Consider the following 576,716-nt stretch of genomic DNA (forward strand, 5'->3'; position numbering starts at 1 on the left):
CTAGTACATAAATAAAATGTTAGAGATCTGCCAATTTACAAAATAACTATTAAATAGATTTCAAATACATCTTCTAAGTCAATTTAGATCTATTTTATCCGTATCTGACATTGTAGTGATTTTTTCCGTTAATAAAATTATTAAAAAAAATAATTATAACAAACATTTCTTTTATATTAATATATTTTAAAAGTATATTCGTACTAGCCGGTACCCGCGACTTCGTTTGCGCAGGTTTAGTAAGTACTTCGAGTAGCTTATTTATTATGTTATCAATATCTATCTTTATACTAAAATTCAACAAAATTAAATCTACGATATAAAAACCAATTTGTTACTACCAAATGGTGCATAAGAAATATACTATCAATTTTTATTGTATTTATGGTTCACTGTTTTGGCGATAATGGCGTACTCATAAAAGATAGATATATGCTGCCGCGGACTTTTTTGTAGGACTAATTAAGATAAACATTTCTCTTATACATTATATACGTGTAAACTCTACAGTATTTGTAGCGTACGCCAGAATAGCTCACAGATGGCAGATTTTTTTCCGACTTACTTGATAATTATCGTCATGATCAGTTCATACACTATCTTTAAAAATTGTAGCCTATGTGTAATTCTAATGTATAAGGTATATTATTGTCAGCTTTCATTAAAATCCATTCAGTAGTTATTGCGTGAAAGAGACACAAACATCCATACATCCATATATTTATACATCCATACATACAAACTTTTTCGTTTATAATATTAGTAGGATTTGTTCTTGCTTCCGGTAATTTTGGTTTCTCTACAAATAATACATAAAGGAATTCGCTGAAATCAATTACAAATAAAATGTGACTACCCGGAAGCCCCGCTAAGAATTATATTTTATTTAATTAATTTATTTCATAAATACAAATCACATGCAAAAATAAAATATACGATATTTAATCGCTAAAAAAATATTTTGAAAAAAAATAAAATCCAAAATTAAATAGGGCAACGTTGAATCGAATATGTAATATCCAAATTAATTGTAAGATTCACTCATTTACTCTCGAGGTGTGTATTTTAAAATGTGATTCATAAATCGTTACAAATAACACGTAACGATAATTGTAACCGCATTCTGAATCCAAAGAAATGATAAATACTATTAAACGTAAATGTTATGTACATTAGTCATATACTTGTAATAAATAAATTCTTAGAACAATAGTTTATCATTTTGTATGAAGTCCTTAGAATGAGGATGGATTAATGTCACAAATACGTGTTACGTTTCAAATTTTACCTGAAATAATCAATTAAAACACTAAGGTTAACCCATAGAAAAATGTTAACTTTATTCAGCATATGCAGGTTCAAATATTGGCTTGTACTCTTGATTTTTCGAGTACGAATTTCATAATTGAGATAATGCAGAACAATTTCGTGGCAAATATGGATCATATCTAATTCAATATTAACAATAGGGTATAGTTTAAATCACAGCTTATATTTCTAGATTTTCAGGTGACGAAGATTTTCTATCAAATTTATTTTAAGCTCTACATAAATATAAAAGAACATGCGAAGTAAGAAAGCCAGTATTTGTGTATATTTTCTTACACCACTATGGTGGTAGAGAAAAGTAAACTGTTACTGTATTCTGTCAACCACGGCTGCAACACAATCCGTCGCTGAGCCTATCTTGCTAATAACAGAGCGCACCTCCAGAATACGCACCTTATTAAAAAGACTCATATTGACTTATTATCCTATTTAAATTAAACATTTCACTGCCCTACGGCACGGCAGGCCTGCTCAAAATATAAAACAGCCAAACTGCTAACTGCTAACAAGCTAAATAATACTGTTTTCAAGCAGTGTTCTGTTCCTGTTGGTGAGTAAGCTGACCAGAGTACCAGGGGGGAATTGAGGGTAGGTAGAATCGACAACGCGCTTGCAATGCTTCTGGTGTTGCAGGCGTCTATAAACTACGGTAATCGCTTACCATCAGGTGAGCCGTACGCTTGTTTGTCGACCTAGTTGTATAAATTAAAAAAAAAAAACAATTTCTACTGTTTAAAGATGTAAGATTTTTTTTTCTTAGTTGATAACGACAAATGACTCTTAAGCTATAAATCATTTAGGCTAGTAATGTTGCTTCTATGTTCTTCTGTGACGATTGCTCTATGCTGCATGATATTGATAAGAAATAAACGTAAAATTTTATCCTTAGTTACATTTACGCATACGCATATAGCCTGTATCATCCCACAGTTGGGCATAGGCCTCTTTCTCCGTGTAGAATAAGGAGCTTAATACACCACGCTGCTCCACTGCGGAATGGCGGATAGTTATATTTGTAAATGTGTAATTATCATATATTATTACACGGTCGTCTGTTCCTAGGGTAAGAAACTTAATGCTTGTGTTATAGGTAACAGCTGGCTGATATAGATAAATCATTTTTTTTTTTTTTGATAAATTTACATAGAAATATTACATATATTGTATATATTACATATATATATATATATATATATATATATATATATATATATATACACACCCAACTTTTACACACAGACTCTTATTTTTCTTTTCTATACAAATAAATAACATTGGAGTGTCTGTATGTATTATTAAAATAACCGCTTTTTACTAAATTCATATGGATGTATACACGGTACACATACCAAAATAACATTTTTTAAAATTTTTGTCTCTCTGTCTGTTTGTCTGTTTTGGCTAATCTCCGAAGCTAAACAGATTTTCACGAGACTTTCATTGACAGATAGCTGATATAGTAAGCAGTAACTTAGGCGACTTTTATTTTAGAAATTTATTTATTTTATAACGTTGCGAACTGAACAATAACTTTTTTGTTAAATTCCTCGCGGATGATGTCGCAAAAAAACAACATAAAGAGATTGAAAAAGGATGACTTCATTTTTAACTTACCGATAATTTATTTGTGAATAAAAGCTAATGTACTGGAAAATTAATCTATTATCGGTACAAAGGTATCGGTGATACGTTGACATAATGAAGTGATATCATTGAAGGGGAATAACGGTTTAAAGGCTCGTGACAACTTTTCTCTTTGTACGAGTTGTCTCAAAAACTATGAGCAAAGTGAGAGTGACAAAAGGGTAACTAAAATTGAATGAATTTGTACCATAGGAAAAAAATTGCATTGTCATATATTATGCAGATGTGGTATCGTTATATCTCTAGATAAAGAGTGGGAGGTTCTCATTTCAATCGTATTTTTTGATGTGATAAATATAACTGAATTAATGAAGAATTTAGCCACCCCCTCTCTTCCCGTGGGTGTCGTAAGAGGCGACTAAGGGATAACAAGGTTCCACAACCACCTTGGAACTTAAGAAGCCGACCGATGGCGGGATAACCATCCAACTGCTGGCTTTGAAATACCTAGGCCGAAGACGGGCAGCAGCCTCTTCGGTGCGACAAAGCAGGTGACTATGGGCAAAACACGTGAGTTCACGTTATTTTTGGCGTAAACTTGTGGAGGCCTATGTCCAGCAGTGGACTGTATAGGCTGTAATGATGAAATATAACTGAATAATTTCGACTACCTACGTTGATCATTTTATCATTTTGTTAATTGTCGATGTAAAGTCAACTTGATTTTCTTTTTGTTGGATTTTTCCAACAAAAAGAAAATCAAGTTGATTTTTTTTAAACACAATTATGTCAAATTTATAATCGTAATGTAGGTCTGACATGTAGGCGGTTTTTTTTGTCCGACGTAAAAATAATAATAATAATAAACTATATTGCGCACAGTAACATGCAATAATTTTACAAAAAAGCTTTCCAGCTTAAAACAGGGGGTGCAACAGCACTGCTGGGCATAGACCTCTTTCCCCGTGTAGGAGAAGGATCAGAGCTTAACCCTCCACGCTGCTCCAATGCGGGTTGGCGGATATATTCCCTACTATGAGTAACAATCGCTATGAGGTGTACATGATAACAACCAGAACTGACGGCTTAACGTGCCAACGCCAATATCATACATGGGGAAAGAAGCCTATGCCCAGCTGTGGGATATTACAGGCTGAATTGCAAAATAATAAAACCAAACATTAAAATTACTATAGTTCCCGCCCGAAAGAATTCTCGATCAAACTTTTTGGTGTCTTCATTCTACATGACATCGGCGAAATAATTTTGTATCATTTGGTACAACATAAAGTTATCAAACCTATTGAATTTAACTAAATCGCGACGTTAATGTAAATTGAAAAATAACAATCATATAACTGCGTTCAAGCAAAATGACACACAGCTACGAAATTGAATAATAGAGCCGTGAATAATCAGATAAACATAAATATTATTCTACGTTACACTACTAGAATAATAAAAATTCGCTTTTATATAATCATTGATAGAAAACACTGACTACGTCATCACCGATTACGCTGTCACGAATTAAATCATCAATTACGTCATCACCGACTTTGTCGTTTTTCCAATTTAGAATCCTACTTAGTAATGTCAGCTGCATTTACCTCATCTTTGATTCCTTAGTACCTGTGTGTGTATCAACATAAGTGATTAAGGCACTGACCTGATGAGTCAGAAACAAATTATGGGTCATTTTTTTAGTTTTTAAATGATTTTAAAATTTTAAATCTCAATTCTTACACATTTTTTGGCAACATTCATTACCTTTTATCTACCCTTGCCATGTTTGAAATGTTTTCTTGTGAATCGGTTTTCTTTGTGATACAAGCATATTCTAATTTATTAATGATACTTCATAACATTGAGTTTTATTAATTTACTAGCGACCCGCCCCGGCTTCGCACGGGTGCAATGCTGTTACTAAATATACTACAGAATGTCTTTATTTATAGTGTGAAGCTAGCTTATGACATGGTCATTAACATAATAACAACAACATTCAGATATGCGTCGTTAGATTACACGTTGTTACAGAATGCGTTGAAGAAATAAAGGTTCACTGCTCGTTCCCCGTAGGTGATAGCGTGATAATATGTAGCCTATATGTTGACCTGACTTCTTAATAATATTCTTGCCAAATTTGAAGTAAATCCATGCAGTAGTTTTTGAGTTTATCCCGGACATACATACAGACAAACAGACAAACAGAAAAACAGACAAAAATTCTAAAAATTATATTTTTGGCTTCGGTATCGATTGTAGATCACACTCCAAGTATTCTTTTAAAAAAATATTCAATGTACAGTTTTGACTTTCCTGCCATTTTATTATATACAAGTATAGATATACATACATCATACCTTACTGCAAAAAATTTGCTTGACATTAAGATACAACAAACTGAGGTGGATCACAGCAGGCAGCCTGATTGGGGTAGTACCTTACAGAAGATCACAGCTAAATAATACTGCTCTCAAGCAGTGCTCTGTTCCTGTTGGTGAGTAAGGTGACCATAGTTCCTGGGGGGATTGGGGTAGATCGACAACGCATTTGCCATGCTTCAGGTGTTGCAGACTATAAGCTACGGTAATCGCATTTTTTGCAAAAATAAACCGACTTTAATTAACATCACCGACTAATGTAGGTAGCAAATACAATTATTTGATGCCCTCTTTGCAATCAGGTAACCCATGAATAAATTTTTGTATATAATTATTTTGATTCACTACTAGAATAATAAAAAAAATCTTTTAGATAATCTAACGATTCGTAATTGTGTTAATTTTTTCTAAAAAAATTAGACCAACTCAACAGTGTGGCCAACTCAACATTAACCGATCTGGTGTAGTCGTCGAGTGCGCCAACGTCGCAGCATTTGTACAAATATTTGTTCCAGTTCGTGGTATAATATTACCTTGCGGGCCTTTTTTCCATAGCTTGGAGAGCATGTAAAGCTATCAGTCCCAGTCGTAATTTTAAACACCTGGTAATCTGTAATCGTTACTTGTTGTGGGGAAATTCTCCAACTCCAAAACCAACTTCTATGAGCAAAAAAGCCAACTTTGATATTTTAAAGAAGATATTTTATTATGCTTATGCTTAAGTCACAAATGAAATACTTAGTTTATTAACTAAGCACGGCACATCAGAACTGCCAATTTGATTCCTGATGCAAACAATCAAGTAAAGAAAATTATTCTTAATAAACTCTTTACACCTTAAAACCTTCTTGTACCTTTTGCCTACCTTATACATTATAGCAAGCCTCGTCCGAACTATGACAGAGATATCACCTGCTTATATATTAAGGCGTATTTTTGCTTACTATTTTCGAATTTCAATATTCATTTGCTTAAAAAACTAGGTTACGTTTCATGGATGGTAATACAATTGAATCTAATTGACCGTTTCATTAACAGTGGCGTTCGGGATAACCCGTAAAACATTACATTCCTAAACGCATTCTTAGGCATTCTAAATATAAATTTCGTAATGTTTGCAAATAACGTTGATTCCATCGAACAATATTTTTGAATTTCCAAATTGAATGAAGTGTTTATTTACGTTTCGAATGAAAAATTCGTTTGCAAACGAATTAATTTAGTTTTTCGTAACAAGAAATCTTGTTGCATATCTTTTAAAATGGATTTTTTATGAATCAGATTTTTAAAGAAGCTACATTTGTAATTTGCAAATTCTCGGTAAGTTGCGAATTTAAGTTTAGTACCTATATTTTTAAATATGGAAATGGGTCCAGTAAATAAATAACTGTATAAATCTGTGTATTGCAGTTGACTCTTGCATTAATTGCTGCTTCAATCTCCCCTAGTGTAAAGTTACCGATATGTATCTAAACAAAACTTTGCTAATATTTATAAAGGTCTAAGCGTCTGTCGAGCACCAATACATACTGAATTTCATCTCCTTGATGGCCTTCGAATGCATCCCGCTTAAAAATAAAGTATAATAACCTCCACATTACTTGAAAAATGAATACAGAAAGGGCGTATAGCATATATATTAAGATCATAAATTTGAAAGATCTTAAACATATAATATATAATAAACATATGTCATAATGAATTACAAATTAAAATGACGGAAATAAAACTGTTAGGTAATCAATTATGCTAATCATAAGCAAGATATTCAATACAAAATTTATTTTTAAAAAAGATCGTGTAGAATTATAAAAATAAAGCTGTAACAGTTCCAATTACTCATATTGACTATAGGTATTTTTTATTATTTATTTTTTATTTTTTATAAAGTAGCTGCGTGGCTACGGCATTAAAGAATATAGCCACCCCCTCTCTTCCCGTGGGTGTCGTAAGAGGCGACTATGGGATAACACAATTCCACTACCATCTTGGAACTTAAAAAGCCGACCGAAGACGGGTTACCATCCAACTGCTGGCTTTAAAATACACAGGCCGAAGACGGTCAGTAGCGTCTTCGGTGCGCCGAAGCCAGCTCTGCGGTCACCAACCCGCCTGCCCAGCTAGGTGACTATGGGAAACACACATGAGTTCACGCCATTTTTGGCGCCAACTTGTGGAAGCCTATGTGACTGGTAGCTAGTGGCAGCATAGTGACTGCAATAGGCTGAAATGATGATGATGAACTGCGGAGTTTGCCGATTCTTATCTGCAAAATTTACATTGCAAATCGATGGTAGCTTCACACCAACTATTAATTATTGATTAATTAAAATACCTATATAATTCTAATTTGTAAAATGACGATTCAAAAGTGCTTTTAAAGCCTACTTTAATCAAGAAAATTTTGATTTTCAGTTTGTTAAACATATAAACAAATGTGAATATTTGTAATGCTGGATGAGGATTGTAGAAAACCGTAATGTTTGGTGCGACCTAGGGGAGAACTATATCCACCCGTGGATTGAAATAGGCTAAAGCAATGAACAAACAAATAGCCTTTAATGTCAATCTGAAATTACAGATAAAACTGCGAGTAATGTATTGTAAAATATATTTTAGTTGTACGTAAAAAAACGAGTGTGCTTTAGACAATACGACAGAAGTCAAACTTCTTTAGTTGCTCCTTCCCTTCGCCTGACCCGATCACTTTTCGTAACGCTCCCGTCACCCATTCATCATTCATCATCATCATTCATCAGCTTACTCACCAAGTCAAGCGAGTATGAAGGAGTTTTACTTCAACAATAAAAGGAATTATGAAATAAAATGTGTAACAATCATTTTCGATCATGCGATGATTGTTCTTAATAAAACGCATACACTGTGTCAACCCTCATTCTTTCAGCAACCGAACAATTAACCTTTTAACGGCTTATGCTCTCGTTTCATTTTGATTAAAAAAAAACGGTATTCTGGTCAAATTTAAACTTTGACTGTAATAATACTTACTAAGAATCGATAATAGTTTTCAGTTTAAAGATATTTAATGAAGCTAGTAACAAAACCAGGTAGAATTTAATTATACTAAAGTTGGATGGACACATACCGCATAGATGATGAAGCTTTTATATCATATGCTCTATATGATGGCAGATGGCTCTATCTCCTGGCAGGAATTGGGGATAGAGTCGGCAATACGCTTGCGATGCTTCTGGCGTTAGCAAACGTCTATAATAAGCTATGATAACCGCTTACTATCGGGTGACCCTTACGTATTCTCAGCAAACTTTTTCACTTTATACTCATAATGTAGAAAAACATAAAGAACTTATAGTGCCATCTTTAGTAGTCTGCAATATTGCATTATAGTAATGTCACTTTATTTTTCGGGTTATTCTCATTGCCTTTTCATTTAATACCCATATTGTAAGAGTGTTTTAAAAATTACCACGCCACCACCTTGGTTGTTCTGTCGTGTTGGATTTATAATGACGTCATATCGCTAACCATGTATTGTCATCCAAACCTAATGCGTGTACAAAATATCAGCTCAATCATTTGATCGATACATTTTTCTAAATTGAGTTTCAAGATTCTACCTTAAACACACATACATACTTACGTATGCATGTGCATACTTAGTACCTACAAACAAACAAAGCTATACATATTGCATGTTAAATAAAAGCTTTTAAAATAAATAAACTTCATCAGAACACGAAGAAAGGACTATTGTGTCAACATACAAGTCAAGTCAAGATTTAGAGTTATTGAAATTATGAACGTGAAAAGAAAAAATTTAAAACGTTCCAAGTATATCTTATTAATATTCAATTCAATTCAATTCGTCGCTTAACGGTTTTTATTTGTGCCAATTGAACGATGTCGCCAATGATAAGTAGGATATTACAATATCACGAAATATCGATTTAAATTATTTGGACATCTTTATGTCCACATTAAAAATTTAGTACAAAAAAAACTTTTCTAGTATTCCAAAGTGTGATGAAATATTTATAAAAAGATCCTTGAATTTCTACCGTATCTTGCACGTTTCTTCATTACTTTTCCTTCACAGACCTCGACGAACCCCTTTAGTGCTCACCTTAAAATTTTAATTCTTATTACTATGGGCAAAACACATGAGTTCACGTCATTTTTGGCGCGAACTTGCGGAGGCCATGTCCAGCAGTGGATTGCGTTAGGTTGAAGAGTGTGCATGAAATCGTGCTGAGAATGCTGGTAGAATTTACTTGTCACCAGTGAAGGCGAATAATACGATGAGTTGATACTTTTAAACATTATTTAGCACTGTTACTGTTTCGTATAAAAAAAATTACAGACCGAATCGAAAGAAGTGGAATTTATTATGTATCGTTGGAAGGCCAAAGGCTAATTTTGTTCCAAACTTCTTACCGCATCACAAGTTACGCAAGTAAAGACATGAGGCACAGCCAGTATGTTAAATTAATTAAACAATAACTTCACGCACACATGATCTTAAGGTTTCAAATGTCATAAATTCTTCAAGTAAATATAAGAAAGTGTTCAAGCTAATATAAGAAAATAGAGCAAAGCAGTAAATGTTACCATATTTAAACGCCTTTTTATTTATTTGACCTGTATATATAAAGGCTATGACCGGCTTTGTGCTGTAATTTTTATTCGACTTCAGTAAAGATGAAAAATGTGCTTGAAGGGTTTTTATTCGTTTAGTATGTGTGTATATATTTGTGTGTGTGTGTGTGTGTGTGTGTTTTCTTTGGTGTGTAAAAGTCCGTAAAAGGTATTCCCTTTCCCGTATTTCAGACAATAACCTACAGAAATCCCTCTCTGTCAAAACATTTGTTTTTGTTTTACATATAGCTAAATTATTTTTAACCCCCGATTCACTATTAAGTTTGACACCAATGTATGGGTGTATATCTGTGGCATCGAAGCTATTGAACGAATGGACCGATTTTGATGGGTTTTAGTAAAAATCAATCCAGCAATTTAAAGAATAACACTGTTTTTTCCAAAACGATGTGAAGCATTTTTGGAATTTAATGGAATTATTCCATAGGTGTTTTTTTTTTTAATTTAATAGAATAATACAGACCTTTTCCTAAAAAAAATTACCGTTCGTACAGCATTGCATAGTCGGTGGAATAAACATTAAGTTTTCCACGGAAACAATTCCGTGCATAATCTACGATATAAAATTATAAATACATTTTATTCAATAAATTCGTAATTGATTATGTCTGTTTAAAAAGTGGCCCTCAATATTTATTTAAGCACAAGTATTCTGAATTGCTGAGGTCCATTTTTTTAAACGCTTCAAGGAAGACAAACAAGTACACACCACACCATAAGCTTCGCAAGCGCTTTGCTGACCCTACCTCCAACCCCCAGGAGCTCTGTTCTCACTCACCTTACTCACCACAGGAACATAACATTACTTGAGTACAGAACAGAATTGTTTGACTGTGATTGTGATCTTCTGTGAGGTCAATTTACTGTTGCCCAAGTCGGCCTCCTCTAAATTTAGATAATTCTGCTAAGCCTGCCTCAATGGCTGAGATTGCTGAATGATCAAATTCTGCGAGATGGTCCTGTTCTCAACATAAAGTTGGCTCTTGATTGAACTGTCTCTGAACAGCTGCAGTTTTGCTTATGACAAAATAGTATGATGCATACATTAATTTATGACCGTGAGGGCGAAACAATTGATAGAAGGCGTATATATTGTAAAATAATAAATGATTCTCGCGAACTCCATAAACTTTTAATAACAATTGTGAATACTACATGCTTAGTAATGGCTTATATACGATGCAAGCAGTCAATCCATCCAGATCAGCAGACTTATTATAGTTACTAGGGACAAATGATAAAAGTAAAATTTCAAGATTCGTGCGCACACTGTCACAAAAAACCGATACCCTGAAGTTAGCTAGTCAACGAAGAAGAAGTTATCAACGTGAAGCTAGCTAACCAATGAAGTATAATTTCTTACGTGCGTACATAAGTACACACACTTTTTTTAATACTTTTTGTTTAAATTTATTTGACTTCTCTTAATCGGCTGTAATCTTAATCACAGGTATTAATATGTCCACCTAAGAAATAATCGATGAATCGATGTGTAGGTCAAATATTTAACCACTTTATACGACCCAAATAGCGATGTTGCGTATCGTCTTCGGCGAAACGCATTCGAGCAGTGTTAAGTGCAACCTAATAGATTTTTAATCAATGCTGAGGCCAATGGGTATATCATTTATCATAATCAAACAAGTCTCCTTGATAGAGAATTGGTCTAGCGTAAATAATAAAAAAGCAACTGATGAATATGTCATTAAAAATCATTTCAAGCTATTATACAATGACAAAAAACGACAATTATACAATTATTGCTGTTGTTTTGCAATTTAGCAAGCTGAAGCATTAACAATCGCCACTTGATAATTCTTGGCAATTGTTTTAATGTATGTATTATTTAAAAATTAAAGAATGATAATAATAAAAAAAAAAACATAGTTTTAGTTAACAGAACTTATACCGCACAATTTTTATTTAGATCATCCATTGCGTCATTTTAGCTACAGTAACAGTATTTTTCAATTCTTTCTATTCACACTCTGCCTATATACCTATATTTAAATATATTTTTTATACAATCATCAATAAAATAAATTTTATTCACTCGCTCAAGTACCAATCTATTTTGAAAACTTTTAGTGGATGACACTTAATGTAAAAGTTATCTTTAATATGTTATTTTATAAACGCGAAAATTTGGACGCTTATTACTAATCAACGCCAGTTGGTTAAATGGGTCTAAATAAAACTTACGCAAAAAAAACAGGTAGTCTGCATTAGCACAAATCTTTTTATGGCTTTAAAAATCCGTTTCCAGTTTCATAGATTTGATAAATAATTACTAACGTTTACTTTACCCGTTTAATTAATTAATACTTAATTTACTGAGGTAGGGCACAACAGGATATTTTCTGTTCAAAATATGGAGCACCTCGACTGGGGAGGTACTAACCTCGACCTTACAGAAGACCACAGCTAAATAATACTGTTTTTAAGCAGAGTTGTGTTCAAGTTGGTGAGTAAGTTGACCAGAGCTCCTGGTTAGGTTAGGGATATTCTATTGGGAATAAGGTCGGCAACGCCCTTGCGATGCTTCTGGTGTTGCAGGCGTCTATAATCTAAGGTAATATCTTATTATCAGGTGAGCCGTACGCTTGCTTCCCGACCTAGTTATATATATAAAAAGATACGTTTTTGTTATTCGCATATCTTTTTTGCAAAGTTGTAGTGTAGCGGTCATTTAAATTTATACATTGAAATTTCCATGCGGGTAAAATCGCGGGCTATTAATTTGTACTACTTATAGGAAGCTGTTACACGCTAGCGGTAAACTCATAAATTTGCAAATTATAACATCATCAATCATAATTCATTCCGTCGTAACTAACGAAATAAAGCAGACAAATTAATTTATTACGTAATTTAAAAAATTTCATAGCCACTAAAACTGTTATTAAGTTGTAAAATAGAATGTTTACAATGTTTATCGTTCATCATTCTGAATTCCCGACTTTTAAGCACTATTGCGAGTCATGGTGGCGGCTACACTAGTTCTTAATTGCACTGTTGTGTTTAACAGATTTCAAAAAAGGAGAAGGTTCTCAATTCGACTATATTTTTTTCATGTATGGTCACCTCAGAACTTTGACTGAAGGAGGAGACGGTTAACTTTTTTAAAATTAATTGAAATCTGACCGTTACTTTTAAAGTTATCGCTATTTACTTGACTATTTTTTCGTGGACCTACGTTGTATTATACCTTAATTTTTTACTGGGTGTACCGATTTTGATGATTCATTTTTTAATCGAAAGCTGGTGCTTGTCTTGTGGTCAATTTTAAATGACATATTAATCGTATCTGACGTGATATATTTTTGGATAGTCCTTAATAATGCGTTGTATGTTATTTAGATATTTAATTCGACTAGCTAGTGGAGGCCTACGTCCAGTAGTGGACTGCAATAGGCTGAAATGATAATTTTATTTATAAGTCAATATCAACAAAATACAGTATGTACTATGTAAACAAGTATCATGCACTAAAAGGTTAAAAAAATATGTTTTAACTAGCGACCTCATTTTTACGCGATAAGTAATCACCAAGATATCATATACAAAAACCTTTTCCAAAACACGCTGCATCTAACGGTACTTATAAGTATTATTCCGATCGGTTCAGTAGTTTTCGCAGTATAACGGAAAAATATGGAGACATTTATTGGTAGATATAGATTTTTGTGAGTGACTAAAAAGTTATTTATTAACGATTAAAAACTTTTCATTTCTTGTTTTTTGATATCATGATAAAGCTCAGACAGTTTACAACAATAATTAAATATATATGTATATTTCGTGATAAATTTTAACAAAATAAAGCACCATTTAAAAAATATTATAATATTTTACGTATTTATAATAATAAAAAATATGTAAATCGTACTTTATAACAGATAATAAAGTATTTAAATTTTATGTCAATGTTATTAAATATTAATTAGATAAGTCATTAAAATATTTTGTGTATAAAATATAATATGCAGTATAAACAAACTTAAACTTAAATATTAGAAACTTATTTCAAAATATGTGTATATTTTATAAATATATAAATATAACGTATAAAAATTTTGAATGACGATGTTTTGGAAATATTTTAACCTTATGATTTGACAGATACCCAAACCACGATAAACATCGCGATAAACATCAGTGGATATTAAACTTGCGACATCCAGCCCAAAAAAATATAAATATTTTTTTTTTATTTAAGTTAACAAAAATATATGTATGAACACAAATATCTAGGAAGCGGACAGTCGACCTGTGACTGTCAACTTTAACTAAATTTTTCCTACACTTCAACAGGTTATTTAGTACGACAAATCAAATTACTCTTAAAAAATTCTGACAGTATGCGGAATCCACACTTCTTATTTAGTCCTCTGCCCAAAGGTTGCCTGGAAGAGATCGCTGTATTAGCGATAAGGCCGCCTGTTGCAGCTGATGCAAATTCTATTTTTAAATATCATTTGTTATGCTGTTAAAACCTTGTATTAGTGTGCGAAAGTGAAAGTGTAAATAAATAAATAAATAAATCTGTTACAAAATTTATACGCAGAAAATTCTTCAATTTAGGTCAGAATTTTTTTATCGTTCGGATTCGACCAACACCAATGCTTATGAATTTCAACTAATATCAAACAATACAAATAAAATGTAAAAAACTGTTTTCAAAATATTTAGGTATTTACTCATTTGTCCTATTTTATATCAAAGTCATTATTTATTTTAACTATCCATTAATTTCCATATAAACGTCTCTACCCCATAAACAATTTAAATATTCACGTGTCAAGCGCGCTAATAAAATCAAAAATACTTAGGAATTTTGACATAGCAAATATTCAATCGCTTTGTACGACCTAGTTTCCTTTCAGGTTATTTTTGTAAAGGTTCGCAATAACTTCATGTATTCAGAGCGTCTTATAAACTACAAATGAAAAATTGAATTAAGAAAACGGAATTTAGTGGCAATTGAATTTTATTACGTCTAAACCTCAAGCTTTATTCGTACGTCATAAACGGAGCAATTGAAAGAAAAACAACACGCTGGCTGTTTGATGTGCTACCATCATACTATTATTATAGTGTGCTAGCTTATCGCTTACCGCTGCGCCCGCGTGAATCATAAAAATTTTAACTTCAAAAAAGGAGAAATTTCTTAATTCGATTATATTTTTAAAGTGAAACTTTTATCCTATCGCCCCTAAAAATTTCGTACATCTATCGCATGTTGCATGTCGCAAGCGCTCGGTATTTATGTGTTTCAATCTGTTTATTAATGTAAATGCTTTTATTCACTCAAACACAATACATTTTTTATGTGTCATGACTTATTACTGGTTATGAAGATCTTGATAATTCTTATTTTATTCAAAAGCTGTCACGTAGTCGCATTCAAATTTGACCGAGATCTGACGAGTAGTTTTTGAGTTAAACCATTGTGTAATTGTGTTTTTGTCGTTTACTTGTCTATAATAATAATAATAATAATAATAATAATAATGCTTTATTCATAAAAATATTTATATACAATAATGAGTTCCCTGGTTCTTGTGATAGGCAAAGCCTGTACCACTTCTATCTGTCCACTGTCTATGTTCATTGAATATGGCTTTTTAGTTTCAGAATAAACACAATTATGGCTATTTCGTTTTCTTCCATTAAATTATAGTCTATGTCACTCAATGATAACGCAGCATTCTTCCAGTAAAAGAAATTTTGAATTTTTGACACCAGTGCAGTAATTTTTTTACCTTTTTATTACATACAAAAGTCAAATATATCCCCTTTACAATATTCAAAGCTATTCGTCATATTCGAATTTGGAATGTCAATGAGCGCGAAATGCATACCATCAGCAGCTATAAATAGCCCAACCGTTGGCAACAGAGCGCCAGTCATTAAATTTCAGGTGAACCGACAATATTACGGCACTAAATCACTTTTAGATCATCGCTCACCAAGTCAGGATTTACAATCGCTTAAGTCATAGTAACAACACGACACTAAAACTGGTTTATACGTAATAATATTAAACACACTAGCCGTTTCTTTTGATTTTAGTCGTGTATAATTATTTCGTTGCATTTAGTGTTATGTATTCACTGTCTAGAAATATATTCCATTAATTACATATTAGTTTTATATGCATACATAAAATATGATACATACTGCGTAGTCGAAAAAAAAGTCCTTTTCACATTAAATCTAATAATAAACTTGTCTTTGGACCAAAAACTTGAAACTATTTTTACTTGAAAATTTGAAAGTTAATTAAAATTCATAAAAAAATATTGAAAAGTCTAAAAATACCTATATTAAAGGATTACCCCTATAATTTCATTGTCTTAAACAATATCAAACACGACCTTGAACATACAAAATTTAAAAACAAATCGTGTAAATATTAAGTAGTAAAGAAGCACCTCACAAAAGTTTTCCGGTATTTTTATAACAAACGCTGCTCTTATGGACAAACCTCAGGAAACTGACAATTGTCTTAATAATAATTAAGACTTCGATTCAGCCTGTAACATCCCACTGCTGGGCATAGGCCTATTTCTCTATGTAGCAGAAGGGACGGAGCTTTATCTATTACGCTGACCCACTGCGGGTTGTCAGATATATTACTTACTACGAGTAAAGATCAACTGTCTATGATAACAAGTCTAGATGCAAGTCTCACAAGGACAGATAACCTACAGCTGAGAGAGAAGCTGCAATCGCCGTTGTGTGAATGCCCACATGTTGCAAGAGCGATATCAAGGATGTGATAACATAGCCGTTGTTAATGTACTCATTCAGTCCCTACTTAGGGCAGATATATGATTTTTTGTAGTTTCTGGTCTGAGCATACGGGATAAAAGCGGTGTGTACAGGTTAATAAGTAAATTGAAGCTATTCTCATTTATAATATCCGCATATCATGTGTATAACCTCGTTAGTCTTGCCACGGTGCCTTAGACTACTTGACATCGGAAAGATCGATAGTTATCCCATAAGAATAGAAATCGGTTCTTACCTGTAGTATAAAATTGACCGAAGTGGAGCAACGAGGCGGGTTAATCTTAAAACCTCTATATAGAGAAGACCTTCACCCAAAAATGAGATATTTACCATTTAGTAAATAACATCGTGTTTCCTTTTTAACGCAGATATCCTGTTTATTGGCTTTTCGTATTCTTTCCTTTTGAAATTAACAGATTTCTTTATTCTAATTTAAATATTTAAGAAAACCCCGTGAAGCATGAATGTCTGGTATATTTTACCATCATAATGCGAACGTTGCATTGAGTGATGTCTAATTATAGACTTCAGCTCAACGAACAGTGTTCAATACACGAACATTCTTATCGACATGTGGATTACAAACGGACAATACGACAAACGATACTTGGGTGCTATATTAAAATACGGGTAGTTTTACCATACGAACCGCTAATTTTAGAATAGAACTTCTTCGAAATTTAACGGTCCATAAAGAAAACGAACGGTTTTCAGAATATAGCAACCAAATTTTCATGTTTTAATTTATGACTTACCGCGAGTCACCTGTGACCATTATATCTGCAACGACGCGTCGGGAGATTCAAAATAACAGTAGCAATAAGTCCTGTACAAGTAAAAGCGTTAATAGTGGCCGTAACCGCTTAAAGACTTGGTTTTTTCTTTATTACTATAACAGTGCTTCAGATAGAACTAGCTTTTGATATAGAAATTTTGATTTAAATTTTTATGTACATCTTTCTTTGTATGTGTATATATTTCTTTTTTGTAAAGTTTTTTTTATAGTGTACAATAAAGAGTATTTATTATAATAATTATTATTATCTGTATGCTTTATGTATGTGTGTATATATACACACATACATAACGCATATGTGTATATATACATACTAGCTGTGCCCGCGGCTTCGCCCGCGTTTTAATCAGTGAGTCACAAAGTTTTCCCGGCAAACTCGCCACGATGTCCTTAGATGGCGAAGTGGCTTCTTCCGGACCTGGACAGATATAATATCATAAATAACGGTTTGTTGGCGTCCTGTCGTGTTGGCGCATTGGCGTGTTGGCGTGTTGGTGCATTGGCGTGTTGGCGTGTTGGCGTATTTGGTTGTTGGCGTGTTGGCGTATTGGCGTGTTGGCGTGTTGGCGCATTGGCGTGTTGGCGTATTGGCGTGTTGGCATGTTGGCGTGTTGGACTGTTGGCGTGTTAGCGTATTGGCACATTAGCGTGTTGGCGCATTGGCGTGTTGGCGTGTTGGCGTTTTGACGTGTTGGCGTGTTGGTGTATTGGCGTGTTGGTGTATTGGCGTGTTGGCGTATGGGCGTGTTGGCGTGTTGGCGTATTGGCACATTGGCGTGTTGACGTGTTGCCGCATTGGCGTATTGGCGTGTTGGCGTGTTGGCGTATTGGCGTATTGGCTTGTTGGCGCATTGGCGTGTTAGCGTGTTGGCGTTTTGACGTGTTGGCGTGTTGGCGTATTGGCGTGTTGGCGTATTGGCGTATTGGCGTGTTGGCGTGTTGGCGTATTGGCACATTGGCGTGTTGACGTGTTGCCGCATTGGCGTATTGGCGTGTTGGCGTGTTGGCGTATTGGCGTGTTGGCATGTTGGCGTGTTGGACTGTTGGCGTGTTGGCGCATTGGCGTATTGGCGTGTTGGCGTGTTGGCATATTGGCATGTTGGCGTCTTGGACTGTTGGCATGTTGGCGTATTGGCACATTGGCGTGTTGGCGTGTTGGCGTGTTGGCGTGTTGGCATGTTGGCGTGTTGGACTGTTAGCGTTTTGGCGTGTTGGTGTATTGGCACATTGGCGTGTTGGCGTGTTGGTGCATTGACGTATTGGCGTGTTGACGTGTTGGCGTGTTAACGTGTTGGCATGTTGGAGTGTTGGCGTATTGGCGTGTTGGCGTATTGGCGTGTTGGCGTGTTGGCGTATTGGCGTGTTGGCGTGTTGGCGTATTGGCGTATTGGCGTGTTGGCATGTTGGCGTGTTGGACTGTTGGCGTGTTGGCGCGTTGGCGTATTGGTGTGTTGGCGTGTTGGCGTGTTGGCGTATTGGCGTGTTGGCATTGTGGCGTGTTGGCGTATTGGCACATTGGTGTGTTGGCGTGTTGGTGCATTGGCGTATTGGCGTGTTGGCGTGTTGTCGTGTTGGCGTGTTGGAGTTTTGGCGTGTTGGAGTGTTGGCGTGTTGGCGTGTTGGCGCATTGGCGTGTTGGCGTTTTGACGTGTTGGCGTATTGGCGTATTGGCGTGTTGGCGTGTTGGCGTATTGGCACATTGGCGTGTTGGCGTGTTGGCATGTTGGCGTGTTGGCGTGTTGGAGTTTTGGCATGTTGGGGTGTTGGCGTACTGGCGTGTTGGAGTGTTGGAGTGTTGGCGTATTGGCGTGTTGGCGTATTGGCGCATTGGCGTGTTGGAGTGTTGGCGTGTTGGCGTATTGGCGTGTTGGCGTGTTGGCGTATTGGCGTATCGGCGTGTTGGAGTGTTGGCGTATTGGCGTGTTGGAGTATTGGCGCATTGGCGTGTTGGAGTGTTGGCGTGTTGGCGTGTTGGCGTGTTGGCGTATTGGCGTTTTGGCGTGTTGGCGTGTTGGCGTATTGGCGTGTTGGCGTATTGGCGTGTTGGCATGTTGGCGTGTTGGACTGTTGGCGTGTTGGCGCGTTGGCGTATTGGTGTGTTGGCGTGTTGGCGTATTGGCGTGTTGGCATTGTGGCGTGTTGGCGTATTGGCACATTGGTGTGTTGGCGTGTTGGTGCATTGGCGTATTGGCGTGTTGGCGTGTTATCATATTGGCACATTGGCGTGTTGGAGTTTTGGCATGTTGGCGTGTTTAAGTTAAGCGGACGACGATATAACGATGTCATTTCTTCTTGTCATTCAAGATGCCATCTTTGCCATATCCGACCACCAAACTATTCTATCCCACATCAAATGTATCCATATGGGCTGGTTGTATTTTTCAAATAATTTGTAGCCTTATACCAGACCATAACCTACCCCTATTCGAGATTTTATCAAAACCCGTTTTGCTATTCTAATGAAGCCTCAATGTCAAAATGGATTTAAAAATGATGAATGAAAACATAATAACGTAAAACGTTAATATTCTTATCAGCGAATTCCACGTGCCTAAATTATACTACTATAATTGCCGACGCGTTGGCACAACGGTCACAGCACTGGTGGCTGTTGCACTGACGGTTTCGGGTTCGATCATCGCACATGACAAACATTTGTATTGGCCATACAGTGTTTGCCGTAGTCTCCCCACCGTGCTTCGAAGAATTCGTTAAGCCGTCGGTCCTTGTTGTTATCGTGTACACATAATAGCGATCGTTACTCATAATAGGGAATATATCCGCCAACCCAATTAGATCAGCGTGGTAGATTAAGCCCTGATCCTTCTCCTACGTGGGGAAAGAGGCTTATGCCCAGCAGTGGGATATTACCGACTGAAGCGAAATACCATAATTTTTAGTTTTATTCATCTCTCTATTAAATCTAATAATATACTTGTCAGATCCCCAACAAATGGATTGACTGGATATACACGTAAAAAGCATAATATTTAGAAAACTAATAATTTCGTCAGCAGTTAAAGACAAAGACAATTGAAATAATAAAAATAAACTCAAAATTGTAGACAGAGTTGTAGGTAGGGTCTTACTTTAGTTTATAATTTATATAAAATAAAATGATATTATTTGGATGTGATCTTCTGTAAAGTTGAGTTACTTCCTCAGTCGGACAGCTCCAGACTGGGTAAAATATTTCCTGCTTTGCCCAGCATCAATAAAATACCGATAACTATGTAACACGCTTTCTAACAAACTAAAATTCATTAAAACATATAATTTGAAATAAATCATTCATTCCTTTTATTATGACTATTCCTCATAATAAATGACCTGAATAACTGAGGTAGGGCACAGCAGGAATTTCCTGCTCAAAATACGGAGCAGCCCGACTGGGGTAGTACCTCGACCTTACAGAAGATCACAGCAAAATAATACTGTTTTCAAGCAGTATTGTGTTCCTGTTGGTGAGTAAGGTGACCAGAGCTCCTGGGGGGATTGGGGATTGGGTCGGCAACGCGCTTGCGATGCTTCTGGTGTTGCAGGTGTCTATAGGCTACGGTAATCGCTTACCATCAGGTGAGCCGTAAGCTTGTTTGCCGACCTAGTGACATATAAAAAAAAAAAAAAAAAAATGACCTTCTATAATTCCAGAAGAGTACGCTGCAACCTTAATTAATATTTAAATATTTTAATTAAATAAATTCTTCGTCGTTACAATGTAACTGACATATTTTTAATCAGCCTTCACTTGACGCGGTTGAAAGCAATACCAAAATTGATTTTTTTACACACTCATCAATCTCTACATTGTTAAAAGCCTGCATATTAACGACTGATCTTAATCCTTACGTCTCGGAACCGGAAATGATTGTGTAAATCATGGGACAGACTCGCGATTGCAATAATTTTAATAGTACCTACATATTTTAAAAAATACATAATCAAAACATTGACTTTGTATTAATGAATTCATTTTAATTTAAAAAAAATGTGCAATTAAACGGCGTACTAAACCGTCCGTGAGAGTAGCAAGTCTTCACATAGTCTTTTTCGGACATCTTTGAGGATACGTAATATTTATTAATATTTTTTTAATCATATCTTAACAAAACTATCGTATCAAATACAAGTTAATCCTAATCCTTAGAATTTTTTGTAAATATACAATTACAGAAAAGGGGTCCTTTTTGACAAACATGTAACCAATATAGACGCAGCATAACAACTGATTTACAAAAATAAACATGGTGAAAGTTTCTTAATTTAGCACCGTACGTTTCGAATGGAAAAAATAAAATAAAATATCGTATTTCGATAATCCTTATCGCACATTATCTTGGTCACTTTCTTTTCTCCACGTTGTAAATTCATCTGTCATTTCCGTTAAGTGCAAACGATGTCTGACCGGAGCATAATACTATCTGTGATCTAAATTGTCGTTTATTTAAGTGACAGCAAATGAATAAATTATCTGTACCTATTTGGCTCCCAATGTAAATTAGAGTCTGTTATTTTTCGTTTGGGAGCAAACAAAATTATTTAATTAACCACAACTGTTAATTAATCTAAAGTTCGTTAATTACGGACTAGGCTACAACACTTTTATTTTAATAATATGTGTAGCTAGTTAATATACTATTTATTCATTGTCTTCAGTCTGTGAGCCGCTTTTGTCAGTCATCCCAATAATCCAATTGCAATTTTCCATCTGCGAAACCATTCATTGGTTTAATTTTAGCGGCCACGCTCCTTTCGATCATATTTCAGTTATTCGAACTATTTCGAGTGATACTCGTTTGTAAATTGATCGAAAAAATATTTTAATCTGTACCCAAAAATATCTTCCGCCAATTAGCTGTCAAAAATTTTAATGAGATTGTTAAAATATTTACATTTATTTTTTTAAGAAAAATTATCACTAGCCAGAACGTGAGAATTTGAAAAGTTTGTATTAGTAAGACAAATAAAGACAGAATAGTAATATATTAATCTTTAATAATAATAATAATAATGTATATAAAGTATTAATATTATTAAAACAGAAGAATAGGTAGTTAGCATTTTTATATCAGAGCCGCTGTCTTGTGTAGCACACAGAAAACACTTTTTTTGAGATTACAAGATTTATATGAGTAAAATTACATGTAGTAGCTTTTAAACTAACAACGTTTAATTACAATCCTACTAAAATTATATAATAAAATCAAAAGTTTTTATCACCTAATGTTTTTTATTCTTTTACATAAGAACTACTATTAGATTACAAAATCAACTTGGTATATTAATAGCTAAAAATTCAGAATGATATATAGAGTAATATTTATCCTAACATACTCACGTATTGTGTTATGTTGTGTTGTTGTTGTTGTTACGCAGGTTACGTTACAAGTCGCATTTACTTTAAAATACATATATGCGTTATTATTAGTGATTCAGTAATAATTAAATCAGTCGTTGAATGCATTTGCGGTTTGATGTATAATAATGAATAAAGAATATATAATATTATGTGTTAGTAATTTATTTTTCCAATGCATTATTATATAAAGCGTCACAGTTTATTAATGAAAGGAAAAATTGTATTAATCATTTGTATTTCCCATGTCTTACAAGAAATTTTAATTTTAATAGTTTTCTCATTGCAGCTGCATTCATTTGAGTACGAGTATTCGACAAATAAATGTTTAAAAATTTTCGTGATTATGCATTTTTTAAGTAAAGCTTACCTTTTCTTAAATTTCAAAGTGGTATAAACATAAATATTTTGTAATATTCTATCTTGTTACCAAAAAAAGACGAAGTTAAAAAAATAGTACATTTTCTAATTTCCTAATTTTCCGCACAATTTCCCCTTATTTTTTTTATTTCGCAAGAACTTTACTTAAGAACAAAGTAATTGTAAATACAAAGAAAAATTCCTAACATCCGTTCTCGAATTTTGCGTGTCGCACTAAATCAAGCAATGCATTTTTATTTAACATCGAAAACCAGCTGTTTTACCATCGTTAATTTGAGGAAATACTCAATTTTGAAATATCCTATAACTTTACTCGGTAAATGGACTGTCCAACACAAAAAGATTTGGAACAAATAGTTCCTGACAAAAATGTCTTCAGCTTTTTGATATTAAAATAGATAAAAACCAGAAAATCTGTATGTAGTATATTAACAAACGTTTTGTAATAAATATTTGTATTGGAATATACTTAATAATATCTTATAAGATATGTATAATTCTGTTTGAACGAGTCCTACGTGGACGTTACTCTACTGCAATATTATATTATGAATGAAATTCTTAAGACCTCACGCGCTTAAATCAAAATTAGTACAAATACCAGGTCACTTAAAGAGCCCTTCTCACTCGTAAATCAATTAAGTTGCCAGCCCAGAAATATTTACATACGATTACGCATAACATTCATTGACGGATTTATTTTTGTGACCAATTAATATCAACACTGAGAAAGTGTGTTAATTGATACATACATACCAGTACATACATAAGTAACTGACGCGGGGAATTTCTTACCGATGGTCTTTTTCATGAAATATCGATTTTTTTTTTTAAATTTTCTTTTAGACAAAAAAAATCAGAAAAATGTTTCTATCAAATGAGTTAAATTATAAATAACTAAAACATTAAAACTGAAATAAATACAAAAATTATACCTATATCTTGCAACAGCTAAGCTAGCTAACTAATAAATAATGGAGTAGCCCGACTGGGGAAGTACCTCGATCATACAGAATATTACAGCTAAATAATACTGCTTTCAAGCAGTGTTGTGTTCCTGCTGGTAAATAAGGTGACCAGAGCTCGTGAGGGGAATCGGGGATAGGGTCGACAAAGTATTTGCAATGCTTCTGGTGTTACAGACGACTATAAGCTACGGTAATCGCTTATCAGGTGAGCCGTACGCTTCTGTAACTACCTCGTTATATATTTAAAAAAAAAGCTCAACTCGTATCATTGCTCTTTTTTGTTTTACACGATTTCATTATTTATATTTTTTCATATCGCGAGGCTTATGTAAAGGTGTAAAGCCTTGAAACAATCTGTTCTTTATCTTATTATTCAGTTTGGTCAAGTCGTTTGGAGGTTATGCGTGTACGTAAATATCGGCGATTTGTTTTCATCTCCTGATGGATGCTCGACACTTAACTGCGTTCCTTCAAATAGGGGGATCTGGAACGTGTTCCACGTGGAAAAAAAAACCTAGCCCTTTTTTTGAATTTTACATTGCCTTAATATACGAACTACACTGGCGACATACTTCTCCATAACCGCCCAATACTATTTTTCGTAGCCCTAAAAAACGTCGATAAAGATACTGCCGCATACAACTAAAGAACATGTGGAAACGAATTATTTTTCTCGCAGAATGTTTTTATTGTAAATTATAGATGCATCAAAGATTCCAAAAACATTGTTAAAAAAATTATGTTTAGATAAATAATAATAATTTAATAGAATATTTACAAAAAGTAATTAGAAATGATAAAGAAAACTAATTAGAAATGATAAAGTTGAAACCTTCGGTTCGGTTAATGAAACACAGACGTTACTTCACAGCTTAACAGATCAAGGTTTGTGATAAGATTCATGATTGATCATAATTTTGTACTCGTTTATGAATTTTATGACCACGGTGATGACGGTGAGAACATAGTAGCATATTTATCCAACTAAAAAAAAACAATTTGAACCAAAAATTAGAATAAACAAATGAACTTTTCAGTTTTTTAATATTAGTATAGATTAGTATAGCGTTAAAGATTATACCGATTTTAATCGTGGTTAGGGAATTTGTGTGTAATATTCATCACATCACAGCAGCCTTTCGCAGTCCACTACTGGACATAGGCCTTCACAAATTCACTGAACTCGTGTGTTTTGGCCGTAGTCACCACGCTGGGCAGGCGGGTTGGTGACTGCAGGGCTGGCTTTGTCGAACCGAAGACGCTGCCCGTCTTCAGCCTGTGTATTTCAAAGCCAGCAGTTGGATGGTTATTCCGCCATCGGTCGGCTTTTTAAATTCCAAGGTAGTAGTGGAACTGTGTTATTCCTTAGTCGCTTCTTTTGGTTTGGTTTCGGTTACGGTCATGGAATTTTTTTCGGTTTTTCAAAAATTTCGGAGCTCCATAGCATCCCTAGTTTATATTACCTTATAAAGAAAATTTCAATCGTGCTAACATACTAAATCTATACATAAAATGGTAGGAAAGTCAAAACTGTACATTGAATATTTTTTTAAAAGAATACTTGGGTGTGTCATCTACAATCGATACCGAAGCCAATAATATAGTTTTTAGAATTTTTGTCTGTTTGTCTGTTTGTCTGTATGTATGTCCGGGATAAACTCAAAAAGTACTGCATAGATTTACTTCAAATTTGGCACGAATATTATTAAGAAGTCGGGTCAACATATAGGCTACATACTATAACGCTATCACCTACGGGAAACGAGCAGTGAGCCTTTATTTCTTTAACGCATTCTGTAACAACGTGTAATCTAACGACGCATATTTGAATGTTGTTGTTATTATGTTAATAACCAAGCTATAAGCTAGCTTCACACTATAAATAAAGACATTCTGTAGTATATTTAGTATCAGTATTGCACTCGTGCTAAGCCGGGGCGGGTCGCTAGTAATAAATAAAATCCTAACATTTCCGGAATAAATTTCTAGAAATAAAATTCTGACATTCAAAGAATGCTTTTTACTATTTTTGTAACTGGCTTAAATGTAAAGTGAACTAAGAAATAGCTTTAGTACTGACCACAACAGCACCATTGTTAAGTAAGTAGTCAATGAGTATACCACATCCGTTGACTTTTAAACCTTTTCAAACTATGTTTCAAACAAAAAAACAAATTCTAAAGGTATCAGTATTTTCTTCATTTTACTACAGGAGGAGGAATTGTCTATTTTTTATTACGTGTTTAGCTAGTTTTCTTTTACGCATACTCTGTTAACTTGTAAAGTATGTTGAATTTAATATTTAAACTATTCTAATAATATAAAGCTAAAAAAATTTGTTTGCTTGTTTGTTTAAAGGCGCTAATCTCCGGAAGTATGGGTTCGAATACAAAAATTATTTTTGTGTTGCACAGCCTATTTGCCGAGGAAGGCTATATTTTTTTTTAATTTAGCGCATCTGAATAGTTATTTAAATAAAGTGAAAATACAATATTTTAATGAAGCACGATTTTAATTATTGATAACGCTATTTGATCAACAGAGAAAAGTTTTTAAATTCTCTAAAACTGTTTTCACTATCAAATATCGCTACATTCATAAGATACTACTAGATCGTTCAATAAGTCCCGAGACTAACCTGGAAATGGCGCATATATTAAAAACTCTTTTGATTTTTAAAAAGTACTGGCTATCAATACAAGAATATGTGTCAAATTTTTAAAAATGGAACAATAAAATTATTGATTTTGAAACATTTAAGTGACGCTACGGTTGTAATTTCGATACAATGGAAAAAAACGAGTTTCGCGTGTTGATAAAACATTGTTTTTTAATGGGAAAAAATACCGTTGAAGCACAGCAATGGCTTATAAAATGTTATGTAGGATCAGCTCCCTCTAAAGCAACCATTTGTCGGTGGTATGCCGACTTTAAACGCGGTCGCATGGACACCAATGATGGGGAACGCTCAGGTCGTCCAAATGAAGCAGTGACTCAACAAAATATTAACCAAGTCCTCAAAATCGTATTGGAAGATCGGAAGGTAAAAGTGCGAGAGATAGCCGAGATAGTGAAGATTTCAGCTGGTAGTGTTTTCACTATTTTACATAAAAATTTGGCCATGAAAAAGCTTTTTTCTAAGTGGGTGCCGCGTTTGCTTACAACTAATCAAAAGGAACAACGTATCAATGATTCAGAGCGATGTTTGGCGCTGATGAATCATAATAAAAAGGATTTTTTACGTCGGTATGTAACAATGGATGAAACCTGGATATACCATTTCACTCCGGAATCCAATCGGCAGGCAGCGGAGTGGAGAGCGGCTGGTGAAAGCCGCCCGAAGCGTCCAAAGAGTCAGAAATCGGCCGGTAAGGTTATGGCGTCTATATTTTGGGATGCGCATGGAATACTTTTCATCGACTACCTTGAAAAGGGGCAAAATATAAATAGTGACTATTACATGTACTTATTGGAGCGATTGAAGTACGAAATTGCGGATAAACGGCCTCACATGAACAAAAAGAAAGTGGTGTTTCACCAGGACAACGCGCCTTGTCACAAGTCCGTGAGAACGATGGCCAAAATTACCGAATTGGGCTTCGAATTGCTTCCTCATCCCCATTATTCGCCAGACTTGGCCCTCAGCGATTACTGGCTGTTTGCAGACCTCAAAAAAATGCTTCAGGGTAAGAAATTTGACTCAAATAGTGAAGTTATCGCAGCAACGGAGGCTTATTTTGAAGCCAAAGACAAATCGTTCTACACACATGGGATAGAAAAGTTAGAAAAGCGTTGGAGGGACTGTATCGCTCTTGGAGGAGACTATGTTGATGAATAAAAATTAATTTTATAAAAAAGACCTTTTTTTAGTACTTAGGCTCAGGACTTATTGAACCACGTGTTAGCTGTGCCGTGCCCCGCGGTTTCACACGCGTTAATTTGAAAAAAATAGCCTATAGGTATAGCCTTCCTCATGTGTGGTGACTATGGGCAAAACACATGAGTTCACGCCATTTTTGGTGTGAACTTGTGGAGGCTTTTGTCCAGTAGTGGACTGCGAAAGGCTGGTGTGATGATGACGATGATAGCCTTCCTCGTCAAAAGGGCTATCTAACACTGAAAGAATTTTTAAAATTTGACCAATAGATGAATCCTGAGATTAGCGCGTTCAAACAAACAAATTATTCATTCAGCTTTATAATATTAAGTATAGATTTCTATCCAAATCTAATTTATAAAATTCGGCTAGACCGATTTTTATGAAATTTTGTGTGCATATTGGGTAGGTCTGAGAATCGGCCAACATCTATTTTTTATACCCCTAAGCTGCAAGAGGGAGGGATAAGGGGGCTTATAATATATATGGCAAAACAACGTTTGCTGGGTCAGCTAGTATTAATCTATAAATTGTAGTTTACTAATTGGGAAGAAACGGGTACTAATGACCTATATTAACTCCTACAGTTAAAATTCATCCGTAACTTATTTGCAAGATAAACTTTAACCACATCCAGAGAAACTGGATTCATATAATATAATAGATGGGCACTGCGGTTTCACCCACGTTAATTTAAGAAAAAAGAGGTACTTAAATATTATATAGTCTATAGCCTTTCTCAATAAATGGACTGTAGGGTATATATTAGCGCGTTCATGTAAATAAACAAACCAAACTCTTCAGCGTTATAATATTATTTAATTATTTATTTATTACTTTTTGCATAAATATAGTCAAATACTTTTACGTAGTAAAAAAAGGAAAAAAAAACAACAGAAGTAAAATTAAACAAAAAGTAGTTGTTACAATGACAGCATGCAAAGGCGGTCTTATTGCTTTAAGCAATCTCTTCCAGACAACCCCAGGTAAAAGGAGAATATTAGTAACAAAGATATTAATAGATAATTAGTATAGATATAGATAAGATTAATCAATTCTTAAAAAATTCAAACGTTTTGAAATCCAAATCTTACACAAGTACAACTTGTTATATCATCCTGTATTTTATTAATAACTGTTTATTTTCTTACGCCCTCGATGTTCTGACACACGTCTCGAAAACAAGGAGATTAATGGAATTCATTACGGCGCGTTATTGGGTAACAATGAGTAATATGTAGGTCGTTTATATATAGACTAATTACAGATAAATGTAAAACTCATTCCCATTATTTAGTACGTATTAGTGGGTAACCGCAAATTTGTGTCTGATTCAGCGTGTGACATACCACTGCTGGGCATAGACCTCTATCTCTTGAGAAGAAAAGTTGGAGCGTAATCCACAACATTGCTTAACTGCTGGTTAGCAGATATATTCTCTAATAACGATTAGCAACAAATTCTATGGTAACAAATGCGCCCGACAGCTTAACATGCTCTCCGAGACTCAGTGAATAGACTCATAAGGACATACACCCAGACAGAAAATAATTGTATAAATAAAAATATCACTCCCGTGCGGGAATCGGTCCCGCAACCGCAAGTATTGAAGCGCCTGCGCGCACCATTACACCACATCGGTAAATATTTTTTTTTAATATCATAATTATCAAAAATTGAGCTTTCCAGCGGGGATCATACCTGCATCTTCGACTGACCGTGTCGGTGCTCTAGCCAATTAAGCTATGGAACGATATACCCGGTAGATCAAAAATTTTTATATGATGATTTTATTTTCGGTCTCGCTAGAAATTTTTGATATGATGATTTTATATTCGGTCTAAGCGACCGTGACATCACTATAGACGGCTACTGTACTACGTTGTATTGCTTGTCGACGTAATTTAAGTCGGTTTTTTTTTCGTTTGCGAACAAACACAATTATTGTGATTTATAAAGTCTGAAACTACTGATTGATAGCAACATTTTTCGGTCTATTTGAAATCTACTTAACTTTAAACTAACACAGACTTTAAAAACCTTATTATAACTTTTTTTTAATGTGTGCGCGATGAAAACCACGTGAGAAGTCCAGTCTCACCATAAATCCGATAAGTTTCAATCAGGAAAGCTGCAAGACTATTTCTGGTTATCGTTAAAATAACCCGTGAGTCACACAAACAAAGGCAGGTGGGTGCATAACGTATTTATTGACTGGTCCATTTCGAACATAGCTAACGATTATCTTCCAAACATCTGAACAACATAAAATGTTTATATCATCGACTGAGAACACTTTATTTTGCAAGAGAAATAAATTTTTATCTTTTTTCTAGGATTTTTTTATTATTTTGCGACCATTGACTGTTATGTTGTAATAATGGAATGTGTTTTATAATCTAACTATCGACCCGCCTCGGCTTTACACGGGTGCAATGCATACTAAATATGAACTAAATATTTGCAATGTAGGGGAAAAATGTGTTTATTTACGACATCACATTAAAAACCTCTAAAATTATCAGTGTTCCTCTACTATATTATGCATGTATACATTACATTACATTATGTATTAGGGTAAAACCGGGATAGATGCCTCACTTTTTGAAATAGCCACCTAATTTTAAAAATATGATTTTTATATGAATAATTTTTATTAATGTAGCTAGCTCAATCCTTTATGTTGAATTATGACTATTTTTTTTCAACCTAGCCAATGCAGATTAAGCATAAATTAGCTTTTCGTGAACCCTTTTTTTTGAGGATAGATGCCTACCTATATGGATAGTTGCCTCACCATGAAAATAGTGAGTAGGATAGATGCCCTTTAAGCAGTGTAAACGAAAATCCAAAAACCAAATATTAGGTTGGTTACTCCTAAAACATCGATTGTCTCCAAGAAACATGGGCCATAGCAATGAAAAAAAAATTGTGTTTTTTTATATCTTTTAATTGTTATAATTAGAATATAATTTTTAAATCACACAGATTACTTTATATATATATATATACATACACATATAGATATATATATATATATATATATATATATATATATATATATATATATAAATAAATTTAATTAAATTTTACAAGCATTTATTCAACAAAAGTATAAATTCTTAATTGTTAGTCTAAAATATTCATAACAAGTGTCAACATGCACATTGCACAATCATACTTTCTCATCGAAAGCTCACTGTAGGTTTTCTATAGTCCAAGAACATACTAAAGCTCGCATTTCTTCCTTTCTTTTATGTTTTCGTGGCATAGTTCTGCTACAATCAGTAAAACATCCAAACATAAATATACCTAAATACATAAAAAATATAACAGACACAAAAAAAAATTATAAATATAAACTTACTCTGTATATGATGAATGAAGGGATAGATAATAAGGGCACCTATACCTCAAAAAATCAGGGCAACTATCCTTTGTGATTGGGATAGATGCCCACGTATTTTTTAAATAAATTATAAACAAAATAGCATCTATTTACAACTATATGCAGACTTAATGACCCAGTATATAGACGTGATAAAAAATATAACGGAATTTATTACTATTTATAAAATTATACAACCTTAAATACTAACCTTTAAAACTTTGACGTGTTTGTAAATTTCGCCACGGAGAAAATTACACACACGATCTAAACGCGTCCTTGCCACATGAATATGTGTGGATATCTGAGGTACGGGGTGTCTTCGACTCCTACTTATGCGATTAATTTTTATTTGTGAGTTCGGGATGTTAGGTTTTTAGAACATGAGGCATCTATCCCACTGCGGCATCTCTCCCGGTTTTACCATATACCTACATACATGTATTATACCTTTCTCTGGAATCACTCTATTTACTAAAGAAAACCGCATCAAAATCCGTTGCGTAGTTTTAAAGATCTAAGCATACAGACAGCGGGAAGCGACTTTGTTTTATACTATGTAGTGGTACATCGATATTGTGACATAAATATAAGAATATAATATAATATAACATACATCTACACTTTTAAATCCCAATTGACCTTTTTTATACAACCAGATCGGGAAACAGGCGTGTGGCTCACCTGATGGTTGGCGATTACTGTAGCTATAGCGTACGCATCTAACATCAGAAGAATAGCAAGCGCGTTGCCGTCCCTACCTCCACATCCCCCCCTCCCAGGAGCTCTGGTCACCTTACTTACCACAGGAACACAATACTTCTTGCAAGCATTATTATTTAGCTGTGATCATCTGTATCTGCGCTGGTGGTACCCTGCTATCAATGTATTTGCTTATTCATAGAAGTTTGTTGAAATTAGTGTTTGATTATCTACATGATGAGCGTAGATAAATCATTTTGCAGCGGGATCTTAGACTAATACACTGACAAGGCAGCGAAATTCGAACCTGCGACTGGTAGCCTAAATATATTTAAGCTATGAACACTAGTTATTTGAGGGTTTCAAGCTTCGAGTGTACTGATCCTTACTTCCTTGTACTATGCCCTATATTTATTTATTTATTTATTTATTTAAGCATACTAACAATATACATATTTTTACATTGTTATAATAAGCAAATTAGGTATACAGTAAGGTCCTTAATACATATATCAATAACTAGCATGCATAACATTCAATTTTTTTTTCAGCTTGCATAACACAAAATAAAACTATTAATTACTTAAAAAAAGGATTACAAGTAGAACATAAAAAAGGTTTACAAAAGAGAATATTAAAAAAGAAAAAAAAAAACTATATTATTTGTGAAAATGAGCAGTAAGTTTCTTTTTAAATGCATTATAATGATCACCAAATATGTCAATGCCTGGTAAATCTTTTGCAATTTTGTTATAATTCAAACACAGTTTAACCACGGGCGCCTGATTTCCCATATGAGTTTTTGATTTTGGAATATAAAAGATGTTATGGATTTTATTTCTTGGGTACCTACGTGGGACTGAAAGAGATATACGCTCAGCCAAGCTGCTACAATGTACATCATGATGGAGAATTTTATATAAAAAGCATAGCTCGAGAAGTGCGCGCCTGTCCCGAAGGCTCATCATCCCAAACCAAGCCAATCGTTGATTGTATGGCTGTCTGTGTGAGATGCCACTGGCAGAAAAAGCAAGATACCTCGTAAAAGTACGTTGTATACTTTCTACGCGCTGTGAGTGCACAATATAGGTGGGGTTCCAAACAACACTAGCATATTCGAGAAGGCTGCGAACCAAGGCATTATACAAAACAATTTTTGTAGACCAAGAGAAACCGTTGGTATTACGTCTAATAAAACCTAGCAAACGAGCCGCTTTCGTAACCACTTTGTCAATGTGGGATCTAAATGTCAATTTCTTATCAATAATGACTCCCAAATCTCTAATTTCCGCCACTTCCTGAAGTGATTTATTACCAATTAAGTAGCTTGAAACAAGCGGTTTTTTTTTCCTTGTGTATTTGATAAAGAAACATTTGTTAACATTGAGAGTCATGTTATTGGTATAGCACCATGTGGAAATAGCATTAAGATCTTCCTGAACTAAACTTGCATCTACATTATTATTTATTGTTTTATAAATTTTTAAATCGTCAGCGAACAAAGAAATTTTGCAATGTTTTATTTTACTCGTAATATCGTTAATAAACACCAGAAATAAGAGTGGTCCCAAATGTGAACCTTGTGGTACACCGGAATTTGCCAAATATGTACCAGACTCAAAGCCATTGATAGCAACACTTTGGGGCCGCTTGCTTAAATACGACTCAAACCATTTTAATAAAGCACTCTCAATCCCATACTGACCCAGCTTTTGGATTATCAAAACATGATCGACTTTGTCAAAAGCACTGCTGAAGTCAGTATAAATTGCATCAACCTCCTGTCCACTATCAATCGCGCGCGACAAATCAGAGATAAATACTGATAAATTGGTTTGAACAGAAAGACCCCTCCTAAAACCATGCTGTGCACCTGTAAGAAAACGTTCAAAATGGTTCGATATTACCGGATATAATATCTTTTCGAATAGCTTTGCAAAGCACGAGAGAATCGATATTGGACGATAATTCTGTATATCCATGCGATCACCTTTTTTGTGTACGGGAACAATTCTCGCCTTTTTCCACTCTTCAGGGAAAACTCCCTCCCTTAACGATCGATTAAAAATAAGGGTTAGTGGAAAAGCAATAGCTGAACTACACCGCTTGATGAAAAGAGGAGGAAGATTATCCGGACCAGCACCTTTTTGTATATCCAGAGATTTTATTACTTTTAATACTTCATTTTCGTTAAACTTTATTTTACCTATATATGGGATGTTAGGATTAGAAAATCTGGTTGGAGAAGCATTATTGTTATGTGTGAAAACGGACGAAAAATGAACGGCAAAGAGATTTGCGATCTCGGAACCAGAGTTAGCTGTTACGTTATTCAATGTCATTGATGCAGGTATAGACGATTCGGCATCCTTCTTATTTTTGAAAAAACTCCAGAAAGCTTTAGGTTTTTTATGAATATTAGTTTGAGTCCTGTCTATATATTCAGCGTAACAATTATTAAAAAGCTTATGACAGCGCTTCCGCAGTATTTTAAATTCTAATTTATCTCTAGGATTTTTGTACTTATTTAGTTTTGCACGAATTTTATCTTTTTCCACCAATAATCTAATCAAATTTCTATTAAACCATACGGGGTACTTGGCATTACGTGGTTTACGAGTCGGTACAAATTTTTCAATAACACTAGACAGAGAAGTATAAAACATTGCAACCATGGCATTAACATCATTACAGGCACAAAACTTTTCTAACCAATCTATGCTTTTTAAGTCATTAATAATGGATTCATAATCGGCTTTAAAATAGTCATACCTTGAACAACATTTCGACCGAAGACAGGGCATGTGAGTATCACTAATAACTATTAACAAATTTGGATGAAACGGATCTAGTTTACTAAGCATATCTGGAGAGTTGCGTACTGAAATGCTCGATAAATTACTTAATACTAGGTCTAGAATCTTATCGTTACAATTTTTAACACAATTATATTGGTGAAACCTATTAATAGATAAGAAGTCAACCAAAGCATAACCCAATGTAGAAGCATAATTTGACGGAGTAGTATATAAAAAATTATCATTACAATTCCAATTTATGAAGCTCATATTAAAGTCTCCCAAAATAACTATATCCTCTACATGATTAATTACGTTATCAACACTCTCAAGAAATTTATTCAAAGTTTCTATTTTCACTGGTGGAGGTAAGTATACTACACAGATCGCAATTTTTTTAACAACGTTTTGTATAGTTACCTCTATAACAACCCATAATGTCTCTAAATCACCTTCCCAATTAAGTATACGAGAAGAAGATATTTCACGTGTTATCGCAATCAGTACCCCTCCTCCATCCTTCTTCCCAGTCTGAGAACATAACCGATCCTTTCTATACACAACATAACGAGTATCGAATAATTCCTTACTATAAATATTAGAGTTCAGCCAAGTTTCTGTTAAAGCTATTACTTTATAATCCGAAATTAAAATATTCTTAAATACTTCGTCTGTCTTTGATCTTAGACCTCTAACGTTTTGATAGTAAATTTCAAGCATTAGAATAGAATAAAACACTATAACTTGCGTGAACCATTTGTTTCTTAATTTATTAATTTTAGACAATCTTCATTTTTTATTAATTTAGCTTGACTGAATTCATCTTTTCTCATATAAATTCTTCCATTGCGAACCCAAGTAAAACGGTAGTTTAATTGTTTGGCCTTTAAACGCGCAGCTGCATGGAGAGATTTATTGGCAGGAGTTAAATGTTCAGATACAAAGACAGGGTTCTTCGTGCCTCCAATACCTAGATGATAAGAGTTTAATTTGTCGCTAACATTGGCCTTGTTAAAATTTACCACTGCCGTAAGAAGTTCATCACGCTGCCTCGCATTGCGCAGTTTAACAACAACGGAGCGTGGTTTATCATTATTTTTATTAAGTTTAGCAACTCGAGTAACACATTGAACATCCTCAACAGAAAGTTGATGGCTGACTACTTTTCCTAGTTGAAGTACAGTGTTCACTAAATTCTCCGATTTGTGTTCAGGAATACCATTTATTTCGACATTACTCTCCCTCATATGCATTTCGACGATGTTAAATTTATTGTTAAGATGTCTCACTGAAGATTTAAGGAGCTCGTTGTCTTTTTTTAACTGATCTATTATGGCAGTTTTTTCTTCCAGTATTGTTTTTATTTCCTCATATTGCACATTAATGAAAGAAAGAGAATCGCTAAAATTTGTCATTTGTTCGTTAATTGATTAAAAGTAGACATATATATATATATATATATGTCTACTTTTATTATAGAAATTTATTTATTTTATAACTCTGCGAACTGAACAATAACTTTTTGTTAAAGTCCACGCAGACGAAATCGCGGGCACAGCTAGTATGCTAATAATATAATACGGATTCTCACAATCCTAACTTGTTTCGAACTTGTCCAAAGTTTCTTACAATGACTCAGGTGACATTCTCAAATAATGCATACGAACCAATACCATTACGTAAGCAATTCTATAATTGTAAAAACTAGTGGGTTACATTACTTATTGCTTAAACACCAACAAAGTACATAAAGAACTTTGAAATCAGCCCGTTCGTGCTGTCTGTAGTGACCCTGCTTTCTCCTCTGGATGTGGAAGGTTCGATTTCGGATTTGGATGCCCGAGTCTGGATGCCATATAATCTCTAAATAGAAAATTATCCTGTCATTACAGTGCTAGGAGCCAAACTCCTCCGAAACGGCTTAGCCGATTCTTATGAAAGTTTTTGTGCATATTTGATAGGTCTGATAAATGGTCGTCAACTACTTTTTTAATTTAATTTTTTTTAAAGTAATAACATATGTGGCAAAACAACGTTCGCCGTGCCAGCTAGAATATAATACAGGAAAAATTTGTCTTCCAAGTAAACCTAACCTAATAGAGATAGCAAGAAGGTCATTTCCTAATAGAATAGCAATACCAATTCTCTGGGCAAAAATACATAAACCATCTTGTCACCAGTCAAGTGAATGAGTTGAAATTAAATTACCATGTAATTATCGAAGAAAATATACTTTGATGAAATCAAAGACTTTCCAATGACAAGCTTCATGCTTTATTTAATAAATAATCACTATACTGAGTAGGTTTGTTTAGGCTAGTTGCTCTGGTAATCGAATAGGGTCACCATCTGTCCGCCGTCTTCTTTGTAACGAAAAATACTAATTTTGATGTGACTTTCTCAATTTCAAAAATGTTGATCAAACGTCTATCTTCAATGGAACCGTTCTATGGAAAAAGATTTAAGCTTCTAACTCCCGAAATGACGGATATCCACACAAATTTTCCTATTCACCCATTTAAAATTTAGTTACAATTTTCACAAAAACTGAAATACGTGTTCACTCATTTTTAATTAGTAGTCGAGAACTACTATAAATATGATTTCAGCTTCAAAAATTGCAAATTTCTCATTTAAAATTTCAATCCCTATTTCATCCCTATAAGGGTAGATTATCTATCCACTAATTGTGTGAAATGCATATATATTAATTTTTAATCAATAGTGCAAAAATTGATTTTTATGCTTCTAATTTAAAAAACAAGATGGATGGATGGATTGTATGGAAAATACAAACTCACAACCCATATTTGACGCCCTTAGAGGAATAATATTTCAAAACCTGTTCTTGTTGGACATCTGTTTAGCACGAAAAATAAAAGACATTCACTCAAACTTGTTCGAGTCCTTGAATTACCTTAATCCCGTCCTGTCACAAAATCCATTGAAAGCAAACGTTTACTAACTATTAACTATCTCCCTACCAAATTCAAAGCTAGTGGCAGAAAAAATTTAGGACTGTCATACAAACTTTCCCGAGCCCTTAGACCACATTAATCAGGTCCTGTCACAAAATCCGATCTTAGCGGACTTTTACTTACCTTAAATTACATCTAAGTCACATTTCCAACTTGTTGCACATAAAATAACGGGCTTTCAGACTAACTTTCGAGATCCCTAAGAGCACTTTAATTCAGCCCTACCGAAAAAATCGTTCTTAGAACGATTAAACTACATCTGAGTCAAGTTTTCGTAAAAACCAGGACCGACAGCTAAACGTGCTCTCCAAGACACTGTGGTGAGACCCACAAGGACTAACAACCAGACCGTAAATAAATATTTGTATAAACACAAATATCTACTCCGAGGGAGAATCGAACCTGCAACCGTCGGTGTTTAGGCACTGCCAACACAGCACACGCACCATTACACCAGAGTGGTCGTCTATATTAAATAAAAACCTTCTACAAAATATATATAAGACTTTAAAAAAAATAGCTGAATACAGGAGGTCCAGCCGCTCTCGAGTGTTAACGAGTCATCTTATTTCTATAGATAGATTACTGTTTCGTAATATAGCAGCGTATTCTTATCACTGTCAATGTTGTCAAATATTATTTTTGTGACATGAGCTTGTCATCAGAATCACGTTGACATAATGTCACGTTAACTTACATCACAGAACCAGTGATACATCAGGCTACATAACAAAAAAACACTTCTAGTAAAAACCCGAATCTTGAAAAGTACTCTGTCAAATTCCACGTCAAAATTTGTCGTAATGGTATGCAAATTTAAAATAAAGAATTTTGTCTCTAGAATAGATCTTATTATTGAAAGCTTTCTTAAGTCATTTATCATAATTTACCGTCAACGTTTGTCGCATTGTTATGCAAATCTGAAACAAGGAATTCGGTCGGTGTTTTCGTATGATGCAAATAGTGTTTGCGTGACCTTCAAACACGAAATGTATCATCGCCCAGCCCACTGGCTGATGTCATTACAAAAACCTCGTAACCCGTGTCACCTTGACTCACTTGTTAGCAGGTGCATATTGCATTATTGTGGTGGAAACACACTCTATCCAAACTGTAACGCTTCCTCTAAACAAACAATTTGTCAAAACGCATATGCCTATCAAACTCAACATAGGCCTTATTTGATTCATTAATCTCTAAATATTTGACATGTTTAATAGAAAATCGATTGATGACATATTAGAATAAGACAAACTGTCTGAACGTCTACGAGTTTTTGTCAAAAAAGAAGCACGTTAACGCCACTTGATGGTCCGAACATATTGGTCAATATATTGTGAATAATTGTGTTTGCTCGCAAACGAAAAAAAAAAAACGACTTCAATTACATCGACAAGTAATACAACGTAGATTGACGAAAAAATAGTCAAGCAACTACGCGTTATCAAAGATTACTCAAAAAGTAGTTATCAGATCTCGATAAAATTTATATGTGACTACATGATAAACACCAGCTTTCGATTAAGTTAAAAATTATCAAAATCGGTCCACCCAGTAAAAAGTTATTGGGGATTTTCGAGAGATTCCCTCGATTTCTCTGGGATCCCACCATCAGATCCTGGTTTCCTTATCATGGTACGAAACTATGGATATCCCCTTTTTAACAAAAAAAGAATTATCAAAATCGGTACATCCATTAGAAAGTTATGCGCTATAATACAACGTAGGTCAACGAAAAAAGCGTCAAGTAAAAACGCATTATTAGATATAATATAGATATTATATGCTGTGTGGCTACGGCACTAAAGAATTTAGCCACCCCCTCTCTTCCCGTGGGTGTCGTAAGAGGCGACTAAGGTATAAAATGGTTCCACAACCACCTTGGAACTTAAGAAGCCGACCGATGGCGGGATAACCATCCAATTGCTGGCTTTGAAATATACAGGCCGAAGACGGGCAGCAGCGTCTTTGGTGCGACAAAGCCAGTACTGCGGTCACCAACCCGCCGGCCCAGCGTGGTGACTATGGGCAAAACACATGAGTTCACGTCATTTTTGGCGTAAACTTGTGGAGGCCTATGTCCAGCAGTGGACTGTATAGGCTGTAATGATAATGATGATAGATATTAGATATGTATAACCTCCTCCTTTTTGACGTCGGTTAAGAAGTGTTGTATTTATACTGTCATTTTTAAGCGTATATTTGTTAATTAATTATATTACATAGATCGACATTTATTAATAGGTTTTTAAATAAATGGGAGTATGAAAGAAAAGATAAGATGCTATATCTCGTTACTAATGACAGGCCTATGAGAAAATCTTAAATGAATATTTAAATAAACTTTTAAATATCTTTTGAATATTCATAGTTCGTAATCTTGTGTGTATATATAGTGTGCGATATATAGTGTGTTTCTATCTCAAATATCTAGATCCGAGTTTCCTACATTTGTCTGTTCAATTACGAATCGATCAGCTGTTTTATTTATTATTACTATGCTAAATACCTGACGTGTGCTGTTATTGTTCGTTAGTAAATTATGCAAGAAAATTATCCGTTCATTAGCAACGTTTATCAATTAGTGAATACAGGCATATTTATAGAGATTTATACGTGATTTAGATTCCAAAATAAATACCATTGGGATGGATTAGATGTTTTGTGGATTCAAATCAATTTATGTTTTGAAAGATATTCTGTCGTTCTGAAATGAAGAAAACAAAAAGATCTGTTTCAGAATAAATTAAGGCGAAGGAAATGCGAATTAAAATGGATGATACAGAAATTATTATAAATGTAATGGAATCAAGTCACCAGACAAAAACTGAAATCTACCATTTGCCAGTAGTTATTATGAATGTGATCAAGTAACCAGACAAAAATTGAAATTTACCATTTGCCAGTAGTAAGACATAAGAAGAAGAAGAAACATACATATACAAAGGTATCTTGAAATAAAACTTACAAAATAATGTTATGCGCAAAGGCGGTCTTATCGCTAGGTAAGCTATTTCTTCCAGACAACCTTGGGGTAGAGGAGATTAAAAAAAACAGAGTAGGGTCATCAAAAAGGCAAAACAAAAATTAATATAACATGACATAAACAAGAATATATGTTGAACGCTTTACTTAACTTTTCACTTTGTACAGATTCATGACACTAAAGTGTAATTGCGTCTAGTGTCTTATTATTGTTTTTTCTACCAAATTCCGAGTACTTGCCAGTCGTAAGCTAGAGCTACTAGTGATTTCAGCAATAGAAAACTCTGTTTCATTTTTATAAAGTTTGTACGTTGTTGTGACAATAATATGGCATAGAAATTAATTAGACTACGACCTAAAAATCAGCTCCGTATGTTCTAGGACACATACAACAATTTACTTTCATACTAATATATTTATTTGTAAGATGGATTTTAGATTTTGGAAAACAACAAGAGTTCGGCATCAGCAATGCAGTTAAGGCATCCCAATAGACATCTGGTATGTGCAACCAGCTTACGTATATTTGTAATGTATTTTCGTAACTAATTCGACGATTGTAGTTTTGCCCTTCTCCGCAATATTACATTTCAAAGGGTGACTTGGCAGAGCTTCAAACGAAATGTAAAATAGTTATTGAACAGTTCAAGATCACTTGAAATATCATGTCTCATTATAAGTAAACATAAATAAAGGAATACCAATTGGTCGTTTTAGTTGTAATGTGTCAAATAATAAAACTAAAAAAATATTTGAAATATTAACAACAACCGTCTCTAATTGAGGTTCAATTTAATAAACTCCATAATTCCTTATGTTGCCATTTTTTCAAAGTTTTGCAATTATATCATGTTTTTATCGTGTGGTTACGGCAGTAAAGAATATAGCCACCCCCTCTTCCCGTGGGTGTCGTAAGAGGCGACTAAGAGATAACACAGTTCCACTACCACTTTAGAACTTAAAAAGCCGACCGATGGCGGGACAGCCATCCAATTGCTGGCTTTAAAATACACAGGCCGAAAACGGGCAGCAGCGTCTTCGGTGCGACAAAGCCAGTCCTGCGGTCACCAACCCGCCTGCCCAGCGTGGTGACTATGGGCAACACACAGGAGTTTACGCCATTTTTGGCGCGAACTTGTGGAGGCCTATGTCCAGCAGTGGACTGCGATAGGCTGAAGTGATGATGTGATCATGTTGTGACCAAATTCTATTATTTTCCATTAAAAAACTTATTGAATGAAGTATTATTAAAACGTTTAAATTTATAACTACCTGTAGTTGAAGAATTTTGATATAGGTACTGAAAATACAGCTATGTAATAGTTATGAAAGGAAGGAAAATCAATAACAATTGCAAGAAAACATTACAAAATATATTTGTAACAACATTTCGTTTATAAAAATTAACAATAATTTATTAAAAATATCACAATGTTTGCCGTTAGTCTTCTGATAAAAAAAAAAAGAACCTAGGGCCTAGTTTCATACAAATGTAAATATTTGAAAAATTCTACCGTTCCTTCATAATTTTTGAGATGCAAAGATATGAGGGTAGCCATTTTCTCCTTAGCTGCATTAAAATCTACATTATCGTCAAACGTATCGCATAAATTAAGATACGATCTTGCTAGCATGTCCTCTGGATTTTCTGCTAACAAATGCCTGGAAAAATACACACTTGTAAATACAAAAAAGACAGACAAAGATCGATTTGTCAAAATCAAAATCAATGTCATAAATTATTTTATTCAAATAGGCTTCAAATGCTCTTTTAAATCGTCATTATACAAATTAATATTCTCTTTAATACATTAATTAAATTTAAAGTGATGTTGTGTGGTTACGGCAGTAAGAATATAGTCACCCCCTCTCTTGCCGTGGATGTCGTAAGAGGCGACTAAGGAATAACACAGTTACACTACGACCTTGGAACTTAAAAAGCCGACCGATAGTGGGATGACCATCCAATCCGCTGGTTTTGAAATACACAGGCCGAAGATGGGCAGCAACGTCTTCGGTGCGACAAAGCCTTGCGGTCACCAACTCGCCTGCCCAGCGTGGTGACTATGGGCAACACATATGAGTTCACGCCATTTTTGGCGCGAGCTTGTAGAGGTCTGTGTCCAGCAGTGGACTGTATTAGGCTGAAGTGATTGTGAAATTGATGCTAACAGACTCGGAATGCAATTAACAAACTGTATACGTAGAAGTATTTTTGAAGTAAAACTCCTTTACGTACGCTTGACTTGGGGAGTAAGCTGGTGAATGCGTGACGAGAGCGTTACGAAAAGTGTGATCGGGTGGGGCGAACGGAAGATGAGAGGGAGACATGAGTTAGTGAAGATAGAAAGAGAAATAGTTACGTTTTGTAAGTTTTATCTTTAGTCGTGTGGTTTAAAGCGCATTCATTTTTTCTATCTGTATGTATGAAATAACATCAATCATAGTTGTAAGCATAGTGTAAGAATTAGGTAGAAGTATAATAGATGATATTAGATTAGCGTTCGTAAATCAAAGAGAAATACTTTTACAAAGAGTCATGCTAACTTTCACCGTGACCTTATTCGTCTCCAGATTTCGTGCGTACATCTCAATCAATCATACACTTGACACAGAGTTTGCATTACCTTGAAGATTACCTGCGAATAGAAGTTATTTCGGTGCATTTCTAGTATAATCGTATTTTTTTTTTTTTTTTTTTTTTTTTTTATAGAAGAGGGGGCAAACGGACAGTTGTCTCACCTGATGGTAAGTGAAAAACAACATCCACAGACACCCGCTACATAAAATATTAGCAGGCGCGTTGCCGGCCTTTCAAAAAGGAATATGCTCTTCTTTTGAAGGTCCCTAGGTCGTATTGTTTCGGAAATACCGTAGGTGGCAGCTGGTTCCACAGAGGGGTCGTGCGTGGCAGAAAATGGCGCAAGAATCGAGCTGTCGTAGACTTCCAGACATCGAGGTGATGTGGGTGAAATTTTGAATTTCGACGCGATGTCCGGTGGTGGAATTCTGCTGCAGGCATAAGTCCGAACAATTCCTCAGAACACTCCCCGTGGTAAATACGGTAGAAGATGCAGAGTCGACATCTCTACGCAGTGCCAAAGAATCGAGCCGGTCGGAGAGAATCTTGTCGCCAACGATTCGAGCCGCTCGGCGTTGAACACGGTCAAATGGAAGGAGCTGGTACTGGGGCGCTCCAGCCCATAGGTGAGAGCAGTATTCCATGTGGGGCCGGATCTGTGCCTTATATAATTGTAGGCGGTGGCAAGGCATGAAATACTGCTTCGCCCTACTGAGCACACTAAGTTTCTTCGAGGCTAGTTTAGCCTTTCCTTCCAGATGACCACGAAATTGCACATTGCTCGATATGTCGACGCCAAGTATCCCAATACTGGCCGAGGCTGTTAAGGGAGTGCCTTCAAATTTAAGAGGAACGACGAAGGGTGATTTTTTTGCGGTAAACGCGCAAACTTGTGTCTTATTAGGGTTAAACTGGACTAGATTATGTCGTCCCCATTGCGAGACTTTGGCTAAAAGAGACTCGATTTCAGACACAAGTTTGTTCCGACACTCATCGACTCGTTCCCGAGAAATATTAGGACGGCCTGTGTATAAGGCGTCCCCGGTGCTGTCGTCCGCATAACAATGAATGCCACTTGTTTGTAACAGGTCATTGATGTGCAGAAGGAACAAGGTAGGTGATAGTACACAGCCTTGGGGAACGCCAGCATTGACAGACTTGAGGTCCGAGCATGCACCATCAACAACGACCTTGATGTTCCTGTCTGCCAAAAAACTGGTGATCCATTTACATAATTTCTCGGGAAGCCCATAGGATGGTAGCTTTGTTAGAAGTGCCCTATGCCACACCCGATCAAAGGCCTTCGCTATGTCCAAACTGACCGCCAGCGCTTCTCCCTTGCTCTCGACTGCCTCCGCCCATCGCTGAGTTAAGAATATTAGAAGATCACCAGCCGAGCGACTCCCTTGAAAGCCATATTGGCGATCGCTAATCAGCTGGTGATCCTCCAAATACCGCCGGAGCTGGCAGTTGATTATGGATTCCATAATCTTTGAAAACAAGGAAGTTATAGCAATTGGTCTATAATTGGACGGATCTGAGCGGTCCCCTTTCTTAGGGATCGGGTGCACCAAGGCCATCCTCCACGAACGTGGGACAACGCCTAACGAATAAGAGTGCCGGAAAAGACGCGTAAGGACGGGTGCCAACTCAGGAGCACAAGTTCGTAGCACTAACGGAGGGATGCCATCGGCCCCACTCGACTTATTGACGTCCAACGAAAAAAGGGCTTTGCGTACGGAGCTCTGTTGGAAAACTATTTCCGGCATTATAGTATCACACCGAGGGATCGTCGGTGGTATTTTTCCCCTATCATCCAAAGTCGAGTTGGAAGCAAAAAGAGAGCCTAGAAGATCGGCTTTTTCCTTCGCGGTGTGGGCCAACGAGCCGTCCCTCATGTGCAATGATGGTAGGGATGGCTTACAAAAATTCCCTTGGACAGCTTTGGCGAGTGACCAGAATGCACGAGTTCCCGAAGGAAGTCGAACCAATCTCTCCCCAATTCTGCCCACGTACTCCGCCTTTGCCTCAGCGATGACTCTTTTGAAGGACCTGGAGGCAAAGTTATACTCCTTTTTTAATGCGCTGGTCTTTACATCCTGGGACATCGATGCATTAGCCCAAGCTCGGTAGCTTTCCCGCTTATGGCGTGCAGCTATTTTGCATGGTCGACCAAACCAGGGCTTGGATTTGCCGCCTATAGGCACCGCAGAGCACGGAATAAAAAGTTCCATGGCTTGCAGAACCACTTCGGCGACAGAATCAGCAACGATGTCTGGATCATCCAGCGAGAAGCAGATTCGCCCCCATGGGTAGGATGCGAAGAAGGATCGCATTCCATCCCAATCAGCTGACTTATAGTGCCAAACGCGTCGGCTGCCCGCAAAGCGGGGCCATCGTGGGCGTGTAACTGGCACAGAACTCCGGACCAGACAGTGGTCCGACGAGCCAAGTGGAGAGTCCACGGAAACTACATACTTTTCTGGGTGAGACGTCAGCAAAAGGTCCAACAGGGAAGGCGTATGATCTTCCACATCAGGGATACGCGTTGGTGATGCTACTAATTGTGTCAGATCACACGCTGAGGCAAAGTCGTAAACAGATCTTCCCGCATGATCGGTTGTACGCGAGCCGAGCCACTCGGTGTGATGGGCGTTGAAATCACCAAGTATCACGATCTCTGCAGATGGGATCTGTTGTAGCACGGTGTCTGTAGCCATTTGAATGTGTTCCATGAGTCGATCAGTTTCGTCGTTACCGCTGTGGGACCTATATAGGCAGGCATAGACGCGGGGATGGTCGTCGCTGTCTACGCGCAACCAAAGGATGGAGAGGTCCCTACCTTCAAGACTGCCGAGGCGACGAGAGCACACATCCTCTCTGACGTACGCGCAAACTCCAGCCCGCGGTACAAAAAAGTGTTCTAATTTGTACCCCGGACAGGAGAGATAAGAGGTATCAGCTGGAGAGGATATCTGCGTCTCTGTCAAAAAGAGCAAGGCCGGCTTCGCCGTCTGGAGGTGGTAGTGGACGGCGTTAAGATTAGTATGAAGCCCTCTGATGTTACAGAAATCCACAGTCATAGTGGTAGGGGACTTCTGCCGACTGCTCCGTTTACCCCAGGCAGTTAATGTGTTGAGCACAGATTTGCCCCCCCCCCCAGAATTCGCGGGGCTGCCTAGGCTTCTGGAATCAGGTGCAGGTCCTGAGCCCAGAAGTCCAGAGAGGGATTCTCCGGTGCTATTGCTACCAGTACCCTCCTGAGGTAATCTTTGCGTAGTCTGTGCTGCCATCATGTTTGGGGGGGGGGAGGGAGGAGCTCTGGTCACCTTACTCACCAACAGGAACACAACACCGCTTGAAGACAGTGTTATTTAGCTGTGATTTTCTGTAAGGTCGAGGTACCACCCCAGTCGGGCTGCTCCATATTTTGAGCAGGAAATTCCTGCTGTGCCCTACCTCAGTTAATTTAGCTCATCTTTTATCGTATTTATCTAGTACATCATAAATCCACCACATTACAATATATACATATATATTATACAAATAGGTCGGCAAACAAGCGTACGACTCGCCTGATGCGATTACCGTAACCTATAGACGCCTGCAACAAGCATCGCAAGCGCGTTGTCGACCCTAACCCAATCCCCCCCAGGAGCTCTGGTCATCTTAGTTACCAAGAACACAACACTGCTTGAAAGCAGTATTATTTAGCTGTGATCTTCTGTAAGGTCGAGGTACAACCCCACGTACACAAACATATAGACATATATTAGTTACCTTAAACACTTCTTCAAATATGAAAAATGGTCTAGAAAACAGAAGCAAGGTCCAAATCGTGGCAGCAACGTAGGAGTCTGTGGTGTTTCACTATCAAGAACCTCATTCTGTCCCATCGTTCCTCTATCACTGAATACTTCCGGTGTTGAAGGTTCATCGTTGAACTTTTTAAAATACAATTTCCTTATTAACGTAGACGTAACGACTGGCATTTGTTTGTTAATATCTATTTCTCGAGATCCTTTATTGTAAACTGCGTGAAAAAAATCGATAGCTACTTTTCTTTTAACGTCAGTGAGGATTGATTCTAGATCCAATCTTGGGGAATTCCTTTTAATTTCAGTGCAAAGTGTTTGTATTAACCATGAACCGTGAAGTTCGTCTCTGAAAAGTGTGTTACGATTAACAACTAGATTTTACATTATTTTCCACATATCACTTAGTGATAACGTAGCATTCTCCTAAAAAAAACAATTAAAGTCGATCCAGCAGTTTTTCAATTAATCCATTACAAACGAACAAAAAACCTTCTTTTTTTATTTTCAAGTAAAACCTTGGGCTATGTCTACTTTTGTCATTACTGAATAATGTATAATTCTGTTTGTAATTATATTTTCATACTAGCTGTGCCCGTAACTTAGTCCGCTTGGAATTTAATAAAAAAGTTATTGTTCAGTTCGCAGAGTTATGAATTAAATAAATTTCTAAAATAAAAATAGCTTAAGTTACTCCTTACTACATCCAGCTGCCAGTGAAAGTCTTGTTAATATAGGTTCAGTCGTTTCAGAGATTAGCCGGAACAAACAGACAGATAGACAGACAAAAATTGTAAAAATGTTATTTTGGTATATGTACCATGTATACATTTATATGCATTTATGTAGTAAAAAGCAGTTACTTTAATATTACAAACAGACACTCCAATTTTATTTATTTGTATAGATATGTAAGCTTAAGACAACGTTTGGTGTAGAGGCCACTACACGACAAATGATTATGTATAGATTATACAAATGTTTGTCGTGACCTGGGCATTTGTTTTATATCTGCTTCCACACCCCGGATAAGATTAAATCCAACTGGGAACCGTTGCGCGTCGTGTTTCATAACTTATTTATTTATTTATTTTTTGAAAATTGCATAAATTACAGTTATTGTATTTACTTGGACTTGTTGCACGATCTAAGTTTATTACTAAAAGAAGATCTAGGGATTCGATCTTACCTGTGAGAGGGGTTACCTCTGTATGAACTGTGGAGAATTAGCATGTCTGACTCGATTGGTAGCGTGTAAGGTTCATCAGCACGATCATCTTCATCCTTACTTATTTTTGCTGCCTGCCCTACGTATATCGCCCTTATTGGTTTCTTGCCTCGACAGGCCTGAAATGTATTTAATTCAAATGAATCAATGTAGGAAAAAATGACGGCTCCTACTGTTTACCAAATCAAATATGTCAATAGTGTAAATCCGACACAAACAGAACGTACACTGAATTGCAGATATAATATAGACTGAATGTAAAAAATATCTAAAACAAATTATGGGCATAGAGATGCTCTCTTTCTTGCTTGAGCTTGGCAGCTGCATATAAGTTCTCAATACTTTTCTGGTGCAGTTTAGAACGACACATTATTCAATATTGAACTGGGCTCTCATGTCACATTACTAAAAAGAGCGTTGTTTTTCTTGCAAACTATCAAACATTCAATTTATAATTTTGTGAGCATTTTTTAGCGATTTGTTTTTATATATTTCTTTATTTATTCACATAGATTATGTATGAGTACAATACGGTCACTGCACTAGTCAAAATTACTGGTGACACTCGCTGAGGTGTCATACGGCTCACCTAACAACAATCGGTTACCTCAGCCTATAGACGCATGCAACACCAAAAGCATCTCAAGCGAATTACCGTTCCTACCCCAAATCCATCCTCCTTTAATACCTTGCTCACCATAGGAACACAATACTGCTTGCTAGCAGTATTATTTAGCTAGATCTACTGTAAGGTTGAGGTACTTCTCCAGAGGGGCTTCCCCAGATTATATGTAGAATATTTCCGGCCGTGCCCTACTTCAGTCAAAATTGCTTTAATAGCTTATATTGATTTTAGTTGTGTCTGTGAGTGTGTGTGTGTGTGTTTTTTTACATAGATTATCGATATTATTAAAAATTTTACCTGAACTATTAGAAGTTTTGCCTTCGTTGCTAGTGTGGGTTTGTCGTGAGTTTTAAAGAAATTTACAATCTCGCTTTCGTGAAACGACGTGTCCTTTGCTTTAAGTAAACCTCCGGAAGATCCATGTGTCAACACCACTACCGCTACACATCCATAGTCCGTGAAATCTTTTTCTTTCACTGAAATAATAAAATTATTTATTGTAATTATTACTATGGGCAACACATATGAACTCACGGTATTTTTGGCGCAAACTTGTTAAAGCCTATGTGCAGCAGTGGAATGTGATAGGCTGAAGTGATGATTACGATGATGATTCTAATTATTAAAAAAATTGTTTATAATTCAACAGTTACTTTTCATGACAGTTGTTGAGAAGAAATGAACCACTGATGCGATACTAAAGAGATCGAAATCGACAAAAAACATTTAGAATTCAGACACACCAGCCCCTTCCCATCTACATGGAACAAACAACAGAGCTGGTGCGGCTTGTGCAGCGGCTGAAAAAACAAAAGCAGACAAATACAGGGGTCTAGGCTCCGAATATGATTTTGTCCCATTCGGTGTCGAGACCCTTGGTCCGTGTGGTCCTAGTGCTATAACACTATTTAAGGAACTAGCAAAAAGGTTAGTCGACGTCACAAGAGACCGAAGAGCTGGCAGCTACTTCGGACAAAGAATTAGTCTAGCTATTCAAAGGGGGAACGCTGCCAGTATCTTCGGAACCTTGCCTAAAGGGACTCCTTTTAATAAATTTTTTTAGTTATTATTTTACATACATTTTACACAATTTGTTAAATTTATATTTAGAAATTATCTCTTATATAATATTCTCGTGTCGCGGTGTTTGTAGTTAAACTCCTCCGAAATGGCTTGACCGATTCTCATGAAATTTTGAGTGAATATTGGGTAGGTCTGAGAATCGAACAAGACCTATTTTTCATCCCCCTAAATATTAAGGGTAGTCCACCCCTAAATACATTTTTTTTTAATTTTTAGATAAATTATTATTTTTTTTATGATACAACATTAAATAATACATACAACCCTAAATTTTCAACCCTTTACGATCAACTCCTATTTTTAAGCAAGCCAACGTTTGCCGAGTCAGTTAGTATTACTTATCTTTATTTATATTTTCACATCTCGATGCTCTAACGTCGAAGTGACAAATGTTCCATTATCACCGACGATTGTGAGTTAAATTTCCTGCTAAGAGTCGAGGAGTGAAGAAATATGTATTTGTTTCTGGTTTGTATTAAGGCCAAGTAAGGTTCATGTTAAGCTAGTGTTTATACTTAATCTTATAGAGTTGAAAAAAGAGATCGCATTTCCAAATTAAATCGCAGGCACATTAGTTCTCTCTCAAGATATAAAAAAAGCATTATTTAAATTTAATCAAATGATCATCGTTCGAAATCAATCACGTTTACTACAACAAAAGCTTTATCGTACAGTGATTTTACTTTATATTCTTTATTCTTATTAAAATTAAATTAATAGTATTTGTCATTGATGTTCATCCATCGTATGTTTATCTTATCAATTATTATATTTTATCACAAGAAAAATGACTTCAAGGATGTTCCTAATATTCCCAATTATCCTTTACGCGGAATAACAACAAAATTATAAAAATACTAGCAGTGACCGCGACTTCGTCCGCGTGGAATTTAACAAAAAAGTTGTTGTGCAGCTTGCAGATTTATAAAATACATAAATTCCTAAAATAAATGTAGACTCCTTACTATATCAGCTGCGAATGAAAGTCCTGTCAAAATCGGTCCAGCCGTTTCAGAGATTAACCGGAACAAACAGACAGACAGACAGACAGACAGACAAAAATTGTAAAACATATTATTTTGGTAAATATTTCGTATACATATCCATATACTTTTAATTAAAAGCGGTTATTTTAATATTACAAACAAATACACCAATTTTATTTATTAGATATCGGAAAATCATTAAGCTGTCAAGTTCTATATCTATATAAATAAAAATGAATGTTGCTAAGCGCATAACTCGAGACTGGCTCTACCAATTCGGCTAATTTATTTTTTCTATGTTCCTTAAGGCCCACGAAAGGTTTTAATACAAAAAAAAATTAAAAAAATTAAGAAAAATAATTTTAACTATTAACTTTTGACAGAACGAAGTCTGTCCTGGCAGCTAGTAATAAATTTATATATCTTGTTCTCGCTGTTTAAACAAAGAATTGCAAGTAAGCATTAAGCATCATAAGAATAAATTAGAAGTACATTTGCGGCATAATCTGAGTTGATTCTGAGCAATTACCTAAGAACGTGACGTATTAATCTTAAATCCTTCACATTGATAGGAGAGGCCTTTGGTTAAAAATTTAAAGAATATTACACATTATTCTATTTTATGAAGCAAACGAAGATACAATCATCATCACCCTGCCCTTATCCCACTTATTTAGGGTCGGCACAACATGTTTTCCTCTTCCATTCCTATCGATTGTTCGCCACGTCAGCGCTTACTCCTTTCTTTCTCATATCCTCACTCACACAATCCACCCATCGGTTTTTTGGCCTGCCGATCACTTTTCGTCTTTCGACATTCATCCCTAACATTTTACCAATATAGCGTTCATCCCTCCTCATTACATGCCCATACCACGCAAACGAAAACATAAGTAAATTATATGGGTGAAAAAATTATATCTACTGCAACGCGCAACAGCAGTTTACTCTCTAACGGTTACCGTGATATTTAAACTTTAAAATGTTTTATTATATGGATCTAATTATCATACATATAATAAAAATGTTTTTGTCTGTTTGTCTGTGAGTTTGTGCACGGTAATCTCAGAAACGGCTGATCCGATGTAGATTTTTTTTTATTCGAATAGGTTGGCAAACAAGCGTCACCTGATGGTAAGCGATTACCGTAGCTTATAGACGCCTGCAGCGCCAAAAGCATCGCAAGCGCGTTCCCAACCCTACCCCCAATCTCCCCTAGGAGCTCTCGTGTCCTGTTTCACCACCAGGAACAGAATACTGCTTGAAAGCAATATTATTTAGCTGTGATCTTCTGGAAGGTCGAGGTACTTTCCCAGTCAGGCTGCTCCATATTTTGAGCAAGAAATTCCTGCTGTACCCTACCAGTTCCTGAGATTAGTGTGTTTAAACAAACAAACAAACTTTTCAGGTTTATAATATTAGTATAGATAAGGGATTCGATGATAAATCTAGATTAAAACTAAGTGTTACAAAATAGAAATGACATTTTATTATCATCTCTTTGACAGAAGAAATGTGACCTTCACTCAGCCTTCTCAAATGATAAAAACAAAATTTTTGAGCGCTTCCTATTGTTGTATCATATTTATATTCAAAATTTATTTATTGGAGTTCACTGCTTAATAAGCTGCTTTTAGCTGTATATGTATATATATATTAGTAACGAGCTGTTCCCACAACTTTGTTCGCGTGGAATAGTGAATTTGGACAACATTTTTTGGATATATCTTTTGGTTTATTTTGCATTATAAATACCGTCGTTTGGGTATTTACATGTTCAACGTGATTTTTTAAATTGGCGTAACTTTTTTATTTTTGAACCGATTGACATGAAACAAAAACTAAATGTTAAGCGAAGCTTACCACAATATATTAGTGAAAACCACATCTATTTACACAAAACAGAAAAAAAAAACAGAACACACAGAAAAATACAGAAAAAAAAACCACTGGTTCGAATTGAAAAAACCTTTTATGTTGCATAGCACATTCACCATGCATCGTTATATCGCTATAGGCTATTTTTTTTTTTTTTCGTCAAATTAACGCATGTAAAAGTACGGGACACGGCTAGTATTGTTATATTTTATCTGGATTACTTTATTATGATGTAAGTAAAAATCAGTATACCCGCTGTTATTTTGCATATCTAATTTAAAAAAATATAAGCGGTCAATATTTTTGCGTATGTACGTACTTTTAATATTTCCATTTTTTTTTTAATTTAAATTTTAACATCCATAGACTCTTGAGTGCCCATGCCTTTTTTATTTACATTTTAATTTTCAAGCGTTGAGGCGTATTTAATATTTTCATTTAAAGAAAATAAGTCTTATAGCATAATAAACATTATTGAATTCCCGATGTTTGGGTAACGTTGCAAACGCGCTAGCCACGGGGCGACCAAGTTGTCTCATAAATTAAATAGTCATATGGGATAGTCAAATGATTTTATTAAGGTACTAGCTGTGGCCTACGGCACCCGCATTAATTTAATTAAAGCATTACGTAGTGCGACGTGGTATCGTTGCATTTGCTTTTACATTATTTCCTAAATTATGCCTACAAATTAAGCGCTATAAAAAAACGTTATTTTCATAAAATTACCTTGTTGATGAAGTATTTTTCATTAGTAAGAATTCATATGCCTGGCCAACACTAATGCAATAAAATCACCTTTTAATTTTTTGTGATCATTAATTCTTAGCAGAGTTATATTAAAACTATAATATTTTAAGTATTCATTGAAATCAAATGATGTTAAGTACAGTTGTTTTCAAAAATAAATACTTGTGATGAATAACGTATTTATTTGGATAAAGATTTATATCATGCCTATAAAACCTCATTCGCAAATAGTGCATATCTTACAACAAACTTGATTACTATAAAAAGGTTATACGAGTTAACCTTAAGAGATAGACACATGCTGTCGCGGACTTTTATTTAGAACTTTTAATCGCGATCAATTCCGTCATACATAGTTTTTGGGTTTTCTTTGCTTAATCGTTTACGCAGCGTACGCAAAGGAACAGAAGTAAGGAAAGAAATTTTATAATATTAGTGTGGATAAGCATAAACATAAACGCCTCACACTCAAGGGCAATCATTAGGATTTACATTTGTCTGGAAACACACACAATAGACAAGCACAAACGCCCAGACCACGGTAAACATCTGTATGGCCAATACAAATGTATGCCGTGTGTGGGGATCAAACCCGACACTGCCAGCGCAAAAGCCATAAGCAGTGCTGTGACCGTTTCGCTAACGCTTGACACGTACACTTTACTGTCGACGTCAAAAAACCTGCGATGTGAAAGTGCATTGTAATAAGATGTCCAATCTAGACTAAAGCCATTTACAAGCACATCCACATTTCTAAGTTTTACTACGTATAACAGTAATTTATTAACAACAATTTGTAACAAGTTAAAAAAAAGGTTTAAAGTAATATAAAAGAAAAAAAAACATCGTAAACTAGCAACTACGGGTAACTTGGTTAGCTAAGTTAGGATTCCATTTGCGTTCACGGCAAGGTTTGATTGTTGTCACTTCGTCCAACCAGTACGACATACATACGTTTTGGATCGATGCAGATATATTATCACATCAACCTATCGCAATCCACTACTGGTCATAGGACTCCACAAGTTTGACCCAAAAATGGCATGAACTCATATGTTTCGTCCATAGTCACCACGCTGGGCAGGCTGGTTGGTGACCGCAGGGCTGGCTTTGTCGCACCGAAGACGCTGCTGCCCGTCTTCGGCCTGTGTATTTAAAAGCCAGCAGTTGGATGGTTATCCCGCCATCGGTCGGTGTTTGAAGTTTCAAGGTGGTAGTGGAATTGTATTATCCCTTAGTCGCCTCTTATGACACCCACGGGAAGAGAGGGGGTGGCTATATTCTTTAATACCATAGCCACACAGCGTATATGCAGATGTAAGGATTTACACCTTTATTGTTTTTCAGTTTTTCATAATAGGAGCTAAAAATTAAGGTGAAGCGCTAAGCTAAGGTAGTAAATATTTAATACTAACCAGAATGTTTAAAATTAAGTCAGTTAAGAAGATAAGCATTTGAATAAAAATACCAAACACGCTAACACAAGGCCGACAGTAAATATAAAAAGTAATACAAAAATCAGAATAAATAAATCTATATTTTTTTTTTAGAAGACAAACGATAAAATCACAAATACACGGTGCGATCCCCCGAAGTGCCTCTTTTGTGCATGTCACAGATATTGCAGGACAATCTATGCTACTTTGATACAGACGGAACTTAGTATAGTATTCGAAAATAATACGCAATACTTTTTTTGATCACCAAAACAGCGACATTTATGTCAAATAAGTATATGCCCAAATTGACATCAGATTTTTTTAAGTATCCATTGGAAGAGTCCATAATATAAATAATTACAGAAAAAAAAAATTTTTTTTCGTGTCATCTCTACTTGACGTGACGTTTTCGAAATTATCTGTACTATGGTCCACCCGATTTTATACTATTACCGAAGCCTATTAGGATACTACACCTGACGACGACTATAATATGGTCGTCACAATTACGTTGCCGACTCTACTCCTAAAAACAACACATTACACTTTTACAAGCTACACCAGTTGGAGTTACGAAGGAAAACTGTAATTTATTTTATGTGGATTTAGTAAGAGATGAAAAATTTAAACGAGTGTTATAGCATACTGAAATTTATTCTAGGGATTGCTGTAGCAGAGACATCGACAAACTTCAATTAAAAGGTCTAAATACATCGACAGTAGGTAATCCAATAGCCCTACCGGTTGAAATATATCGGTAACACCGCCGGGACTATTATTCAATTGAATAATATATAAACATATATTATTCAATTCAATCTTTTTGAAGTTATACTTCTTTTAGCGTGCTGGCAAAAAATGATGAGAGTAAATTTTTACGATGAGCGCGCACCAGTGTCACAAAAAATCGACACCCTGAAGTTAGCTAGTCAACGAAAAAGAAGTTATCAACGTGAAGTTAGTTACACAATGAAGTATAACTTCTTATGTGCGTACATAAGTATACACACATTTTTTTTTAATTTATGAAGCTTAGAACTAACAATAATAATGAAATAGCTGTGATAATTTGCTACAAATACTTTGTCTGTGACGTTCTATAAAATGTCTTATATTATAGAAAGATCATTTCCTATTTGTCTTTTAAAAGCAATGAATTGTATTTTAATCCGTTTTGCACTCTCGGTTAGCGTATAATTCAACACATCCAAGAAGTACCACACTAACTCGATTTTTTTAAGGTAAACAAAGGAGCTCTTAAAGGAAAAGTGCCAACAATTGCCACATTATTAAAACAATTTTAATAAAACTAGTAATACTGTTAGGAACGTAACATAAAGGCATTTATGATTACATTTTTCTCTTAAAAACAGAAAATGCCTATAGTTCGTAGTATGTAGATTGGCGAAGTTTCTTGAAAGTGTCAAAAATATTTATAATGTTGCCCGTTCTCGCAACAAAAGTTTCTTTTAAATGAACCTATGCATTTTTTTATCGTCCAGCAGTTTTTAAAGAACGGCATGCTGAAGCAAACATTATAATATACATCATATACATAGTCTGGCCATAAAAACTGTTACAATTAAAAATAACCAAAATATTACATTTGAATTTGGAATTTGTCATTTTTGTATGATTGTGCATTGTTTGTTCATTGTTTAATTGTTTTATATTAATATAAATAATATAACAAACTGTAATAGTAATAAATGTTATTTTTTTTATTTGTAACAATATTCAGGGCAAGACTATGTATATAGTTATCACACAGGTCCACACTCTTTCAATTGACAAACATGTCCGTTGGTTCACATACATGTGTGTGTGTAACAATCACATTCATATTATAGTTAAGAAAATACACAAAACTTAATCCACAATTGATTTTATGTATCTAAAAATTGGTATACTAAATATTAAACCAAAAAAATGGACAAAAATAATGAATCGTTGTATGTGTGCGTTTTGAAAAACTTCTGAATTCATCTAATAATCATCAAAATAAAAGGCGCGAAATTTAATAAACATCATTCTTCATCTATCTATACTAATAAACGGAGAGCCGGTTTTTTTTGGTCGGTTATATTGCGAAAACCACTGAACCGATCAGAATAATACTTATACCATAAGATGCAGCTTCTTTCCGAGAAGGTTTTAGTATATGATATGTTGGTGATTACTTATCGTGTAGGAAAACACGGACGGAGAGAGGTCGCTAGTTGTCTTATATTCCCAATGACAAAATGATGAATGAGCAATAATGTTACATATTTACTTACATACTTGAAGTTCTTCCATTATTTCCGCTTTCGTATAATCGGTACGAACGACACATTCAAATCCAAATTCCGAAAACGTACTGCAAAGTGATGCAACATCTTTTTCTGTTCCTAACCTCGGTTCGTAGCCGACAATATTTTCTTGATTAAATATTATCATGAAGTTCTTTTCGAATTTTTCAAGTTTGTACGTTGTTGCGTGTCTGCTGAGAGCTCTCGTGTTGTATAAAACGTTAACACTTTCCGAAATTGGTGTTACTGGTTCACTTGTCTTATCCTCATTGTACTCTGATTTACTATCAGACTCATAAGATACTTCTGGCGGATTTTTCATAACGCCATCAAGCTCCGTGTACGAATATTGATCCATTTTAATTTAAGAACTCGGTTTTAAAGTGTTAAGTGTATTCAAACACAAGTGCACCATACAAATGATTAAAATTATATCGATCTGGTTTATCTTATCTAAATAGTGATGTCACAAACCGTTTATTGAAACTTTACATTTTTATTTATCGTAGTCTTAATCGAAGAACTGAAGAGTCATGTTTCATACTATCCTTGGCTAATTCTTCTATTTCAATGGTAATTTCTTTGTGTCGATAGATATTAACTAAGGCTTGTTATTATCAAGTCAGCAATTTTTTTTTTTCAAGTGATCGAATTATAAACCATTCCAAATATAATTGAGGGTCTTCTTCGGATTATTTTAGATGCATTTTTTAACGTATATGTGTTGACATGATATTGTTTATCTATATAAATAAAAGTAAATCGCTGAAATGTATCTACGCGCATAGCTTTCTAACGATTGCACAAAATTATATATTTTTTTGTTCGAAATCAAATAGAAAACAGACAAAATTATGGTTTTTCTGGGTTTTCTCCAGTAAATGGCTTATTAACCATAAGTCCGCCCGTTGTACTTCACTGTATATTAGTATCTTTAAACTTTGTTATAATAATAAAGTATAAAATAATATAAATAATAAAATTATAAAAATGATAATGATGGCGGTACGTTGTTCGCCAGGTCAGTAAGCAAAATATAATGTTAAATTGATAGGAAGGATTAATAAAATACGTGCATTATTTTGTAGAATTATAGAAACTTTAAGCGTTCATTTATAGGTTTTGTAATTCCTGTCCTCCTTAAGAATTGATTTTCATATAAGGCGCCCGGTATGAAAAAAATGTGAGGAGAAAAATCTACTGAACGTGAACGAATGACCTCGGTTTTTGTGCCCTATTGGGTTCTGATAGATGGCGTTACGACGGTTTCTAATAAATTATTTGATTCGTATATTTACCATTTAATGTTACGACGTTTTCTAATCAATTATATCATTCGTTTAATACCATTTTGTGACTATTTAGACAGTCGATCTGAAGGTGTAAGCTCCAGTCGTGAGTCGGAGCTGACACACACACTTTTCTATCTGTACCGTCCGTAGTATAAGTCCGTATTATATTCAGAATCTGAAAAACGACGACTTTCGACGTAAGGAGAGATTACCCATCACTCTCATTTCTCTTTTTTGACACTTTGATATTTTAGTGACGAAATTTAAGTGCATTATTTCAGTGCATTTTTTGGTTTTAAAGATACTTAATTAGGCATTTCTATCGTGACCCTAAGTCAATCAAATCTTTTAACAAATTGAAATATTTCCAGTAATCTGCATACGATATGCAAAATAACAGTTTACCCATATATACATACTCAAATATTAATATATATAATAATCCTCATACGTCAAACATCTCGTCTTCCGTATAGTATTTGTATAGTCTTCACCAACTGAATCAAATTGCTGAAACGATTAAGATCATTCAAGACATTCGTGATATTCAGACATTCCCAAAACTCAATATTTTCATGATGACGCTTAAAATCAGCTCGTAGATTTAACTAAATTACCTAATCAATCTAAAATTATAAATAAAACGCTATTTGAAGACCAGAACCACTACGGGTTTTCACCAAGCTTCTGGAGATATTTCATTGACTACGAGAAATAAAGATCAGTGTTTTACGTTTTTTCTGGATTTGTTTTTTACCGCAAATTAACAAGCAGTTGATTCGAAAAGTCAAAAACGTAAGTTACGATTGTAATGCTAGAAAGCGTGTAAGAATGCGACGCCTGCTAAAATTCAATAGCAAAAGTATTAAAAAAGCTTATTGCCAGAATATTCCAAGCCAATTAGAAGTATGTATTTTGTTAATTTAGTAGGTACGAAGGAAAATCGTGCATTATTGCCTTAATAGATTTCAATCCCTTTATTAAAACGGCAGCACTTTTCTTGTTTCAGTATTAAAATAATTATAAGAAAAACCACTTTTTATACATATATAGTGTCTATGTAAGATATAATATGTATGTTGGTACCTACAATATAAAAGATTCAAAATCATATTCTAGAAATCGGGCATAAGCAAAACTATCAGAGGATATTATTAGAGTATTCAGAGGAGTATTATTTTCTCTTTCGTGAAATAATGTCGTTTTACATGATAAAATGGCTGAATTATCAAAGCTGAATGGTCCAAGGTGCCACAATAAACATATTAAAATTCAGTCTACAAACATCGAAATCAGTGTTATAAGGGGCCATCCATAAGTCACGGTAAGGTCAGGTGGGGTCCTATATATTAATTTTATTATACTATATATTATATATATTTATTTTATGTCTAAAAGTCGTAAAATTCGTGTGGGTCTTCTGTTTTAAAATTTATTATTTATAATTATTATTTATATGTATATTCATAATTATATATATTTAATATATTTTATCCTTTTTTAGTTCCTAGTTATCATTTTCAATGAAAGTGTGAATATGAATAATATGAATACTTTGTAGTTAATGTAAAACCACTAAACATAAATAAGTATAAACACACGTGAACAGTTTTTATACATTTTGATGACTAAAATGTATTCTTATGAAACATCAATTTTAGCACAGTTTTAAAATAAATACTTTGTTGAAGTAATAATTAGCAATGAGTTTATGAGATCAAGATTTTTCACACTTGATAAATCTCTCAATTTCTGCCAAATATCATACCGAAGCCGTATTGTACATTTATCATTATAGATTTTAATCTGATTACTGGCCGATCCTCTATTAATGAATATAATGATGCAATATCATCAGATTTAGATTAATTCCACTCAATTATTAAATAAATTAAGAAATTGAAATAAGGCTATAATTACAGGGATTACTTTTGTTCCGTTTTTAAAAAGTAGTAAAAGCAGTATTTTAATAAATTTGTGAGTGAACCTGTTTTCGCATAATCGTTAAAGTTTAGCTAAGCATGGAACTGAAATTACTGACAGATAGCTATTATATTATGAAGTAAGCAAGTGCGAAATTTTAAAATTACATTTACAGGCATTGTATAGTCGTAAGCATGCAGCTTGGAGAGAAGGAGAACGATCGCTAAGTACTAATACTAAGGCATTAACCTATCCCTAAAAATTTTGTACCTACCTAATTTTAGAATGAATAGTTCATTTTTCAACCACCAGTCACGCAACCGTCGGTAAATAGTGTCCTTGAGTTAGGAGTTAGCTGTTTATGCCATGAGTACAAGTAGATGAAATTAAGTTGAATAATGTACCAAAGATTATTTAAGGTAATGCACATCGTACCAGGGCTGTTGATATTTTTTTAAATATCGGATTCTCGATATATCGATATTTTTAAATATATCAATATCGGAGTTTGATATATCGACATTTCGATATATCGATATTTTTTCGATTGGATTTCATCGGCTTTGTTTTTAAAAAACAATCGTAAGTCGGCTCAAAAATAGTTTACACAATTGATAATTCAGTATAATTATTTGTAAAACAAATTAAATTATAAGTTTTTTAAAATATAAGATTTTAAGTCATTATTGTTCAATTTTAATAAAACAATAATGCGTAAATATTCAGTAATAGTTTAAAAAATACTCGTTGTTTTATATGTTCAATTGTTTGACTATTACGATTATTAGGCACTAAACTATGATTATAGTAGCCATTCGTTCAGATGCTATAGATGTAGCAGAAAAAATCAAATATTTAACAGCTATTTCTGATAGCACAAGAGTGAAATGCTATCAATCCAAAATTTTATTAACCCAGTATTTAATGACCTTGAAATATTCGGTTGATCTAAATACTGCTTTAATTTAGCAGACATTGTAACAAAAATTGTGACAAAAAATTCATTGGTATTAGACAAATTTTTCAAGAGCATATCTTCATGCCTCTCCTATAATGATGAAGTATTTTCCTTTTCTCTGCGTGGAGAAGTGCCTACGAAAATTATATTTTGATTTAGGATAATTACTACTAATATCATAAACGTGAATATGTTTGTTTGTTACGCTTTCACGCGAAAACTCATCATGAAACTTTGTACAAATCATGGACCTTGGTACATATTTTTTTGGAGGTATAAGAAGTAACATAGGATACTTTTAATAAAAAAAAATATATATATATTATATATTTTTTTTATATATAAAATCTCTCTACTTATTTAATGGCTTCAGTTCGAGTGAAGCCGCGGGTAAAAGCTAGTGTGTAAATAAATAAAGTAAACTGTAGTGTAAATAAAGTCCAGTAGATTAAGTTTATGACGAAAAAAAAAGTTTCTTAAAAATACGAGTAAGCTTTAGATTACACGACGAAAGCGTTACGAAACATAAGTCTCTCTCTTTCTACTTTCACTAACTTATGTGTCCCTCTCAACTTCCGTTCGCCTCGCCTGATCACACTTTACGTAACACTCTCATCACGTATTTCCCAGTTTACTCCCCAAAACAAGCTTGCATAAAAAAGTTTTACTTTAAAATATCGAGTGTTGATATTTAAATTTCAATATCGAACTATCGATATATCGTACAAAAAAGTATTAACTTTAAATCATCTCTAAATTGGTAATAAATATCGATATTTCTAAATAATAATATCGATATTTCGATATATCGATATTTTATCAACAGTCCTACATTGTAAAAATTTTCTTCGCGGCATTCGCAATTTGGCATTGGTAATCGGTAATCGGTATGCTCTTTGGGCATTTGTGAAAAATAATCTTGTATTTTTTTTAATTTTTGACAGAAATAAACATAAAAAATGGTCAAATATTGTATTGTTCGTGGATGTAAAAGTGGTTTAGCATCTGATCGGAAAAATAGACAGAAAAACAATTTGCGTCAATCATCGTTATTTAAAGTACCAAAGGTAATATCTTAATACGTTATTGATTCATAGCTACACATGGAAATATTGAATATGTCACTCACTCACTTCAGCCTATAGCAGTCCACTGCTGGACATAGGCCTCCCCAAGTTCGCGCCAGACATCCCGGTTTTCCACAATCCTCATACAGCCTACACCGGCAATCTTACGTAGATCGTCGGCCCAACGGGCCGGAGGACATCCCACACTGCGTTTGCCAAGACGCGGTCTCCACTCCAGGACCCTCTACGGATATTATGTACAATCGAGGAGTGTATGGATAGGTTAGGGTTTTTTTTTTTTTTGTATAACGAAACTGTCGTTAAACGTTGTAGTACTTTTTAAGTTAGATAGGTTAGTTATTTTTTTTTTTTTTTTGTTAAACGAAACTGTCGTTAAACGTTGTACTTCTTAAGTTAGATAGGTTAGGGTTAAATTACACTCCTCGATTGTACAAAATTACCCCCGTCTACTCCAACGGCCATCGGTCCTGCGACACAGATGACCAGCCCACTGCCACTTCAACTTGCTAATTCTGTGGGCTATGTCGGTTACTTTCGTTCTCTCGCGGATAGTCTCATTTCTAATCCTATCTTTGAGAGAAACCCCAAGCATAGCCCGTTCCATTGCACGTTGCGCGACTTTAAATTTGTGGACCAGTCCCTTCGTCAGTGTCCACATCTCGGCTCTGTATGTTAACACAGGCAAGACGCATTGCTGGAAGACTTTTGTCTTCAAGTATTGCGGATTCCTCGAAGTGAAGACTCGACGAAGCCTGCCAAATGCCGCCCAGCCCAACCGAATCCTCCTGTCGGCCTCCTTCTCGAAGTTGAATAGTATGGCCTAGGTAAATATAATCCTGAACAACCTCGAGAAGGGTACCATCGACCGATACCGGTCTCGGTATGACTTGGTTGTTAAACATAACTATCGTTTTATCGTTTTGTCCAAGTTCATACAGAGACCGACACGCTGGAAGGACTCGTTTAAGCCAGCCAGCATGTGGCCTAACTCATCCAATGTCTCCGCAAAGATGACAATATCGTTGGCGAAACGAAGGTGAGAGATGAATTCACCATTGACGTTAATGCCTCGTTCTCCCCAATCTAAGGTCTTAAAGACATCCTCCAGCGCAGTGATAAACAGTTATGGTGATATTACATCTCCCTGTCTTACCCCACGCCGGAGGGTAATAGGTCCTGTTCTCTGGTCCTCGACATGAACGGTCATCGTCGCCGCATTTCAGTATCTCGATATATCGCCAGTCGATATGACGTCTCTGCAGAGAGTCCAGGACAGCCCAGGTCGCGACAGAGTCGAAGGCTTTCTCGTAGTCCACAAATGCCATACACAGCGGTTGATTATATTCTTCTGTCTTTTGAATAATCTGCCGAACAGTATGGATGTGGTCCACGGTGCTGTAGCCATTTCGAAACCCAGCCGAGTCTTCTGGCGAGACAATTCATAACAACCCTCAAAAATAGCTTATAGTATATTGAATATGTAAATTAATCTTTATTGAACTTTTAAGAAATTGTTGAAATTAAGGTTAAATTACAAGATTTGCAAGTAAATTCTCAAAATTTATTCATTTACTTTCAGAATAACGTATTGAGGGAAAAATGGGTAAAAGCTTTATCACAACAATTGACTCCAAATCAGTTTGTGTGTGAGAAGCACTTTCGCGAAGAAGATATTAAGAAAGCTGATCGATTGGTTATTAATGGAGCTGAAACTATCATCCCTCGCGAAAGGTGGACCCTTTTGAATGACAATGTCATTCCAATAAACCTTCAGGATTTGGAAAAGGACATTTCTGAAGAGGTTTGTGAATGCCAAAAATTTACTATTTTTAGATGATATTGAAATATAAGAAATATCAAATCTGTTTACTTTACTTTAAAATTGTCTTTTTTTTTGCTACAGCAAGTTCCATTAGTGCAGAATGACATTAATAACTGTCCAATAGAAAACCTGGATTATACACAACCCTCATTACAAACCTTTCAAGGTAACGATTTAAGAGAAGATTCTCAACCAGCAGGACCCCATCATATGGAATCACAGATTGTAACAGCAAATAATGTAAAAGAATTAGATATTATTATGTTTATCATATTGTTATAGATTTGCGAGATTTTTATATTTTTTTGTACATAATTTTCAACTTAGGTCATTATCTCGGACTTGTCACCACCATCATGTGTTACACTAAAAGAGATCCATGCTCATTTTCAATCAATACTGATGCAAGGATGGTGTTATTTTGCTCGTGATGAAGAGTTGATATTTAGTCATATCAATATTCGCACCCGAAAAGAAGATATTAATTTTACTATTACCAATAATCTTACAGTGAGGGTAAATAATTTTCTCATGCTTTTTTAAATTTTTTAGCATTTTATTCTAATTAAGTTTTGCTCACATAATCATTTCTGATACAACAGGTTTCTTTTTCTCAACGTCCAGAAATTGTTATTGATGATACGATATCATCTATAGATGATGTAAAAATATATATGGAAATTCTGCAAGCCACTATTTTATGTGAAGGAACTCGCATACACTATAGGTACGATAGATTTTCTTTCATTTCTTTTAATATAAATAAAAAACTCATACTTTTTCCATTTTTAATATTTTTGGTTTTTGATGCAGAGAATTTGCACCAAACTGCACTGGGCAGGTACCCACAAATTATTATAAGCGTTGGCGGCAGAATCCACAATGTCCATGGTGTCGAAGTCTACGTCAACGACTTCTGCGAAAAAAGGGTATTGATGCCAGTAAATTCAAAGTGCAAAAAGCTCAGAAAGCCATTGAAAGATTCAAAAAACGGTGTCATCGACTTTCTCTAAAAGTAAGATAAACAGTTACATTATATTATTACATTTTTAAAGTTTCAATTATTTATCATCTAAATGACATTTACATGTATAGAATACAAAACTTAAATTTTATTAAGGAGCCAATTAAGCTATGGGACGGTTAATTGGCTAGAGCACCGACACGGATCGTCGGAGGTGCGGATTCGAGCCCCGCTGATATTTTTTTTATTATATTAAAAAATATTTATAACTAGATGTGCTCGCGACTTTATCCGGGTGGAATTTAACAAAAAGTTATTGCTCATATAAAATGAATAAATTTTTAAAATAAAAATAGCCTGAGTTACTCCTTACTACATCAGCTATCTGCCAGTGAAAGTCCCGTCGAAATCGATCCAGCCGTTTCAGAGATTAACTAGAACAAACAGACAGACGAAAATTGAAAAAAAAATGTTATTTTGGTATATGTACCATGTATATGCATTTAGTAAGAAGCGGTTTTTTTTTTGAATATTACAAACATACACTCCAATTTTATTTATTTGTATAGATTTCCTCATGTGTGGGTATTACACAAAAATATTAATAGTATTGAAGATGCATATTTGCTACACATTTTTCTGTAAGCTATAGCATCTAGCGCTTCACGTTAAGTTTTGAACTTTTAATTTTATTATAATCCAATTTAATAAAAAAAAATTTTTTTTTTTTTTTTTGATATTTTGTTGATTGTACACTTTACTTATAATTGTCAATTTTGTGTATAATTTTATGTTCTTATTAACATATAAGTTATATGTATGCATACTGATATGTACTATACATGCCATAAATGATAAATTAATTGTTACTGTCGTGTCAATTTGATTATTTACCTTTTTCACTTTAAAGAAAATCATTTAATTTACTATAAATACGTTTTTATTTTGAATTATTGACGTATATATTTCTTACAATCGTTTACTTTTCGGTTTAAAATACCTTTCATGGCACAGTATTATGGTATTAATGCATATAAGAACTTAAAAAGAATCGAATATAATTTATTGAAATTTAACTTCGAATTCCCTTATAATATTAATTTTATTGTATGATTTACTTATGTTTAGAAGGAGATACTGGAACAGCAGCTTAGAATTGCAAAGGCAGAGTGTGCTCAACGTTCCGAGGAAATTATTAAAAGCAAAATTACAGAACTCCCATAATCACAGCAGTTTACAGTTTTGACTTGCTTTAATGCAGCAAAAGTAAAAAAATAATAATATGCGCCGCTACGATTTGTCTTGGATATATGAGTGATATTGTTCAAATTAAAAAGCAGTAATGCATACAATTTTATTATATGTGAAATATTCTACGTCTTCCTAACCAAGATACATGGAATAAATATATTCATAATATAAGTGCATCGGCTTTTGGATTCCAAACTGCGCTTTTTGATTGCTTAAGAACAAAAGCATCATGCATGAACGTGGAAGATCGCCGTGGACTTCACTGGATTTGTAGATTTAGGACGACACACTCCATATCATCAAAAAAACGTTGCTGGAGATCATGCACTGGTTTTTATGTATGTTCCATTCCGTGGTCGATGGGTGCAAGCTTTGACCTGTTTCATTTCCAAGAATGCTACTATCAGTTCAATTTTACAACAGCTGATTTTGGAATGTATCATTCTTCTGGAAAACACTAATTTTTATGTGGATGCTGTAACAAGTGATGGAGCACAAATGAACCGAGGAGTCTGGGATATATTAGGAATTTCTGAAGATTGCGAATTTTGTGAACATCAGTGTAACCCACATCGAAAACTGTAATGTTTTCAGACTTCTGCCATCTCATAAAAAATGTTCGGTATATTGTTATTCAGCATTCATGTTTTCAGGTAAAATTAATATTTATCTATTTAAAAACAATAATACGATCATAAGAAACTAAACATATCTTTTGAAACGTCTACTGAATAGTACTTAATACTCATACAATATTTTAGACTCCATATGGAATAATACAAAAGCGTCACTGGGAAGATGTATTGAATATTGAGAGATACGACGCCCCTAATTTGAAAATGCTCATAAGCTGTCACCAACTCATCTCCACCCAATTGGTTATCAGAAGATGAAAGTTTCCTTAGCATTCGAAGTAAGTTGTTCTATTCATATTTAATAAACATCATTCATCATTACAGCCTATACAGTCCACTGCTGGACATAGGCCTCCACAAGTTTACGCCTAAAATAACGTGAACTCGTGTGTTTTGCTCATAGTCACCACTCTGGGCAGGCGGGTTGGTGACCGCAGTACTGGCTTTGTCGCACCGATGACGCTGCTGCCCGTCTTCGACCTGTGTATTTCAAAGTCAGCAGTTAGATGGTTATCCCGCCACCGGTCAGCTTTTTAAGTTCCAAGGTGGTAGCGGAACGGTGTTATCTCCCTTAGTCGCCTCTTACGACACCCACGGGAAGAGCGGGGGTGGCTATATTCTTTAGTACCGTAGCCACACAGTACAGTATAAACATGATTAGAAATATAAAATTATAATGGCATTGGAACATCTCTTTTTTAATACTTCTCGAAGCCCGCTGCAGAAGCTATGGAAATTTTATCAAAGACATATATTACTTTAAATGATTCTTTGCCTTCACAGAGTTTAATCAGACTGATTGACAATTTAGTCAGAGCGATGATGTCAAGAACCCCACTGCGAGCTTTAAAATATTCACAATCGGAAGTATGCTCTGTAAGAGAGGTAAAAAAAAACATGTATTTTAGCATTGATTCTCTTACCTCCATGATTTTATTATTACAAATTCATGGAGCTGATAAGTTTTTACATAGTAATTGATAAATACAGATAAATAAATCATAACTTTATCAAATATTTTATAAGAAAAAATTCAATTCTCTGGATATGTTTTAATGAAAAATGAAACTAGAGATTAGTAGTTAGGTACTTCATTTCATTCTAGCTGTGTATTCAACTGACCTAGGGTACCAGAATTTCTCATCATTGTATTATTCGGTACGGTATTTACTCTCTAATGAGCATGAAAATTTTTATTATTTTTCGAGTGCTTTTTGTTGCTTGGGCACAGGTCAGCTAGTATTTTATATAAAAACAACACTTCATATAAGCAAAAAATTTATCATCAGGAATGTTTTGCTATTGTTCTATATCTTTTCTTTTTCTACATGTTGCATTTTTTTTACGTTTAAATATGTTGTTTTGTATTGAAAAAACTACAACTCTAAAGGTGTCTGCTCACTATCCCGTAGCATACCATGACCGTACTAGGACCGTTTCAGACAAAAAACTATTCTTTGTATTGAGAAGTATGAGACTATGCCCACTAGAACGTTCCGTCACCGGCCGACACCGTAGCGTGCTATGCACGGCCCGTCAACTATTCGTCGGAGGGAATATTTTGCCGGTACGGACACGCTACGTACATAGCACGCGACGTTGCCAGACCGCTGCGCGCAGGCGGCTAAACGGTGACTGAGCGGGGAGTATGACCGTTACAAACCCGTTTTAAATGCGTTGTAGCAGTGTTGCTCTGTTGCCAGTCCGTTCATCAGTTCAACGAGAGGCGTGAATGCGTATAGATGTGTAAAAATGGAGGACGAAAAACTAATAGAATGTGTACGTAAATATGAGTTTATATATAATTTACAACATCCGAAGTATATGGATAGTGTAAAAAAAGAAATGGCTTGGAAGGATATTTCGGAACAACTAAAACAACCAGGTATGTCAATTATTGTTCAATTATCGTTTATTTGAGTAAGTAATTTAATTACAAAGTAGATATCCAATCTAATTGCCCTTGAGCCGTTTGGAAAAAATCGGCAAATTTATTGCGTACTTCAAAAGCGGTAGAAACTGCATTACCTCCTTGGTATCTTAGGTTGTTAAACTGTACAGGAGTATTAGTTTCCGTAAAAGATACAGTTTCGCCGCGTCTTATGAAATTATGCAATATGCAAGTAGTTAGTACAATTTTTTCGGCATATTCTGGAAAATTCCAAAAGCATTTTCTACAACACGTCGTGCACGGCAAAGGCGATAATTAAAATGGCGTTTCTTGCTATCGTTTATGGACTGTTGTGAGGGATAAGGTCTTAGAAGATTGTTTTTTAAGGGGAAAGCTTCATCTCTTAATATTACACACGGTGCACTGACGTTAGTCCCCGGCAAACATCTATTACTGGGGATATTAAATTTATTTTCGAATATAGCTCTGCCCATATTTGATTTTGACAAAATACCCCCATCACTATCTTTGCCGAAAGCACCAACGTTAACAGCTATGAAGTTATAATTAGCGTCAACTAAAGCCATAAGTACGATAGAAAATGTTTTTTTATAATTAAAATACAAAGAACCACTGTTTGGTGGTGCTAAAATAATAACATGCTTTCCATCTATAGAAGCTACACAATTAGGAAAATTCCATTTATTCCAAAATTCTTCTATATTTTTTTCCCATTGTTCGATGCCAGGCGTCGGGATATTTTCTCGCAGTATATTTTTTATTACAGCATCACAAACTTCTAACACAGCACGTCTCACAGTACTGATTCCCAAACGATAACTAAAAGCAATGGTTGTAAATGAATCGCCTGTTGCTAAGTACCTGCAAACAAAATATCAATATTAATCGTGTAATTATTTTTTACAGCTGCAGCTTGCAAACAAAGATGGCAAGGGCTAAGAGATGCATACAGACGAGCATTAAATAAGAAAAAAGGCAAAAGTGGACAAGCAGCGAAAAACATTAAGAAATGGAAGTATGAAGATGAAATGGCTTTTGTTGCTTCGTTCTTTGTCGAGAGAAAATCTTTAGAATCCGTTGAGCTGACAAGTGACGATGAAGAGTCACAGCCGAATAGCGATACAGGAACTGAAATTCAGAACCATCACTACAGCAATGAGATCGATAATACTGTTGATAATGCTGCTGCAGAAAATATTACAGCCACCGAAATTCAGAACGAAAATGACATTACTGCCAGTAACAAATCCTCACAACCACTACTCAGTCAAGCAAAAAAGGATGATAGTAATGACACTGCTTACTCAGGATCAACAATTAATGAAGAAATAGATAAAAGCATAGCTATCTTTGAAGATGATCCAGAAGAAATAGCTCCAACATGAGGGAACTTTTAAAAACATCACATGAGGTGAAAATAAACTTAAAGACTCACCTAAATCGGAGGCTCCATATAAAACTGTGACATCTGAAGTAACTGCAAGCTATTATAACATATAGAAACAGTTGAATGTTCTGAGTGTGGAAAAGCAGTGTCTTTAGAAAAGTTTATCGAACATTTTGATTACCACGTAGCACTCAAATTGAGAGAAGAAGAAAAAGTAGAATTGGTTAAAACAAAAGAGATAATTGTGGCTAAGAAACCAAACGTTGACGCAAAAATAAAAAACCCGCAACAAACTAAAAATGAGACGGTTCTGCAATTTCCAAATGTTTTACTAAACCCGATAACACAGTCCCTAAGAAAATGTGTTCGAAATGTAGTGACAAAGTTGCGATAGAGAAATTTTCTGAACATCTGGATTTTCACGAGGCGCAAAAATTGAGTAGGGAGTTAAATAAAAAACAAGCATCTAGTACATCTTTTAGTAGTAGTGTGAAAAGAAAGAGAGTATCTACATTACCTTTGAAAAATTCCAAATCATCTTATAAGTCAATAGATAATATGTTTTTTTTTAGGTAGCAGATTTTTTTTTTTTTTTTTGTTATCTAACTGTATGCAAAGGAACTTGTAAAAATTGTAAATACATTTATAAAGCAATTTTTTGAAATAAATATATTTTAATTGTTTTTTATTTATTTTACTATTATGTCGGTAAATGTAGCATTTTGATATTTCATTTCTACTAACTATCGCGTCCTCAAATATTGATACTAATTCACCACTTCGCCAATGAACCTGTATAGTAGTCACAATGCAAAGGCTACGTATAAATTATCTCCTTGTTACTTAAATAATTAACAGACTGTCTAATAATATAGATAATATATTTCCGATAATTTAATACTATTTATTGACTCTTTATTTAGTTTTGAGAAAAGTTGTATTTATAATTATAAATTATTTGAAGAAACATTGTAAGCATCGGCATCGTTAAAAACAGTAATTGTGGTGTTTATGTTTTCTATTGAAAAAAATAATAAAACCATATCAAAATATGCTTAATATTGTTCATAACTGACGAGAGACAATAATGTACTTTTTATATAAAAAACGAGAATACCATATAGGACAACGCGTTGGCGCAACGGTCATAGCACTGGTTTGTGGCAGTTGCGGGTACGATCCCTGCACATGACAAACATTTGTATTGGCCATACAGATGTTTGTGCAGTCCTTTTGAGTCTCCCCACCGTGTCTCGGAGAGCACGTTAAACCGTCGGTCCCGGTTGTTATCATGTACATCTGATAGCGATCGTTAATCATAGTAGGGAATAAATCCGCAAACCCGCATTGGAGCAGCGCGGTGAATTAAGCTCTGACTTCTCCTACATGGGGGAAAGACGCCTATGCCCAGTAGTGGGATATTACAGGCTGAAGCATACAAGAAGAATACCACTAACAAATGCTATAGTTTTAACTTATATAGTAGTAATATTGATCTTATAAAAACAATTTCACATCTTACTGATAAAGTCTCAGTATCTGTAACTTATTGAATGTATAACGATATGAAACGGATAAGTTTCTGATATGTTTTCATTCTGCTTTAAACTTCACTATCTGGCAAATATTTTTCTATTCAGAACCTTTTTTAATTATAGGTAATTTCATATTAGAATATTATTAATAGGTAAACATCGTAAATATTCTAGTTAAAGTACATTTACAATAAATGTGAACAAAATATTAAGATTATTAAAATATATAAGTGTTATATTAACTGTGAAATTTTATACTAATCTTCCTATCGCAGCTTTACTGCGTTAAAATAGATTGTTAATACGTAACTTGATTCAATATAGTCTACTTCTGAATGAATCTTTATTGTGAATTAAATTGATGCCCAATTGGTTAAAAATTTGGAAAATATTATGTATACAATAACACCTCACAGACTTATAAATAAGACAGTCTTTCCCAAAATTATTATTTAGTACTATCTGATCCGAAAGGCACGTCCTGTTTTGCGAATTATCGAAGTTTAATCACTGTATTCTGATTTTTCTTTACAATTTATGCGCAATTTTTGCATGAGTTCGCCACGTATATACATCTCTAGAGTTGTTATATATATATATATTGATTTTTTTTTCTATCGGTCATTGTAACTTATACTTAAATATACATAAGTTAAAACTAAAAGAATATCGGGTAAAATAAAACCCAGTCTCTTAATTTATACGCTAGTGTAAATTCGAGACAACATCTGTGAAAGCGTAGAAACGTATATTATGACGATAACAACTTTTACAACTATTTGAATTTTTATCTCAGAAACGGTTTTTTAGCTTGTGGGAATTTGTGCACCTTCGATTGTCTAATAAAATGATCGGACTAAACGTTGATAGATCATTTCAAATTAGCGCACAACAGCCCGCGCTTTTATTGACACAATTTAGCGATCGCAGCGCTACGCTATTTCGTCGATTTTCTGGACACTATTTTCTACAGCGATCGTTCTCCTTCTCACCAAGCTCCATGGTCGTAAGTATCAATCGAGATATGTATGATCATGTTGAAAAAAGCCATATTTTATTAAAGCCATTTTCATTCAAAAACTTTTTTTTTTGTCGAAAGAAAAATTTTCGATGAAGGCAATCTAAACTAAATAGATATACTGGTACAATAATCTGTGGTTAAATATGACAAATGACATATTGTGTATCTTTGAATGACATAAATATTTCTAAAGTCTAAACTAGTCTGTGGCAGATTTACGTCTGACGGTTTCCGTATTGAGAGTGTTGAACTTACTCCAAAATTAATGCAATATTTATTTATATCCGAAATTTAACAATTAGTTTGGAACGATTTAGTGTACAAAGTAATAAAATGAATTGCAAAAGATATATTAATTTCGTGATAAATGTTTAAAATCAACGTTTTTACACTTTTCTCGTATCTAATATAATTTCTAAAGCCGTAAAAATGTTTAATTATAAATATCTTAGTAGAGAGCATCTTGAAGGCTTCGACAATTACAAGGTAGAGACTTAAAAATTTTGTCCTTTTTTTTTGTTCAGCCTACTTTCGTAGTTTTTCTTTTTGTTTATATAACCTAAAAATCAATCTTTTTTACGCAACATTTAACTGCACTTACATTCTATTATTGCGGTACTCATGAAAATTCAAGTATTTAAAGTAATTTACCTACTTTTGTACGTAGAACTACGCTTTATATTTACAATAGACGCGCAATTCGCTTTTTTTTAAATTAATTAAAATTTTGAAATACATATAGTATACATACAGTATGATAAAATATACATTGTTATATTTATTAAAAGCCTAAGATTTATTAAAAATATTCTTACAAACTTTTTCCTTCCTTTTCATATTATATTATTTTTTTTTTTTCATATTATTCTTTCATATATTGTATATAAGCATGTAAGCAACTTAAGATTGTTAATACCACTTATAAATACAGAATATTAATGTGCAATTTTTTTTTAAATTTAATTAACTATTAAATTAATATTTCTTTTTTTTTTTCAGTATATGTCGAAAGATACAAGCCCTCTGAGTGTTTATGTGATGCACCCTTTTTGGAATAAAGTAGTACAGGTGAGGCCATTTTTGTACATATTTTATCAAAAAAGAAGGTTCTCAATCTGACTGTATTTTTTTTTTATGTGTGTTACTTCTTCTTTTAACTTCTTATCGGGTTAAACCATTTCGATATATTTTTTTTTAATTGAAAGGTGATGCATGTCATTTGGTCCCATTTAAATTAGACCATGATTCGACAGTACTTTTGAAGCTATCTCAAAAAGGGCATTTTTTGACTAATTTTTGTCTACCTACACTGTATTACCGGTCCATGTAATTGAAGTCGTTTTTTTTTGTATGCATTTTTATATTAAGAATTCTTAGTTAATTTGTTTTATACCAGTACCTAGTATTGTATGTTTTAAAATTGATATTACCTTATCTGTAAAGTTTATCAATACTGTTCTCGCATGATGTCTGTGATAACATAATATACGGATAAGGAATGCAAAATTAAAAATGTGTAACCAGTAAGAAGTTTTATTAATGATGAAATTACACAGACCTTTTGGCTCAGTGATCCATATAAAAAATACTATATTTTTGTTTAAGATAATTCCACGATGGGTAGCTCCAAATGTTTTAACGTTTGCCGGATTCCTGTTAACAGTTTTAGACTTCTTGCTGTTGTCATACTATGATTATGATTATACAGCAGCCAGCGCTAAAGTCTTCAATGAGACATCTGTGGAACCATTAAACGGACATACAGAAATCATACCACAGACTTTGTGGTATTTCTTAGCAGTGTTCCTGTTCTTAGCATACACACTAGGTAAATTAAAAATAACATTACTTCCTAAGCTACATATATTCCTATAGCCACATATATTTTTTCTAATTATATCGGCTTGAGTGCAAGATATAGATTCAAATTATCTGCAATTTAAAACTTCTATAATCTATAATTAAATATGCCTCTAGTAAATTGTATAAAGGCCAATTCAAAAAAATATCTTATTTATTGGATTTATTTTCATCAACTAACTTTTAATAAATATTGATTATGACTAAAAATGAGGTTTACATACACAAAAATAAGAGGCTAAATTTATCCTTACTTTGTTATTAAAAAAAAAATACAAAAAAAGAATGTAAATGTATTGTAATGTTTCATCATATAAATATTCCACGACTCAACTTGGACTAAATGTTAGACTCAGTGGATCCAGCTGTAACTTGAATATAAAACCTTCTTTTTAAAATTGCTGTAACTATTGTAGATCTAAAATAAATTTCAAACACATTTAGAAAATAACTGATTTTTAGATGGTATTGATGGCAAACAAGCACGTCGAACACAGACCTCTGGACCTTTAGGTGAACTATTTGACCATGGTCTCGACTCGTATTCAGTATTCTTTATACCGGCCTGTCTTTACTCAATTTTTGGACGTCTAGACTTCTCTATAGCGCCGATTAGGTGAGTTACTTGTGAGCATTTGTATTTTTATGGCTTCAGCTGTAAGTAAGCCAATAAAAATTAGAAGAGACTAGTCTATATGTCTACAATGTAATAAGTAAAATACGAAACATTTTTTCGTTATATTACAATTTGAAATAGTTTTTTTTTTTTTTTTTGTTAATTTGGCTCACAGTGGATCATCTTTGTATTTTGAATCACAGTGGTCTTTTTTATGCTATTAGTTTACAACCATTTTTTAATATTTATGTTTAAAATTATAGTAAGTATACTTAGAACTGTGTAGCAGTAATTAAATACCAGATTTTTGAGTTTTTTATGCATGCTTAGTATAACAAAAACGAAACTATAAAGCCTTTTTGTATAGACTGATGTTAACATACATTCAAAAGAACTAGGTATATTATCATAATTTTTATATTCAATTTTTGCATGTTTCCTTTGGACTAAATGTATTATTGATACAAAATATTTAATTTTCGAGCAGAAAATATATTTTTTAGTTAATCTTTAGTATTTCTTTATATTTTGTAGAATGTACTACATAATGTGGAATTTACTATTGAATTTTTATCTGAGTCACTGGGAAAAGTACAATACTGGTCTTCTATTTCTGCCTTGGGGATATGATTTTAGTATGTGGGTAAGTGCTTTGTTTCTTATGTGGCATATAGAATACAATACGTTTTCTGTTGAATATGCCGCTTTGGTCAAAAGTTTTACACACCTTCACTTCAGCCTATCGCAGTCCACTGCTGGATATAGGCATCCACAAGTTTGCACCAAAAATGACGTGAACTCATATGTGTTGCCCATAGTCACCACGCTGGGCAGGCGGGTTGGTGACCCCAGGGCTGGCCTTGTCGCACCTATGACGCTGCTGCCTGTCTTCGGCCTGTGTATTTTAAAGCCAGCAATTGGATGGCTGTCCCGCCATCGGTCGGCTTTTTAAGTTCCAAGGCGGTAGTGGAACTGTGTTATCCCTTAGTCGCCTCTTACGAAACCCACGGGAAGAAATAGGATGGCTATATTCTATACTGCCCTAACCACACAGCAATATTATTTAGAATCACCAATGGAAAATTACACAACGCTTTAAAAAATAAAATACCTTCCTAATTAGAGACGATTACAGCTAAATATTGAGAAAATACGACTTAAAATTAAACAAAAACAAAGGAAACTAATTATTACATACATACATTTACATTGTTGACAAAAAAGTTGTTATAAAATTTAATGAGTCCGCCTGTGAATCGTTGATTGTAGCAATTTTTTAGGGCTGCACCCGCAAATTTTCACACATGTTAAAATATACAATAGATTTATATTGCAATAGATATTTCTCATATTTTATGATTATTTATATTAAGTACTTTAGTTTAGAATAATATAATCCTACTTTGTAACTTAGCAATAGCTTAAAAATAATTTTGTACTATTTCGGGCGTATTACAAATAATTACTCTATTTTAATAACATTCTCAGAAAAAGGAATGTATATATAAAAATGTTTGTCTGTATGTCCTTTATAGAATCGTAAGCTATGCATTTGATCATGTCATGATCTTCAGCAAAGTGTTGTGCATGAGCCCACTAAGGTTTCTGAGTTGGTACGACCAAAAAAAAAAAACAGTAATTTATAATTAGGATAGAATCACCTCAACACTTCTGTCATTCATAATATTCGAAAATTTAAATTTAAATTTTATTTTTTTTGACATATTTCAGACATCAACGCTAGTGTTTTTTTGGACGGGTGTGAAAGGCACAGTTTTTTACAAGCGTTATATTTTCGGAACTTACACACTAGCCAACGCGTTTGAGTGGCTTATTTACTTTACCGGCGTTTTCGCAAACCTACCCGTCTCATTGTATAATGTGTACCAGTAAGTATTTTTTATTATTGTATATTACTAATAATCCATATAATTTTGAGGATTCGTTAGCACAGCGGTCACAGTACTGATCCTTGCGCTTGCAGTCGCTGATTTGATTCACGCTTATGACAAACGACACCGCGTTGGCGCAACGGTTACAGCTATGGATTGTACTTGTTGCGATGGCGGTTGCGGGTTCGATCCCCGCACATGAAAAACATTTGTATTGGCCATACAGGTGTTGGCCGTGGTCTGGGTGTTTGTGCAGTCCTTGTGGGTCTCCCCACCGTGCCTCGGAGAGCACGTTAAGCCGTCGGTCCCGGTTGTTATAATGTACACCTGATAGCGATCGTTACTCATAGTAGGGAATGTATCCGGCAACCCGCATTGGAGCAGCGTGGTGGATTAAGCTCTGATCCTTCTCCTACATAGGCAAAGAGGCCTATGCCCAGTAGTGGGATATTACAGGCTGAAGCGTATGACAAACATTTGGTTGTTTGTGCTTGTGTATTATGTGTTTGATGTGTATACATTCTATCGTTTCGTGTTTACGTTTGAACACACTAACATTAGAATTACAAACATTAGAAGTACTCTTTTGGTCATACTGTTCGATATAATATTTCCAAAATAAGGTTTTGAAACAATATTAACTCATATTATTTTAGATTTTTTTATACGCCTTACTATCATCCAATTTAAGAGTAACAATTACTATTGCTATTGCTCGGGTTTTACAATGTATAGACCATATTCATACTTCATAAATGAAATATTGTGTGATTTCAGTCCTGAAATATTGGTCTGTTAGTTGTAGTTTAAATCTTAAGAACTCTTGTTAAATAAGTTTACTGATATTTAATTTTTGAATAAAACTTCTGTAATAATTCTCTGGAAAAATTATTACTATAATATCTTAACAGAAATAATGGTTGATATGAAATTTATGTAATTTTTCGTTTTGATTTAGTACAAAATACAAATACTCATGATGAATTTAATATTTTCTTGAAATGTAACTATAGATCTATACAAATAAATAAAATTGGAGTGTCTGTTTGTAATATTTAACTGCTTTTTACTAAATACACACACACACACACACACATATATATATATATATATATATATATATATATTTGTACACGGGACATATACCAAAATAACATTTTTACAACTTTTGTTTGTCTGTTCCTTCCGGTTAATCTCTGAAACGGGTAGACCGATTTTGACGGGACTTTCACTGGCAGATAGCTGATGTAATAAGGAGTAGCTTCGGCTACTTTTATTTTTGAAATTTACTTATTTTAGAACTCTGCGAACTGAACAATAACTTTTATGTTAAATTCTACGCGGACGAAATTAGTTTTTTTTTTTTTCGTTTTTTTTTTTTCACGGCTAGTTTTAAATAAAATAAATTAACTTTATATTCATAAATTCAAAGTTAAAAATTACAATGCAAAAATGTTAATACTTTTTAAAAGATAACGATAATATTCGGTTATCGCTGGTAACCTTTATATCATGCGAAATATTGAGGCTACGAGTATTGACTCGATCTTCGCGTGAATCGTCATCGCTAAAAAAATATCAGTAACTATTAGATTAGATAACACAAACAAAAACAAACTGCTGATTTAAATTAAATTAAAAACTATAAAGGAAAAAATAATATATTGTTATTTTGTTACAAAACTAGCAACATAGCTCGGCTTTTCACGGCTTTTTGATTTATTAAAAATTAAATTGCCAAAATGACCTGCCAACCATTTTTCTACGATTGATTTATTAAAAAAATCTTTACGATCTTACTAGCTATTACTACCCTGTAGCTAGTCAGTGGCCGCGTATGTGCTACAGTGTCTTGTTAATATCAAGAAAATATTAAATATTCTTTAACAAATACAGACTTGGTCAAAACTTTCGTCGATAATTTTAAAGATAACATATAAGTGCTATGCTTCAGCCTATAACATCATACGCTGGGCATAATCCTCTTTCTCCATGTGGGAGAAGGGTCAGAGCTTAATCCACCATGCTGCTCCAATGCGGGTTGGCGGATGAAAGCAATTGACAAAAATATATATTGTTTTGGTATTTAAAAGATTGTTATCTAATCTTTATGTCACACACAAGAAAACAGATTATTATTTTGATTGATAAATTGATAATATAAATACACTTTATAATGTTTTAGTGGTGATTAATAAGTTTTTTCCTACTTATTAAGTATATAATTAAATTCTGTTTAATCGTCAACTGAACATGTTTTATAGTTGTCTGTGATTTTTGTTTTGGCAGCCTTAGTGTGTTGGTTTATTATTTAGAAAGTCCCACAACAACAACAACAAAATAGTTTTAACGGATCGCTATTATAGATCCCACGATTAATTGTTTATGTAAAACAATTTATTAACCAACAATGTAAAAAAATTCATGTCTGGAGCCAATTTCCTCCAGTCAAAATTGAGGCTAGACAAAAAAAATGACTGTAAAAACAAGGAATAATACAAAATATTACTACATTAGTTTCGTGTAGGATTTAGGCTTTATTTTGTTTTCACACATTAACAACACTTAACATTGAATTATATACTTTACCAGGTCGTATAAGTTACGGACGGGTAAAATGCGTTCCCCTGCTGAGGCAATAAGGCCGCTGTGGTCTTTACTAAGCATGTTCATAGTATGCTCGATATGGGTTCATAAATCAGAACGGTTGCCGGATGTCGACCCGCGTGCCTTGTACCTGCTCATAGGCTCGCTCTTTAGTAACGTTGCGGTGAGTGGCTCATAGTGAGCCGAAATATCTCATGTAGACATTTCGGCTCATTGTTTACAATTTCTTTTTTTTTTTAAGTAAAAAGAAATGATAAAAAGTTAAATAAGTACTATAATAATCTTCTTGCAAAAAATACTGTTTAGTAGTCATAATATTTTTCCATTAGTGATCAATGCTACATATTATTGACGGCGCGTTGGCGCAGCGGTCACAGCACTATATTGCGCAAGCGGTCGCGGGTTCGATCCCCGCACATGACAAACATTTGTATTGGCCATATGTGGCCAGTGTGAAACTCTGAGTGATTTATTTATTTATATATATTGGTATTTTAATATACTTTATTATTATAAGTGCTAAGTCTTACTGTTATGCAACAAAAGAACCGCTATACTATGTATTATTACATTATTATATTAATACCGACGTATTTTAGTGATTGTATTCTGACACTGACAAATAAATCCGTCTGATCAACTGTTGCGCCAGATTTTTAAAAAACAACGTGGGCTTATTAAATTTGCATTTGAACTAGTAGTTAGTAATTAATAAAAATACTCAGTAATACATATTTAAACCGTCTTGACTCAGTGTCTTTTTCTTGTAGTGTCGGCTCATAGTGAGTCAGATGAGCAACCAGCGGTGTGAGGCAATCAATTGGCTATTATGGCCACTATCCGCTGCTACGATAGTGTCTCTAGCTTTTCCAAGCTACGAACTAGTAACATTCTACACTATCACCGCTATGAGTGTAATGGCTCACATACATTATGGTGTTTGTGTGGTAAGTATATAATGAGCCAAAATATTTTTTTTATTCTAAGACTAACAAGTTCTGGTTATAAGGTTTAAATTGAATATTTGACTATTTAAAAAAAAAAACTAATTTTAATTAGTTTTTTTTTCAGATTAATTTTTTTGATAAAATTTTCTATATATATACATTTTTTTAAATTAAATATTTGGAAATAAAATTAAGAAAATTCTCTAGTTACTGAAATTCAATACAAATTTTCATAATTAGTAGCTTATCAATTCCATTGATTTAAAATTTGATAGCAACTCATTTATTCTAAATTTCTTTCAGGTAAGGCAAATGTGTGACCACTTTAGGATAAACTGTTTCCATATAAAACAGCGTTCAGATTGACTCTTAGATGACAACGCGTGCTAAATGACATAACATACAATGCCCTGTTTTTGATTGCATTATTATATATTTAAAAAAAAAACCTATAAAAGTACATATATTAATGCAATGAAAAAATTGAGGCCTACAACATAGTCATGCTGACATACATACTTCATGGACATCAAAATATACGTAATAAAGCCTATAAAGTAGTAATGTCACATATTAAAGCCTACTAAGTGAAAGTAATGTTTTGACAGAACTCCTTTGTATATTTTTATCTCTGATTTTTTTATCTTCTGGCCTTTCAATGTTTTTTAGTTTATCAGCACTATGTTGATTTCAAACGTTATGTTATTAAAAAATGTGTACGATTTACCTCAAGTATAGTTCAAGAATTTTTTTTTTCATCTGTACACATTTTTGCCTGTGTTCGTAGCACGTGTTGTCTTAGATTTCTTTAATGGACTTTTTGAGTGAAATCGATCAATTTTCGTCCCTAATTATCCTGTCCTTATCTTTAAGTGTAATTTTATTTGTATTATGTTATATTAAGTACAAAGGAATACGCATATACAAGGAAATTGCTAGAATTTTTAATCTATTTGATAGATATTATTAACATGTTTTTCATTATTTTAAATCTTTATAAGTTTTACTATTAACATACAAGTGACCATTTTGATTTAGAAGTTATTAAATTTAAAAGTAACGAGGTGAAGAAGAAACTAACTTGAAAATTAACTATTATTATTAGTATTAAAATTTTAATATGTGACTGTGGTTCTAAAAACAGACAGAAATTTTATTTATAATTTTATTATCTTTAAGACCTACATACAGACAGATAGACGAAGAAAAAGTTTCAAAAAATATATTACAATATGTGCGGAAAGTACAGAATTGGATCTTAAACAGTTTTGTTGTAAGTATATTCATCTACACGTGTGTTTTGATATAACCATACTTATATTTCATACGAGGTCTTTATATTTCGGAAAGTACCAGTGTTTATTATGTATATATTAAGATAATCTTTAATATTTAAAACTTTTTATGCGTATTCCTTTTACGTTTATATTGAGATTATTTTATGTAGTTTTATTTTGTAATTATAATTGCAATAACTTTTTTTTATGTGTGAGTTTTTTTCGTATGTGATGCCTTTGTCTAGGTTTGTGCGATATTTTTAAATTAATAGTATTTTATTTGTAACAAAAATGATATTACAAAGAATTGAGATTGTCAACAATATTTAAAAATTACTACAAAAACATTTTTTTTAATGAAGTGCTATTATATAACGAAAACTTGAATTATAATAAAATTATCAAATTGAGGTCAGATACAAAATACTTTATAACCCACAAAATTTTATTAAACATTATACATATTTACAATTCACAACTTAAGAATTAAATATTAATTACCCACAAAATAATTTGCAGTATTTTAAATTAATTTTCAGACTTTTATGGTTCTTACAATCATTTTTGCAATATGACGTCACTTTTAATTTTTTTATAATATTTATAAATTCGTACCTTAAACCTCATTTTGTATAATTTAACCGAAATTTGATCAAGTTTGGATATAAAGTTAAATCAATTAAGTGAAAATATATTTTGAAGAAAAAAAGATTTTTGTTAGAATGTATTTTTTAAATATGACTAAATTATTGTTGTCTGCGAATTATAATTTTGTAAATGGAAACTCTATACTTACCACTCATGCCTATGTAATAATTTCTATCCGTCACTGCTCGATTCATTATTTAATATAAAATAATATCAAATATAGTATAGTTCGCGTCATGTAAAAAGAACGCTGAAAGAAACTGGAGGGGGTGCGTTTGCGCATGGGTATACTCGCGCACAAAAGTACTACTGTTTTATTTTTTAATTAGGCTTTCACTCGCGGCTTCGTATAATGGTTATTGGTAGGTACATTAAATATACTAGAAATACAAGTGCGAATAATTCGGACTAAATAAGTATAATAATTATCACTTTACAAAATCACAATTTTTTTTAAACAAAAGCAATAACAAATTTTTTAGTTATTGAAATGTCGTATTCAAAAATATTAATTATCTGTACTCTCGATATTCGTATCTTAATAGTTTTTATATGTTTAAAATGATAAATTGATATTTGTTTTTTTGTGAAATAAATAGTAAATTGAAATTTTGTAATTTAAAACTTTTGTGCGCGATAATATTTTGAGTCGACGTCAAACTGTCCAACCAATAGCACACTGGCAAGCATGCGACACGTGATAAACACTCCCGTCCCCCTACCCCGTACCACCAAATAGACCGATAAATCGCTTCTGCGCAGCTTCAAGGCCAGCGTTCTTTTTACATGACGCGAACTATAATACAAAATAATCGACATATTAGATTTACATTTTTATTTGTACGGGACTTACCGCTATATTGTCATTATGCAAATCCAATATTTCAGTACGTCGCAAACGCGACCGTTAAAGACCGTTAAAGCTTATAAGAAATGTAAAATTAATAACGAATTCCACCCAAAATAGTAAGCACAAGGCGACAGACTTGTAACAAGATGATTTTAAACAATAAAAACTACGGTTAAGTTAATCGGTTTTCGATTTCTGTAAGTTAACCGCTACCTTTCAATGAAAATTTTAAAAGGTATTATATTCATTCAATTTAATTAATGGCTCAATAGTGCCAATATTGCACGAATGATTTTGGCAATATCACGTAGAACGACAAAAGGCGCGAAAGAGATTAATCATTACAAATTATATTACAGTTTGAAATTATTATCGACCGGGAGCTAGTGACAGATTTTCATGACCAAGTCCCTCCCAATCGAAAATTTGTAAAATGTATCTAATACATTTTACAAATTTTCGATTCGGATCGGATCGGATTTATGTTACGAATATTCGCGACCGTCAGCTGCGACTCCGTGAGTGTGGCAGTGGCAGCCTCCCACGCATGGAGAAAAAAAAGCCAATCCTCCTACTTTAAAATTTAAGAACGCTTTATCGTATTATACTTTACCTAGTATGTTGAAGGAAAATTAAGTCAGCTGACCATGACATGGTGTATTATACGTACAAGGCATGTTAAGAAATAGTTGTTTGCTCGCATACGAAAAAAAAACCGACTTCAATTACATCGAGAAGTAATACAACGTAGGAACACGAAAAAATAGTGAAGTAAATACGCGTTATCAAAGATTACTCAAAAAGCAGTCATCAGATCTCGATCAAATTTAAATGGGACCACCTGACGAGCATCAGCTTTTGGTTAAAACAAGAAACACCAAAAATCGGTATACCCAGTGAAAAGTTATTTGGTATTACTTATTTATTTATTTATTTATTTATTTATTTATTTATTTGTGTTACCCACACATAGGGAATTCTAAACATTTTAATAACTAGCTAGCTAGATTTAAAATTCTTGGTACGATGATTTTATATTCGGTTCTAAGTGACCGCGGCGCCGTCTATGGTGAGTTCTTTACAGAACTCGTAACAAAAACTTGTAAAAAAAAAGTTATTTGGTGTAATACACCGTATGTCGACGAAAAGTAGTCGAGTAAATATGAATTTTTAGATATAACTCGAAAAGTACTTGTTAGATCTCAATTAAAATTAAATGGGACCACATGAGACGCAACGCCTTTCGAAAAGGTGTGTGTTAAAAAAAGTGTGTGTGTACTTGTGTTAATATACTTCATTGGCTAGCTAACTTCAAGCACTAACTTCTTCGTTGGCTAGCTAACTTCAGGGTGTCGGTTTTTTGAGACAGTGGGCGTGCGCTTCGTAAAAATTTACTCTCATCATTTTTCTTTAACGCTCCAAAAAAAGTATAACTCCAAAATCATTGAATCGTCCATCAGTCAAAGGTTCTGATCGAAATGAGAACTTCCCCCTTTTTTGGGAATCAGTTAAATATGTAAGCACGAACCGTTTTCTGAAGAAGCAAAACGAATATTTTTTTTGAATATAGGATTCGAGGAATAGTCAATATAGGTCCTGGAAAATTAATGGTTGTGAGAGATATAAATAAGTGATGTAATATTAATACTACCAAACTCTATAATCCAATGGCCAAACTTCAATAAACCCCTTTTGTAACTAAAACTAATAGATAGTGAGTGAATCGTGTGTTTAATTGATATAGCAATTTGTTTAATTTATTCCCTGTTCAAAATCAAAATGTATTTTTAAATTGTTTTACAGTAACATCCGTTTTTTTTTTTACTAATATTTTCGTAATTTTCTTATGTCTAAAGTTAAGGATTCTGTCTCAATACAAAACACAGACTACAAAGGTCTTAAAATCTTGATGTGTATTAATTATTGTAATATCTCTAATAATGTAAAATGTACCTATGCATTTTTTATTCATTTACTTAATTGCATGCAAAATTTCATACGCTACACAGCTTCAGAATGTGTTGAAAGTGACAAATAATAAGTACATTTATTTCAAAACTGAATTTGATATAAAATTATAAGGGGTTAATGGGTTCTATACCAAATCTATAAAAATATGTTTCTTTAAAAATATATTATACTTGAAACATTCGCCTAATTTAGCATTTTAAAACATTATTAATACGCTTTTAAGTACGAGATCATGAGGTACCAAAGTTTGTGATAGTTTGTGTCGATCATCGAAACGAGAGATTTATTTGGCAATTTGAGTATTGTAATGTATGAACTGTATTACAATGACGTCATTATGAAATTATGATGATAATTTTCGATCAATGGTCTACCTCTGTATCAGTATTATATATAATAGCAAACTATGAAAATGCATATGAAATATAGGTACTGTACAAATCATATCGAAATAAGCTATGTGATATCCGTCGTTCATTTATTTCATAGAATTTGTACGATAGTGATAATCACAAACCTTTAATTAAAAATATAACAAGAAAGCGTTCTTTGATTTTCGTAATATTTTTGCTTATGATATTATGAAAGTAAATCGTTTACATTTGTACAAGTTCTATGAATAATTTTGAAAACGCGATAATGTCTACAGTGTGCTATGATTGTTTTCAATAAAGTCAGTGTGTAGGGACATACTATTCGAAGTGGACTCTTAGTGTATTGTAATACCGAATTATAAAAATAAGCAGACATACACCTTAACTATGTAAGAACCTGACCACAGTATCGGCCTATAAATGTTATGTACTATCTCTGATTTTTAGGGGCTGTATGGTAACAAAAATTATGATTAGAACCTTGAAGCAGTTAATAGTCAGTCATTGGTTTTGATTGATCACTGACCAAGGGATACTAACAATAAAAATGCAATCCATTGCTCTTTGCATCAAACTTGTGTACACGTTAGTACAACTTACTGTTCTGTACGGGTGGTTAAAATTTCTGAACTGTGTAAATGAAGGAATACGCAATAACGCAATAAGATTATGACGAATTGTAAATTTTGATATATATAGTATTACAAGTCGGAACATGATCTTCCCAATATGCCTTGATCGAATGTGATAGAATATTTAGCTAGCTAGATAATCGCTTTTACACGTACGGACACTGTCATTGCCTTTCGCAACACACTTACTTGAAAAATAAATAATTATGTAAACATTTAAGTAGTTTTATTTATAAAGAATATTACATATATATATATTTACCTTTTTATTTATTAGTTTTTATGTACTGTTGCTGTTGTGAAATAAATCAAATATTTTATTATTTATATGCAATCACTAATAACGGGACTTTTGTGTGTTGTAGAAATAAATAAATACCACAAAACTTAAATGTTTTTATTAAATTTTAACAGTATCTTTCATTTCTTATTACGTTTTTTATTGTACTGACGATTATAAATAAATACAACATACACACACGGTCATCTGTTCCTAAAGAAAGGAACTTAATGGTTGTGTTATAGGTAACAGCCGACTGGTATATCTATTTTTTTTTTTCGATAAACACACATAAATAAATATATATATTACACACAGACTCATGGTGGGAATCGAACCCACAAACCCTGGAGCAGAAAGCTGGGTCACTTCAAACTGCGCCAAAGGGCATATGACGATATTGTACGAGGCGGTCATTTTAAAAGAAAATAAAAAATGCAACAAAATTTTAATGTGCTTCTACTGAGTATTGTTAACTATTTTATTCATTTCAGACCAAGTTTCATATAATATAAATAACTATAATAAGAGGCGGGTTGCTAGTACATAAATAAAATGTTATAACTTTATACAAAAATAAAATAATATCCATTATTTTAATAGTCTATTTTTTTCTGAGAAAGGATAATTAGATAAATAAATATTATTCTAGATTTTTAATTATTAAAAATATTTTTCTACCTATTTTTTATACACATCAAGTATGTAGAAGTGGTGTCAAAATTTTAAAAAACCTATTTTATATGTTTTAGTTTGTTGAACTTTGAGTGTATAAGTTCAACATTGCTAAGGTTTTATTTTTTTATATAGTAGATATTCATTGTATATCTACATTATCAATTATTTACTCTTTAAAATGCTCTATCTTTCATTTTTCCTAAATACTCTGCTTTAACAGTTTCTCTATCAGCAACATCAGGCAAGTAGGGAGTCAAACCACGAGCTCGCCTATCTTTGAACACTTTACCCTAAAAAAGTTAAATATTAAAATATATTTTAATTTATATGGTTACAATTATAATCGTTTTAAAGTTTATGTAGCTAAATAAAACATACTAACCCAAAACTTTTTACATGTATTGTAATTATCAAAATAGGTTTCGCATTTTTCTTGAACATAACCATTTTTATTTAAACATTCATATGATTGCTGCTGTTCCTGTAAGAAATATTTAATATTATATAATTTGCCGAATTTGGACCATTTTTTTTTTTCAAAATAACTACAAACCTTTAGGCATGGATTCAATCGTTCGGCTTCGGTATTTTTTAAGTCTTTCATTATTGTATTTTGTATTTAATACCTAGTTACATTTATTTCGAGTAAGTCTGTAAACATTCGATGTTTTTAATTTTTATGAACGAAGTAAGTAGAAGTGCGAGTTTAATTCTGAGTTGACAAGTGGTTGACAACTTGACAATTTAATCAAATAATAAATTGATAACATTAGGATCAGTGTTTCTGATTTATAAATAATAAATATCTTAAACTTAAACAAATAAGGTGTTCAGTGAGTGTAGAGCTGGAGATGTATTGTACAGAGCTTCGACTCCGACAGTCCGACTCCGATTTTTGAACCTTTAGTTCCAAAACTTTTGAGTTAGAGATTTTAATCTGGTGAGGTTTTTAAGTTGTACTACAACCTTTTCAAGAGATTATTCGAAATGCGTAATAATAATACTATGACAAAAACACTAACATCTGACCAGTAATACTACATACACAAATGACAAATTAAAACATCGGCATTGCACTGCTGGACTTAGGCTTTTATTCCCATGTAGAAGAAGGACCACCATATTTCATGCCAAATAATATAATCAACAATTCTGTCACACTAGATATATTAAATCTGTTTTGATGTAGTGCACTAATCTGTTGAATATAGCTTGTAATCGTAGTTTTACGAATATCGTAATTGTTGAAAGTAACAACTAGGCACCACCACCGGCTTTACCCTTAATATTAGTAAGTAATATACTATGGCAATACTCTTTGTACTATGGCATCACTGTCTCATAATACAGATAGTAAAGAAATCAGATTACACACAGACAAAACAGAATTAAAAACTATTTAAAAAACATGAAGGTATTTTTAATGCATTGGCAATTTCGTTAATCTAAATTTTTCTACTATCAATCAATAATGTATATTATTGTTATAAATATACAGTAAAAATTTTAAATTTAAATCTAAGTAGTATTGCTTTATGCGTCAAACTGCATAATAATTTGTTTTCTACGTTAGTTATTTTTCGCTTTATAAAATTAACCAATCATGGAAGTGTGGTTTTGAAAAAAATTGCTACGATTAGTTAAATATTACTAATGCATCAAATATTTTGACAATCATACAGAACCAACTGACTAACATTACGACGCGAGACTAGTATTAAATGAACAGCCTCATTTATTTGAAAGTATTGATATTTTACAATGTTTTTACGTGAAATAAGTGCCTAATTAATTAAAGAATAGTGTTATTGTGTAAGTGTTATTTTGTTAAATGCTTTCGAGATGTCGAAGAATAAAATTGCTGCTCGAATCGACAGTCAAAGTGTTGAAGTAAAAACTAAGGTATGTGGGAGCAAATTTCTAACTTCCTTACTTAAAACGAATGTCGTTTATAATATTTATACGTTGAAAAGTATTTATTAAGACTTCTACAAATCCACGACTGAAGTAACTTAGTTTTTGTAGCAAATTAGTGAACCTTAACGAAAACAGTACTGTTAATTTGTTACTAATGAATGTGATTAACTTAGTACTAATTGTGTGAACCCAACGAACTAATTAATAAACGAATTGAAGAAACTTTTTTAATCATAGAAATGACATTTATATTACATTTTTTAATAATCAAAATATAACAAAGAAGTTTTTTAAAACTTTTCAAATTCTAATTTTTGTTAGAGTGAAACTTAAACATAATACTAAAGCTAAGCTTACTAATCCAGATTAATAAATTAACATAGAAGTATGGTAGAAGTTGTGAACGTAATTAATATTGAAATATTTAAAATAACAATGATATGACTAAATATGCTTTTCATTGTCCAATTGTAACTTGTTGAAAGTTATTGTTTATCTTTTATGGAATGTATGTCATTTTCTTTTAATTAATGTTTTTATTTGTTTACTTACCCTAAACTATTGGAGTTCACATTGATATCGATTTTATTTTACAGTTATATTATGAAGGATGTTTTTCATAAATGTAAATCTATTACATAGGTATATTCTTATTATATAATATTCAATTATTTATCAATTTTTCAATTTTTTTTGGTCTTTATTTATGATTTACTACACCGATGAATCTTATCCTTAATTATTTAGCGAAGATTAAAACCAATCAAATATTGGTAGAATAACAATTATTTTCTTGTATGTTTGAATTGAATTTGTTTAGGATATTTTGAACTCATATGACTCTTGAAGACTACTTACTATGATATCTGTTGCTCAATGTTAATTGTTAAAAGTTGTTTACAGAAGTTGCCACTGTTAATGCTTCTTTTAATCTAGTAGTGATTTCTGAGTACTTCTTGTAAAGTTTCTTTGTAAGTTGTATAATAAACAGAATTAGTGTATTGTTTCTATAAATACTCAACATCAGAATGTAGTTATATGAACCTAACACCCATTTCTGTGTTGGTATGCTGCAATGTTTGTTCTTTATGTTCCTTGACGTGATATTTCATATTGTGATTGATTGATTTACTTGCTTACAGCAATGCACCCGTAACTCTTATGTTGCAGATATCCATGGGCGACGATAGCCATATAACATCAGATGGCTTCGTCTGCTCGTTTGCCCTAATTGTTATTAAAAAAAAACATTCAATTGCTGGGTATAGGCGTGTTTCTCCATGTAAAAGAAGGATCCAATCTTAATCCACTATACTCATCCAGTGTCATTGCATGTTATAATAAACTTTAATGAAAAGAATATTGAACATGTTATTGTAAGCTTATGAGACAAGCACTACTATTTAATATATGTTTTGTTGGTTATCATTAATAGATTAATATTTTTTTAATACTAAATTGTAAATATATTGTTTTCAGTTTGATGCAGAATTCCGTCGTTTCTCACTAAGTAGAACAGAAAAACTAAAATATGAGGAGTTCAAAGCTCTAATTGAGAAACTTCACAGACTACACGACGTTGCCTTCCTCATAAGTTACACGGACCCTCGAGATGGAGATCTTTTACCGATCAACAATGATGATAATTTTGCAAGAGCTTTACTCACAGCGAGGCCTCTACTTAGGGTTATTATACAGAGGAAAGGTAAGGAATTGTTTTTCTTTTATTAATTTTATAATGATTGATTTTGGGATGAAATGTAGACCTTGCTATCTACCATTTAACCTTATCTAAAGTACGAATTATAGGTATTGTTATATATATCAATAACTTAAAAAGCAACGTTGTTTCTGCTGTGTGGTTACGGCATTAAAGAATATAGCTACCTCCTCTCGCGTCTAAATTCGGAAAACTGAGCCCAATACAATATAATACAAATACCTCCTCTCTTCCCGTGGGTGTTGTAAGAGGCGACTAAGGAATAACACAGTTCCACTACTACCTTGGAACTTAATAATTGTATTTGCTCGCAAACGAAAAAATATACATCGACGAGTAATAGAACGTAAATCGACGAAAAAATAGTCAAGTAACTACGAGTTATCAAAAATTACTCAAAAAGTAGTTATCAGATCTCGATAAAATTTAAATGTGACCACATGATAAACATCAGCTTTCAATTAAATTAAAAGTTATCAAAATCGGCACAACCAGTAAAAAGTTATGCGGATTTTCGAGAGTTTCCCACGATTTTTCTGCGATTCCATCACCAAATCCTGATTTCCTTATCATGATAACAAACTAGTGATTTCTCCTTTCCAACAAAAAGAATCATCAAAATCGGTACATCCAGTAAAAAGTTGGTATGTGGTACATACAACGTAGATCGACGAAAAAAGAGTCAAGTCAAAACGCATCATTAGATATAACTCGAAAAGTAGTTGTTAGATCTCAAATAAATTTAAATGGAACCAAAAGCCACACAAAAAAAATTTGTCGAAATCGGTCCACCCAGTTACACCCAGTTAAAGTACAGTCGAATTGAGAACTTCCTCCTTTTTTGGAAGTCGGTTAAAAAGCCGACCGATGTCGGGATAACCATCCCACTGCTGGCTTTGAAATAAACAAGCCGAAGACGGACAGCAGCGTCTTCGGCACGACAAAGCCTGCCCTGCGGTCAACAACCCGTTTGCCCAGCATTGTGGCTATGGGCAAAACACATGAGTTCCGCTATTTTTGGCGTAAACTGGTGGAGGCCTATGTCCAGTTGTGTACTGCGAAAGGCTGATGTGATTGTGATTGAATTATTTAATGAATAAAATCAAAAATTACTGGACAAAAACTAGACTGGTGTTAAAAATTATTTTATTTGGAGAATGTTACTCACTTTATGTTCAATTTTATATTTTAACCAGAGAAAATGAACAATCTTGATTGTTTTATCAACATAGGCAAAGTTGCGAGCGAAAAGCTAGTTCTAAATAAAATTACAGTCTGTTATTTAGTCTCTTTTTCAGTTACCTTAATTGTACAAAACGAAACAAGAGTTATTTAACAAATTCCTTAATTGATCAATTTATATCTAAATTAATAAATTGGTGGTACACTTCATTGTTTGATCAACAAAGAATTATGAATTTTATAAATATGATATCAATGCTCTAATATCATGAACTAGATTAATGGTGTGACTTGACTTATATTTTCTTTGTTTCTATTTCAATTTTAATTCTGTGTAGACTGTTCTACACTTATTTCCCTTTTCATAATTTTTAATGTTATATTTTTCAGCCTACTACTTAATAATCAGGCTTTTTCAAGAATAAAAACGTTTAAGAACCTTTTTAGGTATAATATATCTTAAGAGTATCATAAGCAAATGATACAAACATTAGTAGATATAGCTCGAAAAGTAGTTGTTAGATTTCAAATCAATTTAAAGAGGACCAATTGACACACGCCAACTTTCGATTAAAAAAAAATTTGTCGAAATCGGTCCACACGGTCAAAAGTTCTGATGTAACATACAAAAAAAAAAACAGTCGAATTGAGAACCTCCTCCTTTTTTGGAAGTCGGTTCACAAAACTATCATACATTCGACTGGCACGTTAATGCAGTGTCCTACTTTCAATCACAGAGTTGTGAGTTCGATTACTTCTTGAGTTGTGTATTTTTATATGAATTATTTATAATTAGTAATAGTAATAAAAACACAAGAATTAAGGTTTCTTCTTTAGACAACAAACAATGTGTGTATGTTAAACATTATTTATTGTACTAAGTATAGACTGAAGTAAAGATAACATTTATAAATATACTAGACGCGTGTTTGTTAAAATTTCTTATCAAGAATAACTTAGAAACTAAAAATAAATATTTTCTAAAAAGCCTTTAGTCAATAAATATCCGAATTCAAGTTATATGATTAGTATTTAAATGTGTTATGAAATATGTCTAACACCATGTAATTTTTTTGTTTCTCGTTTTGTACTAGCTAATCCGCGCAGAAGTTTCGTGATTATATCGCTTTTTTTTTTTTTTTTTTTTTTAAATATTTTCTTTCACATAAACCTTGTCCAGACAATAATCAGTAAGTCGTTTGGAAGTTATGCGCGTACATCTCTGCGATTTATTCTTATTTAAATACATTCAATGTTTGAGTATCAAAGACAAAACGTCTTCTTCTATTACAATAAAGGTTGTATTAATGTCGTCATCATCATAATCACTTCAGCCTAATACAGTCCACTGCTAGACATAGGCCTCCACAAGTTCGCGCCAAAAATGGCGTGAACTCATGTGTTTTACCCATAATCACCACTCTGGGCAGGCGGGTTGGTAACCGCACGGCTGGCTTTGTCGCGCCGAAGACGCTGCTGCCCGTCTTCGGCCTGTGTCTTCAAAGCCAGAAGTTGGATGGTTATCCCGCCATCGGTCGTCTTTTTAAGTTCCAAGGTGGTAGTCGAACTGTGTTATCCCTTAGTCGCCTCTTACGACATCTACGGGAAGGGATTGGAGGTGGCTATATTCTTACTGCCGTAACCACACAGCAATGTGTCCCAATATAAATACAAAATAATTGTGAAGATGGACCAATGTATGACTGTTACTCTTTCATGCAAAAATGATCGTAATAAACCTTGGTTCGTAGAGATAGATAGATAGATACGGAGATAAAAAAAAACTAGTCTGCTTTGGACCACACGACTGAAGTAAAACCTTTTAGCAATAGACCTGCACATAGGCTATAGTCTTAGATATACGAAACGTAATTGGATATGAGAGAAAGAGAAGAAAAAATCTGTGTCTTTTCACACTTTTACCACCATCTTACACCTGCTCACTACCCAAGTCAAGCGAGCGTAAAGAAGTTTTACTTCGATAATACGCAGGTGAAACCGCGAAGCGTGTCCAGTATTGTTATGATCGGATGTGTATCGTCATTATGGTTTATTAGCATAGAATGTGACACTCCCATATTGTTGTGTGTTGACTTTGAGTGACTATTGTTAGCGATATGGTTTGATATGTGTACGTGTGGTGGTTGTCTATTGTTTAATTTTTTTTTTTCGTAATATTCTTTTTGATAAGGATTTTAATATTTAGATTTTAAGGTTCGGTTTTTTGTTTGACTACTTTATTTTAAACAACCTGGCGAGTCCTGACATTTTTTTTGAGAATTTTCGGTTTTTAACCGACTTTAAAAAGGGGGGTTCTCAATTCGACTATATTTTCATTGTTACTACTGCATAACCTCATCACTTTTTACTGGTTTTACTGATTTTAATGATTCCATTTAATCGAAATTTAAATGTGACCACATCACAAGCACTGGTGCTTGGTTGTTAAATTTGGTCGAGATCTGACGTACAATTCTTGAGTTATCTATAAGGCCCAATCCACATTATAGTGCTGATCCCAGTTCGTTCTCGGTCCGATCTAGCTACGGTAAAGTATTTTTTAAACAAAAAACAATGAGTGTCACACTATCCCTAACAGTCAAGTTCCGATCAAATCACCCTCCAACAACGATACCATTGTTTCTTGTTTAGTAGATCGAAATCGAACTGAAAACGATCGGAGCTCAGCACTATAATGTGTATCGGGCCTTATAAAGCGTATTTAATTCACTATTTTATTTGTTTGTTTGTCTGCTAGCAAACAGTTATTATTTTCTTTGACACAAGCATTGTACTAAAAATAATAAATACAAAAAACTTTATATACAATTTGATGCAGTCATTCGTTACATGCCTACATAATTATATTTTGACGATTCTCGATGATAGATAGAGAATTAGTATTATTGGTTGTTACGAAAGAGCTGTAAGATTTTATTACATTTAACAAAATTAATATATTTTTATAATTCGCTATAAATTTATACAAATATGAATCGAATGAAAGAAAGCAGAACATTATTAAGTATTTTTTTAATTATATTATGTGGAATTAATTATGTAATTATATTATTAAATTGAAAGAAAGACTGTATGCAACAAGTGGAAAAATTATTGCAGTGACTTTCACGGTAAAGCGGGACAAACAAACATTCGCTTTCACATTTTTATAATCTTATACATATATTAAAAAAAAAACGATTGTATTAAAATAATAAACGCCTCACATTCAACGGCCCCTCACTAGGATTTTACTCGTGAGTCGCGGGTCTGGAAACTCAATACACAAGCACAAACGCCCAAACCACGGCATACATCTGCATAGCCAGTATGCCATGTGCGGGTAGCAAACCCGCGACCGACTGCGCAACAGCCATAAGCCGGTACTGTCACAGTTGCGCTGACGCGTCCTCATTAACATCGATGCTGTTACTTTTGACCACAATAGAGATGTATTTACCTCCTATCTATTTATGGTCGGTGCCTATAAACTAATTTTTCTACTAAGTGATAGAATTTTGGTAAGTCAAAAGTCTATTTTAAATAAAAGTCCTAGAGACGACGTACTTTTTAAGCTTTCTCATTAAAATATTTAAAAATTTAAAAGAAAACGATTCGTTTATCTTCACTCTAGAACCGGTCGGTTTCTTAAATCAGCATAACTGAGGTACGACACAGCAGGAGATTTCCTGCTCAAGATATGGGTCAGCCCGCCTGGTATAGTACCTCGACCTTACAAAAGATCACAGCTAAATAACACTGCTTTCAAGCAATGTTGTGTTCCTGTTGGTGGTAAGGTGACCAGAGCCTCGGGAGGGAATTGGGTCGACATCGCGCTTGCAATGCTTCTGGTGTTGTGGACATCTATAAGCTACAGTGATCGCATACCATTAGGCGAGCCGTACGCTTGTTTGCCGACCTAGTTATCTATATACGTGAATACCTAATACGTATAGGTATATACGTAAAGCAAAAACTTTGCACCCCTTTTTACGAAAATTGCGTGGACGGAGGACTATGAAATTTTGCACACTGATATTTTATATAGAGAAGGAGTGCAGAGTGCTAATATTTTTTTAAAACTACATATCCTTAAAAATACATTAAATCAGTAAAAAAATCATAACACACACTACCATGTATTTGACACACACACGCATATACACTATTTTGTTTCTTATTATAGATTTATATATAGATATTGTCTTTGACAATAGAACCTTAATAATGTTCAAACTTATAATTTAACTTAATTATGGATAAAACGATGATTTGTTACTAGAGTAAGGTACCTATAGAATTTTGACACAAATCGTATAGAGTTTACAACCTTAATCAGCTTAATAGCTTAAAAGCATATAGCTTTGACAGAGATATGCTTTAAATGCGTGAGTTAGTTCCATAAAAATATGATTAAATGTACCATAACGTTTTTAATAAATTTTACTCTGAACAAACGAGTCTCCAACGAGGTATTGTAACAATATAAATATAATATATATATATATTTCGGTGAGTGTGCGAAGGAATTGCACGATCTAATTCCCCCAACAACCTTCCGCCATCGGGACACTAGGCGCGGTCGATCGTTCCATCCTTATGTCATCGATATGCCACCTAAACGCACAAAACGCTTTGGCACTACTTTCCTGATGCGCACAGCTAAGGAATGGAACTCGTTGCCCGCGTCTGTGTTTCCCGAACGATACAATCTGGGTGCCTTCAAGGCCAGAGTGAATAGGCTGTCATTAGGCAGGCATGCTCCACCTTCGACCGCATCGTCTTAACATCAGGTGAGATTGTGGTCAAATGCCTGCCTATTTGTCATAAAAAAAAAATACGTAAAGTACGTACTAAAGTACTTCCAGGAATAGGAATCTTATAATACTAATTTTTATTTCATAGTAGGTATTAATTACTACACAATTTCTGCAAGTTTCTGTTTCTACCCGTCTATTACGCTTTTGTAGCCAAACCGCTAAATTTATCATAATAGTGAGACGTTTATTATGATGTCAGATATGGAGATTCCAAGCCAAGTAAAGACCATAGGCTATATAACATAATGCAGATTTTAATGGGCTATTTGAACCGAACAGAATTAGCTAGTAATCATACAACTGCTGAGCAAACACCTCTCTTCTATATAAAAATAACATGTATTTGTATAGGTATAACAAAATTTGAACTAAATCCACCACTCCTCTCCTTTGATGTAGTCAGCGGATATATTCCAACAACGATTGCTATCTGATGTTTATGATAACAAAATATATTGACAAAACAAGACAACAGGATTTCGGATTTGTTGTTGGTTGCTAGGTTAGAGAACCTCACTCATGACAAATTTTTACATTATATTTGATGTCTATGACTACGAACGGAACCGATGGCGATGACTTAAAGTGCTCTCCGAGACACGACGGGTAGATTCAAAATAATACCCTCCACTAGACAGTTATTTATACAAAAACAAACACAATCTTTATGGAAACAAAAATCTTGCAAACACAAGTGACTGTCAGCTTAAAAAATTTAACGTTATGTTTTCATCATTCGTTAATTACTTTTGAAGCGGTAATGTTACAGTTTAGTGTAACTTTAGAGCGAAAGTCTCAACAAACTTTCCTCTGTACGTGTTGCTCAGCCATTAACGTCAAATATTTCATCTAATCTTTATAATAGTGTTGCTGTGACAACTAACCGTATAAAAAGGCTAACTACATGCTATCATATTTTTATAATATAAAGTATGAAATTTCCGTTTTATTGTAATAATTACTTCTAATTAATATAGAACCTTCATGGTTTGAGATTTTTGAGTGAAACTTTTTTCACATGGTACCTAGTAGTTCTTCTTTTAAAAAATGTGCAACATTCGATTATGAGATTTCAATAGTTTTTTTATACAGCTTAGACAAGAAAGTTACTACTTTTTTGGATACTTGGATACTTCGAATATTCGAGTGGTTTTTGAATACGAGTTCTAACGCGAAACTAACGCGGCAGAAACAGCTCGCAATATCAATGTTGTGTTTGGAGAGGTGACTGCTAATGCACGCACCGTGCGATTTTGGTTTAAACGCTTTCGTGATGGAAACTTTGATTTGAAGAACGAATCAATTGAATAACAATGAATTGAAAGAGATGGTGGAAGCCGATCCGAGCCAAACTACCTACCTTGATACCTTACATTGACTCATTTGCGTCAAATCAATAAATAAAAAAATATGAAAAATGGGTGCCTCATGATTTGACTAATCTGGAGAAAAAACGCGTGTTGAAACTTGCGTTGCCTTTTTAAATCGATACAGAAATGAAGGAAATATTGGATCGAATTGTGACATGTGATAAAAAGTGGATTCTTTACAATAACCGTAAGCGAAAAATGCAGTGGATAACCACAAATCAAAAGCCGCAACAGGGTTTAGGACCCTAAGGCAAAGCAAAGCTTACCAATAAAAAGGTAATGGTAACTGTTTGGTTCAGCATGGTGTTAATGACCCTTACGTTTATCTAAAACTATAAGCTACCAGTTGTTGGCGCGTCTAATTAAATGTTAAGATTAGCTTAACAGTAATTTATAACTGGGTGACAAATAATACTGTCTTTATTGTGTGGTCAGCCTTAGATTAGGATAATTTGAACCAGAACCTACCGAAGCGAGACGATATAATATAAGATAAGCTGTGAATCATAATGAACACACGTAATGCGTAACGATATCTCGAAGAAACTTTGCCGTCATTTGAATTAAAAACCGTAAACCACGGCTGAATGGGACATTCATTTTTGTCTAATTTTATTTAGGGAAGTTTCCAATTAACATGATAGTGTCAGTTCCATCGTTCTCTAACCACAGTCAACTTAACGACGTTCAAAGTGCCTAGTGCGAGTTTTGTTTAATCCGTCTCGCAATAACCGGCGTAAATTTCAACTTCATTTTGTATGGGAAATTCGGGATTTCAACCTAGTTCTCGCGTTTGCCGCTAGATGACTCTGTATCGATTATATTGTATACTATTCTTTATCGTCTAGGCTGCACTGTTTAAATTCCCATACAAAATAATCGTCACGTATAAACCCGTTTCTGTCATGTTTCTGTGAATAAAACTCGCACTAGGCACTCAGTTTTTATTTTAACGTGATTTGAATTAAATCATTCAAAATTAAAAACTATTTTAGGAAAAAATCGTAAATTATAAAGCTGAAAAGTTTTAATCGCGCTAATTTCAAGAACTGCTAGTTCGAATTGAGACATTTTTTTTTTGTGTTGGATAGCCCATTTACCGTGGAAGGCTAGGCTATATAGGCTATTTTTTCCTCAAATTAATGCGTGTGAAACCGCAGCGCACAGTTAAAAAAATTTATGTTATATTTGGACATTTTTTTAATATCGTTCACTAACCACAACTAACAGTTTAACAATTAGCTCCTATTCCTATGTTTTATTTCAAACTATAAAACATCAGTGAAGGGCTATTCTTACGTTTTAATAAATGTAGTAGTTTTTGTTCTTTCTGAAATTGGCTGTTCCTTCCTCTTTTTAAAATTCCGTATTTTGAGTTTCACTTTATCTTCCTTATTCTGAATTTCAGGATTAAAAGCTCGTAGTGTGAACTCCAGTCATGCCAAGTTTTATTCATATTCTTTCAGTAGTTTTGGGCGTAATGCGAGGCATAAAATTTAATAAATAATTTATTTGGCTTCAGTATCAATTATAGAATATCTATCACAAATTTTGTGAAAAAGAAGAAAGTGAAAATGTATTTATAATTGTTACTATTAGGAATATGTCACATATGAATTCAAAAGTTTTGGTGTAGTGGTGCGAGTAGTCGCCTAAAACCCCGACGGTTTGTGGTTTCGATTCCCGCTCGGGATGGATATTTGTATTTATGCAAATAACATTTCTTACCGGCTTGTATGTCTGTCCTTGTGGGTCTTTCCACCGTGCTTCGGAGAGCACGTTAAGCTGTCGGCCCTGGTTTTTATTTTAAATTCCTGGTATCATCATAGTGAAGCAGCGTGTTGGGTTAAGCTACCTAATCCTTATCCTACATATAGTAAGAGGCCTATGCCCAACAGTGGGATATTACAGCCTAAATGCAAAAAATCTTTATCATTCATCATCATTTCAGCCCAATACAGTCCACTGCTGGACATAGGCCTCCACAAGTTCGCGCCAAAAATGGCGTGAACTCATGTGTTTTGCCCATAGTCACCACGCTGGGCAGGCGAGTTGGTAACCGCAGGGCTGGCTTTGTCGCACCGAAGACGCTGCTGCCCGTCTTTGGCCTGTGTATTTCAATGCCAGCTGTTGGATTGTTATCCCGCCCTCGGTCGGCTTTTTAAGTTCCAAGGTGGTAGTGGAACTGTGTTATCCATTAGTCGCCTCTTACGACACCCACGGGAAGAGAGGGGTTTGCTATATTCCTACTGCCATAACGACACAGCATCTAAAAAATCTTCAAAAATCCTAAGAATATTATCACAATGTAATACAACTACAGTAACCACGTTGATAAATTCCTTATTTATTTTACATAGCAGATTAAAGAATACAATAGAAGTACCATAATTTAGACAAAGGTCAAGTCTTGGGCCTAGTATAACTATAACATGGTATAAAAGCCTTTGTTATTTTTCAAGCGTTGGCTACAACATTGACCTAATTTCAAAATTTTTTAGAGCCAATTTCATGGCTGGTAAAGTTCCCTAGAGTTTTACGACATATTGATATACAACAATTAAGAATTTCTAGTGTGGTTATTTTATTTTTATTTTTTATTTATTAAAACTTTATTGCATACGAAAAAAAAATACAATTGAAAATCAAATATGCAACCAAGTATGCAAAGGCGGCCTTATCGCTTATAGCGGTCTCTTCCAGGCAACCTTTAATTTTTTTTTCGTTTTCTCAATCACACTCTATTGTATCTCTTAGATATTTCTATTCGCAACCTGTTAAATTGAACGGGTCCTTATCGTTATATTTTAGAGGCCTGTTTCGTCAACAGATAAAATAAATAAATAAAAAAACTCAAATTAATATATAAAAAAAAACGAGTTAGCTTTAGACCACACGACTGAATTAAAACTTCTTTAGCTCCATTTAACTTACCTCCCTCTCAACTTCCGTTCGCCTCGCTCGATCACACTTCTCGTAACGCTCTCGTCACGCATTCACCAGCTAACTCCCCAAGGCAAGCGTGCATATAAAGAAGTTTTACTTCAAAACGTTTTTCAATACTGTCCTGGAAATCCCATAAACCATCCCGCTAACCATATACCAATATATCTACGGTATGATATCCTAAAGTCAATAGCCTCGTTTATGTAAGAAAAAGAAGTACATATCGCACCTTCGGTGGAACAAGGGCGTATCTTACAAAAAATCGTAAAATGAGTTAAATATGCAGAAATGCCCAAAAAACACTCTAGTATCTAGTGGGACAAAGACTCCCATTAGATTCACTTTAAAAGTCGCTACACGGCAATAGTGTCTTTGTCATTTTGGATCGAATTGGTGGGCGTTTTGGCGCGACATCGTCTCATTGGACAGTTGCGCCGTTGCCTCCGCGCGTAATGTTTTTATCTTGGAGCGCCAAAGCCGCGAAGGTAAATATGCCTTTTGATATTTGATATTCCTGGAGAGACAAAGTCATATTTAGCACACTTATGCCTTTTTCGTGAGCAAATGTTTGGAGAGACAAAGCCATTGCAACATTTGTGACTTTGTACTTCCAACATTTTTATTATTTTATAGTGTTATGAACAAATGTGGTGTTGTTATTCCAATACATGTTTTATAAAATAGGCATAAAAACAATTCATTCTTTCTCATACCGAATTCCTTTCTAACTCTGAGTAGTTGATTACACTGTGACAAATATTTTTTTTTTTTAATTTTAAAATGGTGTTGCTGTTTAAGCTCTGAAGCTTTATTCTAAGTTATACAGTTAAATTTTCAGGGAAAAATGGGATCCCGAAGTCGAAAAGTTTTGATGATGTTAAATGATGACAAAGACATTCAGAATATCGAAGAAATGCATGTGCCTCAAATTGATAGCATCCAAGCCACCTTCGTTGAAGACCACCAGAATAAAAAAATCATCATCATCATCATAATACCAGCTCATGGACGCCCACTGCTGAGCATAAGCCTCCCCTAATGCTTTCGACGACGATCGGTCCTGCGTTGGTTCTTTTTTTTTGGCAGCGGGTCTTGAAGAACTTAGACCCCACCGTACGGGCAATTTCCACCAGACCGTCGTTGAGCTCGTCCACATTTACGCAGTCGGCCAGGCGACAGGCCAAAGCGATTTTGGAGTTCGAGTTGAAAGCTCTCGGGGTTTTGAATCTGAGCAGGCGCAGGTCGGAGCGCAGACCCTATCAGCCGACCCCTCTCAAACTTGACGTCGATATTCAATGTGCCTCGGATAAGTCGGTGATCACTTCCTGTTTTCACAGCATTGATCACTGAGACATCACTAAATATGTGCTTGTTCGTCGACATGATAAAGTCTATCTCGTTCCTGACGGTGCCGTCGGGAATCAAACAGGTCCATTTGCGCCGTTCCGGCTTCCTGAAGAAGGAGTTCATTGTAAAGAGTCCCTCCTCCTTCATGAAGTCAGTCAGTAGCCAGTTCCGGGAGTTCCGTTGCTCGTATCCAAATTGCTCCACTCACAACTCATCACCGCATCGTCTGCTTAGCTTCGCATTGAAGTCCCCCATCACAGCAGTGTAGTGGCATGTAGAGCTATGTATGGCTGTAGAGATTTCCTCATACATAGCTTCCACTTCGTCATATAGATGTGTCCAGGTCGGTGCGTAAACCTGTATGACCTTTAGCGAATACCGCTTGGATATTCTGAGTATAAGGTACGCCACCCTGCTCGACACTCTCCTGACGACGTCGATGTTGTTGACGAGAGCCTTGCGGACGAGGAACCTGACACCACCCTGGGAGTGTTAGTCGCCCTCCCGATAGTACAGCAGGTTCCCAGACTTGACACATCGAGTCCTCTCCCTCTCTTCAGACTTCAGATAAGCCTATAATATCCCAGCTCAACCTGCTGAGAGCTTCTTTAAACTCAATGAACTTCGCGTCGGTCCGCAGCGTCCTAGCGTTATATGTATGTTGCCAGGGCCAAGTGTCGTCGTTGGGTGTGGTGGCCTGGCTTCTGCCGGAGATTATAGCCTCTTGCCCCGCCGTTATCGTGGCCTCCACCGTAGCCAGGACTAGCGGGGCCGCCGGAGACTGGGGGACAATTTTTTGTCGTGTCTGCCATTTAGGGGGATTTGGCGTAATCGCCACGCTTGCTAGGCTGTGCTTAGAAGGCGCTGTTGCCCACCCTCTAGTGGTTTTTCCTCTATCGCCTCTTACGATACCCACGGGATGAGATGGAGTGAAATTACAGATACCTCTTTAAGGGATAGATCTCGCGCTACATGATTCATTTGTTTTCTATGAATGCATCGTTGCTATTATTATTTTAGTTTCTTAGATACGTTTTCTTTTTATCGTTCTTTTTTTTTGTTAAATATTTACTGTAAAATGCCAAAGTGGTCTGTACAACAATAACTATGAAGATTGTTTGTAGTTTAATGTTTGTTAGTTTTGATTTTTTCAAGTGGAGTTAGTGAGTTTGATTTGTAAGAGTAAAGTAAAAACGGACTGATTACTATGGACAAAGATTTTATAACGTTAATATTGACGCTAATTTTAAAGGCAAATTCCAAAGAGTTTCGCTAGAGTTTTTTAAGATTTTTCAACAGAAGTTCCTAAAAAAGATGTTTAATTATAAAATAAAACATTTTTTGCCACAAATAAACTAATTTCTATTTTTCAAAATCTTTAAAACACGAACGATAAATATGGTCATAATTACAAAACGATTTAAATGTTGGTGGAACAAAGGCATAAATGTACACCTTATTTTGAAAAAAATATTAATAGCAATTAACAAAAAATATTTGGCACTTGCAAACTACATGGCCATATTCACAAATAAATAGGCAGTATTTCATGCAAAGAACAAACACTTTGAAGCAATACAAAGACGAATAATACGACTCGGAATGTAAAAAAAACTTTAAAATGGCTCTCCTGTAAAATTACAAAAAGTGGAGTTGAGCCCTTGTTCCACCGAAGGTGCGATATGACTTTGTAATGTTTATACTAGTAGCAGTAATGAATTAATTAAAACCTCAATGTGTAGGCCAAGGAACTTCCTATCGGTGGCAGCGGTGCGTAACTCGACTTGCTCGTAAGGCAAGACAATAATTTTTAATGATTCCATACTACCATAGAGATTAATAACGCCTCGCGGTTTTGTGCGCATTACGATTTTATTATTAATATCTCTTTATTACAGTAACCTTTATATATATAACTTCACCACTTAGATGTTTAATCTGTTTTAAACGCTGAAAAAAAAATAATAAAATCAAAATATTTTCTGTCATAAGAAAACTTTAGTTCACCACAATGTTTCTAATTGGTTTACAATTGCGAATACTATTTCAATTCAATAATTATACGTAATAATTGTGTTTGCTCGCAAACGAAAAAACCGACTTCAATTACATCGACAAGTAATACAACGTAAGTAGATGAAAAAAATTAACAAATGCACTAGTCGTCACTACGATTTTTTAGGGTTTCCCTCGATTTCTCTGGGATTCCATCATCAGATCCTGGTTTTGTTATCATTATTTATCACAAAAAAGAATGATCAAAATCGGTTCATAAACGACGAAATTATCGAACATACATAAAAAAGCACATATATATATATATATATATATATATATATATATATATATATATATATATATATATATATAAACGTCTTAAACTCAGCGATCATCAGTAACATGTAATTTTTGTATCGACAAACATCTGTATAGACCAGCATTTGGAATGCGCGAAGACTGATTGCAATTATCCCTGCGCTATCTCGTCAATTAATGAAAATTTATTTTTCATTATTTTTTTTTATACTAATAGAATAGCAAACAAGCGTTATGTCTAACAGATGATAAAGGCCGTAGCCCGTGGACACCTGCAACTGTTTGCAAATCATATCATCAAGGCTACTTAAAATTTTGAGCACTAAATTTCCCGAAATGCTTTCCCTCAATAAATCAAAACAGTTAAGAGTGTATGCTACCTCAAATTGCTTATTTCCCACTCGGCAGGATGTCCATATCTTCCAAACTACTGAATATTTAAGTATGAAATTTATATATGGTAAAGTTTAGGACAAAAAACTATCTTTCATATGTTTCGAAAACACGATTCCGTAAAATTTTCTCGATACAAAAAAATCGCAAAGTTACCTCTATTTTTGTATTAAAACCTTAATATCTCAGTAAATATAGAAGTTATGAACTTGAGATTAAGCATGGTAATTGAAATAAGTATGAAGAACATTTTATATGTTGCGGTTTTTATAAAATAACTATTGGTAATGTTTGTGGGGAGAAAATACATATAATTCGCGCGATGAACAACCAAGCGCTCTCAATTCTCATGTGTATTTAGTATGGGTGAAATCTGAATTCGAGCTGAGGTAGTGTAGACCCTTAAGTCAGGAAATAATCTCTCGTTCCACTGTAGTAAAAAGTATGTTAAATTTACACAGAATACACGTAAGCCCTCGTTTACCGCTTTGTACTCAGTTAAATGACGCGTAGAGTCGTGACGTAAATGAGATAAGTGTTGCGGTTGATGCGGGCTTAATAGCACTGGAGAGGTACTACTGGCCTAATCTATGACACAAAAATTCTTTTCTATCATATTATCAAAGATAACGCGTATTATGTTTAAATCAACTTGAATTCAGATAAACTATTTAAATTATCGTTTGAAAGGTATATTATTGAAGACTGTTCTGTTACATTCAAATGGTTTTTGATCAGATTTTTGTCCATATGGTTCTCCTCATCTTGCTTCGAAATGGGCATGGACGTTTTTTTCTGCAAATAACAAACTAGCCGTTGGTTGACAGCCATTGGTCCCAATTGTTGTCATAAACGACTGATACTGATTGTTGTCAATCCGCAATGGAACAGCGTAGCGGATTTAGTCCCATTTCTTGTCTAAAATGGGGTTTTAGCATTGCCCAACACTAAGACGTTAAACTATGACGCAGCAGTTTGAACACAAAATTGATTCTAGAAATAGAGTTAGGAGACTTGATTCGTATAGAGTTTATGCCAAAATTTTGTTGCTCAGTTGTAGCAGTAATGATATCATCATTTTGTTTTTTGTTGAACTGTTAACGAGTCTTCGTAAGCGATCAATTGTCAATTGATTAAACTCGCTCGTTTGTAATCACCAGCTCAATTTGTCATCAATGACCCTTTAATGACTTGATTGCAATTGCCAAAATTTTCAGATGCTTTGAAAACAATCAATTGTAATTATTAATTGGATAACTTTTTTTTTTTTTTTCAAAACAAGACGACAGTATTACGCATTTGTTTTAGATTGCTACGAAAGTTTGCTTAGGAAACTCCTATCATGACAAATTTTTGTATAATCTATACAGGTGTTTGTCGTGGTGTGCTGGGCTTTTGTGTTTGTGTTGTTTCTTTACACCCGACACAAAGAGCAATAACTAAAAGGAGACGTTGATTATAATATAGTCAGTCAATCGTAGTTTATATTCCCAGAGACGCTATGGCTGAATTATAGTAGGCAATATTGCAGACTAGAGTGTTACAATAATTGTGTTTGCTAGCAAACGAAAAAAACTGACTTCAATTACATCGACAAGTAATACAACATAAGTGGACGAAAAAAATTAACTAACGCACTAGTCGCCACTACGATTTTCGAAGATTACCCTCAATTTATCTAGGATGTCAACATCAGATCCCGGTTTCCTTATCATGGTACTGCCCTTGGGATAATCCCTTTCTAACAAAAAAAAAAAAAATCAGCAAAATCGGTTCATAAACGACGAAGTTATCCGCGAACACGCATAAAAAATGTATGTACAGTCTAATTGAGAACCTCTTTTTTTGAAGTCGCTTAAAAAAGAGAAGCAAAACAATAAACATATTTCCAGCATACAATATAAAAATTTATCGAAGTTCGAATTTCAAAATATCATTTGTTCTGATAATCTGTTTATTATGTATAATTTTAAGGCACATCGCTACGGTTCATGGTACCGAGACAGTAAAAGAAGATAATTCCTGTATTCCTGTGTGTGTGTTGTAGTTGCTTGGTTATTCAAGTTATTAAATATAATTATTAATTAGAGTTATTTGCTTTAATAGGTACCGAAGTAGCACTTATGATTTTGCCAATATCATCACAGAACGCAGAAGAAAAAAAATTGCAAGAATGTTTATTTTTTAAATATAATTTTTACATACATTCATGCCATTTGCATCTAGAAATTTATCGAAACGAGGACATTGTTTGAAATGATCTAAGACCTGGGTACTCGTACAGTGAATGACTAAAACCTTAAGCATTAAAGCGTAGGTAAACTTTATTTGGAAACCTGCACCAACTTGCGACATTATTGTGTTTGTTCTTAGTAATTTGTTTGTATGTCATTAGTCATTATAATCTTGCAAATAGTGCTTAGTGACGGCTAAGGTCTGAATTCCATATAACGTAATAAAAATACACGTAACCGTATAATGAGAAAGAGAAACCTTTTATTATTACTGATAACAGATACAGAGAAAAATGAAAATACAAAAAAAAAAAATATATTTTCGTAAATCTAAAATTCTAGACAAAGTTTTAGACTAGATATGTATCGAATGGTACAAAATAACATCTAAATGAATGTATGTACTTAATGAATTTTTTTTTTTTTTTTTTTTTTTGTGGAAATACAGATAATACGAATATTTCAATTGATTCCGTTCAATTCTTAGGTATCATCAACGTTATACATTTATACAGAAAATAATACGTCAATAAGACTTCAAAATTTTTTAATTTGTAAAAAAGAAAGAAAACCATTGATAAAACAAGATCAAAGATGCGATATTATAATCTAAGTTTTTGTAAAATAATTTTATATAATTTTTGTTTTGTTTTCAGGGGACAGTCTGGAAGAGCTCAACGGCTACGGAACGATGCGACCGCGGAACATAATCTCGTCGATACTCAGCGGAACGCCCGCCAAGAACAAGGGACTCGCGATTTCAAATCCTCACGATTTTAGGATGGTTAGTGTTTAAAATTTTCTGAATTATAACCTATGAGCCATGTCCTCTTCATATTGTACATTAATCGACTAAGCTGAAAACTTATTAAATAACTAGTTGTGACCGCGACTTCGTCCGCCTGGAATTTAACAAAAAAGCTATTGTTCAGTTTGCAGTGTTATAAAGTAAATAAATTTCTAAAATAAAAGTAGCCTAAGTTACTCCTTATTACATCAGCTATCTGAAGTCCCGTCAAAATCGGTCCAGCCGTTTCAGAGATTAGCCGGAACAAACAGACAGACAGATAGACAAAATTGTAAAAAATGTAATTTTGGTATATGTATCGTACATACATATGCATTTTGTAAAAAGTGGTTATTTTAATATTACAAACAGACACTCCAATTTATTTATTTGTATAGATATCGATAAAGACCCGTGTATAAATTATAATCAAAAATGTGTTGTAATCAAGGAAATAATATATAAAATCATAAAAATAAAAAAATGTATTACAAAAATCATGACCTAAGTTACATAATTATAGCACATAAGCTTTATATAAAAGTACTATTTAAACAAATATTTAACAAAAAAGAAATGAGTCGTGTGTTGCGATGTTTATAATAACATTGATTTTATGTATTTTCCAGGTATCGGCAATTATAGATGTAGATATTGTACCAGAAACATGCAGAAGGGTGAAGTTACTCAAGCATGGATCCGACCGACCTCTAGGATTCTTTATACGGTAATCAATACGCACTTGTAATGTCAAGGATTTATGTAATGTTAGTATTAACAGAACTTGATTTCCTGTTCGAATCAACCTGTCATTGTCTACTGTAAATGGTTCTATCCTAATTGTAGTTTTTCTTATAAATTTTGGAATCTGTCCAAAAAACGTTTTTGAAGTTATACTTCTTTTGTGCGCGTTCGGGAAAAATTATGAGAGTAAATTAACGATGCGCGCGCACACCGTCACGAAAAAACCGACACCCTGAAGTTAGCTAGTCAACGAAGAAGAAGTTATCAACGTGAAGTTAGCTAGCCAATGAAGTATAACTTCTTACGTGCGTACATAAGTACACACACAGAATTTTTTTTAATTAAAAAAAAAGATTTGTATAAATATTAATTATATAACGGAGAACTTTCGAGGTATACTTGTTTTTTTTAACCGACTTCCAAAACAGGTGGAGGTTTTCAATGCGATTGTATTTTTTTATGTGGACCGATTTTGATGATTTTTGCTCTAATCGAAAGTTGATGCTTGTCTTGTAGTCCTATTTAAATTTAATCGAGATATGATGACCACTTTTTGAGTTATCTTTGATAATGCGTAGTTACTTGACTATTGTTTTTGTATACACGTTCTAGTCGATGTAATTGATGTAGATTTTTTTCGTTTTCGAGCGAACACAATTATACTTTCCTGCAAAAACTACGCAGCTCTGTGTTAGCAATAAAAAATTGAACATAAATGATACTCGACTCGAATAATGAGATTCGTCCATTAAAGACGACGTACTTACTAAATCGTTGCATGCTGTGATGTATTAAAGTAATTTACGTTTATCATAAATTATTTTTATGTGTGTAGCTTATAATAATGAAAACGTTACACACCATTCGGCTGAATATATTATATTTTCTTTAGTTTTTATTTTTTTATTTTTTTATTTGTGTTGCTTAAAAACATTGCACGCCACTCTGCTGAATATAGTTTGTATATGCATGTAATTATAATAATAATATCTTTATATGCCTAACAGCTGACCCGTCAAACTTTGTGCCGCCATATTTTTTTCGTGAATATATAATTTTTTAAATTTCATTTTATACAAACCTCATCCTTAGTTCCTTACAATAAAGATCACAAAAAGAAATCCAACGTGGTTCAGCGCTCGTAACTTACTCGCTTACATACATTTATATTTATTTATGGCAATTATTTTTTATTTATATGGATATTTTCCATTAAAATTTAATTTGGAAATTAACTTTATATTTATATCTACTTTACAGAGACGGCACATCGGTACGTGTGACTCCAAATGGAGTGGAGAGATCTCCAGGCATCTTTATATCAAGACTAGTGCCCGGAGGACTGGCCGAGTCGACGGGTTTGTTGGGTGTCAACGATGAAGTACTAGAAGTTAATGGCATAGACGTATCGAACAAAACACTGGATCAAGTAAGATTTATCCCGTTTTTATAAATAGGGCCGTAGGCTATAAAAGTTTACACTAGCATAGTAGTTCTTAGAAATGATAATTTCATAATCATCTAATTATAGCTTAAATTGGCCCCAAAACCTTTGAAAAGAAAAAATTTGTGTGTTTTACACATTTTTGTTATGACGATGTAAAAGAGGTGTAGAAGGGACGTAATGCTTAGGCTTCAGCCTGTAATGTTCCATTGCTGGGCATAGACCTCTTTCTCCCTGTAGAAGAAGGATTCTCCATGAAGGATGTAATGCTTAGAATTATAATAATTTAAAAATATTTAAAAAAATCAGTTACAGATTACTGTTTCAGTTCGATACAGGTATAGTTGATATAATTAGGTAAACAATATTGTAAATTTTTCTTTCTAAACAGTCGAACATGTGTATTAGATGATTATGTGTATGTATTAGATATTTATTATTTTTTCTTTTTTTATATAATTCTGATCTTCTGTAAGGTGATGTCCTTCCCCAGTTGGGCTGCACCAGTTTTCCCGCAGGCTATATCCTGTTGTGCCCCACGCCAGTAATCTATAAACAATGGTCGCTCGTGCCCAGGTGACGGACATGATGGTGGCGAACTCCTCCAACCTCATCATAACGGTGCGGCCCGCCAACCAGCGCGCCGGGCCCGCGCCCGCCGACACGCGCCACGAGCCCAGCGAGCCCGACGAGGACAGGTGATACACGCACGCGGGCAGTCACGCATACACTCCACACACACTCCACACACGCTCCACACACACTCCACACACACTCCACACACACTCCACACACACTCACGCACACACTCCACACACACTCACGCACACACTCACGCACACACTCACGTATACACTTACGCACACACTCACGTATACACTCACGTATACACTCACGTATACACTCACGTATACACTCACGTATACACTCACGCATACACTCACGCATACACTCACGCATACACTCACGCACACACTCACACACCATCACACACTCATTCACGCACATACACTGGGGAAAAAACACAGACACACACATACACATAGATACGCGTGGATGCCTACGAACAACAGACGCGTGTGCTCACATACGAGTATACACACATCGGCTGTGGCTGACGAAGCTGAAGCCACTCCTTTCAGTGCACACTCCTTTACACCTTTCCCTATTATAGGCGCTCTGATGTCGTAAAATATGCTCATTCATGTAAAATATGAGTACACTCAAACACATACGCCGCTCGCAAACATGCACACGCACATATTGGCCCCAAGGCGAACCCGACTACGACATACACACACGTATCCAAGTAAATGCCTACTAACAGATTGTAATATTTATATATGTTTATTTACAAAAAAAAAAATCACATAACAATGGATATCAGTCTGCTGTTACCTCAAGCATTAACTTGCCTACCTTAGAAAATGTCGTCTGTGTGTGTATGGTGAACATGTTTATTTATTTATTTTTTGTGTCGGATAACATACTACTTTACAGTGCTCGATAATAATTTAATGTTTAGAGAGCCTAATATTGTGCCTTGCGGTACCCCTTATAGTTCTCGAAAGTATTAATGTTTATTATACTCATACACACAAACACATACAAATAAGACATACACAAACACAATTAACAGACAACCTTCCAACAAAATATAGTTTGTTACCAATATCTTTTATACTATTAACTATATTATATTTTTATAGATTCGACCAAGAGGATCAAGACGAAATCGTCGATTTAACAGCGGTAACATTAGAAGATCAACCCGACCCAACATTCCCGCACATTCCGAGCAAAGACGACGGGCAGATACTACACCTATAGTACATACTCCAGAGGTACCGCCGCGGCACACAAGTAAGAGACATTCCATAGTGCTATGTGCAGTGATCATTCCATTTTAGATTCTAAATAAATAGGCAATAAGAGTTGATATCGTGTGTACTTAAAAATATTTTTTCACTGCTGTAGAATCGAAGAAAAATTCCGTTTATAAAGGTAGTAAATGTGTCAAATAGTTGGTCTTTAAAAGAATTTGAAGTCTTTATATTCGTATTAAAATTTTCTCAGTCTCTCGCTTATAAAATTGTTATACATTTGCGACTTTGAAATGAAAACGAAAGTGTAAATTAATAAAAATAAAAATAAAAAATTAAAAAATTAAAATTGTGTTCAACTTTGAAACATATCAATTTGGAATCACTATTATAATTAGGTCATATACTTTTGAAATCACGAAAATTGGTATTATATCAGTCTGTTTCCATTTCATTGCTATAACATATTATTAGTAAGACTAGAATTATATTGATATCAATAGTAAGAAAATAATTAAAAACGATCTTCTGTCGAAGTGCTAAAAGTATCTTTAAATCGTTATTAATTTGCAGATGCGACAATAATGTTAGCTAAAAATGTTTTTTATTGAATAGTTTAAAATTCCATCCATGTTGTTGTTAGAAAGTGAATTTTTTAGAAATTTTTGACGTAAAATATGAACTGTTTAGTGTTGAGACTGATGTTACTAACACGAAACACCAAGATAGATATTTACTTGTCCAAAAAAATAAAATAGTTTAGATTTTTTATTATTATATATATTATGAGTGGTTTCTCTCTCTGCTTAGTGGTTTATAAATTAAAGGAGACCATAAAAATACCAATATATACATATAAAACAATTGTTGTGTGTTCAAAAGTAAGAAACAAACAGACTCATTCAAATTATAAAATATTTGAATATTAAATCTTTGTCTCGAATTCCTAATATTATTTATATATTCTTTATTGCACTTAATAACACATATAAATATTAGTACAATGGCAGTTGGCAAAGTCGAAATTATATCTAAAAGAGATCTTTACCAGTTAATTAAAATTATTATGCGAGAATAAGATTAATATTCCTATATAAAACTCTATAAGTATCACACCTTGTACTATATATCAGTTCTAGATCACAATTTACAAAGATTGACGTAAAAACTTTTATCTGTAGATTACTCCTTTCTTAGGAGGTAATTATGAAAATTTTTTAGGCTTTTGAACATTAAAATTATATAAATTAAAATATTCGCTATGTCTATGTTAAGTTTATATCATCCATTATAAGCAATAAAAATGTGTCTTTTATTAAAATTATTCATTCAATCAGTTCATATTTTACCCTTTTAGATAAAGAGCGATGTTAAGTTTTAAGGTAGAATAGTATTCACTTCCAACGGAAGGTGCTAAACTCGTTTATCGTATGATGTGTTTCGTAATACATAATATTCTGTTTAAAATTATATCAAATTGTCATTTAAAAATTTGATTAGCTTTAAATAAGATATTGTTCATTCAAACGATATGCATATACGTTCCATGTTAGTACATTTCGTGCCTTGAATCTCTGTGTTATAAACAGTAGCTGTTATTACGAAGCTATAAGAATAACATTTTGCGTTACTAACTAACTTTTATCATAGTTAAAAACTATAATGTTTAGAGAGCCTAATATTGTGCCTTGCGGTACCCCTTATATTTCTCGAAAGTATTAATGTTTATTATACTCATACACACAAACACATACGAATAAGACATTTATTTTTATGTTTTAAGTAACTTAGACTTTAAAACATACTTAACAAAAATGTCTAATCAACTGTTTTTTTTTTACAATTATTTTATTGCTTAATCACTTTTAGATTAACTCTGATTAGGTTTTTTAATCGTCTTTCATTGTGATCAAAGAGTTTAAATCGGAGTCGACATTATTTCAAATGTATTAAATATATTTTGAAGAATAATTCAGGATTAGCCAGTATTTATCAATGCCTAGAATTAATACGAAATCACACTATTTTATATCATTTGGTGTCAATTCTGAATGTTAAATAACTTGGCCAATTAATTGTGTTATATTTCCGAATATACGTTTAGCTTAAGAGTATTTAATGAAACTAAGAGCATGTATTATTAAGTTTTACTATAAAGATAATTAGTGTTGTTGCACTATTAAATAATTTAAATAATAAAAAAAATTAAAATTTTACCATTTTTTTACCGATATTTGAATCCGTTGAAATCACTATTATGTATTATAATTATGTATTTCATTACAAAACAATTGCATTTATGATAAATATTACATTCCAATTGTACCTTATGTTTGTGTATGATAAATTTGTTATCTAAATTGTATTAAATTTGCGGGTACTTTGAAATTATCAATTTAGGAATTTATGAATTAGTTTGTCAATTATTATTGATAATTGTATTTATATTCAATGAATGGAATTAATTACTTTATTCATGTAATTTTGTATAAACAATAAACAGAAACGAAAATATACATTCAAAATTGTAATTCACATTTCAAATATACCAAATTTATATTTTGCTGAAATAAAACAAAAAATAAAAGAGAAGTTTATTATTTATACATATTTTATTGAATTATTTAGTGCCTCTAATCTTTATTCTTAAAAGAAATCATAAGAATTCAGTTCAAATAAACATAACTAAACTTTTTATATAACAGTAAAACGTCAAAGCTCCAAATAAAAAACAATTTTTGAGTAAAAACCACATGATTTGTTGGAACAAACGAAACCTGTAAAGTAAGCATTCTTGCTACAATTTTTTCGTTTTGTAATAACTAGTAGAGGCGTAGCTACTTCAATGTCTCTTGTAACAACTTGGTCTCAGGCAAGAAATCTTTTAAAATATTCGATATCTTAATATGTCTATCATATCTGCTTACTGTTTAATTAGTTCAATACATAACCTTAGCTGATTGTACCACAATCTGGTTAAAAAAACAAAAAGGCTCCTCACTTTGTTTTTGGAGCCTCATAAGCTACGCCCCTTTTTAATTTACGTAATAAAAATGTATATAATATTATAAAAAAATAATTTTACTAAATTCCATTCAGAATATCAGATTATTTCTGATTCCATATTATTATGCAAATAGTGTCAGGTACGTCTAAATTTTGACATTTCCATGTTTTGAATTATTTTATTGTACTTAATTTTGTTAAAATGCTGTCGCCAGAATTTTACAGATAGCGCACATTGCAGATTTTTTATTTATCCCCAATTTGTTTTTATGTTACTCTCAAATGTACGTGCAACTTGATCGTTTGATTTCCGACTGTTCTTATTTTCAAAAACATAAGTTTTTGAAATTTGAGACAGTGTTTATATTTTAGTTAAATAGTGCAAAGTTATAAGTAATTTTAATTTGCCGCCAAAAAATTTCGAATATAAAGCTCGAAATTTCAGAATTAATTTTTTAAATGTTGCCATTTCTTTCTGTCTTCACTTTTTACTATTATAGATAATAAATCTGTTGTGTACGTTCATCTTTGATTTATATAGTTCAAGCGAGTCACGGTTTTACAATGGGCTCAAATCGATACGGTCCAAAAATATTATATTAAATATATTCGATAGGAGATGCCGTTATTTACACTATAGCTAAGTATACTTGTGCTGTATGTAATTAAATATTATTATTCTTAATGAGTTTTTTTTATTCATATTCCTCCCATATCACTATTTGGTAGGTAAGTATCTGTATTAACATATGTCGTTTGGGTAGTGTACAGCTGGAAACATCTTGCGCAAAATCTAGAGCAACCCGACTGGTCAGCTATACAGAAGATCACAGCTGAATAACACTGCCCTCAAATAATTTTGAATTATTGTCTTTCATCTTTGTATATTCGTCAGATCTTGAGTACTTACGTACATAACATTAAAAAAAATTGCAGGTGTAAGTGGGTAATTGACGGTAATTTCCCTTTCGTAAATAAGCAAAAAGATTTAATTGAAAATAAACAAAACCGAAGGAACAAACGAACCTACTGAGACTTAATCAATTCACACCTTGCTTTCACGTACCACTTTTGTCGCTTCCAACGACCACCAGTGGCCTGTGGACCACCGGTTAACATAGGCCTCCAAGTTCAAGCCAAAAATGGCGTGAACTCATTGTGTTGCCCATAGTCACCACGCTGGACAAGCGGGTTGGTGGCGGTTAATACTATAATAGTATTTATTACGCTTCCTACACGTTGTTAAAATATTTGGCAGAATATCAAAAATTGTTATTTTGTATGAATATACGTCTAGTATGTCTTCCACAGTTCTTTGTAGCTATTTTTTTAGAACAAAGTGTCGTTAGGGGTTAATGATCTGAGACATTTGTATTGTTTTCCTAGAAAAAACCTTTTAAATTTAGTAATCGACAGCATGTTTTTTTTTTTTTTTTACTTAAAAAGATATTTGTTCAATTTTATCTGTATTTTGTATTGATTTTTTATCTATAAAAATGTCAAAACTTAGAACATTTACTAATAAATAGAACCTCGATCAAATATCAATTGTAACCGATTAACACTCTATTGAAAGCCATTAATTCTAAATTCATTCATTCATTCACTCTATTGTTGGACATAAGGCCTATGTTAAAAATACAGAATTCATAGCAATATAGAATATTAATAATAAAAAATTAATCGCATGTCAAGTCATGCCATTAAATTTTGTTTATTTTATATTATACTAGCTGTCCCCGCTACTTTGTCCGCGTGGAATTTTACAAAAAAGTTATTGTTCAGTTCGCAGAGTTATAAAATAAATAAAATTTCTAAAATAAAAGTAGTTACTCCTTATTACATCAGCTATCTGCCAGTGAAAGTCCCGTCGAAATGTGTCTAGCCGTTTCAGAGATTAGCCGGAACAAACAGACAGACAAAAATTTAAAAAAAATGTTATTTTGGTATATATACCGTGTATGCATCGATATGCATTTAGTAAAAAGCGGTTATTGTAATATTACAAGCAGACACTTCAATTTCATTTATTTGCATAAATTTATATATACTAACGCTAGAGTGAAAAGAATGATATATATGAAAATAAGTCCACATTCTAAATAGGTAACTTGGCAGGTTCATTTTAGAGCAACATCTAAATATACATACTAGCTGATCTTGCGAACTTCGACCGCCTTTTTTTAAACTATATATATATCGAAATAAAATAAGAAGCCTATATTTTAAAATAGAAAAAAAAATCATTAAAATCGGTCCAGTAGATTCGGAGATTAGCCCGTACCAACGTGACACGAGATTTATATAGACTAGCTGTGCCCGCGACTTCGTTCGCGTGGAATTTGCAAAGAAAATATTGTTCAGTTTGCAGAGTTATGAAATACATAAATTTCTAACTTTACTCCTTATTACATTAGCTATCTGCCAGTGAAAGTCCCGTCAAAATCGGTCCGGCCGTTTCAGAGATTAGCCGGAACAAACAGACAGACAGACAAAACTTGTAAAAAATTTCATTTTGGTATATGTACCGTGTATACATCCATATGCATTTAGTAAAAAGCGGTTATTGTAATATTACAAACAGACACTCCAATTTTGTTTATTTGTATAGATGTATAGAGAAGCAGTATGTTTGTTTAGTGTTTATTTTTAGACTCATGCGCAAAATTTAACCTTTTGACCGCCGTAGTCACCTATACTTGACAAGGGCTCGCGAGTCCTGTGCGCCAGCGACGTCTATAGGTGACAAAAAACCCGGACCACAAAAATATTAAATAAAATTATTAAAAAAATGTTTCTAGTATTTTAATTCAACATTTATGAAAATAGAATATCAACGCAACATTTGAGTATAAAAAACAAGTCTTTTAGAGCTACACGTACTGAGAAACATTGAAATAAAAACATGCATTCTTATTCCACGTAAATGATATGTCCCGAACGCCGAAGTCGTCTATAGTTGACCGCTAGGGATGTGACGCAAGAGGTATAAATAAATAATAAATAAATAAATATTTACAACATACACACACGGTCATCATTCTGTTCCTAAAGTAAGCAACTTAATGCTTGTGTTATAGGTAACAGCTGACTGGTATAGTTATATTTTTTTTGATAAGCATACATATAAATAATACACATATAAATAAATATATATTATACCCAGACTCGGGGTGGGAATCAAACCCATAACCTCCGGAGCAGAAAGCACCTGCTGACCTGTAGTCACTACAAACTGCGCCAACGGGCTAGTCAAAATGGTATAGATGATTTATATATTCTTTATTGCACTTAAAAAAAAATCATAATTACTAATAGTCATTTTTGCAATTAGCTATTCAAAATTCAACTCAAACTTGTTACATTTTCTATAAATAATTTGATATTTGAATAAAACAAAAGATAAAAAACATAAAACTATCTATCAAATCAAATAAACTAAAATCAATCAAATCGCCATAATAAATCTGATATCTCAAATCTGGCGCATCTCTAGCGCGTAGTCATTAATCCGTTCTCTACACGCCGTTGTCAAGTATAGACGACACGCTGATGACGTCATAAGCGAATAGCGAGAAAACTAGTGAAGTGCAAAACGAGCGATACCTTAGAACATCGTCGCATTTTGGAAGGCGTCGATGATTTTAATAATATACAATTACCAATAATTTTTTTTTTTATTTTTTTCATTTTTTTATCTAAGGTTAAGAGCAAAGTTACGATTTTCTTTCTCATTCTCAAAATCATCTGGCAGCATCAATATCATCTCTAACCCCCACTCTCATAAAAGCTTTTTTCTGAGACCCATGTCGTGTCGTGTGTCGTGAAATATTTGATTTGTAATATTGCTACTTACTCAATACTGTTTTAGTACTATTTGCTACCTAAGCAAAAAAATATTTAACGCATGTAAATATTTCTTTTAAACTAAGGCTGGCATCGACCGCACCGATTATATTAATTTGCTTCATCGGATCAACTATTGAGTTGGGTAACAATGGAACACGGGACACTATGAAACAGTGTCGATAAAAAAAACACAATATATATATATATATAAATTCTTCACTAATTCGTGTGGTCATGCTTCGATCAATTACAGCGCGTCCTGTGTCAAACGAGGACGTAGTGAAATATGGCGGCGTGACAACGATGGAACTGTGAATAGAAAAATATTCCATTTTTAACCGACTTCCAAAAAAGGAGGACGTTCTCAATTCGACTGCATTTTTTTAATGTATGTTACTTCAGAACTTTTGACCGTGCGGACCGATTTCGACAATTTTTTTTAATCGAAAGCTGGTGTGTGTCATTTGGTCCCATTTAAATTTATTTGAGATCTAACAACTACTTTTCGAGTTATATCTAATAATGCGTTTTTACTTGACGCTTTTTTCGTCGACCTACGTTGTATTATACCGCATAACTTTCTACTGGATGTACCGATTTTGATAATTCTTTTTTTGTTGGAGAAGAAGATATCCCTAGTTTGGTACCATGATAAGGAAATCAGGATCTGATGATGGGAACCCAGAGAAATCGAGGGACACTTGAAAATCCGTAATAACTTTTTACTGGGTGTACTGATTTTGATAATTTTTAATTTTATCGAAAGCTGATATTTATCATGTGGTCACATATAAATTTCATTGAGATCTGATATCTACTTTTTGAGTAATCTTTGATAACGCGTAGTTACTTGACTATTTTTTCGTCGATCTACGTTGTATTACTCGTCGATGTAATTGAAGTCGTTTTTTTTTCGATTGCGAGCAAACACAATAATTCTTGTTCAAAAGTTGAGATTTCTTTTCAAAGTACTTTCTTTTTAATAAAAAAGTTTAAAGAATAGGTAAATGATATTTTTTTTTTCATTAATCTTAATCATTTTGTCTATTTGAGACAATTGTGTGGAAAGTTCAAAAACTAACCTAACTTTTTATAAAACTCATTTGAAACGTTGGCCTTATGGGGCACTATGGAACGGGGCACAGTGAATACTGTTCTAATGAACCTTAGATAATAAACTGTTATCTAATAAGATAATAATTGTGTTTGCAGGCAAACGAAAAAAACTAACTTCAATTATATCGACAAGTAATACAACGTAGGTAGACGAAAAAATAGTCAAGTAAATACGCATTATCAATCAAAAAGTTGTAATCAGGTTTGGATGAAATTTAAATGTGACTACATGATAAACATCGGCTTTCGATTAAATTAAAAATCATCAAAATCGATGCACCCAGTAAAAGTTATGCAGATTTTCGAGATCTCATTATCAAATCCTGGTTTCCTTAGCATGGTACTACACCGGGGTTATCTTCTTTCCAACAAAAAGAGAATTATCAAAATCGGTTCATAAACGAAAAAGTTATCCCCGAACATAAATAAAAAAATATAAAATATATATCGAATCGGTCGAATTGAGTAACCTCCTCCTTTTTTGAAGTCGGTTAAAAAATTACAAATTTGAATTCGGTTAATTTTTTTCTAAATTACTTTTCATGTATATATCGATTCGATTCGAAATCGATATATAGCCTGCGGCTTCCTTGCGTGCGACACGGCACGTCTCTAAAGAGAGTTTCAAAACCGTAGGCCAGCTGCGCCGTAGTCGTCCAGTCGTGACAATGACGTCATGGCGATAGAAAAGAGTGTTGTGCTTTACTACGATTATTTTTGTAATGTTTGATTTTTATTTATGTTGTTGTAAGTATATATAACGAGTGCAAGATAACACAAGAAAAATATTAAAAAATAAACCTTCCTAGATTATATAAGTAATCATTTATTGCATAAAAACCAGCAAAAACAAGTCACTGTGTGGTACTCGATAACGACTTTTGGCAGCACTATTTTTTTCGTAGGTATTTTTGTTTATTTTATGCCTTGGCGTACAGGGCACGGGAATGGTTTTGAGGCGTGGCGGTCAAAAGGTGAATGATAGCGTAAATATAATTTTAATACGTTATAAATGTCTTGGCAAATGCAGTGTGGGACGTCCTTCGGCCCGCTGGACGTACGATCTACGTAAGATTGCCGGTGTAGTCTGGATAAGGATTGCGGACTACCTGGATGTCTGGCGCGAACTTGGGGAGGCCTATGTCCAGCAGTGGACTGATAAAGGTTGAACTGACTGACCGACAATAAATAAATAAGTATATGGGTATTGTTTTACATTTTTATTTTTTAACCGACTTCAAAAAAGGAGGCGGTTGCTCAATTCGACCGTATATACATACTTTTTTTATGTTCGGGGATAACTTCGTCGTTTATGAACCGATTTTGATCATTCTTTTTTTGTTCGAAAGCAGATATGACGACTAGTGCGTTTGTTAATTTTTTTTCGTCTACTTACGTTGTATTTCAATTACGTTTTATTTACCTACACTGACACAATACCATCTCCTCTGCCCCTAGGTTGCCTGGAAGTAGTGTTGCCCAAATGCAAGAACAAGACGAGATTTAGCCAGTCTTGGTCTTGGTCTTGCGCCAATACACCTGGTCTTGGTCTTGGTCTTGGTCTTGCGCTCCCAGTCTTGGTCTTGGTCTTGGTCTTGCAGCAAGAGTCTTGCAAGTCTTGCAATTACCTATTAGTCTATTACTATTTATTAAAGTTTACTTTAAATCTTAGAAAAACGTATTAGAATTGGAACATTGTGAGCTTGAATTAACATAGCCATAGTAAAGATCAAGCAGATTAATAAATAACTGAAGATTTGATAAGAAATTCGAAAAATCAACTGACCTATATGTCGTTTTCCATGGAAGTAACTGTTTCTTAATAAACATTTATGATTTACAAGCTTACACAATTTACATTATTTAAGACGATAATTACATACTTAATATGTCGCACCCCTAGATGAAAACACCATCATCTTCCTGCCCTTATCCCACTTATGTAGGGTCGGCACAACATGTTTTCCTCTTCCATTCCTCTCTATTATTCGTCACTTCAGTGCTTACTCCTTTCTTTCTCATATCCTCACTCACACAATCCATCCATCGCTTTTTCGGTCTGCCGATCGCTCTTCGTCCTTCGACATTCATCCCTAACATTCTTTTACCGACATAGCGGTCATCCCTCCTCATTACATGCCCATACCACGCTAACCTATTGCTCCTCATTTTCTCTGTCACGGGTGCTACTTTCAAATTTCCCCTTATATACTCATTTCTAATCCGATCTTTCCTCGTTACTCCACACATCCATCTTAGCATTCTCATCTCGGCTGCGTGCACTCTTCTTTCATCCGTCACTTTTGTTGCCCAACATTCCGATCCATACATTACGACAGGTCTTATGATCGTTTTATAGATTTTCCCCTTAAGTTTAAGGGGCATTCGTGGATCACAAGCTGTTCCAGAGACCTGTCGCCATTTCATCCATCCCGCATTTATTCTATTTTTCACGTCACGGTCTATGTTGCCGTCATTTTGTATTAATGACCCAAGGTAGCGGAAGTCGGAGCAGACTGGTAGGGATACACCATCCAAGGCAATATGGGAAAAACCGGACGAACCGCTGAAATCGCAGAACAAGTGCTCGGTTTTAGACCTACTTATCCTCAATCCCGCGCCCTCCAGTCTTTCCTGCCATTTTCCCAGTCTGCTCTGTACCTCAAGGACATTATCTCCGACAAGAACAACGTCGTCAGCAAACAGCATACACCAGGGTGCTTCCTCCTGTATGTCTGATGTTAGAACATCCATTACCAGGAGGAATAGATACGGGCTTAAAGCCGACCCCTGGTGCAAACCTACAGCCACACTGAACTTGTCAGTTACCCCGGCTTCGGACCGGACGTGGGTGCTAGCTCTATCATACATCGCCTGAACAAGTCGTACATACTTCTCTGGCACTCCTTTCCCTTTCATAGCCCACCACAGAACCTTACGGGGGACTCTATCGTATGCCTTTTCCAGATCTACGAACACCATATGTAGGTCTTTTTGTGCGAGTCGATATTTTTCGCAGAGTTGGCGGAGTGCAAATATGGCGTCCGTAGTTCCCCGGCCCGGCATAAATCCAAATTGGTTCTGTGTGACCTCACATTCTTCTCTCATTCGTCGCGCTATCACTTTCTCCCATATCTTCATACTATGTGACATGAGCTTTATTCCCCGATAGCTGCTGCAGTCCTGTATGTCACCTTTATTTTTAAAAATGGGCACCAGTGAACTGTAGCACCATTCCTCGGGTATGACCTCTTCTTGCAGTAACTTATTGAAAAATAAAGTCAGCCACTTCCATCCATCCGCCTTCAAAAACTTCCATACTTCCGCTGGTATACCATCTGGCCCAACTGCTTTTCCATTCTTCATACTCTGCACTGCCATCTTCACTTCCTCTATACTTACCTCTTTCACCATTCCTTCATTACTTCGTACATTTTCTAACACTCCGCTCCATTCATTTTCTTCATTCATCAAGTTATTAAAGTATCTCTTCCAGCGTTCTTTTATTTCCTCATCGTCCGTCAAAATCTTCCCCGCTTCGTCTTTTATACATTTCATATGGTTTACATCTCTTGCATTCATCTCTCTCTCTCTTGATATTCTAAAAAGATTTTTTTGACCTTGTGGGCTCTCTAAAAAATGATACAACTTATCTTGAGCCTTGGCCCTTGCGATAGCGACTGCTTTCTTAGCCTTCTTTTTAATGTTTTGGTACTCTGATCTTTTTATTTTCTTTTCTCTGTCATTTCCATCTTCCACTCTTTTCCATTCTTTGAAAGCATTCTTCTTTTCTTTCAAAATCGTCTGTACTTCCTCATTCCACCACCATGTATCCTTCTCTATCTTCCTTTTCCCTTTCGTTTCCCCTAAGACATCCCTTGCCACACTTCGCACCCACGTTGCCATCTCACTCCAGCACTCGTTTACTCCCATCCCCACCATATCTCCCATCTCTATCATTTTACCAACCACTCTTTCCCGGAATTCTGCAGCCACCTCCCTATCATCCAATCTGTACCATTTCGTTCTAACTGGGGGCTTCGGGCTCTTATTTAAACTCTGAACTTTCAGAGTTAAGTCCAGGAGCAGTAGCCTATGCTGGGAGACGAGACTCTCACTCGGTATTACCTTGCAGTCCTTGGCCGATTTTAGCCTGTTTCTTCTTAAAAGAATGTAGTCAATTTGGGTAGAGTGTAGACCACTACGGTATGTGATAAGGTGTTGTTCCCGTTTTTGATAAAATGTGTTGGCTATTGCTAAGTCAAAGGCCAAGGCTGCTTCAAGTAGAGCTTCACCGTCTCGGTTCCTAACTCCGTAACCTCTGCCCCCATGCACCCTCTCATACCCGTCATTCATCCTTCCCACATGTCCATTAAAGTCCCCCCCAATGTATATTTCCTCACACTCTGGTACTTTCATTATTACCGCATCAAAATCCTCCCAAAATCTTTCTTTCATACTGTCATCGCATCCCGTTTGCGGCGCATACACACTAACGACATTTAAAACCGAGTCTTTAATCAACAGTTTTACTGCAATAACTCTATCATTCACTCTTTTCACATCCATCACCTTGTTCTTGAGCTCTCTATCTAACACTATACCTACGCCATTTCTTTTCCCATCACAGCCGCAATAATAAAACTTATAACCCGCCCCTATTTCTCTTGCTCTCTGTCCCTTCCACTTCGTCTCCTGCAAGCACGCTATATTTATCCGTCTCCTTTCCAAAACATCTGCTAGCTCTCGTCCTCTCCCAGTCATCGTACCCACATTCCAACTGGCAATCCTCAAGCTCACCCTCTGGACTCGCCTCTTACGCTGCCCCCGTCCCTGGTGCAGCAACCCTTGTCCATTTCCCACAACCGCCGGGTGCTGCATCTGCGCGTCGCCTGTGGGGTACGCCCTAGCATTATCGCATACTCTAATTCCCAAGCTCATGTTGTAATGTGATTTGGCTTGTATATTTTACGACCGGCCGCCTGCCTGACATCAACCCTCCTTGGGAAATTCACGGTAAGAAGAAGGATAGGTGAGAAGGATTTATGTGAGAGAAGGATCTGGGGTTACGGATACCAGTGCCACGGATCACGGGGAGGGATGTAACACCACTAACTCAAAAATACTTACGTAAGTTAATGGCGTTTTTGAAAGTATCGCATGAATAGCTACGCAGAGTTAAAATTCTTTTAACTGTTAAAAAAATATTCTTACCTGTCCACTTCTTCCAGCGGTTACTAAAAAGCTTGTGATATCTCCACTTAATTTTGGTTCAACAGGAAGAAATATTTCTGATTCCTTTTTGTGGAAAGATATTAGATGTTTCCTTAAGCCTGAAGTGTTTCTGTTTTTCATTTTTATTTCAATCTTTTTATGTTGGCACAATTTACAGAAGGCAGTTTGGGATGCATGAATTATTTCGAAAAACTCCTCAAATTTGCTTTTGGGTCTTTTAGATCTGTGACTCAAACTCTCGTTACTCGGACTAGAATAATTTGAATCTTCGTCACTCATATTAAATTGTACACGTGATACGTTTTTAGAAAACAACGAGAATTAGTAAAAACAATTATTAAGTTAGACTCGAAGCACAGCTCAATTGGAAATGACTGGAATTAAAATAATTCCTTTATTTATAGTACGTTTCCTTGCTTTCTACCGCGCCGCCTCGCCACGTGCCGGCTCTATGAAAAGGATGCCGCCGCAAATCAAACAATGCCGCGTGCGGCGTACAAACACACACTAAATATTACCTACTTGTACAGACGCGACGCGTGAATAAAATATATGTAAAGAATTAGTGCCAATCACTATTCTTTACATATAAGTGAATGTTTTGGCGTACATCTATACTAATATTATAAAGCTGAAGAGTTCGTTTGTATGTTTGATGACAGAAGTTTTAAAATAAATAAATAAGTCCTGAACGTCACTATACCTCCAAAGTTACTATTCCTCGTGGACGAAGTCGCGGCCACAGCTAGTAAATACTTACTCTCATCATCTCTCTCAGAGATATTCGGGCTGGTAAGTAATACAAAACTCTTATCGCAGGCTTTTTATTTTATTAGTAGGTAAGTACCTACGCTTTTTATATTATTTTATTAGTTTTGTAGAATTTTTTTACACGTTTCAAGTATATTTAAAAGTGGCTACAATATTTATTAAACGGGTGATATTTGAACACTTTTTGCTATTTTTTCTTGTAAAAACTTAAGAAATATAATGACTAAATGTACAATAATAGTACCTAAGTAATTAGTTTAAAACCATATAAGTAATCAATATTATAATATATACTTACTAGAATGAATTAATATGACATCTACTATCTATCCTTACCATTTTATCCTAATCATAATACTACTTGCGTGATCAGTATAATGTATTCATTTTCATTCTAAGCACTCTGAAACTTATTTATTCTTTGGAACACCTGTAGGTACTCTTAAAATTCGAAATTATTTTGCATGAGTATACCTACGCCCTATGGCGGCAATCAAATAGTGTCAAATGTTATGATTTCGGCGTGGCGGTAACGATTGTTTTAGATTTCAAAAGAAGCAGCCGGCGCGTGTATCATAACCATGTACTTCCGAAAAGCGGCAAATTTCTTTGAGAAGTAAGTACAAAACCTTTGATGCCGCATTATCAAAGTGCCGATGGTTAAAACATAACTATGCATGCACTCAGTTTGATTTTAATAGATATTTTTTTATTCGCTATGTTTATGGTATTAGTCGTAATGCGCATAGGTCCAGTTTTTCATATTCTTTGATACAGTTTTTTGCGTCTCATAGAATTCCTAAGCGTACCTACCTATACACCGAACTGTTACACCTAACTACTCAGTGAAATAGCGCTAAGTCCTAGCTGCAAGACGCAAGAGTCTTGCAGGCTATGTCTTGTTCTTGCTCAAGTCTTGCACGGTCAGTCTTGGTCTTGGTCTTGCTAAAAATACGCGGTCTTGTTCTTGGTCTTGGTCTTGCAAAAACGCAAGAACAAGACCAAGACTGCAAGACCAAGACTGAATTTGGGCAACACTACCTGGAAGAGATCGCTTTTTAGCGATAAGGCCGCCCTTTGTGTCTGATGATACTCTGTTTAAGTCCATAATATGTATTATTTCTGTTTTGGTGTACAATAAAGTGTATTGTTATGTTATGTTATGTTATATGTTATTTCTTGTCGATGTAATTGATGTCGGTTTTTTTCGTTTGCTAGCAAACACAATTATTATACACACTATTACTTAATGGCGATTTTTTAGGTAAGTACCGGTGAATTATTACATGCAATGCGTATTTATATACGCATAAATAATTAATATTATACCCAAACAAGGGATAAGAATCGAATATTCGACCTGAAATCATAGGCAATTTTAATGTAAGTAGCCTACGTATTATGACAATAAATATTTGAAACGATTTGAATGAATACTTTGGGGACTTCCATACAGTATTTACAGTAAATACATTACGTAAACATAATAATCTGATTGTTTACTTATATTTTATCACTGTTTATTGCAAAGAAGCTGTTTCTCATTATCCTATATTAAACATGAAAGGAAAGAAAGCCATTCATTTATAGCGGCGAACAGTAAAACAGTTTACAGTTCAGTCTTTATCACAGCTTGTCCGGAAATTAGTCGTTTTGCTCGTATTCAAATTAACGAAAACCATGCTACAAAGAAATAGAAACTAAAATGACATGATGGAGACACTCTGTTTTGTTAGCGTAGATATCATGGCCAAGGTCTCCAGAAATAAATGTTACATCCTCCAGTGGTAACGTCTCGTGCCAAGATTGAACCAGAGCGTTAGTCAATACACAAAAACCGTGCCAGATGGTCATGAGTGGAAGTAATTGTCGGTGTGAAAAGTGTCTTTGTTCGTATTAAATAAATAGAAACAATTTAGTTAATTAAATACGCATATTTTAATACATTTCCTCGGGTTTTTTGACAGTAAAAAAAGACGAAATGGCAGATGAAACGTACCACGTGTATACACGCATGGAAGACATTACCGAACAAGACGACAGACATTTGGCTGGAGCTAGAAAGGAGATCCGAAATGATTTAACAGTTATCATACCGGAAAATCCGTTTCCTGAAATAGAAGTGGATGCGTATCCACCCTTAAAGTTTTCATGGGTTATTCCGAAAAAATTAGCCGCTATGGCTTTCCCTAGACACGTAGAAAATTTAAAATTTTTAGTTAATCAAGGTATAACCCATCTGGTCACACTAACAGCGGGTAAAAAACCTCCAGTGGACAGTATTGCTAGACTGAGGTGGACTGAAATACCTGTAGAAGAATTCGAAGCACCGACAGTGGAACATATTACAAAGTTTATTGATGTTTGTAAAAGATCAGATAAGAATGGTGAGGTATGTGCCTGTCTTGTCTCTCTAGCTATATTGCTAATAACGAGCTATTGTTTTTTTTTTATAAACAAAAGAGATAAAACTATCATTTACGTATTTATGTTTTTGGGTACCGTCATGTGGCTTTCGAGCTGTTAATTCTATTGTCAATAGCCAGAAAATTATGATAACATTTGATGCAATATTTGTTTGTATGTTTGTTAAAATTTATGTTATTATTACTCACATATTTTTTTCTAAAACAGTACGATCACGATGAAACCATAACTATTTTTAATGAAAACCATTTCAAAAATGGATCCACGAAACTTAAGTAAATATACAAAAATTATAGATTTTTAATGACTGTTATAATAATCTTAGTTATGTTTTATTACAGGTAGTAGGTATTCACTGCCGCCAAGGCCGGGGCAGGTCGGGTGTGATGCTGGCGTGCTATCTCGTACACTTCCATCGGTTCCTACCCGACCAAGCCATGAACGTCATACGGATGATTAGACCAGGTAACACAATACAGTTTCATGACCAATAATGGTACTATTGTAAGTCTAAAATTAAAAATGTATATTATTTGGTAAGAATGAACACTATCTTTTAAAATCCTATCATCCTGACAATAAATAAAGGGACGAGAAGTGAATTATCCACTTTCTTGGTACAGCTTAGCCCTTTTTCATGCTTTAGGATTACCATTTTTAATTAATTGATTCAGCCTCCCACCCCACCCTACTACTGGCCAAAAGCATCTATTTCAATGTAGAAGAAGTATCGGAGCTTAACAACGACAGATATGTTCCCTACCATAAGTAAAGATCGCTATCAGATCTATGAGAACAATCGGAACCGAAAGCTTTACTTGCTGTCTGAGGCACGATAGGAAGACTCACAAGGACAGACACCCAGACCAGAAATAAATATTTGTCCAAAAATACAAATATCCATTCCGAGTCGTCGAGGATTAACTTGCGATGTTTATTTGTATCGCCTTGTTTGAGACAATTTTTTTTACTTATCCTCGACCTTTAGCTAATACTCAGATATCGGTTTTATCGAGAGGTCGTGGCTTAGTTAATCTTAGAATATATTATAAGAGCAAACAAAGCTTATTCGCGTATCCCTTAGAAAGGTGGGTAGCGAGGGAGGGGCAAAGGTGGCCATCACATCCCAGGCGCTACTCACAAAGGGGCGCCAAATGGTCCATAAAATAAAAATTGCTGTACATATTATATGGTTTCCGAATCGGGAGGGGGGCATTAAAAAAGGTAGGGCGCGAGTTAAGCTCCTCCCCCCTCTCTTCCCGTGCATGTCGTAAGAGGCGACTAAGGGATAACAGTTCCATTACCACCTTGAAACTTAAAAAGCCGACCGATGGTGGGATAACCACCCAACTGCTGGCTTTGAAATATGCAGGCCGAAGACGGGCAGTAGCGTCTTCGGTGCGACAAACCCAGCCCTGCGGTCACCAACCCAGCGTGGTGACCATGGGCAAAACACATGAGTTCACGCCATTTTTGGTGTGAACTCGTGGAGGCCTATGTGCAGCAGTGGACTGTGTTAGGCTAAATGATGAAAAACACAGTGTGATTATTATGGATAAAATCAGAATCTTAACGCTATACACATATTTATTAGTAAACCATGGATTTTGTCTATGTTTTCACAGAAGTTACTGAAAGATAAATAGTCAAGTTCATTTATGCTCTTTTCGAGTCGACTCTATACGTACGTACTACATATTAGAAAAATATACAATTTTCTTTTTTTTTTAGGTTCGATAGATTTTGAAGAACAAGAAGAAGCGGTCGGTAAATATTTCGAAAATCTTACTGAGAGTAACCCTCTTAGGTTTGGAGTTAGCGGTGAAGTTATGGAAGAATTTATAGAAGCTGCAAAGGATGCAACGAAAGCAGCTCTTACATAATATTAAACCCACATTGAATAAGTTTATATCAGACATAAGTTTAAAAAAAAATTTAAAAGTAGCTCTGGCTGAATTAAAAAAAAATACATTTTATATAAACGCTGGTTTTTAAAGTAAAACATTTCTTTTCGCACGCTTGACTTAGTGAGTAAGCTGGTGAATGCGTGATGAGAACGTTACGAGAAGTGTGATCGGGCGAGACGTACGGAATTTGAGAGAGAGATATAAGTTAATGAATATAGAAACTAGAAAAAGAGAGAGAGAGTTACGTTTCGTAAGTTTTACTTCAGTCGTGTGGTCTTAAGCACACTCGTTTTTTTTTTTTATAATGATATTATTATCCACGGAAAGTACATTTTCTCTGTCACATCATAAATTAATGTTTTTTTTTTCAAGTATATAAAAATGACATGACAAGGAAGTAAACCTAGAAAACTAGATTTTAAATTATAAAAGAGTTCTGTTTATCATAATTCAGGCTCATTACTTTTTAAATCAAGGCCGACTATATTCACGTGTCTCTATCATTGAACTAATTTGAGAAATCTGACGTCTTTTAAGAAATTGTAATTTAAATTTTACGTAGTGAAGATCTTAATAAATTTTAACGATTCAATAAAAGTTTAATAAGCACATTTATTAGTTAATAAAAAAATATATAAATATTTTATTTTGTCTTATTACGAGATTTAAAACATCAAACAAATGAGGATCGCCGCGCATACTAAGCTTAGGTTGTAGGTGTTTGTTTTTAATTTTAATCTTTGTTTATTCGATGTACATATTCATTTCATTTAAAGTATATACATCGTTTTTATTTTACTGCTTTACGTGGTTGTATAAATAAATATTATTAATTTTTCCGTTTGAAAAACACATGTTATTGTACCTGAATAATTTGATGTATGATAATAAAGGTATTTTGTGTTGCTATATATTTTATTTTAATTATCCTAACATGAATGTTCCATCTCTTACAATTCATATGGAGCTTCTTTTCAAATTCTGTATTTAGTTGGAAAAAATTGGTAGTCACAAATTGGTTAGCAATCGATTATAAGTGATGAATTAGTCCTAAAATTTAACAATTAGACATTTATTTTGTCCTTGTATAATAGACATATCTATAATAATTTAACATTATAACTGAAAGGAAAAACTGTTTAGTATTTGGGTTTGAACCAAATACAAAAATGTTGTCTATAAATTGCCAACCTAGTTCGGTAATAATAAATTGGCAGTGAACGTGTTCGAAGTAAATGTCACAAATCTATTTAATGCCAATCGCCTTGCTACAGCATTAATTCTGGCTTTATTCCAAACATCGAATCCAATGTCTGGTGAAACGTCCACGGCGTAGGACTGTTATAAAAATAGAGAAGTACCTTCACTTTTTTGGCACTATTTACATCGTTAATCACCGCAAGAAAGTGATGAAAGGTATAGTGAATTAAAATGTGTTAAGTTATAATATAATTTAGTGACATGCGTGTAAGAAAAATATTAAGTGCTGTGCTCGTGAAACTTACGAAATTACATATTTTCAGATCATCAGTATCATCAGTATTTTTTTTTTTTTTGTTTAATTTACAGCATAATATTAGTAAGACTAGTAGAGAATAAGTAGTAGAGAATGAGAGTTGAATCATGAAATTAATGTTGACGTAAATTTCGTTGCTACGTAGTTACGTGCAATGTGAATTGGAACTGCGTTCTCTATGAATTTTATTTGAGATGTGATAAATAAATATTTATAATATTTCTTACTTGCCAGATAAAATAGGAATCTTGGCTAAAACCGGACAACTTCATGTATGTACGGTCCAATTGATATATTTTTTTATTTATGTTAGCGGATAACTTCGTCATTTACGAACCGATTTTGATGACTCTTTTTTGTCCTCTATCCTGCTTTAATGTATTGTAGTAACATTATGAATCATATTGTTTTTAGATATTAATTTATATACAATGAGTACTATAAGAAAGAGAACAAATGTAAAGCTAGCAAAACTTTTTTATAAGTACGCTGACAGAAATGTGTTGGAAACATCAAAGGAAGAAGTGGATGAACCCACAGAGATCGATGAAGACTCGTATCCGCCTATAAATTTTTCGTGGTTTGTCGAGAATAAAATAGCGGCCATGGCCTGTCCACAGAACGTTGGCAACTTGAATTATTTAGCAGATGTAGGGATAAATCACCTAATCACGCTGTCTCCCGAACGAATCCCACCTATACTGTTATGTAGGAAAAGATTAAAATGCACGAAGATCCCGATCAAAGAGTTTGGCATTCCGACCTTGAAACAGATAATTCAATTTATTGAAATTTGTAAGAAAGCAGAAATCACAGGAGAGGTATGTTTTTAACTTTTTATTTTTATTTAGACTAACGATTTCCGATAGTGCCGAAATAGCACGGATGATGTAGCTAATGTACCGCAGAATAGAACAGATTTCATCAAAATTTCACGTATCAAGTTATCTATTTTCCTAAAAGTATATCATTTTCAAAAATTATAAGAAATAAATCAAAATAGTATTCTTTTAGCGTTTATATTATAACTAAAAGTAAGATTGTTTAAAATAGGTACAGTTTAATCGATTTTCTATCAGATTTTCGATTTGATTATTTTCGATTCTGTTCGATTTTCTAGTCGATTTTGTAATGGATTTTCCAATCGATTTTATATAATCAATTTTTTAATACATTTTCTATTTGATTTTATAATCGATTTTCTATTCGATTTTCAGTTTGTATTTCTAATCAATTTTATTTTCTAATCAATATTTTTATGATTTTCTGTTTGATTTTCGATATTTTCTGTTCGATTTTCTTTTCGATTCTATTCAATTTTCTATTCTCTATTTAAATAGATGTTTACACGGTACATATACAAAAATAACATATTTTATAATTTTTGTCTATTTGTCTGTTTGTTCTGGCTAAACTTTGAAACGCCTCGGCCGATTTTGATGGGACTTTCACTGGCAGATAGCTGATGTAATAAGAAGTAACTTGAGCTACTTTTATATGAAAAATGTTTATTTTATAGCTCTGCGCTATTTGTTCTATTCCGTTCTATGCTGTTCTGTTCTATTTCATTCTATTCTATTCTATTCTATTCTATTCCGTTCTATTCTGTTATATTCTGTTATTTAATCTATAAAAATAAATAAAATTGGAGTGTCAATTGTCAGTTTTTAATATTAAAATATCTGCTTTTACTCAATGCACATGGATGTAGACACGGTACATATACCAAAATAACATCTTTTTTACAATTTGTGCCTGTCTGTCCGTTTGTTCCGACTAATCTCTGAAACAGCTTGACCGATTTTGATGGGACTTTCATTGGTAGACAGCTGATGTAATAAGGTGAAACTTAAGCTACTTTTTTTCAGAAATTTATTTATTTTATAACTGCGAATTGAACAATAACTTTTTTGTTAAATTCCACGCGGATGAAGTCGCGGGCACAGCTAGTGTTGACATCGGTATCAATTTTAGTGTAAATCTGAGTATAACCAGTCACATTACACTATCGGTGATTATCAAAAAAGTTGTGACCTATTTGTATTTGATATTTTATTAATATTATTCAATGATATTACTTTTTTTTAAGGTCATTGGTGTCCACTGTCAAAATGGTCACGCCCGTACCGGTACAATGTTGGCGTGCTACCTTGTTTATTTCAAGAATATGATGCCCGAACGGGCCTTGCTGACAGTAAGAGTAAAGAGACCAGGTACAAAATAGACTTAAAAACTATATGATATCACGTCAATTTACCCATGTAAACATACAGTATATCACATAGAAGGAAACAATTACCTACATCGCAAAGAAACAAGAATAAAAATGTATCCAAAATAACTTTCAATAGACGTTAAGCCCGCCAACGCAGCAGTGTAGCAGCATGGTGGATTAAGCCCCGATTCTTCTCCTACACGGAGAAAGAGCCTACATGGAGAAAGGACTCAATCGTATCGTATAGCATTGTAAACGTTAATTTTACGACAATCTTAAAGTTTATTGTTAATTGTCCTTTAAAATTTTCGAAATTCATTGGAAAAAAATTTAAATATCGAATCTGATTTCATACGTTATGACGTACCTATTAGTTGATATATGACGTGACGTGGCAACGTTTATTAAGTCACTAGTTGCAAAAATAAATTAGGCGCATTTCTTATTATGAAGATATAGATTTACCAGTACGTATATATAGATGAAGTTATATCGAGGGCATGTTTAAATCTAGATTCCTATCCTACGACCATGCGCAAAAAGTGTACGATCTAAAGGTCTAACTGAGCAAATCTCTACTAATTCTAACGTTTACTCAAATCTAAATTTTTACCTTTTCATTGTGTTAACTGTTAAGTGTGTTACATTGGATAATTTTGGCATACAAAATGATTTTATCCACGGGTTGATATGTTAAGAGCCTACCTACCTACCTACCTTTACTTACATTCAATATTAATAGTAAAAAAAATTGGCGAAATAATGTGTCAAACTGACACAACTAAAAGCCAACTGAACTAATAAATAGTTTAAAAAAACATAATTACTTTTATAAGCTTTTGTTGGGTAATATTTGTGACAAATGACATTAAAATCTTTTAAAATTACAGGTTCTTGCGAACCCTATGCTCAAGAGATGGTATGTCATTACCACGACTGCGTTCGAGGAACTATCACCAAACCAGTCTACCGCCTTGTTGACGACAAGAAATACTTCGACTTCACTATGAAACATGATTATCCCAATGAAGAAATTTCTAATAATGATATACTAATACCTTTAGTTAAACAGGAAACTTTTAAGGAAAAACTGCTTAAAGATGCAGAATTTATAAAAAAAGTTGATAAAATGGAAGCGGAGAAAACCAAGCGAATGAAAACGATGGTTATAAATCACAAGATTTATTTTTGAAATTGGGTTACATTTATAAATAGCAATATAATAAAATTAATATTTTAATATTGTTTTACAAATTGTTTTTATTGTAAATAAAACTATAATTTAAATTGATTACAAAATGCTTAAAACCACTTACAAAAACTTAATAATGACGAATAGCTTTTGACAAATAAAAACTACAATATCAGCAAATCAAAAGTAACGTTTTGAAATTGAATTTCTTCTTACTATCCATTGACTATAAACTCCTAAAAGAGACACCTTATAATCTGGCAGCCAACCAGCCCCTCCTTTTCCCAGGCCCGTGGAGTGACCACAAGCTTAAGCTCTTCTTCGCCCCGTTTGACTTTAATCGGCAGAGGTCGATAGATACTGCTTCTAGAGACCTTCTGCACTTGATGAATATTATTGAAGTTTGTGGCGGACAGGTAACCGAATTGGATCAGCTGATCATTTCTACGCAGACCCTGAAATTAAAAATATGTATGACTCACATATATCATATTATATTCATATGGTAATAAAAACGATATCACAAGAAATGATACGTTTCAATTGTACTTTTATCTTTTTTATATCACTACGTCGGCAAACAAGCATACGGCTCACCTGATGGTAAGCGATTACCGTAGCTTATAGACGTCTGTAACACCAGAAGCATCGCAACCGCGTTGCCGATCCCATCCCCTATTTCCCCCACGAGCTCTGGTCACCTTACTCACCAATTGGAATACAGAACTGCTTGAAAGCAGTATTGTTTAGCTGTGATTTGTAAGGTTCGTTATGAAATATCTATAAAACATTGCACCTAAATATTATAACCTTAATCTAATATATAAAATTCTCGTGTTGCGGTGTCTGTAGTTAAACTCCTCCGAAACGGCTTGACCGATTCTCAGGAAATTTTGTGTGCATATTGGGTAGGTCTGAGAATCGAACAACATCTATTTTTCATCCCCCTAAATGTTAAGGGTAGTCCACCCCTAAAAAAAAATTTTAAAATTTTTGATAAATTATTAATTTTTTATTTTATTATGATTTGGCGTTAAAAAATACATACAAACATACCCTAAATTTTCACTCTTCTCTACCACCAACCCCTATTTTTAAATAGCGTTTAGCGGCAAGACGACGTTTGCCGAGTCAGCTAGTAATAATATAATATAACCTTATTAGATGCAAGTAAACGAAAGGGAAAACTTCAATTAAACTATTTGAAATAAATTTTAAAAATAAATATGTTTTAGTTCTATTAAGAAATAAATCTTATATAATATAGAAATAAATCTTATATAATATAGAAAAGCAGGTTTTATTGTTAGAACTACAAAACCATAGAGACTAGACTAGACTTTGACTTACTAAACTAATGAGAAAAAATGCGTTACTTTGTAATTAAGCTAATTAATTTTTATTAATTTAATATTTTATTAAATTAACCAAGTAATTCTAAATACTGATGATATTGTTTGGATTGAGACACTCTTTCGCTAAGTGGTTCAAAAGACATATGGAGTAAATTACCGCCTCATCAGCTGGCGAACCGGATTCAACAAAGCCCACAGTAGCAAAGACCCTTTTATCGTTAATCCAGTCTTCATCGCTGTCGGATTCGCCACGGAGGTACTTGGCAATGCGACTGAGCTCAAAGACGTCATCACTGAGCCTTTTTTCACTCAGATCATCCTCTTGAAAGAATAGTAAATACTCATCACCCGCTCCATACGCTGTAATATAATTTTTATAACTAAGCGAGTAACTGTCGCACTCTTATCACTACATACATTTCGTTTCCTGATACGGCCATTTATAAAAAAAAAACCTTTTCTTTAAGTATATCACAATGAAAAAATCAACGACATGTTCATTGTGACTCGACTATGATGCAGTGATAAGACAATAATGGTGTCATAATGATACAACATAATGCCGCTATAATCTTCTAATATATAAAATTCTCGTGTCATGGTGTTAAACATTGAACTCCTCCGAAACGGCTTGACCGATTTTAATAAAATTTTGTGGGCATATCGGGTAGGTCTGAGAATCGGCCAACATCTATTTTTCATCCCCCTAAATGTTAAGGGTAGTCCATCCCTAAATATTTTTTTTTAATTTTTAGATAAATTATTTATTTTTTATTTTATTATAATTTGGCATTGAAATATACATACAACCCTAAATTTTCACCATTCTACCACCAACCCCTATTTTTAAACAGCGTTTGGCGGCAAGACAACGTTTGCCGAGTCAGCTAGTAGTACTATAATGATACAAGTTTTTAAGTTTTCACTATTACGCTTTTTATTTTAACAAGATTTCCCACGACTGTCATTTTGAAGCTTCTGATATTTTGGGAACATTGCAGACGCTCCTGGTCAGGAGTCGTCGGGAGTGACGCGTATGATAGTATGATACTACTCGACGATTATTTACTACTCAAATACCAGACGCACTGAAGTGTCTTAAATAAAATATGCTCAGCATATCTATAGGTACGGTACATAAATAAAAATTTGCCTTTCTGTGATTTCAAAATAACTGTGTTTTTTCAAGTCCATATAGTTATTTACACGATACTAAACCAAACTATTTTAAAAAATTTGTCTGTCTGTCTGTCTATCTTTCTGTTTGTCAGGGCTAATCTTCGGAACAGCTGAACCGATTTTTATGGGACTTTCACTAGGAGATAGAGAAGATTGTAAAGCAGTATATAGGTTTATTTAATTCCAGAATTCCTGTGAAATTGGACCTTACGCTGGAAAAACCGTGTTTTCCGCGTCCGAGACTGCCCAGATAGATATGAAATAACGTTACGACAATTTTTGCGAGCAAATCTATGAATCAGTCCTATCATTATAATGCTGAGAAGTTTGTTTGATTTTTTAAACTCGCTTATCTCAGGAACTTCTGGTCCGATTTTTTTTTATTTTTTTTTTTATGTTGGATAGCCCATTTACTGATAAAGGCTATAGGCTATTTTTCTCGAATTAACGCTAGTGTGTAATGACGCCAGGGATTCTGTTCTAAATGTTTATGGTGTGATCTTGTGTACCTACAATGCCTCGGAGAGCACGTACAACCGTTAATTCCGCTTAGTGTAAACACCTGACAACTATTAATTATTCTTAGGGAAATAATCTGCCTACTAGTAAGAAGGAAACGCCTAGCAGGGAACTCCTTCTCTGGTATATAATAATAAGAAAGGCTTAGTCCTCTCGGTGACATATTTATTACTAGCTCTTACAATATAAGTCAGTTAAAAAATAAATAATAACGACAAAAATTATGTCTTTCTAAATTCGAATTTGTATTCTAATTATAAATTTTATATTTTTATTTTACGATTTATAATAATTTTAGCAGATATTACCAGCTTACGACCACATAAGGTATGTATTTGTAGATTATTAGGTATATGGGCGTGTTCGAAGGTGCACACGAGTGTAATTGTAATGTTAGATTGTGTGGGTGTCTTGTGTTGACATCCTCTTTCACAACACATTGATAATAATTAAAATCAATACAGCTATTTGGAAGTGTTTAAAAACAGATATTTGCTACATAATGGAGAAGAAAGGTGGAAAAGGGAGGAGGTACAAACATATATTTATTTAATTCACTACAAGGCCTGTATGGTAACATAAGCATTTTCTAAAATAACATGATGTTATGATATACCTCTGGAGTAATTTAATGTTCGCTTAAAAATACGCAAGCAAAGCATACCAACATTTTATTAATAAATTTCAATGTAACGTATGAGTACATTTTACTTCGCAAATTATATCTTTCTCATTATAATTCATAATCATACATAGAACAAATATCTACTATTCTACTTGCATATGAATGCAAGTGTTACCATTATTGCAATATACTTTTACCAATAAGTGTACAAAAAAAAATAATCAGTAATAAATTGGATACTTACGATAAACCGCGTTGTTTTCGGTTTCAATGCTAAGATTTTTTTCGTTGACCTTACGCTCTTTAGAACCCTCAATTTCCACAATTAAATTGTTTTCGACGATATCACCATTCTGCGGTAATTCTTTCTCTGACATTTTTATCATGTGACTTTCGTCATTTTCTGGTTTATTCACGTCGTGGCATATCATTTTCCCCTTTTCAATCATGTTATTAGGCAAAAAAAAAAATATTTAATTACGCAAGCAAATCAGCGAAGGCTTTTCTACCTACGTTGTCGATGGTGGTCTTTTATTGATCGATATGATGTTGTCTTTGGTTTATTATTGATTTGAGTAGACTTTATTATATTGCCATATGATTAAATACAATTTTCAAAATTATTTATGGATCAAAGTCCTGAATAAGCGACCGTCTGTGTGTGTGTATTTAGTAACATGTATTGAAAACATTTATAATATATTGTAGGAATTTTACGGAAAACATTATTTATAAATATACTATTCATATATTAGAGAAAATATTTGTATTTGGTGTATTTAAATGTAGGAAAATGTTAATAACAATGGTATAACTATTTTTTGTAAAATTAAAAAGTAATAACGAAGTATTGGACCTTACTCCTTGAGAATCAATTTTCATATGAGGCCTTGGGTATGAAAAAAATATGAGGAGTAAAATCTACTGAACGAATCAATAATCTTGTTACGTTTTTAACGCCATATACATCTTTCAAGGTACCAGCTAACGAACTTTCCACCGAGATACAGCCAGCTGACATTAATTTTCATTCATAGTAGCATAGAAACTATCACCAGGTACATTTTTAGTTGAGAGGAAATCATTGAAAATATATTTTTTTTCATGTTCAAGCAGCCAGCTGAGGTATAATCCACCATGTTATGGTCAGCTGACTTTATTTTTCCGGCAAGATATTAGGTTAACTATAATCAGACAAATTTAAAGTGTAGTACATGACTAAAGAAACCCTTTTTATTTCTCAATGCGTGGGAAGCTGCCACTGCCAAACCCGCCCACTGAGTCGCAGCTGACGGTCGCGAATATTTATAATGTTAATCCCTAATGCATTTTTCGAAGTTTCGATCGAAAGAAGTTGGTCATGGAAATCTGTCACCGGCTCTCGGACCATAAGGTATGAAAGAAATATGGTAAAATTGTGTGAAAGAGTACCGCTGAGCAGTGACATAGCTTGCCATGAAAGTTAAATTTAACGTGCATGTCTCTTGCGAGAAAGAGTCAAATATATTTTTAAATAACACGGTAATTGTGCTTAACCTCTGGTAGACCAGACTCCACCGAGCGCAAGCTCCCGTAGTCTCCCGCAGGCTTGAATTCAACCCCAGCACTCAGTCTATCAAATAGAGCATAACGGTGCAAAAATTGGCGGATACGGGGAAACTTTGACCGGTTGGATCTTACTAAATTTCTATAAAAAGCGAATGAATGTTTGTTCCAATTGGTGTCTAATTTCGTACTAAATGTATTAAAATACGGTTGTAAACTATTTTAAGCTCTATTTTTGTCATATATACCTATATGGTTTCAAAACGAGTTAGTTAACTGGGGTTGAATTCAAACCCGCGGTAAACTGAGGAGACAAAATTTGTGGTGTGAATTCAACCCCGCGGGAAACTACAGAGTACAAAACTTATGGGATCGTTACATATGCGTAGATAAATAATCTAAGGTCCGCGGTAGACAAGTCATTAAAGATAAACTCTGTGTTTGTCAGAGCTGACACAATTTTTTTTATAAATATTTAAGGCAATTTGATTGTTTTTTGATGTTTTTTTTCCTTTTCTGTACACATCGTTGAAGCTCTGCATCTAATAATAATTGTGTTTGTTGGCAAACGAAAAAAAAACGACTTCAATTACATCGACAAGTAATACAACGTAGGTAGACGAATAATTAGTCAAGTAAATACGCATTATCAAAGATTACTCCAAAAGTTGTAATAAGATCTCGATGAAATTTAAATGCGACCACATAATAAACATCGGCTTTCGATTAAAACCATCAAAATCGATACACCCAGTAAAAAGTTATGTGGGTTTTCAAGGGATTTTTCCTCTTTCCCTCGATTTCTCTATGATCCCATCATTAGATCCTGGTTTCCTTATCATGGGATATTTCCTTTCCAACAAAAAAAGAATTATCAAAATCAGTTCATAAACGACGAAGTTATCCCCGAACACACATATATATATATATATATACTTCTTACTTATACTAATTTCTGCGCGCGACTTCGTCCGCGTGTCGCGAGGCGCGCTATAATATAATAATACTTGATCATTATTTTGCTGCGTGTTATTTTAAAACTGAAATATCTCCTGAGATACTTATTGAAATCGAATTATGCAAAGGGCTATTTTGTTTTATATTAAATACTTGTGATGAATAACGTATTTATTTAGATAACGATTAGTATCATGTTTATTTATTTATTTATTTATTTATTTATTTATTTAGTTGCACCAACAAGATAAACACCAATACATCACAAAAAAGTAGCATTAATATAGAATGTTGATTGTTAAGTGTCACCTCAATTACAGGTGCAAACCACAATGCGAATAAGACAATTTTTACTTCAATTGAACATAACAAGTAAATACTAAGTAACTGAGTCAAATTGCAATTATTAGAACATATATAATAAACCAAATAATTAGAAAACACTTAATTAGAAAATATTGATTAATACTTAATTATTTTAACTAAATGAGAATAAAAATATAAAGAGACGGTATAAGCTAGATTGAATTAAAAATTAAAAATTATTTAAATGTGGATTTTTGACAATAGAAGTAGATAAACAGAAAAGAATTCCAATTACAAACTATCGCTTACAATTCATAATATTTTAAGCCTATAAATTTTCTAAATGAATTCAGACTATTAGAGAATATATCAATTTCATGGCTTGAGTGGTTGACGGACACAGTGGTATTATGAATAGCATTGTATGCTTTCGTGACTCTGTTTAAAGGAGAAAAAAGCCCCAGATTGGATCTAGCACGTTTTTGAGCGAAAGGCCTGTATTTGTTGACTCTCGGTAGACGCTTAGGTGTATTTATATCTAACAAAGATAGAAGCTGAGGAGCATCCATCTTAGCATTGACCAGCTTGTATAGAAATATTGCATCGAGAAACCTTCTACGACTAGAAAGGGAATTCAGGTGGAAGTGTTGCAGCCTATCCGAATAGCTTGTTGAATTCTTCAATATATTACAACTATATGACAAGTGCCATAGGAATCTTCTCTGAACGCTTTCCAAACGCTTGCTATACACCTCGTAATTCGGATTCCAAACAATGCTGCAGTACTCTAATGTACTGCGCACAAGAGCATTATAGATAGTGATTTTTGTTGATGGATGCCTGAACTCTCTACAGCTTCGCAAAACAAATCCCAGCATTTTGAAGCTTTTTTTAACGATGTAGTCGATGTGGATATAAAATTTATAAAAACATCTTGGCAAGTAATGCATTATTTTAGAACAAAATGGGTTAGCATAAATAAGCTTATAGTGAGCCAACCTTAAAAGATAGATATATGCTGTCGCGGACTTTTTTTTAGAACTTTTAAAGAGGATCAATTCTGTCATACATGATTTTTGCGGAACTTTAACTGTTTCTCCGCTCCTTTTGGTCTTAGCGTGATGATATATAGCCTATAACCTTCCTCGATAAATTGGCTATCTAACACTAAAATAATTTTTCAAATCAGACCACTAGTTTCTGAGAATAACGCGTTCAAACAAACAAACAAACAAACAAACTCTTCATCTTTATAATATTAGTATATATAAAATACTTTATTTTTATCGATATATAACGTGACGTCTCCGGCGCTACGGAACGGACTTCAATATACTTTCAGTACTTGTCATTGGCATAATCATCGGCGTTAAGCTGATGGAGCCATAGTCGAAGAAGAAGAAGAAAAAGAAGAAGAAGGAGAAGGAGAAGGAGAAGAAGGAGAAGGAGAAGAAGAAAAAGGAGGAAGGAGAGGAAGAAGGAGAAGAAGGAGAAGGAGAGGAAGGTGAAGAAGGAGAAGAAGAAGGGGAAGAAGAAGAAAGAGATAAACAAGTACAGATGACTAACTCCTTGCCGGTACATGAATCGAATGGTGCGCTCTGATTGGTGCAAATGGCCGGTCGCTGTCAACTTGCACGCTCGCGCCAAATCTTGCATTATATTTTTTGAGGACCTTGTGTTGTGAAGGTGTACAACGTAAAATGGTGATAAGATGTAAAATTCGTGGCTGAGTTAGTAAATTAGGTGGCAAATAAAACTAAGAATGGAGAAACAGAAAGGATCTTCTGGTATAAATGAGTACAAAATATGTTTCAATAATAACTATATTAATTATAGTCATATACACTAAATACACAGGATTTCAAACACCATGTTAAGATACAGCCACCACAATTGTAGCCATTTATATCAACTTGGGAAACATAAGGGACCTCTAGTTGATTATATATAATAATATTTTATTACAAAATAGCGTTAATTACTATTTTTAATATTAGTATGTGAAGAAAACCGATTAAAGCCATGACATGCAAAAACCTTGTAATGCCATAGGCTTGACAATATTCTGCATATAAGTTTTGCTTTTACAATGAAAGAAATGACAATTATAAAGGATTTAGCCTTATAATCTGACAGCCTAGGAGTCCCGGTTGTGCCCAAGGTCGAGGAACAACTGTAAAGTTCTGTACGTGTCTGTCTCTTTTAACTCGTACTTGAATCTGCTGACCGACTGAGTGTCTCACTATGTTATGTAACTGAGTTACGTCTGTGAAGTTGCTGGCGTTGATCGAACCGAACTGGATTATTTTGTCGTTTTCACATAGGCCCTGCAAAGAAGAATATTTACGATATAAATAAAATAGCATTTTATTATGCTCCAGAAAATCTGGAGCACTCAAATATTAACAAATAACAAGACAAACAGATTTAAATGCCTATTTGTATTGATAATGTGAGAAAAAAAAATTAAATTGTACATTTGTTTACAGAAATTATCATTATATTATTTTACAGTAATTTTCGCATTTTTTTTTATGAAAGTATCAAATGTGGTTTATCACACTATAACAACAGTCGCTTGGCGCGTGTGAGCGAAAGAGACAGTTGCGCATAATTTGGCATGGATCGTACCTCTAACAGCAGTGGCGCTCGACTGATGCGTGGTATTATATACTATATTTTTATTTTTAATACAAAAGGTATTAAAAATAATTGAATATTTTAATTTTTTTTTATGTTCCTAAATGATGTTAGTTTACTTTGGTATAGATAGTTCCTTAAAATTTCTTTGTTTACTAAGAAAAATATCGCTTTTAAAATACTTATTTGGAAAATATTTGTAACTTTGAAATTTTACTACGGATTAACGGAGATACAAATGGAGAAAAATCGGCATTATGTATCAACAGAAACATATTCCACATATTACCATATTTTTTTATACAGTTTTAAGGTAGAGGTTATTGAAAACTACTTTACTTATACTTATATAACTTGAAAGTATACATTTCGATCGTTTCCCCATGGAGGCGGCTGATTAAAAGGTTAATAATTTTGTACATACAATTTTAATCAAAATTCTGATCCATTATTTTACTACAGCAAAGGTTGCTCTACTATATTTAAAAAATATAAATTACATTACAATTTCACGGATTGTTACCGATTTTTGTGAAATGGCTCTCAAGTTGCTTTTTTTAAATAAAGTAAGTTATTTTTTATTATATTGAGATATAGATACATAATTACATACCCCTAAATCAGCAGGAGAACCTTCTTGAACGAAACCCACTTTTGCAAAACAATCTTCATTGTTAGTGTTGTGTCCGTTACTGACAGAGTGTGTACTAGACTGCCCATTAGTATAGGAAGTGTTCTGTCCCAAGCTAGTTGCACCATTACTGGTGGATTTGAACTGAGAGTGGACCTCAACGAGACCTTGCTCTATTTGCTTCATTATATTTTTGTGATCATTTTGTAAGCCTGTAAAATATTTGCCTAAGTTTTACAATGTAAATATGTTACAAAAGCACAAAGCTACAAAGATAGGTATTTCGATTATGTTAGCAATACTTAGTTCTTTCTTTTATTATTTATCATTTTTCATAACTACTAACGGCCGAACCCAATATTCAGTCTATCTCTGGTTATGTCCTACTAGAGACAGAAATATCTATCTATCATTCATTTAACTGGCCCAATAAACTTGTCGACGATAGGCAATCTTATCCTTCAAAGCTATCTATCGACGAGAGGGAGGATAGCTTACCAGAGATAACAGTTCGTATGAAAATTACAGTTTAAGCGTCCCAATAATAATAGAGTTCTATCTGTCAGTAACGTTGGTTATCTTTAGTAACAACAATATCCGATCTATAGTTTTCGGGGGATAACTAAGATTTATTAATTGCAAAAGTATGTTCTTTGTTTAAAATAAAATTAATTTCGAGTGAAAAATAATGGCAGACTCAAGTTCAAGTAGCAGTTCAAGTGATATTGCTCTTTTGCAACAATTAATTGAATAAAAATAATAAGTTTCGTCTGAAATAATTCTTACTTTACTCATCTTGTGAATAAAACAAACAATTTGGTGAATGATTGTATAATTTGCAATGATTTGTATAATTATACAAATTCAAACGAAACGACGATTCAATAAAGCGTAATGGCCTCGTAGCGTCTTGTCATGTCGTGTTAAAACGTTCCGTTACTAGATTTACCATGCATTACATATTAAAATAATATCATTTATTATAAATTAAAAAGTCTGTGTAAAAATTAATTTGTCCATATTTTTATAAAAAAAGATTACTTTAATATGAATAAAATTTGTATGACAAATTTAAATACTACAAAACATCTATGTAACACAACTGAGGCCGTCTGTGATGCTGCGTATACTGGAATGTAAGGGAGAGCTCAGGTAGCCGGTCTATCTACAGCTAACTGGAGATAGTAGTCCCCTATCCGAATTATTGGGACAACTACAAAGGATAGATAGTTAGTTATTAGCAGTCGATGATAACTACCTATCTCTATCTTTAGATTGAATATTGGGTTCGGCCGTAAAAGTTCCATACCTAACAATGATGTGATTTAATTTTATGGTTTTTAGGCGAAAGTAAACGGCGGTGATACATAAGCAGTTACCTAGCGACGTTTTATTAATAAATTATTCGTATATTCAAGGAGTACAACACATTTGTTTAAATATCGCATACTTGCTTAGGTATTTTCTAGTACTTACAAATAATTTTGTGTCTTGCGTGTCTAACTTTGTATACATCGATGTCGTTTCGAGGAAAACCGTCAGCATCTACCAGAGGATCCTCCATTCCAACATTATTTGCAGCCAAAACTGCGTTCTCATTGCGAATTTCGCTTTCAATCCTATCTCTTTCTTGTATCAATTTCATAACGCGATCTCTCGCTGGCCCATTCATGTTAAGGCCTACCATATTTAACAAATATAATCTTTTTTACACTAATAATCGTAATAAATAATAATTAGCAAACTTATTCAAAAGAATAAACTGTAAATATTTAGTTCTAGCGTGTTTTTGTTTTTCTGACGACCTTAAATCATAGTACTTAGTGGTGACAACTCTAGTCTTTTCGATGACAAATTGACAATGTCATATGTCATATCATTGATTGATTGATTGATTGGTTTAATGGCTTTCAGTTGTGCCAAAGTAGCACGGTTGATTCCGCCAATGTCACGTAGAGTGGAGAACACACGAAGGAGATTAATTGGTCGGTGCAGTAGAGATAACAGTCTCTATTTAATTTTGAAAACAGGCAAAATAGTCAGACTTTCATTGTTACACCATAACCTAAAACAACACAAACATTTAATGTTAAACTAAGACTACAGCTGTTAGTAACTAAACTATTACAAAATAATTACACTAGGACAGACACATGATTTATTTACAACTTAATTTTATTTATTTCAAAATATTTACACAAAAATCTACAATAGGGACTAAACACCAACATTAACAAACATTGAACATTTATAGGGCGGGGAATATCACAGGGAAGGATGTCATATATAGGACGGATGAGTTTGGGACAGGAAAAAAGGATGTGGGAAACCGTGCCTTCGTCAAGGCCACATTCACACAATGAGTGGTCACGAACTCTGATTTTGGCCAGATGAACAGGTGTACACGCATGACCAAGACGTAAGCGACATATGCTAGATGTTACCCAACGGCGAGCATGTCTATGAAGAGAAAACCAAGGGCGTCTTGGGATGTCTGGTTGTATGTTTGAGTAAAATTTACCCTTTACCAATTTTGATGAACTCCAAGATAAATTCCAGGACTTGTCCATATGGATTTTGGCTAGGGAACGAAGGTCTTGGCAGGAGTTTTTGTAGTGATCAAGGATACCAGTTTGGATTGCAGCTTTAGCACATGAATCTGCTGTCTCATTGCCTGCAATGCCTGAATGGCCTGGAATCCAGACGAGCAGAATATGCAGACCCTTTTGACTGCAAGAGAGCAAAGCCTCTCTAATCTTAAAAACAATAGAAATTTTCAATTTGCTACGAAAGGGATTTTCCTTAATGGCTAAGAGACAACTTAGTGAGTCAGTGAAAATTACCGTCGGTCCTAAGTCATGGGAGAGGGCAAAGAGGATGGCTTCCAGTATAGCAATAGCTTCACCGGAAAACACAGATGTTTCAGGGGGACACTTAAATTGGAGAATGATTTTAAATTTAGGGATCCAGCAGGCAGCACCAACACAGCTGGACGGGGAAAGTTTAGATGCATCGGTATATATATGATGATGATTTAACCAATTTTGATGAAGAATTTCTTGAAATTTTAACTTTATACCAGGATCTCCTTTTTTCAGACCCAAATCTGTGACGATAGGAACATTGAAGGTAAGGGCTTTGAAGGAAGTAGAGAATAAGGGATTGATACAAAAGGTTGAGAGAGGATTTGGGAGGTTTGAAAATTTGGTGTAGCTGATTAAAATGTAAGAACGTGGCCGGTTTGGGTTGCAGAGTTGGGAGAGCTTGTTGAGTTTAGGCCAAAGAGGATGGGAAGACAGCTGTAATGATTTTATGACAAAACGATCGCTTAAAAATTGTCTTCTGATTTGCAAAGGAGGGTCAACACACTCAACCTGTAGGGCATTAGTAGGCGACGATTTCATGGCACCTAGGATAATCCGTAGGCTTTTGTATTGGATTTTATTTAACTTTTGTGATAGTGACTTACTAATAGGGTCTAAAACAAACAGACAATAATCCATATGACTACGTACAAGGGCATGATAAATTAATTTTAAGCAGTAGGGATGTGCACCCCACCATACACCTGATACTGCTCTTAATACATTAAGTGATTTTTCACACTTTTTGGAAATATATTCTATGTGGGAAAATCCATTCAGTTTGCTGTCGAGTATTATACCAAGAAATTTTGCCTTGTCCACCAGGTTGATGCGCTCACCCTGATAAACCAAATCAAAGACAGGGGCTACTCTTTTCCTGGTAAAGGTGACAGCCTGGCATTTGTTTATCGATAAAGATAGACCGTTGTCACCCAGCCACTGGCCTAGGTAATGCAAAGCAGAGTTAAGTCGAAAAGATAAATTTTCTACTGAATTTGAGCTATGATATAAAACAATGTCATCTGCATACTGCAAAATGTTACAAAAGCTATCAACAGACATATCGAGATCATGTGTATAAATACTATAGAGCAAGGGACTGAGGACAGAGCCTTGAGGGAGACCCTTCCAGATAAATCTGGGAGGAAGCACAAATAGTGGATGTCTCACAGATATTGTTCTGCAAGATAGCATACTACATATAAAATGAACCATTCTTGGCGGAATACTCAGCTGGTGCATTTTCTGCCTGAGTATCGGAAGAAGGACACTATCGTATGCAGACGCTACGTCCAGAAAAATGCCTACAAGATATTCTCCCTTAGCAAAAGCTAATCGAATGTCTGTTGTGAGTAAGCTTAAACTGTCAGTTGTGCTGAAACCCTTCCGGAAGCCAAATTGGGAGGGAGACAGAATGTTTCTACTTTCCACTATCCATTCCAGGCGATTTTTCAAAAGGTGCTCAGTAACTTTTGCCAGAGTAGACGATAAAGCAATAGGACGATAAGAATTACTGTCTAAGGGATTTTTACCTTGTTTTAATATTGGGATAATAATTTGAGACTTCCATGATTGCGGGACGATTCCTGTCATAAACAAGGTGTTAATTATGTTAAGATAGCAATGTTTTGCTTTATCATTTAAATTTTGGATAAGAGAGTATGGAATGCCATCTTCCCCAGGTGTTGAATCTTTCAATCCATTCAGAGCACACTGAAGCTCAGAAAAAGAAAAGGGGGCATCCATTTCATCCGAGATAGATGCTGGCATTGAAGTAAAGATGTTGTCCTCACAAGGGACAAAAGGAGGGGCGAGTTTGTCTGCAAAATCATTAAGCCATACAGAAGGATCATTAGAGGATAGGCTATCAGAGGCTAGGGAGCGGCGAAATTTTTTGAGTTGGTTCCAAACTAGACGTGGAGGAGAGCGGGGAGTAAGGGATTCACAGAAGCGAACCCAACAAAATTTTTTCTTTTTTGACACTAAGCGTTTAAACTTGGCATCCAATTTTTGATACCTGATAAAGTTTTCAGGGCACATGTTCAGAGAGTATGCCTTTTCTGCTTCCGATCTTAGTTCAGCCAGACGTTTGCAATCCTCATCCCACCAGGGGGTGGAAAGCAAACTTGTTTTTGAGTAGTGCTTTTTAGGAAAATGGGTATTAGCAGAATTTAAAATAGCATTAAGAAAAAGATCATAACAAATTAAAATATTTCCATCATCTTGAGAATCAGGGAGGATGTCAATCATGCTATCAACAGATTCAGCATAAGGAGAGAAATTAGAAAAATTCAATTTAAATTTAATAATAGGGATAGGGTTAGAAGGCAGGGAAGGTCGTAAGTGCATAGCAAGGATAATGGGAAAGTGATCACTGCCAAAAGTGGATGGGAGGACTTTCCAGGACAACATAGAAGCTAAGGAAGGGGAGGCTAAGGAAAGGTCTACAGCAGATTTGGGGTTCTGATTAGGATAAGCTCTCCGAGTTGGTGAACCATCATTGAGAATGCAAAAGTTGAATTCATCAAAGACGTCCAACAACAGGAGAGCAAAACCATCAGTAAGGTGGGATCCCCAGGAGGTGTGATGGGAGTTGAAATCTCCCATGACAAGAACAGGGCTAGGAAGAGAGGAAAAGATAGAACGGAGTTCAGGGATAAGGGAAGGACTAGGATGAGGAATATACAGAGATAAAAAGGAAATGTCACAGGATCTAACAGCAACAGCATTGATGTGCTGGCTGGGGGAGGATATGGGGATTTGGGAGAAGGGGATTTTGTGCCGAATGAGGATGGCACTACCCGCATACCCATCACTTCTGTCATCTCTCAAACAGAAGAAACCCGGAACCCGAAAACGAGAACCTGGAACTAACCATGTTTCAGAGATGGCAATAATGGCAGGATTATGCAGGTTGATTAAGGATAGGATTTCATGTTTTTTTGGGCGGATGCTCTTACAGTTCCATTGAAGGAAGCTGAGTGGGGCCATTTTTAAGAATAGAAAAGAGTTGAGCAAGTGATGCGGCAACGTTGGGCGGTAAGGACATATCATTACATGTAGTAATAATACTGAGGATCATTTGGACGAGGTTTTCTAATAGGTTACTACTATAAGGGGTTAAGGGACTTTGAGGGTTGTTTAGTGCACAACCATTAGGGAGAGAGGAAGGGATGTCACCTACAATGGATTGATGGGCTTGTTTATCGTACCCTTTGCCTAGAGCGGCTACAGGACGAGGATAATGCGTTACCGTTTTACGATAGGACCTATTCGGTGAAGAAGGAGGTTGTGTTGAGGAAGTGGGAACATATACGGGGGGAGTGAACATTTCCTTTGTCATCTCTGCATATGACCGACGAACAGGAGGATAGCGAGAGGATGCTTCTATATAGGATATGTTATCCGTGGACATATCGGTTTTAATTTTAATTTGACGGAGGTATTCAGGACAGTCCTTCTCGGTTGTAAAATGCCTACCAGAGCAATGTAAGCAAGTGGCATTTTCTTTAGTTACGTCGCATGACTCACCTGTGTGCGATTGTGAACACTTGTAACACCTTGGCTGTGACCTGCATTGTGTCTTAATGTGGCCAAAACGGCAACAATTTAGGCACTGTATGGTAGGTAAATTATAGGTCTCAACTGGTAATGATGTATGGAACGAATAAACTCTACTTGGGAGGATTTGACCTCTAAAAGTTAGAACCACTGACTGGGTTGGGACCCAAGTGACTACGCCTTCCTGAATGTTTTTGCGATTAAGCCTACGAGCTTTCATAATTGAACCGCAGCCAGATGGGAGCTCTAATGACTCCACTAATTCCTCCATTGACCAGTCAACCGGAATACCCTTTACAAGACCCATTCTAGTTATATTGTAAGTCGGTACAGAAGCATTGAACTTACACATTCCTAATATGGGATTTTTTAAGAAATCATTTGCAGTTTGAGCTGAAATAAATTCAACAGAAATCTTGTTTCTGCCTACATTTTTAACGCCGTCTTTCACAACCGAGCCAATTTTGTGTGTGTGTAAAAATTGGCCGAATTTCAAAGCGCGAATAGTAGTTCCTGAGGCTGGGTCTGGGGTTTCACGGGAAACATGGACAATGAAGGGACCTTTGTCGTCATCAGAGTAACTCTTAGGGCCTTCGGAAAAGGATGGGTGTGTGTAAAGAGATTGTATTGACGGGCTAGCCGTGGATGGATGTACAATAATTTTTTTAGAAGAGGAGTCGCTGGAAGAATCAAGAGCTGGGCGTTTTCTCATATTTTGATAAGAGGAAGAGGATTCAGATGTATTTCGATCGTCAGTAGAACCACCCGTATCTGGCGGGTCTGGAGGACGATCGAGATCCATTTTTAAAATCAAATATATACACTAAACTTACAATACAATTATAATTAAACACTTACCTACAATAATAATGTTAGTTTAACCACTAATCCCACAATAATCTACTATTTACACTGTAAACAATAAGAAATAAGACACCAAGATCGCTAAAACAAGTGTGTTGACCACAGCTAACGCAAGCGGATCCCTTTTAATTTATATGTCATATCATAATCTATTTTTAGCAAAATGTCATTAAATTTTTCAGTGCTGCCTTACACAAAATTATTTTACCCTAATATCTAATCGATTCATAAGTTCGCCCGGTATGATGATATTAACTCTAGCGAAAAGAGCGGTGTGGCGTTGGTCGCGAGCAAGTCCTAGCAGATGGTGAGCTTCGATAGTTCGCGATTAGATTAATTTTTGCGTGCTGTAATCTTTTAGTTTTCACTTCGCAATAATTCTATAGATATTAATTTAAAATATTTATAGTGGAAAATTCTAGGCAACTAATGTTTATGCACGAAATTGATTAATACTGTGTCCATATCAATAGCTTTTCAATTACTGGATTGTACGAGGCTATTTTAAAGAACTATCCTTTGTCAAACAAACAAAAAACCAAAAAACAAATAAACAATCCCTAAAACCCAAAATAATATTAACATTATTCCCATTTTTCTGTACACCAGTAAAAATAATTTCACCATACATTATTTTGTAATGTTTCAAATAGAAACGTGGGGTTTTCGCTGAACACTCCCAGGTGGCTTGATTTATTCCTAAACTTTCAATAATAGTCGTCATATTTCAAACAAACAAAACCTCAACAAATTATACGCCTAAGCTTTCTTCATGAGTCTTTATTTATTTTTACCGTGTGAAGTTTTTTCAGTAGTTTTTGAGTTTATCGTGCATTCGCACGAGCCTCTCTGTCTAATGAAGAACAAAACGTAATAATTTTTAAGTAATTTTTGAGTTAAACACGAGTAGAATATTAAAAGTTAAAATATTAATGAAAATCGGAAATTAAATAACTTGTAATTTTTGACTCATTTACAGTCAAAATTTTCCCAGCAGTATGACTCTCAGAGTGGTGTTTTAGTTCATCAGGACATAAAGCATCGGGGTCGTCATAGTAGTGTGCGAAAGCGATCCCATGGCGTCTCCACTAAGATGCCGGCGGAAAAAAGATGGTGGTTTTGGTGGATAGTTTGGCATTAGGCTGGGAGCTCCACACTCCCGTCGCCCTCGGGTGGCGGGGCTAGTGCGTAAACTGCATTTCCCCATATATACATACACACACACATATATATATATATATATATATATATATATATATATATATGATCGTGGCATTAAAAAAAAAAAAGAGTTCTTTACTAGGAGTTCCTTCCGGCTTAAGATCTTACTTCTTATTTTAGACTTAGTTTAATACAAAAAGAAAATTTTGCATAGGTATACCTACCTATTTATTATAAAGGAAAGAAAAAAATTGTAAGAAAATCGTTGAAAGATATCATGAGACGGTATGCACCTCAACATTGCTGTTTACGTCAAATTTGTTGGTGTATATAAATGTTTCAAAGACTACTGGAATAACATTTAAAAATTTGTCGTAGCGAAAATTTACCATAAGTGATTTGTCACACATTGCATTTCAATAATAAATTATTTAAGAAATGAGCCTCTGTAGACACAGATACGTTTGTAAAAGAATCACAACTTGGCGTAACGGTCATTCTACTGAGTCGGAGATTGTCGGTTTTATTTGAAGTGACCCATATCTGTATAGACAATACGTTTGTTGTGTTCTGGGCGTTTGGGTTCTTGTTCTTCATTTTTCCGGATCCCCACAGATATCTCATCCGGCTGGAGCCGTTGAGTATCAGGGATTTATGTTTATTAATAATAATTTCAATTATAAGTTTAAGAACACTTTCAGCTTCTCTGACAGACTGCGGCCTCAGCAGTTGTTGTGAATATAAATTAGTGGAAGAAATAATTATATCTTTAGGGTGATATTAATAAAACAACAAAATATTTGTTAATTTTTATTTTGAAATCAATTGAGATTTTAAAAACCGCAGCTCTTCAGAATCATTACTTTATACAAAAAAAAAAAATAATATTGCAAGCTTTTATTATATTTGCTTCGATTTTACATTTAACAAATACAACAATGATTTAAATAAAAAAAAAATGACCAGATTAATAGTTTTACAATATTTCTAATAATAAGGCTTATTCTTAGAGTCAGATTTATAATAAAATTAACAAGTTAATGTGAGTGATGGTTAACATTTTTAGAGAAGGTTACATTTTAAAGCGTTTTTATTTTCATATATAAAAAAGTATTCTTAATATAGCTTCATTAAGTAAATGTCTTTTGTGTTGACAAAGTGTACTTTAATTATTTTCTAAAAATAAAGAGTCAGCTATGGAATTTTCTTATTATATGCATTGTCTAGTAAATATCGTTCACTAAATGACTCTGGCGTAAGCCGTAGAGCAAACAGACACTTACCAGACCTTGCACAACTATACAATCACAATATTTATATTGTGCAATAACAGTGTATAAATAACCATATACATAATGTAAATTATGACGTTTTCTAATAATTATTTTATTATATATTCCTATATGAAATTCGAATAAATACCGAATGAAATAAAATAAATGATTGTGCATTACAAATGAACCATGTAAATCTATTATCACCTTAAATGATTAACGGTAGCGACTTCGCATCGATTCTATCGAAACGAGTAGTTTGGCGTTACTACAAGGTCGAGTAAATCGATGGAAGTGGTTACCGTCAATCCCCTACGAATCGTATTCCGTAAACAAAATGGTCCCTAAAGGAAAAATACAAAATCGTTTTACAAAATCACACTTTTCGTCTCCGGTAGAGACTTATACGTATATAACACTAACAATTATGGCAACTTTGACAATAAATAAGAAGGAAATATTCACATGAAAAAAAAAGGAAACATTGATTTTTCAAATACTGATTTGATAGCACAAAAATTTCAATTCATAGTGGCATGGATCATAGAAAATAAGTATACAAGGCAACAAGTGCAGACTTTATGTTTTACTACTTCTATAGTCGTTACTAATTAAAAGCCAAATTCGCATTTTTTTTCATAAGCTTGGCCCATTTCGCGAATAGGTTAATTTATTGTTAGTTATATAATTGTTTTATCGTCGGACGCGTAACGATGCGAGGCGCTCCGTCAGATCTCGACGCGTTATATTAACACTAGCTTAAAAATAAAAAAAAATACACTTGCAAAAACGGCATAAGATAATATCGATGAGTCGAAGCGTCTCGTAGAGTTACACTCGTAATGACAGATGCCTAAAGACCGCCATTTTGAGTTTGACGTTTTCAAAATGGCGGTGTTTTGGCGGGAATGATGTCGGTAAAGTTCGTCTATAGTCGGAAGGGTTCGCGTTTGTCCGTGGTGCGGGCGGGGGTGCGGCGCGAGAGGGGCGTCGCGGGGGCGTCCGTGTCCGACGGGCGTCTAACGAGTCGCGCCGCCGCCGTCTGTTGGCCGGGGCGCACTGGCGTAGTACTGCCCGACGGTGTTCTTTGCCTAAGGTGTCAAAATATCATTAGTACAATATAAATAATCGATATTAGTGATGCGATTCGAGTTTTTGCTAATTGAGTGACTTGAGTGTTGTATGAACATTGTATCTGCAATTTTAAAATTGTAAAACGACAAACAACGAAAACATATGTACACATATTATATACATGTCAGTTATAATGTAGATATGAAAAACTGCAAATAAATATTCGTTCCAAGAAAATGATTAAAAAAAAATGTCACTTGAACCCAGATTTATAACGAGTCACTCGATTAAAAAACCTTAAATCACATCGCAAATCGTAACCATGCATAAAGCTACATCAAACGAAAACAAAAAAAAAGAACTCCAGACCCCTAAACGACATTTATACATACGAAATATATGCAGAGAAACGCATTATCGAACTCGGCAAACTACAAATTAGCATTACCTAGAATTATGGTTAGTCTCCTTAGGCACCGGTATGCGACTCCTGTTGGGCGTGTGGCCGTCCGTAGACGCGAACGACCCACTCCTAGGACGGTGTTAGCGAAGCAGAGACAGATTAGACATAGAGAAGACAAGAAATTTTTAGTTTTGTTAATGCACATGCAACTGTGCTTATTCGTTTTCAGTCATAGAAAACTTCTTAGTAAACATATACGGAATGTATACAAGCGAGAGGTATATATTAAAACACAATACATACATTTATAAATAAGGTAGAAAAAAAAAGTTTAACAGAAGTAGTACATAGTTTAAGTTCAGCTATAAATCTATGTCATGATTAGCTCGTTGGCGTAGTTTGTAATGGACCTGCTTTCTGCTCCGCGGGTTGCGGGATCGATCCCGCCCGAGTCTGGTTGTAATAGTTGTATTGATATATGTAATATTTCTATGTATATTTATATAAAAAAAAAAATAGTTATATCAGCCGGCTGTTACCTGTAACACAAGCATTAAGTTGCTTATCATAGGAACAGACGACCGTGTATATGTTATGTTATATTTATTTATTTATCATGGTTAAAGAACGGCTTCTATTTGATCAATTTATGTATATTGCTTAGAAATGGAATATAATATAATATTATTTTAATATTATACCTTTCACTTATATTACACAGAATAAATTATTTTAACTAATCACAATTAAGTCAAAATATCGGAAATCATACTAAATCAAAATAAATATATACATAAAAACTAGAAAACAAGAAGGAATATTAATAGATCTAAAAAGTTTTCTTCGACTGTTTCATCAAGTTCAACAAATAATTGCTAAAAACTTAAAAGAAGGTTTTGTGCATCAAGTGATAATAATTAAGAACTAATAATACAGTACATGTGCAAAACAAAATATAGTAATACAAAAGACAGTAAAATTTAAGCACAAAATTATTAATTATAATATATATATTGTTATCTTTAGAATATGTGACAAAAATATATCTTCATTGAGACAATAACTTTGGTAGCAATAGCAGGAACAATTATTTGTGAGATGATTTAAAAATAGTTCAATGACGTACAAAGATGATCTAATTTTTATTTTTTTCTAAAATATATGAGTGAAAAGCCAATAGATATAGCATTTTCTTTTACGTTCAAAAACTGCACACAGACAACAAAACTATTTTAAATTAATATATTTCGGTAACTTGAGATGTCAAATTATAATATAAAAATTAAATAACCCTTCCTTGGCAGTCGGGTAATTAATTTAAAATAGTGTTATTGTTATTAAATTTAGCTTTAAACATTCGATATTAGTGTCAAGCGATTGTATGGAAATATGTAATTACATAAATATTATATTACATAGTAAAATGTCGTCGATGAGAGTATTTTTGAGAACGATTCGACTGGAAGATGGGAATGTCTATAAAACAGCGATTATGATGTGATGTGATTACAAAAAAATAAAAAATCAACGAGCATCAATCAAAATAATCGGGCCAAAAACAAAGCTACGATCAACAAGCTTGTACCCTTTAATGTCTCGTTGGGTCGGCTTTGAAGCTTCGCCGCTCGATTCGCTTATATTACTCTCATATTCATTGTCACTCGTCATTCCCGATATGCTGAAGAGTGAGGAGTCATCTTCTGGGGTTCTCTGATCGGATTTAGGATCATTGGATATGGGACTAGGATCTTGAGATGTTTCCCTCGAACGGGATTTCCGGGTTTTGAACCGACGCTCGACAGACGGCGTCCTTTGTGAACGGTTGCCGACGTAAACCGGTATTTTCGTCGAACCCTGGGTTTGGAATGCGGGATGAGTGTGAGATAAGGATTTGGGATGCTCTGAAGCCATTGACGATGGCTGGGAATGTGTCGAACTGTTCGTTCGTATCCATTTTTCATAATCGATGCATGTGGAAAGGAAAAATATAATTTAATAATACAATATTACATAAACATATCTGTGAATATAACTTGTTAGGTCACCCATAAACTTAGCTGTTAGTTAGCCTATTTAGCATGCTATTTCGGATTAAACCAATACTGCGTTACTTCGTCGATCCCACCACCACCAGTAATGATACATTTAAAGGCCAATTCGAAAAATACGCAAAATGGAAGGTTCCAAACGGGTGCACAATACAATAGACGTCACTACATAACAACTGACAAACTCACCCCTAAAAGCACAGTGACGTGTTGACAACACATTTTCCCTTATATTACAATTTGTCATCATAATACTTTCAAGGAGTATCCACCAGGCGCAAATCAAGAATTGAATTGGGATCGTAGAGAAATTTTTTTACGAGACTTTTTGGAATTATGATATCCGAAGTAAAGAAAACATTTCAGGACTAGAGTTAAAGAAATAGTTTGTAGAATGAAGTAACCAAATATTGTATCAAATAAAAATTTTCGTTATACTTTCTGGTTTAAGATATGATCTTTTGTCTCATGGCTGATAAGTTTGATTTTTTTCTGCCATAGATTTACGCCTGATCAAGTAACTTCTACAGCAAATGTGACAAACTGCAATCGCAACCCAACCTGGCAAACAAGACACGAGCAAACCCACAGTATGTACCTTACTAACGCCGGCACCGGTGACAGTGTCGGTATACTTGATGTGCGGTACATCCCTCCGGTAGAATACCTGCCCATACCCATGTGAACCAATTGTAATACGCAATAATACGAGATAATTTTAGTTATAAACTAAAAAATTTAAAATAAAAGTAAATCTGAATTCCTCTTTATGTGATCAACTTTGGGCAAAAATGAAATGGACAGATTTTGTTGTTAATATTCGTAGAATTTAACTAGAAACGTACCTTCCACTAGCTGGAGTTAGCAAGCCAGTTGGAGTCCTAGGTCGGGACCCACCGTTGGGCGTCGTAACACCAAACTTAGCAGCGTTAGCCGCTGCTCGAGCCGTGGACGTGCGTGTGTTCGTAACCTTACGCATTGGTATGCGAGATGGCGTTAAGACTTCATCTGAAATAATTATTATTTATTCAATATAATCTCAATTGCTATCAAGTCATCATCATCATCATTTCAGCCAATCACAGTCCACTGCTGGACATAGTCCTCCACAAGTTTCAAATCATGTGTTTTGCCAATAGTCACCGCGCTGGGCAGGCGGGTTGGTGACCGCAGGGCTGGCTTTGTCGCACCGAAGACGTTGCTGCCTGTCTTCGGCCTGTCTATTTCAAAGCCAGCAGTTAGATGGCTATCCCGCCATCGGTCGGCTTTTCAAATTCCAAAGTGGCAGTGGAACTGTGTTATCCCTTAGTTGCTTCTTACGACACCTACGGGAAGGAGGTGGCTATATTCTTTACTACCGTAGCCACACAGCGTATATTATCAAGTATAAAGTTATATTTCAAACAAATTCATCCTCTTCATAATACAACTGCATTAAAAATACCATGTCCAGTTTCGTAATTTAATAATAATTTATAAGTTTTAAACTCATGTAAAGACTTACAAGAATGTAACAAATTAATGAAATGACTCAATCGAAGTATTCCTTGCTTTGATAATTAAAATAAATCAGTTATACTATAAAGTTTTGCAGAGGTGACAAACCTGTACTATCTAAAGACAAATTAGATCCATGTCTTGAAGGTGGCTTCGACCCGGTCCTTGATCCTGGTCTGGAACCTGGCCGTGAACCTCCGGGTGTTAATGTCGATCTAAAGAAAAAAAAAATGAATATCATTTAGTTGACATCACGTAAAAGTGACAGTTGAATCGGAGCCATCTGCCCCATAGATAGTCCCGAATTCTTGACTTAAGCTGGCAAACCTATTCAAGTATTAAAATTAATTTAAAAATTCATTTTATACAGCAGCTGTGTAAAGTGTAAATATTGCGAGAAATTTTGACAGAATCAGTTCTAAACATTCATTAATATCTAGCTCACCTTGGCACACTGGGTTTTCTATATCTTTGACCAAGACCGCTAGCAGCTTCGTTGTCACTAAGCGAGTCAGGCGTTCCAGCGCTTAGAGATGACCTCGAGGCTCGACCCGCCACCCCGCCAGCGGACATTGGCACTGAGCGAGCCGTTCGCTCTCTTACCTATATTTATAAGCTTCAATTAGAATTGGACAACTATTTCAAGGCATACGTTAGCTAAAAACAAACTCAAAATGGTATTAGAATATAAACAATGACTTGATGGAATCGATGAATAACATTGGAGATTGTACACGATGTATCTTCTTAGCAAATACGTGACGTGAGCATGCTAACTATAATGGACTTGACGATTGAAAATATTACGTTAAACGTACAGATCTAAAAAAAACACTGACAAAACAAAATCATACAAATTAATGGCTGCAATCAACGTATAACAAATGTGCAAACAACCGCGAAACTCTCACATAGCCTATGAATTACCCAGTGATATCCGGGGGAAGGCTGGTATCCGTGATGGTGTGTATAGTGATGGGCGCCGGGCGTCGTCGAACCTTGAGATCTTGAGTGGCCATATATAAAAGCTTGCTTAGTGCCATGTGTCGAACCCACGTGCAGTGGATACGAACATGGAAGCTCCTCACGTTGCCGGAGAGCCTCAAATATCGGTCTCAGCTGCTCCATAAACTCCTCCGCTAAACGCACCAATGTAAAACCGGAAGCCTTTCATTAAGGATGGAACGAAAATCCATTACAAAAGAAAAACTTTTTCATAGTGCCAATCGTTTTGCCGGAACGCGTTTGAACGAGACGAAGTTACGGTTATTCCACACGCTTTGTCGACGGACACGCGGTTTTATTACGGTTGTGAAGGGATGTAGCGGGAGGGATCAACAAGATACGTTACCATAAATCCAAATGCGCTGACGTGCCACCCCTCCAATGCAGTGGGTCCAATGAAAAGTACAACTAGCAAACAACACCGAATACTACACGAGCTGGTGTCTCAATTAGCCTTGAGAACACTAATGCAATACGAACGCTACGAGCTCATTACATGCTGCAAACACGACGAAGCATCTTGCAAATGGATCGAACAATCCATGTACAAGATGCAACAGAAAAAGCGAAAACATAAAATAAAAGAAAGTCCCAAACCGAATTGCTCCCTCTATCAACTACTGTGCGCATAATGTAATACTTGTGCGAAATTAATACTAAAGTTTAACCTATAGAATTGATTTTATTAAATAATAAAAACTGTAGCAACTTTAGCTACTTACCTTTGTGATGGGTCCGGTGGATGGAGGCGTATTGGTATTAGAACGGGGCGTACGCGGTCTGAATGCGGCCATGCTCTGCGACACTCCATCGGCCAGAATGAATTGTTCTCGTAGTTCGATGTTGGTGCGACCCTTGGCTGCATGCGGGCGGCGTCCGGTGTGCAGGAGATTTTAAAGGGCGGGATTGGGAAGGTTAAAAAAACCGTTCGGTAACAGGGTAGGTGAAAAAAAACACGATAAGTGTTAAAAAAACGGGGAGCGTGCATTGGTAGTGAGGGAAAGAAAAAAAAATAACAAAGAAAATCAGATCATGTCAAACAAAAAAAAAAAAAAAAACCACAACAAACATAACGCATTAAAATTAAAATGTAAAAATTGTAAGTGTGCAGTTAGGATAGGAATTGTAAAATACAATTATATTATTCTGTCACCAAACTGTATGCAAATAATATAAATCAAGAGCAATTGTCATATAGCCAACGAATAGTTGCCTTTTATTTTAATTTACTTTATGTAATGTACACTGTTTATTAAAAATAATATTTTAATTAATTGAAAAAGAGACAACGTTGCACTTGATTTACAATAACATCTACTTGAAAGTGGTTAAAAACACCGAATGCAAAATAAACTTTAAAAACATGCAAAAGTTAATTAAAATTTGAAAAGCAAAATAATTTTTACCTCCATGTTTCCACTAAAAAAGTATACTATGCCTTCTTTATTTACAGCTATACATATACCGTTAAAATAAACCGCAGAATAATATAATAAGTAACAGCATATAAGCATTAAGTAATTAACCCTTTTATAAAAATATAGCAAAATATACTAGTTCCTAGCAAAATAATTAGAGTAGTTAAGCCACACCAAATAATACCAATCAGCAATGGAGCAATCGTTTAATAACTAAAAAATTTTTTTCAATAGTAAGACAATAGAGATCGCATCCATTGCAGATGATATTTTCTTACCTAGTGGGCAACAAGCTTCATGCTGTTCCGGTTTACTCGGGTCAGGCAGCGGTAGCACTAATGATACTACTCATATAAAGGATTTATAGGGACGAAACGCAATAAAATAATATAAAAAATGAGGATTGGGGAACCGGAATGGGTAAAGCGAATACGAATTAGTAAATTAGTAGCAACATCGATTTATCGTGAACCTAAACGACGCTTACTTTAGCTTAAGGATTTGCTGAAACTAGCGATATTTATGAAGGAAAAAATATTTATAATGATTTGAATGAATTAAATTGGTTAACAATATATTTTTATTTTATTGTATATTTTTAATAACAATTCCGATATATTATTTAAATGCTCAGTGATATAAAAGCCATAAAGCAGATGTTGAGTTGAATTGAATAGTATTAACATAAATTATTACTCATTTAAAATTTATACTGTTATTTATTATTCCCGAAGCTAAAAGCGTTCACGTTTTTAAACGAAGTAATATTTGCTGGCAACATCACTACTGCGCATGTCAAACACATCGCGTCAATTGGCGTTCGTCTTGAAGCTAGACAACAATGGAATGCGGTCGATCGTTGTAACAAAGTTATTTTGTGCCTAAACTATAGAAAGTTCGAGTGTTAACAACAATGACTGGAACGATTATTGAAAATTTAAGCGGTAGGAAGCTCGCAGTGCTAGTGACGTTTCTTTTACTGTGTCAATTAACATGTTTTCTAATCGGTGGGTTGGTCGCACCCATGCCTGCGAATGCACAAACCATACTCGGTACCGTTTGCAAAGATACGTCTGTAATGAAAAATGATACTACGAAATGGTTCTATAATCGCGGTAAAGGTAAATGTCAGCCCGTTGACCTTGCAGACGTTCATCACGATCTTTCCGAGAGAGATATTGTGTTTGCATTTCAAATGCCTATACCCCGCGAAGGCGAAACCTACGACTATTCTAGATGGCAGCAGAACTTAATCGGTGTTTTAACAGTTGACATCAGTTACCACTCGCAAATGGAAGTGAAGCCGCGCAGTACATTAACAATAGATGCGCGATTAGCGTACAGGAATAAAAACGATCCAGAAGACGGCTGGAAACTGTACACTCAATCAGTTGAAAAGAGGGTTCTAGACTGTGACATCGATATTAAGTCTGAAGAATACTTGTACAACTGTTCTCTGATACCATTGTTTGAACTGGGCTCATTGTATCATGACTACTATTTGTTGAACATAAGGCTACCAATTGACAACCCTGACATGAACGCTCACATCGGTCACATACAAGACATGTGGGTGACTGTTATAAATCAGAACGGAGGTTTTACAAAGGTGTGGGTGTCACTGAAAACAGTGTTCTTCCCGTGCATAATTGGAATTTTAGTTTGGTTTTGGCGGAGAATACATATGTTAGAAAGAAAACCTGTACTTTTAGAAAAGATGCTTCTTAGTCTGGGTATAGCTTTATGTTTCTTGAACGCCCCTCTCGAATATCTTACATTGCAATTTGACTTGCCATTCATGTTACTGCTTGGGGATATTAGACAAGGTATTTTTTATGCCATGCTGTTCTCATTCTGGCTTGTATTTGCCGGGGAGCACATGTTAATTCAAGACACCTCAGCACAAAGCTCTCTGAAGCAATACTGGCGACACTTAAGTGCGGTAGCCACTGGTTGCATCTCACTATTTATATTTGACATGTGTGAAAGGGGAGTGCAACTACGTAACCCTTTTTACTCTATTTGGGTCACCGATCTAGGTACGAATTTAGCCCTAACATTTATTATACTTGCTGGAATTTCAACTGGAGTGTATTTCCTATTTCTCTGCTACTTGGTATATAAAGTTTTTATAAATATCTCTCATAAGCGGCAGTCCCTTCCTACAATGTGCTCTGTACGTCGGCTGCACTACGAAGGGATTATATATCGTTTCAAATTTCTGATGTTAGCAACATTACTTTGTGCTGCTCTAACTGTTATTGGCTTTATTCTGGGACAAGTGGCTGAAGGCCAGTGGAAATGGGATGAGCATATTGAGCTAGAATACACTTCAGCATTCTTTACTGGAGTGTATGGCATGTGGAACATCTACATATTTTCACTGCTTGTGTTGTACGCACCGAGTCATAAACGGTGGCCAGTTAATGAGAACACTTTGGATACGCAAAACTTGAGCGAGGAAATTGAATTCAGTCGTTTGCCGGGCGAGAGGAGTGAAATATCTTCATTGACATCCTTTATTAGAAAAGCTACAGTTGACTAACTTGACAATAATATAAGTTTAAAATTTCAATGTTAAATTAAAGATGTATGAGAAACTTTTAAAATTGTAGTCGTCCCTCTTATTAGTTTTAGTTTAAACAGTATTAATAACGTGTTTGTACTCAAATATTAGTCATGGGAAGTACTCTTTTGAGTAGTCTTATCTTATGCATTCTAACTTATCGTATGGTATATTCTAGTTTGACCTCTGAAATATGTATAAGTTTTAGAAACTAAGTTGTATTAATGTATTGAACTGAATCATTCATTGTAAGTTCTAAAAAAAACCTAAAGCCAGGTATAATTTTAAGTCATAAAAATTCCATTGTTGAGACGTGGGTTTATTCGACCTTGATATTTTTTTTTGTAACAAAAAGTGCTTCCAAATTGTCGCGATTTGATCTTGCCATTTTAAGCTACTTAATTTTCTCTGTGATAAGCATTTTTGATAACTTTTTTAATTTATTTTTTGTATTTGTAGTTTTTAAGCATTTATACTATGTTGCCAGCATTATTTTTAACTTTTTCGTAAATTTAACTAATATTTGTAACTCGATTAGTTTGTATGCTAATAAAAATAAAATTAACAATCAATTGTTATTTTGTTATTTCACATTATTTTTTTATAACACACAAAAAATATAATATTTTGGGGCCCGTCAACACCTGTTATTGGACGATATATAGTTCCCATGTTATAGGGTTAACACAAAAATTACCGTAACGTTTGACACTTTGAATAAAATAACATGTAAATTATTATTCTATAATATTATAAAATGACTTTCTAAATTGCATATAATAATGCAATAAACAAAGTCTCATTTACTTTGCAACCAATTTCATATTTAATAATGAAATTAACAGCAAAATTCTTATCAAATTTAATTCAATAACAAAGCCATTTCTTTTAAAATGAAGGCTTAACAATAATAATAATTTTTTTTTATATTTAAAAACAGCTTTATTATTTTTTAAATCTTATTTTAAAGACACCATTCAACATTTTATCTTTTTTAACTTTTAAATCTGAGTTACTAAATTCTCAGAAGCATGAATGAATCATAATCTTATTTAGTTATTGAATGGCGTGGTTTGGGAAAAGTACAGACATAGTAATAAATTTGTTACATTTATTTCAAACACTTAGTTTATTTTGTTATGTTGATAGCCTGTACTTTTCTAACAAAATGTATCAGTAACAATTGCTTGGACCAATATGAATATTAGGGTAAAAAATCATTAATTGTTTATTATACAGGATACAAGCGAGAGACAAGACGGGTCTACAACTGAACTTAAATTACTTAATAAATTTGAATGACTTAGAAATGAAGACTCATCTATAACTCAATAATTTCTCTATCGACTCAATAATCATGTATATGTGTTTTAGATAAATACCTCTGGCTTATATCAACTTATTAAAAACATTTATTTTGATAAATTAATATAAATTTTATTAGAAATTACAATTAAATGAAATGAATTTTTAGGCATTAAAGAATAATTTTACCCAAATATTCAATACCCTGAAACCATAATTGTTTAGAATTATCGTGTTTGTTGTTTCTCGGTAAGTGAATTCTGGTGTATACTAAACATTGCAAGTGTTTTGAACAGAAAGAAATGGTCTTAGTATCGAGATGAGAAAGATGTTTATAACACCTGCACATCAATTTATTGAATTTATAATACGAATATAAAACGAGAGACACTACAATGATAAGACTTTCATCCTTAAAGTAGGGTTGGCTTTATTATTTTAAAAATATGATACTAGTGTTGCCACACTTTAACGAAGATAAGTTGTAGATTATTTTTAAAGTCCAGTTGAAAATTACTTTATGTATTTAATTTTATACCAAAAAACGTGATGTGTACTGGCAACATTGCTCAGTACGTGTTAAGTGTAGGCGCGTAAGACATCACGATGGGAAATTTGCGTCAATCAATTTGTGTAGTAGTTGTCAAAAAGATCGTGCATAGTGACATATATTACTCGCATTGCAATAATAATCCAATATAGTGAGAGAAGGCCACCGTCTGTGCCACTACTTTTGCAATTGTGATACACAGATAAACCAGACTGGTCTCGTACCAAACAGCCAGTTACAAATATAATTGATACTGTATACTAAATACTTTTGCGTTTAACACATACTATTATAATTATTAAACCAATATGAAGTGAGTGCAAGAGATACTTATAAGTACACAATTATATTTCCTATCACATTATATATTAGTACGTTTGAATGTGTGTGTATGTATGAACGCGTATGTGTGTGTTTATGTGTTTTTGTGTGTGTAAAAAGAGTATTGCAAGTGCTTACCTCGGCAAGGATCGTTCTTCACAAGGAATTCATCCAGAGCGACCCATCCGCCTCCGACTCGAACCATTACTGTAGAACGAAGAATTCGCACGAGGCGTAGTTTCTGGGAGTCGCCGAACTAGTGACCAAGTGATTTTCGTTATTAAATATTAATAATATCAAGAGAACATGTTGTTTTTCGCTAAGTAGGAGTAATTAATTTTTATACATATATAAATCTAGTGACGCGATGTTTGTCCGGGCTAATTTCCGAAACTACTGGAATGTTTTAATGAAATTTTGCACAGATATGTAATGATATGATAAAAATGTCCAACTTAAAGTATAGGCTATATTTTATTTCGATTAATGACCGTAATATTTTTATAGCAAAATAAAAAAAAATATGGGGGTACGAAGGTCGCCAGGTCAGCTAGTATAACATAAATCTTAAAGAAATGATGACGATTTTTGGGCTCGCATAAAAGATGTTTTGTTTGGTTGTCTGGTAGTCTATTTTAAGTTGTAATTCATATATATTTTTTATTATTTCAATAAAAAGCTGCTAGTGATGTCCCATATAATTAATTATATTCTTTGTATTTAAAATTGCAAAGGTAACGTTTGTCTATATTTTGATGGAGTCAGCAAAAGAGTCTATTAGAAAAAATAGTACCCACTTTTTAATGGCGGACAAATACCCAAGTCAACTCAGATTCATATTTCTAACTGTCTTATTTCTAACTCACCCTGTATTTTCCTTCTCCGACCTGGAACACCCTGAATTTTTGCCTGCAAGTGCAAAGCATCACGAGTCGTTTTACTTCATCGTGGATCTTATCCGCATCTGTTGGTGGACCGCGTCTCTCCACCTGTGGAGTGAAAACATTTTTAGATTGGATCTTGAGATTTGAGCTTTTAAAGATAAAGATATCAAATTGTTTCAAAGTTTATTATGACAAGGCATAAGTAGGTACAAAAAATATAAATAGTTCGAAGTTAGGAAATGTACTTAATGCCAAAAATAATGTGAACAAATTAAAAAAGAAATCTAAGAAATTTGACCGATTTATTCAAATTATTTTTAAGTTACTACATCCAATTATCATTTTAACTAAGATAGTTATTTGTCTTATAAGGCACCTCATTATTTTTCTACCATCATATATTCATAAAATTTACAGTTTTTGTCGCCCACCATACAAACATCACAAATGATGTCAACCAATGGAAGTACACCCACCCAATCAGGTCTGAGGGCAGCGATGAATTCTTCCCAATCAATCAGACCGTTGCCGTTTCTATCAAACAGATCGGCGACGGCTCCCATTTCAAGGCGAGATGTGTCGAATTCTGAAAAAAGCACTAAATTTAATTTTTGTCATACAACAATAGGTATGTATACCGTTTTTATTATATTGATTATTTTTAGCTAATCAAGGCTATATAACTACTTTGAGAGACGATTTTAAAAGAATCCTTTTTCAAGATAAACTGAGAGCTCAGACCCCCCCCCCCCATATCCAAGTTACTTTGAGATTCATGTCTTTAGTTTTAATCTTATTGATGCAAATTAATTACCACTTTAAAAACTTTACGATTGTCGTCTTATCGACCCCTGAAAAACCATCACTTTGGCCACTTTGAGAATTCCCGTTGTAATTTGAAAGTAGTTTTAAAATTGGTATGTCTAAAGGGCTAGTTATATTGAGTACTCGAAAAGAAAACATATTTAAATTACAACTTACTGGTGTTAATAATTCCATCAATAAACTCGTTTCGCTGTATAAGGCCGTTGTTGTCCTTGTCCATCTTGCGGAACAGGTCCGTGAGACGAGACTTCTTGTGGTTCATGAACTTCAGGAACTGAGGACGAAGACACTCGTTAGTACGTGCTATTGAACTTTTGACATTTACTATAGAAGATAAAATAATTATATACTATGTAAAGTTTGTTTGCTTTTTGTTGAAGTTATATCATGCAATCGATTTCGTTTGGTAGAATATGCTCACCTCAGGAAGTGAGATTTTTCAGTGTGAATCAGTGTTCAAACTGAAAAATTATTTTAGTGTTAGATAGCCTATAATCAAGGAAGGCTATATTTAAGTACGCTACGACCAACAGAACCGGAGCACCAATAAAAAATATTGAAAAAAAACGAGGAAAATTTATTAATTCCTTTTTTACAATTCTAATAGTTATTCGATTTCTATCCATTTATGTAAAAAAAAAGTATTATGACATTCAAAATATACAAAGCATTAAAATTACTCAAACATTTTTTTTTCCTTTTCATGTACCTATCAAACACGTCATGACATCTAAAAACCGACGGTTTGCTGATGATGATGGAAATTTGTATTTGTGCAAACATTTATTTTCGGTTAGGATCTCTGTTCTTGTGGGTCGCCCCATCGTGTCTCGGAGAGCACGTTTAGCTGTCGGTCCCGGTTGTTATCATATACACCTGATAGCGATCGTTGCTCATTATAGGAAATATATCCCCCAACCCGTAGTGAAGCAGTGTAGTGCATTATTCATGGAAAATGAGGCTTATGCTCAGCAATGGGTTTTTACAGGCTGAATCTTGATTTGCCTATCTTCCATTTCTTAGGAAATTTTTTCATTGTTGGCTAAAAAATACAATATATGCAAGTATAAAGCAACTCTTACCCTCTTTCTCCAATCGTCCCAGCTGAAGTTCGACACTCGCTGAAGTTCGCGCAAGTGAGCGAGACGGTCGTGTAGCCGTCTCTGTCTTTCCCATGCTAGCAGCCACACTGTGCGCCATTTGTCCCACAGTTGTTTGACGCGAGGCGATCTGAACTCGGGCTCTGCCCCTTTGCTATAAGACATATGACGTTTCAATATGGCTGCCTTGCAATATTAAATAGAACTTTTTTATATTTGTTTTTTTTTAACTGTGATGATTTATTTACGACGTATTTTCATGTAGCTTAAATTAAAATTACTTAAGAAACACTAGTATTTTTATTTTTATTTTTAATAGCTAATATAAGAAACCAAAGATATATAATTGTTACAATAAAAATCTAGCATAATTAATCTACTCCTTTTAAGCGCAACACATGCTTACATTTCATTAAATGAAAATTCAATTACTAGATAAAACATACATCATATCTATGGAGACACGTAAAGCTGATAATATAAAATGACTACAGAAAATCTATCCACAAAAAGTTTACTTGGAATATAAAATGCTGTCCCTCATGATTAAAACAATGAGCCTCAAAATGTTTATATATATTAAGAACAGTATACTGGAAAGAAAGTCTGTAGTCTGCGGGAAGTGAAAGTTTGAAACAATAAAGAATTAATGATTAACACTATTTTAAAACGTTAGACCAATAAAAACATGATTAGGTACTAGAAACTTCTTTGAAGATATTTTAGATTAAAAAATTACTCTCAAAAATAATTGAAAAAAAAAAGTATATAAAAATAACATTTTTGGTCATTTAGTATTTGCATGAAAGCTATGTCGGATGAAACATTTATAATGAAATATTTTTCGAAATGTTTGAATAAAGCTTGATCGAAAGTATTTATAGCACTAGTATCCTCCTTATAGCGACAACGTTAACGACCTTAAACTATTTTTTTTTTTTATAAAACTAACTACACCTAAAAAGTATATGCAACGTCCACACTATTGCTATGGGACGCGTAAGTGTGGGACAAGCTTCACAATTTGTCGTGAACTTACCTTCCTTTAGGCGGGAACCTCGGTCCGTAATGCGGTAGGTTGCGGTCGGGGGAATCGCGTCCAGGGCTCAGGCGACTAAAGCACACAGTTAAATGAACACACGCCACGTAAAAATAGACACACCCATACCTTGCGTGTTAGTCGGTGCGGTTGCGAAGTTAGTAGCCACGTTGATTAGTAAGAGTGAACAATAAGTACTAGAGATGTGCGAAGTAGTTTGCAGAAGAGTATAGTGAGTATTTGAAAAGGTTAGGGAATAAATTTTGGACAAATTGATACAGAGATTGTTTGTAGGAAAACTTAGGTTTAAAATTAAACGGGAATTTAACTGGAAAATGTAATGGAATTTTCGGAGACGCATTTACAACTTAAAAATTTACAAATATGATACAATCTCAGATTTAATTTGAATTTATACAAAAGTATTTATTTTAAACAATAAAAGCATTGGCTATTTAGGCACCTAGACATAAACTGATACGCTTTTTGTTTCTTTTACTGCAATTTATGCAGATTAATATAATTTATAATTCTCATTTGGTTAGAAAAAGTTTGTATTGTTGTTCTAATTTAATATAAATAAATAAAACCTTACAATTAAATTATTTTATCCACTTGGCCGTTTTAAATATGCATTTTAATCATTTGAATAAATAGTTCACAACTAAAAAAGCAAATACTTTTAAAATTTATTTTCATTTTCTTGAACTATCCACGTATTTAATGTAGTACAAATTATGAAGTTTCAAATTGATCTAAAAAGGAAACAAGTGGGAAAGGGTGAAGTAATTAAGGAAAGTTCTGGAAAAATATGCTTACCATTTCCTCAGCTACGTGTAACCGTGAACAATACTAAATTAGACCATATTAGCGCATATACAAACCCATGTACTTAAAGTTGTTAGTTTACTGGAGCGGTGACAGTTATGTTAGAGTTCAAGGCAATACTTTGTGCCAGTAACTGATAGTTTCTGATAGCCTACCATAACCTTACGTACGAAATGAACATTATCTCGATAATTTTTGGTTTTATACGTTTAGAATAATATATTTGGTGGAAGTGGATTTTGATGATGAAAAAGAAAAAGTATATAAAATTCTTTTATAAATTAAAAAAGTTATTCGCCAGATAACTATCTGAAACTTTATCAGTTACCGTTAATTTTGGCCCGTTATTAAATATTCTACGCATTATTTTATTTAGATTAATTACAATTTATAGCCTCAAATGAATAAAGTTTGACACAGTTTATAAAAAAAGATCCTCTAGTCGTAAAAAGTATTTAGCAAAAAGTATTTATGGTATAAATTGATTTTAATCAAAAAAAAAAACTTTATTCAATTAGACCTTAAAAAACACTTTTTAATCATCGCTGTACAAAAATACCATTATAGTACACTGATGATTCTATTTTAATATCAAGCTACCACTGCATTCCGAACGTGAATTCTACTCAGAAGAACCGGTACGAATTTCCAATAATAATTGTAGATATATAACCGAAATAGGAATCAATTATTACAAGAAATAATTAATAGACTAAAACGAACTTTATGATGTCAAAAGAAAGCATGTTATCAACGGTCAAGAACATCGAATACTAAACTACAAATTACAGATGTACACAACATTAGTAATATCAAGCGGTTTCATTGGCATATTTATATACAATTATAGACACTACATACTATATACAGCTGTATCACACAAACTTATATTATATTATAACAAACTTTCTAATACCCAAGCTACTAAAACACTCAAACTAATATCGTGTATAGAAAATTATTAAGATTTTTAAAATAATATATAATAGAATAATAGTATCCACTTTTTATTACTTAAATTCTTTTTAATGGAAAAAGTCTAAAATATTAATTATTGACAACATAACACAGTAGTAGGTCTTGTACGTTATTTTTGTATTTAATTGTATGTGTGTGTTGTTATTTTTGTATTTAATTGTATGTGTGTGTGTATCTTCTTTTTCACGAGACCGTGGATCATCGTCCATAGAACAAATCGCAACGGCCTACCTTCCTACGACTTTTCACAAGTTTCACTTCGGCCGTGTGTGAGTTGTACACACACTTTTCTAATTATTAGTTAAAACAAATCGTTATAGAGAGATCATTCATCGTAACAATTTTCGTCCAAATAATGTTTAAAAATTAAATAAATATATAATAAAATTACATCTAGCATTAAAACTTAAATAATTTAAAGTTAATATATATTTTTTAATGTTCCCTGTTTTCCTATTTTCTATACACGATAAAAGAAATAGAAAATCCTAGTATAAAAACCACATCAAACCTTCCTCTCCTACTTCGACTGTGTATCCTGGACCTGCCGTCGCCAAGCGTGACATAGAGAACGAGACAGAAAGCCACATTTACATATGTTAGAGCGAGACGAAGCTTGTTTTGTTATTCCGTACCAAGAGAATGATGAAAGTAGCCTTAAAAAGGTTATATATATCGACTGTCCCTACGTACAGTATCGAAACTGAAAAATTTCTATTTTTTTATTGCATGAAAAAACAACTTTTTATGTATATTTTCAAAGAAAAAAGAGAAAATGCTATCTGCGATTTTATTTTTGTGTTACCCCCCACATTAGGATAGGATATTCAACAATGTTAAGAGAAAATGCTATAAAATACACATAAAATCACATTTTTCATGAGCTTATACTCAATATCGATACTTAACAAATAATTCAGCGTAAAAAATGTAAAGTGCCTTTTTTCAATTTCGATATTATACGTAGGGACAGTCGATATGTATTTTTTTATTTGTTTTTAAGGCTTATATTAACATGAAAAGCATTTTGGCAGTAGTAGATGTTATATTACATTGCAGTTTTATTAACAAAAAAAAAATAATAATAATAAGAACAAATTATTTCAAATGAATTAAAGTTCAATATAAAAAAAAAAATCAAAACAATTTTTAATGTTGAAATGAACTTGAAAAATAACGAAAGAAGAAATACAAAATAAAAATTAAAGATAACGAAAATAGAAATTATGAAAAAAAAAGAAACGTAAAAAAAAACAAACCTGTAACGCCTACTGCCATAATAATCTGGTGATACTGATCTCTCCCTATGAAGGTCGTGTTGCGAGCCGCGACTGTGGCAACATTCACACCATGCAATGACGTCACAAGATGGCGGCGACGGGTGAAAGAGAAACGAAATACGGAAAGCGTGAATTTTTTGCTTATGAGCACACAATGCTAATCATGATGTAATATGGCCTTGTGCGATAATGCTAAATTAAATATCACTAAATTTATATGAACACACACAAATGTGACGATAACTCAAGAATACGTTTAAAGAAAAACAAAAATAACAAAGATATTTCAGATTTAATCTCCTGTACTATAATTATGTCTTAATACCTTCTTTTCTTTTTTCTTTGGGTTTATTATAACTTAATCCCTTTTAAGTAACATATAGTACAGGAGTTCACATCAAAATTATCTCTAACATACCTCGGCGTTCCTTTAGTTGCCATTTTCGCTGATACTTTGCGTGGTGTAGATTCGCGGCCTTGACTTTGACTCTTGACCTAGGTATTTAAAGAGGGAAAATTAGAGAGAACAGAATCAAACACATTTTGTGTCATATCCTATACTATCAAAATAAGACTGATAATGTATTTACATTACACTCCTTTGCATCGAGCAGTTGGGTAAAAAGCAATAGTCGACCTTTGCCAACTAAAATTGTGTACTAATCAAGGTACTAAACTATATATTGCAATTAGAATATAATTGTATTGTCCAATTAGTTTACTTCAACTTCTCAATTTGAACACGGCACTCTAATTTACTAAGATTTCATCGGTCAAGGGGCGTGATAATTATTTCCTTAACGAATACACGACTTTTACCACATAACTTGATACACCCGCCATATTAAACCCTGCTGACGTCACATAAAACGTTCAAAATTCAAACTTTTCAAAATATACATTAAACATACTTGGTAAGCTTTGCAGACTCTGTCGACTTCGTTCTGTCGCTTCTGCGTGTGTTCCATCAAGTCCTTGTGATCTTCTATTTGACCTTCTAGAAGTTCGATCGATTCTGGTAGAGGTTCGGCTTCTAGAGCTATAAAAATATATTATGTAGTTAATTAGAAAATAAAAACAATTATAAAACTTTAATACACAATGAAAAAGGAAGCAATATTTAATCGCTAAACAGTCCACTTTTACATTGAAATATTTTGCATTAGACGAGAAAGTCAATTCAATCTTATTAAAAAAAAAGAGTATTAGCAATGAGAATAATAGTAAAGCAAATATTATATCAATCTCATTAATATTTTTAAATATATTTTACCAAGTATAATATATTTTACCAAGTATATATTTTTATCAAAGAAGAATTAAAAAAGAATAACAAATTTGACAATTAAGTACAAGATTAAGATGTATAATTTATAGACATTTATTTCTTATATAATGCAATAAATTCTTAAATACCTTTGGTGTATATCTTACCAATAAGCGTGGTCTCCAGTCCGGTGAGCCACTGCAGCAGTTCTTCGAGTACGAGGTCCAGGTCCTTCAAACTCTGCAAATGAGTTTCTAGCTTGCTACCGCGTTGCATTGCCCATTGCCATACCTGAGACAATCAGCCAGTCAGTCAATTCAAATTTTTAAACCACTTTGTAGAAAATTTTGGACATAAATATGACCAATGCAGTTCAAAATATTTTAAAAAAGATATTGTTATTACAATATTTTCATAATGGTAGATCTGCATCTTTTATAAGGGTTATTTTATGTCAGTTTTCGTACAGTTAAATTCCTTCCAAATGGCCTCATTATGGCCTAACTTCATATATAGCATAAAAATGTAATTCATCGGTTCTGGAACACGCTTTGAAATCAGAGTTACATATGTTACTTGAAATACAAAAAATTTTGTTTTACAACTTAAAGATTAGGAAGGCGAGATAAAGCCGAGATGGCCCATTAGGATCATTAGCGAAAAATTGCAGCTTCGAATCTTAATACTATTAAATTTTTAATGCTCAATACCATAAAAAAAATTTAAATATACAGCTAATTCACATTCTATAATTATTATTGAGTAAAAACATAATATAAAAATTTACCTGACCCGCGGAAACTTTACTAAATATCCGTATGACTGGCAACACAGTCACTGTCAATTTCCTAGGCTTATTTCTTAAATCAGAAAACATTTTCTTGACACAATGTAAACAAACTTTAGTACATCCCTCTAAAACCAACACTCAGCGAGTTGATATTGAAATTGTATATGAAAATCAATATTTGAGATAAGATAGGATATCTTAGGCTCACTGTTTGGCTTAAGGTTGAGATATTTTATCTTAAATTTTTTTTAATAATCTTTGACGTTTATTTATCATTTCAAGGTTTTAAGCGATTGCGAATTATTATTTGTAAATATTCCATATTTATGTATTGTATTCATTAAATATAAATTCAATATCTTGCACTCGTTTTATGAGTTGGAGTGAGTTTTGGAAAAGATTTGCAAATAAATTTGTAACAAATATTATTTTAATTTTTTTATCTTAAATTGTAATTATGAATAAGTATATCTTTATCAAAAATTAAAGATCAAACAATAATGGTTAAAACTTCTAGTAAAAAAAAATGTGACAAGCAATTCGAGATACAGATTCCCAATTACTACTTGTTAGTCTTTGTATATTAAATAGAAAGTACATGAATATATAATCATTAACAAGTTTTAATAAGTATATGATGAATTGTACAGGTACGGTGAATTGTACATATTATTTTATCGTAACAAGGTTACTTCTTCACAACGCTTTTGATAAAACTCAGCATAACTACAGCCCATATACCTGGATATAGCTTAATCAGACTTCGATCCTACTTATATAAATAAATAAATAACTATATTAAGCCACTTAAAGACGCGGATCGGCTAGCACACACAGACACAGTATTTTGTTTCTAAGGTAGCTTATCTAACGTCAGAATAATAAGTAATAACCAACTGAAAAAATATATTTTCCTTAATAAAGATATATAAATATTACACCCAGACTCGAGGTGGTAAACCCACAACTTTGGAGCAGAAAGTAGGGTCACTACCAACTACGCTATGGTACCAGACAAGAAGTGTGTTTTTTAGCCTATAAAAGCTTGTAACACCAGAAGCATTGCACTGTACCTCATCTTTATAACCCTGACCCTCCCCACATATATAACAACGATAATGATGCAGAAACCGTACCTCATCCCAGCGGCTCTGTATAATGGTGATCCAGTGCTTGATGACCGTCACTGCATCAGGATGCGCCTTGGCCAGGATAGCGTGAGCCAGGGCCACGGTGTCGTCCCTATCCCTTTGCTTGTCCTTCAGCTCGGATATGAATCTCTCGTGGTCTTTCAACTGTAGCGTCGCCTCAGTTTCCGCTTCGGGCAGTTGTCCGGCGAACCGTAACCGCGTCTCGGCGTCTGAGAGCCACTCTAGTAGCATGTTCACTGATTTGTGTAGACGCTCCGCCTGAGACAAAACGCTTGGTTAAACTCCGTTCCTATATTTACAACGATTCGTTTTGCAAGCAGTTTCTAAATTTAAAGATTCATTAGCAAATTAAAACGCTTAGTTAAAACCGCGCGCTCTATATATAGAACGATTCGTTTGGGGGCGTGTCCGAAATTTTAAGGACCGTAAGTTAAAATATAACAACTAAACTTTAGAGTTCTTTTTGGTCAGCTCATAATAGGTCAGAAGAATACTCAAATTCGTGATACAAAAATTTTCGTTATTAACAGTATTTATTAAGTTATTGCTGTTTTAACAAAATTTGAGGACATTTTTCGACTAATTTGTATGAGTAAGTAGAAAATTGATACTGAATTTCTTAATAGAAACTATTTCGATTTGAGATCGTAATTACCAATACAATTTTTGATACCATATATTTTAAATAATCTACCGGTCATTCGATTATATTTTAAGTTTGAGAAAGACGGTACGGATTATATTATTTGTCATATTTCGTATGTTTCATTCTCACCTCCTTCAAAGCTCCTTCAAGTTTGCTCGCCTTTGCTTCGCTGAGGCTTTGTACTGTGTCCCAAGCCTGTTTCAATTCACTGCACTGCTTTTTGATGTTGCTAGCGTCTTCAAGAGGAACCTAGGATATAAAGACAATATACGTTATATACGTTAGCAAAATTACATATGTACCTATATAAAAACATACCTTTATAAAAAAAAAAAACAAAATTTAGTAGCACATAAAGTTTCTTAATCTTTAAGTAGTTTTGTATATCAGCATAGCCGATTTTTTTTTTCTTTCTTTTTAGGACCTTTTAAAAGCATTATAGTGCATTTTAATAATATAAATTTGTTGAAAATAAAATTAATTTGTTATAACTTACAGTAGCTTCAAGATCTCTGCCGGTCTTGAGGACAGACTGCATCTGTTGCTCGCGAGAGTGTAGATCTTCCTCGAATTGCTACAATAAAGTCATTAATTATTTGAAATGTTATATAGTAAAATAATCTTTAAAGTTATACAAAATAAGAATCAAGTCAACTTTTTTACCGAAAGAAAGAATATGACAAATAAACCTATCTATAAAGATTTTTTTTTTCAAAACTTAATAATAAGTATTACTAGACTCAATATTTTAAAGTTCTGCTCTCATTTGATAATAATATTAGTTTAAAAATGTAAGTAAATTAACCATATGCACTGCTGCTGATCGAAACAAATCTTAGGGAAAAACGGATTTTTAACAGCTAATATAACGTTTTCTATTATGAGTGAGAGAAGCTGGAAAAATATGGAACGATGACATATTTTTGTCCATTGTAGATAAAAAAGTTTTCTTTTGCAATTGTTAACTTCAACGAACAATGCTTTTACGATTTTCATAATCCCAAAGCGGCCTCTTGTTCCACATGTAGGAAAAAGGTAGGAATAGAATAGGTAGTATTAACTGAGGTAGGGCACAGCAGGAATTTCCTGCTCAAAGTATGGAGCAGCTCGACTGGGGTAGTACCTCGACCTTACAGAAGACCACAGCTAAATAATACTGTTTTCAAGCAGTATTGTGTTCCTGTAGGTGAGTAAGGTGACCAGAGCTCCTGGGGGATTGGGGATTGGGTCGGCAACGCGCTTGCGATGCTTCTGGTGTTGCAGGCGTCTATAAGCTACGGTAATCGCTTACCATTAGGTGAGCCGTACGCTTGTTTGACGAACTAGTGACATAAAAAAAGGTAGCGTAAAGATATAAAGACATAATTGACATACCTTGTGCTGCTCAATGAGCGCCATGACAGTGTCGAGGTCGCCGTGCACGGGAGCGTCTCCCGCCAGCTGGCTGCGACGTTTCTCCAGCCACTCCAGCAGTGCGGTCATTGCGTCCGTAAACTGACCGGAGTACAGCAACGCCTCTTCTAGCCTACGTTGTCTGTTGAACATATTCATAAAAATTTATAATATAAATGAATCAAAATGTATTTTACTTGAGTAGGCTTTTAAATCGCTTACGAATAGTAATCTTTCAGTACATTTCTATTAATAATATTATTATGAAGAGACTACAGCTTTGGAACGTATTAGCTCATGAATACGCTTGAAATACTGTACAGTAAGAAAATCAATTCTCTTTTGAAAATTTTCATACGTGCGTCAATTTAAGGTATATATAATATTTAGAATTTTAAACCAATCGCAGTAAATAAGAACGCCAAGTTTAAATTGACCAGTTGAAATAAGCCCTTTAGGCACGCAGGCGACTTACAATTTTTTCAGAGGTCAAAGGTCGTTAGTAAAGCTCATTAATAACAACGGGTCGCCATTTTACTTTTACTACATTAACATTTTATTTATCAAACAAATTTTAGTTCAAGCAAGTGAGACATATATTGTCATATTTCGACATTTGAACCTAATTTGAGAAGTGGTAAGCTTTAAAAGTTTAAAAGTAATCTAAATGCAATTACCTGTCCACAGCCTTGGAGCAAACAGTGGTCCACTTGGTCTTCAGGTCAGACAGCATATTCCTGAGCACAGGTTCGTCAGTCTTGGGAGCCTTATCCTTCAGTTGCTTGCCGGTCTTACTGGTCTGGTCGTATACTGGCTGTTTGGCGGCTAGGGCCTTTTGGAATTCGCGGTGTTTGTTCAGTCTGTTATAGAAAATAATATATTATGAAAAACAGTTGGATTTTTTTGAACCTACATCTTAGAAGATATCAGTCCAATTTATATATTAAATTGGATACGATTGTTTGATTAATTAATAATAATAAATAATAAATATTTACACAGTACACACACGGTCGTCTGTTCCTAAAGTAAGCAACTTAATGCTTGTGTTATAGGTTACAGCCGACTGGTATATAGCTACATTATTTTTTTTTTCGATAAACATACTTATAAATAATACATATATAAATATATAAATAAATATTTATATTACACCCAGACTCGGGGTGGGAATCGAACCCACAACCCTCGGAACAGAAAGCAGGGTCACTACAAACTGCGCCAACGGGCTAGTCATTATTATTATTACATTATATGTATATCTATGGACAGAAAATTATTATTCTGATACAAGAGCAGTAAATTTAAATATCTATAAATCTGTCTAAGTTTTAAGAAATAACATGAACAAATTGACTGAAGTTACCTCGTGCATTCAACAGCGAGGTTTCTCAAAAGATTTGCAATTTACGGGAAATGAATCCAATGATATGTATTCTTGATTTTTGAGCATTACCTGAGTTTGATCTTTTCTGGATCGTTAACGGTTGTCTCAGAGTTGAGCTGGTCTAATTGCTGTTCGGTTTCGTTCAGCCACGTCATCAAGTTGGTCCTGAAAGAAAAATCGAATGTTAACTACTGCACTTTATGGAAGGTTCTCAGGTAGCTAGGTTTTAATATTCATTTTACTTTACTTTAAATATCGTCGTCATTTATATTATCTGTATTTAGTGATACATTTTTGGTCACCTAGAGTTGATTTTTTTTTATAATTATATTTTGACAGTTTCAAGTGACCTCAGCTACGCTACCCCACTGGGGTTGATGGGTATACTGAATGGAGAAGTGGTAGGTAAGAGTGCAACCCACCACATGTCGTGGAACTCGCGCGCCTCCTTGAGCGCGTGGTCGAGCGCGCGCGTGCGCTCGGCGGCGCGGCCCACCACGCGCTCCCAGCGGTGCTGCACGGACACCAGCAGGTTCTTGATGAGGATCACGTCCTGCTTCTGGCTGAAGTACTTCAGGTGCGTGCCCTTCTTGTCCAGCTGCAGCATGCTCTCGCGGTGCGACGACACTTCCTTCTGGAACGACTTGTGCTCCTCCACTTGGCCTGGGGATTCAGTTTGGATTTAGATGAGGGCTGTTCGGAAACATATCCCACTTTTTTCTAGAACAAAGGTGGTAAACGAGCATACGGCTCATCTGATGGTAAGCGATTACTGTAGCTTACAGACGTCTGTAATACCAGGAGCATTGTTATGGTGTTACCAACACTAGCTCCGATCCTCCCCAGAAGCTCTGGCTACATTACTCACCACAGAAACATAATATTACTTAGGAATAATATTATGTTTTCTGTAATATCCTGTAAGGTTGAGTCACTTCCCTAGTCAAACAGCTACAAATTTTCGGCAAGATATTGTGCGGCGGTCTTCCTCAATGTTTTGTTAATTTGATCAAATAGTATTTCGTAGTTCTGAAATAATTATACCAGTATTACTTACTCAGTAACGTCTCCATGACTCTAGAGACAGGTTTAGCGGACGTCAAGTTCTTCTCGGCGCTGGTTAACCAATCTACGAAGGCCTGCAGGGCGTCGTGGAATTCGGTAGCTTCTTTGAGAGCTATCTCCAGTTTTATCTTCTTGTCTGACGCCCTGTTTAAAGGATATTCATCTTAAATATAACAGTCAAGTGAAATACAGGATTAAATCACTGTAAAAAGAAGCAACTTGTGAAGAATAAAATTCAATATAATAATAATTATTATTATTAAAAAATATAATGTATCAAATACACCAATACAATGAATACTTTTAAAACATTGGCAAAATCAAGTTTAAAAACTTTGTTCTCAGCCATAAGTTATTAAGCTTGATCCTAATTGTCTTAAAGATATATTTACCTGGAGGTGACATTGTCCCATCTGGACTTGAGATTGGTCAGGTTGAGATGTAACTGGGAAGTTGGGTTTGGTTTGTCTTGGCGCTTGATATACTCCTGGCCTTGCTGCAGAACTGCTTCGACCTTTGGTCTATTGGCTTCTATTTCGTTGTATACCTCCTATACAAGAATTATGAAATTTCAAACAATGATTTACTAAAAATCTAATCTTATTTATTATGTAGGCTTCGTCATAAAATAAAAGTATCAAAAGGAGATTTATAATGTAATGATGTAACAGGAGACATTACCGCTAGCACGACGAATTTTTCCAGTCTACCTTGATGATTATCGACGATAACAATACAATTCTTTCAAGTATTGTCTGAACATTATTTTGTAACTGTTCTACGATTTTACTTGATTATATAAAATAATTACTTTTTATACAAAACCATAATTATATCACGTACCATAAACCTCTCGAGTTGTTCCGTAGCAGTCTCAGGCAGACCGCCGACGGGTTTAGAGGCAGCGATCACACTGTCCACTTCTGACAACCACGACAACAGATCGCCGATCTCTGCGTTGAAGCTGTTAACAAATATAATAAAATGTAAGTAACTACTACCTTGTTCATTTTGTTTGTCATTAGGGCTAAGAAGAAAACAATTTGGTAATTTGGAAGACACGGCTGACAGATTTTTTTTTTTTTGGATGAGGTTGTGTAGTAAAATAGGAGGCCGTTTTACTACACAATCAGTAACTATTTTAAAGCTGGTTTAATAAGGTATTTGTAGTGTACAATATAGTAATATAAAATTGACAATATAATAAGTAATAACTAAAATCAAAATTACGAAACGATTTAATTTTCAATGATTGCCATGTTCAAAAATTGCAGCAATATATATCTTAACCGATTTTTTTTTTCTTTTCAGAAATTTCATATACTAATGTATAATTAGGTTTTCATTTTACCTTTGGGCTTCGCGTAAGGCGTCCTCTAGTTCGGCCTGGCGATCTCTTGCCTTCTGTTGTAGTTCGCGCCACTTTCTGTTGAGTGTTGCCAATTTCTCTGAAGTTTCTCCAGCTTCGTCTGAACCTATATTATTTTTAAAATTAAAAATGTCATTTAGTATTGTTATATTTTATGTAGTATATATTTTTGCGTTATTCAATTGTTATAAGCGAAAACGTTAGATCCTTTTTTGGCGTATTCTTTAGTTCATCAGAGCTTTTAAGATGATTATTAATTATTACAAATTTTGTATTATGACATGGATAAAAAAAAGCATAAGCATTACAGCTAATTAATAAGAAGAATTAATTAATTTTAGTGATATCATTATTAGCCGACTTATCTTGATTAAGATAATTCGTTTTTCTTATAGTACCACACAACTTCAAGTCTAAATTATTATAATTATAGGGAAAACACGAAATCGAACATAATTTAATTTTCCTTGTAATCATATTTTGTTTTTTTTTTTTTTTTTTTTTTTTAATATTGAATTGTGTTTATACCCTTAAAAAGAAATAAGATCAGAGGTATAATAGGAATGGCATCAACTGAAAATAAAATAAAAGAAGTGTAAGCAACTTCTCTTTGAGATCATCGGATATGCCATTTCCACCAGTCCCCTGTTATAAGCAGCACAGCGCACACACGTACCCGTACCCTGCTGTACGAGCTGAGCGCCCGCCTCGTTGAGCGAGTCCACGCTGGGTTGATGGGCCGCAATGTCGTTCACTAACACCTTTAGCTTGGCTAGTTCTACTTCCAAGATTTGAGGATCACCCGCAACCTGAAAATTATGAGCTTTGAATTTGGTAGCCTACGACAGTGTTTAGTGTTCCTGTCTGTATTTTTGTTTGTTTTAAGTATATCGAATTAGGTTATATATCTATATATATTTTAGTAGGTTGGTATAAGATAATGAAATCTCATTTCTGAAAGCGTTTTATTTGTCATATTTATTGCGTGTCATGTCAGTGAGACTCTAAACTCTAACTTCGTTCCATTTTTCCCTTAATTTTTCTATTCGGTATATAAAAAATAAAAATCTGCTTTCAATGCGAATGTTCTTATTTTCGTCCGAATAGTTGTGAGTGCGTCGATATTGTTTGTTGTAGATAATTTGGCACGCTTTCATATACGTATAAGTACGTGTGTGTGTGTGTGTGGGCCACGTACCGGCTTGAGCGTGTCGAGCGTGTCGCTGGTGTGCTGGATCCAGGCCAGCGTGTCGCGCAGCGCGTGCTGCAGCTGGCCGAGGCGCAGCAGCGCGCGCTCCAGCTGCTGCTGGCGCTCCACCATGTGTGTGTGTGTGTGTGCGGGCCACGTACCGGCTTGAGCGTGTCGAGCGTGTCGCTGGTGTGCTGGATCCAGGCCAGCGTGTCGCGCAGCGCGTGCTGCAGCTGGCCGAGGCGCAGCAGCGCGCGCTCCAGCTGCTGCTGGCGCTCCACCATGTGTGTGTGTGTGTGTGCGGGCCACGTACCGGCTTGAGCGTGTCGAGCGTGTCGCTGGTGTGCTGGATCCAGGCCAGCGTGTCGCGCAGCGCGTGCTGCAGCTGGCCGAGGCGCAGCAGCGCGCGCTCCAGCTGCTGCTGGCGCTCCACCATGTGTGTGTGTGTGGGCCACGTACCGGCTTGAGCGTGTCGAGCGTGTCGCTGGTGTGCTGGATCCAGGCCAGCGTGTCGCGCAGCGCGTGCTGCAGCTGGCCGAGGCGCAGCAGCGCGCGCTCCAGCTGCTGCTGGCGCTCCACCATGTGTGTGTGTGTGTGTGCGGGCCACGTACCGGCTTGAGCGTGTCGAGCGTGTCGCTGGTGTGCTGGATCCAGGCCAGCGTGTCGCGCAGCGCGTGCTGCAGCTGGCCGAGGCGCAGCAGCGCGCGCTCCAGCTGCTGCTGGCGCTCCACCATGTGTGTGTGTGTGGGCCACGTACCGGCTTGAGCGTGTCGAGCGTGTCGCTGGTGTGCTGGATCCAGGCCAGCGTGTCGCGCAGCGCGTGCTGCAGCTGGCCGAGGCGCAGCAGCGCGCGCTCCAGCTGCTGCTGGCGCTCCACCATGCCGCGCAGCAGCGCCGACCAGCGGGTGTTGACTTCGCCCAGCGGCGCCTTGATGGCCGACGCCTGCTCCGACGACGTGCGCTCCGTTAACTCCGCCGCTTGTCTGCGTGTTTAATGTGCGTTATGTACGTGTCGATGATTTCCAGTCGGTAGCCCCCGATTCATATAGTCACAAAACGAATCGTTTTTGAATATAGGAACTGGACTTTAGTCGATAATGTTAAAAAGCCCGTGACAACCAGAGTGGCCTAACTAAAATTTTAAAGGTAAACTTTTCGCTCATCTATCGCATGTCGTAATATAGCCGGTCAAGGATAAAGTGAAAGACGCATGGCAGACCAGCCAGTGTAGCCAGTATCGCGCCGCCCATAGCCTTGCTTCAGTTGACCGTATAGCATTTATATTTTTACTTATTCATGCAAGTGTTCCTTGGTATTCAAATGCCTACCCGACAAAACAAACCGAAAAAAAGTTTCACTTGCATAATAGTTTCATAAAATCGCACCATTATTTTTTAAATCACAAGCTTAATATGATAATGTGCAAATTGCAGCAAATTATTTTCTCTTATTATTGTCTCAAAAGTAATTAAAAGTGGTGTTTGGTCAATTACCGAGCATTTAGGTGTTGCTCAGCAAAACAACACCGCACATGCATGGCGCCGCACTAAATAAATTAGGCCGACGCTGTGCATGTTGTTACTCAGTGCATATTTCACCGTGTCTATCATCGGATGCACTCATTAACATTCTTTAACATTAATAACATTTAAATCTAATAAACATCTTGAACCTATAGTTCTTTCTAATTTTAACATTAAAATATAAAACATTTCGCTAAGGTTCAGGCACCCAACATTGTGGTCCTTCGAGCCGGATCCCCAATCTGACCAATCCCAATCCCCACGTCTGACCGAGTTGCGATAAGCCTTCAGAAGCGCACCGAGGCGCCGGCACCACCGCCGGCCCGCTCCACCACCGGGAATATGTTCGGTCAATAACGGAAACATTTCGCTAAGGCTCAGGCACCCAACAAGTGGTAAGTAATAAGACTACCAATATACTAATATAAGACGAAGATTTAGAAGAAGATACAAAGAGGGACAATTTGTCAGGTAGGCAATTCAGATTGTCAAAGCTTAGTTATATTTTGAAGCACAAAAATAAATGTCGAATAAGCATAATAGCAGTCCTTAGAAAAAAGTAATTTATATTTATATTAAGTTTTCCAATGATTATAATTTTACTCATCTACAAGCAGACATGCAAATATTGATTTTTTTTTAAGTTTTCCTAAAACTCTGTTAAAATAAATACTTATTAATCAATGTAAAACAACATGTACATAATATAACAGTAACATAAACTGAATTATACAGTATTAGTCAGAGAACACACACATTAAAATTACATATTAATACTGACAACACAAGACGAGCTTTGACAAACAATATATAGAATTAAAAAACATCGTCGTACAGTCAGAAATATTTATAGTCACGGGTTTTTATATTTTATTTTTATTCATGTATGAAATTTTGAAGATTAAGCTACCTTTAATAGATATAATAATCCGCTTTTCTGATTGCTCAAAATTTCACAGAAGCATATTTACTTTTCTTGATTTTAACACTGATCAAATAATTAAAAAAAAATGTGTTTGCTACCTATATTTTTTCCTATTCGATAAATTAGTTTAAAATCAGACTTAATGTTTGTGTGTCTTTACAAATAATGAAGTTATTATTATAAGTATTAAAGTCATTAATTCATTCAGATTATTGGATTCCAACAGTGCCAAATTAGCACAGATGATTTCACAAATGTCACGTAGAATGGAGAAGACAAGTATTAGTCTTTCGGCCCTAAAAGACAACACAATGTAGGATAAAATTTTTGACATAGTATTTTGACTGCACATAGATATAATACAAGTATCACGAGACATATAATAGCGCTACTATCACGATAACAAATTACAAGCAAACAAAAACACTCAAAATTTGTTTTATTAATAATCCTTGCCTCATCAAACTCCTGCTCAAGACGATTTGTTGCGCGGAGGAACATAAAAAATATATTAGTACAATATTAATATGGAGTAACTTTATTACGTGAAAATTCGTGTGGAATATTGGTAATTGTGGAATGGCAACTAGTGTAGTTAATTCTTAAAGGATTGCTGCAAACACTAATACTATTTAAAGATCTGGTTCTAATGTTAAGGGACATTTATTTTAATAAAAATTTAAGCTCAGGAATACTGGTGGATTTAAAATTACACACATTTGACTATGAATTCTAATAGAAATTTTGTTTGGTTTCTTCTAAAAATTTTGGTCGACCAATGTTATTACCATCACCGTGTTATATTTTAATATTTTCAAAATATCTTGCTCAAATAATCTGGAAGATTATAGAGTATAGGTAGAGTGGAGTCATTTACCTGTTAAGAGCCTCAACTTTGACCATATGAGGATCGACTTCTTGCTTGAACGACGCAAGTTGGGAGATTTGACGTTTAACGGCATCTATGTCGGAGCCCAAAGGACCCATTTGGGAGAATCTTTCTTCAGCTGTGTCAAGGAATTCTTGTAGATTCTATAAGAAAAACAACTTCGTGCTACAAAGCTTATATTGCTTAAGACAATTACAAAAGCGTTTAAATTTTTTGGTTTTCGGTTTAGCTTTTAGCTTAAACTTAGCTAGCTTAACAACTCCAGAATTTTCACTAATTAGAATTGACTAAAATCGTTTAGTACTAAACTAAACAAGATCTGTTAAGTCAGTATTCATATAATTTGAAGACATACCTGTAAAGTGTCATGGAACTCCATGGCTTTCTCCATGGCGTCGATGAGGTTTTCCTCCCTGCGGGCATATAGCGCGGTAATATTGTCCCATGCGCTGTCAAGGTCTTCCATATGCTTTTTAACTTCGGGTTTGTCGGGCTCGCCGCATATCGACATGAGGGTGGATCCGGTCTTGCGGACTTTTTCAACCTGACAATGTTAAGATTTGGGCGATATAATAACTCATATTATATTATAGGCAATATAGGTTACTATAGGTCTTCATATCAGTCTTTCTTTCTTGTCTACTGGGTGAAAAAACTATTCTCAAATAATAAAAGAGATACTACGTTTTTAGGCTTGCTTATTGTTTGGTACTATTGCAGTATTTCAAGAAAGGTAAAAAGGAACTACTTACAAAATTTTTAAAAATGGAGAACAATACCACTTAAGTCAAAAAATAATCTAATCGATTGATCATAGAAAGTTTGTTTTTATGAATCATATACGTATACGCATAAGAGTACGTATAGTCCTAAGAATCTCTTATCATCTCAACTCACCTCTGGTTTAGTATGGTCGATCTCCTGTCTTATCTCCTGTAAGGCAACCTGTTGTGCCTGTATGGCTAGAGGTTGGGCCGCCGGCGGTGGTTGCGCCGCCAGCGCGTCTGCCAGTTCTCCTAAGGCGGCCATAACAGTATCCAGTTGCTCCCAGAACTTACGAGCCATTTCTAACGCGCTGTCTAATGATTGACCACGATCGCCTGATGCCTTTTGTACTTCTGCCCAAAGTCTGCGTAAGATTATAAGAATATTTTGATTAGTAAAATGTTATGCTACGTCTATGGTATTTATATAATATTAATAATAAATAAAAATTTATGTATATCTTCACTATATTCTTATTAATATTATATAAATAAATATTTATATAATAAAAAATACATAAAGTTATATTAGTGTTTTGGAATACTTCTGTATTTCAAGACATATTTTTACCGTGCATATCTTGCATATCATGTTCTAGTTTAGAAAATAAGCAAGATATTACATAAATGAAAAGCTAACAGAACAATGACAAACCAAAAAAATGGTATAATTTTTTGAATGGTAATGGGAAAAATATTCTTCCGAAAATTTTCATACTAACTTGTTAAGTTTATCCAGTTTGTTGCGTATATCCCTCACAGCCGGGTCGCTCTTGTTCGCTTTAGCCATGACGTCACTAGCGGCGCGTTGTACCGCGCGGTATGCTTCTTGTCTCTTATCCAAGTCTTCGATGAGAGCGTTGTTTTCGTCGATTTGATCTCTGTCGAAGAAGTAATATTGTTAAATATTGGATGCTTGATCAAGAATTCTTATCTTTTTTTTTCTTCAATATTTCGTTATAAGTACTCCAATATAGGAAAACTAGTTTATTACGCTTTAAAAACTATGTATATATAGAAAACTTAAATTTGGGGAAAATCAGATACGTTGTTCAAGAACTTGAGACAAATTTGCCAGTAAGGGGGGAGGGGTTGAAAAGGGAGTAAAAGTAAGGCGTAATTACTGTATCTTATGCGGATGGGCGGAGACGGGCTCGGCGTGTCGCAATTGGTCGGCGGCGCCCGCGAGTGCCCGCACCATGCCCTCCAGACGTTCCGCGAACACTGACGACTCTTGCAGCGCCTGGACACACACACACATGACTATGTCTATTGCAACTATACTGTGTATATGTACGATTTTTATTTTTGTGTTTACCCAAAAATTAGGGATTCTAAACATTTTTTGAATATCATATCAAAAATTGACCGCTCCAGCGGGATTCGAACCCGCGTCTCCGACTGACCGTGTCGGCGCTCTAGCCAATTAAGCTATGGAACGATGTACCCGCCAGAGCGAAATTCTTGATATGATGATTTTTATTTTCGGTTTAAGCGAACTGTACTGTGTATCTTTTGTTGATAATTTGAAGATGAAAAATTTTTGGTAAAGTGTGAATTTTCGACATTATAGACATCGTGTATTTATTGGTTTCTTTATAATTTTTACCACAGATTAAATCATGTAATTACCAACAAGTTTTGATACGTTTTTACTCTTAATTATCTACATTATGTAAAGTTTTCAGTTAATTCCTAGCGTAAAATAATTACTTTTTATCATCTTTCATACCTGTTCCAACTCTTGCTGTCTCTGTCTGAGCTCAGATTTTAGAGCGTTGTATCGATCGCAATCATTCTCTACAATATCCTGCACTTTAGCCGCATCGTCTTCTCCACACAGCTTGGAAAGCGCTTCTCCGGTCTTTATGAGTTTGTCCACTAATGGCTTGTGGCCCGCGATTGACTGTTGTAACATCTGGTGGAAAGAATTTTTTTTGTTGACCACTTCAATATGTTTTGATGGTGTCTGAATTTGCAAATGTTCAAATTTTAAGAAGTATTTAAGAAAAAATTAGTGTTAAACGAATTTAGCTCAAGTGTAGTGTATAAACTCAAATTTAAATTTAGTTCTGAGATCATCTGGTTGTTATACATATAGAATGGTAAATATGTTGACTCGTTAGACCTTGTTTGACTATTTCTTGTTATATTTTAGTTGATAGAATCTAAACAATTAACTATATCTTTATCAAGTTGATCAAGTGTTTAGAAATTTCGTTTAAAAATAAATTTATGTGATAATTTTGTGTTTTAGTGTCTTACCTCGTTCTTATCCTGCTGTTGCGCGATGTGGTCGGGTCTCAGCGCGGGCAGCGCCAACGCACTGACTTGTTTCTCCATTTCGTCTAACCAAGCGCTCAGGCTGTCGAAATAATGGTATTAGTTAGAAAACGGTTATGTTATTAGGTTCCAAATTGCTTATATTTAACAAAATTGGTATATATATAAATGTTTCATTTAAATCAACTTAGCGTAGATGAGGGAAAAGTATCTAGATAAAACGGTAGTTACATTACTTTTTTTTTCTTGAATAATGGTATATCTGATTCTATAAAGCAACTGAGCGGATCCTCTCTAGGTACATTTTTTTAATATAATCAAAATATATATTATATATATAGGTATATCCCTATTTTCATTGGTCGCGCAATAGCTTGAGAACAACTTTACTGATTTTTTATATATTTTTAAGTTTTTTAATCCTCTAATACTTTGAAGATGTTTCTTACGAAATGAAAATTTCAGAAAATTGCGCATAGAATCGTAAAATTGGTTAACGATTATTAAAACTATATTTATAATACTTGAATTTCGGGCATACGATGTTGTCGCGTTTGATCTCTTGTCACTTTGACCCACCAATATTTTGTGACGACGAACACAGTGGGGCGATATGGAGGGTGTTACAATCGTTGCGGGTGTTAAGTGGAACGTAGCCGTAGTGTGTGTGTGTGTGTGTGTGTGTGTGTGTGTGTGTGTGTGTGTGTGTGTGTGTGTGTGTGTGGGGGGCCACTCACCCGCTGTGCGTGTCGGCGAAGTGCTCGGCCAGCGGCAGCGCCTGCTCCAGCGCGGCCAGGCGCGCGGCGCACAGCGCGCCCACCTCCTCCGTCATCTCGCGCAACTCGTCGCTGCGCACGCGCACCGCGCGCGCCTCCTCGCCCGACTGGCACTCGCGGAGCACCTGCACGTACGTACGGCTTGTTTGTCATGGATTCACCCGAAAGTACTGGACTGATTTAATGATTCTTTCACCGGCAGAATACAATGTTATCTCTGAATGACATTTATTTTAAAGAGAGAAAACGAAACGTCGGCTTAGAGATTCGATTTCCTTTCGGTATTGATATTTGTATTTATACAAATGGTAGAAGATCCGCAACTAAGTCGATTTTCACCGAGCTAATTAATAATAAAATGAAATTTACAAATAAAAATGTATAATAAATTCAGTATATTAGATGATACTAGCTGACCCGTCAAACGTTGTCTTGCCGCTAAACGCTATTTTAAAATAGGGGTTGGTAGTAGAAGGGTGAAAATTTAGGGTTGTGTGTATTTTTTAATGTTGTATCATAAAAAAATAGAAATTAAAAATTTTGTCTAAAAAATAAAAAAAAAATATTTAGGGGTGGACTACCCCTAACATTTAGGGGGATGAAAAATAGATGTTGGCCGATTCTCAAATACCGGATAAGCACAAAAAATTTCATGAAAATCGGTCAAGCCGTTTCGGAGGAGTATGGCAACGAAAACTGTGACACGAGAATTTTATATATTAAGATAATAAAAATGAGTTCCTAAAAAAATCTGGGCTGACCACTTCTTTTATGATCTTAGATCTGGTTGTCCGTTGTTACGAGTCTCCCCTTCGCGAACACGAAACACGTTCAACTGCCGGTCCCGATCGTTATCATGCACATCTGACAGCGATCGTCCCTCGCAGTAGCGAACGCACCCGACGCACGTCACGGGCCATACCTTCTTGGCCTGCGCGAGCAGGTCTCGCGCGCGCGCGCGCTGCGCCGCCACGTCGTCGGCCAGCGGGCGCAGCTCGGCCAGCTGCGCGCGCAGCTCGGCCGCGTCCCCGGCCGGCGGCTCGGCGCCGCGCAGGCGCGCGTCCGCGCCGCGCAGCCACTCCACCAGCTCCTCCATGTCGCCCACCACCTCCAGGGAGCGCTGGGGGCGCACGCGCATACATCATCACACAGTTCCACTACCACCTTGGAACTTAAAAACCGACCGATGGCGGGATAACCATCCAACTGCTGGCTTTGAAATACACAGGCCGAAGACGGTCAGCAGCGTCTTAGATGCGACAAAGCCAGCCCTGCGATCACCAGCCCACCTGCCCAGCGTGGTGACTATGGGCAAAACACATGAGTTCACTCCATTTTTGGCGCGAACTTGTAGAGGCCTACGTCCAACAGTGGACTGTATTAGGCTAAAGTGATGATCCCCCGCATTAGACATATCGACAACATTGACAACTAGTTCGGTATATAATATACCGAGCGCCTACAGTGAGCGCTGTGTGGAAGGGAAGGGTGGAGAACGTTAGACTGTTACATTTATCCCTAGTTAAGTAAACTCTAATATATGGACCACCTTCAGCAAAAGTTGCGGGAAAGGAAGGCAGTCGGTCGACAGACAGTTACGTTATCCACAGATTCTAAAATATCATGCAATTTTTTTTTTAGCAAAAATTAAAGTATTTCAATCAAAGAACACAAACGTGTTACTAAACGCAATACTCGAGATTGGTAGAAAATTCAACTATTTTTTTTAAGTATCTAAAACTAAATTTTACAAATAAGGTATTTACAAATTTAAAAATTTAAAAAAAATTGCACAAAAAATTGTAATCAATATTTTCTATTATTATAGCTCGATTTAACTGTTCATTGGCAATCATCATCATCATCATTACAGCCTATACAGTCCACTGCTGGACATAGGCCTCCATAAGTTTACGCCAAAAATAACGTGAACTCATGTGTTTTGCCCATAGTCACCACGCTGGGCAGGCGGGTCGGTGACCGCAGTACTCATTGGCAATATTTCTGAACAAATTTATAGACATACAGATAGACATAGAGATACATTTTATTCATACCTTCTTATTGAGTAACAGACGCTCGGCTTTACGCTGTACTTGTTCGGCGATAGCGTCAAATCGTCTGTTGTCGCGCGTTACCACGCCTTCGACATGCGTCGCACCTTCACCGGGTGAAATCTAAAAAAGATATATAATTAAAATTTCTACTATTTTGCAAGAAACAGTTAAACCACCTTTTTTTATTAGCTGGACATTCTAAAGATGGAAAAAAACATTTTTAGTAAAAACTTTACATTTTGAAGACCTTTTCAAAATAAATGGATTAGAATTATCAGGTAAGCTGGACTAGTTCAACAAGATTTACAAAAAAAGGCAGCAAAGTAAACAAAACTATCTTACAGAATTTTAATTTTTATAAGGTTATTGAACAAAATTTGGCTTTGTAATAGTTTTTTAGTTGGATAAGTAGTATTGTTACCTGGCAAAGTTGTGGTCCAACGAGGTTGATGTTGTCTAAAACAGGTCTAAACTCTTGTAATTCAGCTTCCAATCTCAAGATGTCTTCCTCTCGCGGCTCAACTGATTGTAAGCACGTTTCTGCACTTGACATCCAGTCGGACAACCTGTTAGAAAAATCGTAGAAATTAGATAAATCTCTTGACTAGAGAGAAATTCAAAGGTAGAAGAAGAAAAATTAGGAAAATACTTCCTCCTTTGCTTGATAAGCGGATTTTGTCAAGCACTTTTAATATATAAATTATGAATTTTATTTTAAGTAAAGCTACTACCGCTTTTAAAAGCAACTAATACTGAGATCAATCTGCTAGAAAGTTATCAGACACTTTCAAAATCGGTTATTTAAGCTTTTATATCTAAGCCACTTGTCAGGTGTAATTTTTCTAAACTATTAAGCACATCATTTCCACTTTCTTAAGAATTAAAACAATTCTGCGCTACGTTGCGTCAAATCACAGAAATCCACGCTATCATTACAGCCTGTACAGTCCACTGCTGGACATTGGCCTCCACAAGTTTACGCCCAAAATAACGTGAACTCCTGTGTTTTGTCCATAGTCACCATGCTGGGCAGGCGCTGCTGCCTGTCATCAGCTTGTGTATTTCAAATCCACGCTATAGTACATGTATGAGTGCTTGAGAGCGCTACGCTGCGCCACGCTGCGCTACGCCGCGCTGCGCCGCGCTACGCCGCTACGCAACTCACTTGGCGTGGCTGCCGTAGAGCTGCTGCACGAGCGGCAGCGTGTCGGAGGCGCGGCGCAGCAGCTCGGCGCCGCGCGCCGTGAGCTCGCCGTAGCGCCGCGCCAGCGCGTCCAGCTTGTCCTTCAGCTGCAGCGCCTCGTCGCCCGAGATGTGCCGCATCAGCTCCAGCCCGCACTCCACCGTGCCGTCCACGGCCTCCTGCTTCGACGCTATCTCCTCCGTCTTCTCCTGTACGCGTGCCAAATCGCTCTTATTAAAATCTCATAATTATCACAAAAATATGTTATTAAAAAATTCGCGTGTTCACGGCAATCCTACCTAAGAACTTCGATAGTACGACTACTTTTAATAAATCTGAGGGCCCAGGGTTTACCGGTTATGGATGAAGTTTATCTTACACATAAGTAGCGAATAGATTTTAACAGCGGGCGGTAGAATAGGCCATTACGACCAGCTTGACCTCAACTGATAAACTACAACTTTTAGATTAACAATTGCGAATAAAAATATCCTATAAGTGTTGTGAAATTCGATGAAATTTTATCTGTCGGATATCGTTATCCATCGAACATTTTTTTACCGACAACCAGTAAAATAGGCCCAAAAACAAGATTCAAAGCCAATTTGTAAAGCACTTACAGCAAGTTCATCCATCTGCCTCAACAGCTTCTCCATATGAACAGGCAGCACCTTCCTCTTGGCCAGGTACTGCTCCATGCCGTCCATCCAGGCTGATAGGTCTTGGTACGTAAGGACTAGGTGTCTAAGTCCCTTGCGCGAGTTGTCCAATAGCTCGCCGATGTTAAGACTGTGGTCGACTAGAGCTTGATATCTGAAAAATGGAAAAGCGACGATTAAATAATTAACTAAATAGTATATTTTATTGTAATAACTGTTACTCAAAATTGATGATGAAAGAATGATAATACAGATCCTAAAAACAAAAAATCCAGAAAAATAATGAAAATATAGAACTAATATCCTGATTTACGTGTGCCATTAAAAAAATTGGAATTAAGTTATTTTATCCTATTTTTAAGAAATCTTTACCTGTCAGTAGCGGCCTGTAGCCTGTCTGCGAGGGCCGTAGCTTCATCGTCTCCCACCAGTCCCATTAACTGCGAAGCGGTCTCCGTCAGCTGTTTGAATGGCGGTTGCTTAGCGATGATGTCATCGTGCAGAACCTGTCAGAAAATTATAGAAATTAGAGGACGATTCTTGAATTGGTGACGTAAAACTTGACTGGAAAAAAATGAAGAATTTTTGGTCATTTTGTGTATTGGGCAAAGCTCTTACCTTAAATACCAAAACTTTACCTTGTGTTCTCTGATCTTCTGCTGTATCTTCTCTTCATCAGTAGGCACAAGTTCCAAGGCCTTCACCTTGCGCTCTGTAACTCCGAGCCACTCGACCAGCGGTTGCAATTGTTCTTGGAATTGTTTTGCCACCTGAATTAATGTTAAAACAGTAAAGTAAATTCAATTTATTTTCTCGACTTTGACTCGTTAATAACTTCAAAGCAAATCTAGATATGAGTGAACTTTAGGTAAAACAAGCGACCAATTGAGGCCTAATCTTCAAAAAAATTATATTGCTGCATGCCCGAAAGTTAGTTTGAATTATTGATTGAAGCAGACTACTGGAACGATCTAGCGTTACCTTCATGGCCTGCTCCAGGTCCAGCATGCGCTGCTGCGCGGAGGCGGTGAGGCCGTCGAACCGCTGCATGAGGCCGCGCAGCTGTTTCTCGATGGCCTTGCGCTCGCCCGCTTCACAGCCGCCCGCCACCTCGTTGCCCATCGCGAACAGCGACGACATCGAGTTCTGACGGTCCATCAGCATTTTCTTGAGGAACTGTAGGGAACGATAAGAAAATGTTAATATACTGTTGGAAATTAGAATCTGCTGGGGTGACAATGGAACAATGTTGTTATTGTTACCAGACAGTTCAAAGGAGCGATATACCCTTTCAGATGTAAAGCTTTGCGGCACATCAATAAGGACATTGAGGTTTGGTAGTTTTAGCACTTAGTCTTGGCAAACATAGTGTGAGATGGCCTCCGGCCCGTTGGACCGACGATCTACGTAAGATTGCCGGTGTAGGCTGGATGAGGATTGCGTAAAACCGGGATGTCTGGCGCGAACTTGGGGTAACCTATGTCCAGTAGTGGACTACAATAGGCTGAACTGATACTGATACTTAGCATACGTTGATCGTATGATATTAGACTCGTTTTAAAAGGTTTAAAAATATAATTTTAATGCATGAATCTTATGTGATTGCCCCGAATACAAATTACTTTCGTTCTTTTTTATATTACTTTTACACATGGCTGGAATCACTAACACTGTCGAATAAAATCTTTAATATATGAACCTACACATACACAACATAAAAACCGACAGCAAGAAATAGACAAACCGAGACACTCCGGCACAGAAGCAAAGGTGATTAAACCAAAGAAAAAATGAAAAGGGAATAAGTATGACAATAAGACAAACCTTTTGTTCCTGCAATTGGGCCTTGACAACTTTGTAGTCGGCTGAGGGTGGTTTCTGGTTGTTGACCATATCTTCAGTGTCGGCTAGCCACTTTTCGAGACCTGCGAGCGCTTCAGCAAACTTTCCTGATTGGAGCAACCCTACGTCAAGGCGACGTTCGCGTTCGTTCATCTGCGGAATTTATTTTAAATTATTTAATGGCCATATATTTATGCGTATTAAGTTCTATTCCATTTAATATTAGCAGTTGACAGTAGTTTTATTTAAATAACTTAAATGTTTTAATTGAAAGTAATAGGTTTATTAATAAATATGACATCACAAAGAATAATTTTAGCTCATCGTCTTTTATATTGAAGGTAATATCTGAAAATCTATTTTGCAAATTATTGACTAAATACCAATCAAACATTTTCCAGAACAATTAGCTGGTACATTTTTCGATAAATTATAATAAATATCACAAACCTGATCCTTCAAAGCGTTCCACCTGTCGTTCATCTTCTCCAGATCTTTCTCGAGCTGCTGAGTCGACACTCCCTGTAGGGCGGACCTCACGAGCCCTTGACCAATCTTGTTGCAATGAGACACATTCTGGCCCAAGGGCACGAGGGTTTGTTTCTTGAGATCAGCGAAGTCCTTTTGTTGCGAACGAATATGTTCAACTTCGGACGATACTGGTTTGAGGCTACGTATTTGTTCTGCAGCCTGGATGAAATTAAACATTTTTTTAACTTTAAACTTAATTGTATGTACGGCACACACATATAGAAGGGTACGTGTGTAACTGTGTCAAAGCTATCACTTATTGTTAACAAGATTAAGTTTTCTGCCTATACCATTTTTTTTCATACAACAAAAAAACGGAATTTTACCAGCATCATTTTATTAATAACTAGCTGTACCCGCGACTTCGTCTGCGTGGAATTTAATAAAAAAAAAATATTGTTTAGTTCGAAGAGTTATAAAATAAATAAATTGCTAAAATAAAAGTAGCCTAAGTTACTCCTTATTACATCAGCTATCTACCAGTAAAGTCCCATCAAAATTGGTCTAGCTGTTTCAGAGATTAGCCTGAACAGACAGACAGACAGACAAAAATTGTAAAAAATGTTATTTTGGTATATGTATCGTGTATACATCCATATTCATTTCGTAAAAAGCGCTTATTTTAATACTACAAACAGATACTCCAATTTTATTTATTTGTATAGATTAAAATCATGTCCAAATAACATCTCAACCTTATATAAGAATATAGACCTTATAGAATAATATATATAGTTTCAGAAAAACCGACTCAATATCTCTTTGAAGTTCTTACGTCTTACCTCATTAACATCATCCATAACGGAGTCGTAAGCCTTATAGAAGGCTTCCAGTTTACTCAAAGTATCGTCCAAGTCTTGTTCTTTAGAACGCGCTCGTTCGTCCAATTTTGCAATTTGTTTGCGGACATTTTCCACCTGAAAATAATTTAGATTAGAATTTGTCATAAAAGTAATTTGATATGTTGTTTTTAATACTGTATAGTATTTCTAAAAAAGACCTTTATGTCTAAAGTCTTAAGAGTCATGGAATCTTTAAGTTATATAATTAGTTGAGATAAGTTAAAATGTTATATTGTGTTGACCAATTTAGAAGAGACTAGGAGATAATCCATAAACAAACGAACGAACTAAGATTAATTGACGGACAAAAACAAAAAGGTGAAGTTAAATTTCACTGGTACTTATAACTGTTAAAATTAGAATGGAGTGTGATATTATATTTAAACACATGCTAATTTTTACTATCCAAACCTGTAAACATTTTACTGGTGGGAAAATAGTTTTTAATTTAAATGGAGAAATTAAAAAGTTATCTTACGGTAATTGATTATGGGTTTGCGAACGTATATTTGAAATTTTTCGTATACAAACCTGATCTCTGGCTTTGTCAGAGTCTCCATGACCATTATCAGCCAAGGTTTCAGCGGCTTTCTCCGAATCTGCTACTAAGTCGTCCAGTCGCTCTAACTTCTTGTAAAAGCGTCCGAGGTCATCCAGCTGTGCCTTGACCGTCTTGATATCTCTACCAGGAGGCTTCATGCCGTCAAGTTCCCTCTCCAAGTCGGTTACGTCGTGGGAAACGGCTTTTACTTTTTCCTGCTCGCGATAGTGAAAAATTCGTGAATTAAAATAGAGTCAAGTGAGTGGAGTTGTTAAATCTTTTTTTTTTATTTCTTAACCAAAAAATTATATATCGTACAAACAACAATTTATTTTTCACATTCAGCGTTACTATTCATAAAATAATCTAATGCCCGATTGATGCACTAGACCAAAATATTTTTAACTTTCAAAAAACTTTCAATTCTACTGGACTTATCGCGATAATTATATTAGTGATTCACTCGTGACTAGGGCGACAGCAACGACGATCAATGAAATTAAATAAATAATAAAGAGGTTGAAATGTTTTGTGAGGCCACGGATTATGAAGTAATTTGAAGTGAAACGGCATGAGCACCTGGAAGTGCGAGTAGGCCGCGGCGGCGCCGGCCAGGCGGTCGCGCGCGTCCTCCGCGCCGCGCTCCAGCTCCTGCAGGCGCTCGGCCAGCGCGCTCGCCGCGCCCTCCAGCGCCGAGCGCGCGCGTGCGCCCTCCTCCGGCCCGCGCACCTCCGTCGACAGCGACACGATGTCGTCCGCGGCCATGTGCACGCTCTGGGGGCAGAGTACTCGTAGTTATACGTCTGTGGGTTGTTTTGTTTATATTACATGGATTCTTGTATTTGTTTAAACACATTTATAAGATGTCACCGATTTTATATTAAAACACAATATTCTTTAAACAGCAATTGCAGATTTTCATGTTGTTCAATTCGGCGGTAACTTGTGGGTCGCACCGTGTCCGAACATAACGTTAAGTTATCGGTCCCGATCGTTATCATAGACACTCATAGTAGCGCGGGCGAGGCCAGCGCGGCGCGCAGGCGCTCCTCGCAGCGCTCTCTACAGTGTGTGTGTGCGTGTGTACCTGCAGCGGCGCCCGCAGCGCGTGCACGTGCTCGGCCAGGCGCGCCACGGCGTCGCGCGCGGCGGGCGCGGGCGAGGCCAGCGCGGCGCGCAGGCGCTCCTCGCAGCGCTCTCTACAGTGTGTGTGTGCGTGTGTACCTGCAGCGGCGCCCGCAGCGCGTGCACGTGCTCGGCCAGGCGCGCCACGGCGTCGCGCGCGGCGGGCGCGGGCGAGGCCAGCGCGGCGCGCAGGCGCTCCTCGCAGCGCTCTCTACAGTGTGTGTGTGCGTGTGTACCTGCAGCGGCGCCCGCAGCGCGTGCACGTGCTCGGCCAGGCGCGCCACGGCGTCGCGCGCGGCGGGCGCGGGCGAGGCCAGCGCGGCGCGCAGGCGCTCCTCGCAGCGCTCTCTACAGTGTGTGTGTGCGTGTGTACCTGCAGCGGCGCCCGCAGCGCGTGCACGTGCTCGGCCAGGCGCGCCACGGCGTCGCGCGCGGCGGGCGCGGGCGAGGCCAGCGCGGCGCGCAGGCGCTCCTCGCAGCGCTCTCTACAGTGTGTGTGTGCGTGTGTACCTGCAGCGGCGCCCGCAGCGCGTGCACGTGCTCGGCCAGGCGCGCCACGGCGTCGCGCGCGGCGGGCGCGGGCGAGGCCAGCGCGGCGCGCAGGCGCTCCTCGCAGCGCTCTCTACAGTGTGTGTGTGCGTGTGTACCTGCAGCGGCGCCCGCAGCGCGTGCACGTGCTCGGCCAGGCGCGCCACGGCGTCGCGCGCGGCGGGCGCGGGCGAGGCCAGCGCGGCGCGCAGGCGCTCCTCGCAGCGCGCCAGCGGCGCCTCGACGCCGCGCACGCGCTCCGCCCACTCGCCCAGCCGACGGGCCGTGCTCTCCAAGTACTCCGCCGCGGACAGCACCTCTGTGGACCGCGTGTTATAGTCAGCGCACCTTAGCGAATCGAACCGAACGGACGTAATCTATCGACACTACTACTAAAATAAAAAGTCACTAGTACCGATCGAAATTACACTAGATAAATTTCATGATCAGTGTCGGGATCGTGAGTGAAAAAGAAATGAACGAACCGTTGTTGAGGCTGTCCCATCTCTCCTTCATGGTGTCCAACTGTTTCCTCACTATCTCCTGGTCAACGTCGCAAGCCGATATAAACGTCTCGCCGAGCGTTTTATTGTTCTCGTATTCGCCGGATCTACACATAACAAAAAATATTATTGATTTTTTTATATAAAATAAGTTAACAATTATTTTAACAAAACAAAATTCTTTTCAGAAACGTACAACACTAATCGACACAAAAAACGAACGGAGGATGACTAAAGTACAAGTCTGAGCTGATTAAATATGATTATTAAATTTTCTTATTGAACAACAAAAAAAAAACCGAAAATATTATATAACGAACCTCTTCCAAACATCGTTCCTAATTTGCTGCAACTCACGCAGCTGTTTCTCCACGTCCTTCTTAGTAAAGGCGAGAGGCGGCAACTTCGCCAAGCGATCTTCGACGTCCGATAGCCAGGGTAGGAAAGATTCTTGTGCCTTGCCGTATTTGCGACAATGTTCCTGTATCAAGGACATACCACATAGTATTAATATTATGAAACTCTTTTGAATTTTAATTAAATAGATTATAATACACTTGATTGTACATCAAGAATTCTCAAAGCGGTCGATTATCTTGGGATCGAAATGAGTTTTTCTGGGGATTAGACATTTTTGACATGGTCGAAGTTTTTCAATTCGTAAGTATTTTGTACCAAAAGGAAAAAAAAAAAAACTACTTGGGAATTTTAAAGTAATTGGATTATAGTTCATTGTGGAAAAGAGGTCTCATGCCCGAAATAGTAAAAAACAAGAACGTAGTAAAATATTTTCTTCTTACCATAGCTGTCTGCAATCTGTTGTATCTGTCAACAGCTTCTCTCTTGAGTTTGTCCCATAGCGTTTGGATCCTGTCAAGATCCTTGCGCATACCTTGGAATGCTGGTTTCTTTTCCATTTCACGACCTGAGACAATAAGGGTCTCTGTTATTGTTTAAGTTCACTATTTTTTCTAATCTCATCTATTTTATTTTTGGTCATTTTAATTTTATTTTTAAATCTACAATTTATAAGAAAAATAAAATTCTTGAACGACAATGTCTTCAAAATTGAGGCTTACCAATGCCATAATTTATACAAAAAGTTACAGACATCACTAGTTAAAAAACATCGTTTTCTTCTTTCCCATCTCTCTCATTTACATTATTTTACAAGCAATTGGTCAATATATCACCACTTCTTACCTTTATCGAGTAACATGATAATCTCATGCTCCCTCTGCGTGAGGTCGCGGTAAAGCGGCTCATGCTTGGTGAGTTGTTGCTGTAACTTGTTCTTATCGGCAGACACTTGCAAGCGACCTGGCAGAGCTGCCAGCTCAGATTGCAACCAACCAAGAGTGCGGGAAACGCTTTCTTCCAAGTTGCGGCCATCTCTAGAGAAGTAATCACCAATGTCAATATTTCAAGAATATCAGTTTTTTTTTTAATTCGATAATATTTTTTGTTAGTACGAATTTATGGGAAAGATATACTATATTATACACTGCATATGTGGTCACATTATTTTGGTCATTTCATCTTGTACTATCACCAAATCACAAATAAAAATTAAATCTGATCCAAAACCTGGTACAACTGTAGATATAAAAAAAACTTTGACGAATCACAAACGATACACGTGAAGTCATCACTGCACAAACTTAACTAAAATATTAAGCTTTAATTTTCAAATACATTACAGATTAAATTAAAAAAAAAGTATAAGGGATCACAGTGGCTATTAGCTAATCATGACATTAGTTCTACTTTATTTACATAACAAACTTATTAGTGAAATATAATTAAATTACATAGGATGACGTGATCGACGTAGACGCCGGAAGAATTTGAACATGACTGACGTTCTTCCAGAAATATTAGTCACTCAATTCATTCTATTCATTTATAGCGATCAATAATGTCATTAACATATTCGTGAAATGAAAGTGATAAGCAAACGATGTTACTAATTAACGTTGAAACATGTTTAAGGTAAACGTTTCATTATTAACTATTGTAATTAAAATTTTATTTATTTTAAAAGAAATCACAGATAGACCGACATTTTAAATATGGACAAATCGGGGGATTTTTATCCCTAGAACGATGGTAATCAGAATAAATAGGTTTTAGATTTTTAGGATTTATAGATTTTTATATTTAAATTATTGTTCCCACTGTTTTACTCGTCAATCAAGTCCTGATCCCGAGACTTTTCAGGACAATAGTAAGGAGTAAAATAATTTTATTCAAATACAGTGAATGTCAAAGATAAAAATGCACCCGTGTTAATTTTCGTATTCAACTATCTACGGTGAATGATCATCGTGAATAATTCAGTAATTAAGCATGCAAGAGTACTAAACATTTATTAATGCTCCGCTAGCCTAGTTTCGCTCGTAAGATACAGTTATGTATTGAGTGGCCTCGCAACGGTGCTCTGTTTGGTTCACTAGTTTGAATGAGAACTGACCATCCCTTAATGCTTTGCGGCCCTAGTACCGACCGGTGGACTCGCTTAGCACCCGAGATCGTGAACCTCCTATAAAGCTCTGCGGGCCTGGTATCTCGCCGGCGACACTCACTTGAGCGCGGCCTCGATCTCCGCCTTCCGGTGGACTCACGTAGCACCCGAGAGTCCCGAGCCCGCTACAAAGCTCTGCGACCCTAGTACCCGCCGGCGACACTCACTTGAGCGCGGCCTCGATCTCCGCCTTCCGGTGGACTCACGTAGCACCCGAGAGTCCCGAGCCCCCTACAAAGCTCTGCGACCCTAGTACCCGCCGGCGACACTCACTTGAGCGCGGCCTCGATCTCCGCCTTCCGGTGGACTCACGTAGCACCCGAGAGTCCCGAGCCCCCTACAAAGCTCTGCGACCCTAGTACCCGCCGGCGACACTCACTTGAGCGCGGCCTCGATCTCCGCCTTCCGGTGGACTCACTTAGCACCCGAGAGTCCCGAGCCCGCTACAAAGCTCTGCGACCCTAGTACCCGGCGGCGACACTCACTTGAGCGCGGCCTCGATCTCCGCCTTGCGCTGGTCGAGCTTGCGCTGCAGCGCGTCGTACTGGCGCGCCGCGGCCGCCAGCTTGGCCGCCACGTCCTGGCGCGCGCCCGCGTCCGCCAGCACGTGGCCCAGCGCCGCGCCCGCCGCCTCCAGGTCCGCCAGCAGCGGCCGCTGGCCCTCCAGCTGCCGCTCCAGGTTCTGAAAACGCCGTAAAGGTTGCAATCACGTACCACAGTCGCCACCATATTGTTATTACCCATCGCAATTATTGTTCGAGTGTTTTCGCTACAAACATTTTCTACTACTTAAAAATTTTACAACCAAAAAACAAATGAGAAAAGAGAAGAAAAAAGTCAATTCAATATATTTTTTAAGAACAGAAAAGCTATAGAGACCGACCTCAACTTCACGCAGTTGGTCAGCAGGTTCGCGTTGTGGAGACACGTCATCCAATTTGTCGGAAATGGCGTGTAGCGCGTTCTTCAGTCGCGTGAGGCCGGCGTCCAATTCGCGAGACGTATCAGCAGCGGCGCCCAAACTTTCTGCACGTTGTTCCAATCTGTTGAAAAAAGGAAAATGTTATGTAGATATATGGCATGCTTTTTTGTATTAAATAGAAAATTAGATGTTAATTATAATAAAACCTTACCAACCAGTCCTTAAACGGAAAAAAAATAATGTTCTAAAACAATGTTTTAAACGGATAAAAAAAAATTACATGAAAGGTTTGTTAAGTACGGGACAAATGAATTGTACTTTTTTCTAAAGACAGTTTTTTTGGAGAACTCAAAAAATATCTTAAAACGTAGTCAGATAAATTTTGTAGGATCAATGACGTTAGCTTACTGGTTGAGCAAATCGTTCCATCTATCTTGCAAGCTCTGCAGTTTTTGGCTCAACTTCTTCGCGTCGGGATCATTTTCGGGCAGACGCTGAAGTACCGTGTGCGCCACTTCCTCTAGATGAGTTAGCTGAGGTTGCTGGCTGCGGAACTCCTCGCGTAGCACTTGCACCTTTAAAACGACGATAAGATTTGAGATAGACTTTAATAGTTTTGGTACACTATTATTGTAGGGCAGTGTTTTCCAAAGTGGGCGATAACGCCGATCTAGGCGCTGCAGTACTAAAGGGTAAGAGAATTAGTAAAACAAAATGGTGGCGTTGTGTAAAGGCTTGGGGGAAGATTTGTCATTTAATGTATAAGGACTCTCGACTACAACTTGTGAATATCAACTAATAAAATTTATATACATATCATTATTATTTATTTATATACGTATCATTTATAAGTAATTTTATCGAAAAAAAAAATGTAGCTATACCAGTCGGCTGTTACCTATAACACAAGCATTAAGTTGCTTACAACAGACGACCGTGTGTTTATTGTGTAGATATTTATTTATTTAATTATTTATGAGACGTGTGTATTTGTTATGTATTAAAAATATAAAGTAGGTATAAATAAAAAGTAACATTAAAAGATTGCTCAAAGGGGGCACTATAAAATATATTCTCTTAGTGGGGAGGAGACAAAATAAGTTTGGGAACCGCTGTTGTAGGGTATAACTTTTTTTAAATACAATATCGTAATATCACAACGAGCCCGGTGGGGCCGGCCGCTCACCTGCTGCACCTGCGCGGCCACGACCCGCGAGTCGCAGGAGATGGGCCCGAGCGCCGCCATCATGCGCTCCTTGGCGCCCAGCCACTGCGCCAGGCTGCCGTGCGTGTCCAGGAAGTCCTTGCTGTGCTCCATGGCGCGGACCCTGGCGGCGCAAGCGTTATGTACACTCGGTGCGGCTCGATTCCCATTCACGACACACATTTGTATTGGCGGTCACCGACCCGCCTGCCCAGCGCGGGCAAAACACATGAGTTCACGTCATTTTTGGCGTGAACTTGTGGAGGCCTTTGTCCAGTAGTGGACTGCGAAAGGCTGCTGTGATGACGATGATGATGATGATGATGATGATGATTTGTATTGGCCATACAGATATTTGTCGTGGTCTGGGCGTGTGTGCTTGTGTATTGTGTGTGTTTCCGGACCCCCGATACAGGAAAATCCTACTGGGGGCCGTTGAGGGTGAAGCGTTTATAAATTTATTTATTTGTTTATTATGGCATTACATCCATTGGTATTGACTAGATCCAATGTGCATTACCACAATTAAAATGTATCTTACAGAGTCAAAGTACGCTATTTGAATAGTAGAGAATACGTTTTCAATATTTTTCTAAGTAATGTTTCTTTTAATTTTTTTTTTCAATGGTTTAATTAATTGCCAGTAAAGAAAGATACTATCTCAATAAGAACAAAAAATGTAGCTCAACGTAAAAAAAATGTTTAAAAACAAAGCCGTGATCGATCTAAAATAAATCTGAAAAATAAGCAATATTGTCACTTACTTGTCTTTGAAAGCGTCGTGTAGAGCCTTCCACCTCGCGGCCACCTCTTCGGCCTCATCGTGGAGGCGGTCCGCGCCCTCCACTGCTTGTTTGCGACGGAGCAGCTCGCGCACCTATGGACAGAAATAATTTAATTACTATTGTTTGAATCGTGGAAGTTGATATATTTGTGATAACGATATACGCTATGAGAAAATTTGGGTTTTTTGGGGAAGAAATTTTAAGACATATATAACTTTGCCATTTTATTGACTCTTACGCCGATTTGCACGAAACAAAATTGAAATTTAAGTAGAGATTAAACTAATTTAATCACAAGAATTTCATACAATTCTTGCGATTAAATTAGTTTAATCACTAATTAAATTTTAATTTCTTTTCGTGCAACTCGGCGTTAAAGTATAAAATTTACCATCTAAGAAGAGATGTTCAATGATGTTTATCAAAATATACATACAAGTGACGACAAAAGTGAAAGATGATCAATTTTTCTAGCAAAGTGCTACAAATCAAAATTATTCTTTCAATTTACCTTCAAGGATTTCATAGTTCTAGTGAAAGGACTTTCAATGAATTTTCAATTGTAAAGTTTTACAAATAAAAATTGTTTTTCTTTTCTTATTATTCTAATTTCTCACCTGTGTCTTAGTAGAGTCCAGAATGCTCTGTTTCTCATACATTTCTTCAAGCACTGCTCGCGCTTGTTTAATGATCTTGTCGGCTTCTTCCTTTGTGTTGGGCACAGATTCGCGAGGCAATTGTCTCTGAACCTAATTAGAAGATAGTGGTTATTTTAACTAATCTTTTATCTTACATATGCAACATGCATGTTTTTAAATTAGTTTAGATTTTATAATTATAGGAAAACTATTTCTCGATTTAGAAAATTTAAAATCTTTAGCATATTACTAAAATGGAATTAATATCAAATTAAGCAAAATTTAATGGTTATTTATTAAATGTTTCTTTAATTTGGGGATATTATTAAAAAAATTGCATTTATTATTATTATTCTCCTTTCGTTTTTATTTATATAATAAAAGAAGCTAATTAGAACACAATACGATCCGCATATACCTTGTCGAGGAAGTTGTTGAGTGCTCTAATGCTATCGAGATGTTTCCTGACTTCCTCCCGAGTTGAATCGATGTCATTTTGTCTGTCTGATAGTTTAGTTCCCAACAGTTCGTATCTGTTGTTGATCTCCGATATTTGTTGCTGGACCGGCGACAATTCTATTGAAAAAAAAAAATTATTACGTGCGTACTTTAAATATATTTAACATTATATTATTTATTTAATTGCTGGATAGTGAGATAAACTTTTAGTTTAAATCTTTTTGAGTACAATAAAGACAACATTTTACATTTCAACGGTTTTTTTTATTTAGACATATAAGTATATATTTTTAAATCAAGTATTCGAATAATTCAATCTCACATACCGTCGAGATGGAAGGTGTCTTGACTGCGGCGACGCGTTCCTGGAGACGGAGAGCGACCCTCCGGCCGACCTGCGACGTAAAAGATATTGAAACTATCATATACCGCTACTTAGATCACAAACTATTATAAATACTTATTGTCTTCTAATGTTTACGCTGTGAAAACGCTTTTTCTGATTTTATCGCGGTTTATGACCAGCGCCGACGTATAAGTGCACAAGAGCTCACCGGGCGGCTGCCGGCGCGCCGGGCTGTACACGGAGCGCCTGCGCGGGCTGTCGCCGCGCTCGCCGCGCGCCAGCGCCTCGTACAGCGCGCCCGCCTCGTTCACCTGCAGCCACGGCACACTATAGCTACGTTCCGCTTAACGCCCGCACCGCCATCGGCCACGACCGCTGAACTTGCCGTTCCTTCCACTGACGTAAAGACGCCGCGGGCGTTGATGGCGAATGTTATAGGTGGAAAGCATATTGGTTGTGAGTAAATATTTCGCATAAATTCGAGTGAAAATTTACGCGTAATTTTATATTTTTAAATTTATTTAGTTGCGGGCGTTTAGTGAAACGTACCCTATGTTTGTTAAAAACGAAATCTATACCCTCTCAGTGAAGAGGCCTGTATTGGACAGTGGACAGTAACAGCTGATCATAATAATGATAGTAAGAGGTAGTAAATAAATTAGTGTTTTTAGGTAAAATGGTGATAAAAATATTTAATTTATCAGACCAAAAATAATTTACAGTAACAAATATAACAAGAACACAAATGAGAGGCATTAAATCGTATATACAGCATATCACTTCTGAGCTATATTTTAAGAAATTGAAACATAATAAATACATAGTAATAACAATATGAATTATTCGGGAATCAAGAAAAAAAAAATAAAAATAAAAAATTAAATATTAATAATAAATAAATTTAAAAAGTCACGTTAGTTAATTAATCACATATTTTTTATAATTAATGTACATGTCCGACCTGTATGTGAACATTAGTTCATTTATTTTTATACCAACAGTTTCCACAAGAAATTAAAACTAACTAAACCCTTATTAAATCAAAAATACGCGTCAAACTTACCCTATCAATGTTAACAGCGAAATCTCTGTACTCCTTGGCGAGTGGTCTCAACTCATCTTGTTGTTGTTTCAAGACGTCCAAGTCTACGGCAACGGGTCGTAAGTGCGACACGCGGTGCTCCGTTTTTTGTAGCCATTCTAACACCTGAATAATAAATAATAATAGTAATAAATGTATAGAAAACTTAAGTAACATCACTAGTCAAAATTGAGAAAAAATGATAGATTAGAAAAAATTTTTTGAAAAAAACTTAATTTGTAGGGAATTTTTGATAGATGTACAAAATAACAATAAAACAAAAATATTATTTTGTTCTTTATGGTCAGAATAAGGTTTGTATAAAAAAAAAAATAAAAAATTAAAATTACTAATTTACAAAAAAAAAAAAAAATAATTTACCTGCATCTTTAATGATTCGTATTGGTTAAGCTGGTCGGCCTTCTGTCTTGATAGCTTCTGTTTCTCTTCCAGTGACACATTGAAATCACGCCAAAGGTTCTCCAAAGCCTTTAAAAATAATACAAATACGATAAAATTTCATACGATTTATTTTTGTGTTACCCACAATTATCACTTAGAGCCGGATATAAAATCATCATATCAAAAATTTCGATCTAACGGCTACATCGTTCCATAGCTTAATTGGCTAGAGCACCGACACGGTCAGTCGGAGATGCGGGTTCGATCCCCGCTGGAACAGTCGATTTTTGATATGATATTAAAAAATGTTAAGATAAAATTTGGTCTGTATCTAAATAACAATATTTCTTATGCATATTGAAGGTGCTTCTTATGTTATTTTTTCCGAATTTTATATCAGAGATTTAATAATTATTTCTAAATTAATATTCGCGCATTGATTATTTTAATACAGGATATAAACTCATAAAGCTTGATCTATGATATTTGTAATTTAAATTAATATTAAATAATAAGTAATATTAATTAGCATACCTTCATCCTGTCTCGTACTACGTGGGTGTCGGTCACGTCTTTCTTAGATATGAGTTGCTTGCCGTTACGCAGACATTCTTCTAGGATGGGCATTTGTTTATCTCTGCGGGAATAAAAATCAGTATTTTATTATACATTTAAGTCAAAAATAATTAACTAAAAATAAATAATTAATTTTAATAGTAGAGAAAATTCGGAGCTCAAAACGCCAAAATAATAAGCTTTCAAACCCACACAAATATTAATCATATTAATTTTATTAAATCTAAAATCCTATTCTTATTCTGAACTTCAACAAGTAAAACGTTAAAAATAAAAATGTACAAGATGCCTTAAATCAGCAACCATTACTACCTGGCGTTAACCACGTCCGCGAGTGTCGCCCTCTCGTCCCTTGCGTTCACCATTTCTATAAGTTGCGCGTGCGCATTGTCCAGAGCAACGGCCTGTTGGGTGAATTGCTGCAGCTCCACAGAGACCTCCTCGAGGAACTGACTGCGCTTGACAGAACGCTCTAGAAGCTTCTCGTATCTGGAGGGAGAGTGGGTATTAGTGAGGAGTATATATTGTGAGAAGTACAGTTGAAGATGCTGGCTGTTATCATAATTTAATATGATTTAAGCCTACCTTAGGAACAGATGATCATGTGTGTATGATAAGGAATATTTGATTTATTCTTTTTTATGAATTATAGCTGTTTTTAAAATTTAGGTGGAATTTAGAGTTAAATATATAATTGGTACAGCTTAAATTTTTTTGATAAGATAAATTTTTAGTGTGGAATATTCAAATATTACGAGGGGACAGCTTAAACAAAATTTATATTTTTGGAATGGAATCTTAGTTTCGTTTGTAATTACTTGTTATTATATTAAAAAAAAATACCCTTACCTAGAATAGATATCTTCAGCACGTTGTTCCAGTTTCTTAGCAATTCTGGCGTTAGACGGTGTGAGTGCGGCGTCCCTCGCCGAAGATAGGAGCTTGTTGAGGGTAGGCCTTCGCGCCTCCAGCTCGGAGAGCGCTACACGCTGTTCACGTAGTTGCTCGTCTAGACGTTCGCGGATCAAGGAAGCTGGTTTTGTTTGACTCCTGGGGATTTTAAATGAAATTAAGGTATTTACTAATTTAAGCACGTTTCTTTTGTCTGACTAATGATATAGTTGGAAGAAAGACAGACTTAATCTCATTATTCTATCTTAGTAAACCTTTTAGTATTTTTTAATTAGAAGTTATTGCCGTCAAAATTTTGACATTATTTTCGGCTAAATGAAAATCAGTAGTAGTATATTTTTCAATAGAGACTGAATAATTTTTATGTAAGGAGAGAAAGAAGTGGAGCGATCACTTCACACTACATGATAGGTAGTTGAAACAAAACTAAAACCTCTTCATTGCCCATTTATGTTTGTTTACTGATCTAGTTGTATAAAAAAAAGCATAACTCACTTAAAGCTGGTCTCCAGGGCACTGAGCCAGGTAGCCTGAGCCTCAGCGGCGTCTTGCAAGCCCTGGCATTGCAATAAAGCTGCCTCTAATTCTGCACATCTTGAGGCTGTGGCATTGTTTAGCTCGTCATAACGCGTTGCCAGCTCCACTACTGGTACTTCTAGTTGGCGGATGTCCGCTGGGGTCAAATTGCCTTCTAGGGCACGTACTAGTTGGTCGCAAGCCTGAAAGGGACGGACAGCATTAGTGATTCGAGTAGAAAATTACGAGTAATTTAAATAGCTTCTAAGTATTATTAAGTGTTCGAAATTCGAATTTCAAATGAACCAATTTGAATAACTGAACGGTGCTTGTACAAGTTTACGAGTTATTTGAATTCTACATTCGATTCGAATTTTGAATTTCAAACGAACGTGTTCGAATGAATGAACGAGATGATTTTTAAAAAAAAGAATATTTTGAATGCCACAGCGGAAAGACATAGCCTGTGACGTGACAGTTTACATGGCGGACGACTCACGTCCTTGGCGTTGTCGACGAGGCGCGCCTGCGCCACGACGTCGGCGTGCAGCGCGCGCGCCCGCGCCAGCTGCGCGCCCAGCGCGCGCGGCTCGCCGCCCACCGCCTCCGCCAGCGCCGCCTGCACGCCCGGCTCCACCTGCCCCACGTTCAATACATACATAATGAGTAATCAAGATATCGTTTCCCCCACATTCAATACATACACATTAACACGCGAGATCAAGTTATCGTTTCGTCTGCTCTTATTATACGGTCAATTTTATAAATTTACTGGACGTAGGCCTCCACAAGTTCACGCCATAAATGGAGTGAACTTATGTGTTTTGCCCATAGTCACCACGCTGGGTTGGTGACAGCAGGGCTGGCTTTGTCGCACCGAAGACGCTGCTGCCCGTCTTCGGCCTGAGTATTTCAAAATCAGCAGTTGGATGGATATCCCGCCGTCGGTCGGCTTTTTTTTCACCCATAAAAATATCGAAATACATCGATAATTAAAACTAAAAAAATATACCTGTAAAGGAAAGCTTTACTTCGCTGACTGACATTTTAATACTTCATAAGTAGTTTAAACACTAATACATAATAGAAACTACCATAATGTTTTACTATAAAATTTATGATTTCATTACTATTTTAGAACCAGATTTTACATTTTATTTATAAAAAAAAAATATCAAATTTTTTATAATTACGAATATAGATAACAAAACTATTTACGAACCGTCTGCATCCACCTCTGCGCCCTTTGCACCGCTTCCCTATATCTGGCAGAGCCATCACTAGCTGTTCGAAGCCGGTCGAGGAGCCTCTGAGCCCTGTTGGCGAGGTCAGTGTGTCGCCTCCTGGCTAAGGCGGCGTGTTCCCTCACTAAGCTGTCCACAGGCGCCGCTACGTGAGATAGACGCGCTGGGAGCGACGTACGGTACTCGTTGAGGATTGACAGGAATTCCTAGGAAATTAAGTCCATTATTTTCTTCTGTTTCCCATAAAATTTTTAGGGAAGAAATTCAGAACAGTATATTTAATTACGTTCTGTCAAAATATCTACGTTTTATAATTGAAATTGCTATGATCATTAGTGCAATATTGAGGAAATATTGGAAACTCAAAATTACCGACCACACAAATGGTAAGCGTCTCATTTTACAAAGTCACAGGGTTAGTGACCATTAATGTTGTACAAAAACATTTACTTATTACCCAAATAAAAAAAAATGGTAAGAATATCAATTAAATGACCAAAAGAAAACAAATTACCTTACTCTCGTCCATGAACTTCTGCGCGGACATTGTAATGAATCTGAGATCGGCCTGATGGGCAATCACATCTGATACAAATTCACGCACATCCTCGCTTTGACCGCTAAGGTTGTCAACTTTAGACAACGCTACCTCCTTGTCTTCGAGTGTACGGTATGCGCTCTCCATCCAAGAGTTGAAAGTGTTCAATTCGTTACTACAAAATACAATTGAGTTTATTATTTAGAAAAAAAAGAGATAAAAATTAACCACTTTGACAAAGATTGTTTGTTTGAACGCGCTAATCTCAAGAAGTTTTTGTTTGAATTGAAAAATTATTTTTGTGTTTGATAGTCCATTTACTGACAAAGGCTGTATAGTATTATCGGGCTATATAATATTTTAAGACGGTTTTCCTGAAATTAACGTGGGTGAAATCAGGGGTCACAACTAGTTAAATATATAACGGTAGTTATGTAAAGCAACCAATAACGAGACTTTCTAATGAATATACTCACGTAAATTTGCCAAGTTCGTCTCTGGCTGCGACAAGACGACGAAGCATTTTATCGCATTTTTCTGTACATTTATCACAGCGTTGTTTAAGCTGTCTCACTCCACGTTCCAGGGCTGCGACCTGCAAGTAAGGTTATGGATATGATTATTTTAATATAGGACAGCATTCGAGAAGACAAAGTGCTTAAGCTTTAGAAATAAGCCCGATATAAAATATATTTACCTCATGAGGCGCGAGCACGTCTCCTCCAGAAACGAGGAGTTGCTTCGCTTGGTCTGCGCAAGCGGAAACTTGACGTTGGTGACTTTCGAGATCATCCTTGATAAGCTGGAATATTAACAATGATAATATAAATTAATAAAACAATGATTTATTCTTTGCTATCAACTATAGTCGTTTGTTGTTTCTTTTTACAATTCACAATTACCTTAAGTACGTTGATTTGATTCCGAAGTTCATCCACATCTTCTTTGGCAGCTTCCTGACTGGCCAATCGCTCTTCAACGATCGCGATCCATTCCAATAACTTTGAGAGAGTCTCATCGCAAAGCCTGTACTTCTCTTCTACTGCTTGCTAAGGAGGATAAAAATTAATATTAGTTCGTAGCCTACAAATTTCGTGTGATGCAAAATATACATGCCCTTTTCAGAGCCGTGACGGTGCATTGTATCTACGACTACTCGATGATATTACAATGCATCTATCTACAGTGCTGTCAATCACTGTACAAGAACTATTACTACTAATGTAAATATACAGGTGCAATTAATTTATAAACAGTGAAGTAAACGGTAAGAAGCATCAAACGCTCTTCACGTCATTTTGAACATTCTAAAATTTACAAGATGAAAAAAAACCGGCTCCACTAAATAGCCAAGAGTTTGCGACCTGAAAAGTAAGCTTACATTACTAGACTATGCGTGAAGCAAAGACAATACCTAAAAGTACATTGAGACAGGTGACACGAAAAAGGCCAATTTACAAAGGGCGTGGAGATGAAAAGACACAACCAGTCCAATTGTTGCGTACCACATAAATACTAGGTGCAATAAGCGTTACATGCAAGCAGTGGAAGAAATGCAACCGTCAAAGACAAGAAATGGAGTTTTTGACGTTTGCTCGATTCTTAAACTATATTTGAGACATTTTAATAACATATTCGCTGTGAGTTATTATAATTAAGTTTTATGTATAAGTAAATTGTTAAAAATAATAAAAAAAAGACAAAAGTACCTTTTTGAGTAATCTGAAACCTTAAAACAAACGTCTTTTTGTAAAGTAATTGAGAAGTATAAGAATAAAAGTAAGAATGTACAGTTATAGGCAAAAATAAATTTTGACGAATTTACATTTGAACGTTACCAATGAGATCTTAGTTCATTATTTAAAAATAGTTACAACAGAAACGAATAAGTAATAATAAGTATAAAGTATAATGAAATAAGTTCCCAAGGCGTCGCAGAATTTATAGAAGGACGATAATGAATTATCAATACTACCTTTAGTTTTTGTGTTTGACGAATATGATTTACCATTTGATATTGTGAATGTTTGCATCGCAAATACCGCTGTATTATCACAATAACTTATCGTCAGTCATGCATTCCGAAAATTGTGTGTAAAGTTTCCAAGGAATGAGTACATCGGAACACAAACTTTGGATATAAAATACAATGCTAAGTGAATTTTGGTTTCCAAAGATTTGATTGAATCAGCAGTCATAATTAGCTGATTTCCAAATGAGGAAGCAAACATAGGTAAGCGAGAGGTCGATGACATAGGTCAGGACATACATCCATTTCGACCTCTCCCATTGAATTCTTAGCACAAGTGATTATGGGGGTTAGGTAATTGGCGATACGATGATGGTTCTTAAAATCGTCGTTAATATGATCCCTCAAAGGCAAGCATTCACGATTTAGCTCAAAAGGGCTCTTTAGCATCGCAGGCAACGGCTGGAAATAAAAAACAACATACATCGAGCCTTATTACAAAGTGGATAAGCACATATTTTCTCGATTCACTGATTTTGACAGTTTTCTGCGTTTATACTTTTATGAAAAATGTAAGAATTTTTTATAAATAAGACTACATGGAAAACTGTCAAAACTTAAAACTTAGAACTGTGTAAACTTAGGCATCTAAAAACAATACAAGACACAAAAAATAATAAGTTGTACTACGTCAATAAAGATCTATGAAGCGTTTAGTTTGTCTTATTTCTGCTAACTCAGGTCGGAATCACCATACACTTCTTGCTTAGCTTAGACAGCTTGTTTAACATTATGTTTGTCATGTTACATTTTTAAGTCCAGAAAAGTAATTTCGACCCTCTTTACGATCTATGTGCTGAAACTACATAGAAAACGATGGCAAACAATTGAATTGAATAAATGAACCAGTGACTAAGTTATAGGTAGCTCATAGTTTCAAAGTTATGTAAGAAATGCAAATATAATTTAATATTACAACGCCTATAACCCAGTCATGTACGTAAGTCATGTGGGTGTCGTGCCATGCCAATGTTTCAAGCCAAACGCTTAGATAAAAAAGATCACCATCTAGAGTGGAAACATAAGAGGTTGTAAAGCAACACCTTGGCTCGATTCAAGCATAAATGTAAATGAAATTAACTCACCCTCGTTTCTGCTGGCAGCAAGTATCCCTTTTTAAAAGCTTTGACTAAATCGAGACTGATTCCTTTCTTTGGATCGATTACCAGTCTCCCTTCCGTTGGATTAACAAGCTGTTGTTCTATTGCTTGCAGTAATGGCCATATTTTTCCCGTTTCTGGTTCCTTCACCACGGTACTTGAAGGATCGACGATACCTTGATGAATCGCTTCGCCTAATGTTAATCTTTTTCTATCCATAACGCTTGTCGTGATGAACGGATCATTCAACGCACCAGTAGTTGGATTATAAATTCCGAAATTAATAGTTTCTATCAGAGTGAAACTCTTTTTAGGTGTCATAAGAAGCCCACTTTCGATAGCGGAACTTAAAGAATTTAGTTTAGAGGTCTCAGTATCTACTATGTTACCCTTTTCTGCATCCATCAACCCTTTACGGAAAGCCTCAGGGAGTTTGACTAGCCTCTTTTTTAGATTATCTTTGATGAGCGCCGTATCTGGATCGATATAGCCCAAAGTGGCTGCATCTTTTAAAGTTAGTACTTCATTGGATTGAGGATCAGTGAATCGAGCAGTGTTTACGTTAAGATGACCTTCTTCTATTGCTTGCTCAAACGTTAGGGGTTCTTTGACATAGACTATTAAAGCGTTTTCGAAAACAAAACAAAGTGTTCGTGATCTATTTTGCGTATCAATCAATCCTTTGACATTATTATCAATTATACCTTGGCTAATAGCTAACTTTAAGGGAATATATTTATTTTTATGTGGATCTTTGATTAACGCAGTTTCAGGATTTATAAATTCATATTTTATCGCTTCATCTAGAGTGAACTCACGCATTACAGTTTCTTTTGATGATGATGATGAATCAGCAACGTACCGTTTAGAGACCTTTTGTGAAGTTAAAGGTTGAACAACAGTAACAAGTAAGCCTTTATCAAATGCAATATCTAAATTGTACGTTTTTTTTGCTTTCGTATCTAAAACCCTACCTTTAGCAACATCAACATCACCCTCTTGTATCGCATTAAGAAGCGGTTTAAACTTATTTGTAGAGCTGTCTTTTACAATTGTTAAGTCAGGATTTATAAGATTAATATCAATAGCCTTATTAATATCTATAAATTCGTTTGTACTAGGATCAACGATTTTTCCATTATCCGCTCGAAATAGACCATTCTTAATTATTTCTTCTAGACTAAGATTTTTCTTTGACGTTACAATAAGACCGCGATGCTTAGCATCTAATAAATTAATTTGATTTCCGTTAGGAAGGATGTAAACGCTATTATTTTCATCTACAACGCCAATTTCAATCCCTTCTGTAAGGCTAATATATTTACTGGATGGAATATTTTTAACAAGAGAGTTTTCAGGATTAACTAATTCTTCAGAAATAGCAGTTTTGAGAGAAATCTTCCTTTCTGTAACAGGGTGGACAAACATTAGCTCAGTAATATCGTACATGTTCATTGACAGGACTTCATACAAAGAGAAGCCGGCACTTTCGATATCGACTATAAGGCCTAAGTTCATAGCTTCAGAAAGAGTTATTTTAACATCTGAACCGGGTTCATTGAACTTACCGTTTCTTTTGTCAACGATTTCATTACGACAGCATTCAGCTAACGTAAGGGGTTTTTCAGATTTTTTATCAAAATAACATAGATATTTTGGGCTAATTATGGAACGTCTAATGGCTTCATGCAAGGTTATTTTACGAGTCGTTACCGGATCAATAATTTTGCCAGTAGCGTCATCATAAAGACCTTGATGAAGTGCTCTTTGTAAGCTGATAGGTGCCTTACTATCAACGAGCAATCCTATTTCGAAAGCTTTTATAAGACTAATTTCTTCGTTGTCGTTATTAATGTTTTTGATTTTACTCGACTTATCGTCTATTACACCTGTCTCAATTGATTCGGGCAAAGTAATTTTATCCCATTTACCGAGTCTATTGTCTTGAATGTGTACAGAGTGAGGATCAATCAAATTCATCTTAATAGCTTCCGCGAGAGTGTATTTTTTACCACTTTGAGGGTCCATAAAGAGACCTGTTATTTCATTATAAACTCCCTTTTCAATTGCTTCTATTAACGATAACGGTTTTCTAACTTCAACTAAAATACCTCTTTCAAAAGCTTCCCTAAAGTCTACTCTTTCAGCGCCGACCAATATTGTACCAGTTCTACCATCTACAATACCTTTATCTACAGCAAATTCAAAAGGAATTACTTTACCCCCAACATGCACTAATGTGGATTGCGGATCTAACATACGTTTTCTAATTGCTCGATCAGTAGGCATTTTGTCTTTGTTTTGTGGATTGGAAAATTTACCTGTTTTAGGATCATAAAAGCCCTTAAATACAGCTTCCGGTAAGCTAAGTTTGCGTTTAGCTGGAATTATTAAACCACGCTCTGAAGCATCTGTGAGAGAAATTTTATCACCATGAACAGGATCCCTAACTTTACCTTCCTTTGAGTCAATTATACCTGCTTGGATTGCATCAGCGAGAGTAATAATTTCTCCAGAGTTTGAATTTCGAACCGTTAATGCCTCAGGATTTATGTTTCCAATTTTTATTGCATCATCTAAAGTCATAGTTACGTTATTAATTGTCAACAAACCAGTTTCGGGATCGTAAAATCCTTGAACTAGACCTTCTTGTAATGACCACGGTTTCTTATCGCTTATAATATAACCCTTGTCACATGCGTCTTTGAGATTAAATTGAGGTGTTGTAATGATTCCGCGTTCTAAATCCAACAAGTTTGTTAAAACAGCTTGATCAAAAGAAATAACTGTTTCCGATTTATCGTCTTTAATTTTTATATTTGAAGGATCAATTAGTTTATCTTGAATCGCTTTTCCTAACGTTATTGTTTCACCGGTTCGAGGGTTTAAAATTTTGCAAGTGTCAGGTGAATAATATCCTAATTCAATTACATCAAATAAAGAAAACGTAACATCTTTGGTGGCTATTAAGCCCTTCTTTAATGCATCATCTAATGGAATGTTTTGTCCAGTCTTTTTGTCTTTAATTTTACCTGTTTCGGGATCAATAAGTTTTGTATGAAGCGCTTCAGATAGTGGTACATATTTTTCTAAAGCCGTGTCTTTAATTTCCGATATAGTTGGATGGACAATATTTCTTTCTACGGCCTCCTCGATACCTAATAATTGATTAGTAACATTGTCTTTTATTTTACCCAAGTTTGGTTCGTACATATTTTTGTGAATTACTGCTTCGATTGATATTGCTCTTCGAACAATAGTTATTAAATTACGTTGAATAGCAACAGATATTTCAATAGTTTCTTGACTTTCAATTATAGTTATTATTCCACCACGTATTTCTATAATACCCCGTTCAATAGCATCTGATAGAGTAATAATATCATTAGAATGAGGAACTCTAATGAGTAATGATTCTTGATCAATAAGACCTTTCTGAACTGCTTCACCAATGGGGACTAGTTCACCTGTATTTATGTCTTTAATTTCACCTGTTTTTGGGTCATACAAACCTTGTTCAAAGGCAGATTCGACTGTTACTTGTTCTGGAACGAGAACATCTTCTGGTGTTTCTACGATCCATCCTATTTGAACACACTCTAAAAATGAAACACGCTTACCAGTTTTGGGATTAACCATATGACCTGTTGTCTTATCAATGATGGGACGTGAAATAGCTTCATCAAAGGATATATAATTGTCAGATTTGCTATTTAGATCTTTGACTAAAATTGTCGTAGGGTCAAAGACACGGAGTCCATAAACGAGTTCTTCGAAAGAAATTCTGGCACCAGTTTTCGGGTTCAAAAATGTTTGTTTTTCTATATCATAAACTCCCATTTCAGAAAGTTCTTCAGGAGTAAGTTTTTGTGAAATAGATAATGAATATTTAGGTTTTTGTTCTCTAACAATAACGCAATTTTTAGATACTACATCTACAGGTACAAATCTACTTATTTGTTCTTGCTCTAATGAATCTTGAACAGTTAACGGTGATTCTTCACCATTAATAATAATTCTGCAAACTTTAGGTTCAATTTTACCTTGAGCAATTGCGTCAATTAAAGTTATATTTTCACAAATTAATTGTACTAGCTCAGATTTGACCTTAGTAACATTTTGCTCAGTGATCTCATCAATAGCTCGCAATGGTTGCTTTTCAGCATCTATAAATAAGGCCGACACTGTTTTTTCATCATCTACAGTTGAACCCTTATTAGGTTTATGAGCTATTTCTAAAACTGTTACATTATCTGTTTTAATGGGAGATAAGTCTGAATTTTTGAACGGTTCTGTTACATCTGCCGTAGAGTCCGTAGATTTGTTGCTTTTTACAAGATCAATTACTTTTGTTGCAGCTAAAACAGGTGCACCAACAACCGCTACTAAGCCAAACTTAACAGCATCTGCAAAACTGATTTTCTTGCCACTTTCGTTTAATATTTCAGTCATATTTTCACTAACCAACCCCTTTTCAATAGCTTCCTTCATAGGAATTTGTTGTTTTGATTTAGGATCTGTTATCACTACTGATTCATGTTGAATTATTCCTTGGTTAAGAGCTATTAAAATATCTTTACCTTCAATTGTTTTATTTACGTTTTCCTTAGGCACTGTAATTTGGTCTTTTGAAATAAGTTCAAATTTATTTTTTTTCTCGTTCGCGTTATATACGGGAATTTTTTCGCTATCGGAAGATTCTACGTGTTGACTATTTTCTACAGATGGTGATGACTTTTCTTTTGTCGATATGTTTAGATCAGTTGATTTTCCTAGTTCAGTAGGTTGTTTTAATTCTTCAACACGTTTTGACAACACGAGTCCGCTATCTGTGTCTCTCACAGCTTTGTCAGTTTCGTCGAGATATTCAACTATTTTAGGTTGTTCAGATTTCTCATGAGGTACATTTTCGTATTCTTCAACAACACTATATGAAGTAGACGTATTTTGGGTAACTTCAATTGTAGTCACTTTAGAAGACGTAGTTACAGTACTATCATAGTGTTCAGTTGCATATTTTGTTGGATCTGTAGTAGACACAGTGGTTTTAACCACTGTGGTAACCTCTCTACCATCTGGAGTTACTTGTTTAAATTCCTGAATCGTAGGTTGTACTTTTGTTTCAGTTGTAGACTTACTTACTGAACTTTGTAGGATGTGTAAATCTTGAGTGTTATCGTTAGAAGTTATTTCTTCAGACTGAGTAACAATCTCTTTTTTGTCGAGTTTTTGTCGTAAAGGTTTTTCATGGTCTTCTTTTTGATACTCGTTATTTTTGCTTTCGGATGGTCGCTCTACAACTTTAACTTGCTTTTCACTTACATCAGTATTTGTTACTATGCTGCTTTTCAAGGGAAACTTGGAAGACTCAGTTTCGTTCAAATTTGCAGTGTCTTTTTTCTTATTTTCATCAATAGAAAAAGAACTCTTAGTAATAGCCGGTTTTGTATCACTAGGCAACTTATTAGACTGAAGAATTTTAGATTCACTTTGTAACATTTCCTGACTTATCTTCGATTCTCTTACAGGTCCCTCTTTTTTATTTGGTGTTTTTGTTACACTGACAGTACTTTCATCGGGTTTAGATTTTATTAATTTATTGCTAACAATTTTGGCGCCTTGAACAACTGCCATTCCTGCTAAAACAGGAGCCGCAACTACTGCAATCAATCCCATTTTTGCGGCTTTCTTAATGTCAACAGATTTTCCTGTTTCTGGTTCTCTAATTTTTCCAGTGTCTTTATCTATCAACCCTGTTTTCAGAGCTTCTTGTAATGTTGTTGCTTTACCTTTTTCAATATTATAAACAACTGACTCAGGATTAATTATATTTTTTTGCATAGCTTCTGTAAACGTTATCACTTTGTTAGGTGTACTTGGATCCCTGAATCTTTGAGTTTTTTCATCAAAAAGTAACTCAAATGCTTCATGTAAATCAAGCATTTCCATATTTTGATTTATACCTGGAGTGAGATCTTTTGTCTTTTCTGTATTTAATAAACCACTGTTTACTGCTTCAGTTATTGAAAGGGTTTCACCTGTTTGTGGATTTGTGAAAGTACCCTTTTCTAAATTAATGTAACCTAAATTCAATGCATCTTCAAAACTAATATTTGTATCACTTGTGATAAATTGTTCTTTATTTGTATGTTCATCTTTGATAATACCTTTGTTTCGAGCTTCTTGTATTGAAATCATTTCACCTGTCTTTGTATTTTGTACTTCATTGGCGTTTATCAAAACATAATCCGCTAAAAGTTCTACCATTCTAGTGGTTACGGTATGTTGAGATGTAAATGTTTCTGTTATGGTGGTAACTATACTTCCTGTTTCATTTACATCTTTATTTAGTTTAACTGCTATCAAGCCCGTTTCTAATGCCTTATCTAAAGTTACTTTTTTTTTTGTTTTTGGGTCGACAATTACTCCATCGTCTAAATCAATGATACCTTCTTTTAATGCCTCTTCGATAGAAACGGTTGAAGTCGTTTGTGGATAAGGAATATTCATGATGAAACCCTTTTCTATTGCTTCGTTAAGGTCAATATTTTGTCCCGTGAGTGGGTGCTTTATACGTCCTGTTTTTGGATCTACAATATTTTGTTTCACCGCAACAGGTAATGTCATTCCAGCGGGTGGAATTTCATTAACCGAATTGGGCTTAATATTAGGAAATATTTCAGCATTAACTGCTGAGACTAAGTCGAGTGCACCATTAGTTGTTTTTACTATATTTTTTTCGTTATCAACTATATTTTTGGCAATAGCCTCATGAAGACTAATATTGTGACCAAGAGCAACAGTTACAGGCGATAAAGGATCGACAATATCGCAAATAATTGCTTCTCGTAAAGACAAATGACTACCCGTTTCAGGGTGGATAATTTTGCCCGTGGCTGGGTGTAACAAACCCTGTTGTAGAACTTCCGGAATCGTAAGACTTCTAGCTAGGGGTATCAATATTTCATTTTGTCCTTCAGGGTCTAGTATACCTCGACGTATAGCTTCTTTGATTGGTACGTAATCTCCATGCACGGGATCAAGAATTTTACCTTTATTATCGTCAATTAGTCCAATTTCAATAGCCTTTTCAAGTGTTACTTGTTTTCCTTTCTCATCTTTATATGTTGTAACAATTCCTAAAATATTTGCGGTTTCTTCATCGATTAAACCCATTTCAGTTGCTTGCAACGGCATAACTACGTGTCTTCTAAGTTTTTGTAAAACAACTGGTTTGATGTCCATAGATGTACCCATATTAGTCTTAACTTCAACCGTATATTTCGGTTCCACAGAAACTTGATTTTCATTTAACTGAATTACATTAGTATCGCGGGTAGTTTTGGACTTAGTAACTTTATCAGTTGCTTTTCTATTATCAGCTGATAGGCTACTTTGAATAGATTCAACAGTTATAAAGCCATCCGATACAGCAGCTCCGACTGACATGGGTTTATTTGTTATTTGGGAATATTTTTGGGGAGATGATAAGATAATTTCTTGGCGTATATTTTCAGGAACGATATTCAATGATTCATTGTATTTCCTATAAGTTTCCGGGTCAACAAGCCCTCTCTTGTTGGCTTCTTCAATTGTCATTTTTTCTCCAGTATGTGGGTCTACAATTGTAGTCGTTACCACTTTGGAAATTGAGACAATATTAGCATCCGATTTTAAATCTTTTCTCTTTGTATCTATTATATCACCCTCTGGGGTTTTTCTTGTAATGGACTCTTCGTAATTTTTGTAAGTGTCAGAATCAACTAAGCCTCTTTCATAAGCTACTTCCATTGGCAATTCTTCGCCTGTGTTTGGGTCTACTACCATTGTATTTCTGACAACTTGAATCACCTTAGATGCAGCCACAAGTGGCGAACCTATGACAGCTATTAAACCTACCTTTGTAGCATCCGCAAGACTTATGCTTTTTCCTGATCCATTCTTATATTCACCTGCATTCTTGTCTATTATACCATTTTCTATAGCCTGTTTTAATGAAATCTGTACACCTGTTTCCGGATCGGTTACATGAACAATATTAACTGGTACTAGTCCCCGATCTACAGCGTCTATAATGTTTTCTGAAACTCCAGAAGTAGTAGATATAACCAAAGCTGTAGCTGGATCATAAATAATACCCGGAGCTACTTGTACTGGCTCTAAAATAGATTGTTCATCCGAATCTGCTGCCGGCGTTGCTCGTTGCACTTCAGATATTTCCATTTTATCGGGCATACCTGCTATGGACGTAATTGTAATAACCTTTTGAGTAGATGTCGTTTTTGAAAGCGAAACAAATATTACAAATTTCTGTTCAATTGCCTGTTTCATGGTCAAAAGTTGATTACCATGTTTATAATGACCTGTGCTATCAATAACGTTAAATTCCAAGGCCTTGTCAATAGTTATTTCTTTTTTTAGCTTTGTATCTACTACGTTAGCAGATCCTGGATTAATTATGTTAAGCGATATAGCTTCTTTTAGATCTAAAACTCTATCAGTACCAGGAATGATGAACATTCCTGTTTCTGGATTAAATAAGTTTTGTTGAATAGCTTCGTAGAGGGTCCAGCCACCTCGTGGAAGTTCTATAGTATTTTTCTTAATAGTTAAAGATGTTACAGAAGGATCAGAAACAACTGATTTGGATGTCACAGTTCTTATTTCACGTGTTATCTCTTCATGTGGTTGGACAGACTCACGCATGATGTAATCAGGACTTTTTACAGTCTCTGGCCTATTATCTTGATGCAATTTACTTTCTGGACTCGGGGGTAAGTCTTTAATGAAAGACTTTTTAGTAATCTTTAACTCTACTACTTGTCCTGGAATTAATTCTTTCTTTGTAACGCGATCGGAAATTCGAGCTACTCGCGGTTCATTTGGGTCAACACCTAATAGACCTTCGTCTAAAGCTTGTTGAATAGGGAAAACTGTACCTGTTGTGGGATCAGTAAACGTTTGGGTAGACTCATCTATAAGGCCGCGTCTTATTGCTTCGGCAAATGTTATTATAGTTTCAGATCTATGCGATGTGTTTGTTACTGTTACGTACCTTTTCACTGTTTTTGTTACGGTTTGAAGGGTTAATGTAATATTTAAAAGGGAATTCAATAGAGCCGCACCTTCTGGAGTTATCATATTAATTTCTACGGCTTTATTAAAAGGTATGGGTTTCTTTGTTACAGAGTCAAGAAGATACCCTGTTTTTGGGTCAAGTACATTCTTGAACACAGCGTCTAAAACAGATAATTCTTTTGAATTTTCGAAAACCCCTATTTTACGGTTAAACATCTCTAATACTTCAGGACGTACTATTGAAACCTTCGGACAGTCTTCTAAGAAAACAAAGTCTCCACTTTCAGATTTTAGGAAAGTTTCGCCGTTAGCATATTTTAAAAGACCTTTACTAAGTGCTGAATTAAAAGAAATAAATTCACCGGTTTTAGGATCCCTAAACCCATCAATATCAAAAATGGACCTCTGTGATACAGAAGTAATAAGACCTCGATCAACCGCTTCAGGAATTGTACAAATTTCGCCAGTTAAATTATCTCGGAATTTATTATCATGAAGAATTATCCTAGCACCTAAGGCTTCTGATAACGTAAGCAATTGACCCGTTGTAGTATCAGTAACGCATTTGATACTGTCACTATCAAGTACGCCCGTAGATATAGCCTCTAAGATATTTAAAGGTATTCTATTTGTGGGGGATAAAATTTTACCATCGTTTGTCATTAAATTACTATCACAAATGTCTTTTAATGTCATTGGTTTGCAAATGAAACGTTTACTCGCAGCTTCTTTAAAACTCATTTTTTCTTTCGTTATGTTGTGTAAGTATTTAGAATGTTTAGTATTTATAATATTTTTCTCTATCGCTTCAGCAAGTGTTATCTTTGTGTCATTTTTAGGATCTACGACCTCTCTTATGTTTGGATTAATTAATTCATTTTTAATCGCGACGTCTAACTGGAATCTATCGCCCGAATTTCTATCCAAAATCCAACCGCTATGATCTACTAGTTCTTGACTAATTGCATCTGATAAAGATAAAGCGCTCGATTTTATTTTAATAATCTCGTTGTAAATAAGATAACCTCGTTGATAGGCTTCCGCGATGGAAATGTAGCTTCCATTGGGTAGTCTGTAGAGACCTCTTTGCAAATCAACCTGACCACGGTTTAGTGCGTCCGAAATACTCATTCCTTGATTAGGCTTTTCACCCTCGACAGTCACCTTAATTCTCTTTTCCGCTGGGTCTGTCAATCCTTGTTCGGCGTCATAAAGTTCTCGTTGGATGGCTTCTAACAACGTAACTTCATTGCCGTCTTCCGTCATACCGCACGGTCCTGTTAATCTTGCAGCAAGCTTGGGATCGATCAGACCCTCTTTGGCTGCCTCTTCTATACTTATGGTTTGTCTTGTGTTAGGAGAAGATAATAATCTTCCCGTTCGCACGTCTAATATTCTCATACTTATCGCCTGACCGACTGTTAATATCTCACGTGTTTCAGGGTGAACGATACCTCTAGATTCTATAATGTTAGGACCTTCGTACATTTTGTGGACACGTTTTAAGTTTCTTACATCGGGTCTTTCGTCGTCTCCGATGATAGTTTTTGTAGCGTAACTTGGCGAGCTCAGTTTTCCGTTAGTCATTGACTTTATTGGCGCGTGACCATCGAGCTCCGTTGAATTTGAGGTCCTGATATATCTGTACGAAATTTTTTAAAATATGAAAATTAAAATTAGTTTTTTTTATCTTAAAAGGTAAAACTTCTTAGTTAAAATATTGCATTGTGTTTTTTAAAAGAAAACTAGTGATTTCATTTTTGTAATGTTTATGCAGTCTAAAAAATATTATTAAAACCTTTCTTGTTAGTGACTTACTTTTCAGACGTATAATGTGTACTGTACGTGTGTTCAGTCGTCGCCAGGTCCTGCATGTTGAACTCTTGGCGGAAGGAACGCGCTGAGCGCGGCGCCATTGCCTCGACAAGGCGCTGAAAAATACATTAAGTATTATTATAAATTTGTTGTGTGATAAAAATATTACACAAAAGTAATAAAAAAAATCCATTTAAAAAGTAATTTTGTATGAAACATGATAACAAAGAATAAAATACTATGCATATTTCTACTTTTTTAAATTATTAATGAAATTACTGAACCAAAATTTCGATCGTTTTTTTGAACGTTTTCGCCCTTTTCTAGGCTATGTCTTCTGACAATTAAATATTCAATGAACAAACAAACTTTTTTTCCACTGACACAACTATAGTATGTACTATGTTATAACAACACATTTATAAACATGGAATCATTAATAATTTAATCTAAGAGCGGACTGTTTTAACTTACATAAATAAAAGTTTCGTGTTTTTCTATAATAATGTATCGTATCTACTTAAGTCATCTACTATTTCGTACATAAAGGTTACATTCTTCACAAATATGGATTTATTTATCAGACCGGATTGACTTGCAAAATTCAATTCGATTGTAGGTCACGTGGACATACATGTACATAGTATACTGTGCACTAGAATAGAGTTAAAAACTAAGTTATTTCAATGAACAATATGAAATATCTAAGAATAATAATGAATATAGAGAGCAACTCAAGATGGTGAGAATTTATGATTTTTAGCAGGTCAATAAAAATACTATATATCTATATATATTTTTTCTGTAAACTGTTATGCTAGTAGTTTTTTTTTTTTCTTTTTTTATTGCAGACTATTAATATGTACCTTCACTTGAAACTTTATTCAGTGAGAATTGTAACAACAAACATTTTCTTACACGCATTTTACACCGTTAATATAATTTACAAATACAACGCCAGCATTATTAAATAATAAATTGAATATAACTTATACCAACCCGGCATTCAAACGCGAAGTCATACTCGTACTCCTCCATTTTAACACAACGATAAATAGCACAATACTAAAAACATTTTTAACATTCACAAAAAAAGTTTCATGATTCACAGTGTCTTAAAAGTTAATACACAATAAATAAAACCATAATTATTCTCACAACCTATAAACAGATCAAGACTTTATAACAACGATAACAAAAGATATCGCAAGCTTTATTTTTGCAAAAAATTTAAAATCAATAGTTTAGTAAATATTGTCGCGTTTAAACAAAAAGTAATTATAAAGATAGCACGAGTGTAAGATAAACGTGCTGGCCGAAAACTGAATGAAAAGCATGAAAATCGTAAACTGAAAGAAAATAACGCGGTTTCTAAATTTAAATCATTTCGTAATAGCTTCCGACGGCTCTAGACGCGACGGCCGATCGTAGTAGAAGATGATTATTTTCACACGTATTTTAGTAAATTTTGGACAACAGCTGTTTCTAAACAATTTGAGGTTAGGAAAACGACTGGTCCACTCGATATTGGGAGCTGCGCGCGCATCTCGTTGCGCCGGTGCGGTGGTTTAAAATGAACTAAGGAATATTAGTACTATTACATATTTTACAAACGAAAATAAACCCTATATCGAAGATATAAAATCTAATTTGCTTACCCCTTCGTTTGTCTCTACGAATAGTAGTGACCCTATGACCGTATAATAATTGTGTTTGCACGCAAACGAAAAAAAAACCGACTTCAATTACATCGACAAGTAATACAACGTAGATCGACGAAAAAATAGTCAAGCAACTACGCGTTATTAAAGATTACTCAAAAAGTAGTTATCAGATCTCGATAAAATTTATATTTGACCACATGATAAACATCAGCTTTCGATTAAATTAAAAATTATCAAAATCGGTACACCCAGTAAAAAGTTATTACGGATTTTCGAGAGTTTCCCTTGATTCCTCTGGGATTCCATCATCAGATCCTAGTTTCCTTATCACGGTACCAAACTAGGGATATCCCCTTTCCAACAAAAAAAGAATTATCAAAATCGGTATATCCAGTAGAAAGTTATGCGGTATAATACAACGTAGGTCGACGAAAAAAGCGTCAAGTAAAAACACATTATTAGATATAACTCGAAAAGTAGTTGTTAGATCTCAAATAAATTTAAATGGGACCAATTGGCACACACCACCTTTCGATTAAAACAAAATTTGTCGAAATCGGTCCACACGGGCAAAAGTTCTGATGTAACATACATAAAAAAAAAAAAAAAAAAAAAAAATACAGTCGAATTGAGAACCTCCTCCTTTTTTGGAAGTCGGTTAAAAATGACGTTTTTTGTCGCAACATAGAGAATTGATAAAGATGAAAATATTATATTTAATTTAATATCGTCGCGGATTTATATTGCGTGTTGTATGTGCACAATATATAAAAGCGGCTAGATGAAAAAATTATGGTATTTTAATTACCGTGAAAAAAAAATTTTTGGTGGATATTATATAGTTTTCGCGTATGTACTGATATTTGAACGTCAACATTTAATAAATCTATTGAAATAAAAATGAATAGCCAAAATGTATGAACGCGAATAACTTCCGAACGTTTGCACAGAAATGGATAATTATATTTTTGTGTTTGCTATCGTCAGGACTAGGTACGTATAAAAGAAAGAAAAAAACACGAAATGATTATGGCGGTATTTCCTGAGTTAGCTAAGTGTAATTATAATGAAAATTTACAAAAAAAAAAAAACTGTTATATACTTGAGTTACATTAAAACTTAGGTAGTCATTACAATTATTAATTGTTTTATTTTTAAAGGTTTTTTATATGGAAATCATATTTTCAAATTGTTTTACGTATAACCATTGGTAGCAGATTTAAGTATTAACGTGTAAAGTTAAATCTTCTTATATACACCTAAGCTAGTTAAAGTACATTTAATACATACCTACAAACGTTTTCACAATCGGATATTACCTATATTACGTAGCATTGAGCCATTTACGATTATGAATCATGCGAACGTACGTGTGAAATTTTCAAGAGAACGATATTCTTTTTGCTTCTTAACCGACTTCCAAAAAAGCAGGAGTTTTTTAATTCGATTGTATTTTTTTATGTTTGTTACCTCAGAACTTTTGAATGAGTGGAGCGATTTTGATGAAAAAAATTTAATCGAAAGGTTGCGCGTGTCATGTAGTCTGTCAGTAGTTTAATCGAGATATGTGAAGTACTTTTCTAGTTGTATCTTAACTATGTTTTCATGTATCTACGTTATATTACTTGTCGATATAATTGAAGTAGTTTTTTTCGTTTGCGAGGAAAAACAATTATTAAATAACAAAATTAAGAAAACAAAAAATCCATGACAAGCAATATTTTTAGCATGAATTTGTTTTTGAGCATTATTAGAAAACAGACGATAACGATTCAAAAATGTTTAAGAATCCCTTTTAATTATGTCGTGCTGTTTGCATGTATATAATTTAACTTGGATATATATATTCATTTACATACTTGAATTAGCAATCGCTTGGACTTTTACGCTTTATAGTCTTCTTGCCTGTATGTAAATAAAGTTATTAAAAGTGTATTTATTGCATATAAATATTTATTACTTTATTACATTTAACTATCTATACATCTTCCATCTTCAATCTATACATAAGTAAAATTAAGGTGTCCGTTTGTAATATTAAAATAACCGTTTTTTACGAAATGCATATGAATGTTTACACGGCACTTATACCAAAATAACATTTTTTACAATTTTTGTCTGTCTGTCTGTTTGTTCCGGCTAATCGATGAAACGGCTGGACCTATTTTGATGGGACTTTCACCGGCAGATAGCTGATGTAGTAAGGAGTAACTTCAGCTATCTCTATTTTAGAAATTTATTATTTTATACACACGGACGAAGTCGCGGGCACTGACAGCTAGTTTAACTATAAACGTAAACTAATCTGACAAGCAAAGACCCTAAAAGCAAGCGAGCAGCTAGCAAGGACAACCATGACGTTTAGTGTATATCACATATAGGTAAAATATGAGTATACTCATATACATAGCCCACTGATGGGACAACGAACAAAATCTTCACTAACACGATACATGAATTTCTGACGTTATTACATGATAAAAATATAATATGAACTATTACCGTAAGTTATCTAAAGTATAAGTCATTTTGTTGAATTATAATAATTTAAAATTACAATCCGTATACGCAAATAAAACAGCGAATAAATTAGCACTACACGTATTAAAATTAATTCGCATATATAGAGTATTCATTCAGTTATATTTCTTCAAAAATTATGCCTAGCGAAACTCCATATATACCTACAATTTCTTTAAAATAAACACTATATAGAGACGACAGTTAAGAAATTATAGATTAGTGCTCCATTAATAAGTAAAATAATTTATTACATTTTCGCGAAGCAGAACTAGTTTCGTTTACAAAACAAATTCTTGCTTATCGACGCATAAACATGATTGATATTATCAAACGATGACCTAAAATCTATACTTTTCGCGATGTAATACTTATTTTACATAACATTCAGCCAGTAACTTGTGTGTTATGTTTGTTACGTAAAGATTAAACAGTTTTCTTTGTTCATTCATGACTACTGATATAGCCTTTTGTTGTATTTTATTGTGTTTTCTATACGTACGTGAAAAGTTTTACATACACACTTTGTTTTATCACAATATTTAGCTGCTTCACGCTTTTGATAATTTTAACTATTATTATTTAGAAATTAAACACGCTCCAACAAATTAATAGATTATACAAAAATATATCTGTCCGTAGATAAAATACAAAAAATAAACAATTGCATCAACAACGTCGTGTATTCAGCGGGAAGACATAGCAAAAACGCGCCAATGCGCCTCCGATGAGGTCGACGACCGAATTAAGACGTGCAACGATCTTTACGAAAAAGCAGAAATTTATTACTATTATTATTTCAATGTGAAGTTCTTGGTCACACGATTTCGTTTATGACCAACTGGCATTTATTTTGTATTTCTTATTTACATTGACACTGAACAAAAATGTGATTTTTACCGATTTAACACATGATTTCAGTAAAAAGAAATCGTAGTTAAGCTCATTGGTAGCAACGCTCTAATGATTCGGATAACTGGGACACAAACGATCTGTTTTCTAAAAATATTTGTCATAGAAATAAAATTTTCAATGTCACATTACATCACTTCCTTAATTTATGATTTATGGTCAGGCACGTTTTAATAGCGATAAAAGTTTATTGTTTTTCAATTGTTTATGAAAATGAAGGTATTATAATGTAAATCGGTTCAAGCAGTATTTATACCTATTAACTTACATTTTATATACCACAGTATAATTCAATCATTTAGGCGAAAATCTCTGAAAACAACTCACTTTTGCCTGAGCTAATGGTGGTAAAGTCCATTACACTCCCCTGATCTGAATGCTATTGAAAAATGTTAGGATAAGCTAGCACGTGCTGTATTGAGTACACAATAGTAATGGTTAATTTAACAGTGTTGAACAAGTAAATAATTCGGTCCAAGATCATGTTTAAAACCTATATGGAATTATGGCGAAGAGGCTGACTGAACTACTAAAACATTTTTTATACCTAAGTGTGCTATAGTTTTGTCGCGCCGTTCGAGCGGCACAATATAACTTGAAACCTATTGGTAAATAATAGCTAATCTTTACTTGAATACCATGATTAACAATCTTTAATGGTAAAGTCAAAAAGTTAAGAAAATAAGAAAGTTGTATTGACAAGCGTGTAACGTGCTAAAGTTTTGTCGCGGACTGTATCTATATTGGATTACTACTTTATTTTAAAATATTTTGTCTATCTTACTTATAGTCTCCAACAAAGTATTTTTGCTAAACTCTATTTTAAGGACCAAGTATATATTGTAATTATTTATAAATAAGTAATAATTTAATTTAACAAGACATTTTTATTTGTAAATGGAAGTAGTAATTTTGTTTTTCTGGTTTTAGCCCACATGTTGCGTGCCCTCGATGCGTAATAATAATTAACCTAAAGTGTACATAGAGTAATGGACAGCCTTGAAATTTCACGTAATGTTTTGACAACAAACAAGTTGTTTTCAAGTATATTTTTAACATTTAAATGATGTAATTGTATAGGACACTAATATCATTTACTGCGCTCAAATTTAAAATCAAATATCATGTTAGTTTTGACATAATTTTCACAACTGTGTTTAGCAAATCTAATTCAATATACCTCGTTTGTCTTTTTCTTTATCTGGATAGATATACGACCTAAAATCGTATATTTTATAAGTTACTAACAACAAAATGTCACGTGTTCATAAAAATAGGTGTTCTGGCAATCGTTCGGATACAGTCTGCAGCGATTAGTTGCCAAATGACATTTCGAATAGAACGTAAAAGAGTTTCGACATGATGAAAAGTTATCTGTGAAAAATGTAAAGTATCTCTAAAAACGTAAATATGTACTTGAAATGCGAAATTTAACTTGGAAAATATACCACATACTACCATACACTAAATGTTACGTGTGACTATTGTGTCAAAACAGAAATCGTAAATTCACAAAATTTACTATGTATAACTTTCTTCGAAAAGCAGTAAAGTAGGCATAATGCGAAATAGAAACAGACAAAAAAAGATATATTTAGGACTAAAGACACTACACCAACAAAAAATATGGAACGTCCGTGTTTTATTTACTTATTCTAAAATTCAGAGGTGGCTCATTGAATTAATTAAGGTGACTCTAACGAGTTGAATCGAATACAATGCAGGTCGTACCCAAAATAACTTCGAAATTTCGACGCGATTTTATCAGATATAAGAAAAGTTGGTCAACGATGAAATAAATTTATAATAATAATAAAATATCACTGTAATTATTATTTTGGTATTCATCACGATTTAAAATAAGTTTGAAAATAAACGAATATAACACTGACAACGTTGGAAGATGAACCAACAGTTACTAAGATATTATTATAGTAATTGTTTAAAACCAATGGTAACTAGTCTTTTTAAGTTCAGAGTTTTATTTTTCTACAACAGTGACATCATGCCGAGGAAAAAAAAAATTTAAATGGTCATAGAATGAGGTCACAAGCATGATTTATGCGACAACTTAGTAATGGCATTTCAAAGGTCAATAATATAAAAACATATCAAAGCCACAATAGGCACAAGCAAATTTTAAAATAATGAACACTTATTAAAATTGTTTCTAAACAGAAAAATTACAAATCTTAAATTACGAAATGCATATAAAATGGCAACAACTGCACGACCTTCGTTTTAAGGCCGTCACAGAATTACGTAGAATGCAAGATTTTTACAAACAAATTCACGAAGCATAAATTTTTAGGTTTAGGTTAAACTTCAGTGGATAACACGATTTTGAACGATCAGTTTTCTCACGTGGTTACGTAGAATTAAACTGGTGTTTTTTTTTAGTCCGTCTAAAACGGTAAACAAGCAAAAACTAGCAAATCTTTATTAATATCTTTATTTGGTATCTGTTTGTTTAAATTTGTTTATGTGACCGAGACCTTGACATCATAGAGTTCAGTGTAATAATAATAAACAAGTTTTTCAACTTTAATTATTTTTAAATTCTTTTCTTTCGTTTGTAAATGGTCTAATTGTTAAGTCTATCGTTTTGAATTTTAACAAATATTATTTCGATATCTAATCGATGTTTTACTGCACCGATTACAAGATAATATTTTATTATTATTTGGTCTTTATAAACATTTATAGTATGAAATAGATTAACAACAAGTACAAATAAAGGAAAAAAAATAAATAAATAAATAAAAACCGGGATGTCTGACGCGAACTTGGGGAGGCAGTGGACTGCAATAGGCTGAACTGACTAACTGACAAATAAAGAAGTCCTATCTAGTTTCTAAGCTGCATCTCTTGCAATTTTAAGACTGATTGCGTTTTAGTGATTATATGTAAGAGTTTTGAAGTTCTTAAAATTTGAAAAAGTACAAATACTTATACATTTTAATAAAATAAGTGACAATAGCTGACAAGGAAAACACAGGTAATCGTAAAAGTAAGTTAACACGAAGTATAGAGCGCGACATATCAAGTATTACACACATTCAGTGCTCTAATTGATAAAAATCATAAATATTTTAAATGTAACTAAAAATGACCATTTTAAATACTATTTATTTTTATTTTTTTATATAACTAGGTCGGCAAACAAGCACACGGTTCATCTGATGGTAAGCGATTATCATAGCTTATAGAGCAAGCAAGCACATTGCCGACCCTATCCCATTCCATCCTATCTATTCCCTCCAGGAGCTTTGGTTGCCTTAATCACCAACAGAAACACAACACTGCTTGAAAACAGCTATGCTCTTCTGTAAGGTCGTGGTACTACTACCCCACTCAAGCTGCTCCATATTTTGGGCACGAAATTTCCTGCTGTGCCCTACCTCAGTTAAATTTATGCTACAATCAATAAGTTGCTTCGGTTTAACCACTACTTTTTAATGTTGACATTTTTCTAGTATTTCTGTACGGTCTAATCGTTATACCCCACATTTTTACCAAAGCTTTTTCGAATGCATGTATTATGATCAATATATTATCTCTGATATGCGAAACAATATCGAATTCAATAAATAAATTTTATCGTATTTTTCTTTATTGTTATTAAACCGCAACAAGGTCAAGGTATGATTCAAATCATAATAACACTCAATAATATTTAGAACACATAGAAACTCCTTGGTTACTGGACCTTCTCTAAAAACATTAAACGCACAAAACACTGGCACTCATTAACTTGCACATCGATATTTCACTCGTTCGAATTTCGAAAACGCTGTACGCATTCGTTGGAACGCGCGTCGGACAGCGGGCGTCGTTAGCGCGATACTGAAAAAGCGGACGCGATCGTAAAATCTGTTGATGATTAACTGCAACGATAAATGACGTAATCTGCTACTTTTTTATGCAGCTTATCTCAAGCGCTGTGAAAATCGTTAGCACTTACTTTAAGTGCTAAAATAGATATTTATGTTCGTATAGAATTTAGTTGCTTTATTTTTTGTTTACCAAATTGAAAACATATTGGTCATGTTTACGAATTTATTACTTTAGATAAATTTTTATATTTGATAACTGAAACATAAGTTTATAACTGAAAGAATACCTTTAAACGCATCAAAACTAAATACTGATAAGACAACTTACACACGCAATACGAATCAATAATTTTTTTGTACTAAAGAATACAGCGTACCTGAACGACATTGAATATCTATATAAAATGACTAGAAGAGACCTTTGAAACGGAAACGATTACCGTGCTCGAAGTAAATTAAACTATTTATCGATTTAACTGCAGTCACAATAAATAATTCATCAACAGCGCAGGACAAACGTAAGTATTTATAATTATGTAGTTGTAACATAACGTCATCTTTTATATTAAATTGATATTATTACATATACAGAATTATTTCCTTGCATATGTATAACACACGAGCTAATTTTTAATAATCATCTCTCTGAAGAGTCACCGTTAAATCAAAACTATTTGTACAAAATTTACCAGATACTAAGGATTGGAACCACTCTAATAGCTTTCAAACCAAAGTCTAATTTAACGTAAACATCTAAAAATAGCTTCGAGTTAGTCCTTATTAAAATAATTGTATTCGCTAGCAAACAACAAAAAAAAAACCGACTTCAATTACATCGACAAATAATACAACGTAAGTAGACGAAAAAACTTAACAAACGCACTAGTCGTCACTTTGATTTTCGAAGATTTCCCTCGATTTCCTTTCCTTTTCGACCTTTGGGATATCTCCTTACCAACAAAAAAATAATTTTCAAAATCGGTTCACAAACGACGAAGTTATCCGCGAACACTTAAAAAAAATTAAACGGTCAAATTGAGAAACCTCCTTCTATTTTTTGAAATCGTTTAGAAATAGCGTATTAAAAACGAGTTTATTTTTAAAAGTTGTCGTAGGTGGAATTTTAGTCAAGTAAACTTGAGTCATTTTGCAAATAAGGTTCTCGGTTATGTTTTAATAAATTCTTTTTAAGCATGTTATTCCTTTTCACTGGTGCGAAACGATTTTTTTTAAGCGCGGACTTTGATACTACCAACATTACGTCATTTTGCGTTATTAAAGTAACGGTTTTTAACGGTTTATATTAGCTATAATTTTTTTTTATTAGAACACGCGTCAGAAAAGAATACAAGATATCTTGAAGTGTACTCAGGAAGTTCACAATGTCAGATGCTGGGATCATGTAAGGTCTTAATCATGATTTATTTAGATCTGACAGATGTAGGTGCATCTTCTGTTACACAATGAAAACACATATGTGTCAGACTGTATTCTTATATACTTTTATATTTGCCAATTTTGGTATATGAGGCGTTCAATGAAACAATGATCCGTAAAAAATATATAAAGTTAACAATTTAAAACCAAGCTCTATTTGTGACTTATTATACCGCATTAAATTCTGACATATCATTTTATATGCGTTATTTAAGAAAGTATTTCATACAGATCTGAAGAAAAAAAGTAAAAAATGATTTTATTGATTACGGCACTTTCTAGTTTTTGCTAGGATCTGGAGTATGCGGGAGTAAAACACATCTACTACTAAGTTAAATTAGCAGATTCCTCGTTCATGATCGTCACTTGGTCGAGTCATAACTTTTGTATATTTATACAAATATTGAGTGCGTCATCATTTACCTCTTTTTGTTGCCTTAGATCATTACGCCAATTTCGTGACTAAAGAAGTAGTTTCTAAGTTTTCACAAAAACAATTAGAATCAACATTTCTATAAATAATTTGTTCTAATCCCCTTAAAGGGTCGTCAAGGTTTCATGGTATTGATTCGTTAAAAACTGGAAATCTAATCACATTAAGCAAATTAGTAAAATCGGATGAAGTATTTCGAAGATACCAAACATATAAGGGTTCGTAATATTATTCGGACAATTTTAGTATCACTTAAATACAAAGATAAAGATAGAAAAGTAAAGATAATATCCAGATGCGAGTGCCATTCAATTGAATGCACTTACAGATATACTCAGCTACGGTGTTATGAATCGTTTTAAGATAATAAGTAATTATGTGAAGTAATTTTTCATTATAGTGATTTTTAAGTGGTTCAAATCAATGACCATTTATTTGTATCTTACAGTTTATAGTACGAGAGTTCTGCAATCGAGCGGATTGGAAAGGAACGTCCCACTCACTAGTATTAAGACCTAGAAAACGTGCTTTGTTCTGCTGTGTCTAGTGTGGTATAATTAGAAGCAAGAGTACTAACAACTTGTTGGGTTGCATTAACATTAAATTTAGTTAGGTAGTTGGGTACTGTAGTGCTTGTTAACATCCAGGAACAGGTTATCTACTACCTTGTTCTTACTAACTACCACGTTATTCAACATGTTTTTGTTTAATCCCTTATTTTAAATAGACTCAATTAGGCTAATTTTTGCCATATTATCTTAACATACTATATATATATTAGTATATTTAATATTTACTTTATTACCAAAATTAATTCAACTGAAATCTATCTTATATAATAATAAATTGAAAGCCGGTTTTTTTATTCGTTTATACTGCGAAAACTACTGAACCGATCGAAATAATACTTATACCATAAGATGCAGCGTGTTTCGGAAAAGGTTTTAATATATGATATGTTCGTGATTACTTATCGAGTAAAAATATATAGACGGACAGAGGTCGATAGTACTATTAATAATTGCAATACGATAACACGCGTATACATCTTAATTAACTTTATAATATGTCAATTTAATTGTTCTATCGACAAAAATAGGCCCACCCGTGTTTAAAACAAATATATCGTGAAAAAAAACAAGAGAATCAAGTTTAAAATTCAAGTCACCGCATATACATTTACTCTCAGACAAAATATCGATTTTGAATAACCTTGAACACTGTATACGACAAATACACAAGGAAAAATTAAGCTCACACACGTAATAGATTTGAATAAACAGGACTCATGTAGTAACCATAGAGCTAACCTTTGAAATCTCTATAAACACAATTACGCGCTCACAGTATAACATTTGTTATCGGCCCACGTCGCATGCTGTGTGGGTGTTGATTTGCCTTATACAGAGCTGACGGATTATCGCGTATTTGTTTAAGAGTTGGTTTCTAGACTTTTGAGACGTGAGATTTTAAAACAATCGCCTGTCTGAATACCTATTGTCTTGCTCACCATTGCAGATCTAGTGGAATGGTATCTTTCTACGATAAATTCTTATATGTTTGGAGTTTAAAGATAATCCTTAAGAATCGATTTTCATGTAAGGCCCCCGGTATGAAAAAAAATGAGAAGTAAAATCTACTGAACGAATGAACTCGTTACGTTTCTCGTAACGCCATCTATCGGAACCCAAAAGAGTTCCAATAGACGACGACGTTTTCTAATAACGTCATGTACATACATCACGCAGATAGATTGCGTTATTTGATTTGTTTATTTACCATTTGATATGGTCTTAATATTTTTCTTAGACTAGTAAGCCTTCTTTTGTGCCTATTTACAAGTTGATCTTAAGGAGTTAACTCCAGTCGTGCATCGGAGCTGACACACACACTTTTTTACAGTATAATACTTACACTTCAACATTCCTCTGTTACAGTTATAATTATTATTTATACCAAGATATTTGCGGTTTCACCGACGTGGATACTTATTGCTATCATTCCTCTAATATGAATCTCAGCCTGTACTGTAACTAGATACTGTCACTCTCTAAAGTTATAAGTATTAATTATAATACTATGCCGGTATTAACCGGTTTAGGCTTTTCTGATTTTATCAAAAACAAGTAAATATACAAGGAAATACTTAATAGCATGTTTTCTTTGGTTTTATAATGATAGCGTTCATTATTTAGGAGACGAAACAACAAAATGATTTAATCCAAATTTCTAAAATGAAAATATCACCAGTTAAAAACAACGTTTGTCGATAATAATAACTTATAAATCAAAAAATGCGATTCCGACTTGGTATATACTTTTGATGTGATCTAAAGCGCAAACTACTTCGGCAAACATGGGGGCCTACTATTTTATAAATTAGCTAATTTATTATTCAAAGCTGGCGCTTGTACTGGACGGCCTCTTTCGAGGTCCACGCGATAAAATGACATAATCATGACATCATTTACCGTGAATTAAGTGAAACATACGTGGTCGAACTTGCCTTGATATAAAAATAATAAATAGAGATTGTATTCGCGAGCTGAGCAACTTTTATTGGTTGACTACGATCATATCTAGACGTAAACAAGGCCAGCGGACCGGATGGTATACCAGCGATAGTCCTGCGTACCTGTGCCCCTGAGTTGTCTCCACCTCTTACACGCCTGTACCGCCTGTCACTTAAGACTGGCAAAGTGCCGAAGTCTTGGAAGCTTGCCAACGTGCAGCCTGTGCCCAAAAAAGGTAGTCGTGCAGACCCTGTCAATTACCGTCCCATCTCGGTCACATCCATACTCTGTAAGACTATGGAACGTGAACTAAACCACAAACTCTTGGCCCACTTGGAAGGTAACGATCTCCTCAGCGACCGGCAGTACGGTTTCCGCCAGCACCGTTCGACTGGGGACCTTCTAGTGTATGCCACACATATTTGGAGTGAGGCCATTGACAAACACGGCGAAGCACTTGCCGTGTCTCTCGATATCTCGAAGGCCTTTGACAGGGTTTGGCACGCGAGCCTTATAAGCAAGCTTCCTTCATATGGTATTCCACCTGGCCTTTGCACTTGGATTTCTGACTTCCTGAGCGAACGTTCAATACAAGTTGTCCTTGACGGGTACTCGTCGGACCAAAAGGCTATCGACGCTGGTGTTCCTCAGGGATCAGTCTTGTCCGCTACCCTCTTCCTGCTGCATATTAACGATCTGCTCGTCCCCGGTACCTTTGGGTACGCTGACGACTGCACAGTGACGGACAGATACTTTTCGAGTGCAGGGGCTAGTAAGGATGTTATCCAGTCTTGTCGAGAGGATATGGTCAGCCGCTTGAACGTCGCCCTCCAGGCAGTCTCCGAATGGGGCGATGCCAATCTGGTCACGTTCAACGCTACAAAAACACAGGCGTGTGTGTTCTCCTCTAAACGGAGCCCTTTACACCTGGCTCCGACTTTCCGGGATGTTTCTGTGGAAATTACCGACTCCCTACAGCTCCTCGGTGTAGAGCTATCGTCCAATCTGAACTTTGGGCAACACATCGAGTCCAAAGCAAAAACTGCAGCAAAAAAACTAGGTATTCTCTCTAAGGTCAGGCGATACTTCACTCCAGAACAGCTGCTTCAACTATACCAAGCACAAGTTCGGTCTTGTATGGAGTATTGCTGCCATCTTTGGGATGGATCCGCCAAATACCAACTGGCAACTTTGGACTCGGTGGAAAAACGAGCTAAGAGACTCATAGGTGACCCTACTCTGACAGACACCAAGTTGCAGAGTCTCGATCATCGGCGTAGGGTAGCTCGTCTGTCGGTGTTCTACAAAATATATTTCGGTGAGTGTGCGAAGGAATTACACGATCTAATTCCCCCAACAACCTTCCGCCATCGGGACACTAGGCGCGGTCGATCGTTCTGTTATACGGCTTTCTATTTGAGCCTTTTTAAAAAAAAAGAATAAAAGGAAATATGAACTTGATTTAGAAAAAGGGTCACTTTATTATTTTGAAACAGTGGAAATAGAAAAGGCAAGTGGTCTGACCCGATGTTGACTGGAGACTGAGCCCTGAAGACTCGAGATTAATAAGCTTCAATTCAAAGTGCTTACGAGGCACCAGTGTAAGGGTTATTACATACATAACACGTATATAACAGCCCCCCGGTTAAGAGGGAAACTTACGGAAAATGTAAGTTTCCGGTAGTAATTATTCAGTACGTAAACGCGGAATAGTTGAAACTGGTCTAAGTTCAATATCAGGATTATCGTTATCTGTAATATTCTCTGTTATAGGATTAACCACGAGCTTTTTAGAACACTTGCCCCTTTTACAAAAATAGCTTAAAACTAAGGAGATACATACAATTAAAGATAATATACTAATAATAGGAAAACTTACATGATTATTAAAGTTGCTAGGTTTTTCAACAACTTTCAAGTTATCAATTATTTCATCGGATACAATTTTAAAAGTTTTTAAATTATCTAGACTAACACTTTTAATTTTAGGAGTTGGTATATCAATATTTATTTTCTTAAGCCGATTAAAACTACAACAACTATCATTAATTATATTAAAGTCTGAGGATATAGAGGGAACATTAATTTTTGGATATGTTTTTGCAACTAATTTTAGATTCTTAAAGAAGGCTGTACATTGAGAAGGAATATTAAGGATACCTGTACCGGATATTACAAATTCAAAGATATTGTGATCACATTCTATAGATAGTTTTGAGGGTTTTGTTTGGACAAATACCCATTTATTATTGTTTAATCTGTGCCAAATATCTACATCTCCAAAGATAAAATTATAAGGGCAATTTTCAGGAATTGATGACAAGGCTTGGGTGATAATTTCTACTTCACAGGAGGGATTATTAAGTACAGCGTAGACATCTGTGATTTCACAAAGGTAAGTTTCGGTAAGTATCTTTTTACAAGTATGTAGATTACTAAGGTAAGTATATGATAATCTATCTATACTAAGAGCCAGGAACTGTTCTGAAGGAAGAATCATAGCAAACGAGTTCAACTTGTCGCTGTCGTGTGGGGTTGGTAAAGGTATGTTTTTATATACATTAAATTGCTGTAGGTCTACTAAAGGAAGCTTAACTATAAACATTATTCTATTATTTAGGTAATAACATGTTAAATCGGCTATATTAATAAAAGTATGTATATTGCTTATATCTAAACTTACAGGAAAATCTCTATACTTAGGAATTAACTTAAGATTATTAACAATATCATTATACAATTGATTCGGTGTCAGAATTGATGGGTGTAGAATATTGCTTTTTACAAATAAAATGGAATTTAGTAAATCTTCGACTCTAAAGGACAACGTAAATAAACTTGATTGTAATGCATTTAGAATACCATTAAACATATTTTCTACAGTAACAGTATTAAATTTATGGGTTACATTAATGATTGACATTTTTAATTGGTCAACGACGTCATTTAACTTTGCTTGGTTCAGGTTAATTTCATGCAAAGAGTTATTAACATTACTGATCGCGGATTGAGAAACTGTAATTATCTTTGTTAATGAATCAGTAATCTTTTTGTCATTGCTATACAGAGCTTGAATAGCTTTATCGTAATTTTCAGCATCATCTTCATTTAATGTGCCAAATATGTGTTTAAAGACTACACCTATACCGGAAAACCATGCGGATCTTTTTGTTATACTATTAGAAATTATATGAGAGATTGACATAAAATCGCGTTGAATGTCGTTGTAAAGAGTTTCTAAAGGTTGTAACATATTATGACATCGTGGTATACTTATTTCGTCATTTTCCCTGCAGTAAAATCTAATCGTGTTAAACACTTCATGAATATTGTCAAGATGGTGTTGAATAGGGATTATTTCTGAAGGAATAACAATGTGAAATTGGTCATTAATGATTCTTAATGTGCCCACAGGATCAAATAAAATACCTGGGCTTCTGTCGATGTTTGTTATATACTTATTTTGAGCTTCTGCAAAGGCGATATTGTTACAAGTTGTAGAGATTCTGAAAAATAGCGAAAACAGAAAATGATATTGTATGTTTTGTACTTATGACTAATAAGGATAAAAGAGAAAATATGAACTAATTACAATTTAACTACTAATTTTAATTTAATTAACTACTAATTTTAATTTAATCTACGTCATGTGCAGGTTTTATTTCATCATAATGATGTTTGACATGACGTCGGTTAATTAGGAGGGAAAGAGTGTTGTTGCCGTGGATTTTGACAATTTTGTAAGGACCTTTCCAAAGTGGTGAAAGGGCTTTACGTAGTCTCACGTGGTTTTTTAAATAAACGTAATCGCCTACTTTGTATTGGATTGGGCGAGAGTGTTTATCATAATAAGTTTTTGATCTTTCTTTGGAAGCGTTAATGTTCTGAAGCGCCTTTTCACGAGATACTTTTAAACGATGGTGTAGCATTTTTGTATATTCGGGGTATGTAACGTCGGGACGAGAATCGAATATTGAATCTGGAATAAATGGTTTATGACCGAAGAGAAGTTCGTAAGGAGTGAATTTAGTAGTTGTGTGGACACTGCTGTTATATGTCAACATTGCGGTATATACATATTTATGCCAATTAGTTTGGTTTTCATTTACGTAAGATTTAAGATATTCTTTTAGGGTCGAGTGACTCCTTTCTAGAGCACCTTGGGTCTGCGGGTGATAAGGTGAGGACCATATTTGCTTAATTTTTAGGAATTCGCAAGTGCGCTTAAACAGTTCGGCGGTGAAATTAGTTCCTTGATCGGTCAGAATAGTTTTTGGAATTCCAAATAGGGAAATGAAGTGAACTAAACATTCGCAGGTCTCTTCAGCCGTGGCGTTAGTGATAGGGTATGCTGTAGAAAATTTTGTCAAATCGTCCTGGAGGGTTAGTATAAATTTAAGTTTTGTTAGCCCAGCCTCAGGTAAAGGACCAACTAAGTCAAGGCTTATTCTTTCAAAAGGACGTGTAGAGGTTGTTGTTATCTGCATTGGAGCTTGATTTATCTTCCGCAAGGCTTTATTTGATTGACATAGCTTACAACTTTTCACATAATTCTCAATGTCTGCACGCATATTTTTCCAATAGTAACGTTCTTTAATTCTGTTGTACATTCTGTTGGAGCCTAAATGCCCAGCGATTGGGATATCGTGATTTTCTTTCAGGATTTTTGCGATCTCGGTTGGAACTGGATATATAATGGTATTGTGATGTATATTTACTGTAATATTCGTATGATTGAATAGGTACATTAACATACCGTATATTTTTACAAAAGAATGTTGCTCAAATGAGTTTTTAAAATCAGATATAGCTATTTCATTAATATCACCGGTCAAAACAATATCATCTCTAGTGGACTTAAGTGCTTTAAATATGTCTGGATACGTGCAGTCATCGAAATAGTAGACTTTAGTAAAAAGAAGATAAAATATTTTTCCTTTAATTTCTATTTTCTTAAACGAATGAAGTTCTCTTTCGGAGTTAAGTATGTCAGAGGAGTCTTCCACTGTAGAAAGGATATCTTGTAGATAAGGGTTTGAGTCGTCAAAGTCTATTGATGTTGGGACTAGAATAACTTTGGAATTGCTTTTGAGAAGGCTTTCGTTATGTTCATTTATTATCGTGTTAAATATTTCGTCTTTATTCGAAAATGCTTTTAGGAATGCGTTATAGTCATCGTTGAGAATAAGTGGGGATTTAGGATTCGCTTCGTCTGTAGATTGTGATTGGTTAGGTGACTTTTCTTGGATTGCTGGTTTAGATGAAGAAGGCATAGGATGTTGTAAATTTAATGAGGGTAAGTTATTTTCATTTTCTAAGTCGTGAATATTAGAAAATAGATCGTCATCGTCAAGGAGGTCTATGGGAGGTAAGTTGCTGTTCTCTCCATCAGAGTTAGTAGGGAGTTCAATATTTAAGTCTTCTAAAGTGAGGGGACTGAACGGGAGAGAGGGGTTAACATCCATTGAGGATCTTAGATCAGCATCGTTAGGAGTTGGAATTTCGTTTTGGCTTGATTTATTTTCGGGATTAGACTTTTCAATGAGAGGATGGACTGGGAATCGGGATAAAGCGTCGGCGTTGCTGTTAATTTTACCTTTTTTATATTCGATGTTGTAGTCAAATTCCTCCAGTTTTAACCGCCATCTGACTAATTTAGAGCTGGGGTCTTTGCAATTAAATAGCCACTTTAAGGGCCTGTGGTCGGTTAAGATGTTAAATTTATTGCCGTACAAATATGGCCTAAACGTTTTAGTGCCCCAGATGATTGCTAAGCACTCTTTCTCAGTGACACTATAATTGCATTCGGCTTTGTTGAGTGTTCTCGATGCATAAGCAATGGGACGGTCTTTTCCTATTGGGCCCTGTGATAAAATAGCTGAAATAGCGTGATTTGAGGCATCGCATGTAAGGTTGAATGGTTGAGTGAAGTCTGGATAAGCTAAAATGGGAGCGGTGGTAAGACAATTTTTTAATTTTTCAAAAGCTAATTGTTGTTCATTTTGCCAGATAAATTCGATGTCTTTTCGTAGTAAATTTGTAAGCGGTTTAGCAATTTTTGATAGGTTTGGGATGAAACGGCGATAATACGAAACTAATCCCATAAAAGATCGAATATCATTTCGGCATTTGGGTCTGGGAAAATTTTGGACTGCTTTGGTCTTTTCGGGATTTGGTTTTACACCCTCGTCAGTAATGATATGGCCTAGATAAGATACTTCCTTCCGGAAAAATTCGCATTTTTCCGGCTGGAGTTTTAGGTTAAAGTGACGGAGTCTATCGAAAACGTTAGTGAGGGCTTTAGTGTGAGTTTCAAGATCAAAAGAATAGATGACTATGTCGTCTAGATACACAAAGCATTGAATACCCGACAGTCCGGATAAAGCGGTGTTCATTAATCTTTGAAAAGTAGAGGGGGCGTTTTTAAGCCCGAACGGCATTCGAGTAAATTCGAAGTGTCCTTGAGGAACGGTGAAGGCAGTTTTTGGAGCGTCGGCTTCAGCTAGTTTTATTTGATGAAAGCCGGATGATAGATCTAAGGTACTAAAATATTTGCACTTACCCAACTGGTCTAGAATTTCGGAAATATTGGGAATCGGGTAAGAGTCACCAATTGTAATATCATTTAAACGACGGTAGTCGATAACTACACGCCATTTACGTTGACCAGAGGCATCCATTTTTTTTGGAACTATCCAAATTGGAGACGACCATGGTGATGTTGATGGTTTGATGATTCCGTCATTAAGCATTTTATTAATCTGGGATTCGACTTCTGGTTTGTGTACAGCAGGAAATCGGTATGATTTTGTGTTGATGGGTATCGAGGAAGTGGTAGGAATTTCGTGTGTTATAGCGTTAGTACATGTTAGTTTATCATCAGGAAGGTGAAAAATGTCAGAGAAATTGGCACAGAGATCGAACAGACAATCTCGTTCTTCATTATTAAGGTGTGATATTCTTAGGAGATCTAGTACTTTGTCAGTTCGATTAGTTGCGTTGATTTCGGTGTTATCCGAATGGGACGTGTGAAATATTTGGTGAGTGTTTTGTGTTTCCATAGGTGTGAGTTTTAATTTTAAATCTGAGTTAAGAGTAATGGGGGATTCAGAGATATTTACAACAGAAATATTGATTCTTGAATTAGGTTTAACTTTCACAATGGAATTAGCGATAAGGATAGATTCAACAGGGTTTTGGTCTAGTACAAGTCCTTCTTTTATTTCTGGATTGGACACAGAACATTCTATGATGGTTTCAGTACGGGGTAGAACTACATAAATCGGTTCGGTAAATTTTAGATTAATCTCAACTGTTCCTATTGTAAGTATTTCGTTTTTGTAATCGATTTTGGATTTATTTTTAGATAAAAGGTCATTTCCCACGATACCATCGTAAGGAAAATCTATATCGGGAATAATATGGAAATCGTGACTCAGTGAGTTAAATTGTATTGGTATACGACCTAATGATTTCATAGGATTGTTTATCGAATTTATTCCAGTGAAAGTGACAATGTCCTTCTCTACTACAGGTGAATTTTCTACCGACGATTTTTTTATAAGGCTTATGGATGCGCCACTGTCGACGAGTAGCATTAATAGTTTAGTGGATATGGATGTTTGGACTTCGATATAAGGTAGAGATTTTCTTAGTACATTTGATGAAATATTGTGAATTTTTATATCGTTATTTGTCTTACAGTTAGATTCTATAGAATTTCTAGGCTGGGTAGACGTAGAAGACGTATTAAGAGTTTTGAGAGAAGTATGATCTTTGGATATGGTAGATGCAAGTGATTTAGTATTTATAGGATTTCTTACAGGATTTGGCTTGGAATGGTGTATAGATACAGAGGATACAGTGGGACACAATCTGTCGGTTTGGGGCTGGTTACCCTGTCGGTTAGATTGGTCGGATACAGTGGAACACAATCTGTCAGTTTGGGGCTGGTTACCCTGTCGGTTAGATTGGTTGGATACAGTGGAATACAATCTGTCAGTTTGGGGCTGGTTACCCTGTCGGTTAGATTGGTCAGATACAGTGGATACAGCGGATACAGTGGATACAGTGGATGCAGTGGATACAGCGGATACAGCGGATGCAGTGGTGTCGTTTGGATTTAGAAGCAATGGTCGGAACTTCGGGCTCGGGAGACACCGTCGAGAGCCCTTCATTCGTTTAAAGATGCGTCCCCTTCATCAACGCCATAGTCTTCGGGTGAGGAGATCGCGTGAATCGGTTGGTTTCGAAAAGGAGCCGAAGGAACCGATGGTAAGTTGGGTTGATGATTATTGTTTTTGAATCTGGAATTATTATATTCACGTTTTCGGCACGATTCAATTGAGTGGCCCGGAGATTTGCAATATCGACATACTATTGGATTAACAGCCCTGGGTGGAAATGTTGTCATATTGTTATTATTATACGACCTACTTTGTGTAACATGCGTTTTAAATTGAGGTTGACGGAAACGATGATGATTAGAGTTACTGCTGGGAAAATTCGTGTTCTTCCCTAAAGAAGCTAGATATATTTTCTCTTCGGATACCGCAAAGTTAATTGCGTCGTTTAGTGTATCGGGATCGCGACACCTGACCACCGTAGACAGTCGCGGATTAAGGCCAATGACAAAAGTATGTAAAGCTAGGTCCTGCATTGCAGCGACGCGGCCAGCCAGTTCGCCTTTTCTTCGTGTTGGTATTGATATGTTTATTTCGGTTAGTAATTTAGATAGACAGGTTTCAACTTTAAGAGCAAACTGGTTGACTGTTTCGCCATTTAGCTGACGACATCCTTGAAGATCGGAGAGCAGTGCAGCATAGTGCTTTTTATTGCCGAATTGCGCCTTTAAGAAGTCCTCTAACTGTTGCCAACTATCGAACTCTTTAATAGAGCATGCTATTTCCGCACGCCCTTCTAATTGACTTATAATGTATTTTAATAAAATGTCCTGCTGGTTCGGTGATGACAATTTAATTGCATTGCTGCAGTTATTTAAAAATGAGTTTAGTTTTTCGCGGTTACCATCAAATCTATTTATAAACTTAATTAAAATATTTATGTCGACTTCTTGCATTAAACTTTGTTCGTCTTTAGGCATTATGACTTATGAAATCGGATACGTGTTAGTCTAAACAAAGAGATAAGAATGTCTCGACGTTAATACGGAGATAGCAAGCTTGCACTGGTCTCTGATTACAATGTGGGAGTTAATTATAATATTATTAAAATTATTTATTTTAGCACGTCACTTTTAATATATTTTATATATTGTTCACTTTATGCACTGAAGTAAATTGTTCAAAGACTTACAGGATCACGGCGAATATGTTGTAGACCATCTTCAGATGTGGTATGTATGATAGTCTCGATCGGAAGTAGCAGGTAGTGATGTAGCAGGAACCAGGAGGTATATTTTCTTCTAGCAGGATACAGAGTTCTTATGGTGAGCTTACACAAAAGTTGGTTTTGTTATATAGAGCTCACGTAACAAGGTTGATTTGCGATATAGAATTCACGACACAGGGTTCTTTATGACTTTAAGTTCACGACACAGGGTTTAGTTCTTGATATACAGAGAGAAAGTTCACAATATTCACTTCACTATATAGATACTTTGAGACGTACCGGGGATCCTATATTTTCTGATCCCTTTACGCTGCCACCAATGTTATACGGCTTTCTATTTGAGCCTTTTTAAAAAAAAAGAATAAAAGGAAATATGAACTTGATTTAGAAAAAGGGTCACTTTATTATTTTGAAACAGTGGAAATAGAAAAGGCAAGTGGTCTGACCCGATGTTGACTGGAGACTGAGCCCTGAAGACTCGAGATTAATAAGCTTCAATTCAAAGTGCTTACGAGGCACCAGTGTAAGGGTTATTACATACATAACACGTATATAACAGTTCCATCCTTATGTCGTCGATATGCCACCTACGCGCACAAAACGCTTTGGCTCTACTTTTCTGATGCGCACAGCTAAGGAATGGAACTCGTTGCCCGCGTCTGTGTTTCCCGAACGATACAATCTGGGTGCCTTCAAGGCCAGAGTGAATAGGCTGTTATTAGGCAGACATGCTCCACCTTCGACCGCATCGTCACTTAACATCAGGTGAGATTGTGGTCAAATGCCTGCCTATTTGTCATAAAAAAAAAAAAAAAAAAAAAAAATATCAAGATAAGAAACCTATGTTTCATTTTAGGATCACTGGCCAACTATCTGAGTGTAAATCTCAGAGGAATTATTTTTATTTTCTCACGTTACTTTTGTATTTTGAATAGTTACATTGTAAGGAAATGTTTGTTGTTACTTAAACAAAATGAGATCTTTCTTATAAATGACTAAATAACAACAATGATTTGTATGTAAAACGGAATATAACATGTTTGTTGTTGGTAATTATTGCGTTCCCGATATTTCGGTACTCGCGAACTGCTATCGTAAACGCACCTATGTAGCGTGCGTTTTACATATAAATCATATAATTATTAACTTGAAACATATATGTATATATGTTTCAAGAAAAAGAAGAAGAGAAACTATCGCAAAATTTTAACTTACCAAAGTAACAATATCGCCTGGATTGGCGGCAGCTATCCTCCTCAATCTCTCGTACAACAAGTCGAGCAGTCTTTGATGTTTCGCGTTCAACTCATCCAACTCCCTTGCAACCGCTTCCGCGCCTGATGGAATAGGTTCGCCCGGAACTATTTCCTTCCGTCCTCGATTCCGGAACCGTTCCGCAAGTTCCAACTCTGCCTGACGTTTCAACTGCCTCGTGTCGAGGGACGGATGGATCTCCTCGCAAAGCCATTCGACGTATCTCTGGCATCTCGACGAGTGTATCTATTTCGGGTTAGGTTGGGCGTTAGGGTATATGGGTTAGTTGACGGTCTGCCCTTAAAGCCATTTTTATTTTTTTCTGAATATCTTTCTTAAATTACCTTTGTAACTTTAAAATCATTGAAATAAAACTAGTTTTATGTTTTTAGACGGCTATTATTCGGAATTAGTTAATCAATTGAACAAATTTCAAGTTATAGTTTTATCTCAATGTTAAATAGACAGATAGTATTAGATTTTAAACTTTAAGAACAAGCCGCCGTCTGTTAAGATGAAGCGTAATATATCATAGAAATAAAGTTTTACACACACACATACAATTTCTCTCATCGGTGACTTGAAACGATTGCTTCTAATTTCGTCTATGAATTTTAACATTAAAAATAGGCAACGCGTCCAGACGTCCACATCCACTCGATATACATTCAGAGCACATTCGAACCGAATTCGGAAAACAATGGTCAATTTTTTTGGTACTTCATCTAAATTTTAAAGTCCAGCCGGGTATTCCAGGAAATAGTGATCATGCTGGAAGTTCGCTAGAATAAAGCGTGCAAACACCCAGTGCGTACACTTTGAAACACCCAACGTGCATACAACCAAAGCTTATTTTTATGTAACTAGGTCGGCAAACAAGCGTACGGCTCGCCTGATGGTAAGCGATTACCGTAGCTTAGACGCCTGCAACACCAGAAGCATCGCAAACGCTTTGCCGACCCTATCCCCAATTCCCCCAGGAGCTATTTACAATTCATACGTACAATTGTGACATGATAAAGAACCTTTTTTTTATACACATCGACTGACAATTATCGCATGCAAAGCGTAACAACATTGACCTTAATTCGTTGTAAAGGTCTCACACATTTTTATTGCTTTATGAGAATTTGATTTACATTACAAATGCGTTCCGTCCGAACGCCCCGTACCTTATCGGCGTGTCTAATATTTTGCTTTAGTGATATTGCGACACAGCAGTCATATATTGCCGTTGGTAAATGTTCAACCACACAAACGTCCCGCTTTCAGAGGATTTTGTTACGTTAGAAATAAAACAAGCGTATTATTTAAAGCATACATTATTATAGTTTAAAGTCAATCGTAAGCGTTAATATTATTGCGAAAGCTTCATGCATGGTTCCAAACAATTGGTAGACAGTGACAACAAGTTCAAAGAACCAAAGACCAAAACGAGACGAGGAATAGAGAAGGAAAGACGCTGGACATTTTATCTCAAACCTCTTCAAATACCTTTCATGATCTTTCAAAATTTCTTTATAGTAGAAACTTCATCGAACTACAAAATAGCATTTTATAGTATTTTGGATTACAAAATCTCCAATATCGTTATCAAATATAACTATATAATCCACTCTTTACTCGCTTTTGAACACAGAGTAGAAGGAATTTTTTTTTTAAATACCATAAAATGCCATAGAATAAATAAGAATCGATGATTCTCTTTAATGCACCGATATTTACCTTCGCCTCTCGTATGAATCTTCCGCCGTCTACGTTAACTTTCTCAATCTTCGGCGTTCTCTCCACGACACTCGTGAATAGATTCTGCGATAATAACAATAATTAGCATCAATTTTAAACATATTAATTGCATTCGTAAGCGCCGGGGTTGCAAACATTTTTTATAACAATAAATTTCAATTTCAAAAATACTAATTTCAGATAACAAATATGGTACACATAATATACATCACATGGTTTTTCTTTCTTTTAATATCGACAAAATCAAAACTACTTCAAAAAATTTAGGCAGTAAGAGTTACTTAACAATTATTGCAAAATATAAGAAAGTTGACAATTATCTAGAATGCCTTAACACATAATTTTATTCTTACGATACCAACGAGTGATTGGAGCCTCATTTTCCAAAAAACTGAGTCAGAGATATTAGGTGCAACTTACCCTCGTGGGTTCGAGTTGTTCCTTGGGGCGAATCTCTAGGGGCGGTTGTGCTTGGAGGCGGGAAAGTGCTCCGTCCACCCACTCTGCCTCCTTTTCAAGTCCCGCGCTATACGTACGTAGAAGTTGGTAGGCCGCCTCGCAACTGCGTAGTCTAAGGGGACAGAATAATTTATTGAAGATTTCGCGGAAAAATAATTACAATAAAAAAGTTTAAATTTTTTTAAATAGTAAATTTTGGCATAATTAATCTAATAATGGTAGATATGCAGTGGTGTGATCTTAAGTCGTATCTTATTCATCATGAAAATAATATTCCGAACCGACTCTAGTTGCAAAATGATATATCGGTTTTGAAGGCTATACAAACTTCCAATATCTGTAATAAAGGATAATCGAAAGGTACTGACGTAAGATGAAAAATGAGAATTACCACAGAAGTTTACAGACTGGAGTACAACCAAATTAGAATTTCTTCCGAATCACACGAACGCCAATATCGGTACATAGTTCTTCAAAATTTAGAACCACTGATCCACTCCCAAACTTGTAATACTTGTAAATTACAAGTTACATATTCAATTTACAAGAAAATCTAAACTTAAAAAAGTTTAGGAAAATTACTAACCTCTCAGCCAATTGTGCGCACACATTATTCCAGCGATTGTTCAACTGTGAGACTTCTTTGTCCAGGCGTTCCAAGTCGATGTGTTTGCCAGATCTCGGTAAAGAGGAGTGAGGTAGCGACGCTCTAGAACTTTCCACGAGACGGCGGCAATTTTCTGCGTCGTCATTCATCTGGTCGATCTGTATCTGTTGCTTACTGACAGCTACTTGCATGCGAAGGAGATCTTCGTGAATCTAAAAAAAATAAAAAATAAATCAATTTCAATTTATATTGACAGGAAACACAACGAAAGCACTATCAAAAAAAAAAGCGAAAAAATAATCAATTCAATACGCAATATTAGGTATAGCCCAAAAAACTACTCGTCAGATTTTAATGAAATTTAAATGGTCGTCCCATGATATGCACCAGCTTTCAAACTTTCTCTTTTTGAGTCGATTATAAATAAGGAATTTTAGAGCTATTTTGTTGTATACAATACTATGTATGTCAAGGAGTTGTTGGGTTACTTTGGATATCATAAGTATAGCGCATAAATGAATGTAAATAAATTTACTTTGGCATTAAATTGAACAAGTGTATACCCTAAAACTTGGTTACTTAAAATTATCATTACATCATCATTACATAGTATAAAACAAAGTCGCTTCCCACTGTCTGTATGCTTAGAGCTTTAAAACTACGCAACAGATTTTGATGCGGTTTTACTTTAGTAAATAGAGTGATTCCAGAGGAAGGTCTATATGTATAATACACGCATAATATAGTAGAGGAAAACTAATAGTTTTTACAACCGTGCGAATCCGGGGCGGGTCGCTAGTTTAATATAAGATATTTCATTATGAAAAAACAATAATTTAGTGCTATAAAGTCGAAGACATCATTTAATAAGTGTCGAGAACTTACGAATGATGTTATGTAATATATAAAATTCTCGTGTCGCGGTGTTTGTAGTTTAACTCCTCCGAAACGGCTTGACCGATTCTCATGAAATTTTGTGTACATATTGGGTCCCTAAATGTTAAGGGTAGTTCACCCTTTACATTTTTTTTTATATATTTTGATAATTTATTTTATTTTTATTTTATTATGATTTAGAATCAAAAAATACATACAACCCTAAATTTTCATAATATATATGGCAAAACAACGTTTGCTGGGTCAGCTAGTAATATAATATAATATTATACATCGTAGTTGTAATTGTCTCTTTTATTTGTCAAATGAATGACAAAGTTATGAATGTGTAGAATGTTTAGAATGAAATTTTTAATATGAGTATTACATTGGTTAATAGATATAATAATATAAGTTATTATATAAAACAAACTTACGTCTTTGAGTAGTTCAATATCGTTGGGCAAGTCGTTGAACTGCGCTAGTTTAATTTCGAATTCGGATATCGTTTGATTGTTTTCTTCTATACTGTTCACTACTATTTCGACGAACTTTAACCTGAAACAAAAAAAAAAAAATATTTCAAACACTTTTATTCTACTTTACACTTAACGAAGTATCGTATAAAGTTAATCCTGACGAACACCCAGACCAAGATTGAATGAATACACGATAGTATGACGATACGTTGATATAATTTTTTTTTTAATGTAAAAAATATCATCCACATGCTCTAAATGCCTATGCCTATATTAATACCACAGGAGATTTATCATTAAAACTACTAATCGACAGTCCTGTGAGACTTTTCTTTTGTACCTTACAATAATACGTTATAGACGCACACGTTATAAATTACAAAACAGAAAAAAAAATAGGATTCCTAACTTCTTGTTTCTTCAGATTGAAAAAAAATCTATTTTATTATTAACTTATTTATATCTTAAATACAATATTCAACGTAAGGACAAAAAATTCAAAGAGGAAAACAGCGTGATATAACGCAAATAAAAAAATTCACGAACAAATCAGACGGTAGATAATTTAAATTATAGATTGCTTTAAAAGTTAATTAATTTATAAATTACCTTTCGACGAACAGTTGGCTCTTTGACTGCATGTCGTTCCACTTGCCCATGACCTTGTCGAGGTTCTTTTTCATGGCAGGTGTCTTGAGGGCAATGCCTGTAAATAATAGTGTTATTAAGTATTGTTATTGTAGGTTCATAATTAGTTCCTTGTCTTTCTATTATTAAAATTAATTAAATATTACTCTTTTATGAATTTAAAATAAGAACCTAGAATGTATTGTAAAATTGTATACGTATGATTATTTGGAGGTAAGCAGTAATAGTTGTCTCCCCAAGCCATTTGAAATAAATTATTATAAGTCACATGTAATTAAGGATGAAGAAAAGTTCCTTTGATATTACATTTTAGTAACTAAAGATGTAATTTTACATTAAGTAACAAATTAATTTTATTTAATACTGAAATATTGGAGTTATGGAGAATCAGATAAAGGTAATATTAATTGGTCAATCTCAAATTAAAGTAATAAAAATATTTAAATATTACTTGACAATTACAGACATAACTAAAACAATATGTATAAAACACATGACCAACTTTTTTTATCCAATCTCTAATTATTCCTTATAAAAATTATGTCCAGACTGAATTTAGGCTACGTAAAATAAAATAAAATACCTCTAAATGTAGCCTGAACTTCTTCAACATCAGATGATAGAGCGTGTAAGCTGCTTTCCCAGTCCTTATGCTGGAGAACCAGATGTTCAAGGGAGTCCAAGTCCCTTGGAATATGGCTCGCGATCCTTTCATGTAGCTGCCTTTCAAACACCTCCAGGCGTTCCAGCAGGTTCGAAGACTGTTCGGTGAATATACGTGCTGCATTCTTGGAATCCTCTGCGAGATAGAGAGAGCCTTATATTATTTTGAGTTGAAAATATCCATGTATGTTTTATTGTTAATGTTTTATATAAATGTAATTTTGCTGGATAGAGTTATCTTCTTTTAGTTTACAGCTTGAAGGGGTGAAGCTTGATTGGTAATTGAGTGTTAATAAGATTGGTAATTAAGGCAATATCAGTAACACTTGGATATCATAGTAAATAGCACTCGACAAAATCTTATTGTTGATTTATTTCATCAAAAATCAAATTTAGAACATTTGATTATACGGTCATAGAATGCTATCGATAACTCAATTCACAGACAAAATACTCGACGTCAACGACCGTCATCTAGACAGGAAACAAAAAAACGACCTGACAACTTATAGTCGCACCAAGTTCTTTCCACGGAACGCTCGGAATACACCAATATCGTGCTACGTAACATTTAAACCGGGTTTAAATATACAAACTCGTGTGATCAGAGGACCGGGCCGTGTCGGATCAGATAGAGAAACTGAAAAATATACCGGATGACACGGACACAGAGTAAAAACGTTTGCTTGACTAATATTCTGCGAAACAATCGCGAAATGACTCTAAATATAGCCTTCGTTTCACACTCTCTAAGGTGTTTGCGCGGATTTTAAAAAGCAATTAAAAATCGAATCGTTTTTTTTTTTTTTTAATTTAAGATGCTTTTGTTCCGAATAAGTTATAAGTAATAAATAAATAACTTTATAATTACGTTCGATATTTTATAATTATTAAATTATTTATATTTTATTATATTTGAAAATATAATTAAAACTTGCACTGAGCGAGAAAAAAGTTTTTATTTAACATTAAAAGTCAAGCCATTCACACATGTTGAGATTACTCTGTATTCGAACACCTACACTTCGGTTGGTTATATTAGAAATTGCAGCTATAACTAACAATCTTGGACATCACGCCAAGGCCAATAGAATTGACTGCTGTAAAAAATACTATGACATCACATTTGACAAAACAAATTGATATTAATTCGGTTATTCTAAACGGCAACAGGATATCTGTTCAAGACGACACCCAACACTGTTTAGGATAAAATACGCACGAAATTGGGTTAAACTTATACAGGATTTTTAATAGGCCAAATGCATGTTACGGCCTTGCAGTTTGCACCAAATCACGAAATGCGGGTCCGTAAATACGTAATGCGATTCTTTCAAGAATGTGACTTGTTATTTTAGCGCAAGACGTTTATCGATTGGTGAATGCATTCCAACTGGAAAGACTAGTTTAAGTGAAGACGAGACGGTACCGCCTTGAACCTAGCATTTTATACACTAATAGTCTTTTGGGGTAAAATTAATTGGATTCTATTATCATCATAACTTAAGACTATTGCAGTCCACTGCTGGACATAGGCCTCCACAAGTTCGCGCCAAAAAATGGCGTGAACTCGTGTGTGTTCAGCCCTGCGGTCACCAACCCGCCTGCCCAGCGTGGTGACTATGGGCAAAACACATGAGATAACGCCAAAAATGGCGCGAACTTGGGGAAGCCTATGTCCAGCAGTGGACTGTGATAGGCTGAAGTAATGATGATGAAGAAAAAATACTATTTCAAAATACGCTATTTTAAAAAGTCTACAATAATAACAAAACTTCTACAATTTCCACCAGGTGATAAGATAATCAAGGGAAACAAACGCAACGCTATCATTAGCTTAATTCAGACAGATGACAATCAGAATCACATTAGGTTATATACGCGCAATGATGTCATTCTCAATTGCAAGTTCAGGTTTATATATTGACCCGGAGTCGCCGAACATATCAGGGAGGTCGCGGGTATAAATACAAGTGATATCTATTATAAGTAGTACAACTGTGGCGATAGTACTTTAATTATAATTTCATGTTTACCTAATTTGTTGTTCATTATATCATCCTCTGTATAAAATGCTGATGCTGATTGGCAGATGACGCATACCTTAAAGTTGTAAACTGTTTCATTTAACGGATAAGCATTTGAAATGATGCCGTTAACGTTTTCTTTATAAAAAAGAGTAATTACCATAGATGATAAAATACCTAGGTCCCGAAAATCTATTTACTATTTAATAAGTAATTTGATAATTTTAAAAGATGCTTTAATGATAAAAAATTAAACAAAATTCATAGCTAATTTTGAATTTCTAAGGTTATATTTATAATTATAATTTTACTGAATAGTCCAGTAAATCCTTATTTCGACAAAGTAGGGAACCCTGTTTATATTGAAAGACGTAGTAATTCAACGTGCAGCATCGTTCCTGATCAAAGTAATTAAGTAGGATTTTGCATACTATGCGAGACTAATGACATTTGAACGAACATTGATTGATATAACTAAATAAAAAAAATCTAGAATCATTTGATAGTTACAATTTTTTTTTGGAATATGAAAACAATTTTGTAATAGATCTAGTATGTATAGTTTTATATCATTGTCGAAGTTCTAGAAGTTCTACGTATATCATACTAACTTTTTAGGAGAGCGTTCAAACTGTATATACATTATACATTTATATAGACAACGTTATATTGATTGTTATTTTGTTCTTTATTTAACAAGATTTTTTAGACAATATTGAAATTAAATACAATTAATTATTTATATTTGTTTTATTTCCATGTATATTTATCAAAACAAAAATTTAATTATATCAGCCGGCTGTTACCAATAACAAAAGCATTAAGTTGCTTACCGTAGGAACAGACAACGTTGTGTGTATGTTAAAGATATTTATTTATTTATCAAAATCGCCAAAAAATAACTTACTTATTAGAAAATTAAATCCAAAATTTAAAAGTATGTTATAATATTAATGCCTTCATTTTTTAATAGATAGTTACAGATTATTATCAAATGAGTTGAAAGTGAACAAGTACAATAACATCTTCATAATGAAAGATATGCAACGAAGCCAAAGACGAACAGACAAGCATATCAAGTTACAGAGCGTGTGACAATTATAGTAAACTGTATTTAATTAAAATGCAATAAGTTTCAATTTAGCGTTTGTACTTGAATAGGCAAAATTTTTAATCGTTTCGCGATAAAATTTTACTAATCTTAAAATATTTTTGTTTGTTTTGGACTGCTATGAGATGAAAAGTATGTGCATATATTACACATACGAAACTGCTTTGATTTTCATTCTATTTTGCTAAAACAAACTCATTTATCTGTTGACTTAGTTGTCACAAAATATTAAATGTAGATTTAAATTATAAATAGAGTTTGTTTGTTTGTTTGAACGCTTGAATTTTTGTGTTGAATACTCCATTTACAGACGAAGGCTAAGCCATACTTTAGAACGTTTTTTTCCTCCAATTAACGCGGATGTAACCGCGGGGTTAGTTTTAATACATAAACAATTATTTTACAATGCTATAAAAATATAACCATTAAACTGAAACGTCAAATAACTTCCAGCAGGTTATCTCAAATAAACAACAATAATAACTACTTAATAAATACAGGGTATGGTTACAATTCGCTTATTTATTTAATTATTGAGTATAAACCTGACTGGGCCCAAAAACATTGTAACATATTATTTATTCGTTTATTACTTGTACATAAATACATAGCTATTCTTAACCACGATCCCATGCTAACCACCAAGTGGCGCCAACTAAATGAGTAACGTTTAAAAACCACATAACAAACTTTCATAAAGATAAATATACTTTTTTCTTACAAAACTTGACAAATAAGAATTAAAATCCGAGTTCAACGCGCTTTAAAGCTTGTTAGTAAAATAGATCCCAGTTTACGATTTAATCCGTTTAAAACTACTAAATCCCTTAGAACTAATAAACATTTCTCAACAAAGCTTCATTTAATACTAAATTACTCACCGCCTTTTCCAAATGAAAATATTCGTTTTATTTTCTTCATTTTCGTTACGCATAAAACAATCTTATTACACAGAAATAAGGAGCATATTCTTTTAAAAACTTTAGTATCTTTACTCACTGAACTATGAATCTTGTTTTGGAAGATTTACTTGTATCGAGAAAGGAAAACAGTAAAATTTTAAATAAAGAACGTTTTTTGTCGAAGTTGAGTTCTTTTTCTAATTATCCAAATAAAATATTTAAAAAAAGATTTCATTTAATTTATGACTAATCTGTATTGATAAAAAAAAAAACTGTCAAAATACACACAAAACGTACAGCACTACATACGGCAAAGGCAGAGCAATTTATAAACTCTCCTTACTAATAACGAGTACTGTATAGTACGAGACGGTAATTGTGACTGACAGCTCCCGTAGGACGCCGTCCTTTGTCACCAAACCTTTGATATGAGACTATTTATAATTGATGACGTTTAGACATTTTTCGCAAATCTAATTATAACTAAATTTAGTTGAAGTTTTTATGGCAGCGCGGTTAATAGAAACGATATAGCGATATACTAGCGACCTGCTTTGGCTTTGCACGTGTGAAATTACTAATATGTGAAACAAGAGAATTGTTTGAACACTAACTAAAACATAATAGCAATCTAAGATTTTGTATGGATTTTGTTTTATTCTATAAAATATCTTGTTTTTAAGGAATAAAGTTTGTTTTGTAAATTTTCTAGTACAATTTCTTAACGCGTATCTGCATAGCTTGTCCTGACAATTGAAAACAACAAATATATATCAACCAATATATAAACAAGTTGATATTCTAACGAAAAAAAAAGCGCTGTATTTATACATACGATAAAATCATATTTTTATGTTGTTGTTTTTATACCAGAATGCCATACGCTGTTTTCCTACATTCAACGAGATTTGAAGGATGAGTAGTGGGTACTGAGAACACAATCTATACTATTTTTTTTTATGTCACTAGGTCGGCAAACAAGCGTACGGCTCACCTGATGGTAAGCGATTACCGTAGCTTATAGACGCCTGCAACACCAGAAGCATCGCAAGTGCGTTGCCGACCCTATCCCCAATCCCCCCAGGAGCTCTGGTCACCTTACTCACCAACAGGAACACAATACTGCTTGAAAACAGTATTATTTTGCTGTGATCATCTGTAAGGTCGAGGTACTACCCCAGTCGGGCTGCTCCATATTTTGAGCAGGAAATTCCTGCTGTGCCCTACCTCAGTACCTACTCTACTTTACTAATATTATAAAGTTAAAAAGTTTGTTACTGGTTCGAATTGGAATAATATTTTTGTGTTGGATAGTCCGTTTAGCGAGAAGGCTTTACCACTAGATACTATGTAAGATATAGGCTACATAATATGTATTTTAGTAGGGTTTTGTTCCTCAAATTAACGCGGTTGAAACCGTACAGTACTGGTTATAATTAATAATTAATTTTTACTCTATCTCTCGAATTTGATAAGCTTGTAATAATAATGCTTTTAAATACAACTAAGATAAAAAATAGGTAAAATAAGATTCGTCGAAAATAAACAAGTTATCTGTTGACACCGAGCGTCTTAGCGTATCTCAATGATATTGGTCAAAATAAGTAAATAATTCAGTGAACGCGTAAACAAATTATTGTGATTTAATTTATAAATATTAATGACTACTATATTCTTGTATATTAAAAATACATTATGGAAATACATTTGTTCTAAAAAAATATAATTTTTGTAAATATAAATTTATTTTTTTTGCACTGTTTCTTTAGAAAATTATTAAGAACTAACATACCGGCTTCGCACGGGTATTTAACCAAAATTTCGAAATATTTTTTTTCTAACTTTTTTGAAAATATAATATAATATAGCCTATGTCACCCGTGGATAGTGTAGCTTCTAACAGTGAAAGAATTTTTCAAATCGGTTCAGTAGTTTCGTAGCCTATTCAATGCAAACAAACAAACGATCAAAACTTTCCTCTTTATAATATTAGTAATAAGAGAAAAAAATTAAATCAGCCGAATAAAACACAACAAGAAAGTATATACAAAAAAGTATATATATTATAGAATCTATTATTAAATTAACAAAATTTTTATAGCATTTTTAATGGTCTTACTTTGAAAAAACATTACAATCTTACGTACGACCCAAAAAGATGAACAATTTTCTAATTCACTCAATTGAACATACGGATCCCGACATCATTTTATAGACAACAATTAAATACTAAATGTTTCAAATAACAAGACGATTTAAACAAAATTATCTCCAATATAGTTCTGTTAATTAGCAAAACATATAATTAAGTGACACAATGATACACCTAAAATAAATTGCAGGACAAATCCTTTGAAAAAAAAAATTACTTTAGTAAAAAATAACTTGCAATAAATCTTGAACTATCGGAATCAATAACTGTTATAATTAATACGTCTTTTTCCGTATAAATATTAATAAATGTTTTTTTATCTGAAAATGTTTACACCTCAAGGTCGATCTAAGACAAAATTGCTCCAAATTAAGGTAATTGATCACGAGCAGACCCAATTGTAGCAAAAAGTTAGGAATGATTGCGTGAGAAACGATACAGTACGTTAAACTGAGCGTGGTCGTTAGAATTCTGCACTTCTTATGGGAATTAGATAAGGTTTTATAAATTGTAAATCTATTCAATAACTATGCCATATATAATAAACGCCTAAAATTGTAATTATAATAAAAAGTAGCATCAAAAAATTTAAGAACAATTAACCTCCAAATAAATTATAAAAAAAAAAAACGAGTGAGCCTTAGACGATACGACTGAAGCATGTCTTACGAAACGTAACTCTCTCTCTTTCTACCTTCACTAACTTACATCTTCCTTTCAACTTCCGTTCGCCTCACCCGATCACACTTTTCGCAACGCTCTCATCACGCATTCACCAGCTTACCCCCCGAGTGAAGCGTGCGTAAAGAAAGTCAGACGACTTCAAAAACGAGCTGTTGACCAGGCCTGGCACGAACAAGAGGCACTCAAAATCAAAATCAAAAATAGCTTTATTCAAATAGGCTCCAAGAGCACTTTCGAATCGTCATTTTACAAATTAAAACTTTAAAAATAAATTATTATTTTTGTAAAAGTGAAGCTACCACCGATTCGGAATGTAGATTCTGCAGAGAAGAATCGGTAAAAAACTCCGCAGTTACTCTTTTGAAAATCTTAATATATATAAATCTCGTGTCACAATGTTTGTCCTCAATGGACTCCTAAACCACTTAACCGATTATAATAAAATTCGCACACCATGTGCAGTTCGATCCAACTTGAAAGATAGGCTATATTTTATTTTGATATATTAATTGTTATATTTAAGAAAAAAATAAAGAAGGCGGTACAAAGTTCGCCAGGTCAGCTAGTAATATATAAACTGTGTTTTAGTACAAAATTAGAAACATGTTGCATGAAATACAGCGACACTAAGTCCACACATCTTTATCAACTATGTAATCCTGCACCGAGTAAGGGGACTCACCCTCGGCGCGGGCGCGGCGCTCGAAGTCGTCGAACAGGCGGTTGACGTCGTCGATCTCGCGCCGCAGCCGCCGCAGCTGCGGGTCGGCCGCGTCGCCCTCGGCCAGCAGCTTCTCCGCGTCTTCGTTCAGAGCGCGCCGGATCGCCTGCCGCTGCTCCGCGCCCATCGCCACGAACTATGCACACACACATATAGCATACCACATCTTCTCTGTTGCTAGAACTCTCACTGAGCAACTCTACTGAACTTTTCACTGAGGTAGGGCACAGCAGGAATTTCCTGCTCAAAATATGGAGCGGCCCGACTGGGGTAGTACCTCGACCTTACAGAAGATCACAGCTAAATAATACTGTTTTCAAGCAGTATTGTGTTCCTGTTGGTGAGTAAGGTGACCAGAGCTCCTGGGGGGATTAGGGGTTGGGTAGGCAACGCGCTTGCGATGCTTCTGGTGGTGCAGGCGTCTATAAGCTACGGTAATCGCTTACCATCAGGTGAGCCGTACGCTTGTTTGCCGACCTAGTGACATAAAAAAAAAACACTCTCTCTCTCTCTAACACACAAACACACATATATAAGCACACCTTCCTAAGTTACTAAATTTTCACGGTCACTGATAAACACCTATTTTACGGGATTCACAGCGATTGTCATTTTGAAATTCCCGTTATTTCGGCGATGTTGCAGACGCTATGGTTAAGGATGATGACGCCCGTGACCATGGCATGTTCAAAGTCGCCGAAATAACGGAAATTTTAAAATGACAAACGCGCCAGTGCCGTTGTTAAGAGACATATTTTAATTGAAAAATGAGTTCATACTACGAATAGACTACGAATGGACTACGAATTATTAATTAGCCGATATTATCATCTAGGTTCATGGGCTGTGGTCGCTTAATTCATACATCTTAATTTAACACATAATGACCATTAAGGCTGCCCCAAAAATATGTTACTGCTGGATGGTTTATATAATTTTATTTCTTTTGATAAATAACAATGAATATGAATACAAAACTCATCATAGTTTTATATGTTTTAAAAATTCTTCTAAAACGTATCCTACTAAGCTTTACAAAAACAATCATTAGAAGAACAGTAACTATAAAATTCAATGCATATGCATGCATAACACGAAGGAAACCTAATCCATCATAACAAATACTTCCGAACTTCTCACTTCGTTAACAGAATAATAACAATATAATAATAACTTTGAGAACTTTATTTATATTCTTTATTTACTTACTTGGGGGAAGTCCCATCCTTTAACCACCTTGATAGTGGCGAAGATCATGTTCTGTCTCATCCTCAGTTGTTTTCTCTGCCATAGTTGTATGATCTTGAGGAATAAAAATAAAATAACAATAAGCACTATATACTCGTCATATACCCATACACATAGCGCACACATCGCGAACCGCGAGAGACTGAATCGATTATATAAACATAAACATAATTATCTTAATGAGACATTGAATCTGTCTTTTTGACACATAATACTATTATTAATGAATTTTGAAGTTCAGATCAGTCCAGTCTATCGCAGGCCATTGCTCGACACAGGCCTCCACAAGTTAGCGCCAAAAATGGCGCAAACTCATGAGTTTTGCCCATAGTCACCATGCTGGGGAGGCGGGTTGGTGAATTTCGACGTGAAATTGTTCAAATGTGTCTTATTTAGATTATTACAAATAACCTATTAATATATACATTTTTATAAACATTACTTTAAAAATTTATTTGTAATTAAAAATTCGATAATAAAATTCTAACTTATCATAATACTTAGAAATTATGCTACTGTTGTTCAAGACGAATATCTCTTTTCATTTTTATTTTTCTTTCACATTTCTAGTTTTTTACAAAAGCAATAGACTGACATATTTAGCATTTGTTCGTTAACGTTTCTTCTTAAAAAAAAATCGATTTCAATTTACATCGACAACTTCAGTACACATCAAAACTAAAGATAACTGAAAAAAACTATTCGTCTGATCTGGCTCATCTCGATCGTCGTTACGACTGACGAAGAGTTATGAAATAATATACATTAAAAAAAAAAAACGAGTGTGCTTTAGACCACACGACTGAAGTAAAACTTCTTTAGCAATGGGCCTGCACAATAGGCCTGCACTGTCTTATCGACACCAGCAATTTATACTAAGCTAACTCATAAAAGTGAACTTTACAATTGATGCTTATAAAAAGGAAAAACGTGATATCTTTTATATTAATTAAGAAACCTATTTAAATTTTGGTATCTAATAGTTAATCTATTCATTGCAATTTCACATTTTTTATTATTACAAAAAAAAAAACACATTATTCAAGTTGCATTAGGAAAACCAACTTATCGAAAATTCGAGTTGGCATAGTATAAATTGTTAGTGTCGAGATATCCGAAGCGTAACTGGCTATGAGAGAAAGAGAGAAAAAATGTGTACTCGCATCTCTCTCTCTCTTGCTCCGCCCGATCATACGCTTTCGTCACGCATTCACCAGCTCACTCCCCAAGTCGAGCGCGCAAGGAGAAGTTTTACTCCATATAATGAATCTAACAGAAGTGTATAAATGTGCAGGCGCTGACCCTGTCGTAGGCGGCGCGCAGCGCGGCGGCGGCGTCCAGCGCGTCCTGCGCGGGCGGCGGCAGCGCCAGCACGGCGCCCGGCAGCTGCGCCTCCGAGCCCGCGCCGCCCAGCCGCACGCGCCAGCGCACGCGCCCCGCCGTGTCCAGCACCGTCACCGCGCAGCCGCGCTCCACCGCCACCTGCGCGCGATGCGGTTACTGCTCGCTCTCACCGAAACTATGTATATAGGGGCTCTACTCTCATTGTTATGTAGGTACGTTAACGCGCTTGTACGCGCAAATGATCGTCACACGTAGTGAATGCCTGAGTGTGTGTGTGCCTGTGTGTGTGTGTGTGTGTGTGTCTGTCCTGTGTGTATCTCTCTCTCTCTCTGTGTGTGTGTGTGTGTGTGTGTGTGTGTGTGTCTGTCCTGTGTGTATCTCTCTCTCTCTGTGTGTGTGTGTGTGTGTGTGTGTGTCTGTATGTGTGTGTGTGTGTGTGTGTGTGTTTGTGTCTGTGTGTGTGTGTGTGTGTGTGTTTGTGTCTGTGTGTGTGTGTGTGTGTGTCTGTATGTATGTGTGTGTGTGTGTGTGTGTTTGTGTCTGTGTGTGTGTGTGTGTGTTTGTGTGTGTGTGTGTGTCTGTCTCTCTCTGTGTGTGTGTGTGTGTGTTTTTGTCTCTGTGTGTGCGTGTGTTTGTGTGTGTGTGTGTCTGTCTCTCTCTCTCTGTGTGTGTGTGTGTGTGTGTGTGTGTGTGTGTGTGTGTGTGTGTGTGTGTGTGTGTGTCTGTCGTGTCGTGTCCAGCGGTACGCACGTTGGCGTGCTTGTAGGCGCACACAGTCTCGGCGCGCAGCGGGCGCGTGAGCGGCGCGCGGCGCAGGCGCACGGGGCGCACGCGCGCCGCGTCGTCCGCCAGCCGCGCCACGGCCGCGCCCTGCTCGTTCAGCTCCTCGCGGAGCTCCTGCATGCCCTTCAGCAGCCGCTCTCCTTGGTCCAGCGTGAATTCCGACTGCGAGAACGTCGTGTTCAGCGCCTCCTCGCGTCTGGGAACGAACGAGGCGTTAGATTTTTCAAATTAAAAATACATTTTTTTACGAATATTATTGATAGCAAAAAAAACTTAAATTTAATTTAATTATTATATTTTTTAAGTCTCATTAATTATAAAACTTTTAACCAAAGATACAAGTAATACGTCAAGTGAGTTTTTTATTCTTTATACGTTTAGGACTCTATTTATTTTTGTACGGGTTAACGCACATTGAGCAATATGATTGTCTTGCAAATTAATAACCTCTTTAATTTAGCTGATTTATTACGAAATTTTTATTTTACTGATACAGATTTCTAATGAAATTGATATTTGTTTGCTACGAATGACGTCAAATGACGTCTGTACTTCTGCCTATATGTACTCAAAATAATCTTAATAAATTTAGTGTTAGATTGACCTTCATTGGGTTTGGTTTCTCTCATACCTTTCCTCACATGTCATCTCTCACTCAACCATAGACTGTACCATACAGTTTTTTGGTCCTTCGAGCCGGATCCTTGCTGTGCAAAACAATCAAACCACCTGATGATAAGCGGCTACCATAGCCTATAGACGCGGGCAACACGAGAAGCACCATGAGCTCGTCGCCGACCCTACACCTACCCCAGACATTCTCCAGGAGCTCTGGCCATCTTACTGACCACAGGGACACAACATTACTTGAGAGCAGTATTATTTGGCTGTGATCTTCTGTAAGGTTGAGGTCCTTACCCAGACGGGCCGCTCTAGACTTTAAGTACGATATTTCCTGCTGTGCCCTACCTCAATGTTATTGATGATGATAAATCCTTAATTTTCTAAAATTAGTATCTTCGTTCTCATATTTTTTGATTACTGGTAACTGAATAATACAATTTATGACCTTATTCTATACAAATTTTAATTTAGTATCATTAGAATTTAATATTATAACTAAGCGCCGCTAGAGACAGATTAATATTTTAACAATAGAAGATGTAAAAAAAAAAAATTACTTCTGTATCCACTTCTCCGCCTCCTTAACTTGTTCGAAGAAGTTGTAATAGTGCGTCGTGTGCTTCAGATGCGTCTCAAGACAAAGGGTCAGTTGCAGGACCCACGCCCATTGCGACTGCATCACCTAAAATAATACATCAATATAAGAAAACATACTACACAACACCATAACTAACAATTTAATTTGTGCAATTTTAACTGACGTCACAAGAAATATGATGTGCTAAATTTCTACATTTGTTAAGTTTTTTGTTATCAATAATTGTGTTTGCACGCAAACGAAAAAAAAAAAACCGACTTCAATTACATCGACGAGTAATACAACGTAGATCGACGAAAAAATAGTCAAGTAACTACGCGCTATCAAAGATTACTCAAAAAGTAGTTATCAGATCTCGATAAAATTTATATGTGACCACATGATAAATACCAGCTTTCGATTAAATTAAAAATTATCGATTCGATCTCGATTTCTCTGGGATCCCATCATCAGATCCTGGTTTCCTTATCATGGTACCAAACTAGGGATATCCTCTTTCCAACAAAAAAAGAATTATTAAAATCGGTACATCTAGTAGTAAGTTATGCGATATAATACAACGTAGGTCGACGAAAAAAGCGTCAAGTAAAAACGCATTATTAGATATAACTCGAAAAGTAGTTGTTAGATCTCAAATAAATTTAAATGGGACCAATTGGCACACACCACCTTTCGATTAAAACAAAATTTGTCGAAATCGGTCTACACAGTCAAAAGTTCTGATGTAACATACATAAAAAAAAAAAAATACAGTCGAATTGAGAACCTCCTCCTTTTTTGGAAGTCGGTTAAAAATAATCTGTTATTTTTATGCAAAAGTAATCGAAGTAAAATATCTCTTGACAAAAGCAAGATTAAATAGATTACATTCGTAAACTATCGTAAACTATTTTATCGGCATTGGTCTTATAAGGGCAATAGCATCCTCAGTTTCTATCTTATAGCTTATAACTTCAAGAAGACAACAACAGAATTGTTCCATATTTATATCCATAAATGTAGCGTAAACAAACTTATTTTGAAGATATTTTATCTGTGACTAAACAAACCTGTAAGTGGGCTTCGATAGTTTTTGTCGCGGGGTGGTGTTGAGCTATGAGCGCTTCACCGCGGTCGATCACGTTGCTGAACTGTAGTTCCCTCTTCTCGAGCGATGACATCAATTGCTATAGAAAAAAGAACCTTATCAGCAAACACTTAAAGTCGAACATTCCATAACTATACAAACAAGCATGAAAGAAAATAGCAAAAGAATACAATCAAATGTAAATGAAAATCGGTGTAAAACAAACCTCTCTATCGTCTCCAAATGAATGCTTGCACAGAAAAAGAAATAAAATGTAAACAAAATTAAAACAACACCAATGATCTCGGGAGCTATTGTGATTTGATGGAGTGTTTTCATGAAAATAGGTGAGATTCAAAAAAGTATTTACAATTTAAATTTGTTTAGCAATGCTCGTGAAGGCATTGCTGCACCTGTTCTTTAGCTGAGCTATAAGCTAGTGCACTTGGCATTCCAAGGAAACTAGAAATAAAAATTCATCTGACATTCCTGCAAACCTATTATTGAGGTTATGTCTCATTTACACTATTTAATTCTAAGAATTTAGTAGTGGGTTAGAGGAGATTAATAATAATAATTAATGTCTAAGATAATTGATTGATTGGTTAATTCAGCCTACAACGTCCCACGGCTGGGCATGGGCCGCTTTCTCCGTTTAGGAAAAGAGTTTCAATTCACAATATTGTGCTGCGGATTGGCGGCGGACCCACAATATACTCTACTATGAGTAAGGATTGGATATCAGGTCTCTTTGATAACAACCGAGACCAGGCAGCACTACACCAGAGCGTTGTCCAGATAATTGCACAGAATTTTCTTCGTTCGAACGGTATTTGAGGATATTTTCGAGAATGAAATTGCTCCCGACTTACGGGCCACTATGGGCCTATACACTAACTTATCCAACGTGACAGTAAGCGAGTGGGGGGGGGGTACCTCGTAGTAGTGCTGCACGGCGGGCAGGTTGATGTGCGGGTCGGCCCAGTCGCGCGCCAGCTCCACCTGCTCCTTCTCGTTGAGCCAGTTCAGCTCCGCCGTCGCCGACTGCAGGAACTCCTGCAGCGCGTCCAGCTCCGACATCCTGGACAAACATACATATTACCTTGCTGAAATTCCATTCATTAATGGCTTCCAATATTGCCAAATAGTACCGCCACTTCATTTTACATGCTTACAATCTGAAATTGGGTAATTATATTTCTTCATAGTAATGAAAAGTCGGCACCGTGGATTAAAAAAAAATATAAAAATTTGAAAATATTTTGATATCACGAAAAGTTTTTTACGTTTAAAATACAATAAAATAACTTATAATAAGATAATATGAGTTGGAAAATAATTTTGAAATATTTCATCGATAATATTTTGCTGCCCAAATAAGTATATATTTGGTTTTTATAAAAAAAAATCACGAGAACCAATAAGTTTTTAGTAAAATTTATTGATAGAAAAGTATTAATCGAGAATACAAAAGAATACTCTACTACATACCGTTTAGTGCTAGTTGACAGCAGTTCAGCGTATAGCTTCTGCAGTTGATTCAAGTGCTGGGTGTATAGATTCAATTCCTCGCCATTGAAATTCGATCGGTTATGAACACATTGTTCCACCTGATAAGCATAAAGTAAAATATTTGAGACAAAATTATGCCAATTTTTTTTTAATCAATTTTGTAAGTTATTGGCCTTGTCATATTTTCATACACATTTTTAACTTTTGGATCCTGTGGTTTTTACATCTTTTTTTACCCTAGAAAAGTACCCATAAAAAAATTAAAAGGTAACTTACCTTGGAATGGAACTGGTCGATTTGTTTGTGTTCTCGTTGGTGCTTGTCTGACTCGTGTTGTACTGAAGGCAGGTCTGATCCATACTCGGCTTCGTTTATTTTTTTCTAGAAGAAATAAATATAATATAAATTAACATACTTTGAAAGCTAGACAAATTCCAGCTTAGTATTTAATTGATTGAAAATGTAAAAAAAAAAAATTACCATTTGATATTTTTTTTTTTAAATAATAATATGAAACTTCAACTCAGTAAAAGTTTATAAAAAGGAGAGTTTGTTTTGCGTAACTGACCATATTCTTATTTTAATTGTAAAGTGAGGATTTCATAACCCAGATGCCTAGAAAATCTTTTTTCCTTCTCTTGAAGTTATTAAAGATTAAGACAAAGAAACAATAATATTAAAATGTATGTTGTACATACCAATTTCTCCTTGCACCATTTAGTCGCTTCATGTAGTTGCTGGAACTTAGGGTCAGCATCGTGAACTCTGGTTTCCAGAACAGTTCTGGTTTCCCTTCTAACGGTTGTCTGTTGTACTGGCATTCGTACTGATGATAATCTTGGCACAAGGCGTCCGGTAAACGCTTGCCGAGCGTTCAACCATCTATCGTGGACTTGTTGGACTCTGAGGAAAAATATTTCATTTCAATTATTCAATGAAAAAAAAAAACTTTTGAATCTATTTGGAAAAATATTTCAGCACTACATTTACTTACTACTTATGCAGTGCATGAACAAGATTATTACTTAATTGGGGCATTATTATACGTCTGAATGTCAAACAGAAAGTTTTAAGACAACTTTAAATTCAAATTGTAATTGGATTTACCAAAATCACATTACGATAGTTTTGTCCAAAAAAAAAAAATAGTTATTAATTTCTACATTTTTATGAACTGCACAAATTCATAATTAAAATTTTTAACCCCTTTGAAATTGAGTTTCCTTACCGTCTGTGTAAATCATTGGCTTGAGGATACCGTCCGTCCCTGAGTGCGTGCGAGTCTTGGAACATTTCCTGTATGGTGTGCTCCATGCTGCGCAGTTCTTGCTCTATTTGTTCTGCAGCCATTTTAGCTTCAGCGGGATGTACGCCTCGTTCGACACGGCGTATTTCGCTTTCTATATGCCTTTCTACGTTGTCTAGACCGCCTTCCGTTTGTTTTATATCTCTGTTAGAAAAGTATACGTGTTTGGGATATGAAATATTTCTTTTAAACCAGAAAAACCACTTATAGTTTATTTCAAGAGAAAACACTCATTTTTCATTTCTTATTTTGTCACAAAAACAATAACAATTCTTTATCCATGTAACAGATAATAATTAACATGCGAACGATATCTTAAATCTCTGCTAAGGTAAACTAAACAATTGGTAATAGCTTAACCTCAGTTGTAAACCTATCTTGTGTCTAAACTACTGCTACTATTTGACAAATTTTTTGTAATTGCTTAGAAATAGTCTGCAGAATATGTGTTATAATTTAGTGCCTTTCGCTTGTGTCCTGGGTATGATATCTAGACGACACTGTACGCAACAGTCACAAATCTGGCTGTTCCGTTTTAGTCGTTTGTGCTTGTGTATTGTGTATGGAAACATCTCTGGAAACATCCAGACCACTGACACAAGGGATAATCCTGTTTTCAGCTGCTGCTGAGTGTGAAGCGCTAAAAATATGTTTATGCTTACGATTACATTTAGTACAAACCTGTGCAACTTTTCAGCTAAGCGCTGCAGCCGTTCGAGGCGTCGTATCTCGTCGGACAGATCTCTCTCTCTCTCCTGCGCTGCCATCAATAGCCTTGCCCAAGCTTGTTCAAGTGCTTCTGGCCGTAATGTCGGTTCCACTTCGATCTCACCCACCGACTCGAAATATTTCTGTGTGGGATTTTTTATTAGTATTAATTTAACCCGAAAAAAAAATGTAAGCTACTTAAGGAAAAAAATTTAAAGATATTTTATCATAATTAGTATTTTAGCGTTGGTATGGTATCATACGAAATCACATTAACGTGAGCTGATATAATTTAGAGAAAATTTCTACGCATTTAGTTAAAGCATCCAAAGAACAGTCTTTTTTAACTTATTAACAACACTTCATAATTACTGCATATACTATTATTATACAATTAATTCAATATTTTATCAAAATAAATTAATACAAAAATGTAGCTTTAAAAAAAATTAAAATCCACTTTTTCTTTGAGCCCCTACCTCTAGTTCCCGGTACAGATGGAACAGTTTCTGCTTCTCGCGCTGTCTCAGCGGCACCTCTTCGTTGCGGAATCTCGTGCTCTCGCTTAGCAACTTTTTCATTTCGATCAAAGTTGACGGGAAAGCACGGTCCTGGTGATTAAGATATCAACGTAAATAGAATATTTTTAATCGTATTACTACGTTGTCTAAGATTTACGACTTATGCTCCGTTAAGTACCAGCCCTAGTCCTGAATATTTTTTAGAGAACCACTAAATAGATATTTGTTATTTTTTCATGTTAAGCGTTACAGTACATTTAATTATATACGATAAGCATAAACTAGGTAAACATTGATGCCAGCTAACATCTCAATTCTCATGACCATGTGTACTGCCTTTCACACAAAGACTCCATCAAATCCACCTGTTAACCTAAATTCTACGATTTTAGTTTATTCCACATATAAGGCGATGAGTAAGGTCAACTATTTTTATACAGCTAGGTTGTCAAACAGCTGATGATTAGCCATTACCGTAGCTTATAGACGCAAGCGTGTTTCCGACCCAATACCCAATCCCCACCAGAAGCTGTGATCACCTTACTCACCACAGGAACACAACACTGCTTGAAAGCAATATTATTTAGCTGTGATCTTCTGTACGGTCGAGGTACTTCAGCAGTCGGACTGCTCCAGATTTCGAGCAGTAGATATCCTGCTGTGCCCTACCTCAGGCTGTTCAGTGCAGCTAGCCCTCACCTGCATCAGCGAGCACTTCTCGTGCAGCCAGGCGCGGTGCTGTGCCGCCTGCTCGGTGTAGGCGGCGGCGCGGCGCTGCGACTCCGCGTCGAAGAGCGGGTGCACCGCCGGCGGCTCGGGGAACGTCTCGTACAGCGACGAGATGTACGTGATGAGCGACTTCTCGTCGGGTTCGTGCGTGTCCACATCTAGAGATGGATTATTAATGTGAAATTCTTGGGCGAGTATAGTTATACCAATTTCCCTCACCATCGTCGTATAAAATAAAAAGTTGTATATATGACTAGGTCAGCAAACAAGCTACTGTCCACCTAATAGTAAGTGGTTATTCCTGCTCCAGGATATTTACTGCTACGGCTACTATCAATAAAAACCATACCATTAGTTTAGAACTTCTTGGACGGTATGAACCACGTTTTATAAGTAGAAAAATCAAAATTGTGTTTCTCGAGCACTTACGCTCATACTGCAGAAAACAGACTATATACATAGATATATAATATATAGATTCGCCATTGATGGCCACGTCAAGAAGGCCAATCTGTAGCCATTTATAGTCTACTAGCTGACCTGGCAAACGTTGTCTTGCCGCTAAAAAAATTTAGGGTTGTATGTATTTTTTAATGTTGTATCATAAAAAAATAAAAAAAAAAATTAGGGGTGGACTACCCCTAACATTTAGGGGGATGAAAAATAGATGTTGGCCGATTCTCATAGATACCGGATAAACACAAAAAATTTCATCAAAATCGGTCAAGCCGTTTCGGAGGAGTATGGCAACGAAAACTGTGACACGAGAATTTTATATATTAGATAACCTTTCCTAATAAATAGGCAATCTAACGCTATAAATATATATTATTGGATACATATATATATTTATAAGGATAGATTTATAAAATTGGATCACCAAATCTTGTGATTAGTACGTTTCAACAATGATCACACTGTGCTGCTTGCTTTGTGGTCACAGTCGAACATTTACAGGCAGAACTAACACATCAAAGTAATAATAAAAATTATTAATAATGAAACAACACAACAACAACTATGAAAAAGGTAGGAATTTGTTACATAACCTATTCATCCTATTCATCAACAAAAAAGTTTGTTTGTTACGCGAAATATGAAATTGAATACATACTTGTAAATTATAATAACAATAAAACAGGTTACATATTTTCGCCTTTTATCAAATGTCGTTCTAATCTTAACGATCGCAATGTTTTAGCGAGACGAATTCCACATAGAAAACTGTAATATTCTTATGCTAAAAAAACTATTCTTAATAGCGCGATGCAAGTCTTTCTAATTAACCAACTTCCAAAAAAGGAGGAGGTTCTCAATTCGACTGTATTTTTTTATGTATGTTACTTCAGAACTATGGACTGGGTGAACCGATTTCGACATTTTTTTTTTAATCGAAAGGTGGTGTGTGTCATTTGGTCCCATTTAAATTTATTTGAAAACTAGCAACAACTTTTCGAGTTATATCTAATAATGCCTTTTTACTTGACTATTTTTTTTTTCGTCGACCTACGTTGTATTATACCGCATAACTTTTTATTGGGTGTACCGATTTTGATGATTTTTAATTAAATCGAAATCCGATGTTTATCATGTGTTCACATTTAAATTTCATCGAGATCTGATAACAACTTTTTGAGTAATCTTTGACAACGCGTACTTACTTGACTATTTTTTCGTCTACTTACGTTATTTTACTTGTCGATGTAATTGAAGTCGATTTTTTTTTCGTTTGCAAGCAAATACAATTATTTAAAAACATTAAGAGTTATTTTATAAAATAAAATGCAACAGTATGCACGGACGAGGTTGAAAATCCATTGTCTTGTTTTCAATAACGGCCTCAGAATGAAAATGATTACAAATAGGACGAAAATTACGACGATTATTTTAATATCGTTGCGTTGTCGCTTATCGCATGCATCGCTGTGCCCTTACGAGACGGAGCAATTATTTACGCTAGGCACGGTGGAGGCGTGTGCGAAAACTAAATTGTTATTGTACCGAGACTTTGGTTTATAAGAGATAATTTACAAGAAAAATACTAAGAAGTAAATCATGGAGCGTGGAATCCTCACTTACCCACTTCAATTAGAACTTTTACGAACTTTTTATCACTATAGAAGCTCTTTTGAAAATAAACGGCGACATTTGTAGTTTTAGACGCCTTGATGATTCAATATCTACTGCTGCGATTTTATGACTCACAGCATCAGGTTATATAGTCCACATAACAGCCGGATAACCCAAATTTAATAAATAAAAGAAATGTTAAAATAATATTGCAATAGTTAAGATCAGACAATTTTGTTTTTGTTCTAAACCCAACTAGCAATAACGGAACCTTTTTAGAACCTAATCCTGATTGAAAATGTAAAAGATGAATACAAAAGATTTAAAGAACAACTTACTAAAATTGTTAAAACAAATGATCTACAAGAAACACGCATAGTAACAAGTCTCAAAAGATATGAATATCGAAAGTCAAGTTCAAAACAATTAAATCAATAATAATCACATCGTTGTTTCCGATCATAGATAATAATAATACGTCAGTAACGACACGACACTTGAATTCTATATTCATCTATCACAAACGAACAATAGGTCGTAAAACGCATTACTAACCTAACCTGCGGGTGAGCAATTCAATAGAATGAAGTGTTAAGAAGAGTTTGGTTGCTAAATGATCCTGAACTGAGCGGTATTATTTTTTCAATTATAAAAGTTGTTTCTCACGGATTCTTCCGCATTGAATTATTTAATATTTATAGAATGGAATTTGTTCGCATGGTGATTCTAGATCTCATAGAGGCGATTATTCTATATTTCGCACCAAAAGTAGAATAAAATGTTTCATGCTTTTGAATAATTATAAAGTTACATTTGTTATTAGGTATATTTATTTAAGGCATTGCTATAACGAACAAAAAAGTTACACCTGACAAATTTAAGGAAATACATTTAAAAAGTTGGTTTATTTCTCGATGATTCGATAGCAGTAACTGAAAGCCTCGGCAATGGTATACCATATACTGTTCTGAGTAAAGAGGTTATGGCGGTTATGGCCTAATAGTAGTAATGATTAAACTACCAGTTGTCTTTTACAATTACAAAATAAAGCTTATAATTCCAAACTACGTATTCTCTGCGTACCTATATCGTTCATGTATATATAAAATGAATACATATAATATATTTAGAGGAACTTTGAGATCACCTTAAAGAAACTAGGAAGAAAACTCAAAATATTTTAATCATCCGACTGTTGTATGTCACGCATAATAAATCTTAATACATGAGTACAACACATCTCCAAAGCAATTTGGTATCTTCCCCGTCGATGCGGAACGATAAAATTACAAGAGTTATCTACGAAGAGTTTGAAAAACACTTCTGTTCACAGACAGTAGAGAGAGAGAGAGTAGGTATGAAATTTTAAATAGGATTAGAAAGTGTAAATAATTTCTATTATTTTAGGTTCCATGGTGCATTGTAGTTTATGTATAGCATTTCTTACAAAATAACTACACTAATTTACCCATATTATACAAAGAGTGTAGTGTATTTTAATAGAATTAAGTAACTATTTTAACTGTTCCTGTCACCGAAAACTTTAATGTTTTTCAAATTATCTCCGTATCGATCAACAGGTTCTCTTTAAAAGCCTGCTTACTGAGGAAAGTTATAGGCTATTAAACATGAAGTTATGACCCGCGGGAGGCGATCAGAAAATATAACGACTAATATGTATGATACCACCGTCTATTCTAAAATAAACTTACCTTCAGGATCCAGTAACCTGGTGACGCCATATTCTTTCTCGACGACGTGGAACGCAGTCTCCAAACGCTCACGGACTTGTCTTGATCTGTAGAAAAAAAAAAGGGTTTTGTAAGGAAAAAAGCTAAATTTTGAGAAAATTTAAATTTGAAGAAAGGTATTCTTTCTATTTTGAAGTAAAAAATACAATACCTAATTAAATACTGTCTTAGAAATCATATGGACTTTGATGTGGAACAATACCTTAACGAAAGTGCTTGTCTCGGGATATGTATATCTTCCGATTCCCTACGATGGAGTATAGCGGAGTCAATGCTTTTTTACAAAATAATAATGAAGCAGATTTAGTCCAGCATTGGATATTTGTAGACTTGGTGTAACTCCATAGTTATTATGGTAAAGCTTATTTGTAGGTAAAATGCAACCCGTAAATGGCTGGCTTGACCACACTTAAAAACAGATTTTCTATTCCATCCCGTTCTCAGCCACGTCCTACTTCTCTGCGCTTCTTTAATCAGCAATCAATTATGGCAATCAATTATGGCAATGGAATTTACATGGGTTGTAGAGATAATCACTTAACATAGTTAATGTGGAGATGTTGGCTTTGGCTCATTTACTAATCATACATCTTGCCTAGTTATGGGCACCTAGTACAGCTTCGGTCAAATCAGCCATATAAGTCCTAAAACAAATAATGGCGTTCCTTACCTGATATTACGCCAGTCTATCAGATCAGGACGGTTCCTATGTATGAGCGCGTTGAAGGCCAACCCGTCTCGCCACGACGACGTGAAGTCCGCCACCCTAACTCCCGGGTACTTGGCCGTTGATCTCCTCGCCCAACTTAGCAGGGCCTCCCTTGCTGTCACGTTCGGTTCTTGTCCGACTACGATATCTGATATCTGGAAGAGAAATAACATTGTTAAATTATGTTCAAATGGAGTATTTTATAAATTAATTAGACGAAATGATTTTGTGTTTGTGAATGCGAAAAATACCGAAAGCTAGCGCGAGTTAAAATCCAAAAGTATAGAGGCTATCATATCATGATTTTGTAACACATAGGTATAGGGTATAGAAGCGAAGTAATAAACATAAACATCAATTAATTTAACGAATATTAAAACTTAAAGCATAGGCGAAATATTAAAGTGCGGTCCTTTGGAAAAACTCCTATACAAGATGTTAAGTTCCATTGGGGATCCTGATAGAGAGATTGAGATCGAAAAACGCTCAGATAAAAATTGTATTTTAACGTATCGAACTTGAATAAAGTATTCGGAATCCCTGTTTCAAACACACAACAGTTTACAATAACTTCCCATTAATCATTGTTTTTTATTTTGATCTATCTGGAACTTTCAGCAAGGTGGTTTTACGCGGTTAGAAATTTCTAACAAATTTCGAAACTAACATACAACTTGAAAAAGTTTCAATATAACGATGTAAATTAATTCTTCATTAAATCCTTCGATATTTCACCACTCTAAGATTATCCGAAAATAAGTTTCATAAAAACGTAGAACACTTATCGGAAAGTAATTTACATAAAAACAATATCTCTATTAAGCAGATATTATCGATGAACGCCTGAGAAAGAATCCAATTAAGCTGTCTTGTTTTACAATGGACAAACTTGTAATACGAAATTATTTGTTACATAGAAAACCGAACCTTAAACTTACGCAATACGACATAATTTCATTTAAAATACTAACGTTTCAAATGTCTCATATTGTACGAGTACATTAGAAGAGCTTGATATTTCATTTAAAAATTACGATATTAAGATGTTATGTTAAATTGAGAAGTAAAACTTGAATAGGTAAGTAACAACAGCTTTCAAATTAATATTAATAATAGTTCTAATATTTTCATTGTGTTCATTTTTGTCTCAAGTTTTGACAATTTTATCAAACATTTTATTGCTCGACATAAATAAACAAGTAAAAACCCCCCATCAAAATCATGACAAAAATAATATGCTATATATTACTATTTATCGTAATACGTAACTCCAGTCAAACGCGAGTTTCCGCAGTCAAAGTCAGTCAAGACCGAAAAATAGCCATCTAACCATCTATATAAAAAAGAATGTTTGTCTGTATGTTCTTTATAGAATCGTAAACTATGCATAAGATTATGTCATGATCTTCAGTAAAGTGTTGTGCATGAGCCCAAAAAGGTTTACGGGCGCAGGGTACAGTTAGTTTGTTATATTATATCAATAATGCTCTTTGAGTTTCACCATTGTATCAAAATAAGCAATTAGTATCGATTTAAAACTTTGATAATTCAATCATGACCAGAACACAGAAATGAGTTTTCTAATAAACTATCCTATGAACAAAATTAACTAAAGCATTTCAATTTGAAGTGAAATTACTTCGCGGTCATAAGCTAAATCTGACGCCCTCCTATCGAGTTCAAACTAACGCCTGTATGATTCATGGTATGTTAAAATACACTTGTTCTGAATAGCATCCGCTAAAATATCATTCATATGGATGTATTATTAAACTTCTGAGGATACAAGGCTTAAAAATTGAAATAGAAAAATCACATCATGAATTTTGAGACTAGTGATGACTTGAGCCGTAGATTCGATAGTGAAAAAATTCAAAACTGCTCAAAATAACAAAAATCTTATTAAGCCCTTATTTATAACTATCGACCATAGAATTAAAAAAGACATCAGACATATTTTTTTCTAATACTGCTATAACAAAGTAATTATAGCAAAATTTGTATAACAATAGAGATATAAGATTTTTCTATTAAGACAAGCGCGACTGATTTCAACAATCATATTAAATATAAAATAAAAACTTTATGGGATACTCTTTGAAGAATAACAATACAAGTAAATTACATGAGATCAGAAATTCTATTTTTGATAAGTTTTCTTCACCGTTTAATAATAGAAAAGATCAAACCATTATTACTAGGCTCCGTATTGGTCACACAAACATGACCCATGTATTATGAAAAAGATTAGTAAACCAAAATGTAAATGCGGGATGGATCTAAAAGTAAAACATATTCTAGTAGATTATCAGGCCTATAATAGAGATAAATCAACAGGTAACCTACCTAATAACTTAAAAGATTGTTTAACTGAAAATGGCCTTATACAGATAGTTAACTTTTTGAAAAAGATAAAGTAACTATATGATGATAAGTACAAGACTATATAAATATTATTTTATTGTAGTCGCTAATGACCTTAGCTGTTAAAAAGCCACTTACACGATAAAATAATACACGAAGAATATATTCCCTAAATAATTTATACCTATACCAAACTTTTTAATAAACAAAATAAAATTACACTTCACAAAAAACACATACACACAACAAACAATTATGTGTGATACATCAAGCTTAATTGAATTTTTATCTGTTGAATAACCGTTATCCATTATATAGCTTTATCGGCAACTTATAAACGAGCCTTTAGTATAAGTCAATAAAGATAATTGTTTATGTATAACATTTTGATTGAAAATGTCAACGTCTTGAGAATTTCTCGGTGAGTCCTGAATATCTGGCGCTTGGAACTAGTCCAGGAACAATTTTAAACTTCACTATGAAGAAGCAAGCATGTTTGACTAAGTCCATGCAAAAAACTTAAAAAAATTATAAATATTAATTATCATAATTTTTCCAAAAAATTGAATTCTGTAATACGACACTGATTTTTAAAACAAACTTGTTTTGTTGGCTATAAATTGTTCTTAATAATTACTATATATAAAATATATATATACGGTCGAATTGAGACACCCACTCCTTTTTTGAAGTCGGTTAAAAAGTCAATAAATATAATACCAAGTGAATATATGTATTGAGTTCTGCGTGAAACCTGTCTGGACGTATGTCCAAAGCCCACGCGAGCGAACCGCTGACTAAAGAGGTCATAAATAAAAATCCATACTAATTTTATTAAGCTGAAAACTTTGTTTGATTGTTTACACGTGCTAACCCAGGAAGACCTAATCTATATTTAGAATTGAAAAATTTTTTTTTTTTTTTGTTGGATAGTCCATTTACCGAGAAAAGCTGGTGAGGAACCGCGGGGCACAGCTAGTCATAAATAAAATACAATACAAAAAATGTCACGAACATATTTAATTAGTAAAAAACATTATGTTAACTATGATTTATGTAATTATCGCATCACATCTGAAGACATCGTTAATTATACATAATTCAATGACAAATCTCCATTAAGAAAAATGACTTGTAATTGTCGATGTTTATTGAACATGACAATTATTATAAGAACACTGTAATATGTATTAATCATAGTAAAAATTTATTACAGTATTTATGTATGTGTGCATGTATGTAAGTATACGTATGTATTTATTGTTATAATTTTTGTGCGCATGTATTTATACAACATAGCCTTATTTAGATCAAACACACAAAAAATATAGGTATTAGCCTTTTTTTAAAAGAGTAAATTTTGAGTTTCTTGCAGTAGGTCATTCAGTAAAATATGGATTCAATAGCGCTTTGGAAGCCTACTTGAGAGATGACCATGCGTTACGCAAATTTTTATTTTGTCCTCATCTTGTATCGCTAATTGTCAATTTTGTAAGACTTTTCTTACGATCTTAAGTTAGATGCAAAATTTTAGAGAAAAATAATCGTATCAGTCAAGTGTATAGAATTTCAATTACAAAATAAACTACATCAACACCGGTTGCAAAAATCAACACAACAGGTGTCGTTTGTTTCGTATTTACTTCATGTATGTGAGCGAGTGTTATAGTACACAACCTTTCGCAAAACTTGGTTTAGATGCTACCTAAATTGATATGTTTGGCTATTAAAATAGGGTTCAAGTTTCATTAGTCGTTCGGCGTGGGCGTCGAAGTAATGCAATGATGTCATCTGTGCGATGTCAGGGCCTTAACTTAGACGGTTACTTCGTTTTTTTTTCGTAACTTACACGCCGCTTTGGAGTTATGTGATATTTAATATAGACTATACTTTATTCATTTATTTATGTATTGCGCTACTTATTTAAGTATACATGCGTATATACATAGCTATAGCTAGTTAAGTACTCGTACCTACATAGCGTAATAGATCAAAAGCTAAGAGAATCAGAAACTTAGAACTGGTGCCTAAATACCTACGCAATAATAAAATTTGTAATCATCAAAAGAAAATTCTAATGTTTCTTTACAGCGCGACCGCTTTCGAGAGACTAAATAAATTTGCATTTAAATTTTTTTTATTCCAAAGATAGAGAGGTCAAAGACCTTTGAATTACTACTAAATAACAACAAAAATTTTAATACAATGCGAACATTGTCTGTGAAATATGGATCGGATCAGACATCGTACTGAACTATTAATTCATACAAATGTATCTTATATAAAACAGGGTTGCGAATTATAAGAAAAAAAAAATAATGAGAATGAGACAAAATACTTTTCGTAATTACGTTTCGTACACGTACATAATATTATGTTAATTGATATTTGAAATAACTATTGCTTAATGAGGAAGTCACTTTAGTTCTCGCTTTGTTTGTCGTACGTCAAAATAATCATAAGAGCGAAAATGCGAGGGATATCTTGTGGTAATACATAAATATTTATAAAATATTGTCTAACATAAGTAAATTTTATTTCACCTTAACGTTTAGAAACATATTAAAACATAAAACAGAAAATTCGGCTAAAATTTAAATTTATCAATTTATGACAACCCTAATTGCAACTATTGTTACAAATAAACACTATCCTGAGAAAAAAAGTTCGCGAATTAATTCTTTAACTCTTAATAAAATTTCATGCAAACAATAGAGAGATGACGATGTTTTTTTTTTTAAATATAATTATTTAATTTTGATACGAATCTTTTGATATCACTTTTTAAAATTCGCATCATTGTTCACAAGTTCGTAGCGTATGATCTGCTAATTGTTGTAAGAATTAAAATGATAACAATAAAACTGGCTTATTTAATTTGATACAATAACCATTTTTTTATCTTTAATTTCACATTTTTCTTTAAATTTAATTATAATAATTTTCGCTTTTAATATTTGTTTTTATAAAAATGAGGGCAAACGAGCATAAAATAATTTCGGCGCCCATGGACATCTGCAACTCAGAGAACGGCACTTTTGTCAAAACGCACATTACGCATCGCGTACCCGCACCAAGGGATGCTAGATGGAACTTTTCCCTCGTCGAGAGTTGAGTTCGGCGCGAAAAGAGTAGTAAGAATAATTTAGGAATCTCGCGGAATGTTTTTTTTTTTTTTTTTCGAATTTGCCTGGGTGCCTTTAGTTTCGTGCAATGATGGTAGTGAATGAAGACTGGCCGAAGTTAGTATAAAATAAATTAAATTTTTAACATAATTATAAATATAATATAATTCGAAACTTTCCAATTTGAACGAAAGTATTGACAATAGAAGTAATTGCGTTTTCTTGGTACTTTTATTAAGTTTATTTTGATGGTTAAGTATCTAAACTTGAGATAAAAGAAAGAAAATGTACATCTATAATTTATTATTCAAAGTTAGCAGTGTTCCGTTTCAAATTGATTTAAAACTTATATACCCTTGAAAGACGTTGCATTAATTCTATTATAACAAATAATAAATAATTTCATCACATAGCTAAAGTTTTAAGGAGTTTTTAGGTTTTAAGGAGAATTTTATGTTTTTAATCTAAAATATAAAAATGAGTCGCTGAATGTGTTGCTAAGCGCAAACCTCGAGAACGGTTGGACCGATTTCGCTAATTTTTTTTTTAAATATTCCTTGAATTACGAGGATGGTTCTTACGGAGAGAAAAATTCTAAAAAAAAAATAATAAAATTAAAGAATCGACTGTTAGGCGATACGAAGTTCGCCGGGTCAGCTAGTCGAATATAAAAATAAACTTCGAAACTAGTAAAATTAATATTTTTTTTTTGAACATATGACCTCAAACCATAAAATCTTTTATGCAAAACCGCTAGCAAAAAATAATTTAAACTGTATTTTAGAACCAAATTCTCTTCTCAGCGGGTTACTTATTTTTAAATCTTTGTTCTTAAAAAACATCATTTATTGAATGACATTATAACAAAAAAAGCAAGAAAGATCTTAACCTACATACATACATATCAAATCGTTCTGCGTCGTCGGAGTTTTTAAAAGAATATGCATCATGAAATGACTTACATTTTCTAACTATATAAACAAACTAGCCCCGTCTTCGCACGGTTGCAAAAACTATCAGGGTTCCTCTACTATATTATGCATGAATTATACATATAAACCTTCCTCTTGAATCACTCTATTTACTGAAGAAAACCGCATCAAAATCCGTTGCGTGGTTTTAAAGATCTAAGCATACAGACAGCGGGAAGCGACTTTGTTTTATACTATGTAATGATTACAATTTAATTTTGTTCAATTAATATAAATAATTAATATACACACTTCCAAGACAACTCAATGCCAGTTTTTATAGGTAACAGCTGGCTGATACAGATGCATACATACTTTTTTTAAATAAATATTTATTAAAATAATACTCATAAATAAATATAAATTACAGCCAGTAACGTGGATCATACAAATCTTGTAGCAAAAAGCAGTTATTGACTAAACTATAAAAAAAAACCAACTAGAATACAACAAACTTTATGCAATTTCTAGATACGTACCAAAAACTAAATTTGTTGTTTATTGTTTGTTCCGCATTAAATTATTATTAAAACACGAATATACAAATTTCAAGCTACGACCTTCTAGATTGCATTTGGTATAACTTACTAAACAAATCTACATACAAATTAAACGTTATTAGATGAAATAATGATATGAATGAACAATCGCCTTCTAGTTCCCACTTCGCAATCTTATTATAATCTCTTCTTATGTTTAATTAGAATTGTAACGAATCTTAGAAAGCTTTTATGTGACAGTGATGAAGAGTCACATTTAGATAGAACTTTCTTTACGATGACCTCGCCTCAACAGAAAACACAAACATGTTACTTTTCTCACATATGTATAGATTGTATACAGATTATATATACTGTATTTCTAATATACGTAGAACATATAAATATCAATATTAGATATAATATTGATCAGTTGATCTATACCTACTAGCTAAAGGCTGGACAGCAATATGGATCAACTATGTATGTTAATCTAAATATAATATATAATAAATAAATAATAATAATAAACGCTACACTCTCCACGGCTCCCAGTAGGATTTTCTCCTGTGTCGGGGGTCCGGAAACACACACAACACATAAGCACAAACGCCCAGACCACGACAAACATCTATATGGCCAATACAAATATCTGTCGTGAGCGGGGAACGAACCCGCGACCGCCAGCGCAACAGCCATGTCCTGTGACCGCTGCGCCAATGCGTCGTCAGGTCGTCGCAATTTATTTATTATTAAATTTATTAAAAATATCGATTTAAAGTTTGTATTATTCTTCTACGAAGTATTTTTTTCATTAAACTGCGTTTTAGATACTGAGAATTGGTATAACTTTAATTACATCTATGCCTGTTTGTATTCACTGGTCATAATAGCCTCCGCAACACGGTAGCCTGGTAGATATCGCTTTTTAGCGATAAGGGCGCAATTGAACAAAACTAAGACTACTTTGATCTAAATATATTGTATTTGTCTTTTATGTCCAATTAAGAATATTTATTATTATTAATTTTGTAAGAATTATTTTATTAACACTTATAATGATTATTTTATAATTAACGACAAATGCCTTTAAATTAGGTTAAATAGTTCAAAATAGTATCAATTAAAAACAAATCAATTCCTCTTTCCTAAGGTTCAAAATGAATGATTAAGAAAGTAAATATATAGTTTAGCTCTTAACAAATCACTCGTACGAAGCAGTTTATCCAAAAGGCGTGATCACGAAAGCGCCCATTATGTCGGAGACGGTTATCGGATCACGAGTGGAGCTCACGAAAGGAAGACACGATCCTAATAATTTTACTCTGTAACTATACCGTGTTTTATGATTGTAAAAGAGTGATTTAGAGAGGTCTGTTTTAAATATATTTAAATGGAATGTAATAGGCGTTTTTAGTGAACTATTAAACTCGTTTTTATTATTCCTTTGGTAGTTGAATGAATTGAGGATAGATGAGGATTGCTGAAAACCGGGATGTTTGGCGTGAATTCGGGGAGCCCTGCGTATAGCAGTGGACTGTGATAGGCTGATGAGGTGGTGGTAATGATGATGATGTATCAAGTTTGAAAATTTAGTTACCAAAACATGTTAGAAAAATTGTAATAATTATGTATGTAATGTGTTATATTTGATTTAATTTGACTCTACTACCCTCAAATATGTTATGTTGCAATTTAATATCTTATGACTAATTTATAAAGAAATTTTTTATAAATAATATTCGTAATTTATTTCATTAAAATAGGCTTCGATATTATTTAGTAATATATTTAACAACTAACTTTCTGTACACGAAAGGAAACTCAGAGAATAGTCACAAAATAACATCATCATAATCTAATTCCGATTGAAATGAAATCGTGATCACAGCTCGTATTAAATGGAACTATTATAATAATGTATACAAGTTATTATTGAGAAGAATTCCGACGATGAAGTCATCGAAAATAATATTGACATCATGGTATTTGATCATTGAGGTCATTAACAGGTAATCAACGTTTATCTATCGTCTAAATATTTTATTACTAATGATTTTTTTTCGAATTCCGATTCTCGAAATATAATTTTATATTTGCTGGAAATTGTGTTAAAGAACTAAGGTTTATTACCGCTACGTACTATATCTAAGAACCATTTTTAATTATATATCTATATTCGATTTAACTGAATAGAGATCGAATTTTGATGGATTTTGATTTTGATGAGATATGGCACCCAGAAACAATTATTTACGTTAACACAGAATACGCTCTAAGCGGAGTTCCCACGCCCTATAAGAAACTTTTTTCACTACTCAAAACTAGTACACCAGGATATTTCATCGAGTACTTTTACTTATAAGATTAATTGTCTTAATTAACACCCAGTTAAAAACATTAGATCGACTCTATTAATAAACTTTTCAATCAGTATCAACCGGGTCGGAAATCAACGGAAGTTAACGATTTCTACGGAAGCTGTCAACCGTCTAAAATAAAGTAACGTTAGGCCTAACCGTTAGCGTCCAAGTTAATTACAGTTTTAATTTAGTTAAGAGTAATGATTATCAAGATCATCTCTCTATTTTTGATTTTCAACCGTGACAAATTTATTAGCCAATGAGATATTTACTAGCATGATGGCTTAAATTCTGCTATGATTCCTAAGAGTAAAAAGTACCTTCCCAAGCACTGTGAAATTTATTTATTGATTAACAAAACAGTACAATACTTATATTCTTTATTTAAAATAATTTTTATGCTCTTGAATATTTAAAATTTTGATGATAAAACATAAACATACCGCATATCGCTGGAGTTATTTTATTGTATATCTAAATACCAAGCAAATGGGTACACAAAGATCATTTTAAATTTAATCCTATATTTGGGTCATTTTCTGTAGCTAAACTTTATTTAAATATAACTAAATATATGTAGTTTCTAAGCTTCTCTCTTTAATATTTTTTGCTCAACCAAATGCGAGTTGCAAATTTTTATACAGATAACAGTTACAATTAACTCTTAATTACAAAACAACCTCTAATTATTACATTACATAAAATGTATAATACTATTATTTTTCTTGTTTATATTCATTGTATGTATGTGGTTATTTCCTTCAAACTAATTGCGCATTTATTAAAGTTTTTTGTTACGTCTTGTCTGCTAGATTACTTTACAGCTAAATTTTTATTATATTTAAGACACAGTATATAAACGAAAAGATGGGAAGATGACTTTAAGAAAATAGCTGGTCCGGTATGGACTCGCTTAGCAAAAGATAGAGGAATACGTGGAGATCTGTAGAGGACGCCTTTGTCGAAAGACAAGCTGTTCCACACAAACACCCAGTTGCCGATCATTCAAATACAAGTTAAATTTAATTAAATCCATTTGTTTTTTAGAAGTTGGCATGTATTGTATGTCTGTATAGGGTATTTTTTTATATTTTATTTATTTATATAAAAGATAGATATTAATAAACTAAGTTAAATAAATGCATGCACGAGTTCATAAGATTGGTATTGTTAAAATGATTCTACATTGTGTTTGATACATTTTTGTATAAATAATAAAAATAAAGAACTTTTTTTTTAATCTCCCCTTTTTACAGTTGATCGATTAGGGGAATTAATATCCTACAGGATGTTTGACAACACGATTTGATTCCTCACAAAATAATTAGTTGTTAACCGACAAAGCTCAAAATCTGAGTGTCTGATTTCAACATTGACAGACGTTGCTATCGTCGTTATGTTATAAATAAATATTTATATAAATCTCGTGTCACAATGTTTGTCCTCAATGGACTCCTAAACTACTTAACCGATTTTAGTCAAATTTGCACACCGTGTGCAGTTTGATCCAACTTAAAAGATATGCTATATTTTATTTTGATATATTATGTTATTATTATATTTCAGAAAAAAATAAGGTGATACGAAGTTCGCCAGGTCAGCTAGTAAATAAATAATAATTCAACAAACAAAAAAAACTAAACGCAAATTGTCTCGTACCCCGCAACAAGAATATAACTATAATTAAAATGTTTTTTATCTTAAAACAAAAACTTTATTAACTCCCCAATGACTCATACTCGAGGTTCCGGCAATACATATGATATAAGCGCAAAAAAGCACGAAAATATTAAATATCTCGTCCACATAATTTCGTTAGACCTTCCACGTGGTTTCTATCGCAGTACAAATAAGTATTAGTCAATTATTATTACTTCACTGCTAAAAGTAGTAACTTCGAATTCGCTGTAAGTATTTTATCAGTTTTTTTCTACGCTAATATTATCTGATATAAACCTAGATCGAAAAATACGTTGTAAACTTAGGAAATAACTAAGGAATGAGATTATAAGTACATAAATGATATTAATTTATTTATAAGTTGTTTATCCCAGGTTGGAGGCTTTCTAAGTTAATTTCAAACAATATTTTCACTTAAAAATCCTTACCGCTCGGTTACTTCACATATGTCGATTCTAAGAAATTAAAAGACTTTCTGCAATTGCGGCGTTCCTGGGAAGCTAAAGATTTTACTGTCATACCTTGTAGGAGTGCACTTGGATTCCGTATAAAGGAATGTAGCGGTATTACTGTGACACAGATAGAAAATATTCAATTAAGTAGGTATATAGAAACTTTTTATAATAGAGCTTAGCTAAACAAAAACATTAATGACACAGCAGTAAATCCTAGTTGCGGCCGATGAGTGTGGGGGTTTATTTATTTATAATACGTACTCGTAATTGAAAAAAAGAATGATCCCAACGAGGCAGAATCATGACTTTTTAGTGATTCCTAACAGAAAATATTTAAGATAGAATAATTTAAAGGAACAAGATATTGATTTTAAAATGGAGGTTTTAGACCCGCTATACTCAACCTGCGGCCCGCGGGCCGCATGCGCATATATCTACATATGTCAAAACTTATTTTTTCATTAATAAAGTAACTACATTGTTAACTTGGAATTGCGTTTTAATTAAAACCTAAATAATTCTGAAGAATTTTTGCTTGCAGTCCGCGACACCATGATTGAAACGTGTCTGTGGCCCCTATAAAAAGAAGGTTGAGTGTGGCTGTTTTAGACTATTATTTACAATATTAAAAAAAAAAATACTTTTACCATCCATATATTTATTTTACTACTTTTCTTTATGATGATATATTCGAGACATAAAAATCAACATTCGAATTCACAGTGTCGATAAAACATTCAAAAATTAACATAAACAATAAATACTTCCAAATCAAGAATCCATTTTAGACCAAATCTCTTGGTTAGCGAAATAGTTAAAACGGTTATTGGACAAATTATGAGATTAACATTGACCTTTAAATAATAAAATTAAACTGATAGTAATTTACACATTTTCTGTAAGATATTAACGGTAAAAATGACATGTACGTACTAAAAACTGAGGAGGGAAGCTTTTTCTAAGAAAAAAAAAAAATTTTTTTCCTGCTTGCTTTATATTCGAAGATTTTTATATAGTTTTGTATTTTTTCTTTGTTTTTAGAGAAGTCTTACCCTAATCCGTATCACATACTTATTAACACGCCACTTAATGTCTTAGGAATTATATTAATCCAATTTACAGCTACGAACTTCACGAACAAAGAAAGCAAATTCCTTCTAGAACTGTCGTGACCATGTCTATATATGATATTATTAAAAATTTATTCTTTATTTAGTAATCTATAACCATTAAAGCTTAAATTGTATATTTTTTAAATTATAGCTGCAGCATAAAAGCTGAAAAGTTTGTTTGTTTGTTGAAACGGGCTGATGTCAGACACTATTGTAGTAGTTCGAATTGAAAAATGATGAGTGTTTTATAATAGCCTATTTACCGAGGAAGGCTAAAGGCTATTTTTTTCCCTCAAACTAACGTGTGTGAAACCGCTGGGAACAGTAACTAATAAAATACCGCTTACTATAAAAATCAATGCAGATATATAAACCAGTAGAATTTTCTCCTGTATCGGGGTCCGGAAACACACTCAATAAGCAAGCACAACGCCCAGACCACGACAAACATCTGTATGGCCAATACAAATGTTTACCGTGTGCGGGGATCGAACCCGCAACCGGCAGCGCAACAGCCACGAACCAGTGCTGTGACCGTTGCGCCAATGCGTCGTCAAAAAACACCGAAAGATTTTACTATTAAATAAATAAACGCAAAGTAATGTCAACAAGGTAAACTAAATCAAGTAAAAAAAGATCTTCAACTGTGTGGGTATCGTGTGTCATCTCATTTTCTATACAAGAGAGCCCTTTGCTTTCACCCTCGACGCAGTCAGTGGGATGGAACACTTTCGATAGCCGATATACATGACGATATTTTAACACTTTCGATCTATACAAAGTTCATCGCGGTTAAAAGCTTTTAGATAAGTTTGTGAGAAAATAAAAACAAAGTGTTATTGTCGGTAAATAAAATCTGAATGATCAAATTAATAATTGAGTGTTTTGTTCCGATTAAGTGGCTTCCGATTGCTATCATTAATTGTTAAAAAATAAGATGATAAAGACGATTATGGCGAATTTAGTGAGAAATAGTGCGTTTTATTTATTTTTTAGGGATGGTACACAACACAGATAAAGTTATAAAAGAAACAAAATGTAAATATAATAATATAATCAATAAGGTCAATCAATCCATTACGACCAATCCATCCATTTAAAAGTAAATTGAATAGAACAAACTTGCAAATAAGAAAAGGAAAAACTACAAAACAAATAATACGATAAAACCGAAAGAAATAATAAGATAAAGAAAAGAAAAGATAAACAAACTTAACTTGTTTTAAGATATTTTTTAAATAGTCTGAGATTGAGATTGTCTTATAGGAAAGGGGAAAGAGTTTCTAAGTCGAGCAGCTTTAGTAGAGACAATGAAGTAATATGTGAAGCATTTTTAAGAAGAGCATTTTAGAGATTTGTACAAAATTAAATATTCTCTTTAATGAGAATTTGTTCTCGTAGGTCACCCTACCATGCCTGGGAGAGCATGTAAACATATCGGTCGCTGTTCTGCTCATAAATCCTGATAACGATCTTTACACCTGGTAAGTAAATTATTCTAATCTAAGCAGTGGCTTCTTGTATTCTTGAAATTAGATAGCAATCGATTTGCATATAAATCAGCAACCACAAACCAGTTAGATTGACAGCAAAACTTAATCCAAGTCCAATAAGATATATAAGAAGATTAATAATATAAGTTAGCTCATAATAACAAAATTCTGAAAAAAGAATAACATTATCAACGTCATTGTAAATATGAGTATGTAATCCCGAAACTCATATAGCGCGCAAGTCGTCTCTTAACGCTCGGCTGGTCGCACCGCTCTGTGCCGGCGCACCTGTTCGTGTTTCCTGTCTGCCATCTTTAACCGCAGGTTCCATACCGTATCCTTTATGATTATAAACAATTTTATTTCTCGTACTATCATTATCAACTTAATCTTTCTTTACTATGATTTCTCAAAAAGTCTCAACTAATAATATAATTATCACAACGGTATTTGTGACATCTGATAAAGATTAAAAACACACAAAAATCTTTGAAGAACGATTAGCAGCAAATATTGATTCATCCATCTTGTAAATCGTAACAGAAAATTTATTGTGAAAGCAAAAATGCAGGGCAAGTAAAACAAAGGTACTCTGATAATAACGGTATATTCAATGATCGAAAGACGCGCGAAATTTCGCCTATCACGTTCAGACGCGTATCTCCGGTTCGAGTGATTTATGAGTTATTGTGAACGTTACAACCATTACCCCTGGGTAAACCCTAAGTTTAAATTATAGTTCTCAAGCTGTTCTAATGAAGATTGATTAATAAAAGAAATTGCATATTATTGTTTTATCATATAAAATGGGCATCGCATTTCTCACATAGAATACTTATCAATTACATTTTTCACACATCAAATACTTATCAATTATTATCATGTGACAGTCCAAACAAATGTAACCCAAGGTATGTCATGTAATTACATAAAATCCAGCCGGAGTTAGGGTCTTTGTAAAATCAATTACAAAATTGTTTTGCTGGCCACGAAACTGACACAAAACCTTCGACGAGGCGATTCATTTGTCTAGAACAAAACACTGAAACAGATTTCCTTTACAGCTAAGAACCGGTTGTGACGCATTAGGTCGATCACTAGACCATGATACGGCAAGCGCTAAATTCATAAAAATACATATTTTAAACCAAATTTTCTTAAAATTTTCATTTGTTTCAAGTAATGGTTTTTAGACTTTCCGTTTTCAGAAGACGTTAGAAAACTATGTAACATGTGAGGTAGAAATACTACCCAATATTGATTGTTTATTCCTTACTGTATTAATTAACATTGTTAATGTTATAGTGATTTAAGTAATTAAAATAATAATTTAAGTAATTTAAGTAATAAGTATATAAGACTTATGGTTCGACATTGCCAAGTTTATAAAGGCCCCTTAAATAAAAATTTAAAAAGTAATCAACATATTCCTGAAAACAGTACAACTATGTTCCTTTATTATAAAAATCGTATTGCCTTAAGTATTTCTAGTAAATTCTCATCACCAATACAAGTTTAAGCCCTAAGTCAGTATCTATTCAATGGTACAATGCGCAGAATTTTCACAGTAATTACTATACATCGCATTAAATCGTGAGATCTGCTTAGTTCCATTATATCATCTGAATTAAAGTGTGAATTTAATGAAGCATTAGTATGCAATTCTTGCTCAACGCGAGATGTCTCTGGTGGATTATTTAATTTATTACGACGACAATAATGATTAATTATGTATACACGTTATTCTACAGCAAAATTTTTTCCTTTTCCCTAGATTAAAAAGCTATAAATAAATCAAAGAATAAATAAACAATTTGGTTAGGTTTAAAACTTATACCCAGATAATTTACTTAACAATAACTGTGTTTGCTCGTAAACGAAAAAAACCGACTCCAATTACATCGACAAGTAATTCATCGTAAGTAGACGAAAAAAATTAACAAACGCACTAGTCGTCACTACGATTTTTGAGGGTTTCCCTCGATTTCTCTGGCATTCCATCATCAGATCCTGGTTTCCTTATCATGGTACCACATTTGAGGTATCTCATTTCCAACAAATATATATATATATATATATATATATATATATATATATATATATACTAGCTGACCTGGCAAACTTCGTATCGCCTTATTTTTTTTCTTAAATATAATAATTACATATATCAAAACAAAATATACCCTATCTTTCAAGTTGGATCAAACTGCACACGGTGTGCAAATTTGATTAAAATCGGTTAAGTAGTATAAGAGTTCATCGCGGACAAACATTGTGACACGAGATTTATATATATTAGGATATGTATGGTCGAACTGAGTAACCTCCTCCTTTTTTGAAGTCGGTTAAAACATCTCAGACGCGAAAAGTTATTAACATTCCCCGTGCAAAAAAGGCATGTAACAGTATTCTTATAGCTTATACCATAACCGATGACTCAGACATTATATAGTGGTCGAATTCTTAGGTAGTAAATTTTGTTTTATGTTCATGGGAATTCGTTCTTGCTTCTTTATTCGTAACTACTTGAAGTTCCTACTGACCGTCAATAATAAAATCAAGTTTATATAAATATAATTTACGAGCGTCTCACAGGAAATTACATTTATTGTGAAGATTTATTTAATTACGTGGGATGTAGTATCTTTGGAATATATTAGGAAGATAGATTGAGGATAACGCCCTATGTTGTCTTTCCTTTTATGTCCAAATCATCTTAAAATTCTAGATTAAATAATTTAAAAATAAATCTAACTAAGACAACTGAAATATTACAAAGTTATTCATTGACTCATTGACTTTTTTGTCCCTAGAATACGTATAGAATCTGTCCAAAGTGGTGTTTTTAATTATGAAAGAATATATTAATCTATAGCAGTGTATATAATTTTGCAATTTTCTGTGCAAATTTCTTAATTGTATTCCGCAATATTCTACATAAAAAAAATGAAAATTGTAAAAGATGAAAAAAAAAAACCGCTAAATTCGTTCTCAATTTATGGCGTGATTGAGAGAAATAGGGATACATATAGGTAACTCTTGCACACTAACTCGTAACTATACAAATATCTCACAATCAACTGAGCAAGCAAATTGCTACTGTTTGGTATGTCTCGCTTTGCATGTTATTAATCACGAGAAACTACAAACACGTTTATTATATACAATTATGTAAATCACGATTACTGATCGATCTTTGATAACGAATTTTCTAAAGTGTATTGTCGATTTTAATTTTTTATTTATCACATTCTTTCATATTTCTTAAGATGAAAAGGTAATTATCGATTTCAATCACATAATATGAAATAAGAAATGATATTTCGATCATTTAAACGTAATGCCCTAGGTTATAATCAAATCGTCTTCTAAGCTATACGCATATTAGGTGCTTTTATAACAAAAATCAAAAGTTAAATCAGATATTACGTCTTCCTTGTTATAATTAAATAACTAAAGTAGGTACTTAAAGTTATCTGTAAAATATACTGCAATGCTGCATCGCACAATGGGGCCACTTTAACACATCTTTTCACAAATAGAAGTTAAAAAAAATGTACAAAAACTAAGCCTATAATATTCATTTTAAGACTAATTTACTGAAAGATTTTAGAGCTTTAACTGCATTACAGTATTGTTTTCTAATGTTAACGCGAATTCCACTCATTAGAATGAAACAACTTTTGCGGACATCCCGTCCTCCCGTGATCATGGTTGCTGTAAAGTATCCGAAACGTCGGCCATCTAAAAAACTTAATAAACCGCGATAAAATCCGAAAAACCTGTTTTCATTATAATGCATTACAGTATAACTTTGAATAACAAGACAAATTGATTCGTGTCTGAAATAGATAGAAATCTCCTTCCCAAATTATTACCACGTTTTGAATTTGTCTAAAACATTTCTGAAAATATCTTTAAGCCCAGTAATAAGTCCATTGTCATGTCGTGTCTGTGTGTCTGCATCGTTCACTCGACATTATTCGAGCTATTTTAAGACTTGAACTTTAACGTTAGGAAAATGCCATGTCGCCTTTCATTTATCTATTCCAGATCTTCCTTGTTCGATTGTATTTTTAGTCGCAAAACGTAAATATGTTATAATTTTCTCCAAGTTTTAAGATCCTATCGTCATTACGAATTAGTTGCTTATGTTTATACAAGAAATCTATACTTTTGACCTTGCCTTGAACGTCAAAACGATTAAAATTTTATTGTTACAATTATGTCTATTCAGGAACAATAACTATTTTGATTTCCTTTTTAATTAACACAAGGTCCTTTTAAATTAATTACCCATCCAACAAATATCCTTAATATACAGACATGGCCGTATGTTCCTGATACAAGAAATTCAATGTTTATGTTGTTGGTAACATCCGACTGACATTGATTTTTTTTTTCAATAAAGATACATAAAAATAATGCATATTTAAGTAAATACATATATTACAACGAGAATTAAGGTGTGAATCAAAATTAGCAAGATCTACTGCACCCTACGCCATCGAGTAAGTCAAGTATAATTTCATTTTAACAATAAATCAGCGGCATCTAAGTGCAAAATATAACGATAAATAAGTAAGTTACTATTTTGGCAAAGTTTAGTCCAGTATAATCTATTATACAGTCAAGATCACGTCCGTCACGAAGAGATAACGTTGAATTACTTCATCCTAATTCGCAACGGATTGATGCATTTAAACATTATCGACTTACAATGATTTTGTCTTGTCATCTTTGTATATAAGTAAAATGTGAATGTGATAGCAATCATTTTTGATCGTTTTTTATTCTCTTAAAGCTTTAAAAATAAAGATTAAGAATTAAAATACCTATTAGTTTTAGTTTCTTTTAAAATTGGCCAAATCGTCAGTAAGTATTGAATGTAATAATTATTCATTTCTAACAGCATTAAGCAAAACACCGTAAACACCAGCGGCATATTTCTGTTCTAAGCGAGGGCTTCTAAAGAAAAATGTCGATGAATGACGCTTCAGTACTAAATTAATTGTAATAAAATTTACAGATTTTAGTAGCTCATAGTATACACTCGTATTACGAAACTAATACTGAGGCATTTTCTTTCAAAAAACAGAAAATACGTAGAACCTCATTGGCCCAGTAAAACTTGAGGTTTTGATTTGAAGTTAAAAATTAAAATAATGAACAGAATATTTTTCATATTGATATTCAAAAATACATACATGCATTGGTAAAATATCGTTTCAAATAAATCAACTAGACGACCTACTTGCTAAACGTAAATCAATCTGTTAGGACTTGACAATGCTTGGAGCGTGTTCTAACCATTTTAGTAATACATCGTTACGTCGACCATGTGTCTGATTTTAAATGAAGGTATTGTGTTAATTCTTTCATCTTAAGAGTGCATCTGGTTCTATTGTATGACAGTCATCGTCTTGTCATTTTATTTGAGTACTGGCTAGATTTGTTGTCGCTATAGTCAACTTGTAACCCATAGTCTATGATTGTAGTTACGGAATGTCTCATTATCACTAAATATGTTCTTGTTAACCTAATTGTAACACATACTCGCTCAAGATAGTAGCTAGTGTTAAAATTCGTACTAATCTTTACATAAGTTTACTATATAGAATTAACTAGCTGACCTGGCGAATTTCGTAACGCCTTATTTTTTTTTTTCAAATATAATAATTACATATATCAAAATAAAATATAGCCTATCGTTCAAGTTGAATTAAACTGCAAATTTGATTAAAATCGGTTAACTAGTTTAGGAGTCCGTCGCGGATGAACAACGTGACGAGTAATTTATAAATATTAACAAGATATAATAACTCTGAAGTGCTTTACGTATACTGAACGATAACACTTATAACAAACATGTTTAAATATACATTCGGATTCAGTTATTCATGAAAAGATACGACTTAACCAAGTTATTTAACTTACGATAAGCGATTACCGTGGTAAGGTCTATTCTACAACCTACTCTCGTAACTTACAATGTAAATACCATAGTAAATACTTACATAAAATATTTGATATGCATCAACACATTTCCAAACAAAACTTCAAAAGAATTTTATTCAATACAGCGTTTTAATAAAATGAAATGCATCGTTTTCCATATTTCAATGCAAATGACATTACCAAGTAAATGATTGAGTTGGAACGTCACCGATGTTTTTTATAGATAAATTTACGTCATTCGAGGACTAAGCTGTTGAATACGAATCAGCTTTTGTATTACCTCGTACCTAATTTTTTTCTCGTTATGAGAACTAGGTCCTCGCCGTGACTTTACCTGAGTACAAATAAAGAGTAATCTTATGCAAACCATGAGAGTTGTTGTGATTTTTAACTCGATGAAACGAAACCGCGTCACGACAAAAAAACAAACACATAAATGTATAGGAGAGAATGAGATAGAATACATTACACAGTAATTTTATATTCATTTATTTATTTATAGAGATTTATTCACCGAGAAAAAAAACTCTCCTAGGCTACTTTTCTGCAGTTTCACTTTTGTTTGTGTTAATTACACACACACACACACACACACACACACACACACACACACACACACACACTTTTATTAAAAAAGAAACAAAATTCATTAATAAAGTCCTAGCTATATCCAAGTCAAATAAAACTTTTTACGTTTTTATCAAAGTAGCACCTGGGTTTAAGCTATCAGTTTCACTGTAATCGTATACACGATTTAACCTTATAAAAATAAAGCGCTCTTTTTAATTTAACGATATTACAATGGAGATATGGACGTACGATTAAAATGAATCGAAAGTACAGCGCGTCGTGATTCCGCATAATGAGATAAAATCACTAGTAATTTCTCCTATTCTATATGATATGATAAAGGTAAGTCGATTGATTGAACCATTATTCTGTGATGTGCCTTTTTATTTAAAATTAAATTAAACCTTATTTTAAAGTACGCCAATCCCCTAAGAGTAAAAACTTAACACCCTACGAAACTGCGGCGGTAGGCAAGTATTAAATCATTGATTCTTATAAAATATCTTAATTCAAGTAAACCTTCTTAAAGCACGCTTGGCATGGAGAGTAAGCTGGGGAATGCGTGACGAGAGCGTTACGAAAAGTGTGATCGGTCGACGCGAACGGAAGTTGAAAGGGAGATATGTTAGTGAAGATAGAAAGATAGATTTACGTTACTTAAGTTTTACTTCAGTCGTGTAGTCCAAAGCGCACTCATTCTTTTGTTTGGTAGATAGATGTCTCTATGCCTAGCATAAAGGGATCGATAATTAAAATACATTAAATGCCTCTTTAACTAACTTTTTTTCTTTAAGTATACATTTTTAATAAAATAACTAGGATAGCTATAAAAATTTACAATATATTACATCTTGTAAGTAATTTTAAACCCCACAACCACTCAACCGTACAGAGTACCTTAAATCTTGAAGATAATACACCTTCTATAGTCCATAATCGGACGCAATTCACGATATGAATTAGATCTCATATTATTTCAAGTGCATGCCTATTTAAATCTTTATTCGTTTATTCTTAACTGATTGGTATAAGTGGCACGATCGCCTTTTAATGCGATCGGAATGCGAAATATGTACAATGTTGTTTTAGTACAAGAATCATTTGTATACGTTTCTTTTATAAGTCAATTATAATGGAAGAAATACGTAAGAGGTTTTCAATTTCTCTATTACCCATAGATGTTATTCATAAATATTTTTATCCAACTTGTTGTTATGAATGGAATGTACAAAATATTTTGGAGCATCTAAATTCCTACTTATGTGCGATATAATTACACAATTTTTGGTAAAGATAAAATATTATGTTGGATAACAATTTTTGACGTGTTTTATTTACCAAAAATTATACTCCATATATAAATATGCTTCATAGGCTATTCTTTTGTTTAAATAAGATAAGCAATATTTTGACACACAACGCGTTCAAGTTAGGATATCTCACAGCCGCAAGAGTTGTTACATTAGAGTTAACATTGTTGCATTATTCATAGACATATTTACGGTAAAATTGTTACACATGGTTAAGTTTTACCTTCACCTTTCTCGGAGGCGTCGTTTCCATTTCGACGTGTCTGTAGTGCTCGGCGGATCTGTGGACCTCCCTGCCTCTGACATCCTCCACGGATGCCTTCTCCTCACCGCGGGTCAACGTTGTCACTTTCCTTACGATCCTGGTGGTGATACGTCGCTGCCCGCTGTCGTCTTTCTTCGAGATCTTCGTCGACTCCAGCGAGGAGCCCAGGACCTCGGTCGACATGCGCTTGTTCGTATGAATCGCCTGTAGTTCCGAAACACCTCTTCCGCCGGCCGATAGCGGCACAGCCAGCGCACTCTCGCCATCGTACTCGAAGTGTGTCTGATTACCGTCGTGGACTATTCTCCCATTGTAACCCTCCTCCCTGTACGATCCGGAGCGGTAGCTCGATCTTTCGTATCCAGGGTAATTGCCATCATATACAGTTTCGTGTCTCGTCAAACTCTCCCTCAAACTTCTCGGTACGGAAGCGAGGTTGAGACTGGTTGTAATGGGCGATCCTACCGGGGACGGAGAGGGTTTCTTCAAACTTGACTTCAGCGGTTTCGAATCATCACTTTCGAGTGTCCCCTGAACAAATAGGCGCTTACTGTTGCCTTCTTTTACGAACCTATACATCGACATTCTCGATTCGTTCCTCTCAGACCTTCGCGGGCCCGTATAACATAATACTGATCAGGCTCGACGCGCTGCGGTAATATTTTACAGCTTATTACGGATTCGATACGCGCACAACTTGCTACACCGTTATGTGACAATACTTGCAAATAGACTACTTCAAAGACTCGGGCGATGAGTGGGAAATTGTTGATATTGACTATATTTAGAAATCTACTGCCCATAGCTGCTTCGTTTAAACTGTGTGACTTCTAGTTTATGACACGCGTCAATGGAATTTATTGGTATTGCTATTGTCGTTAGTTCGTGACTTAATATAGTCATAACATATTAATAGCTATGTAAGGAATCGGAATGAATTAACCCATACTGTTATCAATTAATTTGGTAGTGAAGACATTTATAATCAAGTAACATAATGAATACATAAACGATGTAAGAAAGTGAACGTGGAAGTAGCACCCGCGGCGGGTTTTAAACAGGCTTCGGATTAGCCAAGTTTCCTTGCCATATTTGTATTCCGACGAATAAGGAGATACCCTTCCGGCGGAGACCGGCGTCACTTAGCGCTCAGGATATGACCGACCGATTTAGTGACGCCTTTAAAACAAACGTTTATTTATGTATTGTTTTAAATTTTCTGGCCGATAACAAGCTTGTAAAGAAAAGGAAAAAAATAAGTTTCCTTTATTTATATATATACCAATGCAGGTATAAATAAAATCTTAACAATTTTAAGTCGGGTTTGAGAACAATTTGGAAAAATTCGTTAAGTTAGAATGTTAGTAAGAATGCATTTGATATTTCTGGTTGAAAGTGATTTGTTATTTTTTGATATTGAATCAACAATGAAGATTGCGGTTTTGTTTGTATTCAAACTACATACGAAGGAATAATTTAACAATTCAATAAACTTGAAAACCTTGACCTAGGCGCTTACGTAAGCATTGCGAGAATATGTTGGTGTAAGACTCCCAACTTGAGACGATCTTCACCCATCAGTTTAATGGATACATTTTTTTTATATCTAATTTAGTATGTTAAAAATAAATCGCAAACGGTTTGTCTTATTTTTTAATATACTAAAGTAAATATAAAATAATTTTCATCGAGGACTTGAGCGCGCAAATATATTAACTAAAAATATTATATGTAATTTGTATTTCCAGTACTAAGGCGTGCAAATACTTTATCAATTGAGTCTAATATCTCGCTGCTGAGTATATGCCTTTTTCTCAATATATGAGAAGTATTGAAGCTTAATATATACTTTTTAGTTTAATATTATGAGTAAGCAGTTAAAAATGTCTCACAATGTCATTTTTAGAGGACATTAATGATAGACCTCGGTGCTCGACTTGACCTGACATATTACGTAATACGACGAAGGCTTTTAATACGAACACAGAGATGTTTAATATTTAAAAGCTACTACAGTAAAATTAGAATGGTAATAACTTTTATAACATTTCTTTTAAAAGTTACACAAATTTTGATGAAATTTAATTGCATTTTATAGGACATTCTATTCAGAGTTAATCTTTGAATTTCTACGGTAGCGTATTTCATATGTAATAAGTTTTTCGAAGTTTTTTCACTTAATATCATATATTTTAAGATGTTCAACATACATATACAGTCATCTGGACTTTAGATAGGCACTTTAATATGTTTGTTGTACGAAAGATCCGAATGACATAAACTACTACATAATCATTTATTTTCATAAATTTTTGTACATAAAAGAAAAAACTTAAATAAAGTTAGGTTAGAAGTAATATCCTTCAGTGTCAGACCAGTTCGAATGCAAAACCAATGAAAATAAACAAAGAAAATATGCTTATTTTTCGCTAGAGAAGACACTTACTCCACTTGAAAATTCATTTACCAATCACTGGAAGAAGTCAAGCGGCAAATTAGCATTTATTTACAGTCGATAACCCGACGTTATGAAATAGTATTCCGTCTATATCTTACCTACGTACAGTATATATGTATGTATATATATATATGTAAATATGTACTATGTATAGTGAACTAACTTGAGATCGCAACGAATAGACGAACGACTTTTAAGACTTGTGAAGAGATTGTTATATCATTAAAACTATACGTCTATATTTGGCCTATACAAAACAGTATCATATGCGGGGAACGCACCCTAACTGATAGAGCGAAAGCTAGTTTTCTTTTATACGAGATCACCTGATGGTAAGCGATTACTGTAACTTATAGCGTAGCCAACCCTATTCCTAATCCCTCAGGAGTTCTGGTCACCTTACGCTCCACAGGAACACAACGCTGTTTGCGAGCAGTACCTATTATTTAGCTGTAATCTTCAGTAAGACAGAGGTTCTTCCCCAGTCAGACTGTTATAGATTTTAATTAAATATTAATAGCAAAATTAGACATTTACTGCCTACTGCGCCAACGCACTAAATTGTATTATCGAATAACTCAAAAATGTGCCAATAAAAGGTCAATCATTATGTCAAGTTAATGTTTTTATATATAATTATGTGGACTAAATACATTAACACATCATATGGTATAATCAATTATATGCACGTAGGTGTCGACACTGGTTGCCGATATTTTTTTGCGGGGGTTTTTATAATTCTATGATCGACGCCCACCGCAGCAGGCCTTGTGTGGCTGTGTATCATTGAAACAGCAAATTTAAATTAAGTCGATAAGTTGATGATTTTCAATTGCATGATAAAAAAAAAATAATTAAAAAAGTAAGCTACATGTAAAAATGATGAAAAAAAAAATTATCTATCGGATACAAACGCCTTATAAACCTTATAAAGTAAGACTTTCGCATAAACTTATCTACTTGACATAGAAAGTTGCATCCTTGCATAATAGTTTCCTTAGAAGAGGGTATTCAAATCCAAATGATTAAACGAGACGAAGTCGCGGCATAGCTTGTATATAAATGAAATTAACTTAGGAACAGACAGACAGTGTATAGTGAATAAAATACTTCAAATTATTCATAATTAACGCAATTCAAGATGTTTCACTTAATTTCGACGTTGTCTTCACAAAAATATTAATTTACACAACAGAAACCTTATAACGATATTTTTTCATACACTTTGTTAATGAGATTATTTTCAGCGATAAAAATATTATCCGCGATCGTTAAATATTATAATTTTTAAACGGTTCTTTTTTTACATCAATTAAAATGTATAACTACTTCGTATTTAAGGAATTAATTTTAAAAAAATCTTATATGAATTAAATATTTATGTTTTATTTATCAATATGATTTTTATGTTGAATTTAATCTAAATAGCATCGAATTTGCATAAAAAAAACATAAACGATTGAAAACCTATACATCTGGTTGTACATTAACCTGCTAGTACATCAAATACTCGATCTTTAGAAATAAGTAAATTTTATTTATCAAAAAAAAATTAAAGCCAAATTCCTAATTTATGAGTCCGTCAACCTTGCGTCTTTTTTAAAACATTAGTGATAATTAACTCGCTTTAAGTTGCGAATCGATCATTAAATATCAAAAGTTTGGGTACAAGAAACTAGTAATACGTAGTATGTAACTAAAAAACCGACTCGTACACGTCTACATACACAAATATTATAAAGACAATAGATTCGAACTTTTGTACTTTTAAACGTGCAATTGATAAAAAACACAAAATAACTGCTGATACGATTACAAAAATCCTTTAAGCAAGATAATTCTACGTTATCACTATGTGACATAGGCTATGTACCTATTAACGAGAGAAAACGGAACAGCCAAAACTGTTGTAATCCACGCGGGTGAAGCCATGAGCGATAAGGTAGTCTATTTATTAATACACTATGTAATGGATATATGTTATCCTGTTTCGCAAGTACATAAAGGACCATAGCTATGACCACGACCGTCCAATGTCTGTTATGTCATTGCAAATTAATTTTACGCAGATGACATCTGACCAACTTAATTTACAAACAACTGACTGACAATGGAATGATTTTTTTTAAAAGATGAACTGAAGAAGTTATGAGGCTGTATGTAGACATAGGATTGTGATAGCTTTCAATTAAACATATCTAAATTATTGTATTGTAATTTCGGAATAATACAAATGTTGCTAATAGTTCTCTCTAGTCCTTGTTGGTCTCCCCACCGTGCCTCGGAGAGCACGTTAAGCCGTCGGTCCCGGTTGTTATGTTTTACACTTGATAGCGATCGTTACTCATAGTAGGGAATATATCCGCCAACCCGCATTGGAGCAGCGTGGTGGATTAATCTCCGATCCTTCTCCTACGCGGGGAAAGATGCCTATAATGCCCAACAGTGGGATATTAGCTGAAAGTTCGTCCTACGCGCGTTTAAAGAAATATACTCTAGTTTTTCTTATATGAAGTATGTGTAAGTATTATGTTCAACAAACGTACATAACTACAAATTTAACATTTGTAGTGATTAATGCGAAATCAACATTCAAAATTACTGTAAATAAGTCAATACAATTTGGTTTCGATTTTTGTTGCATATTTTTCTGCTTTCCAAAATGTAACAGTAAAGTTACTACTAAGACATGAACCCTTACTTTAGGATTATTATACATAAAATATACATATGGCAGCTACATTCGCCATATTTGTAGTCTAGTGACGTCCTATGGCCTATAACAATACTACTATTTAATGATTAATTTATAAATAATTTATTAAGTTGTTTTTAAGTTGTAACTTCAAACACAAAAACAAATCAACAGTTTTTTCAAGGCTTTGTTTTTGTGTTAAAATTAGCATATTTTACGTTGTTTTAAGGCGTATTATTTTAAAAGTATAATTATAGCTTTGTGCTTAAATGTATATAAGTCAGAACCATGTATTGCTTTTTATTTAATTCATATAAATGTATCAAAATTCTTTTCCAAATCGATAAGATATAAGGATCAATGTCTTCAATAGTTTATTTTTAAATTTTTTCACTTTTTATCAATCGATAAAATCGTTGAAACGATGAGGTGCAACATTTCTGGGCGTTCATCATCCATCCGACGTTACGTCACTCAAAACAATACACTCCCTGTACAAGTTGAGTAACATTTAAGTAACTAATTAGCGTTTACTTGTTTACTCGACTTGGGCGAGCAATAACAATATATCCCAAATCGTAGAGCGGCAAAAACCGTTATTGTCAACGGCAACTGAACGCGTATCGAATCCGTTATTTGAATCACTAAATAAAAAAAAAAAACACAACCCACGTTAAAACCTTTTTCGAAACGGTTAGTGTAGTTATTCGATTCGTTTTTCGAGATTTTTGAAAAAAATTCGCGTGCGCGCGCGCTTCGTTCGGACTCTAACAGGTGACTGGCTGACTAGCGCGCAGTTGCAGCCTAGCCGCCCGTGACGGCTGTTAAAAAAAATGTATCGTGGGTTCGCGTATGCTTCTCATTCATTATGGGTGAATTCCGCGATAATTGTCATATTAAACGAACGTTTTTCTTATGCGTATAATATTAACTCTAGCGTGACACTCGTCTTTGTCTCGGGTCAGGATTCCTTTGTTGCAACTTACAGCGCAGACGCGGCAGAGCATTTGCCCTGTATATTAACTAGGACTGAAACGATGATCGGAATGTTTAAAACAAGCGTTAGAAATGAATACTAGGTTTTTATAGGCTCAAAATGTTCATAGAATCATTACACATTTTACTAACTAAAAAGAAAAGCGACCACAATGCCTCGAAAACTGATATTTCTTTTAACTAAAACTAACCTAATGAAATGAATTTTGAACAGCCTCAGTCCCGAGCTATGAACTGTGATGAAAAAGAGGAAAAGCGTGTTGGAATCTTGTACACATAAATCTATACCTACCCCCGTCTTAATTTTTATCACAGATAAAATTAGAATCTATGCTTCAGCCTGTAATATCCCACTACTGGGCATAGGCCTCTTTCCCCATGTAGGAGAAGGATCAGAGCTTAATCCAATACGCTGCTCCAATGCAGGTTGGCGGATGTGTATCCCTACTATGAGTAACGATCACTATCAGGTATACGTGATAACAACCGGGACCGACGGCTTAACATGCTCTCCGAGGCACGGTGGGGAGACCCACAAGGATTGCACAAACACCCAGACCACGGTAAACACCTGTATGGCCAATACAAACGTTTGTCATGTGCGGGGATCGAATCGTAACCGCCAGCGCAACAGGTACAATCCACGGCTGTTGCGCCAACGCGTGTGTACATACATATAATCACGCCTCTTTCCCGTAGGGGTAAGCAGAGACCACTAGTATTGTCGCAAATTGAAGATCAGTACAAAATACATGCGTAATCTTGATTAAAATTTACTATTAGATTATGTCTAAAAACTAAAATAACTTTGTATGGAACACCGTTCGAAATTATATGTAACCAGTTCAAGTTTAACACTTGTTCACATATTTGAAGTAATGCGTCTTATAAATGGTAGTAAAATCTTAAATACTATATAGCACTCTTTAGGTAAACATTAATCTTTTTATAATTTAAAACATGATTATTCATACATTTTATAAGTGTTTTTTATATCCCACGATAGGTCCGTCAACATTACTTTTTTTTTTCGTTTCTATTTTCTAACGTTAATCATTTGAAGATATCAGATTGCGTCCAGAGTCACAATTGAGTGAGTGAACAACGAGGAAGCGTGAAATAATGGATTAAAGGATATAAGGTATCGCTTACATAGGCGCGTGGGGCTTCACGAAAACTGCCCGAAGTTCATAATCAACTCCGTCCTAACTGCGTCCTAGACATAAGAATTCGCTTCTGATTATTTATGCGTGGTTGCATACATTCTTTTTCTAAAGGTTATTTTAGAAGAAATCAGTGTATGCGATGAGGCCGCCTTTTGTACTTTTCCTTGTTCTACTATTTTACTTTCAGTTTTCTTGCTGATGTATAATAAAGAATACGTTTAATAAATTAAGAGGCGTCTATTTATTATTTATTATAATAACAAATTAACAAAAGCGTTCATTTTAAAATATAATTTTGTAGCAGCTAATATCTCAAATTCTCAACTACCTAAGTTATATGCAGAATATTGTTGTTGTTAAATATGATTGTAGAGTTTAATGTCGGTTCTTTTTAGAATCTACATTTAATTAAGCTTAAAATTATCTCTCAAAATAATGATTATAAATTTCTTTCGAAACCTACGGATTAAATGGAAATTTTCAATTAACTATTTGATATACTAAGGTATAGTAAGTTTTTTTTTCTCTTTCATACGCTTACGCCTGCAATATCTCACTGCTAGGCAATGGCTAGGCATAGCTTAAGAGCTTAATCCACCACACTGCTCCAATGCAGGTTGGCGGATGTGTATCCCTACTATGAGTAACATCACTATCACAGATCACTATCAGCTGTACATGATAACAAGCGGGACCGACGGCTTAACGTGCTCTCCGAGGCACGGCGGGTCTCTTTCATACAAACTATAAACAAATAAAAACAGAATACTATCAGTCTCTAGTTTTTCATGTGATCGGTAAGCTACTAGGTAAATTTCGTGGAAGATCTAGTAGTAGCGTTATTGCAATAAATGAAGTATCAAAATCAAATACTTTTCTTCAAATGTAATACTTAAATATGTAATAATTCATATTAACTCCTACTCTCGGTCTATTAAATAAAATTAATAAATTAATTATTGCAACATAAATAGGAACTTATTTTAATATCGCGTGGGCTTTAAATGGGTGGACGACATTCCTTTCTTGTTTGTAAATAAATTGAACAAACAATTTTTTGTTTGTATGTCATTTAACAAATCTATTATAATTTACAATGCTTACATTAAATAATACATATTTATATGTAATTTTAATGAGGATCTAGGTGTGGTCCGCTATTTTGTTTCTACATGGTGTCCTTGAATATACAAGAGAAAAAAATTACCTACGTGTGAAGTCGAGGGATTCAATTACCTATTCATTACTTCGCTAATGATATAATAATAATTTAATTTATTATTATTTAATATAAATAATGATGTGAATGAGTTACAAACATTAAAATGGATACTAGAAAAAGAAAAATCGCGGTTTCATCTTATTATTTATAGGCTAATTTTATGGAAATTATAACTAAACTACATAATCAGATTTAACTCGATAAGTAGAGATTTGAACTTGTTTTATTTTTGGTTTTAATTATACATCGGTAAAATATTTTTTTCTGAAATGATAGTTAGGGATAATATTATTTAGGTATATATTAGCAGTTACTGTAATATTAAATTAATTAAATGTATATGATATTATAATATACAATAAACTCACCAAGCAATGATATGACTTATTTAATTGTTAACAATGCTATGTTTTTTTTTTACTATTCTAATGAGTTGTATGTAATTCACAACAGGTACTGCCATCTATCGAACGCTGATGCAAAGCGTTGCCAAGAGAAGCTCATTAAACATAGATACGAACCGCTGTTTGTAATGGTAGAGCACCATCTAGCGTCATATAGTTATAACCAAGCAAGCAAGGCAATTTTAGCGATATTTCGATAACTGACGACTTACCATAATCGTCTGCTAGAGTTTGCGTGGACAAATAAAGTATTTAAATAATATATTTACAAATTGTAGACATGATTATACATAATTATTATATGTAAATCTTTTCATGTCAATTGCAATTTCACATAATAGATGGCGCAACAAGTATAAAGCTTTTGTTTAATTTTACATTTTGTAGCAGATTTTGAAACTTACAAATGTCACGCAATATTTTGTATCTTCTGCATTGAAAAAATACCTAAATATCTAATTAACCATCACGATCCAAAAAAACAAATTAACTTATTAAATACTGCAATCAAAGACAGATGGCGCCACAACCTATGATAAATATGAAAATCAAAGTGGGTCGTAAGTTTTGAATTATTTATTTGCTAACGTCAAAACGAAGTTATAAAATATGTTTATTAATCAAGATACATTCGATTTCGATCAACTTATGTTTACAACTTGATTTATGTATGACATAATACAGTATATGACATTGAAATAGTTACCAGTTGAAGATTATTATGAAGGTACAATATATTTAAACGATCAAGGCTGTCTTTAGCTTACTGGGGCTAATAAATTTTCAGAATATTGAAGTCTCTGGCTATTATAGCTGATATTCTTTCTATTTCGTCAAAAAGACACTTATTTGATAAAAACTTGAGATTTAATTGATATAGGGGGTTAAGATGGATCTGTAAACTATGAAATAAGTCTAAAGATTTAGAATATTAAACGTACAAATCATGTTGTAAGAAATTTGTTTAATAAATAAATAAATAATTAAATTGTTTAATATCTCCACGTAGAATATTGTTTGTACATATTTAGGTATTTATTTAACTTTGTGTTATGTGTTATGACATATTTTGATACATATAGGGTCATTGCGCCTGTTCGCGTCCACCGCCCAATTCGCGTCCATTTTACGGATCTCACTTTGAAAAGTCTCAAAATTAAGTATACTAAGACGCCAATAAGTCGAAAAATAATTACCGGCTAATACCTCAATGTATAAGAGGCACGTACGCATAGACAAAAGTTCCGTGCATCCAAGCAATCCTGGGTAAAAAAAATAGTTAGTGAGGGCTGTTCAACAAGAGAGCGCGAAGGCACGGAATAATGAGAAGAAAAAAGTGGGCAGCGGTTCGTTTGAAGGTGAGTCTTTTATTGTTTTATGTCTATTTTGGATACATAGCTGTTTCTAGGCGTTGGTTATGATAAAAGGAATTATAATAATTATGAATTTGCTTATTTTTTTTATAGTTAATAGTTAAAATAAGGTGGACGCGAACTGCTACACCGAATTTATAAAACTTCCACTTTGCGTCCGCAGTGGACGCAAACTATACCTAAAGGGATTAATAATAAAACTAAATCGCGTCCATTTTTTAAATTAATTCTATAAGTTTAATACATAAAACTAAAAGTTTAATACCTATTCTACTTTGAATGAAATAAGAAATAATAATTTCTTTCTTATTTTTTTCTATTTAAGATGAGTTCTTTGCAGATAAGAAAGAAGAAGGAAAAAAGAACATACACAAAGGAAGATTTAAGGGAAGATTTGCTTGAGATCCAAGAGAAGAAGAAATCGGTAAGACAAGCACCTATGCAAAAAATATGCTATTTCGATATTGGACAAAATCAGTGGGTGCAGACCAAGAGGGTACAAAACTTATCTACACAAATAAATAAAATTGGAGTGTCTGTTTGTAATATTAAAGTAACACCTTTTTACTAAATGTATATTGATTTATACACGGTACATATACCAAAATAAGCAATCTCTTTACTGTATGATGCCCTAATAAGAAGTCAGCTTGAGTATAATGCGGTAGTATGGTCTCCACATGAAGTCAAATACAGTCTCATACTGGAACGTGTTCAAAATAAATTCACCAGGTTTCTTTACCATAGGCTTTATGGCGTGTATCCCTTGATGTATCCAACATTGTTTGTATTGGGCATGGTTGGATACAACAAGTTGGAGACTAAGAGAGAGCTGGCTCTGGCAACTTATATTTTAAATTATTCCGCGTTGTTGTCAATAATCCAGGGGTACTTCAGTGGATAGGTTTGAGCGTACCCGATAGGTATCATCTACAACGAAGACAGCGACCGAGCTTATTTGCAGTACCCCACGGCAGAACCGAGCTAGTGCGCAACGGCCCCCTTGCTCGTTCAGTCAGAACGCTAAACTTGGTGGCTGAAACACTAGACCTTTTTTCTTGTTCGTGGAATGTATTCGCAAAAGTTACTTTGTATATAATATGTTATGAGAAATGAATTTAATATTTTTATATTTATTATTGTTTTGTTTTTAGTATTATGTTCAAGTCAGCCAATTCTTTTTTAATTATAGTTTACATTTTTTTCCTTTCGCTTTTTGTCTCCTTTACTATGTCTAATGAATTGGGTTATGCCTGTAATATTAGGTGTAAGAAAATAAATAAATAAATAAATAAAAACATTTTTTAGAATTTTTGTCTGTCTGTCTGTTTGCTCCGGCTAATCACTGAAACGACTGGACTGATTTTGACGTTACCATCTAGATAGCTAATGAAATAAGGAGTAAATTAGGCTACTTTTATTTTATAAATTTATTTATTTTGTAATTCTACGAACAGAACAAAATTTTTTTTATTATAATTATAATTCCACGCGGATGAAGTCGCGAGCACAGCTAGTATCAAATAAAACCAAGTAACGAAGAAGAAAACAGCGGTATTATTAATATTTAATGCGAATGGAGATATGTGTGCACCTCGTATTTAGTTTCCATAATTATTATTAATCAAGGCTGATCTTTGTGGTGCTGTGTGCTTACGGCATCAAAGAATATAAACACCCCCTCTTTTCCCGTGGGTGTCGTAAGAGGCGATTAAGTTCCTCTACTACCTCGGAACTTAAAAAGCCGACCGATGGCGGGATATCCATCCAACTGCTGGCTTTGAAATACACAGGACGAAGACGGGCAACAGCGTCTTCGGTACGACAATGCCAGGCCTGTGGTCACCAACCCGTCAGCCCAGCGTGGTGACTATGAGCAAAACACAGGAGTGAACTTGTCAAGGCCTATGTCCAGTAGTCGACTGCGAAAGGCTGCTGTGATTGTAATTGCAGGCTGATCTTTAGCTTGCTTACATTCCTTTAAAATTCACAGAACAGATAATTGTTGAATTTTAAAGGTGGAATTACTATTTACTGACTACATAGGTTGTACACAGGTTAATTTGTTTTTTAATTTTAAGTTCTATCAATGTTTAGAAGAATAAATAGGTGTATTATTTTCTTTATAGTGATTTATTAATGTTAATGTGTTGATTTTTAAATAACTATAATTCTTAAATAAATAAATTATTAAAATCCAATGTCTCTTTAGATTATCATAAAAATATCACCTCTTTATTCCTTTTCTAAGCTGGTGGACGCGAAGTGGTCCAGCGGGTGGACGCAAATTGGATTTTATGGACGCAAACTGGGTAAATCGCCTAATTCTGACGTTTGTATTTAAATAAAATAATAACAAGATGTTTCGAACATAACTGAAAATTAATCTTTAAATAGACTATATAATGAACACAGTAAATAAATTTTTCATAGAAATTAGTGCGGGGTCATTTTTATTTTCTTCTTCAAACTTGCCAACTGCACTAAGTGGACGCGAACAGGCGCAATGACCCTAGTTAAAATTATACTTTAAAAAAATGACTAAATATTAATCTACACAAACAACTTAAAACATGACAACCGTACTAAAAAAATATGTGACCGTGATCCATATTCACTTAACGCAAACACATTTTGTTTCCTCCCTTCTCAAGGCTTCTTACACAAGGGTACGCGGGCGTCGCGTGGGCGTCACATCTGTTGCGTGACCTTGCATCCCACCCTCGGACGTTAGGTCACAAGCGTGACGTTATTTCCGAATTATTTCGAAAGTTCCGAACTGCACCTTTGTAAGGAGACTAGTACTAGGATACTATAAAGAAGTAAGATATCGCATTTGTAAACTATAAGCTCTGAAACCGATTTTAGTAATTTTTTATCTATCGTAGTTGTATTTTTTGAATTAATTTACCGAGGAAGTCTAGGCTGTATGATATTTTAGTACCTTTTATTCTCAAATTAACGCGAGTGAAACAGCGGCAGGGACATCCTATATGATTAAAGTAATAGAATTGTTTGCAAACGATAAGCTGGAAATCAACTTTACTATTTGTAATGCTTTCAAAGCCACATTATTGAGAAAATGTACCTCAGACTAGAATAAACACAGGAACTCATAGTAAGTGAAAAATAGAAATAAATAGCAATCAAAACTGTAAGTTTCTAGTAGCTAGCTGAAGCAACTTTAGATAAAGTAATTACTAATATTGTGTGTGTGTGTGTGTTTGTGTGTGTGTGTGTGTGTGTGTGTGTGTGTGTGTGTGTGTGTGTGTGTTGTGTGTGTTTGTGTGTGTTGTGTACGTAATACTTATTACTAATGTTGTTGATAATACGTGATGTTTTCACGAATATAATTTTTTTTTATATATGAAAGTCAAATCTATGTGTAAAAATAATATAGAAGTTCCTTTTCATAATTTAAAAATCACATTAGTATATCACTTGCTATATATTCATGCTTAGTTTTTCTATATTTCACCTGCAAGGTAGCAATATTAACATGTAGTCATGTATACATAAATATGTACGCAATCGGTATTGTTTCAGCAAATAGACAATCTAACAGGTGCGCGGGCCGGCCATCGACCTACACAGTCTTTATATCCATTTTTCACCGACATGAAAAATTGAAATCATGGCAATAACTTTTTAATTATGTCTATACATTTTTTTTAAGTTTTGAGATCATTTGTTTAATGCCTGATTATTTGGATGGTCATGGGTTATTATTGAAGGATATGACACACCAGTTGTTTGGAAATCAAAACTAATTCGATATGTAACAACGTTCATACACTTTCATAATACTTTCGATTCATTTTTCATTTTCGGACATAAAATATCTTTATGTATCTTAGAATCACGCCTATATAACAACTACTTTCAATAATATGTACAAAAACAGAGATTACAATACTTAATTTGTTATCTTTTAATTATTTATTATTTAATTGATAGTTGTATGAAATGTTCCTATTTGTATTTGTTTACTATGTGTTATTCGTATGCGTTTGTTACTATCTGTGTGTAATTAGTCGATTATTTCTTATTAATGTGTTTTTTTAGCTCATTTACGAGTTATTTACTATTGGAAACTTTATCGGTTTATATATTAGCCGTATAAGTTTTTTAATTTGTTGCATTATTGTACTATTTGTTTTCTAAATATAAAAAAAAAAAACGTACGCATTATCCATAATTAGTTAACTGACGCAGTTACATCTAGTGCATATCTTATGAAATCATTGGTTACTAGCGAGAAAATATCAGCATGCGCATTCATTTAATATTACTGATCGCGTATTAGAATATAACGATTACGCATTTTAAGTACTGGGAGACACTGAGAAGGTGCAGTACAAGTACGGTACCGAAGTCCTTCAGAACCCCTACGCCTGAATCGATAACATTCTTACCAAAAATCGACGAAAAGTGTGTATCCAATAACCGCGTTTCGTACTTTAGTATAAAGCTGATAAGCCAAAAGCTAACAGTTTACTAATTACCAATTTTCATAACCCTAACCTCTTTCTATTCCCTTTTATTTTTTCAGCCAGTAATTCAACCTCTTTCTATTCCCTTTTATTTCTTCAGCCAGTAATTCTTTCGTGATTTCGTCTTTATTGCAGACGATAAAACATTGTGACTCGCCTGCTTGTTTAAGGCTTTTTAAATTATAATATAACAAAAAATATATCCTAAGTTACCTTATAATGGGAATAGTCTTTGAAGTATTGACATGGGAATTTCAATACTTCAAAGACAAGGGAAAATATCAATAACAAACGTTGTGAATTAGAAGAAGACGATTAAGATACAAAATAATCATGAAATGATGATTTTACACATAACGTACCACAGAAAAAAGTTAATAAAAAGTGCATCTGAGGGTTAGTCGTTAAAATTGAATCTCAAGTACTAAGAAAATAAAACATAATTTTGAATGGAGATAAGATCAACGTCCCGGTACAGTTTCGAACTATCTGATCTATAACAACTTCGCAATACGTTGCATAAACGAACGCGGGTAATCTATGAATAAACATATCTGTATTATTTTACATGACATCACTTATAAGGAGGTGCTGAGATTATAAAGCGTGTTCGAGTATCTAAGCTACATGACTGAATTAAAAAAAAAAGTATGCTGGACAAAAATTTAGTACAGATAAAAAAACGTTAACATTCGATAAGCAAATCTGATTAATTATTATATGTAGCATCGACAAAAGAATAGAGCAAACGAGAGAATAGCATAAATAGGTACAATTTATTCACAACATAAAAAGGCCGACAACAGATGGCGCTGTTTTCTTAAAATGAAAAATATGAGGGTAAGCGAAAAAAAACTCGCCTTGGAATGCTTGCGTATTGTGACTATGACAGACGCAATTCCATCAAAACGTCTGACAAAACTGACTGAACTTACAGTACGTGTATAATTACTTTCGTAACAAAGAGTGATCAGAAGTAACTTTCTTATAAAAACTCTTGACATAACAAAACTTTTGTACTAGGTTAAATAAGGATGTGTTCATTAAGTATTTAGCTTCAGGAACAGATATCCTACTATAAAATACTACATATATTTTAGGATGGCAATAAATTTTTGCAAAATCTAGTATAGTTTTTCAAATTTACACCATTCTTTGTCATATAGCGGTAATTCTTCAATGTAGAACCGTATTTTTTCCTAAGACTTTAGTTTGTTCTCACCATTTTAATATTAGTTTTATAATTTGATAGAATAACGTGACTATTAAATGTGCGAAATTCAACATTCCCATAGTAATAAAATAATGTCATTATCTTGAATCGCTATAAGAAAATGCTTTAAAATACTAATTCTATTAATTCGAAGTATAAAGTTAACGAAATTTTTGTTAATCCATATATTTATTTATTCTTTTTTAGGAAAACAAATAGTACATAATAAATTTTACACTTGATCGAATAAAACCCATGAGCATGGCACTTGCAAGTGTCGATATATTAAAAAATCTATGGCTAACAACAACATGGTAAATTTCGTTTTGCATGTAAACAATAATAAAAAAATATATATCAATAATTTACAATTAATTTTATTGATTATGGATTTTAATTGTTGATAAAACGGCATGTGTTCGTCACGTTTCGAATAATAGCTAAAACGTGCTTTAAGAGCAACCTTTAAAGTGGTTGCGGCAACAAAGCTTTTCCTACTTATATTTGAGTGTTCGGAAGTTTAAAAGCTGTGTATTATGTATAAAGATTAATGCCTTTTATAATTCACTATATATAAGTTTATGCAAAGTATGCCTCGACTATTTTTCTCTTTATAATTTTAAAATTTAAACCCAATATCAAGACAAGGCGTCGATTCTCAAACTATACCTGCATTGCACATACATTATTGATATTTTAAGTTACAGTGAATTAAACAATATTTATAATTCAAAAAGTATTTAACTAGAACAAAAAATAGAATTACAAACTTGCACCTACAGCATAAATACAATAAACAATATAATAAAGATAAATATTAAAACAGTAATTAATTAGGCGACTCGAGTAACGAATTCAATTTACTTAAGCATTGCAACAAGCATGAAGAAATTATAATATTGTACGATACTTTGCATCTAAGAATTATTCAAAGAGCTATGCTTAAGGCATCACAATTATATCATGTTGTTAGCCAAGGAGACCAAGGTCAGAAAGTTGGAGCTGTACCAGGTAACTTGGAATTGCTAAGTGTTGAGGATAAGTAATCACATAAGTGTCATTTAAACTTAAATGATAATGTTGTTGCTTTTGTTGTTGAGTACTTTACGAATGCTATTCATGACACGGATGTTATAGATCCTAAATATTATGTGCAAAAAAAAAACAGATTAAAGTTAAATGCACAATGCTCAAACATATAATATTAAGTTTCTCTCAAAAAGATGTTATCATATTTGCATGCATTTCAAAATATAAACGATATGATGTAACTAAAAGCCAAAAAAGAAGTACTATTTATTTTGCAATCAGTTTCCAAAACAAACACAAATAAAAAATTTCGCTTGATTGCGACGCATGCATTCAAAATCGTCTGACATTTTGGATATAAGGTGTTATTGAATATCGTTGACAATTCACCTCAAAGCATCCCACTGTCGGCAACCTTTAAGAAACGATACGTCAACTGTTACTCGACCTTGAGTCTGACAGATCCTGATAACACGCTGTATAAAACCTTATACGGACTCGAGTAAGTGTGCCAGGCTCTCAGCCCACGCGCTCGTTCAGTACCATATTAATAGATCGTTATTTTTTATCGTTCGACGACTGACGGCTTTCTGTAGGTTACTTGTTAATTGCGAAAAGAAACTTGCAATATGCGCTGAATTTTAATTGGGTTTTGCTTTAAGATATAAGATCTTTTAAGGACAGTTGTCAATGATATACGTATTCAGGTATTAGATTGGTAGGACGAGAACGTTCACTGAATACATTTAGGATAAAAACAAACAGGAAGGCGAAAAAAATAAAATAAAAGCATTAACTATAAAAAAAAAACTATTTTATCTAGTTAGAAGTAGCTCCGATATAAAAAACTATATGAGATAAATTACAACCAAATATATACTGATACAAATAAATAATTTGAGATCAAATAAGAACAAATCAGGAAGCAGAATACAAGGATATATTATTATTACGTAACAACATATAACACGTTTTACCAAAATCAGCTATTATAGATGCTAGAGACAAATTACTAAATGCAGACGAAAAGCTAGCTTAAGACCTAAACGAAGTCAATGGTCTCAAGTTATCAGTAATTCAGTAATAATCGAATGCGTTAGTTGACTGTGAACAATGCATCATGACGACATTCTGACTCATATTTTGTATTAATTTTGTACTACTCAAATCAAATAAGCTTCTTGGGTATATGACAACGTAATTAAATATTACGGTAGAAATTCTTGAGAAAAGCCTGTTGACAAGTACTTTTTTTTTAATTCAGGTGTATATTACAGTACACAGTTGGTTACAATCTTAACTAAAAAAGTTTCAAGAAACGATGAAGAAGACGGATGAAGGCGAATAACTAAAACAAAACGAGTTTAGTACATAATAAAGTAACTCTGAATGAAATACGCTCCAAAATTACCTTTAACAAATGGACCTTTTAGAATTTCGTTTTGTTTTATAATTATTGACGTTAAAAATATTATTAAAGATACTTAATTTATTCTCGCCTTTTATCCTCTAACTCTTTGAAATGGCATTTCGTAACGCTAATCTTAATTTAAGAAGGTTATAGTTATTATTTCCCATAGCTTGGCGTGTATTCTACGAGACGCTTTCACATATTGTTGGTATTGTTTTAGTAAATACAGTACAGTAATAGTTACAGACAATAATAAACTCTACTGCTTAATATATGAACTAGTTATTTAAAAAAACGAGAAGCGAGGAGCAAAATATAAATTATACGAGGTTATAAATGTGAATAATGAAGAAGACAGGTAGGTATACATAGACCTAGTGTTTCTAGGAATAATACTAATAACTTTCGTATATTAAAGTAAATCTCATCATCATCATCATCATCATCATAATCATCATCATCATCACCTCAAGTTCACGGCAGACATGCCAAATAAGCTTTCAAAAGTAAATTTAGTAAACTCAAAGTTTTTAGACGTTTGGGAGCGTGAAGAAAAGGGAGGATCCTCCACCAGACGGGTGTTTGTGTCTGGCGGGCTAACGCCCCCAACGGTTGTTGTCGGGATCTTGTATATATACTTAATCACTTTGAAAACTCTGATAGCGCGATGTAGCATACGTCAGTTTTTCTCTAATTACGTAGTTTGTAGTCGTTCGTATTTCGCGTGATAGATGTCGCCACATCACTCCCCTCCGAGACCGGAGGTCGATAGCAGGTTAAGTCGTCCGTTCATCTTGTGATGCTTGCCGGGCCAGTGGAATGTTCCAGTGAGTCGGAACCAGATGCCGCATAGTTCACGGTGAGTCGGAACTGTCTGCGGTGATGCTGCATATGCTCCAGTGAGTCGGAGTGGTGCAGTACTGCGTAGTGGCTGGCTGCTGCGTCGACCAGGAGAGAAGTGCGTCTCTGCTTGCTGACCGGCCGAAGTGCAGTGTGCTGTGCCAAAGTCGCTGAGAAGGCTGTGGGCGATGACCAGGAATGCGCGTCCGCTGCATGCTGGTGGTCAGGATACCCGTAGTAGCCGTAGATGCTGGCTGGCTGAAGCTGTAGATACTGGATGCTACTCGCTGCTCGAAAGCTTGAGGAAGTGATGATGACGATGAAGGTTGCGTTGATGTTCATGCTCGGGGTCAAGTGATGATGACGTCATGATGACGTGGCTTTTGCGAAGGCTGCGCTGACGTTCATGCTCGGGGTCACCAGTTTGGGGATGCGTGGGTATAGGTTGTGAAGTTCTTCGTCCACCATCGCAAAGGGAGGATCCTCCAACCAGACGGGTGTCGTGTCTGGCGGGCTAACGCCCCCACGGTTGTTGTCGGGATCTTGTATATATACTTAATCACTTTGAAAACTCTGATAGCGCGATGTAGCATACGTCAGTTTTTCTCTAATTACGTAGTTTGTAGTCGTTCGTATTTCGCGTGATAGATGTCGCCACAGACGTTAAAACGATTTATAAGTATGCAAAAAAAAATTAAAATGCGGTTTACAACATATCAGTTGATATTCTTAAGCAAAATATAAATGGCAATTTAATTTGTCCTAGCAAAGCTGCTTGCAACGTACACTACTCAAAACACTTGTAATTTCTTGTATTAGCCTAATGTGTACACATTGTGTTCTGAAGACATGTCTAGTTGTTATGTTTCGCTCAATTAAATGTCAGTCTCGTGTCTTCCTGGTACACGACTACCTTTTCTCATAAAAGCTCATTGTGACGACGTGCACACACACAGTTCTAGACAACTTAATATCATGCAACAGGTTTTCAAGCTGATTTCCTTATTATAAATTCTAGAGACATCCAATTCAATTGCACCGGAACAATACCGTGATTAGAAGGAGACGAAAACGCGTTACGTAATACGAAGAAACGAGATGGAGAGTGAACTTTGCTTTCTAAGTTCTGATGTATGACATTTTATATAATGAGCTTGACATTTTTGAAAATCCGTGACGGAATACACGAAATAAGATCTTATCATAATGAGATTTAGAACATACGTAATACCGCGACAGTAGATATTGGAAGACAAAAGAAACAGTGTATCAAATATTGATGAATGACAGTTTAATTGATACAATACGACTTGTAATTCAAAAAACTGTCTTAACTTTAGGCACCTTTAAATAAAATACCTATAATGAGATCCCACTGAAACTGAATATCGTATTAACTGCAGAAAACCATAAAAACATTTTAGATTAAATTTGAAAATCGATTTCGAGACAGATAGATATTTAAGAGAGTTGTAATGAATACTTCCACGATGTAATAGGTGGCACAAACGACAAATATTTAAACTAAATGATGACGTTAGATCTTGCTAAAACGACGTGTTTCGCCACATCAGTACTGTCTTGCAAAGGTCAAAATATCAAGGTCAGGAACATGTTATGCTGCTACTGCGTAAAAACACGATGTTTTCGTCATTGAATTTGATACAAGTCGTAAGCATATGTCATTGTGACAGGTGAGGATAACATACAACTAATGATTTATTAATAGGAAAAGTGGTTAATTAGTTATTAGAAAAAGTGCTACATGAATTATTAAATCCTTGATTTTTTCTATGTATCTATTATTCTATAATATAATAAGAATTAGCCAATTCATTGATTAGCTAATTCTAAAAGCAATAATTTATAACGCAAATAAGCTAAAATAATCTAGTGTAACATCTAATAACTTTATACAAGGTATAGTCTTATTGTGAGATGAATTTGTTCAAGAACACTATGTTATATTATGAAGAGTAACCAATTTAATTAGATAGCATTATAAATGTTCATAAAGAAGCTAATGAAATTAAACAATAAATATGAGTAAGAATCGGAATATTTATGACCATACAAGTTTTAAAAAACACATTGAATGAAAAATATTCCAAGAAATGGAAGATAAATTACATGATGTAATATTTTCTGGAATTGGATGTCATGAATTCAGATACACTACATATCGAATATTAGTAATTACTTAACATAGGATGCAAATGTCAATCATTAACAGATTAACTATTTAGAGAATTACCATAGGATGCAAATGTCCATCATTAACGGTTTAACTCAGAATATCAATTGATGATGAAAACATAATAGCATACAAAAAGTAACTATTTCAAAATCCACAAATCAAAAAGGAATAAATGAGGATGCATTAAACAGAAAAATTGTAACATAAGAAATGGAATGTCAGGAGATGAAAGTAGTCCTTGAGTGTTTAATTATACTCGAGTTTCACCAAATTATTTTAACTTGACTTTAGTAAAATTGGTGAAAGTATCGGAATGTTTCGTGATGAAAATTCCTTGAATTACTCTATGAAATATTAACACCTATATTAATTCTTTCGTAATGACGATAAAGATAATACACTAAAAGTGATGTTTTATTAATCAGCCTTATTACATATATCAGTATATTTGTACGCCAAATTTTGACCAATTAGTAACATGAAATTAAAACGTTAACACAAAAAGCTCTAACACAGAGAAAGTAACGGCTAAAGGAAATTAATAGAAATAATACATAATTTGTATTCATCGTAGACAAAAAAATCCAAATTAATTGAGGATTAAAACTCTTATAATGACTAAAGTAGAAATTTGAAACTTTCAACTTTTAAATGTTCGTTGCATTTACAGTGGCGACCACGGAGTTTTTTTTTAACTTCTATCTGAGTTGTCGTGCCAACAGCGAAAATTGTCCCAGACTTACGCGTTAATAAGTATATTTGATTTAATGTAGATTTATAATTGTTTTTATACCTTTTTTTATTTAGTTTTATTAATTTTAATAAAAATAAAATTAATTTAAAGACTAACCTCCAAATTAATAAACTATTGCGAAATCTGACGGAGTGTATACAAAAAGTTCAATAGTAGGTCATAATCGGATTAAATGATTGCAGAGATCATTAGCGCTGTGACCACTGTTACTGTAAATAGGTACATCTAATTCGAAAATAATAAAAGCTTTAGAATGTAAAATTTATTTGTAGTTTTACGTAACGCCTTAAATATAAACAACACTAATGAACACAAAAAAAAATGACAAAAAACCTAATGTATCTAATATTATAAATATTCAAAAACGAAACAAAACTGCCTAATCTGCTACATACATACATCTCGTGTTTAGATGGAGCAGGAGAAATTTGTAATCTTTTACATCTTCTGTGACAAACTACGTTTTTCCAATTATTGCTATATCTAGGAATAAATACCATTAATCTCTATCAAAAACACATTCCAATGAATAAGAGAAACATACTTAAATATAAGTATCAAACAAGCACTGACCTGGAAATGCAGGATAATCGTCCAAATAAGTCCCAGTGTAAGTTTCGGGTTTCCGTCCACGATGTCCTCAGCTCTGATGTTCACGAGCTTGATCTTCTTGTATCTGAGGAAGTCCAACGCCATTTGGACATTTTGCAGCATGTGGAAACGCATCCGACCTCGCTCACGCGGCTGGAAAAAAGGGATTTTTTGGTAAGACTTGATTTATTGTTTAAAGGAAATAATGGTTATATAATGGTATATCTTTTCACAAGTTCACCTTTGCATTACAGTCATTTGAGAATGACATATCATTGTTAGTTAGTTGAATATGATTATACATACGAAGCTAAATATTCTGTGCAGATCCTCATGGGGGAAATTTGTACAAAACAACAGCAACTTTTTGCGTTAGATGATCAAAACTAGGTCAGTTTAGATTCTGCTGTGCCATAATTTATATTCAATATAATCAAAAACAATTATAGCCGTAACTTTTAAATATGTTAAGCTTATATTCTGATCGATAGCATATATCTGATATGATATCGGTCTGTCAGCAACGAAGAAAGCAGGCGCTGAACAACAATTGTTACGTTTACTATAGTATACTACTACTTGCTTTCGATTATATTTAATACATCATCATTATCATTTCAGCTCGTTGCAGTCCACTGCTGGACATAGGCCTCCACAAGTTCATGCCGAAAATATCGTGAACTCATGTATTTTGCCCATAGTCACCACGCTGGGCAGGCGGGTTGGTGACCGCAGGGCTGGCTTTGTCGCACCGAAAACGCTGCTGCCCGTCTTTGGTCTGTGTATTTCAAAGACAGCTGTTGGATGGTTATCCCGCCATCGGTCGGCTTTTTAAGTTCCAAGGCGGTAGTAGAACTATGTTAATCCTTTAGTCGCCTCTTACGACACCCACGGGAAGAGACGGTTTGCCAGATTCTTACTGCCGTAACCACGAACCTATCTCAAACTTAGAATCTCATTCAACTGTAGACATTTAAAGTATATGTTTACTAATTATTTTATTATTTTTTAAATACAATCAAATATCACATTCAAATGACATCCGACGTAACATTAAATACAGTATCGATTTCTTGTAATACACATTTTTACGGTATTTTAAATACAAGTGATATATAAACAAGCGTTTAAACAGATAATTATACAACAATCATTTATGTTTACCTGAACGTTTAGCCCAGCAATAGCAATCAAGAAATAATCCGTTCTAATAAAGGTTGCAATCAATTACCGTTGCTCAATGAGCGAACTAAGTAGTATTTTTGCGCCACTTACGATTAATGTTGTGTGAAATAGAATCGAATACAAAAAAAACATGATTGTTTTACACTATTATACATATTTACAAGTCACAACTTAAGAATTTTATACTTACAGAGAGTTGTGACATAAATTATGTCTAAACTGTACTAATATTATAAAGAAAGAGGAGGAGATTTGATTGTTTTTTTTTGCATTGAATATAGGCTCCGAAACTACAGAACCGATTTAAAAAAATCTTTCACTGTTGGGAAGTTACACTGTCCGCGAGTGACATAGGCTATATTATATTTTCAACAAATTAGGAAAAAAATATTTAAAGTTTTGTTAAATACCCGTGCGAAGCTAGGGCAAGATGCTAGTATTTTATAAATATATGTGTCGATATTAAAATAAAATTTAAAATTGTTATGTTTATTTTGATATGAAGCTTTTCAAAACATGTAGTCTCAATATAACAATGACCTATAACAATCAGTAAGTGCACCACAATAAATTATAAATTTATTTCAGTAAAGTAATCCGCCATCCAGTTTCACTACAGATTGGCGAAAGCTGTGAAGACCTACGCCGTAATTGTGGGAATGTATTGATTGGATTTAAATTATTTATTAATCAACTTTTTTCATTTTTAATATCCGGAGACGTGATAATCATGTTTAATCAACTTTTGTTTATACTTAATATAATAAAAAGTAAAGACTTTTTTATAAGTGATAAAAACAAAAAACTAGTGGGACAATTAATTTTAAGAACTCACCGAGAGAATGCTACATTGTCACTGAATATATGGCTTTACCGCTTTATTATACATTTACAGGAGAAAATGAAACCATCAAAAACGCAGGCGAAGCCGATCCGGAAAGCTAGTATTATAAATATTCTTAGTTTATGTTTATACAAATTAAGAGTTTTAAGTTACCTTTAACCTATGAACCTGTAATTATTTACTCTTTATTTGATATTAAATACTCGCTGTTTACTTTAGAAAAATTCGGTAAATATTAATTATATATTAACCGAAATAAAAAATACTAGTAATAACCATATAAGACTCAAAAAAAAATTAACAACAAAACTCAATTACATAACGTGAACATATCATACACTATCATGTTAAAAAAAAAAAAAAAACTAATATTACAGTCATTAAATCAAGTCATAAGCTACAGAGCGTGTCAAAGAAACGTCCATATGTAATTATTCTTAAAACACATTACCTTCCTTTCGAGACGTATAAAAAGTATTTAAACAAAAAGGCTTTAATGTAACGATATATACGAAATTTAATGGCCTTAACCTATATTAAACATCGATGTATCCGCGGAAGGGCGATAGCGTCTTCGCTTCCGACCGCACCTGCCTTCATTACTTAACTTCGCTAGTAATTTTACCAGCTGATATTTTACTACATATTAACATGAAATCCGACATTTTTTTGACCTTATCATACTTTGAATATTGAATATACAGGTTTATAAACAATTTTAACAGTATTTGTAAAAATAGTGTTTGCTAACTAAAAAAAAAAAAAAGATTTCAATTTACAAGTAAAATCGTAGTACGTAAGTAGTCGATAAAATTTTGAAAACGGATTATTAAAATCCACCAAATTTAAATGAGACTGAACGAAAAGCACTATTCGATTTAAAAAAAAATATCAAAAATCAAAACACCCAATAAAAAGTTACACACAAATAAGTGCTCCTTTTTTGAAGTTGAGAATCTTGTGCTTTTTTTAAAGTCAGTTAAAAATGAATACAATAATATTGATATATACATTTATATAGTGGTATATTATTGCGAATTACAAGACAAAAATAAGAACTAACAATTTAATAACATCATGATTACATAACACAATTATGAAACTATTAATACACATAAAAAATAAATTATTCACATAAAACCAATTAATTAATAGTTAATATCAATTTACAAATAAAAATAAAAACATTGGAATGTTTTTCAAATTGTCTTATATCGACTCTTAAATTACAGTATTATACTCGTACTAGCTGACCTGGCGAAATTCGTATCGGCTTTTTTTTTCTCTTAAATATAAGTATACAAATAAATAAAATTGGAGTGCTTGTTTGTAATATTAAAATAACCGCTTTTTACTAAATTCATATACACGTTACATATACCAAAATAACATTCTTTTTATACTTTTTGTCTGTTTCTCTGTTTGTTCCGGCTAATCTATAAAACGGCTGGACCGATTTTGACGCGACTTTCACTGGTAGATAGTTGGTGTAGTAAGGAGTAACTTATGCTATTTTTATTTTAGTTTTTTTTTTTATTTTATAACTGCGAACTGAACAATAACTATTTTATTAAATTCTACGCGGACGAAGTCCTTGGCATAGCTAGTAATTATTAACTGTGTACATATGACATCGCTCTGGTGTAGTGGTACGTGTGTGGGCGCTCACACACCCGGTCGTCCACATTGCGGGTTCGATTCCGGCTCGGGAAGCATTTGTATTTCTAAAACTCCATTTTTTCAAAAATTCATTCTTTTCGGTTTGGTTGTCTGTCATTGTGGGTCTCCCGACCTCGCCTCGGAGAGCAGGTAAAGTCGGTCTCGGTTGTTATTATTGACACTTGATAGCGATCGTTATTCATAGTAAGGAGTGTATCTGCCAACCCGCAGTGGAGCAGCGTGGTGGATTAAGCTACGCGTCTCCTACAGGAAGAAAGAGGCCTATGCCCAGCAGTGATATGGATTGTATAATGGATAAATTTAGATGAATCTATTATTTAATCGTGTAAAATATAGGAAACAAACGCAAACATAACATTCGTTTTTATGAATAAATTAAATAGAAGAAAAAACTTGTATTAACCAAGGATACGATATTTTCCTGATTTGTTATGAATTAAGTGTTTTTTTTATAGATAAAACTAGTTTTATGAAATTAATAACAGTTGTTTTCTTGTATTTTTAATTTATTTTGAGACCGATATTAATTATAGTTACTTGATATGATACTTGATCGTATTAATTCCGGAATTCGATTTATTTACTACTAGCGACCCGCCCGGCTTCGCATAAGTCACAATATCAAATATAAAATGAATATAAGTGAAAAAAAATGTGTTTATTTACGACACCACATTAGAAACCTCTAAAACTATCAGTGTTCCTCTACTATATTATGTATGTATTATACATATAAGCCTTCCTGGAATCACTCTATTTACTAAAGAAAACCGCATCAAAATCCGTTGCGTGGTTTTAAAGATCTAAGCATACAGACAGCGGAATGCGACTTTGTTTTACACTATGTAATGATACCAAACAAAATGTAACAAAATGATTGTTATATAATAGAGGGTATAATTAGCTCGATGTGCATTGTTATTGATACATACAAATTATGCACGTTTAGACATAACATATTTAACTTAATAATTAATTTTATATAGATCTCATATTTCACTTTAATTAGTAAACGTATACAAATCGTACTGTTCAAAAATCATCACCTACAATTCAGGGGTTTCAAACTCAATTTTGCAGAGCCACAAAACATCACACCGTCCTTACCTTTTCAAACGGATAATAGAATGTACTTCGTTGAATTCCTACTAAAAGTACAGTGCAAAGAATTTATACTTACAAGGTGTTCGCCAGATAACACCTCCAGCAGTGAGATGAGGTTGAGGCCATCGCGCAGGTCTTCAAACAGATCGTTCACGTGACGGTTCACCTGGAAACATTATTATATTAATAAGCTGCATGTAACAAGACCGTGAAGAGCTTTCGATCCAAAACAAAGTAAGTTCTGTAGTCTATTTACTATAAGCCAAAGTTTGTGGAAGCAGAACACGTGGACATCTTTGAAACTGGCTCAAAATATTATACTTAATATACTTAAAAATTAAAAACAATTCCTAACACTAACGATGTGTGACAGATGACTATATTTTTCCAAATATTTTTATCTTACATCGACAAGCAGATCCTTGTATTACGCAAAACATAAAAAAAATTAATAAAAAGGTAAAATTTGGCTACATATGTGGTAACAATAAAACAATTCGCTTGTATCTTTTGAATCAGAATCTCCTACAGGCATTTCTTTATGCAACGTTTTGAGCAATCTATTTTTCTTTCATATGAATTTGATTTCAATGTAAAAGTGATTATATCAACTAATACCAAGTTAAGTTAAATACGATGGCAGCAATAAATCTATAACAGGTCACAATATTTTTCAAACAACAATTTAAAATATCCGATTACTTAGGAATTGTAAATTAATAACAGAAGTTGGCGGTAAATCTTGCACATCCGTTATATTAAACCATTATAACGGGTAGATAAATATGATTATAAAAAGTAGAAATGAACTGGGACGGTCTATAAAGCTACAACCAAACTTCGAAGATCATAAATACAGAATGCATTGCTTTATCGTTGGTATGTGACTCGAAAGCAATATATTATTATAATAAACCAAAATTAATAAATTCCTAATTTTTTTTGCATACTTTTATTTATTTATTCTTAATGTACACCAAAATACAGACACATATAAAGAAAGATACAATACAAGATGTAACAAAGGCGATCTTATCGCTAAATAGCGATTTCTTCCAGATAACCTTTGGGTATTTTAGGAATTCTAGAATATATTCAGTTCTTGGCATCGTCAACCTATCTATTATTCGATGTTCATTTGATATTGTTTTCACCAATATTTCGTTCTGAATAAATTTTGAGAAATAAAAACTAATTATAAGGAGATTTTTTTCGTTCGAGATATCGAGACTTAAAAACTAACATAATAGCAAGTCACGTAATAAAAATATATTTTTTACAAAATCATAAATAAGTAGAAAAGAGTTAATTTCGGTATCATCGATGTAACTGACTATTTACGTACGTAATCGATATAAAATTTATATAAACAATCCAACATCATAATTATAGAATTAATAATACACATGCAACAATGAATACGGTGTTAGAACTTGAAACTAAAAATGTTAAGCTACTCAATCACAGCAAACTATTATATTTTTGGACGAGTATAAATAGAAAACAACGACAAAGGAAAACAATCTTTGATCAAAAGAAGACGAAAATAAAGATTAACAAGTCGAGACAACAGGGGAAGAAACTGACAACAGTCTTGAATGAAAGACATCTTTACTTCATTGTTTACGAACTTAAATTAAAATAAAACAAACAGTGTATTTTAATGACTTGATTAAATTATAATAGGTACATTGTAATATGGATTAAATTTTCGGAATAATGTTTGGTATTATTTGCACTGTCAAATTTTCACCATTACATAGGGAGGGTAACAACGTGATTAATACGTTAACAAGTTAAATTGTTAGAAAAAATATCATGCTGATGTTTAAAACAAAAAATTACTCGAAAAAAAAAACTAACTAAAATAGCAATAAAAAAAATCTAAAATCAAAACGAGGCGTACAAGACTCCCAAAAAAAGCGTGACTTACGACAATCCGGTTATTTTGTATGCCAAAAAGGAAGCTAAAGAAAACGAAATAAATATTTCTTTAAAGGTTTTTTTGAGGAGTCTCTGTCTACAGCAAAACAACAACGACACATACACGATCACAACTTACTTGTTGGGGCGGACAACATGGTTGATTATTGATAATCTCGCACACGTGAAGACGTGTGTACGTCTGTCCGAGCAGCGTGAAATATGCAAAAACCTGGATAAGATACGCTAATGAATCTAGGCTTAAATCAGTATGCTATTCTTATACAACAATTAAACATATTCACTCATAAACTAAACCACCGTACATTCCTAGAAAACTATGAAACAAAAAACAATGTCCAATCAAGCAGTACAATGGAAGATAATATGACAGGAAACGTATTAAATAACTATTTCTGATATTTGCATATTTATAATAGACATTTATATAATTATTACTAGTAACTAACGTTCTTGAAATACTTTTAGAACCAGAGATATAAATCTTTATAATATACACAAAAAATTTATAGATTTAATTATCGTATGATCATGCAAAACAAATATACGTGCGATGATGTAAAAAAGTAAACCCATCGACACATACTAACGTTATAGCTCATCACATATGAGATCATTACATGTTTTTGAATAATAAAAAAATTATGAACGAAGTAAATAATAAAATGTATGAAATTTTTAAATATAATTGTGTAATAACTACAAATGGTAGCCAACTAGGTGATAGCGAAGCGAATAAGTGTATGTACACACCTTCAGATACTTCCAATGCTGCTCCGAGTCCAAATGAAATGCGATGAGAAAACAAACAAGTGAAATTTTTTTCTCACATTAATTAGACTAAATACACATCTTACAAGCTAAGATACAATTCACCTACGTTTGCTTATGGTTTTAATTGTAGGTAAAGGTAAATTAATAAGGTAGGTATAAATAATACAGTTTCGCCTCTTTTATTTAAACCTTTTTTCTTCAAGCCTTACCAACCTTACAAAGTTTTTGTTGAAGCAGCAATAATAATCAATATCTCATTATAGCTTCCTCATAGTACATGTTTCATGTAACAGTATATTGAATCATAAAATTATAATCAAAACTTTCCACCATCATAATGTTGACTACATTTACTTACGGTATTTACAACTTTAACTTGTGTAATTTCAATAGAAAACTGTAGTTAACACAGTTTTAGATTAACTAAGTAAGGCGTTACGCTTACGCTTCAGTCTGTAATATCCCACTGCTGGGTATAGGCCTTTTTCCCCACGTAGGAAGGAAGTATCAGAGCTTAATCCAACACGCTGCTCCAATGCGGGTTAGCGGATATATTCCCTACTATGAGTAACGATCGCTATTAGATGTACATGATAACAACCGGGACCGACGGCTTAACGTGCTCTCCGAGGCAAAGTGGGGAGACCCACAAGGACTGCACAAACACCCAAACCAAGGCAAACATATGTATGGCCAATACAAATGTTTGTCATGTGCGGGGATCGAACTGGCAACCGCCAGCGCAACAGCCACAAACCAGTGCTATGACCGTGACGAACGTGTCGATAAGGCATCAAGGTACAGTAAAATAAAAGCAACAAGGACTATCAACTTAAATATTTTAATTTCATAATTATTGCTTTGAAACAGAAGTAGATAATTATATCTTTGTATCGGGCTGGTAATAAGCTTCATGATTGAGATTTGACATAAAACTTACACACAGCTGTTGATCTAAGTCCTACGTAGTCTTTCGAACTTTATTAGAAAACCCATACGACCTAAAATTGTAAAGCGTCTCTAGCCATCGTTCAGTTTATCTAACGGTCGAGAAACAGGATTACAGCGCAGGAATGTCTGTGACTCATTACATATGATTAATAACTGCCATTAAAAACAGAAATAAGAAGCAATTTTAGTGTGCTCCTAAATTTTTATTTACTTTATATAGTTTATTTACATTTTTTTGGCAAGATTATGTGTTGATTGTTTGTGTAACTCACCGATACTCATTATCTTAATAAATTTTCCTGTCAAATTATTATCAAGAATCACTTCTTCTTTTTACCGATTATTTTACTATGGATTCATACAACCTAGAAGCTCTGGGTAAGCTGTTTGAAACACGTATGCAGGAGTATGAAAGGAAACTACAGAATGTAGCAGAAGGATCATCTGTGCATACTGATGTTACCATGCTGTCCCAGGATTTTTATGATTTTAAATCGATGATCTGGCAATTATTTAATAATATAAAATCACAATTAGAATCTCTCTCGCTAGGACTTGATAGACATGAGATGATCATGAGACAAAAGGTCCTTCTCTTCCACGGCATTGAAGAAAAACATAATGAAATGCTTCCTGAGGTAATATACCAGGTAATAGCCGAACAATTAAAACTGCCTGATATTCCAAAGAGCGATCTTCAAGTCTGTCATCGTCTTGGTGTCTCTGCGCAAGCTAAATCAAGACCTGTCTTAGTCAGGTTCACTGCCCTTGATCCCAGGCAGGCAGTTTGGGATGCTAAGACATTACTTAAAGGCACTGGTATCACCATTTCGGAGTTTTTAACCAAAACTAGACATCAGATTTTCCTATTGGCTCGTAAACATTTCGGAATCAAAAATTGTTGGTCAACTGAGGGAAGGATAGTTATTAATCTTCCCGACAAAGCACGACGTAAAATCGAAACCATGGCCTCCCTTCAAGATATTATCTCCAAATTTCCAGTTGGTAGCGGCGATACTAATGTTCCTATTGTTCCTGTGCATGTATCTGACTCTAAAAGTGCTAAAAAAACTAGATCCAATCGACGTAAATAGTGTGCTTAGACGGAGTTTGTGTCGTCATTACTTGTTAGATATTTTTTATTTGTATTACAAGGTCGGTATTTAGAAAATATATATGTAGGTACTTTAGAATCCAAACATTGTTTAAGTCGGTGGTTTAAATTTTACTATGTATTTAATTTATACTTTGTTTTGGCTTTTATTTCTATATGTTGAGTGGTTGACATTCGACTGCTGTCAGTACGCCTGTTGGCATTGTTTGTTTTACCTTTTTTAAATAGTGACACTGACCGTCCTATATGTTTATTTTTTTTTTATTTTTCTTTCTTGCAATTATTGATAATATAAGTCTACTTGTAATATTTCCTATTATTATACTGCTACTTTTCTTTTATATTTTAATTATTATTATGTGTTTTGTTTTTTATTTTGTTCATGTAAATTAAAGTACCAAGTTGTAATATTTCCTAATACTCTGTACTGCTACGCATTATGGTTCAGCTATATTTGTAACTTTTCTTTTATATTTTATTTGTTTGTTATTTTTTTTTTTAATTTTTTTTTTAAACTTTGTTCTGTTATTATTGTTATATTAATTAATGCTGTAATTGTTCCTAATATTATAGCTGCTAGGTATTATGATTTAGCTATATTTGTAACTTTTCTCTTTATATATATATATATTTTTTTAATTTTGTTATTGTAAAATTGTTTTGAGTATAATTAATGCTTTTTCCATCTGATGCTGATCTTGGTTTATTTTAGGTAATTATTTTTAATGTGTTTTTTTTTTATCCTCTCTTGCATGAGTGGTGAGTTATTACATTACTGTTGTGCTTTGAGTTGTAATAAAGTATATTTTTTATTTATTATTCTTATTGTATATTTATTATATTTAATTTTACGTGTTGTTAATCATATATTATTCGTCCCAATACGTTATATATGGATACTAATTATATATACGATCTTGATGATAGTTTTTTCTCATGTTCTTCATCCAGCAGTTTTAAAAGTGTAAACAGTATATCTTCTTCGCCTTATACATTATGTGATCAACTATCGTCGGTATTCTGTGATTATCGCTCTTTTCTAAATGTAGTGCATATTAATGCACAAAGTGTTCCCAGCCATTATTCAGATATACTGGCTTCCTTCAGTAGTGATTCTATTGATGCGATCTTAATTTCAGAATCATTTTTAAAACCATCGCTCCTATCTAATCAATTCGCAATACCAGGATATGTACTGATTCGCAATGACAGAGTTGGTAAGGGGGGCGGAGGGGTGGCTATCTATCTTCGTTCTGAAATTAAGTATACGGTCGTCGACACGTCTCCTTCAACTTATTCAGAATCAGCTGAACACCTAGCTGTTGAATTATTTTTACACCATAGCAAACTATTACTTACAGTCTTTTATTGCCCGAATCTTAATATTGATTATTTTAATGGATTTGATACTATCCTTAACAATTACCGCACCATTTACCAGCATGTCATTATAATGGGTGATTTCAACACTTGCCTAATGAAAGATAACCTTCGTGCTCGTAAACTACGTGCCTTACTATCATCTTACAATCTTCATCTCTTACCCACTGCTGCAACTCATCATTTTCCTGATTGCACCCCTTCTCTGTTAGATTTAATGATTGTATCTTCAATTGATAATGTTCCAGTTCATGGCCAACTTTCTGCTTCTTTTTCTTATCACGATCTACTTTTCCTGTCCTATCGTGTGCGTCCCCCTAAACGTATACCTCAAGTAATCTTTCGACGTAGCTACAAGAATATTAACCAGGAGGCGCTGGAAAGTGATGCTTCGAATATTGATTGGTCTGATGTATTGAGTGGCATCAGTATCGACGAAAAAGTTAAAAACCTTAATGCGAAGATTTTAGACCTTTATGATCGTCATGCACCACTTAAAAGAACCAAAGTCAAGCATAATCCCGCTCCCTGGCTTTCCGATACTATTAAGGAGCAAATGGCATTAAGAGATCGTGCTAAAAGGAAATTCAAAATTTGTCCTTCCGGAAGTAATCTCCAAAAATTCAAAATTCTTCGTAATCGATGCAACCGTCTTTGTCGTGCCGCCAAACGTCAATATTTTCACTCTTCTCTCCAAAATAGAAGTACTTCAAACGTGTGGAAATTTCTTAAGTCCGTGGGTATCGGTAAATCACCTATCCTTTCACCTAGCGATTTTGACTTAGATGCTCTCAACAATTTTTTTTCCCATTCTCCTACGAGACTGTGTTCTAACGTCAAAAAAGGCACTCTAAAATATTTATCAGAATTACCATTGTCCAATACTCCTTTCTCCTTTACACCTATAACTGATTCAGATATTAAAACTGCAGTCCTTTCAATTTCATCGCAGGCCGCTGGCAATGACAAGTTATGTTTGAAAATGATTACGCTGATTCTTCCATTCTTATTACCGATTCTTAACCATATTTTTAACTACTCTCTTACCACTAGTACCTTTCCGAAAGCCTGGAAACAAGCGAATGTTATTCCTTTGCCTAAAGTTACCAATCCTTCTTCTTTAGCTAATTTCCGACCTATTTCCATATTGCCTACTCTCTCTAAAGTTTTTGAATGCATTGTCCGCAAGCAGTTCTCTTTCTTTTTATACTCTAATGATCTTCTCAATTCACATCAATCTGGCTTTCGTCCAGGCCATAGCACAACTTCGGCTCTTATCGACGTAACTGATGATATTCGCTTAGCCATGGAGAATAAATCGCTTACAATCCTTATACTTATTGATTTTAGTAATGCTTTCAATTCTATCGACTTCGATATCCTTCTTGGCGTACTAAAATCTATTAATACTTCTTTATCCGCGTTAGCCTGGTTTGAATCCTATCTTCGGAATCGTTCACAGCGTGTTCAAGTAAATACATCGTATTCCAACTGGTGTAACCTTACTGTGGGAGTTCCCCAAGGTGGCGTACTTTCCCCTCTTCTTTTTTCAGTTTTTATTGACTCGATCACTAAGGTCATATCTTCCAAATACCACTTATATGCTGACGATCTGCAAATTTATCGCCATTGTAAGTTACATGATGTCGCGTCTGCTATTATCTCCATCAATGATGATCTAAGGCGTATTACTGAATGGGCTGATAGTTTCGGTCTTACTGTTAACCCGGGAAAGACTAAAGCATTAATCGTAGGTAGTAAACGCATTCGCTCTCGACTTGATATAGCTGAACTACCCCCTATTACCATCAACGGCGTTCCTATTACTTTTTCCGACTCGGCTAAGAACTTAGGTGTTGTTTTTGACTCCAATCTTAACTGGAATGCTTATATCAATGAGATCAGTCGTAAGGTATACTTTTCGCTCCATTCTCTAAAAGCACTACAAAATTTTTTACCCTTCAAGACTAAAGTTTCTCTTGTGCAAACTCTCATACATCCGATCATTGATTACGCCGATGTCACTTGTTTAGATGTCACCGAAGAATTGCTTAACAGACTTGAGCGACTACAAAATTTATGCTTGCGTTTCATTTTCGGCTTAAAAAAATATGATCATGTAAGTCACTTTCGTAAACAGCTTCAATGGCTACCTATCCGCCATCGTAGAAATTTTAGAATACTTTGTTTCCTTTTTAAGACTCTTTTTAATCCTCGTTCTCCTTCGTATCTACGGGACCGCTTTTCTTTCTCTCACGACGATGATTCTCAGTGCAGATCACTTAAACGTTCTCTTCTTCAGATGCCCACCCACCGTACCGATTTTTATTCTTACTCCTTTACTGTACATTCCGTTAGACTTTGGAATTCCCTACCATATGAAATTCGCGATTGCAAAACACTATCGCTATTTAAGAAAAGAGTTAGAAAATTCTACCTTAATCAATCCTAGTCTAAAATCAATTTAATTAAGTGTCCTTATGCGTATTGGAATTTATTATCGTATGTATTATATTATGTATCGTATATGTGTATGCGTGTATGTATAAGTATCGTATTATTTGTATCTACGTGTGTATAAATTATTATGTATTTATTTATATATTGTATAATTATGTATTTATATTATATTTTTATTATGTATATGTTTAGATTGTACACGCTAATTTTGCGACTGTTTTATAAGTTTCCTGTAGCAGGACTACTGGAAGAGATTCCATCATGGGATAAGTAGTGCCTTTGTACCAGCATTGTTTATAAGAGCTATTTCCTTTTGCTTTCCTAGTGTACATAAATTGTTAAATAAATAAATAAATAAAACGGCACACACCAAATACCTATAGAGGATTTAGGTACTTAAGGATACCTTCCTGTAAGATGAAAATTAAATACATTTTTTTTCTGGTTACGCTCATCGTACAAATCGCATTAGACATGCTCTCAGATACATTAAACTGATGATTAATTTCTCTCTTTGAATTATATCATAATGCCTTAAGAGGGCGATAATTATTATTTGCTTGCAGGGTCATTGCACCGATCGTAATTAAATCGAATTATATTTCATTTATTTCAAATTTGTCCTTTATAAAACGTATCACGAAGCGCAGCAATCGACGACCCAGCTTATTGGTTCTGCCTAAGACTAGGACGAAATTTACCAAAAGGGATATCACATTCTAAGGAGCACAATTTTACAACAAATTACCATGTCCAATAAAAGATGTAAGCCCAATTAACGAATTTAAATTTCGGCTTTCACAATATATTCTCAATAATACTTTATCGTTAGAAGAAACCATTTAAACTATTATATTCGTTAACTGAGCACTAGGATTTATAATGACGACGATATGAGTGTTTTACTTTTATTGTGGGTGTGTTGTTCTCATGTAAGTGACATTGTCTTTTTGAGAATAAAGTTCTTTAAACTTATTTATCACTAATCATAATCAGTAAAACTAATCCTTAATAAGTAACTTAAGACTTATTAAACATATTATTTATACGAATAAAAATAACAGCCATGAGTATCATTATATATATATTTTTTTTGTCACTAGGTCGGCAAACAAGCCTACGGCTCACCTGATGGTAAGCGATAACCGTAGCTTATAGACACCTGCAACACCAGAAGCATCGCAAGCGCGTTGCCGACCCAATCCCCAATCCCCCAGGAGCTCTGGTCACCTTACTCACCAACAGGAACACAATACTGCTTGAAAACAGTATTATTTTGCTGTGATCTTCTGTAAGGTCGAGGTACTACCCCAGTCGGGCTGCTCCGTATTTTGAGCAGGAAATTCCTGTTGTGCCCTACCTTAGTTATATAAAATGCGATTTTCAGTTCTATATCCCCAGCGTACATATTAGGAGCACAAGTCTTTTACTTTAATAGGCCAGAGGACTGTGAAATTTAAGGATTACCATAATTTTTTTAAACGTGGGCCAGCTATTGACCAATAGCCAGTGGGCGAAGACCATCGTGATCTGCTGCCAGATATGGTACAATATTGTCGCACGTGGTTCATCACATATCAAAATACCGCCCACCTTGTTTAACGACGATTACGTAATCGGTGAATGTATGGCTTTTGATGTGATCATACTTGTAACGTATCTTTCAATGAAATGACAAATTGTCTTCTGCGGATTAATTATTGAAAGATCTTGTTATCACAAAATTTTAAACTAGCTTTTGTCGTTCCTAAACCTTATTCCTAAACAATAAAACTTGTCACTCTAACGACCTTTCTTTAATTTATATATATAAATGAATGTTTATCTGTATGTCCTTTATAGAATCGTAACATATGAATTTGATCATGTCATTATCGTCAGCAAAGTGTCGTGCATGAGCCCACAAAGGTTTCTGAGTTGGTAAGATTAAAAGAAAATAAAAATAAAAAAAGCGTAGCAACATCCGCAGGGTACAGCTAGTTTTTCATAAAACACATTTCTTTCACTTAGTCCGATCTAAATATCAATAAAACTTTTTGAATACAGATTTCTCCATTCAATGTCATCTTTAGCTATTCTATACCAACAATAACAAAAAAATCTTAAACTGACATAATTGTTAAACTCTACCGACTGTACCGCTCAAATAACTTTAAAGGAACAGAACTGTCCGTATGTAGAAATCTGATTAATATTATATGAAAATCATGACTCACAACTTTCTACTGATATTTTTAAAACAAATCTTCTTAATATGGCATAGCTGTACACCAAAATCTCCCATCAAAAACCCATCGGGCAATATTTCGACCCTTGTCAGAGCGTTTCACAACGTATGGCGTGTATTATCATGAGTAAGCCGGGTCATGTAACCAAAACATCCTGAGATGTTTAATGTATGCGTCAGAGCCTTCGTCATCCTTTGTGTGGGTCTTAAGATGTTGATACACGATTCTGTAAGAATGGTTCGATAAGTCCGCATTTGCATACTTGCATTTTCAATGGTCTAGTCATGCTTACGAAGGCACTACGATAAAAATAGTACTCGAGAATCTGACAAGAAAACAGATGTTGAAAATGTTATACAACACACTAATAACAAGATTTTGATCAAGTAAAAGTATGTAGATAAAGGCCTACCTCTAGCAGTTGACTGCAAATAGGCTGACTGCTGAATAACTGACCGACTGACTGACATATATACTTATATAATATCATATGTAGATAAGGTCAAACTCGATTAATACTTTTTCCGACGACTTTTTCTATATCAATTTCGATAGACATAGAATTAGAAAGACGGAATATTTATATTCTTTTACACCGCGTACACCTCTTGTACAGCATCGTATTGAAAATTAAAAAAATAAATAAAAAAAAAAAAACAATTTTCCCATCTCTTATTATTATTAAAAATATCGATATCTGAAACCGCCTTAGCAACACGATTTACTCCAAGCGACCATCGAAGAAATTCTCACAGTCCGAACGAATGCGCATACCATAAACCATACCACATAATCGCTTTCACAGAATAAAGAAATCCTTATTGTAACTTCAGCGTTTATAAACAACATCTTTGTTATTAAAAGTACATAGGTGATACAGCTGTTAAGCTAAGCGTATATAAAGCCCAAGACGACCCACTTTTCAACTCGGAGGCATTATTGTGAAAAAAAAGTTGGAGTTCATGGATATGACCAATTCCCAATGGATATAGGTGTGAATTAAAAAAAATTGAGTTAGCTGTTGTGCTACATGCTCAGTTGATAAAAGCAGTTGATTAAGTTCTAATGCTATTTGGGAGGATTTTCGCTGTAAAAAGTTATAATAATCGAAATCCATATACGAATACTTACATCTTTATGCTACAAACACGAACAATTTATTTATTTTAATATGATAATGAGGTTACTTTTATTAACGTTTCATGAACTATAAACCTTACTGCAAAACAAATGAAAAAATAATAAAATTTATGTCTAGATCAAATTTAAATAACTTGAAATTAACGCTTTAAAACAACTGCCTATCTCACCATTTCTATCACTTGAAGACTATTTGCACTATTTCTGCTCAATTTCATCAGCCATTAATAAAAAGTGAATCCACATTTCTCGACACAAAACAAAGCGCATGAATCAAACGTATTTACAAATACTGTACAAAGGAATTCGTTATTTACTTTTCTCTTCCTTTGTCCACTGCACCTTCGACTTTGATCCTGACTTCAAATGCAATTTGTGATGGTATGTTATTAAAGTTTTAAGAAAATCCACATTAAATAAGGTAAATACCAAGCTCTGAAAGACAATAGGCCCACAAACAATGACAAACAACAATATAAGAATTAAAATCTTTACACCAAGTGATACAGATATCAGCTGAGAGCGAAACTGAAATCCCTAACCATCGACATAAGCGACTTATCGACATAAACGACTTTCGCTACCACAAGATCAAAACATAATAATTATTATTATTATTTGGCTTAATGGCTTTCAGTTGTGCTAGGGGTCACAGTTATCGGAGGCTTTGTCCGGGCCTACCGTCGGGGCGAGGTGGCGAATGCTAGCGCGACCCTACCTCGCCCCACCCAGGCGGATGACTGCTCACACGTGGTGGTTTTTAGTCAGTAGGAGTCTGACATAACCCTCTGGCCGCGCTGGATCTGAGTATCCATGATGGATTTTCCCTACGTTAAAAAAAAGAAAAAAGGGGGGCACAGTTAAAATAATGTTATGAGAGTCATAAACTCAATTTATATCGATTATCAAACTACTTATTTATTTGTAAAAAAAACCTCATAGAAATTATGAATCACTCAATGATACACCAGCAAGGATAAAAAGGATCAACCGTACTCGGTACGCATCTCTCATCATTATTCAATGCTTACGTATATATAACCTATTCACGATCGAGTCATCAATTTCAGTCTGACATCAGTGTCATCGATGTCAATCTGTCGGACACGATTTTATTACAAAATAGAGGGACCGATGGGGATTTTAATAGGCGTCAACACGACGTGTGATGTGATGTCATTGAGTCCTAATCAAGGGATCGATTAAACCTTAGGTATTGATCAGGCAATGATACATTGTTTAGCCATTTTAACAGTTATAAAGTACTAGCTGACCCGGCGAACTTCGTATCGCCTAACAGTGACTTTTAAGTATTATCACAAATCTTTTGTATGGGAGTATAGAAAAGTGTTGTTTTTAGACTTTTTCAGAAAATTTAAATTTTTTTTTTAAATTTTTCTCTCCGTAAGAACCATCCTCGTACTTCAAGGAATATTTAAAAAAAAGAATTAGCGAAATCGGTCCAACCGTTCTCGAGTTTTGCGCTTAGCAACACATTCAGCGACTCATTTTTATATTATAGATAGATAAACATGAAATAAGCTAATGAAACTTATATTCGAAAAAAAATCGTTCTTGGCGACTGAAGAAAATTTGTACGTCTTTCGGGACAAATTCTCTGCCTTAAGTATATCTAAGAAATATCAGTAAAAAGCGTGATGAATTAGTATCAAATAGTACTTCCCAATCTTTTGGCAAGCGAGACGACATTTACATATATGCTGTTACAGAATGATATCTATCCCAGGTAATTTAGACATAGAGTTGAAGTTTGATTGAACAATCAACTAGGCGAAAAGACCGTCTTTTCAGCGCAACTTTATAGAAAGGAAGAATCGCATGTTCTAGCCGTGCCTCGGAGAGCACATTAAGCCGTCGGTCCCGGTTGTTATCATCTACGCCTGATAGCGATCGTTACTCATAATAGGGAATATATCCGCCAACCCGCATTGGAGCAGCGAGGTGGATTAAGCTCTGATCCTTTCTCTACACGGGGAAAGAAGCCTATTCCCAGTAGTGGGATATAACAGGCTGAAGCGAGCATGTTCTGGCAATTTCTAGAGAGGTATAACTTTCCACGATTCATTACATCATTACAATACTTATGCCGTTTTATCTACGAGGTAATCGAAGAAGTCACAAGTGAATTCTAACTGATACATCAAATGCACAAGAAGTTAAGTAAGTAGTCATCCCGATCGTATCGTTACCATCGAGATGATATCACGGCGCCAGACTAATATGAGAACGTTTAAATATTTGCGTTCATGTGTTTATGTACTTAATTTATGGACCGACAGTTGAACAGAACTTTCCCTTGTACTGTAAACGGGAAATTCTCAGATTCTCTGAATCATTTTCGGGTGATATGATTACTCTTTTTGATTACTGGAGCATTGAAGAATTCATTTCCTTTAAAATTTATGTAATGCTAAAAGCAAATATAATATTTTTAAAGATTTTTTACGTTGGAACCGAAGAGTAGTAGGTACCTTTAAAAATGCTTTGTAAATCTGGATTTAAGGGATATTTGTGAGACTTGAACGAGTATAGTAATAGTACTTATGACAAATAAATCTTGCTAGTCTTCTCACAATTTAACATAGTTATAATTGTAACATAAATTATACAAAATTTTCAATTGACATTTTATTAAGAGTGTCTAAATGATAATACTTCGTAACCTTTTTTAAAACCATAAGCAAACAACGTGTTTGTTATTATAATAAACATTATGACGATATTATAACGAATATGATAGTATCGATTATTACCTTTTTCAGGTGTTTGTTGACCCATTTCGTGAACGTCTTCTTCTGTATCGCGTCCCGCTCATCTGTAAAAAAAAAAAAAATTGTAATTGTTAATGGAAAGTCAAAACCTAGTTTTAGTGGCGAATGTTTAAATTATAATTCATCTATCTATAACTGGCTGACTCGGCTAACTTCATGCTGTCATATTTTTTGTTGATACGTCGATTTCTTTTAATTTTCTTATACGAAAATCTTATCCTGATAATAACGAACACAACAAAAAATATTTATCCAATTAGTTTTGTTATCTATGTGCAAAGTCATGAAGGTACCAACATATATTTTGGAGATTTATTTTCATATACATTAGATGTAGATAGATTATAGACATACACTTCTACACCGTATACTTTAATGTAGGTTGTTTTTAGTTGTTGCAGTAATATTTAACTTTTTCATATATTAACGAACAATACAACAGCACCGAATAATAGAATACATAATTATGTGATTAAGTAAACACACCTACAAGCGCTTTATCTGTGAAAAACATTGTTAGATAACAATTGCTACACCTAGTACATGTAGTAAGCATGCATTTTTAATGATTTAAAATAAATCCAATTGAAGATTTGTTAAAATGTATTGATAATTAGCGATAATATCAAATACAGTTTAGCTCAAAACAGTCGAATTGACAATTCATCATCATCATCATTTCAACCAATCAAAGTCCACTGCTGGACATAGGCTTCCAAAATTTCACTCTAAAAATGGCGTGAACTCATGTGTTTTGCCCATAGTCACCACGCTGGGCAGGCGGGTTGGTGACCGCAGGGCCGAATTGGCTTTTTTTGAAAAATCAAAAAATAACCTCAACTAAATTCACCTGTATCAAAAATTAATCATCTGTATATACTTACACCAACTCATATACTGTTATACATTTCTCATCCCAGCTGTTATGTTATTATACCAACTCTTGAAATATGCAATGCTCGCGTTTGTTTACTAATGTAACATCAATAAACAGCATCATACTTATGTATACATATAACGCTACCAAATCGCGAAGTCACGCAAGGTGAACGAACTATGCCAAATAGACAGCAGACCGTTCTAGTATATTTATAGTCCACTATTTCGGAGCTAAGGTCGTTGCCAAATTATTTGTAGATCGGAAGTATGGGGAGCGTATCGAGGAAATTGATTCTTTATAAAGTGCTGACATTATTATATTGATCGAAATTTTGCAGGAAAATACCTACAATATTAATAATAAAATAAACAGAAAGAAGAAGGGTTGGAGCTTAATTCACCATGCTACTCCACTGCGGGGCCGGATGACACATGATACATGATAAATAAATAAATATATCTTATAACATACACACACGGTCGTCTGTTCCTATGATAAGCAACTTAATGCTTGTGTTACAGGTAACAGCCGACTGGTATAGCTACATATATTTTTTAAATATACATAGAAATAAATATAATACATATATAGTGGGTGTAATATTTGTATTACACCAAACACCACGTGTATATAGGTATACGAAGATATAGGTATAAAAGTTATAGTGTACTAATACAAAACCTATAGTTTGTTTAACCAGTCTAAGTTCTACCTAGAATACGATCCAACTATGCAATCACAAGTGACCGTGGCGCCATCAGTAATGGAATCTATACAGAATTCCTAACTGATTACAGACTTATTTGAACATTTAACAAAGAATCCTTTGAGACCACGCGACTTACTGTCGGTTTATTTTTTAATTAAATATTTGGAATCATTATCACATACCGTCTATAATTCAGGAGAAAATAACCATTGATTTCTTTTTTGTAATAGACCTATAATAATCTATTGAGAAGATAGAATAGTCAACAGAAAGAAACTACCCAAGAAACATTTTTATTTATCTACTCCCAATATTCTATTGCTGAGGCTACACATTAAAAATGGGAAATCGGATGACCCAGTCGTTATTGATCAAGTGACTTTGATATACACTTGCAGCACTTAAAAGACCTAAGCGGGATACTGGCTAATTAGAGACAAGAGTATACGGGCCGGTCATAATAGGTATGGGACTCTTGATTCTTTTATGATTCGTTAAAAATACAACCTATAAGGTACTTAAGACCTGTATCTTAACCGCAATAAAACACATTACACACAAGACAAACATTGACACTACATACACAACTTTATCAAAAGCTTGGAAAAATAGTAATAACACCTCAATGGAACTATAATAATATTATTATATAAACATTATTATATAACAATAGTTAATCTTGATTACATTGACACTATTAACAAACGATTGATTCAATATTTACATTAGTGTATAGAAACAATAAAATCAAGTATAATTAATTTAGTCACGTGAGCTATTACGCCGGGCGTCAGTCACGAACTGTACGAACCTGATCGCAACAATATTGAATATAAAATAAAATCTAAATGGAAAACATGATGAAAAAATAATCGCACGTAACCAATTAAAATTTATACCATCCATAGAAATAATAAAAAAGGTACACTTTATTCATCAATAATTGTGCTTGCTAGCAAACGAAAAAAAATACAGACTTCAATTACATCGACAAGTAATACAACGTAGGTAGATGAAAAAAATTAACAACCCCACTAGTCGCGACAACGATTTTCGAAGACTGATGCCATCATCAGATCCTGGTTTCCTTATTATATTACATGGTATTTCCTAATTTTTTATTGCGTAAAAACCTTCTACGAAATATTAGGAAAATTTAAAAAAAAAAAGAAATTTAACCAGTTATGATATCAATCAATTATAATTAACTTAAGTATAATCTCATTTTTTATCTAAATATTTAAGCTAATAATTTACAAACAGATTTTTATTGTGGCTTTATAAATTTTAGTAATTTTTTGTTTATTTATAAATTCCTTAAACAAGATTTAAAAAAAAAAAACGGCCCGTATGTACCTCTTGGATTATAAACTCAGACTCATCCACATGACACAATTGTTTTTCCCAGCATTCTCTAATTACGTACAAGTGGTCCAATGATGCAACGAAAGTTGTGTAACATTTCTAACTCTTACATTACTCTATGAAAAAACTTCTAAAGATTATTATTTTCAAAACGCAAATTTTATGTAAGATTATATAATATTAAAAATTATAAAAATATAAGAAAAAGTTTTTTTTATTATTATTTAAGAACGGAGACCTAAAGATACAATTATTATTTGTTTTTACTCATTTTAATTTTACTGTCCCGAAGTTACCAGAAACTTCTTAATTGAAGTTGGTAATATTTGGCGCAAAACAAGTACGAATGCCGCTTCCTTAACCGATACTCGTGTGAAGGATTCCTTTGATGGAATCTTTAAAGTAGCAACGGGTAATGCACTTAAATAAGTACACTTTGCTGATGGGTGTGAGTACAGTTTGGTGCGAAAATTGCAAACGTAAAATTATATACTAAATAATAAAACTGTCTAAAAATATTCAAACATGTTAATAGTAGTTGCACACACAATCCAGTACAAACACACACGCAGATGTACACACACCAGTACCAGCGAGACGGTAAATCTAAAGTAACTTTAACAGCAAAACGAATAATAAGTAATAACTACCACACAAAAATTCATTTTTCAGCTTTGAGCACCATAACATGAACTCAATAAAAAACTATATCCATTTAATAAATAGACACAGCGTAGGGGTCAGCGACAATGACTTTGATGACTTATATAAAGTGTCAAAAACAATACTAGAACAATTTACTCCGACTCATCTTCAGAGCAGTGCAATGAACAATTGCTTCATACTGATACATCAAAAAGACCGAGCTGACAACAGTCGTTTAAAAAAACACACTCGTCATAATTGTGTAACTTTTAGATTAAATTAAAAAAAAAAAAAACATACGAAATAATTTTATTTTATTCTAAAAGTCCATCACGTCATTTTGAAAAAGATCTGATACTCTTCAAACTTCTAAATCTGATTTTACTTAAATTAGCTAAGAACTAATACGAGTATAAGAAACTCGCTTTCACGTCAAAAAAACGTCAAAATCGGTATATCCGTTCGAGCGATAGAATGCCATAGACAAACAATGGCGCAAACTTATAACACCTTTTTGCATAGGGTTAATAAAATATAATCGCCTGGCTTAATTCGCAGTAACTGTACCGACAAGTGCACAGCTTACTGAGTGCAACGAACGCTTCAATTGACATGCTGATTGAATCGATCGCGCTTCAACAGTTCACACGATAACGCACGTTACTGAGATGGAGTTCGAGTGTGCAAAAAAATTAAAACAAATAATATTTAAAAGAGGCTATTCCCAATTCCCATGCTTGTTGAAATCGGTATTCTTTCTTGATGCTAGTAAACTATTGTAAATGTTATGGTTTTAATATTATCTATATGAAAGAAATCCATATAAATTTGTTTGGCTTTATTTGAATTTTATTCTTCAGCAGTATCAAAGCCAAAAAATCAGTTACAAAAAAAAAAAACAAATTTATCTAACCAGTCATATCAATCAATCTAAGGTCATAACTGGTCGAAACAATTGGTTAATGCTCCTAATCCGCAATACTTGCAGACTTACACGTACGTTCAGACTTGACCTCTTTCAATAACGAAGAACGATTTCAAACCATATTTTGTACATTTTATTGACGTACTATTCAATTTTTTTTTCTCTTAAAGAAATAATATTCAATTAATCCATTTGCTCTTTATCATACCTCTAGTAATTCCAAATTTAAATAATATTCTTTGACGGTTCGCAGGAAAGTGCACATAAGGTGAAATATTAAATAATATTTCAAAGTCGGTTACAAAAATATCTTCAATTATGCGGTAGTGAAACGTTTTATTTTGCATTAAACCAAATGCACAAAATATAATAAAATCATTCCGTGTTTACGATAAGTAAACACTGCCATAAAAGTTTATACGCATTAGCTTTTTGATGATTTTTTGGACAAGGATTATCAAATCAAGAAGGACGATAAACCTATATCGAAGTGATAATAGCAGAAATTGAACATAAAAAACTGAATCGCTTACTTGTATACATATCGACCACAAATAAATTTTATTACTTATTTAGTGAAATATAAAAGTATGATTGCCTTTTTTGTTTTGATGTGCCTCGGAGAGAACGTTAAACCGTCTGTCCCGGTTGGTACAGATGTTTGCCGTAGTCTAAGTGTTTGTGCAGTCATAGTGAGTTTCCCTAGCGTACCTCAGAGACCACTTTAAGCCGTCGGTCCCGGTTGTTATCATGTACACCTGATAGCGATCGTTACTCATAGTAGGGAATATATCCGCCAACCCGCATTGGAGCAGCGTGGTGGATTAAGCTCTGATCCCTCTCCTACATGGGGAAAGAGGCTATGCCCAGTAGTGGGATATTACAGGCTGAAGCGAAAAGTATGGTTAAACAGGGTTTTTAAAGTTGTAACGTCTATATAGACGAACTAAATAATAATTTAGTGTATATTAATGAGTCTTGTTATAAAGTAAATATTATGTACCTACGGCAAAATAAACTATTTTATGTCGAAGAAAAGAGATTATTGTTTGAAAAAAGATAAAGAAAAAATTAAGTAAAACATCAATTTGGAAAAGAACTTACTATCAAGATGTATTCTGAAAAGCTAGTCGGGTAGAAATACGGACTTTTAGACACCTTTTCTATAACGATAAAAACTCGCCCACAAAAAAAGTGCTTTGCACCTTTGACCAGAACCACCTATGGTTATTTATTTCGATGCGCTGAATACGAATTTAGGTTCAAGTTGCGTTTGAGTTCAGTTCGAGTTCAGCGCATTGGAAAACATACTTGTACTAGTTTAAAAAAAATATTTGCATAGTTGCATTTTTTGCAATTATTAGCCATTTCTGGCGACTTTTTAGAATTTACTCATAATTAGAGGATGTAGGGACCAAACGGAACACCTTTGTCATCAAGGGCAAGTTGAAACATCGCTTTCCGACATAATATCCTACCCTTGATAAAGATCTAGCTGCAGCACTTGTCCACTCACACTCATTGAGACAAATGGATTCACCATGCATTAAAGAACCATTTAAAAAAGTGATCTAAGAGTTGCATGCATGCATCCCAACGGAAGCTACCCAAATAGAGATATAACTCGATGATAACAGAAATTTTTTAGTAAAATAATAAAAGAAAAAGGTAAAAAACATAAAATTTCGGATTGAATCAGCTTAGAAACGGGACATTATTAACAGTGGCGTTTCAATCATCAATCAATCCATCATTTCAGAAAAATGACGCGAACTCATGTGTTTTGCCCATATTCACCACGCTGGGCAGGCAGGGTTGGTGATCGCAGAGCTGGCTTTGTTGCACCGAAATCTTAACTATGATGTTAGTAATTTAAAAATGACAATAGCGGTAATTATCGTCTAAATTCAAGTACAAGGTAGGAGAATGGCTAATAATAAAGGATAAAGGGTACCGCTTTATCAACTCTAGTGAATGAATAATTACTAAATTTGAACATTGCGTTAGCACACATAATAAGACTGGCGCTTCTTTTTATCAACCGACTTCCAAAAAGGAGGTGGTTATCATATATTCAGCTATATTTTCTTATGTGTGTTACTTCAGAACTTTTAACTGGGAGAACCGATTTCAATGATTCCTTTTTAATCGAAAGGTGGTGCCTTTCATGTGATCCCATTTAAATTTGATTGATATTTGACAAATACTCTTTGTGTTATCTCTATAATGCGTATGTGCTTGACCATTTATTTCATCGACCGACGTTTTATTATACCGCATAACTTTTTATTGGGCGGACCGATTTCGGTATTCAATAACTGATGCTTGTCCCATTTAATTAAGATCTGACGAATAATCTTTGAATTATGTCTAATAATGCGTATTGACTTGACAATATTTTTGTCTACCTACGTTGTATTACTGGTCGATGTAAATGAAGTCGGTTTTTTTCGTTCGAGCAAACACAATTATAATGTAACCAACATCAATAAGCACTAAAATAACTCTCTCAGGCAGTCTGCCTGTTACGCTTTCATAACCAAAGTACTGAGTATTTCTCAATGAAATTCAAGAAGATTTTTCGAAAGTCGAGTAACTAAATGACATAAAACAGGGTAATACGGATACAGAAGCAGTAAAGTACAATGGATATTTCACGCAGACGAAGTCATAGGAGAGCAATAGTAAAACTACATTAAATTTTCACCCCGTCATGATGAGGGAAATGAATTATGTATAAACACGTGGTTGTGATAAAGACGGATAAAAATCATTTTAACATTCAACAAGACAAGCATTTTATAAAATTGCATAATATAACCTTATATTATGCATACACAGGATTACAATATTTAAATAACAGGTACTTAACAAATCGATTTGTAACTTAATGCTAAAAAGATAAAGATCTCACCTACAGCTTCCCGCTACCCACTCTCATTAACATGAATGGATCATTCAACGCGTGTTGATAATAGGTTCACACTTGATTGCGCACCTTGTAATGAATGAAATTGCGCATATCATTGACATTGTTCTGATTTATGTCAACAGATGGCGCTGTTTATACTTAATTATGTGTGTGTGTACATGTAAGGCTAATTCGTGTATGTATTACGTGCGCGTAAAAGTATAAGTTAAAAAAAAATTAAATTCAAACTGTGCATATAAACAACTTTGTCACTAATCGTGGACGTATAAAAATGTTAATCACGCTTGATACACTGTATAAACAGCATTAAGACGCCAAAAATCGTGATTGGAATTATTCTAATGATTACAGACAATGACCCACTTGCGAAAATGATTATTTAAGCACATTGTTTTAAAGATCCGCCAGAGCTTGATTGTAACACGTATCAACAATGACACAAGGGTTGGAATTCTTTGTATTGTTTCGTCTTAATCTTAGCATAAAATTGCTTCACGTTTGATCTTTATCAACATTAGTTAAGTATGCAAATAGCGTGAAAAACGAAGTCTTAAATATACCTTTATACGGCATATAAAACAGCAAGTTATGTTGGTTTTAATAAGCAATCAATAAAATAATATAAGTCATTGTTGTTACGAATATTAACTTATACATTCTTCTTAAATGAAAATAATTTAAAAAGTTAAAAAAAATTCAGAAATCTACAATATATAGAACGAAAGTAAAATAGTCTAAATGAAAAACTACTAACTAGTAAGTAAATAAAAAAAAATTGAGATATACACCAAACCATACCACACCTATCGTCTCGTTTCCGCTACGAATAGCACCCATTCGTTAACTCTTTAAATGATAACACCTATCTATGATAATTACAAGTCGCTCGACAAACATAAGGATACCAAACAGATAAAACTGTCAAGAATATTTAAACAATTCAAACAGTGGAAATCCAACATCGGTATCCAAACCGTACATCCAATTCTAAATCGCAACAATGTTATCGAAATCTGGATTTCATCAAGGACGTAATCCAACACGTCGGTTGGAATATGGCTGGAATGTCTAATTCAGACCGACAACAACAATGTTAGCCGCCTTTCACCTAACCTAGCCCTAAATAGTGAGGTCGTTTTAAACACTAAAATTGTTTAAAATGCGTTAAGCAAGTTTTGCATTTTTAATACAAACTGCATACTAGTTACTTGGAAAAAATTCGACAACATGACGTGGTTAGTAAAATGACTCAGCTGTTTTATGAACTTCGTTTCCAACATATCTTAAAAAGAACCGGAAAACCGGAATGTCTGGCGCGAACTTGGGGAGGCCTATGTCCAGCAGTAGACTGCAATAGGCTGAGCGGATGATGATGATGATATATTTTAAGCACGAAAGCTTCGACAGATGATGTTACTCTGCTGCTGGAGGTACAACACATTACATCAACTTCATTTCATACCGACATCACGACGGGAGCGGAAATTACGGAAAAAAACCGCGAACACAAATAGCTACGACATTATGGATTAGTCTGTCATTGTACATATATGACGCTAAATCACTATCAACTAAAATATAAACAAATAAATAAAAAACAAAGATAATACCAATCAGATCTTCGTGAGTGATCAACGCTCCATTATTTATATAAAACAATAGTACAAATAGACTTGATATCGGTGTCTTTAGAAGTAATTGCAGTTGATTACACTAATCAAGCGATCTGTTTCGAGTCATGTCCGAGCCTATCAGAGAGGTCGATTGACTTAAATGCCGTCTAGTTAATTATTATATAAAATGAAACCGCATTTGACATGTCCATTATATAATTGTCAAAAGTATGTATTGTATTATTGTATCAGATTTATAAGTATTTGTGTACGTATATTTTGTGTTATACTTTATAGTAGAAAGAATATTCATTGTGTTTGCTAGCAAACGAAAAAAACCGACTTCAATTACAATTTACAACGACAAGTAATAGAACTTAAGTAGAGGAAAAAATTAACAAACGCACTAGTCGCCACTACGGTTTTCGAAGGTTCCCCTCGATTTCTCTGGGATGCCATCATCAGATCCTGGTTTCCTGGATCATGGCTTGGGATATCTCCTTTCAACAAAAAAAGAACCAGCAAAATCGGTTCATAAACGACGATCTTATCCGCGTTGCTGTAATACTAAAAATATTTAGACTTTCCATTAGATAGGCTTAATATCTAAATGACTGCACCAACCTCCCTCAACCTGAGATACCTCTTTTTTAAATATCAAAATTTTAATTTTTTTAATGTCAAAATATAAAAGTAAAATAAAAAAAAATCGACATTAGGGTTAGCTGTGCTGTGTGGCTACGGCACTAAAGAATTTAGCCACCCCCTCTCTTCCCGTGGGTGTCGTAAGAGGCGACTAAGGGATAACAAGGTTCCACGACCACCTTGGGACTTAAGAAGCCGACCGATGGCGGGATAACCATCCAACTGCTGGCTTTGAAATACACAGGCCGAAGACGGGCAGCAGCGTCTTCGGTGCGACAAAGCCAGTACTGCGGTCACCAACCCGCCTGCCCAGCGTGGTGACTATGGGCAAAACACATGAGTTCACGTTATTTTTGGCGTAAACTTGTGGAGGCCTATGTCCAGCAGTGGACTGTATAGGCTGTAATGAATGAATGAAAAAAAAAAAAAAAAAAAAAGGGTTAGCTAGTTGCCTACATGATAATGTTACTCTAATGTATTTATTATACATATATCCGTTTTTGTAAACTAAACACAGTTGTTGCAGTACCGCATAGTGTTGTACTTGTATATTGTTTGTGTCAAAATTTAAATTAATAGCCAAATTTTAATTCAGTTGAATCATTGACTTGCTAAATTGTTGAAAGTTGCTTGATAATTAAAAAAATTGCAGGCCCTCTTGTATTATTATTAAAATGTACTAATGAAATTTTAATTAAAAAAACTAATAATAAAAAAAATATACTGAATGTACTTTTAAAAAGTTGAAAAAACTCCTTTAACCCAGTCTACGTTGCATTTAGCCTGTACCATCCCACAGCTGGGCATAGGCCTCTTTCTCCACGTAGGAGAAGGATACGAGTTCTCATTAAAAAACTAAAATATTCAGTCTTCGGAAGAGCTATTTTAATAACCCTTGAAAGACTGAATTTTCCTCAGAGATAAAAAATAAACAACTTGGCAAAAACTGAACTGAATCCATAAAATGAACACGATAGTGCAATGAATGAAAAACAGCTGTTTTCTTACTCTTCAAATTTAGGCTGTAATTTATGACATATATCAAGTATTATTTTATTTTATTTTATTTAGGAAACATTTATTTTATTTAGGAATTATTTTATTTATATTATATATTGATCTACTAAATATCAACAAATAATCAATATCCTATTTTAAATTTAATTCTAAGACAACCACGTGTCCTAAGTACAATACTGTATAATTAAAGCTATAATAAAGGAGTCAATGAACCTGAAAACGCGGAAGAGAACAAAACGCCGCGCCGTCCGCTTTTATCCACCGAACAAACCGTATCGCCTTATCTGGACCTATCTTATCATCGCTCTATACTTGATAACATTCCATACAAACAATATAAAGTATAATGTTTAATATGGTTATTTAAAACATATGTGAAATAAACATATCAACTAAGACTATGTTATTTTTACTTCAATAATTAGTTTAATTACACTAATATACTATTTTTGAGAAGAATTTTTGTAATTAACTCCTCAAGAAACGATATAAGAACGGTGGTATGAAATAATATGAGGAGTGAAATCGTGTGAAACAGTAGTGCTGACCTGATCTAAGAGTGATACTCATGCGAGGATGAGTTATATATCGACGGGTGCAAAGTAAAAAGAGTTATATACAAAACAGCAACTTTTCAGGAGAGCGCAAAATAGGAAAAAGTGCTCCTATTTTGTCAATTTCAACCCAAATTTGTTGAAATTTTCATCACTGCTATATTTTTTAGAAATACAAATAATTGTATATTTCATTTCTTCTAATTATGTTTAATTTACGAGATATTGCAGTTGTCTGCCTCTACATTGTGCTTAAAAATATGACAACTGAGTTAACTACCACTTGGTCGTTTCTACATAGGAATTATTAAATAAAGATGTTTCATATATTTCAGTAAGTGTAAAAAGTATGACTTTTCCAATTCCAAAAATTTCCAAAAACGTCTCTCCATGTCTATTGTGATGTATTCAAATGGTTTATTATTATGAGAACACTTTCACACAAACCTTAATACGTAAAAAACCAAAACAAACAAACATTGTTGCCGGCCGGCGAAGCACATGCCATCTGACTGATGACATAATAGGAATGAACGTGCGCCCCCCGCGCGGACTGCGTAAAAGCGGCCAGGCGTTAGTTGAACGCATTTAAGTCGTGTAATTTTACATAATTGTGCTTGCGCACAAACGAAAAAAAAAAACGACTTCAATATCATCGACGAGTAATACAACGTAGATCGACGAAAAAATAGTCAAGTAACTACGCGTTATCAAAGATAACTCAAAAAATAGTTATCAGATCTTGATAAAATTTATATGTGACCACATGATAAACATCAGCTTTCGATTAAATTAAAAATTATCAAAACCGGTACACCCAGTAAAAAGTTATTGCAGATTTTCGAGAGTTTCCCTCGATTTCTCTGGGATCCCATCATCAGATCCTGGTTTCCTTATCACGGTACCAAACTAGGGATATCCCCTTTCCAACAAAAAAAGAATTATCAAAATCGGTACATCCAGTAGAAAGTTATGCGGTATAATACAACGTAGGTCGACGAAAAAAGCGTCAAGTAAAAAAAAGTTATTGCAGATTTTCGAGAGTTTCCCTCGATTTCTCTGGGATCCCATCATCAGATCCTGGTTTCCTTATCACGGTACCAAACTAGGGATATCCCCAACCCAACAAAAAAAGAATTATCAAAATCGGTACATCCAGTAGAAAGTTATGCGGTATAGTACAACGTAGGTCGACGAAAAAAGCGTCAAGTAAAAACGCATTATTAGATATAACTCGAAAAGTAGTAGTTAGATCTCAAATAAATTTAAATGGGACCAATTGACACACACCACCTTTCGATTAAAAAAAATTTGTCGAAATCGGTCCATCCGGTCAAAAGTTCTGATGTAACATACATAAAAAAAAAAATACAGTCGAATTGAGAACCTCCTCCTTTTTTGGAAGTCGGTTAAAAACAGCAGTAGTTGTCTTCTTTTACTTGACAAAAGTACAAGAAATGAGGCGATATTTGTATTTTTTATTTTGCCATGTTGTAAAATATAAAGTTTTTAGTTAGTTACTGCAATAAAAAAAAAATCTCAAAATTGTAGTTAACTTTTTTTACTTTGCACCCGTCGATATATTCCTAAATATATTTTTTTTCACTCACAGTTCATAACGCACTTATTTAATGAAATATTTACGAAATCGAAACTATATGTCACTTTTATTAGAGAAAACTATACTATTTAAATAATTTAGGAAAAGGCCCATCACTAAGAAAAGTATAACTAAGAAAGTAACTACGATCCCATGCGTAATACGTGACATTTGATTTTATTGTTCCTCGATTAGACTCGATTAATTTTACTTAATAAAGAACAAATATTTTAATTTAAACCCAAGCATTTCTGAGATTATCACCGTCTGACATACGAACTCAAGCTTTGATTAAAAAGTAAATAATAAAATACTACGTAGAACGTATTAAGATGTTCCCAGATATATTATCCATTGAAGTAAAAAATTCACGTTATTCGAAAAAAAATATATAAAACACAGAAATAAGTCCAAACGAGATATGGCACAGCAGGAATTATCCTGCTTAAATCTGGAGCAGACCGACTGGTGAAGTACCTCGACCTTACCGAAGATTACAGCTAAATAATACTAGTTGGATATTAAAAAATAAAAAAGTCCAAACCAAACAATCAATTGAATAAGCTGTAAATAATGTTCATATGGAATTTAAAGTAAAATCTTTCTATCATAAATTTATTTACAAATCAGCTCTTTAATGAACAAGACCATAATTCATTTAATATCACTGGCGATAAATAAAACATTTAATTTTCAAATCGACGTTGCTGTCGAGTTGATTTGCTTAGACATTTTAAAAAGCGAAAAAAAAACAAATTATAGATGCAAATGTCATTCCTTTAAACTTGCGTAATATCGTTATAATTCTCACACAACCGGTTTTAAAATAGTTATTTAAAAACAAGACTAGTTATTTCGCTATATTTACATATATCATGTTATATATGATTTCATATCAAACTATCTGTTGCTTGCTTCAATTATAATAAATATCTCTTACGTACTCCACTTAATATAGGCAAAATAAAATATTATAATTTTCTATAATCACTGAAATCATTAAACGTTTTATAAATATTAACAGAATATATATTTTGGTTACAAATAGCTATGCTACAGAGTTTCCGTAGAATGAATTATGTTAAGCAGTAGATTATTTTTGACACTTAAAATAGCAACACATTCACACACATTCACATAAATTATTAAAAAAATCAATAAAACTTTCATATCATTATTATACACATAAAAAAACATGTTAGTAAACATTTAAAGTGCGAATTCGATCTGATTTTGATTATTCCAATTAGGCTTAGATTCTGATTATGATCGTTATCATAAACATCGAATGATAATTAATCATATTTGGTTACGGAAGTCGAACGCTGAAGCAAAAATAAAGTAAGTAGGAGAGTAATTACGTAGATAGTGTTATCAATATTAAAAGTAAAAATTTCCTATTTGAGTATTACGTAAACTATCTCCAAATTAATATTACGCTATAAATGAGATTTAATTATTTAGTAAAAAATAATAGCTGCTAAGTTTTTTGTTCGTTTTTTTTTTACTGCAGAATCTACATTCTGAATTGGTGGTAGCTTCACTTCTATTAACAAATTATATTATTTACTTTTAAACTAATTATATAAATTTCTTGAAAACCAACATAAGAAATTAATTCATTTTATTGTTTTTAAATTGATGTTACGATAAAGATATGTTTACCAAGCAGTCAGTATCCACACACTACACCTAGAGTTATTTAAAAAAAACAGACGCGTCATTGCAGCGTGACACAAAGCACACGCATTCTCTATAACCCACCACCACGAACCTGACTGCTGTATAAAGAACTCCCAACAAGTTGTACCTTTGAATTTCGTCAAATTTTCCTCGTAAACTTGGTCGTGGGACTCCTTGACGTCACCACGGGGCCGCTTAGGTTGATGAGGGCCGTCGTAGTAGCCACCGTTGACGCCATCCTGCATTGCCTCCTGCGGGTCGAACCCGAGGCGCTCCTTATAGTACGCTTGCGTAGACATTTCAACACTTCATAGCACTTTTTTAACACTCAGGGGTCAGAGGTTTATTTGATTTTTAGGTTCTTTATAATCTACCGCGGTGCGTACACGAGTAATTATGAAGTGATCCGCCAAAATCGCTTCACAATCCCGTGCGGTCGCCGAGGTCACTTTTAAACGATTCACCACTATTTTACCGTCGATGTCATCCAGTCAACTCCACAAAAGGAAAGTTGAGACCCCTTGACACACACTTATCGCTCTTGACACGATTTTTTTTCACTCAAATTATCCGCGATTACTCACAATTATTATCTTTTTTTTTAATTATAATTACAAAAGCTTGTTATATGTTAATATGGCAACTTTATTGGTTAAGCGTTAGTTTTATGGAATGTTCGGTTACTTTGTTTTGAATTTCGAATGTTATATATTTAATTTCGTTTTTTCTTTCGTTTTATGATCTTGATCACTGAGTCATTGTTTTCACATAAGGCTTCGTGTACAGTTGTGCAAATAACGAAACTATGGAAACCTGGGGACGACAAAAATATAATGAAAAATACGTTCACCTAAAATTTCATCATAATGTGTCATGTTTTAAACGTTTTGGAGGTTTAGACGTAATGGAGTTTGAGAACGAAAATTTGGGTAATTCCTTGTATGTTATCTATTTATATGTAATAATTCAATATACCGCAAAAATGTTTGAATGAACAAACATTAAACTGTCGAATGTCGCTAGTAAAAAAGTTAAAAATAAAACACTGTTACATATAAAACTTTTTTTTTAAATACATTTTTATAAAACTATATAATATTATCACGAGGACAGTTCGAAACGCACTAAAGTAATTCTTTACAATCTCAAGTTCCACTACACTTCATTAGGTATAAACATTGAACGCGTGCGAGATCTCAATCGTGCGCATAATCGACTAACATAATGTCGCTAAAGACTAAAAAAAAACAGCAACACAGTGGTACGTGTATTTTTAGCATAACAAGAATATAGTGGAATGATAAGAATGAAACCTGTCCGGTAGGTTCTAAGCTACCTGAGTACCTTTATATCTGAAGGCGACAAGGTTCGAGGACGAAGTCGAAGTTATTTCGTATACCTATATTTCTGCAAATTTTTAGTAATATAGTAAAGCGAAATAATTTGTTAACACACTTACTTAAAGATTCAACAGTACACTATAAAAAAGTATTTTAAATACATTAAACGTGGTATAGGCATTCAGATGTCCTAGAATCACTAAATATTGAATTTTTCATTTTCAAAATAATAATAAAAAAATATTTCGTTGTTAATTGTAGCCGAATTCTAAAATATATAACAAATACCACTAAAATGTTACAAATTTCAAAATTCGACACAAGCAAAACTACGTAACTAAGACGTTAATTTCATTCCAAACGTACATCTTTGAAAAAAAATAATTATAAATTCGGTAATCAATATACTAAGATTTCCACAATAATACTTATTATTAAATTAATTTTAGACATCCTATTTGCAAAATTCATAATCATTCGTCGACGACCTTCCGACAAGGCTAACGATTAATATCGAAATTTATATTAAAATGATAATTAAATTAACAACGTCAACGATTAAAATTTAGATTATTATAAATAAATAAATATTTTTTATATACACACACGGTCGTCTGCTTGTGGTATATATAGGTAACAGCCGGCTGATATAAGTATATTTTTTGGATAAATAAATTCACGATTTCACCCGCGTTAATTTTAGGAAAAAACGTTCTAAAATATTAAGCAGCCTATAACCTTCTTCGATAAATGGAATATCCAACACGAAAAGAATTTTAATTTACAATATTATATTGAGGTTTTTAATTATAACATTCATGAATAAAAGTTTCTTTAAGATTTTAAATAATAATTATCAATTACATAATAGCAGTTCTTTCTAAAAATAAATTTTATAATGAGATGGCTTATTATGTAATAACTAGGCCCCATTAAAAACCTACTCCACTTAATAGCACGAGAGAGCGAAATATTTCATTTACTTACTACAGTCAATTTAACTAAAATATTAAAAAGTAACTATAAAGAAAAAACTCAAACTTTGAATATGCTTGATAAGGCTATTTCGAATATAAAAAAAGTCAAATAAAATTACTTTTTTATTAGACACCATTTAAAAACGATTAAATTAAAACCAAAAGAAATCTTATTTCAAATCAACAAAAGAAAATAAAAACTGCAATATTGGAGACCGTTCAGTCAATTTTTTAATCAAATTTGCTCATCGAACAAGTATCTTTAATTGAAAGATTGTTTTCAATTTGACGAACGTTTATAGAATTGTTGCGAAATGTATAAACACACATACAAAGAAATAAACGCCAGTTGTTAGGCGCCAGAGTTTGAGGTATTTATTTATTTATTTATTTATTATTGACATTGAAAGAAATATGTTACAGTTGTATACCAATATATGGGGGTTATCTACAAATATTATTTAAAAAAAAAATTGATTTCTTTTTTGAAATGGATGAAATGAAACATTACACGACTGATTTTAATAATAACGTTACGTTATCAACGAGTCACATAGGTTATTCTTTAACGGGAGAAAACAGAAGTCAAAATCGATTAGTGACAGCACTCACAGCGGGCGAAGCAGCGACGGAAACATAGTACATATAAAATCAACATGCATAAATAAATAAAATAAATTTTATAAATAATATAGGGAACTTGCATAAAGAAAAATATATAATTACATAATAATAAAAGAATAGATTAATAAAATAATTTCGCGCAATTAACTCGTAACAGATTATTACCGAATCCCTCGAAACGATAAGATAAAAATTGAAATAAAATTTTAACAATACAATTATTGTTGACAACACGTGCATGTTATTTTTACATGTGTTACAAATCGGATTTGTTTTATCAAAATCCTATAGAGTAACCTCCTTATCATTGAGACGGTTTGTCAAATTTCGTCGCTCACATTGACGTCAGTAGCTGATTACGTTATCTTATCTATTATTTTAAAAAAAATGTTGTTTACGTTTTAATTTTATTTTTAAAAGTTTTTTTTGATTTTTCAAGGATTAATACTTAGAATTATTTACAACAATTGCATTCGTAAACAGACAGACATGTATTAATTTTTAATTTCAAACTGCAATATCAATAAGTATGATGTATTGAGTTTGTGTCGACGATGCCACTTTGATACTTGTCTGATTGGTACAGATTAAGCAACAGCTAGTCCAATCTACTGAATTGCAGCGTAAAATCAGTAGTAAATTCAAATAGATCTAGCACACCATAAAACTATACCTAACATTCAAAGTCTAACTTTACGATGTCAGAATAGGATATATTATTGTCCAAAGTTTTATCGCGTGCTAGTAAAAGGTAGTTTCGTCAAGGTCGACGAATATTCGCACGATATTTCGCTTTTATAATTATATGTTACTCTAATGACAGGCGCCGCCTTAAACGAATATTAATAATCCTAATTTAAATTCATAATTTTTTTTTATATCATTACATAGTAACGACTATTAAAATAAAATCACCTGCATGTACTAATTGGCGATAAAAATAATTTATTGTCAAATAATGATTCCGAGAATTTAAAATTGGACCTGTGATACAAGAAAATAAACATTTTTAATACATCAGAACACGTAACCTTGTCATAACAACTTGTCATGACTTAAAAGTTTCAACAAATCTAGATAGACGTGTCGAATTGATTACATACTAAATTCAGAAATTCAGATCCTTTAGCACAGGAGTTCCCAACCAGGGGACCACGACTCCCAAGGGGGGCAGAAAGCGTTTGTAATTTCTTTTTTTAAACCACTGAGGTGGCAAACAGGCAAGAAAAAACAAAAACCCATGTGTACAATTCACAAACATTATTTTAATTTAAAATTTTAAAAATTGTTTATTAGAATAAAAATAAAAGGCTTTTAAGTACATAATGTGCGTTTTTTTTGTATTAATTGAAAATGTGTGGAAATGGGGGCATGAAAAAATTATTAACAGTCTGGGGAGCCTCAACAATACAAAGGTTGGGAAACCCTGCTTTAGCATTAATAAGCGATCTATTTAAGATATTAAAAGAGGTAAATATCTGACTTAATAATATATCAAAATTGTTATTTTACTTACAATTAGTATTGTTTACTGGTCATGGTTTTAGTTGAGTTTCGACGATCGATAGCAGTATATTTTTAATGCCTGACACTTAAAAATAAGGAACTCATTTTATAGCCCAATTGATTACTAAGATTTACAACGTCCAAATACTGAAATCCCTCAAATTGTTTTCTAATATTTACGCGAATTTCACTACGATGGGGTGAGATCGCAAGCAGGTGGTAATGGCCAGCCATCTTCTCTATTGAAATTAGATTTTTTTTTTAATTTCGTCGGGAATCTAAAAAACTTAATATCTGAATAACGCGATAAAATCTGAAAAAAGTTTATTATCTATTCTGTTTATTATTAATATCTTAGTTACATTAATTGGGTTTCTCTTTTAATCTGCATTTTGCGACTGATCCATCCCAACATCTTCTTTTTATTACTACTATGAAACCCTAGCAACTCAAAGTCCTTATAGCTTTAAAGTCTTCTTTTGTAATTTACAAGATGTGCCTTAAAATCTGACGCAAAATCAAATATGGCCGTCACTACGAATTATTTTCGTGTACTGCCAAATTATTTACACTCACATTGTTACCACTTATGTTATACATTGTGTTCAATTTCCCACGACATGGTATTTTTAAACGAAGGTCACGTGACCTTGGCTAAGTCTGGGCTTAAAATTAGGGTTCGTGAAACGTTCGTGTGACGTTTGTTTTGTTCGAAAACTCGTTTCAATTGTTTTCTCTTGTTGATTGTGTTTTCGGGTATGCTATACGGGCATGCTTAAGGTGTCCTTTGCGAGGAAACGAACAATTTGCATATTATAAAATTGATTTGGATTTTTGGTTGGTTGTTGGATTTTGACTTGGATATATTAAACATTACTGATAGTATGAAGCTTTAACAGAATTCTATATTTTATATGTCACAAAGTATAAAATTTTAACAAACTTGTTTACTGCGCACATTTTTTGGACAAGATTAAGATAGAAGAAGAAGGTTAACTCTTTAACGTAAACATGTCTAATGTATTTATTACGCACAATTTAGTATGTTTTTAATTTATTTTAGATTACACTAACATAATAAAATTACTAATTAATTAACTCAATACGAGATCTATTCAACACAGTATCGCAAATTATAAACATTTAAAGGAAAAACATAATTTTAGGAAAAATACTCGTATAATATATTCGTATTTTTGTTTGCGTGAAATAACAAGATAGTTATCGATACAATTATGCACAGTTAAAATTACATATTTAAGCATGTAACTGACTTGAGTTATTTTGTTATTTGGGAAAAAAAAATCTTAGCAAGATATATCTAGTAGTCAGCTGTTCCCGAAGATTTTTTTTGTTGTTTGAATTCAGTAAATCTCAAAACATTTTTTCTAATTTATGTATTACTTTCCTAACTATAATTTGCTTATGGACATTGTCAACTAAAACAAAAGGACATCTACATTTAGTCCAAGGTGAACTAGAACGAATTTATTTTTTATTTTGTCATAAGTAGCAGAGTTGGTATTCTGTAATATTTGTTTCTCCACATAAAATAGGAGACTGTATTTGTACTGAATCGGTTTGTCGACCCACTGGTTTATGTTCGGCAAACATTTGTACATTTATACAAATATAATTTACATTGTAAACTTCGTGCTTCGTTAAATGTATAGGAGTATATAACTAATTATATTTAATAAATTCAACGAAGCACGAAGTTTAGAAGACGAAGAAGATGAAGTTAGAAGTCCTACGTATTAAAACTAATAATAACTCCTTATAAAATAAAAAACGGTCCTGAATCTGTTGCAGTTAAAAGAAATTTAGTTAACTAAAAACAATGGACATGTTAAATTAAAAAAGAAATATTTTTGCGAAAGTGATCACTGTTAGAGCCTGTTCACGCCGTTACCGCTACATGGGGTAAGAGGCCTATGCCCAGCAGTTAGATGTTACACGCTGAATCGTGAAGACCGTGAAGTTAGACAGTGAAATAGGAAAATATATTACATATCTGTGGGATACCGTTAAACATCAGATAGATTTATCAGCAAATAATAAAATAAGCCTTCAAGCTATCGATTTAACACAAAAATAGATACAATGATGAACCGCAATTTTTTTTAATATCAAGAGATTTGTACAGTGAGCAAAAACGTGTTAAAAAAATCAATAACACATGTGACTGAGTGACTGATCTAGGACGAAATATCGAAAGTGACATCTGGCATTTAATCGTATTCAAATTAATCTCCACAAAAAATACGTTTAAAGCGCGCGTCTTAACGTCAATTAAATCGGTAAATAGTTCTTTTATATAGGAGTATAGCTATCAAAAATGACCTATTTTTATATAACTGTAATAATAAAACGAATGTCAGGCGTAAGTTAACTGTTTAGTTTGTTTGTCTCATTATGCAAATATCGATTAGTTTTTTGCGTTACTGTATTATAATTGCAGGTAACCGTTCTAGTGTCCCCCCTGTGTAGTTTGTGAGAATTCTATAAGACTTATCGAGAATTTTTCTATCGATTTTGTAATAAAATTTATTTCTAATCTAGGTTTTTGATAGTTTGCGCCTCCAAACTGTTAAAGGTAAAGCCGGAGTTCCGGCTGTTACCACAAATACCTGATATGGTAACTCCTTGTTGTCAAATTACATTTTAATCATTAGCGGATTAGGATGGTGCCTAATCCTTTTCCTACAATACAGCGTGGCCTTTGATAAGCTTTGGTAGGACATTAACAGATCGATGCAATTGAGTTCACCTTCAATACATTGTAATGACGCACAAAGTCTAAGAAACCTTTCGAGAAATTAATCAATAGGACCTAATAATAACATTTGAGTACTTCTCATAATTATTATTACCAGCAGACTGTCACTGACCAGAGTTCAACGAACCAGTCTAATATCCATTACTCATATGACATAAAAAATTTCGATCCGCCGGCGTTTGCTCAAATACGACCTCTACTCGGCATTTGGGTCTCGTGAACTTTACGAAAAAAGTTCTCATTTTTTTTTAAATATAAATATTTAAAGCTAAAGAGGGTCAAGTTTCGTGAGAGCGTAAGCTTGGTGATAGTTAGACCAGCTGTTTTACTGGTGATTAAGTTGATTTCTCCATGTCTGAGCTTCGTAGAGTAATATTTAAAAACTTCCTATGATACTGATGTTAACTAGACGCTGTAAAAAATCACGTTAAAGAGACCGAGCCAGAGCTTAATTATATACGTATACTGCAAAGTCGCGAACATAAATATACGAAAAATATATAAACACACAAAATATTTATTAGACACACAAAGTCTAGCCAGGTTTTAGAATTTTAATTAAGAATTAAATCAAAATGAGAATTAAAAAAATATATAATATCAAGATAATTATAAGGTAATGTAAACAAGTTTATATAATAAAACACGGTGAGAGTATATAATTATGTACATTATATTATGAAATGATTAATGACATAATGATTTTAAGTATCGTTATTTTACCTAACATTTACCTACAGTGTTCCTGTTATTCGATAAAGAATTAACTGAGGAATTAACTGAGGTAGAGCACAGCAGGAATTTCCTGCTCAAAATATCGATCAGCCCGACTGGGGTAGTACCTCGACCTTACAGAAGATCACAGCTAAATAATACTGTCTTCAAGCAGTATTGTGTTCCTGTTGGTGAGTAAGGTGACCAGAGCTCCTGCGGGGGAATGGGGAATGGGTCGGCAACGCGCTTGCGATGCTTCTGGTGTTGCAGGCGTCTATAAGCTACGGTAATCTCTTACCATCAGGTGAGCCGTACGCTTGTTTGCTGACTAACGCCGAGTTGCACGAAAAGAAATTAAAATTTAAGTAGTGTTTAAACTAATTTAATCGCAAGAATTGTATGAAGTTCTTGTGATTAAATTAGTTTAATCTCTACTTAAATATTAATTTTTTTTTCGTGCAACTCAGCGCTAGTGATATAAAAAAAAGAATATTGAAAATTTATAAAACAATGCCAAAAAATTTTTTTCTGGAAAAGACTGACTGGAGAAACTACCTCGACCTTACAAACGATCATAGATAAATAATACTACTTATGAGGAGTGTTGTGTTCCTGTAGTGACTAAGGCGACCAGAGCTCACAGCGTAGCACAGAGTAGCACAGACCATAGAAATACTTATACTACTCCGTGGGTGGTAGGGTCGGCAACACGCTTGCGACGATTCTGGTGTTGCCGGGCGTCTATAACGTCGTTTACGGCTAATCATCAGTACTCTTGCTTGCCGATCTAGTTATAAAAAAAATTATAGTTGTTTCCTTGAATCGTCTTTGTTATAAAAGTGCATCGAATTCGCTTATCTCATTCTGTATTGATATTATTGAGGATACAGATTAGTTTGTTTGTATGCGTTAAACTCGAAAAATATAAAACAAAGTTATTAACCTTGTCATCATAAAAAAACACATCTAGAAGTCAGTCAGTCAGTCTATTCCAGTCCACTGCTGGACAAAGGCCTCCCCAAGTTCGCGCTAGACATCCCGGTTTTCCGCAATCGTCACCCAGCCTACACCGGTAATCTTACGTGGATCGTCGGTCCAGCGAGCCGGAGAAGAAGTACTAGGTAATAATTAATTAATTGTACCCTCGAATGTTAACGCCTGTGAAGCCGTATCCCGGCCTGCGTGTAGTGTAAACTTTGTGAACTTTCACTGATTTTTAGTTGGATTTAGTTCACTATAGTACCAAATATTACCCAACAAAACCATGCCCCAAAAGTCATCAAGTGTTTTTTTTGCCAAAAAAACACTTGACGACTCGCGTAACGTGTATAGGAATACTACTTATCTTAGTACAATTATTTCCTTTTCCTTCGCAGTAAGAAGTACTACTTCCTTCCTATTTATAATATAAATGAAGTGTGAGGATCGACGCTTCAATGGATTTTTTGTTTGATGAATCAAGCACACTCAATCTTATTACTTTGATATCGGAATACCCAAAAGACACATAAAATAAATTTAAAAAAAAATCTATGACATGTTGGAACGATGAGAAAGAACATCTGAGGAACAGGGAACTTTACTTATAAATCACCAGAATAATGAATTGATAACACAATAATACTCTTGAAATTTTAAGACTGAATAAATATTTTTTTTACCAAAGAAACATTACAATTGTCCTAAGTAATCTAATGGATAATTACGACGTAAAAATCTTCCTGGGACTTTAGAAAACAATAGATATACCAGATTATAGCGAGCAGTCAAAAACGACGTCTTCAAAGACCTGTCTGATACAGCATTGCCAATAAACCAAAACCACTTAATAATAATGAATAAAACGAATATTCAAATTTAAACTCTATTCCATCGTGATAAATTATAATTTACCATTGTTATATATGTATATTGAAAGTGTTATGGTTTGGAACAATAAAGGAAACATCGTGCGAATAATTTTAATTTCTCAAGAAGAGACCATTGTGCGTGATGAAGAAGTGTACTGTAATCCAATTTACTTGAACGTTGACCGGAGTTCACCGTTACATTGGTCGAAAACAGACGGACAGATCTTTTCATATTACACATCTACGTAAGGTTGCCTGGAATGTAATCATTTATCATCTGGATGTGTAAATCATTTTTGGTGTACAATAAAGAGTATAAATATATCTATATTTTGTACAACACACCACTGACCAAACTACACTAGACAATTTTCACTATGATGACAATAATTGTAACTCCCAAAAAAACCTCGTGCGTTGTTTTAATGACGTAACCTTAGTACCAAAACTTTCAAATATGATTCATGCTACAAACCTTGAGGATAAATGACCAAACAGTAATCCAGAGAAGTCAGAACGAAGGCATATTACTTAATTTATACTATTACATATAATAAAATACATCCTATATTCAAATTACCTAGTTTAACACCAGTAAGTGGTATAAGTGAGCGAAAGGTTAAAGATTGATTTGCTATAAGTTTGTTTAGCCAATATGAGTGTAATTAGTTCCATGTAAAAAAAGACTGAATGAAAAACTGACAAAAGTTGATGGCAAGTGATGACAGGTTTAGCCCATTTTGTTGTTAGTAAGAGAAGATTTCATAAAATGGTGCTAACATTCTTGGCACCGAACTTTAAAAAATTCCCTAGAACACTTGCAAGTCATAAGAATTGTATTTTGTTACACCCAGAGAAAACAATATTCAAACAACAAATATTACTTCTACTATTAATATTCTTATTGTAATTGGATATAAGACTACAAGCATAAGTACTTAACATGGCGACAATGGTTTAAAAAGTTTTTTCATTGTATATGTACGTAATTGTAAATAAAATTAGAAATTTTACGTAAACATAACCTTTTTTTAATACTACCTAATACCAGTGTCATCATTGTTATCATTGAATAATTGTGTTTGTTAGCAAACGAAAAAAACCGACTTCAATTACATCGACAAGTAATACAGCGTAAGTAGACGAAAAAAATTAACAAACGCACTACGATTTTTGAGGGTTCGCCTCGATTTCTCTGGGATCCCATCATCAGATCCTGTTTTCCTTATCATGCTACCACCTTTGGGATATCTCCTTTCCAACATAAACGACGAAGTTATCCCCGAACATACATAAAAAAATACATATGATCGAATTGAGTAACCTCCTCATTTTTTGAAGTTGGTTAAAAACAATACATATTCTAATAAGTGACTCATTCACCACATTTTTTTTCCTTTACAAATCTATTCAGTACACGTAACTAAACTAAGTAACACCTTTGTAACGCCTATTTCATGGTAATCAAGTATTTCTTCAAAATGAGTAGGTAGTTATTAATCCAACACAACAATCCTTGAAACGATAAAAACGAGAGACAAAGTGAAACTGAGAACGATAACCCTAAAAGGTTATAGAAGCTAAAAAGATTGCGCAACCATTTTTAGAACTTATCACTTAAAAAAAACTATCTACATTATCTTTCAACTGCTACAAAAAATCAGTACCATAATTTTGGCATTCTTATGTTCGGGTATCAGTTTTGGACATTAAGCTCGAAAATCAGTAAATTTACTAAAATATTTATTATAAATAGCACATCTAGACTATTCCGTGACATGCAATTAAAATGAACCAGTAGAAAATAAGTGGAACGGTGTCTAAAATAAATCAGCAGATGCGACTGTAACCTAAGGAAGAGATAAGGGCAAATAAAAGGCGAGTAATGCAAGGAACGCGGGGCATTCACGACTGGGACCGGTTCCTAACGGGATAGCTACGCATAATCTCTACGTACGAATCGTCGGATGATTTGACGCGGTGAATTGAGATGCAGTATGTAAAATAGTTAGTGCTTTGTACGCTTTTGTTTATGTGGCTTTCGTTTTGAAATTACTACGCAAATTATGTTGATATTGGGAAGCCAGGCGAGTAGCGTCTGATTTAAATCTTCAACATTTGCCAATGACAAGGTGTGTTAAGTGATTTGTATTCTCTTTGCCTTGTCTACGATAATAATATCAATAATATCTGTGTCGTATATGCAGTAGATTATAATTGAGATCAACAAAATTAAAAAAATATATTAATAATTTTTATGTAGGAATGAGAGTATCAACTCATCCGTCAAATAACTCAATGCGTGCAGCGGAACACTTTAACCCATAGCGTTTTTGATATCAGTTTCGGTACGAAAGTAACTGTGTATTTAATTTTCGACGTGTTTCTTAGAATTTCATGCACCAATTTATGTAGTTTTTAGATACTGCATCGAAATGGATGGAGCCTACGGTTATGTTTTACCATTAGAAATAAAAAGACCTTTTAAGCCATAACTTGTTTTCTGGTTATAAATCATTAGAAAAATATTTCAAAGCCTTAACGTTAGATGTATGAATTCGATTTTACTGTATTATTATTTAAATAGATTATAGTGTTGAATTAAGTCTCCCATTTTAGGGAACTCTCAATAAATTGTATAATTTTAATAAGTACTCAAAACTTTTCTCTTATATAGGTATGAACGATTTTTACATGGTTGAAAGTCAAGACATGGTTATAGACCGTGATCAAAACTGGAAATCTCATATACAAATACAAGTTAGTTGACTTTACATTGCCAAAGTCAGAAAATCATTTTAGGCTCGCCGGGTAAGGTAAGAATCGTGAGAAAACCTGCATGCCTGAGGGAAGAATTCTCAGACCTGTAGATGAGCTAAATTGCAATAGATTGTTCCATTCAATACATAGCAGATTAAGCTTCAATTCCTGAAGCCTTCTTCTTTACTAAATACTCACAGCGGAATGAAGTATTTTAAAGCTATTACAGTTTAGTTGTCAATCAACGTGTTTCGAAAAAAAAAAAGTAGATAAAAGTAATATTATCATTTTTGATAATGAAGAAGATACGTTCATATCATTCTTATGATTGTTTTAAAGTTATTGATTTATAAATGTCTAAATAATACATAATATCCGTTACACGAATAAACTAACCAAACCCCTATTCGATAACACAAGTTCAATGAACAGTTCCACATAAAAACGACATTGTAGACTTAGTTTACAAAGTTAACACCACGTCGTAACTTTATCTAATACAATAATTTAAAACGAAGGTAAAATATCTGCTTGGAAATGACTAGTAAATGGGATTATTAAGCTTCAGATCTATCTAAAACATCGACACTATCACAAACAAATTAAAGAATAATTAAATAGTTTTTGTCTCTTTATTATTGATTTTCCTTCTTAATTTGTGCACACCTCTGCTGCTACCGCTGCTACTGTATCGTGTCCAGTACCCAAAGGTTATCTGGAAGAAATCGCTATTTAGCGATAAGATCGCCTTTGTACATCTTGTATTGTATCTTTCTTTATATGTGTCTGTGTATTTCGGTGTACATTAAGAATAAATAAATAATTAAATTATTTGGTATCTATTATTAAGTATTTTACAGATCTTTATTATTGTACTTTATTGTACGCCTATATTTAATTATAGTTTATTAAACACCAAAATTACATTTCAATCATTAAACTTGTTTTAAGACAGTTACAGACTGTGAAGTACAATTGGCGGACTTATGGCTATTTAGCCATTTCTTCCAGACAACCCAATCTTTAATGATGTTTAATGAAATAGTTAATAATAGCTATTTAAATATAATAATCAGAAATTACCTATTAATAACCATAGTTAACATTAATTTCTATCTCAAATACGTGGGACACTAATCATGTTTGCACACAACCAATTTTTCTGACCCCTCATTGAGTTCAATCACGCGTAATCACCTTTCACATTGCGAGCTTCGTGGATAAACTCGGCTGGTTCAAAAGCTTCGAGCAATGAAAGTACTAACAAAAACAGTTTTATTGATGTCAAGTTTTTCAATATAATCAATACATCTGCTCTCATTACTTGCTTATGTTTCATTATGTACGCTGAGTCTTACATGTCGTTTGTACTATATCATTACTCATAATATAAATTGTTTATGTATAGAAATGCTGACGTCTTTTAAAAGATGTTCTAAATACAAACATTGTTAGATATACATGCTTTTTTCATGAATCGTACATTAAAAATTAATGTTGATTAGGCTTAAAAGATTATTTCAGTACAATCCTAAATTATTTTATTTTAGTTCTTGTTTTACCTCCTACTGATATACAAATACAAATACTCTTTATTGTATACTAGCACAGAATTTTTTGACATCGAAAGGAAAATATAAACGTACAAAAGGCAGTCTTATCGCTAAAAGAGCGATCTCTTCCAGACAACCTCTAGCATGAAAAGGAGATGACAAAGAATTAGACAACATTGAAGTGTACATACATATACACGTAAATATACATACATATACACATAACATATATATTCTCAAATATATATACATATAAATATAATATATAAAATATATAAAAATATAAATAAGTCGACAGAAGAGAGGAAGAAACGGCTAAAGTCATAGCCAATCAGCAACTTATGTACAAGATAAATTTAACAATAGATACTGTCAATAGTAAGTCTACTTCTTGACATCTAGGCTATAAAATTTTACGTAGAAAGCCATAGAAGCATAGCAATAATAAATGACAATAATTGTGTTTGCTCGCAAACGAAAAAAAAACCGACTTCAATTACATCGACAAGTAATACAACGTAGATCGACGAAAAAATAGTCAAGTAACTACGCGTTATCAAAGATTACTCAAAAAGTAGTTATCAGATCTCGATAAAATTTATATGTGACCATATGATAAACATCAGCTTTCGATTAAATTAAAAATTATCAAAATCGGTACACCCAGTAAAAAGTTATTACGGATTTTCGAGAGTTTCCCTCGATTTCTCTGGGATCCCATCATCAGATCCTGGTTTCTTTATCACGGTACCAAACTAGCGATATCCCCTTTCCAACAAAAAAAGAATTATCAAAATCGGTACATGCAGTAGAAAGTTATGCGGTATAATACAACGTAGGTCGACGAAAAAAGCGTCAAGTAAAAACGCATTATTAGATATAACTCGAAAAGTAGTTGTTAGATCTCAAATAAATTTAAATGGGACCAATTGGCACACACCACCTTTCGATTAAATCAAAATTTGTCGAAATCGGTCTACCCGGTCAAAAGTTCTGATGTAACATACATAAAAAAAAAATACAGTCGAATTGAGAACCTCCTCCTTTTTTGGAAGTCGGTTAAAAAGAGCGATCTCTTCCAGACAACCTCTAGCATGAAAAGGACAAGACAAAGAATTAGACGACATTGAGGCGTACATACATATACACGTAAATATACATACATATACACATAACATATATATTCTAAAATATATTTACACATAAATATAATATATAAAATATATAAAAATACAAATATGTCGACAGAAGAGAGGAAGAAACGGCTAAAGTCATAGCCAATCAGCAACTTATGTACAAGATAAATTTAACAATAGATACTGTCAATAGTAAGTCTACTTCTTGACATCTAGGCTATAAAATTTTACGTAAAAAGCCCTAGAAGCATAGCAATAATAAATGACAACTAAACAAGCACCAGCTATAAACAAACGTGAGGGGCGTCTTAATTAACATAATTAAGCATTGTGTCGAATGAGTTACAAATAATAAATACAAGAAATGCGCCAATATTTGTTGCACATATCAATCAATATATTATTTTTACTAACGTGACTCATAACTTTAGACGGGATTATCAAATTTACGAGACATTTTGACCAATGTATTTTGACGAATGTATTTTAAAAAAAGGTATGCCTTCGGTATTTTTTTTATTTTTTTTTTTATAAAACTACTGGCTTTTGAATATGACTCTACTATCACGAATTATTTTTGAAATCCAGATGAACATTCGCTAAAATAATAAATAACTGCTCCAGAAATTTGAACAATCGCAGAAAATATTCTTTGACACTCGAGTTACAAACAGACAAACTGTTAATGTATATTACATAAATATTTATTGTAATAGTAAATATTAGTACGTCACGACATCATTACTTATTGAACGTGAAATAGGTTTTTAAACATGTTGACACAAAAATTAAAAAAAAAAAAACGAAATAAAAATGATTACCTCAATAACGAAAATCATAAAACTTTATGATTTCAATATCACTTACATTTATATATTTTTACGATTCTCGAAGTTATTTACGAAATTGTATATTAATTCAAAATGTACTTCCATATACAATATACTCGTATATAATAATTTTACATTCCGAAAAAAAGTCCTTAAATGGAATCAAAAAATCTCCGTTCGTACAACAATTATTACGATTATGTTACCCGACCGTTGACGAAGGTAAAATATTAAGGTTTTAAGAATATTTATATATTATTTTAAAATACATATAAGGAGTGGAAAAATCGTAAATATTTCATCAGGTTGAGTTACTTTTACTGGTTTTAAAATTGACTTTTAAATTTATTTCAGAGAATGATATGACGTGTTGGATTGATAACAAAAAATAATTATGTATTGATACTCGTCTGCTTATGGTTTAGGGATTAGGCTATTTGAATATTAATTGCATGTAAAAACAAAATAACATTCAAAAACCTTAACTTATTAGGTACTTCATTCGACAAACGATTTACCCCTAATAAACAAAATTGCTTTCTTCAAATTTTGATGTTTTCTTTACTATTTTACCTATTTAGAAAAAATTTCAAAAATTACCCTCCAATAATAGTTAACTACAAATAATTCCCAGTTGTTATGTTGTCTTGTTGAGAAAACAACGCCTCCCCACAAAGTGAGATCATTTTCTATAATATATTGTCACTATTATACTTTACACCGAGACCACAATAATTCAGACATAACACTGTTATGAAGATGTCGTTTACCGAAACATTTAACATAGAGCCATAACACTTATTGCATACAATAAAGCCTTTTAACCTTAATGGAATAGGGTTTAAATTACTTTACATGGCCCAGTACAATGACATTGAGATGACGTTACATGTGAGTCAAACGAATGCATTTTCAAGTTTATTGTGTTAAGGAAGTATCTACATATTATTGGTAATAAATTTAATTACTATGTTCAAATGGACTAATTACTTTAAGCACCTACTCGTAGAAAAAAAACATAATACATTAGGTATATAATTATTTTTATTTTAAAAATTTTAGTACTTTATACTGGATTGAACAAACACATTTTTAATAAGAATAAAAAAATTAACCGTGGGTTAATAAACCTTATATCAAATAACACGAGAGCAATGTTACAGAAAAGGATCCAAGCAGTAACAACCTTTTTATTTCAAACCGCATAACGTAAATCTCAGATTAACATTTATTTATTATAAACTACGATTTTTAAAAGTCATTTATTGATAGTTACTTCAATATTATTTTTTTTCCTAGTTAACTACACAAACATTGTGCTTATGTGAAAAATTAATATAAAAGGATTTTATAACCCAACGCAGGACCAAGTCAATTTCATAAGGACTACCTAATTAAGAAATCAATAGTGGGTATATTTTCCATTCTGCTTATTATAGGCGAAATCATCTGTGCTTTTTTGGTACCGTTATAATAAAATAATAATAATAAATATTTTAAAACATACACACGGTCGTCCGTTCCTATCACGGAGGTTCCTATGGTAAGCAACTTTTGTGTTATAGGTAAAAGCTGACTGTAATAACAAATTTCTTTTGACGTTGAAAGCTCTTTCACCAAAAGCTGAAGAAGTTACAGCAGTTCAAAAAGCAAATAATTTTTTAACCAACGAATATTTAATAATTTACTACTGTGAATAAAAAAAATTCAATAGAAAATTCGATGATAGCTTTAATTCTTATTCTAATTAACGCCGGCACATATGTCACGTCTATAAATAAGTTGACGATAGTTTACACGTAAATCCGGCAAATTTTTAAAAGAACACGACACGTAATTTACGAATTTCGTAATAAAAGATGGTATTTGTGTCAAATTCCTGAATAAACATCTCAGAATAATTTATTTGCGTACATTCTAATTATCGTAATACGTAATTTTTTAGTGTTTATGTCGTAACAAAAGACGAAATGTGTGTCAAAATGCTAAATTATACATAATTATTTTAAAAAATCTACATTTTTCTAGACAATTGTTGATTTTAGTTGAATGTTGTGTGATTGCTTCACGAACTGAAGATGTTAATACTATTAACTGAAATTATATGTATAAAAGTCACTTTTACTCTTAAATTTTACGGTCATTTATTTTACTGCAACGTTATACTTTTACAGATCCATAAAATTACTAAGTTTGATAATAAATATAATATAATAATAATAACTTTAAAAAAATACGAAAATTCTTATCGACCCAAATTCCAAACACACACATCCATATTTACAAATTTCATATTAAAACTAAAGAAGGAAGGAAGAAATTATATACCTATATTCTTCACATAATCATTAGGATACATATAAATCATGTCACTAGTTGTAATTTGTAATGACAATACCGCTTATCAACCTTTAGAAGCACTCATAAACAAACAAGTTAACAATACAACGGTTTTCGTTGAAGTCTTTAGTAACTCCAAACCGCCTGGACCGTTGACCGTAACCTACATGCTATTTACGTTTCAAACGTATATATAAAAAATATGTAAATACACATAATTTTAAAAATAGAAATAAATATAAATAATTAATAATTATTTCGTAATTTATATCATAGCGGCATTACGTGGAGCCGACATCGACATGGCAAAAAGAAAAACAAGATTTGACCGCGAATACGTTGTAACCTCAAAATAAGTTAAAAAAACCGTTGTTAATACCCAAATCCTCGTCTCCTGTATTAAAGTACAGGTTATATATTTATTTTTTAACTCCGTAAACGTTTAAAACACACACTACACTTTACGTACGGTTTATTTTTAATTAAATGCACGGAATTTTGTAACACAAAATGGCGAGCGATCGTACCGCAACGCCGTGCCTCGGCGAACTGACTCAAGTGACTAGCACCGCTAACATCAAACTGGCTTGGACTGTTATCTTTGTAAGTGTTGCGTGCGTCTGTGTGTATCATCCGTGTACGGTAAGGCTTGAATGGATTGAGGTGATCGTGGCGGTACACCAGTGACTCAATAACAAGTAGGTGGAAAAAAAATGTCCTTAAGTTCCGCGATAGATAATGAGGTTTCAACGACATATGGAGAATTGAAAGATATTGGAAATAATTAAAAAGGTGTAATGAATGGAGAACAAGGAGACAAAACATTTCCAGCTGCTAGTGATAGGGGAGACACTTTTAATTAAAATGAAACTGAAAGTGAACTAAAATACGTACGTCATAATTTGATAGCTGAATAAGATCAAGATACAAACTCTTTAGGATATGCCAAATATTCTACATATAAAAATACCACCATAGTGAGAAGTGGTACTCTAAATTAGAAGAAATCAGATTGATTTACAAAATTCGCGAAAGAATTATTTAAATACTGATTCTGAAGTGCAAAATAGATATGGATAAGAAAGATAAGATTATCATAACATCAGGTTATCATGACAGAACCACGTTTCCTTCAAATTATAGAATATCATATTTGGATGAACATAATGAGAAACAAAGAAAAATCTATTTAGTAAACTAATTTTCAAATAAAAATATTTACTAGTTAATAAAAACAAATCAAAGACTAACAAATTAAGAAAGAAATAAGTCTTATTGAGAGGGTATTTTGATAAATGTAATCTTCAGATACTAATTTTAAAAAAATGCGTATAAAAATAGTATTGGGTATTACTATTTTCAGTACTACTGTAATTTTCCTTTAATATACATAATGATTAATAACTCAGAGAGAACAAAACACCTTATTTTTCTGACTTATATCGTACCAGACATTTAATAAAGATTTTTCCCTGACCTTCTGAAAGTAGGTAATGTATAATACAATAAATATAAAAACCGTCGCGATAACCCTATTTGAATCAGGTCGGTGTTATTACGAAGCAAACGAGAAGCCATCTATATGGACAATAATATTGCAATAAAGTTATACCTATTTATATGTGATATATTTTTAAAAATTATAATTGTGGGTGTAGCAATAACAAAATAACTCGAACTACGTACTTTAAACATATCAGATTAATGGTCATCGAAAAAAAAAAAACTAGAATATAGAACCTTGAAAAAAATGTGATGGTCCTCGTATACGTAGACCTTTCCGATGCTGCTTTTGGCCTAGTCATTGCACAATAACTGAAACTGCTCAAAACGCTAAACTTGCACATTTTAACTAGAACTGCGTATGCGCATTGCGAAGAAGAAAGCATAATTTCGAATATAATATTAAAATAATCAAATATATTCGCCTTTCTTAATTTACTATAGCATATAATTTATCATCTGCTTAAATAACTAACTTTAAAGAAGAGCAGCCTGTTATCGCGTGATAACTTTTTTACCACATATTAAGAGGTAAAACTAAAACGTAAAATTCATTCAATATTTTTTGTCCAAGAAATGTACTTTTGGTTTTTGTTATATCATCCAAACAAAGCTTGTATTCAAAATCGATTAAAGAATTGTGCTGAATAAGCGCATAAACAGTTAAGTAAGCAAAAAAAGTGTTTCTAAAAATTTTGATCTGATCCGAATTAGTTCCACTTTGGTATATAAAGGTACCATTTTAAGATTTATACACCAGTCCAGAGTCTTGCAGTAATTAGATTAGACGCTATATTTAAAAAAAAATTAACAATACTAAGTTTTATTTTTATATTAATTACATGGATGTTCTGAATGATTAACAAATTCAAACAAGAAACAACTGATACAAGAGATGCAGCAAAACAAAATGACACTGCCTGAATCATACTAACAATTTGTAAGAATAAAAACGGTCTCTAAAAATTGTTTTTTGAAAGTCTTGTAAAATAAATCCATAAGCATAGCATGTGTGATATTGTTTTTGCATTTTAGTGAACCTATTGATATTCGCAAAATCTCAGTTCTTACTTAGAATATGACACGGCATTGACGGGCATTTGTGATAACCAAAGAGGTCAGTAGGTAAACAGTTCATATTATCCTTGATAGCTTCGTCCTGAAGAGACAAAAGTAGGGCAAGTACAAAAATAAAATTTTAATTATATTTATAAGAAAATAACATGAGATCATCTTATTTCGAAGAAAACACATGTCTTCAATAATGTTGAATCAGAATAGTTAATTGACTAAATATAGTTATCCTTTGCGCGTTAAATGACTTCAAACTTGTTTTGTGAGTAATATGAACGACGTTATAGACAATCATAGACTACGTAACCTAGAAGAGTGCGTTACGACGCAAACGATCTTATTATTAATTTTAAATCTTGAAGGGGAAAAAATACTTTGCTATCAGTCTATTCCACGTTAATTTTCTTTTCTCCAATGTTTGAAATATTTGAAGGAAGAACGGGATTTTAAAACAGCAGCGTGCAGCGTGCTCCGATCGCCAAACCGATGCTAGGTCATCGGCGTAGGCTACATTAGGATTGTGGATAATAGGGATAATTGGCGCAAACTTTACTAAACTTATAACCAGTGGTGGGACTGTGATAGGCTGAAGAGAGCGAGAGTTCCATTTAAGATCTCAGGTTTTACTTTACATTTTCCTAAATCGAAACACAATGCTTTAAACTGATTTACAATTGCCGAAAATACCAGGAAACACCGAGACTAATTAGGCGAATTGGAAGCCGCCGTTTTTTATAAGTTTTCTATCAACCGTTTACGTTTACTTTCGGTTCAAATATAAAGGATAATAATTACCTTACTTAAAGAAGCACAAGTTCACCTCAATTTATTTCCAATAATAAAGTAATTATTTAATACAATGCATATATGGGTAGTTCCCTTGTAGAACTGGATATGGCAAGGTGCGCGACCCAGAACCGTAATCCAATGCGATTATTGTATATGGAAATTTTAATCTAACAATCTATCGTATTTAAAATGACCAATCCAAGTATAGCATGCTTAATATAAACTGCACGTGGCTCACGGCTCTATCCACGTTACCTTTCAATATTTGCTAGATTGATTTCACGATTACGGCTATCGCTACTTCTTTGTAAAACGAGAAACATTCTATAACCTGTGTTTAATAAAGTTTATTAAAACACATAAGACATTTGTAAAGGTGGGTGCTGAGATTGTAACTATACTATTATGTTATGTATAGTTTTACTTATACTGGACATTTTGAAAGTCTTGATATTCGGCGACGTTTAATGAAAATCAAAAAAAAATTAATAGCGTCGGCAGTAAGTCCTAAAATATCTGTTGTGAATTTTCCAACAATGGTGGAAATACAAACTCAAAAAATAGGTTACACTTTACTATGGTTGGCTCACTATTAATCTTACGAATATCACCTGGATATTATTATCTCCTAACAGAGTAAATCTAGCTATTATGGTAACCCAATGTTAAGGTTTAAAAGGTAAGGCAAACGCCACGAAATATGATCACTTAGATTCTATTAAAGTCTCATACTGCTTTCGTGGAAGATATATGTATGTACATTAATTACGTGTCAATCAGTCAGTTCAGCCTATTGAAGTCCACTGCTGGACGTAGGCATTATGATAAAAAATGACACACATAATTACGTGTGTCATTTGCCTATCTTTCTGGTATCAATAAAAAAACCTATTAAGTAAAAATGTAAACGCCAGTATCATGACCTCAGTGGTCACATACGGTAATCGTTTTAAATACTCGTACTTGTCTTCCTATGCACATTCCAAGTCCATAAATAGGAACAATCTACACGAACGCTAGCTAAGTGCTATCCGTAATTACACTGAGAAAATGAATATGAAATATATAGACACATTTAAAGATCCCCATTACTACATTAGCATTCACGTATATAAACAGTTCGGTCAGCTATAGGTATATGGATTCATAACACTAGTTATTTCCTAAATTTTATCCCTAAAACTTATCGAAGTAAGAAATACATAAACATTTAAAGCTAAATTAATTTATACTTAATTTATACTTCACGAAATAAAAACATTACTACCAGAATTATTTCCTTAATGTGCAAAACTTCAGACAAGCGATTAGGTCCATCCTCAAAAGAGGCTAAATTTATAACAAATTCAAGTTATCAGGACATTGTTGATCAAGTATTTGCATTATTGAAGTTATACTTCTTTTGGCGCGTTAGGGAAAAATGATGAAAGTAAATTTTTACGACGGGCGCGCACATCGTCACAAAAAGCCAACATCCTGAAGTTAGTTAGCCATTAAATGCGCGCGCGCACTCCGTCACAAAAAATCGACACCCAGAAGCTAGTCAACGAAGACGAAGTTAGAAACGTGAAGTTAGCTACTCAATAACGTGTAACTTCTTACGTGCGTACATACACACACACACACACACACTTTTTTTTAACATATTGACAAACGAATTTGAAAATTGCCAAAACGTTTTATCTAGCCCAATTGTTCCTCGAAATTATTTCCGAGGCCTTACAGACACACCTTGAAATCATTTGCAAATTTGCGAAATTCACGCTTTAGGCAGACGGATTCAGATAATATATTTGCAACAAGATTGATCGGCACAAGACAAAATTTTACCTAAAGCGTCGATTACGCCATTTCTCAATAGTTCGATGAATTACTAGTATAATTAGTACCGCAGCCTACAAGGTGTTAGTCACTATGGCGATTTCACGCTTACTCAGTGGGTTTAGTAATGTAGGACAGATAAGGGACAATATTAAGCAAGTTAGGTAACACTTATTTTCGTTTGTAAAACGAGTTATCTTGCTTCATTTAATGGACTCAAATTAACATCGAAATTCTCGGTTAATTTAGAAACCGTTTAAATAAATGAATTTTGAAGATAGTCACTTCAAAACTGTGTCACAACTGTGGTGTTTTATCGCGATAGTGGCAGCTTGTATCGTAGTAATTTACTGTATGGAATCTTTACAGTATTATTCGAGGATTAATGACACAACAAAATATTTTCTTTCCAAATGATAAATGACGATAATTTTGATATATTTAACTTGATACTCTTAAGCAAGAAATTACCACACATAGAAAATGATACTTTTTTTACAAACTTTTTATATATAGAACGGGATCATTTTGGTTATTCGTTAGAATTTCCTTACATTAATGAGTAACGAATAAGTCATCTTTTCATCCATTCATGTTGACATTCAAGTATTGCTAAGGACAATATGTTAAACTTCAATTAACTTCATTAATGATAACTGACGTAGGTAATTTATTCCTTCGTCGATATTACACTTAATGTGAATGATGAAATGCATGAACAGTGCCGCTTAACCTTCCAAAAGTAAATTATCATGAAGATATAATGCAAAAACAAACTTGAGCAAAAACAAACTTTTAACTGAGGTAGGGCACAACAGGAATTTCCTGGTCAAAATCTGGAGCAGCCCGACTGGAGGAAGTACTTCGACCTTACAGAAGATCACAGCTAAATAATACTGTTTTCAAGCAGTATTGTGTTCCTGTTGGTGAGTAAGGTGACCAGAGCTCCTCGTTTCTATTATGCATACAAAGTGAAAACAGATCTCAAAAGTTTATGCTGTCTGTAGTAGTTGAAAGATTTCAAGCAATAGATGGTTATCGAGCAAAACCGAAGAAGGTCTTAGAATTATTTTTCTTACTTCATTCTTGTCTAAGGTTCGAAATTATTCTTCTTTAAAGATCTGACAGTTCTGAGCACGTTAAGTAAGCTACAAACTAGAGCAAAAAGAAGCTTAATAATTAGCCCAAGTTTTATTTTGGTCATAGTTATGATTGACACGGTTTTAATTTATTTTCGTATTGGAAACCAAAAGGAGAGAGATTTAAATTATATATAATATTATGTATTAATTATAGTATAATTGCGAAAATCTTGATTTCATTCGAGAGTGAACGAGTTTCAGGTTCGATGTTTAGTATGCTAATACAAATGATTTATATTCCTATCGCGCTTGATTTGTTGCTCACTTCGACAACGTGGGCTCTATTCTAGTGCTCAAAATTGATTCCTATATATTTACGATTTTGCAGATATTTTGAAACTTTCATATTAAAAAAAAATACAAAAATACCCACATTATTGTGGTTATTGTAGTTGTGTAGTACATAATTGTTACAATTATGTACTACATTATTTTTTGGTTTTGTTGACGTATATTTTTTAGATCATTCATCAATTATAATCCATACCCATTACAAATAGAAACAAGGAAGATGTTAATTTTTAAATAATGCTAAATAAAATATTTTTTTAGAATCGAAGGAATAATTATTGCAATAATTATTAATTCGTAAATATTTTAGAGCCTAACGGTGAGAAAGAAATACCACAAAAAAATTGCTGTCTCAAAGAGGGTTGTATAGGCATTTGAAACCATTACAGATAAATACTAGAAATCTTGACAAAATATTTATCACTACGGCTTCTAGAGCGACAAATGGGTAGTAACAGTAAGTAAAATATTTACAGGACTTGTTGCTCCATTTTATATAAAATGTGTAAATGATTAAATATCGTTCGGTATTAAGAAAACCGTGCAGCATGTCATCCACGCATCTGGCGGTGATTCTAAGAAATTATATAAACATTTCAAAGCACAATTACCTTTGTAAAGTCACAATAGAGTAATAATACCAGAAAGCGTGCAAAGGCGGTCTCAGTTAAGTTAAATCATTTGTATTCAAAGAAATCAACCTACCCTCCTTGCTTATACTTCTGTCACGTTCAGAACAGGAAATATGTGAGTTCATCTAATCTTAATACTTAAGTAAATAAAAGCCAGCTGGCTTTGAAATACACAGGCTGAAGACGGGCAGCAGCGTCTTCGGTGCGACAAAGCCAGTACTGCGGTCACCAACCCGACTGCCCAGCGTGGTGACTATGGGCAAAACACATGAGTTCACGTTATTTTTGGCGTAAACTTGTGGAGGCCTATGTCCAGCAGTGGACTGTATAGGCTGTAATGATGATGATGATGAAGTAAATAAAAGAGTTCATATCACCATAATATCTAGTAGGTTTCTTATATAAGTTTTAAGATGTTTATAATTTAAAAAAAAAAATCTAGATTCGCATTGGCGACTGGGTCATACTAGACGAGCGTAACTGCAGACATATAACTGTAAATTTCCTTTTAAGAAATATACTGGGTTCATACAAACTAAGAAATCAATTAGATGTTTAATATTACTACCTGCAACACGGGACTTAAAATGTAAGTAAATGACAAATAAATAAATAATAAATAGATAAATATTAATAATAACTATATATAAATATATATGAAAAAACACTTACTAACAATAACATAGGTTAATGTATATTGTAAGTAGAACATAAGTGTACACATAAGGTAACTAGGAAATAAGTGTACATATAAGATAACTAGCAAATAAGTGTAAATATAGACATAGATAAGAAAAATAATAATATGTTCAGAATTTACAAATGATGTGTATACTTATCCATCAAACAGTATTTGTAAGGAAAAATCCGCCAGCGTCGGACCACGTCGTAGTTTTACTTACTACTTAGTTGTGATGAAAAATCGCCTGTGGTATTATAATAATACATGCATGTTAACAAAAGGCATGGGCATTTTGAGCCCGTGGAGGTTCATTTCGCACTGATAAAGAAGCTTGGGAGAGTTGAAAAGGATTTGAAAAAAGTACAGTCAAATGGTCCCGGTTGTTATCATGTACACCTGATAGCGATCGTTACTCATAGTAGGGAATATATCCGCCAACCCGCATTGGAGCAGCGTGGTGGATCAAGCTCTGATCCTTCTCCTACATGTGGGAAAGAAGCCTATGCCCAGTAGTGCGATATAACAGGCTGAAGCGACAGTGACATGCTACACTCGTAGGTTAATACTGTCATTTTAACATTCCAAATAGACATTACGGAAATATTTATTTGCATAGATTGCACATTAAGCTAGAAAATTAATTACGAAATATTTAAATATATTCATGCAACCTAAATTAATTTATAATTGAAATCAAAACAGATAGTCTAGCTGGAATCAGAATATCACATTCCATTTTAGATTATGTACGTACTTCCTAATTACCTATTGAATATAATCACATAGTATTCTTTGCATATCTGCATTATATTTACCTCTTATTTGACAAGCAGCTTAATGAAATTAAAAAATCCCCACTACACTTTGTCCGTGAAAAGAAAACGCGTTAAGGAACAATTTTCATCTGCGATTCATATTATATCATGAAAAATATGTTTTGTCTAGTATGTAGGTACAATCTTAGATCCAGTACTTGTTAGATAAATGGACAGCGGCCTTTGTAGAAACGGTACATACTTTTTTTATGTCATTAACTTTGCCATACACGGACGTTGAGAAATAAAGACATCACACACCCAAAATCTATAATAGAAAAAAAAAAACCTTTATAATTCATACCATAAAAACAGTTGATACATAAAAATCGTATACATTGATAGAGATATATGTACTGTTAAAAAACTAAAGTTTGACCTTTATACGACTAACATTAGCAACGCTTCTGTGGATGGATTGGTAGCCGGTTTCGTAAATTTTCAATCGAAAGTTACTATAACCATTGCGTTAAATCTTGGTCTACAAATACATAGACTAAAATAAATTCTGAAAGCTTTACAGAACTAGAATTGACACGAGTAAAAACACGTAGAGAAGCTAGTCAAACATTTTAAAATATAAACAAAATAAGCTTCACCATAAACCATGATTAGCGTTATAGTGTACCGATACTGACAAATCAAAGCATCACCGACGACTGACATCTAATGATCAATAAATAGACTAGTAGGTATCTATTGTTTGATAGAGCGTTGTCTTATCAGACATCAGACGAACGGTACCGAGGGCGGTAATGAGTTTAGCTCAGTTTGACACGAAAGCGTTCGTGATGAACTTTCGAACATAACAGAAGGAGAGATTTTTTTCACGGAAACACACACAACACAATCATAAATATCCAGAACTCCAGACGAAGATAACATTTGTATGACTAAAACAAACATAGATATCACTACTTTTTCTGTCTGCTTGCAACTTTATAAATTAGGGTTTTATACAGTATTTTGTATGGAAGGCTTGTAGATGAGGATGTTCATATGTTAAGGGATCACCGCCAGTAATGACAAAGTATGAGGTGTTTTAGTTTATTAACATAAATATTTTGACTGTTTGTTTGGACGTGATATGTAATTTTGATCATTATTGCAATTCCATAGTCTAACCTACGACTATTTGCAAACTATTTGTGAGCTCAATAGAATTATCACACTTATAACAAATACAAGTTCCAACAATCTAGACTACATTCAAAATAATCATTTCACAGATCACTTACAATAGAGTACGTATATTTCGGCGAATCGAACCCGGAACTGATCGAGACGCTCGAGGACATTGTACTTTTTCTTTTGATGATTTAATATGCATTTGTTGCGTATGGTTTACGATAGGCCTTTCGCCAAATACCTAGGCTAAACTTTAGGACATCGTTTATACGCTATACTTATAATCAATTAGAAAGATAAGCAGTAAAGTTCACTTCAGCCTATCGCAGTCCACAGCTGGACGTAGACATCCCCAAGCTCACGTCAAATATATGATAAGCAATTGTTGACCTGAAATAACAATGACTAGTAGATAGCTAGACATTAAGTTCCGTTTTGTTTTTGTCTGAAGATTTCTTTATATAACCAGGTTGGCAAGCAAGTGTACTGCTCACCTGATGGTAAGCGATAACCGTAGCTTTTAGGCGTCTACCAGACCAGAAGCATCGCATCGTTGCCGGCGTTGTCCTATCCACAATTCCCCAGGAGATTCAGATGTGATTGTCATCACAACTGCTCTGTTATCTAAAAGAGATAAAGAGTAAGAGAGACTTAGAGAGGGAGCTAAGTGCGGGAAAAGGAAGAGGTATGGAAGCTTCCGGCTCATACTGATGTATAGCAAACACCCCTGCAGTAATCAAGTTCAAGCTAATTTTCAGATAGTTGTTACTACTCAGGTCAGAACATAACGACTGTATAGGTAATACATGTATATTTAGATAAAAACTGTACTAAAACTTACAAAAATGAGTTAATTTTGCGTTTAAAACACAACATTTCTTTAAATGAATACATAAATTAGTCGCTCACCTTGAGGTCTCACTTGCGTAACTTCCTATCCCGTGGGAATTAGAAGTTACCTAAAATGTTTTAAACAACCGGTTATTGAAAAATAATTGTATTACATGTAGAATCACTAATGTATCTGCAGAAAAAATACGATTGTGCACTTTTTTTGAGGTCTATTTTTTCAAAGTCCACCTTTTTACGATTGTTTATAAATACTGCAAAACAAATATATTATTTTGTATGGGAGAACGGGGTAAATAAAAGGGAGATTCAGTATTCACAAGAAAATATAATGCATCAAAAAAGCTTGGATACCCTATATATTATAGATATATTTAAACGAAAGGGGAATATGCTAGCCAGCAGATCATTTTAATAATAAAACTCAACTAACAGACATATTTGCAAAAGATTAATTTTTGTCAATAAGGGTCAATTAACAGTAAAATTAATTAATACTTCAACTGTTTGTATGAGTAATGACTACCATTAAAAAAATCCATTGTGCTACGTACACTGGGCGAGGCAGTGCGACGGCGCGCCAATTACAACGGAAATATAAAATAGTGGGAATTATGTTTTTTTTTTTTTATATTGAAAAGGTGGCTAACAAGCGCACGGTTAGCCTGATGTTAAGAGATTACCTACCGTAGGCTATAGATAGTAGGCAACACCAGGAGCATTGCGAGCACCTTGCCGACCGCAACCCCTTTCTCCCCCAGCTCTGGCTACCTTGTTCACCACAGGAATACAACATTACTTAAGAGCAGTAATTTAACTGCGATATTAAGGTCGATGTACTTTGCCAGTTGGGCAGCTCTAGATTTTGAGCAAAAAGTTCACGTGTAAGTAAGCTATTCTATACTATCAGAATATGTAGTAGTCGCAATATGTCGCATCGCTTCGCATCGCGTCGTAAACACAAAGCGAAACTTTTACCCTTCAAAATATCTTTTCACAAAGTCCTTACAAATAAATAAAACTTACTGAGGAAGCTTTGAGTTCGTATTAATCCGAGAAAAGGGATCGGTCAGTACTTCAATGATTTGTTACTTGTTGATGTTGTAAAAGGGCTGTTCACACCTGCTGTTCAAGTACCACAAGCTTCATATTTCAAATTTTAACCTTATGCCAAAGCAATAGAGATTAAATTTATGTCAAGATGATGTAGCTTTCTCGAGGTTTATGACCTAGGAAATAGGTCTTCGGATATAACAGAAATAGGTATTGGCATTTCCTGCTATTATGTAAACACAGTTAAAATTGCAATGATTTCTAATGATTGCTGGGCAGTTGCTTGCATTGTTGAACTTTGGTTGTACGGAATTAACCATGTATGCAAAATTTATTTATTTTGAGATTGCTGTATTGTTAATAAAATTAATATTTTATAACGTTATGCCTGCTCCTATGTGATTAGTTTTAACTTAATCATGTCTACGAATCTGTAGTAGATATGAGGTTGTCTACTTATTTTTCTTTATAACTTCGGATCCATTGTGAATTCATCATCATTTCAGCCCATCACAGTCCACTGCTGGACATAGGCCTCCACAAGTTTACGCCAAAAATGGCGTCAACTCATGAGTTTTGCCCATAGTCACCACACTGGGCAGGCGGGTTGGTGACCGCAGGGCTGGCTTTGTCGCACCGAAGACGCTGCTGGCCGTCTTCGGCCATTCAAAAAAAACAAAGCCATTTCAAAGAAAGCAGTTCATTTGAATTAATTATTTATTTTGAATTCATGTGAATTCATGTTTTCTATAGAACATGTTCTCCTAGCAACATTTTAATTATATGCGTAATATCCGTCTGTTCTATCCTACACTCAAAGAATGTTGTCAACAGCAAAGCACTATATATAGTTCGACCGCGTAGGCTTGATCGTAGGCGATATTAAGTCGAATACATTAAATAGAACCTTGTGTCATTCATCGAGGATAATATTTGAATACAATTAATAAAATAAATCTTTAAGGAGTTACTTGCACATAGTTGTATTAGTATTTATGGCGTGATCTAATAGAATTGACGTGTATGTTTGTCTTTTATGTTACGAACGAAAACAAAGCACCTTCCTTGTATCCGTGGCTAAACAAGGCGAATTTCCGATTTTTTTTTAGGTTGTGTCATCGATTTAATGGAATTGTATCGTTTTTTTATTACAATTTTAAAAGTAGAATGATTTATTGTTTTTAACTAAATTGGAGTGAATCTGTCATTTAAAAATAAAATATTTTAACCAATAAATATCAAATATTTAAATCTAATCTTATATATAAAATTCTTGTGCCACAATGTTAGTTAAAATACTCCTCCGAAACGGGTGGACAGATTTTTATGAAATTTTGCGTGCATATCGGGTAGGTCTGAGAATCGGCCAACATCTATTTTCATACCCCTAAGTTATGAGGGGGGGGGGGTTAGGGTGATAAAAACGTATATGGCAAAATAACGTTTGCGGGGTCAGCTAGTATATTATAATACTGTTTTTAAGTGGTGATTCAATGTTATTCAAAATCGTACTGAATTAAATGTTCTCATTAAATTTAATCAACAAATAATTATAAACTTTTTCTAAGAATAAATAAAGAAATATTTTTAGTCCTTATATATTTCGTCGCAACAAAAAGTCTAGTTAACAAGTTTAATAACTTGTTAAATAGAGATAAAGCATCAGAGGCTACAAACAGCGAAAATTTTTAGAGCAATTATTTAAATATTTTTTTACCGTATGTATTTTTTTACCTTATGTATTTTTTTATAGTATGTACGTACCTACTCCTATGTGTCTTATGAGAAGAGCTGTGATTCATTTAATAAGATTTTTATTTTTATAATAACTCTTACTTCGTCCATAGTAACAGTGTGAAATTTTCATGCAAGTAAAGTGCCTAGCTACTAAGGGGGTTCGACTGAGGACTAGCGAAGACTTATTATTAGTGAGACAGAAGTTCGTTATTATCTTATGATTTTAAATACTCTAAATGGTAAAATTTTACAAAAAAATATACATGTACAAAATAAATTGATTTGCAATCTTGTTGACCTATTAAAGTTATTTGAAAATATACAAGACAGGTTTACCGTGAGCTTGTTTCAAAGGTTCGAAAAATTTGAACATTGGTTATATACTTCTTAAGGTTGAAAATGATTTGTTATTTTAAAAGTTTCTTGTGCCGCCTACGTAATTCTTGGAGGGGTTGCGTTATATTCAAGTGTCGCCAAATGTGTGTTTGATACTTAAAAACTAAAACGTTAGTGTTGTAAGTGAGTCTAGTGTTTATTGTTCAGCTATGTTGGTGCTGATGTATTCCCACAGTTTGTGCGAGACATTTCATAGGTGATAATAGTCGTCAGAAATCGCGCTTTCTAAAAATCCCTCTGAAATAGTATGTCTTGCAATTATCAATCGAATAATTCAGAAAAATAAGATACTTAGGTATATATACTTATATATAAAATAAATTATGTACATACGATAATTTAATTGATTTTTTGATGAGAATGACAAAATAAATATAATATTCGAAAAATTATATAAACGCAATTTTTAATTCTTCATTTCAATCGTTCTATATCATAAAATAAAGCACAACCTCTTCAAATTTTTGTATTGAATTTTAATAAAAATATCTTCCTCTTTCAATCGCGCTACACTCAAATGATCAAACGATCCACATTAGCAAGACCCATGTACTTAGGCCAGTATTACATCATACATTTCAATCTAGATTCTATATGCGTAGCATTCTCCATTTATGGTGTTTTGAGGATCGCTACATAAAACGCAAAAATAGTCCATCTTATACTATTACCATCTTTTCATTATTAGATGTAATGTTACACGTCTTCTCGGAATCTTGCGAATTCACCTGAATGAAATTTGATATGATAAAACTAAGCTTAAGAGTTAAATTTGTTTAGCAACTAACAATATTTATTGTTTCAAAATATAAATTCCATCAAATGGTTTTTTTTCGTCAAATATATATCAGTCCCTAAAATAAATTAGATCATAAAACGTATTTATATATCGCCTGATATATAATATTTATATATTTATTACTAATTCAAATTTTCGTTATATTATAATAGTTATATTATATAGCTGCCTAATGTATCGTAACAATTTTCTTTTTACAAATATCATGCGGATAGAGACGGCATAGTGATGATTGATAGATGCAGTCGAGTATCCAACGTAAATTAAATTCTAGAGACTTTTTAAGTAGTGTGAATTTAACGAAAATTCCTTTCGCCAAAATGTCAAGCGGGATAGAAAAAGCAGAGTTATCAGAATGCAATCTCATAAATTTTGGAAGCCATGAAAATAATTTAAATTTCACGCAATATGCGTTTATTAAATGAAGTTCTCTAACCAATGTCACGTATGCCTAGTTTACCGTATTTAGACATAAAACATATTATTAACAGTTATTGTAAACATCGTAGTACCAACACCCACAATACGTGTAATTCGAGCCTTTTATGCTTCTGTGGTACAAATGACATTGGTTATAACATTTAAAATAATTACAACTATTACAGAAGATCAGATATTTATGTTGCATATTTGTATGTCGGACAAAATTTTGGATTTAGACATGTTTATTACGACTAAACAATCTTTGTGGTACAAGCTGCCTAGTTTTTATTTTTGTCACTCTGACTGACATTTCTGATAACAATTAATTAATTTAGCCCTATTATAAATAGTCTTCATAATCGCTTGTTGACGTCCATTAGGCATAGGTCTCTTACCTGAAACAATTGGTATAATACCAATATTAGCTAATAATAGCACATACAATACTGAAATTCAATACAGTTTCCGTTGGAAAGAATAATGAATTTTTCAAAATATGTCCTCGTAAACGAAGTCGCGCTAACAATTAGTAGTAATTTGAATACATAATCTATACCTGTACACATCATTTAAAGTTACTGCATAGTTTTTAATCTATATAAAAAGATCGTTAAATGTGTTGCTCAGCGCAAAACTTTACTTAGGTAGGGCACAGCCGCAAATATTGTACTCAAAATAAGGAGCAGCCAACTGGAGTAGTACCTCGACCTTACAGAAGATCACAGCTAAATAATACTCCTTCCAAGCAGTGTTGTGTTCCTGTTACGGCCGAACCCAATATTCAATCTAAAGATAGAGATAGGTAGTTATCATCGACTGCTAATAACTAACTATCTATCCTTTGTAGTTGTCCCAATAATTCGCATAGGGGACTACTATCTCCAGTTAGCTGTAGATAGACCGGCTACCTGAGCTCTTCCTTACATTCCAGTATACACAGCGTCACAGACGGCCTCAGTTATGTTACACAGATGTTTTGTAGTATTTAAATTTATCATACAAATTTTATTCATATTAAAGTAATCTTGTTTTATAACAATATGGACAAATTAATTTTTACACAGACTTTTTAATTTATAATAAATGATATTATTTTAATATGGAATCCATGGTAAATCTAGTAACGGAACGTTTTAACACGACACGAAAAGACGCTACGACGCCATTACGCTTTATTGAATCGTTGTTTCGTTTGAATTTGTATAATTTTTTTACAAATCAAAATTCAAATTATACAAATCATTGCAAATTATACAATCATTCACCAAATTGTTTGTTTTATTCACAAGATGAGTAAAGTAAGTATTATTTCACAAGAAACTTATTATTTTTATTCAATTAATTGTTGCAAAAGTGCAATATCACTTGAACTGCTACTTGAACTTGAGTCTGCCATTATTTTTCACTCGAAATTAATTTTATTTTAAACAAAGAAAATACTTTTTCAATTAATAAATCTTAGTTATCCCCCGAAAACTATAGATCGGATATTGTTGTTACTAAAGATAACCAACGTTACTGACAGATAGAACTCTATTATTATTGGGACGCTTACACTGTCATTTTCATACGAACTGTTATCTCTAGTAAGCTATCCTCCCTCTCGTCGATAGACAGCTTTGAAGGATAAGATTGCCTATCGTCGACAAGTTTATTGGGTCAGTAAAATGAATGATAGATAGATATTTCTGTCTCTAGTAGGACATAACCAGAGATAGATTGAATATTGGGTTCGGCCGTTAGTGAATAAAGTGCCCAGAGCTCCTGGGGTAATTGGGGATAGGGTCGGCAACGCGCTTGCGAAGCTTTTGGTTTTGCAGACGTCTATAATATAGGCTTAGGTAATCGCTTGTCTTCAGGCGACCTGTACGCTTGTTTGCCTACCTAGTTATATAATTTAAAAAAAAAAAAACTCGATAACGACTGGATCGATTCGGTTTTTTAAAAGTTTCCTAAAAATTTATTTTGTCATAAAGTTAAGTAAAGTAAGTTTTCTAATAATTTATGTTACAGGTAACAGCCATTTTAAGTAAACTTATACTAAAGAGTTTTCAATGAATGATCTATCAATTCCTTTATAAGTTCGCGCCCTTTAATATATTCGCGATGTCATAAATTCACAGCGTAGGCGCAGCGGAGGCGAGGAGCATTACCAAATATATACGTAGGTTTGATTCTCGGCTGATGTCATCGGCGAAAATTATTATTGTGACACTAAGATAATTTAAAAAGAAGACAGTCTTTAAATACGTATGACGAAATTGTTTTTACACTTTGAATAAAACAATACTAATGGTTTTATAACTTAAAGAGTTTATTATTTACTCTCAGAGTTCTAGTAAGATTATAAATAGCACATATTTTCTAGAATAATGTTTGTGGTTTACATTTAATCGTTTTAAATGGCGGTTAATTAACATTATTAAAGAATTTCCCCAAAGCAGACGACGAGCACAAATTAAAAGTCCGAATTCTGTGAGTTGTTGTTACTTACTTATTACTTTAAAAATCTAATCCTGTAACCAAATTCATTAATCTAGCACTTATTAGTACTAAAATAAATATTTGTTTCAATGTAAGCGCAAAAAATGTGTTTATTTACTACATCACATTAGAAACCTCTAAAACTACGATACTATGCATGTATTATATATATGTATACCTTTCTCATCACTCTATTTACCAAATAAAACGGCATCAAAATTCGCTAGGGTATAAGGCCCGCTACAGTTCTCTTCACGTTTCTCTGTCTCATTTGACATTTTTCTATCTCAGTGTTTTAACTTGATATTTGTTGATTAGAAAATATGTCTATTTTTGTTTTCCTTTTTTCTTTAACTAGGGCGGCAAACAAGCGTACGGCTTACCTGATACGACGATGACCAAAAGCATCGCAAACGCGTTGTCGACCCTACCCCCGACACTCTCCAGGAACTCTGGCCATATTACTCATTAATGGAACACAACACTGCTTGTACACACACAGTACTAGCTAGCCATAAGATTCTTGTACTTTACAATTTCTTTTTGTCATAAAATTCTCTTATTTGTACTTTTTGTTTACAATAAAGCAGTTTTATACAGTTAACAATAAATTAATAAATATTTTGTTTTATCTTAATAAGTAGTTTTCAACAACTTTATTCAATAAATACAGGAAACAAGTATATGTGTTATGTAATTTTCAATGGTATATCTCTAAAGTTTGTACTTTGATTTTATTCGTATTTTATGAGGTTAAAGCATGTGACGGTCGCCACAAACACGTTAAGAGAACGTTTGTCTCAATTGAGTCTGATTTAATATTACATAAAATGTTAATGAAATGATGCTGTTATAAACTGTTAAAGGCGCCTACACTTTACAAACAAGACATTGATTTGTTTGACAAAAATGTAACCTTTTCGACTTGTTTCCAGGGCTTGTAATAAATATTAAATTTTATTATAAATGTATTATGAAAATTTTTATAGTCCAGTCCCAGTAGCGATTTTCTACCTGAATGAAAAGTATATCTCAGAACAAGGATGAGCAACAGGCGGGCCACGGGATCCTTGCGGCCCGTTAAACATGTTTATGCGGGAAAACAGTGGCAAATTTCTCATTAAAAATTTCAAGTCAATTCGTTTTTCTTTTCTTTTAGTACGTAAAGCATCTGGACAAATTTTATCCTAAAAATTTTAATTTGGAGATGACCACTTTTAATAATTAGCTCCTGAATAATTTGACGATACCATTTATATGATTTGTCTATTTTTGTCTTTACCAATCTTTGTCTATTTCTAAGAGGTTATCGGGCTGTTACTGAACTATGATGTGAATCTAAAATGTTTTTTCTCATCAATTTGAATATTAAAACAAAACCCAAGTCAACGACCGTCTTCGAATTCGGCAAAATGGCGGCGTGGCACGCGCATGGGCGCTCTCAATTAGTTTCATGATTAATGATATCTCTTTACGTTCGTTTTACATGCGAATCGATTAAAATATAGAAATATATCAAGAATATATCGATATATCGTCTGCGTATATGGGTTAGATATTCGATTTAAATTGGACATTTATGAATAATTTTGTAATAAGAACGAATCGAGCTAGAGATTATTCTAATACTTAACAGATTTTTAAATATCTGTCAAAGACATTAGAGGTAAGTTTATTTTGAAATGAGTTACATAAAACAGATCTTATTTTGTTTTCGCCAGACAGACCGAGAGAAGCCATAGGCAGGTAATTTCTTGTTCAACATCTTGAGCAATCCTACTGGGTAAGTACCTCAACTTTTTTTTTGTTTTCCTGTAGTGAGTACCCTAGTAGTGAGCACCCAGTGATTCTGGGGCTCCATTCATAGGCTATCGTGACTACTTACTATCACGCCGACCGTACTCAGGTTTGCCACTATAATATAAAGTAGTATAAATATATACTTATATTTTTTAATATCACTAGTTCGGCAAACAAGTGTACGGCTCACCTGATGGTAAGAGATTACCGTAGCTTATAGACACCTGCAACACCAGAAGCATCGCAAGCGCGTTGCCGACCCAATCCCCAATCCCCCCAGGAGCTCTGGTCACCTCACTCACCAACAGGAACACAATACTGCTTGAGAGCGGCATTATTTAGCCGTGATCTTCTGTAAGGTCGAGGTACTACCCCAGTTGGGCTGCTCCATATTCTGAGCAGGAAATTCCTGCTGTGCCCTACCTCAGTTAAATTTAAATATAAAAACGTCAAGTGGACTTAGTGAATACAATACGTGGAATAAAATCGATAATTACAGATTTTATTCGAAACAACACAATTGACTTTTGAGTATGTATAATTAATAACTAAGACTTTTAGCTGGGACATTTAAAGGTTACGATAAAGTATATTCTAAGTAAAGGACGAAGGAAAGTCACATAAACAAAGGACGAAGCTTTACTAGCGCTCTACAATTCTTTGCATTATTCATTTAAAGTCGAACACAGTAGGTCCCTTATTAGACACCCTTGATCTGGATGCAACAAATGAACGATACTGAATACATAAATGTCTCTTTTATCAGCTCTGATAATGCATCAATAGGATCATTGTATCTCAAACACTCCTGTAGAACATGACATCATGGTTTTTTATTAATGTTTTATTTATGTTATTAAGATATAATGAATGCTAGTTTATTCTCTTTTTAATCTTTATTAGCAATTATGAAGACAGCTTCTAATAAAAAAATATAAGCAAATACATTCCTAGAAGTATTTACATTATAACGACATCTGCTGATGTAGTAAAAACAGAGCAAAATCAGTTACAACACCCAATAAACAATCAAATACATCTGAAGGACAACGCCATAACTGTAAAATTTTGAATATCATCGACCGTTGTCTAAAACAAAGGCACTAAGTTGCTTATCTTAGGTGTAGACGGTCGTGTTTGTAGGTTAAACAAAACAGTGCTTTTCAAATTCCCTTTTTCTTTGAATCATAGCTGGTCTTTTTATAGCCTATAGGCTCTTCATCATTAAACTAATTAGGTTATGCATAAGAACTATGACACTTTGACGGTTTCTGCTCGCAAAGAAACGTGTCAAAGTATGCTCTAAATTTGTCCACCTTTTGTAACATTTTCAGGGAGTCAAGGGAGGTGTGATTTTCAATGTTCGTAAAAATCCATTATTTTTTATTAAAAAAGGGGGTGGTGGGCTATAGTAAGATAACGTTTAAGGGAATATCGGAGACACTGACACCGTGTCCTTACAAAAACGAAAACAAAGTAAAGAATTATCTAATTTGGTACGGGTGTGTGGAAATATGACCGTGCATACGTTTCATTTTAAGCACATCCTCAAATCGTTGTATTATTTTTAATTACGCTTTGCTTTACAATTTTAGAACTGGTTTTAGGTACAAGTCATTCGTTTTGTTTGCCATCAATTATATTCTCATTGTTCGTTAATTTGTTTAAACACCTCTAGTATTTAAACAAGTTAAAAATATAGAATTAAATTGAAGAGCAAACTTTTGGACAATTTTTAGAAATATGTTTAATATTTATAAGTTTTTTGAAGTTATGGCGTCTACGCGTGGAAGGCAAAAAGGACGAAAAGAACAAGACATAATTTGAATGAAAAAGATAATGGTCGAACAACTATTTTCTAATGTTTACGCGTATTTCACTCTTTTTCACTATTTCACAACTTTTTCGAATTTTATCGCGGATTATTAGGTTTTTGACACGCCCGACGTTTCGCATAATTTGCAGGAACCAGAGGGAGAATATCCAAAAGTTTTTTCATTATAAGTAATTGCTGATAATAAATTCTGTTTTTGTACCAAATATTTTACAATTTCTTGACTTAGTTTATCGACGGTTTGATGGCTTTTAAAGATGTCAAAAGAGCACAAATTATTTCGTCAATTTTACGTAGAATGCAATAAATTAAGGGGAATATACTTACTTAATCAGTGCTTGGAGATTACAACCTACGTTAAATTTTGAAGACAGAAGAAATTTAATAAATTCTTATTTGTGTGGTTTTTTACTATTGCTAGACTAGCATAGATTATACGTTTATGTAAATAATAAACAAATAAACGCCTTATACTTAAAGGTCCCTACCAGGATTAACTCCTAAGTGTCTGGAACACACACAAACACACAAGCGGACACGCCAAGACTACAGCTAACATCTATGTACAACCAATAAAATTGTATGCCAACGATCGATCGAACCAACGACCGCCAGCGCAACAGCCATAAACCTGAGTTGTAACCGTTGAGCTGACACGTTGAGAAAATAGAAACAAACAATAAGTAGATATATAATAGAAATAAGCAATTCAGTCAATAAATGTTTCACCTAGAACATTGAACTTAGAAATAATATATTATAATACACTTTACAATGTTAACAGAAGTTAAGATGGCTATTTATAGTAGGTAAATTATAATAAAGTACAAACGAGGAATTAATCTTGCAACTCAGTGAGACGATTAAAAGCTGATATACAGCGCTTCTCCTTGATATATTAAAGACAAGAATTTAATGCGCCGGACGGTCGTACGTTAGAACTGCGACAGAATTAATTGTACCGACAAATAAAAACTATTTACAATAATATACTATATAGTTAAAATGATATCATATATAGTTTCATTTACTCAAACTAGATAGTATATACTTTACTTTTGGTTGTTATCATATACACCTGATAGCGATCATTACTCATGGTAAGGAACACATCCGCCAATCCGCAGAAGAGCAGCGTAGTGGATTAAGCTCCAATCCTTTTCCTACATGGAGAAAGAGGCCTTTGCCCAGCAGTGGGATGTTACAGGCTGAATCGTGACCGTTATCGAAAGAAATTTAATTCATAATTTCTTAAATTAATATTAATTACTACAAAAAAACTATAAAATAAATAAACCAACTCTCCAGTCCTATCATATTTTAGTATAGTAATTAGAGTTAATTTATAACCGCATCTATTTAGGGCATGTTCTGGCACTTAATCCTATGATTAGCGATTATGACACTTGGGAATGACATCTTGAATGTAGCTATGATATGATAAATGAAGACATTCTCTATTCAGCATCGTTCCAAAACATTGTTAGGATGTTTGTATGTAATTGATAGAGTGTATTAACTGTATTTAATTCGTAAAATAACGATTTGATGCTTTTGAAGCCTATTTGAATAAAGATAATTTTGACTAGCATCCCACCCCGGTTTTGCACGGGTATTTAACAAAAATTTCCAAATAATTTTTTCGTCTAATTTCTTTGAAAATATAAAATAGTCTATGTCACTTGCGGATAGTGTAGCTTCCCAATTGTGAAAGAATTTTTCAAATCGGTTCAGTAGTTTCGGAACCTATTCAGTGCAAACAAACCAACAATCAAATCCTTACTCTTTATAATATTACGAGTAGTATAGATTGATTGATTTGATTTTGAAAGATAAATTTAGGAAGTTATTTTATCTTATGATAATGTGTTTATTAAAGAGCAGAGAGCCTACTAACCTAACAAACAAATCGACATCTGAACTAGCACAGTAATAGTACCTATATATAATAGTACGTAATGAATAGATTAGAAATAGAGCTTCCTTACATATATACTGTTTTGTCTGTATTTTATAACGTAACTACAACTATATGTCTGAAATTGTAAAATATTTTCTGTTTCTGTTTAATAAATTTCATTTCATTTCATTTCATTCATTTCACCTACTTAAACGTTTATATACGTGTGAAATCTCAATATTTCTTTTTCGCAAAATTCGTTTAAGAAAATCAAAGATATGTGTACCCAATAACCCGCTATACAGCAGTGTGTCAGACTTCAATTTCTATAATAGAAGAAGAGTGATATACCCGGTGGATATATGAGCAGTTGGATGTTGTATTGAGGCAGGTTTTATGCTATACGCTGGAGGGATCCTGTTGCCTGCAGATCCGGGACCCAGAAATTAAAGCGGCTAAAGGCTTCAGCAGGGGTTTGGTCGGTTTGCACCCCCAAGTGCTGAAGCCGACATACGCTCTCGGAGTGCCTACCCGGGCGTCCTGGATATCACCCGTAAATAGGTTCCCCGACGATACCAAAAAAAAAAATTTTATGTTATAAATCATCACTATATTACTAACGAGACTAGATGTACATATAAAAGTAACGGCGTTCAAAATCACGTGTGTCGCCTAGTCAATTATAACTATTTCGGTATACGTAATGTTAACATTAAGACGTCGCGCCGATGTTTTAAGACCACATTCAAGTCACTAAATCTTTGCTCTAAATCCGGGAGTCTGCGTGCCTTCGATGTTTTGTCGATCGATATATTTACGATACATCTTCATAGGATGTACGTTAGAAATCAACATTAGTTTTATACGTTAATATGCGTTTAATACGTAGAACTAAAAAAAAATTCAATTGAGAAATTGAAAAGAATTTAGTTCTCATTCAAGCTACTCTTGTAATAGTGCTTATAGGTATACTAGCTGTGCCCGCGGCTTCGCCCGCGTTGAAATTAGTGTGTCACAAAGTTTTGCCGGCAAACTTCCAGTGAAACTCTCATCAAAATCGGCTTAGCCGTTCCGTAAACCTTCCTCTTGCCAATGGTGGAGCCCTCTACAATGGTGAAACCGCATGAAAATCCGTTCAGTAAATTTTGAGCGAATCGATCACATACACTTTTGGGGACTTTGTTTATAATACACTAACTGTTGCCCGTGACTACATCCGCGTGGTTATGAAGATATGCATTACTATTAAGATGTTTAACGCAAATTATTTTTTTATTTCAGTCACTTGAAATGCTTATCAAACTGAGTAACTTTTTAAAAGGCACAATTTAGTATAATTTAATAGTTATTTTTATAAAACCTCTCTATACACCACATTTTTAGTTTTATTTTCAGGCTGCAGGATAAATAACTTATCAGGCGAACTTATAGCTGCTGTATATGTTTCATACAAACTATCGACCCCAATTAAACCCCCTTAGCGATGGAATATCGTAAAATCCGTTCTTAGCGGACGTCTGCTAACTATAATCTACATACCTGCCAAACTTTATCTTTGTCCAACCTGGATGGATAGACCATCCAGCGGTTTTTGAGTTCTCGTGATGAGTGAGTCAGTGACCTGTCTCTTTTATATATATAGATTACGATGCATTATTTGGACACCTCCTCACCATCTATAGAGCATATATTTTAAATTTCAAGTCTTTTACTTCAAAAACATAAGACTTTCATACAAACGTCCGACCCCCGTTTTATCCCCTTAGGAGTCGGTTTTCGTAAAATCAGTTCTTAGCGGATGTCTACGCTCTATAAGGAGCCTTCCTGCAAAGTTTCAAGTTTGTAGCTATTATAGTTTCGGAGATTTCGCGATGAGTGAGTCAGCCTACCATCCCCCGTTTTAACCCCAAAAGGGAGTTAATTTCTAAAGATACATTATTTTGACACCTTTTCACCATCTATAGAGCTTACATTTTAAATTTCAAATCTCTTACTTCAAAAAAATAGGACTTTCATACAAAGTTCCAACCCCCGTTTTACCCCTTTAAGGGTCGAGTTTCATCAAATCCATTCTTAGCAGTAGTTTACGCCCTATAAGGAGCCTACCTGCTAAATTTTAAGTTTGTAAGTATTATGGTTTCGGAGATTTCGTGATGAGTGCGTCAACGTAACATCCCCCGTTTTAACCCCAAAAGGGAGTTGATTTCTAAAGATACATTATTTGAACACTTTGTTATCATCTATAGAGCATACATTTTAAATTTAAAATCTCTTACTTCAAAAACATAGGACTTTCATACAAACTTCCAACCCCCGTTTTACCCCCTTAGGGGTCGAGTTTCGTCAGATCTATTCTTAGCAGTAGTTTACGCCCTATAAGGAGCCTACCTGCTAAATTTCAAGTTTGTAAGTTTTATAGTTTCGGAGATTTCGTGATGAGTGCGTCAACGTAACATCCCCCGTTTTAACCCCAAAAGGGAGTTGATTTCTAAAGATACATTATTTGAACACTTTGTTATCATCTATAGAGCATACATTTTAAATTTTAAATCTCTTACTTCAAAAACATAGGACTTTCATACAAAATTCCAACCCCCGTTTTACCCCCTTAGGGGTCGAGTTTCGTAAAATCCGTTCTTACCGGATGTTTATGTCCTATAAAGAGCCTACCTGCCAAATTTCAAGTTTGTAGCTATTATAGTTGCGGAGATTTCGCGATAAGTGAGTCAGCCTACCATCCCCCGTTTTAACCCCAAAAGGGAGTTAATTTCTAAAGATACATTATTGGGACACCTTTTCACCATCTATAGAGCTTACATTTTAAATTTCAAGTCTCTTACTTCAAAAACCTAGGACTTTCATACAAACTTCCAACCCCCGTTTTACCCCCTTAGGGGTTGAGTTTCGTAAAATCCGTTCTTAGCGGATGCCTACGTCTTATAAGGAACCTACCTGCCAAATTTCAAGTTTGTAGGTGTTATAGTTTCGGAGATTTCGTGATGAGTGAGTGACCTTTCGCTTTTATATATATTATAGATATAGATATTATGTTAAAAAAGCAAAAATATAAAAAAAAAACTAAGTTAAAATGAAAAAAAAAAACTAAATTATTTAAAATTTTATCAGGGCAAGGTTTGTCAGTTCAGCTAGATACAAAAACTAAGCACGTGTAAAACATAAAACGTTTTATATATTTACCAAGTTTAATGACGAATTTTAAAGTTACCGTATACGGAGGTGTAGGAGGAAAACCATAAAATCAACCGCGGAATTTAAAACAACTAAGGGTTTTTTTAATTATTTTGTTATTTGACTGCGAATACAGGCAATACACTTTATATTATTATCATTCTTATGTGTATATAATTAAAACATTCTTCTGAAATGATAGAAATTGAAATTATGTGACTTTTATGTGCATGTAAAGGGTTATCTTTACATATTTATATGCTGTTTATGTTTGTTTTTTTTTTTTTTAACTTACTAAATCTATTTTTAATTATACTCATCTGTATTTCAATTTGAAGATATAATATTTTAATAATACTAGTGTTACATTTTTTAGTGCATGTTGTGACAACTTAAAATGTTGCGCATTTAATCTTAATTGTAGTACCTATAGTTTTTATGTGAAAGTTATAATGTAGCAACTACTGTTTGTCCAAATGAAATAAATAAATAAATAAAAATAAAATATACCTATAATTATATATTTTTATTTATTTAAATAGGTTTATAATTCGAGATGAGGATAAACAAAATAGTTTGAAAAAAAAAACAAACAAATATAAAATCAAAGACAAACATATGAGAGGGAAGTCTAACTCAAGAACAAAAAAAGAGGCCTGCATTATATTAGCGTAAAAACAGCGTGTTGTACGATAAAATTGATTAAGCGTCGTAAAAATATACAAACTCAAGGAACGCCAAATATCTATGTTATTAAAAAATAACAATGATAAGTTCTTTCTTTTATAAATTTGGACTACTAATTTACGCTTCAGCCTGTAATATCCCACTACTGGGCATATGCCAACAACGGTCACAGCCATGGATTGTACCTGTTGCGCTGGCAGTTGCGGGTTCGATCCCCGCACATAACAAACATTTGTATTGACCATACAGGTGTTTGCCGAGGTCTGGGTGTTTGTGCAGTCCTTGTGGACCCCACCGTACCTTGGAGAGCACGTTAAGCCGTCGGTCCCGGTTGTTATCATGTGCACCTGATAGCGATCGTTACTCATAGTAGGGAATATATCCACCAACCCGCACTAACTTACAACGGCGCCAAAATAGCACAGATAATTTCGCTAATGTCACGTAGAATTGAAAAGATTTCATTTATTACATTCATTCATTACAGCCTATACAGTCCACTGCTGGACATAGGCCTCCACAAGTTTACGCCAAAAACAACGTGAACTCATGTGTCCTGTCCATAGTTGAAAAATTTTTATTGATTTGAAATTGAAAAATTGTTTGGAATTGAAAAATTGTTTGAAATTGAAAACTTGATTGATTGAAATTGAAAAGATACGAAGGACTTAATCAATTGGGATTACAACTTTGATATTTTTTTAGACCTAAGTACAAATTGAAGAAAAAAAAGTGTAATAGATGTTATGTTCGTGTACATGTGTCGGGTAACGTAGATGTCAAAAATATGTCGATTTACACTACAATAGCGATTGCATTATTTCTATCACGGCCCGATCTCGAAGTGTCAGTCAGGTCACGTATTGGACTGGATTTGACCGGAGTTTAACAGTTACTAACTGTATGAATACTCTCATTATTTCTAATTTAACAAAATATAATATGTGTTTAACATTGTTTATTTTATTTTGTAATTGTAGGAAAAGCTCATTTACTAAATTTCTTATATTTTTTTTAATATTTGACTTTATGTTTTAATCTTTTAGTCCTTTCTTATTTTGAAATAAGAATTGAATATGTTTTTATTTCGTTTCGTAAAACAATGGAAAAGGTCGGGGGTATTTCTAATTAGGATCGTGAGTAGGGTTAGCATCGCACTTGGAATGCTCCTACTTGATTATATTTTACATCAGGCTATCCTTATCTGGACCGGATCGTGTCCTGATAGAGCTTGCCGGATCTGGCATGCCTCATTCTATCCTGATCCGGTCCAGATACATGTAGCTGATGATACAATCGTCCTGCTTCAGTCTATAAGCTTCAGTAACAACTTACCGTGAGGCAGACCGTACGCGTGATTACCACCGGTATATAAAAAGTAAATAAATAATAATACAAATACGAATATATTTACAGAACGAAAACGTAATGTACGAAAATAAAAAAAATATTTTAAGCAAGTCGTAATCTCATCTTATACCTATATAAGTTTAGTACATTTACTTAACACTAAATATACATATGTATTAACCTTATATTATATAAGATGAGATTTCGATTTGCTTAAAATAACTTTTTCATATCATACAACAACCTAACCATGTATCTTACTACGAGAAAAAAAAAACTTTAGCGAATGATTTAATACTTTAATGGATTATGGGTAAAAAAAAAACGACGTGTAAGATGTCAATTAGTTAAACAAATCCGGAAGTTTTTCCCGCAAACGCCAAAATAAACATCATTAAGTAACTTAAGCGAATGGAATACATAACAAAAAACTTGTATGATGTTTGGTATTACGTCATTTTGACGTGTTCAATAAATTACGTTTTCAATACAACATACTCGTAAATATACCTACGATTTGAGATCCAGGAACATCTTTATAATGGTTACGATTAAGGTATATAGCATTAATAAATAATTACAGATAGAATATTACTTTTACAAGAAATATTAAGTAAATTTTAATGGAGAAAATTAAAGAAAATCTTTTTCTTTTCTATCATAAGAATGACGTCCGTTCTGGTGTATTGGTGCGTGTGCCGTGTTGGCGGCGCAGACACTGACAGTCGCGGGTTTGATCCGCTCGGAGTGGATATTTGCGTTTATACAAATATTTAGTTCCGGTCTGGTTTTCTGTCCTTGTGAGTCTCTCCACCGTGATTCGGAGAGCACGTTAAACTGTTGGTCCCGATACACGTGATAGCGATCGTTACTCATAGTAAGCAATATATCCCCCAACCCGCAGTGGAGTAGCACGATGGATTAAGCTCCAATCCTTCTCCTACATGGGGAAAGAGGCCTTTGTCCAGCAGTGGACTATTACAGGCTGAATCGCGATGATAAAAATAATTGTGTTTGCTTGCAAACAAAAAAAAAAAGATTTTGCGTTTTTATCGGCTTAGATATTATTTAATCTTTGCAGACAAAAAAAGAATTTTTCTGTGATTGGAAATAATAAATGACGATTTTTTATGCATACGTGACTACTCCAGCGCATGCATGAAAATTCATTCAGGTAGAATTTTTTATTAGATATAACATTATCAATATTATCATATAATAATTTACAATAATGATATTTCTTATCGATTTATTAGTAGATACAATAAATGCTTTACCTCGTGATTAATTTTGTAATTATTTCAATTACTTACCTACAGCAGTACTAATTATTATTTTTAACTTTTTTCATTACTCGTAAGGGAAGTCTCGATATTACCTGTAAATAATAAAAAAAATCAATTACAATAGAGTAACCACGCCATCTAGAAGTAACAGTTTGAATTACGTAAAGAAAATTAGCCCGTCTTACTTATTGGTTGGTTTGATTTGTCGCTACAACTCATCGATAGATGTCGGTAGTAGGCCGAAACTTATGTAATGATATCATTATTATTTATTGTAATCTGAATTTACGATGTGATGATATATATGAAGTAAAACATCCCTAAATGTACTAGGTGCATTTAATGAGGTATTATATATTTTTATAATTTCTACTAATTTGATTTCTACAATGGGCTCTAAATTTAAAATATTGACTTGAAAAATTACGAATACTAGGTATTATTAATTTTTAGTTTTTTCTTTGTAATATTTAAGTTGATGATAATAAGTGTTTTATACTATGACCTACTACACAAATAACATTAAAATTGATGTGATTTTAAATTTTTGTAATCTCACTTGAGCCTTATTTTTTAATATACAACGATTAACACCAATTGCAATAAAAATGTACACACACGCATATAAACTTAGACCGATGTTATTTAGATTAATATATAATAATTAAAAAAAATTATTATTCTATCTATCATCTATTTTTTTTATTACCAATCAATGCAAAAAAAAAAACGCATTGTAAATGTATATAAATAAAGCCAGACGCCAGTTTTCCTATTCTAAATATTTTCAACGGCAAAAATCCCTGACCTAAGTTGTAAATAAGGCAATTTGTATGCGAAAGTTGTTCTCGTGAGAAAAGTGGAATTGTTTTTTTAAAGTCGGCGCTACGAGGATCCTAATCACGTACCTACTGAGGCCGTGAAAAACGCGTTTCATTCATCGCTAAACCTTGTAGTATTTTGTTAAAAATGACTTTTAAAAACAAACAACAATGCTAAGTTTTGTTTACTTGTCATTCATTGTCAAATTAGAAAGCCTACTTTCCAAGTAAGTCTTCTTCAAAATTTAGCCGGGTCTATTCTTAGGCAAATAATGAAATAAAAAAAAAAGATTTATAGAGAAGGTAGTCGTTAATTAGGGCTAATTTAATTTGGAATTAATTTTTGTTTATGAAATCTTGTGTCAGACAAACCATGAATAAAAAAATTTACAGTTAAGAATAGTAATGTATATTATTATTATTATTATTTTTTAGTCTTTTATTTAAATCATTAACTTTGTAAGTGCATAAGTACTAGTGGCCACGCAAGTAGAAATTGCATTATGTAAACCACGTGCAATGTTGTTTTTAAACACATTTATTTATTAATTTTTGTTTCATGTTGAGAATTAAATAAATTATTATTATTATTATTACAGCCTATACAGTCCACTGCTGGACATAGGCCTCCACAAGTTTACGCCAAAAATAACGTGAACTCATGTGTTTTGCCCATAGTCACCACGCTGGGCAGGCGGGTTGGTGACCGCAGTACTGGCTTTGTCGCACCGAAGACGCTGCTGCCCGTCTTCGGCCTGTGTATTTCAAAGCCAGCAGTTGGATGGTTATCCCGCCATCGGTCGGCTTCTTAAGTTCCAAGGTGGTTGTGGAACCTTGTTATCCCTTAGTCGCCTCTTACGACACCCACGGGAAGAGAGGGGGTGGCTAAATTCTTTAGTGCCGTAGCCACACAGCACAATTAATTAAATAAATTAAACTCCGCTATATCCTAAACACAAATAAAACCCTACTTCAATCTACAATAATGACAAAAAGCTGAGCTAGTCAATCTCGGGGTTCACCTGCCTAGTTGACATACCTAGAAGCTTGTTTTTCATATAATTACTTAATATTTATTATTATATGCCTGACGTATCTTACTGAAAAGTAAGTTTTTATTCATTTTAAAGAGAAGGGTCATGATCCATTAAGAAAGTAGGACCTGGGTGACCGAGCTTAGCTCGGTATTTTTAGTAAATCGTGTTTTTTGAAAATCATATTTAAATACGAATTACATATTGATAAAATATGAATAATTTTATTTTTTTTAGAAAAAAAAAGAAAAAAAAAGGATAATCGATCTGGAATACGTGAGGATTCGAACCATGATCTTTTCGGCCGAGCGCGAGCGGCCGATTTCCCCTGAGCTATTACAACTTTATTGACAGATGCGAAATTTACCTTCTTATTCTAACGATATTGTAGCCATTTTTTCATTGCCTAAAAACAGGGATAAAACGACATTTTCTAAAAATGAATCCTAGCTAGATTTATTTATCTCCCCCGTAATCCCCTGTATACTAAATTTCATGAAAATCGTTGGAGCTGTTTCCGAGATTCAGATTATATATATATATACAAGAATTGCTCGTTTAATAGTATAAGATAACATAATAACTTCAGCACATTCAACCAAACAATACTTCGTACTTTTCTTACTGTTGATAATTTTTTTTTTTTTTTTTTTTATTAATAAATATAATAAATAAATAATAAATAAATATTTACACAATACACACACGATCGTCTGTTCCTAAAGTAAGCAACTTAATGCTTGTGTTATAGGTAACAGCCGACTGGTATATAGCTACATTTTTTTTTTCGATAAACATACTTATAAATAATACATATATAAATATATAAATAAATATTTATATTACACCCAGACTCGGGGTGGGAATCGAACCCACAACCCTCGGAGCAGAAAGCAGGGTCACTACAAACTGCGCCAACGGGCTAGTTAGATTGTATAAGTAACTTATGTACAAGATAAACTTGATCAGGTATCATATACATTACAAGCATGAGTGATAAGTTAATTTTTTCTATGCTAAGTTATCACAAAAATATCGTTAGTAAGAACCAATTCTCGTTTTCATAACCGAACAACGCGAAATTGCCGCCATCCTTCCGCAACGTATCAGCGTCGTGAAAAAATTCGCTATATCCTGTACGTGATAGCGCTATGTACAAAGTTTGAATTTATTGTCTACTAGCAATTTGGTAATACTTTAGTACAATAAATAGACAAATTATCGACTGCCGTGATACCTAAAAATTATACACATCTATAATATAAAAATGAGTCGCTGAATGTGTTGCTAAGCGCAAAACTCGAGAACGGTTGGACCGATTTCGCTAATTCTTTTTTTAAAATATTCCTTGAAGTACGAGGATGGTTCTTACGGAGAGAAAAATTCAAAAAAAAAATTAAATTTCCTGAAAAAGTCTAAAAACAACACTTTTCTATACTCCCATACAAAAGATTTGTGATAATACTTAAAAGTCAATTTGAACTTTAATACCATACGATAAAGTTTGTGTTAGGCGATACGAAGTTCGCCGGGTCAGCTAGTATATAAATAAAAATGTATGTTGCTAAGCGCATATCTCGAGAATGGCTTGACCAATTCGGCTAATTTATTTTTTGTACGTTCCTTAAGGCCCACGGAAGGTTTCAATAATAATAATAATAAAAAAAATAAACTATTATTTTTACTATTAACTTTTGACATAACGAAGTCTCTCCGGGCAGCTAGGTATATATAATCATAATAATTATTTGGTAGGTACCCTTTGTGCTTACGTATTTAAAAAAAAAAACACACAAAGAAAGCTAAGCAAAATATACATTGTCTAACGAAATCGTCATATCATCTTCTGTTTAATATTTCAGAATTTTAGGTTTTACTAACCTAAATAAAAAAATAAGCGTAGTAATATTTCTTTTCCATTTCTGTACTTGTAATTAGTTAATTGAATGTTAGAATTTCCAAACACTAACGGTTAAGAGCTGTTGTTTCGGTTCATAACAGTTTGGGTGTCTGTAAAATATAACTAGTTTAGAACTAAAAATATTGTAATAATATTTTAAAGGTTACAAACAAACATATATGACATTTAATTATATATTAAAAATATACAATTCCGAGGATTTGCTAAGTTTAATCAAATATTTCAAGATCTTGAGTTATAATCAATTACGTTTGACGGAATCGCATGGCGATGCTAATCACTGCAATCATCGCGTAGAAAATCACATAGGCATACAGTTCATAAGTACCTATACCATTCAGCGCTATACGTATATATTGCCGAGACTTGTATTTAATAATAATTGTATTTGCTCGAAACCGCAAAAAAACGACTTTAATTTACATCGACAAGTAACACAATGGAGGAAGTAAAAAAAAATCAATTAAATGTGCGTTATTATGGATAACTCAAAAATTATTCATCAAATCTCGATCAAATTTAAATGAGACCAAATGATCACTAGCTTTCGAAACAATGAATTATCAAAAGAGATACACCTAGTAGACTTCAATGATTCTCCAAAATATGAGAGCAGATGCTCAGAGGACGCCTCAGTTAGTCGTACGTAGGTTACTAAAATTAATATAGATCAAATGAAAATTAGCGTAGATTTAAAGTTTAATTTATTGAAACAGGTTTTTATTATATTTCTTACAATAACAAATAAAAATTCCACTTATACGAAATCCGGTTTATTCACAAATATTATACGATTTATTATTGTATTTATATTTATATGAAAACAATTGTTATTTAAGCCGTATGGGGTTCTCCAAAAGGTGTGTGTATGTAAATATAAGATTTAAAAAAGGTCGGCTACGCACTTACAGATCTCCTGGTGTTGCAGGCGTCCATAACATCATAGGCTAAGTACCTGCTAGCTTTCAGGCGGGCCGTACGCTTTTTTATGGTGATATGGTATAAAAATAAAACTAATTTATTACTATATTTCTATATTTCATATATATATTTCCTAAATATATATATATTTAGGAGATAAGTAGTATAACAAATAAATTTGATTTGGTGTAGGTATTTTAACATTTTATAGTATCATCTCCGATTTTTCAATCAGAAAATTCCCTTTTCCAAGATATCGGTAGGTAGTAGAAGTAAATATTTCTATAAATACAAATATCTGCCAACCCGCAGTGGTGCATTAAGCTCCAATCCTTTTCCTAAATGAAGAATGCAGCAGTGGAGGTTGAATGCGATAAATAAAAATCCCGCATCTATCTAATATTAACCTAGTCGTAGCATTACGCCAAAAGGGTCAAAGATTTAATAATGAGTTGTAATAATAATAATGTCTAAGAGTAAAACGAAGTATTTTTAGTGATTAAACAATATATTTTCAGTTTAGCGTTTTAACAATATATATTCGTTATTCACATTTTTTTTATTCAAAAACCAAATTACGTTTTTCTCGCTAGCCCTTGTCATAATTCCCGATCATGCGCTCTGAGCTCTTTCTAGAGCGTTCTTTAAGAAATGGCAAATTAATTCGAATTTAAAAATTGCCAGAAAAATAACTAATGTCAAATACGCCATATACTATGGGTATCGTGCGGATAATTATGCTTGTTTATTAAATACATATAAAATAATATTTTATAAATTAAATAATAAAAGTTAATATATGTGTAATACAAATAAATATAATATACATAAACGAATAATAAGTGCCAGGTAGCCTACAACTTCATATCTCGTTCATGATTATAATTTGCTTTACCTTGCGTCATTCATCTATTTGTTTATGCTATTGTCATCTTATCACGCAATGTTTAATGACAAACCTTTTATGAGAACAGACATTCTATAATTAATTGTGTTTGCTCGCAAACGAAAAAAAAAATGACTTCAATTACATCGACAAGTTACACAACGTAGGTAGACGAAAAAATAGTCAAGTGAGTACGCGTTATCAAAGAGAACTCCATAAGTAGTTATTAGATCTCGATCAAATATAACAATAAAATAAATCTAACAACAAAACAAGCATCAGATTTTGATTAAAATGAGAATTCTCAAAATCCGTTCACCCAGTGAAAAGTTAGTATAACACAACGTAAGTCGACGATAATAAATAGTCAAGTAAATAAGCATTATTAGATATGTATAACTCGAAAATTAATTGTTAGATTGCATTTAAATTTAAATGGGATCACATGACATGCACTACCTTTCGATTAACACAAAAATAATGTAAATCGATCCAAGTTAAAAGTTCGGAGGTAACATACATAAAAAAATACACACTCCTCCTTTATTGGAAGTCGGTTATAAATAAACTAAATTAATCGCACATTTCAAAGTGGTGTTTTCTGATATTAAAATTACAACGGAATAGGAATATTTTATGCTTTTTAAATTGACTCGATATTTGTTATAGTAAGGTTGCCAGGTATCTTCAGGTGTTGATGAAAAAAGGATTACATAAGCAACCGTTGATTCAAAATAGGTGTTGAGGGTATTCCAACAATACCAAGTAGATTCATCATTTCAGCCTATCACAGTCCACTGCTGGACACAGGCATCCACAAGTTCACGCCAAAAATAGCACGAAATCATGTGTTTTTCCCATAGTCACAACGCTGGGTGGGCGGGTTGGTGACCGCAGGGCTGGCTTTGTGGCACTGCACCCCGTCTCCAGCCTGTGTATTTCAAAGCCAGCAGTTGGATGGTTATCCCGTCATCGGTCGGCTTTATAAGTTCCAAGGTGGTAGTGGAAATGTGTTATCCCTTAGTCGCCTCTTACGACACCCACAGAAAGAGAGGGGGTGGCTATATTCTTTACTACCGTAACCACAAAGGGACCAAGTAGATTACTGATTGATGATGATTAATCACTTACTGAGGTAGAGTACAGCAGGAAATATCCTGCTAAAATCTGGAACAGCCTGACTGGGGAAGTACCTCGAAAATCACAGCTAAATAATACTGCTTTCAAGCATTGTTGTGTTCCTGTGGTAAGTAAGGCCACCAGAGCTCCTTAGGGGGTAGGGTTGGAACCGCGCCTGCGATGCCTCTGTTGTTGCAGGCTACGGTGCTATTAAGCTATGGTAATCGCTTAACCATCAGGTGAGCCGTACGTTTATTTGCCGACCTAGTTGTATAAAAAAAATTATGTATCTGCAAAATATTTCTTATTACACACAAACATTTATTATTACATATCCATATTAACATATAAGCGATAAATGTCTCGTACATTTTATTTAGACCCATCGTTACTACGATCATTATGATAGTTCCTGTTCCAAATGCAAGCAACGTCAAAGGATGTCATCTATTCTGACGGTCGTGTATCATCTCGTTAGCGTCATGACATCAAAGTCGTGACGTGGGGTCATCAACTTACATTCGGTAACTTGCTGCTAATTAAATAATTGGTCGAGGAAAAAATGTGGGTAGTAGTAGATTACTTTTATTAGCTAGTTGTAGACAACTGTTACCTTTAGTTTTTACTTGTAAATAATATTATTTCTAAACATCCTGATAAATATAATTGAAAGAAAAATACGTACATGTATTATATATATATATAATATTGTGGGTATTTAAAATAGGTTTGACAAACAGATTGCGGAACAATTTTTTTAGATTATTTCACGGAAGTAACTAAAATATAGCGTAGTTAACATGCATATATTATGCATATTAAAAGATAAATATACATACAGCTTAACGTAAAGTTCAACGTTATACATTAGGAAAAATTAAAAAAAAAATATCGCGACATTTACGACATTTACCGCTAAACATAACACGAATGTTAAGAAGTTATAAAAACAGCAATTAATATACATTTTAGTCATTTTAACATAAATTTTAATTACAAATTATATAAACTGGTTCGAAATGCGCCTCGCAAACGTAAGGTTCCGTACCTACATATCATAATTGTTTAGAATAAAAATTTAGTTGTGTCAGCAAGAACAAGCCGTTACTAGTTTTCTTTAGTGTTGCCCAAATTCAGTCTTGGTCTTGCAGTCTTGGTCTTGTTCTTGCGTTTTTGCAAGACCAAGACCAAGAACAAGACCGCGTATTTTTAGCAAGACCAAGACCAAGACTGACCGTGCAAGACTTGAGCAAGAACAAGACATAGCCTGCAAGACTCTTGCGTCTTGCAGCTAGGACTTAGCGCTATTTCACTGAGTAGTTAGGTGTAACAGTTCGGTGTATAGGTAGGTACGCTTAGGAATTCTATGAGACGCAAAAAACTGTATCAAAGAATATGAAAAACTGGACCTATGCGCATTACGACTAATACCATAAACATAGCGAATAAAAAAATATCTATTAAAATCAAACTGAGTGCATGCATAGTTATGTTTTAACCATCGGCACTTTGATAATGCGGCATCAAAGGTTTTGTACTTACTTCTCAAAGAAATTTGCCGCTTTTCGGAAGTACATGGTTATGATACACGCGCCGGCGGCTTCTTTTGAAATCTAAAACAATCGTTGCCGCCACGCCGAAATCATAACATTTGACACTATTTGATTGCCGCCATAGGGCGTAGGTATACTCATGCAAAATAATTTCGAATTTTAAGAGTACCTACAGGTGTTCCAAAGAATAAATAAGTTTCAGAGTGCTTAGAATGAAAATGAATACATTATACTGATCACGCAAGTAGTATTATGATTAGGATAAAATGGTAAGGATAGGTAGTAGATGTCATATTAATTCATTCTAGTAAGTATATATTATAATATTGATTACTTATATGGTTTTAAACTAATTACTTAGGTACTATTATTGTACATTTAGTCATTATATTTCTTAAGTTTTTACAAGAAAAAATAGCAAAAAGTGTTCAAATATCACCCGTTTAATAAATATTGTAGCCACTTTTAAATATACTTGAAACGTGTAAAAAAATTCTACAAAACTAATAAAATAATATAAAAAGCGTAGGTACTTACCTACTAATAAAATAAAAAGCCTGCGATAAGAGTTTTGTATTACTTACCAGCCCGAATAGCTCTGAGAGAGATGATGAGAGTAAGTATTTACTAGCTGTGCCCGCGACTTCGTCCACGAGGAATAGTAACTTTGGAGGTATAGTGACGTTCAGGACTTATTTATTTATTTTAAAACTTCTGTCATCAAACATACAAACGAACTCTTCAGCTTTATAATATTAGTATAGATGTACGCCAAAACATTCACTTATATGTAAAGAATAGTGATTGGCACTAATTCTTTACATATATTTTATTCACGCGTCGCGTCTGTACAAGTAGGTAATATTTAGTGTGTGTTTGTACGCCGCACGCGGCATTGTTTGATTTGCGGCGGCATCCTTTTCATAGAGCCGGCACGTGGCGAGGCGGCGCGGTAGAAAGCAAGGAAACGTACTATAAATAAAGGAATTATTTTAATTCCAGTCATTTCCAATTGAGCTGTGCTTCGAGTCTAACTTAATAATTGTTTTTACTAATTCTCGTTGTTTTCTAAAAACGTATCACGTGTACAATTTAATATGAGTGACGAAGATTCAAATTATTCTAGTCCGAGTAACGAGAGTTTGAGTCACAGATCTAAAAGACCCAAAAGCAAATTTGAGGAGTTTTTCGAAATAATTCATGCATCCCAAACTGCCTTCTGTAAATTGTGCCAACATAAAAAGATTGAAATAAAAATGAAAAACAGAAACACTTCAGGCTTAAGGAAACATCTAATATCTTTCCACAAAAAGGAATCAGAAATATTTCTTCCTGTTAAACCAAAATTAAGTGGAGATATCACAAGCTTTTTAGTAACCGCTGGAAGAAGTGGACAGGTAAGAATATTTTTTTAACAGTTAAAAGAATTTTAACTCTGCGTAGCTATTCATGCGATACTTTCAAAAACGCCATTAACTTACGTAAGTATTTTTGAGTTAGTGGTGTTTTCATCTAGGGGTGCGACATATTAAGTATGTAATTATCGTCTTAAATATTTTTTATAAACACCCATATTTTCATTTAATCGGCCAGTAACAACTAAGTACTTTATTTTGGTAAATTACAGTACAGTGCAACCTTAATATAACAAATATCAATTTAACGATTTTGTCGATTTAACAACAACAAACCTCCTCCTCTTATACGCTCAAACCTAGTATGTTTTAAATAATAACACAAGATTTATTGTTTTGTTTCAGTCGGAAAACAGCAGTGACAACATCACGACAGCTACAGTTGATTGGGTGGTGAAAAAATATCTTCCCTTCTCATTTTTCGATGACGAAGCTACACAAGTATATTTTCGATGTATTTGCCCTAATATGGTGTTTCCTAAAAGGTCTACACTTAGAAGGAAAGTCAAAGAGCGATTTGAAGAGCTCCAATTGAATCTCAAGGAACGACTTCAACAATTATCATCTAAAATGTCTTTTACCATTGATGGGTGGACGTCAATTGCTGGTAGGAGTTACTACGGGGTTACTATTCATTATATAGACAACGAATGGAAGTATCAATCTGTAGTTCTTGATTTTATACCATCACGCGGTCGACATACTGGGGAAGATATTGCAACGATTTTCCATGAATGTTTATTGGAATATGGCATAATTGATAAAATACAAGGTATCACGGTCGACAACGCAACTGCAAATACCAAATTTATGTATGAACTGGGCAAACAGCTGCCGCCACACTTTGATTCAGACAATCAACATTTCCGGTGCTTTGCTCACATTTTAAACCTTGGTGTACAAGATTTATTAAAGACCTTAGCATTACACTGTGAGTCTGACACTAACGCGCAAGATCAGCAGTACGAAGACTATGCAGACGAAACTGAGGATGAGGAAGATGAAGAATCTGCACCAAATATTGCTGACTCGCGTACATCTGTAACAAAGTTACGCAGTATTTCCAGTAAAATAAAAAGAAGTGAGATAGTGAAGAAGAAGTTTCAGTCTGCTTGTGAAGCAGCTGGCGTGCCATCAAATCTAAATGCCATTCTTGACTGTCCAACGAGATGGAATTCCACACATGATATGATTGGATTTGGTTTAAAAGTGAGAGCGGGCATTGACATATTGTGCAGTTCTGTCACCGAATTAAATGATTTTCAAATCACAGCTAATGAATGGCAGGTACTCGAAAAATTACATAACTTTCTAATAAACTTTAAACTTTTAAGTACAAAACTTGGTGGAGACAAATATGTTACATTACCGCTAGTCATTGTATCATTCAATCTCTTGCTAGATAAAATTGAATCCATGGTAAAACAGTTAGATGAGAAACCTAATCGATCTGAAGTGGATGAAAGGCTCATTCTAGCTTTCCAAGCAGCTCGAGACAAAATGCTTAAACATTACAAGAAGAGCAACTGGATTTATTGTACTTCTTTAATTTTAGACCCAAGGCATAAGGCTCAGACTTTTGACCTGACAATGTGGGGGAAGCAACTTAAAACAGAAAGTCTGCGCAAGTTCAATGAACTTTATGAAGAATATAAAAGTCTACACTCACTGAACAAATCTCTGGAATTACCAGAAAAAGAAAATAAAGTATGTGATGAAGATGAAGACGTAATAGACTTTAGATAAACTCTATGAATGTCCCTCGACGTCATCTGGATCTTGTCTTCAAGGCTTAGTGATAGACGAGTTGGAGGAGTACCTGAGAAAACCAAGAACTGCCAGCTCGGAAGACATTTTAGATTGGTGGAGGACGCATGAGACAGAGTATCCGATTTTATCGAAAATGGCCCGTGATTTTCTCTCAATACCTGCAACTTCAGTACCTGCTGAGAGGTTATTTTCTAAAGCATCATTAGTAATTAGAAAACATAGAAATAGGTTAAGTGATGAGTCAGCCAGATGGTTACTTTGTATTAATTCTTGGTCAAAAAAATTGATATAAAGTATAATAACCTAATGATAAAGCTGTTGATTTGTGTTGTATTTTATTTTTTATTCAAATAAATGATAAATCGTAAAACTCTTTTATTAAATTTCTTATAAGTTGAGGGTTCAATCTCTTTCTAGACAGATAAGTATTGTTCTTTAAAATACAGTCAAGTTATTGTAATTAATTTGTTTTTTTACATGTTTTAGCAAATGTAAGCTTATAAATCATAAATGCTTATTAAGAAACAGTTACTTCCATGGAAAACGACATATAGGTCAGTTGATTTTTCGAATTTCTTATCAAATCTTCAGTTATTTATTAATCTGCTTGATCTTTACTATGGCTATGTTAATTCAAGCTCACAATGTTCCAATTCTAATACGTTTTTCTAAGATTTAAAGTAAACTTTAATAAATAGTAATAGACTAATAGGTAATTGCAAGACTTGCAAGACTCTTGCTGCAAGACCAAGACCAAGACCAAGACTGGGAGCGCAAGACCAAGACCAAGACCAAGACCAGGTGTATTGGCGCAAGACCAAGACCAAGACTGGCTAAGTCTCGTCTTGTTCTTGCATTTGGGCAACACTAGTTTTCTTGCACATGCTAAGGTTGGCTAGTAGATAAAGCGTTGAACCCGCCTTTTGTAAATACATTAAAGTTGTTCAATAAAGTATTTAAATGTATATAAACAAAAATGAATCGCTAAATATGTTGCTAAGCACAAAATTTAATCTATTCTAACTGAAATTTCTAGACTTCATACTTAGAAGAATATTCTTATTAATTGAAAAATTAAGAATGTTGCATAGCATTACAATCATTCAAATTCAAAAATTATGGAAAACGTTACGATTATTTAAACTTCACACGTTTAACAATTCTCAAGAAGTCTGTTGGGTTAGCTGGTAAATAATAATAAAACGGCCAAGTGCGAGTCGGACTCGCCCACCGAAGGTTCAGTATAAACAAAATTATTAAAAACTCATTATTTATCGTTGTGTCCATTTGTTATAAGTATTCTTTGACGATTAGCAGGAAAGTGGACATAGGGTGCCAATCAAACCACCAATTGCAAATTCATGCGACGTTTCGATCCTTTATTGGACCATCATCAAAAACTAATTGGAGGATGTAATTTAATAATCACAAAAGATGTATTCATTCTACTATATGTGAGGTAAAGCTTGTATTACAATGATTATAGTTTTAAATCCGTAGTTAGTACACTGGTAGTGTGTAGTTTGGTTCTTGTGCAATGCAACGTGTTCGGCTATGTCTCATATATAATTTGTTGTTGTAGGCACGAGAATAGAATAAATTTGAGAACACGATGTAAATGTAAAGAGTAATGACTACAAAATAGAAATTGTAATGTAAATTAATATAAAAAAAATTTGTAACTAGCAAATTTTGAATGACATAATTTTATAAGAAATGACTAATTTTTTAAAATTTTTAAATCTTAACAATTGAAATGACTAATAATGAAAAATAATATATAACATTGAAGAAAAATACATGTGGGTAGAAATAATATAAATTAAAAGAACCAAAATAGGAAGAAAGAAATTATAAATTTAATGAACATATGTAAAGGTAATATAAAATTCTGGTTGTGATCGTTGTGTAGACATTGTCAGTCTTTGATGGTTTTGTGTGTACATATATGATTGATGTTTTAGATGCAGTTCAATAGTCAAGTTCGGAGAATTTGATGCCTTGAAATTGTAAAAACCAAAAACTTAATAATTTAAAATTGTGCATATTGTTACCTATCAAATTCAAATGTTTTAGTTTAAATTTTCAAAATTCATAGATTACAACTTAAAACATAACTAAAAATAATATATAATGTATTTGGATTTAGAATCTTACATAATGAAAGAACTTTGACAAGGAGATGTCTATTGACTACTATATGTAAAGGTACTGATGATGTGGTTCTTTTTGTTTTGTTGTTGTTGTGGATTAATTAGGTATACAACTTTCTTCATTGTTTGTATTTTGTAGATGCCTGATGATGGTCCAATAAAGGATCGAAACGTCGCATGAATTTGCAATTGGTGGTTTGATTGGCACCCTATATCCACTTTCCTGCTAATCGTCAAAGAATATTATTAAAAACATTTTTATCATAATATGATGTAATTAAAATTTTATACTTTTTGCAAATTTTTCCTTTGTCTGTGCTAGAAGACGTTGGTTCGTACCAAATTTCAAGATTCTGGGATCACGAGAAGTAACCGGGTTATGATTCCCTTGCGAGTGTCGAAAACTTGCAGCATAAACGGCTATATCTTTTGATTGCGTTGGCTTAGAAGTTTGATTTTTTCACAGCTCCAAGGGACAGTAGACTTGAGTTTTTCAGCTTGATACATCTTCTCGTTCCTGAGAAAAAGTCTTGATAGACAGACGGACAACAAAGTGATTTTATAAGGTTTTAGTGAGTTTAGGTCTTAGTAACGCTGTATTTTATGCAATTGTTACTAATTTTGTACTAAAACACACTTTATATGTACTGTGTGGCTACGGTACTAAAGAATATAGCCACCCCCTCTCTTCCCGTGGGTGTCGTAAGAGGCGACTAAGGGATAACACAGTTCCGCTACCACCTTGGAACTTAAAAGCCGACGGATGGCGGGATAACCATCCAACTGCTGGCTTTGAAATGCACAGGCCGAAGACGGGCAGCAGCGTCTTCGGTGCGACAAAGCCAGTACTGCGGTCACCAACCCGCCTGCCCAGCGTAGTGACTATGGGCAAAACACATGATTTCACGTTATTTTTGGCGTGAACTTGTGGAGGCCTATGTCCAGCAGTGGACTGTATAGGCTGTAATGATGATGACAGTTTATATATTATTTTTCAAAAGAGTAGTAAGTGCGAAGTTTCTTGCCGATTCTTCTCAGCAGAATCTACATTCCGAATCGGTGATAGCTTTACTTCTACATATTTAATTTATTTTAAAGTCTTAATTTGTAACATGACAATTCAGTTCTTTCTTCCTTTGCCTACTAAAATTGCACTAGCCCAATCACTCCTTTTGCCGATTCTTGACTATGCAGATGCATGCTTCTTAGATCTTACAGAGGAGCAACTAAATAAGCTTGAGCGACTCCAGAATCTTTGTATAAGGTTCGTATTTGGCCTTCGCAAATACGACCACGTCTCCGATTTCCGTAAGAAACTCAAGTGGCTCCCGATTCGTTTTCGCAGGAATACTCATGTACTTTCCCTACTTTACTGTGTACTTTTCAATCCTGATGCCCCTCAATATCTTAAAGAACGGTTCACGTATCTTTGCAATTCCCATGAACGTTCCCTTAGATCTGATTCCAATTTACTTCTAAAAGTTCCTTCCCATAAATCCTCCTTCTATTCTAATTCCTTCACTGCTAAAGCTGTCCGCCTTTGGAATTCTCTTCCGCTTTCAATAAGACGTGCTTCTACTCCAGCCTGTTTTAAGCAACGTCTAAAGAAGTACTATATGTCCCTTAACATACAATAATATTCAGAATTTTAACATGCATATTTTATATTATCAATATATATTTTACAATTATACACGTATATTAATACTATTTTGATTATTTATGTATGGATATTTGTACTTGTATGTGTATGTGTATGAATTAAGGAATCTATTATACACTATTTTTTTTTTTATTCATCCTTAAGGATATTGTACACTTCCTATCCGTCGCTACTATATCATGTCCTGTGCCCAAAGGTTATCTGGAAGAAATCGCTCTTCAGCGATAAGATCGCCTTTGTACATCTTTTTGTTGTAATTACTACTGTTTGTTTATATTTTGGTGTACAATAAAGTATATATTATTATTATTATTATGACAATTCGAAAGTGCTCTTGGAGCCTATTTGAATAAAGCTATTCTTGATTTTGATTTTCTCCTTTTGAGGTACGGAACCCTAATGAGAACATATAAGACACACAATGACAAACAAAAGAACGAATTTTTAGTAAATGAAGATCAAAAAGATCAAGTCAATCAAAATTCCACGTATTTAAATAGACCAACGTTATAAATGTCATAATAACTTGATTTATAGAAACCATAACGAGTTAAATTACGCCAATTTAAATGACGACGTGCTCATTGTGTTCTAAATTAGATCCTCTTGAAGAGCCATTCTTTTTTCGTGTGTATTTGAGTAGTATAGAGATTGTTAACGTTTATTGAATAATTCCTATGAATGAACGGGTAATGGGCCTGTTAGTAACTTAGCATACCTGCCTGTCTCTCTGTGCGTTTAAAAAACAAATCAAAGCTAGTTTATTCAAGTAGGCTTTAAAATAACTTTCGGATCCTCATTGTACCCTAATTTTATTGTGGTAATAGTGTGATGCTATCACCGAATTCTGAATGTAGGTTTAATGAGAAAAACTAGCAAGGACCTCAACATTAACTCATCCATTTTTTTTACTTTCAACATTCCTAGGTACGTAGTTACATTCTGAAACAAGTGCATAAAACGGATACATGCAATCAAATTCTTCGTCTTCATTATACTGTTATACATAATAATATTATAATGCAAAGTTATTATACATAATTTTACAATAATATAATTCTAGTTTCTATCACCTGTCATGCGTGCACTGATGAAGATAAATTAATAAATTATAAGTAAACAGCCAATCACAGCACACAACATAAACATCTTAACAAATCATTTCCATCATTAAAAACTATAATTAATTCTTCAAAACGTTCGAGAGATCTTCATAATGACATTGATTGATTTCACTGTAATAATGATGTCATCAGACCCGCACCTGAGCCGCGGTAATAATAACGTCATCTGAACATCTAATCATCATTGAATTGCCGCGCCGCGCCGACCAGGGTTGTCATTAATGGAAAATTTCTCACCTGGGTTTAGATACCATCAACTAGATTCAGATCTCTTAACCGACTCCAAAAAAGGAAGTTTCTCGATTCGACCGTATATATTATATTTTTATGTGTTTTTTTTTTGTATGTCACTAGGTCGGCAAACAAGCGTACGGCTCACCTGATGGTAAGTGATTACCGTAGCTTATAGACACCTGCAACACCAGAAGCATCGCAAGCGCGTTGTCGACCCAATCCCCAATCCCCCCAGGAGCTCTGGTCACCTTACTCACCAACAGGAACACAATACTGCTTGAAACAGTATTATTTAGCTGTGATCTTCTGCAAGGTCGAGGTACTATTCCTGCTGTGCCCTACCTCAGTTGTGTGTGTTCGGTCGCGGATAGCTTCGTCATTTATGAACCGATTTAGCTGATTTTTTATTTGTTGGAAAGAAGATATCCCAGGGGCAGCACCATCATAAGAAAACCAGGATCTGATGATGGCATCTAGTGCGTTTGTTAAATTTTTTAGTCTTCTTACGTTGCATTACTTGTCGAAGTAATTGAAGTCGATTTTTTTTTTCGTTTGCTAGCAAACAGTTATTTGGATAATTGTGTTTGTCCTCCTACCTTAAAAACCGAGTTCAATTTACATCAGCAACGATAGTCCAATATATTACTAGGATGAACTCAAAAAGTACTCACAAAGCACCAGCTTTCGAATTAAAATGAATCATCAAAATCATATAAAAATAATACAGTCGATTTGGAAGCCTCTCATTTTTTGTGGTAAAAAGAAAGGAAAGATGGATTTGTTTATAGTTTGTAATCTTACCACAATTAGGTCTTTTATTTAGAAAATAAGAAAAAGTAAGAGATAGTAGAGTAGACTGTTTCATTTTTCGTTTAATAGAACTAATTTACGTTTATTAATTTAGTTGTTACTCTTTATATATTTCAAATATACTAATGATACTTCCATAACTAGAGTACAACAGGGAACACTAGACATAGGCGATAATTTTTGCAAGATTATAAAAGTAAGTTTACTTTTTTTTACATTACGGAATTAAATTTTACTAATATTTATTTAATAACTTCCTTATGACATTCAAAGATCAATTGATATACTTGTATATCTCGTTAGCGATAAAAGTATTTTGTAAAGCGCTTTAGATAAACAAGGACGTTTGACGCATATATTTATTTAATACATAATTAATTGCTTGAATTGCATAATGTTTTGACAGAAGACGACCTAAAGTTCTGCAAAATTGTGCTTGACACCCCTGCCCTAAACGAAATAATAACCTATTGACTAAGGGGTGGATTTAGAGTTCCGTATTAAAATTTAATATTAAATATATTTTTTACTACAAAAATCCAAAGTAAAACTTGTTGGGGAATCCCCTGTGATTAAAAGTTCAAAATTCATTTTATTTAAGTAGCTATTTATCACTGTTGTTCTATGCATCTTATCTGTGGATAGGTACTGTAGGTATTATTACACTGTTTTATACGTCAAACTGTAACACAAATGGTATCGTTCCAGCATATAATTAAGAGTCAATTTTAAATATAAAAAAATGTGTGCGGGCGATGCCATAGTGGAAGCTAAACGATAAATAGTAAAATGATTCCACACTAATCCTAAACCACTATAATAATAAAAAACAGTTTAAAAAGACACAAATTAAAAAAAAGATTATAAAATGTTGATATTAAGTTAAGGACTTAAGTGCTCAACACTACTGGACAAAAATAGATGTTGACTTTAAGTCTCAGAGGGCGCTTGAGTTGAAGTGTTGTTTATGACCCTCGGCCATTGTTCGGGGATTATTACCGGCGGGATTAGGGCGTAGTTGGGCTATCGTGTTCTTTTACACCGATATTGTGTTTACCTTTCCGCTTTTAGACTTTAAGTCAATATACGAAGCCCAATGTGTAATGTATGTATGAACTATGAACAACTTAGTCGGTGTAAGTATGTCTATATTAGAGGTAGCTTCATGGTCTGTATTATATATATAAGTAGCTGTGCCCGCGATCTTCGTCCGCGTGGAATTTAACAAAAAAGTTATTGTTCAATTCGCAGTTATAAAATAAATAAATAAATTTCCAAAATAAAATTAGCCTAAGTTACTCCTTATTACATCAGATATCTGCCAGTGAAAGTCCCGTGAAAATTGGTCCAGCCGTTTCAGAGATTACCCGGAACAAACAGACAGACAGACAGGCAAAATTTGTAAAAAAATGTTATTTTGGTATATGTACCGTGTACTCGTATACATCCCCATATGCATTAATTAAAAAGCGTTTATTTTAACATTACAAACAGACACTTCAATTTTATTTATTTGTATAGATTAAAAAAATTTCTGAATTAGTAGCACGTCATATAAAGAAAAAAAACTGAAAGATCTGTAAACTGAAGAGCTGTTTAAAGCTTAAAAAAATCTTACTGTCAGACAAATAGCTTATCTCCCTTATAAGTAAACTATTCCAGCCTAATCCATAACACTGTTTACCTTCGAATTAACCTGATAGCCCTGAAGCTCGATATAAGAGTTCTTATCAACAGTTTATAACAGCAACCCTTGGGTATCTTGGACAAAAGCACATTTAGCACAGATTAATAATACCACTCAGAGAGTTTATTAAAACCTTGACCATTATTGAACTTTCTCCACCAACCTAACCTAACCTATTTTGTGACACCGAAAATAAATAAATAAATGGCTCATAACATACACACACGGTCATCTGTTCCTATGGTAAGCAACTTAATGCGTGTGTTATAGGTAATTTTTTTTTAATAAATATATACATAGATATATTATCTGATTATTGATCTGCAAATATGACTTTATTCTAGTAATAATACATAAAAGAAATTAGCCGATCGGTCGTGTTCTATGAACAAACATACGATAAGATGTGAAGTCAAACAACGAGTGAAAATTAAGTAATATTGTCTGATAAGCAACTCCTCACCTCGACAGCTTAAAAAATAGGCAGATTTCGTTATTAACGTCACTACAAGCGCAACGACCATATCGTTACTTGAGTGTAATAAGTATTGTAACTATAGCGGTGGTCTATGTAAGGTTGAGGTACGAACTTCTGGGGGAGCCCAACTGAAAGATGGGAGAATAGTGGTATGACCTACTTCATAATACAATTTTATCTATATCTTAAAACTGTAACAGGTCTAAAATATGTACCTGTACATTGGTCATTGAAGAAATGATGAAAAATTATTTTCGAGGACTTTCGTCTACGATCAATATTGTAGGCAAAACTTTACTTTTTTATATTTTATTTTTCTCTTGCATCTGTTTGTTTTTTATTATTTAAAGTTAGTATCCCCGGGGTCAAAAATGCCCGTGCCTTTTGTTGAACATCATGTATTATAATACCGCAGGCGATTTATAATTCGAACTACAATTCGACATTCCTGTGACGGCTTGGTTAAGCTCTGTTTGTATATTGACAGCAGCACATCACGCCAAAACTACTAAACTCCATCCAAAAATAAAAGTCCTATTTTGTAAACAAATATGGCGGAATGGGTAACTATAGACTACTATAGTGCTGTGATATATGTTGATAAATGTCGATGTCGGTAAATTTAGTTTTATACTAGAAAACCCATATAACATTATCTGATTTTTTTTTATATTTTCAAAATTAAAAAAGACGATGTACGATGTACATGTATGTACAAGTTTGGACTTGTCTCGAAATATACCTACTTACAACTTACTGCTTTCTGTTTTTTTCTCTCAGCAACTTTGGATTGTCGAGTGTTTGACGCCGATGAATTCGAATTAACGCGTCGTTTTGTTACGTGGCAATAATTTTTTCGTTCGAATTACCAAATGTATAAAAATGTATAGATTTAGCTCGAAATAAAAAGAGATTTTGTAGGGAACTCGTGATGTCTTTAAATTATAGAGAGGTTGGAATTATCGCAGGTTTGAATTAACGAGCGTCGACTGCATTAGACATTTACATTCAACATTTAAATTTTCACACAGTGCAACTAAATAACTACAGAAAAGGTAGGGTCCACAGAAAAAATAAATAACAAAGAGCCATACTTTCTTAAATAATTTTTATATAAGTGACAAGCTATCCTCCACAATCCATATACATACAAACTTATTAACTGATGACATAAAATTATATTTCAATACTAAAACAATTTGTGTAATTTACAATTCAAATTATTAAAAACAAATAAATAAAAGTAAATTAAAGAAGCATCGATAAAATAAACGATCTAAAAGTCGAAAACGTCGCATAATGAACAAAAGTCGTCGGCTTGAACGCAAATGCATATCGAGGAATCAATTGACCCCGCGTTGATTCGATTAAGACATTATGTTTGGAACAAGTCAAAAACTTAATATAGTTTTAGATATTCTCACTATTACTGATGAGTTTGAGCTGGTGTCGATTCCAAGCATTTTAATTTCCCGATAAATGACAGGAAATAACTTTTACAGTGTGCCACTTCTTCCTCTTAGCAACAATACCTAATTTAAAAGAATCTTAAGTGTTTGTAGTTTTAGAAGTGTTCTACTTGGGTAAAGATTTTTTTTTTCAATTCGACTTTGATTTATTGCTATAGTTAAATTTAAAAAGAATAACTTGAATCTACATTTGGATAGTTAACTTATAATTGATTAAAGAAAAGATATTGCATCTCGTAGGTAGGTACTCTTAGACGTAGAAATCTTACAAGCATTTCACACCATACTTATCAAAGTACATACACGCACAATTAAATTCCACATTTCAAGAACAGTTTATCGGATAAAAAAAGATTTTTAAGCGTAAACAAAAATCTTAATCACAATTATAAATATGTACGATTTTATTTTTGTGTTACCCACACATTAGGAATTCTAAACATTTTTGAATATCATCTCAAAAATTGACCGCACCAGCGGATTCGAACCCGCGTCTCCGACTGACCGTGTCAATTTTTGATATGATATTCAAAAATGTTTACAATTATAAACCTAAAATGTAATAAACTAAAATTTAAAAAAAAAAAACCCGCTTGTAGTTTCAAACATGTGCCAGGCGTAAAACGCGCAGATAACATCGTGGGCGGTCAAAATTAACAATAAGACATTTCTCGTTATTCGATACTTTGTGATATTTAATAATGTGTATTGTTAGCTAATCTTGAGAATTGATTGCAATCTCATTTAATTAAGATCAGAATTTAGACGAAACGAGTCGTGTGAATAATAAACAAATGAAAACTAATTTAACTTGTAAATAACAGTTTTTTAAAACCCTTCCAAGTAGTTTCCAAACCTCTTTTAAAGTATTCTACGAGTATATTACAAATTCCACTGACGTGTACTAATGGATGGTCGAATATGACATCATTCAGGGCGCAAGGTGATCCACAAAATAATGTCATTAGATAGACCTTGAGATAAGTAAGATTAAAGGGCACCTGTACAAACATCGTTTGTTTACGTCTTATTTCTATGAAACAAGATAAATTTACATATAATAAAACTGTTACGAGGCCAGATTTGTTACAAAATATTTTGAATCTAGCTTTAGTTCTATATAACACTGATAGTAAATGCACAACCTAATATGGCGTTTATGATAAAACACAAACTTACCACTCGTCATCGCAATGGTCACAAAAAGGGACAGTTATCAAATTAGGACTTTTGACATATCAAGACAGTTGTGTTTCTGAACCCCCAGCACAGGATAGAATAGGCGTTTATTCTAAGCTACGCATTATGCAACTAATCTTTAAAACAATATCTAAACGGTGTTACCGTTTGCTGTGTGGTTACGGCAGCAAAGAATATAGCCACCACCCATTCTTCCCGTGGGTGTCGTAAGAGGCGACTATGGGCAAAACAGATGAGTTCAAGCCATTTTTGGCGCTAATTTGTCGAGGCCTATGTCCAGCAGTGGCCTGCGATAGCCAGAAGTGATTACCTTTACCGTATTAAACTAAGTAAATAAATCTATACTAGTACTATAAAGAGGTAAAGTTTCTGACTTTGTTTGTTTGTAGGGAGTATCTTCGCAAATACTGATCCGATCATGAAAATTCTTTCACTAACAGAAAGCTACAACTATTCAGGAGTGATAGAGGCTAAATTTTATTATCATTGAACAAAAAATTCAGTGAAAAATAATAGTAGGTATATGTAAATCAAGTCGGAGAAATGCGAGCGAAATGAAAACTTTATATATTTGTATCACAAAAATAATAATAAACGCCCAACGAAGTGGGCATGGGTCGGCTAGTAAGTAAATAAAATAAACGGGCATACGAAAATAATCGAGATAGAAGTTTCTCCTCAATATGAGTATACGTATTTGTCTAGCTGATTACAGTAAATAATCTCTAGATTGATCTCAATCCAATATACCGCGCTCTAAAGAGAGAGTTCGTGTACGAATTCTTTTACAAACAACAAATGGAATTGTGTCTTTCAAGATCGAAATGTAGTTTGTATTTCATCACAACTATCAACACATTTTTCAGCACAAAACTTCTGTAAATAAAATCGAACAATACTTGGTCTAAATGAGAAATGATTATTCATGAATGAAGATGAGGGTTGGTTTAAGAAGAAAACGACCAGTTTTTGTGCTACCTTAATGTGTAATAAAAAATATTGTGTATATATGTTGAAAAATTGACATGCATTAAAAACTTTGTTATTTTTAAAAAATACATTTTTCTTTGTATATAACTAGGTCGGCAAACAAGCGTACAGCTCACCTGATGGTACGCGATCACCGTAGCTTATAGACGTCTGCAACCCTGCCTGTTTTAATTTTCGTGTTTGCTAAATTCATTGTACTTTATTACTCACGTAACTGAAAATTGAGAACTAGCAAACGGGCTGGTTTGGGTCGGATTCGCAATTGTGATGATCGCTGGTATTGCAAACATCTCTTTAATTTTCTATGGTAACCGCTCATTTTCTGGCGGACAGTACCTGTGCTTATTTGCTACCCTAGAAAAAACTAGAGCACAGAAACGCTAAATACGTTAAAGTGCTCATTCTATCCGAAACAACAATAATCAACAGTAATTAATCATAATTATATAAAACATCAGTCACCATTAATATCTTACTCAATCCACATAAGGACATTTTTATTTATTATTTATATTTACACACCCGCTTAAAGTCCATCAATTGTAGCACACAGCACATTGCGTAAGAACAAAGCAGTGCACCGTGACGTACACTTTCTCAGCGAAACCGCACTCACTCGCTTGTGACTTGCAAAGTCAGTTAATTATCTCATATTGACAATGAACGTAATCATTATAATTTCAAATTGTTTTGAATCGTAATAAACGGTTATCGTTGTTCCTAATTTAAAAGTTTCATTGCTTGTTTTCTTCAGTGGCCAGTTTGATCTTTTCGATTAAAAACTTTTGTTGTAATTACTTTTTCGTAAGTTCTTCGAAATGAGTATTGTTGTAGATATGAACTGAATTAATATCAATAACATTATTTTTGCTACATTTAACTTCAACTTACTCTGGCTCGGTAATGAGTTATTTTTTTTACCTAATAAGTTATTTAGTTTTATTTTCATTTTTATTATTTACTCTTACAATAATATTCGTGTTCTTATTAGTTTCTGTTTACTAATATATATAATATAAGAGAGAATAATTATATAATTGTGTTTGCTCCCAAACGAAAAAAAAAACGATGTCATAGACAATACGAGTATAACGTAAGTAGACGAAAAAATAGTCAAGTAAATGCGTGTTATAAAAGATTACTCAAAAAGTAGACATCGTATCTCGATCAAATTTAAATAGGACTACAAGACTAGCATCAGGTTTCGATTAAAACAACAATCATCAAAATGGGTATACCCAGTGAAAAGTTATGCGGGATAATACAACGTAGGTCGACAAACAAATAGTCAAGACGCATTATTAGATATATTTCGGAAAGTATTTGTTAGGTCGCAGTTAAATTTAAATGGGACCACATGTCACGTAACGCCGTTCGATTAAAAAAAATCATCAAAATCGATCAAATCAGTCAAAAGTTCTGATAATAACGTTCTGGTAATACATAAAAAATAAAATCAATTGAAATGAGAACCTCCTAATTTTTGGAAAACGATAAAAAATCATGCGTATCTTAAGTTCAAATAATTCCCTTAAAATGAGAGTAAATTATATATTTTCTAAAAGTGTAACGAGAACCCAAAAACAGTAGATTGTTCGCTATAATAATATTTTTGAACAAAATTTACATTTTAATTATTATGTAATATTTGCAGAAATATTAGTGCGAAAAATAGAGGTTCACAAAGCAAAAAGTACACGTAATTTCAACATTTAATTATCATAATTAAGAGGTGCATTTTTGAGAATTGACTTATAAAACTAGCTTTATTTAAAAAAAGAGGTCCTTAACTTAAAAATAATTTCTTCAAGTTCGAGCAACAATAATTAAATTTCATTCGCTATTTTGTACCTACTCATAGGTTTCATTAATATATTTCTGTATTTTTTTTTTTTTGGATAATGATCATATGAAAAGTGCCAAACCTAAACAAAAAATAATCCGTTGTATAATAATTATAGGATCTGTCTGACGCAACTTTTAAAAAAAGAAATACTAGATAATTGATAACCTCAAGTTTTGAAACTGTTTAAATATAAAAGACTCGTAATAAAATTGAAACTTAATAATTAACAATCTTGCGGAATATCATTATACAAAATATATTTTATCAACGTTAATTATAAAATAAACTAGAATCGACCTCGTTACACAAAGATATACACAGATAAATAATTGACATGACATACGTACGTACATACATACATATATACATACTTGTGTTTGTTCTTACTTCCTACATAATAAATGAACTGAGTGACAGTAATGAATTAAAAATGTTACGATATATTTAGTCCCGACCTACGACAACCATGGCGTCTGGCAAAGAATAATCTCACAGATACAAAATGTATTATTTTAAAAAAGAAAAAAAAAACTTTAATTTTTCTCTATTGTTTTTACATGACATTGGCGAAATAATTTGTACGAAATTAATACAATTATAAACATGATGAAAATTTTAAAAATATAAAATAAATTAGAATTCTAATATTGTTGTACTAGTTGTGCCCTGCAGTTTCACCCGTGTCAATTTAAAGAAAAATAGCCTATAGACTTCCTCGTCAAATAGCCTATCTAACACAAAAGAAAAAATTAAATGAAACAACTTTTTCGGATTTTATCGCGGTTTATTAACTTTTTCAGATTATTTTAACGATTGAAATTCGCGTAAATATTAGAAACACAAAAATAATTTTACAATTCGAACCAGTAGTTCCCGTGATTAGCGTATATAAAAAAAAAAAAATACTTTTCAGCTTTATAATATTCGTTCGGATTTCATTATTTTTTGTTTTATCTTCACTATGTTGCATGAGAATTAAATGTGAAACAATATTATACGAGTATATCTATTATAAGAAAAAAAATATATGACGACGTTCTCACTTGTTATTCTCGAAGATGTGGTTCATAAAATATTTATAATTTTATTTGCTTATAAATATTTTTGTGCAAGTAAACAAAAAAAAATTAAAATAAAAATAATAAATTGAATACGTTTTTAAAAAGCTTATATATTTTCAAATAACCTTTGTTTGTATTCATGAAAGTACATTATCGGAGATAGTAAAATATTCCTTCGCCATAGTGTCGCCAGACGCCATTTTGTAAATTGTCTGGCTTTACGTATTAAACTTCAATGATACTGCAGCTTTTTAAAAGTTTACTACTAATTTACATTTTACTTCTTTTTGAAATTATTCAATAATGTAAAATACATAAAACATTTAATGGAAATAGGCATTTACAAAAAACGCGTATGAATATTACAAACGCGAAATTATCAACGGTTTGCGATTTAAAATTGATAGTTGAAAATTTTGACAAATAAGAAGACATTATATTTCTACAATTTGTTTGTGTAATATCCTATTTTATATGTAAATATACTTTACTAAAGTATAAAGAACTACAACTAACTTTAGGTTTTACTACACTTACTAATAAATAACTATACAGGGTGTCCCAGAAATCAACGTCAAGCCGGCAATGGGCGATAGGCCAATTGATGGTGGTTATCAGAAAAATAAGAAAAAAAATATTTATGAATAATTTAAAAAAATAATGGCTTTTTAAAAAAAATCGAGAAATTGACATCCTGTGACAGTCTTTCAAGCTTTGTGACTAGAAACCTTGACTATGCTTTGTTTTTTTTTTGTGTAACGGGTCCCTGAATAACCGTTTTATTAATTGTAATCTAAAATTAATACTAAAATGCCTCAGCTTTAGAAAAACATCATTTTATTGCGCAACCATTACGCAAAAAAGATAACAACATCTATCTTTATGTGACTGTCTTGTAAAAAAAATGTACTACGCTCTTTTGGCAAGTGGCTTTAAAAGATGGCGCATTTAGTCTGAATTCTAAAATGGTACTACATTTAGTAGTTTAAACCTAAGATTCGGTAGAAAAAAAAATGTAAACCAAATGAAAGTTAATTATTTTTATCACTCAAATTGCTATGGACCGCGTTTGAGTACGAATGCTATAATATAGTGACCCTATTGTGCCGTGTGTGAGCGAGACAGACAGTCATAGTATTGTGTCTTGTGTGAGCGAGACAGATAGTGACGCCACCATGATGCATCTGCCATTTTGTGTTATACTTTAGTACGTTACGCTTCTTCGTTTACTACGCATCTTTCTGTATTCGTGTTGATTTCGTACTTACAATTTTGGATTGTTTATTGGACTTGTTTGTGTTGTGATCTGGATTTGTTGTATAAACGTTTCGTTTGACAGTGAGTGTCCGTGATGCCGCATCTGTACACGACGGAGGAATATGCCAACATGCACCTCATTTATGGGGAATGCAGATGCAATGCTACTGCTGCGGCTAGACTCTATCGTGAGAGATATCCAAATCGTGAACGTTATCCGGATCATCGAGTTTTTATAAATGTGCACCGGTTACTCTCACAGGGTCGATTCCCCAACCAAGTGACTAGTGAGGGAAGACCAAATACTTCTAATGAAGACATGGTCTTGCAAGAAGTCAGTTACGACCCGAGTACCTCAGTCCGTTTAATTGAAGCAAGGACGGGGGTGTCAAAAAGTACAGCACACCGAATTTTAAAGAGAAACGAGTTTCACCCGTACCATGTACAACGAGTACAAAGTCTCCTGCCCCAGGATTACCCTGCAAGGCTTGCATTTTGTCAAACGATGTTGCAAAAGTATAGGGAAGATCCGCAATTTTTAAACAAAATTCTATGGTCCGATGAATCTACCCTAAAAAGAGACGGATACATGAATCTGCATAATCTGCACGAGTGGCATTTGGAAAATCCACACTTAATGCGAGAAGATCGATCTCAGTATCGATTTAAAATAAATATGTGGACCGGCATTTTAAATGGAAAAATTATTGGGCCATTCGAGTTACCAGAAAATTTGACCGGCGAGGTTTATCTGGATTTTATAGAAAACCATTTACCAAATTTACTGGAAGACGTCTCACTTGACATTTACCGAAGCATTTGGTTTCAACAAGATGGCTGCCCAGCACATTAAACTCGCTCAGTCAGAGAATTTCTCGATCTAGAATACCGAGGTAGATGGATAGGACGGTCTGGTCCAATTTCGTGGCCAGCCCGTTCACCGGACTTAAATCCAGTCGACTTCTTTTACTGGGGAACGTTAAAAGAAAAAGTATATTCTAAACCATTTCAAAATTTAAACGAATTACGAGAAAAAATTGCGGCAGCTGTTGAAGAAATCAACTCGAAAAGGTACGCTCGTCTTGTAAACCGCTCTTTTTTAAGAAGATGTAGGGCTTGCATTTCGGCCGAAGGCAAACAATTTGAACATTTGTTATGAATGAATAAACTTTGATTCCAATAACTGAATTTTATTTCAACCGTATTTTTTTTTTTGTCCAAATTTAAGTAACAGTCTTCTAAGTCTAGTGTCACTGTTTCGCTCACACACGGCACAATAGGGTCACTATATTATAGCATTCGTATTCAAACGCGGTCCATAGCAATTTGAGTGATATAAAAATAATTAACTTTCATTTGGTTTACATTTTTTTTCTACCGAATGTTAGGTGTAGTCTTCTAAGTGTACTACCATTTTAGAATCCAGACTAAATGCGCCATCTTTTTACAATACTATGACTGTCTGTCTCGCTCACACACGGCACAATAGGGTCACTATATTATAGCATTCGTACTCAAACGCGGTCCATAGCCATTTGAGTGATAAAAATAATTAACTTTCATTTGGTTTACATTTTTTTTCTACCGAATCTTAGGTGTAAACTACTAAATGTAGTACCATTTTAGAATCCAGACTAAATGCGCCATCTTTTAAAGCCACTTGCCAAAAGAGCGTAGTACATTTTTTTTACAAGACAGTCACATAAAGATAGATGTTGTTATCTTTTTTGCGTAATGGTTGCGCAATAAAATGATGTTTTTCTAAAGCTGAGGCATTTTAGTATTAATTTTAGATTACAATTAATAAAACAGTTATTCAGGGACCCGTTACATAAAAAAAAAACAAAGCATAGTCAAGGTTTCTAGTCACAAAGCTTGAAAGACTGTCACAGGGTGTCAATTTCTCGATTTTTTTTAAAAAGCCATTATTTTTTTAAATTATTCATAAATATTTTTTTTCTTATTTTTCTGATAACCACCATCAATTGGCCTATCGCCCATTGCCGGCTTGACGTTGATTTCTGGGACACCCTGTATACATAATAATATAAATAATACTAGCTGACCCGCAAGCGTTGTTTTGCCGCATATGTTATCAACCCCTTAATCCCCATCCTCCACCTTATAGCTTAGGGGTATAAAAAATAGATGGTGGCCGATTCTCAGACCTAACCGATATGCACAAGATTACTAATAATAACTGAGGTACTAAGAAATATCTTGCTCAAAAACTGAAGTAGCCCGACTGGGGACCACAACACTGCTTGAAAGTAAGTACTTTCAAGCAGTGTTGTGTTCCTGTGGTGAGTAATGTGACCAGAGCTAATCGGGTAGCTTGCGATGTTTCTGGTCTAGCAGGTATGTACTTATTTGTCGACCTAGTTGTATAAAAATATATAGCCATATTAAAGTTAGTTGTTAAAGGTAATAACTGACTGACATAGCTATTTTTTTCAATAGATATAAATAGTAAACCTTTATTAGTCTCGTGTCACGACTTTTGTCTGGACTAATCTCCAAAACTACTAAACCAATTTTAATGAAATATTTTATGTCGATATATATAATTAGAAATTAGAAATGAGACTATCCACGAGAGAACGAAAGTAACCGACATAGCCCACAGAATTAGCAAGTTGAAGTGGCAGCTGGTCATCTGTGTCGCAGGACCGATGGCCGTTGGAGTAGACGGGTCCTAGAGTGGAGACCGCGTTTTGGCAAACGCGGTGTGGGACGTCCTCCGGCCCGTTGGACCGACGATCTACGTAAGATTGCCGGTGTAGGCTGGATGAGGATTGCGGAAGACCGGGATGTATGGCGCAAACTTGGGGAGGCCTATGTCCAGCAGTGGACTGCGATGGGCTGAAGTGATATATAATTATTATATTCACGAATAAAATAAGGCGGTACGAAAGTTTGATAGTCACCTAGTATGTAGATTCGGGGCAGGAATCAAACACACAGCCTCCGGAGCTAAAAAGCAGTATTACTCGCAGGATATTTCTCAATATTTAAACTATAATTTCAATCCCTAGAAACGATCATTTGATTAACAATAGTAATGAATACTATTGACAATCATTATTTGAAATATATAAAATATGAAAAACAAAACTACATTTAACGTGGGTATATCGATTAGCCACGTCTGTTCCTCTCATCACATTGAGGTAGGTCAGTGACACGGGCGCATGTGGGCGACGGAGCTTTTCGTTCTGTTCAGTTGAACAGTTCTACATTCTACGGTACGACAGGACACTTTCAATTAAAAAACTTGCGAGACATTGACTTTAAAAGAGTATTGACTTTGTTGGTTATAGTAGGTTATTATTTTAGCATTAAAACGGAACTCAGGTTATAAATAGTGCATTCGTTCTAAAAAATTACATCAATATTTAAATGCCTTGTTTGAGAGACTTAAATAGTTCTAATCACACGAATAAAGTTATATTATTTATACAAATAACTAAAATTAGAGTGTATGGTTGTAATATTAAAATAGCCGTTTTTTACTAAATGCATATGGATGTATACACGGTACATATACCGATTTTGACGGGACTTTCACTAGTGCTAAACTAAACACTAATAGAAACTAACTACTAATAGATGATGCAATGAGGAGTAACTTAGGCTACTTTTATTTTAGATTTTTATTTATTTTGTAAATGCGAACTGCACAGCTCTTATATAAACATTTATATTTATACTAGCTGACCTGGCGAACTTAGTACCGTCATATTTAGCTGAGGTAGGGCACAGCAGGCAATTTCATGCAGAAAACATGGACCTTGCAGAAGATCACAGCTAAATAACACTGTTTTTAAGCAGTGTTGTGTACCTGTTGGTGAGTAAGGTGACCAGAGCTCCTAGGGGTTCGGCAACGCGCTTGCGATGCTTCTGGTGTTACAAAAATCTATAAGCTATGGTGATCGCTTACCATTAGGTGTGAGCCGTACGCTTGTTTGCTGATCTAGTTTATTAATGACCGCGATATTTTTATTGCTCAAAAAATATCGCGGTCATTAATCGAAATAAAATATAGCCAATATATATTTTAAGTTGGACAAAGTTGTATGTGCAAAATTTCATTAAAATCGGTCTTATAATTTCGGAGATTAACCTGAACAAAACATCGTGCCACGAGATTTATATATATATAGACTATAAAGTAGAAAGAATGGTTTATTTAATAATTAAAGTTTGTCGATTATAAAATGGATAAAGATCACTAAAAAAATTCTAACGCATTTTTATTTTTATCATAACAATATTGGAGTAATCGAAAGTAGCATAGTCCGTTAAATATGAAGATGAGTTAAAAATGAGAAGTGGTAGCAAAAAAGTAGTCGAAAACATCAACGCGGGTGAAATTGCAACGAAAATCATTTATTTAATAAATTATTTAACTGAGGTAGGGCACAGTAACTGAGGTAGGGCACAGCAGGAATTTCATGCTCAAAATATGGAACAGCCCGACTGGGGTAGTACCTCGACCTTATAGAAGATCACAGCAAAATAATGCTGTTTTCAAGCAGTTTACTGTGTTCCTGTTGGTGAGTAAAGTGACCAGAGCTCCTGGGGGGATTGGGGATTGGGTCGGCAACGCGCTTGCGATGCTTCTAGTGTTGCAGGCGTCTATAAGCTACGGTAATCGCTTACCATCAGGTGAGCCGTACGCTTGTTTGCCGAACTAGTGATATACCTAATAAAAAAAAATTTAATCATTTATATAACTATTCTATAGTTGGTTTAGGAGGACAACTTCATGGTAATTTGTAACACAATCATATAAATTGTGTTGCAATGAAGTTGTTCTTTTCGATCCTATAAAGCAGTGACCGATAACCGCCACAATTTCAAGTGACTATTATATAATAATGAAATTAATACCATGTAATAACGAGGTATAACTTTTACGTCTCTCGGGACATTACAAGTCTAATTCCGTTTTTATTGAAGTTGTAACCCATGATTACTGTAATTTTTTTAAACTATAACGAACATTGACGTATTTTTTGATAAACATATTACTGAGTCATCTTAAATAATTTATAAATTTTACAGCGTCATTTTCGGTAATTTACGTAAAACTCTTTTAATTTTTACGATTTTATTTTTGTGTTACTTACCTACACATTAGGAAATTTTAAACATTTTTTAATATCATATCAAAAATCGACCGTTCCAGCGGGGATCGAACCTGCATCTCCGACTGACCGTGTCGGTGCTCTAGCCAATTAAGCTATGGAACGATGTATCCGCTAGATCGAAATTTTTGATATGATGATTTTATATTCGGTCTAAGCGTTCGATTTTTGATACGATATTAAGAAAATGTTTAAAACTCTTTTAGTTCAGTTAAATTGTGTTTTTACCAGGAATGTTTTGGTGTACTTCTGATTTCTTACATTCTTAGGTTTGCGGACGAAATTTCACATATACACTGCACAGTGACTCCTTAACAACGATAAAAATCTCTTTCTACGAAACAATATCAATTACGTTACGGAGATTCTTAGTTTTTATGTTTCGAGTGTTTCCTGGTACTTATTGTCGTTACTGGAAGAGAACGTGCGTTGACAACTTTTTATTTGTACTACTATAATTATCTGCCCGTGAGTCGGTTAGTTTTGCCCATTACAGAATATGGAAAATACGAATATATGGCTTGTGTTTTATAAAATTTACGATGAATTCGCTTAGTGTTCACAGCATTTCAGGCTTAGATAATGTTTCTATTATTCATAATGATTGTCCAACACTATTTGACATAAATGTTTAAAGTCAGTCTCAAATAAATTATCAAGGAGTGAACACGTGTTTTATTCGTCAAAAAATACAAACCGTTCTGCTATACGGAATTGAACCTTAAACTTAAGAACATATGGTCCATAACGAGCCGAATTGAAGAAGCGAACGGTCAGTGCAGTCGGCCGCGTGAATACAAAAGAAGCCAACATTCCTTTGATACGGAATTGCATCGGTTAAAGTAAACAACTTTTTTTGTATGAAGTTTTACTTGTGATTTGAAAAGTTATTTTTATTAATTACAATGGCCTCTCCTACTGTGGAACAAAATAGATTATTATCTGCTTTAGAAGATGTGGCGAATATGATTCAGAAGGCTCAAACAAATATTAAAAAGTGTCCGAAACAAAGGTTAACCGAAGGATATATAAAAACAAGATTAAAAACTATCGATGAGTACTGGGAGACATTTAAAGAAACACATAAAAACCTGTTGAAGTGTACGCCACGAGAACAAAGGGGAGTTTTACCTTACTTTCTAAATGAAGAATATTACTCGTACGAAGATTTGTATATTTGTTTGAAAGGTGATTTAACAGATTTACTATCGAATATGGATTCCAAACCGAAAATTTTTGAAGAATCTAATTCGTCAAATTTATTACAAAATGCGCAGTCATCATTTGCTAAATTACCGAGGATTCAGTTACCAACGTTTTCTGGTAAATATGAAGACTGGCCCACATATCAAGACTTGTTTTTGGCGCTTGTACATAACACAACAATTAATGATGTGCAAAAGCTTCACTACTTAAAAACTAGTGTGACTGGAGAAGCAGAGATGTTATTACGACACATTAAAATTACACAAGACAATTATAAAGGTGCATGGGAATTACTTAAAACGCGCTTCGGAAATAAGAAAATGATTGTTTTTTCAATTTTAAAAAGATTATTTGGCCAGAAGAAAGTTTCGCATCAGTTAGCTTATCAAATTAAGAATCTTCTAGATACAACTACGGAATGTATAAGTAGTTTGAAAAATTTAAATATTTGTACAGATACATGGGATCCTATTTTGATATTTATAGTAGGACAGAAATTGGACTTAGAGTCATTAAAAGAATGGGAAGAATATTCTTATAAGAAGAACAGTGATGAAATGCCTTCGTGGGAGGATTTTAAGAATTTTCTCGAATCTAAATTTCGTACACTCGAACTAATCGCTCCGATTTCAACGGTAAGGGACAAACCACAAACTTCAAAGTCATTTCATGTCACAAACAGAGATCATGAAATTCATCAAACCCAGCACCCTAATACTCATATACAACCTTCATGTTCCTATTGCAAAGGGGGTCATTACATTTATAATTGCAAAGATTTTGCGAAGCAACCAATTGAACAACGATTCGAAATTGTAAAGAAGAATCATCTTTGTTTTAACTGTCTTATACCAAATCACAACGTATACAATTGTAAACATAAAACGACGTGCCGAATCTGCAGAAGAAAACATCACTCCTTATTACACCGAGTAAAAGAGACAAGCGAAGAACAAGATACTCAACCAGAACAGATAATCACAACCGCTCACTTCTCTAAACAACAACCTGGTCATGAGGTGTTATTGGCAACAGCACAAGTGGAAGTCAAGTCAAGAGATGGTGATACACACTTGCTTCGTGCTTTGATTGACCAAGGCTCAGAAGCTTCATTCGTATCTGCGAGAGTCATTGAACTACTAGGCCTGAAAAGGATTAGTATCAACGGTGAAGTTTCTGGAGTAGGAGAAGAAACCCGAATACCTATAAAACACTTAACTTACCTGTCAGTTGCATCGCGATTTAACAGCAGTGAAGTCATAACAGTGAAGGCGTATGTGCTGAAAGCCATATCGACGAGATTACCTTCGAAGAACATCTTGATGAACTGGCAAGAGCTGCAAAAAATAAATTTGGCTGATCCGAACTACTATAAACCAGGAAGTATAGACATTTTACTGGGCGCTGAAGTCTTTAGTAAAATTATAGAAGATGGTTTAATTAAAATGCCTGATGGAATAGTAGCTCAAAAAACGTGTTTAGGATGGATATTATCGGGGCAAAGAGAAAAAGAGTTTATGAAGAATCAACACAACGTAATCACATTACATATAAGAAGCATGGTTACAGAAGATAATAATATATTAAAGAAGTTCTGGGAAATAGATAATGAATTATACAAGAAGAAGAAGATACTTACAAATGAGGAAGAGAAGTGTGAAGAGATTTACAAAAATACAACTAAAAGAGATGAATACGGAAGGTATATTGTACATTTGCCACTGAAACAAAGCATAGAAGATACAGTCCAGTTATGTGGAGATACAATACAAGGAGCTATAAATAGATTCAAACAATTAGAAAGGAAATTTCAAAGAAATGAGACATTAAAAGAAGAATACTTAAAGGTTATAAGAGAATATATAGCAATGGGTCACATGATAAGATCAGAAACAACAGACAAAAATTTTATATACTTACCTCATCACGCTGTAATCCGCGAAGACAAAGACACTACTAAGGTTAGAGTAGTATACGATGCATCAGCAAGTGGCTCTAATGGGAAATCCTTAAACGATGCCATGATGGTAGGTCCTGTATTACAACCTGATCTTCGAAGTCTGATAACCACTTGGCGTACATACAAAATTTGTGTAGTAGGAGATATAGTGAAGATGTATAGAATGATAAATATAACAGGAGTACATACAAATTTACAACGAATCGTCTGGAGAGACAGCCCTGATAAAGATCTCGAAAGCTATAATCTAACAACTGTCACGTTTGGCACTGCAGCAGCTCCATATTTAGCTGTCCGAACGTTACATCAACTAGCTGACGATGAAGCCAAGGAATATCCACACTCTGCACCTGTAATCAAAAGGTCTTTTTACATGGATGATTTAATGACGGGAAGTGATAGTGAAGAAAAAACTAAGAAAAAATGTGAAGAAATTAGAATGATATTACGGAAAGGAGGATTTATTATGCAAAAGTGGTGTAGTAATTCCGAGGAAGTTTTAAGATATTTACAAGGAGGAGAGAAAAAAATAAATGATACAGTGGAGATAAAACTAGATAAAGTTATTAAAATTCTTGGATTAACATGGGATAGGAAAGAAGATATATTTAAAATTACTGTGAACTTACCTGAGATGATACATCCTGTGACGAAGAGATCCATTCTATCAGATGTCGCCAGATTATTTGATCCGTTTGGATGGTTATCGCCAGTTGTCATAACTGCTAAAATTTGGATTCAAAAATTGTGGCTCTGTAACTTGGGATGGGATGACAAGCTACCGTTACATATGTGTGAAGACTGGATAAGATATAGAGAAGAGCTGACACATTTGCAAAACATACAGATACCACGATGGTTAAAAACAACTAAAAATAATTTTAATACGGTAGAATTGCATGGCTTTGCAGATGCATCTACTCAAGCATATGCTGCTGTCACTTACCTTAAAATTGTGGACGGTGATGAAGTACATACAATGATTCTCGCGTCTCGTACTAAGGTTGCGCCGTTAAAGCAGCTGTCAGTACCTAGACTAGAATTATGTGCTGCGGCTTTATTGGCTGAACTCATGTATGATCTTGCAGAGTTACTAAAAATAAATAAAGATAACATATTTGCCTGGACGGATTCTATGGTGGTACTATCATGGTTACAAGCTCAACCTAGTCGTTGGCGAACCTTTGTTGCTAACAGAGTATCAGATATATTAAGAGTGCTAGACAATGATCGTTGGAGACACATTAAGTCTACTGATAATCCAGCTGATATTGCAACTAGAGGTCTAAGAGCATACGAACTTGAGAATTACAACATTTGGTGGTCTGGACCGGAATGGCTTAAGAAAAATAAAAAATTCTTGGAAAGGAGAGATGACATTCCACAGACGGAACTAGAAATGAAGGGATGTTTACATACAAAGATAGAAGATGAAGAAAAACCCATCTGGGAACGATTTTCAAGTTTGTCTAGGATGAAAAGAGTATTAGCTTATTGTAGAAGATTTTTAAGGAAAGGTAAGATAGAAGAAAGACAAAGTTATTTAACAGTAAATGAATTGGAAAGGGTATTAGAAGACAGTATAAGATATTACCAAAATTTAATTTATGAAGAAGAAATTGATGACCTCAAAAGGAAGGGAATAGTTAAATCTAGAAGTTCCTTAATCACACTTTCACCCTTTTTAGATAAAAAGAGTTTGATAAGAGTGGGAGGTCGATTGCAAAATGCTTCGATGCCTGAAACGTTTAAACATCCTATAATAATTCCAGCTAATCAACACATAACAAAACTTTTAATTATGGAAGCACATATTCGAACACTGCACGGCGGGATTCAGCAAATGATGGCTTTTCTGAGAACAAAATACTGGATTATCGGATTAAAATCAGCGGTAAGAAACTGTATACGCAACTGCAAAGTTTGTATTATCGATAAGGCCAAGGTGAAGCATCAGTTAATGGGTCAGTTACCACTCACCAGGGTCAATGCATACAGACCCTTTTTCAATAGCGGAGTTGATTACGCCGGCCCTGTAATGCTAAGAACATCGAAAGGTCGTGGACACCATGCTACCAAGGGTTATATTTGCCTATTTGTGTGTATGTCTACTCGTGCCATTCACCTTGAGGCAGTTACAGATTTGACTTCACAGGCCTTTATAGCGGCATTTCGAAGATTTGTGGCTCGCAGAGGGCGTTGCGCACATTTAATGAGCGATAATGGGACGAACTTTGTTGGCGCTGCCAAAGAATTAAAGGAATTATTTACAAAGACTATGAATAACGTGACAAAGGAAGTGGCAGAGTTATTAGCGAATGATGGCACAACATGGCACTTCATACCACCAAGAATGCCTTCGTATGGAGGCTTATGGGAAGCTGGTATTCAATCGGCTAAAAGACACCTTACGAGAATCAATAGGGATACCAAACTGACTTATGAAGAAATGGCCACACTTCTAGCTCAAGTCGAAGCTTGCCTTAATTCGCGTCCACTCTGTCAGATAGACAAAAGCACAGATACAATTTTGACACCAGGACATTTCTTGGTAGGTGAGCCGTTAATAAGTGTTCCTGATACAAATTACGAAGAAAGGAATATTAGTTTGATGAGTAGGTGGCATCTAATACAAAAAATGACAAAGGATTTTTGGCAGCGATGGAAAACTGAATATTTAAATACACTACAACAAAGATATAAATGGCAAACTAAGGTTCCATCGCCTGCGGTTGGTGATCTTGTCATAGTTAAAGATGAAAACACACCTCCAACCAAATGGTTATTGGCCAAGGTCAAGCATTTACACCCTGGAGCAGATGATTTAGTGAGAGTATTAACAGTGCAGACACCGGGCAACCATGAACTTAAGAGACCATTATCGAAGTTAATATTATTACCCAAAGACAAAGATTACAATTAAGTCATGGTGGGCGGTTAATTATACGAGTAAACTATATGTATCTACAAAAAAAAACTGTATATGAATGTGTATGTGACTGTGTCATAAAAAGTGCTGTGATTAAGTGTAAACTTTAACAAAATATGAATTAAAGTAATTGATTGATTTAAGTATTTAGAATTTACTTTGTATTATTATGTGTTTTTCAAGTTCATAGTTCTGAGACTTAAATGTATTGCAGTCATTTATGTGAAAACAAAATATTTACAAAATTATTTTTTATAGACAGATTACAAATGATTGGTGTATAATGTTTGTAATAATACAATTGTAATTTGTATTCAAGATAAAGCTAGTTTCAGCTAAAGGATGTAAATGTAGTTAGACTTTATTTAAAAACAATTGTTTTTGGTGGGCGGTATGTCCAACACTATTTGACATAAATGTTTAAAGTCAGTCTCAAATAAATTATCAAGGAGTGAACACGTGTTTTATTCGTCAAAAAATACAAACCGTTCTGCTATACGGAATTGAACCTTAAACTTAAGAACAATGATGTTTATTTCAGTGTTTGTTTATGCTCTGTATTTCTGGGTCTTATTGTGGGGTATCCTATTGGGTGACGGTGGATTATTTATTTTGTTATTGAATCTTTTTTTTTCGTACACTACGACGTGTCTTAGGTACGAGCACTTTCAAATCACATATGTACCTATACTATATAAAGACATGAATAAATACATAAAATAATAATAATGACGTTAAAAATTTAAAATGAATAAACTAATAAAGCTACAGCCAATAGTACTTAATATAAGCTTTAAAACTGTTTAACATTGATGTCATGGCAGTTGTTCTTGTGGAGAAAACAGTCAAACAGTTCAAAATGAAACAGTTCAAAATGTCAATGATGATGCTATGAGTAGGTAATAAATATAAACCAAAAATATAATATTTACCAAAAATTACATCAGATAGACCATTAAGTATTTGGGTACAACAGATAACAACAAGAATTACTTTTACATTATAAAGAAAAGCATTAAACCACAAATTTCTTATAAGTCATGAAGTCCGAACTTCCTGAGTTATGTTGAGTAAATTAGAATAACCTTCCCACAAACATTAATTGCTATTGCCAAGTGTGAATGATAACATGAACGGCTCTTTTATTGCGACCTACAATAATATCGACCCCTTCTAAGAACGGGGAGTCACCCCAAGTGATTGACAACAAGGTCATTTCTTACGTAATAAAAAATATAAATATACACAAAAAAGAGAAAAGTTTCTGCTTAATAATGTATACTAAGATATATATACTACACCTATATTTTAGTTAACTTTATGTTTAAGCACTAACAAATTGTTCTTTTTAGATTTTTTTTTTGAATTTCTTGAAATATATATATTTTTTTATAACAGACCAATGTTAGTGCTGTGTGGTTACGGCACTAAAGAATTTAGCCACCCCTTCTCTTCCCGTGGGTGTCGTAAGAGGCGACTAAGGGATAACAAGGTTCCACAACCACCTTGGAACTTAAGAAGCCGACCGATGGCGGGATAACCATCCAACTGCTGGCTTTGAAATACACAGGCCGAAGACGGGCAGCAGCGTCTTCGGTGCGACAAGCCAGTACTGCGGTCACCAACCCGCCACAACACCAACACCGCCTGCCCAGCGTGGTGACTATGGGCAAAACACATGAGTTCACGTTATTTTTGGCGTAAACTTGTGGAGGCCTATGTCCAGCAGTGGACTGTATAGGCTGTAATGATGAGACCAATGTTTTCCAACAGTAAATTATGCTTCTGGTGTAAGGATAAACGTTATTATTTAAAATTAATAGGTATTTACTTTTTAGTATTTAATTTTTGCGTTTATACCTACTACAGGAAAGTTTTGGAAAATTTTATAATTATAAGACTTAATTACTTATTTATTTTGTATTTTAGCACAGTTCTTGTATGTGAGAATTCATTAAACTTTTAAAACCATAAAATAAGAAAATAATCGGGCCTTTTATTCTATTCTCCCCTCATACTGCTTCAACACGAAGTGATGACTATCTTTTATCGCCATGTTTTACCTGTAAAGATAAAAAGGAAAGATTAATAACATTGTAGACCGTGAGAAACATTTGTGAAATTCAATAATTTCAAATAAAAGTATATAATATTATAGCATAGTTCAATCAAAATTGATATCGAGCAAATTGAAATAATAAATAAAAATCGTTATAAATTTAGTTTTTTTTAATGTATTTTTATACTTAAAATATAAAACCGTATCGTAATCACTTAATTGATAAAAAATATATTAATCATAAGTCATATTATCATCGCCAAATAAATTGCTTAAGGTAATATTTACATACAAAAAAAAAATGCACCTTAAAAGTTAATTAAAAATGAAATTAGCGTCTCCGATATAAAATAAATATTTTCCTTCCGAGTTTTATTTTACAATTAAATACCTAACACTTTACGAGTAACCCAAATGGATATTATCGATCCTTGAGAAATGAACTCTCAACAGAATTCGATCGAAGATATTTTTACCTATATGGAGTAAAAACTGGGTAAGTCCGAGTCGGTTATAAAGTGTTCCGTACTATGTATATGTATCAATTTTAAACGTCAAACACCAAAAACAAAAAACGGAATGAGGTAGTTCATATGTCACCTCCGAGGTATATGTCACAATTAGGTTTGAAACTTAAAATTAAATGAAAATGAAATGTACAACGTATTATTTCATGTTACATTATTATTTTATTATTTAGGACAGCGTCAAAAAACTAAACGGATAAAATAAAGAATAAATAACTTAAAAACAATTTCTTTCGTAAAAAAATCACTAACTAATACCAGCTAGGCATGGCGAACACGCAAAAAAAAAATTGAAAAATGTACAATCACTCATCATCACATCACTTCAGCCACTCAGGCCTCCACAAGTTCGCGCCAAAAATGGCGTGAACTCATGTGTGTTGAGATGCTGCCGACATCTTCGGTCTGTGTATTTCAAAGCCAGCAGTTGGATGGTTATCCCGCCATCTGTCGGCTTTATAAGTTTCAAGGTGGTAGTGGAACTGTGTTATTGTTTTTATCCCGTAGTCGCCTCTTATGACACCCACGGGAAGAGATGGGCTGGCTATATTCTTTAATACCGTAGCCAAACAGCCTAAAAAATGGTTATTGCGGGTTATCCCTAAGAGATAGACATATTATACCATCGAGAACTTCTTTGTAGACCTTTTTAAGGTGTGCAATACAAGTGTGTAGTACATTATTTTTACCAATCTCGTAGGGTTTAGCCAACATTTGCAATATTAGTAATATGTGTTTATTTACGACATCACATTAGAAACCTCTAAAATTATCAGTGTTTTTCTACTATATTATGCGTGTATATACATATAAACATATAAACCTTATAACACTATATACATATAAATCTTCATCTGGAATCACTATCTACTAAAAAAACCGCATCAAAATCGGTTGCGTAGTTTTCAATATCTAAGCATACATAGGGACAGACAGACAGCGAGAAGCGACTTTGTTTTATACTATGTACTAATTGTAATAGAAAAAAACTTTTTAAGTTAAACGGTTTTATGTTAAACATACATTGCAATGTTTAAGATAAATGTACTAAAAACCAAAAAATAATAAAATAGATACAGTCGTGGGAATTATAAACATATGCATAGACTAGACTAAAATAAAACCGTGGGGCACGTCAATTGTCTACAATCGTTGATTAAAATGTTTGTTTTGTAATGTTACACTATAATTAGGCAGTTGTTCAACCGACAACGATGGACGTGTGATAAGTAGGGCTAGAATGTGGAAACAAGCTAGCAAGCTCGATTATAAGCGAGTTTTAGGGTTTCATAGTGGTGAGCGAGTAGTACTTTTATCATATGTTTTGTCGATTAAAGACAAACTACGAGCAGTGAAACGATTCCTCGCCAGCCAGCAGTGTGATTGTCCAACGATAAACTAGTTGAAACATCTCTTTTATTTACATGGAGTGTATAACTATTGGAATTTCCATGAGCAAGAAAATAGTAAGTAATTTCCTCACCGTCTGCGGGCCAACTGCCTATTTTAACGACGAATTAAACGATTCTTCTATCGCACATTAAGTCGATAATTTGTAGAAAATTGACATGCCCCACGGTTTTATTTTAGTCTAGTCTATGCATATGTTTATAATTCCCACGACTGTATCTATTTTATTATTTTTTGGTTTTTAGTACATTTATCTTAAACATTGCAATGTATGTTTAACATAAAACCGTTTAACTTAAAAAGTTTTTTTACCTATTTTTATTTTCTAGTTTTTAGTTTTTATTTCGCATTCTGTTTAATTCATTTAGTGCTTCATTATTGCAAGGCCCATCTTAAATATTGAGGTTGTATAGTGCACTGTATTCTTCTTGTCAAGCCCTTTTATTTGATATCCATATTGGTGGGATTGATAAAAAATTGTTATCAGACATTTGGTAGCGGCGGCCAGCTTAGATTTCAATTTTGCATAGTAAATTGTATTCTACTTGTTGAGACCTTTCATTTGATACCCATGTTGATGGGATTGATAAAACCTAAGTTATCCGCCATTTTGTAGAGGCCGCCATCTTGGATTTTAATTTTATATAGTACATTGATTATACTGGTTGAGACTTTCATTTGATACCCATATTGATGGGATCGATAAAACCTACGTTATCCGCCATTTTGTAGCGGACGCCATCTTGTATTTCAATTTTTTATAGTATATTGTATTCTGCTTGTTGAGCCCTTTCATTTGATACCCATATTGATGGGATTGATAAAACCTACGTTATCCGCCATTTTGTAGCGGCCGCCATCTTGGATTTCAATTTTTTATAGTATATTGTATTCTGCTTGTTGAGCCCTTTCATTTGATACCCATATTGATGGGATTGATAAAACCTACGTTATCCGCCATTTTGTAGCGGCGGCCATCTTGAATTTATAATGATAATGAATAAACATAATTGTATTGTCACCAAAATCCAAAGTGTATACAAAATTTCAGATTAATCGGTTGACAGGAAGAGGGTGAAATTTGAATTACTAAATTTGACCCAAGAATAAATAATAAAAAATAAATAAAACAAACGGGGTGAGCTAAATAAAACCGTTTAAAAATATCGGCAACGTCGGACCAAATTATAGCTTTACTAGGCAGTCCAGAATGGCCTGAAGGGTCAGCATAATTATATATGCATGATGTTTAAAAAACGCATGGGCATTTTAGAGCTTGCGGATGTGGATATTAATTAAAAGAAAAAAAGAAAAACTGTCAGGATTTCTAGCTAATAACAAAGCGATTGATACAACAGTGGTTTAAGTATTTCGAAGTAACATTTTTATTGTAATCTTTTGGTATGGTGCAAAACAATTATTAAGTCTGAGAAAACTTCTTGAACGACAGATTAATCTTTTAAGTGTTCAAAACGTCAACATTAAATACATTTAAGTACGAATCGCAAACCAAAATGTTTAAGATTAATTTTAATTCTTTTATGAAGCTTAAAAATACACCCAATTTCTGTAGTTAGTGTATGATTGTATTGGTGCAAGATACACAACAAAACAAGAGAAAATAAAAATAAGTAAAAAGTCGGCCTTATCGGTGAAGAGCGATCCCTTCCAGGCAAATTTAGGGTAAAGGCAATGGTAAATGATTAGTAGTATTGTCAATTACGATCTTATCACGTGATACGGGTGTAATGGAAAAGCTTGTTTAAGTGCATCAAACTAGTCCGATGAAAACACTGACCAGCATTTTCGTGATTTATTTTATATTTCGTGCTTATATGAAGTAATGAGGATGACTGTGCAAAATTTTATAGAGTACAATTTTATGTAATGTCATAAAGGAACTAAGTGGGCTTATGCATACCTATACCTAATTATTAATATTGTAGCCAACTTGCGCGGTTCCACCAGCATTTACTTTGAAGATTACTTCTCGAATTATATAAGTTATAGGCTAAAATAAATAAATAAAAATAAAAATAGAAAATAAAAAAATATTTCTATTTTTATTTTATTTTATTTTTTACTTTTAAAAATATATATATTTTTATTTTTACTTTATTTTATTTTTTATTTTTTTATTTATTTATAGATCATAGGTTCTATCAAAACTTGTTAACTTACCTTTTTGTTTTAATTTACGTGTTCAAAAGAACACACTAAATTTTTAATAAAAATATAAATACAACAGGTTACAGTGTCTAAAAGTTAGATCTCAAATACATTAAACGTACAGAAGTGGCTTCGTTACGATTTCATATTAAGCTTCCCCCCTGAGAACTATTCCGCTTTCCTATTTCACATCACTCGAGATGTGTGAATCGCGGTATAATAAAACATTTATTTCCACTTCATTGAAACTTTCATATTATCTCAATAAATTTCTATATGACTAGCCTGATGAATAAGTTTGCAGTGACTCCGGGATTTGTGGGTTCAATTTTCGTCCCAAGTGTGGGTGTAATTTTTATGCAGTACGTTAATTTATAAGTGCTTTTTTAATCTGTATATTTATCAAAAAAAAAATAGTTATATCAGGTGACTGTTATCTATAACACAAGCATTAAGTCGATTACTTTGGAGACAGACGATCATTTGTGTGTAAATTAGAGATATTAATTAATTAATTATTTATTTGAATTATATAGGTACTAGCTGATCCGGCAAACGCTGATCTGGTATACGGATAGAGATAACATTATCGCCAAGAGGTTTAAAAAATAACCAACGACCTATTCGCAGACCTACCAAATGTACACAAAAAAATTCACAAAAAGCAGTTTTGGAAAAGTATGGTAACGAATACTATGCACGAGATTTTTATGTAATAGAAAGAAGTTAGAAAGAAGTATTAGATTTTTATATTAGCGAGAAACCCTAGTGCAACAGTTACAGGAATGCAGTCCACGTGCGGAGAGCACTAACCGTTATATATAAAGACAAGAATACTAAATATTACGTCCCGTGAATACCAACGTAATGGGAAAAGCCGTTCGAGAGATCAATGTATGAGTTAAATGCGACTTTATAATTATTGGCGTGATTGGAATTCATTAATAACATAGAAATTGTAGGTATTTTTTGCTGTATGATTTTTGTGAGATTTTTTTTAAACGGTTTTATTTAGCTCACCCCGTTTGTTTTATTTTTTATTTATTATTTATTCTTGGGTCAAATTTAGTAATTCAAATTTCACCCTCTTCCTATCAACCGATTAATCTGAAATTTTGTATACACTTTGGATTTTGGTGACAATACAATTATGTTTATTCATTATCATTATAAATTCAAGATGGCCGCCGCTACAAAATGGCGGATAATTTATGTTTTATTAATCCCATCAATATGGGTATCAAATGAAAGGGCTCAACAAGCAGAATACAATATACTATAAAAAATTGAAATCCAAGATGGCGGCCGCTACAAAATTGCGGATAACGTAGGTTTTATTAATCCCATCAATATGGGTATCAAATGAAAGGGCTCAACAAGCAGAATACAATATACTATAAAAAATTGAAATATAAGATGGCGGCCGCTACAAAATGGCGGATAACGTAGGTTTTATCGATCCCATCAATATGGGTATCAAATGAAAGTGCTCAACCAGTATAATCAATGTACTATATAAAATTAAAATCCAAGATGGCGGCCTCTACAAAATGGCGGATAACTTAGGTTTTATCAATCCCATCAACATGGGTATCAAATGAAAGGTCTCAACAAGTAGAATACAATTTACTATGCAAAATTGAAATCTAAGCTGGCCGCCGCTACCAAATGTCTGATAACAATTTTTTATCAATCCCACCAATATGGGTATCAAATAAAAGGGCTTGACAAGAAGAATACAGTGCACTATACAACCTCAATATTTAAGATGGGCCTTGCAATAATGAAGCACTAAATGAATCAAACAGAATGCGAAATAAAAACTAAAAACTAGAAAATAAAAATAGGTAAAAAAACTTTTTAAGTTAAACGGTTTTATGTTAAACATACATTGCAATGTTTAAGATAAATGTACTAAAAACCAAAAAATAATAAAATAGATACAGTCGTGGGAATTATAAACATATGCATAGACTAGACTAAAATAAAACCGTGGGGCACGTCAATTGTCTACAAATTATCGACTTAATGTGCGATAGAAGAATCGATTAATTCGTCGTTAAAATAGGCAGTTGGCCCGCAGACGGTGAGGAAATTACTTACTATTTTCTTGCTCATGGAAATTCCAATAGTTATACACTCCATGTAAATAAAAGAGATGTTTCAACTAGTTTATCGTTGGACATTCACACTGCTGGCTGGCGAGGAATCGTTTCACTGCTCGTAGTTTGTCTTTAATCGACAAAACATATGATAAAAGTACTACTCGCTCACCACTATGCTCACCCTAAAACTCGCTTATAATCGAGCTTGCTAGCTTGTTTCCACATTCTAGCCCTACTTATCACACGTCCATCGTTTTCGGTTGAACAACTGCCTAATTATAGTGTAACATTACAAAACAAACATTTTAATCAACGATTGTAGACAATTGACGTGCCCCACGGTTTTATTTTAGTCTAGTCTATGCATATGTTTATAATTCCCACGACTGTATCTATTTTATTATTTTTTGGTTTTTAGTACATTTATCTTAAACATTGCAATGTATGTTTAACATAAAACCGTTTAACTTAAAAAGTTTTTTTACCTATTTTTTTTAAATATTTTTTCTTAAATTTAAATAAAACTGGAAATGTATTATTTTGAATGCCATTGGGTTTATACGGTTATATATACGTTAACATTCTGTTTTATTTTTTAGTTTTTAATAAGCTATATATTAATATTTCAACAAATTACTGCAGCATTTATCACCCGTGGATTATTCACTATTGTATGGTACAACTAAACTGTAAAGTAGGTAGCACTTTCATATATTTCGACTTCCCTTTAAATATACTTAATATATCTATAAAAATAATTAACATACATTTTTTAATCTTTCCTTACTTCTTTATTAACACTTCCGTTATCAAGTTTCGGGCGTCGATGATAATTATAGCAATGACTTTCAAATTAACCATTACATAAAACAAAACATAAAATAGTACATGTATATGACGACATTTAAGCCACAAAGATGTTTGTTGGTTCGACATCGACACCTAAAAAAGAATTAAGACTATCGCGAGTACCTTATGGCCCTGTTTTAATCATTGACTATAAAGATTATTTCGTACATAAGTGGCTGATAGGAGTTATCAACTGGAAATAAAACAGGCCCTCATAAGTGCACCCGTATCATAGAAAAGGTCCTAAGACTCATAGAAAGACAAATGCAAGGAATTGATAGACAATAATTGTGTTTGCTCGCAAACGAAAAAAAACCGACTTCAATTACATCGACAAGTAATACAACGTAGATCGACGAAAAAATAGTCAAGCAACTACGCGTTATCAAAGATTACTCAAAAAGTAGTTATCAGATCTCGATAAAATTTATATGTGACCATATGATAAACATCAGCTTTCGATTAAATTAAAAATCATCATAATCGGTACACCCAGTAAAAAGTTATTGCGGATATTCGAGAGTTTCCCTCGATTTCTCTGGGATCCCATCATCAGATCCTGGTTTCCTTATCACGGTACCAAACTAGGGGTATCCCCTTTCCAACAAAAAAAGAATCGGTCAATAATTATCAAAATCGGTACATCCAGTAGAAAGTTATGCAGTATAATACAACGTAGGTCGACGAAAAAAGCGTCAAGTAAAAACGCATTATTAGATATAACTCGAAAAGTAGTTGTTAGATCTCAAATAAATTTAAATGGGACCAATTGGCACACACCACCTTTCGATTAAAACAAAATTTGTTGAAATCGGTCAACCCGGTCAAAAGTTCTGATGTAACATACATTAAAAAAAAAAAAAAAAATACAGTCGAATTGAGAACCTCCTCCTTTTTTGGAAGTCGGTTAAAAATTACACATATGAAGTCATAAAACTTGAAAGTATCTATTACGAAAATATATTGACATGTTGGTTTACAAACTACTTCCTGTTTTTCACGCTACAAGCACATGTTACTCATTGTACTCTGTTCCTATTCTTACATTAGACATGCATGACTGACTAAAACACCTGCTGCCACCTGTAAGTACTACCTGACACTGTTCTTTATGTCTGCATTCATTATTTAAATACAAATTAGTTGTGTTTTTCATTAGCAAATTACAGGTAGTTTTCGTTTTTATATTAAGTAATAGAATTTATATTGTTGGAAAAAAGTGAACTGTTCGATACTTGACTTCGGTGTTTTTTACGCTAATTATTGGCAACGCTATTCACTTATCGTTATTTAAATTATGACGTAGAAGTATACCGTCACGATAATATTTTTTATTTATCAATGTTACGTTATTTTATACTTCCGACTTTCTAATTTTTCTACATAGCTTATACTATTTTAGTTGTTTTTTTTTTTTTTTTTTTTTTTTTAAATAAATACTAAAATTCGTTTAAGTCAAACGCTATAGGTATTTTAAAATCAATGTGCTAAAGATAAAAATTAAAATAGAAAATATTTATCACGTTCAGTACCGACTGTATTTTTTTATATTAAACCTCAGATCATAAAAGCACGCTCTCATGAATTTTAAATAAGCGTTTGTTGCTCTCGCGTAGCCTTTGAGAGAGATTTCATTCGGTCTTGACCCTAAAAGTAGAAATTTTATTTTACCTACATTTCGTACAATAACAACATAAAATTATATCTAAGTATAATATCAATACAAAATCGTTATCAAAATATTTTGGGTTAATATTCTTAAACAGATAAAGATGACAAAATAAAAGAGGTTTCGATTGGTACTAAATTCAAAGTTATTTTATTGCGATTATAGGACACAAGTATAATATGACATCGGTATAAATATAATCATCATCACCTACAATTCATATTCAGACGAGTGGCTTTGTCGCACCGAAGACGGACAGCGGCGACTTCGGTGCGACAAAGCCAGCCCTGCGGTCACCAATCCGCCTGCCCAGCGTGGTGACTATGGGCAAAACACACGACTTACACAACATACTTGCGAACATAGGCCTGTTGGACATAGGCCTCAACAAGTTCACTCCAAAAATGGCGGAAACTTGTGTGTTTTGCTCGCTTGCCTGGCTTTTGCTGGGCAGGCGGGTTGGTGACCGCAGGGCTGGCTTTGTCGCACCGAAGACGTTGCTGCCCGTCTTCGGCCCATGTATTTCAAAGCCAGCAGTTGGCTGGTTATCCCGTCATCGGTCTGCTTTGTAAGTTTCCAAGGTTCTTTATTATATCAATATAGATAAAATTTAAATTCCTCCCGTGACCATGGTTGCTGTAAAGTATCCGAAAAAGTCGTTTCATTAAAATGAGTGAAATTCACATAAAAACAATACAGATAAAATTTGTTATCTTCTCCGATATCAAAACTTTAAAGCGTAATTTCATTTCTCACAAATAGATAAAACTTTAATATGTTTTCCGAAATGTCTCGAACGTCATAAAAGTTGGATCATAAACTATACTTAGTTTTATATGTTCTTAATACACCGCAGGTCACTTTCATCTATTTTATGGTGTGTGACAGAAAAACATTTGCTATAACAACGATTGAACTAAGGAAATGCAGCACACACAAAGTTCCAATAAAATTCTATTCTACTTCTTTACGTACTATGAGTATAGTGAAATGACGGCTTTTAAAAATAAGCCGGTAGAAAGAAATCATTGACAAATGTTTTTTTTTCCACCACTCCGATGTTGCTATTATACAACAATTTGTTTTACAAACAATGATATATAGTCTCTTTAACCCTTATTTTCTTTAAAATTATATAATTTATTTTCATGGTAATTGGTAAGATCATTAGTAAGAACTTAGATTATTTATTTTATGTTTATGAGTGTGAAAACTGTACAGAGTAATAAATAATTAATACAAAATTAATCACAAACGTGTTTTGCAACCACTTAATAACCATTAAAAAAACAATTACCTTTTGATAATTAATTAATTTTTTACTTAAACTTTAAATTAACCATATTAATTGTTCAATCGCACAAATACAAAATGCAATAAATATTTAAAGTATAGAAAAAAAATAGTTCTCATAGTCCGAGCTTATCATTTCGTCACGGTTAATAAATAATAAGGCATTAATGACATTAAAGTACGTGCAAAAGAGGAAGATATCTCGATCAGAATTGTCATCCAGTAAATTTGTAGCGCTTGAAAATTATTTATTACTTAAAAGTAAGTATACCCTTAAAACTGTCACCGTTATGTAAATATTCTAATTCTTCTACTGGGCATTGATGAATTGTTTCAAAAGGAACTTTTAGAGATGCGACGTATTCAAACTCAGAAAAGTTGTGTTATATTAATATTTCAGCTGTCAGCTGTCAGTTCAATGCCAGGCCCAAACAATTGTGTTACGTAATGATGTCCATTTCCCATGAAAATAAAAAAAATCGTAACTTAAGGTGATTGTGTGTGTTTAGCATATCTATTTCCCAGTTTGTTTTTGCTTAATCCTTTACAAAAATGATTTTGCTATGACTACCACTTCAATAATTTTCTGTAGAGTAATTGCCATTTGCAACATGTTGTAAACTTATTGTTCTTCTCTTATATTAAGATGAAAGTTACGTGTGTATTTAGAATATCAACGGCCTTGTTTGTTTTTGTTTACCCTACTGTACAATTAATTCAGTCGAACATTTTATATTTACAAAAGCAAATATAGAATCTAATGTCGATAGATATGTAGCGATATTACGCTAGTTAATGCTGTATTCTCTGTACGTTCACCTTAAAGAAAACGAAAGTGAAGTCAGACAAGCGATACAGACATTAATATGTAAGATCAAATAGTTTTTTATAAATAATATACTGTGTTACGATAACTTTGTACGGGTGTGTCACATCATACTCTTATCTAAGTACCTATTTGTTGACCAATACTTAACTATACTACTTTGATAGTTTCGTAATATCTTTTAACATCATTTACCTGCCAAATTACTAAGAATTTATTTTAATAAAACGGGTTGATATTTTTTTACTGACTTTACCGTGTAATTAATATCCGAAATTAAAAACATTATTATCATATATTATTATATTATAGTAAAACCTGTGTCATTTAGACTGTGTACATAACTATTTTATACTAATACTAGCTGATCCCGCAAACGTTATTTTGCCGTATATGTTATTTGTCCCCTTAATCCCCCCCCCCCCTTAACTTAGGGGTATGAAATATAGATATTAGCTGATTCTCAGACGTACCCGACATGCACACAAAATTTCATAAAAATCAGTCCAGCCGTTTCGGAGGAGTATAGTAACTCACATTGTGACACGAGAATTTTATATATAAGATTTAAAGAACATTATTTTAATTCAAGCTTACGTAAGACGTATTAAAATATCAAATTTTTACGTAAAAGGAACTATGGATAAGTCAATAATTAAGAACATAAAAACAATCAAACCCACGGTTTTTAACTAACTTGAATCCATAAAGGGGTATAATTATGAACGTTTGACATCCCACAGTCTTAATGCCCACATATTAAGCAATTTAAACAATGATTATAACAAAGTTATTTATTTGTTGTATCCAGCAAAGCGAGTACAAATAAATATGTGAAGAGAAAAAGAAAATAAGGATGGGAAAATAAGTATTCAGTTTTAGCATTCGGTTTTTCCACTTGCCTTATTTAGCAGCCATCACTTTGTACGGATTTATTATTTGAGGATGTAAGAGCATGGCAAACTTTTCCGACCAGGAAGCATACGGAATGCCCACTACATTAACAGCAACCGAATAAAAATGAAAGTAGACAAAACCAGAAAACCGATAAAAGTTATTAAAAAATAAATAAAATTTTAGACTCTTAGTCTCGTAATAGAATATTAGAATCCACCACTCCGATCTTAAATATTATTGTTGCGTTTGAGACAGTTTGTATTAACAAAATATACAAAATTATCTTATCAAAAATCGAAAGTATGCGAAACGAGTAATCAGTTTTGATAAGTTACGATCTAATTTATAATAATAAAAATTAGGGGAACGTGATTGTGACGTCAAGTCTACTCGAAGACAAAGGGGTTTTAAGCTCATACTACTCACTTTTGACTGTGATATGTTAGTTTGATAGGTTATAAGACATATTGAGGTTGTTTAAACGAATACTATGGTTTTTGTTTAAGTCTGTCCCATATTTAACTGAATTTAAGAAATGAGAGAAGATGTTTACGTTCGCCCATTTGTATTTATTTGTAAAACTCAATAAAGATTATTAAGTGATTTGTGGTAGTTTATAACTGTACAGAAAGAAGTAAGCATTTGTTTTTATTACTAAAAATTATAAAAACAAAAAATAAATAAATCGATTAAAAAGAGATACATACCTATTATACATTACATACTATGTGTTCATACTTAGAAGCGTGACTTCAATTTACACGTGTCGTGTTTAAACACAAACAAAAATATTATAAGCGTACTTTTTATAAAGTCAGTTTTTGTACTTGCGGCATATTGCTATAAAAACATTTTTATTAAGTTTTTTTGTATAATTATGATTAATGAACCTAAATTACTTTGTTTTTACTACATTTGTGTGTAATATATTTCAGCCTATGCCATAAACAGTTTTATTTTAAATTTAAATATCGATTTGCATTTTGCTAAAAGGGCCTATAATAGTATAATACATACTAGCTGTGCCCGCGGCTTCGCCCGCGTTGAAATCAGTGTGTCACAAAGTTTTCCCGGCAAACTTCCAGTGAAACTCTCATCGAAATCGGCTTAGCCGATCCGTAAACCTTTCCCTTGAAGCCATCTCCCCATTGGTGAAACCGCATAAAAATCCGTTCAGTAGATTTTGAGGGAATCGATCACATACACTTTTGGGGACTTGGTTTTATAATACACTAACTGTTGCCCGCGACTACGTCCGCTTGATTATGAAGACATGCATTACTATTAAGATGTTTAACGCAAATTATTTTTTCATTTTAGTCACTTGAAATGCTTATCACACTGAGTAAACTTTTTGGAAGGCACAATTTAGTATAATTTAATAGTCATTTTTATAAAACCTCTCTATACACCACATTTTTAGTTTTGTTTTCAGGCTGCAATATAAATAACCTATCAGGCGAACTTATAGCTGCTGTATATGTTTCATACAAACTATCAACCCCAATTAAACCCCCTTAGCGGTGGAATATCGCAAAATCCGTTCTTAGCGGACGTCTACTAACTATAATCTACCTCCCCGCCAAATTTCATCTGTGTTCATCCTAGATGAATGGACCATCCAGCGGTTTTTGAGTTCTCGTGATGAGTGAGTTAGTGACCTTTCTCTTTTATATATATATATATATATATATATATATATATATATATATATATATATATATATATATATATATATAGATTACGATGCATTATTTGGACACCTCCTCACCATCTATAGAGCGTACATTTTAAATTTCAAGTCTCTTACTTCAAAAACATAGGACTTTCATACAAACTTCTAACCCCCGTTTTACCCCCTTAGGGGTCGAGTTTCGTAAAATCCGTTCTTAGCGGATGTCTACGACCTATAAGGAGCCTAGCTGCCAAATTCCAAGATTTTAGGTGTTATAGTTTCGGCGATTTCGTGATGAGTGAGTCAACCTACCATCCCCCGTTTTAACCCCAAAAGGGAGTTAATTTCTGAAGATACATTATTTGGACACCTTTTTATCATCTATAGAGCATACATTTTAAATTTCAGGTCTCTTACTTCAAAAACATAGGACTTTCATACAAACTTCCAACCCCCGTTTTACCCCCTTAGAGGTCGAGTTTCGTAAAATCCGTTCTTAGCGGATGTCTACGTCCTATAAGGAGCCTACCTGCCAAATTTCAAGTTTGTAGGTGTTATAGTTTCGGAGATTTCGTGATGAGTGAGTGACCTTTCGCTTTTATATATATTATAGATTATAGATTATAGATTATAATGTTTTTTAATACGACTAGGTCGACAAACAACCGTACCTCCACCTGATGGTAAACGGTTACACCAGAAGCGTTAGCACGTCCGTTGCTAACCCTGCCTCCAGCCCTCCACAGCTTTGGTCAGCTATCTCAGCACTTGAAATACACTCCTCGACAGCAGTATTATTTAGCTGTGAGCTTGATGTTGAGGTGCTTTCAAAGTCAGGCTGCTTCAGATTTTGAGCATATAAGATATATATATGCTATTGATATAGGTAAGTTACTTCACATCAGCCTATCGTAGTCCACTGCTGTAGTTAAGCCGCCCTAAGCTCGCTCGCTAGATAATTACTTTAACTTAAATACGAGTAATTTACCAGATACAAATTACATACTATATTTTAGGTCTAACTCGCCATCGGATTTTAGACGTTTTTAAAAAGTCGTTTCTGAACGCCTAATGTCATAACTTGCCCAGGATATTTGGCAATATCCGTTAATATTTCCGTTCGTAACTGTAGCATGTCGATAGACCAGAGCAAGTAATTAGTATAGACACAAGTGCCATATTTCAACCTTTTTTTTGCGTAAACTTGTTCTCACAGTGTTAATAATGGAAAAGACATTAGCACGCTAGTCTTTGCCAATTGTAGTTTAGCTTATACCGGTATCGTTCTAGAACATACCAAATATTCCGTATAATGTCAACTATTACATTTTTTTATACTCGTCACAATAGCTATTTTTTTTTTGTTTCTGTCCTCGCTCACCCAATCGTCCCAGTCATTTTCATACCATGATGCTTTATAGCCTATATATATTAATCTCGAATAAAACGGTTTTCTCACGTGACAACTACATTCGAGATTAAACTCCAGATTACCACTAAAATCGATAGTCGAAACACATTTAGAAACATCCGCATAATTAATACATATAAGACTACAAATACATACGTACGAAATTTACTTTATAAGAATGTCTTGTTTTGTCCAAACCAAACCAATTACTCTAAACCTCGCTCTAATATAAACCACGCACACACAAATATATTAATGTTATTGTGGGAACTTCACGACGTTCGTACAGTACACGTAACGCCTATGTAGTTACAATTTCACCTTCACGCCCCTTTGTGTCCCTGTCCTTCAGGTAGGAACCCGATATTCTTGTTTAGACTAGTTCTTGCAGCTGGATGCGTTGTGAATATTGTAAGCATGCTTTATTATGTTCTGACAAGTAGGAGTACCGGACTAAATATTGATACAAATATTATAAATTTTTACATCAGATTCACATGATTTGGAGCAATGAGCAATGCACGGCCATTACTAACTCATCATCATTACAGCCTATGCAGTCCACTGCTGGACACAGGCCTCCACAAGTTTACGCCAAAAATAGCGTGAGCTCATGTGTGTTGCCCATAGTCACCACGCTGGGCAGGCGGGTTGGTGACCGCAGGTTTGCTGGGTTTTGTTGCACCGAAGACGCTGCTGCCCGTCTTCGGCCTGTGTATTTCAAAGCCAGCAGTTGGACGCCATTACTAACTATATAAGGATATTTACGCAATCATTTCTGGAATCGTTTTTATAAAAGCTATTAAATACGTAAATACAAGAGTGATTAGATATGCAGTTCCATCATTTATTGCCTGTGTTCAATCATGACAATAGCTTTAACGACCACTAAAATCATTCATGCACCGACCTCACCTTTAATTGCAGGTGGTTTGCCACACCCGATGACTTCATTTATTAGTCAATCTGCTAAATCCTATATGCTGCTATAGGCCAACAACCAGATCCTAACTGCAATAGTTGAACGAGAGCCAGTGTGTATAAAGTGCTTTTACGTAGTCAAGACTAACTGAATCTTAAGAGCATATAATTGTAATTAATTTTTGGTAAAGGGTTTGAATTCTATTGTTAAAACAGAAAAAGAAAGTGTTTATATATTTTTTTAGACATGTTTTCTTTATTCTATCGTCGCACTTCTCTTGTAACTATAATTATTTTGTATATGAGGAAACCTTACTAGTATATGTATAACATTATTTTATTATCATTACTTAAAACTCGTTCATGGTGTATGTTTCCTTGATGTACAAAACATTTAAGGAAAAAAGAACAAATAAAGAAAGAAGGCCTGCAATAGAAAGTCTACCTACAAAACACATATTATGAATCACTGGTCTTTACATGAGCTGGAAACCAGATTGTAAGCTACAAATATTTGCGCAAGAGTATGAAACTACCTTTATCTACTGACATATAACGGGAACTAGCCGCCTAACATAGTAGAAATATAAGTAAACTGCCGTGCTTATGTTAAAGGAAGTAACAGTTTTGCACAGCTTTTGTTAAAAATTGACGCCATTACGTTCCTATTATGATTACAAGAACAAAATACATAATTTAATTTATACTATTCTTATTTATAACCCTATATTTTTTTAATCTTTATTTTTTTTTTAATAGGGTTTGTTCTCAGGCTGAACATGTCACCCTCATTTTTACACACTAAATCTTACACACGACGCTTAAGATATATTTGCACAATTTTATACAATTTTTTTGCTTCTTCGCTGAGAGGAAAAGCAAGGATAGTGTTATTAACCCCTATGTTACTATGTATTATATCGTGTTCTGTATAAAAAAACCTCTCTCTCGGCTTCAATCCGGACACATTCAGTCAAAATGTGAAGGACATCTTCTATTCTTTCGCACTCCGTGCAATTTGGTGAAGTTACCTTTCCCAAAAGAAAAGCAAATGCATTAAGGGGAATATGTCCGGATCGAAGTCTGAAGGCAATAACAATATCAAACCTACTCATCTTTGCATCATCAAACCATGGGCGAGTAAATATATACTAGGTTGGATAGTCTTACATAACCCTATATTTAATTGAAACAAATCAAAAACTTTGAACTTAGGTAATTTTAACCGAATTCGAAAAGGGACGAAGGGGTTTCGAAAGGGATTTTCATTACGACTATATATTTTTTTAATGTGCCTCAGAACTTTTTACTGGGTCGACTGATTTCGGTGATTCTTTTTCGGTCTAAAATTTTATTTTTATTTTCTTTCGTCGCATCCATTTGATTGAGATCTGATAAGTACTGTTTGAGAATCTCTAATAAAAGGTATTTTTGTTTACCTACATTTTATTACTGGTCGATATAATTGAAGTCGGTTTTGTTTTCGTTTGCGAGCAAACACAATTATCATTCTCTCTTTCTTGCCTGACTTTTATCTAATATAAGCACGGTGTTATGGAAATCCTTTTAATATATTTTTTTTACTTGTGCTTTTGTTAGATACCACATGCGGGTGGCCGAACCGACCACATCGTTGTAAAAATAAACGAGGGAGAAAAGATAGCTGAAAATGTATTTATTTATTTAATCGCGCTAATTTCTGATACTATTAGCCCAATTCTTCGCGAAAATCATCGTTCCTTCTCCTTCGTTCTTTTCGAGCGTAAATTCTTCTATTTTAGAACATGTTTACCAAGGAAGTGACAAATGCAACGAGTCAGCAATAAAAAGTTAGTAGTAGTTTTAAAGATAGATCTTTACAGACAGTAGAAAACTTTGTATTATACTATGTAATGATGATTAATAAATTGTAAAACATAAATTATAAAAGCCCAAGAGCCCATTAAGGCCAGACCTTCTATCTTCTCCAAGTCTAGTTCTTGGTCTATAAATAAGAATTCAAAATAAAAATTCTTGACAGCTGTCAAATAATATTTAAATAATAGATATAAAAACTAGTTGTGCCCTCGACTTCGTCCGCGTGTAATTTAACAAAATAGTTGTTGTTCAGTTCGGAGAATGATAAAATAAAAAATGTCTAAAATAAAAGTAGCATAAGTTACTCCTTATTATATCAGCTATCAACCAGTGAAAGTCCCGGAAAAATTGGTCCATCCGTTTCAGAGACGAGCCGGAAAAAACAGAGAGAGAGAGACAGACAGACAGACAGACATACAGACAGACTGACAGACAAAAATTGTAAAAAAATGTTAATTCGGTATATATACACACGCCACAATTACATTTAAAATTTTAAACATAATTTTATTTCTAAAGTAGTACCTCCTATAATAATTTACAAATATGACATACGATCCTAAGAATTTCGCACATTTTCAACGCACTACTTCCATAAAGCAGTCGTGAACATTATAATGTGACAATTATGACGATATTATTGTTATACTCTGCTTACTAAATTTGCTTAGTTTCATACAATATAAATATAAATAATATTTAAATTTAATTGAGATCTCACAAGTACTTTTTGAACTATCGCTAATATGACGCTAATATATTTACTTGACTATTTGTTCTTTTTTTCGTTTGCAAGCAATTTTTAGTAAATGGAAGTTTGAAGTCCGCTAATTATACATTGTTTCGTTAATTACATTTGTAATGTTGATTTTTAACTGTTTATTGCATGTCAAAGAAAGTACACTAATTTACTTAATAATTAATGTACTCATAATTAAATTTTTGTTTTGTTACTTTTAAAAGTAAGACGCTTATTTCCCAAGGTTTTCTTCATAGTTACCGACAATTTTATTTATTTATATGTTAGTAGTTAGTGATGTAGTTCTAAATATAACTTTGTTTTGTTGCATAATTTTTGACACATTAAGAATAAAATGTCTGTCAGTTTATGGCATATTTTTATAATAATGTACGTTTACGCTAGTCTGTAATATCCCACTGCTGGACAAAGGCCTCTTTCTCCACGTAGGAGAAGGCTCAGAGCTTAATCCACAACGATGCTCCAATGCAGGTTGGCGGATATATTACCTACTATGAATAACGACAACTACTAACAACCGGGACCGATGGCTTAACGTGCTCTCCGAGGCACGGTGGGGGGAACCCATAAAAACTGCACAAACACTCAGACCACGGCAAACATTTGTATGGCCAATACAAATGTTAATCGAACTCACAACCGCCAGTGCAACAGCCACAAACCAGTGCTGGGACCGTTGCCTCGACTCGTCGTCTATAATAATAAATAATGTAATAATTTAAAAATTTTATGCTTACTAAATTATGAAGTTTTTCTTAAAATTATTCCTTTATCATCGTGCGTAACGAACATCATTAGCAATTGTAAATAGCTAGCAAATAATACATTTTTGCCTCATAATAGAATACTTACAAGTTACATCACGCAACCTTGCCTGTACGAGATTATCGCATACGACCGCCGGCGGCCCGGTCTACTATGACATTGAATATTTATTCTGTTTCATATTAATTTTGTATATATTAACATATTTTTTTTTACAATTATAGTTTTTTTGCTAATTAGTTAAACATTTCTGTAATAATTTTAAATGTGTATTTTAGAGGCAAATTGTAGTTACTTCCACTTTTTGTGTAGTTTTTAACCGACTTCAAAAAAAGGAGGAGGTTACTCAATTCTTATTATATATATATATATATATATATATATATATATATATATATATATATATATATATATAATATTTTTTTATGTATGTTCAAATATAACTTCGTCGTTTATGAACCGATTTTGATAATTCTTTTTTTGTTGAAAAGGAGATATCCTTAGTTTGGTACCATGATAAGGAAACCAGGATCTGATGATCGAATTCTAGAGAAATCGGGGGAAACTTTCTAAAATCCGCATAGCTTTTTAGTGGGTGTACCGATTTTGATGATTTTTAATTTAATCGAAAGCTGATGTTTATCATGTGGTCACATTTAAATTTCATTGAGATCTGATTACAACTTTTGGAGTAATATTTGATAATGCGTAGTTACTTGACTATTTTTTCGTCTACCTACGTTGTATTATTTGTCGATATAATTGAAGTCGGCTATTCTTCGTTTGCCTGCAAACACAATTATGAATTTAGTTGTAATTTTAATGCAATAGGTATAAATGAAATTTAAAATGTAATAGATGAAATATTCAATGTTAGACTTCTAGCTTCTGATATAGGTACCAAAATATTTATACTAAAACATAAATTACAAGATCAGTTCGCGAAATAGTTATCTATTGGGCTGCACACATTGTTTTTAGCTTTAAAGTTGGACTTTTAGTTTCCCTAGGTACCAAAATATACTAAACAGTCTTTTGTTCTTGATGATTAGTTCACGAAATCGTATTCTGTTGGGCTGCTCACGTTGTTATTCTGGTGACGTGCAAATTTATTTCAACATCTCACTATTGGGCATAGGCCTCTTTCTTCATGTAGAAGGTCTGGAACTTATTTTCACAACGCTGCTCCATTGTAGTTGGCGGATATGTTCCCTACTATGAGATAGCTATCAGGTATTTATGATAACAACCGAGTCCGGCTTAACGTGCTCTCCGAGGCACGGTGGGGAGATCTACAAGGACAGACATCCAAACCAAAACCCCCCGCCAAAAAAAAGAACACTTTTAAATATCCATCCCAAGCGGGAATCGAATCCGCAAACCGTCGGTTTTAGGCGACTACTCGCGCACCACTAAACCAGAGCGTATTATGAGTTGACGTATTATGATATTGATATCTTAAGATTCTATGAGATAATTAATTTAGTGTCATAGAATCGCGGTCAAGTATCATATTTAACTTGTATGAAACTAAGCAAATGTAGTAGTCAATTTAACAGTAATATTGTCACATTATAATATTTACGACTGTCTTATGTGAGTTGTTCGTTGAAAATGTGCGAAATTCTTAGGATCGTATGTCATATTTGTAAGTTATTCTTTATTTATTTATACTTTATTGTACACCACAACTACATTTTAAACAATAAACACATTTAAAAAAAATATTATTTATAATAAAAGTTATTTATAGGAGGTATAAAGTTTATTTTAGAAATTAAAGATAATGGGGTTTAAATCCATATACAAATGTTTGCCATGTGCGAGGATCGAACCCGCAACCGCCAGCGCAATAGCCACAAATACCATCATATCTTCTTAGCCATACCATACTAAGCCATATGTAATATTAAAATTAGGCAACGAGAAGCACAGTAGTTTAAGTTCAGTCGTAAACCCGTCTCGTGCCTAAAAACTACTACATCTATTTGAATGAATTTTTGTATCCTTTCACTCACGTAGACATTTATGGCTGCTTCGCTAATGTGAGTCATGTCGTGCTGTTTGTTAGCCTGTGCAACTTCCGGATAATTTAGTGTTCTAATGATGAAAGAGTAAGGTTTAAATGTTTTAAATAACAAAATTACTTTTAATCGCTATTAGTAGTAACAGTAAATGATGTCTAAAATTCTAATGATAATCAGAGATACAAATTATTCAGGTCATTATCAGACGGTAAGTCTAGGGTAATTTTCAGAATTTCATTAATTTTAATCCATTTTATTAGTAAAATGTAAATTCTTAAAAATCAATTATAAATAATACCCTCTTTTAAAATATAGCTTTAGAAATAGTTTACTTAAGAATACCAATAGGAATAATTTTTGGATTTATTTTTAACAATACTTATCTTTGATACAAATGTCACATAATATACGTCACTAATGTTACCACAACAATGATCTGATTCAAATAAAACACAGTCAAATGTTCAAGGGTCTATCTTTATCGTAGTCGGAATAACAAAAAAAAAAAAAAACTAATCGGCAAACGCATGCGCACAAATGAACGACAGCTAAACAGCTAAATCGCAATCTGTGGTTGAATGGCCTAACGGACGAATATCCGGTCACGCTCCCGACATTGTTAGGAAATGTCAAACAACTTTTAAATTTTGTAATCGATATCCTCTAAACCAAGTTGGAGTAGACGTATCACATTTATACGAAGATTACTTTTACTGAATTCTATGATAAATACTGACTAGCCCGTTGGTGCAGCTTGTAGTGGACCTGCTTTCTGCTTCGGGGGTTGTGGTTCCAACTTCCGTCTAAGTCTAGGTGTAATATTTGTATTTACATATTTATAATACGTATTATTTCTATGTATATTTATAAATAAAAAATATTTGCCTACATCAGCCGGCCGTTACCTACCATAAGAATTATGTAGCTTACCTTAGCTACAGACGACCGTGTGTGAATAAAAAAAATACTAATTACTTTTATTTAAAAAAAAAAACCTTTAGTTTTAGTTCATTCTTGTTCTTTGTTATTTGATTAAGTAAATAATTATATTAAACCTACTTAAGTACTGGTGTATAAACGACAGGTAAAAATTATGAAAGAAAAAAGAAAACTGAATGCTCATTACTGCTTGTCATATAAATCCCTCTAGAGCCATTTGCCGCTCCTTCCATTTGAAGGAGTGTTGTTAATTTTCCGTCACGATTAAATGATGTTCGAAAAATTAAAAGAGGTTTGTCGGTTGCGTAACCTTTTTTTTATTACATGACTAACTTGTAATTTAAAAAACTTCTATAAAATCTCTGCGAACACATCCAAATGCGACTTCGATCGCTTGTAATTAAAGATACGATTCGGCTATAATTGTTTAGAATAATAACTGCACTTCTAGACGGAGTACCAGGATAAAAATTTTTGATGATTATAAGTTAAAATTCCGTAATTAAAACTGAAGTCATATCCAGTTTCGTACAGCAGGCTAAGGGCATTGCCGGACAGGCGAAAAATACTAAAAATACTTCTTAGGGCTTTTATTCCTCTCGTTGCAATTCGATTTCAGTAAATATTTCTAGGGTATATTTATTTAGGGTATATATCAAAATTGAATTAAGTAAGTTATCCTATAAAAAATATGCTGCTGCGTGGTTACGGCATTAAAGAACATAACCACCCCCTCTCTTCCCGTGGGTGTCGTAAGAGTCGACTAAGGGATAACACAGTTCCACTACCACCGTGTAATTTAAAAAGCCGACCGATGGCGGGATAACCATCCAACTGTTGGCTTTGAAATAAACAGGCTGAAGACGAGCAGCAGCGTCTCCGGTGCGACAAAACCAGCCCTGCGGTCACCAACCCGCCTACCCAGCGTGGTGACTAAAAACCAAAAACTTGTTACCACTTTTATACTTGGACAGTTAATTATAGATGTATAATAGAAAGCGAAGCTGTTCGTGATCAAAACGATTGTTTAACATTATACAAGATTATGATGTTCGTGCGAGGGTATTTAATAATATTTCAAGAGTTCTGTAGACTTAATTGTGAACTAGACAACCCTTGTTGTTTGACAAACATCGATACTTATCAAATTAAGCTTATAGTATCTGCTCGTCTTTGGGTTACGGTGAGTATCATTCCTGAAGAAATTGGCTATTAAACAAAAACTAATAGTTAAAAAGACACGCTTTTATGTCATCGGTCCTCGATAAGTCTACTAATTTTAAATAAAATCAGAACGTTAGAAGTGCCAAAATGAAGTCCAAAAGAGTCGGTTACAAACATACAGGTGAAGCTAATTAAAATCGTGTAAAAAAATATCCAAGAAGTCCCGGAAATAGGGCTTCAAAATTAAACACACTTGTGCTTGCTGATATTAGGACATTCATATAAAAATGTAATCTAATTTTAGTTGTTTGATTTTAATTTAATTCTGCGGGTACTTTAAGATCAGCAGCATAAACATACCCTCACTTTATGTACTCTTAAATTTATAAACGAATTAACCAAAGTATTCAAATGCTATTAATAAATTTAACACAATATGAGAACAATAAAAACTGTAATAAAATATTATGGAATCAATCTTTAGCATTCAACTACTATATTTCGATATTTCCAAAGAGAATAGAATTAAACCTTTTACTTGAGAAAGTAAGAAAAAAAAAACTGTACTAAGCTTAACAGCTTCTTAAAAAAATATCCTGAACTGATATAAAGAATTAAGTGCACTAGCGAACCCTAACCAAATGATGCATAAATATAATTTTTTTATATTTACAAACAGTTTCAAGCAGAAGAAAGTATCGATGGTCATTCACACAGCTTTCTATGATGTTCGTGTGTTCGTGATGCGATGTAACGTTCGGATCATTCTCGTTACTCAATCGAGCGTGATTTGTTTTGTTATACATTAATAGCTATATTGACATTGAACTTTTTGCATGTTCATTGTTTTGTAACAGAAATCGTTGTAATACTGTACGTACTTTATCTGCAACAGACATTTTTATGAGTTTATTGATCTTTAATACTTTTCAATTCTTTACTAATACACTTAGCACTTAACACTTAATTATTCACAAAAGATTTATGACTACGACTTCTTACCAGGCAAAAACCTAATTTATACTGTATTAAAATTTAATATTAATTTTATTGTGTTATATTTAATTTTATAAAAGTTTATGAATTATTAAAGTTTATGAATCGATATAAATAATGAAATTGTGTTTAAATGTACTACATATTTAATTATAATCTTTCAACATAATATCGTATATTAGCCACTTAAGAAAATATAAACAAAATGAGTCCATTGTTACTGCTAAACGTTGAACTTATAATTGTTATTTGTCAAGTAAATAATAAGTTTCATTATTTTATCTATTAAGTTAACACAGCAAAATTTTATTTCAATAATTATAAAAAAAAACACATTTTTTTACGTTTTTTTTTTTAAATCCATATTTAAAATTAACACTTGTAAATGCACGAAGCGTCGTTATAGAGGTCAGTTGCTCTGATGAAGTACCTTTGAGAAAAAATAGGGTAGTTCTAAAAGTAGGTCGAATTGAAACGGCTACAGTTGGCGCGAGTGCACATGATCTTAGAATAACTGAAAACTTTTTTTTACTTAAAGATAAAATGCACCATTTTTTAAATATATTTGGTATTAATTTAGCTGTAATCTTCTGTAAGGTCGAGGTGCTTCCCCAGCTGGGGAGCTCCAGGTTTTGAACAGGATATGTTCTGCTGTAGCCTACCTAAGTTAAAACATGTTTAACAATATTAGTGACCACAAAAATATTTAAAGTTATTTTCAGTATAATACAAGTCGTTTACTTATTTTTGTTTTCAAGAAATAATAAAGTTTTATCATGTACAAAATAAAATACAACCCCTTATAAAATAACGCCAAAATAGCGTTAAGAGTTCAACGACCTCAAAAATGGGAAAATGTCAGACTGCAAAAACTAGTAAAAAATATATATATTAAGAAAGTAATGTTAACTGTACAGCTGCGGCCATATATCGTTCATAATAATGTCATGACTTTTCTTCGTGTGTTTACTTTTGTATGGACGTATTTTTTTTAATATTTTGTTTGTAGTATGTATATATATAAGTATATCTCTGTATTTATATGCGTATGTTTATTTTATGTGTTATCTCGATGTGTTATGTTTTTTTTTTTGAGTTGTGTAGTAAAGTTTAAATAAATAAATAAATAAATTGTTAGAATTTTTGTCTGTTTGTTTGTCTGTTTTAGATGTAATTCACTAATATATTGTGGTAAGCTTCACTTAACATGTAGTGTTTGTTTCATGTCAATCGGTTCATAAATGAAAAAGTTATACTAAATTAAAGAATCAGGTTGAACATGTAAATATCCAAACGACTGTGTTTATAATCCAAAATAAACCAAAGAAATATATCCAAAAAATGCTGTTCAGAGCAACGACCTAATACAAAATTATAATATATCAAAGGACAAAGTCCAAAGGACAGATTTAAGAAAGAAGGTCAATATTCCACGCGGACGAAGCCAACGAAACGAAATAATAATCAGAACTGACAAGCTAATCATACAATGTTTCATCACTATTCTCATATTTTTAACTACATTCTAATTTATTATAATGTGTTTTTAATATGAGAAATATTGCTAAAAGCTCTGTTGATAGCTCTAATAAATATACTTATTTCTTTTTTTTTTTGAATTTCATATCAAAAATTGACCGCTCCAGCGGGATTCGAACCCGCGTCTCCGACTGACCGTGTCGGCGCTCTAGCCAATTAAGCTATGGAACGATGTACCCGCTAGAGCGAAATTTTTGATATGATGATTTTTACTTTCGGTTCGGAGACGCGGGTTCGAATCCCGCTGGAGCGGTCAATTTTTGATATGATATTCAAAAATGTTTAGAATTCCTAATGTGTGGGTAACATAAAAATAAAATCGTACATATTAAAAATAGCATGGTGTCGTCTCCTGTCAAAGATTTTCATTCTAATATGAAACTTTGAATAGTTACGGGTCTCTGTAAAGAACTCACTATAGACGGCGCCACGGTTCGCTTAAACCGAAAGTAAAAATCATCATATCAAAAATTTCGCTCTAGCGGGTACATCGTTCCATAGCTTAATTGGCTAGAGCGCCGACACGGTCAGTCGGAGACGCGGGTTCGAATCCCGCTGGAGCGGTCAATTTTTGATATGATATTCAAAAATGTTTAGAATTCCTAATGTGTGGGTAACATAAAAATAAAATCGTACATACTTATTTCTTGCTACTTTTTATCTCAAAATTCAAATGCAATCTGGACATATACGGGTATAATCATGGAGTAGAGGTGGTTTATTCAATGGTTTGAAATAGTTACATCTCCATTATACAGTTAAGTAGGGTTCTCTGTGTACGTCATCTGTTACGTAAGATGATTGCATCAGCCAAAGTTCGCTAGGGCGCCAGGCTCTTAGGCGCCTCGCTATGTGGAGCATAGACACGACTTGCCTTATTGGCAATTTACCAAAGTAAATTTTTATTATAAAACTATTAATTTTTTAGTTATATTTATTAAATAGTGAATTTTATTACATAGTTTTTATCAAACATTTGAATCATTTGAATTAAATTAGTGAAACGAAAATAAAGCTTATTCACATCAATAAAACATATAAATTGATCAAATTTTATAGTATTTTTTATAGCAATAGCCATCACTATTTTCGCGTATGTTTTCTCATTTTGCTTTCACATTTAACCTCTATACATATATCGTCCTTATAAGTTTGTATCCCTTTACTTTAATACTAATGTTATGTTTAATGTTATTTATGCCCTTATGTGCTGTGTGGCTACGGCACCAAAGAATATAGCCACACCCTCTCTTCCCGTGGGTGTCGTAAGAGGCGTCTAAGGGATAACAAGGTTCCACTACTACCTTAGAACTTAAGAAGCCGATCGATGGCGGGATAACCATCTAACCGCTGGCTTTGAAATACACAGGCCGAAGACGGGCAGCAGCGTCCTAGGTGCGACAAAGCCAGCACTGCGGTCACCAACCCGCCTGCCCAGCGTGGTGACTATGGGCAACACACATGAGTTCACGCATTTTTGGCGCGAACTTGGCGGAGGCCTATTTCCAGCAGGGGACTGCAATAGCTATTGCAGTGCTGAAATGATGATGATGATGCCCATATGTTGGCTCTTTATATCTTATGATTCTTTGTTAAAATCAATCTGATATGTATTATTTCTGTTTTGGTGTACAATAAAGTGTATTGTTGTTTTTACGTGTTTGTTATTTGACGAATGCAAGCTCTTGTTAGCAAGTATCGTTGCGGTCACGTCTATAGTAATGGAGACAACGCAGCTCATGACGTTCACAGTCTGAAATTAATAATATTTGGGCACTCGTGTTCAAACAAGTTCTGTCTATTAAGCTACATGTTTTCATTTGTTCCCATGACGAAACATCACGAAGCTTTCTATCATTGTTTGTGACTGACAAGCGCGACGATTATACATCACTTAATCCTACTAATTTTATAAACGCAAAACTTTATTAATATGGATACATCTTTTTTACTCTTTCACGCAAAAATTACGGAAATTATTGTAAATAAACTTGGTACGTAGATAGCTGGAGATTCCAATAATACACAGGTTTTTTTTTTTAATTTTTATTGAAACTCCAACAGAATTTTTTACTAAAACCGCAAAGCGTAGCTAGTAAGAGATTTAAAATGAAATTACTTTGACGACATAGCTTTACAAACTTTAAAAGGCAATTACTTTATTTTGTTTTTAACCGACTTCAAAAAAGGAGGAGGTTCCCACATTCGACTGTAGTTTTTTACGTACGTTACCTCAGAACTTTTTACTGGGTATACCGATTTCGATGATTGTTTTTAAATTGAAAGGTGGTGCGTGTCATGGGGTCCCATTTAAATTTAATCGAGACCTGAGAAGTATTTTTCGATTGATATCTAATAATTTGTATTTACTTGAACATTTTTCGTATTACTTTTCTAAGTAAAATCGGTCTTTTTTACGTTTGCGAACAAACACAATTATATGTAATAGGTTTTTTTAACTATATTATTACGATCATCGGTATTCAAAATTTAACGAAGGTACCCGTTCTACGTGATATTAGCGAAATCTTCTGTGTTCCTTTGGCAAAATTAAAAAATAATAAGCCATATGAACAAATAATCATTAACATTATTTATTAGTTTACTATTTATCGCGCCAAGCGCCAAGCGTTCGTCACATTGTCGGCTTTATCTAGAACTGACATATACAAATGATTAATGAAAACCATTGTGCATATTCAGTTTTAGGTCACAATAATATTTTTGAAATAATAAGATTTTATTTTGAGATGACGCTACTAATATTTATTGTTTCCTAATGTTTACGCGAACCATGGTTGATGTAAAGTATCCAAAATGTCGGGTATCTAAAAAACTTAATAAACCGCGATAAAATCCGAAAAGGTTGTTTGTTATAAGTGTATCTTATTTCATTATATCGAAGTCCAACAGAAATTTAATTACTCTAAAATAAAAGAACGACTCCAATAAAGAAAATTGTTTATTGGTCTTTTTTGTGTTAATTGTGTATTTGGAAGATAGTTTAATAATAAAATAATACAATGGAGTACCTAAACATTTACTGTTCTATGGCACTATGGTACTATTTCATCAATTTGCCGTATATTCAAACTTGTTTACAATTTAATAGGAAATAAAATGTTTTCATTATCAGTATGGACTAACGGACCGTGTATTGTATTTACACAATCTATACACGTAATAAAACAATTTATTTATTTGAATATAATATGTAAAAACAAAAAATAATAATTATTATTGTTCTAACTGTTTCTTATTATTATGCTACAGTTGTTAAAACAATAATTTCGTTGATTGTCGTATCGAATTATGAACCGTGTAATCTCAAAAAGTATTCAAAGGTTTTTACGAAACTTATTACAATTATAGCTTATTATACTGGTCATATCTTAGGCCACAACCTACCTCGGATAAGATTTTCTAGTAAACGTAATGTCGACGTGAAAAAACTAAACTGATTCGTAATACAGATATTCTAACGGGACATCACAAATAAAATGTATTTATTCCTCTAATGAGACACATCCAACGTAATATGCTGTCAATTTAGTTTAATACAATCATTTTAAATTAAGATCGAACATTAAAAAAAATTCAATACGTTTTTTATCGATAACAAGATATAAACTTTATATCTTCAATCTAAAATAATATCAAGAGTTCTTTGAACGGATTTGGGATTAATGATACGATACCACGCCATGCGATTGCCGCATCAAAGAAAAAAAGTTAAATAAGCATGTCGATGTGCACGCGCAGCGCGGCCTTGAACTCGCAACCTCGGATTATACATCTCACTCACACACAAATAAAAGAAATGAGAAAGCTGCGCGAAGAAAATTTTATTGGGATAACTAAACTTGTGTAATGTGTTTAGAACTTGAGTTGTGTATATTTTCTTCATTATTATTTTGCGATATTGTCTATATTTTCTGCAAGTACCCTCTGAATTTATTTTAAACTAATATTATCCTTTCAGTTACTTAATGGAATGGTTTAATATTATATAGTGTGTGATACTTATTGCTTATTATTTCATGGTATGTAATAGACGTAGAATCATAGGTAATTCATATTGTTAGATCTTTTTTTAATTTTTTTTTATACATAGGTAGATAGGCTGGCGTTTGACCGCTATTTCACATGATGATAAGTGAAAATGCAATAAAAAGTTCAATATTCAGCCTAAGTTTAATTTATACTAAGTATTTCTTTTTTTTTTGTATTATAATTTTAATTAAATCCAGTAATTTAGCATACACTTGGTATTTCTTTATTTTATATAATAATTTTAACGAAATCCAGTCATTTAGCAAAATAATAAATAACAGCAATATTAGTCTTGAATCTCTTTGGCCTTTAATGAGTATTATCATGAATTTTTTAATTCATCATAAAATAACCATATTTCTATGGAATCATGTTAGTATTACGAGTATATGATACATGAAGATGCCGCACTTCAATAGTACAAACGATTTGAAAGATTATATTTAACATTGTAACACACAGCATATCTACTATATGCACAAAGAAACAGAAGTAAATAATGTAAAGAAGTCCAAATAATTTTATTTCACTACCTAACAATGAGTAACATAGCAGCACCCATATTTAATATTGACTTTGTTATTCCAAGTCTAGACAGCACAGATGAGGTCGCCGTGCTAACATTTACTCTCAAAATGCACACAATTTTAGCCTCAAGCACACAATAAATCACTACATAGTATAAAACAAAGTCGCTTTCTCTGTCCCTGCACATGTATGTACGCTTAGATCTTTAAAACTACGCAACGGATTTTGATGCGGTTTTTTTTAATAGATAGATTGATTCAAGGGGAAGGTTTATATGTATAATAACATCCATTAAATAGTGGAGAAATACTGTTATTTTTGAGTTTTCTAATGTTATGTCGTAAATAATTATTTTTTTTTCGCTTAAATTGCAAACGCAGGCTGAACCCTACGAGATTTATCAAAATAATGTACTAAGTATTGTACACATTGAAAAGGTCTACAGAAAACTTCGCGTTGGTATATACCTATCTCTTATGGATATCCCACAATAGCATTTTTTTGTCATTTACTTTTTACGACAAATAATGGCTAATTTTCGAAGCGATTTTAACCAATACAGCATTAATCCTTATCCAATTAAATACCTTAAATACATTGTTGATTTAATATAGATCTATATGGCCCTTTACAGCATATGATTTAAATGAATATTTTTGAAGATATTACAGATTTAAAAATCGCGGTACGTAGCGTTTGCGGCGGTTCCGGCCGGCTTTTACTCTAAGTTAACGCGTGCGGGCCACGGGCAGTAATGAATATATCAAAACTACTGGATCTATTTTAATCATTTTTTCAGTGAATGACATAGGCTATAATTATATTTTATACCCGTGCGAAGCCGGAGCGGGTCGCTAGTAAGACCTAAATCTGTTAGTATAAAGTCTAAATATTGTTCTCGGTTACTAAGTTACGGTGACGCTGTATTGTTTACTCTTGAACAAAGAAAGCCTGCAAAGAAATTGCACAATGCCGCGGTACGTTTTCTTGTAATTTTTTTAATGATTCATGCATCACTAACTCGTGTCAGAACGTAAACACTTTCCATAGACATTATCTATGTTTCATTTGTTTTGGTTGCGATTACGACAATAGGGTCGCTAGGTAAGTTACACAAAAGTAAAAAATAACAATTTAAATGAATTAGTGGATATTTACTATAATGATAGTATGTTAGTTTAATGATAGAACTTGGACAATCATCTAGTGTACATGTAGCAATTTTAATTTAACAGAGCCGCGAACAAGTTCTAGCTTAGAAGGACTTCTCCGTAAACTTTTGTCTTATTATATTGGAAAACGGCAAAGACTTCGCCCAGTACGTAGTGGGATATATACAAGTTTTTTCAGTGAAGAAGTGCCTACTACATAATTTTTTTTGTAGGAATTTCATACTTTAACTCAATTGCGAATTCAAGTTCGTTGAACCTTTTATCATTTGTTTAGGTAATTGAAATAATGTCTTAAGTCGTTCTACAACTTTCAAGCAAATATCCATAACAAAATTCAGTAACATCCTGTGACGGAAAGGCTATATTAATTTTACGTTGATCATCATCATCATCATCATCATCATCATCATCATCATCATCATCATCATTCCAGCCTATTGCAGTCCACTGCTGGATATAGGCCTCCACAAGTTCGCGCCAAAAATGTGCGAACTCATGTGTTTACGTTGATGTTTCACTGATTTATTGGCACAGTTAGCAGTGATCCTACTTTTCTTTATTATGTATTATTTAAAACAACTATGTACTAACGTTTTTATTTCTTTATTTTTAATATATTAAATTAAAAGTTAATAATATATATTCTGTAGTGCAATGGGCAATGAAAGAGTGGGCACCCAACAGAAAGGAGATAGCAATGTAACGGGCTACTCATACTTAGGTATATATGTGTATGGACGTATAAGTTCGATTCCGCTCTTCACTCGTAAAAGCGAAAAATTAACGTCTCAACCTTTGCAATACTGTGTAAAAGTGGTAGTATTAAGAAGATTTGTGGTACAAATAAAGTCATTTTAAGACTTTAATTAAAACCAAGATAAGACGGGAACATAAAAATCGGAGATTTCGAATCCGATCCCACAATAAGTGTTTCGTGTAATGAAAAAGTACTTAGTTTGTAAAGTTTTACAACGAATATTTTTTACGATCGAAAAACCAATCATTAAACACTTAACTTGTTTAACTTTTAAAATTTCAATTTTATTTTATTATTATCATTTGTTGTTACTGCGTCCATCTTTATATATATATATGCATCTTTATATATAAAGATGCCACGAATATTCGGCGATTATTCGGTATTCGGCTATTCGGCCTCTTTTTTCGCTATTCGGTATTCGGCCGAATATGGTTAAACATTTGGCCGAATACCGAATAGCATTTTTTAAATTCCTACTAATTGTTTTTCCGCGACTCGTAACTCGCTCGCTCCGCGTAAATTATAGCCCATGTCCTTTCTAAGGCTCTAGAGTATCTGTGTACCAAATTTCATTTAAATCGGTTCAGCAGTTTGGGCGCAAAATCGTGATAAACAGATTTACTTCCTTATTTATGATAAAATACAGTAAGGATTACCAAATAAATTATGAAAAACCTCAAAATATTACTCACAAAGATATTTATTTAACCAAAAAAGAACTTACAAATTAATATTTAAAATCTACCAGTGGTAAGAAACAAACACAACAAACAAACTGCCAGTTTATTGTCATCACTATAAATTTTATAATAGTTCCAAATAGGCGATTTCTTATTAAATTGATTCATTTTGCTTTTCTCGAACAAACGGTGATATTTTTTATGGTAATCAATCATATTAAATGTTATATTTTATTATACAGTAAGTACGACGCATCAACGACCAACAAATAAAGCAAGCGAAGTACGTATTACTTCAGCGATGTATGTTTAAACTCGAACGGTGACGAGTTGTGTCTTGTCGCCCGCGAAAAGTACTAAGTGTGACCGAATATTCGGCTGCCGAAAGTTCGGCGCTTCGGCCAAGAGCCTCGCCGAACATTCGGTATTCGGTATTCGGCCAAATTACTATTTGTGGCATCTCTAATATATATATATATATATATATATATAATATATAATATATAATATATATATATACACTAGCGACCCGCCCCGGCTTCGCACGGATGCAGTGCTGATACTAAATATAAAAAATATATTTGCAATCTAAGCGCAAAAAATTTGTTTATATACGACATCACATAAGAAACCTCTAAAACTATCAGTGTTCCTCTACTATATTATGCATGCATTTAATCACTCTATTTACTAAAGCAAACCGCATCAAAATCCGTTGCGTAGTTTTAAAGATCTAAGATATTTTCATCTATGCGTAGGTTTGTGACTGAAGTCCTCCTAAGCGGCTTGACCGATTTGGTTGAAAATTTGTTTGTATATTCCTATGTGGTTACGGATGGTTTGAAAACACAATTAGACCCAGCAGGTTGCGCTGCTATCGGTATGTCAGCAATTAAATTTGGCAGCTGTATTCCGGGCAGGACAACGTCTGCCGGGTCCGCTAGAGGTACGTCTTAAAAATTTTAATTACAACTTAGCAATTAGATTTCAAATATAGCGGATATACTAAATTACGAGTAAGTCTGATTTAGACCAATAAGAATCAAATCAAAAACAATCGGTTATTCGCAATAATATTTTTTCAATCAATAGAAATAGCTTTTGTCTAGACTGATATATAGTTGTAATAAAATTTATTAATATTATAGTTTGTGCATCAATATTAGTAAATAGTTAAAAGTATGATGGAAAATGTATTTCTGCATCAGATATCCTCTTCTGAAAGTCAATCTGGTGTTTCAAACATCGTGAGAGAAATCGCGACGTCGCAGATCGCGAAATGTCAGTTATTTATAACGTGATGTCATAAAGATAGCTCGAGTAGAAGAAACCAATTTTCACCACCACCAACGTTTATTTTAGTTGAAATCCATTTAATGACACAACATGGAAAAAAGTACGAAACAAATATTTATTGTAATTATTATTATTTTCATATAATATCGTCTTTACTATTCATTAAATTTTTAAATACCGACGATCTACGTAAGATTGCCTGTGTATGGTAGAAGAAGAAGAAGAAATATACTTTATTGGGCATACAAGTTAATACGAGTATTATGAACTTAGGCGGTCTTATCGCTAGGCAAGCAATTTCTTCCAGACAACCTTTGGGATAGAGTAGATTTTAAAACAAATGGGTGGATGAGGATTGCGGAAAACCGGGATATCTGGCGCGGACTTGGGGAGACCTATATCCAGCAGTAGACTGTATTAGGTTGAGCTGAATGAGGTAGGTAAATATAGATATATAGAATATATATACATATATTTTAAAATGAGAAAACGGAATATTTTGTAATCCTCGTGGACTAAGGCCGTGAGCGGAATACTAATTATTATTAGTACATAACTCTCTTCCTTGCTCGTCATGTAAAACGTCGTCAAAGAAAAGACAACAATTAAAACTGAAGCATACCAGACTAGACTAGTAGCGACTAAACGATTTAATTAGATATCAAAGCGTCAAAAATGGACCACTTCAGAGATAAAACAAAACAAGTCGTACAAAAAAGCGATAAATGTCACGCCCGACGATCCCAACAAGGCCTGCGGCATTTCAAAAACCGGAAACTATAAATACGAGAACAATGGCACTACTACTACCGGAAGATGTGTTTAAATTAAGCGCTTTCTTGGCGCTTTTTGGGTAAAGGTGCGTTGAACTTCGAACATTGTTATCTGCGTAGGGATAATTAAAGTAAACATTTAAATTTACACACACTTAGAAACTTTGAAACCAATTTTGGTTGCTGATAACGTGTAGATAGTATTTATATATAAGTAAGTAAAGGTAAGTAAGCAAGTTATAATTTTCAGTTCGTTCAGCATCTCAGCGCATCTAACTAGATTATTGATTTCAATATCCAGACACCCATAACAGGTCTGACCTAAAACGGATGTTGCTGATGAACTTTATAAGGTTCATTCCACTTTGACTTTATATGAATCTAGTTTAGACCGTGACTCAACGACCGTCGCGGTTTCACCTGCGTTTACGTTTACTGTTCAGTTACTATGAGTTAGCATAGAGTTTTAGAGCATACCTACTTATAACCCTTCTTTGTCATTTTTGCGTTTAGTAACATTATTGTAGTTAACACGCATATTTAATTTTGGAATCGGATGAAGATACACTTTTAACAATATTTCGAAACGTTTTAATGTAAATTTTGTCTTCTTCTTACAAACTCTTTGTTTTTTCGACAAATGTGTCTATTCATATTGTATTCGATGTATAGATTTTATTCCTTCACTTACCTGAGCCGTTTATGCACTTATTTCATGAAGTAGTGGCATTTTTGTCAATGCTCATTCCAGGAAGCAAAAGAAATGGGAATGCGCTATTGCGCCCATTATACCACTTTATTTTATTTAAATATCTTGAAGCATAGCATATTTTATTGTAATTTTCGACACCCAATTTTCTAATAATATTTACAATGTCATGAAAGACACCAAAAACCTTAGATTTTTGTTTAAAATCCAGATAGATAAATAGATAAAGTACTTTACTCGTGTTCTAAGTCACAATAGACCAAAATTCATTTTTACACTATTGCATTGGCTAAATCTCAAAATTCAATCCCTTTTAATATTATAGCATTGACGTAAATTCTATTGAATAATTCACACATGACCTACAATGTTTCAAATGCGATTTACATAAATAAAATTGTAACGAGATTTGCATATTATCTGCGGGAAATTATTCTTATTACGCGCCCGCAATGCGGATTACTTACTACACAACACAAACCTTGCACTGACGTAGGTTCATATGTATTTATTTTATTTTGGTAAGAAATTTGGATTAACGTATATCTTTAACATGTGCTAGTCTAACTAGTAATTAGTTGTTACCACTTGTACTTATGGTATACATACTACTTCGTAGTTTTTTTAATTTTTTTATACTTTTAGATGGGGATTTTGATGATTTTTGTAACAAATAAAATGAAATATAGTTGATTCGAGAACCTCCTACTTTTTTGAAGTCGGTTAATTGAGAAATTCTTTCTCTTTATCGTCATAGTTAAGATGACACGATAATTTATTAAAATACGAATATATATAATTAACTGTTTAAAACGTGGTAAATTTAAAGTAACTATTTTATTTATCTATCTTGATAAGTTTTATCTAATCTATAAATATTTCCTACGAACTAACTCTTTCATTTGTTTACTTTGACGTAATTTATCTCGCACACATGGTAAAATACTATCTACACTACACACCTAGCCTAGTTTTATAGCTTCATATTATTAACTAAAGTAATAATCAACAATCAAGACGTAGAAATATTCTATACTCAAGGATTAACATTTTGTAAGCAAACATAATGTATAAAAATGATTCTACAATTTAATACAGCTAGTAACTAAAAAAACCGCCATTAATCTCAATTAATCTTCGATTTGTTTGATACGCTGTTCATAGCATCTTGTACAATAAAATTACACACATTATGAGTGTTTTGTGCGTTTCGAAGGAACCCATGCGTAAAGAAGTAAAAGTTTTTTTTTTATAACAAAAGTCAGGAAAGTAACCAATATTCTGAACGAAGTATTTTTTTATTAATTCATGGTCACCAACATACGATTTAATGTACGATTATTTTTACTTTTTTCCAATACTATCAAGTAATTTTTTTTATACTTGCCTATCAAGTAATTTTTTTTTATACTTGCCTATCAAGTAATTTTTTTTCTACACTGCGAGCACAATGCAGAGTGCAGACACTACTCCTCGACCCTCTTCTAAATAATTAACGACAAACATGATAAATTTTATATCAATCTGGCGGCTGTTATGTTGACTGTGTTGTTGTCGTAGCCTCTACACACCTGCAACACCAGAAGCATCGCAAGCGCGTTGCCGACCCTACCCCTGACTACCTCACTCACAGCAGGAACACAATAATACTTGAGACCAGCATTATTTGGCTGTTATCTTTTGCATGTTTGAGGTACTTCCTTAGTATGGATGCTCCAAATTTCAAACAAGATATTTGTTGGCATGCCCAACCCAAATAAAATCATCTAGAAACTCATACACATCTGTAGTCAAAGAAAAATTTCTCGAAGTTTATACATTATATAGTTCTTGTGCATTTCCAAGTAAATACCATCAGACAAAACGGCGCGTACTCGTTAAAGTAATGGAACACGTATAGAAAGACGTTAAGCCATTTACAGCGGCGCTTCTTTGTCTCAGTCGCGCAAGGCCAGTTTCACTCTCGAACAAAAGCACAATACTTCTGTCAAGTGGAATGTAAACGTGTTTGATGTATTTTGAGAGTATCGCGACGAATAAAGGACGTTAATTAATTTAATACTAAACAACTTCAGTTCCGTGAATTTTGCAGAAGCTTGAAATTCTTCAAATACCCTACCAGTCGATATATATCCACAATAACTTAAAAAAGGCAAAAAAAAACCTGACTTCTTTTCTAAATTCTTAATAACATGAGACTACAATATATCTGCCGTAACTTTTATTCATCCCTACAATCTATAAGTCATAACAAATACGTGAAGTCGTAAGGCTTATGTTTTCGATAGGCAAACTAAGTTTACGGTAAATTTCATTAAATTTCTATTTTGTACGGTTTACGCATTCATGCAAATATACGTGAGAATTATTGCATCAGCCTTATAATTATTATTAGACTTGTAATTAAAATGTATAAGTATACATAATAATGTTTTATGTATATGCAAATAGCTATTTGCAAAGAGTTAGTAAATAATTTAAGTTTCGTCAATAATATTAAAATATCAGCTACTATAAATTATAATTTATGAAGCTTCTTATAAGAATTAAATACCACTACCACTAATGATGTCCACTTAAAATAGAATTTACTTATCTTTTCAATCGTTATAAAAAAACTTGAAATACTACATTCTTACATGTAAAATATATATCGACTGATAACTTATGATTAATTACTACATCGCCTATTATGACTATTAATATCTAAATATTTGTGAAGCCCTATCTACAAAAATAAAATAAAGTAAATGCCTCATGTTCGACGGCGCCCAGTAGGATCTACACCTGTTTCGGGGGTCCGGAAACACACAATAATAATTGTTTGCTCATAAACGAAAAAAAACCGACTTCAATTTCATCGACGAGTAACGTACCGACGTAGATCGACGAAAAAATAGTCAACTACGCGTTATCAAAGATTACTCAAAAAGTAGTTATCAGATCTCGATAAAATTTATATGTGACCACATGATAAACATCAGCTTTCGATTAAATTAAAAATTATTAAAATCGGTACACCCAGTAAAAAGTTATTGCAGATTTTCGAGAGTTTCCCTCGATTTCTCTGGGATCCCATCATCCGATTCTGGTTTCCTTAGCATGGTACCAAACTAGGCCATCATCTAGGCTATCCCCTTAAGCTTAAGCTAGGTATATCCCCTTTCTAACAAAAAATGAATTATCAAAATCGGTACATCCAATAGAAAGTTATGCGGTATAATACAACGTAGGTCGACGAAAAAAGCGTCAAGTAAAAACGCATTATTAGATATAACTGGAAAAGTAGTTGTTAGATCTCAAATAAATTTAAATGGGACCAATTGACACACACCACCTTTCGATTAAAAAAAAAAATTGTCGAAATCGGTCCACCCGGTCAAAAGTTCTGATGTAACATACATAAAAAAAATACAGTCGAATTGAGAACCTCCTCCTTTTTTGGAAGTCGGTTAAAAAGACAAACGCGACCACTGAATTAAACTAAATTACATACCGAGTTCGCCAATTAAAAGTATTGATTTTTAAGCTTGTCAGTTTAATTACCTTTTCGTTCGAAAATTGTTTAATTTATTCAAATAAATAATAGTTATGTTAGATAAAATTTTATGAGATATGTAAATTAAAAAAAATTGAATTGTGTATTAGAATATTTTTCATGAACGACGGCTGCGTCAACACGTCGTCATATTGTCATCAGTTCATATATTTATTTTTTTTAAATTTTAGCAACTTATATCCACTTATAAAATAATAAATAACAACCCTACAAGAACTTAACCTGTCATTAACCATCACTTGGTAGTCCCATAAATAAATCGACAGCTGAAAATTATCATAGTGTTATTTTCATAGCCACACCTTTTAAAAGGACTATCTTATTTCAACCTCCCATTTCGAAATTAAAAGTCTTTGTTCTAATTTGAGCCTTATTACAAACGAAATAGAGCCAGAAAATGATTACATTAATTTTAATTTCAGACTTCGTTGCGTTGTGTACGAAATCACTTCACAGAGTGCATCTGCTTTGTATATATTTTATTTTATTATGGTAACCTTTTAAGGATTATACCTCGGATGTTTTCATTTCGGAATTTAGTAAGTCAGGTTAATAATTAGCGTCCGATATAGATTCTTGCTGTTTAAGAACCGTGTTTATTATTATTTTATATCTTATACTATTAAACGAGCAATTCTTGTATATATATATAGAATCTGAATCTCGGAAACGGCTCCAACGATTTTCATAAAATTTTGTATTTAGGGGATTTCGGGGGAGATAAATCTATCTAGCTAGGATTCATTTTCAGGAAATGTCGTTTTATCCCTGTTTTTAGGAGTTGAAAAAAATATCGTTAGAATACGAAAGTAAATTTCGCGTGAGTCAATGTAGTTGAAATAGCTCGGTGGGAAATCGGCCGCTCAGGATCAACCGAGAAGATCATGGTTCAAATCCACATGTCCCTGATCAATTATTTTTTCTTTTTCTTTTTCTAATTGCACTCGTTATTTTTTATTTAAATAGACTGTTCTTATTTTTTATTATTATGTCGGTAAAATCGAAAAATATTATTCATATTTTATCAATATGTAATTCGTATTTATACTTTATGATTTCCAAAAAACACGATTTACTAAAAATACCGAGCTTAGCTCGGTCACCCGGGTACTATACTTTATTGCACTAAAAAAATAATATACAGAAAGTTACTGGTAAAGTTGTTGGCAAAGTTGGACTTATCCCTAAGAGAGATCTCTTCTATCTAAATCTTCGTATAGTACATAATTTACTTTATTTTTGTATTTATTTAATTTTGAACGTGGAATAAATATTGACTGTACCTACTGCTGTTCAAGCCGTTGGTAGTGATTTTGCTTTCAGCTCGAGGGGATTTCCGCTTAGTGTCTTTTTGTAATATTTTTTTTTTATTACAAAAAACGTATCTATATCAGCCGCTTGTTACCTAAGACACAGGCATGAAATAACCTTCCTTAGGAACAGTGAACCGTTTATGTATATTGAACGGACAGAGAACGGTTAAAACTTACATTAATACATTACATTTTTACCGGTATATTTTACCATGATCTTAAAAGCTAAACAATGTTCTTAATACGTCTCATCGATCATATCGCTTCAACCTATTGTTACTAGAATCCGGATTTTCAAGAATGGTACAGTTTTTTTTTTTTTTTCGAAACGAGTTTGTATTTTAACGTCTTGCATATTTTGCGTCCAATCTTTTAGCGACACTATAAAATACGAATTGTTTATGGGCTCTACAATTACGTATAAAAAGCATACGATCCTGATATCTAATGAATGTATAATACATACATAACATACATAATATATATAATGAACTAGCTGTGCCCGCGGCTTCGCCCGCGTTGAAATCAGTGTGACACAAAGTTTTTCCGGCAAACTTCCAGTGAAACTCTCATCATAATCGGCTTAGCCGTTCCATAAGCCTTCCTCTTGAAGCCCTCTCTCCATTGATGAAACCACATGAAAATCCGTTCCGTAGATTTTGAGGGAATCGATCACATACACTTTTGGGGACTTTGTTTTACTACACTAACTGTTGCCCGCGACTACGTGCGCGTGAAGCGCGCGTCGCGTTTAATAAAATGGTTCGTTGAATTCGTCAGAATTGTGGTATGAAATAATGTAGTAATAATGTAGTATTGTAGTGTAAATATGTTTAACTACACTGCATGCAATTCAGTTTTTAATATGGTTCTACGTAACTATATGTCACAGAATAGCGTAACGCACGCTCCTCCGTGACTCCGTGAAGACAGGGGTAAATAAAAAGTATTCTAGTAACGTAAAGGTTGGATATTGTAAAAAATATATTTTTTTGTACTACTTATAAGTGATCAATATAAATGTTTCTTGAACACATAGGGTTGCGACGCGGTTATTTTGCTTTAAACCGACCCTGCTGTATAAGTTTCATACAAACTATCAACCCCAATTAAACCCCCTTAGCGGTGGAATATCGCAAAATCCGTTCTTAGCGGACGTCTATTAATTATAATCTACCTCCCTGCCAAATTTCATCTTTGTCCATCCTGGATGAATGGACCATCCAGCAGTTTTTGAGTTCTCGTGATGAGTGAGGCAGTGATCTTTCTCTTTTATATATACAGATTACAATGCATTATTTGAACACCTTCTCACCATGTATAGAGCATACATTTTAAATTTCAAGTCTCTTACTTCAAAAACATAGGACTTTTATATAAACTCCCAAGCCCCGTTTTACCCTTTTAAGGATCGAGTTTCGTAAAATTAGTTCTTAGCAGATGTCTACGCCTTATAAGAAACCTACCTGACAAATTTTAAGTTTATAACTGTTATAGTTTCGGAGATTTCGTGATGAGTGAGTCAACCTACCATCCCCCGTTTTAACCCCAAAAAGGAGTTGATTTCTAAAGATACATTATTTGGATACATTTTTACTATCTATACATACATTTTAAATTTCAAATCTCTTACTTCAAAAACATAGGACTTTCATACAAAGTTCCAACCCCCGTTTTACCCCTTTAAGGGTCGAGTTACGTTAAATCAGTTCTTAGCATATGACTACGCTTTATCTGGAACTTACCTGCCAAATGTCAAATTTGTAGCTGTTATAGTTTCGGAGATTTCGTGATGAGTGGGTCAACGTAACATCCCCCGTTTTAACCCCAAAAGGGAGTTGATTTCTAAGAAACATTATTTGGGCACCTTTTCATCATCTATAGAGCATACATTTTAAATTTCAAGTCTCTTACTTCAAAAACATGGGACTTTAATACAAACTTCCAACCCCCGTTTTACCCCCTTAGGGGTCGAGTTTCGTCAAATCCATTCTTAGCAATAGATTAAGCCCTATAAGGAGCCTACCTGCTAAATTTCAAGTTTGTAAGCATTATAGTTTCGGAGATTTCGTGATTAGTGAGTCAACGTAACATCCCCCGTTTTAACCCCAAAAGGGAGTTGATTTCTAAAGATACATTATTTGAATACCTTGTTACCATCTATAGAGCATACATTTTAAATTTCAAGTCTCTTACGTCAAAAACATGGGACTCTCATACAAACTTCCAACCCCCATTTTACCCCCTTAGGGGTTGAGTTTCGTAAAATCCGTTCTTAGCGGATGTCTACTTCCTATAAGGAGCCTACCTGCAAAATTTCAAGTTTGTAGGTGTTATAGTTTCGGAGATTTCGTGATGAATGACCTTTCGCGTTTATATATATTATAGATTATAGATATAGATGGATAAATAAGCTATACAATAATCGCTTTTTACTCAATGCATATGGATGTATACACGGTGCATATACCAAAATGACATTTTTCAAATTTTTGTCTGTCTGTCTGTTTGTTCCGGCTAATCTCTGAAACGGCTGAGATAGCTGCTGTAGTAAGGAGTAGCTTAGGCTACTTATATTTTAGAAATATTTTTATTTTCGTAAATCTGCGAGCTGAACAAGATTTTTTTTTTAATACAACGCGGACCAAGTCGCGGGCACAGCTAGTAATAAATAAATATCTTATAACATAATACACACGGTCGTCAGTTCCTATGTTACTCAACTTAATGCTTATGTTACAGGTAGCAGCCGACTGTTATAACTTTTTTTTTATAAATATACATGAAAATAATACATATATAAATATACACATACACATATTACACCCAGATTCAGGCGGAAATCGAACCCGTAACCCGCGGAACAGAAAATCTTATAAGTAGCTCTGATATAAGATGTAAAAAATAAAAGTTCATTTCACTATTCAGCCTGTAACATTCACTTCTGGGTCTCGTTGTTAACGTAGACGAAAGATCAGAGCTTATTCCACCACGCTGCTCCACTGCTGGTTGGCGGCTTAGCTATCAGGCGTACCTAATATAGGTAAAACTATCGGGAGCGACAGCTTAACGTGCTCAGAACAGGCATGATGGGGAGACCTACAATGACAGACATCCAAACGAGAAGGAAATCTTTGTATAAATACAAATATCCATCCCGAGCGGGAATCGAACACGAAAACCGCCGATATTTAGGCGGCGTGCATGACACACGCACCGCTACACCAGAGCGGTTGTTAATTTTATTTGTCACCAAAATAATTTTCACTCGTCATACCGTATTTTGTTTGCTTGTTGTACTTTAATAACAAAATCATGTAGTCTGTTTTTAACCGACTTCCAAAAAAGGAGGAGGTTCTCAATTCGACTGTATTTTTTTTTTTTTTTTTTATGTATGTTACATCAGAACTTTTGACCGGGTAGACCGATTTCGACAAAATTTATTTTAATCGAAAGGTGGTGTGTGCCAATTGGTCCCATTTAAATGTATTTGAGATCTAATCACTACTTTTCGAGTTATATCTAATAATGCGTTTTTACTTGACGCTTTTTTCGTCGACCTACGTTGTATTATACCGCATAACTTTCTACTGGATGTACCGATTTTGATAATTCTTTTTTTGTTGGAAAGGGGATATCCCTAGTTTGGTACCATGATAAGGAAACCAGGATCTGATGATGGGATCCCAGAGAAATCGAGAAAAACTCTCGAAAATCCGCAATAACTTTTTACTGGGTGTACCGATTTTGATAATTTTTAATTAAATCGAAAGCTGATGTTTATCATGTGGTCACATATAAATTTTATCGAGATCTGATAACTACTTTTTGAGTAATCTTTGATAACGCGTAGTTGCTTGACTATTTTTTCGTCGATCTACGTTGTATTACTTGTCGATGTAATTGAAGTCGGTTTTTTTTTTCGTTTGCGAGCAAACACAATTATTACGTATGAAATACCATATTTCAACTGCACAAAAAAATTTGAAACGACAACGCGGGAATTGTAAAAACGAATCATAGCAAATTATACATATGTACCTCGAACATGTGTAATATTAAATACCTACCTATACTACCGGTACAGTCATATGAAACAAATCACTCTCGATTGATTATGTCTATGTGATGATATATGTACTATATAATATTTATCGCGGGATATTTATCATGTTGGTTTTTGATCATTTTCAAATATTTTTTCAAAGCACATTTATTATTTTAATAATGTTTTTGAAGTAAAACTTTTTTACGCACGCTTCACTTGGGGAGTAAGCTGGTGACTGCGTGACGAGAGCGTTACGAATAGTGTGATCGGGTGAGGCGAACGGAGCAAGAGAGAGGTGCGAGCACACATTTTCTTTCTCTCTTTCTCTCATAGCCAGTTATGTTTCGTATATCTAAGACAGTGCAGACCTAGTGCTAAGGAAGTTTTACTTCAGTCGTGTGGTCTAAAGCACACTTGTTTTTTTTTTTATACAACCTTGTTTTAGACAGTAACTTTAATGAAATAAAAAAATTATCTAATTTGGAACGTATGCATACGTTCGGAAGTTATGAGCATACATAGATTCCAGCCATTCATCTTTATTTACATAGAATATATATCATCAATACATATAATAAAAATGTAACGGATCGCTGTGCATGGAAAATATATATGAGAAAAATTATATTGGGATCTTTATCAACGCAAATATAGTACCTAAAACAATGATTGTTAAAATTTTTGTCTATTTCTCTGTGCGTTTGTGCACGCTATTCTCAGAAACGGCTGATCCGATTTAGATGTGGTTTTCACTAAAATATTGTAGTAAGCTACACTTAACATTTAGTGTTTGTTTCACGTCAATCGGTTCATAAATAAAAAAAAGTTATGGCAATTTAAAGAATTACGTTGAAAATATAAATACCCAAACGACGGTGTACATTGTCTAACATAAACCAAAATATATACCCAAAAATGCTGTACAAAGTCACTTTTCCGCGCGGACGAAGTCGCAGGCACAGATAGTCGGGTCATTGCGCCTGTTCGCGTCCACTTAGTGCAGTTGGCAAGTTTGAAGAAGAAAATAAAAATGTTCCCGCACTAATTTCTATGAAAAATTTATTTACTGTGTTCATTATATAGTCTATTTAAAGATTAATTTTCAGTTTTGTTCGAAACATCTTGTTATTATTTTATTTAAATACAAACGTCAGAATTAGGCGATTTACCCAGTTTGCGTCCATAAAATCCAATTTGCGTCCACCCGCTGGACCACTTCGCGTACACCAGCTTAGAAAAGGAATAAAGAGGTGATATTTTTATGATAATGTAAAGAGACATTGGATTTTAATAATTTATTTATTGAAGAATTATTGTTATTTAAAAATCAACATATTAACATTAATAAATCACTATAAAGAAAATAATACACCTATTTATTCTTCTAAACATTGATAGAACTTAAAATTAAAAAACAAATTAGGTACCTATGTAGTCAGGAAATAGTAATTCCACTTTTAAAATTCAACAATTATCTGTTCTGTGAATTTTAAAGGAATGTAAGCAAGCTAAAGATCAGCCTGCAATTACAATCACAGCAGCCTTTCGCAGTCGACTACTGGACATAGGCCTCGACAAGTTCACTCCCGTGTTTTGCCCATAGTCACCACGCTGGGCAGACGGGTTGGTGACCGCAGGCCTGGCATTGTCGTACCGAAGACGCTGCTGCCCGTCTTCGTCCTGTGTATTTCAAAGCCAGCAGTTGGATGGATATCCCGCCATCGGTCGGCTTTTTAAGTTCCGAGGTAGTACAGGAACTTAGTCGCCTCTTACGACACCCACGGGAAGAGAGGGGGTGTTTATATTCTTTGATGCCGTAAGCACACAGCACCACAAAGATCAGCCTTGATTAATAATAATTATGGAAACAAAATACAAGGTGCACACATATCTCCATTCGCATTAAATATTAATAATACCGCTGTTTTCTTTTTCGTTACTTGGTTTTATTTGATACTAGCTGTGCTCGCGACTTCATTCGCGTGGAATTATAATTATAATAAAAAAATATTGTTCTGTTCGTAGAATTACAAAATAAATAAATTTCTAAAATAAAAGTAGCCTAATTTACTCCTTATTTCATTAGCTATCTAGATGGTAACGTCAAAATCAGTCCAGTCGTTTCAGTAATTAGCCGGAGCAAACAGACAGACAGACAGACAAAAATTCTAAAAAATGTTTTTATTTATTTATTTATTTTATTTTCTTACATCTAATATTACAGGCATAACCCAATTCATTAGACATAGTAAAGGAGACAAAAAGCGAAAGGAAAAAAATGTTAAACTATAATTAAAAAAGAATTGGCTGACTTGAACATAATACTAAAAACAAAACAATAATAAATATAAAAATTTTAAATTCATTTCTCATAACATATTATATACAAAGTAACTTTTGCGAATTCACTCCACGAATAAGAAAAAAGGTCTAGTGTGTCAGCCACCAAGTTTAGCGTTCTGACTGAACGAGCAAGGGGGCCGTTGCGCACTAGCTCGGTTCTGCCGTGGGGTACTGCAAATAAGCTCGGTCGCTGTCTTCGTTGTAGATGATACCTATCGGGTACGCTCAAACCTATCCACTGCAGTACCCCTGGATTATTGACAATAACGCGAAATAATTTTAAAATATAAGTTGCCAGAGCCAGCTCTCTCCTAGTCTCCAAATTGTTGTATCCAACCATGCCCAATACAAACAATGTTGGATACATCAAGGGATACAAGGGATACACGCCATAAAGCCTATGGTAAAGAAACCTGGTGAATTTATTTTGAACACGTTCCAGTACGAGACTGTATTTGACTTCATGTGTAGACCATACTACCGCATTATACTCAAGCTGACTTCTTATTAGGGCATCATACAGTAAAGAGATTGCTTATTTTGGTATATGTACCGTGTATAAATCAATATACATTTAGTAAAAAGGTGTTACTTTAATATTACAAACAGACACTCCAATTTTATTTATTTGTGTAGATAAGTTTTGTACCCTCTTGGTCTGCCCCCACTGATTTTATCCAATATCGTAATAGCATATTTTTTGCATAGGTGCTTGTCTTACCGATTTCTTCTTCTCTTGGATGTCATGCAAAGCTTCCCTTAAATCTTCCTTTGTGTATGTTCTTTTTTCCTTCTTCTTTCTTATCTGCAAAGAACTCATCTTAAACAGAAAAAAATAAGAAAGAAATTACTTATTTCATTCAAAGTAGAATAGTAGAATATAAACTTTTAGTTTTATGTATTAAACTTATAGAATTAATTTAAAAAAGGGACGCGATTTAGTTTTCTTATTAATCCCTTTAGGTATAGTTTGCGTCCACTGCGGACGCAAAGTGGAAGTTTTATAAATTCGGTGTAGCAGTTCGCGTCCACCTTATTTTAACTATTAACTATAAAAAAAATAAGCAAATTCATAATTATTATAATTCCTTTTATCATAACCAACGCCTAGAAACAGCTATGTATCCAAAATAAACATAAAACAATAAAAGACTCACCTTCAAACGAACCACTGCCCACTATTTTCTTCTCATTATTCCGTGCCTTTGCGCTCTCTTGTTGAACAGCCCTCACTAACTATTTTTTTTACCCAGGATTGCTTGGACGCACGGAACTTTTGTCTATGCGTACGTGCCTCTTATACATTGAGGTATTAGCCGGTAATTATTTTTCGACTTATTGGTGTCTTAGTATACTTAATTTCGAGACTTTTCAAAGTGAGATCCGTAAAATGGACGCGAATTGGGCGGTGGACGCGAACAGGCGCAATGACCCTATACAATATAATTTCCTAGCTTAAAAACCCTATTTTTATTTTATGAGTCATTTTCTTCATCCATTATCGTCGTAGTGACGCGATACGTTTCAGATGGTTCCATTATGAGATTCCACTGGTCCTGAGAAAAGTGTGGAATGCGGGCTTGAAATGATCGAGTGCCTTTTTCTAGCTATTCTCTTAGATAAGGATTGAATTAGATCGGAATTCTTTGGGGTTTTTTAGGTATTTGTGAAATAAAAGCACAGAGTTACATAGAATACACTCGTAAAATACACGTTTTTATCATATGTAATAGTTTAAACTATTTTATACTGTATACTATGTATAGCTGTGTGGTTACGGCAGTAAAGAATATAGCCACCCACTTTTCCCGTGGGTATCGTAAGAGGCGACTAATAAGGGATAACACAGTTCCACTTGTATTTGCGCGCAAAGGAATAAAAATACTCCAATTTGTGTCGACAAATAACACAACGTAGACGTAGTCGAAAAATAGTCAATTAAATACGCATTATTAGGGATAAGTCAAAACTTTCGATGGGGTCACACAAGAACTAGCTTTCGATAAAAAAAAAGTATCATCGAAATCGGTACACCTTGGAAGAAGTTCTGAGAATCCAGCCGAATTAAGAACCTCCTTCTCATTTTGAAGTCTGTCAAAAACTAACAAACTTTAATCCACCCATTTTTAAAAACTTTTGCTGTTATAACATTAGTAGGATTATATTAGTGTAGTGTAGACACGACATACTTATACAATATAAATAGACGAAGCTCGACTTCGGAAATAGTTCTGAAGTAATAATAAAAAATAGTGTGTGAATCACGCAGCTGCGCTATTCACCTGTGCCCTTAAATATTTAACTTTAAATATTGAACGCATCTGCGGGCATAATGTTGTACGAATTTACGTTATAATGAAATAATTGTTTGTTCTTCAAACAAAAAAAAATCGACTTCACTTTACATCGACGAGTAATAAAATGAGAATATCATAAACGTATGCAATTAAATATGCAATATTATGTAGTTTAAAAAACTACTCGCCAGATTACGCACAAACATCACCTATCAAAAAAAAAAAAAAAAAAAAAAAATTAAAATTGGAGCTAAAATAAGTCAAATTAAGAATGAGAACCACCTCTTATTTTTGAAGTCGTTAAAGATGATTCCAAGGAAACTTTACTGGTTATTATTTCATTTCATTTTTTTAGCGCAAATGTCATTACATAGGCTTAAACAAACGATTAAATTAATACTTCTTTTAATTAAAAACTATTATTAAAAGATGATGTATTTTAATTTCTAATGTCATTACAGGTTGAGACCGGTTGTCTGTTTAAAAACCGCAGAGCAGGCTCATGATTGTAACTGTAATTATTAATCCATTAAGACTAATTCGTAGGTGTTAACGTTAATTGCAATCGTGATTATGTATATTGTCGTAGTTAGTCCTAAGTTGGAAAGATCATTTATCACTGTGACTATCAAGTACTAACATTTATTTCTTTTTTGTGCAAAAATAATTAAAGTTTATTTCTAAGTTGATGTTATGACATTATAAACGCGATATCTCGTTTATAGCAAAATATAAATAATTTGATAACACTATAATCTCAACAGAATCATCAGAGTTACCATGCTTCAAAATTTTGAAAATACAACACGTACGCCGAGAACAACAGAGCCATCAAAATACAACCTAAGGAATACCGTGCCAACTGAACTTTAAATATTTTACATATTTAATAAAAAAACATATAAGCCATAATAAATTTAAAAAATTTCATTAAAAATAAAAATATTGTAAAGATAAAAAAAAAGATATATTAAAATTTACACAAGACCAAGTATGCACTTATTCAAATGTGTACACCATTAAGTAGGGTTACATCTAACATCTACGATTATTGAATTAGCGTAGTATTTCTTGGATATTGGATATCGATCTATACAGCCAGCACATATATTTGTTATATAAGCTACGAAGCAAGGAGGAACTATAGCGAACGTAAGAGAAACAGGAACAAACTAGTGCTCGCTTTCTTACATAAGAAAATAGGCTATCAGTACCCTTCAATTAGATGGATAATCGTAACCATACTTAGGTGACAGTTCGAATATGACTCCCTAGTGGGATATCCTGTTGACAGCCCGAAGATTAAAAATTTGTATTTATTCTCTCATAGTTCTCATTATTTCGGTACCTTGTTTGTCAACTTAGCCAACGAATCGTCATCCACTCATTAATGTCAATGAACTTATTAAGAACATCCTCTGTGGGACGTTAAACTATGGACGACTGGACTCGTGTTGGTCGTATGAATGAAATAATTATAGTAAGGTGACTTTACCTTAGAATATAATTTAAATATTAATATGGCATCCGGTTTCGAGTTGACTGATATTGCGAAACCGGATTTATCCGGATATGTTGTATATTATATAAAATATGAGCATATTCATGATTAATTTCAACTACAATATTTCAAAAATGAAGTTTTAAGACGTTTAATCATAAAAACAAACTTGAATAAACAATTTTTTTGTAATTAATTTAAAACTATATTTAGTTACACGTTTCAATGAACTACTCATTAAGCTTTAATACAGATCAGAAAATTATCCATTTTCTATATAGAAAACCATATTATATAACATAGAGTTCATAAACTTTATACCAGACGTATAACGTACACGTATACATGGCACTTCTCTAAACTATCGTATCTGAGGGTAGATCAATTTACCAAGGTCTTGAAATGTAAGAATATGAAAGCTGTTCCAAACGGTTGAATCCGACTCGATTGGCTTTATTGACTGGAAACCATGGAGACACTTCTAATAAATGAATGCTATATAATTTGGTGATAGATTCACTTCAATTATAATTAATTTATTAAAAACAAATATCATTTTAATTTTTAAAACGACAATTCAATAGTGCCTTTGAAGCCCACTTGAATATAGAAAATTTTGGTTTTTACAATATTAAATTGTGGGTCTTAACAACGTGCCTCGGAGAGCACGTCAAGCAGTCGGTCCCGGTTGTTATCATGTACACCTAATAGAAATCGTTACTCATCGTATATCCGCCAACCCGCATTTAGCAGCGTGGTGGATTAAGCTCTGATCTTTCTCCTACATGGGGAAAGAAACCTATTCCCAGCAGTGGGAAGCAAAGCGCCTTTTGTACATTTTTCTACTAATTATTGTTAATGTTACTTGCTTATTTTATTTCTTGTTTGGTGAACAATAAAGTGTAAATTAAATAAATAATATATAAATAAGAACTTGTGTCACGGAGTTTATGATCGTGCCTCTCAGAAACGATTCAACCGATTGTTATGATTTTTTTTGTGTATATTTTTGTGTTATGAACATTGGTAAGTACATTGGTAAGTATATTTCATACCAACTATCCATTCCTTTTTTTTTGTTTAAACTTCACGGGTTTGATATTTCGCAAGGCAGGACAATGATTGTTCGGTCAGTAACGTTTATAATAGAATTAGATTTTAAATACCATTCATTGTAGGAGTTAAAATAGAAAAGGTGACTAACATAGGCAGAGGTTTAGAAAATTGGTATGTCTTAGTCACATCGCTTACGTGCCAGAAGTCATTATATGTAATTGTATGGAACAGTACAAAAACCGCAATTTATTATCGAACTATTATATCATATGAGAAGATTTTTTTTTTGTTTTTCGAATATCTGACCATATTTATAAGTATATAAACAACGGAGCTGTTAAACAAAAAAAAAACGACTTAAAATCCTTTCACTAATTCAAGTTAGGAACAATTTAAAATAAAAAATATAAATAAAGAAACGCTTCATAGTCAACAGTTTGATATGAAACAAAACACAATCACAAACGTTCTTTATAATGTTTTATCATGTGCTGAGAACCCGCGACCGCTACGCATCGGCCTTGCCACTGCGCCATCGTCTCATCGTAACAAAAAAGAAATGTAATATTTATTATACCAATACTTCGTCTACAACAGTTTAAAAGGAAAACTGACTGTCTCATTTATTTACTACTACAACCACAAATATATAATGCGCCAACGTTTCTTATGTAAGCGAGCACTAAGACGCAACATAGTAAATTCCGCTCCTGAGGGAAATAAAATACACGTACAAAAAATAGCGTCGCGAATCAAGGCTATACAGTAGAAGCCTTTCCTGAAAACTAGTTTCTCCTTTAAAATGTCGTTTTCGTTATTAATAAAAAATAGGTAAAAAAACTTTTTAAGTTAAACGGTTTTATGTTAAACATACATTGCAATGTTTAAGATAAATGTACTAAAAACCAAAAAATAATAAAATAGATACAGTCGTGGGAATTATAAACATATGCATAGACTAGACTAAAATAAAACCGTGGGGCACGTCAATTGTCTGCAATCGTTGATTAAAATGATTGTTTTGTAATATTACACTATAATTAGGCAGTTGTTCAACCGACAACGATGGACGTGTGATAAGTAGGGCTAGAATGTGGAAACAAGCTAGCAAGCTCGATTATAAGCGAGTTTTAGGGTTTCATAGTGGTGAGCGAGTAGTACTTTTATCATATGTTTTGTCGATTAAAGACAAACTACGAGCAGTGAAACGATTCCTCGCCAGCCAGCAGTGTGAATGTCCAACGATAAACTAGTTGAAACATCTCTTTTATTTACATGGAGTGTATAACTATTGGAATTTCCATGAGCAAGAAAATAGTAAGTAATTTCCTCACCGTCTGCGGGCCAACTGCCTATTTTAACGACGAATTAAACGATTCTTCTATCGCACATTAAGTCGATAATTTGTAGACAATTGACGTGCCCCACGGTTTTATTTTAGTCTAGTCTATGCATATGTTTATAATTCCCACGACTGTATCTATTTTATTATTTTTTGGTTTTTAGTACATTTATCTTAAACATTGCAATGTATGTTTAACATAAAACCGTTTAACTTAAAAAGTTTTTTTACCTATTTTTATTTTCTAGTTTTTAGTTTTTATTTCGCATTCTGTTTAATTAATTTAGTGCTTCATTATTGCAAGGCCCATCTTAAATATTGAGGTTGTATAGTGCACTGTATTCTTCTTGTCAAGCCTTTTTATTTGATACCCATATTGGTGGGATTGATAAAAAATTGTTATCAGACATTTGGTAGCGGCGGCCAGCTTAGATTTCAATTTTGCATAGTAAATTGTATTTTACTTGTTGAGACCTTTCATTTGATACCCATGTTGATGGGATTGATAAAACCTAAGTTATCCGCCATTTTGTAGAGGCCGCCATCTTGGATTATAATTTTATATAGTACATTGATTATACTGGTTGAGCACTTTCATTTGATACCCATATTGATGGGATCGATAAAACCTACGTTATCCGCCATTTTGTAGCGGCCGCCATCTTGTATTTCAATTTTTTATAGTATATTGTATTCTGCTTGTTGAGCCCTTTCATTTGATACCCACATTGATGGGATTGATAAAACCTACGTTATCCGCCATTTTGTAGCGGCCGCCATCTTGGATTTCAATTTTTTATAGTATATTGAATTCTGCTTGTTGAGCCCTTTCATTTGATACCCATATTGATGGGATTAATAAAACATAAATTATCCGCCATTTTGTAGCGGCGGCCATCTTGAATTTATAATGATAATGAATAAACATAATTGTATTGTCACCAAAATTCAAAGTGTATACAAAATTTCAGATTAATCGGTTGACAGGAAGAGGGTGAAATTTGAATTACTAAATTTGACCCAAGAATAATAAATAAAACAAACGGGGTGAGCTAAATAAAACCGTTTAATAAGATCGATTCAGGTCCATGTCAATTTTATTTACTATTCGGATTCATATTTCATTCTGTCATTTATTATCAATATCAAAGTTTTAATGAAATTTGCATTATAACTCGTTCGAATATTAATAACGTTAAGAATAAGTTAATTTAGCAAATATTGTAATAGGGTCGACAAGGTTTCTTAAAAAATTACAATATGAATTATTATCATATGTTATATGAATTGTCATTAACTGAGGTAGGGCACAGCAGGAAATTCCGTGCTCAAAATATGGAGCAGCCCGACTGCGTTAGTACCTCGACCTTTCAGAAGATCACAGCTAAATAATACTGTTTTCAAGTAGTGTTGTGTTCCTGTGATGAGTAAGGTAATCAGAATTCTTGGAGAGTGTAAGGTCAGCAACGTGCTTTCGATGCTTCTGGTGTCACAGGCGTCTATAAGCTACGGTAATCGCTTACCAGTTACCGACCTAGTTGTATCAAAAAAAAAATCATTGTGCACATTATGATTACACGTATTTCATTATATCGTACGTAAACTATAAGTATTATTATCATCGTATTTTTATGGATAAACACATTTTAGGACACATTAACCTTCTATTTAAATATCATGCAAACACGCATGGCATGATGTTTGGTTATAGCTTGAAATACATCTAAATCTACATAATTTTGTATGTAAACGCTTGTCTGTGACAGTTAGGGACACTTGTTACTACATAAAAAGTCTCACGTACGTACTCATAACATACGTATTTATACTAATTTCACAAAAAGAGATTATTTGTGACTTTTTTTTGTTTGTATTTTTTCATCGCTTTTGACTTGAGTGCTGTACGTCAAGTCTTATGTAACTAAATAATTTTTTAACGTTAATACGTTTTTTTCAATATAAGCGGCTATTTACCATAACCACAACTGAGTAATAACCAAAATATTGCACTGTGAGAATTATTTCTGGAGAAGAGAGTGCGAAACACAAACACAGTACCTCCAAAAATTCGAGTTTTTTTTTAAATATATTGGCACACACCTAGTTTAAGTCAGCAGTTTTACCGTCCTACCTACCGGTTAGTTTTTAATATTTGAAAAATGACAATCAACGTTTAAGAGAGGAAATCATTTTTCATTGCCACAATTTATTTACAACCAAGCTATCGACATTAATTTTACAATATTTATAAAATATTTCTCAATCAGCGTCATTTTTTAATCTTCGTCACATCAGAGCAATAAAAAAAAAGAAAATAATAAAGATCACGATAAGGAGTTTCTAAGGTATTTAAAAAATTTTAACGTTCGCAAATTAACATAAATTACGTCGCATTAAAACGACTCGTATTAAAAATAATAAGGTCGTTAGAGATACTCTGATTCTTGTATGTGTCTATTATCGCTTGTGGGAAAACCACATCTATTGTCAATTGTTTGTATTTTTATGATGGAATTTTGAAACCTAGGCGCTGAATCGTTATTTACGAATTGTATACAAGACTCATCTGTAACTTATGCTTTTAAGTTTAGGATAACTGTTCCTTTTTTAACTTAGCTTCTGATTTTCACAATTGGAACACTTTTCAATTTGCGAAAATTTACTTGTTTTTTTTTTTTGATGCATAGACTTTTATAACAATTGCAGATTATATTATCTTTATAATATAAGGTCAACTCAATATAGAAAATTGGGATGTTCTGTATCTTAATATGTTCCATCATATGATTATGTGGTTCTTTATGAAAAATTACCCCCTAAAATACCAAATTATCGTCAGAATGCGTAATATTAGGGTGCTTGTTGAATCATCTTTATATTATATATCTTTCCGGACTTCGATCTACTATCTAAACTTATAATATCTCAATAAACTTTTTTTATCATTTGAATACAATTATTCCAATGATTCAATTAGAAAAATTGCATTAACTTTTATAAATTTTATATTACTAATTTGTATGATCTATATAGCTTATCTTGCGCTTGTCTTGTACATAGCAATTGTGTTTTATTTTTCTGTTACCTCAAAACAAAAATACATTTAAATGAAAGAGAAACGACCGTATTATTGTGATTTTAGTAAATATGTACAATATGTGGATATATTTCAAATAGTACTTATTGTCGTATATTCGTTGTGTGCTTACGGAAGCTGTGAGATACGTTCTATAATTAGTACGCGGAGTAACACAGTAACACAAAACAGCAGATACTTAGATAAATTAACGAGAACGTATTCTAATAAGCGGTGAACACATTAAAAACGCCAAACATCTAACTTGAATATTTACCAATAACCGATTTTTTTCATCACTTACGAGTAAAATCGGATTTTTTTTATAAGATTTTATATAGAATATCATAACATTAAATTCTAAACTTAGTTTTTGAAGTAAAACTTTTTACACACGCTTGACTTTAGGAGTAAGCTGGTGAATGCGTGACGATAGCGTTACAAAAATTGTGAGCGGGCGAGGCGAACGGAATGTGAGAGGGATATATAAGTTAGTGAAGATAGAGAGTGAGTTACATTTCGTAAGTCTTACTTCAAACGTGTGGTCTAAAGCACACTTTTTTAAATCTTTCTATTTGTATTATTGTTAAGCACATGAGAAAATATTTCACCATTTTGCTATTTCACAGATTTATTAGTTACTTATAATTTATGAGCAAAAGATAAAATTAAATCGGTACAGTCTTGGGGGATTACCCTTCATACGCATACAAAGTTACAAACACAATATTAGTTTCTTCTTTATAATGCTATTGTTTAACACTTTATAAGTTATAGCAAAAGATATCTAGATTGATTATAATAATCATGTATCGTGTTACATGGGAAGACAATACACAAATAACAAAATCATAAATAAAATAAAAATGTTGTCTTTCATCTTAAAAGTATATAACATTATCACGATAACAATATCATTTTTACTTTCATTTAAGGTACGTTACAAAAATACGAGGAAATATTAAAACCTTGAACGATTTCCATTTCATGAACCAGTATAAATAACAAAAAATATCAAACAATGACTGATTCTCTACATAAAAAGTGTCACAATACACAAACTATGTCACAGTAAGTGGTTATTTTCTTTATACTTAAATAATCTCCTTTCTTTATACTTACAAATATTTACCCTAAAGTTTTAAATCAACTTTACCAGTTACTGAAAAAACACAGATTGATATATCTGACACATAACGGCATCCAAAATATTACGACGTGACGTTTTCGTTTCACCTACAAACAGTTTTTGTTTGTTTGAATTATGATGTGCATGATTATGATTATATTTTTATAAGAAAAAAAAAACGACGGTATAAAAATCATAACACATACACGTGTACACGTTTAACTACATAGATCAGTATTAGTTAAGGCGTGATTTGTCACAAAACCTGTAACATTGGTTTCACGTTTATAGTATACTTGGTGCGTTTCGTGATTTTACACATGTAATTTCTGATCGCGTAATCCATCTTTCTGTCATCCATGCATCCATTTTTACAAGCATTATAATATTGATGGAATTTGTAGAGTGAAGAATATTTATATACACGCATAAAGTCATAGACGTAATGCATATAAAGTAAACATTAAATGTAAAGTCACGTCTTACGCAAAATATTACATTTAAAATAAAAAGTTAAGTATCTTATATACAAAATAGGTACATAGCCAAAAATTTTATTTACAGACTAAAAAAGACAATGTTGTCAAACATGAAACATCCAATTAAATTTCATATAACATTAAAACAAATTGAAAAAAAAAACAACCGTTTTACTAACCGCAGGTAAGCTACAAATCAAACAGTCAGTTATCAAGCATTAGTCAATTAAACAGTTTTTTTTCCAACATGGTCTTGACATATCATATCCACCCATACCCGGTAGGGTTCTTACGGTATCGGTCACAGATACATAAATCGTTATGCGCTTACGGTAATGTCGTAATGGCATTTTCGAACCGTTGCAAAATGTGTCTTCTTGTTACGATTTTTGTCACGTATTGTGTTAGTTTTTGTAATTTTTTCTCACATAGGGTGAATGACCTTTTGACGCTTTCTTACTTTTTTATAGTACTTAATAAGAGGTATTATATATAAAGCTACGCCAATATAATAAAGCCAAACAGTTTATTTGTATGAACACGCTAATCTCAGCAAATACTGGTTCAAGTCGAAAAATTATTTTTGGGTTGGATGGACCAATTACCGTAAAAGGCTGTCCATACATTATTTTACTACATTTATTCCTCAAATTAACACAAGTGAATCAGAGCTAGTTTTTGATAAAATTAATATTATAATTCCAATTGTTCGGTTCGTTTTCATATAACTTTTGCCAGAATTTTAAATAAAAATATATATAAATTTATTTTATTTACTCTTAGTTCTTATGCTTGTCATTTTCATTTTTATTTAAAAAGTAACATAATTATTTATTCTCAGTTGTATAACATTAAAATTGATAGTGTCAAGCTCATCTTAAATGTCATTAATTTATAAAATTAATTGTTAAAATTTCACTTGTACTCATAATTTACCATTCATCGTCGAAATTTACAACAAAAGAAAAATTACTTATTCCACTTTTTTTATAAACCAAGCAATTACCATCACCGCAAAACACCTTATTGACGGTAAGCGGAACTTAGCTATGGTAAGCGGAGTCACAATGGTGAAAGCCACGTTTGTTATTGAGAGCGAACCAAGTCTAATCCGAATGTAGGGCCCTTTGCTGGTTATCTGATACACGATCGTCTGTTACCGATACTTCTGTATGATTTAATATCCGCTACTATTTGAAATTACTTGAGAAATATATTTTTAGGTTGCTTTCTATTACATACAAAGATTAAAAAAAAAACAATATTCTTTGTTTAAGCACATCTTTTGAGAACGAAAAAAATTTGATGTAATTTTATTTTTTCCCCTTAATTAGGGACGATTTTATTGACGTTATTTTCACAAAAAGTCAAGTATTTCAAAAATGTCTTTCAAATGTTTTGTAATCGCATAATAATTAAGAGCGATATGCCGCTCTATGACATTCAATTTGTTCCAGATCCCCCTCAGTTCATTATCCACTATGGCTCTTAAAATATCGTCATCAAGCTCCTATGAGCATCCAGGAAAAGATACTATCGCTTGATGCCACTTGCCCCGATTTTTTTTTTCAACCGTCGCACGCACGAACATCGCCCTTCTGGATTAAGATTCTTTACCAAGTCTCTAATAATACAGAAATTGAAACAACAAAATAATAAACAAATGGAGACGAGTAACAGAAAAATAAGATTACTTTCTTACCGTCATTAAACAATTACTATTAAAAGTCCCATTTAAAATTTTAAAGATTTATGTCGCTGATACTTTATAGCCTACGAATATACAAATATAGTTTCAAAATGAAAAAAGTACAAACATTTTACAACATTCGTATAGAAGATTTCAAATTAACATGATTATTTTTATTGCTAAAATTATTCAAAAACGGGATATTTACTTACCATGTTTTTTATTTTCATTTTGCGAAGCTCGATATTTCGACATTAGCTACGAATGTCTTGATCACGAGACATTCGTAGTCTCAAATATGGTAAATATCGCTTTATATTTTTTTAGCAATTCGTATAGAAGCATAGAGTCTTATAGTCCATTCTCCAAAAGGTCTCTAATATGTAAATGAAGTCTAGATTAGACTGTAAATATATATTAGACCAGGTGTAGGAGGTAAATCGGATTCATGACGCACTTTCTACAAATCTTGTGCTGTGAAGTATACCAATTGACGTTCTTAATTAATTATGTTTGGCGAAATTAAGTATGTTATTTATTAATACATTAATTTACACGTACGCACTAAAGGTACAGTGGGCAACAGAAATGTTAGAAATTAAATAAAAATTCTAGTCGGTGTAGGTACCTATACCCTCCGCGGATGTCGTGATAGATGGTTCATTTTTCTGTCTAGATAAGTGGAGTTCAAAATTAATAGAACATTTTTCCTAATCAAAAGCTGGTTCTTGCTGTTTGGTCTCATTTAAATTTGACCGATATCTGATGAGCGCTTCTTGAGTTATACATATTAATGCGTAGATAGTAAAGTGAATATTTCTTTCAATTAATTATTATCATATTTGAAATACCTACTATTAATATATTCATTATGGAATGTATCTTTATAACCTTATTTATGCACAACAAAGTTTATAATGAGTACTTCGTAAATTATAAATAAGTAGACGCCAGACGGTGACACACGAAGATTATGAAAAACAATTTAATAAAAACAGATACATAGCCATATATTTTTCTTTCGCAATTATTACTAAATAACTAGCTGTGACCCGCGATTTCCCCCGCGTTAATTTGAGGAAAAAAACGTACTAAAATATTATATAGCCTATCGCCTTCCTCGGTAATTGGGCTATACATTACAAAAATAATTTTCCAATTCTAACCCAGCAGTTTTTGAGATTAGGGCGTTTAAACAAACGAACACTTTTCAGCTTTATTTTATTTAACCTATAGATTAAACTTGCCCATTATCACATTAGCTTTCGCAATATAGCAATAATGTTGTTTCCGGTGCACGCCTAAATATAAATAGCACAGTGTACATGAGTGCACGAACAGCATTGTGTATTCTAGGAAAAACCAGAGTTTTATCGATTTCCTACAAGTTCTAGGACGCGGGGTGGAGTTTGATCGGAAAGGCCGCGATAACCTATCTCAAGGTATATTAATTTAGGCTTATCATTCGATGAAATAAGATACACGTACTAGTTGTAAGTAACTTTAGTAGTTTAATACTGACAATTGATTGGCACAGTGGTTACAGTAACATCACTTTCTAAGTCAGGATATAATTTTCACGTAAAGGGCATATAACATCAAATAATCAAGGTAGACTCAAAAGCGGGGGGGTCGAAAAACATAACGGATTATCACAAGGATGGGGAGGGGGGGTCTGTAACGAAATATCACGATTATTTATTTTTCGTTGAGCGCGTGATGTCTAAATTTTTTTCTGTGTGAGCATTTTTATCTCGATGCTTAACAGTACAAAACTTAATGAGATTATAGCTGTTTATAAAGAAAATATTCTGAACAGAAAATCACACGTATTTTTTGTATATACCCATACATGGTATAGGTGGGGGGGTTAAAGTTACTAAAAAACCTCAAATGATTAATAGACAATCCCTAATACAATACGAGTATTATAAGTATATATAGATGGTAGGGCACAGCAGGAATTTCATGCTTAAAATATGGAGCAGCCCGACTGGGGAAGTACCTCGACCTTACAGAAGATCACAGCTAAATAACATTGTTTTCAAGCAGTATTGTGTTCCTGTTTGGTGAGTAAGGTAACCAGAGCTCCTGTGGGGGGGGGGGGATTGGGTCAGCAACGCGCTTGCGATGCTTCTGGTGTTGCAGGCGTCTATAAGCTACGGTAATCGCTCACCATCAGGGAGCCGTACGCTTGTTTTCCGACCTAGTTATATTATATAAAAAAAGATACAATTGGAATTCATTATTTTTTCTATTTGTTACAATAAATTCACTTCATTTTTTGACTTGTAATTCCCATTAACGGGCACTCTCTTCTCACGCTACCAAGAAGAATTTTTCTGTGTACCTATAATTTTAAAAATTTATCAAAAAGACAATACACGCGTGATACACAGGTCGCACAGATAATTTTCTTTTAATATTCTCCGCCATAGAGTAAAAAGTGCTTTTAATCGATATTGATAGTGTTTAATCATTACTCATTTATAAACTAAGTATATAACTACTAATTTATACACAATCTGTCTATCGATCTGATATCTTATTTTACTTCTATCTACGGAATTTTAACATAATATCAAATTGTGAAATCTATCGACAGCATTCAGATTCAGAGATAGGTGATTCCGGAAAATAGGGGCTAGTAACGTTTAGGCGCAACAAAAAGTCCCCGAAAAAGATCCGAAAATGATACGGTTACGGAATTTTGTTTTCGGACAGAAGCGGATACGGATATCCGGCTTATCGCTGGTTAAAAAGCTTAATAAACAAGCAAAATATAAGCTTTAAGATTTAAAGGTTTTTAAACATTAATAGTCACCAACACTACATTTATAATAGGTACAATGTCGATTGGTGCAATTGGGGTTTTAGCACTCGCCCTACTCATATCGGGAAATGGCGTTTTTGAGACCGTTAAAAAAATCTTTAAAAATTGTCGTACAAATTGATTTAAATTTAAAACTTTATATTTATCATTAAAAGTTCGAGCCACAGGTTAAACAAATACGCATCGCGTCACCTTTGATAACCTAAAATTTTAATTGAATTTAAGAACGAAGATTATAAAAATAGCAGCGTCAAGTAATTTTATTATGTTACTAGCAGTGCCCCACGTTTTCACTCGCATTAATTTGAATAAAAACGTACTAAAATATTTTTAAATAAATTTAATTTTAGTCAACATCATCATTCATCATCATTTAAGCCTAATACAGTCTACTGCTGGACATAGGCCTCCACAAGTTCGCGCCCATAATGACGTGAACTCATGTGTGTTGCCCCTAGTCACCACGCTGGGCAGGCGGGTTGGTGACCGCAGGACTGGCTTTGTCGCATCGAAGATGCGGCTGACCGTCTTCGGCCTGTGTATTTCAAAGCCAGGTGTTGGATGGTTATCCCGCCATCGGTCGGCTTTTTAAGTTCTAAGGTGGTAGTGGAACTGTGTTATCCCTTAGTCGCCTCTTACGACACCCACGAGAAGAGAGGGGGTGGCTATATTTTTACTGCCGTAACCACACAGCATTTTAGTATTAGTATATAAAATAATCGTGTCGCGGTGTTTGTTACCAAACTCCTCCGAAACGGCTGGATCGATTTTTTTATAAAATAATAAGGGTCGTTAGGGATGGCCATAAATATCATATAAATATATATATATTTTTAATTATTTGACAATTTATTTTTATTTTTATTTTATTAAGATTTGGCATTGACAAATACATACAACCTTCTACCATCAATCCTTTTTTAATTGGACTATGAAAATATTTCATTATTCTTGAAACTGGCTATAATAAGCTATCAATTTATATTCTGTAATTGCATATTTTATTATTTAGCAATTTAAAATTTAACAATAGGTATAATTTATCCTACTTAATTAAATGCATGATGTCGGTCAAATGTAACTAAAAAACAAAATAAACTTTTATACATAGCTGTAAATAAACAACTTAGGGTCAGTTTCATCGGTGTGGGTGAAGTTTATCCTCCACATAGATAAGTTACGAATAGACTTAAATCGTACGAAGTAGAATAAGGTCAGAGAACCTTTTTTCCTTAAATATAGACGAATTCGATGGTAAAAAAGCATAATATATCAAAAACTTTTATCCGTTGGTTACCATCATCCTTTAAATTGCGTTTGATTCCACAACCGATGAAAAAGGCCCTAAATGGAATAACTGACGTGAGATTCCGATATCTTAAATACACGTAAAAATATATGTTAATAAGTTAATAACTATTATAAAGAAATAATTTATAATCACTATTATAAAGAAATGGCAGCGTAAGTAGTCAAAACAATTAGATACCTATATTCTCATTTCGCGAATTCAAGTCATTATAAAACTGATAAGTTTCTAAAACTCTAATAATCATGAATAAAGTAAATAAGTGATTTTTCCTTGTTAAACAATAAGCGGCGTTATGATATCTAATTAAAGTAGGTATATGAAAAAAATATTAGTTTATTCAGTTAAAAGTCGGTACTGGCATAATTACGTAATTTTTTGTATATATTTAAAAGGTTTTTTTTTACACAGTTTAGTGACGCTATCACTTGGTGCTTATTATCACTTGAAAGCGAAAACTTCGCGAGGTCATGAGTAATTAATCACGATAATAAAATACCTAAAATGTTAAGCCCGGATGCGTGCATATTTTATTACGAAAAGACTATCACTTTTATCGTATTTACTTAGTACTGTATTACAATTTTTACTATCATAGAACACGATAAGAAAATATTTGATATGGAAAGAAACTTGGGGAATAAAATGCGTTCCGTGTGAACGCGAGTAATGGGGTAGGTACTTGTGCAATTGCGCTTGAAGGGTAACTAACCTGCTATCCTCAAAACGGCACGGTCTGCCGGGTCCAGCTGCAATATGGACAAAGGCTTGTCCTTCGCCCATTCTTTCAAGCTGAAATCGTTCTCGAATTCCATGTTTTTGTCATCCAAAACACGCAATCTCGCCCGAACTCTCGCACATAATTGAATCAATCCCACCACAACACTAGAGCCGAATACTGCACATTATAAAAACATCAGAGACAACGTTATACACGAATAAAAAGTAAACAAAACGTTACGCTCATTATAAAATGAAAATCGATAAACGCTGTACAAAACTCACGAAAGATACGGCACTGCGTATCTCGAATTTGTAAACTCTGATAATTCACAACTACCACTGCAATTTGACACAGAAACTAAATCGTCGTGTGAAATCAATTAAAAATCATCCAAATCCAAGTGGACGGAGGAACTAACAACTGTTATAGGTTATCAATAGCACCGAACGTCATACACCGAACCGGCGGGCAGACATGATGCGACTGTCTAATTCGAAACGATCCTGCTTGTCGCCACCGTCGCTCAGCTGTTTCCGCGCACGCTCGCAATCGGTATTACCCGAATAAATAAGAAAGCACGTTATCTTTACCGCATCAGTGCACGATTGTAAATCTTTTCGTATAATCGATTCATTCAGGAATATAGAGCTACTGCTGCCATCTCGAAAGTGACGTGTGTACTACACAACCATTGTCATGATTGTCATACAGGTGTCTGTGTGGCCTCTGCACACATTATAAATACTACCATTTATCTAAAATTTCTGTACTGGGTACTTAAAGTAATACCTGGCTTTTAGGTTTAACTAAAATAAAATAAAATTTTAATATTCTTTGATAGTGATAAATACAGCAAAGAAAGTTCTTGTAATTATGATATTCAGTCAAAATAAATATTTTGTTAAGAGACTGAAAACCGTGCAAACGCTTATTACTCATGCCAAGAACATAATATATTCAACAGAGTAGCACTAAAATTTTAAGCGAAATAGAAATTTTTAATACGTTATGTACTATGTAGTAAATTTTAGTTGTTCATGACGAACATAATTATAAATATTATGGAATTTTTCTAATTTATTGGTATTACTAATAACAAGTGTAACCATGGTAACAAAATTGTCAAACTGTAATTGTTTATGTTTTGGAACTAGATTCACAATTGATTGCTTAATTTTATTTTATTAATTTAGAAAAAGTGATATAACTACACTTCAACCGAATAAAAGGTTGTTATTTATACATTCAATTTTTTTTTAGTTTAGATTTTCTGATAATTTAAGGTGGCATTTCCTTGTATCCTGGTGTTGTGACTCGCGACCTACATTTTTGTTTTATCAATAAAACATATTGAACGATTGACCTATTTAAAATTGCCCATAAAATATTTTTGGCAACAAACTAACAAAGCATTATTAAGGACTTCTCTATTTTACCTGTCTGACACATAATGAAAAATGTTATCAAAAATTATTATCAACTATCATAGTTGACGATGGATGATCGTTTAGCGAAGACTCCTTTTATTGTGAGTATTTATTGTGAAACTTATTTACAGATCGATTCAGCTTGAAACGTCCCACAGCTGGGCATAGAATTCTCTAGGCCTTCTCCATGTAGGAACTTGTAAGGAAAATTGTTATTCAGCAAATATAGTGCTTGTAAAATAACAAAACAATGTAGACCCTTACATATGCCATATAATTATGTTGATTAAATTTTTGTAGTTCTGAGAAAAGTAAATTCAAGAAGTAGTCTTTTTTTATGACGCATTAACGCAGCGGTCAGGTCACGGCCTATGTCCCTTAAACGGGCGTTTACAGTTTCAATCATAACCATAAAGAAATTTGACGTGAACTGCGTGTTTGTTCTTGTGTTTTGTGTGTGTTTCCGTACCCCAGACAGGAATAAATCCTAGTGCGGGCCAATGAGTGTGAGGCATTTATTTATTATTATTATTATTTACTATAACTATTTGGAGAATTTTGCCACCCGCTTTAGTCTCTGGCTTTATTTTATTGCAGCCAACATATAGTTGTATTTACAAGAAATGCCAACCCCAGGAAACTGTTCAAAAGTTAACATTTACGGGCAATTTTACTCCTGGCCATCGGCATTTTGACATAAGCTCTTCAGAGAGACGTAGTATGCGTCAACAAATACTGAATTCTGTGTTAAAGAAAACTGAGTCTTTAATCATGGACCACAGAAGCAGTGATTATAATAATCCTACATATGAGGATCCAAAAGACATTGGTAAGTTACAGATAGACAACGGTAACATAAAGGTAGCGTATGCAAAGTTCGATACAAAACAGGTCATCATATCCAAACTTCATGAACTTAAATCATATCCACTCTCTAATTGTTACTAATTACATGGCTTATATAAAAAAAAGAAAATTTATTAATGTGGGATATATCCTTGGATATCCGTGGGATACAGTGGAGTGGCAGCCCAAACAGGAAAATAACCCAAGCTTACTGACCTTATGTATCGACACTGATATTGTGTTGAAAGGGGTCACAAAAAGAAAAAAAGTTTTGTTCAGAAATAAATTAATATCCATAACAAATTGAATTAAAGTTGAAGGTCAGTGCTAAATATCTGGCCATTGACTATACTACTATATATTACTGCTCTCACATAGTGCTGTGTTCTTGTGATGATTAAGGTAGTCAGTAAGATCTATTGGGAGTGCATTATGCTTTTAGTGGTTATAGATTTACGATGCGTTTCTGATGTTGTTTGAGTTTCAGGTGTATATAGACTACAGGAACAGCTTATCATCAGGCAGACTGTACACTTGTTTGCCACCCTAATGGTATAAAAGTCTCTGTTAGAGATCTTTTTTATAGTGTCTAAATTAATATTGTACACCTAAAAAAAATACAATATATTAAGATTAGTCTTGGCTTTGTGAAATGTTTGTTATGTTCTATTATTTCAGTTCAAAAACCGGTAAAGCCTCCCAGAAAGAGAAATGTTCAAGGCATAGCGGTAACATCACCTCGGAGTAAAGATGGGAAATCCTTACGGAAAGAGCAAAAGAGAAAACTTACAAAGAAATATGAAAGTCTTGTGACGGCATTAATGGATAAATGTGAGGAGAATTTTGGTGTGGTATGTTTGTTTTGTTGTTGTTTGGTTTTTATTTTGTTTCTGTAGAGTTCTTCTTCTTCTTCTTCTTTTATAATTGGACTCCCATAGGAATTACCAAAGTCAGAGTCTTTTCCCTCAATTACTTTTGAAGAATCTGCTCATAAGATTAGCCTTGTGAGATACTACAAGGTTAAATATGGTTTGCTTCACACCACTTATTCGTCTAAAAAAACAAACACAACAAATGTTAGTATGTTAGAAAAAAAACTTCACATTTTAATATTTCTCTATAGTTATATATCTCTTAGATTTTTATATTTTTTTTTTTTTATTTTTATTTTAGGCCTGCTATCAGTCGCCTAGACTATAATCAGGTCTGTTGCAAGAGATTAGTGTTTCGAGAGATAGAGCCACTGCTCCATCTCCCCTTAGTAAGGCAGCACATCGGCTTTCTTGAGTAGATTTTTATATGGCATAATTTAGTTATAAACTAGCTTCTACCCTCGAATTCCCCTCCACAAATAAAGGATATACATTGTTGGTATGTCTGTAATACGACCAGCTGGCCTTGCTACCACGACTCTCAAACTCGCTCGACGCTAACCCTCAGCTCCTATTATCATAGCATCTTTTTACTTAGTCTGTAACTCATTCTTACTACCTGTTTTTTAAAGATAATTCTTAAATTGTTTTGGAATAGTAACAAGTACTGTTTATAGACTAATTTTAAAATTATACCTGTTTTAAAGATTACAGAAAAAGAATCACAAATTAACAAACTAAAAGACAAACTGAAAACGGTGTTGGAGTACAATAAATTATTTGCCAATGAGAATGATAAACTTAAAAATGAGTACACAACATTAGCGAGTTATGTAGATGAGTGTAAGAGAGTTATAAGAGAGGAGAGAGAGAGGAACGGAGAGTTGGAGACGAGGATTAAGAAGTATGAGGAGAAAGTGAAACATTATGATGTTCCAGAGAAAGGTTTGGATTTTATTTTTGAAATTTATTTTACTAAATTTTAGTATAATATATACCTACATATATGAAGGTATGACATATTAGCTTAGCAATTTATAATTAATATAAAATCAAGTTATCAATGCTGAATTTAAAAATTTGAATTATTTTATATAGAAAAAGGCTAAATAGATTTGTCTGTTTGTAGATTCCTGTTTGGTAGCATCTTCATCAGACTTTACAATATTTTTATTTGACAAATATTATTAAAAAACAAATTATAAAAATCAATTTAAATTTTGAACTATTAACATTATTAAATATCCTTGCAATTTATTAAATTTAGCACAAAAATTCAATCAATACTCATGATTATTATACATATTATAAAATATAATAATAAAAATATGGATGTATGAAATCTGGAGCAACCATCTGATGCTCCTGGTGTTGGAGACGTCTATAAGCTACGGTAATCGCTTACCTTCAGGTGGGCTCTATACGCTTGTTTGCCGCAACAATTATATAAAAAAAAAAAAATGTTTGTTATTTTCAGAACAGTCGACGGCTATACCACTAGTAGAGGTGTGTATGAGTTGCAGTAGTCGACAGATCGTACTGAACCAGGCGCGCGAACAGAACACCAGACTACAGAAAGATATGCAAGCCTTAAAGGATGTTTTGTACCGGTAAATGTCTAATACTTTAATAAAAAGTTTAATTGTGATGTTTATTTAAAAAAAAATGTTTAATTGTTTTTATATTTGTAAGAAATTAAATGATGATGTTGAGTAGTAAAAAGAAACAATGAATAAAAGTAGATAGGATTTTTTTAGTGGCCTACTCGATTTTTTGGTATGTTATTTACGAAAAGTGTGATCGGGTGAGGCGAACGGAAGTTGAGAGGGAGATATAAGTTAGTGAAGATAGAAAGAGAGACAGTTACTTTTTGTAAGTTTCACTTCAGTCGTGTGGTCTAAAGCACATTCGTTTTTTTATTGTCATTCCATCCTTTTTTTTCTTACAAGGGGAAAATCCATCATGGATACCCTCTAGCGCGGGGTGCCAGAGGGTTATGTCAGACTCCTACTGACTAAAAACCACCACGTGTAGCAGTCGTCCGCGTGGGTGGGGCGAGGTGGGGTCATGCTAGCATTCGCCACCTCGCCCTGGCGGTAGCTCCAAGCAAAGTCTCCGGGCCCCGGCACAATGGTGGGGTGGCCTCGCTCACAACAAGGCCACCCCTCAGACGTGTCATACGTGGGGTCTTGTCGTCCGGCCAGCCGAAGTTCCCCGACTATCGGCCGGCGACCCCACTATTACAAGGGGGAGGGGGGAGGTGGGCAAACCGTGTCCTCCTTGCCCCCGTACGTCTGCGCCGGAGTGAGCCAGCAGAGGCGTCTTCCTCTCTGGCCCGCTCCGCGGTCTCCTTCTGCGTCATTACCTCTTCGCAGAAGGAGACCGCCGCCTGTCAATCGTTGTATAATCCTACCTCAAGCCTGTTTTTTTCCGTGTTTTGAACATCTTAAGGTTGACTGGTAGATAAGACTGTATAGCTTTAAGTCACCTTTTGCGCAACATGCTGTTTTTAGTTGTGTAGTGTATTGGTGTTTAAAGTTTAAATAAGTAATAATAATAGTTTGATTAAATCATTTTAGATTATTGCAACATTTTCGAAATGAGAACGAGATTTTTTTTTCAGATTAAATGTCCAACTGTCGAGATATCAAGAACGATTAAGAAATATTAACCCGCTAAGCGCAGAAGGTAGTGTGTTTAAACCGAGTGATAAATATGATGGGTTTGATTCCTTGATTACAGCAAGCATGGGCCAAAAACATGGTAAGTATTTTATGACTGATTTTTAAGAATATGTTAATCTATTTATTTTTTAGTTATTTACACGATTCTGGCTGTTCCATTTTCTCTCGTCGAAGTATACTCGTAATAACTTGACACTTAGTGATAACGTAGCATTCTGTAAAATCTTACCGATTGTTTATGAATGTATCCATTTCAATATTCAAAAATGCAATTTTTTTTCTTTATGATATTGGTATAGATCAGGGGTGAGCAACCTTTTTAATCGATGGGCCAATTTCAATTTTTTGTTTTTTTTTTTGGCGGGCCGCACATAGATTATAGAACAGAAAAACGAATTTATTTGAAAATTTTAATGAACAATTTGGCACTGTTTTGTCGTATAAACATGTTTAACGGGCCGCAAGCGACCCGTGGGCCGCGTTTTGCTCATCCTTGGTATAGGTAAGGAACATATTCAATAATAATAACATGACATTTCCTATTTTGTGGTTACTAGTTTTTTCATTATTATTTTATGCCTTTTTGGTAGCTGTCTAGAATTATTTATTTATATATCTATATTCCATAGATACAAATGACGACGGTCACTCGAAGAATGTTCCAGAAGTCGGTACGACACCATCTGAAAGAGTAGTGGATTTATCTGGACTATTGAGTGCGCAGGCGCTGGGTATGTAACCTAGATATTTAAAAATAAATTAAAATAGTAATGTATATTTAGATTATATATAAGTTTTAAAATTTAAATTACATAGACTCTAAGGTACCGACGGTTTTCGGGTTCGATTCCCGCTTGGGGTGGATATTTGTGTTTGTACAAATATTGGTTTCCGGTTTAGATGACTGTCCTTTTGCACGTTAGCTGTCGGTCTCGGTTGTAATCATAGACACCTGATAGCGATTGTTACTAATAGTAGGGAGTATATCCGCCAACCTGCAGTGGAGCAGCGTGGTGGGTTAAGCTTCTATATGGAGAATTAAGTCTAGGCTCAGCAGTGGAATATTACAGACTGAATCGTCAGACATTAAAGAATGACGCTATGATACATTTATTAAGTAAAAGCTCCAATCAAATTATGAATGTTTCCATTAAAATTAGGGAACATAGTTTATTTTATTCTCAAAATTCAGTATATATACTACATACCTAACCCAAAAGTGCCTGCGTAAATAAAAAGAGCACTAGCAATGGTTAATTTGTTTAAGTGTTTTTACGTAAGGAGATTATAAACACTTCAGTAAAATATTATAAGTATCATCATCATCATCATCATCATCATCTTTTCAGTCTATCACAGTCCACTGCTGGACATAGGCCTCCACAAGTTCACGCCAAAAATGGCGTGAACTCGTGTGTTTTGCCCATAGTCACCACGCTGGGCAGGCGGGTTGGTGACCGCAAGGCTGTCTTTGTAAAATATTATAATACTTTGCGTTAATTAAAACATGTAATTTTCTTGTTATAAAAATAAAAAATAAGAACAAACTAGTTTTGTACATATGACACCTCCCTATGGAAAAAATCTCATAAAGGTCATAAAAAATGGACAAATGCAGACCAAAATCTCATAGATCTCAAATCTTCTCATAAATTCGTTATGAGAATTTGGTCTGCATTATTTTGTCCATGTTTTTATGGGGTTTTATGAGTTATTTTCATAGGGATTTCTATTTTCTATTAAAATTCAGTTTGATAACTATTTAACATTTCAAACCATAGTTTGATGTTTAATAACCTTAGTCAACAGCAAATTTTTTTTTATAAGAGGCGTTCAAAATAAACATTATTTTCATCTATATAAAAAAACGATTGTGCTTTAGACCACAAGACTGAAGTAAAACTTCTTTAGCAATAGGCCTGCACAACAGGCCTGCACTGTGTCTTTGATATACGAAACGTATCTGGCAATGAGAGAAAGAGAAAGAAAATGTGTGCTCGCACCTCTCTCTCCTCTTTTCGCCTCGCCCGATCACAATTTTCGTAACGCTCTCGTCACGCATTCACAAGCTTACTCCCCATTTTGAATATCATATCAAAAATTGACCGCTCCAGCGGGGTTCCAACCCGCGTCTCCGTCTGATCGTGTCGGCGCTCTAGCCAATAAAGCTATGGAACGATGTACCCGCTAGATCGAAATCTTTGATATGATAATTTTTATATTCGGTTTAAGCGAACCGTGGCGCCGTCTATAGTAAGCTCTTTACAGAAACCCGTAACTATTCAAAGTTTCATATTACAATGAAAATCTTTGACAGGAGACGACACCATGCTATTTTTAATATCTACGATTTTATTTTTGTGTTACGCACACATTAGGAATTTTGAATATCATATCAAAAATTGACCGCTCCAGCTTTAAAATAAAATCGTAGATATTAAAAATAGCATGGTGTCTTACTCCTCATATCAAGCGTACGTAAAAAGGTTTTATTTCAATAAATTAATATTACAGCACCACTTTTTGATGCGTATCAAGAAAATCTACAAGAGAAGGACAATCTCATTCTCGACTATGAGAAACAGTTTGAAAATATGAACAAGAAATCAAAACAAATAGTTGAAGAAAATAAATCTCTAGTCGATAAAGTTAGTACATTGGATGAAGAGATAGTGCGAGTGAGACAGAGCTATAAAAAGCTTAAAGTCGAGAAAGAGACGTGCGATGTGGAGAGAGCTACGTTGTTAGAAAGAGCGGAGAGAGCGGAGTCGAAGTTGAAGGAAGTTTATGAGTTGTATGAAGGGAAAAGTAGGTATCTTTTGTGAATTATAATTTTCTTATATTACTAGGTCAACTATAAAGCGTACGGCTCACCTGGTGGTAAGCGGTTACCGTAGCCGCTAGACGCCTGTAGCACCAGAAGCATTGCCAACGCGTTACCGACTCTACCCTTGACCCAGTTAATAATAATAACAATAATTTTTTCTAGAATTGTAGTTCAATTGGTTGTTCTTTTGCACTGTATTTGTGCACTTACAATTAACCATATTAATATATATAAATTCAAAACAGGTTTACATGTTCCAAACACCATAGCACCTAAAAAAATATTGTGTTGGCTCGCAAACGAAAAAAAAAAAAATCAACGTCAATTTCATCGACAAGTAATACGACGTGGGTAGTCGATAAAACATTCGATTAAATAATAAGCATTAACGATCAATTTTAAATAGGACCACATGACAGTCACCACTTTTCGATTAAAGAAAGAATCATCAAAATCGGTAAACCCAGTGAATAGATCTGAGGTAAACACAAACAAATACAACACTTAAAAAAATAATCGAATTGAGAACCATGTCCTTTTTTTTAAGTTGGTTTGCTCAGACTTATACAGTGAAATATTGTTTAGATTTGAATTACATTTATATTTTTATAATTTTAGTGGCAGCCATGTTTCGAGACTATGAAACGGTACACAGAGAATACTTCACAGTGAAGACGGCTCTAGAAGCTTCTGCAGGAAAAATGGCGCAACTAGACGCTATGCGAGCCAAGACCGTACCCGCCGACTTACACGAGAGACGATTGGACGATTGTAAGAGGTATTTAACATATATTTGTCTCACTCTTATATGTTGAGTTTGTATTTTCTGTCCTTCTTACACGCTTTCTGGTTAGAGGTTCTCTGACTTAGTCGAGAGGAGATTGGATGATTGTAAGGGGTTGAAACATATACTTGTCTCACTCTTAAGTGTTGACTTTTTTGTCCTGTTCACACGTTTCTGGGTTACATCGTGCAACACATGTGACTTCATTATTTCAGCCTATCACAGTGCACTGCTGGACATCATCATTATCATCATCATCATTTCAGCCTATTACAGTCCACTGCCGGACATAGGCCTCCACAAGTTTGTGCCAAAAAATGGCGTAAACCATGTGTTTTGCCCATAGTCACCACGCTGGGCAGGCAGGTTGGTGACCGCAGTACTGGCTTTGTCGCACCGAAGAGGCTGCTGCCCGTCTTCGGCCTGTGTATTTCAAAATCATCAGTTGGATGGTTATCCCGCCATCGGACAGCTTTTTAAGTTCCAAGGTGGCAGTGGAACTGTGTTATCCCTTAGTCGCCTCTTACGACACCCACGGGAAGAGAGGCTATATTCTTTACTGCCGTAGCCACACAACAGACCCACTGAGACACGACCCACACGAGAGGAAATTGGACGTTTGTAAGAGCTATATAACATATTCCCTCTCACTCCTGCATGTAGAGTTTGTATTTTTTATCCCCCTCACACTGTTAGACACTATGAGAGGTTGTATTAACGCAATATCCGCAGGGTATTAGGAACAAGATGATCGTTTCAAATGACAGTTACCAATTCAAAAAAATGCGTGTGTGTTTGTGTGCGTCCATTTTGTGCTTGATGACCTTTATGCCTAGGCGTATATCAAGTGTTGATGATACTGATACTTTGGATTCATGTTAGACCTTGCCTACATAATACAATGTGGTATACAAGTACATACAATAGGGCATACAAGTATGCAACAGTTCAATGCTTCCTAAACTTACATCTTAAACAAACCTATACCTATCACAAGTGGGTAAACCAGGTGGTAGTATTTTTTATTGTATGTCAATAGTTTTAGTAATAATTCAATAAATAGGATGTATGTATTGCAGGTTACTCGAAGAATTGAAACATCAATATTCTATGGAGTCGGAACGTAAAAGTGAACAAATAAAAAAATTAGAAGAAGAGTTACGAAAAACGGATGAAAAGTATAGTAAAATGTGTCAGGAGCATGAAGCTGTCAGAGAAGATCTTAAGACTGCGCTTAAAAATGTGAGGTAAGTGGTGGGGTTGTAATAATAAAAAATATTATATTATAGTATTTTGTCTGATTTTTTGACGTTATGCTTGATGCAAAATTTTTGAACCAAACTACAAGAAACGCTGTTAGAGGAGACTGCGATATGTGCTTTTTGGCCTCGAGGAAGCTTTTTCAAGGTATGGGCATGGCAAAAAAAGCGTACAGCCCACCTGATGGTAAGCGATTACCTTAGCGTATAGACGCCTGCAACAATGAATCGTAAGGGCGTTGCCGACCCTACCCCCTGATCCTGCTCACACGTTTTGACCTCCTTACTCATCACAGAAACACAGCACTACTCAAAAGCAGTGATTTAACTGTATTCCACGGTAAAGTTGAGGTACTTCTCCAGGCGGGCTTATCTCCAGGCCCTATCTCAATGGGCTGAAACTATTTTATTATTCCTGTAGAAAACGATTCGTAATTAACTCAGAACACATTTCCGTATGTCAGACTATAGTAAATCGCAGGGCTGTGGTAGACTCTTTTTAGTCTAAAAAACTAAGAGACGATCTCAGAAAAGTTCAGAGAGATTTTATCACGATACATTTATAAGAAAATATAAAGGACCATTTTTGTTTTCTGGCGTTTGCTGGTTTGATCCCAGCACATGACAAACATTTGTATTGGCCATACAGGTGTTTGCCGTGGTCCGGGTGTTTGCGCAGTCCTAGTGGGTCTCCCCACCGTGCCTTGCTTTGTGCTCTCGCACGTTAAGTCGTCGGTCCCGGTTGTTATCATTGTACACCTGATAGCGATCGTTACTCATAGTAGGGAATATATCTGCCAACCCGCATTGGAGCAGCGTGGTGGATTAAGCTCTGATCCTTCCCCTACATGGGTAAAGAGGCCTATGTCCAGTAGTATATTACAGGTTGAAGCGAACATTTCTGTAAAATTTTATTGTTCTCGTAAAATGCGTGTCCTAATGATCTCAGGTTATATATTCGTATATATGATTGTAGATATTTTGTCGTAGGTTATACCGCAAGGCTGCGGTAGTGTTCCGGCACCGCGCGCGCTCTGCGGCCGCTCGAGCGACGCGAGCGCGCCGGAGTCAGCGAGCGCACAACGGAGAGCCGCTTCGTAAAGCGCTCGAAGCGCTGGAGAAGATTAAGGCGGAGATTAAGGTGAGAGTGTTTATTGTACGATACACAATGGAAGCGCTTTATGCGCTGGAGAAGATCAAAATGGTTATTAAGGTTAGCGTGTTTATTGTACTATACACAATGGAAGCGCTTGATGCGCTGGAGAAGATCAAAACGGTGATTAAGGTAGGTGTGTTTATTGTACTATACACAATGGAAGCGCTTTCTGCGCTGGAGAAAATCAAAGTGGTTATTAAGGTTAGCGTGTTTATTGTACTATACACAATGGAAGCGCTTGATGCGCTGGAGAAGATCAAAACGGTGATTAAGATTAGTGTGTTTATTGCACTATACATAATGGAAGCGCTTGATGCGCTGGAGAAGATCAAAACGGTGATTAAGGTTAGTGTGTTTATTGTACTATTCACAATGGAAGCGCTTGATGCGCTTGAGAAGATCAAAACGGTGATTAAGGTTAGTGTGTTTATTGTACTATACACAATGGAAGCGCTTGATGCGCTGGAGAAGATCAAAGTGGTGATTAAGGTTAGATTGTACTATATACAATGGAAGCACTTGATGCGCTGGAGAAGATCAAAGAAGAGAAGAAGTTCAGAGAGTTATGACATAAAAGCATATTTATTAAGCACATTAGAATGAAATAAGGAGTTACAATTTTTATATTCCTTCTCGTATTTATACTAATAGCAGTTCTAAACAATTATGCCACGAAATAGCTTCTTTAGTGAGACTTTTTCTAATTTAGAAAGAAAGAGATAGAAAATTCGAAAAGGGTTAGAGCTAGCTAAACTTAATTTATTATAATTTAACATTAAACAAAAGAGTATATATGTGTGTGTGTGTCAAATACATGGTAGTTTGTGTAGTTAATTAATAATTATGTTTTTTACTGATTTAATGTATTATCAACCCGCCTTCCCAGCGTGGTGACTATGGGCAAAACACACGAGTTTTTCTCTATATAAACAATTTCGTAAAAAAGGTTAAAAAGTTTTTGCTTTACGTGTAATACATAGATTATTTAGAAAATAATGCACTAATATATATATTATAGATTGTGAAATCCCGAGCCCACTCATCACTGCTGGAGCTCGAACGCCGTATGGAGGAACAGCAACGCGTTCAGATGGAGACCAGACGCGAGCTGGAGAGAGCCGAGCTCGCCCTCAGACACAAGGAGGCTGTTATCAGGAGCCTCATAGATAAGGTGGCTGATGTTGAGGAAGTTCGGTGAGTTCGAATCGTCGTTTTTATATACGACTAGATCGGCAAACAGGCGTAAGAGCCTGTAAACATATATAACCTTACCGTAGCCTATAGACGCCTGCAATACCAAAAGTGTCACCTCAACCCTCCCTAAGAGCTATGGCCACCTTACACTCCACAGGAATACAACACTACTTGTCAGTCAGTCAGTCACTTCAGCCTATTGCAGTCCACTGCTGCAGCTCCACTGCTGGACATAGGCATTCTCTAGTGGATAGTCTCATTTCTAATCCTATCCTTGAGAGAAACCCTAAGCATAGCCCGTTCCATTGCACGTTGAGCGACTTTAAACTCGTGGACCAGTCCCTTCGTCAGTGTCTACGTCTCGGCTTCGTATGTTAACACAGGCAGGACGCGTTGCTCGAAGACTTTAGTCTTTAAGCATTGCGGAATCTTCGAAGTGAAGACTACTTGAGAGTAGCGCTATTTAGCTGTGATCTTCTGTAAGGTCGAGGTACTTCCCCAGTCGGGCTGCTCCAGATTTCGAGCAGGATATATTCTTCTGTGCCCCACCTCAATAAATAGAAATCTATTTAGTAAATATATTTAACACATTTTACTTTTGTCCAGTACTAGATGTCCAATAGTGATGAAGAAAATTCTACTCTGTCATGTATTGTACTTACCTGTTTTTTTCTTTTTGTTACTTAATTATTTTAACAAAATTAGCTTGTATGGTCGAATAATTTAACGCATGTCTGAGCTCACATCACTTCAACTGATCAATATAAAAATGGCATTCTAAATTTCTTTAATCCATAAGATCAATGGGCGAAATTAAACTAAGTCGCAACGATGAGTCGTTATTTTCTTAACTTGAATATACTATAATATTATGAAGCTCAGGAATCTACTTGGTTAATCTTGCTAATCTCAGTAACTACTGTTTCGAATATTTAGAAGTAGGGAAACGTCAATGAAAAATGTTGCAATATTCTGGTAGCGCGGCCGGCCGGTAGCATTACAGAGATACAAAGTTTTTCCGGTTTCTTGAAAGTAAAGCATCCAGCAGAAGCTGGTACTCTTCGATAAATTACTATAACGGTAATTGCAGAAGACTTAAAGCAGTAGAGTAAAGACTTATAGCTGGCCTAGTCAGCCGATTCAGTACATCAAAATGTACTAGGAATATATGGTTCTGGCAACACTTATTTTCACTTATGTTTATATTATTTTTAGATTAAGTCAAACCAACACCAGTCGTCTACAAGGTATACCTTCTTCAGATTCCTCCGATCGCTCTCCAAAGACCCAGGATAAAAGAGACAGGAGTAATGTGAAGCTGGTCCCAGGTCCAGGGGGCTATTACCAGGAGAAAGATGGAAAGAAGAAAAAATGAAAATTATTTTCGTTGATATGAAATTTTTATATCTGATTATCTTGTCTCATATGTCTTCGTACTCTAATAAAGTAATGCGTAATACTCGTTCTGAATCTTCGAAAAGACATACAAAACAAAATGTGTTTACAATATAAACTAACTTCAATGTGGATTTTTTGACTAAATCGATATGTTCAATAATTTCAAGATGTCTTAAATAAAAAACTACAGTGCTTTTACGCTGGTGGTCGCGTTTTCGATTCCCGCTCATAGAATGTATACAGATTTTGCTGTGGTCTGGGAAAGTTGTGGTTGTTAAAGAATTTCAAATTTTCATTCTATAATCGCCCTGTGAGCCAAAAATGATTATTGATAATTTTTTTCATTCGACATATTATGATTGTGACCTAGGTATATATATTTTTGTCTACCTGTCCTGAACATCGCGCCAAAACTACTGACTAATTTAAATGATATTAAGGATATTTTGATTTCATATTACTAGTTAGAGCTTTCGTATTGCATACTATTTATTCTGAAATTAGTGCGGTTACCTTGGAAAGAGTACAAAAATTAAAATGATTGATGATATTTTGTTACATTTATTCTATTTTTGTCACTGAGGAGATATTTTAAATATTATCCATTAATATTTCAGTCTTTAGTTTATTAGATTACAAATTAAAGACATTACAATCCTTTCTAAAATATCCGAAATGAATCATAGAACTCGAAAACCTTTAAAAGTACAGCTCACCTTAAGCTAGCGTACATACTTTATCTTCTAATCCACCGGTTCCTTAACCCCTGAGATCCTCCAAGTCCTAATGGGCGTACCTAAAAACACCAGAAATACTTTGAAGTTGAAACAGCTAACTTATGTAAACGCTATGAGGTTTTATATCTACAATATATTGTTTAAATTGAACCTTCATCATCATTACAGCCTATACAGTCCACTGCTGGACATAGGCCTCCACAAGTTTACGCTAAAAATAACGTGAACTCATGTGTTTTGCCCATAGTCACCACGCTGGGCATAAATTGAACCTTATTACTTATTAAAGTGTTAGACTCTCGCACCTAGCTCTAGCAGTGAGAGTCATCTCTATAGACGGAGAGTCATTTATCTCTAAAGACAGTAGTGCATATATTTCAAAATTAAGAGTGAAAATAGATAGACCCTATGACAAACGATATACATTTTCAGGAGTTGGTATGGAGTTATAAAGCGAGGGGTGATCATTTTTGCTTAGGGGTATAAACAAAATAAAGGTTGGAAAGCACTGTTCTAGTATCACATTTTATGAGCTATGACAATCGCGAATACAGTCGCGAGTACAGATATAATTAAAATAAGATAAGAAAATTATTAGATAAAAAACACGAAACCATAAAAAATATATTACAATATCTGATAAGGACAGATTTAAATTAAATAGTTTTCTGATTTACCAACGTCATTTTTATGATAAGCTTAATAGTTTCTATGTTATCATTTCTTTGTCTTGAATTATCGTCTATTTGTACTGTTGTTATTTATTATTAAAATTCTTTATTAAATTCAATACATACAAATATATAATATGTACTTATTGCTTTTTAAGTTTAAACCATTCAACATTCTTATGTTCTTAAAACAATTGTGTCTACTCCGAAAATTTTACTTAGGTATCAAAAGAATTAAATGTAAGACATCTATTTATCAATCAACGTAAATTTGAAATATAATAAATTTAATAGCTGTTTTAAAACTTGTTTTTTTTTTTTTGTTTCACATCAATGGAAGTGGAAATAAATTAATGATATTATTTTTTTCTATTTTACGCGCGCGTTTATTAATAAGTAGTCATCTATTTATTAATCAATATACTTCTAATTTTATTACAGTTTTCTATAGTACAGAATAAAAACTTATTGTCTATACTCTATAATAATATATAATATATATATATAATATTACTTTCAACGATTATTTTTTTCTTTGTGAGTTTTTTGTTGTAATTATAATATATTTTTTTTAAATTAAGAATTAAACTATTAGCTACTTCTCTCTTTTTTCTTACACTAAAAGATCTTAAATAATTATTCATTAAATACAATTGATAAAAAGGATGTGACGAGTATATATTTTTTCTGATTAAATGTATAAATTGATTTATTGATTAGCTAAAGTTTATCAATTAGATTCAATATTTAATCGACTAATTAAATTTGTTGTTATAGAATTTTATTATCTGTAATTATGTATTTAAAAAACAGCGAAGACAATATTGGTACCTATTTCCAATTGCTGTGACATAAAATACCTGTTTTATAACATATATTAAATTTATTATGTTCCAAATTACCTTTGTAATACATATGTATGAAATAATATTGAATAATTGTCGATGTATGTTCGAATAGAGCAAAGTCGATGTAAATTTATTTAGTAAATAATATAAAAGAGTTATAAGTAGTTGAAATAAAACATTTCCTGCCTAATTTGGTTGTTTTATTTTTGTCGTTATCAGTTATAAATAAACACACTTGACCTTAGTGAAGGTTCGTACTTAAATAAGTCAAGGCTTACATAGAGGCGCCTGTATGTAGGAACAAATATTTTGTATTAATGAAACCGTGAGATAAAGGACAGGTAATCGTGACGGTATGACGTACTTCTAATGATTTATAAAATAAATTTTACCTCAAAATCATTTGGACGATGTAATGCAATATAACACAACAATATAAGTAATTTTAAATATTTTTAAATCAATTCGTTTTGTCTCAATACATGATATAAAATATTTGTTTTCATAAATTTTGATAAGATCACAATTAAGCACAATGTGATGTAAAGCACGTATAACTGTAATTTTTCTATCATCATCGTCATCATCATCATTCCACATCATTGCAGTCCACTGCTGGACACAGGCCTCCACAAGCTCGCGCCAAAAATGCGCAAACTCATATGTTTTGCCCATAGTCACCACGCTGGGCAGGCGGGTTGGTGACCGCAGGGCTGGCTTTGTCGCACCGAAGACGCTGCTGCCCGTCTTCGGCCTATGTGTTTCAAAGCCAGCGGCTAGATGGCTATCCCGCCATCAATCGGCTTCTTAAGTTCCAAGGTGGCAGTGGAACCTTGTTATCCCTTAGTCGCCTCTTACGATATCCACGGGAAGAGAGGGGGTGGCTATATTCTTTGGTGTCGTAGCCACACAGCAGCATTTTTTCTAATAACAAGCTAAATAATTGTGTTTGTTTGCAAACGAAAAAAAACGACTTCAATTACATCGACTAATAATAATACATCATATGTAAACGAAAAAATAGTTAAGTAAATACGCGTTATGAAATATTACTTAACTTTAAGTAAAAATATCAGACTAGAATCAGCTTTCGACTAAAATATGAATCATTAAAATCGTTACATCTCGTTAAAAGTTATAAGGCACAACGACGTAGGTCGACGAAAAATAGTCAAGTATATACGCATTATTTGATATAACTCGAAAAGTACTTGTCAGGTTTCGATTAAATTTAAAGGGACACACACAAGGTCTACAAGACAAGGACTTCCTTTTGATTAAAAAAAGAATTATCGAAATCGAACCACACAGTAAAATGATTGAAGTAACATAGATAAGAAAATACAGTCGAATTGAGAACCTCCTCTTTTTGGAAGTCGATTAATAAGTCACAAGTAACTAGCCACATATTACGTTAAAGCTTCAAGTCTTTATTTATTTATTTTTTACTCTACAAGGGTGGTAAACAAGCGTCCACCTGCAAGATTATGTAGCCTGTTGTGCTAACAAGCGCATTGCCACTATCAATGCAATGTACCCTCAGGACAGTGGCGTAATTATCCTACCATGTGAGGCCCGTGGCAAATTTATTGAACGAGGCTCTAAAAAAAAATCGCTCAGTAATTAATTTTAATAAATTGCTAAGATACTTGGCAACAGTAAAATTGTGTCAATTTTAGTTCATGTTAAAGTTTCAAAAACTTAGGTATTGTATATGTTATATTATGTATTTACATATGTTATTACTCAGGTTACTCCAGGTGTGAGTAAGACAGGTGGCGAATGCTAGCGCGACCCCAGCTCGCCCTACCCAGGCGGACGACTGCTCACACGTGGTGGTTTTTTAGTCAGTAGGAATCTGACATAACCCTCTGGCGCCCCCGCGCTGGAGGGTATCCATGAATGATTTTCCCCACGTAAAAAAAAAAGGTGTGAGTAAGATGTTTCCAGCTGAGAACTGCCTCAATTAAACGTGCCATCCGATAAATTTGTCTACGGTATTTATGGATTCATATTTAACGCATCGTATACTGAGTGCTTCCATATCATCTACAAAATATCATAACATATCGACACGACTACTTTTTTCTTTCTTTTACTATTAACGTAATTATTTTTAAAGATAAGGAAACAAAAGTAATTACCGTGTGCCTTATCGTTATATCAGAAAATAATAAGTAAAGTGATAACAATCACAAATAAATCGCAAATTTAGATATATTTAAAGTCTAAAAAAATAGTTTTTTTAGTTGCTTGTCCATATTTTATTTTAAATACATATTTAAAATTACATCTTCTCTAAATATTAATTTACTGATCGTAATACATGTTTATACAGCTTACTTTTTCCATTGCCATGGAGCTGTTGCTGTTTCATAATTATAATAGAGTGTCATTGGAGATTATTTTATCGGGACACATTATTTCGGTAAAACGCTAAGGCAACTAGGACAAAGTAATTAATAGTATCACTTAATGCACATTAAATTTTGGCGCTAATACCTAAATACCTATAAACATCACACTCTGTGGCGTAGAGATGGGGGGGGGGTCTTACAAGGTTTGCATCATGCCCCAGGCGTTACTCACAAATGGGCGCCAAATGGCAATACTTACATAACAAAAAATTGCTGGACATATTATATGATTTTCGAACAGGGGCGCTAAAAAAGTATTGCGCCCTGAGCGCGTATTAAGCTCGCTACGTCACTGATCACGCTACAACTTAATAGGTTCTAGTTGTAGATGTTAGCCTAATTTTCAGACACCGACTGTACCCTACGGTACCGCAGAAAATATTCTGCTCAAAATCTAGAGCAGCCTGTTTGCCGACCTAGTTCTATAAAAAACAAAAGACAGATAGTTCACAAGATTAGCTCTTTTACATTGATCGAGCCTTATAACAAATCCTTATAATGTATAGTTAAATAGCTGCTTGCCTATATTTTACAAAGAAGCTATACAATAACTTATTAAGTATTTGCTCATCAATCAGTAGCTAAACAATACAAAATTTTATGTTTCCAACTTTAAAATAACGTACTTTCCATACTACTATCAGGCCCTATTTCACCTCATTAATGGTAGAATTTGAACAATCTCAGAAACATGTATTTACTAAAAATAAACTTTCATGATTTTAAATTCTAAAGTGATGGACTTTCCATCAAAACTTACTACTATTATTTCACCCTTTAGACTCTAAAGAGTCTCTTTAGAGGACAGAGCTTCTACAAACACATACGTGTTGTTACTCATTTTAATTAGCATCTAAAAAGAGAGTTATGTCTCTCACCCCACTAGAGAAAAATCCTTTCTGAAATGAAACTATAATATAAAATCAATATCTTCTCAAAAATTTTAGAGTAATTGTAAGTGTGATGATACCTCATTTGGGAATTTTATATAATTATGTAGTTCGTTTTGGACACGTTTCTCTAAAAAAAATTGGATGGATGATGAAGAAAGTTAGTTCATCTAACAGTGATATTGAAAAAGATACCCAACATTCTTTACGTACATTATGTGCAATGGGATAATTCCAAAATTATTCTATAATTGTTTCGAATTATTAATCACCAATGTCTATAATTGAACTTTTTCTGTTTTATTTTTTCTGTTGCTTTGGTAGTTGATAAAATTTAATCTGCACGTAAATTAGTAATAAGCTTTAAGTGCAGGAGGTAAAATAGGTTATTAGGGCCTGATTGTTCTCGATACAACCTTTAGATTCGTAATTGCGAATAGGAATATCGCATAAAAAAATATCAATTCGATGTTGAAAAAGAAAATAATAAATCATAACTTTTATCTGTTGGATACCGTCATACTTCAGATAACTTTAACGGTAAAGGGTGAAACAACTCCCTTAAACATATGTAATGTACTACGTATAGTCCAGAAAATATTAAAAAAGCAAATTTATCATAACATCCACGTAAAGTAGCATAATGAAAGTCTAGTTACTTGCGGTGTAGAAACACGAAATTAAGAAAAACAAACAGACAGTCGTAAAATTTTTACAAAGAAATGAAAAATGATAATATAATAAGAACATTAACGTCTAAAACTTATCGTAAGTATGTCAACACTGAAATCGTGCCTGTTATCTACGCAAACCGTTTCAGCAATTCATACTCGACTCCTTTATAACATCAGCAGTTGTTGTGCTAATGATGCATTTGTAACAATTTATTACGCTCATCTCAACATGTAAACGGTAGCGGGAAAAGTGATATATATTTTTTAATCCACGATCACATTGTCTGAAGGATTAAAAAATTGTAGCAATTAATTTATAGCTTATAAGAGGACAACCGCAAAATTTGAAAATAACATCCCAGTATATATTGACAGCCGTTCAAGATATTAAATTTCACGGTAGGTATTATAAACTCTATTTAATTATTGGCACAAGTGTTGTACAAAGCGGTATTTAAAATAAACAGTATATTGTTTTTTAATAATTTACGTAAATAGTACGCATTTTATTGTACATATATTACTGGTATTTTGGTTATTAATGTTTAAAACCAACCAATGAGTTGGCAACGGAACCGTAAGTGTTTGAATAATATTTTTTTTTTTTTTTGATTAGGTTAGATGGTTTCTAATATATTTTGTAAATATTTTTATGAAAATAACAAAAAAAATACAGTCGAATTGAGAACCTCCTCATTTTTTGATGAACGAAGAAATAGGACATAATTGATCACAGAAATAAATCAAAAACATTATCATTCCAACCCAGGTAAACATTCCTAAAGTTCAAAAACAATTTTATAAAAAAATATATCCTGTGTCGTAAAATTATGATTTCTTAAGAAATGACGTTCAAAAATACCTTAAAAATAGTGCTTGAAGTAGTTAATTCATATCAAAACTTTCCATTCAATTTCCGAACGAAAGAACTTTCATTTTCCAGACTTAAAATCTCATCCCCTTCCACTTCCAGACTACAAATTACGTGTAACTTATTTTTTTCTTTAATTTTTGTTATAATTTCTTCCTTTTCCAATCATCCTGTTCCAATTTTTTTTCTTATCGATAATTATTGACCTTGCCCTAATATGATTTAACCAAACTGAAAACTGTACAGAATAAAAATATTTATATAATCCTATATATAAAATTCTCGTGTCACAATGTTAGTTACAATATTCCTCCGAAACGGTTGGATAAATTTTTATGAAAATGTATATAGGGTATATACGATATCGTCATCTTTGCGGAGACGTTGGATGAGTTAGGCCAAATGCTGGCCGGCCTAAACAAGTCCTCCCGACGTGTCGGTCTCTGTATGAACTTGGACAAAACGAAAGTTATGTTTAATAACCAAGTCATACCGCGACCGGTATCGGTAGATGGTATCCTTCTCGAAGTTGTTCAAGATTATATTTATCTAGGCCATACTATACAACTAGGCCGCAACAACTTCGAGAAGGAGGCCGATGGGAGGATTCGGTTGGGCTGGGCGGCGTTTGAATGGCTTCGTCGAGTCTTCACTCCAAAGATTCCGCAATGCTTGAAGACAAAAGTCTTCGAACAATGCGTCCTGCCTGTGTTAACATACGGAGCCGAGACGTGGACACTGACGAAGGGACTGGTCCACAAGTTTAAAGTCGCTCAACGTGCAATGGAACGGGCTATGCTTGGGGTTTCTCTCAAAGATAGGATTTGAAATGAGACTATCCGCGAGAGAACGAAAGTAACCGACATTGCCCACAGAATTAGCAAGTTGAAGTGGCAGTGACGTCCTCCAGCCCGTTGGATCGACGATCTACATAAGATTGCCGGCGTAGGCTGGATGAGGATTGCAGAAAACCGGAATGTTTGGCTCGAACTTGTGGAGGCCTACGTCCAGCAGTGGACTGACTGTATATCGATTAGATCTGATAATCGGCCAACATCTGTTTTTCATACACCTAAGTTATAATCGTACTATATATATAAAATTCGTTAGGGCTCGGGAGAGATTAAGGGGGCATATAACATATATGGTAAACAACGTTTGCAAGAGCAGCTAGTCTTATCTTATCTTATATATAAAATTCTCGCGTTACAATGTTAGTTAAAATACTCCTCCGAAATGACTGGACCGATTGTTATGAAATTTGGTGTACATATCGGGTAGGTCAGAGAATCAGCCAACATCTATTTTTCATACCCTTAAATTACAAGCCGGGGGGGGGGGATTAAGAGGTCTAATAACATATATGGCAAAACAACGTTTGCGTGGACAGCTAGTATTAATATATATTTTTTAATATTTTATTACAGTTTTTTTTATAACAATTAATTTAAAATGGTGTACAAAAATAAATATTGTATAGTGGATAAAATAAAAATATTCCATTATTTTAGATATTTTTTCACTTATCGATATTAAATTTTACATAATCGTAAAAAGATTCTTGGGTATTTTCAAATCAAGAGTGAATAGGCATCTTCTAGGCAAGCGCGCACTGTCTTAGGCTGCATCTTCACTTACCATTAGGTGAGATTGCGGTCAAGCGCTAATCTATATATTAAAAAAAAAATCTATTATATCAACGTGCTAGAACATCATGATTTCAAATAATTAATGTTATAGCCATGCCAATAGTAATTAATTACTAGTAAATTATTATCTAATCTATTCTTTGGCGAATATAATATTCAAAGTAAAGTAGGAAAGAACACACACACAGGCACAGCAGGAAATATCCTGGTCATGATCTGGAGCAGCCCGGCTGGGGAAGCACCTTACAGGAGATCATTAAATAATACTGCTTTGAAACAGTGTTGTGTTCTTGTGTTGTGTTCTTGTGGCGAGTAAGGTGTCTAGAGCTCCTGGGAGGGTCGGGGTAGGGTCGACAAAGAATTGATTAAATTACTGCCGGTTGTAACTAATAAAGAATTAAGAAGATTGACATTTCCTATTAATCTGCTTTTTCTAATCCTGTTTACGTATTACGCCTAAACTAGGAATAATCAGACGTACCTACTGATAAATGCGTAAGATTGTGCGAGTACATTAAGTTATTTTATAATATTAGACATTACTAAGACTTTCTCCAAAATTTCGTCGTCAAGGTCAACACTACACGCCGCTCTACTGTTTAAAAATCGCGCATTTGAGAAAAAAATAAATATACGTGATACCTACTATACCCCCCCCCCCCGTGATATTTCGTCTTTTCGTATTTTTCCAACCCCTCTCCCTCCCCTTTCGAGCCTCACGTGATAAATGGACGGCTCCTTAGTTATAAAATGAGTTGTTAAGGAATCAGTCCGTTGTTACTATACCTATAGGTATCTATAATAACTAAGCGTATTACATAGAAATTAAGAGTTGTCCTTGTGTCTTTTAAGTTAATTAAGTAATATGAATTCATAAGGGTGATAACGTCATGTTTATGTCACATTTTGAATAATTACATACTTACAGATAATAAACGTGATGTATTTCAGCAATGTTTTAATTCTCTCCCCTCCTGGTGATATGTGATGTTTATATTATCCCCACTCCCATATAAAAAAAATCACATGTATTTTTTTGATACAAAGTATATTGAAATCGTCATAACATTCCCTTTAAATGCAGGTATGAATATAATTAAATTTTCGAATTTAAAGCATCGCGATCAAAATATTCACACAGAAATTAAGGTTGCTAAGTTTTTTTTTGTAGTTTAGAAATTTCGCCTTTAACGAAAAATAAATGCACGTGATATCTCATCTTAGGTAGTTCATCTTACTCTTGTGTTGAAAAAAAAAATAAATTTACTAAATTTTCTTGAAGCGATAAAAAATATTTCATTTCACCCTAATGCTACCTATACTCTCTTTGAAACGTCGCAGAAAACTCGCGAATGATTTGCTAAGCTCTTGTAAAGCCGCTGGCATTCAGCTTCTTCTTTTGAAGCAAACCAATAATAAAACTCTTTTTGTTAGAGCTCCTGGTCAGGGTTGGAGGTAGATTCGCAGATGGAGCCAGGTCTGGAAATTGGACACATGCTATAGTATATTCCAAATGTCTCACTCGTTTCCTTGACTCATTTCATATGTATGATTGTGGAATCTTACAGAAAATTGTTATGCTTGGTTTAAATCGATCATTTGCCGTTCGTTGCGATCAGCATTAACTGTTTAGTAAGGTTTTATTTAGCACATTGTAATGCGCTCTTCTGATACATCCATATATATTTTTCTATCGAAAACGATTTGTTCTTGATGTGGACGTAGATGGTTTTTGGACTCTTTCTCAATTTTTTGACGCAAATAGAAATTATTTCTTGATTCAATTATTGCAAAATCTATTTTTCCATTTGCATATATTGTCCGTTTAGGTTAGGTACAAAAAAGGTTACAGGGTCTGTAAAATTAAAGCATTCGCCACAAACATTCCTTGGTATTATGGCCAAATAATTTGGAACCTGTAATGTCGAGCTATCGTACGGTTTATCTCTAGCTGGTTTTTATACATAATCTTATAGTTTTTGATAAAAGAGGTATACATTTAGTAATTATTATATAAAAGTATTGTTTTTATTATATACAGAAGAACTTATCGTATAAAAATTGATTAGATAATTGTATTAGAAATGAATCATAGATTATTAAAGATAATATAATTTATAAAACAAATTGTTTTTTTTTTACATATTTATTAATTAGATATAACATATTTAACAATAAATTATAACCCAAGATTATACGTAAAAAAGAAATTTTCCACTAATTAATCAATATAAGAACTGAGGTGGCTTATTGGATGTAGAAAGTACTGTCATACAACTACCACCCAAATGAACCCTTAAATTTAGTTTTTTTTTTTATAAAAAATTGACCATCCGCTTGTATTGGAAAAAAGCACCTCAAGTACGAACTACTACTACTTTTGATTGCATAGATTACGAGAAGAAATATTTAAAAGACTAAGTGAGTTTTTGATGTTAAAATAGAAAGAACATACTAGAAATACTTATTTGTTTGATACCGTCCATGTCGTGCGACTATCGGTAACAGGTAAAATTGACCCATAGCCTTCCACAATAAAAAAAGCATTATAACAAAGATGATTTTTCATCATCATTCATCCTTGGTATCTTCTAGGATTATCAGGCATCCATTTATTTAAAAAAAATTATAGGACTTATTGACTTTTTCTCATTGAAGATCTTAGGATTTTTGACTCTAAAAAACTTAATTACCATCATCATCATTTTAGACTACTAAAAAAACTTAGATTTTGAATTGACTGCACAGCTATTATAGGACAATTACTGAGGTACTGCACACCAGGATACATCCGGCTCCCGGCTCAAACTCTGGAACAGCCCATCGGGGAAAGTGCCTCAACTTTACAGAAAATCACAGCTGAATAGTACAGTTCTCACGTAATGTTGTGTTCCTGTGGAGAGTAAGGTGGCCAGAACTCCTGAGGCGGGTTGGAGGTAGGGCCGGCAATGTGCTTGCGATGCTTTTGGTATTGCAGGCGTCTAGAGGCTACGGTAACCGTTTACCATCGGGTGGACCGTACTACTTGTTTACTGACTTAGTCGTAGCACAAAAAAAAAATAGGATATTGATGAAAATTGTGGATTAATCTTGCTATCTACAATAACTTCTAACTTTTTAACTGACTTTATACATAATTTTCAGATGTATATAGCAGTCCTATCCATAGCTTTGCTGGTTGGATATTCTACGACGCAAGACGCTAATTGTGACTTTTATGTAAATGTAAGTATTTAAATAATATAGGAACTTAAACCATTAATGCTAGTTAAAGTACACACATTGATTGAAACTATATGTAATGTTTAACAAAATGAAATTTAGATAATTAGACTATTCTTTTCTTTTACAATAAAAAATATGTCGATGCATAAATACAGTAATATAAAATAGCATCAAATAACAAGTATTGTAATATCACTTTAGCCTATCGCAGTCCACTACTGGACATAGGGCTGGCTTTGTCGCACCGAAGACGCTGCTGCCCGTTTTCGGCCTGTGTATTTCAAAGCCGCGTTCAAGTTCGTGCCAAAAATGGCGTGAACTCATGTGTTTTGTCCAAAGTCACCACGCTGGGCAGGCGGGTTGGCGACCGTAGGGCTGGCTTTGTCGCACTGAAGACGCTGCTACCGTCTTCAGCCTGTGTATTTCAAAGCCAGCAGTTGGATGGTTATCTCCGCCAACGGTCGACTTTTTAAGTTCCAAGGTGGTATGGAAATGTGTTATCTCTTAGTCGCCTCTTACAACACCCACGGGAAGAGAGGCTATATTATTTACTGCCGTAACCACACAGCATATTGTAATATATCTAATCTAATCTTATATTATCAAACGAGCAATTCTTGTATATATATAGAATCTGAATCTCGGAAACGGCTCCAACGATTTTCATGAAATTTAGTATGTAGAGGATTTCGGGGGAGAGAAATAAATTTAGCTAGGATTCATTTTTAGAAAATGTCGTTTTATATAATGTCGTTAGAATGCGAAGGTAAATTTCGCAATTGTCAATATAGTTGTTATAGCTCAGATGGTAAATCGGCCGGTCAGGATCGACCGAGAAGACCAAGTCGATCGATTATTTTTTCCATTTTTTTCTAATTGCACTCATGATTTTTTATTTAAACAAACAGTTCATATTTTTTATTATCATTACTGTAAAATCGAAAAATATTATTCATATTTTATCAATATGTAATTCGAATTTAAATATGATTTTCAAAAAACACGATTTACTAAAGAAACCGAGCTAAACTCGTCACCCAGGTACTAACTACAATTTTTATTAATTATTTAACGAATTTTTAATTTATAATATGCATGTTTATATGTTATTTTCAGGTCGTACCAGGCGTAACAAGCTACGTATATAGTCCAAATTATCCTTCCAGTTATCCGCTGGGTGTAACCTGCAGATGGCAAGCCACCTGCTCCAACAATACGTATTGTAGACTGGACTGTACTGATATCGATTTACCAGAGGTTTTCATTTTGACTTTCCTACTTTAAAAATTCTTTGTTATAGACCAAACCCTTAAAATTCTCCAAGAGTATGTAAAAAGAATAACTTCTTTCTGCTTTTGATTTTTGTATTTTTAGGCCTATACTTCACGTTTGTAGTATAAATTATCTAATTAAGTTCTATGATGTTATCTAAGTTAACTTCAGTTCAGTTTAGCCTATTGAAGTCCACTGCTGGACATAGGCCTCCTCAAGTTCACACCAGACATCCCAGTTTTCCGCAATCCTTTTTTTTTACATGGGGAAAATCCTTCATAGACACCCTCCGGCGAGGGGGCACCGGAGGGGAGTCAGACTTTTACTGAATAAAAACCATCCACGTGTGAGCAGACCTCCGCCTAAGTGGGGCGAGATGGGGTCGCGTTAGCATGCACCACCTCGCCCCAGCGCTCGGCCCTAATGAAAACATCCGGGCCCCGGTACCCAGAGAGGGGCGGCACCCACAAGACCACCCCTCCCGACGACATCCAGCCTACACCGACAATTTTACGTAGATCGTCCGTCCAGCGGGCCTTAGGACGTCCTACACTGCGTTAAAACTAACATCCAAATTAACTATTATAATTTAAACAAAATTTTCTTTAGTGCCTACACATCTACAGTTTCTTTATGTAAAATATCTTGCTACGAAATTAGCTTTTAGTACTTGAAAAGCAGCTTTTAGAAGACTAAATTATTTAAGTATTGTGTCCTGCCTATGGTGATCTATAAAGCTGAGACGTGGACATCAATTGTGGGACTAGTTCACAAATTTAAAGTCATTCTCAGTCGTCTCGGTCTCACTTAGTCGTGCTACAAAAGGGGCCTATTATTGGAGTCTTTGTCAAAGATAGGATCAGAAATTAAACTTTATGTAAGGATAATGAATGTAGCGTATAGCCTGAACAATCAACAACTCGAAGTGGCAATGGGCTGGTCACGTGTGTCCCAGCATCGAGGGCCGTTGGAGCACACGTATTCTGGATTTAAGACCACGTGTTGGTAAATGCAATGCGGGATGCACTCCGGCTCGCTTAGCCGAAGATCTACGTAAGAACAACAGTGGAGGCTAGGCTAGGTGGGGATAGAGGAGGGGATATGTTTCCTACTATGAGTAGCGATTGCTATTAGGTGTATATACGTGCTCTCCCAGACTCGGTGGGGAGACCAATAAGGACCGACATCCAAACTGGAAACAAATATTTGTATTTACAAATACAAATATCCATCCCAAGCAGGAATCGAACATGTAAACCTACGGTGTTTAGGCCCGTGCCTACATGGCACACGCATCACTACACCAAAGTGGTCGTTGATAATGTCACAAGTACATAATATTGATAATATTTAAATATTTTCTGGTATCATCACACAGTTGAAGTTTCTTAATAAATAAGTAAACATTATTTTATAAAAGTAGACCAGCTTCAAATAAAACGTACAAGATAAGACGCCAACCTCTAACAAGTTTTACTAACATGTAGTTTACTGATAGGATTGATTTGTTTAATTCTAAGTTTCGTTCTTAGTTAAAATTATTTTCCAGACAACAGGATGTAACGTGGACCGGCTTCTTATCTCAAGAACGGGTGACCCTACGTTGACTCAAGCGGAATATTATTGTGGATATGGAACTCTGACTGCCGAGTCCGTTGGTCAACGGATTAGCATAGGTAAGAGTTTATGGATGACGGTCCCTTTGCGCTAGTGATGATCAAATGTTCGATCTTAGTCCATGACATTCCTTTATACGTGTTATTTTGCGTGGTGTATTTTTTTTTTGACCAAACGATCTTCGTTAGTTTATCACAGGATATTCCACGAAAAGTGCACACAGTCCTTCTTGCTCACAGTATGTTGTCCTTTTTGGATCCAAGTTGTGCCTTTCTCTCTTAGTAAGCTCGTTTGTGTTTATATAATGACTAGCCAGTAGCCACTATAATCGAGCTTTGAGAGATCTTAATGGAGAACGTTGAAAGATTAATGTTTGTTTTTATTTTTATTTTTAGGTCTAATAACTTCGACAAATAGTCCTGGGGGAAGATTTTATTGCGAACTGACAGCTGTTCAACGAACACCTCCAACGCCTCCGCCAACGCCGACGTGCACTTGTGGCTATCAAAGATTGGTAAGCTAGTTGTTCAAATTACAATATATGTGCAAATCTATAAATATAAAAATATACAAGCACGGATATAGACATTATAAACACCGAAATTTTAATTTTTTTAATAGTCCTATATACGTAGAGTTTGTCTTAATAAATAACTTACTATTATTACTAACATAAAAACTAATAACAGTAGTGTACTTCAATGAGCTAAAATGTTACATTTTTTTTCAATTTAATTTTAATCATCTTTGCCAATTACTTAACATTGATACAGTATATACTCAGAACATATGAATCATTAACTATAACATATACTTAGTATTTTTCTAAATTTATTAATTTTTAACACAAGGAGTAAAAGAATTAAAAAATTATAGATTTACTAGCTGACTCGGCAAACGTTGTCTTGCCGCTAAACGCTATTTAAAAATAGGTTTTTTTTTATTTATTTAAGTGATATATCCACAGGCTTATTATGTCCGTGCTTTTGTTATTCCATTTTTTTTAAACACGCATCAGTACTTCACTGCAACTTTAGGAAGGCGTTTCGGAGGAGTTTAACTCCGACTTACCGTGTCGACACGTCCGACACGGTAAGTCGGAGACGCGGGTTCGAACCCCGCTGGAGCGGTCAATTTTTGATATGATATTCAAAATGTTTAGAATTCCTAATGTGGGTAACACAAAAATAAAAAAATAATCTTAGATATATTAGATTTTATTAGGTCTATCTAGCCTCACATAACCTGGTCGTCACGAATACTACCTAATAAATTCAAAAAAAAAATTCTAAATAAATTGTTCACAATGATAAATTTCTACAGGATAGAATCGTCGGGGGCGTAACAGCTAGACCCGGGGAGTTTCCAATGATGGCTGGTCTTATATACGTGAGTCAGAGACAAATCAGATGCGGTGCGACTATCATCGATAGGAAGTACGTCCTTACAGCTGCCCATTGTGTTATTAACAGGACAGTTAACGATTTGGGAGTGGTTGTCGGTGAATTCGATACCAGTACTGGAGGTAAGACTTGTTTGTGTTATCGCCGAGTCTGTCTCAAAAAAAAACGAAAGTTATGTTTACTAACCAAGTCATATCGAGACCGGTATCGGTCGATGATACCCTTCTCGAAGATGTTCAGGGTTATGTTTACCTCGACCACACCATCCAATTAGGCCACAACCGTTTGAGCAGACATGTTCTGGAGTGGAGACCGCATTTTGCCGAACACAGTGTGGGACGTCCTCCTGCCCGCTGGACCGACGATCTACGTAAAATTACTAGTGTAGGCTGGATGAAGCTTACGGAAAACCAGGATGTCCAGCAGTGGTCTGCAATAGGGTGAACTGAATGACTGACTGATATTTATAAAAAAACATACTTTTTTATACAACTAGGTGAGTAAACAAGCATACGGCTCACATGGTGGTAAGCGACTGCTGAATAGCTTATAGAAGATTGCAGCACCAGAAGCATTGCAAACGTTTTGTGGACCCGACCGCAATCCCCGAGAAGCTCTGGTCACTTTACTCACCATAGGAGCACAACACTGTTTAAAAGCAATAATTTAGAGAGGTAGAGCAATAGCAGGAAATTCCCCGCTCAAAATATGGAACAGCCCGATTGGGGTGGTACCTCGACCTTACAGAAGATCACAGCTAAAAAATACTGTTTTCAAGCAGTGTTGTGTTCCTGTTGGTGAGTAAGATGATCAGAGCTAATGAGGGGAATAGGATATAGGGTCGCAACGTGCTTGCGTTGCTTCTGGTTTGCAGATGCCTATAGGCTACGGTAATTACTTACAATCAGCTGAGCCGTACGCTTGTTGGCCGACCTAGTTATAAAAAAAATAATAGTAGTTTTCTGCCGATTTGTCTGGTAATTGTTGAAAGGATTTTTTCTCCTAAAAAGTATCGTTCCAGTACACTGGAATTTATCCGCGAACCAGTGAATGAGCGGCGTTGTTAACATTAATCACGTTGTAGGAGGTATTAGTGAACTGTTTTATTTTATAAGAAAATCACTAACAAATCATTTGTTCTCGCAGCTGACTCGCCAGCGACACAGGTTTTCCCAGTTGCGTCGTACCTAACACATCCGATGTATAGAGAGTAAGTTTTTCCAAGTTATTTTGAAATTATATGTTTTCTTTTAAAAAGTTGGTTAAACTATGCGATTCAACTAGATTTTGTATGCAATATTAACATATTCCAACTCGTTTGTAAACAAATTCAAGTATTTAAATAAATCATTCTACTAAGAGCAGGTCTTGAAAATGCGCTAGATACTTAAGTAGTGTAAGAATAGTTCTACACATTATTACGCCTTTCTATATTCTATCTATACATCCAACGTTCATCTATTTGAATCATTTGAACATTTTGAAAATCACTTCCAATTGAAAATTGAATTATTTTGGATCGGTAGGCCATTTTAAATATTTTTCGTATTCCAACCACATGTAATCTACAGCTAATGCAGGAAGTGTATTTCCTTTCATTAAACGTAGAAGTTTTAAGCTAGGTAATAAAAGACAAATTGCTTATTTTCAGAGCAAATTACGATTACGATATAGCGATAGTTACAATCGCTGGAGAGATGGTGTACAGCGAATACGTCGGTCCAGCGTGTTTGCCTTTTAAATTCGGTAGCTACGACTTTGCTGGAACTCAAGTTACAGCTATGGGTACGTTAGATTTCTTAACCTATTTTATACCTAAATTGACAGATAATTCGTTATTAAGGTCCTGTAATCTCAAGAAATATGTTTTTTTTTTTTTAATTATACTTTTATTTCCGCCGACTACATCTCTGGTGTAATGGTGCGTGTGGCGTGTCTGTGGTGCCCAAACACTGAAGGTCGCGGGTTCGAACCCGCTCGGAGTGGATACTTGTGTAAATGATAACAACCGGGACTGCCATGTTATACAAAATCAAAATTATACAAAATAAAAATCAAAAATTAAATTAAAATAAAAAATCACTTTATTCAAATAGGCCTTACAGAAGATCACAGCTAAATGATACTGTTTTCAAGCAGTATTGTGTTCCTGTTGGTGAGTAAGGTGACCAGAGCTCCTGGGGGGGGGGGGGGGGATTGGGGATTGCGTTGGGGCAGGCGTCTATAAGCTACGGTAATCTCTTACCATCAGGTGAGCCGTACGCTTGTTTGTCGACCTAGTGGTATAAAAAAAATAGGCGCTAAGAGCACTTTCGAAACGTCATTTTACAAATTAAAATTTTAATAAGGTGTTTATTATATTTGTAAAAGTAAAGCTACGACCGATTCGGAATGTTGATTTTGCAGAGAAGAATCGGCAAGAAACTCCGCAGTTACTATTTTGAAAATAATACATAAACTATGTTTTAGCACAAAATTAGTTAATATCTTATATGAAATACAGCGTCACTAAGTCCACACATCTTTATCAACTATGTGATCCTACACCGAATTATCTATTAACATCTTTTTAATAAAAACTTTAAATTTATATAGTTAGTCCTTGTGGGCCTCCCCACCGTGCCTCGGATAACACGTTAAGCGGTCCCGGTTGTTATCATTTACACCTGATAGCGATCGTTACATAAATATATCCGCAATATATTCGCCAACTGCAGTAGACCAGCGTGGTGGACTGTGATCCTTCTCCTACATGAAGAAAGAGGCCTAGCTGTGGGATATTACAGGCTGAAACGTAACTTCATCTATCGAAAAAGTTAATTTATTCCCAAAGTCTTGTCGATACATTGTTTTAAACTCATTGTATTACACGGATATACATAGGTTGGGGTACCACTTCTCCTGGAGGTCCCACATCAAATGTGCTAATGAAGGTGAATCTAGATGTGATCAACCAAGGAACTTGCCAACTTCGGGTTCCTACGCTAACGTCGCGTCAAATGTGCACTTACACGCGAGGAAGGGACGCTTGTCAGGTAAGATATAAAAAAAAGAAGTATAAGAGAAAAAAATCTTCTTTATTTTATATATCATAATACAATATTAACCTGCCACATTAGGCACTGCACTTTAAGAGAATCTTCGAAATTCTGTAAATTAATTGTAGATCTATGATTTAATAATAATAATAATAATAATAATCATTTATTTCAGACAAAAATTGTCCATAAAAAGTGTTAGTAACAATGATCTTATAAAACTATGTTAGTAACAACACTAAAACAAAATAAGACAAATTACATAATATTAATACTAAATACTAAATAGGATACTTTTAACTGGCCGATGGCCTTAATGAAACCTTTTTTTTTGTAAATCATAAATTGAAATTTTTGAAAAGTTTTTGAAGCATCTGGCTTTGACTTTCACTTTTGCTTACCAAGATCGTAATAGTAAAAGTTAAATTGAGTTAAACACTGGATGGTTGGTAAATTGTAATTTTGAATGTTTCAATTTGTAGAGATGAGTAGTAAGAGTTCCCTAAGCATTTGTCACCTGAAAGTAATTACTACGCCGAGTCTTACTTATGTTTTCTTCGACAAATGCTGCTATTACTCCATATTCAAGAGGCTCAATGTACAATAACGTTATCTATTAAATAATTTCTGTTATATTTCATGTCGGACTAGAAGTTTTAGTTATCCAATTTTTAAAATGATGCTAGGACCATTATTCAATTTATAATCGAGTTTATTTTACAAAAACTTGCCAAACTTTGAAATACATACGAATACCGGGATAATACAGGGATTAATGTTTTAGAGGCAGGGCCGTACCACCTACAAATTATAAAGTTGAAAAGGTTAGGTTTTTGTTTAAACGAACTAATCATCTGCCATCACAGTGTAACTCGTGGGAGCAACATTTTTGTCTTACAAACATGTTGACAAGGCCTTCTACGAATAGCTTACAAAATATTCGGTAGAACGTAATATTATATTCGACATGTCATGTACCTTGTCCAGGACGACTCGGGTGGACCTCTCCTCTACAGAGACAGTGTTACCGGACTTCTATTCCACGTGGGTATTGTCAGCTATGGCCGCTTTTGCGCCTCCGCCGACCCCGGCGTGAACACTCGCATCACCGCTCTCCTCAACTGGATCGTGACCAATGCACCAGCTCAATATTGCGTGAAATAAATTCGTTTCAAATGATATGTTTTTTTTTTCTTTAAATAAAAAATGTGTACATCCTAATATGACATGAAATTTGAGACGACAAAAAAATCGGTTAAGAACTTATCCGGTATGTAACGATGAGATAATGAAAAGAACATAATATATAGTACGAATAGAATGAGCTTATACTTAGAATACGTAATAAGTGAATTGGAATAGTTTCTATTGTTGACCTTGACACAAATTGTTATTCGTAATTTCGTCTGCTGCGACATACTTGTGTTTCAACTGTTAATATTATCCTTATGCGCATGATGAAAGGTTTGCCAACGTTTCTATTGCTTTTCGTTATGTTAGATATAGGTAGATAGAGTAGATATTATATATTACGCTTCAATATATAACGGAAATTATGTGTATATTCGTCGAAGTGAGTATTGGCTTTTTTGTTTATTCTAGTTTAGATTTTAACGTTATAAATATACTGCTAAATTACATAGTACACAAAAATGCATCTAAGAATTTATTGATTTTTATTGTCAACTTCGCAATAAACCTACTGATAATTTCAAATAACTTAATACTATTAATAATATATTACTAACATTAATTAATTAATTAAATATAACTTTAATTATTAATTGCTAAATTAAAAAAAATACAAACCATCTACTAAAATAATTGTGTTTGCTCGCAAACGAAAAAAAACCGACTTCAATTACATCGACGAGTAATACAACGTAGATCGACGAAAAAATCGTCAAGTAACTACGCATTATCGAAGATTACTCAAAAAGTAGTTATCAGATCTCGACATAATTTATAAACATCAGCTTTCGATTAGATTAAAAATTATCAAAATCGGTACACCCAGTAAAAAGTAATTGCGGATTTTCGAAAGTTTCCATCGATTTCTCTGGGATCCTATTATCAGATCCTGGTTTCCTTATCATGGTACCAAAACTAGGGATATCCTCTTTCCAACAAAAAAAGAACTATCAAAATCGGTACATCTAGTAGAAAGTTATGCGGTATAATATAACGTAGGTCGACGAAAAAAGCGTCAAGTAAAAACGCATTATTAGATATAACTCGAAAAGTAGTTGTTAGATCTCAAATAAATTTAAATGGGACCAATTGACACACACCACCTTTCGATTAAAAAAAAATTGTCGAAATCGGTCCACCCGGTCAAAAGTTCTGATGTAACATACATAAAAAAAATACAGTCGAATTGAGAACCTCCTCCTTTTTTGGAAGTCAGTTAAAAAGCAGTACAAAATCTTACAAACACACTTTTACAAAGTTGGTAAAATAGTCTGACATTTCATTTAGAATAGCCTGCCCGTCAAATTTTATAGACAAACTATAAGACATACATAATACATGTATTTTATTGTTGCATAACGCAATAGAAATTTTCTCCACCCTCCGCTAGATGGCGATACTAAAACCCACTTAACGTAGGAGGGCGCTGCGTAAACTATTATTGATTTAATCTTTACATTTTCATTCCAAGTAAACTTTATTCGTTCTCAACACTACACTTCTGTTTTGTGACTTACAATTATTTTAAAATTATTTCTCTTTATGTGTAAAAGTATTCTAAATTCACTGTAAAAGATATGTAGCTAACAATATTTGATAAAAGTTTTTTTTTTTATTCGAATAAAAATGGGTTGTTTAGCTTTTTGACCCAAATAATGAATGGCATAGCTATGGAAGTGCACGTAATTTCAATGAGGGTATGCAGGTAGCTTTGCGGGATAATGCCTAAACGTATTCCATTTCACGTCGTCTATGCTACAAGTAAGTATTTTTTTTGTATTTTTTATTTGTATTATAATTTTTTTTTTCGTTATAATTTGTAATAAAACAGCTGAATAATATTAAATTATTGTTTGATAATATATATTTTAAGAATCTTATCTGTTACATGTGTATGTAACATATAGTTATATTACATTTGTAACAGATAAGTTGATTTTATTTTATTGTATTTGTATATTGATAATTTATGAAATTAAAAATAAATGTACAAAAATATCTTCTTGTTCTGCTCTAAAATAAAATAAATACAATATTATCAAACAATTTTAACAAATGTGTAGTTTTGTGAACATTAAGGGATATTTATAAGTAATAGTTTAAATAGTGTTAGTAAAAAAAATATCTATTGAAATAAAGCTTAAGTTTTATAGCCTTTTCTTTAAAATGTTATCTAGATAGTTGAAGATATGTTTTAACTAAAAGAAGCCTGCGTATATATTTAATTTCAATCCTCTAATAGGGAATTAGAACTAATTTCAGTAAAATCGCAAACCACCATTAGTAAAAAGATTTATTCAATCGATATTAACTGGGATGACTGAAAGAGATCTCTTTTAGAGATAAATTCGCCCTTGCCAACTACCTATATTATAATGACTATTGTAAAGTTACTTAGTGCAATAAATAATACAATATAAATAGAAATAAATTGCTACGTATATAATAATCGCAAAACTTGAGAAAAGCTGGACCAATTCGAGTAACTTTTTAAGTTTTTCCTAATATAAATTGCTCAGAAAATTAGAAAATTTATCGATCATTTAAACTTTACGCGCTTAACAGTTTAAAAGATGGAACAACGTTATTGACGGAGGGCAAAGTAGAATTTATTTTGGTCAAAATCTAAAGCAATCCGACTGGGGGTACAGATCTTCAACCTTACAGAAGATCACAGCTAAATAATATTTTTTTCAAGCAATGTTGTGTTCCTGTGGTGACTCAGGTGGCCAGATCACCTGGTAAGTATCGAGGGTAAATTCGGTAACGTGCGTGCTTTCCATTATGTGGGTCATACGCTTGTTAGCCGACCTATTTGTATATAAAAAAAATGTCTGTGATAACTATAAGTAACAAATAATGTACCCTTATATATCACAATAATAAAGTTATTCATTATTTAATACAATTTAAACTATAAAATTCTTCCTTATCAATTCGAAATTCTCATTCAATTAACATTATACATCTACTGCAGTGTGTTATATTTATTGTAGCACAGGTGTAATGTACCATTCATTTTCGTTTTGTATTGGTTACAAGACAGCGTTCAGACAATATTGTCATAACGGAATTAACCCCGAGGAATCCGGAGCGATATCACGTCGTCCGTAGAAATTAATTTAAATGAACTTTAGATAATGTCTATTGTTATTTTTTATAAGTCATTGTCCTGATGGACGTATATACTCTTTGAAACTGTAACTATCTATCTTTGAGTCTTTTAGGGTTCCGTACACAAAGGGTAAAAACGGGACCCTACTACTAAGACTTTGCTGTCTGTCCGTCCGTCCGTCCGTTTGTCTATCACCAAGCTGTATCTCAAGAACCGCGATAGCTAGACAGTTGAAATTTTCACAAATTATGTAACAAAATGAAATAAATATTTAAATGGGGTCTCCCATACAAAAAAACGCCATTTTTTGCGTATTTTTGCTCGATATCAATAAGCGGTAACAGGTAGGCACTTGAAATATTCACAAAATACTTAATTGTACTTTTACTTTACTTTAATAATAAATGATAAAATAAAAATAAAAAATATTTGGAATTTTTTTTGTCTAAATATTACCCAGTCAATGGTACGGAACACTTCGTGCGCGAGTCCGACTCGCACTTGGCCAGTTTTTTCTTGAGACTGGTAAGAAATCGATAAAGGAATAAATAAACTGATAAACGTCTGTTTGTAATAGAGTTTCTATGATATATGATAGCGATTTTATGTCCACAAAAAAAAAATAGAATTTGCGTAAACTCACTAGAAACATACAGTAATAATGAGCCAACCAACTGCCGTCTAGATCAGAAGCTTCTGATACTTGAATAAGTTTATAAAAAGGCTTGAATGCTTAAATTTTCGGGTTAATATTTTTAACTACAAATGTTTTCAATAGAGCTAACTTCTCATATAAATAGAACAATTAGTACGCGGTATTCGAAATCCCGTTCTACGCCGCAGTCTACGATATCGACAGTAGATGATTAGCTAATGTACATTTGTAATATTAAAGAAGCTGCCTTGGGGCCGTTGTAATCAAAACTTTAATAATAAATAAGCTCTATAGTGAAGGAATGTTTGCGTTCTAGCTATTATTTTTATGCTAACTTTTGTGAAACGAAAATGTACAAAAGCATTTGTAATATTGTATTGATGTTTGCACCAACATCAATCATTTAATGTATCTTTTTTTCATCGTTTAATGGTTTTTATTATTGTAGGCGTACTCTGTAAACTATATATCCATCCCCAAAACTACACGAGCCAATCAATAACATGCCTATTAATATTCAAGTACCTTTTTCAAATCGTAATTTTTTCCATTCAATAATTATACATACTACGGTATTACAAGCTTAATTACAGTATACTTGCCCTAATCTGCCTTAGTAAAAATAAAAAAAATAAACATTAAATAAAATTAATTATTATTTATGTGATCAATATTTGTGTCAATGGACTAAGTTTTACAGTGAAGTCGGTAATTTATTAATAATTTTCCATATCGTCAAAAATTTTTTATTTCAAAAATTTCAATTTTATAGTTACGAATTAACTGTAAATAATAATGAACTCTACTTAATACTACTTAATTTTTTTACGTATAATTTCGGCTATGGTATGCCTTCATATATCTATCTATCTGTACTAGTGGTCGCCCTAGGGCGAAATTCAACCATAGTTACAATTTTAAAGTAAAGAAAACCAAAAAATAATAAAAATATAGAAGCTTTTTTTAAAATTTTGTAACTCCGAAACTATAACCAATTTTTATCAAGTTTTGTAAGCATATGTAATTTGGTTCAAATTGGAAGATAGGGTAGTTTTTATCTCAATCGGACTGGGTAGGTGGTGCTGTTATCGGTATGTAGGCTATCGAATTTGGTAGTTGTTTTCCGAGCAGGACAACGTCTGCCGGCTACTGCTATTCGACCGAGCTTTTATATCTATAAATATAAAAATGAATGTTTGTCTGTATGTACTTTATAGAATCGTAATCTATGCATTTGATTATGTTATGATCTTCAATCAAAGTGTTGTGCATAAGCCCATAAAGGTTTCTGAGTTGGTACACCAAAAAAAAAGCGCAGCTAGTAAACTATAAGTGTGCAAAATTTCATACTCCTCCGTCTGCGTACCTAATTTCCGTAAAAAGGGGTACAGAGTTTTTGCTTCACATATTAATCTATCTATATAAAGCCCAAAACGGAAGTACCCCAGTTTAATAAAAGGTTTTTTTTTTATTATGTTATTTATGTAAATAAAATTGAATAGCAAAATGTGTTTGTTGCTAATACGCTAAGTTCGATAACGGCTGGGAGCAATCTGGCTCAGTTTTTTTTAAGTTTCCTTATGATTTGTAGAAGATTCTTATGATATAAAAATTAAGTAAATTACGTAGCAAATTAAAAAAAATCTAAAAAAAGTTATGAATATTCCAACTTCATGCGTTTGCCATTTCGCAGACCAGGGGAACGTATGTCCAGTCAGCATACTCGTATTTATAATAAATGAATCGTAATAGTTTTATACACATGGATTATTATTATTCTAAAATTTATGTTCGTTGTGTGCGCCAAGGCGAAGACAGCTCGTATCCAGCATGCGAGTTGAACGCGCAAGGTCCGGCAGCGCGCGGCTGGAGAAGCGTAGGACCACCTCCACACGAACTGCTGCTCCGCCTGCAGTCAGTCACCAGCATACACAAGCTCCAGCTACTTGCTCACCATCAGATCATACGTGAGATTGATTATACTACTAACGCTAAACTATTAATTTTATTCAGCCCGTAATTTCCCACTGCTGGTCATAGGCCTCTTTCTCCCTGTAGGAGAAAGGATAAGGAACGCAGCTTTAACTATTTATACTTTTGCTCCAACTCATGGTTAAACAAACGCTAAGGTTGGTCGTGGGTGCGAGCGCGAAGCAATTTCGTGTCTACATATTTGGCCATTAATTCTAGTTGCGTTGGGAGCATGCGCCAAGAAACTTTCAGCTTTTATAAAATTATGAAGGTCTGGCCCTCTGTTTCTGAAATGTTTGTTTAGGGAGTTATCCAAAAATTATATTTTTTTTTATTATACTAAACTGAAGCAATACTCCAAGAATTTCAATTGGTCTCTACAATAACTATTTATTCCATCTATTTTTGCATACAGCGGCGTGCGTAGAGGTATTAGTCTCAGGGGGTTTAGTATCGGAAGGAGCAGCTACACCATGCGGGGCTACATACACAAGTGTCGGACGCGTTGCTCTTGCCAAACCAGCACCGCAAGCTCGAACTAGAGAACTTAGGTAAGATATATTACGCTATATAGTCAGGTAAAAGAGACAAATCAACTCAAGCCAATAACCGTTTGAGTGATACATCCTGTAATATTACCATACCATAAGCGTAGCGATTTTTCTCCATGCATGCGAAAGAAATAAAGGAATGCAATAACTATTTTCCTCAAGTTATACATGTAGATACATTTTAACTTACCTTTGAAATCAAAGCCTGGTAGATGGCGCTATTTAATTAATTAGTTTTCAGAGTTTCCAATTTAGTTTTTAACCGACTTCAAAAAAAGGAAGAGGTTACTCAATTCGACCGTATATATATATTTTTTATGTATGTTCGAGGATAACTCCGTCGTTTATGAACCGATTTTGATAATTCTTTTTTTGTTGGAAAGGAGATATCCCTAGTTTGGTACCATGATAAGGAAACCAGGATCTGATGATGGAATCCCAGATAAATCGAGGGAAACTTTCTAAAATCCGCATAACTGGGTGTACAGACTTTGATGATTTTTAATTTAATCGAAAGCTGATGTTTATCATGTGGTCACATTTAAATTTCATCGAGATCTGATTAAAAATTTTGGAGTAATCTTTGATAATGCGTATTTACTTGACTATTTTTTCATCTACCGTACTACGTTGTATTACTTGTCGATAAAATTGAAGTCGGTTTTTCTTCGTTTGCCTGCAAACACAATTATTATCAAACTATTCAAGAATTCGAAAATTTTGAAATAATCTTTATCGTTTAGATCAGCAGCGCTATCAGAACCCACCATTGCCAGATTTGTAAAGCTTCGTTTGTCTGGTCCACATCCACCATCGAAAGAAGATGATCAGGTATTAATTACGAATGATAACTCAACCGTTTTGGTTTTTAAATTTCAATTATTGAAGATTTTTTGATGTTCAGGCTCGTAAACAAGCCGTATCTTCAAATTATTTCTGTAGACCTTTAAGTATTAGTGAGACAACCTTCAATGTAGTCTATTTAAAACAAAACAAAAAAACGATAAAAAAAATCATAATACATAAGGACATAAATATTTATATTTCCATATCTCTCCCGAATGAGTCGAACTGTATTTCGGGATAAAAAAATTCGAGTATCATATTTTGTACGATTGAATCAAATTAGGCTAACTTTCATTTGATAGTTTCGGCGTATTGCTATAAAAAGATAGATATAGATACATAAAACATTTATATTAAAATTCTCCAGGTAGCATTAATGGCTGTTAATGTTCTTGGCGATGAAATAGAAGATGTTACAAAGTCTCCTCCTGTAAAGAAAGCTGAAGTCTGCTTTTCACCCTACGATGATCTGGCATTTGTGATGTATGTAGACAATGAGATAGCTGATCTGGTGCGCATGCTAGATAGAAAGAAGAAAACTGCTGTTGCTGGTGAGTAACGTGCACGTAATTTAATATTCGATCATAATTCGATAGCCGTCGTAAAAATAAATAAAAAACTGTTTAAAAGGAACTTGAACGATCATAAAAACCTCCTCCAGAATGTGTAATAATTATCAACTCACTGTAGATTGTTGTAAACGGCTTTATCAAGAGGTTAATGATTACGTTACAAAATGATATAGTGTACAATAACTCGCTGCCCTTGGTTATTGTGTAACATAAGCTCTCTTATACGCTTAGAGGAACGCTTCGAGTATGCACGACGACTTAAATCAGCTGGGTCAGCTTTAGCAGCGGCTGGAATAAGGATCGGAAGGTGGAGGCTACGTAAGAGAACAGCTGCAGCTCGAGATGACTTCGAATTGGCCAGACGAATGAGAGATAGAATAGCAGATGCACTAATGGGAGTGAAAGAAGATCCCGAGTTAAAAAGACTTTTTGAAGATGAAGGCGTAAGTTGCTTATAAATATACAAATGAAGTCATGACTCTGTGTTTATGATTAGTAGTTTAATCCACGAAGTCTCTCGTCAAATTAAATGAAAAATAAACCCTAAGTATTAATCTGGATCTATAGCTATCAATATCTAACATTAGTTTTTAATTACTTTTCATAATCTTTTGCGTTTTAATATTTGCCATAAATAAATTAAATACAATTCGAAAAATATCTGGTCATTTCAAAGTTTGTGTTAACCTATTAAGATAAATGATTAAAATGTTTGGTTCGTCCAGCCGGACACACGTAACGACTCATCTATGCCTCAAGCGTATGACTTCTCTCACCATCTCTCGCCGTCCGTCGCCGCCGGAGTGCAAAGCATCGATATTCCCTCACCTGTCCCGCCGATAGAACATCTCCCGGAACCGGAAGATGAATTTAATAGTGTTGATGAAATGGATACTCATCAAATTTCTGCTGTAAGAATAGAAGTTAAATAAAATTTGCATATAATTAAATGTGAAATATACAGAAAATCAACTTTTGTACTAATACGGTTCTCACTGTAACCATAGCGTCTGCAACATCACCGAAATATTCGGAGGCTCAAAATAACGATTGTGGTACGTCCCGTGTTAGTAAAAGCGTTAATAGAGCTTGAAAAAGTTTAAAAATATGTACGGCGCATCCTTAAATATAGTTTTTTTGATAATTGAGACTGACTTTGTACTAATTAGCTGTGTAGATTTATACTGACTTAATTTTTCCTCAGTCACCCGTCCAAACTTTAGAAGATGATACAGAAGTACAACTTGAACCTATCCAACCAATCGCACCGGCCCTAGAAGAAAAACAAGAAGTACAAAAGAAAGAACAAGAAGAAGAGTTGAGGAGAGAAACAGATAGTCCACGTAGAAGTATAACACCTAACGCTGCCAATGGTAAATATCTTTTTTTAGCAAACTTTGATAAAGCGTAGACAATAAAAGGAGTTTCGTAAGAGATGTCAAATTGTTCGTTTTTTTAACGATATTTGTCATAAATACAAAGGTTCTTTCTACTAAAGGATATGATGACAATATTATACACAGAAATGAGCTGGTTAATTATTTGTTACATAAACCAGGACTATAATAAATATCACTTACTCTTTCAGGTACTCTTGTAAGACGTAGAAACAAAAGTGCAGGACCAAGATCTACGTTTGAAGCTTATGAAGAACGATTATTACCAGCTCTGAGACAGTACGTATTACACCTGTTTAGTGTAGATCATTTGCAACTTACATTAATTATACTACAGCAGTTTATTTAAAAATTATAAATAACATGTCTTTTTTTGTAATATTGTGAGAGAAATTTCGTATACTTGTTATTCTCATTATGCTTTCGGTCGCAGCTAAGTTCGAAACGTATTTACGAGTAAAACAAAACTACTTAATTATAGACCTACGTTGCTTCAACTATGTTGATGTTTTTGAACACTAATTTTGACGTAATTTAAGATAAGTACATATAATATAATTGGTAAATTAATAAAGTACATACCCATTTACGAAAAATTTCAAGTTAATGCATTTTTTTTTTCTACAAGATCTTTGCCACTCGCTTTAAAAAAAAAAATTAGGAATGGATTGTTTAGAAAGGTTCGAATTCCGAAAAAATGCTTGTCATGTAGCTTTATTCACAAAATATTTAAAAAATTCCAAAGTCACATTTCTATCACCAGCCGATGAATCACTCAACCACTTCATAATACATTGTCACAGCACCGAATCACCCAGTTCTAAATGACTTTAGAATCGAACCCAACAGTTCCCACACCAATGAGTACCTGCGCGAGGCGCGCGAGGCTCGTGAGGAAGAGTGCAGTGCTGGCAGCGCATCGTCTCACGTTCGTGCTCCACATCGCCTTACTGAACGAGAGCGAAAACAGGCTGCACTACCCATACTTATATTTGGATACCCCTTGGTAAGTTGGATAAGTAATTAAGTATATTAGTACCTACTACGAGTATACGACACTCTCATATTATAATCTTTTTTATGCTATGTTATAATTAGGTATATTTATAAGTTACTATTATGGCAAGCTATCAAAATCCCCATAGAATATTTTGAGATTTGGCTACTCGTATAAACACATCCAATAATCTAAATGATTGTCGTGATACTAAGATTAAAATAGAAACAAGCTGGGCTTTAACTACGATTTTACTTTGCTTAAAAATCAGATAAAAAAGAGATAATAAAATGATTTATTATAAGAAAAATTATTTTAGAACAATTAAATTAAAAAAAATATCTTTAAATCAATTGTGTTATTGTATCTTTAGAATTTGCAACTCGTTTTATAGGTCGAAAAATTCTTCTCAAAAAACTATCTGGATAAGGAAGAGGGCCTTGCTCGTCTCAGAGCTGAACTGACGTCTCCAACAAACGGCAGTACGAAGACTTCGCCGAACAAAACAGCAAGGGCGGCTGCAACGTTGCTTCAAAGAGCGCTAAGGGATAAAGTGTTCTCCGTGTACAGTCAAGCTAATGAAGTCGTTAGAGTTCTGTTCAAGGAATTTGTACCAGATCGGTAAGTTTTTAGATATATGTAACAAAAGTAATCGTTTAAAACTATAATACTTCTGTTAATTTGTATTGTTTCCTATAATAAATTGGTAGGTTTAAAATTACCATCAAGTAAAAGAATTACAGCATATTTATTATATAAGAAAAAGTTATAATATTTATCGTTCTTCTACACAAATTTATTATTATTATTTTTTCTTTACATTATTTACAATGACTTACAAAGGTGAAACTTTTTTTAATACAAATAAATAAAATTTGAGTGTCTGTTTGTAATATTAAAATGACCGCTACTAATTTACAATTTTTGTCTGTCTGTCTGTCTGTCTGTTTATTCCGGCTAATCTCTGAAACGGCTGGATCGATTTTGACGGGACTTTCACTGGCCGATAGCTGATGTAATAAGGAGTAACTTAGGCTACTTTAATTTTAGAAATTTATTTATTTTATAACTCTGCGACTTGACAATAACTTTTTTGTTAAATTCCACGCGGACGAAGTCGCGGGCACGGCTAGTAAAGAATAAAAGTAGTAATACTATATACGCTTCCAGAGTTTGTGCTGCAGAAGTAGGACGTTGTCTGGAGAAGCTTCTCCCTGAACTACTGCGCGCATGCGGAGACCCTGCGCCACGAGTACACTCCACCGCACAACACACCGTTCTCACTGTTGCTGATTGTCCACTTGTTAGGTAAGTTATAAAAATTGATGCCTTACCTAATGTCACCTGAATGCTTATCAATTTCACTTTTTGCTCCGGGAATTGTGCGTTCGATTCCCACCCCGAGTTTGGGTGTAATATACATATTTATTTATATGTATGTTTATCGAGAAAAAAATATATGTAGCTATACCAGTTGGCTGTTACCTATAACACAAGCATAATTTGCTTATTTTAGGAACAGATGACCGTGTGTAACATACACACACGTTCATATTTATTTATATTTATTTATATTTATTAATATTTATTTATTTATTTAATATATTTTTTTAACCTTTAATCTTTGGAACTGATTTAATACACAGCTAGCTTAGTTATTTACATGCTGTGTGGTTACGGCATCAAAGAATATAGCCCTCTCGTCCCATGGGTGTCGTAAGAGGCGACTAAGGGATAACACAGTTCCACTACTACCTTGGAAATTAAAAAGCCAACCAATGGCGGGATAACCATCCAACTGCTGGCTTTGAAATACACAGGCCGAAGAGGGTAGCAGCGTCTTTGGTGCGACAAAGCTAGCCCTACGGTCGCCAACCCGCCTGCCCAGCGTGGTGACTTTGGGCAAAACACATGAGTTCACGCCATTTTTGGCGCGAACTTGTGGAGGCCTATGTCCAGCAGTGGACTGCGAAAGGCTGCTGTAATCATGATGACTGTGATTAGTTATTTACAAATAGTTGTTACTCGGTACAATATACATCTGTAATGGAGTAAACCAAGCTGTTGGTTTCGGTTCTAGTCTAGGTATTATTATTTTTAATTGATTTTATTGAACTGTTTAAATTAATTGTTAAATTTAATGCTGTTCGTATACAAAAATCTATAGATAGATGTAGAATTTGTGATCAACTTAACTAACGCATTGAGTTCATTGTAATGTTACTTTTAAGATTTTTATGCATATATAAATAAATAAATAATCATAAACATGTACTAACGATCTAACTTTCAATTATTGGTATTTTCAGGAGTTTACACATAATACCGCAGCAACTGGTCCGTCCCGTGGCTGCGTCTATGCATCCTCGTCTCGCTCTCTCCCGTCTCCAGATGTTAGAACAGTTAATTCTAAGTCATGGTATTTCTACTGATAAAAATAGGTCAGTAAAATGTTACATTTTTAAAAATCACCGATGACTTTTCAAGTTATAAATTCTTCTTTAGAAGACGAATTTAAAAATAGAGTCAGAATGCTTGTCAAGAAAATGTTTTAAAAGTAAGACTATTATAGGTTTTCTATTTCAAAAGAAAATCGTAGTCATGTTTTCGTTATTCCACAGTGTAGTTAACAAATAAAGTTTCAACCCAGTCCTTTGATAGGAAGAAACTTTACTAGTATAGTGAAGAAAATTTACTAGTATACGAAGAAAAACCGACTTTAATTATATCGACAAGTAATATAACGTAGATAGACGAAAAAATAGTCAAGTAAATACGCATTATCAAATCAATGTGGATTTTCGAGAGTTTCCCTCGATTTCTCTGGGATTCCATCATCAGATCCTGCTTTCCTCATCATGGTACCAAACTAAAGATATCTCCTTTCTAACAAAAAAAGAATTATCAAAATCGGTTCATAAACGATGGAGTTATCCCCGAACATACATAAAAAAATATATACGGTCGAATTGAGTAACCTCCTCCTTTTTTTCAAGTCGGTTAAAAACGCAGTTAATAGTCTTTCCCTAACATAGAATTGAAAATAAAGAAAAAAAATTTTAATTTAAATAATCGACCATATATATCAAGTCGTTAACACATAAATAAAATTATTTCATTATCAAAATTATTCATTCTCAAAATACAACAAGGTTATTAGTTGCAAATTATTATCTACCTCTTCCGTTCCTATATAGGGCATTGATATAAAACACAATGTAACCTACATTGATTATCATACTATATATTTATGACTAAATTAGGTTTGCTGGGTACATTTCCTATGTATGTAATGTAAGATGTAAGTAAGATCAATTTTTAAATTGATGGTTAATGTTTTTGTTACCTTGACTTTTCGTTAGTCTTGGAAGTCTAAATATTTTCGACGTTCTTTAAGAGTGTATAATCATCTTAAGATTAAATAAATGCTAGGCATTTAATTTTCATAAATTAACCGCAAGTATTTTTCTACCAATTGATAGTGATGTCCTTTTTATGTTCTTTCTAGTGGTCTAACGGTCCGTCGCCTGGCCGAATGTGGTGCTGCAGGAGCCCAGCACGCTGCGGGTTCGGTGCGGGCTGCGGCAGAGCGGATACTCCTAGCTGCCTACGCCAGGTCTCCAAGAGTTGTGAGGGCTCAACTACCCCCAGACGATGCTGTTACACGAAGAAATCTCATATACCGACATCTCTTCCAACAGTTTGATAGGATAGATATGCAGGTTTCTTTTATGTTTTTAAATAGTAATATCGTATTAATAACCAGTACCCGTCACGGTTTCCCATGGGTATTTAACAAAAATTTCAAAATAATTTTTACCCCTAATTTTTTTGAAAATATAATATAGCCCATATCACCCGCGGATAGTGTAGCTTCCCAACAGTAAAATAATTTTTCAAATCGGTTCAGTAGTTTCGGAGTCTATTCATGCAAACAAACAAACAATCAAATCTTATAGTAATTAATATTAGTAAGATTAGTAATAGATTAGTAAAGATTACCATTCTTAATTAAGCTATCGTTGTTTTTTTTAACAATATATAGTCGTTGGTTACTAACTATAATTAATTCACAGAAAATGCTAAATCAAGCACCAAGTGATGAACAAATTCTTAACGGCGGAGATCAATCAACAGCGGATTCTAATCTCGAAGCAAGTGTTAGTCACTCGACTCGAAGTGGAACAACTGTAAGCGGTTTGACCACATCGTTTGGCATGACATCATCATTAGATGCTACGTCATCGTATAGTTTAAAATCTAGTGCAAGTGGGTCTACGTTAGCACCTTCAAGCTTAAGTGGTAGCTTTACAACATCAAGAACTAAAAGCAGTTTAAAAAAATCACCAACTAAAAGGTATACACCTACTGTGAAACCAAAAGATGGCTCAAGGTTTCCAGGCTATAATAAATTAAGATTAGATAGCGCAGTTAGCCCAAAACATTCTCCAAGACAGTCGGAAGCTGGTAATGAAAAGGTATTATTCAAACCTACCGCTTTAACATTTTTATAGTTCTATAGAAGCTGAATATAACATAAAAACGTAATATTTTCAGGTGCATTTTGAAGAAAATGAAAAAGATGAAGTAATATATCGTAGAACGAATCGAAATGTAGAAAATCGTCATTCCATGATTCATTACGACCATGATCCCGCTAAGCCTCAATTAAAAGAAAGACCTGCTACCGTTTATGAACCTTTACATTTAGAATACAGAGATTCTCCAACAATTGGTTCACCAAAAACTTCAAAAAATGATCTGCCAAGTATGGATTCGTTGCCTATGGACTCTCCGCAGATGTCTAGGAATGATCTAAGATGCGATTCGGACAGTAGAAGTCTAGATTCTCCTAAACTTAAGGCTGACTATTTTAGGGATGTAGGTTTGGAGTCACCAAAGCTGGTGGCGGGAGTTAGGAATTTATATTTAGACGAACATAGTCAAATGGATGAAAGTGGATATTACAGCCCTGGTAAGATACTGTTATATGTTTTCATTTGTCGAATTAAAAAGTTATTTTAGGACTACACTTCTATTTTAAAATGAAATGTTTTAATATTTTAGAACGTGTTGCAGGAAGGAGACAGCAAATGTCTAATAATGAACAGCAGTTTGAAAGTTACGAAGCGGTTGGTGTTGATGCCAGCAGTGAAACCACACCAGAACCAGCTTGCAAGTAAGTGATCTGGATTTATTCTAATTTTCTAAAATGTTAATGATATAAAAAATCACATTAACTATATAATCTATTATTGAACAGAAAAACACACCTCAAAGTATTTTAAAGACAGCTTAAATACAATTGATTTGATTCCATAGAACATAAAGCAATAGTTTGGAAATTCATGCCCGGTCTAATATTTTAAAGGTTTGAAGTGCTTAAATTTAAAATGTTAACGTTCACTTCAGAAAAAAAAAACTTGTGTATGGCTGGCTCTTGAAATTTTTTTGTCAGTTTCAAAGAGAACAGTTTAGTTTATTGATAAGTACATTTTATACCATATAGTACGTCTTGCTCGTGGTGCGGTCGACGAGTGCGCGCTGCGGCACTGGAGGCGCACTACTGGCGCCGCTGCGTATTGCTCGCGCGCTGCCCACACTGCCATCTCGCGTTAGAGGCACGGGCTCTACACGCACATTTACTAGGTCGGCATACCTAAACTACGTTCTTTAATTTTATACCTATTTCACTACCTGGTACCCGCGACGTTGCCTACATTTCATTAGTAGTTAGAAGCCTCCCTTCAAAACAATTTGTCGATATCTGCGCGTAAGTTAAACTTTTCTCTTCACTAAATGTTATTATCAATACTTTATAGATGAGTGTTCGCTGAGCGAGGGGCTCTGGAAGGCGTGTCAGAAGTGTGGAGCGGCGCTGCGTTCGGACGAGAGCGACTATCACGTCAACTGTATCCGTAAGTACTCAAATAAATTTGTCTTAAAACAGGTACATCTTCAACTAGAAGCTAAAATGTACTGCCCAAATCACAAGACAAGAAGTAAATGCAGTGATCGATAATTTAAAAGTAATGCTCGGACTGCGCAGTAATAGCATAAACCTCTTTATGGCGTTGGGCATTTGGGCCAATGCTCAGAGCTATCGTAGAAAACAAAGACGTTTTTTTTTCTAAATAAAATAATAATTGAGTAATAATCATCTACGATAAGAGGCAGTACATTTTATTGCCTTTGCGCTTTTTAATATTCGCTAAGCTAAGGAAATTATAACGCAAATATATATATTTAGCAGTAAGCATAAGGTTAAAATGAATGTCTACATTTCCACGTTTTAGTAGGTATTAAGAGCAAAAAATGCTATGGTTTATTCCAGCGCTAAGCTTTGATGAGTGGAAGTGTCCATACTGCCTAACAAACGTGCTGGCTCGGGACCTGCCGTGGCAAAGGCATCTGATGCAGTGTCCACGAAATCCACGACTGAGGCAACAAAACTAAATAGTTCAAATTTCGTCCACAAAACAGTTAAGTCACATGTTGTTTTTATATTTTTGTTATTTTCAAAAAATTGTAATTTTTACAAAAGTTGCTGAAATGTTGTTTAATTTATTTGTTTTTTTTTCTTTTTAAATGGGTTGTACTGTATGGTGTATTTATGGTGATGTATATTTGTTGTACACTTTTTTTTATTATAAGCTAGAATAATTTGTAAGCAATAAATTAAAATATTTAATTTGTTACTTAATAGAAAATGAAATAAAAACGCTAACCGTCATATAAATTCGTAAATTCTAAACCATTCGAAAAAAATTGTTAATATTAATTACTATTTTTTCTTAATTATATTTGTATATAAGGAATGTCGCTCTTAATAATATATACCGTATATGAAAAGCTTGAGCAATCTGCACTCTGTAAAGTTACGTCCATAAGTGTAACAGTATGTTTTTTACAATTTTATCTCTAGACATAAATAAATAAATATGATCATAGCTTGGAAAGTCTCGTCGTAATTGTTACTACTTAGTATGCTCAATCACATGGAAAACGTCTGAAAAAAAAAATTGAATCCTTGCAATAGATTTACCGGACACAAAATAACTGTCACATTTCATATTAAAAACATAAAAATGTTGACATGATTGATTTATTAAACAATTATACATTTACAGAATGGATCATTTATTAATACTGAAGGGCTTCTACTTGTCCATGTCTGTGTACATTATTTTATTGTATCAGGCCTAAATCAATTATTTTTAAATATATAAGCATTTATCTGCTATTAAAATTTGAGTTAAGAATGCATATAAATATGTACAATATCAATATTCTATAAATATAATTTTACAAAAACATACTCATAAACTAGTCAATTCACAAATTATTCTTGTAATAATTTTGTACTGCTGCACGTCCTTTAAATAAGGTTTAGGTTAAAAAGTTCTTCGCATTAAAAAGGTTAAATATTTTTACTCGTCTTAACGATAATGTAGATTTTTTTTTTTTAAATATAAAACTGTATAATTTCTTGATTTTGTGTACAAAGCACGGCTTCCTTGTCCATTTTTACCGTCCGGTAATATTGATTCCGTCTTTTGCTCACATTTTGTTTTAATCTGTGATGCATTTTTTGAATTTATTAAACCTCATTTATTATGAATACACATTTTAAAAAAAATTAAAAATAATTTTATATTGTTTAGTATAAAATTTTTTTAATTATTTTTAAGTTTTGTTATAATTATATAAGTCTATCTGTTATAACTTTCGTTTTGTTGTCATCATATTGTGTTTTTGATATTGTTCTGTTAAATATTATATTGTAGTTCATACACCTTTCAAAATGTAGCAATAACAAAATTATCGTAGATGTCGCAACTGAACGGTCTCGCTGATAAAATTTTACCTACATTGTGCAATGGAGCTATAGAAATGAATACAGGCAATATTTTAAATTTCAGTTGCACATGTGAAAATTTTATTAACTAGATCAAAATGTAATAAAATAGTGTTTAAATAGATTTAGTCTTTTCTGGTGTTTGCATTTAATTATATTTTTTATATTTAGACATCAATTTTTACTATAATCAAGGACTTGAAGTTTTGTTTGTTAATAGAAAAAATAACATTGTTTATGGTAGCCACAGATTAATAAACAAAAGGCAGATGGAGCGTGTGGAACAAAAAGTATGAAGCCACTTTTTATTCATGTGTGCGTGGCGACTAGAAATGGCACTGTAGGAACACGTGCATCTATGTGTGTATAATGATACCATAAAAAGAAAAAAACTCCCTGCATTTTTTAAAATGTCCTTTTACGACAATAGGTTCTAAAGTTTTATTTGGATACATGAATTTATAACTAAATAAATACTTTAATAATAATAATAATATTAATAAAGGTTTCGTTAAAAATAACGAAAGAAATAGGTAATATGTCAAGATTTTTATAACTAGCGGTCCGTCCACACTTTGCTTCGGGTACTAATTTTGTTTTTGTTTAATAAGGTTTAAATGGACTTTACAATGTTTACAACTCTAGATAATAAAACTTTAGTGTTTTTCAGTAGTATCATATTTATTTCATTAGACAAATAAAAAAAACATACATAATTTAAAATATTTATTAATAATAATAATAATAATTATCATCATTTATTTACACACACATACATCGATATACAGACAACTTAAAGACTAGACCAAAAGATTAGATAGTATTACAAATAATTACATTGGAATTTTTTTTTATCAACCTACGAAATTTTTCGGTAAAGCATAAGCCATCCTCTTTAAAATGTAATGAACACACAACGCAAAATTTTGAAGCCTCCCAATTATGGTCTTGCCTGCTTTGGCGAATAATAGAAACCCATTCCTCGCGTAGAACAACATCTGTCGGCAATCTGCAAAAATCATTAAATAATAAAACTTGACACAACTTGATTACAATATGTATTCTTTAAATATATCTGGCATCTTCCATTAATTCCACTAATATTATAATCTGGCTGTAATATATATATGTAAATAACTTCATCATTATCATATATATATATATTTATATATAAGGAACTAAATTGATAACCATATACATTTTTATTTAAGCTCCTGCATTAGATATTAATGACCGAATCACAGTAAATGGTAATAACAGATAAAAATACATCTAAATTCGGAATAACTATTTAGGCGTGATATTACGTGTGGAAATCGAATACACGTCCGTACATTTAAAAGTCAGTCTCACTAACGCCTAGACCATCAGGTAGTTTCCCCAATTGAAGGGAAAAACATTTCGCCGAACACTGGCAACACAGATGAATTAATGTCGAGGTTTTGTGTTCCGAGAGAACCATATAATTTATTGAGTGTATAAATAATAAAATCAATTAAATAATTTATAATTACCTGTGAAATGAAATTCCATCCTCTTTTTTTATTTTTGGGAACAACTTTCACAATGTTTAATAACACAAGACGGCATTTTTTGACACAAAATAATGAATCACTCGAGACGTTTAAACAATACGACGCTATCTTTAGCACTGCTGCGACTTTGTATTCGCTTTTGATTTTGTATTCGCTTTGGTGGCTTCACTCGCATGTTCGGCGCGCTCCATCTGCCTTTTGTTTATTAATCTGAGATGGTAGCCTACATATTGACATTTTTAGAAAAATAAAAAAAAATCTTGGAAAGTCTTGCTATAATAATAAAAAATAAAGTCTTGCTATAATAATAAATAATTTACTTTTTACTTTTTTAAATTATTTATTAGTCATCACACCTAGTCAAATGGATTTATAATAGATACGTAGTTTGCCTCAACTCCGATAATAAACTATAAAAACATAGTTCCAAAAGAGCTGAATTATTTTTACCTGATATATGATTCAATAAAATGACTTTATGAAAATATTCCAAAACTTTTTGTCTGTATTTTACACACTAAATTGTGCGTCTGTTATAATAAGAAATTTGCCACAAATGCTTCAGTCTTCATATCTTTGAAGGAATTTCTTTTCCACTCAGACTTGGTGTCACAGGTCTCGTGTTTAACGAGCAATACTTGAAATATTTTCTGCTAAGCTTAACTTAAAATTAGTTAGATGTTAATTACTATAATACTAATCTTAATGGCGTTATATATATAGTAGGTTAATTAGTTTTAAGACACCACATCACCCACTGTGATATTGGGTTGAGATTATAAAAGTGAAATAGGATTTTGGGTGAGGATATTAAGGTGATGGTATAGATTAGACAATTAAATATTATTGTAGCTTAATAGTTATTGTAGTATAACTTGTAGGCCGTCTATTAATCACGTGATGTTTTAGCAACTTTTTAACTCCTAACCCCTTTTTAACCCTTGGTAATATGTATAGTGAGTGATATTTCGTGATCCCTCTTTGTAATATTTCGTGATGTTTTTTCCGAACCCTTCCCCCTTCTTACCTCACCTGCTCAATAGACGACCACTTATTGATATTTAATCTTCGTGGGTTTTTTTTTTTAATTTTAATTATTTCGTATAATGTTACATTTAATAAAAATAAAAACTAAAATTTGACACTCTGGGCAAGGGCCCAGGTGCCCAATTTTTCAGGTCAGGTCAGGTCAGGTCAGTGTCTCAGGTCCCAGTGTCCCAGTTTCTCGTAAAAAAAATCTTGACCATAGCATTGTATGGCAACGATGAAATATTTAGGGAATTTAGAACGCTTAGAAGATCCACGAACTGTTTTAGTAATAAAAATGTCATTTAATCCGCAATTAAATTTGGGTTTATAAGTTTTAATTACTTTTGGGTTTATTTTTAAGTTAGTTCCACTATAATTTTTTTTACTTCCTTTTGCTATAAAGTAATCAATTAGAAGTTGTAGTGTATTCGTTAAGGTTACATAAATTATAAGCTAATGGAGTCTCAGGAGTACCTAAATTAGTTAAGACGTCAGCGTGAAAAACGCATCAGATTTATTTGTATAGCTGTAAATATATATCAAAATAATTCTTACTAGCGACCTGCCCCGGCTTCGCACGGGTGCAATGCTGATACTAAATAGACTATAGAATGTCTTTATTTATAGTGTAAAGCTAGCTTATAGTATGGTTATTAACATAATAACAACAACATTCAAATATGCGTCGTTAGATTACACGTTGTTACAGAATGCGTTGAAGAAATAAAGGTTCACTGCTTGTTCCCCGTAGGTGATAACGTGATAATATGTAGCCTATATCCGAAGACGGGCAGCAGCGTCTTCGGTGCAACAAAGCCAGTACTGCGGTCTGGTGACCGCAGTACTGGCTGACCGCCTACCGCTGACCCGCCTGCCCAGCGTGGTGACTATGGGCAAAACACATGAGTTCACGTTATTTTTGGCGTCAACTTGTGGAGGCCTATGTCCAGCAGTGGACTGTATAGGCTGTAATGATGTAGCCTATATGTTGACCCGACTTCTTAATAATATTCGTGCCAAATTTGAAGTAAATCCATGCGGTACTTTTTGAGTTTATCCCGGACACACATACAGACAAACAGACAAACAGACAAAAATTCTAAAAACTATATTTTCGGCTTCGGTATCGATTGTAGATCACACCCCAAGTATTCTTAAAAAAAATATTCAATGTACAGTTTTGACTTTCCTACCATTATATTATATGTATAGATAATTTTAAAAATATGGCAGGCGTCGTGGTCACGGGTGACGGGTGTGAAAATGTAAAAATCAAAAGTATACTTATATAATGTCCGCGAAAGTTTAAAACCTTTTAAAAAAATATTTTTATTTTCTAAATGCCAGCATCTAATACATTATCATTTTACAACATTTTTAATTTATAATATCTTAAGAATAATTGATAAGGAAATTTTTGTCTTAAAGGAAATAATAAAAAATATAAAACAATATTATTTAAATTAATAGTAAAAAATAGACATTCCGTGGTTGACTTTTTTTTTGTTGATGAACGGCAGCCAGTATGTTCACAACAATTTTTAAGTATTTATGTTTTAATTAAAAATACACTGAATAATAAACTATAAACATTCTTCATTTTATTTAGTAAATAATTTATTATAGGTTCATTCTAGATGTAAATTAATACGACACAAATTACTAATGACACCGCGTTGGCGCAACGGTCGCAGCCACAGGATTGTACCTGTTGCGCTGGCGGTTGCGGGTACGATCCCCCGCACATGACAAACATTTGTATTGGCCAGGTAGTTGCCGTGTTTGCCGTGGAGCACAGGTGTTTGCCGTGGTCTGGGTGTTTGTGCAGTCCTTGTGGGTCTCCCCACCGTGCCTTGGAGAGCACGTTAAGCCGTCGGTCCCGGTTGTTATCATGTACACCTGATAGCGATCGTTACTCATAGTAGGGAATATATCCGCCAACCCGCATTGAAGCAGCGTGGTGGATTAAGCTCTGGTCCTTTTCCTACATGGGGAAAGAGGCCTATGCCCAGTAGTGGGATATTACAGGCTAAAGCAGAAATTACTAATAGGTACTCAACAAATTTATAATCTACATAGTGTGAAATTATGTACATAATTGTATAGTTTACAATGACTTCTTTTATAATTAAATGTTCAAAATGAAATAATTTAAGTAAAAAACGAAAGTTGGCAGATTGAAATAGAACGCTTAAATATATATATAAACAAAAAGCAGAAAAAAAAACAAATAAACCTAAAATGTCATACAAAATCATTCTTTCATTAATTCAAAAATTTTGAGATAAAAATAAAATAGTTTTATAACTATTCATCAAAACTTTATTCTGGTAAGCATAGTTGTGCTGTAATTTTAAATATTCTTACTTTTGTTTTTTTATCTAAATACAAAAGGGGATGGAAAACATATTGTGGAAAAAGAGCTATTCAAGATTAAGAAAATAATAATTGAGTAATTAAATTATATTTTTTTCTTTGAGGATAACACTAAAAAACTAACCAGACAATATTTGCATCACTGCTTGTCACACATAATCATAAAATAGCTACTATCGAACTCCATAAATCCATTTGACTGACGTAAAAAACGATGATTCCTGTAATATTAACCTATTTACATAGAGTCCAATAGAAATATTCTAAGAAAATTAATAATTTTCCAACAATGTTTAAAAAAATTATGAACACAGTGCTATGCTGGTATGCTAAGCACATAATGACTGTTGATATTGTCTATGAACTGTGTAGTTATTTTTTTTTACACGTATTGAACACGTACTCTATCTGTACCTAATATATATACTTTTAATTATTCTAGATTGAGGAATGGACATTTTTTTTATTAAGGTTTATTGTAAATTTTGAAATAGTTTCTAATACCATATATAAATAAACAATGTTAATTTTTCTATTAAAACGAAGTAACTGATGCATTTATATAACTATGTTGTAGCGAAAGTCCTTAACAAAAAAAAAATGACACCACGTTTACTAAGGTTTCATTTATATTTATTAAATATAAAAATTAACTGCAACAGTTTCTAAGATTTCATAAAAGATGCCTTTGCTTGGTAGATTATTATCTAAAAAATCAATATATACAAATATCTAAATTTGTAAAGATAAAATGAGTATTATTGGAAAGTAAGGACTGAACTTTATATTCATTAATTAACTATTTAATTATTAAAAAAATGAATCTAGCGAAATACATCAAATAACTGTCTTTTAATGACAAAATTGTAATTAAATTCTTTTCTTTTAACATTTAATATTTGAGTAAAATTAAATCGTATTCTAAATTTAAAAACGTAATATAATCAATGACCTTAAATATTTTCATTTATATGATAAAAAAATGAATTTAGGACAAAATAGCATCACTGTACAAGTTTGCTAATTAATTTTTTCTGTTATTCAGTAAGATAAAAAAATAAAATTGAAATGTTATAAATGATGATTTTAGAATATTACTAAAATTTCTCCTGAAAGTATAATGAGAATACAAATAATGAGCTTCAAAACTTAAAACTATAATAATATTTATGAAATAGTAACTTCTGGAAAAGAATTAAAACCCAATTTTGTTAATGTGTTTGAATACGAAAATAAAAATAATTGAATGCCTTTAATCATTCAATAACTTTAGTTCAGTTTAATAAGGCTTATTTAGTTTATTTACTATAATATAACAGTTTTAAGTGGAACTGTAATTTTGTATATATTGTATTTATAATAATTGTTTTATTAACACTTTTTACTGATTGATATAATGTTTTACAAGTTCAAGAGCGTTTAAGTATATTATTATACGTTATATTAACTCTCTTTCACTCTCTCTCTCTCTATCTCTCTCTCTATCTCTCTCTCTCCTCTCTCTCTCTTCTCTCTTTTTCCTTTCTTTTGTTCAAGTATAGATAAAAAAGAAAGAGTTATTACTATTAAAGATTGACTATTTTTTTTTATTTAAAATTTTAAAATATAATTCATAAATAAGCCTTATGAAGAGTATAAATTATACTAAAACGCTCTAATAGGTTTAAATTGTTTTAATGTGTGTATACGTTAATGTAAGCGCACTTTTTTTGTTGATAGCACTTTCATCTTTAAAAAGAAGGTTGTAAGGATTGTTATCGCTCGAACTTGGGTGAGTTTGGAAGATGGTACGAATAAATTGTTTCTTGTAGTTGTAATTCTTTTTATTTACCTTTTTCAACTTGGTATATGGTATACAATAGAATCCTCTTATTTCGGTTTGATGATTCGAAATCATATTTCATTGTAATCAATGCATCAAAAGCGCGTTACAGACTCTACCCCCAACTCGATAACCTGTGTGATTTTACTTATAGGTAGAGATAATTAACGCAAGCGAGGGTTCAACATTATGGTATTCATAGTATCATATGATATACTTTCGTAAACTAACTACTCCGAGGTGCAATTTTTTACCAGCTTTCAAATTAATAAAATCCAACCCAATTAAAGGGAAATAATATTTAAAAAAGTGCTGTGTGGCTACGGCACCAAAGAATTTAGCCACCCCCTCTCTTCCCGTGAGTGTCGTAAGAGGCGACTAAGGGATAACAAGGTTCCACAACCACCTTGGAACTTAAGAAGCCGACCGATGGCGGGATAACCATCCAACTGCTGGCTTTGAAATACACAGGCCGAAGACGGGCAGCAGCGTCTTCGGTGCGACAAAGCCAGTACTGCGGTCACCAACCCGCCTGCCCAGCGTGGTGACTATGGACAATACACATGAGTTCTCGTTACTTTTGGCGTAAACTTGTTTAGGCCTATGTCCAGCAGTGGACTGTTTAGGCTGTAATGATGAATATTTAAAAGTAAGACGACAGTTCAGGAATAAAATGATCGAGTGAGAATGATAAAAAAATATATTAAGAAACTTGTTTAGCTCTAAATAAATGTATAAACAAATGAGTTCGGTCTCTAACAAATATTTTATAAGCATATTGTGGCTATGATGATTGATTGCTATTTCACTGCTGATGTCATCTTCTATATCTATATAATAAAAATGAATGTTGCCAAGCGCATAACTCGAGAATAGCTCGACCAATTCGGCTAATTTATTTTTTCGTATGTTCCTTAAGTCCCACGGAAGGTTTTACACAAAAAAATTACTATTAACTTTTGATAGAACAAAGTCTGTCCGGGCAGCTAGTATACTAATAAAACCATTTGTGATGTCCAAAACTTTTGAGCAAATTGGATCACGATCAAATTGTGGATGAAATTATAATGTTGATAAGTTATACTGAAGAAATTTTTCACCAATTCAACCGAACCAAAGTCACTTTATTACACAAATGAAATAACTTCGATCCTGATCGTTTTTTGTTATTGTTATTTTTTTGGAGTATATGTACTTTATGACAGGATGAAATTATTATGTTTTCTTTTTATATGCCCCCTTTAAAATACTTAAAAATATAAACACATTTAAAAAATAATAGAAGTTTTAACCTTACTGCAGCTCTGGTGTGCCATATTCGCACCCAAGTACAGGTGGTTTGCGGGTTCGATTCCCGCTCGAGATGGATATATTTATCTGTATAAATATTTCTTCCGGTTACTCGTAGTAGAGAATATATCCGCTAACTCGCAGTGGAGCAGCGTAGTGGATTAAGCTCCGATCCTTCTCCTACATGAAGAAAGAGGTCTTTGCCCAGCAGTGGGATGTTACAGGCTTAATCAAGAAAAGTTTAAATGTGAAATCTATAAAATAAATAAAATTGGAGTGTCTGTTTGTAATATTAAAATTACTGCTTTTACTCAATGCATATGGATGTATACACGGTACTTAAACCATAATAACATTTTTTACAATTTTTTTTCTGTCTGCCTGACTGTTTATCTGACTGTCTGTCTATTTGTTCCGGCTAATCTCTGAAACGGCTGATTTTAACGGAACTTTCACTGGCAGATAGCTGATGTAATAAGGAGTAACTTAGACTACTTTTATTTTAGAATTTTATTTATTTTATAACTCTACAAACTAAACAAGATCTATTTTGTTAAATTCCACGTGGATGAAGTCGCAGGCACATTTATTGATACTAATCATAATCATAAATATTTTATTTTGATGCAAGAATTATTGTTTTTTTGGGGAGAAATCTTTACACTTCATTTGCCCCCCCTCACTAATTTTGATACAGGGCCCAGGGTCCAAGGAATGCTACGCCACTGCTCAAAAGTTATTTGAAAAAAAAAAATGCACTATCACAACGAGGAGAGGCTGTAATGAGATATCAAGTGTTTTTATTTTTGTTGACCGCGCGATTTCTAAACCAAACACACAACCATCAAAAATCCTGCAACGTCTGGGTATTTTTATCACTACGTTTAATTTACCAAAATTTAATCAGATTATACCCTGTATCACTTCACTTCAACCTATCGCAGTCCACTGCTGGACATGGGCATCCCCAAGCTCGCGCGAAAAATGGCGTGAACTCATGTGTTTTGCCTATAGTCACCAAGCTGGGCAGGCGGGTTTGTGACCGCAGGGCTGGCTTTGTCGCACCGAAGACGCTGCTGCCCGTCTTCGTCGGCCTGTGTATTTCAAAGCCAGCAGTTGGATGTACTGTACTGTACTGACTGTATTTTTTTAATGTATGTTACTTCAGAGCCTTTGACTGATTTTTTTTAATCTAAAGGTGGTATTTGTCATTTGGTCCCATTTAAATTTATTTGTTTTTTTTTTTTGTGTGGTTTTTTCGTTTTTTATTATTAAAATCGCATTCTTCCTTATAATAAACTTGCACATAATAATATACCGTAATAATACCGATTCATAAATAAATTCTCGATAAATCATTATCAATAAAATACATTTGAATCTCGAGAAAATAATATCAGATTATTGTAAAGTACCAACGTTTTCCTCGAGGAAAACAAACTTTAATTAAAAATCTCAATTACGTGTTTTAAATTTAAGTGCTTGCCGTGGTTGCACTTAGGTTTTCTAAACTAACACAAATATTCTATTGAATGTACTTAAAAATATACGAAGAGTCAAGAGTTTTTTATGACGATTAATTTCGAAGAAGCGTGTACTCGTTTTCGGTGACTTGTAAAATGTTTTCGTTCTTACAAAGCATATATTATACTTTCAAACAAAAAAAAATAATCATTTACAAATACTTACATAATATACGAACGTATTATGTACTTGTACATACATTCAATTTATTGACGAGTTTCCTTAAATGTATTTAAGATTCCACTCTAAAAGCCTGATTTGATGGTTATACCAAATCTAGATTGTTGTTTTAAATAAATGTATGTATTTATACATTTTTAACCGACTTCCAAAAAAGGAGGAGGTTCTCAGTTCGACTGTATATATATATATTATTTTTTTAATGTATGTTACATCAGAACTTTTTACTGGGTGAAGCGATTTCGACAAATTTTCTTTTAATCGAAAGGTGGTGTGTGCCAATTGGTCCCATTTAAATTTATTTGAGATCTAACAACTACTTTTCGAGCTATATCTAATAATGCGTTTTTACTTGACGCTTTTTTCGTCGACCTACATTGTATTATACCGCATAGCTTTCTACTGGATGTACTGATTTTGATAATTCTTTTTTTGTTGGAAAGGAGATATCCTTAGTTTGGTACCATGATAAGGAAACCAGGATCTGATGATGGGATCCTAGAGAAATCGAGGGAAACTCTTGAAAATCCGCAATAACTTTTTACTAGGTGTACCTATTTTAATGATTTTTAATTTAATCGAAAGACGGTGTTTATCATGTGATCACATATAAATTTCATCGAGATCTGATAACTACTTTTTGAGTAATCTTTGATAATGCGTTGTTACTTGACTATTTTTTCATCGATCTACGTTGTATTACTCGTCGATGTAATTGAAGTCGGTTTTTTTTCGTTTGCGAGCAAACACAATTATGTTTAAATTTATTTCCGATTACACAACAAAGAATAGCCGAAAAAAATTATGAACAATCATCGAACCTCCTCCTATTTTCAACCGACTACAAAAAAGGAGGATGTTATCAAATCGACTGTCTTTTTTTATGTGTATATTACCTTATAACTTTACTAGATCGACCAATTTAAGCAAAAGGCAGTTGTCATGTGGTCATATTTAAATCTCAACTCTCTTTTTGAACTCGTACTTTTTGAGGTATCTCTTTAAAAAAAAAAAATAATAAAATGACGACTATTTTTCGTCGATATACTTTATATATTATTACTGTATATTTTATATATAAAATTCTCGTGGCACAATGTTAGTTAACATACTCCTCCGAAACGGCTAGACTGATTTTTATGAAATTTTTTGTACATATCGGGTAGGTCTGAGAATCGGCTAACATCTATTTTTTATATACTTAAGTTATAAGGGAGGGATTAAGAAAGGCTTATAACATATATGACAAAACAACGTTAGCGGGGTCATCTAGTATATATATATATATAATTATAATAATTTTTTAGTGTATGTTCGTGGATAATTCTTTTTTGTT

At 33.9% G+C, this 576,716-nt stretch overlaps 16 protein-coding genes and 5 long non-coding RNA genes across 21 annotated transcripts; 12 read left to right on the forward strand and 9 right to left on the reverse strand.

Moving 5' to 3' along the window:
- Positions 1-42,420: 42,420 nt before the first annotated feature.
- On the reverse strand, positions 42,421-57,999 carry LOC123665772 (caspase-3-like). The gene is made up of 5 exons (XM_045600033.1): positions 57,630-57,999; positions 49,512-49,690; positions 48,551-48,708; positions 47,327-47,710; positions 42,421-42,627 (listed from the first exon to the last, which is right to left on the reverse strand). Exons 1-5 carry the CDS (start codon positions 57,997-57,999, stop codon positions 42,435-42,437), a joined length of 1,284 nt encoding a protein of 427 aa, XP_045455989.1. The 3' UTR covers positions 42,421-42,434.
- Positions 58,000-65,331: 7,332 nt separating this feature from the next.
- Positions 65,332-66,884, forward strand: LOC123665675. Its single transcript, XR_006745099.1, has 3 exons — positions 65,332-65,451; positions 65,538-65,739; positions 66,817-66,884. It is a non-coding gene; the product is annotated as an uncharacterized LOC123665675 (long non-coding RNA).
- Positions 66,885-67,518: 634 nt separating this feature from the next.
- On the forward strand, positions 67,519-68,447 carry LOC123665438. The gene is made up of 3 exons (XR_006745037.1): positions 67,519-67,592; positions 67,701-67,852; positions 68,358-68,447. It is a non-coding gene; the product is annotated as an uncharacterized LOC123665438 (long non-coding RNA).
- An 879-nt stretch (positions 68,448-69,326) lies between these two features.
- Positions 69,327-70,871, forward strand: LOC123665773. Its single transcript, XM_045600034.1, has 2 exons — positions 69,327-69,459; positions 70,393-70,871. The coding sequence occupies exons 1-2, from the start codon at positions 69,327-69,329 to the stop codon at positions 70,869-70,871; spliced, it is 612 nt and encodes a 203-aa protein (XP_045455990.1).
- Positions 70,872-73,858: 2,987 nt separating this feature from the next.
- On the forward strand, positions 73,859-81,931 carry LOC123665621 (ethanolaminephosphotransferase 1-like). The gene is made up of 9 exons (XM_045599896.1): positions 73,859-73,915; positions 74,429-74,497; positions 75,035-75,257; positions 75,752-75,905; positions 76,440-76,548; positions 77,637-77,794; positions 80,390-80,567; positions 81,175-81,351; positions 81,655-81,931. Exons 1-9 carry the CDS (start codon positions 73,859-73,861, stop codon positions 81,715-81,717), a joined length of 1,188 nt encoding a protein of 395 aa, XP_045455852.1. The 3' UTR covers positions 81,718-81,931.
- Positions 81,932-87,814: 5,883 nt separating this feature from the next.
- On the reverse strand, positions 87,815-88,812 carry LOC123665514 (coiled-coil-helix-coiled-coil-helix domain-containing protein 7). The gene is made up of 3 exons (XM_045599806.1): positions 88,615-88,812; positions 88,444-88,542; positions 87,815-88,351 (listed from the first exon to the last, which is right to left on the reverse strand). Exons 1-3 carry the CDS (start codon positions 88,663-88,665, stop codon positions 88,235-88,237), a joined length of 267 nt encoding a protein of 88 aa, XP_045455762.1. The 5' UTR covers positions 88,666-88,812; the 3' UTR covers positions 87,815-88,234.
- A 935-nt stretch (positions 88,813-89,747) lies between these two features.
- On the forward strand, positions 89,748-113,513 carry LOC123665513 (partitioning defective 6 homolog beta). Its single transcript, XM_045599805.1, has 7 exons — positions 89,748-89,963; positions 91,458-91,683; positions 108,963-109,090; positions 109,723-109,820; positions 111,098-111,266; positions 111,858-111,979; positions 112,991-113,513. Exons 1-7 carry the CDS (start codon positions 89,904-89,906, stop codon positions 113,109-113,111), a joined length of 924 nt encoding a protein of 307 aa, XP_045455761.1. The 5' UTR covers positions 89,748-89,903; the 3' UTR covers positions 113,112-113,513.
- A 6,693-nt stretch (positions 113,514-120,206) lies between these two features.
- On the reverse strand, positions 120,207-126,016 carry LOC123665774 (craniofacial development protein 2-like). The gene is made up of 2 exons (XM_045600035.1): positions 124,886-126,016; positions 120,207-120,218 (listed from the first exon to the last, which is right to left on the reverse strand). The coding sequence occupies exons 1-2, from the start codon at positions 126,014-126,016 to the stop codon at positions 120,207-120,209; spliced, it is 1,143 nt and encodes a 380-aa protein (XP_045455991.1).
- A 2,849-nt stretch (positions 126,017-128,865) lies between these two features.
- On the forward strand, positions 128,866-131,432 carry LOC123665767 (dual specificity protein phosphatase 23-like). The gene is made up of 4 exons (XM_045600027.1): positions 128,866-128,970; positions 129,049-129,473; positions 129,850-129,973; positions 131,240-131,432. The coding sequence occupies exons 1-4, from the start codon at positions 128,928-128,930 to the stop codon at positions 131,389-131,391; spliced, it is 744 nt and encodes a 247-aa protein (XP_045455983.1). The 5' UTR covers positions 128,866-128,927; the 3' UTR covers positions 131,392-131,432.
- Positions 131,433-132,620: 1,188 nt separating this feature from the next.
- Positions 132,621-136,868, forward strand: LOC123665710 (phosphatidylglycerophosphate phosphatase PTPMT1-like). Its single transcript, XM_045599970.1, has 4 exons — positions 132,621-132,831; positions 133,346-133,752; positions 135,021-135,144; positions 136,037-136,868. Exons 1-4 carry the CDS (start codon positions 132,825-132,827, stop codon positions 136,336-136,338), a joined length of 840 nt encoding a protein of 279 aa, XP_045455926.1. The 5' UTR covers positions 132,621-132,824; the 3' UTR covers positions 136,339-136,868.
- Positions 136,575-140,641, reverse strand: LOC123665775 (probable 26S proteasome non-ATPase regulatory subunit 9). Its single transcript, XM_045600036.1, has 3 exons — positions 140,261-140,641; positions 137,851-138,053; positions 136,575-136,793 (listed from the first exon to the last, which is right to left on the reverse strand). Exons 1-3 carry the CDS (start codon positions 140,463-140,465, stop codon positions 136,575-136,577), a joined length of 627 nt encoding a protein of 208 aa, XP_045455992.1. The 5' UTR covers positions 140,466-140,641.
- A 3,992-nt stretch (positions 140,642-144,633) lies between these two features.
- Positions 144,634-147,955, reverse strand: LOC123665598 (26S proteasome non-ATPase regulatory subunit 9-like). The gene is made up of 3 exons (XM_045599880.1): positions 147,572-147,955; positions 146,078-146,307; positions 144,634-145,151 (listed from the first exon to the last, which is right to left on the reverse strand). The coding sequence occupies exons 1-3, from the start codon at positions 147,780-147,782 to the stop codon at positions 144,930-144,932; spliced, it is 663 nt and encodes a 220-aa protein (XP_045455836.1). The 5' UTR covers positions 147,783-147,955; the 3' UTR covers positions 144,634-144,929.
- Positions 147,956-148,081: 126 nt separating this feature from the next.
- Positions 148,082-153,508, reverse strand: LOC123665599. Its single transcript, XR_006745081.1, has 2 exons — positions 153,379-153,508; positions 148,082-148,160 (listed from the first exon to the last, which is right to left on the reverse strand). It is a non-coding gene; the product is annotated as an uncharacterized LOC123665599 (long non-coding RNA).
- Positions 153,509-155,548: 2,040 nt separating this feature from the next.
- LOC123665777 (microtubule-actin cross-linking factor 1) lies at positions 155,549-378,521 on the reverse strand. Its single transcript, XM_045600037.1, has 109 exons — positions 378,333-378,521; positions 359,582-360,267; positions 344,866-344,927; positions 330,177-330,266; positions 325,270-325,440; positions 280,262-280,455; positions 279,553-279,638; positions 275,741-275,928; positions 275,000-275,131; positions 274,494-274,663; positions 273,735-273,956; positions 273,205-273,409; positions 272,783-272,887; positions 272,486-272,604; positions 271,931-272,075; positions 270,978-271,094; positions 269,888-270,012; positions 268,674-268,902; positions 267,882-268,061; positions 266,541-266,633; positions 265,293-265,467; positions 257,655-257,870; positions 257,033-257,129; positions 256,382-256,502; positions 255,048-255,280; positions 254,423-254,573; positions 253,982-254,065; positions 215,217-215,363; positions 215,012-215,116; positions 214,791-214,909; positions 214,291-214,489; positions 213,755-213,982; positions 213,032-213,169; positions 212,512-212,735; positions 211,954-212,154; positions 211,417-211,593; positions 211,063-211,165; positions 210,508-210,615; positions 210,071-210,252; positions 209,766-209,832; positions 209,254-209,356; positions 209,026-209,094; positions 208,659-208,816; positions 208,220-208,351; positions 207,582-207,694; positions 206,800-206,941; positions 206,022-206,188; positions 205,575-205,734; positions 205,177-205,373; positions 203,371-203,561; positions 202,968-203,092; positions 202,488-202,648; positions 202,150-202,274; positions 201,784-201,983; positions 201,647-201,742; positions 201,510-201,605; positions 201,373-201,468; positions 201,236-201,331; positions 201,099-201,194; positions 200,591-200,785; positions 200,002-200,226; positions 199,411-199,545; positions 198,548-198,787; positions 198,080-198,250; positions 197,237-197,431; positions 196,894-197,025; positions 196,628-196,761; positions 196,217-196,409; positions 195,579-195,805; positions 194,835-194,979; positions 194,414-194,533; positions 193,279-193,476; positions 192,318-192,481; positions 191,563-191,662; positions 191,030-191,215; positions 190,422-190,540; positions 190,020-190,178; positions 189,431-189,662; positions 188,889-189,077; positions 188,522-188,676; positions 185,954-186,179; positions 184,684-184,816; positions 183,990-184,113; positions 183,482-183,602; positions 183,031-183,188; positions 182,631-182,782; positions 181,996-182,236; positions 181,643-181,738; positions 180,864-181,046; positions 180,169-180,328; positions 179,291-179,368; positions 178,924-179,043; positions 178,134-178,406; positions 176,375-176,498; positions 175,852-175,979; positions 175,299-175,435; positions 175,126-175,132; positions 174,920-175,080; positions 171,855-171,929; positions 170,798-170,969; positions 169,872-169,989; positions 169,367-169,476; positions 168,873-168,995; positions 168,145-168,262; positions 162,569-162,705; positions 161,287-161,444; positions 160,950-161,056; positions 160,190-160,352; positions 155,549-156,910 (listed from the first exon to the last, which is right to left on the reverse strand). Exons 2-109 carry the CDS (start codon positions 359,751-359,753, stop codon positions 156,748-156,750), a joined length of 16,083 nt encoding a protein of 5,360 aa, XP_045455993.1. The 5' UTR covers positions 359,754-360,267; positions 378,333-378,521; the 3' UTR covers positions 155,549-156,747.
- Positions 164,178-166,394, forward strand: LOC123665597 (protein wntless). The gene has a single exon (XM_045599879.1). The coding sequence runs from the start codon at positions 164,178-164,180 to the stop codon at positions 165,807-165,809; it is 1,632 nt and encodes a 543-aa protein (XP_045455835.1). The 3' UTR covers positions 165,810-166,394.
- A 62,473-nt stretch (positions 378,522-440,994) lies between the features above and the next one.
- LOC123665778 lies at positions 440,995-446,178 on the forward strand. Its single transcript, XM_045600038.1, has one exon. The coding sequence runs from the start codon at positions 440,995-440,997 to the stop codon at positions 446,176-446,178; it is 5,184 nt and encodes a 1,727-aa protein (XP_045455994.1).
- Positions 446,179-448,089: 1,911 nt separating this feature from the next.
- On the reverse strand, positions 448,090-512,993 carry LOC123665663. The gene is made up of 2 exons (XR_006745095.1): positions 512,701-512,993; positions 448,090-448,247 (listed from the first exon to the last, which is right to left on the reverse strand). It is a non-coding gene; the product is annotated as an uncharacterized LOC123665663 (long non-coding RNA).
- A 1,150-nt stretch (positions 512,994-514,143) lies between these two features.
- On the forward strand, positions 514,144-527,281 carry LOC123665639 (centrosomal protein of 89 kDa). The gene is made up of 14 exons (XM_045599914.1): positions 514,144-514,240; positions 514,737-514,968; positions 515,664-515,836; positions 516,565-516,802; positions 516,987-516,997; positions 517,340-517,467; positions 518,481-518,620; positions 519,171-519,272; positions 521,056-521,349; positions 521,987-522,146; positions 523,232-523,399; positions 524,402-524,552; positions 525,586-525,761; positions 526,977-527,281. The coding sequence occupies exons 1-14, from the start codon at positions 514,208-514,210 to the stop codon at positions 527,134-527,136; spliced, it is 2,166 nt and encodes a 721-aa protein (XP_045455870.1). The 5' UTR covers positions 514,144-514,207; the 3' UTR covers positions 527,137-527,281.
- Positions 527,282-539,060: 11,779 nt separating this feature from the next.
- LOC123665719 (venom serine protease 34-like) lies at positions 539,061-547,650 on the forward strand. The gene is made up of 9 exons (XM_045599980.1): positions 539,061-539,141; positions 540,258-540,398; positions 541,963-542,089; positions 542,426-542,544; positions 543,354-543,555; positions 544,580-544,643; positions 545,085-545,218; positions 546,317-546,468; positions 547,459-547,650. Exons 1-9 carry the CDS (start codon positions 539,061-539,063, stop codon positions 547,633-547,635), a joined length of 1,197 nt encoding a protein of 398 aa, XP_045455936.1. The 3' UTR covers positions 547,636-547,650.
- Positions 547,651-549,383: 1,733 nt separating this feature from the next.
- LOC123665779 (centrosomal protein of 104 kDa) lies at positions 549,384-564,222 on the forward strand. The gene is made up of 20 exons (XM_045600039.1): positions 549,384-549,423; positions 553,241-553,399; positions 553,819-553,954; positions 554,698-554,785; positions 555,168-555,351; positions 555,604-555,815; positions 556,098-556,283; positions 556,577-556,745; positions 556,961-557,048; positions 557,619-557,775; positions 558,161-558,387; positions 558,937-559,074; positions 560,076-560,207; positions 561,275-561,488; positions 561,843-562,244; positions 562,324-562,741; positions 562,834-562,945; positions 563,276-563,415; positions 563,589-563,684; positions 564,101-564,222. The coding sequence occupies exons 1-20, from the start codon at positions 549,384-549,386 to the stop codon at positions 564,220-564,222; spliced, it is 3,420 nt and encodes a 1,139-aa protein (XP_045455995.1).
- Positions 564,223-566,366: 2,144 nt separating this feature from the next.
- On the reverse strand, positions 566,367-567,378 carry LOC123665619. Its single transcript, XR_006745087.1, has 2 exons — positions 567,139-567,378; positions 566,367-566,633 (listed from the first exon to the last, which is right to left on the reverse strand). It is a non-coding gene; the product is annotated as an uncharacterized LOC123665619 (long non-coding RNA).
- Between the last annotated feature and the right edge of the window lie 9,338 nt (positions 567,379-576,716).

The sequence above is a fragment of the Melitaea cinxia genome, chromosome 24 (assembly GCF_905220565.1).
Source record: "Melitaea cinxia chromosome 24, ilMelCinx1.1, whole genome shotgun sequence".
NCBI lineage: Eukaryota > Metazoa > Arthropoda > Insecta > Lepidoptera > Nymphalidae > Melitaea > Melitaea cinxia.

Excerpts from the sequence above, each read along its gene's own strand:
- LOC123665772 (XM_045600033.1), bottom strand. The coding sequence starts at position 57,999 with ATGGATCAATATTCGTACACGGAGCTTGATGGCGTTATGAAAAATCCG. Across the intron at positions 49,691-57,629 it reads AATGGAAGAACTTCAAGTAT|TGAAAGAAAAAGATTTCACG; the intron begins GTAAGTAAATAT and ends TTATTATTTCAG. Across the intron at positions 42,628-47,326 it reads TATTTGAAGAAGTGTTTAAG|GCATTTGTTAGCAGAAAATC; the intron begins GTAACTAATATA and ends GTATTTTTCCAG.
- LOC123665773 (XM_045600034.1), top strand. The coding sequence starts at position 69,327 with ATGGAGGACGAAAAACTAATAGAATGTGTACGTAAATATGAGTTTATA. Across the intron at positions 69,460-70,392 it reads GGAACAACTAAAACAACCAG|CTGCAGCTTGCAAACAAAGA; the intron begins GTATGTCAATTA and ends TATTTTTTACAG.
- LOC123665621 (XM_045599896.1), top strand. The coding sequence starts at position 73,859 with ATGTTTAATTATAAATATCTTAGTAGAGAGCATCTTGAAGGCTTCGAC. Across the intron at positions 73,916-74,428 it reads AAGGCTTCGACAATTACAAG|TATATGTCGAAAGATACAAG; the intron begins GTAGAGACTTAA and ends TTTTTTTTTCAG. Across the intron at positions 74,498-75,034 it reads TTTGGAATAAAGTAGTACAG|ATAATTCCACGATGGGTAGC; the intron begins GTGAGGCCATTT and ends TTTTTGTTTAAG.
- LOC123665514 (XM_045599806.1), bottom strand. The coding sequence starts at position 88,665 with ATGAAAGACTTAAAAAATACCGAAGCCGAACGATTGAATCCATGCCTA. Across the intron at positions 88,543-88,614 it reads GATTGAATCCATGCCTAAAG|GAACAGCAGCAATCATATGA; the intron begins GTTTGTAGTTAT and ends TATTTCTTACAG. Across the intron at positions 88,352-88,443 it reads ATACATGTAAAAAGTTTTGG|GGTAAAGTGTTCAAAGATAG; the intron begins GTTAGTATGTTT and ends TAACTTTTTTAG.
- LOC123665513 (XM_045599805.1), top strand. The coding sequence starts at position 89,904 with ATGTCGAAGAATAAAATTGCTGCTCGAATCGACAGTCAAAGTGTTGAA. Across the intron at positions 109,091-109,722 it reads ATCCTCACGATTTTAGGATG|GTATCGGCAATTATAGATGT; the intron begins GTTAGTGTTTAA and ends TGTATTTTCCAG. Across the intron at positions 109,821-111,097 it reads CCTCTAGGATTCTTTATACG|AGACGGCACATCGGTACGTG; the intron begins GTAATCAATACG and ends TCTACTTTACAG.
- LOC123665774 (XM_045600035.1), bottom strand. The coding sequence starts at position 126,016 with ATGAGCTTGGGAATTAGAGTATGCGATAATGCTAGGGCGTACCCCACA.
- LOC123665767 (XM_045600027.1), top strand. The coding sequence starts at position 128,928 with ATGGTCATGAGTGGAAGTAATTGTCGGTGTGAAAAGTGTCTTT. Across the intron at positions 129,474-129,849 it reads GATCAGATAAGAATGGTGAG|GTAGTAGGTATTCACTGCCG; the intron begins GTATGTGCCTGT and ends GTTTTATTACAG. Across the intron at positions 129,974-131,239 it reads CATACGGATGATTAGACCAG|GTTCGATAGATTTTGAAGAA; the intron begins GTAACACAATAC and ends TTTTTTTTTTAG.
- LOC123665710 (XM_045599970.1), top strand. Across the intron at positions 133,753-135,020 it reads AAGCAGAAATCACAGGAGAG|GTCATTGGTGTCCACTGTCA; the intron begins GTATGTTTTTAA and ends CTTTTTTTTAAG. Across the intron at positions 135,145-136,036 it reads AGTAAGAGTAAAGAGACCAG|GTTCTTGCGAACCCTATGCT; the intron begins GTACAAAATAGA and ends TTAAAATTACAG.
- LOC123665775 (XM_045600036.1), bottom strand. The coding sequence starts at position 140,465 with ATGATTGAAAAGGGGAAAATGATATGCCACGACGTGAATAAACCAGAA. Across the intron at positions 138,054-140,260 it reads CGAAAACAACGCGGTTTATC|CGTATGGAGCGGGTGATGAG; the intron begins GTAAGTATCCAA and ends ATTATATTACAG. Across the intron at positions 136,794-137,850 it reads GTTCGCCAGCTGATGAGGCG|GGTCTGCGTAGAAATGATCA; the intron begins GTAATTTACTCC and ends TTTTAATTTCAG.
- LOC123665598 (XM_045599880.1), bottom strand. The coding sequence starts at position 147,782 with ATGGTAGGCCTTAACATGAATGGGCCAGCGAGAGATCGCGTTATGAAA. Across the intron at positions 146,308-147,571 it reads CGCAAGACACAAAATTATTT|GCTTACAAAATGATCACAAA; the intron begins GTAAGTACTAGA and ends AATATTTTACAG. Across the intron at positions 145,152-146,077 it reads GTTCTCCTGCTGATTTAGGG|GGCCTATGTGAAAACGACAA; the intron begins GTATGTAATTAT and ends TCTTCTTTGCAG.
- LOC123665597 (XM_045599879.1), top strand. The coding sequence starts at position 164,178 with ATGACTGGAACGATTATTGAAAATTTAAGCGGTAGGAAGCTCGCAGTG.
- LOC123665777 (XM_045600037.1), bottom strand. The coding sequence starts at position 359,753 with ATGTCTACGCAAGCGTACTATAAGGAGCGCCTCGGGTTCGACCCGCAG. Across the intron at positions 279,639-280,261 it reads ATAGACTGGCGTAATATCAG|ATCAAGACAAGTCCGTGAGC; the intron begins GTAAGGAACGCC and ends TTTTTTCTACAG. Across the intron at positions 210,616-211,062 it reads TAGTACGAGACAGGATGAAG|GCTTTGGAGAACCTTTGGCG; the intron begins GTATGCTAATTA and ends TTATTTTTAAAG.
- LOC123665778 (XM_045600038.1), top strand. The coding sequence starts at position 440,995 with ATGGCCTCTCCTACTGTGGAACAAAATAGATTATTATCTGCTTTAGAA.
- LOC123665639 (XM_045599914.1), top strand. The coding sequence starts at position 514,208 with ATGGATGATCGTTTAGCGAAGACTCCTTTTATT. Across the intron at positions 514,241-514,736 it reads TAGCGAAGACTCCTTTTATT|CCAACATATAGTTGTATTTA; the intron begins GTGAGTATTTAT and ends ATTTTATTGCAG. Across the intron at positions 525,762-526,976 it reads GCTGATGTTGAGGAAGTTCG|ATTAAGTCAAACCAACACCA; the intron begins GTGAGTTCGAAT and ends TATTATTTTTAG.
- LOC123665719 (XM_045599980.1), top strand. The coding sequence starts at position 539,061 with ATGTATATAGCAGTCCTATCCATAGCTTTGCTGGTTGGATATTCTACG. Across the intron at positions 542,090-542,425 it reads TGGTCAACGGATTAGCATAG|GTCTAATAACTTCGACAAAT; the intron begins GTAAGAGTTTAT and ends TTTTATTTTTAG. Across the intron at positions 545,219-546,316 it reads AACTCAAGTTACAGCTATGG|GTTGGGGTACCACTTCTCCT; the intron begins GTACGTTAGATT and ends GGATATACATAG.
- LOC123665779 (XM_045600039.1), top strand. The coding sequence starts at position 549,384 with ATGCCTAAACGTATTCCATTTCACGTCGTCTATGCTACAA. Across the intron at positions 549,424-553,240 it reads TCACGTCGTCTATGCTACAA|GCGAAGACAGCTCGTATCCA; the intron begins GTAAGTATTTTT and ends GTGTGCGCCAAG. Across the intron at positions 555,352-555,603 it reads GAAGAAAACTGCTGTTGCTG|AGGAACGCTTCGAGTATGCA; the intron begins GTGAGTAACGTG and ends TTATACGCTTAG.